General features: G+C 37.7%; 2 protein-coding genes and 1 pseudogene across 7 annotated transcripts; 2 read left to right on the top strand and 1 right to left on the bottom strand.

Annotated features, from left to right (window-relative positions):
• The first annotated feature begins 131,392 nt into the window (after nt 1-131,392).
• On the top strand, nt 131,393-514,873 carry SLIT2 (slit guidance ligand 2). Of its 2 annotated transcripts, XM_043438884.1 has the most exons (37): nt 131,393-131,571; nt 134,254-134,325; nt 135,473-135,544; nt 146,935-147,006; nt 363,783-363,854; nt 376,884-376,955; nt 383,159-383,230; nt 385,808-385,971; nt 388,485-388,623; nt 407,638-407,709; nt 408,206-408,277; nt 412,671-412,742; nt 416,798-416,941; nt 417,054-417,217; nt 418,185-418,208; nt 421,915-422,065; nt 425,747-425,821; nt 427,397-427,540; nt 432,049-432,192; nt 433,689-433,855; nt 434,777-434,909; nt 439,339-439,407; nt 442,520-442,591; nt 443,074-443,145; nt 445,397-445,468; nt 448,571-448,734; nt 457,896-458,020; nt 458,159-458,256; nt 463,012-463,151; nt 482,224-482,317; nt 487,785-487,922; nt 488,032-488,272; nt 491,858-491,988; nt 504,278-504,432; nt 510,855-511,146; nt 511,360-511,571; nt 513,093-514,873. In XM_043438884.1, exons 1-37 carry the CDS (start codon nt 131,393-131,395, stop codon nt 513,332-513,334), a joined length of 4,593 nt encoding a protein of 1,530 aa, XP_043294819.1. In that variant the 3' UTR covers nt 513,335-514,873. The 2 variants fall into 2 exon arrangements, with proteins under 2 accessions (XP_043294819.1, XP_043294820.1); XM_043438885.1 differs by lacking the exon at nt 418,185-418,208.
• Nucleotides 262,293-292,888, bottom strand: LOC122421997 (annotated as a pseudogene).
• A 40,648-nt stretch (nt 514,874-555,521) lies between the features above and the next one.
• On the top strand, nt 555,522-576,183 carry PACRGL (parkin coregulated like). 5 transcript variants are annotated; one of them, XM_043438736.1, is made up of 10 exons: nt 555,522-555,644; nt 560,208-560,275; nt 560,392-560,546; nt 561,836-561,903; nt 564,447-564,537; nt 567,525-567,659; nt 567,797-567,844; nt 568,129-568,236; nt 572,270-572,350; nt 575,416-576,183. In XM_043438736.1, exons 2-10 carry the CDS (start codon nt 560,224-560,226, stop codon nt 575,470-575,472), a joined length of 795 nt encoding a protein of 264 aa, XP_043294671.1. In that variant the 5' UTR covers nt 555,522-555,644; nt 560,208-560,223; the 3' UTR covers nt 575,473-576,183. The 5 variants fall into 5 exon arrangements, with proteins under 5 accessions (XP_043294671.1, XP_043294670.1, XP_043294674.1 ...); XM_043438735.1 differs by having other exon boundaries at nt 555,522-555,666; XM_043438738.1 differs by having other exon boundaries at nt 555,546-555,614.
• The last annotated feature ends 533 nt before the right edge of the window (nt 576,184-576,716 follow it).

The following is a 576,716-nucleotide window of genomic DNA, read 5'->3' as shown; positions in this document are numbered from 1 at the left end:
GTTCTCTAAACTTCTCCTTCACAGTACCTGTAATTGCATTACACAATTCCATGGGTGCTAAGCACCTTGCCCCACAGAGACAGAGACATCTTCTGGGAGCAGAGGCCATGTCTGTTTCATTAATTCTCGTATCCTTAGCACTTTGAAGCAGCAAGAGGGTTCTAGATTCTCAAGACAGAGATGGCTCTTTCCATCTTTACCTGGTAAAATTGACAAAAATTCTACTGTCTCTTGAGTTTTTGAAACAGTGACTAATACTAATAACAATGATAATAGTTAACTTAATGAGTAATATCTATTTTCCAGGAACTATTTTAAGAGCTTTGAAGTTTAGAGCTCAATTCACAATACTGTGAGATTGGTACTGACATTTATAGAATGTTCAATACATACGTGCTTTACTCCAGCCAGGAGCTCAAATTTGATGAAGGATTAGTTCTGCTCTCTTTGACCCAGGCTAAAACCTGAGGGCATCACTTACTTCAAAGAGATCTTTAAAAATATTTTGCTTGCAGAAAACCTGGCTTGGTAGTTAAATTTCTCCAAGATTTCAAACCAAATGAGAGTGGTCCTCAGGGTCTGAACAGTGATCACTGGAGTAAAAGGTTCTGGTATTAATTCCCAAATCAAACATATAAAAAACCCTAACAGGAGTCTCAATAAAAAGCACAAGACACAGAGAACTGTCACAGCTTTTTTCACATAGGAGTGCATATTGTCATGATTAGTAAACCTGAAATTCATTTGAATTTGTTCCTTTGTTAATCATGACCTTTGCTGTCTTCTCAACATTAAATGCAGGATGACTGTCATGGCCATTGAAAGAAGTTCTCATGGTCAAGTAGTCTGAGATCCATAGGACTTCCCAGGTGGCTCAGTGATAAATAGTCCACTTGCCAATGCAGGAAATGCAGGTTCGGTCCCTGGGTCGGGAAAATCCCCTGGAGTAGGAAATAGTAACCCATGCCAGTGTTCTTGCCTGGAAAATTCCATGAACGGAGGAGCCTGGTGGGCTATACAATCCATGGGTTCACAAACATTTGGACATGACTGAGCACACATGCAGGCATGCCACAGATCATCTGTGGAGGGTTATAGATGATCACATCAGTTTCACTTGAACACCTACAGATACAAAACATTCACAAAGCTTCAGTTCAGTTCAGTCACTCAATCGTGTCCTACTCTTTATGACCCCATGGACTGCAGCATGTCAGGCTTCCTGTCCATCACCAACTCTGGGAGCTTGCTCAAACTCAAATCCATTGAGTCAGTAATGCCATCCAACCATCTCATTCTCTGTCATTCCCTTCTCCACCTGCCTTCAGTCTTTCCCAGCATCAGGGTCTTTTCCAGTGAGTCAGTTCTTCACATCAGGTGGCCAAAGTATTGGAGCTTCAGCTTCAGCATCCATCCATCCAATGAACATTCAGGACTGATTTCTTTTCGGATGGACTGGTTTGATCTCCTTGCAGTCACAAAGCTTAGATGTGACAAATATAAGTCCACTTACATAACATGATTGGTCTATAGAAATTACATGAAGCACATAGCAATCTTCCAATATCCTTCCATAGGGTAGTTATCCTTCTGGGACCCTTTCACCCAGAAAAAGACATCTGGTTTCCTTAGATTAAAAAACCATAAATGAATTCTTATGGAATCCTCAAAATAACAATCACTTTCCCATGTCTCTCTGGCTCAGGATAGTGTCATCACCATTCCTATATGCTTAGAAATTAAAATTAGATGAATTGCTACAGAATGAGTTTCTTTTAAATTAAGAAAAGATGGGAGACAAATTCTAAATAATATTGTCATCTAAAAATCTTTTTGATAAGAATGTGACCATCACAACTTAAAGACAAATGCATGTTCCTCCAATGAGAACATGTGACAGAGTGCACTGCAATCCACTTGCTATTTCAGGCATATACAAATCGCTGTACGTTTTAACAAATCATGATTTATTTCCAGTAACAAATGATAGTTCCTTTGGGTTATACATAAAGAAAGAACTATGGCCTTCCAGCTTTGGCTCTGGAAAATTTAGAGAAAAGAGATTACAGAAGGGAAGGGGAGAAAGATTCTAAATAATAGGAAAATAAATATACTGAAGAAGAAAGGATTTACATTTCTAAAATAAAGAAGAAATTTTCAAAGTTTATCTGACTTAAATGATAAGAAACTTCTGGAATGTAATTCCTAATGTAAAGTTCCTAATTAATATCCAAATCAATGAATGATTACACTAATTATAGTTAACAGGGAGAAATAATAATAAACTAGTAAATTAGAAAATAAACAGCATAGATAGTGGAGAAAATTAATGGAGAAAAGAAAAAAAAAGAAATATTGGCAATCATGCCATGGGGTGCTGTGGGTACAGTTTTAAATAGCAGGATCCAGGAAGGTCTCCGGATAATGTGGCATTTGAGCAAAGATCTGAAAGTGGTAAAATGAAGTCAAGAGAATCTGACTTTTTTCCAAAAAGAACGAGTTTGCAAATTTATGAAATATAAGACAATTTGGAGAAAATATTGAATACCCATTTTTGTTCTCACTCCCATTAATGGATCTCAGTACATATGGGCTTTCTCTTTTGTACTAAGTTCTGATATAATACTGAAAATTGAGAATAGGAATATGGTGGGGAAAATTACACCTGTTTTCAACTAATTTGTTTTTCATGTTGTATTGCATATTTCATGTATTTAAATATTGGTTTTTCAGCTGTAGCCCAAAAAAGCCCCTCTGGAAATGACATAGTACCTCTCTGTGGGATATATTTCCTGCATTTAGAAAATACACATTAAAAAAGTAACTCCATAGTGTCTGTGTTCCATCAACCATAGCCTATTTTCTAATTACACTACATGCATGCTCTTTATAAAGTTGATTTTCTCTCTATATAAACATCTTAACATACTTATTTTTAGGTCTTTGTTTAGTTTGATTTTACTCCATTTAGAAGATGAGCATTTCAACTTTTCAGACAAGTGTGCATGCTTAAGGTTAACTATCAAATATGGGACTCTCTTTAAAATAAAATGATTTTAATGGCAAAAAAATCCTGTTTCCACAAACCCAGTTTGAAGAAGATAAACTTTTAATTCCAAGTTTTCAAGCATCTTCAATGTACTTGGTATTTTACAAAGAAACAAAACCCAAGACATTACATTGGTAATAATAAGTTAACTAAGCTAGCATGTTAAATTATTAAATTTGGAGAATACATTGTGCTTATTATGTTACTTACCCTTGCAGTGAACTAGAAAATGAATGTGGTCATTCCAGACTGGTTAAATTGGAAATATATTTTATACAGATGTGTCTAATGTAGTTTCCTGGCAGAGGAATAATGCACACAACTTATATTTATAAGTATACAAATCTGGTTTTATATTACTATGCAGTTCTGTAAAATCAGATTTTCCCCTCTGCATTTTAGTTTTCACTTTCAAGATATATTTACATCCTTTTATCATTTAAAGTATCTTTATTAAAACACTATTTTTTCCATATCCTTTGGAGTTGGTTTCATTTATGGTTAGGTTGGGGGTTGAGGTTTGAAATAGGAGAGAATTTAAGAATAAACAGTGAACAACCTATTTAAAACCAAGAGCTTCTCCCACTTTAATTAGTGTTAAATTGATTTTTATAAAATCCTATTTCTGCTATCAGCTTACTTGAGATCATGTTCCTTTTTATTTTGTTTTGGAACTTTTATTAATGCTAACTAATTACACTTCTATTTGTTTGGATGGCTAGACTATTTACAGCATCCATTTCAGTTCTTTTGACAATTTTCATTAGATCAACTCAACCCCGAAGACAATGGAAAATTTATCTAGACTAACTATCCATTAACATATCTGATATCTATGATTTTATGAGTGCGTGTATGTGTGTGCGTGCATGTGCGTGTGTGTGTGTGTGTGATAATTGCTTATTTAGTTTTCAGTGCCTGCATTTAAAGGGAGTTTTAGTGAACTGGATTTATTACAGAAATAAAATATATTTTGTTATACTTACTTTTCAGTTAGTGAATAATACTTATTACATACTGCTTCAGAGCCTCTAATAGAGTGGTTCTAAAATTATTCCATTCAAAAATTGGTGTTTAAAAAAAAAAAATTGGTGTTTTCATGGAATGGCAAAACAAAGGCATCACAGAAAGGCAGAACAAGTTAGAATGAAACTGTTGTATTCCATTATAAAAATGTGATCAGACTGTTATTCCAGTTCTAAAGGAAACTAACGTTTATGTTCCTCCTCTGGGTATCCTGTAAAAGGAAAGTTTATTAATTAGCCATTTTCTCCAATCAGGACTCGTAAAGTCTGGATGCCAGATCGCCCCTGGAGTATGTTTTTACCAGGGGTTGTTACACCATGGATAGGACAGCATACATTCTAAACGGGTCCTTTCATTTGCGCTCAATTGGTCCAACATTACATGCCGAGAGGGCTAAAAAAGCACAATGTGATTCCCTGGGATTCGCCAATGGCCATAACCAATGGAGCTCAAGATTGGTCCTTAGTAAAATTATGAATTAGCCAATGTTTGCGGTCAATATCACTGCATATTTCCTTTCCTGCCTGATAAATGGCCTCAGAACTAACTTGAATAAGAAATCATTCCCACGTGGTTGCTTATTTTGGAACTTTTCCAAAAGAAAGTCGCATAAAAGCAATACAGGGAAATTTATGCTATATGATATAGCAGAAGTTCTACAAATGTGCAGAGGAGGAATACACATGGTATCTTGGTTAGGGAAAAGTCTCCAGAAATAGCACAAATTGAGCTATTTATTGAGCATTTATTCTATGTGAAGCACTATGGTAAGCACTTTGTGCATATTTTGATAAAGTAATAAAGTAGGTTGTAATACTTCATGTATAAATAAATCTCAGGCTTTAAATTCAATTATGTGTCATGTTCAGAATCACATGTTCTTAGTCACATGAGCTGAAAATACAATCTTTATACATAGACATATATATCCAATGGTAAAGAATCTGCTTGCAATGCAGGGGACCCGGGGTTCAATCCCTGGGTTGGGAAGGTCCTCTGGAGAAGGAAATGGCGACCCACTCCAGTATTCTCGCCTGGAGAATTCTATGGACAGCGGAACCTGGCAGGCTACAGTCAATGGGGTCACAAAGAATCGGACACGACTGAGAAACAAATACATATATAACATGAACCTGGATAATTTCTTACAATACTTTCTTGAAAAGGTGAAAAGGGTGATGGTGATCGGAGATGTGGGATCCTTGCTTCTTCCTTAATGAGCAAGGCTCTTACAGATTTGAAATCAATCATCTGAGCTTTGCTGAAATACAAAATTTAAATCAAGCCGAGAACACAATACCAAGTTTAAGATGTTCGTTTAGATAATGTTCAAGCATGAATCATTAGACGGGCAATATTTTTAAATTATCAGTGGCATTGCTAGTTTCTCAGCTTTAAGCATTATATACGGATTTGTTATTCTTCCTCCTCTCATACTTATCATGAGAAATGTGTTGATATCAAATTTAGAGACTGAAAGGGATTATCTTGGCAGTACAAGAACATCTCTTTGAGAAATAACTTTTCAGGGACTTCCTTAACGGTCCAGTGGTTAAAGAGTCTGCCGTGCACTGCAGGGGGCGTGGGTTCAATCCCTGGTCAGGGAACTAAGATCCCCATGCCTCAGAGCAACTAAGCCTGTGCTGAGTAATCCCTGCGGAGTGCGCCACAACCAGGAAGTCCAAGTGCCACAATGGAAGGTCCTGCATGCGGCAACTAAGACCCATAGCAACTAAAGCCAGAGCGCAGTTTGAATGTAAAGTCTCCGTAGGCAGAATATTGATTTTTTTTCTTTTAACTGTTACATTACTAATTTTCACACTAAGACACTAAGTAATTACTGGTTGAATGAATAAAAGCAGACTAAATCTGTGTTCATGCATAGATTTGGTTTCCTCTGTATGTGTGTGGGGGGGTGGGGGGGCCGCTGGGGTGGAAGGGTAGGGGAGTCTGATAGGCAGCAACAAACAGATAAGTATACATTAGGTTACATCACACTGCATAAAATAGGGCAAGGTAATGCCTGTAATGATTATGAAAGAGGGTGCATTTTAAAACAAGGTAATCAGGAAAGTATTTCAAATGGGATTCTACTTGAGCAAAGATCTGAAAGATCTGAGAAAATATACATCCATGGAGAAAAGGGGGTACAAATAAATGTTCTGTATGTTTGGTATTTTCGTAGAATCGACTGATGAATAAGGTCAGAGCAGTGTGAGCACAGGAGTGGGGAACAGAAATGAGGTGAGTCAAGTGAGTGTCAAGTTAGAGGTCAGGACCAGTCATACACAGCTCTGTGGCCCCTGGTTCAGTTGAGTTCAGTCGCTCAGTCATTCAGGTCTGACTCTTTGTGACCCCATGGGCTGCAGCACACCAGCCTTCCCTGTCCATCACGAACTCCCGGAGTTTACTCAAATTCATGTCCATTGAGTTGGTGATGCCATCCAACCATCTCATCCTCTGTTGTCCCCTTCTCCTCCTGCCTTCAATCTTTCCCAGCATCAGGGTCTTTTCAAATGAGTCAGCTCTTCGCATCAGGTGGCCAAAGTATTAGAGTTTAAGCTTCAGCATCAGTCCTTCCAATGAATATTCAGGGTTGATCTCATTTAGGACAGACTGATTGGATCTCCTTGCAGTCTAAGGGACTCTCAAGAGTCTTCTCCAATACCACAGTTCAAAGGCATCAATTCTTCGGCGCTCAGCTTTCTTCACCGTCCAACTCTCACATCCATACATGACTACTGGATAAACCATAGCCTTGACAAGACAGACCTTTGTTGGGAAAGTAATGTCTCTGCTTTTAAATATGCTGTCTGGGTTGGTCATAACTTTCCTTCCAAGGAGTAAGTGTCTTTTAATTTCCTGGTTGCAATCACCATCTGCAGTGATTTTGGAACCCAAAAAAATAAAGTCAGCCACAGTTTCCACTGTTTCCCCATCTATTTCCCATGAAGTGACAGGACCAGATGCCATGATCTTAGTTTTCTGAATGTTGAGTTTCAAGCCAATTTTTTCACTCTCCTCTCTCACTTTCATCAAGAGGCTCTTTAGTTCTTCACTTTCTGCCATAAGGGTGGTGTCATCTGCATATATGAAGTTATTGATATTTCTCCTAGCAATCTTGATTCCAGCTTGTGCTTCTTCCAGCCCAGCGTTTCTCATGATGTGCTCTGCATACAAGTTAAATAAGCAGGGTGACAATATGTAGCCTTGGCTTTCCTTTCCCTATTTGGAACCAGTCTGTTGTTCCATGTCCAGTTCTAACTGTTGCTTCCTGACCTGCATACAGGTTTCTCAAGAGGTATGTGAGGTGGTCTGGTATTCCCATCTCTTTCAGAATTTTCCACAGTTTATTCTGATCCACACAGTCAAAGGCTTTGGCATAGTCAATAAAGAAGAAATAGATGTTTTTCTGGAACTCTCTTGCTTTCTCAATGATCCAACAGATGTTGGCAATTTGATCTCTGGTTCCTTTGCCTTTTCTAAAACCAGCTTGAACATCTGGAAGCTCATGGTTCACGTATTGCTGAAGCCTGGCTTGGAGAATTTTGAGCATTACTTTATTAGCGTTTGAGATGAGTGCAATTGTGCGGTAGTTTGAGCATTCTTTGGCATTGCCTTTCTTTGGGGTTCGAATGAAAACTGACCTTTTCCAGGCCTGTGGCCACTGCTGAATTTTCCAAATTTGCTGGCTTATTGAGTGCAGCACTTTCACAGCATCATCCTTTAGGATTTGAAATAGCTCAACTGGAAATCCATCACCTCCTCTAGCTTTGTTTGTAGTGATGCTTCGTAAGTCCCACTTGACTTTGCATTCCAAGATGCCTGGCTCCAGGTTGCTGATCACACCATCGTGATTATCTGGGCCATGGGCATCGAAATTTAATCTGAGTGATATGAGAATACACAAGCAATTTGAACAAACTCATGATCTGATCTTTTTTATTTCTTCCAGTTTTGTAAGAAATAATTAACTTACATCACTTTTGCTTATTTCATTGTTAAATGTTTCTCCCCCATCAATTCAATCAAGAGTAAGTATTTTGATGAGAAAAAGACCTTTGTCATCTTTCTCACCCTTATACCTCCAGGGTTTATGGTAGGTGTTCAATGAATATACTATTTGTCCAGTATGCATGGGTGTGTGCTAAGTCACAGTCATGTCTGACTCTTTGTGGCCCCATGGACTATAACCTACCAAGCTCCTCTGTCCATGGGATTCTCCAGGCAAGAATCCTGGAGTAGATTGTCATTTCTTTTTCTGAGAATCTTTCTGATCCAAGACTCAAACTTGGGTCTCGTGCATTGCAAGCAGATTCTTTATCATCTGTGCCACCAGGGAAGCCCTTAAGGTATACAAAATAATGATTTGATTAACATTATCATGAAATGATTATCACAGTAAGTTTAGTGAACAAACATTATCTCATCTAGATACAAAATATAAAAATAGGAAAATAGTTGTTTCTCCTTGTGGTGAGAAATCAGTATTTACTCTAACAAGTTTCATATATAGCATACAGTAATGCTCACTATACTTATCATATTGCATGTTATATCCCTCGTACTTATTTATCTTATAACTGGAAGTTGTTTTAACTGGGTTCCTCTGGAGAGCAAAGGAAAAAAGCTGGAATACCAGTGAGGAGGCGATTACAACGGTCCAGACAAAAGACTGAAAGAGAGTAAGTGTTTCTACCTCCTGTCGTATTAACACGCCTCCCACTCAACCCATCTGCCACTCCAGTACCAAATTGATCCTTTTCATATGTAAATAAAACTGTTCATTCACTGCTCAAAATTCTTCAAATCTTTCTCATTTGTCTAAATAATAAATTTGAATCTCCTGTGATATGTAAAGCAACTCTTTCTCTACCAAGAGTATCTATGCATTTTCTTTGTGGTTTTTTCTGCTTCTATTTCACTGCTCAGTCCCCATACATGGTATACTCCAGTATATAAAATTTATTTTCAGCCCTCCAACCTATCATTAATTCCAGGGCCTCTGCTCTTTTTATATACTTAGAGATTTTAAAAAGCTTTCAGATGATAGTGCTGTATCGTGCATTTGTGCATGCATATATGCTCAGTCATGTCTGACCTTTTGTGACCCCTTGGTCTGTAGCCTGCCAGGAGTTTTCCAGGCAAGAATATTGAAGTAGATTGCCACTTCCTTCTCCAGGCGATCTTCCCTACTCAGGATTCAAACCCGCATCTCCTGCATTGGCAGGAGAATTCTTTATCACTGAGCCATCTGGAGGATGGATATGGTTGGGATATTATAGAGCTTTGAGAAATATTCTGGAAGGCAAAGTCAACAGGTTATGCTGATGAATTTGATACATAATCATAAAAAGGGATGTAAGGTCAGTTGTGGTCAGACCACAGAAACTTGAATGCCAGCAAAAGAGTTTTCAACATTTACAGTTTAGGAGAGAAGTTTAGGGAAAGATTTTTGAGGGACTTCAGTAAAAAAAAAAAAAAAAAAAAAAAACCTTCAAGTTTAAAAAAGTTCTATGCAGCAGTTTTGGAACTTTGTGGTTACCTCTACAAACCTAAAAGAGCTAAAAAGGATCCTATGGTAAGAACGTCTCCCTGAGTTTTTGAAAAACCCTAAATAAGGCAATGTGGCATAGTTGTAAAATACTGAGAAATGTGGCTGCAGGCCAAGGTAGTGTATAGTAATCAGAGATGCAGTGACTTATTTTGAGTAAAGGTGTCATACAGACTGCGATATACCAAGCCATAAGTCACAGATGGCAGATGACACTTCGAAGAACATACAAACATTAATACACTCACAGCTCTGGAAGAAAACATCATAGCAGGAAAAGCTCTGGGTGAAGGATAGAAAGTTTCATTGTAGTCCTAATTCCACTGTGACCCACTATAATGTTTAGATAAGGCATATGGTCTTTCAAATATGTAAATGTTTTATCAGTAGAATGGAGAAAATATCTTGTTATTGAGTCCAAGCTCATACTGCTTGCCACAAGGCAGGCCAATAAATTGAGAAACAAGTTGTGGAGGCAAGGAATAACAACTTTATTTGGAATGTCAGCAGATGAAAAAGATGGAAGACTAGTGTCCCAAAGAACCAACTTTCTCAGTGAGAGTTAAGATTTCTTTTATACCAAAAGGTGGGGGAGGGGAGGGAAGTCAAACATTTTCTGATTCAGGTCACCCTCCATTAATTTCTTCCTTCCTGCAGTCATTCACAGGTAAGCCTGGTCAGGATGTTTTCCTAAGAGCTAAACAAAGGTATTTCAGCCCAGAGATGGGCTATTATGTATAATTTAAGTTTATAGGCAACATCCCTTTAGTAATGAACCTGTAGTAGAATACAAAGTTCATTTCTTATTGCAAATCTCTTCTACCACTCAGAATCATATGGATTTGATGAAATAGTAAACAAGTCTTCCTTCCTCTTTCCTCATGTGATGGTTAATTTCCCATGCTAATTTGAGTGAGTCAGGGGTGCCCAGATTAAGCCCTGTTGCTGGCTGTGTCTATGAGGGTATTTCTAGATGAGATTAGCATCTGAATTAGTAGACTCATTAAAGAAGACTGTCCTGTCCAATGTGGGTGGGCATCAGCCAATCCACTGACTGAACAGAACAGAAGAAGGAAGAAATTGGAACTTGTCCTTTTACTTTTTCTTTCTTTCTTTCTTTTTTGTTACTGCCTCACTGACACAAACTGGGGCATTTCATGTTTCTTGCCCATGAAAAGTGACTAATCATTGGTTTGCCTGGTTCTCAGGCCTTTGAACATGGACCAAATTATACCACCAATTATTCTAGAGCAGATCATGGGAGATAGGGATAGATATAGGTATAGCTATAGATAACTTCACTATCCAGTTACTTAGGACTTAGGCATACTAGCAGTACTGACTACTTGTATTCAGAAGAACATAAACACCTGAGCCTTAATTTAATTTATATTCTTGGGTCAAGAAATTAACTGGGCCATGCCCCTCTATAGCTTTCATGACTGTTCCTAGAGCACGGACTATATGGAGACAAACAGGATACGCTCTTAAAACAATGGTCTCAGAGGATGGAGATAATATTAGCACTATTGGCTGGAAGAATATGATGGTTACAGTCAGTGGAAACAAGATGTAAGTGTTTGAATCGCTTTTATAAGCTATTTAAATTAAAAGGGGGAATAAATTTTATTCATTAATTTACTCACCTATTCTAAACATTCCATGCCCTTCATTACGTCTGTGCATATTTTTACTATTCCCCATGCTCTATCATTCTCTGCACAGAAAACTCCCCATCTCTACCCAAACTCTTATAAAAAGCCATTTGCCAGGAAAATGTAGCTGTATTCTGCTTCATACTGCCTCATCACCAATAGATACATTTTGCTCAAGCCCTCTTCAGTAAAGGGTGGTTCTGTAGCAGTAGAAGGAACTAAGCCTCAGCTCTAGCACCAAATTGTAATTCTTATCTTAGACATCTCTTTCCTCATGAGTCATGTCCAACTCTTTGCAACCCTGTGGACTGTATGTAGCCCACCAGGCTCCTCTGTCCATGGAATTCTCCATGCAAGAATACTGGAGTGGGTTGCCATTTCCTATTCCAGGGGATCTTCCCAATCCAGGGATCAAACCCACATCTCTTGTGTCTCCTGCCTTAGCAGGCAGATTCTCTACCACTGTGCCACCTAGGAAGCCCCATCTCTTTCCTACTTGCTGATGATCTTTAGGGTTCCTATACTGAAGAACTTTATCTCATCAGTGTTTTTATCTTCCTGGATTCTCAAGAAGAGTACAGTGTTAACCAAGTGTATTCATATCCTGACGGAAATCACCTGAATATTCTTGCATATTTCATTTGTTTTCATCTAAAGCAAGGTTTCATAGAGTGTAGGTACTATGGAAACAGGTTTATATAAATCCTTCTATACGAAATGTGCTCTGCCAAAGCTCTCAATAGTTACAGAGTGAATTTCTTTAAACTGAAATCTCTTCAAATAATTGCACTGGAAACCTGTGAAGTCAAGCCATACTTTTTAAAAGTGCTTTTTCTGTATCACTCTAACCACCTACATACTGTGAGAAATGTTGCTTAAGAAGAGCTAGATTGGCACAATTTTCCTTGCTTCATCACACTTTATCTTAAATTATTAAGTTCACCACTGTTTGGGATATATGAGTCCAGGTAAGAATTTATATTTTTTAAAATGTTATGTTTTTATTTTGGTACAATCTAAAACATTAGGAAGCATTTTTGTCACCAGCACAAAGCAGGAGAAAACATTAGTGGTAAAGAATCTGCCTGCCAATGCAAGAGATGCAGGGGACTCAAATTCGATCCCTGGGTCAGGAAGATCCCCTGGAGAAGGCAATGGCAACCCACTCCAGTATTCTTGCCTAGAAAATCCCATGGATAGAGGAGCCTGGTGGGCTATAGCCCATGGGGTCACAAACAGTCAGATGTGACTGAGCACACACCCACCATATCTGGAATAAAGCATATCCATTTTTTTATTCAATAACAATTTTTACAAATATTTGATGGGCATGTTACCACATACCAGGCAAATTGTTAAGGAGTACAGTGGTGAACAAAAACTGTATGGCAACAACATATGTAATATATGTTAAAATAAGAATGCAATGAAATGCAAAAATCAGTATATTCTTTAAGAATTTAACCATTTGATTTCAGTTCATATTCTGTAAGTTTCTGCTGTAAGTAACATTCCTTGGTCTTAACGGCCTCCTCAAGAGTGACAATTAAATGAAATTAGCAAATAGCTTTTACTGATGGCAAAATATAACATGCTGAAATTTATTCCAGAATGAATCAAAATTATTAAATAATTAGAAAGATTTTGCTTTGCCAGGAGATTTTAAAAAAATGGAGGTAATTAAAGCTACCACCTGGGCTAGAATCCTGAGACAGTTGACACAGTAGGCAAAATGCCCAAGAATTATATATGATGACAATCTGATTGATTGTTCTCAGTGGGAGAAGTTATTTGATATTACTGTATTTTCATCATTCCCAAGCCCATAAGAATATCTTTATATGAGAAAAAGAAGTTGTTCCTAAACCACTGTTCTGTTTCCAGAAGACACATTCCAAAGAATCCCCACTATCTTAGATGGCCATTAGCCAAGACATGTCTATCTTGGCATGTCTTGGCATTTGTCTGTCTTGGCAAATGTCTGTCAACAGAAGAATGGATAAAGAAGTTATATATGTGTATATACATATACATACACAATAGAATACTACTTGGTCATAAATAATAACAAAATAACGCCATCTGAAGCAACATGGATACAACTAGAGATTATCATATTAAGTAAAATAAGTCAGAAAGGGAAAGACAAATATTGTATTATATTACTTATATGTGGAACCTAAAATATGGCACAAATGAACCTATCTATGAAACAGTGTGTGTGTGTGTGTGTGTGTGTGTGTGTGCTAAGTCACTTGAGTCATGTCCGACTCTGTGCGACCCTATGGACTGCAGCCTGCCAGGCTCCTCTGTCCATGGGATTCTCCAGGCAAAAATACTGGAGTGGGTTGCCATGCCCTCCTCCAGGGGATCTTCCCAACAACGGGATGGAACCCACATCTCTTACATCTACTTGCATTGGCAAGTGGGTTCTTTACCACTAATGGCACCTGGGAAGCCCGTGAAACAGAGACAGACCCACAAATATAGATAACAGGTTACCAAGGAGGGTGCTGGGGGTAGGAGTCTGGGGTTAGTAGATGCAAATTATTACCAATAGAATGGGTAAACAATAAGTTCCTACTGTATAACTCTGGCAACTACATCTGATATCTGGGATAAAGCCTAATGGAAAAGAATACAAGAAAGAAAATATATGTGTAAAACTGAGTCACTTTGCTGTACATCAGAAATTAACACAACTTTGTAAATCAACTATACTTCAATTTTAAAATAAATTTTTAAAAAATAAAACAAAAAGAAAAGGAAACATGTAAGCAGGAGAGGGAAAAAAAGAAATATTTCCTAAACCATTGTTCTGTTTCCAGGAGACAGCTTCCAGTGAATTCTCATGATCTCAGATGTAACTAATGATGAAATATAAATAAAACAAAATAATTAGAAAATAAAAAGTAGGAAATAGAACAACCTTTAGCCACCATATCCTAACTATGCTACCTGTTCATAGAGCAAAATCTCTCACCTGTAGAAGGACCATAGATTCTGCAGAGAGAGCTGCCTGATGGGGGAGGATCTGCTTGGATAATAGAGTTTTGTCAAAACAATCAAACCTTGAGTTCTTATACCAGAGCTTTCATGAGGATAGCAAATAGAAGCTGAACTTCAATTTCTGGGCAAGAAGAAAAGCAAGCATCTAATGTCTCTTTGGTGAAGCCATGAAAATACTCCACATGTAATCACATTAGGGGCAGTTGTCAAAAGAGTTAATAAATTGGTTAGCAAACATTCAAATATTTTGAGACTGAAAAGGTCAGCCAGTACTCTGTTTAATTTCTATGCAAGCATATTCAATAGAGTAACTGCCTGAGCTCTTTCTAGGATTCAAAACCACTCTTCAATGACCAATTCACATCTAGTTTTTCCTATTTCTATCCTACTAGTTTATCCTACTATTTCTATCCTACGAGTTTTTCAGGAGGAAAATAACATTTTCTGAAATGAAGACACTATCAACACTTACTTCTGTCAATGTTTGCTCTTAGTCCACAGGAAATTAAACTGCCTTTAAACTTTGGTTGTGTTTATTTCCCACTATTGACATAACTTCCTACTGAAGGCCTGCAATTGTTTTTCACCATTACAAAATTAAGTTTTAGGATGTTTGTATCTCTTTCACAAAGTAAAAAGGATGATTTGTAAACTTTTTGATGATGGCCATTCCAACCAGTCTGAGGCAATACTTCATTGTAATTTTTTTTCCTCATTGTAATTTTGATCTGAATTTCTCTAATAATTAGCAAGGTTGAGCATTTTTTCATGTGTCTGTTGCCCAACTGTATGTCTTCTTTGGAGAAATATCTATTAAGTAGGTCTTTTACCCATTTTTTTAATTAGGGTTTTTTTTTTTATATATTGAGCTATACAGGTTGTTTGTATATTTTGGAAATTAATCCCTTGTTGGTCACATCATTTGCAAATGTTTTATCCTATTCTGTAGGTTGTCTTTTCATTTTGTTTATGGTTTTCTTTGCTGTGCAAAAGCTTTAAAGTTTAATTAGGTCCCATTTGTTTAAATTCTGGAGAGTGTATGGAGAAAAGGGAACTCTTCTACAATGTTGGTGGGAATATATATTGGTACAGCCACTATGGAAAACTATGGAAGTTCCTTGATAAACTAAAAATAGAGCTACCATATGATCCAGCAATCCCACTTCTGGGCATATATCTGGAAAAGAAAAAACTATAACTCAAAAAAATATATGTACCCTGGTGTTCATAGCAGCACTATTTACAATAGACAAGACTTGAAAGCAACTTAAATGTTCATCAACAGTTGAATGAACAGATTCATCTGATATATATCATAACAAAGAAGCTATATATACAGATATGTGTGTGTGTGTGTGTATATATGTACACACACAATGGAATATTACTCAGTCATAAAAAAGATGAAACCGTGCCATTTCCAACTACATGGATGGATCTAGGAATTATCATACTAAATGAAGTAAGTCAGACAGAGAAAGACACATATGACATGATATCACTGACATGTGGAGTCTAAAAAAATGATACAAATGGAATTATTTACAAAACAGACTCACAGACAAAAAAACAAACTCATGGTCACCAAAAAGAGAAAGGAGGGGGATAGTATAAATTAGGAATTTAGGATTAACAGATACTCACTGCTATATGTAAAAGAAACTATACAGCACATGGAACTATATTCAATATCTTATAATAAACTATAACAGAAAAGAATCTGAAAATAATATACAGATGCATACATATACATATATACACATAAGAATGGGCTTCCCAGGTGACACTAGTGGTAAAAAAAAAAAAAAAAAAAACCACTTGCCAATACAGGAGACATAACATATGCTGGTTTGATCCCTGGGTCAGGAAGATCTGGAGGAGGACATGGCAACTCACTCCAGCATCCTTTCCTGGAGAATTTCACAGACAGAGGAGCCTGGCGGGCTACAGTACATGGGGTCGCAAAGAGTCGGACATGACTGAGTCGGACAAACTTTCACTCACTCACTCACTAACACTTCTGGTTGAATCAATACTCATATCAACATTATTGATTAAATAAGAATTGTTTATACTTGAGCCTAGTAATATACTGGAATTCCATTGCCTTTGTTTTTCATTCCTTTTTGTTTTGATTAGAGATAATGGCTATCTTTTCATTTCATTTAACATGTTTAATTCTTTCTAACACAGGAGTAAAATCCCTCTGAATACTATTCTTCACATCGGGTGGCCTAGCATTTTCATCACTTGTCTATGTATCTGTTTATTGTTTATTTATTTCTGCACCATTCCTCCTGGAACCCCATTCTGACTGCTCCTGTCTGGCCTGATTGCTCTACGACTGCTGCACACTTGTGATCCTGGAATTTCCCCCTCTGCCTCTTTTCTGGGTTTGTTGTTGTATGTGTGCGTACGTCTTTGTTTTAAAGATCCTATGACTTCCTTTGGTTTAATCCCTCATTTTGGCAATGCAAATACCAAAAATAAAAAATAAAAATTATTTCGCCCCAAAATAAAATTGTCCTGAGAATGAGTACCTGGGATGTTCATTTCTGGAAATACTATACACAATATATCCTAAAAATCTATCTAAAGACAACCTAGAAATATTGGACATATATCAAATAAATTTCATTTTAAATCCATAGCTGAGCTTACAATAAAATAAATTGAAATCAATCCCTAGAAACATTTTATTGAAACTGTAGAACAACAAGGAGAATGAGACCTTTAAAGCTGCCAGAAAGACAGACAGCAAATTACCACAAAAGAATACTGAAAATCGAACCAGAAGATCAGCAAGAAGCAATATTCATATACCTAATATTGTCAATATCTATAAAGACAAAATTGACTAGATTAATGTCCTAGTAGGAAATTAGAACATTACAATCTCATTATTTAATAGATAAATAAATCAATTAATAATTGTTCATTTGCATTACTATTTCTTGTTAGAACAGAATACATAATTAGGAATTGTAAAATAAAACATTTTTATAAGAAAAAACTATTATCAACAAGCATTACATGTAGAACCATTGTCTTCTTATAGGTGTTTATGCCTATATATCACATGAGTGTTTCAGAATAATTCACTGAGATATTATACTGTGTTTTGCTTTGCAGTTGTGGAATAATTAGGAATAATAAGAGTCACTCTTCCTTTCTTCCTCTTCACATACACACAAGGACTAATAAGGTGCATAAACCTTCCCCTTTAGGCCAAACTTAGATTTAATTTTACAAATGGAACCAGAGTGTATTAAGCTCTGAGATGGTAGAGAGGGCCTGGGGATTGGACAGTAGGAAGGCTAGGTTGTCAGGAGTTGGTAGCCAGCTCCCAAGGCTGACAGAGGTGGGGAAGAGATGGTACATGCTTGTTTGTGTTTTTATGGAGTAGTTGTTAGGTGGCGGGGATCTATACCACCACAAGCCTCTGATAGGTTGGCGTATTGATTAGATTCATGGTGCCCAAGGACCATGGCCCAGGAACTACAAGAATGAGTCTCCTTGCCCCATTTGGCAAAGGGGAGGATGGATCATGGAAACCCCAGTAGCAAGGACAATAAACTGAAGACTTAAGTTCCCTCTCTTATTTTCTAAACACCACAGCACCTCACCCCGAATGTGCCTTCAGGGAGGTAAAAAGAGAAGGTGAGAGGTCCCCCGAAGCACAAATTAGTGAGAATTCAGAGTAAGATTAATTTGATTTTTGAAAGTGTTACCACATTATTGTTCAGCAGAGAACTGAAGGGTACATGTCAGATTTAATACATACCATGAAAAGTTTTCCTGTAAAACATTTTACTTTCAATGTTCATATGTTTGACATTCTCCAGAGAACAACATTTGAGAACCCCTAGGTCTTATAAGAAGCCTTTGGAGTAACTGGGACTGATTCTATATTTTGCTGTCTACATTTTGCTGAATCTCTACTTTGTTATTTTATAAAATGATGGCAACAGTGTAGTCTTTTCATTAACAGAACATCAATAAACAACAACCATCATGATCCCCTCAGTATATGAGAAGGATTCCGAATTGGTAGAAGCTCAATAAATAATTAATGAGTGAGTCCTCTGCCACTGTCATTCCTATTCCTCCTGTGATGAAACCGGGCCAACACAGATTTTACAGACAATGCTGAAGTCAGAATTAAATTCCGGATCTAACTCAAATGTCTTTTTCTTGGCACTGCACCACCTTGCTTCAAACTTTGGGCCATGACCCACTCGTGGGTCTCAAAGTCAATAAAACCTGTCAGAATTGGCATTCCTAGAAGGAAAGAAAAGAGAGAAAAGTGACAGAATAGAAGGGATAACACTGCCAGGACAGCATAGAGTAACATAGACTGGGAAACAAAATGAAGCAAGATAAGACAAATCAAAGAAAATCTAGTGTGTCTAACATATAAGGGGCTAAGCAGTGTTTTGTAAAAATTTTGCATATATTGGGTCAATAGGTAAAATGACTTTTTTCTTTTTTTGTGATGAGTCATTTTAGGCCATGACTCACAGCAAAAATAATAATTTTAAAAAAGGTCAGAAAGTCAATAAATTAGATTGTTTGTCTTCTTTAATTACTCTTTTACATTTGCTAGAAGAAAAAAAAAAATACTTTTAACCGGGCTTTTCTAACTCTGTCCACTTTAATTTATCAAAAAAAATTTTTAACCATGCAATTTTCTACCTTTACAAAAAGTTAAGAAAATAATAGTAGAGATACCTATAGACTGTGTGCAAGCCAGCTAAGTCACTTCTGTCCTGTCCAACTCTTTTCCACCCCATGACTGCAGCTCACCAGGCTCCCATGTCCATGGGATATTTTAGGCAAGAATACTGGAATGGGTTGCCATTTTCTTCTCCAGGGGATCTTCTCAACCCAAGGATCGAACCCATGTCTCTTGCGGCTCCTGCATTGCAGGCCGATTCTTTACCTGCTGAGCCATCAGAGGAGCCCATTACCACATATTTATCCACACATACTTCATGTATGTATCATTTTATATATAGGAATCATGTGGTTACTTCTTTCCCAGACCAAGTTTTTTGAGAGGAATCCATTTACCCTATGAAAGACTGTTATGTTATTTTTTACAAGGAGTACTGAAATGAATATCTTTACACATACTCTACATGCACACATGCTGTGAGAATTCTTTACCTTAGATAAACAGAAACAAAATTGGTCTGCTTTACTTAGACTATGGGAACCTTCAGCTGGTTTGAAAAAGTTATTACTAATTTACCATCTCATAAGATATAATAGATTTTGTGTGTGTCCACATCTTTGACAGCTTTGAAGTTATCAGACTTACAAATTTTTACCATATACTGGATAGTAAATCTTTTAATTTGAAATTTTCTCATCAGCGATGGTGAGCATCTTTCTATGCTCAAAAATGGTTTATTGACTGTTTGTATTTCATTCTTTGTGTATTACTTGCTGCCCTTGAGTTTTGGTAGGGAGGGATATTCTTTTTGCTATTGATTGGTAGAAATATTTTTATATTGGATTACTAATTTTACCTATGGGGCTTCCCTGGTGGCTCAATGATAAAAGAATCTGCTTGCAAGGCAGAAGACCTGGGTTCGATTCCTGGGTTGGGAAGATTCCCTGGAGAAGGAAATGGCAACCCACTCCAGTATTCTTGCCTGGAGAATTCCATGGACGATGATGCTGGCAGGCTACAGCCCAAGGGTTTGCAAAGAATCGGACATAACTAAGCAGTTAACACACAATTTTACCCATTATCATTACATGCCTTTTCTTACATGTACATTACATGTACATTACATGCCTTTTCTTACATGTACATTACATGTACATTACACGCCTTTTCTTCACTCTGTGGCATTTCTTTAAACTTCATGATATGTTTCTTTTACCTAGCAGTTTATTATTGTTATTATTAGGTTAATATAATAAAAATTATAAATCTATCACTTATAGATTAAATTATCCTTTATCCTTTCTTGGAAGTCATTTCTCATTCTAATAAAATATATTATATTCCAAAGTTGCATCATTTTGATTTCCCACCTCATTTTTACTGTATTTGAAATATATTTGTGTGTCTGGTATAACATGAAATTTTGGTTTAATTGTCTATTTGGATGGTCAATTGTCTCAGCATCATTTATGAACTGTCAATCTCTTCTGATATGATTTATGACAGTAATTTTTAATTCAGGTACCAAATATTTATATAAATTTTGGGTCTTCAAAAGTCTTCTTTATTTGCTCTGTTTTTCTATGCTTGTGTTGATAACAACTTGCTTTAATTATTTAGTTTTAATAGTTTAGAATCTGATGAGCCATATTTTTCCTCTCACTTAAGGATTTCTCATTTATTTTTAGGCCCTTACTCTGATATTTGAATGTTCAGATTTTCAGGTTTCATGAGAAACTTCTGTGAAATCTGAATTGAAACTGAAATGGATGTATAGATTAATCAGTGGATAATTGCCATGTTTACAATATTGAGAGCATCTTTCCAACAAGAAGGCCTAACTCTTCACTTTAGATCTTTGTCTTCCAGTTTTCATATTTTATTCATTTTATTTCCCATAACTTTGCAGTTTTGTTGCTAATATAAATGTGTAGTTTATTATATAACATTTTATATACTTTGTAATTACAATTGCTTGTGCATAGAATTACAGGAGATTTTGTATATTGTTCTTACATTCTCTAAACTTACTGAATTATTTTATTAATTTGTCTACAAAATCTCACGAATTTCTGATGTTTATGGTTATATTGTTTGAAAATAATAACTTGTTTCTTATTTTAAATTTTACAACTCTGGTTTTCATATCTTTTGCTAATATGTTACCTAATTTGTCTACTACAGTTTGAATAGAGGCAATGATGGGGCATCTTCTCTTCTATTCCTGGTGTTAATAGTTTTTATCATGAATAAACACATTTTACAGTTTTTCCACACTTACAGAGATGATTCTATGATTTTTCTATTTTATTTAATGTGGTTAATTATATCAATGTATCCTCTAATATCACTTAATACCCTTATAACTAAAATATATCCTTTTGGATTTGGTTTGTTTTCTCTTACTGCATAACAAATTATCACAAACATATTGGCTTAAAACAATGCACATTTATTATCTCACAATTTCCATTTTCAAGAAACAGTTCAGATAAGGCTAACTGTACCCTCTTCTCAAGGTCTTCCCAGGTGGCTCAGTTGTAAAGAATCCACCTGCCAATGCCGTAGACACAGGGGATGTGGGTTGGGTCCCTGGGTTGGGACGATTCCCCTTAAGAAGGGAATGGCAACCCACTCCAGTATTCCTCCATGGAAAATCCCACTGACAGAGAAGCCTGGCAGTTACAGTCCATAGGGTTGCAAAGAGCCGTCATGAATGAGCACCTTGAACTCACACACACATATTTCTCAAGGTCTTACCTGGCAGAAATCAACATGTTATTTAGCATTACAGTCTCAGCCAAGGCTTGAGGTCCTCTGTCAAACTCACTGGTTGTTGGTAGAATTTATTTCCAGATGGTTATAGGATCAATGTTTCATTATTTTTTTTCTCTCTCTCTCTCTCTTAGCTGGGACCACTTTTAGCTCTTTGAGACTTACCCCAAGATAGTAGGAGACTCTCTCCTGTAAGGGCTCACCTGATTATATTAGGCCCACCTGGAATGATTTGCCTTCCAATTAACTAAAATAAATTGATTAGGGCTGGAGAAGGGCATGGCAACCCACTCCAGTTTCTTGCCTGGAGAATCCCATGGACAGAAGAGCCTGGCAGGCTGCAATCCATAGGGTCACACAGAGTCCGACACAACTGAAGTGAATTATCATGCACGCAAATTAATTTGGGACTTCAATTACATCTGCAAAGTTCTGTTATCATAGCCATATGTTGTTACATAAGCATGACAGTGATATTCCATCATATACACAGAATCTACTCACATTCAAGGGGAGAAGTTGAACCAAGGTGAGAATCACGGGCGCCATCTTGAAATTTTGCTTACCAGTTTCTTAATCTAATTTAGGAATTTTCTTACTACGCTGTGAGATTGGATATCATTTTTTATTTTATACTAAATTTATTTTTTGAATTATAAACTCAATCATGATGTTGGAGAGTATTGACTCGATTTTGTCTCTGGATATAGAGTTTAGTGAATGCATTAATGTTTAACATTTTCAAAATACTATTTGAGCTGCAATTAACCACTCTCTGTTCTTCCCTTCATTGTTTCATCTTCTAGCTCTCTGTTTACCAGCTCCAAACTGATAGAAGTTATAGATACATTATTCCAAATCTCTCCATTTCGTCAGTCACTGATTCTCTCTGTCTCCAATAAGAGCACACAATACATGTGTAATGTAGTGTCAAGATCATGGGATCAGAACTTGGGAGACCAGATTTTAGTTTCAAACCATTGGCCACCATGACATTGGTGTGTTAAGTCACTGTCTAATTCCAGTTGGAAGACAACAGCTAATGAACATTTTCATGTTTCTACCTGCTGCAGGCTTCCTGAGAAAAGCAGATTAGCAAACTTTGTTAAACAGTGATGGAATGACAAATATGCTTTAGAAGTTAGAAGGAGCATATTGCTCCAGAGAGAACTGGAGACTCATCATGCCCAGAGCCATTTGTTTACATGCCAAGATAGATGCCTTTCCCTCCCCCTCCTCAGAAATGATTTGTTTACATTCTCCAGTAAAGCCCTGTCTTTGCAGGGAAGGATTTACTAAAATGCCAGCCTTTGTGCATAAGTCCTGAGTCTTATAATTTTCAAGGTTCTTCTCACAGGATGCAATCCCAGTGTATGCAGAGATGAATGTTCAGTCCCTTCCCTGCGGAATATAGACATGAGGAACAGGGGTTGAGATATTCTGACTACTAAATGGATAAATGGTCTATTTTTTTATTCAGATACTGTATCTGCTGTCAGGATATGAATAAATATATAAAATTAAGAATTCTTAGACTCTTCTGAGAGTTATAGAGAAATTACAGTCCAGCTCTGCACACAGGGTTCTCCTGATGAAACAGATGAGATTATTGTTGCCAATATAAAAGGAGTTTCACAAAGCAAGACAAGATATACAACGCAAGGTGGAGAGGTACTGAATGTTTTTATGTGCCAAGAGGTTAGATGATATTTAAGATGGTCAATGTCAATTGCCTAAATATATTTATTTCCAACCTTTATTTGCTTCCAGAATAATGCTTATCCATTTAAATCATTGTATACCTGAAGGCATTATTTTTTGTAACAGAGTGAGATAGGAGTTTCCTCTGTTCAGCGTGTGTTCCTGTCATAAAGGATAAACCTAGACAGTAGGAGGGAAGAGGGGTAAGCCCCTGCAAACCTCAACCAAAAATACAAAACTAAAAAGAAGCTAAACTAAATGAAATTAAGGCCAAATTTGCCATTTACCCCAGAAGCCAAAGAAAGTGCTAGAAGAGAAGAGAGTGGGTAGAGAATGACTCATAGTTTGGATATTTCTTTCCAGGAACACTTCTCTACTTTCAACCCCTTACTCCCACAAAAACCCCTAGGATTTTGGTGCTATTTTATTTATCTCTTCAATTTCCTATGTTCACCAATAGACTATTAAATTCATGAGAGTATGGTCTGTCCCTCCTAATCACTCAATACCCATCCTCATGACTGGCCCTTTATCACTATCTGTCCAGAAGTAAGATATTGCAGCTCTATTCACAACACTCAATATATGGAAACAAAATATGAAACAAGTGCCCATCAGTGGATGAATGGATAAAGAATATCTGGTACATATATCCAATGGAATATTATTTAGTAGTGGAAAAAGAAGAAAATCTTACCATTTGTGCCAACATAGATGGAATCAGAGAGCATTATGCTAAGTGAGCTGTCAGACAAATATTGTATGATATCACTTATATGTGGAACCTAAGATACTGAACTCATAAAAATAGAGTAGAATGGTGGTTACCAGGGACTGAGAGGTGTGGGGAATTGGGGTAATATTGTGTGAGGATGCAAACTTGCAACTAGTAGATAAATGCATTCTGGAGGTCTAATGCACAACACAGTGATTAGAGTCAAAAACTGTAGTATACATTTCAAAGTTGCTAAGAGAATAGATCTTAGTTGTTCTTACACCAAAGATAAATGATAATTATGTGACCTGATATCAGTATGGCTTCTTAGGTGGCACTAGTGGTAAAGAACCCACCTGCCAATGCAGGAGACACAAGATTGACCCCAGGTTCAATCCCTGGGTGAGGAAGAAGGGAATGGCTACCCACTCAAGAATTCTTACCTGGAGAATCCCATGGACAGAAGAGCTTGGCAGACTACAGTCCATAGGACCACAAAGAGTTGGACACGACTGAAGTGACTTAGCATGCATGCACACAAGGTGGTAATATCACAATATATAAATGTATCAAATCAATATTTTGTAAACCTTAAGCTTACACAATGTTCATATCAATTATAGCTCAACAAACATTAATTCATTCAATTTCTTTAAAAAGAAGGAAGACAATACAGAAGGAAAAGAGGTGAGGTGTGGAGAGAGAAAAAGGTAGGACAAAAGCATGTCCACTTTCAGTCACCAAACCAAGATGCTAGGGGAAAGGACAACCTTAAATATAGATATTGAAGTCTCTCACACATAAGATTTCTTGATTCTTTGAAAGAGAGCCTTCAAACATGTTGCTCCTCTTTTTTCCACCACTTGTTTTGCCTATGCATCTCCCTCTCCTGAGATCACCAATTACCAAAGTTCTGCCTATGTAACCCACTTATTAAACTCTGTTAGGGGTACACAATGCTTTTCTTCTTTTTCTACCCTTCCAACCAAACTGTGTCATCTTATGATGAGTAGAAATTTATCACTGTATTTCCCATGTTATCTTCAAAATCTTATTTAACAATGAAAATATGAAAAAAAAAAAGATGACTCATTTGCAGGTTTGAAGACATAGAAGGAAAAGAACTGATGATAAGTGTTCTGAAGTTTGAGCAATGTGTGAAACATTTTGAGTATTTTGGATTTCATTCTCCCAATCCACCACTGCTTAACTCCTAGAACTAAGGCCACTTTTTTTCTAATATCCTCTCTAATAGTTTCAGCTGAGCCAAGTCAAAAGTATAATTATTAGAGAAATTAGTTTAAACTTATCTTTTTCTGGTCTTTTCCTCTTCTGAACATCTTAGCCTAAAACTATAGCTTTGGTCTGACATAAAGCTTATTCTGTTACTCAAGTTATTGCACGGGATTGAGTTTTGTGGTTTGGTTTGCTAAACCTATGGTTGAAAGCTAAACATTTCTGGAAAAATGGATAAGAATATCTTATATTTATTGAACATAGCCAAGAAATTTATTTTTAATAACTGAACCACAGATTGGGTGCCATCTGTCAGCATATGGCATTGGCTTTTAAAGCAATGTTTACATCTGGGGGATATGATGCTTTCTTTGAGAGAACAAGAGGTACTATAGGACTAAACATGAAGAGAAGTGGTTTTAGATTCATGAATATTGTAAGTTTGCTAAGGATAGAATCAGCATGTTTATGTGCATACAGTTTTCATACATTTGGGTAGATAAAAAGAAAGAAAATCTGTCCATTGAAATTGTTATGGTAATAGACAATAATTGTAATTTTAAAACCATAGGGACTTTTTTCTCTCATGACAGGCAAAACTATTAGTAGGAAGCTATCAGATCACCAAGTTTGAATTTTTCAATGTATCCAATTTGACTGATAAACTTTTGAATAATAATACTAATACAGTGTTTTAATTTATAGAAATTCCAACTGTCAGTTTTATTTTATTCAAAGCATCTACAAAAATATAATGATTTCTCCTTAAGTTTCATTAACTTCAAAAATTTATCTGATATAGTTTTTCTCTGCTTTGCTATGCACTTGTTGTTGTTCATTGTTATTTCGTCACTCAGTTGTGTCCAACTCTTTTGCAATCCCATGGACTGTAGCTCACTGGACTCCTCATCCATGGGATTTTCCAGGCAAGAATACTGGAGTGGGTTGCCATTTCTTTCTCCAGGGGATCTTCTCTACCCAGTGATCAAACCATTTCTCTTGAATTGGCAGGCAGATTCTTTACCACTGAAACACTAGGGAAGTCTTTTACTAAGCATAAATATTCTTATTTTTTTAATCAACTGCATTTTGAAACATAAAAAGTAAAGTAAAGTAAAGTTGCTCAGTCGTGTCCGACTCTTTGCGACCCCGTGGACTGTAGCCTACCAGGCTCCTCCCTCCATGGGATTCTCCAGGCAAGAGTGCTGGAGTGGGTTGCCATTTCCTTCTCCAGGGGATCTTCCCAACTCAGGGATCGAACCGGGGTCTCCCACATTCCAGGCAGATGCTTTAACCTCTGAGCCACCACATAACTGGACATATTTTATTACTATAAAAGCACAATTTGTAAAGAAATTGTATTTTGCTTTTTTATATTTAACTCTCTGTTCATTAAAAATTTTAATAAATTCTGATTAATATTAACCTTTTTCTGTTGTTAGTTCAAAACTAGTTCAAAACATACTTTACTTTTCTTCCACCTAATATAACAGACTTGACATCTGTGATACGTATAAAATTATATAAATTGCAAAATTCCAGTGAATAGAGTCTCAACAAATATTCAACAGTAAAGATAATGATAATAATAATAACAATGACAGCTACTATCTTGGAATATTGTTTCTGTAACAGATTAGAAGATTTGCAACCATTCTTTTGAATCTTGATAATAACCCTTCCAAATTATAATTTTCCTTTAGTTACAATTGACAGAATAGGTTTAATGACATTAAAAAATAGATCTGAGATCATAGAAGCTATAATCAGCAATACCTTCTTAAAGACCCATATTCTTTCTGCTAAACAATCCTGCTTCCCTGACTGAGAAAATACTACTGGTAAGTAAACATAAGATATTGATTGATTGAAAAGGGTAAAAAACCAACTGTGCTAGTAATTATAATGCAAATTGAAATTATAATGAAGTACTAATTTCTGCTGGTCTAACTGATATTTTTAAAGTTTGATTATTGGTCTTGTCAAAAATTAGAGAAACAGTTACAACTACTTCAGGTCTCTTTATGCATGTATAATACATTTGGAAATATCAATCAAGATCTCCAAAATATTCTTAATTTTTGATCCTACTCCATCTACTGAAGTTTTTATCTTAATAAGGTAATTTAAAATATCAAGAAGTTAAATTGACGGAAGCTCTCTCTACTGCAGAATGCATCTAGGAAGACAGAGATGATAAGCTAAATCATCTTCAGTATGAAGATGCCTGGATCTTATTATATAATGCATGCTTAACCACTTCCTTGATATAAGGCATATTAAAAGATGATTGTATAAATATCACAACAGGCATGAGACATGATATTAAAGTCTTCTGAATCTGCCTGTGTTCTTTCTTAGAAACCTTGCTTACCTTCTGAAACTCAGTTTCACCACTTCTAACATGGAGACAGTGAAAGAAGCATTCTCATAGTGTTGATATGCATAAAAATGATTCAATATATTTAAGATATTTAGATAATAAATGATCAGTAAATGAAAATTATGTAGAATTGATTATAGAAAAGAATATAAAATGCAATTTTGCTATGATAAAAGACATTATAAGAATATGTCATGAGCAAGGAGGCAAAAAGAAAAATTTTGATTTGTTCAGTAATGATTTTGTGATGAATATCTACATATTTTCCTTAGATTTCACACAACATCTAGAATTGTGATTAGTTAGATTTGTTTTAATTTTAAAAATTCAGTTCCTAAATGACCACTCTGAAAAGAAATCATTTGGGAAGAGGATTGTGATGGTCCAAGAGAGAAAAATTGAAAAAAATATTAATTTTTTCAATACCTCACTTTTTATAGGACAAAATTTTCTTAGTGGAAAAATAAAATGAAACAAAAATGATCCTTTTGATTAATTCAGCATAGAACACTAGGTACCATACACTCAACTGTTTCTTCAAAACAAAAGCCAAATATAAATACCAATTACATTATACCATGATTTAAATCAAGAAAACTAACTTTATCTCAGAAAATATATATTAAAAGTTGTGTGAGGTATGGATGTGGGTGTGTGAGGGCACAAGCACTTCTATTATCAATAATTTGAGAATTCACTACATGGATATTGCCAGAGATTTGCAAAACAGCAATTAATGATTCTTCTTTACCGACAAATTCACTTACCCCACACCACAGAAAAATGGCAGGCACTTTTTAAATATCAAATTTCATTAAAACCTTTGAATAGTCTATAAATTCAGGGACACTAAATGCTCACTGTTCTGGGAATTGGCTTCATCAAAGTCATGTAAGGGCATTAGATAAAAATAGAGACCCTCGGCTCCTTTTGCCTTAGTCAGAGAATGTGTCCCAGGAATGTTTATTTCTAGCATAGATTCAAGGTGATTGTGATGTGTGGGGCATTTTTTGGCTGGGTCAATTTTCTGACTTTATAAGGTTATTTCTCTGTTTCCATTGGGGTTCTGATGAAAAAAAAAAAAAAAACCCAGAATCTATACTAACTAGTTTGAACAGAGATTAATTATTAAGTGTGGAATGACTTCCTCAGTTCCTGGGAAACAGAATCAAAAGATAGGAAGAATACATTTCAAAGTGACAACAAAACTAGAATAACATATAGAGGCATTTCTGCTTCTCTTAACATCATGAAGGGAAAGCCTCTAAATCAGGATAGTCATGTGATGGCTTCTAGCTCTAGAATCAAACCGCCTCCACACTAAACCCACAAGCAAGATGGATGCCCAATGCCCACTTCTCTCTCCATTTCTCCTCAGTTCTGTATTTAAAACTTATGCCATTGTATTGGATGAGTGTATATAGAAAACTTGATGAAAGTGAATCTGAGGAAATTTTAGTTTTCTAGTCTCCTCAGTCCAAGAAGAAACACTAGCAGGAAGTTGGGAAAAAATAATGAAGTGGCCAAATTATTATAACTGCCAAAATCCCTAGATTCTCTGGTCAAATCCAAATTTAATTGGCTTTAAAAATATTCAAAAGATGATTAAATTTCATACCAGGAAGCTGTATCATTTTATCTCCCCCCCACCGATATCACTTTTCCCTTGAGAACTAATTTCTCTTCCCTCTAAGTCAGCTCATTTAATCTGAATCTTTCTATCAATATGTGTCACCTTCTACCGTGTTCCATGGATGTCAATTATTTTCCTTTCTGTTGCAGGAAAAAAAAATCAGTACATATTTACTGTATATTCCCTTAAATTTAGTGTAGTTCTTCACAAGAGAAGGTGCTTGCTGTCAAGAATTTCTTCAAAAATTCATGTAACTTTAGCACTCTCATTATTTATGGGGCTAAGATTTTGAATAAATAGATGAACAAATTTAAGTTTCATCCCTGTTTTCAATTGTTGTAAGGTATTACCATTATATTTTAATATATTTTTTGTTACACAGAATTCTATTTTAATATAATTTAGAAGTGTTCAGATTTGATATGACATTTATGTGTGTCAGTCCATTGTCAAACTTTACATAATGTTGTATGCAAAGCCCAGTAAGTCAATGTGTTGCTACTCTTCCCAAAATATGTGTTTCTTTGTTCCAAACCTAACCGGTCTTCACTTTCTTCACTTTCCCCTTGACTTATTCTGTGGACCACTATTATAACTATTGATTTGCAACCACCAGCTTTCTCCACTAATATCTACATTCTTAGTACTTGAAAAACACCTTCTGGATAAATCCAACTTTGTACCCATTCTGTGCCTGTGTTTTCCTAGCTGAAAGTGCCTGGAATAAAATACACAACCATGCTATTGGATTTATGTATGAACCAACAGGACTCTGACAGACACCTAACAATACTGCTATTAATTTCGGGGGCAAGTTACTCCCCCATTGTCTCAGTTACCAATTTCATACCTTTTTCTCTTTCCTACAACCTCTAGCCTTTATTGCCCCATCCTCATTATCACTTAAAGTTTATGTTTCCTACATCAGTACAAATAGTAAAGCTTCCAGACTCCCAAGTACACATCCACCCACTCCCATACATCTGTGCCCGTATTCCTGCTTTGTATTTTTTGCATATTATTACAGAGAAACTACCCATATTTTTATCTAATGCCAACTGCTTGGATCTATCCCATTGCCTGATTTCTTTTCAAGAGCAACATTCTATCAGTTATTCCCCTCTCTGTAATCACGAAACTTTCTTTTTTTACTGGATTACATCTATAAGCAGAAAGCACATTATTTTGACCATCTAATAAAAAGATTCTTCTCATGACACTTCTTTCTTCTCTAACTACCAAAAATATCTGCTCCTCTTTCCAAAAAACAAAACAAAATACTTGAAAATGTAGTCTATATACATTATCAGAATCCCTCTCACCCATTCCTCCCTTGCATGCATCTGTTCTCAGCCATGTCCAACTCTTTGCAACCCAATGGACTGGAGCCTGCCAAGCACTTCTGTCCATGGGATTCTCCAGGCAAGAATATTGGAGTATTAGAGCTAGCATTTCCTCCTCCAGGCCAATGGCTTCCTTAAATCCCTGCAAATGAGATTTTGTTTCCACAATTCTACGGAATCATTCATTTATTCATTGAGCATATCAATCTATTATTTCTTCTTCATTACCATCCAATCCTATAACTTCATGGCTAATAGATGGAGGAAAAGTGGAAGCAGTAACAGATTTTCTTTTCCTGGTCTCCAAAATCACCACAGACAGTGACTGCAGCCACTAAATTAAAAGACACTTGCTCCTTGGAAGAAAAGCTATGACAAAACTAGACAGCATATTAAAAAGCAGAAGACATCACTTTGCTGATAAAAGTCTGTATAGTCAAAGTTATGGTTTTTCCAGTAGTCATGTATGAATATGAGAGTTAGACCATAAAGAAGACTGAGCACTAAAGAATTGATGTTTTCAAATTGTGGTGCTGGAGAAGACTCTTGAGATCCCCTTGGACAGCAAGAAGATTAAACTGGTCAATCCTAAATGAAACCAACCCAGAATATTCATTGGAAGGACTGATGCTGAAGCTGTAGCTACAATATTTGGCCACCTGATGCAAAGAGCCAACTCATTGGAAAAGACCCTGATGCTGGGATAGATTGAGGGCAGGAGGAGAAGGGAGTGACAGAAGATGAGATAGTTGGATGGCATCACCAACTCAATAGACATGAGTTTGAGCAAACCCCAGGAGACCCAGGAAGCCTGGCATGCTATAGTCCATGGGATTGCAAAGAGGCAGACAAAACTTAGCAACTGAATAACAATATACATCACTAAATCCAATGGTCAGTTCTCCATCCTTATATTACTGGATCTATCAGAAATATTTGGCCCATCGAAATAACTCTCACCCTCTGAATGATTTTTCATTATTTAGAATTTTAGATACCACATTCTCTTATTTCTCCTCTTGCCCTGTAAGCTAATGCTTTGTGATATCCCCTGTCAATTCATCCTCATCAATTTGCCATCTGACAGAGTTTCCGGGTCTCAGTTCTCAATCCTCTTCTCTTTCCCATCTATATTCACCAACTAAGGAGCCTTATTCAGTTCCCTGGTTTAACTAACATCTATACGCAGATGACACATCAGCTTTTCAGCTTTTAACTCTACCCAGTACTCTGGCTTGGAGTCTGGACTAATATATCCAACAACCCACTTTAAACCTCCAGTCGAACTGCTAGTTTTGCTTTTCATTTATTGTTTAGTTGCTAAGTCATGTCCAACTCTTTGCAACCCCATGGACTGTAGACCACCAGGCTTCTCTGTTGAATGGATTTTCCAGGAAAGAATACTGGAGTGGATTGCTGTTTCCTTCTCCAGGGGATCTTTCCAAGCCAAAAATCCAACCCATATATCTTGCCTCTCCTTCATTGCAGGAGGATTCTTTACCATTGAGCCACCAGGGAAGCTTGTCAAAATCATCATTTCTAAAATGGGGTTCCTGATCTCCTCCCAAAAGACTTCCTTGCCTGCAATATTTATTGCTGATCTCAGTAAAAAGCAATCTCGTTTTTTTTCCAGTTGGTCAGGGAAAGAACGTTGGAGTCACCCATAACTCCTCTTTTTACTCACACAGCTCATATCTGTCAGCAAGTCCTTTTGAGCTCAGCTTTCAAAATATATCCCATATCAGGCCACTTCTCCACACCTCTACAGATAACACTCTAGACAAAGGTGTCATTTGTCAGGATGAGCTCTTGCCTGGATTATGTTAGTAGTCTCTAAATTGCTCTATCTACTCCTTTATCTATCCATAGTCTGTGATTTACAGAACTGCAAGAATTACTCTTTTTAATACCCAAATCAAAGCATTTCATTCCTTTCCCCCAAATCCTCCATTGGCTCCTACCTCACCAGGAGAAAAACCAACATCTTTATTTCAGCTTGTAAGACCCTACTTGTCTTCTTTTCCACCAAATCTATATCATCTCTTACCTCCTCTATTATTCTCTCTGCTCTAGGCTCGGAAGATTTCATTCTTTCTTCAAATCCAGCAAACGTGCTTCTAGGTCATGATCTTGATCTTTTTTTCGTGTCTGGACTGCTCCTCTTCACTTAAACAGCTGCGTAAATGGATCCTCACTTCAGATCTCTTAATGAGAGTATCCATTCCTGGCTACTCTAGTAAACAGTAAATCCTCTGCCCAAGAGCCTGTCCTCTACCTCTCATTCAGCCGTATTTTTCTCTATAATAGTTATATCTATCTGGTATAGTATACATCTGCCTGTTCACTTATCACTGTCTTCCCCCACTCAAATATAAGATTCAAATGATCAGAAATTCTGTTTGGTCTCTTCTATCTCCCTAGTACCTACAATGTTGTTGTTTAGTCACTTAATCATGTCTGACTCTCTGTGACCCCATGAACTGTAGCCCACCAGGCTTCTCTGTCTGTGGGATTTCCCAGGCAAGAGTATTGGAGTAGGTTGCCATTTCCTTTTCCAGGGGATCTTCCTGACAAAGGGACTGAAGCCATACCTCTTATGTCTTCTGCATTGGCAGGCTGATTCTTTACCACTGAGTTACAGTTTTCATTTGGAATCAGCACCTTCCATTTTCAGTCCTTGCAGGTTGAGTAAGCACCTGGGAAGTAAGTGGGTCAATTTATGATGCTGGCCATAGTGGTTCTGGAGAAGGAAATGGCAATCCACTCCAGTATTCTTGCCTGGAGAATCCCATGGACAGAGGAGCCTGGTGGGCTTCAGTTCATGGGATCGTAAGAGTCAGACAGGACTTAGCAACTAAACCACCAATCACAGTGGTTAACTTAGCTGCAGACATGTGACTGGAGATAATTCAATATGAATAGGAGGTTTGTGGTGGCTACTACAGAAGAGGGCCTTTCTCTTCCTCTGGACTTGGGAATGAGAGCAGGAAGACTTCAACTTCTGATGCCAGAGTCCACCTCCAGAAGCCTGAAAAAGAAGTTAGCATATGAACAAGAATGGAATAAAACCAAGGAATGGATATAAATTCATAGCTGATGACACTGTTTGAGCCTTGATTCCAACTGTGTTTTAAGACACCAAACTCTTCTTGGACTTTTAAGATATCAAACCACATAAATCCATTTTTAAACATAGCTCAGGGTTGTTTTTTTTAAATCACTTTCGATAAAAAACATTGCAGCAGATATATCCCAAATTAAATTAGGTAGTCTTTAAATGTGCTCCTGTGATAATGTGCAATTTCTGTTTTCACAGCATTTAAAAACTTAGATGTAGTTTCCTCTTTACTTGTCTTTTTTTCATGTAGAATATATAAATCTTAAAATAAAGCATTATACATCATTCATTAGTTATTTCCAGTGCCTGAACAAATATCTGGTTCACAGTAGTTTGTCAATAAAACCTTGATAATAAAATGTCAAAGCTATCTAGCTGCTCCTAGATGTACATATGAAAAAAATTTTAATTAGGTCCTTACAATGAATGTGTTTTTACAATAAATATTATGGGAAGTGGAAATGAATGTATTTGTATTCCTTTTCCCCTAGAGATAAGTGTCAGATATGAGTGCAGATGTACAGAGGAGAGGCATACCTAGATGAAAAGATTTTACAAGGAAAAATCAGATGAATTTTAAATAACAGTATGGGTAGCAATATACAATGTTATCTGGAAAAGCCCCAAATGCAAGAATAAATATTTTATCTTAACAATCCTCTTCTCTAGAAATGTTGATACGGGAAGGGCAGAGAAAGTGTCAAAACTAGCAATGGATGGAAAACTGTTTGTATAATACCACTACACTCAGATTCTAGGACTTGCTGAAGTATAACACAAAATTAAACCAAATTCAACTAACCCAAATCACTCCCAGCTCAAATCCTGGAAAGATCAAAGGATAGCCTTCTGTGGCTACTGCTCTAAAATTTGGGAGTTAGACTAAATGGCAAATTACAGTCTCCATAATCCCATTTGAAACCAGTGGTGAATACATTCTAATGAAAATGTTTTGGGTGGTGGGAGATTTGTAGGTCAGTGAAAATATTCTGTTTGATACTGTCATGATGGATTCAAGTCATTATATGCTTTGTCCAGCACCACAGACTGTACAACACCAAGAACCCTAAGGTAAACTATGGATGTTAGATATGTAAAGTATGGCTTTGGGTGGCTTGGATATGTCAGTGTCATTTTATCAGTTGTAAGAAATATACCACTCTGCTGGGAGCTGTTAATCACAAACGAGTTTATGCATTGTGTGGAGGTAAGGGATATATGGAAAATCTCTGTACCTTCCTCTCAATTTTGCTGCGAACCTAAAATTGCTGTTAGAAATTTCTTTTTTTTAAAAGTTCAGTTCAAGTTGTGTTGGAATCAGAGAGCAGCCCCTCAACTTAGGTGTGCAGTGAGAGAAAGGAATTGTACACTTTGAAAGTTGGAGATAAAGATATAAAAATTTTAAACCCATTTTTCTTTTGGACATTCCACATGTCATGTTGTCATGTGAAAGATACGAAGAAGTAGGAAAATGTGACCCATTATCAAGAAGAAAATTAATCAACAGAAACAAAATCACAAATAGTTCAAATGACATCATTAGTCATCAAGAACTTTAAGATAAATATTATAAAACTGTTAAAACATGCATAGTATAGATGGAACAAATGGCTGAAGATATGAATGCTTCTAGGAGAACAGCAGATAACAGAGAATCAAACTGATATTTTTGTACTGAAAAGTATAGTATAAGAAGGCTTCCCTGGTGGCTTAGCGGTCAGGATTCTGCCTGCAATGCAGGAGACCCGGGCTCGATCCCTGGATCTGGAAGATCTCCTAGAGAAGAAAATGGCAACCCACTCCAGAATTCTTGCCTAGAGAACCCCATGCTCAGAAGAACATGGAGGGCTACAGTCCATGGGATCACAAAAGAGTCGGATATGACCTAGTGACTAAACAACAACAAAACAGAGTAAGAAACGAAAATTTATTAGAGTATTTTAACATCAAAGAAGAAAAGCAGAAGAAACCATTCGTGAACATAAAGATATGCCAATAGTAATTATCCAAACAAAAGTACACAAAGAATATAAGATTGGGAAAAAGGTGATCAACGAATCAGCATCCTATATATGGTATTTGAATCCTATATGAGAAGATATAAAGAAAGGAAGAAAAAATATTTAAAGAAACAATAGCAAAACACTTTTAAAGTTCAATTAAAAATCTTATCTTCAAGCCCAGGAACTAAAGAAGTTAAGACTTGTAATTCATGGATGACATGAAAGGGGATATAGAAAATGCAAAGAATTTTTTAAAAGATATTAGAACTTACAAATGCATTTATCAAGTTTGCAGTATACAATATAAAAATCAGTTGTTTTACATACTATCAACAGACAAATGAAAACTGAAATATAAAATACCATTTATAATAGCATCAAACGTGTAATATGCTTTGCCAAAAAATTAATGAAAGGATACTAAAATCTCTACAATGGAAACTACAAAGCAGTGCTGAGATAAGCTTAAAGACACATAACTAAGTGAACAGATAACTGACTTCATAGTTTGGAAAACTTAATGTTGTTAACATGGAAATTTCCTGCAAATTGATCTATACATTTATGCACTTTCTATCAAGGTTTTTTGGTAGAAATTAATGAGACAATTTTAACAATTACATGGATGTGCAAAGAATTCAAAATAGCCAAAAACAACATGGAAAACAAAGAATATGGTCGAGAGACTTGTACTACTAGATTTCATGACTTAAAGTTGCATGAAATTTAGAAATGATGACATTGATGTAAAACTTAAAACTCATTAAAACAGTATGGTATTGGACTTTCATATTCTGTAAAGATGGAATAACAGAAACCAGATTTACTACTGTACTAAAAACAAGTTAAAAATTAAGAGCAAATTATATGTAACATCACTTTTGTTTTATTATTATTTGGCTGTGCCACCAGGGAACTCCTTACAACATCAGTTTTAAATGCATGGGACATTGCTTAGTGCCCATTGAGAGACAGTAAAAACTGAATTAAGCTTTACTAATGTCCCAGCTTACTACTCACCCAGGCTACAGCACGGTGAGGAGGAACCCAATGGAACCTGATATTCTCCCTGAGTTGAAGAAACAACTGGGAGACCAGGAAAGCCAACATAGCTAGTTTTCAGAACATTGTAAGGGGAAGAAAAATATTTGCACATGCAGAGAGTTCTATAAATCTGCAGCAAGTCATCCTTTAGTCCTTGGCTAATGATTACTAAATGCATATGAGGCCAGGAAAAGGAAAGCCCTAAGAATCAGAGGGAGTGATACCTGAAGTTCACCCAAGGCAGAGACTAGTTTCCTTCCCCACCAACCGTACTGGAAAACCTCGTAGCTCACAGCATGAAGCACAGAACACAGAGAATAGTAGTGTGACCTCAGTAATGGACACAATTAAACCTAGAATAAATGTTGCTCTGGTCCTGCAGAACAAAGCTTGAAAGCAAGACTGGACAGGGTTGGATGACTTCCATGCAATTTAAATGCACCCCAGAAAAAATACATCCCAAGAATATTACAGCAATGCAAAATATCCAGCACCCAAAAATGTAAGCATCACAATATCTACCACATAATAAGATATTAAATAGATATACCAAGAAGGAAGAAAATACAACCCATGGCAATGAGAAAAATTAGTCACTCCAAACTGACCACCAGATGATATAAATGCTTGAATTGGTAAACAAGGACATTAAAGCTGTTATTATAACTATATTCTGTATATTCAGGAAACCAGAAGAAATTTGAAAATGTTAAGTGGAAAACTGAATGATCTAGAAATTAAAAGCTATGATGTTTAAGATTTTTAAGAAATACACTGGATGGGATTAATAGCAGATCAGATATTATAGAAGAAATGATGAGTGAATTTAAGGCCAATGACACAGAAACTATCCAAAATAAACTGCAGAAAAAAATAATATTTAAAAAAAGGAATAAAGTGTTAGTAATCTGTAGGATGATTTTAAGCAGCCTAGTATATGTATAATTAAAGTCTCTGAAGTGGAATAAAGAAGGAAGAGGCAAAAAGAAGTTCAAATTTTCTAAATTTAATGAAAAATGTAACCTTTTAGATCTATGAAGCCCAATGGAATCTGTGCATAATAAACATAAATTAAACTTCATCAAGTTACATCATAATTAAGTAATTAAGGAGCTTAGCAGTAGTGATAAAAAAAAAGAGCTTTAAACTCAGCCTGTGAAAAATGACACATTATTTAGGGAAGAACAAAGAAAGACAAGGCTTCTCACTAGAAAAAAAAGTGCAAGCTGGATAATGAGAGAAACTTTTAAAATATTGAAAAAGAAATTCTTTAGCTTAACTATGCCTAGCAAAAATATCTCTCAGCAACAAAATAAATAAACAATTCCTCAGGCATACAAAAGTAGAAAGAATTCATATCCAGTAGACTTGCATGATATGAAATGTGAAAGAAAGTCCTTCAGGCAGAAACAATGTATCAGATTGATATATAGATTTATCCAAAGGACCAGAGAGACTGAGAAATGGTATCTATGTGGTGCTATGTAAAAGAGATATTTTTAAATATGATCTGAAGAATGACTAAAGATGTTGAGCTGTTTACAGCAAAATGAATATCAGTGCATTGTAGGGTTTCTGCCACATGCAGAAGTAAAAATGATAATAACACAAAAGCCAGGAGAAGATAAGTTGATGACACTGGTAAAATATTCTTATGCTTTCTGTGAACTAATAAAATATCAATTGGAGGCAAGCTATAAATTACAATGAACTTTATGAGCTAAAAATGCATATCAAAAACCCTAGTACAAACATTAATGACACAAAAATGTACATGTAATAAAGCCAAAAATAAGATCAAATTGAATCATGCAAAACATGTTATGAATTCAAAAGAGAGAAAAAAAGTAGCAGAAAAATCAACTATGACAAAAAGGGAAACAAATGGAAAGATGATAAAATTATACTCCAAAATACATTTAAGTGTAAATGGTTTGAACACTCAAATTGAAAGGCATAATATTTTAGAACAGGTGTAAGAGCAAGATCCAATTATATACTATATATTATCTATTAAAAAAACCTACATTGAATATAAATGCTAATAGGTTAAGAGTAAAAGGATAGGACACCAAATTAGATAATTTATACAAAATGTAAAATCCCTAGAAAGTGCAATAATAAAACTGACTCAAAAAGAAATCATCCTGAATAGGCCTTAGAGCAAGCATACAATTAGTAATTTCAAAGCCTTTAACAGAGTAAATCCCGACTCAGATAGCTTCACTGGTGAATTCTACAAAATATATAAAGAGTAACACTTATCCATCACAAACTCATACCAAGAAATAAAAGAAAAGGGAATACTTTCCAATTTATTATGTGCTGGCAGTATACTCTGATATCAAGACAATGACATCCTAAGAAAACTAGAAACAAATTCCCTTAAGAACACAGACACAAAATTCTCAAAAAATTCAAAAAATCAAATCTGGCAATACATAAAAAAAGAGTATTATAAAAGAGCAACTGGAATGGATCCCAGGAATGCGAAGTTGCAAAAACAAAAAAAAGTCAAATTAATACACCTCATTCATGAAATAAGGAATAAAACCCATATAATCATCTCAATTAATGCAGAAAAAAGCTACTTGATAAGACTTCTTATGATAAAAATAATCAACAAACTAGTAATAAAAGGAAACTCTCTGACCTAAGGAAAAGATGAGGTACAAAATCCCACAGCTAACTGCATAATTAATGTGAAAAAACTGAATGCATTTTCCTTAAGATTAGAAGCAAGATAAAAAAGACAACTATTGCCACTCGATTCAACGCTGTACTGGAAAGTCTAACCAAGGCAATTAAGCAAAATAAAAATTAAAGGCATCCATAATGGAAAGGAAGAGGTATAACTATCTCTACTTGCAGATGACAAGTACTTGTATATAAAAAACCTTAAGGTATCCACATGAAAGCTCTTTGAACTTATATATGAACGCAGTCAGATTGCCTGGGCTTCCTTGGTGGCTCAGTGGTAAAGAATCCACCTGCCAATGCAGGAGATATGAGTTCAATTCCTGGGGCATGAAGATCCTGTGGAAAAGGAAATGGCAACCCACTCCAGTATTCTTGCCTGGGAATGCCCATGGACAGAGGAGCCTGGCAGGCTATAGTCCATGGGGTAGCCAAAGAATCAGACACGACTTAGCAATTAAAACAACAACAAAAGGTCAGATTACAGAAAACAAGATCAATTTAAAGATTAATTGTTTCTACTCATTAGCAATGAATAATGCAAAAATGAAATTAGGAAAACAATTTCATTTGCCGTAGAATCAATAATAAAATAATAGATTAAACAAAAATGCAAGACCTATTCCTCGAGAATTATAAATATTAAGATAGCAATACTCCCAAAACTGATCTACAGATTCAAAGCAATTCTTGTCAAAATCCCATCTGACTATTTTGCAGAAAATGACAAGCTAATCCTGAAATGTACATGGAAATTCTAGGGGCCCAGAATAGCCAAAACAATCTTGGAACAAAGTTGGAGGACTTATACTTTCAGATTTCAAATATTACTACAAGGCTACAGTAATCAATATATTATAGTACTAGAATAAATGTAAACTTTAGTTTACTTAGTTTACTTTACTTAGTAAACTTTAGTTTACTTAGTTTACTTTACTTAGTAAACTTTAGTTTACTTTAGTACTAGAAATAAAGGTAAACATGTGCATGCCATGTCACTTCAGTTGTGTCCATCTCTTTGCGACCCTATGGACTGTAGCCCTCAGGCTTCTCTGTCCGTGGGATTCTCCAGGCAAGAATACTGGCGTGGGTTGTCATGACCTCCTCTAGGGGATCTTCCCGATCTAAGGATCAAACCCACATCTCTTAGGGTTGGGAAGATCCCCTAGAGGAGGACATGGCAACCCACTCCAGTAATCTTGCCTGGAGAATCCCATGGACAGAAGGGCCTGTCAGGCTATGGTCCATAAAAAACTGAACATCAAAGAGTAAATATTGAGAGATTAGATTGTACCCATCCCTGAAAATTCAGGATAATTCCCTCCACCTCAAAGTCTATAATTTTAGTCACAACTATAAAGTTATTTTTGCCACATAATGTATTCACATAGCATTCACAGATTCTGGGATTAAAGCATAGGTATCTTTGTAGAGTCATTATTTTTCCTTCCACTCTTGGTTAAATTATTCTTTTAATATGATCTAATTTAAAGAAAAATTGTGCAACAAAAACTTATACGCAAATGTTCAAAGAGACATTATTCATACTAGATAAAAAGTAGAAATAATCCAAATGTCCACCAACTGCTAAATGAATAAAATGTGGTAAATCCATACAATGCAATATTGTTAAGCAATAAGAAGGAGTGAAGTAGTGATGCATGCTAGGATGAATGCCGAAAACCTTATGCTATGTGAAAGAAGCTAGTCAGTCACAAAAGACCACGTGCAACATGATTCTATGCTATGAAATATTTAGCATAGGTAAATCTATAGAAAAAGAAAGTAAGATGTCCTGCCTAGTACTCTGGGATGGAGAACTGGGAAAAACCGGAGAGTGGCTATGGCTGGCTTTAGTTTCTTTCCAGGATAATGGAAATATTCTAAATTAAGTGAACTTCTATCTCAACAAAGCTGTTTTGTCTCCATGACGACACTAAATTATTACATAGTATTCATGGTCAAGATAACAGGTCTCCCATAGGAGGAAAAGAGGGAGTGGCTAGAAGCGACACAGGGGAGCTGGTGTATTAAAAATGTCCTAATTCTTGGCCAAGTGATGTTTACATGAGTGTTCACTTTGTTATCATTTATTGAGCTTCACATTTAGGGTTTATACATTTCCTGGGTCTATGTTACACTTCAAAATAAAAAGTCTAAATTTTTTAATAGTGACAAATTTGTCTCTATCCATGACATAAAGAAGTAATGTTAGCCTGGAAATGTTTATACTGTAAAACTGTTCTAACAATGATAAAAAGAAGTAAAGAGATAACATGAAATATTTGAAAAGTTAAAAATCCAACAAGAATTGGACATGGATTGAAAAGGAAAAGAAAGCATGGTATTAAGAATTACTTTTCACTTTCTTGCTGTTAGACAGCTTTTCTTTTTGACAGCAAGCAGACTGGATTTAAGTGGGTGACAGTACATATGTGTTTCAATAGACTAGGTCTGAGATGCGTTACCACCCAATTGAAATGTCAAATAAAAGCTTTACATACATGTTGGAGCTAGAGGAGATATCCAATTTAAACATTCTGCTGAATTTTCCCATTTATGTTTCTAGACCTACCTTACCATTTCCCCTGTCTCTCTATATGTGTTCTTTTTTGCTGTTGTTGTTTTTTGTTTTTGTTTTATGTGATGCATCAACTATTAATACATCCCTCACCAGTTGGGCAGCAAATTACCTTGGCTGAGTTTGTCCAGTGGAAGATAACAACAGAAGATGGAAGGAAAGTACAGTTCACACCTAGGGATAGTAAAAGCTCCCAACCTCTGCTAGTTCCAGGGTGCTTTACCAACTCTTTTTTATTTTGGTTTCTCTTATTCCTATTTTGTACTTCTGTAAATAGCTTTTTATTAAATTCTCCTTAATCAGACCATTTGAATGTACCATCTGTTTCCTGTCAGGATCTTCAGTAATTCAGCAATTGGCACAAGAAGTGGCCCCAGGAAACACCCTTAAAATAGGTTCCTGGAATGGGTAGGTAGAATATTTGAGAATCTCACAGATAACTTCTTTGCTTCAGGAAATGGAACACTGATAATCTCTGGCGTGCTGTGACATTGTGATTAGCCGAATAATCACTGGTGGTGGCATAAGATGAAGTACAGATGCAATGAAGGCGTTGGGAGATCAAGTGTCTGTGGCACTTAGTCACTATGGCAACAGTGGTTATTACAAAGATTGTAGCAAGAGAAAGGGACCAAAAATAATGACGGTCTGCTTCAGGACATGAATGAAAAATCAGAAAGCTTCTATGGAAACCTAAAAGAATCTGTTATGTCCAGTAGCCGAAGGGAAGGTATGAATGAGAATCAAGCCCAAGGACTGAATGTAATTGTACAGTGGTTAAAGCCCACTAAATGAAAAATCCAGCCATATCTTATGCTAAGATAAGAGTACTCATGGAAAAAGAGTAAGACCCAAGGACCTTTGGGCAAATATAGGCAAAGACAAGAATTTTGAATCTAGGTGTACTCAGCTGAGATTTGAAAGGTAATGACTTGGGGTTAAGTACCCACATCCAAAAGTCTTGCTACTTGAAGTTTGGGTTCAACATTGGCTTACAGTTAATGAGGAGGCAATAGTAGAAATTCTCTGACATAGGGCCTGATTTTAACATTCTGGGATATATCCTGGACATCAGGTTTTCTGAAACTCTCCAGGTAATTCTAATGTGCAACCTGAGTGGAAAATCACTGATGATGAAGAGAAAATCTGGGGTTTAGGGTTATGGGACTATTAGAGCAGATTTATTATGTGTAATCACCTCAACAACCCCCTGAAAGAGCCTGGAGGACACTCCACTTACCAAAGCAATTCTGAAACTCTCTGTGTTTGCATGTGTTCTATGGGCCAAAGATGACTGATGGTAGAAGATGCTGCAATAGAAATGGCTCGATGTTACAGTAGAAAAATGGCCTGCCAGTGTAGTAGACACCAGATCAAAGGGATTAACCATCAGAAACAAGGTGTTTAAAATCACATTAATAAGGCAAGTGTTGAGTTGATCATAGTGTTCTGACCTGCATTAATCTGTGTCAGTGGCTTTTTAACCACTGAGTCCCTCAGAATAAAATAAATGAGCAGACTAGTGAGGTATGGCTTAATATATAAAAACAGAAAATTTCTGGGTCTTGAAAATCTAATTTTCAAATCTTTCTAGGTGTTGGAAATCAAATTCATGTCATCATAATGGGAATTCATAGCCTCTTATCCAGTTCCAAGGTCTAAGTCAATACACATGCCTAAAGCACCTTTGTTGAAGTGAAAGTTGGTTCCCTTTGAGAAAGGATCAGCAACGTAGCCATTGAGGAATATCGTGTATTCCCCAAACCTTCTCTTCATGACTTCTAGCTGTTAACCAGGTTATGCAATGGTGAAAGGGAAACACTCAGAACTTCTGGGGGGAGGGATTATTAAGTAAAGGCTCTGAGTTGCTATTAATCACTAGAAACTCTAAATGCATCCTGGTACCCTGAAAGTGAAAGTGAAACTGAAGTCGCTCAGTCGTGTCCGACTCTTTGCGACCCCACGGACTATAGCCTACAATGCTCCTCCTTCCGTGGGGTTTTCCAGGCAAGGGTACTGGCGTGGGTTGCCATTTCCTGGTACCCTACTGGCAGGCATTTATTGAGGTCAGATTACAGATGTAATCCTGACTTGACTCATCTCAGAGTGAGTCTAAGCGGACCACTGACCTATCCTAAGGGTTATTTGTGAGTTATTTACATTAGGATGAAGCAAGTGAAAGCTTCTAATTATTCACCTATTGCCAAGACAGCAAATCAAAAACAATGCTTCATCACTAGGGGTAATGCAGAACAGTATCACCATCATATACTAGAAAGATGTGTGTAGTAAGGGGTACAGGAATTCTTAATACATGCACAGTTAAATCACATTTTTTGCTGATGGGAACCCAGTCTAGAAGATTGACTATGGATCATTACAATGAAAATCAGGCATTAATTCCTATAGCAGCTCTGTTTTCAGATATAACATCTTTACTGGAGAAAATCAAGGTGACCCCTGTCACTTGGATGGTTTAAAGTGTCAGTATCACCTACAAACTCATTAAATATGCACATTCTTGAATCCCATTCCCCATAGTCTAAGTCAGAAACTCTAGAAGTGGAGGCCCCAAATCTGTGTTTTATCAAGTCTTTAAGATGATTCTCTTGCATTTTCCTGTTAAAGAAACACTGACTTAGATAATTTTTCCCCAATTCCTATCATGAAAAACACTCATAAGCAATTTGCCTTCACAAAGCAAGGATAGAAACTGATAGGCACTGTCTAGTCAAGTTTCATACTGCCTTTCATAATATAAACTTGGGAGAATTTAATCATTTTCTGTCCCCTAAAACTGATGACCTTATGTTAATTGGGTCTATAAGTAGGAAGTGGCATATACTAGATGCCTTAATAAGACATATGTATACCAAGGGTTGAAAGATAAACCTTGTAAAATCTCAAGAGCCTAAGTCTGTCATACTGATAGATCTATAAAGTTTTAATGGTCTGACATAGGACAGGATATTTCTTCTAAAGTGAAATATAAACTACTGAAACATGTACCACCTACTTTTAATAGGCACAAAACTGGTTGAGCCTTTTAAAATTATGAAAGTAAAATATACTACATTTAGGTATGATCTGACTAATTCACTGGCTAATTCATGAGATGTCCTAAGACATTAGATTGGAGCCTGAATAAAATCAGTAGGTCTATGCTGCAGTGCAAACTGCCATGATTTGGGGTCCTATGCCGGCAAAGGACTGATGTTGAGGCTGAAGCTCCAATCCTTTGGCCACCTGATGCGAAGAACTGACTCATTGGAAAAGTCCCTGATGCTGGAAAAGATTGAAGGCTGGAGGAGAAAGGGACGACAGAGGATGAGATGTTTGGATGGCATCACCGACTCAATGGAGATGAGTTTGAGTAAACTCTGGGAGTTGGTGATGGACAGGGAGGCTGGCGTGCTGCAGTCCATGGGGTCACAAAGAATCAGGCACAACTGAGCGACTGAACTGAACTGAACTGACGCCAGCAAAAGCAGTTGTTTGATACAAAGAAGTTACACAGAACTTCTGGAAAATTTCAAAAAAGGAACATGACTGTGCCCAATTCTCTAATTTTGCTATACAACCATTTATACATTTCTGCCAAATATTCACATGTATTTGAACATCAATTTCACACTGGCAGTTGGGCTCTTTTTAATATTGAATATCCGATCACAGGTCTATGAGAACTAAACTTCTCATTATTAACTGATTGTTATCTCATTCAATTGAAATTAGATGTTAAAGATTAACAGGGACTAGATTTACCTTCACATCTAAAATCAGTGAAAAGCTAGCTGAAAACATACCATGCAACAGTTTTCAAAATATTGCCCATCAGCAATGAAAGGTGGTCCTCCTTGAAAGAGGAGAAACAAATGGCAACAGAATTTCCGAGCTGCCCAGAGGTCCCCTTGACTTGGACAAGATAATAAATTTAAAGCTAACATACAAGTAATCAAATCAAATGTAAATGGTCTAAATATTCCAAATAAAAGAGAGATTGTCAGATTGTTTTTTAAAAAATTAAACCGCATGTTGCCTACAAGAAACATACTTTAACTATAAAGCGATAATGAGAATAAAGAAAAAATACATTAATAGATATGCTACTTAACAACTTTTTAAAGGTGGTTTGGCTACATTTATATTAAATATAGTAAATTCAAAACAAAGAATATAGCCAAGGATAAAGGGAGCATTTCATCTAACAAAGAAGTTAATTCGTCCATAGAACATGTAATAGCTCCACTAATTATAACAGCTTTTTAGTACAACTTCCAGGGGAAACAGATAAATCCACACTAAGAGTTGGATTTTAGCTCTTGTTAAAATGAATACTTCTCCAATAACAGATAGAATGAATAGACAGGAAAACAGTAAAAATATAGAAGGCTGAATAACATTATAACCAATTTTATTTACCTGACATTTATAGCTCTCTCAATCTAATGATAATAGAATAAACATTGTATTAAAGTACACAGAAAAGATTTACCAAGAAAGTCCATAATTTAGACCACAAAATAAAAAGGATGCAAAATTGATAAAATTAAAATGTTTCTAAACAAATTATGGTTTCTGTCCACAGTGGAACTAGGTTTGTAATAAAAACACAAAGGTATCTGAAAACTAAATTTTGAAGCCAAAATATGCATTCCTAAATAACTCTGGGGTCAAGGACTTATTAAAAGGAAACACTGGAAGCTCAGCTCGGCACTCTGTCACAACCTAGAGGAGTGGGGCGGGAGGGAGTCTCAAGAGGTAGAGGATGTACATATGCTAGCTCAGCTGGTTAAGAACCCACCTGCAATGCAGGAGACCCCAGTTCGATTCCTGGGCTGGGAAGTTCCCCTGGAGAAGGAATAGGCTACCCACTCCAGTATTCTTGAGCTTTCCTGGTGACTGAGATGGTAAGGTACTCACCTGCCATGAGGGAGACATGGGGTTCAATCCTTGGCTTGGAAAGATCCCCTGGAGAAGGGCATGGCAACAGACTCCAGTATTCTTTTTTTTTTTTTTTTCAGACTCTAGTATTCTTGCCTGAAGAAACCCCACAGACAGAGCAGCCTGGGGAATGCAGTCCCTGGGGTCACAGAGAATCAGACACGACTGAGCGGCTAGGCACAGCACCGCACACACGGCTGATTTGTGTTGTTGTGTGGCAGAAACCAACAGAACACTGTGAAACAATTATTTTCCAATTTAAAATTTCAGTGTATATATTTATTGAAATAAGTAAAAATAAAAATCCAACGTATAAAAATTTGTGGGACATAACCAAAGTTGTGCTTATAAATTTACAGCACTAAAGTCCTGTATTCAAAAAGTAAAAAATATATAATCAATGAATCCATATTTTACTTGAATAAAAAAAGGAAGAGCAAATGAAACCCAAAGTAAATATAAAGAATTACTATCATAGTGAAAATCAATAAAAGAGAACATAATACAGAAAATCTGTAAAACCATCCAAAGATGCATCTTTGAAAAATTCAATAAAATTGATAAATCTCTAGCCAGACTGATCTGAAGCAAAAGGAAGTATTCACTGTGAGGTCAGAAATTAGATGTGAAGTCACATCTTCATTGTGAAGATGTCCTGTTCCATAGATATTTTTATTCACTCTTCAGTTATTACCACATTTTCCAAAGGCCAAGTACACTGGCTATGATAACAATACAATATAGGAGCATGTGTACAGGTCTATTTGCTCAGCCAAAAGATGAATCCAGTTCTGAATCCTTATATGACACCATCCTCAGGGGACCAGATAGCCATCTGGTAGGTAAAGCAGGGACTTTTCCCAATAGGACTTAATACATTCTCCAGATATGTGTTTACCATCCATATACACTTCTACCAGCACCAGAACTGTGGACTTAAATAATGCTGCATCAATTGTCAGGCATTTCACACATTTCTCTAACCAAGTAAGATGTTTAACAACAAAACTCATAGAATTCATTGATTTTGCAAAATCACCCACCTTTCAAAAGCAGTTGGCTTGAAAGAGCTACAAAAGTCTTGACCATGGGGACAGTCTAGAGGACAGAGGTCTAAACTCATGGTCCGAAAGGGCTACAAAATCAAGTAAGGCAGTCTATAGAAGTTATAATTCCAGGTCAAAGAGGAATGCAGAGACTAACAGAGAAGGGAGATCTGGTGAGTGCATGGTTGGAATTGGAGAATAGGGTGCGGAGAGCAAAAGCAAACATAAAAATCAGCACAATGAGAAATTATTTTCCACTGAGTTTTGTTAATGGGAAAAATTGAAAACAAAAGACTAATTGGAAGGACATTAAGAAAATTAACATTTTCCAAAAAGAGCTTCTAGTCAAAAATCATAGTAAAAACAAGAACATAAAAAGTGTTCTTAGATTCAACACATTTCTAACAGTTCCAAGAAGCTGGATTGAATAGTATATCTTTGATTCTTACTTCCTTTTGATCCTGTAGTACATGTTCTCTTCTAAGGTTCAGAATAACCAATACTACTACGGATTCCCTTGCATCTCTGCAATGATGTCTTTGAAAAAGGTAATTGCTATAAATAGTCTTATTGCTGCTAAAAATTATAATATGAATTTTTTATGTAAAAGCAATAAATCAACCCAAACAGCTGCCTCACTATTATTCATCATAACAAACTTATGATGTAGCCAGCTGGAAAAAAATGCAATTTTCCTAAAGTGCCTCTTTGAATTATTCAAAGTTTCTGTTGCAGCTAATTAATTTAATGCACATTACTATAATGAATAAATGAAAATAAACAACATTCTGAGCAAAAATAGAAATACAGATTCTAGTAGTGTTCTGTTTTCTTTGATATTATGCTTTATATATCTGCCCCCCAAAACTAGGAATTAATATAGTAAGTGATAGTCTTTTAAGGAGTTTTATATGTGCAGTCATATATATAATGATCTGATATGTACTCCATTTAATACTCTAGTTGAATAAATTTGTAGGTTGTTTAAGAATTGAGAGCTTGTCAATAACAAAAGTTGAAATAAGAAGTGGGTCTGCATTTAATACACCATCATTGCAAATGCTTCTTTATTTCACTCAGTTTTTGCTTGCAAGAGGGAGCTTACTTACTCTACTAGGCTATTTACATCTCCTCTATCTTACATAAGATCTCTTCCTGGTAAAATTGTTAACAACAGAAATTATGTAGCATGATAAAGAAAACCATGTCAGAATAAGAGACAAATGTATTCCTAAAATCACATCCACTAGATTGCTAAAGTGCTGTTCCTCAGGCTAGACCCACATGCCCCTTCCTTGAGACTTCTTTCTTCATTTAAGGCAACATTCAATTCAAATCCATCTGATTTTGTGAAAGCAGAGACACCGAAGACAGAATTCTAATTCCATATCTGTCATTAATATATTAAATGGCCTTGGGCAATCTCTCAATCAACTTCATCTCCTTCATCTAAAATATGATGCTCTCAATTCAGTGGTAACTTACTTCACAATCTTGTTCAAAGGAATAACCAGCAATATCTGAAAACATTAAGTGCTGGATACATATTTAATAATGAGATGGAACATCTATGACATTAAAGGATCTGATGCAAAAAAAAAAAAAAAAAGAAAGCAAAAGAAATCATGTACTAGGAAACCGAATCAAAAAAAGTATAATTTTTTTCCTTAAGCCAGTTAGAAATATTGCAGTAGGGTAAAAAACAATTTTTCCTGGTACTGTCTTTAGTGCATTCAGGCTACTATATCAACAATAAATAAACAAACCCACCAAAAACATAGACCAGGTTGTTTAAATAACAAATATTTATTTCTCATAGTTCTGGAGGCTATAAGTCCAAATACAGGACACCAGCAGATTTGATGTCCAGTGAGAGCCTACTTCCTAATTCATAGAAAACCATCTTCTCACTGGGTCTTCATATGCTCTAAGGGGAACAAGAGACCAGAGTCTCTCTTAGAATGGCAGTAATCCTAGTCATCTGATCTCCAGCTGCATGACCTAATCACCTTCCAGAGCCCCACATCAAATATTATCAAATAGGGGATTAGACTCTAAGGTTTGAATTTGGGGGAGAAATAAGCATTCTGTCCATAGCAAATATTTTGTATTTTGTATCTGTTGCAAAAACAAATCTACTAAGCCAGATTTACACTAGTATTTGTCGGGATGATGAACTCTATGCTCCAACAAGACTTATATTGAGGCAGAAATTTTACTAGTATTGTGAAAAATAGAATATTTGCTTGTTCTACTTCAAATTAACATGTTGTAGACCAACAAAACATTCTTTGTTGACCCAAGATAAAATCACATGAGGTGGGCAAGGCTATTTTACAGACCCTCTTGTTACCTCTTCTACATGGGGAGAGGAGAAGAGCAAATAAACTACAAATGAATTCTACTGTGCTAAGGGATGACAGTAACAGCATCCACTTTCTAAATTAAAAATACCCTGGAAAATCAATAATAAAAAAAATAGTTCTTTGTAAAGATCAATAAAATTGATAATCCTCTAGGCAAATTATATAAGAAAACAAAAAGAGGCTATCAATTTTTAATATCAGAAATGATGAGGACATCATTACATATCCTGTGGACATTACTAGGCTTCCCCGGCGGCTCAGCATAAAGAATCCACCTGCAGTCCAGGAGATGCAGGAGTCATGGGTTCAATCCCTGCGTCAAAAAGATCCCCTGGAGGAGGACATGGCAGGACATTTCCACTCCAGTATTCTTGCCTGGAAAATCCCATGGGTAGATGAGCTTTGTATACTACAGTCCATAGGATCACAAAGAGTTGGACATGACAAGCGACTGAACACAGCACAGCAGACAACATGTGAGTCTAATTAAGTACTTGAAAACAAGTTAATATGTAAACCATCACGTGCACAAGTGAAAAAAGAAAAATCACATGGAAATAATTAATAGATCAGAAAAAATGTTTGACAAAATCCAACACTGATTTACAATAAGAGTCTCTTAAGTTCAGCTCAGTTCAGTCGCTCAGTTGTGTCTGACTCTTTGTGACCCCGTGGACTGCAGCATGCCAGCCCTCCTTGTCCATGACAAACTCCCAGAGTTACTCAAACTCATATCCATTGAGTAGGTGATGCCATCCAAACATCTCATCCTCTGTCCTCCCCTTCTCCTCCTGCCTTCAATCTTTCCCAGCATCAGGGTCTTTCCAAATGAGTCAGCTCCTCACATCAGGTGGCCAAAGTATTGGAGTTTCAGCTTCGACATCAGTCCTTCCAATGAACACCCAGGACTGATTTCTTTTAATTGGACTGGTTGGATCTCCTTGGAGTCGAAGGGACTCTCAAGAGTCTTCTCCAACACCACAGTTCAAAAGCATCAACTCTTCAGTGCTCAGCTTTCTTTACAGTCCAACTCTCACATCCATACATGACTACTGGAAAAACCAAAGCCTTGAATAGACGGACTGTTGTTGGCAAAATAATGTCTCTGCTTTTTAACATGTGGTCTAGGTTGATGATAACTTTCCTTCCAAGGAGTAAGCGTCTTTTTATTTCATGGCTGCAATCACCATCTGCACTGATTTTGGAACCCAAAAAAATAAAGTCAGCCACTGTTTCCATTGTTTCCCCATCTATTTGCCATAAAGTGATGGGACCAGATGCCATGATCTTAGTTTTCTGAATGTTCAGCTTTAAGCCAACTTTTTCACTCTCCTCTTTCACTTTCATCAAGAGGCTTTTCAGTTCTTCTTCACTTTCTGCCATAAAGGTGGTGTCATCTGCATATCTGAGGTTATTGATATTTTTCCTGGCAAACTTGATTTCAGCTTGTGTTTCTTCCAGCCCAGCATTTCTAATGATGTACTCTGCACGTAAGTTAAATAAGTAGGGTGACAATATACAGCCTTGACGTACTCCTTTTCTTATTTGGAACCAGTCTGTTCCATGTCCAGTTCTAACTGTTGCTTTCTGACCTGCATACAGATTTCTCAAGAGGCAGGTCAGGTGGTCTGGTATTCCCATCTCTTTCAGAATTTTTCAGAGTTTCTTGTGATCCACACAGGCAAAGGCTTTGGCATAGTCAATAAAGCAGAAGTAGATGTTTTTCTGGAACTCTCTTGCTTTTTTGATGATCCAGTGGATGGTGGCAATTTGATCTCTGGTTCCTCTGTCTTTTCTAAAACCAGCTTGAACATCTGAAAGTTCATGGTTCACATATTTCTGAAGGCTGGCTTGGAGAATTTGGGGCATTACTTTGCTAGTGTGTGAGTGCAATTGTGGGGCAGTTTGAACATTCTTTGGCATTGTCTTTCTTTGGGATTGGAATGAAAACTGGCCTTTTCCAGTCCTGTGGCCACTGCTGAGTTTTCCTAATTTGCTGGTATGTTGAATGCAGCACTTTCATGGCATCATCCTTTAGGATTTGAAATAGTTCAACTGGAATTCCATCACCTCCACTAGCTTTGTTCTTAGTGATGCTTCCTAAGGCCCACTTGACTTCACTTTTCAGGATGTCTGGCTCTAGGTGAGTGATCACACCATCATGATTATCTGGGTTGTGAAGATCTTTTTTGAACAGTTCTTCTGTGTATTCTTGCCACCTCTTCTTAATATCTTCTGCTTCTGTTAGATCCCTGCAATTTCTGTCCTTTACTGAGCCTATCTTTGCATGAAATGTTCCCTTGGTATCTCTAATTTTCTTGAAGAAATCTGTAGTCTTTTCCATTCTATTGTTTTCCTCTATTTCTTTGCACTGATCACTGAGGAAGGCTTTATCTCTCCTTGCTATTCTTTTGAACTCTGCATTCAAATGGGTATATCTTTCCTTTTCTCCTTTGCTTTTGGCTTTTCTTCTATTCACCGCTATTTTTAAGGCCTCCTCAGACAACCATTTTGCTTTTTTGCATTTCTTTTTCTTGGGGATGCCAGGAAAGAGGATGCTCCCTGTCTCCTGTACAATGTTATGAACCTCCATCCATAGTTCTTCAGGAATTTTATCAGATCTAGTCCCTTAAATCTATTTCTCACTTCCACTGTATAATCATAAGGAATTTGATCTAGGTTGTACCTGAATGGTCTAGTGGTTTTCCCTACTTTTTTCAATTTAAGTCTGAATTTGGCAATAAGGAGTTCATGATCTGAGCCACAGTCAGCTCCCGCTCTCGTTTTTGCTGACTGTATAGAGCTTCTCCATTTTTGACTGCGAAGAATATAATCAATCTGATTTTGGTGTTGACCATCTGGTGATGTCCATGTGTAGAGTCTTCTCTTGTGTTGTTGGAAGAGGGTGTTTGCTATGACCAGTGCGTTCTCTTGGCAGAAGTCTATTAGCCTTTGCCCTGCTTCATTCTGTACTCCAAGGCCAAACCGCCTGCTACTCCAGGAGTTTCTTGACTTCCTACTTTTGCATTCTAGTCCCCTATAATGAAAAGTGCATCTTTTTTGGGTGTTAATTCTAGAAGGTCTTATAGGTCTTCACAGAACTATTCAACTTCAGCTTCTTCAGCATTACTGGTCAGGGCATAGACTTAGATTACTGTGATATTGAATGATTTGCCTTGGAAATGAACAGAGATCATTCTGTCGTTTTTGAGACTGCATCCAGGTACTTCATTTCGGACTCTTTTGTTGACTATAATGGCTACTCCACTTCTTCTAAGGGAGTCTTGCCCAAAGTAGTAGATATAATGGTCATCTGAGTAAATTCACCCATTCCAGTCCATTTTAGTTCGCTGATTCCTAGAATGTTGATGTTCACTCTTGCCATCCCTTGTTTGATCACTTCCAATTTGCCTTGATTCATGAACCTAACATTCCAGGTTCCTATGCAATATTACTCTTTACATCATCGGACCTTGCTTCTATCACCAGTCACATCCACAGCTGGGTGTTGTTTTTGCTTTGGCTCTGTCTCTTCATTCTTTTTGGAGTTACTTTTCCACTGATCTCCAGTAGCATATCGGGCACCTACCAACCTGTGGGGTTCATCTTTCAGTGTCCTGTCTTTTTGCCTTTTCATACTGTTCATGGGGGTCTGAAGTGGTTTTCTATTCCCTTCTCCAGTGGACCACATTGTGTCAGAACTCTCCACCATGACCCGTCTGTCTTGGGTGACCCTACAGGGCATGGTTTGTAGTTTCACTGAGTTAGACAAGGCTGTCGTCCATGTGATTAGATTGGTTAGTTTTCTGTGATTGTGGTTTTCAGTCTGTCTGCCCTCTGATGGAGAAGGATAAGAGGTTTATGAAAGCTTACTGATGGGAGAGACTAACTGAGGGGGATACTGGGTCTTGTTCTGATGGGCGGGGCCATGCTCAGTAAATCTTTAATCCCATTTTCCGTTGATGGGTGGAGCTGTGTCCCCTCCCTGCTGTTTACCTGGGGTCAAACTATGGTGGAGGGAATGAAGAGAATGGTGACCTCCCCTAGAAGATCCCAGGCATGTGCTGCTACAGTCTGTGCCCCCAGCCCTGCAGAGGCCACCACAGACCCACGCCTTCGCCGGAGACTCCTGACACCCGCAGGCAAGTCTCCTGTGGGCTCACTGTTCCTTTCTCCTGGATTCTGGTGCACAAGGTTCTGCTGTGCCCTCCAAGCGTCTATTTCCCAGTCCTGTGTACGTTCTGGCAGCTCCATGCTGGGGTGAATGGCGACCCCCTCCAGGAGGACTTATGCCACACCCACACCCAGAGCCCCTGTCCCTGCGGCAGACCGCTGCCGGCCCGGCCCTCCACAGGAGACGCTCAGACACAGTTCTGTCTCAGTCTCTGTGGGGTCCCTGGGCCCTGGTGCACATGAGGTTTGTTTGAGCCCTCTGAGCGTCTCTGATGGGAATGGGGTTTGATTCTAAACGCAAATTCGCCCCTCCTACCATCTTCCTGGGCTTCCTGGTGGCTCAGATGGTAAAGCATCTGTCTGCAATGCTTGAGGCCCGGGTTAGATCCCTGGGTCGGGAAGATCCCCTGGAGAAGGAATTGGCAACCCATTCCAATACTCTTGCCTGGAAAATCCCATGGACAGAGGAGCCTGGTAGGCTACAGTCCACAGGGTCACAAAGAGTCGGATACGACTGGGCAACTTTACTTACTTACCATCTTGCTGGGGCTTCTCCTTTGCCCTTGGACGTGGGCTATCTCCTCACAGCCGCTCCAGTGCCTACCATCTTACTGGGGTTTTTCTGACCTTGGACGTGGGGTATCCACATGGCCGGTCCACTGAAGCACAACCACCGCTCCTGACCTTGGACGTGGGGTTCAGGAAAATGCAAATTAGAAGTGCAATGGCCTGTCACTGCACACCTATTGTAGTAACCACAGTAGCAACAGGAGCACTCATACATTCCTGATGCGAATGCAAAATGGTTCAGCTCCTTTGGAGGACCATTTGGCAATTTCTTAGAAAACTTAACACACTTATGCTATTGTTATCATTACCACACTACAGCAAGAATTCTTAAATGTTATTATTTATTCATCTCTAAGACTATACTTTAGGGCAGTTTAAGATTAGTATAGCCTCCCCCATTATCAACATTCCCTACCAGAGTGCTCCATTTGTTACAATTTATGAACCTACATAAACACATCATAATTACCTAAAGTCCATACTTTCCGTTAGGGTGTATTCTCGATGATGTACAGTTTATGGATTTGGACAAATTAATTTTAACATATATCCATCACTATAGTTGCATACAGAGCATTTTGGTTATCTTAAAAATTCTTTGTGAATTATGTCCCTTTAAATATATTGTAACAAATAAAAAATTAAAACTGCTTCTCCTTTGACTGAATATTTTCCTGGCTGTTGACCTTTCTCTTTTTACAGGACATTGCCTACTAAATCTGCCCACCTAGTTATCATATCAGGATTAGAGCAATAATTTCCTTCCTCCAGCCTCAGTCAGCAACTATCTATGAGAATTAAGTAATAAAAACAAAATGTAAGCAAAAATAAGCTACTAATGATTATTTCAAAATCTGAATATTCTCTAATTGAAATCTTTGCTCCAAAAACATTTTTCTCTCTGGACCATCATGAAACAAGGCTAGCTGCCACTATCACTTCTATGTGATCCAGAGCTATAAAATATAAATGAGAAGAAAGGGATTTCCAAAGTAAAGGCAATGAAATGGGGCAGAAATTTTCTAGTTTGGACAGCTCAACTTGATTTAAGATTTAAGTGATAAATATAAAGTTGGGCATTTGGCAAGCAAGCAAAGGGGCACAGAGTAAAACAATGCTTTTAATAAGCAGATGTGCAATGTCAAAGTAGAGATTAGGTCACCATATCAGATTCCATTGTTGCAGTGGTCATATGTTTATTATAACAAGCTATCATCAAAGTTTTCACCAGAACCAACTGATTTTTTCTTTTTTTTTGGCAGCTTCTTCCAAGTTGTCAACTATTAAATGTGACTGTTAATTTATTTGGCCAGAAAGAGAAGTTCAGAAGGCAAACTGGAAGTTAAAAGTGATTTATTTTAAGAATAACTCATACTTATTCTATAAATAATCCATCAATTAACCATATCAACACAATTAATATAATCTGTTTTCTTATTAAAATATATATTTTGTTTTTATTCACATGAATAGAAAAATCCAAATTCAAAAAAACTTCAGGTTATACTGTTTTTTAAAGTAAATTCGAAAATATCTAAAAGACTTTAGGAACTACATAAAGGCCAGTGTAACTTACTAAAGAACACTTCTGTCTGACATAATTTCATCTAATTATGTTGAAGATTGATAAGCATGGAAGATTTAGAAAAAGAAAAAAATATTTGTTACTTATACTTTAATAAGATTTTGTCAGGCAACACTGTATGTCGTAAAATTCAAATTAATTAAAGAGAAATATCTTATTTGGGTATTACATACTCATTAGGCTGATATATAATTGGTTGACAAGTGATGTTAACAAAACTTTTCTCAACAGCTTGGAGATAAGAAATATAACTAAGTTTCACAGTGGCTAATGTTGAAATCTCGATTACATTTATGTATTTTATCCATAATCTAAGGCATATCTTCAAACAATTCTAGAATGCTCTATAACTGAACAAATTAGACTTAATGATGAAAATAATAAGATTTAATAGAAAGAAATTCAGAAAAAAAAGAAAGCTACCTAACATGAGAAAACCACAGAGACACGATATAGAAAATAAATGGTAATACATCTAAATTAATTCAAAGGTCATCTTTTCTTTGAATTTTTTTTATACTCACTGTGTGAAAGACATATTCCATTTCTTTATTATAGGTTATGTTGTATTAATCAAAAAATTTTTATACTTGTTGAAGTCTTCGAGAATATTTCAACTCTAGAAATTATGTGTTAGAAATTATTTTTTATTATTAGCTTATATTTGATATGTTATTAATTTCTTGGAAATGCACAATGTTCTAATGATTATGCTCAATAGGAGATTGTTAGAAAAAAGGTGGACTTAGGTGCTGATAAGAAAATGTAAAATAAATAGCTGACATTATAGAAATAAAAGAGCTTGGCCAACACAATGTGATTTGCAAAAAAAAAGAGAGAGAGGGTCAGAGACAGAATCAAAGATAAAAGTTCTAGTGAAAACTACAGTAAGGGGATACACAGAGAAACTGTAGCTAACGAAATGGCTGAAAACTAATAGTGAAGAAGGTAAAAAGAGAATAAAAGTCAAGTGTTTTATGAGTAAAATGTAAAGAAAGTTCCACAAAATGAGGCATCAACATTCCACCAGAGCATAAGTGAAAAATGGATAATCACTTATGAAGGTCCTGAAGCAAGATTGAACCGTGGATAGACCAAATTCAGGGCAAATCGCAGAAAAGTACCTGAAACTGGTTTTGAACTCAACCTCATATTCTTTAGGAAGGAGAAAGTAGGGATTAATTAAATGTCTTTAATATTTAAAATATAAGATACTTAATATAAACTCAAAACTAAAATTTCAAAGAATCTCTTTGTAGACCACAACTCAGTTAAACTAAGGGAAAATGTGCTTGTACATGTATATATAAAACAAAAACAGGAAATAATGGTGAGTTTTAAATACTCTATTTAAAAACATACAAAAAAATAAACCTTTTGGTCAATGAGAATGAAACAGCTATTATAAGATTACAAGATAATTAGAGTGATAACCAGCCACATTTCATCTCAGATATGACCATTCTTGCCATCTGAGGCCTACGCACAACACTGAGTGCATTTCTTATTAAACAAGGTTGCTGGGTATAAATAAACATTTGAAATAAGAAAAATTAAATTAGAGTGAATAAAAAAACCCAAGAGCTGAATCTTTGAAAAGCAATAGCAAAATACACAGTCCTGAGTAGTCTGATAAAGTAAATAGTCAAATAACATTATGCAGAAATAAGACAAAACTATGATCCCAGAAACAAGTAAGATTTTGAAAATTACAATACTATGCATAATTCTCTGATATATATGATAATCCCTAATGAAATAAATAATAATTCTAGAAAAACTGTGGTTACCAAAGTTATTTTAAGAAAATCTGAATACACCAATAACTGTGTAATAAACTGAAACACTTTAAAAGAAATGTTCTCTGAAAAGGCATGAAGCTCAGGTGCTTTTAGTAAGAAGTTCTTTCAAATTCTGAGAAGAAATGATATTTTTATCCTATTTAAATTGGTACAAAGCATGGAAGAAATGCAAAATGTCATTATTCATGTTATCAAATTATGTTGCTCTTCTCTGTAACTATTCTTGCCCCCACTCAGCCCCATGCTGTTATGATCTGTGATTTGCGGCCTCAAGGATTTTTAAACAATTTTCTCTCCTCTTCTGCAAAAACTCCACTGAAGAGACCAGTTTAAGTATTTTCATGGTGGAGATCAGTTTTTCTTTACAGGAAAGCAAAAAAGAAATCCTCTCAAACTGCTGAGAAAGAAAGATTTATAATTCCCTAAAAACGTCAGGGGCCTGAACTCTGCACTCTGGCATCTTCTAGAAGGCAGTAAAACCTCTGAGGAAAACGGCAGCATAGGGATCAAGGACTGAATAATAGATGGCTTGGGAGTAACTGAGGAGCAGAGAAGACTGAAGACGAAGGGGTACCTCCAATGCCTAGTACTTTGTAAGACCCCAGAAACTTTATACTACCTTCGTAATAGGACAAAGACTCGAGAATAACTGACATGGAATTCCCTGCCAACATTGGGGCATATGCACTTGTAGTTGGAATTAAATTGATTTAAAAGTAATAAAAACCGTGATATTTCTTTCACAATAGAGTTTATGCATTAAGATCATACCCACTACATACAGATTAAAATTTTTTATTTAATATATTGTTGGTTAATTAAATCTGGAAGAATAATAAAAAGTCAAGCTGGATTAATTCTGCAAATATAAGGATGGTAAAATATTGAACAATCCATTGCATAATTGATTGAATTAATGACCAAACTTAAAAATTATGATTATACATCTAGTTGCTGAAAAGAATTTGAAGACATTCAACATTCTTGATTTTTAAAAGTTCAATTAAATAAAAAATGAAAGGTCACTTGCTGCTGTTTTACTATGCTCTTTCACATATTTTTCTTTTTTTAATTCTTAAAATCTTATCTTTCTTTTTTAGACATAAATTTTTACCCTGAAAAGATTAAATAACAGGCCCAAGATCATTCAGATTATTAAGTGAGCAACTTAGAATGCAGATGTCTATTTCTGTACAAAGCTACTGTGCCATAAAGTTACCTGGTCTAAAACATAGCAAATTATTGGGCAAAGAATAAATAGAATATATTTGACTCTAAACCCAGTGCTTGCTATACTCCAAGTTGGAAGTGTTTGTCTCTCCTGACACTTCTTAGACCACAATCTTGACTCATTCATCTTTGTTTCCCCTCATATCAGTATTGTGCTAACAACCTATTATGAACTCTACAAATGTTTAACAAGAATGAACATTTTGAGCTAAATCGGTGGGCAGGGGTGATGTTGGAAATGTTTGACAACCTACATGGTAGAGACACCAGCTAATCAGAATTGGCACCAGCCAGAAACAACCGTCACAGCGATAATGAAATCAGTATGTCCCGATAGCTGTCAGGCCTATCCAAGAGTGCTCGGCTCAATCCCTAATTTCTCCTGTCTGCAGGAAAGTACCATTGAAGTCCCAGCAGTCATTCTGTTTAGCCTGCCCCTGCTGCATTTGACAAAGTTGTTTGAATGATGGAACAATGGTTGACACCAAACATACCCCATTTCCTTCCTTTTCAACCTAACTCCCTAGATACTACAGATCATTCCAAGCCAGACTATGTGATTCAAATGGGTTCAACAGAGTCTGTTTCCTGAGGTCTTAGAATTTGTCACATTGTAAGGCAGACACTCAATAAAAGAATTAGCATCTCATCAGGTGGCTGGACATTTGAAAGATTCTGCCTACTCTCAGGGAGATATTTTCCACCATAGATGCACAAGGATGCTATACAAAGAAAAGAAATGCTTGAAGTGAGGCTGAGGAAAGGCAGAAATGAGGGACATTCTTGATTTTTAATCTCAGTTCTTGATCCCTAGTTTTTTTTCCCTATCATGTAACAGACAAGGTCCAACCAAAGAAGAACAATTAGGATATAGAGATACATATTAAGAAATGTATTACAGGGAATTTGCTTGCCCAACTGTGGGTGTAGGCTAAGAAGTCTCCACAAGGCTGACTTCACATCTAATGTCAGAGCCCAAAGTTACTAAGGCAAACCATCTGGAAAAGAAGGTCATCAGTCCACTGCAACTCCATGAGAACCATCTGGAACTCCACAACAGTTGGCTGAAGTTTGCGTGCATTTTCATAGCCACTGACCTTCAAATAGGTATCTTGCAGAAGACACGGCCCTTGCCCAAGTTGCTGAACACACATACACAGACACATACCTGGCCAAGAACTAAGACAACTGGAAGAAGATCAAGGAGGAAGTAGGGCAGTTGCACGTCAATTTGCTGCTTCACACCAGGGAGGGAAGTCAGCTGATCAGCAACAATATATGTGTACTATAAGTTGGCTGCTGCTCACCTTCCTCTCTCCTGCTCTGGATAGAATCTTCTCTGTATCCCCTGCTTCCAGTGAAATATACCTAAAAAGGGCATTCTGGGAAAGGCAGTTCAGCCTAGACATATTGACTTTACAGAGCCGTTGAATTGTGACGCTAACTCAGGTACATCTTTGCTACTCCTAACACAAGCAATAAATAACTATTCCTAACTTACGCAAAAGAGGATGGAAGCTGTGGGAAATGATCGATAGAAGAGTAGACGATATATGGAGGCCCCAGAATCAGATTCCAAATGATAATGCAAAATAATAATAATAAAATGACATTCTCATGGTGTTTTATAATTGGAAACAAAAGATATTCAAATAACTTCACAATCATAAGAACTACTAGAAGGCAGAATTCCCCATATGGGCTTATATTGCATTTCCTAAATTGCTCTGAAACTAGTACAGATACCCTTGTGTGTGTGTGTGTGTGTGTGTGTGTGTGTGTATGTGTGTGTTGGAGGTGGAGGAGACTTGGTAGTATCCTCTAGCCTAAATAGAAGAGCTGAAGTAGACTTCTCAAAATTCTTTCCAACTACATGATTGTATTATAAACCAAAATTTCTTTAATTGCACTTATTCCCATGATTCAATTAGCTTACTCATTTTAAGAATCTTTTCTGTCTTAAGAAACATATCCATAACTTGTTGGCGGGAACAAATGTTTTCCATGAAATGCCACAGGAAAAAAAAAAAAATAACTTTCAAAAAGAATAAGTGCTTCCAAAATCTGACTTGGAACAGATATGCAGTACCTCTGCTGCTTATGAAAAGCATGCATGATCAGACCATAAAAATAGCTTCTTGATTTAGGTAAAATGAATCAGGGTTAAACTCTGAAAATGAATAAAAGCTGAGACTATCAAACTTCTCCCACTTGCCCTAGACAGTTCCTGTGCTGGGTCAGATTTGAATGAGGAAGGATGTCTTTATTTGATACATTGAAATACCTCCATTTTCTGAGATATCTTGCCACCAGCTCTAAGCTCATAATCAATGTCAGATCACATTAAGGGCCACTGATTATATTAAAAGAGATGCCATCTTGATAAACACATTCATACAACCTTGCTCTGGCCTTAATTTGGTCTTCTCAGGAGAATGAGTGTTAAAAAAAAAAAGCAAGAAAGCAAAAATAATACAAAGAAACTAATTTTATTTGTGGACTTATTGTCATCATTACAATTATATACATCCACTGGAAGAATATAGATGTTTGCACAAGGAAATGAAATAATTAAAAGCACCAAAAATTGAACAATCACATTTCTATATTTATCCATATATTTTCAATGTATATAGATATATACATACACAAGATATATATGCGTATATTTGCATTTACATATATATGTATATATGTGTGTTTTATGTTTAAAACATATACATATATGTATATACATACACACACATATACAATTTAATGAATCATATCAGTCAAGCCACTATTTGAAGTATGGAGCATACATGTTAACCTTTTTAGTGCCATTTTTTTGCTTTTGGAAAAGGAAATCAAAGACTTCTTCCTCCTTTCTGCCAACCCAGATTCAAGAAGACAGCATAGATTGGTTCAATTTCATAATCTCTCATGGGGCCTAAGTTCCAGAGGCTCAGGAATTTACTAGGCATGTTGTGAGGATCAGTAGGACCTACTAGTTTCTTAGAGCTAAAGAAAGAAAATCTTTCCCTGGCTCCCACTTTTCTATTCTAAGAATTCTCCGCTTTCCAAATATATTACACAGACTAGCATATGAGCTGCACTTGTGCCTGGCCGAAGATGACCTGAGATGGGTGGCTGGGACCATCTTTGCCTGTACGTTGGCACAAGCCTTGTGTTCTTTCTGAAAAAGAAGAGGCTATATCTGTAGTTGATGTAAAATCTGACACTCAGGCATATATCAGAGTAAATAGAAGGCAAATGGTGTATTTTGGTTCCAGACTGTTTGAGCCTGATAGTAGCAACTCTATGCAGTGCTCTTATTCCATGCCAGTAATTGTCCTGAGTGTTCACATGGATCTGGAGAAGGAAATGGCAGCCCACTCCAGTGTTCTTGCCTGGAGAATCCCAGGGACGGGGGAGCCTGGTGGGCTGCCGTCTATGGGGTCACACAGAGTCAGACACGACTGAAGCGACTTAGCAGCAGGTCACATGGATCACTTCGTTATCTGTCATATCAACCAGACAATGTTGCATCATAACTTGAATAAGACAATTTGGTTATTTGCTGCTACTTCTAAGTCACTAAGTCGGAGAAGGCAATGGCACCCCACTCCAGTACTCTTGCCTGGAAAATCCCATGGATGGAGGAGCCTGGTAGGCTGCAGTCCATGGGGTCGCTAAGAGTTGGACACGACTGAGTGACTTCACTTTCATTTTTCACTTTCATGCATTGGAGAAGAAAATGGCAACCCACTCCAGTATTCTTGCCTGGAGAATCCCAGGAACAGGGGAGCCTGGTGGGCTGCTGTCTGTGTGGTCGCACAGAGTTTGGTTATTTAGAGTTTGGTTATTTAGACAATTTGGTTATCAGAGTTAGCAAAGCTAACTCTCTTATTCTTGGTGGTAGATGTTGTCCACATTAGCAGTGTGAGATGTATGAGTTTGCAACTTGGTCAAAATCTCTCTACAAGGAGGTTGTAAAGAAAGTAAACCACAAATCAAAATCTGCCACATATTAAAATAATTAATTAAAGAATTATTTATTATTGAGCAGGAACAGAACAGTTTATGCAACTTGTTCTACAGGTTTAATCAATCTTGTTTGTCCTTTTATGTGCTCCAAACTCCAACATGAAGGAATAGATTATTTAAGACAGATGACCACATATTTAAAAGGCAGAGGTCCATTAACAACAAAGTCAGCATCAGTTAAAAAAAATCCCCAAACCAATGGACTATATGGACACTAGCCCCAAGGATAAAAGCTACTGGTCTCCCTAGATGTTTCTGCCTTGTTCTGAAAAGATGGAGCATGAATGGTAATATTTTTAAAATATTTAAGTCAATCCACACATCTTTAAAAACTTCAAGTTTACAGGGACATATGTATACCTATGTCTGAGTCATGTTGATGTATGGCAGAAACCAACACAATATTGTAAAGCAATTATCCTTCCATCTAAAATAAATAAATTTTTAAAAAGAACTTCAGTTAACTAAAGTCTATTTCTAACATTCATTACTCTAATTTTCAAATAACAACTTACTTCTGACATTCACCATTAACAAACTAAAATTACAAAATATATTATGTTGACTATGCTATCAGCAACAGAAGAATTTGCGTACATTTCAATATGTTTTTCAAGTGTTCATCTTTTTTAATATACTGCACCTATATTAGAATATTTGAAGATAGGGAATTCCCTGGTGGTCGAGTGGCTGTGCTGTGATTAGTCTTTCAGTAATGTCCAACTCTTTGCAACCCCATGGACTGTAGGCCTTCAGGCTCCCCTGTCCATGTGGATTCTCTAGGCAAGAATACCTGAGTGGGGTGCCATGCCCTCCTCCAGGGGTCCAGTGGCTAGGACTATGCCTTCCCAAGGCAGATGGCCCAGGGTTCAATCCCTGATCACCGCTACTAAAACCCAGTGCATCCAAATAAATAAATAACATTTGAAGATAAATTGTTGTTGTTGTTGTTCAGTCACTAAATATGTCACATCACTCTTTATGACCCTGTAAACTGAAGCACACCAGGCTTTCCTGAACTTTGTCATCTCCAAGAGTTTGCTCAAACTCATGTCCAATGAGTCAGTGATGCCATCCAACCATATCATCCTCTGTCGCCCCCTTCTTCTCTTGCCCTCAATCTTTCCCAGCACTTTTTCCAATAAGTCAAATCTTCGTATTAAGTGGCCAAAGTATTGCAACTTTAGCTTCAGCATCAGTCTTTCCAATGAATATACAGGGTTGATTTCCTGTAGGATTAACTGGTTTGATCTCCTTGTTGTCCAAGGGACTCTTGAGTCTTCCCCATCACCACAGTTCAAAAGAAGCACTTCTTTGGTGCTCAGCCTTCTTTATGGTCCAACTCTCACATCCATATATGACTACTGGAAAAACCATAACTTTGACTATATGGACCTTTGTAAGCAAAGTGATGTCTCTGCTTTTTCATATGCTGTCTACATTTGTCACAGTTTTTCTTTCAAGGAGCAAGAGTCTTTTAATTTCATGGCCATAGATATCATAACAAGCAAGAACTGTGATCACCTCTATGTTACAGCTTAAGAATTTGAGGTCATCAAGAGATCACATAAGTATAAGATCACATTTAGTCAAACTTCAAACCTAACAAGCTTGTCCCAGGACCCATGCATTATTTACAAGTTTCAACTTAGGTCATTGGGTTTTATGTTAGATTTGGGAACCAAAGTGTAACACTCAAACAGACTGCTGCTTTGCTAACTACAGTTCTCCTACGTATGTTTTCCCTAGCCACACTTCAGGAAGTAGTTATTGATTAAAGAAAAGATCAGATGATCTTGGATGCCAGAATAAATATGTTTACTTACCATATTCAGTTCATACCATGTAAGTTTCAATTTGGTGTTTGTTCAAATGGTTATTAATCCTAATTTCTGTTGCTTTCTCAAAAAGAAAAATACATTTAAAAAAAAAAGCAAAGTGATCTAAGATCGCTTTGGTATATTCACATTTTGACCATAGTAAAACTTCAAGTGTTAAATATACATTGATAACATTTATCAGTCTTTATATATTTTCAAAATAATTTAAGGCTTCTGAATTTTATTTCTGTTTGATCCTGATAAAATACTGCTTGTCTCTGAAAAAATAATCTTAAACATGCTTGAAACAAAGAGTCTCTAAGACCCTTTAGACATCAAATGGTTCTTGTGAAACACTTGGATGGGCCAAATACAGAAGACTCAGAAACATAAGGATTAAATTTCCCTTGACATCCACTTAAGTTATAAAATTAAGAAACTGTGATTGGTGAAACAGTTTTGGAAATTTTGTAACATTTGTAAAGGCATTCAAGATGTTTTTCAGAACTTAAAACAGGCTGGTTCTTTTATTCCCAATAAAAATAGATATAATAAATTTACACACATAGGGAATGAAAATGTATATGTATATATATGGGCATGTGTACCATTTGTGCCTAGTCACTCAGTCATATATGACTCTTTGATACCAGATGGACTATGCAGCATGTCAATCCCTCTGTCTTTGGGACTCTCCAGGCAAGAATACTGGAGTGGGTAGCCATTCCCTTCTCAGGGTATCCTCCTGACCCAGGGACCGAACCCACATCTCTTATGTCTCCTGGATTGTCAAGCACATTCTTTAACCTGAGACATCAGGGAAGCCCTGTTCATGTGCATACATATATAAAAAATCATTTATTTTTTTAATTTTACAATTTCAAGTGGAAAGTTTGCACCTCAATTTTGTAACCTCTGGTGAGACCTTATTATACATTACTGAATCCCATTACTTTAAACCCAGAGATCAATTTTTTGCTAGAATTTTTTAAATATGGAAAAAATTTTAATTATTCACCCAACTTCTACTCTATTCTAGCAGCTGGAGGCTCATCTTCAGTGACTTGCTACTTTAGGAAGTGAAGCTTTTGTGTCATAAATATTATCTGCATGGTGGAATTCCTCCAGGTTACTTTCCATGACCTAGGATACAGATTATGACCATGGCTTTTCAGATTCCCCTAATTTTATGGATAGTACTAATCTATCATTTTTTATTTTCCAACTTTACTGAAATATAATTGACGTATAACTTTGTGTAAGTTTAAGGTGTACAATGTGATGACTTGAAATATATATACATGTAGTGAAAAGTGAAAGTGAAATCGCTCAGTCGTGTCCGACTCTTTGTGACCCTATGGACTGTAGCCTACCAGGCTTCTCTTTCCATGGGATTTTCCAGGCAAGAGTACTGGAGTGGGTTGCCATTTCCTTTTCCAGGGGATCTTCCTGACCCAGGGATCAAATCCAGGTCTCCCACGTTGTGGGCAGACACTTTACCCTCTGAGCCACAAGGGAAGCCCTAAGTGAAAGTCACTCAGGTGTGTCCAAATTCTCTAAGCCAGAATACTGGAGTGGGTAGCCTTTCCCTCCTCCAGAGATATAGTGAAAAGTTCATCACAAAAAGATTATTTAATATGCAACTTGTTATTATTGATGATGAAAATGTTGAAACTCTATTCTCATAGCAACTTTCACATATATAATACAATATTGATGACTATAATCACCATACTGTACATTAGATTCCCAGAACTTATTCATCTTGTAACTGGAAGTTTGTACCCTTTAACTAAAATGTCCCCCTACAGCCCACCCTTAAATCCTGGCAGTTATCATTCTATTCTCTGTTTCCATGAATTTAGTGTTTTTGTTGTTCTTCATTTGCTCAGTCGTGTGTGTCTCTTTGCGACCCATGGACTGTGACACACCAGGCTTTCCTATCCTTCACCAACTCCTGGAGCTTGCTCATACTCATGTCCATTGAGTCAGTAATGCTATCCAACCATCTCATCCTCTGTTGTCCCCTTCTCCTCCCGCCCTCAATCTTTCCCAGCATCAGGGTCTTTTCTAATGATTCAGTTCTTTGCATCAGGTGGCCAAAGTATTGGAACTACAGTTTCAGCATCAGTTATTCCAATGAATATTCGGGATTGATTTCCTTTAAGATTACCTGGTTTGATCTCCTTGCAGTCCAAGGGACTCTCAAGAGTCTTCTCAAGCACTACAGTTCAAAAGCATCAATTCTTCAGAGTTCAGCTTTCTTTATGGTCCAACTCTCACCTCCATGCATGACTACTGGAAAAACCATAGCTTTGACTGTACAGATGTTTTTGTTTTTAGGTTCTACATATAAGTGAGTTCACACCGTCTCTTTTTGTCTGACTTATTCCACTTATCATAATGCCTTCAAGTTTTATCCACATTGTTGCAAATGGTTAGACTTCCTTCTTTTCTATAGCTAAATGATATTCTTACTTTACATATATATTCATATATAAATTTTCTTAATAAGGAAAAGTATTTCTTTGTGTTTTACACAATTTTCAAAAGCAATTATTACTATTCATTATTCCATTTCCCTGGTAGCTCAGCTGGTAAAGAATCCACTTGCAATACCAGAGACCTGGGTTTGATCCCTGGGTTGGGAATATCCCTGGAGAAGGGAAAGGCTACCCACTCCAGTATTCTGGCCTGGAGAATTTCATGGACTGTATAGTCCATGGGGTCACAAAGAGTCAGACACTACTGAGTGACTTTCATATTGCTATTCAATTTCAGTATTTACTACAGTGTTGGACTCAAAGTTAACAAAAGAAAAGCTTATTGAATAAATGAATTACAGGGTGATTGAAATGATATATACAGTAAGTTCTTGAGAACTCAAATTTTATTCTAGTGACCCTTCTAGATAGCCCCCATATGGGTTCAGGCTACAGAAGAGTTCAGCACATGCCGAAAGTGTGCTTGATCGGCACAGAAAAATGCACCCCACTCTAGTAATATTCAAATTGAATGTGGAGCCATAAGTTTTTTCCAGAAATTAAACCTGTATAATTGAACATTTGCTGAGCTATCCCCACTTCCTATCTCCAATTAAACATGTCCCAAAATGAACACATCATTTTCTTCTCTTGCTTTGTCTTAAATCTGTTAAAATCACTTCAGCATTGTCAGTATGATGTGCGTATGTTAGTTTCCAGTCACGTCCTAGGGACAGTCAATTGTCCTAATATAGAAAACATTTCGAGAGTGGGTCTTGGCATTTAATTTAGAGAAAGAGGTACTTGAAGTAATTTAGCTATCTTTTTTTTTTTAAACAAGATCACAGGTTTTGCAAATTAGCATAACGGACATTAAGGAGGAGGTTCTATTTATGAAATCAGTGGTATTCACAACCTGCAACTAGATGGCTAGCTAAATCCTGCTACTAAAATACTAACACATTTGCCTCCAGTGAATATTTGCCACTAGCACATCTGCCTGCAGCCGCTGTCTTTTTAGGAATCCCTAAACTAAAAGAACAAAGATCCTTTCCTTTCCATGTCTCCTATTTCTTGTTTGTACACAATAGGTTTCCTTCAGCCTCCGTGAACATCCCTGAGTCCCAAAGAACAGACTCAAAATGTAGGGAAGTGAGAAAATGCAGAAACAAAGGAAAAGCAGTCAAGAAATTATAGTACAGTGATGGAGCAATGTCCTGGTTCCTCAAGAAGGAAATACATTACAATATCTTTGAGTTCTTCAGGGGGAACTAAGGCCCCCATCCAGAGGAGGATGGTAACCTCAGACTGAGCACAAAATTCCTGGAGCACCGCCCTGTTACCTCACCAGCAACCAATCAGAACAAAGTCACTCACCCCAAATTTTGTCTATAAACACTTCTCCCCAATAACCACCTAGGAGCTCAGGGGTTTTGATCATGAGTCACCTCTTCTCCTTGCTTGGTCCTTCAGTAAACCTTTTTCTCCTCCAAAATGATGTTGCAGTTTGTTTGGCCTCTCTGGGGACACGAACTTCGGTTTGGTAACATTAATACCCTGATGGAGTAATGAAGTTCTCAAAACAGACACTTACAACTTGCCATTGTGTTCCCTTGAGCAAAGGCACAGAAGTACAGAATAGCAAAGCATTTCTGCAGAACTTCCAGCTCTTCTGTAGTGACTGAGGGTGAAGTGAGGATGGTAGGGTGATGCAAGATTAGGGGAGGCTGGTGGTGGCCACAACATGACAAGCCTTGTGTTCATCAGTGGATGCTTGGACTGTATTGCATTTAGGTTTTCTTTTTTCAATTGATTTTTTTAATTAAGAGTTTTCAACAACTAGCCCATGAAGACAGACAGTTATAAAATTAAACAAAAATGTTATAGGTTTCCAAAAAGCATTGCAATTTTCGTTAATCATTGCAATCCTTAATGTGAAGACAAACTGTTAATAATGAATTGGTAGTTAGTGTCAAATCAATGATTTCCGCTTATTAAATGATTTGCTTTTTACTATGAATTCTTTTGTTGCCCTCAAAACAATAGTCTGAATTGAAGAATGATCTTAAAACTTTTCTTAGGACCATAAATGAGAAGTTTTGTTTCTCATTTTTCATTAAGCTTGCTGTTAATAGTAACTTTAGCTGAAACCTGAGAGAAAATCCTGTGATTTTTTTTACCATATGATTTTCTCTGACATACCAAATCCAACAGAACCAAACTTTGAGAACAGTCCCCGGTTCATCATAAAAAAGGAAAAAGGAGGAAGAGCAGGTAGAAGAGGAGGAAGGGGAGTGAAGAGAAGAGGAAGCTGGGGAGGAAAATAGGTCCATTAGTATTTAAAATTGCTCCACTTACTTGGTTTTTAGGCTAATTTGTGATTTCCCTGTGAAATCTTCATTTAGCAATCCCAAGACCTATCCAGCATGGTCAGTGCACTCAAACAGAGAAATGCTTGGTGGTGTCAATTCTAATCCCCTGTGGGTGATGACATCCCTGAGTGCTGTTGAACTATACTTGCAAGTGAAAGTCTGTAGTTTGGGTCATGTGGAAGCAAATAAACAATACAGAACCAGGATGGACAATGCAGAATCATGGTGATGTCTCTTTATAAAACATATGTTACAGGTCCATAATGGAGAAGACAATGACACCCGACTCCAGTACTCTTGCCTGGAAAATCCCATGGATGGAGGAGCCTGGTAGGCTGCAGTCCATGGGGTCTCTAAATGTTGGACACGACTGAGCGACTCCACCTTTCACTTTTCACTTTCACACATTGGAGAAGGAAATGGCAACCCACTCCAGTGTTCTTGCCTGGAGAATCCCAGGGACGGGGGAGCCTGGTGGGCTGCCGTCTATGGGGTCGCTAAGACTGAAGTGACTTAGCAGCAGCAGCAGCACAGGTCAATAAGTGCAAAAGCAACTGCAAGACAATTGTAAACCTGATCTCTTGGAAATATACCAGAGCAAGTGCTTTTGCATTTAGGCAATTAGAGATAATGTCTTATGGTAAAAGAATATATAAGAGAATTTGGTCAAAGTGTGTGTTAGCCACTTGGTCATGTCCAACTCTTTGCAACCCCATGGACTGTAGCCTGCCAGGCTCGGCTCCTCTGTTCATGGAATTCTCCAGGCAAGAATACTGGAGTGGGTTGCTATTTCCTTCTCCAGGGGATCTTCCTGACCCAGGGATTGAACCTGGTTCTCCTGCATTGCAGGCAGATTCTTTTACCCCTGAGCCACCAGGGAAGCTCCTTGGTCAAAGCAAACATACAATAAAGTAGGGTTTCTCTTATGTAGTTTTTGAGAATGGGCAATCATCATGTAACAATCTCTGTCTTCATGGAACTTACATTATAATAGAAAGAGACAGTAAACAAAATATATATACATATACATATTACATTATGTTAGACAATACATATAGTATGTTATAAGTTGATTTTGCTATGAAGAAAAGTGAAATAGGAAATAGACAATTAGAAGCATGGTGATAGTGGTGGACCTTTTCCATTAAAAGATGGTATCCCATTCATATTGATGTATCCCAGAAACCAACACAATATTGTAAAGCAATTATACTTCAATTAAAAACAAATAAGTTAAAAATAAAAACTAAAAAATGGTATCTCACACATCTTTAGCTACGTTCCTTTCCTTGTTTCTTACATCCATGTTTATTGCACCTTTCTTCTTCTGTGAATTATCTTTTTACAGCCACACACCTCTTTTTTCTATTTGGATTTTTCTTTTACTGAGTTATAAGATGTCTTCACAAGTTAAATATAATATATATTATATTGATATGTTGCATATTAATTATATAATTAATCAATAGTTAACATGATACTGATAATATATTATACTAATAATATTAAATATTAGTATTATGATAATATTAGTATAATATACTGATTAATTATACTAATAATAATTATAATTAATTATACTAAGAATATATTACTTATATATACTACACATAAAGTACACACAGTATAACATATATTTCTCAGAAATATAGAATACCTAATTCATCATTGGTCCTTTAACTTTACAGTATAATCTGTGTACATGTATCATTGCTCTTTTGAAGGAGAATGTACATCATTAAAATATTGAGTTCATTACAGTGACAAATGTATTCATGCATCTATGTACACTTGTCTTTTCTCGCTTTATGTAGGATTCTAGGACTTTTTGTTTGTACTGAAACACATCCTGAAAACAAGCATTTTTAAATATCTGTTGTTACATTCCTCCCTATTTTTATCTCCTGCTGATTGATATTGTTGTGTCTTTAATTGTTGCAGTTTGTAGATTCCTTGAAGAACTGATGAAATCTCCGGAAATATGTCTGAATAAAATGCCCACAAATAATTTTGCACATAATTTCAGAGACTTAGAGATCTCCTGAGATCAGAGATAGACTTTTTAAAGCTAGTGGATGTGATGGAATTCCAGTTGAGCTATTTCAAATCCTAAAAGATGATGCTGTGAAAGTGCTGCACTCAGTATGCCAGCAAATTGGGAAAACTCAGCAGTGGCCACAGGACTGGAAAAGGTCAGTTTTCATTCCAATCCCTAAGAAAGGCAATGCCAAAGATGCTCAAACTACCGCACAATTGCACTCATTTCACATGCTAGTAAGGTAATGCTCAAAATTCTCCAAGCCAAGCTTCAGCAATATGTGAACCAAGAACTTCCAGATGTTCGAGCTGGTTTTAGAAAAGGCAGAGGAACCAGAGATCAAATTGCCAACATCTGCTGGATCATCAAAAAAGCAAGAGAGTCCCAGAAAAACATCTATTTCTGCTTTATTGACTATGCCGAAGACTTCGACTGTGTGGATCAGAATAAACTGTGGAAAATTCTGAAAGAGATGGGAATACCAGACCACCTGACCTGCCTCTTGAGAAACCTGTATGCAGGTCAGAAAGCAACAGTTAGAACTGGACATGGAACAACAGACTGGTTCCAAATAGGGTAAGGAGTACATCAAGGCTGTATATTGTCACCCTGCTTATTTAACTTATATGCAGAGTACATCATGAGAAACGCTGAGCTGGAAGAAGCACAAGCTGGAATCAAGATTGCCGGGAGAAATATCAATAACCTCAGATATACAGATGACACCACCCTTACAGCAGAAAGTGAAGATGAACTACAAAGCCTCTTGATGAAAGTGAAAGAGCAGAGTGAAAAAGTTGGCTTAAAGCTGAACATTCAGAAAACTAAGATCATGGCATCTGGTCCCATTACCTCATGGGAAATAGATTGGGAGACAGTGGAAACAGTGTCAGACTTTATTTTTTTGGGCTCCAAAATCACTGCAAATGGTGACTGCAGCCAAGAAATTAAAAGACGCTTACTCCTTGGAAGGAAAGTTATGGCCAACCTAGATAGCATATTAAAAAGCAGAGACATTACTTTGCCAACAAAGGTCCATCTGGTCAAGGCTATGGTTTTTCCAGTGGTCATGTATGAGTGTGAGAGCTGGACTGTGAAGAAAGCTGAGCGCCAAAAAATTGATGGTTTTGAACTGTGGTGTTGGAGAAGACTCTGGAGAGTCCCTTGGACTGCAAGGAGATCCAACCAGTCCATCCTAAAGGAGATAAGTCCTGGGTGTTCATTGGAAGGACTGATGCTGAAGCTGAAACTCCAATACTTTGGCCACCTCATGCGAAGAGTTAACTCGTTGGAAAAGACTCTGATGCTGGGAGGGATTGGGGGCAGGAGAAGAAGGAGACGACAGAGGATGAGATGGCTGGATGGCATCACCGACTCAATGGGCATGAGTTTGAGTAAACTCCGGGAGTTGGTGATGGACAGGGAGGCCTGGCATGCTGCGATTCATGGGGTTGCAAAGAGTCGGACATGACTGAGTGACTGAACTGAACTGAACCCTAAATTTAGATATTCTATAATATGCAAAACTATTAAAGTTTGCAGTTTTAAAAATCCAGTCATCGTCCTGAATTATCATATATGTACCCTTTTAAATGAATTTTCAAGTATTTTCAAAGTAGTCAATAGGTCACATATAAAAACAATATCTTCACTTTACAAATTACTTCTCATCTATTCTGACCACTCTAACAAGCACTTTACGAGAAATATGAAATATTATTGGAGAAAACCCTAGTTATCAAATATTTTACCTCGTGTGCTATTAGCTCTAGTGAGTTTCTTTATCATAATACAGAAGTATCCTTCTATTTATGTTTTACCGTAAGGTCTTATCAGGTATCGGTGTTGAATTTTTCTGATACTTTCATCAGTATTTTTTAAATTGTCATATAATTTTTATTTGTTCAGGCAAAATGTAAATAGTACAAGCCAGAGAAGTCTAGACTCTTATATTTTCAGTAAGAGACAATCCCAAATCCTATTAGATTAGAACAAGAAAACCTTTTTAGCTCATATGAGAGGCTTTGTTTGAGGTGCCAAGGGGACACCATGTAATAACTTAGGAATTCAGGTTGACAGAGACTTCCCCCTTAACGGCTGCCACAATTACAGAGCATCAGGAAGGGAACCTGGAAAATCATATTGGTTTTACAGTTTCTACCTCTAAATAACACGCCAAATTCCACTCACATTTCATTGGATCACTGGTTCACACTCAGGTTTAAGAGAAGCAGAGAAGGTCAATCATAAGTGTCAGAGGAGGGACTACAGAAGGAATTTATTGTCCCAACATTTTTGCAATCATGAAATAAACATTATTTTATGTTTTAGTCAGGATTTCTTTAGAGAAGCAGAACCTATGTGTATTATATTTGACTTCTGGAATGGAATAGGCTCTGATGATTATGGAGGCTGAGAAGTCTACATCCAGGAGAGTGATGGTAACACTTGTGTGCTCGCTCAGTCAAATCCAACTCTTTGTGACCCCATGGAGTGTAGCCCACCAGGCTCCCCTGTTCATGGAGTTCTCCAGGCAAGAATACTGGAGTGGGTTTCCATTTCCTACTCCAGGGATCTTCCTAACCCAGGGATCAAACCCATGTCTCCTGCAAAGGGAGACAGATTCTTTACCACTGCACCACCTGGGAAAACCTAGAAGGCCAATGAAGACCAGTGACTCAGCTCAAAAACCCTCAGGCAAAGAGAAAGAATTATTTCTTATTCAGCCTTTTATTCTATTCAGTGCTTCTTTGGCTGATTGGATGAGGTCCACCCACACTGGAGAGGGCAAATTTCTCTGCTTAACTTTCCAATTTAAATTTTAATCTCTTCCAGAAACATCCTCACAGGCACACCTAGAAATAATGCTGTTTAATCAAATATCTGGATACCCTATCCTCCATCAAGTTGTTGTTCAGTCACTAAGTTGTGTCTAACTTTGCAACACCATGGACTGCAGCACACCAGGCTTCCCCGTCCTTTACTCTCTACCAGAGTTTGCTCAGACTCATATCCACTGAGTCAGTGTTGCCATCCAACCATCTTATCCTCTGTCATCCCTTCTCCTCCTGCCTTCAGTCTTTACCAACATCAGGGTCCTTTCTAATGAGCTGGTTCTTCGTATCGGGTGGTCAAAGTATGGGAGCTTCAGCTTCAGCATCAGTCCTTCCAAAAATTATTCAGGGTTGATTTCCTTTATTATTATTAATAATAATATTTATTATTTCCTTTGTTGTTATTATCCAAAAATTATTCAGGATTGACTGATTTGATCTTACTCAAGTTAATATATAAAATTAACCACACTATATCCAGTGTATTATTATAGTAACATAGTTCTATCATTTTATCATTATTTATTTTTTACATATTATCTCTTTTTCTTTTTATCTTAATTTACCCAACATAGATTTGCCCAATCCTTTTAAAATATTGAGTTTTACTGTTTTAGTGCATTTGTTATATAGACAATAAAGATTTGAATGTTATTTTTTGACCTAGTCTATGTCTTTAGGATTTCTTAGGGAAGTTTATAAATTCCAGAGTGGACAGAAAGAATGAAGGATCAGAGATTCCTCCTTTGAAAATGAGCACCAGGGATTCTCTGAGTCCTGGGCTTTTCAGAAGAATGAAGCAACAGATTCTACACTTTTGCTCAAATAACTCGTAATGTGTTTCTGAACTTGAAGTCAAATTAGTCTTATTTGCATTTCAGATAATTCTAATTAATGAACTCTATCCTTATACTTCTATTTATACTGCTTGACTATTTTCTTTTCTTATCTTATCCTTTACTATACCTCCACTGTTATTATTGCTTTATCTTGTCTCCAAAGATACAAAACTGAGAGAGTCAGTTCCTAGGCAGGTCGATAGGAAGTCCAGGGTCCCCAAGGAGGAGAGGGGAGTCTGAGGCTCTCAAAGAAGAGATAGGGGTCTGAAATTCCCAAGGAGGAGGAAAGGACAAATGCCTTTTGTTTCTCTGTGTTCCTTAGTCACCTGAAACGTTTTTTTTTTTTCTTTAAGCCTGGAACTGATCATTACACAACAAACAACTCATTCCAAACTCTGTAGTAAGGATTACATAACAACGTGTCCTGCTGGAGGACAGTTTCTCCTTCCTGAAAACCTTATGGCTAATCCTGTTAAAATGCAAATTATGGGAGTGGGTCTAGTAAGATATTTAAAATTTTGAGGCTGTCTTTTGATTTATTGTAATAACTGATTAGAAAAGAATATAACTCCCTTGCTTAGACTAGAGAGGGGGGCACTCCCCATCCTCTTTCTGATGTCTATGTCAGGTTTCTCTGTCCCTTTTTCACTTTAATAAAACTCTACTACACAAAAGTTCTTGAGTGATCAAGGTTGGTCCCTGGTCCTGAAGCTAAATCTTCTACTTTGGAGATCATGAATCCAACATTGTTCACTGCAAGCTCTCAAAACTTTGCTTATTTTCATTCTAGTAGTGGATGCCTCTAGAATCACATTTTAAAATATGAACCTCTATTTTTCTTCCAATGCAATGATTCATTTTAGAATAAATCATTTACCCTTTTTCTTTGGATGAGGGGCTTGTGTTCTGTGTTTCCTCTCCTCCACAACTGACACTTTATGGAGAAAAATCTAGATTTTTACAACCAGATTATTAGTATTAACTTAATATGTTAATACATTTTAAACAGCTGTATTATATCCTTTTTAACAATTATTTGACAATCAGTAATAACAGTAATCAAGTTTCACTCTGCCTATGGTCACTTCTTTTACAACCAGTTTGCCCATATTCCAGATCATTAGTTTTATTCATTTATCAGATGAACAGGGTAATTTTATAAATATAGTTTTTTAGGACAGATATTTAGATTTTTTATTTATGAATATTTACAAGTGTATGATTTTTTTCTTTCTATATGTCATATTGTTTCGGATCAAGTTTAGCTACATCTAAGAGAAAATTCTAAATGAAAATTGCTTAAAATACATTAACACTTATTTCTCTCTAACTTAAAAGAAGCCTGGTTATAAGAAGTCCAGACCTGATCTGGTAACTCCATGAATTTTGTTGGTTATCCAGGCTGTATATTTTGCCATCCATGGAGTGCACAGCATTTTCATGATCCAAGATGGTTGCTCAAGTGCCAGTTATCACATGTACTTTCCAAACAGAAGAATGTAGGTAGAGAGAGTAGTGAAAATAAAGTTACTACTTCCTTTTAAGGAGAATTCTTGGAAGTTTAAACACTTCCAGTTATTTGAACTAATAGGAAGAAAATTGTCACATCAACACACATAATTGCAAGGAAAATTAAGAAATATGCCTGGCAAAAACTGAAGAACTGAATGGAAATTTGAAAATACATATAAGTTATGGCCACATAACTCAGCATTGCTATTTATGAATAAGTAAAATTTTGGGGTCACTGTCTTTCTTTCTAAAATCTCTATCAACATTGCTTAATTATAACTGTCTTAAAGAAAAGCAATTATCCAGATTTTTCTCTTTTGTAGGTAATATATTTTTTCTTGTCTCAACATGCATACTTTTTGAACTTGATATGCATCTCTGAAATTATGAAGAAAAACTCAAACATATGTGTACCTGTATACTTTTTCTTCATTACTTTATTTTAAATTCAATAATCCCTTTTAATCCTAAAATTATATAGTCTATCTTCTACTCAGAAAGTTTCTTTTTCTTACTTTGATTTTTGTTTCTCTTCCATTTATTTTACTTTTACTCCCTGGCATTTGTATTATAAATATATTGGTTTCTTAGAGCTCTATCCTCAGTAACTTATCTTTCTTACTTTATATTTTTATTTACTTCTGGAGAATTTCTTTACCTTATTTTCTAAGTCACTAATTGATTCATTAATCACATTATACTTCCTCATTTGAATGAGGCTTGCTTTTAAAAATTTAGTAGTAATAATTTTCCTTAGGAGCAGTTTCCTTGTTCCTTAACTTTGTTGTAATAAAAGATGGACAGACTTTGAGTTTCTCTTCCTTCTTTCATGAAGTAATTCCATTTCACAGGAACACATCTGGACTGATTGTTCAGTGCTATTTTCTTTTGGACTACTGAGTCTTTTCACATACCTGGTAATTTTTCTCTGTCTGCATATTCTTAAACAAGAGGTCTATGTTTGCCTAGTACTGTGATTTGTGGTTTATTTTTCAGAGATTGTGTTTAAGTTTTCATCCGCTATGAAAGAGGAAGAGAATGTTTATGTTTTCTGTGGTTTGATTCTGCTGGCCTGGGTATCCAGATGGCCACAAGGCACAGGGATGGATATGTTTCATCTTTTCTAGCAGGTCCTCTAAAGCAGGTGACTGATTTCTGACCCATTCTAGCCTGTAAGGTGGCCAAGAATTAATTCTGAATTACGTCTTCAAATGGAAAGGTAAAAATTATTATAAAGCTAAGCCTTAAGCAAAATCCCTTACTATGCCAACTGTTGTGTGTTGTTTCTCCATGTTTGTTGTGTATCAAGAAAGGTTTGAGGAAGTCTGCTGTAGCTGGTCACGAGTACAAAGAACTTTAATAAATAGAACTCACTCCAGATTATCTAGCTAGCTAATTCCCACCTCTAGTTCTTATTATTCCAAGCCTAGGTGTTTATTTTCCCAGGCTTCAGGGAGAGAAGCTCCCCACCTACCTAACAGGCAGGACAGCTCCTTTGCCTCCAGCTGCTTGACACTGTCCAAAAATTTATCAAAGATTCTCGGTCTTTGATGGAAATTCTGTTTCCAATGCCACATAGACATATTTTTATCTTTAGACTTCTTGTATAATTTCAATGATATTGGGGGAAGGAGAAGTTGAATTCATGAGCAAAGATATCTATTTTGAAACTGAAATCTGCAAATCTGTGTTTTGAGCCAAACCACTGTGTAAAGGCCAATTTTCCAAACTATAAATATGGTTTAAAATGTTTCCACTGCTTACAGTATGTGATGTGTGGTATAAAATATTTTAATTATTTTGAGAGCAATTGTTTCATTTTTTAATATTGGTAAACCTATACATACAGGAATATTATAAAGCTGAAAATATGCTAACTTTATCTAGAGGCCAGGCCTAGCACAACTCAAAAAAAACCAAATTGATAAACAGGGCACATGTATAATATGTCAGGTTTTACATAACAGAATTGTGTGGTTGATATTTTTCCCATGTGTATGTGAATAGTTAACTAAATTGGGCACTAAAAATATCAATGGTCTGCCAAATTTTAAGCCCTATGAGACAAATTTTTACCTTTAATTAAATGTTGGTGACACATGTACACCCATGGCTGATTCAGGTCAATGTATGGCAAAATTTTTTTTTAATGAAAAAAAAAATGGTGATACCTACTTGACAGATTGAAACTAATTTTTATCAATTTAACTTTATTAACTATATCATAATATGCCTTTTCCTTTTTTCAATAAAAAATGTATTAACCCCATGCTCCTATCGTCTATCAGTGCTCAGTCATTCAGTATGTCTGACTCTTTACAACCCCATGAACTGTAGTGCACCAGATTCCTCTCTTCAGGGAATTTTCCAAACAAGCATGCTGGAGCAGGTTGCCATTTCCTACTCTAGGGGATCCTCAAAACCCAGGAATCAAACCTGCATCTCTTGCGTCGCCTGCATTTTCAGATGCACTGCATCACCTGGGAATCACAGTCTACTTTATTAAGTTACCTGCACTTACAGAGGTAAGGTCAAGCTGGCTGTCCCTTCTGTAGTCAGTAAGAGCTGCTGAAATCTGCTAAATTTGCCCACCAGAATGCTATCTGTACCCATTGGGTGGATCCATCTGGTTCTAGTTAGCAATAAAGGACAGGATTCTTGAATTAGGAAGTTTAAAAAGATTAAAAATTATTTTTCTAAAAGAAGTCTGCCACACTGACAAACATAAGCTCATATTTTAAAAAGAAATACATAAAGTGTATTAAATTGATAAGCTGAAGTAAAAATAAACACAAAACGATGTGCTATACGATCTTAATCACAATGCCTTTCTCCCATTATTGATAATATTCATGAGGATGGTGACGATGATGATAGAAGTTATTATGGTTCCTCCTGTGTAGTAGATTTTTTTTTTTTTTTTTTTGCTGAGCCAATATTTGTTCACTTTATTTCATTAGCAGCTCTATATTTCTTTTTTCTTTCTCTTTTTTTTTCTTTCTTTCTTTCTTTTTTTTTTTTAGCATCATTGCCCTAATCTTCTTGAGCACTCCTGCCCTTTACTTAGTTCACTCTTTAGTCCCTGATGGAACAAGTTGCACGGCCAAAGTCCAGGTCCCAGAGCCAACTGCTGGTCCTGTGACTTCTGTAGGGATTACTGTGGCTATGTGTGATTACAGAAAATCTAAGGGTTTTTCAGGAGCTACCAGGAAGAGGGTGACTCTCCTTTTGGTGAATCCAGGATGCCTGGAGCTGTGGAAGTACCTAGACACCATGAAGAGGAAGCTTGTATGAGATCTGAACCAGAAAAGAGGAAATAGAGCCAAAAGATAGAGGAAGAGAAAACAAATTCAAACAACACCAAATTGAACTTAAACCCTGAACCAAGCCCTTCCTGAAGCTATCGCTATTCTTGGCCTCTCAGTTCTTTAACCCTTGCTAATGCCTTTTGCATCTCCTGATTTGCTTTAAAGAAGCCAAAAGAATTGTCATTCAGCCCATTTCATTTGCTTTTACTTCTACCTAGAATGACTCCCACCCTCACATCCCAGCTATTCTCATTACTCCTTCCTTTCCTTTTGTTAGGTCTCTTCTCAAATATCTCCTCAGGGAAACTCCATCTGACACTCTTCCAAAGAAGTGCTTTCTGCCACCTCCATACCCCCATCCCACTTTCATCTTCCTAACTTTTCTCATATCTGCTATTACCTTCTGCCTCTTCCACGGTGTTATGAATTGCCATTGGCCATAGGTGTGTCTGCTTTCTCCCTGCCACATCCAACACCAAGAACCATGCCTATCACACAGCAAAGCCAGCAGCTATTTGCTGAATAAAGGAATCAATCAATGAATCAAATAAATGAATCTCTAAACCCCTCTGCTCCTGGCTTAATCCAGGAATAGTCTATCACAACCCAAAGTTTGCAAATGTTAGAATATCATTGTGCTAATTTTCATGAGACAAATTAAGGCTTAGATGATTAAGGAAAAAGCTGGTCAGAGTGGCCATCATCAAAAAATCTACAAACAATCAATGCTGGAGTGGGTGTGGAAAAAAGGGAGCTCTCCTACACTGTTGGTGGGAATGTAAATGGGTGCAGCCACTATGGAGATGTAGTTTCCTTAAAAAACTAAAAGTAAAAATACCATATGAGCCAGCAATCACACTACTGGGTAATATCCTGAGAAAACAATGATTCAAAAGGACACATGTACCCCAATGTTCATTGTAGCACTATTTACAACAGCCAAGGCATGGGAACAACCGACATGGCCATCAACAGCTGAATGGATAAAGAAGTGATACATATATATACAATGTAATACCACTCAGCCATAAAAAGAAATGAAATTAAGTCATTTGTGTATATATACACACATATTTGTATGGTTTTCAAAATTTCTGGATTTGTCATTCTGCCAAATTCATACAACAGAAAGATACTACATTTTTTAAACAAGCTAACAATTCCTATAGACAGACCATTCACAGTTGAATAGGCAACTGTGTAAAGAAAGAAACAATAACAGTGCCCATGAGAAGGACTAGGAAGGAAGAGTAAGCTAGCTTTCAAACTTTTTCACCTATTTTCAGTTCCCCAGCTGTCATCCTTTCCCAAGTCACGGTCATCTTTCATTAAGACCACTGCCATAAATCCCTAAATACGTCCTCCTTCTTTTCTCCCTCTTCTATCTGTTAACACACTGCAGCCAAGATGAACATTTAAGACACAAACTGGTTCTTATCCTCCTACTGTGAGTATTAAAGGAAAGTTTAAGCCCAGGTGTTTCAGAAAGCAGAGCCTAAGGCAACAGATTATATGTCAAGACTACATGTACACACTGCTATATGTAAAATGGATAACCAACGAGGACCTACTATATAGCACATGGAACTCTGCTCAATGTTACGCGATAGCCAGGATGGGAGGGGAGTTAGAGGGAGAATGGTAGATGCATATGTATGGCTGCATGCCTTCATTGTTCACCTGAAACCATCACAATATCGCTTGTTAATCAGTTATACTCCAAAACAAAATCAAAAGTTTTTAAGATAAAGACAGTGTTGAGGAGTTCAACGCCACAAAAGCCAGAACGAGGGAAAAGGGGAGTGAAGCAGGAAAGGAGAAAGGGAAAATGGGACAGTATGCAACTGACCCTTGCCCAGTCCCAGGTGACATGTCAACTCAATACCACGTGACCATCCCCCAGTAGGCCTTGTGAGCTGTGATGTCTCAGGACAGTCTGTGAAAGGTAGGGGTGATTGGAGAAGTGAAGAGACTTTTTCTTCTGTCTCCCCTATCAGTCAAAGATTTGTTCCTCAGTGCTTTATCTCCCCTGTATTTCCAGTTTGGGCAAATATGGAACCCTGAAATGATTATATCTCAGCAGCCACAGAAAGAAAAACCCTGGTGTTGGAAAGGGAGATGTAACAGGGGTGCCTAAGATGCAGTGAACTCAGGGTGTTCCAGAAAACTTGATTTTGCAGTTACCAGGAATGGAGCAGAAGTTGTGGCCAAGAGCTTTGGACACAATGAGGCTGAAAGGATCTGAGATGGTACTAAAGAGCTGCCTGATAGAATGAGTTAATATAGAGTGCCTTCTTGTCTTATTGAAAGCATCCAGCAAATGTTATTGGTCTATTACTTATAATTAGTACAGATGAAACATTTGAAACAGGGGCATGATAGTTATAAATATGTTATAAATTGCACTCAGTAGACACATGGAGAGTTCATGTATTCATTAATTATGCTTTCTTTAATTCTAATTAAGAGTGTTCATTGATTCATTGGTTTTGATTGACCTTGTACAAGACAGTGCCTGGGACCAGTGATCACAGTAGTGAACGTTTAAATATGTCTTCTGTCCTCATGAGAAGAAACAGCCAAACACATGATTCTGAATTAAATCACAGCTTTGATGGAGAAATACAGGGCTCTCTGAGAGCATGTAAAGGAGGGATATGACCTAGTCTTGGAAGGAGATAATCCAAAAGAACCCACTTGCCAATGCAGGTAACACAAGAGATGCAGATTCAACCCTGGGTCGGGAAGATCCACTAAAGGAGGAAATGGCCACAAAGAATCAGACATGACTGAGCAAATGAACACACACAGAGAAGTGACACTTTAGTTGAGAGGAAGAGAGAGAAAGAGCTTGGTGGACAGAGGTGGCGGCGTAGGTATGGTGGTTAATTAAATGCATTAACTTGGCTAGGTCGTAATATCTGATTTGGGGGTCAAATATCAGCCTAGATGTTGCTATAAATATGTTTGTTAGAAGACACTAACATTTCAGCTAGTATACTTTGAGTAAAAAGGATTATCTTTCCTAACGTGACTAGACCTCATTTAATAATTTGAAGGCTTGAGAGAAAATTGTTGTTTAGTTGCTAAGTTGTGACTGACTCTTTTGCGACCCCACGGACTGTAGCCCACCAGGCTCCTCTGTCCATGGGATTTCCCAGGCAAGAACACTGGAGTGGGTTGCCTTTTCCTTCTCCAGAGGATCTTCCCAGCCCAGGGATCTAACCCAGGTCTCTTGTGTTGGCAGGCAGAATCTTTAGTACTGAGCCACCTGGGAAGCCCCTTGAGAAAAAATGTTTTTTTCATTTTTTTAAATGAAAATAAATAAACACTCCTAATTTATCCACCCCCTTTTCTCTTTGGGAAAAGAAATGGGAATACCAGACCACCTTACCTGTCTCCTGAGAAACCTGTATGCAGGTCAAGAAGCAACAGTTAGAACTGGACATGGAACAACAGATTGGTTCAAAATTGGAAAAGGAGTACATCAAGGCTGTATATTGTCACCCTGCTTATTTGACTTATATGCAGATACATCAAGTGAAACGCTGGGCTGGTTGAAGCACAAGCTGGAATCAAGACTTCCAGGAGAAATATCAATAACCTCAGATATGCAGATGACACCACCCTTATGGCAGAAAGTGAAGAAGAACTAAAGAGACTCTTGATGACAGTGAAAGAGGAAAGTTTAAAAAACTGGCTTAAAGCTCAACATTCAAAAAACTAAGATCATGGAATCTGCTCCCATCACTTCATGGTAAGTAGATGGGGGAAAAATGGGGGAAACAGTGACAGACCTTATTTTCTTGGGCTCCAAAATCACTGCAGATGATGACTAAAGCCATGAAATTAAAAGATGCTTGCTCCTTGGAAGAAAAGCTATGACAAATCTAGACAGCATACTAAAAAGCAGAGACATTACTTTGCCGACAAAGTTCTATATAGTCAAAGCTGTGATTTTTCCAGTAGTCATGTATGGATGTGAGAGTTGGACCATAAAGAAAGCTAAGTGACAAAAAATTAATGCTTTTGATCTGTGATGTTGGAGAAGACCCTGAAGAGTCCCTTGGACCACAAGGAGATCAAACCAGCCAATCATAACAGGAATCAAACCTGAATATTCATTGGAAGGACTGATACTGAAGCTCCCATACTTTGGCCACCTGATGTGAAGGGCTGACTCATTGGAAAAGACCCTGATGCTGGGAAAGATTGAAGGCACTAGGAGAAGGGGACGACAGAGGATGAGATGGTTGGATGGCATCACTGACTTGATGGACACGAGTTTGAGCAGTCTCCAGGGGGTTGGTGATGGACAGGGAAGCCTGGCGTGGTGCAGACCATGGGATCGCAGAGAGTTGGACACGACTGAGCAACTGAACTGAATGGCCCCTTTGGTAACCATAAATTTGTTTCTCTGTCAGTCTGTTTCTGCTTTGTATACAGACTCATTTGTATTCTTTTTTAAATTCCACATACAGTAACTAACACAGTATTACACTATTGTAAGCCATTATACTTCAGTATTTTAAAGTAATTATAATTTTTTTAAAGAGAAAGAGAGAACGGGCTGAATCTGGCAGTCAGATCCCTGAGCAAGTAGTGCCTTGAGGGGCTGGGGAAATGCTACAAACACAAGGGTTTACCTTCCCAGAACACACCCCAAGATGATGTGGCTTTGGAGGAGTCTGACAGCCAAGAAGGGCAGGCTTAGCCAGCATTCCTGATAACTATGGGATTAGGGTGCCTGCCAACTTTCCATCAGCTTCTGTCTCCAGATAAAGACCAAAGCTGTTTCACCATATATAAGAAAAAAGTCCACAAGAGGAACTCTTTTATAATTTTTTTGGTTTTCAACAAAATTTGCCCAAGTGATGTTTCTGCTGTTTTTCACGTTAAAATCCAATTCTCATAATTGAAACTTTTGCTTAGAGCTATAAAATACATTTGGAAAACAATGTTAACATAATATTAATATGGAGGAAAATTGCTATTTATAGGGTTAAAGAAACTTTGTGTGGATCATTTTATTGCCTTGTTAGGAAAAACCTTAAAACTTTGACAATATGTTTACTTCAACACATATATATTTTCATTGTTGATGATTCTATAAACTGAATATGAAAGTTTCTGATTTATAGATTGATTACTTTGGTATAGGTTGAAGAAACAGATTTTTAAAAATGAACATCACCCTGCATATTCACTGAATTCTTAAGTTCTTACTTAAAATGATTTAAGCAATTTATTTATTTATTTTTGCTTTTCAATGATAGTTTAATGCTAATTTTTGTGATCTTCTCAAATGCAGTTTGGAAATCCCCTTGATCACAGCTATGACTAATTTATTTTTAATTGCATACTGACATTGCTTAACTTCCTCTAAATTTTGGCAGTTTTATCCATTCAATGCAGCAATCTTTTCATGACAAAAAAAATATTTACTTCAAAGTGAAAACAGGTTTCTCCGTGGGTGTTTTAATATATTTGTCACTTTCCAGTTCTAGAATATTTTGGCCTTGAAAGTGTCTATTTGACCTTTATAGAAGTTTCTGAGAGCTATTGTGTTTTAATATTATTTCTAAGATCTTCAAGTTAAATTTATTTAAAATACTGATTCCTGCAAATACTAATATAAGGAGACAGCATCAAGTTTAACTGGAAATACATGTCAAGATTGAGAATGTATTTATGCAGGTTGGTGAAGCTAGGATGCAAAGGGACAAAGGAGACTGTGAATGAATATGTAGGTTAGATATTAAGATTTCCATTTTGAAAATGAGGAGATTCAGGCTCAGAGAGGTTAAGCGACATGTCCAAGGTGAGAGATCAATAAAACCTAATGTCTGTGTCCAACACTCATGCTTGTTCTACTCTTCCATATTGACTTGTTACTTTTTGCCATTTCTGAATGAATTCCATCCACTGAGATGGGTACAAAGGGAAAAAATTCAAAATGGAATAGTGATGAAAAAATTTCTGTGGCTTTGAGACAATGAACAAACCAGGATTAGTCAGTCATTTTTTCCTACCTCCTCCCACCCATCTTGGAAAATTTGGTCAGAGACCAAATTTATTTTTTGTTTGTTCCAGTAATCTTGCAGATTGTTCTAGGGGGAAAAAGGACAAGTGGAAAATAAATAGAACATTTGATTCCTGATCTGAGGCAATATACAGTATAGAGAAAGAGGAAAACTACACACATAAAATAAGGAAAATGATTTTTTAAAGCCATGTATTAGTAAGTGCAAATTAACATGCAAATAAGCACTATAGTGCTGGGCATACAGATGGAACTGGAAGCAGATTTTTATCATCATCAGATGGACTACTTATGAAAGTTTACTTGAAGGAGGTTTTTAAAAATTTCAAAAAGAAAAAAAATAAGAATATGTGGGGAGAAACAGAGAGGGAGTAGGTTAAATGTTCAAAGACAGTGATGCGCTTAGGTTGAACAGGACACCTTAGAGACGGGAAGAGTAGAAACACTTGGAATTGGTAAAAATCATTGAATGCTAGACTTCAAAGAGTACATTTGACTGTAAAGTTGTCAAAAATAGTTAATGATGAATGAAAAGAGTCCTTCAGATTTTGTCCTTTGGGGTGCCTAAAATGCAAAATGTCCCAAATCAAACATTTGACCTATCTTTTGAGTCACAAGTTTCACAATCCTGGGACTTGAATCATCCATAACACCCTCCTTTTCCTCATCCTCCCTCTCCCAGTACAATTCACTCCACATTCTGGCCATTTTACTTCCTAGACGTCTCTTAAATCCAACCATTTCTCTCCATCTCTTTTACCACCATCCTAATGCAGTCTCCCATCATCTTTCTCTTGAATTCTTTTCTTAAAATAGCCTAATGTGTCTATGGGTTTCCCTGGTGGCTCAGTCAAGTAAAGAATCCACCTGCAACGCAGGAGACACAGGTTCAATCCTGGGTCAGGAAGATCCCCTGAAGAAGAAAACGGAAACCCACTTCAGTATTTTCGTCTGGGAAATCCCATGGACAGAGGAGCCTGGTGGGCTACAAACCATGGGGTCTCAAGAGTTGGACACAACTTAGTGACTAGCCTTCCCTCCCTATTTGTACTCATCCTGATTCCTCTCAAACACATTACCTGTGTTTTTCACATTCTCGCCTTTTTGACCAAGTTCATGTGAACTCATTCTTTGGCTTTGTTCTTAAGCAGAACATCCCATGGTTTCTGCCTCTGACTTACCTGACTAGGTCAAATTCCTGTTTTAAGCTCTCGTGGCACCATTTACCTCTACTTTGAAGCACTTAACAACGTTGTTATCAATCAGCCCCTTTAATTATCGAAACAACTCCACAAAGGTGGTTTATTTATTTTATGCTCTATTGATAAGAGCACTGAAGAAAGAGGTTAAATAAATTCTTCAAGTTTATATGAATAAAAGGGCTTCCCAAGAGGTGCTAGTGGTAAAGAATCCATCTGCCAACACAGGAGACATAAGAGACGCAGGTTCGATTCTTGGATTGGAAAGATCCCCCGGAGAGGACACGGCAACCCGTTCCAGTGTTCTTGCCTGGAGAATCCCATGGACAGAGGAGCCTGGCAGGCTACAGCCCATAGGGTAGCAAAGAGTTGGATACAACTGAAGCAACTTAGCATGCCTAGGAAAAAAATTGATAGAACTAGGAGACAGACTTAAGCAATCTGACTTCCAAGTCTGTATTCCGGATGCTATAGCTGCCTCTATATACTTGTCAACCGGGTGGATGGAGAGATACCTGAATTAAGCAAATGAGTTAATGTCAGAAGTTATTTTTTTGGGTACTCAGAAGAAGAAAGAGGAGGAAAAATGGCTATCCATAGAATCACAATGGCAATCATGTGTTTTGATCACGGTGAGTTTGCTAATGAAAAAAGATCAGTAGAGTACATGTTCAAAGCAATGAGAAAGCGAGACAGGTAGTGACTGACGTGTCAAGGTCAAAACTGAAAGAGAAGTTGACAGCAATTCTAAGAGCATCACCTATGGAATTGGGAGAGTAATGCTGGAAGTGTTTTGTAAATGCTGTGGGATCGCCCTATATAAAAGATTTTGTCCATTATATTCTCCAGATGAGTTTTACAAAGTTTTCTCACATCGTCCTCTTCCCTGAATAGAAATACCTCTTCAAATTTGTAAATCCCTCTGAAATATACCATTTTTATACCTGATCATTGGGCTAATGCATAGTACAATATGACTCTCTGGAGTAGACCTCATTTGTGATATTATATGACAGCTAGGTTTTATTGATCATTGAAATTTCAGCAATTCCTTTTTACTACTAATTTCTATTTGAAACAAAACTTGGGACACCAATTATGCAGAATATGGGTTTAGAAGTCAATTGCTGTAAGATTAAACTTGCCCGCCCCCACTCCCCCCACCACCATTAGTAGCAGTTTTATGATGTTTTTGACAGTAACATTTTTTTTTCCTGGAAATTTCTTTTAGTCAACACATTTTCAAAGTATTATTTGTCTTTTGAGAGATTTCACTAAGACAAACTGTCAGCATGGTGAAGTAGTAATAATAATATAAAGTACACAGAATATTAAAAATAGAGCCTTTCTAAGAAACAGTCTTGCCAAAGCTAAGCTTTTCAGCACCACTTTAAAAGATTCTATGAAGTACATTCTTAGATTTTTATTTATAAATACACACTAATTTTCTAAGAAACAAGAATAACCACTTGGAGACACATGAAGTGATTTTACTTGAGCACTGGGTAGAGTTTCAGAAATCCCTATCTTTGCATCATGCATAATCAGAAAATAAAGTTTGGTTTTGTTTTTTTTGTTGGTTTTCCTTTAACCATAGCTATGACTTTGATGATTTCTCAAATGAACTTGGGCTCTAGTCTACGGAAATTCTTAGAGGGGAAAATTACCTTGAAAAAAAATCTTGGAAAAAATCTTCTTGTAGCAGATTTGTTTGTTTGATTTTTGTTGTTCTTGTTTGGTGTTGCTGGGGAGTGATGGAAAAGAAGGGGAAAGGTCTGTACCACTGCAGGTATAAATGAATGTGAACTCTGAAGCCATATTGCCATGTTTCATCTGTGCAACCTTGGAAAAGGTACTTGATCCCACTGTGTCACCATTTCGCTAGAGGTAGAGTTGGGTGAGAGTAATACCAAGTGCTTGGAGTTTCTCATGAATTATAAAGTAATTGGAAGAATTCCTAGCATATAACAATGACATAATCAGTGCTAGTTCTTCTTGTTATTAAATGTTAATTTCAACAAATCAGTCACTTGTTCAAAGTCTTTCACAATTTCCCATAATCTTCAAATCACACTAAACTTCCTTTCTTTCTGTCTTTCAAAGAAATCCATAATCAGTTCCTACCCCCTCCCCCAGTTTAATCCCTTATCCTCTAGGAACATAAGTTACCTGCCCAAATAACATTGTCTCTTTGCTGACTTATAAATACCTTATACTCATTACTTGTACTGAGACTCCTTTAAAAATTCCTTTATGAATTAATTGATATTCCCCTTTCAATCAATTAATTAGTTTCCTTATTAACGGACACAAGCATTGTGCCCATTCCTTTGTTATTTTATAAATGATATGGTGCACATTCTTATAGATATATTAGCATTTAAATCCCAAATTAGTTGTTTTATAATTTGAAAAAAAAAATAATAATGTGAAGCTTACCTCGAAGTTTAAACTGTGAAGAATTATTGTGAATAATTTGATGATGAAGATGAGTAGCAATTTATATCCTAGATATTAAAATGCCTCCTAAAGTTATAATGACCCAAAAAGTATAGTTGCTCACAAGAACTGAATCTGGATCAATGAAACAAAACAGATATAGAGATTCTAATCAGAATGCACAACAAAGGCAAATTGCATAACAGGAAAGACATTGGATACAAGAATGATATACAAAAGGTAAATATTCTTAATGTATAAAAAGCCCTAAAATGACAATAAGAAAAACTAACCACTGACTAGAAATTCTAACACATAACATTTGAATATATCAATTTGACATATTTTTCCTAGAAAAACTGTTTGTGTATATTAATAGTAGAAATAAATTTAAATTGACAAAAAGAGCAAACAAATCATGAAAAGAAATTTAGCACTATCAAGGAGGTCAAAGGATTTGTAACTTTTGATACAGTATCCTATTTCTAAGATCCTAACCTAATTAAAAATTAAGAAGATGCCAACTAAATATATCTAAGTATGTATGAGGTATCATTAGTAAAACAGTACAAAAAAAAAAAAGGTCACAGCCCTTGGTCCATCAATGTTGTTGTTTACTCACTAAGTGATATCTGACCTTTTGAGACCTCATGGACTGTAGCATGCCAGGTTCCTCTGTCTATGAGATTTTCCAGGTAAGAATACAGGAGTGGGTTGCCATTTCCTTCTCTAAGGGGTCATCCTGACCCAGGGATTGAACTCCCATCTCCTGTATCGGCAGGCTGATTCTTTACAACTGAGCCACCAGGGAAGCCCCTGGTCCATCAATAGAGGGAGATTAATTAGTTAGTACAGTGATTTGATTTTTAAATAGTAGCTATTAACAGGAAAAAAATGCTTGCAAAGTATCATTACACAACAAAACCCAGGTAACTTAATGAAAGCTCAAAAACCAGCTTCAAACCCTGTGTTGCTCTCTCAAGAAACCTAGCAAAAGGACCAAAGATTGTAAAGGTGTAGGACATTTTAATCAGCAGTGAAATGAAGGAACAGCATCAGATACAAATGTCAAGGAATTTTGACTAGTATATTACAGATAGAGACATTGAAAGACAGACTCATACTATTCTGTCCAAGAAAATGATGCAGAATGGCAGGAAGAGTTTAACAAATCTGGCATAACATCACAGCCATCCTTATTTCAGAGACAAGGTTACAGTCAAGAGTTTCCTGCATGAGTAATAAGGACCTCTATTTGGAGTTCTTTTATTTGACTGAAACATAATCAGATGCAGCATCTTCTGGCCTTTTTGAGATATTTGAGGAAAATGCCTCAGGGCTGTACTTCCTGTCTCTTAACTCATCTCTCAATAGAAGACTAGCCTGGATATGTAGTGTGTGGAAATAGACCTGCCATTCTATAAATCTCCCATTTACTCAGCTGTAAAATGGGAAGAATAATAGTGCCTACCACCAAACACATGAGTTGTGGAAAAAAATTAGGTAATGTAAAGTAAACTCAAATACAGGAATATCTTACTAGGTCTTTATTATTATACATTGTATACAATTGTACGATATATTATCATAATACAACCACAACTAAAAACCCGAAAGGGCGAATTTTGAAGGTGTGGTGGTCCAGTAGAGAGATGATGTCTTAGGGTACTCCAGGAAATAGATTCTGACATAGAAATTTGCCTGTATTAGAGAGTATCTTGCATAGAAATGACACCAGTAGGACTCAGTAGAAGAAGCAGAAGCACTTGGAACTCAACGCATCTGCAACAAAGATGCCTATATCATGAGAAGCTTGTATACCAGGATGAACCTTCAGAAATCACAGATAAGACGTTGGTTTGTGGCTGTCACTGGAGAGGAGCCTACCTATGGGAGAAATAGCTAGTTCGGGGCAGGGCAATTCCCAGGGAGGCCTCTGCAGTGAGCCAGCAACACACAACACGTTCACCAGCTGGGACCCGAGTACCTTCAGTCCTAACAGGATTCCTGGTGGGGCCCCAAAGCACCATTACAGAAGAAGCTTGCAATCTTTAGCCACTACAGACCAAGAGTCCCAAGAGAATCCTCATGACCATACCAAAAAGGAGATGTACAGACTGGAAAGATTCTTTTTTGAGCCTGATTTTTCATCACCAACACAAGATAGACTTTTTTTTTCCCACATGTGAGGCATGGAGACCCTAGTTCCCAGACCAGGGGTTGAACCCACGCCCCCTACAGTGGAAGCATGGAGGTTTAATCACTGGACCACCAGGGAATTTCCCACAAGATAGTTTTTCTTTTTTTGGTTGCCCTCCATGGCATGTGAGACCTTAGTTCCCCAACCAGGGAGCGAACTCCTACATTGGAAGGTGGAATCTTAACTTTTAGACTGCCAAGGAAGCCCCCTGATAGTCTTAAATATATTATAGACCGTTTCAAAGAGGCTTACTCAAATTTCAAAGGCAAAAACTACAGAAAGGAGTACAGACTTAATCGCATACTTTCCTCTAACAGAAACACAGAAAACTCAAAATCAGATGCCCAGAGTTAGATCCCAGTACAAAAATGATAACAACTTTATAGAAAGAACAGGAACATATCTACATGACCTACACACATACAAACACACCAGAGGCAAGTCCCCACTTTGAAACTGATTTCTGACCTCTGGACTCTGTACAGATGCATCGTGACAACAGCTGGGTAAAAAGAACAATGGCATGTAACAGGTTAAGATACAGAGAGAAGAGGGCTTTCTCTTTACTTGTTGTCCAAAACCTGACATCTTTAGGAAACCAGAGAGGACCCTCAGAAGAGCGATGTCTCCTTTTTCTTTAAAATAGGGAAGATTCCTTTGGGCTGGGCAGGGGAGAGGTAATGCAATGGCCACAGCGAGATGAGAATTCTGCCACTGGTGGGTTCTGAGAGGAGGAGGTCCCCCACCCTGCAGTCAGAGAATAACCACACATGGGGCTGTGAATTTAGAGAAAGGGAGACCTTGCTGGTCTCGCTGGCAAGAGCCTGGAGAGGCTAAAGGCCTCCAGAGCTGGGTTGATGTCCACACAGCTTGGTTATAAATCCTCTCACTAATGAGTCCCCTGGTACAAAGCAGTGAGAAAAAAAACAAGTAAATGAGTGAATGAGTGATAGTCGCTCAGTCGTGTCCAACTCTTTGCAATCCCATGGACTGTAGCCTGGCAGGCTTCTCTGTCCACAGGTTTCTCCAGACAAGAATGCTGGAGTGGGTTGCCATTTCCTTCTCCAACAATCCTACTTCCAAATATGACCAAAAGAAACTTGTAAATCATAAAGTCAACCACTCCAATAGGAAAACAAAGGCAAAAAGTATTTTTTAGTACTGCTTTATTTGCTCAAAATAATGTGAGTCATTCATATTGATGCTATAATTTATCCATTTCTTGCTGATGGACACCTGGGTTGTATCCAGCATTCTTGGTATTACAAACAACATAATTGAGGGTCTTCTTATGTGTGCCCTTGGTGAATATGTGCAAGAAATTCTGAAGGGTTTATATTTAGTTCAATCACAGGGTTGGAAAGTTTGCACATCCTCAATTTTATAATGCCAGTTTCTTTCCAAAGTACTTATTGTTATTGTTTAGTCATCAAGTCATGTTCAACTCTTTGCGACCCCATGGACTGTGGCCCACCAAGCTCTTCTATCCATGGTATTTCCCAGGCAAGATTACTGGAGTGGGTTTCCATTTCCTTTGCCAGGGAATCTTCCTGACCCACACCTCCTGCACTGGCAGGAGGATATTTTTTACCACTGAGACACCAGAGAAGCTTGTACCAAAGTATATTCCCACTTATATGATTTGTGGAAAGGTTTACTTCCCCCTGAACACTCAAGATTGTCAGGCTCTTTAAAATATGCCAATCTGTTGGGACTAAAAAGGCATCTCATTGGAGATTTCATTTGCATTTCATAATTTTAATGATGCTGAGTCTTTCCTGTTGCTAGGCTGTGCTCAGTGGTGTCCAACTCTTTGCTGTCCCATGAGCTGTAGCCGGCCAGGCTCCACTGTCCATGGGATTTTCTGGTTGAGAATACTGGAGTGAGTTGCCATTTCTTCCTCCAGGGGGTCTTCCCGACCCAGCGATCAAACCTCCGTCTCCTGTGTTGCACTGCATACCACTGACTCATGAGTCTTTTTTATGTTTATTGACAATTCTTTTCTGTGAAAAGTCTGTTTGCACCTTTGTTTCAGGAGTGAGTTTTTAACTTCCAAATGTATGGGAAATTTATGCTTCTTTTAGTTTGTATATATCTATGAAGTTTATATATATGTAAACTAAATATACAAACTAAAACAAATATATATATTTTATGAACAGAGTATGTGATCTAAATGAAACCAGTTCCCTGAAATTTGTTAAGACTTACTCTGTGGCCTATAGCTTTTTGACATTGATTAAATTTATAAATGTTCATGTGAGCTTGAAAAGAATAAATATTTTCCAGTTCTGTATTGGATCAAACTTATTTATATATCCCCTCTACATCTATGAGATCAAGCTTATCTATTGCTTGTTTTATCTACTTGATCTATCCAATGCTAACAAGAGTATATTAAAATAGCCAATTTTGTTGATACATCATTTGTTTCTTTTTGTAATTGTGGAAACTTTTGCTTTAATAAATTTTGAACCTATGTTGCTCAATGTATATAAGTTTAGAATTGTATTTTTCTGGTGAGGTCATCTGATCCTTTAGTCATTACTTAGTCACACAAGCTTTATCTGATTATTATTTGTCTATTATATTATTTTATACTCTTTCTCTTACATCTATTCTTATAGTTAAAGATCCACACATTGTAAACAACATTTTGCTGCATGAGAAATGTTGAAGAAGGTCAATAAAGCTAAATGGTAATTCTGTGGGATGTTGGAAAAAAATTTTCCACCTTTGGCAAGAGTGGTAACTGTCTGTTACGTTTTTTGTTTTTCCTGATAAAAATGGATTTACTTTTATCATCTTAGTTTCTGTTTTGTTCCTTCTTTGCTATGCTGCTTTTTGTCCTTCTCCTTCCTTTACTTCTCTGGCATTTATTAATTTTTTTCTTTCTTTGTCTTTTCTATGTTTCAAATGTTCTTTTTAATAGTTCTTCTTTTTGCCTTGCTGTTCTTCTCTGAGTAATTTTTAACATTTGTCTTAATTCCATCTCTGTCAGATTTTTTAACCCATTCAATGAATGTATTGTATAATAATTCTAACAGCGTGGGTTTTCCTGAATCTGACTGTGTCTTTTATTGTTTCTATTGACTCTCATTCATGGAGCCTCTTTCCTTATGCGTGTATGTGTTTTGTGTTTTTGTATGTATATGTATATGTAAACAATTAGAAATGCATTCCCCCATGGATTAAACTCAAAATTCTTTATATTCAGTTCTCATCTTGGGTAGTGAAGATATATGACTCTTAACTTAACTAGTAGCTCAGTTGGTAAAGAATCTGCCTGCAATGCAGGAGATCCCGGTTGGATTCCTGGTTCGGGAAGGTCCCCTGAAAAAGGGAAAGGCTGCCCACTTCTGTATTCTGGCCTGGAGAATTTCATGGACTGTATAGTCCATGGGGTTGTAAAGAGCCAGACACGACTGACCAACTTTCACTTTCACTTTCAACTTAACCAGAGAGCTGTCTTGAGTGAGAGTCTCAAGGGAAACTCTTACCACCTACGAAGCCATAGACACTTCAGCTGTCAATTTTTCATCTTGAAGAATGCCTTCCCACCAAATCTAGCCAAATAGCTTTTACTGTGGTTTTAGGATACTTGCCTGTTTGAACACTCAAATACTCACTGATCTGGAATAATGGACCAATTCTGGGGTTATTTATGTTTCTTATGTTATATTCTTCACTCCTTACTAGATTTTCCATTACTTTCTTAATAGATTATCCTTGCATCTTTAACTCTTTTTCCTTTGAATAATGTATTGTTAAGTGTTTTTTATTTTAAGGAGATTTTAAATATTTCATTTGTTATATTGTTAGGATGAGAATTTGATGCTTAATCTAAGAAATTAATTTAAATTCCAGGAGAATTTAACCCAATGAATATGTACAGTAGTGTGACAGTAGATTTTTAACTAGCCAGTTAATAAATAAAAATATTTAAAAGTAGATTGTTTCGTTCTCTATTTGATACTACTATTGCATACATCTGCAAAAAGGCTAGTTGAATTTTCTTCCAGTTTATTGAAATAGGTTGTGCAGATTAAAAGTAGGGCCAGGTAGATACAAAAAGCAGCGATTTCCAGGGAACTTTAAAAAGTAACAAGACCCCAGTTGAAAAGGTGATAGCAAATGAACTATGTCTCCTAACTGAATGGTCAGCAGTGACAGAGATTTATTTGTTTAATGATAGGTAGAATAGTTATTTGTTAAATTTTTTCATAATCAAGATAAGGAAATCTTAACAAAACAGCTAAATCTATTTCATGGATGTTATGTAAGTTTTCCCTAAGCTAAAATTAAGTATAATTTACCTAAGCCATTTTGGCTTAGTAAACATAATTTGAAGCAAGTATTATTTATATCTCACTTTATTTTATAATGTTATTTCCATAAAGAATCTGTGAAGAATAAAACTGTAGATTTTCCATGTTAGATCCTCAGAATATCTACCTTTAAATAGAGATGAGAACATACTTTGCAAGAGTAAATTTTCAGCAAGAAAACTTCTAGACATTATACAACAATGTTTTCAATGATTTTTTGGTACTGCAAAAAATCATTCCTCCTAATTTGTAACAGTGACTTGGTCCATAAATGGATTACTTCATCTGTCTGCACAGAATCTGAAATTCTGACCTTACACAAAAATTAGGAAATTCTGTTTCCTGAAAATGTTAATAAATAAATTTCTAGCTTTCATATTTATATAAAGTGAGCAAATGTGTTTTGAGGACCCATTGCATGCACTTTGATAATCAGTTTTAAGGAAGTGAATCTACTTATTCACCTTTGAGACAGGTAAGAGCATGAAGAATATGCTGCAGATTACCTGCATGGTTAACAGCCTGGAGCACTTCCAGAATTCAGATAGACAGTACCAGACGGCCTGGGGAAGGGGTGCCAATTTTATAGCAACTGGATATATACACAATAAAGCATGAGTGATTTTCTAGGAAAATCTTTGTAAGATTATGAAATCTTGCCCCACTAATGAGAGTGAGTCACCATTTACACATTGATTTTATGACTACATCCTGATGGGAGGAAAACTCAGCCTTTATTAAGTCCAAGCCCTGTAATGCACCACTGAAACTAGAAAAAAGAAGGTTGTCACAATGATCCAAACACACACAAAGAAAAATTCCAGTGCTTCAAATTCTGCACCAAGAAACTACACAAGGAGAAAAAAAAAAAAAAACCTGCTTGATTCCAAAATATACCAAGCTCTCTTAACTGATCAAATATTCAAATGCCAACTTAGTTGACATGAGGAATGAAACAAAAGTTTGCAATGCAATAAGGTAATTTCTCTGAAAGTTCTCATACTCTAAAAGTTCAGACAGTCTAATTTCCACTTTCAGAATAAATTTAGGATGCCAGTTCTGTTTCAAGTGGAAGGACTGATATTTCATCCCTGGTGCTCTGTTCTTTCCTAAAATGCTTTGCATTGTTAATCATATTCAGTAAACCAGAATTGATCATGAAATTTGAAAAAAAATGTAGAAAGTGACATTTATTTTTTTAACTTTGATACTAGTGAATGTTTTCTAATTTGATTGCTCAAATATGAGATGTTATTAAGAATAAAGAGAGTTTTAAAAATCAATGTTTAAGAAATTACACCTTTAGTGTGCTTACACTATCACTGTGGCTCCCTTGGAAGTAGTCAGCTATTCAAATCCTGCTGCCACAGTTCCATGAATATTTATATTTTCTCATTCAGTAGTGACTCAAATGGGTTTGATATCCAGTTCTTTGTATGTTGCTATAAATCAGCCTTTTTTTTTTTAACAGGTATTCTTGTAATATAAGTTCACTTTCTGTTTCACTACCTATATTCTTTTCATCATCATCATGCTTGACTTGACCTTCAAATCATCCCATAAGCTTGTTTCAGAGAGCTTGAGTAATTTTGTTGACTTCTACCCCATGACTGGGCTTTCCTGATGGTTCAGCAGGTAAAGAATCCCTGGAATGCAGGAGACACAGGAGATGCAGGTTCGATCCCTGGGTCGGGAAGATCCCCTGGAGAAGGGCATGGCAACCCACTCCTGCATTCTTGCCTGGAGAATCCCATGAACTGAGGACCCTGGTGGGCTCCAGTCCAAAGAGTTGTAAAGAGTTGGACATGACAGAGCAACTATGCCTGCACTCACCCCATGATTAATGCATTCATTCTTCAATTCAATAAATACTTATTGAGTGGCCACCATATCCAAGGCACTTCTACATGCTAGGAATGTCAAATAACATTTTAAAAGACACAGAAGTTTAGCATTCATGAAGCTTACAGTCTAGTGAGAAGAGATATATAACAAACAATTAAGTAAACTTTATGGGATGTCAGATGATAAGCACTCTAAAGAAAAATAAAGCCTAGAAAAAAGGGCTTTATCTTACCTCCTTTTCAGGAGGTAGTGAGAGGATACTTGCAGTATTTAAAATGATTAGAGAAAGCATCAAATATATTTGAGCAAATGTTGGAAAGAAGTGAAGAAACAGGGCACAAAGTTCTCTAGGGGAAGAAGGTTCTATACACATGAAGCAAATACAAAGAATCAGAATCAGGAATGTGCATGGTGTGTTCAAGGAGCAGCAAGAAATATTTAACCTCAGTAACTTGAATGATGAATTTTCTAATGTACTAAGAGAGGCAGGACTAAAGGATGATAAATAAGGTCTCAGGTGGGGAAGGGCCTCAGAATTTCATGTTTGCAAGTACCCTTTTGAGATGTGTACTAGACATCCAAATGGGGATATCAAATATCAAGTTGTTTATATCCTTGTGGAATTATGGAAGATATCTTGGCTCTAGATATAGGTTTGGGAGATGGTGTGTGTGTGTGTGTGTGTGTGTGTTTGTGTGTGTAATATTTAAAGTCATGCCATGAGATTGGATAAGTCAATATATAAGAAGGAAAAATGGTCCAAGGAAAAAATCCTGAAAATTCTAATGTGTAACCTGAGGATATCTAACTGGATTATGTGTATCCTGGGAATACACATAAGATTTTCAAAGGATGGAGAAGGAAATGGCAACCCACTCCAGTATTCTTGTCTGAGAAATCCCATTGAGAGAGTAGCCTGGCGGGCCTACAGTCCATGGGGTTGCAAGAGTCAGTCACCACTTGGCAACTAAACCACCAACCACCACTGCCCAGACTCTTTCTTTTTGCCCCTCTCTTCCTCTGAAGTGTCTTCTTACTGACTTCTCTGGGTTTTTATCTTCCCTTTTGCATTTTTCCATTCTTTTGTCTTTCTGGATTACATTTTTCTTTCTGAAAGAAGTTGTGGATAATTTTTCCTGATCTGACAAGTCACAGTTACTCTCTCTTGCCATCTGTAATTTGCTAATAAATCTTACCTATTTAGTTAAAAAAAAAAAAAGATTTTCAAAGGAATATTCAGACTGGGATACTTTTGAGGAAGTCACTTTCCTTGTCCTCAACATCGGTATAAGTAATCATGACTAGAATTAACTGACCTGATATTCTTCAGTTGAGCAACTTGGGTGTTTTTATTTCCAACTTCTCCTTTCAAAATATTTCACCTTAGGAGTTCCTTGGTGATCCAGTAGTAAGGACTCTTGGACTCAGCGTTTTCACTGCTTTGGCCCAGGTTCAATCCCTGGTTGGGGAACTAAGATCCCATAAGCCAGGCAACACAGCCAAAAAAATATGTACTTTACCTTTATGCACTTTGCATATGATATACTTTTCACACATTATGAATCTTCCTATGCTGCATTGCCTCAGGTGTTAACACCTTGGGATTCAAAACAAGGGAAAATTTGAAAGTATTAGTGTCTAATTAGACTTTAATGGCTGACAACAAATTGTTATACATGTCAGGTGGTTTCCGGTTTTTTTATTGCCATCAAATTAGAGGGGTTCAATACAGTTATTACCAAAAATATTAAAAGTAATTTGTGATGGTGGATCATTTAATTAGGGAGTGTAGAGTCTTGAAATGTAGTTGAAGAACTAAGTGACATTTTTATAAGGAAACTGCTCCTATCACCATCGCTGTGAATAGTGTTCCTTAGAGAGCGCACACAGAAACAATGAAAAAGAGAAAGAGATGTGGAGCGCAGTAATAATATGTAATATCCACTGACAGAAACATGAACTAGTGAGAAAAGAAAGATCCATACGAAGCATTAAGAAACATACGTGATTCTATAGGAAAGGGAAGAAAAGATCTTGATCGGGAAGGGTGGGGGAGCTTCTAGGCTGTGTAAATGCTCTACTTGGTCTCTGGAATGTTGGTTACATGAGTCTGCATTGTGACAAATTCTTGAGCTGTACATCTTTGTTGTGAATCTTTCTAAAGGTGTAATTCACAATAAATGGCTTAAAATTATACTAGGGCAAAATTCTGTGTTGGGACCGCAATGGAAATAATAGTCTGAAGGGAAAAGAGAAGGGTTTATCATTTCCTACTGCAAAGAAAGCCATGTTCATGTACTTTAAAACAGATAAATGTGTGTATCAAATAGCTATAATGTTATTATTTCCCTGGATATATTTGTCAGTGTGATGTCATGGTTCTATGCAAAATGGCCCTATTTAAAATATGTTAGCACATCACTTTTGCAACTATGTAAACTTAAGATGAAAATCTTTAGATGTCAACTAAAATTAGGAATGGGCAAGGAGAGGCACCAATGAAAGGCTTGCAGACCTCTGGTTTAGAGGCCAAGAGTATGAGGAAGTGTAGCGAAGCATTCTGAGGTTGAGCTGCCGAGAGAACAAAAGAAAAACTAGGAGACACTGTTCTCTGGGAGCAATGTTTCTACCAGGAAAGGTTGATCAGCTCCAACCAACACAGCACTGTTGAAAGTTTACTTAAAATGAGGACTGAGAATTCACCACTGGATTTAGTAATGAGTGGTCATAGGTGACCTTGATTGAGCTCTTTTGGGAGAGTTGTGGGCAAAAAGCCTAACTGAAGTGTGTTCACTTTCACTTTTCACTTTCACGAATTGGAGAAGGAAATGGCAACCCACTCCAGTGTTCTTGCCTGGAGAATCCCAGGGACGGGGGAGCCTGGTGGGCTGCCGTCTATGGGGTCACATGACTAAAATGACTTAGTAGTGGCAGCAGCAGCAAGAGAAAATAGGATGAGAGGAGTTTAGGACAGCAAGCATGGACTAACCTTTCAAGGATTTTTGGTTTAAAGGGGCATAGTTGGAAGGCAGTGTGAAGTCACATCGGTTTTTAAGTTCATTTTTGTTTGTTTAGATGAGAGACATGACCACATGTTTGTAAGCTAGTGGCAAAAATCCAGGTAAAAAAATTGACAATGCTAGGCCGAAAGAGGGGTTAGTGGAGCTTTATTCTTGAGCAGGTGAGAAGCGATGGTATCGGGAGTATAAGTGGAGGGCTCAGCCTTACCTGCAAGTAGTTTTTTGTAGTAAAAACAAGGAAGACACATATGGATAGAACTGGAAGTTGGGTGGATGTGTTTTAAGGGTTATGTGGCATTTCTCTTTGAGTGTTATCGTTTCATTGTGATTGGAATAAGATCGTCATCTTAGAGTGAGAAATTAGAGGAACTTTGGGGGATTGAAGAAAGAATAGAAACTGTGAAAGAGCCGTTTGGAAGGTGAGAGACTAAATAGGGGAAGGGCACGGTCACTGGAGGTTAGTGATAGTGAACCCAAAAGTGATGCCCCAGTAAGCATAGTTTTGGTTCTTTTGTTTTCTTCTTAGCCCTCTTTAGCCATGTTCACTTTTCCCCTCCAGCTACAGATACAGATGTGGAATAAGCAAACCACTGGATTTGATCAGTGTTGGACCTTGCTTAGTATTTAGTCTTAAGCCAGTTCTTTCACTCTCCTCCTTCACCCTCATCAAGAGGCTCCTTAGTTCCTCTTAGTTTTCTGCCCCAAGGCTGACATCATCTGCATATCTGAGGTTGTTGATGTTTCTCCCATCTATCTTGATTCCAGCTTGTAATTCATCGAGCCCTGCATTTCTCATGATGTGTTCAGTGTATAGATTAAACAAGCTGGTGACAGCAGACAAGCCTGTCATACTCTTTTTTTGCACTTGCTTAGCAAGTAGGACACAATCAGAAAATTGTGAGTGATGAAAATGATGGTCTTGAACTTAGCATAGGTAATGAGGAAGATGGTGGCATGAGGAAGGTGAAAAATAATGAAAAACAATGAAAAACAAGCTCATAGAACCAATGGATAATGCATCGCAGGTTCCAGTGGAATCAACACGTTGCTGAAATCTCCCTTTTCCTTCCTTTTTTCTCGCCTCCTATTTACTGATTTTCTTATATATTTTTTGCCTTCTTTTTTATTTCAATTCTAAATGACCTTAAACAAATTACTTAATTTCTCTATGCCTCGGTTTTCTCATCTTTTAAATAGAACCCACCTCATTATATTGTAAAGATAAACTTTTAATTTTTGATTTGTAAGATACATGTTAAGTATGCCTGAAAGAGTGCTTGGCATCCAGTATTAATACAAATTCTACAAACATTGGCTATTTATGCTATTATAATCATTTCTAAATATCTCTTTTTCTTTAAATGTTAATACACTTTGACAATGTTCCAGTGTATTATGAGAGATGCTGGGTTACAAAGATGGATAGCACAGGTTCCACACTTACAATGAACTCCCGATGTTACCAGTAATAAGAGAAGTAACTGAATAGGGTGCTCTGAGATCATGTGGAAATACACATCTAGGAACCTAACAATGGCTGAGGCTGATTTCTTATGGATGAGAAGGAATTAACCAAAAGGGAAATGTTTGATGGGAATAGGAAGGCAATTCCAGAGAGGAGGGAGAAATCTAAAGAAAGTATTTTTTAAAGCAATGACATTGGAAGGCACAAGAATCCTCACAATGGACAGAGCCTGATTCAAAAAAGTTAAAAAAAAAATCTGGAATTTCAGTGTTTGAATGAAATATATTTCAGAACTGTCTTGATTTACATACAACTAAGTGCTACTTACTAGTAACCTGCTGAGTGAGTTATTAAATATCAATGTATTTTGGAATTTTATATTAGAATTAGCTCTTTTCAAAAAGTTTTCTGAAATGCTCTATTTTAGTATTTTACTAAGAAATCTGAATTTCAGGAAATGCTTAGCAAACTACCTGAATTGCTATTGCATGTTCACAGAGATAGAATATTTCTAAAAAATTCAAAAAAGGTGATTTGCTATCAGTGCATCACAGTGTTACAGGATTTGGTGGTGGTTTTCCTCTGCTGTTCTTGCAAAAAATGTATGTTAATTTATTTTTATCAGTATCAGTTTTGTTGCAAATGTTCAACCAATTTGAAATGAAGCGACTTATATATTGCCACCCATATTTATGTTTGGGGATTATATTTTTCCAATAACTAAACCTTCAGAATTGTATGCACTGAAATTTAAATATAAATCATTCAATTTTTTTTAAACTAATATAGGTATACAGTTAACTTCCCACAAATTTCTTGTAACTGGCTTTTCCTTGGTGACATGCTACCTCACACTGAATACTACTCAAAAAATCTCGCAACATATTATCAAGATAAGTTGTAATTAAACCAGTGGGTAATTTTTAAATTTAGAGCATATTTTTAATAATGTAAGAATGATGTATACAATCTGAATTATTTTTTATAAAGTAAATAGCAAGCTGTTTACATGTGTTGTTAGCAGCAAGGTTTCTGCAAAGAATTATTTCCTCTCCAATTTTTTTTTCTCATAAAGTGGGGTTTTATGATCCTCAGAGTTTCTGTCATTATGGCAGAGAGAATAATGTTCTGCCTGAGGCTTCCCTGGTGGCTCAGATGGTAAAGAATCTGCTTGCAATGCAGGAGACCAGGGTTTGATCCCTGGGTTTGGTAAGATCGCCTGGAGAAGGAAATGGCAACTCACTCCAGTATTCTTGTCTGGAAAATTCTATGGACAGAGGAACCTGGTCGGCTACAGTCCACAGGGTCACAAATTGTTGAACACGACCGAGCAAGTATCACTTCACCTTTTTCAAAGATGTCCACTTCCTAACTGGGTCCATTCCTAATGTGTGACCATGTCATCTTACACATTAAAGAGGACTTTGCAAATGTGATTAAGTTAAGGGTCTTGCTATGGAGCTATTATCTTGGGTTATCTGGATGTTCTCAGTGTAGCCACAAAAGCCTTTTGGGTGGAGGGATGAAGGAGAATTAGAGTTACAGTAGGACATGTGACAATGGGAAAGGAAATCAGAGAGAGGGATTTGAAGTTGCTACACCCCTTGCTTGGAAGACAGGAGAAGAAATCACAAGCCAAGGAATGCAAGTGGCCTCAAGAAACCAGAAAAATCAAGGAAATATTCTTCCAGAGCCTCCAGAAAGGATGCAGCCCTAGGTACAGTTTGATTTTAGGGTTTCTGAACTTAAGAACTGTAAGATAATCAATTGTTGTTTTGGTGATTTATTACAGCAGCAACAGAAAAGTAATACAGTCCAACTGAATGTACTGCAACCATTTAAAAATTGAGAACAGTCATGACAAGCATATCTGAACATAGCCCAGACTTGAGCTTCCCAGGTGGCGATAGTGGTAAAGAACCTGTCTATCAAAGCAGGAGACATAAGAGACATGGTTTGATCCCTGGGTGGGGAAGATCCCCTGGAGGAGGAAATGGCAGCCCACTCCAGTATTCCTGCCTGGAGAATCCCATGGACAGAGGAGCCTGGTGGGCTACAGTCCATAGAGGTACAAAGAGTCAGACACAACTGAAGTGACTTATCACTGAGAATCTCTTTGGACCTACTAGACACAAAAAACCACTTTAGGGCTACTCTGAATCCACCTCTGAGTTCAGAAATGATCTGCTTTGCATGGGAAGCTCTGGGAGAGAATATCAGATCTAATTTTATGCTTTGACTCTTCAAAGCTTATAAACACATAAGTAGAGAAATTTGGCATTGTGTGTTAATCAACATTTATTGAATCATCCCTGTTTACTCAGAACCACATCCGCCCTCACTGAGCTGCCTTCGAGATCTACATGAACTGAAACAGCAGAGTTAGAGAGCCCATGTTCAAATCCATTCCCAAACATGTTTGTCTAACCACATGAACTCTAAAGCCAAACACAGAAAATTATTAATTGTACTATTCATCCCTTTTAGTCTCTCCTTAAATGGAATAATAGAGAGCTTTTACATTTCCCATAGAGTTAAAAAGCAAGAAGTACAAGTGCAAGTACAAGCAAAATATTCCAGTAGAAGTTCATACAATGCTATACTCTGTCTAAAGTTATACGACATACCCTTGGTAACAGTGATGGAGTAAATATCAGGTGTAGGAATGAATTTCCTTTAGAGCAGCCCTAGAAATGTGCTAATCTATGCAAATCTATAGATATCATTAACAAATTGCCAAACTTCATGCCTTAAATAAGGACTATTGCTTTGGTTTGAAATTTTAATAGTTAAGAGGTTGAGAAATATCTAAACATTGCAAATCGCTTAACCATCAGTCCACTAAGCAGGTAGTAATAAACACAATGTCTGATTACCTGATTCAAATGCTTCCATAAACAAGTTTTTAAAACATTTTTGAAGTTTTTTTCTAGTTGCTTTTCCTAAGTTGAATATTTTAAAGATAGACTAGACTAACATGTTCTACTTAAAGAGATGGGTCCAAATGTGCTTTTAGTGAAGAACTAAGAGTGGCATCACTCTAACATTCCTGTTACTTTTTTCATTTTATAGTAACACCACTTCTTGAGAGACAGCTATTGAATGAAGCTGTTGAATGATGTGCTATTGATGAAGCTATTGCTCAAAAAGAAGTACTGGATAACTGATTCACTGAGTTTTGGCTAGTGTCATGGTCACACAGAAAGTATGATTTGGATATAGGCCCGTCTCACAGCAGAGCTGGAGCTGAATCTGTCGGTGAGACTTCTAGCTTTATTCTTTCCTTCATCCGTCTGCAACGTTGGTTTTGCAGAGAACGTGATATCAGATATTTGCAAGTAATAACAGTCATATATTACTGCAGTAATAAATTTTATCAAATCATCCCCACACTGGCGGATCAGAACAATTATTCATCCATGCTCACACATCTATAGATCAACTGAGGATGGATTGACCTATACTGGCCTTGACTGGACTTAGTTTCATTGGCCAAAGCAAACCACACAACCAAGTTCAATATCAATGAAAGGAGGAAATGGCCAAATAGGAGGAAAAAGAAAGAGAATATTTGCTAAATAATAATCTAAATTGTTACAGACTCTAACTTAAGCCAAAAATCAATGTATTGCAAAGATACAGCATAGCTCAAAGGAGCAAAGGAAGAACTGAAGAATCAGGTTAGGCTTCTAAAGGAAAGAGAATGGATCCAGTCATCTATGTAGCAGGAACAAAAAGATATTCTCTGTAGGCACTGTTCCCTGATGAATGAGCACCACAATTTTTATCCCTTTGTGTTACTCCAATCAAGTTTGAAATTCCAAGGAGAGCACATCTGTTGGCCCTTGATTGGTTCATGTACCTGTTCCTTGGGTTGGCTATCAGGTAGTGGTGATACAAAAACCAACTCATTTTTATTTTCTTTCCCATCTGCCATCCAAGATGAAGTGTCAGCTTCATTTTAAGGAGGGTGCCCTTGCAGTTGGTAGGACTGACAGCCAACTTTGTTAGGAGTTACATAGATAATTAGATCTTGGCCGCTTTTACCTAGTAGGAGAGAGGAAACTTCTGTCCTACTGTTCTAAGCATGAGACTGGAATTAACTGTGAATGGTTATGAGACCATGGAATTAGAAGATGATGATTTGTATGACTGTGCTTATTGCTGGAGATAATGGTCATCTTCTCTCTACCTATACAATGCGTAGGGGAAGAAAATACCCAAATGATTATCTGAGTACCTTTAACAAGGGTACAAGGAAGAATAGATGCAAGGAGGCAATAAACTAATGTCACTATACATAGCAAACACCACCATAAATTTGAAATTTACTGAAATCTTCCCTGTCATTCAGAGATTTATGCAACACATACTGTGAAAAATATTACAAAAAATACAAGAACATATAATTCTAGATATTTACAGAGGGAATAAAGGGTAACACCAAATAAACCATGAATAAGTATACATGGGTGCTGAGTTCCTCATAGTGTAACAACATTTTCTGATATTAAAAAAAACTCTTATTAATTTAAAAATATAGATTGCGTATATATAGACAGAGATGTATTATGTGTGTAGATTTGGGTACCATATACACAAGCATACATACCTAACATGTAAAACATGATGTGGATATTTTTATTCTGGTCACTAGATGGGCACTGATACTAGAATTACATTTAATTTTGTTTTAAATTTTTATTTTAAAGTATATCATATTTGTAGCAAAATACCATATCTTTCTTTTTAATTTAACATATACTTTTGAATGTTTTAGAAAAGCAACTTCCTGAAAATACAATAGGAATTATCAATGTTTTTCATTTTCTTTTAGTTATACTTGTGGATGAACTGTAACATTTTGTGCATTTGAATAATAAATGATTTTTTTATTTGTCCTTTAAAATGTACAAATTGAGATTGTGATAGGAATAGATAACACAAAAGTGCAGATCAGGGAATAAAAGAAATGGAAAATCTTCAAAGGAACTGTCTGCTTAAAATTTTAAAAATCTAGAAGCAATGGAAGTGAGCAAAAGTGCATAAAATTTACAAATAAGGCCTTATATTTTCTTTCTTCAATGATGATTTACCAGTTGTAATAATAAAAATGAACAAGAGGTCAGACGAAATCCCAACAACCTCATTTTCTTAATAACTGAATATGTAAAAATCAGCTCAAAACAATAAGAATGAAAAGAGAATTATCCACAATGAATTCACAACTCAGAAAAAACAAATACACCCTTTAATGATCTCTGGATTAAAGGATGATGAAAAGCACATTTATAAAATAGGCAAGTTGAAAGAAAACCTCAAAAATTACTGTGTGGTTCAGATTATGATCTTGGAAAATGGCTGTCACTTCCTTCTGACAGCATGAGAGTGTTTCTGTAAAATACAATCTGACTCAAGTTAATGATTATAATGTTTTATTGGATATACATGACAGAAAGTTTAGTATTAAATTTTACATTGAAATTGTTTAAAAGGAGGAAAAATTGTGCACATTTGGTATTTTTATTCTAAGTTGATGGCAAAGAATTGCTACTACATTTATTTATATGTTTCCCGATTAATCTTGACTTGACTAATGAAGGTATCCATAACTGGATACACAAGTTTGTGATTGAAGAAACACTTTGCAACAGAAAAAAATTAAAATAATTCAAAAATGCAGTTACTAGTACTCTAAAGTCTGAGTAAATATCAATAAATAACATTCAACAAAGAAAAGTAAATGCCAACATATCACTGCCAAAATAGAAAATATCACACACTTAATGCTAACTGTGCTTAACAATGCTTTGTATGACACAACAAAATCAATATTTATAGAAAGGAAAGTAAAAAGTTCAGTTTACTAGACTTCATTTCCAAATTTGTTGGGAAAAAAACTGATCATGTAAAATAGAGTTAAAATAAAAAATAATGAGTTTTACTATTTGGGATGGAAAAATAATATTAGATTACTAGTCTGATGAGTAATAAAATAAGAAATTATAAATAAATAAAAAGTAAATACTATTCAATATGATTATGGCAAGGATAAAAGTTATGTTGAACAGCTAGTATTCACTATAATTATTGTTGAATTCCCAAAGGCAAATAATAGAACTGAATTCATTGGTTTTACACCTAATGGATCAAGTATACATTTTGACTTAAGTACTAAAAAACAGTTTTCAATCTTTGCTACTGCTACTGTTAAGTCACTTCAGTTGTATCCGACTCTGTGCAACCCCAAAGACCGCAGCCCACCAGGCTCCCCCGTCCCTGGGATTCTCCAGGCAAGAACACTGGAGTGGGTTGCCATTTCCTTCTCCAATGCATGAAAGTGAAAAGTGACAGTGAAGTCGCTCAGTCTGTCCGACTCTCAGCGACCCCATGGACCGCAGCCTACCAGGCTCCTCCGTCCATGGGATTTTCCAGGCAAGAGTACTGGAGTGGGGTGCCATTGCCTTCTTTGTTTTAATCTTTAGCAATGATAAAAGATTTTCTATTGCTATGATAATGATGTTAACATAATTGATAATTTGAAATGTATACAAAGTAGAATCTAGGCCTAAAACCTAGGAATGTGTACAGTATATAGCTAGATTTTGTTGCTAGAAGACATGACCATGACTTACTAACAGCAATGACATTCCTTAGAAAAATTTAGAGATTACCATACAGTTATTTCTTCTATCTGCCCAAACATGGAACAAATAACTTGATAAAATAAATTCAAAATATTGAGCATATAACCATACTTGGACACATAATAATGCCAACTAAATAATATTAAAGCAACTGGATTTAATTAGGCAAGATATGAGATATTTTAGAAGAATAGTCAGAGTAGGCAATGGCACCCCACTCCAGTACTCTTGCCTGGAGAATCCCATAGATGGAGGAGCCTAGTAGGCTACAGTCCATGGGGTGGCTAAGAGTCGGACGACTGAGCGACTTCACTGTCACTTTTCACTTTCATGCATTGGAGAAGGAAATGGCAACCCACTCCAGGATTCTTGCCTGGAGAATCCCAGGGACAGAGGAGCCTGTTGGGCTGCCGTCTATGGGGTCACACAGAGTTGGACACGTCTGACGTGACTTAGCAGCAGCAGCAGCAGAATAGTGGAATGGGTGAATTTAACTCAGATGACCATTATATCACTACTGTGGCCAGGAATCCCTTAGAAGAAATGGAGTAGTCATCATGGTCAAAAAGAGTCTGAAATGCAGTACTTGGATGCAATCTCAAAAATGACAGAATGATTTCTGTTTCTTTCCAAGGCAAACCATTCAATATCACCATAATCCAAGCCTATGCCCCAACCAGTAACGCTGAAGAAGCTGAAGTTGAACAGTTCTATGAAGACGCGCAAGACGTTTTTGAACTAACACCCAAAAAAAGATGTCCTTTTCATTATAGTGGACTGGAATGCCAAAGTAGGAAGTCAGGAAACACCTGGAGTAACAGGCAAATTTGGCCCTGGAGTACAGAATGAAGCAGGGCGAAGTCTAATAGAGTTTTGTGAAGAGAACGCAATGGTCATAGCAAACACCCTCTTCCAACAACACAAGAGAAGACTCTACACATGGACATCACCAGATGGTCAACACCAAAATCAGATTGATTATATTCTTTGCAGCCAAAGATGGAGAAGCTCTATACAGTCAGCAAAAACAAGACCAGGAGCTGACTGTGGCTCAGATCATGAACTCCTTATTGCCAAATTCAGACTTAAATTGAAGAAAGTGGGGAAAGCCACTAGACCATTCAGGTATGACCTAAATCAAATCCCTCATGATTATATAGTGGAAGTGAGAAATAGATTTAAGGGACTAGATCTGATAGACAGAGTGCCTGATGAACTATGGATGGAGGTTTGTGACATTGTACAGGAGACAGGGATTAAGACCATCCCCATGGAAAAGAAATGCAAAGAAGCAAAATGGCTGTCTGAGGAGGCCTTACTAATAGCTGTGAATAGAAGAGAAGCAAAAAGCAAAGGAGAAAAGGAAAGATATTCCCATCTGAATGCAGAGTTCCAAAGAATAGCAAGGAGAGATAAGAAAGCCTTCCTCAGTGATCAATGCAAAGAAATAGAGGAAAACAAGAGAATGGGAAAGACTAGAGGTCTCTTCAAGAAAATAAGAGATACCAAGGGAACATTTCATGCAAAGATGGGCTCAATAAAGGACAGAAATGGTAGGGACCTAACAGAAGCAGAAGATATTAAGAAGAGGTGGCAAGAATACACAGAAGAACTGTACAAAAAAGATCTTCACAACCCAGATAATCATGATGGTGTGATCACTCACGTAGAGCCAGACATCCTGAAAAGTGAAGTCAAGAGGGCCTTAGAAAGCATCACAACAAACAAAGCTAGTGGAGGTGATGAAATTCTAGTTGAGCTATTTCAAATCCTGAAAGATGATGCTGTGAAAGTGCTGCACTCAATGTGCCAGTAAATTAGGGAAACTCAGCAGTGGCCGCAGGACTGGAAAAGGTCAGTTTTCATTCCAATCCCAAAGGCAATGCCAAAGAATGCTCAAGTGAGTGAGTGAGTGAGTGAAGTCACTCAGTCATGTCCGACTCTTTGCGATCCCATGGACTATACCCTACCAGGCTCCTCGTCCATGGAATTTTCCAGGCAAGAGTACTGGAGTGGTTTGCCATTTCCTCCTCCAGGGGATCTTCCCGACCCAGAGATCCTACCGCACAATTGCACTCATCTCACACGCTTGTAAAGTAATGCTCAAAATTCTCCAAGCCAGGAATCAGCAATACATGAACTGTGTACTTCCAGATGTTTTCAAGCTGGTTTTAGAAAAGGCAGAGGAACCAGAGATCAAATTGCCAACATCTGCTAGATCATCGAAAAAGCAAGAGAGTTCCAGAAAAACATCTATTTCTGCTTTATTGACTACTCCAAAGTCTTTGACAGTGTGGATCACAATAAACTCTGGAGAATTCTTAGAATTCTTAGAGATGGGAATATGAGACCACCCAACCTGTCTCTTGAGAAAGCTGTATGCAGGTCAGGAAGCAACAATTAGAACTGGACAATGAACAACAGACTGGTTCCAAATAGGAAAAGGAGTACGTCAAGGCTGTATATTGTCACCCTGCTTATTTAACTTATATGCAGGGTACATCATGAGAAACCCTGGGCTGGAAGAAGCACAAGCTGGAATCAAGATTGCCAGGAGAAATATCAATAACCTCGGATATGCAGACGACACCACCCTTATGGAAGACGTGAAGAGGAACTAAAAACCCTCTTGATGAAAGTGAAAGAGGAGAGTGCAAAAGTTGGCTTGAAGCTCAACATTCAGAAAACTAAGATCATGGCATCTGGTCCCATCACTTCATGGGAAATAGATGGAGAAACAGTGGAAACAGTGTCAGACTTTATTTTTTGGGGCTCCAAAATCACTGCAGATGGTGATTGCAGCCATGAAATTAAAAGACGCTTACTCCTTGGAAGGAAAGTTATGACTAACCCAGACAGCATATTTAAAAGCAGAGACATTACTTTCCCAACAAAGGTTCGTCTAGTCAAGGCTATGGTTTATCTAGTAGTCATGTATGGATATGAGAGTTGTACGGTGAAGAAAGCTGAGTGCTGAAGAATTGATGCTTTTGAACTGTGGTGTCAAAGATACTTGAGAGTCCCTTGGACTGCAAGGAAATCCAACCAGTCCATCCTAAAGGAGATCAGTCCTGGGTGTTCATTGGAAGGACTGATGCTGAAGCTGAAACTCTAATACTTTGGCCACCTGATACGAAGAGCTGACTCATTGGAAAAGACCCTGATGCTGGGAGGGATTGGGGGCAGGAGGAGAAAGGGATGACAGAGGATGAGATGGCTGGATGGCATCACCGACTTGATGGATATGGGTTTGGGTAAACTCCAGGAGTTGGTGATGGACAGGGAGGCCTGGTGTGCTGCGGTTCATGAGGTTGCCAAGAGTCAGACACGACTGAGCGACTGAACTGAACAGAAGACCCACAAAGAGTGAAACTTGATCTTGGATGAAGATTTAAATTAATAATGAATCAGAACTATTACGTTATTTATCATGAGGGATTGCATGTTAGCAAAAAGGTTAACAGAAACTTAGCAAAAAAAAAAATCTAAATTTAGCTGTTACATTTTTTAAAATTCAAAAAATACAGATTAAAAGCTATCTATAAAGAAGAAACAAAACTATGTGTGTTTTTAAGTCAATAGAAACAATACATGAAATATGTAGCAAAAATTGCATTGCAAAAAAATATAGGACTTCAGAATAAAGAAACAAAAATGTTTTCAGGCCTATAAAGTAGAAAGAATAATACAAATAATCACCAATTTCTAAAGAAAGTGTTTCCTGGTCTTTTTTTTTTTCTTTCACACAGTTATTGAGATAATTTCACATGCCATAAAATCCACCCATTTAAAGTGGTCAGTTCAATGATTTTTAGTATGTTCACAGAGTTGTGCAAGCATCACCATAATCTAATTTTGTCATATTTTTAAATAATAGCTTTATTAAGATATAATTCACATATCATAAAATTCACCTTTTAAAGGCATGCAATTCAGTAGCTTTTTGTATATTCAGTGTTGTGCAACCATGACCACTATCTGAATCCAGAACATTTCCTCATTCTGAACAGTAGCCCCTTACCAATCCAATCACTAGTCTCCAGTCACTAGTCATTCCCATCTCCCCTGTCCAACAAAAACCTTTCTCCATACCTGAAAAGCACTAACATACTTTCTGCCTCTGTATTTATCTTTTCTGGACATCCATATACCTTTTACGGGCTTCCCAGGTGGCACTAATGGTAAAGAATCCGCCTCCCAATGCAGGAGATGTAAGAGACATGGGTTCGATCCCTGGGTCGGGAAAATCCCCTGGAAGAGGAAATGGCATCATCTTCCAGTATTCTTGTCTGGAAAATTCCACAGTCAGAGGAGCCTGCCAGGCTATAGTCCATGGGGGTCAAATAGAGTTGGACACTACTGAACACACACACATCGCCTTTTATGTCTGTCTTCTTTCACTAAACATAATGCTTTCAAGTTACATCCACATTGTAGCATATATCAGAACTTCACTCTTTTTACAATCCAATAATATTCACTTGTATGGATGTATCACACTGTATTTATCCATTGATCAGTTGATTGACATTTGGGTTGTTTCCACTTTTTGACTATTATAAATAATGCTATCATGAACATGTGTGTACACGCTTTTGTGTGGACATTTGTTTTCAGTTGCTTGTATATATACCTAGGAGCTGATCAGTGGATCACTGATCCATATGATAACTGCATTTTAACCTTCTGGGGAACTGCCAAACTAGTTTTTAAACCAGTGACACCATTTTACATCCCTACAAGCAATGTATGAGGATTCTAATTTCTCCATATCCTTGCTAACACTTGCTATTTTCTGCCTCTTTTATCATAGCCACCTTCCTGTGGGCCAGCAGTATGGCATTGTGGTTTGGATTTGCATTTCCCTAATGACTAGTAATGTTGAGTATCTTTTCATGTGCTTATTGGCAATGAGTAGAGCTTCTTAGTTTATTTATTCAAATCCCATGTCCCTTCATAATTAGACTTTTAAAAATCTTTGTATTGTTAACTTGTATTTCTTGTCATTTTAAGATTAAAATATAGTCATAGTTTTATTGAATAAATTTGAGATATAAGCTGTGTTAATTTAAGGTGTATAATGTGTTACCTTGAAATGTTTACATATTGTAATATGATTGCAGTTGTAGCCATACTTATCTCACTATATAATTACAGTATTATTATCTATATTCATTATACTGTGCATTAGATCTTTATGATGTATCTACTACTCACTGAAAGTTTGTATCTTTAAATAACCAATTAAATTATACTCCTGATAGAATAGAAATTTGACAAAATTGAAAAATTACTGCTCTTTTTGGTTTGCCTTATAACATGCAACTTTTAAAAATTTGAAAGGACAAAATACGTAACACAGATGGATCTAAATATCAATTTTAAAAGATGATGGAATGATAATAGATATGATAACAGTTCAATACATAAAATCCAATAAATATTTGATTTTATGTATTGAACTGTTAAGAAAAATATTTTTCTATGATTTGATACTTATACACCCCTGAATATTGTTTGAACATAATATGCTAAAAATTAATAGCTTGTTTCTGAATTTAAATATTTCTTGACAAAATTTGTTGGCAATTTCAGTTACTACTGCCTCAGCAGAGCAAAATTGTTTCAAAAAATTACCTCCAATCTAAAAAGTCTATTTGGAAAAGAAATGTGGGCGCCTATCACCATGTATTGCCAACTAAACCAAACAGATTAAAAATATAAACCCAAATTATAAATGCCTGAGACTGTAAGAAACTTAAAATGATCCTTGATTCCATTCCTTTGGTGGTTATGAGGCAGAGGGGGAAAGCCACTCAGCATATAAGGAAAACATACTCCTAACTAACGCCCACTGCAGATGGGGCAAACGGGATAGAGTCAAAGATCAGGGAGAGAAGGAGTGAACTTGAGTCTTCTCTGGCAGGAAGCAAAACCGGAGTCTAATCTGGGAACATTTCTATCCCATTCTCACTTTCTAAAGCAGAAGATCCTCACCACTTCTGCCCGGTAGGATTTCAGAATTGTTGTGCATCAGGTTACTCCCTGCCATGAAATCTTCTGTTCTTCCTCTTTCCAAATGGAAGTGATTAATGCAGTTACTCCATCCCTGTTCTACTATTGTATGTTTGGAGAGCATGGAAAATAAATTATGTTTTTATTCAAGAGCGTCCTGAGCAAGAGAAATCATACGCAGATTTGATATGGAGTCTACTGCATCATTCCCAAACAGCCTAAGCTTTGAACTTGGTATCATGGCAAAACGGAACTTTTGGGTTGACTTTTTGGGGGAATGTTCGAGCATATTTTGCATGTGAGAAGTTGACTGAGTTGAATACCTGGTGACCTGAAGGGCAGAAAGCGATGGTCTGTAATGCTCTTCACCAAATATGTCCAGCTTTCAGTCTCCTGAGCATGCAGAAGATCACACATTCTGTTCCATTTGTTGCTGAGTGGATCATGCCCTCAAATCAGGCCAGTGGGTTACCCTGTGAGAAGCAGAGTGAGTTGAATACCATACAGAGATGGGAGGTTTTATTACATTATAATGTGATTTCCCAATGGCTATAGTGACACTAACCACATGGGCTTCTAAATAAAAATAAGCATTCTCCAAATTAAATAAACATTTAATTGTAAAACTGGTGGGAAAACATGATGAATTGTGAATATTATCTCAGACCCAGAAAGGTATGCTACCTTTCCCTGTGAAAAGCAGGCAAAGTTCTGAACCTGTGGTCTTTCTTTCCACTTACAGGATTTATAGTTACCGCTGGTGACGCAATGACTTTAGAATAACAGAAGCTAATGTGGCTCTTCATTCCTAGTTTCTCTCCAGGATACTTGGCAGTTTCTCTCAATCTTCTGGTTGCTTTTTCAAAACAGCTGGAACTTAATTCTGAAAATGCAGAGAGACAACATTGTCCTACAGCTTTTAATTGCCAATTAAGCAGGTTTCAATTTATGAATCCATCTTGTATGTGATTAAAGTGGAGGGGTTCTTTTTTAAGGTTTTTAAATGCTGTGAGTATTTTTTTTCACATTCCTTACCTGAATAGGGAGGGTTAATAAGTTTTAACTAATAACCACAAATAAAAATATATGTCCTTTATATAAGAATTGAAGGAAAATAAAATATCTATACTGGCATATTATGTATCTGTGTAAAATTTAATATTAGATTATGATATGACAAATTATCATTGTAAATTAATAAAAAGATACGAGGTAAAATGCACAAATATAATAATATATGCATATATCAAAAATATGTCTATGTAAGAAGTATATATATGTTTATGTATCAGATAGATCTATCAAGTAGATCTCTGAAATCCTCAAGTGGAAATTTTCTTAAAGTAAAAGACACCATATATATGTTGGAAAACAAAATAATATTATAAGAATTTGTCTAAATAACCCTAGACTCCTATTATGATTTCGCTGCCAATCTTAAGTAAATTAAATTATTTCACTGTCTATTTTTCTATGATGTTTTCAAACTGTTGTGCTGAAAAAGTCTCTTGAGAGTTCCTTGGTCTGCAAGGAGACCCAACCACTCAATCCTAAAGGAAATCAACCCTGAATATTCACTAGAAAGACTGATGCTAAAGTTGAAGCCCCAGTAATTTGGCCACCTGATGCAAAGAGCTGACTCATTGGAAAAGCCCCTGATGCTGGGAAAGATTGAAGGCAAAAGGAGAAGAGAGTGGCAGAGGATGAGACGGTTGGAAAGCATCATCATCAGTGGACATGAACTTCAGCAAACTCCAGGACAGGGAAGGACTGGGAAGCCTCATGTGCTGCAGTCCTTGGTGCCACAAAGAGTTGGACATAACTGAGCAAGTGAACAACAACAAATTTTTCTGTAGAGGTTGGGGTTGGTAGTAGTGTTTACTCATTTAATTGGCTCTGGAATAAAGATTTCTCATTTGGTTCTTGCTGTACTTACAAAGTTAAATCATGTAGTATACTAAAAGAAGACAATGTCTGAGTACAATACTACTGAAGATGGCTCTCTTTGTCATTAAAGGCATGTCAGTTTGTAGGTTTCCCTCACCCCCACGACCAGTTTCTTTATCTCTCCATGAACTCAAAATTGGAGAAAGAAATATAACTTTTTCTCCCTATGTTTAATATTAAAACTAGCAAATACTCATAGTAAAATGGTCAGGAATTTGGGCAACGAAAATGATAGTTTACTTAAAGCAGAAAATCCTAGTATCAGTCCCACCCTCCCCCAGTCTCAGATAAGGGACATCACCCTCTTGTATAGTGGTTCTTAATCCTGGCTGGCTGCACATGAGACGATGTGGGAGCTTTAAAGAATTCTGATGCCCAAGTACAACCTGAGTTCATCAAGTGCAAGCACTTCGGAAACTGTGATAATTAATTTTATGTGTCAACTTAACTGGGAGAGGAGGTGCCCAGGTATCTGATCAAATATTATTCTGGGTATTTCTGTGAGGGTGTTTTTGAGTGAGTTTAGCACTTAAACTGATCCTCTGAGTAAAACAGACTGTCCTCCCAGGTGTGAACAGGCTTCATCCAATCAGCTGAATAGAATAAAAAAGACTTACCCTCCCCTGAACAAGTGGAATTCCTCCTGCCTGACTGCTTAGAGCTGGAACGTTGTTTGTTTGTTTTATCCTGCCTTCAGACTTGAACTGAAACATTTGCTCATCCTGGATCTTGAATCTTCTAGCCTTCAGATTGGAATTTATACCATCAGCTCTCCTGTGTATTCAGCCTGCTGACTGCAGATCTTGGGATGTGCCAGCTTCCATAACTGTATAAGCCAATTCCTTACAGTAAATTTTTAAAAGCCAATTTTACTTGTGTATATAAAAAGATTCTTCAAAATGTCTGTATTTTGGGTCAGCCAAAAAGTTCATTCAGACCTTTTTCATAAGCTGTTCCGAACAAACTTTTTGGCCAACCTAATATATACATATGTACATTATATGTACATTTATTATGTGGGTTTTATGTACATATACATATATAAAGATAGTTAAGTGACTACGTGGCTAACAAAATGTGAGAAGTCATGAGTATCACATGTAAGTCATATTCAAGAGTCAAAAGATGAATCTTCTCCTTCTCTTTCCTCCTTGAATGTTTTAAGAATAGTATTCTCAGTGAGTCTGGTTTTTGAAATGGAGATGATGTGGAAAAACAGTGAAGATGACATGAAGCACAACAGACCCAGGTATGGACATGAAGCATGAGTGAGGAATAAACACTATTATGATGGCTTTTCTATGAGTTTTTCAGGCTTGTGTTAACACACATACACTGCCTAATCTATCAACTCTGGGGCAATTCTGACTCTGGGTTTATTGTAGTGTAAGATAGTATATTTCCTTATGGACTAAAGCATTGGATCATGGCTTTATATTGTTCAGATCTCTAATCATTCAAATCGTGCACCAAGAAAACTCCTTTCAGTCTTTCAAACCCTAGATATTATTTTGTCTTCCTTGGGTCTTTCCCGGTATCACAGAACAGCATCAACCTTCTAGTTTTTGTCACACTACTATATACATATATATATATTTCTCATCATATGCATCAGAGCAGTTGCTAAGCCTATTTTTACATCGTCTACCCAGTAACCAAAAAGTTCTTCAACAGAAAGATTTATGTCTTTTCTATCTCTATTTCTCCGGCATCTCAAACAGTATCAAGCAGTTAATAGGGCCCAATATACATTTTTTTCTAAGCTAAATCAAATAATCCTTTGATGTGAAAATGATAATCAACTCATTTATTGATATAATTATCTTCAATGTTTACATGCCTTGAGAATCACATAACAGTGTTGTGCTTTTGGTTCTACTATCAAACAGGATTTAGAAAGCAGAAGAGAAGGAAATTGCATTGTCTTTACTCATATTTTTACTACCCCCTCCCCTTTTTTTCCCTTTCTGATGTCTCTAGTTCCCTTCCTCCGTCATTTCCTTTTGTCTTAGAGAACTTCCTTTAGCTATTCTGTTAGGGTAGACTGGCTGTCAAGACAAATTCTCTTAGTATTGTTTCATCTGAAATGTCTTGATGTCCCCCCCTCCCCCCACCATCTAATTGGTGTCAGTCGATTGCCTTTTCTCCTTCAAATTGTGGTTTTCTTGGGTTTGACTGTGATGGGTGATTTTCTTATTGTATTCTGGACATTATGTATGTTGTGTTAGGAAACTCTTGATGCTGTTTAAATCTCTTTTAGCGCGGTCAGCCTGTTTAGATTTAGCATATAGTTTCTGGCCTCCTTCTATGAGTTTTAGTTCTAATGGCACTTTACTTTTTCATAGGCTCTGCAATGTGGTTCTGGCCTGTTTTGCTATCCTGATGCTGCTGGGTCTCCTGTTCAATTCCTACTACTGAAGTAATATCTTGGATCATCTTCTGCCATGGTGTGGAGGAGAGGCAGAAAATGTCAGGCCTGAGTCTCCTACGCTGCAGAATGGAAGACAGGAATAGCTGGGCTCCAAGGATGCTGCCCCGACACTGGGTCAGCTTACCTGCTAGTGTGCCTTTGATAGTAGAGCAGGGGTAGGCTGGCCTTTGGGGTCTCTGAAGCTGCTGCTTCAAGTCGATTTCAGCCAGCTGGTGCCCTAGGTATGGAGCAGGGCTTCCCATTAAGTCTTTCTTGGATTTGTCCTTTCTTGGCACTATGTGAGATAAAAGGAAACAGGAACCTCACAGTGTTGTCATTCCTCAGGTCCTGACCCCCCTTGTCAGTCCACATTTGTTTTTTTCTAGTTCTCTAATCCTTTTATCATTGTCTGTTGAATCCTTTCCAAGGCATTAGTTGTACTTAGAGTAAAGATGGGGGATACATGAGCCTATAGCACCTTGTTCCAGAACAGGAAGTCTCCAAGTGCTTTTATGGATTAATTTATTTAATTCTCATAACTTCTTTGAAATAGGGTAATGTATAATCTCTTATTTTCCACATATGATAGGTTAAGGAAGAAAAATGAAATTGAATAAGATCCTGGCAAAGACACCAAAGAAGAATATATGCATGGAAAACATACACACACAGAGTGTTGACTGAGATCTCAAATAGATCCACAGCTATAGTGCCTACTTTAATCACAAAATAAAGCACTTTGGAATGCATGAACAAGCTTTTAGAAGTTACTTTATTTTTATATACTTTTTCAAACAGTGTTATAATAATTCACATTTTATTTTTCATAATATTTTCATTAAACTGCTTAGGAAACCGGATATGGTTATATTTTTCTGTTGTGTTATCTCATAATCACAATGAACAGTACGTAATTTTATGAATTGATATTTCTTACACAACAAGCAAAGACTAGTAAGAAAGATCGAAAGTAATATTTCTGGATTTTCAGATGTGACATTTTATTTATTGAACAGCTAAACTTCTTTGTTTATACTTAAGAGATTCTTCCTTATATAATGGTTTTTCCTAAGTTTACAGAGACTTGTTTATCATCCTTGCCTCATCTGTTGTAGAATTTCCATGTTGTTTCAGCGGGGAAAATGTTCCTTTTGTCTTATGCAATTAAGGGGAGTGTATCCCAAGGAAAGAAAGAGAAATGAAATAATTCTGTTAATACGAAACAGAGATAAAAAGAGAATTGGTTCATCAAATTATATTCACTCTACTGATTCTCTGCTAAATATTTGTATGTTGCTTTTGCATTCACCATCTTCAATTAAAAGTAATAATCATAATGTAAATAATAATACATTATTTTACAATGCATACAGTTCTTTCAGATACATAGTTTGCATTTCATTATCATGAATTTCCTATGATTCATAAATTAGTGAGATGCCTAATGCTTTGGACCCTGGCTGCTGAGGTTAAAATTCTAGCTCCACTCTTTTCTGGCTGAGTGACCTTGGGCAGGTTATTTAACCTTTCTTAGCTTCATTTTCCTCATCCTTAAAGTAATATGAGCAAGTTACTCAACCTTCTTTTCCCTTAACTATGTCTCTATAAGATTAAATATAGTTTTCCAGGAGGAGTAAATGAGGAAATAAAGTAAAACAGTTGGAATAATGCCTGCACACTGTAAATACTTAATAAATGTTACTTATTGTTATCTCCATTTTCTACATGAAGACCATCTGGTTCAACAGATAAGCACATGCAAGAAATGGATATGCAGCATATCTTGTACTAATTTATTTTATATTAAAATGAAATGAATTTAAATTTTCTTTAAATGCTTTTGCAGAATTGCATTTCAGAGTTCAAGAAATAGAGCAGTAGATAATACTGAAAAAGGCATTTATTGCTTGTCAAAACGCAGCCACTTTGGAGCTCAGAGCTCTTATCTTTACCACATCCCTTCAAATTCTAACATAACCCTTTAGGAAACTATGACCTCAACCACTGAACAGCCACCTCTTTGGACTAAGGTCAAAGTGTATTTGCCACCCCTTGTGATATCTGTGTGTGCTCAGTCACTCAGACACGTCTAACTCTCTGCGACCGCGTGGACTGCAGCCTGCCAGACTCTTCTACCCACGGGATTTTCCAGGCAAGAATTCTGGAATGGGGTGCTATTTCCTACTGCAGGGGATCTTTCTGACCCAAGGATTGAACCTGTGTCTCTTGTGTTTCCTGCACTGCCAGGTGGATTCTTTATCACTAGCACCACCTCTTTTGATATCACCAGTGAGCCAGAAATGATTTTTATCTATTAAATCTAGTAATTGATTTGATGATAGGAAACACCTACTTTGGACCCCAATTAAAACAATATCATCCCCTAGCAAAGAATTCTATAATTCTCATGAGTAGATCTATATTACAAAAAATTAGAATCAATAGCTCTATCTTTAATTACATCGGCAAAATCGTATAAATTTGTTTTCTTTATTATACTGTGTCTTCATAACATCCCTGATTTTGCCTTTTGGTCTACAAAGCCTAAAATACTATCGGATTCTTAACAGAAAAAACTTTGCTAACTCTTGCTCTAAGACATTATTGTGACTCTTTATTTTGTGCGAGAAAGTGGCTTTTTGACCATCAAGAAGGTATACACTTTGAACTATATTTTTTTAATAGTGGTTATGAATTGCTTCTGTTAATGAGATTTGATTTTTATCTAAAATATATACTATTTAGCCTTGGGAGTTTATGTTAAGCCAGTCACCCTGGTGGCTCAGATGGTAAAGAATCTGCCTGCAATGCAGAAGAACTGAGTTCGATCCCTGGGTCGGGAAGATCCCCTGGAGAAGGGTATGGCAACCCACTCTAGTATCCTTGCCTGGAGAATTCCACGGATAGAGGAACCTGGCAGGCTACAGTCCAAGGGATCACAAAGAGTCAGGCACAACTGAGCAACTATCACCACCACAGCAAATATCTTTGTAATATTAGCCTGATACGGTGACCTTGTCAACCTTTCTGAAATTAGTAGAAGGAGCCTGCAGAAGTTGTAAGGGGTTCCTGCCCCCTCTTTCCCAAATAACACAGAAATATGTTTTTCTTCTGTAAAAATCCAGGAGGCATTTTTAGATTTAGTAAGTCAAAAGATTAGGCAATTTAAAACTATTTTTGCAACTGAATTTCCTTTTTCTCAATGGTTAATTTCCTGTAAATTTATTTTAACCCTGTAAAACTATTAAAATTTTTGTTGTTTATTTTCCCTCCGGTTTTTAAATGTTAATGTGTTTTTTTAACCTGCCTCATTGAGTATTAACTATTTCTTTAACCTTGTATTTTGTGGTTGTTCTTGCCCAAATATCTTACACATTTAATGTTCAAATGTTTCCTTACTCCATCTTTGCATTCCCAAATACACTTTTGTCTTAATTGCATACAGAAAGAAACTTTGCACAAAGTATTCAAATCACAGAATTTGAGAAGCAGTTTATTTGATGTTTATAAAATGGAATTTGGTGTCAGACTGGAATACTGATTGCTACTTTGCCAGTTACCAGCTGTATGAACAAGACCAACTGAATGAATATCTGTGACCCCCAGTTTTTGTAATTATTGATGAGAGAGAAAAATAGCTTCTAACTCAGAAGACTGTCCTGAGAAGTAAAGGAACTGACACATACAAGGTGATAAGCCCAGTGTTTAGAACCAGATATTAGTTAATAATACTTTTCCCTGATAGCTCAGTCGGTAAAGAATCTGCCTGCAATGCAGGAGAACCAGATACGATTCCTGGGGTCATGAAGATCCCCTGGAGAAGGAAATGGCAACCCACTCCAGTATCCTTGCCTGCCATATCTCATGGACAGAGGAGCCTGGCAGGCTACAGTCCATGGGTCACAAGAGTCGGACATGACCTAGTGACTAAACCACCATTACTTAATGAATATAGCTACATTACTACTGAGAACTGGGAAGGATTTGTTGTTCAACCTGTCTAATCTCAACCTTTCATAATTGAGAAAAACTAAGGCCAGAAAATCTCAGTGACATATCCAAATTACAACATTATTTGTAACATAAATTATTATGGTGGAAAACCAGCTTCCCCTCTTCAAAAAAAGGATTATGGGACATAATTATCATGGAACTAACGGTACCATCTTCTCTCTTTTGTCCTCGATCTTTTCTCTACTCTTAAAATACACCTTTCCCAGGGTTTCCCAGGGCTCAGTACGAGGAGCTATTTGATAATTATAATAGTTAATAGAAATATCAAAGCTATTCTCAGAATACAAAATATTTTAGAAATGTTCACTGCTGAGCAGTGGTAGTAATGATGAAAATCATTATACTGCCCTTTATTTAATAAACACCTAGCTCAATGCTGGGTATTATGCTGTTAGTTTGACTGATACCATCTTATCTTCATGGTAATCATGAAAAGTAGGCATTCTTATTCCCATACATATATGCAATGTTAAACTGGAAAAAAAAAAAAACAAACTTATGTAATGAATTTTGTACCTGGCTGAGACATAACAGTTAGAGCAGCCTGCTGAGATGCAAGCTCTTTCAATTTCTCGAGGCCATTTCTTTGGAAAATGAGCCTAAATTCTTGTTACCTCTGTGGGGCTGTCCAAGAAAACATTTTGGTGCCCCCTAGAGGTGATCAGGAATGTACACTTGTCAAATGCCAGGGAATGAGACACTGAGGCCAATTCAGCAGGTGCTATCTATCATTCATTGCTGCCTGCTTTTCCAAACTTAGGTGGCTCAGATGCAACCATGGAGAAGCTCTGGAGACTGGTGATTCTCCAGCTTCAGTGAGTATCAAAACCACTTGAAGCCTTGTTAGAATTCAGGTTTGTGGTATCTACCCCCAGTTTCTGACTCTACCCTGAGGTGGGGCCTAAAACTGTGTATTTCTAACTGTTAGTGTAACCCTTGGTGTTACTGATGCTGTTGGTCCAGAGACCACACTCTGAAAACCACTGCCCTAGATAATCATCTCAGAGCTTAAACCAGCTCCAAAAACTGGTCCAGTTTTAGTAACTGGGCACTGGTAACTATGGATCCTAGTTCTCCCCTGCTCTAAACAGATGATGCAAACAGATTTAGCAGAGAGATGTGAACCTCTCCTGGATGAGGGTGATAGCTTCTGATGAACTACAGATTCCTTGATCCCTGGAAGTTCTAGAACTCTTTAGGTTGGGTATAGGAGAACCAGGTATGAGTTCAGGGAACTCAGTTCTTGTTTCATCTGAGCCAGGTAATCAGACCTGGCTGAAGACCAACGTCCTGAACACAAATAAAATAGCAACCATCTAGAATTATACTGTGGCTTTAACTCTATCAAATAGCTTGGAACATAGGAGGCATGAAAGAAATTTTAATTCTTAATTTCCATGCTATTAAATTTCAATATTTACATTTCTAATACAAAAATATTATCAAAAAATATGTAATTTACCTGAACACAATATGCAAAAATGGAAAATAGTACCATTAAAGTAGTTAAATCCACAGAATTATTTTGTGCCATGAATTCAATCAATGATATTGCTGTTATCTAACTCTGTTTTTACTCATATTTACCTATTTTGCATCACTTCTGCTTACTTATTCTTTTTCCCCATATATCCCAATTTCACAAAACTTTTCTCCATAGAAAATGTAAATTGAGAGAATGTTTTCTTATTTTTGTTTTTGTTTCTTTTTTGTCTTTTTTTTTTTTTTTACTGTATGAGTGTTTAAGTGTATAAATTGTTTTCTAAATCATGCTAGCAATTGGATTTTTTTCAAGGTAATAGGGGGCTTGAATGTTGACTTTAGTGGATTTTGTTGTAGTTCAGTCACTAAGCCACGTCTGACTCTTTGCGATCCCATTGACTGAAGCATGCCAGGTTTCTCTGTCCTTCACTATCTCCTGAAGTTTGCTTAAGCTCACGTCCACTGAGTCAGTAATGCTATCTAACCATCTCATCCTCTGCCACCCTGTCTCCTTTTGCCTTCAATCTTTCCAATGAGTAGTCTTGTGTCAGGTGGCCAAAGTATTGGAACTTCAGCTTCAGCATCAGTCCTTCCAATGAATATTCATGGTTGATTTCCTTTAGGATTGACTGATCTGATCTCCTTGCAGTCCAATGGACTCTCAAGAGTCTTCTCCAGCACCACAATTTGAAAGCATCAGTTCTTCAGCACTCAGCCTTCTTTATGGTCCAACTCTCATATCTGTACATGACTACTGGAAAAACCACAGCTTTGACTATATGCACTTTTGTTGGCAAAATGGTCTTTGCTTTTTAATATGCTGCCTAAGTTTGTCATAACTTTCCTTCCAAGGAGCCAGTGTCTTTTAATTTCATGGCTGCAGTCACTAACTTCAGTGATTTCGGAGCCCAAGAAAAGAAAATCTGCCACTGCTTCTGTTTAAACAACGTCAGGCTTTATGGCGACCTCATATGATAGCAAGAGGCAACACAGAAGGCTTTCTTCAGGATAGGTGTAACAGAGTCAAAGAGAAGTTCAAAATTCAGTTGGAAGCAATGTAGTCTAGAAAGAATGAAGACCTAGAGTTAATGATACTAAAGCAAATGAGGCCTCCAAAAATGTCCTGCAATAATACTAATATTTTTTGAATGATAAATCTGATATAAATCATGTATAAATTGCCATTTTTCCCTGAAAAAGTTGATGACACAAAGAAATTAATGTGCCATGTCTCTCAGGAATTCATTGTAGTCTTCCTTTCTTTCCTTGATGAAATCCACTGTATGTATCTTTTTATTCAAATTTGCATCAAATTAAAACATATATTTCTGTAGGCATGTTGCTGTAAGTGGTATTTTTGGCTCTTTTCTTGGTTTTACACAGAACGGAAAGTGAGCCAGGGAAAGAATCAAACTTGAACTCATATCTATGACTTGCATTGTTCAATGATATAAATAACATTACTTGTGAATATTTGGAATGCAAGATACATTTTTGCAATTAAAATATAGAGCCATGATTCTGTGTGGTGGATGAAAGTGAACATAAATACTCATATCTTGTTGCTGACAGGGTATCAAAGTTGTGGAATTAAGTTAACTAGTGTGGGAGTAAACATACTTCAACCATATAATTTACTAGTACAGACTAAAAAAAATTCCCTGGGGGTCAGGTGGGGGGAGGGACAGAAGAGTCCTTCATCAATGATACACACTTATTCTTTATCTCATTTTCCTTGCAGAAAAAATGTGACTATGGTGTCTACTTTTTCCTTCTTAAGGAAGTTACAGTAACAGACCTTTATGCTAAAATCTAGAAGGACAAATGAGTTAATGAATGTTAAATGCTTTCAAAGTATTTAAATGAACAGATGAATATAAAATTGTGGCATTAAAATGAGCAATCCAGGGTTACAATTCAGTTATCTAATGGGGACCCTGTCTTTGGACATGCCCTCAAAATGGCTTTAAGTTTTTCAGGGCAGGCAAAATGACATAAGTAGGGGTAGCTATTTTGCAAAGATATTTTGGAAAACCTAAGTAGGAGAAAAGCTACTGGGTATACTGGAGAAATTTCAAGTTGAGGATATTCTTGTGTTAAAGAAATTGATGAATTTTCAGGGGACCTCCTGTGTGTCGGGTATACTGTTAGATGAACGAAATAGAAAAATGAATTGGATGGGTCCTCTCACATTCAAAGGGGTGACGGCTAACCACACAAATAATTATCACGCTGTGAGATTGGCATTAGGCTGGGGGCTTGCACAAATTCCTGTGTAAGCGGTGTAAGGTGGACTGGGACCAGGAAGAAGGAGGTGAGGTGTTTTAAATTCAAGCGAAATTGTAGACTCATTTAGATGTCATTTCAAACCAATGGTGACAGTTTTTGCTTAGGGCGGCGGAGGGGCGGAGTGGGAAGCGGGAGAGTGCTAGCTGTTGCCAGACACACATCACACTAAAAAGACAAGACGAAACAAGGAAATTCTCTTCCAAAACAGTCGGGAAAAAATATCCAGAACTCCCTGAAATAAAGGAAACCTTCTGGTTACAACGTGCGTTGCTAGGGATTTATTTTTTCCCCTTCTTTTCTAAGAGAGTAAAATCGCACAGATATATTGAAGCCCTTGGAGTTTTGTGAACAAAGTGTGTACTCAAGACGTCAACTGAGCACGGTGTTAAGTGCCCGACTACAAAGGGTTAAACGGAAGGGGGTGGATCGGAGATGGGGAAGGCTGGCGAAAAGGTTCACAAGCACCATTTTCCAACTTGCAAAAACTCTGAACTTTTAAGCACCCAAAAATACACATGTGTGTGTCTGTGAGCTCAGGCAGATTTATCTCGGTAATTTTTTTTTTTTTTTTATCATAATATCTCTGTTTCTCTCCCAGTGCTTTAAACACTTAGCAGTCCCCCTTAGGATCGCGTGGCAAAAGCTGCAGCAAGGCATCGGCTGCGCTATTTACGAGCAGCGTTCAAAGCAGCCCTCTTGTCCTCCACCCACTGCAAACGACCATCTTCAGCCTGGGTTACCTCTGGGGCCCTAGAGCTCGCAGCTGGGGAAACCTCCTTCCACCGCCAAACTTTGCCGCGGCGTGAGAGCGAGGGCGCGAGCCGGAGTGCGCGGGAACGCGCCGCCCGCCGCCGCCTCCGCCCGGCGCTGGCAGCCCTGGCCTCACCTCCGCCGGGCGAGGTGCAGGCTCCCCGCGCTCAGCCAGTGGGCGGCGCCGGACCGCGCGGGGCGGGGCCGGGGGGGGGGTGGGGGCTCCGCCGGGTATATAAAGCCGGCGCCGGCTTAACTTCTGACTTGGGGTTATTTATTTGGGGAGTACGCGGACGGCGGAGGCTGGTGGTGGTGGCGGCGGCGGCTGCTGCCGCAGACGGTGGTTAAAAAAAGGCGGCAGGGAGCGGCGGCGAGTGATGGGAGCTCCGTGGCTCCCGGGCGCTGGCGGGATCTGCCGAGCTTTCCGGACAAGGCGGGAGCGCTGAGGAGAAAGGGAAGCGTCCGGGGGCCCGCGGCCAGCTCCAGAAGCGCGGGCCGGGTTTTTGTTCGGCTGCGCTGAGCGCCAGGCAGCCCGAGCCAACTCCAGTTACAACAACAACCCACCTTCCCGCAGCCGAGCTAGACTAGGGCTGCTGCGTCCGTCCTATTGTTTAGACACTTGCCAGGAGCTCGGGAGTCAACAGAGCCACCGAGTCCCCGCTCCCTACCGCCGCCTTCCCTCTTCCCCACTTCCCTCCCCCCAGAAAGAGGCGCGGAAAGCCACCTGGAGTGGGGAAGGTGCTGGAAGGAGACGGGCTGCTCCGGACTGCGGCCGCCGAGTCAGGTGCAGCGCCCGGATTCGAGCGGCGTCGCGACGTCGGCGGGAGGACTCCCACCGTAGCTGTGGGGACTGGATTCAAAGCCTGGGAAAAGTTCCTGCACTTTGAGAAGAAGGGCCCGCTTGTGGGCGGCTGTCGGGGGGAGACCGAGGGGCTGCGCCCCGCCCCCCCTCCAGGAGGCTGCTCTTGTTTCTTCCACCTCTGCCATCAGGTGTCTGCTGCGGAGCCGCGGCGTATCCGGGAGACGCGAGGGGCTGACACACGCACGCACACAGGACTGCAGTTAGCTGCCTCCTGGGGTCTCCTTGGATTAGCAGATCCCACCGACCCAACTGCCATCTCTCCGCCCTCTGGAACACCCCGGGAGGACCTGGGAGGCGGACACCTCCAGCTTGGCCTTTCCACACTCTTTCTGGCCGGCCTGCCAGCCATTCCCTACTCAGTCTTAGCAGGAGCTCTCATCCTCAACTTGGCCTCTTGGATTTCCTCTGCCGTGGTCGTGACTAGTGGATGTTCCTGCCTGCTGTGGCGGCGGTTCGATTGCCCTTTTGTCTTTTCTGCTTGACCTCGGGGAAGGCCCTCGTGCGGAGCGTCTCCAAGGACGCCGGGCGGGAGGCGGAATTGCCCATACATCCTTTAGCGAAGCGCATGTGACGGGGACCGGCTGGGGCTGCGGAGGAGCTGCAGGCCAGGGGGGAGGCCGCGTGAGTGAGTCACGCCAGGAGCCCCGCAGCGCAGTTCCGCGCCCCTCAGGCTGCGCGCCAGCCCCGTGCGCCCCCGCGCGCCATGTCCACTCGTCCAGTGTGCTTCGCTCCCGGCCCGCGGGGCTCCTGCGCCTTTTAGTTTCGGAGAGCCCACTTTGATCGAGGCCACCATTCCTACTGAGCCTCCTCCTTCTGTCTTCTACAGTCTTCACTGGAATTGGATTTGCAGAGGGGGTCGGTGGAATCGGATCACCTCAGTTCCACGCACAACTGGCCCCTGCATCTTCACGATCTTCATCAGCCGTTGCAAGCTTCAGGTCTCTTACCGCCAAGTTGATATTTGCCAGACAGACGACGCGCGATCCGCTCCCCGCTGCTCTGGGGTCTCCCTGTAGCCTTGGCCAGGCCAATTGATCTTCTGGACCTAAAGTTGCCCAAGGAGCGCCTGCCCTGCAGGAGGAGAAGGGCGAGGGGAGCTGAGAGGCGTGTACCTGTGTCAGCCCTACTGCCTTGAATATTACTGTTACTTCTGTATCATTTCGTGCACGTTATCTGGACACTGGTGGCTGGGCTCGAGGCACTGGGCCTCAGGCACCGCGCGGTTGGAGCAGAGGAACGAGCTAAAGAGAAACCCCCGGGGCCGGCGAGCTAGGAGGCGGCGGGGAAAGATGCACGGCGTCGGCTGGCAGACGCTGTCCCTGTCTCTGGGGTTAGTGCTGGCGATCCTGAACGAGGTGGCGCCGCAAGCGTGTCCGGCGCAGTGCTCCTGCTCCGGGAGCACAGTGGACTGTCACGGGCTGGCGTTGCGCAGTGTGCCCAGGAATATCCCCCGCAACACCGAGAGACTGTGAGTATGGGCGCGTTCTCCACCTTGGCCCTCCCTCCCATCGGGGTCGCGCAGCCCCTGTATCTAGACTGGAGGGACCCCGAGTCACAGGGACTTGTGCCCGGGGCAGCCCCCGCTAGCTTTCCTCAACGCGCATCCTAGGCTTGAACTCTCTGGGAGGGCGCTGCCCAAGGAGGGGCCACTGCCCGAGGAGGGGCGGGCCCGCTGACTACTGCGCTAGGTCCCTTCCTCCGGCTCTCGTCCCGCCACTCGCAGCCCTTTGCGGGCTGGTTCTCTGAGGCTGGGGAGGCGGGGAGATGAGGAAAGAGGAGTCGAGTATGCCCGGGGCAAGGGAGACGCGACTTTGTTCCTTGGACTCCGTAAACTGAGTCACCTTGCGGTTGGAAACTCTCGCGGGTCGGTTCAGGGCTCCGTTCCGGCTCTTGTCACCGCGGGGTGGCGCGAGGAGGGGGGTGGAGGGGAAGGGGTACTCAAACGAGAGAAACCTCTGCTCCCGGGCTTTATGTCGCCCTCCTGGGGACGGAGGGAGAGGAGATGGGGTGTGGGGAGGCTGACCCCGCCCGGGGGCGCTTCCACAGGCCCACGGAAGGAAGGATGCCCCAGGATAGCGGCCGCGCGCAGCCTCCAGCTACTCTTCCCCCGCCTGCCACTTCCCGGGGGAGGAGGCGGCGGCGGAGAGCCCCCCGGGTCGTGTCGGAGCCGGGGGACTCCAGAGGCAGACCGCGCGTCCCATCGACTAAGCGAAGTTAGGGCTGGCTGTCCAAACCAGGACCGGTGAAGGCGGGTCTGACCGCTTTGGTAACCCCGCGGCCCTCGGCTGCCCCCTCCGGCCCTTCCTGCTGAGCCCCAGTGCCCCCTTTCCACCTTTCTGGCAGTTTCTGCGTCTCTGCGCGTGTCAGCAGCTCCCTTTCCTTCCTCTCCTTTCTTCGCGCTCTGCTGCCCGCAGACATCCCCGCCTCCCTGTCTCTGCGAGTCCCTAATGAAGAAGTAATAGCCGAGCGGGTGATGACGGCCCACGCGCTGCTTGTGGGGCGCTTTCCGAGTTCAGGGAAGTGAAGCGTGGAGGCCGTTCTCTTTGTGAACGTCGAGGCCGCTGCCCCGGCGTCCGGGGCGCGCTTCCCTCACTGTTGCGCGTGGGCCGGGCGGGGCAGGGAGGACCTGGGAGGCGCTCCCGGGCTGCGCTCCCCGGGCCTCTGCGCCCGGGGCTGTGAGGGTGGAGGGCCGCGGAGGGGACTGGCTTGGCCTCGCACGCCTCCACCCGCGCGGCTCTCAGCGCTGCGAGTCGATCGTATCCAACCCATTTCCCTCTCTCTCAGTTTAAAGTCGAGCCACTTCTTTCCCTTGCAAATGGCTCCCCCATCCCGAGCCTCACTGAGCTGACCCCTACTCGGTTTCTGCCTTCCTTCCCAGGCCCGCAGCGCTGGGCACGTTGCGGCCCTACCGAAGGGGTCTTGTCAAAAATGTGGTCTACCAAGTTTGTGTGAGATAGGGGCTTGAGGACTCACGTCAGGTCAGCTAGTTCGAAAAGGGAACAAACAATTCGATGGTGCTTTGCTCAGCAAGGAAAATGGTTTGGGAAGGCAATGCAAAACTCAGCCTTAGCGCTTGTCATTTCATGCTATTCAGAATGGTTTAAAGTTTAAGCACTAACACGTCTTATTCAACAAAAGGGGAATGCATTTGGGGAAAAAAATAAATATAGCAACTGAGTTTTAGGTACTTGAAAAAAATGTACCCCTAAGAGGGATTTATAAAGAATTTTCCGAAAATAGTTTACTCAGTGGCGGCTTATAAAATTATATTATTGACAACATAAGCACATTAAATATAGACCCCAAACATGCCGTCTTAAAGTCAAGGTAAGGTTTACTTCCCTGAAGGGGAGAACATTCAAACCGCAGCAAAGCCTGGTTTTACTTGAAATGATTGAAACCAGGGCAAGTTTAGATCATGACCTAAGATGCCAGAAAAGGGGGTTGTGACTCAAGGAAACTGTGGTACTGAAATCTGGACCAAAATGTCAGGGTCTGAATACTATTTCCATTATTGCCCTTGCTGGTAGTTTTCACTTTACAGTTCGCAGCGGGGGTTCCTGAGCTGCAAATAAAGAGTTTAGTTTTCATACAAACATAGAATTGTTGGAAGGTAAATGCCTATAAATGCCAGTCTTTGAAGTGCAGTTCTTTTGATGACATTTCAACTTTATTCTTTGCCTTAGGAAGTTTAGCCACGGTGCCACCTAAGGATAGGGGTCTGAATTTTTAAAATTTCTCCCTGAATAATATTAGAAAATTGTTCGTTTAACTTCCTGAAGGAAACTTTTTGGGAGTGTTCATAACAATTATAGTAAACAGCAGAGTATCTGTGAAATTAATATACACCTTCTTATAAAAACAAAAATGAAAAGCACTCCCATACACACACAAAAGAGAACTCTAGATAACAGAATCCCTTCATTTTCTTGTCATATGCTGGTAAGCATAGACTGTAAACTTGCTAAGAATCATTTTAAAAATTTTCTTTCACAGATGACTTCCTTCTCTTTTCCTCTCTTTTACTTTGCAAACTAATAATTGAAACTGATCTTTTATCTCCCAGTTCTTATTTAGTGTATATTTTTCTTTAACTAGATAATGATAGAAATTAAATGGAAGTTTCATTTTCTTACTTGTTTTCTCTTAGGGATTTGAATGGAAATAACATCACAAGGATTACCAAGACAGATTTTGCTGGTCTTCGACACCTAAGAGTTCTGTAAGTATGTTCTTCTGTGTTTTGGAGAATTACCATGTTTTTTAAGGTTGTGGATTTTGAATCATTACCGATCTCAGGTTTAAAAACTGTCTCAATGACAGAAACATAAAATTTTACCAGGCCTTGGTTTCCTTTCTGTTTATCAGTGTACTACAATTTTTAATAAAAATGTAGGCTTTTAAGTTTAGGTGCAGGCCATAAAATAGTGTTATGGAAATGACCTCAAATATTTGCTGTAACAACCCTAAGTGCTTATGCATATAAAAATGTAACATAATTGCTTTCACAATATGCGTAATGTGAGACATTTGATATACTTTTAGGATTTGAGATTAACTAGAAAGAATTTAAGTGGGTCTGCATTTTATTATTGCTAATATAAAAATGTTCAGACTTTTCTAGCAATCAACACATACAAATATTTTCTAACATTAAAATAAAACAATCCAGGTTTTTGCCAAGTTTTTAGCGGGAAATGTTTCCCACTAAAATATTTTGAATTGGTAATATTTTGAATTATCGCTTGTATCTATTAACTTTGCAGCTTTTATAAAATTGTTGCAATGTGATTACTTCTTTGGGTGTTAAGTTGTGAGTGAACCATCATTTGAGATTCAGTGTAATGTAAAACTTTTTTCTTACAAATTTTTAATTAAGTTTAAATTTAATATTTATATTGCGGTGAACATATACTTTTGATCATTGTGTGTTCACCGTTTATTTTTAAAAAACACATTTTGCCCTTGATGAATTCTTCCCATTGCTGACATTTATCTATCAGTGAATTGAAGTCTATATGTGATGAATTATTGTATGTTGATTCTTTCGGTTAAGAACTCACTTGAAAACCAGCCATCAAAATTGTAGTATCATGGGTTACACCTCAAGATATACTATAGTTTAAGGTTCAGGATTCTGACTAAATTTTGTGAGAAACTGAATTAGTATTTTTTATGAAAGTTTTGTGATGAGGATACTATTTTCCCTCCCTGACATTTTTCATATAAATCATTGTTAGATTTTGTATTGAATCTGAAACCAGAGCAGTATTTAACTTTGTAAATGGACAAGTTTTAAGTTGCTGAATTGAAACTTTTTCAGATAATGAGTGCTAACATTAAGACCCCTGTTATACTTTGCATTTCAGTCAGCTTATGGAGAATAAGATTACCACCATTGAAAGAGGAGCATTCCAGGATCTTAAAGAACTGGAGAGACTGTGAGTATTTTCAATTCCAAACTTATGACGACATAACTATATTTTTAATAATACTTGCATTTTGAGGACCATGTCTTTAATTTCATGTCTTAGTCTTTGTAAATTTACAAAAACAAGAGGTTGAATTAGTGATTTTTAGACTAATTTACAATTAGAAATTATAGAAGTTTTGCCTAAATAGTACTAATTTGTGATAAAGTTCAAAAACATACTTACTTTCCTGACACTTTTACTTCCTTGATAACCATTGCTTTGGTACTTAAGAGATGCACGTTTTTTCTTATTGTTCATATAGTTTGTTTTATTTGCTTATGGGAGGAAAGGTGGTATTTTTATTTGTATTTATGGGGCATTATAAAACAAAATTTTGCTGATAATTATTTTAGTTCCCATGATGTTACTATGTGTGTCATTAATGGCATTGGAAGAAATATTTAAAGTTCTTAATGTTATAAAGATTTGCCTTCTGATATTTAACACTTATGGTGAATATTTATTTCATTATTTTACAGTAGCTTTCTAAATATTCTTTTTGCTGGGAAAAGCATTTAAGGATAAATGGAAGTAAGAATTACTTTATCAAAGCATGTCATTTAACATTAATTGTTTTTTTCCCAAGAAGATCAAATGTGGACTTCAGAATTCAAAATGCATTTTTTAAATTTCAGACACAAAATCTTATGGATTGATATATATTACTTGAGAACCATTATTATTTTAGGCCTACGTGTATATGTACAAAAGACAGAAGCCTCTGTCTGAATTAAGATAAATACACAATTTGTAACTTGAAATATGAATTATATATCTCCATATGTCTTGATAATTCAAGTTTAGTAGCTTTGCATTTCTAAGGCCAAATAGTGGCTCTATTGAAAGTAGCGACAATTATTTTAATAAGTTTCCTTGTCTGTTTTAAGAGGCACTTTAGGTAAAAGTAAAAATTTTACTTAAAATAGTGAGATATGAAGTTCATTTTGGGTATAGCACATACTCAGATTCATTGGGCCCTATTACAAAAGTTAATTCAGTATAATTGTAAATAAAAAAATGACTTGTCAACTTCTAAGTTATTTGTAAATAGAAGCTACACTTATAACTTAAAGTTAAATACAGATATACCTAATTTATTTATAAAAAATTTTTCCATGAACAGTATTACAATAAAGGGATATATTTGTGGGATTCAAAATAAATGTAAAGCCACTACTTCAAGCTAGTTTTGGGAAGGAAATAAAGATAAGGAAAACATTTGGTTACGTTTATAACAAAGTTCATAAGTTCATAATCTATCTCAATATATAAAAATATTCTGAAACTATTTATTCTTTGATCTCTTTTGTGACTAGCTAGTGAGTACTTGACAAATTTATTTTTAATTCATCCATTGAAACTAAGCATTAATATAATTTAAATGATAAGATGAAGAGATAATTTAAAATGATCATTTAAATGTTAATAGTTTTTTATCAATAACCTATATTTAGTCATGTATGTGTGTGTGTGTTTAGGATTTATATATACATGTGAGATATATATGTATGTATATTTATATTTTTTTTCCTTGAACAACTTTGACCTTGAAAGATTCTCAGTGGCTTTTCATGAAGTCTCTATTTGGTTTCTTTTGTAGTTTTAAGTATTTTCAGACACTGAAACAAAACAAACCTTTTCATTATTTTTCAAGCCACTTTGGAGTATCGTTTGAACTTTCATTTTGAATAAATTAACTTTTCCTAAAATTTATTAACCAGATACACTATGATCTGAAATTCGGTTAAAGTTGTAAGTAGGTGCTATTTTTTGACTTTAACTTCCCCTGGGAGTGTCACTTCATCTCAGAACAATTTTCTGTTCCATGAAGATGCAGTAAGATGTTTCAGAGTGGGAGGAGGTTTGTAATTTTGAATGAAAACTAATATATATGCAGGACTTCTTTAAATCACCCCAGCTGTTGGCAGAGAGCAAATATTTCATATTTGTGAGGAAAAGCTGAGAAAATTCCTTTTGTTTACAACTGCCAAGTCCATCTGATGGAAACACATTGTTATCTGACAGCCAATTCATCTCCTTGGGACTCTGGAATTCAAAACCATTTCTTAGGAACACTTTTCAAATATTTAGTTTTTTTTTAAATACATTAAATGGCAAACAGTTTTGCTAAAGAATGCATTCAGGTTATTGTGAAATAAACTGTTTTATATTTTGTTCAGTATATTAATTAAAAAATAGAAATTTAAAAAGCTACCCAGAGAGTTCTATAATCAAATTACTATGGCATTATAATGATATAATTATGGCATACATTCTTATTGTAGTAGGTGATGTCATTAACATCGCATAGATTGCTTCCCCTCCCAATAGTTGCAAGAGACAACGTAATAAATTGGAAGTAACCAGTGAATTAACTTTTAAATAATATATCTCATGTGAACTTATGTTTTTGGCACCTTGAATCTGAAGTTTAAATTCAAACTCCAAATTATGAAAAGGTCTACAAATGCAGATTTATGTTGTAAATGCCATTTATACTACATATATATATATATATAGGGCAACTTAACTTTCATTCTTTGTGTAAAGAACAAAAATAAAAATATTAACTTTATTTGTGTGCAATACATGGTTTTAAATTTGTTTTTCCATTTTAAAATGATAAAATCAAAACAATTCCAAATGATATCTTGTGAATATTTCAAAATTATAAGTTTTTTCTTTTTATTTTTTGTTGATAGAGTTTTAACTTGATCTAGAGAAAGAAGACTCTGAGAACAGAAGATAAGAGCTGTTCCTTTTAGAAATCCGACTTTTAATCTCTAAGAAACAGGATCATTTTATCAGATTGAGTTTAATTTTAGTATAGGATAAAAAAATCTTTATTGTTAAAACAATATAGGTACAAAAGAAGCACATTTTTTTTTTCCACTTCAAAGAATTGATGGAACTCAAGGTTATCAGTCAAAACACCAAGAACTAGATTGGGAATTAAAATCGTCTCTCTCCCTCTTTCCTTTCCTTCTTTCCTTTCCTCTCTCACTGCCTCACTGCCTCTCACTTCTTTGTATTGTATAGAAAACATCAGATGATATGATCAGACTGTGGTTATGAGTCATCATAAAAGGAATAAGTTTTAATCACACCTACACACTCTGAGCACACAGCACATCCACTTTTGACAGTTTCCCACTGTGCACCTTGACCTAACATGTGCCCTGGCAGATTCCCGTGGGTGTTCTGCGTTGCCAGTTGTACTTGTTTATCTGGGATGAGAATGAAGCCTTGAGAATGTGCCTGATGTAGATTGCATTAATAGGTCTTATACTGCATTACAGGTCTCATATTGTTTGATCAAACGTTCAAATGAAAGCTGATACAGTTAAGTGACTAGATATTCAATGGAAGCTAAGTAAGGGAAAACAAATAAGCTATAGTGAAGAACTGGAGCATTTAAGAATTATACTTCATTATACTTCATAGACGATACCTGTGTATATCTGCAATAAAGTCTCCATACAAAATTATTAATTCAAAGTATTTCTTGACTAGTGGGTAATGTGTTAGAAGGCTGAAAAAAAATCACACTGGGACCCATGACTTTTCTCTGCAGGTGTAAAGTTCCATTATTCACTTATGTCTTACGGGATTATGCTGAAGTAATTAAAGTTCTATTTTATGGCATTTTAGAGAGACCCAGGCCACTTCGGGGCTTCCCAAGTGGCACTAGTGGTAAAGAATCCATCTGTCAGTGCAGGAGACATGAGAGATTCAGTTTTGATCCCTAAGTCAGAAAGATACCTGAAGGAGGACGTGGGCAAACCATTCCAATATTCTTGCCTGGAGAAGCCTATGGACGGAGGAGCTTGGCAGACTGTAGTCCATAGTGTTGCAAAGAGCCGGACATGACTGAAACGACTTAGCAGGTGTGCATGCAGGCCATTTCAGTATTGCACTACTGTAAAACATCTGCTTTTATACATTCCTTGACAACACAAGTACAAGAGTATGAGAAAGTTTTTGAAATTTTTTAAGTTTGTTCAAAAAAATGGTAGGGCATTTTGTACTAAATGCAATGAAACACTCATAATGCAAAATAAAATTCATATATGCCTACATTACATTAATGAAAACCAGTAGCATACCATTGAAAACCTTGGATATTAGGTATTTCATTAACTTCATAGTATCTTACACGCTTACAATAATGAAATTGCACAAGTGATAAAGCCAAAGGCTTGGGTTGTACTTTTGTTCCTATCAGTAAAGTGTAATGGCGCTCTTAAGACAATATTTCTTTAAACATTCCAAGTTTTTGTATCTTTGGATTTCAGATTACTTTTTTTTTAACTATGTCATTTGATACTCATTTTTGCTGGAATAAAAGAGTCCTAAAAGTATTATTATAATGAAGCCATTGCAAAACATGTTCACTTGTCTATTTTAGTTTCTACCAAGTAGATATAAAGAAAATAACTCAGTTTAGAAATGTCTTTACAATAGAGCCTAAGTTTGACTACACACTTTACTCTCCCTAAAGGATATCTCAATGGCACATGTATTTTTTGAAGGTGGTACTAAGTTATTTCTCCCTGGGTGTGCACACCATTTATAGGCATGTGACAGCTAGTGTGAAACTAAGGAACTCCAACACTCTAGAATTTTGGTTGTAGGTCGCTACACATTAGTTCAAGCAGAGAATGTGTTGTGGAACAGATCTGAGGGAAGTCTTCCCCAATCCCTTGCTCATTAGGGATGTGGAGAATCCCTCTTCTGACTCATCCTGCAAGTTTATAAGCAACACATAACACATTCTTTTTCTTGAAGTAATGACATACTAACAGTGCTAATCTACTTGGAAAAGAATGCAAGCTCATCATACTTTCTGGCACCTTCATACTCAAGTTTAAAGTCACTGCAGTTGTTCTTGGGAAAGTCTCTATAAAGAACATCTCAAACTCGGTAAAGAAGCTCGATATGTACATTGTAAGAGATAAATCATGCACCTCGATGCTCAAGTGTGAATCGCTTTATCTGTGATAACCATTAAATGTCCAATTATTCTTGCCTGTTTATAAGTGATAGTGAACTATTTTAAATTGCATTTACTGACTGTAATCTTAGAAGGCTTTAATGCAAGTGCACTGTTGAAGTTTAGCAGAACACTGAATCTATCTGAGAGGGTTTCTCATACAACGTTTTTTAATGGGCCTTGAAGTTGAACGGTGGTGAGAAGTTCTGTTTGCTCTTTGTGGAACGTTTTATAAATTCTGCAGCGGCAATGCTGTTTATTTTTCCCACATCTGTTTTGGGCTCATCCTTTGTAACAGTGTTTGCTGGATGCTGTGGCCTTTATGTCTCCCCTGAAATGAGTAGTTTAGTTTGCACTGTTCCAATGTATTTGTGGAAGCAACCAATGTCAAATATTTTACATTGAACTCCTGTCTTTCATTCCTATTGGATACCCTTCTGCTTGAATTATGCCTTCTAAACTGAATTTTACAACTTAACATGGGATGAGAGACTTTTCTGCGTGAACTTTACATATACTGCTCTTACCTGTTTCAGAGCAATTTATATCTGCTGGACTGGAAGGAGTGTTGGTGAAAACATTTTCAGAATTAGATTTTGGATTTGGATTTGGTTTTAATGCAGTTGGAATTTTTGCTTTAAGATAACATCGATGGAAAATTACTTGTTCTCTTGGCAGTGTCCATCCGCCCTGAATGCAGGTGGGCCTCCTATCTCTCAGCTGCCATTCTCCTCACTGTAGATAACCTAGCCTCCCCTCGGTTGAAAATACCTTGTAATTTTATATGCTATTGCCTGGTATCCTGTAGAACGTTGGCAAATATTCACTGGTTTTACTGTTGATTGTGCTTTTTAAACAGATACAATCTCTCTTCCTTACCTTTAAAACATTACATGAGAGTAAATACTTGATTTCAGTTCCATTGTGAGATCTTGATCAAATTGTCTTATCTTTGAAAACTGTGTGTTTGGTCATCATTAAAGGAGACAGTTATTATATCTCGTAGTAATGGTATGTGGTTTCAGTAAGATAATGCACGTATTTTTCGCAAAATGCTTGATGCAGAGTTGGAACTTTTTATTATTACAAATTTCAACATCTCCTTTCCTGTTTTTCAGAAGCTGAGTTTTGGAAATACTTTATCTTTTTGAGCTAATAAAATGTGTCTATAATAAATCTGACTTTTAAATATCCATATTTACTATCATTTTCCTTCTGATTTTCTTCTTATAGCATATAGTCAATAGAAGAGATGTGAAGAAAGTGCAAAGCCTTCTCCAAATTTTTTTCAGAGTATTTATCATAATCGCTCTGAACGTTATAGAGACTATCAAGAAGTAAGGGGAGTGAAGAGGAAGCAACTTTTTATTAATAAATTTTGATCTCTTACCATGGAGCATAAAGGGTGAAAATACTGATACTGCCGAAAATATAAAATTTATCTAATACTAGCTAAATGTTAAAAATCTTTGCTTAAAAAATGTTAGCATAAAAGACAAATGGAAATTTACCTGAGAAGAAGACATTTATGTATGAGAAACAGGAGATTGTAAACGATAGACTTTAAAAGGCAGTGTTCATCAAATACTTGTTTCGAATCAGGTGCGTTGTAAATATATTACATTTACAGTGATAGGTAAATATGAGACTTTCTTACTAGCTTTGGTAAAATCATTTTCATTTTACATTTTGGATTGGGATGAAGGTCGCAAATGTTAACTGGATTGAGGAGGAAATTGAAAGGAGACCTCCAACGTTTAACAATGGATAAGTAACAGGAGTGGGTGGCAGATAATAATTAGAAACAAAGCTTGTCAATAATGCCCTTCAAGTTGAGTTTTAAGAGTCTGCATTTTAGAGGCCTGTGGTTTTTAGTGTGGTACAGAAAGATCATCTCACTGAAGGCCACCCAGAGGAAATAGTTACTGGGATCTCTCTCATCTTTTCTCTAAAAGAATGTGTCTCAGAGACTCATTACACACCTTTCTGAAACCATGACTTTCCATCCAGAGAATTTTTAGTCCTGAGATCCTGTGGGCAGATTCCATCTAGTTAGTGATGACCTAGGAGCTGAATATCACTGAATCTGTTATGTGTCCTTGGACACAATTGAGTATCCTTGCTGGAACAGTTAGTAATTGACCCACCTGATCTGCTTAATACTGCTAATTTTTGTTGGTTCCATAAATCCTCCTCTGAGATTACTTTGATTCACTACATGCTGTTTATCTGTTCTTGGACCATCAGATTTTAACTTCTTTAACACATATGCATTAGAGTTATTATGATGCTCTTCAAGCTACTAAGAAGTATTTTGTAGTATTGGAAGAAGCCAGGCAACTTTTTCTCCAGCTCTGTTTAGAAATTATTATGCACCTTAATAGTGTTTAACATAATTTTGGATTTTAAAAAATACTCTTTAGTTTAAAGATCTAATTCCTGGTCATTGTACAGAGGAACTCTGCCTTAATTTTTTTTCCTTTATTGAGTATTTTGGAAGAGTTTCACTTTTTATTGTAATGTTTGTGTTTCCATTTATTCTTGGTACTGATGGAAGAGGAACTAGAAGAATAAGAACCAAAAATGTATTGGTATTCTTTTTAAAAAAGTGCAGTCATACTGTTTTTCTATGCATGTTATCACTTCATCTGTTATCTGCCCTTTTTTATATGACATTACTTTGCTTGATACACATGGTTGGTTTAGACACATTAAGATCATTTATAATAATTTTCATAATATAGTGATAAATTACTTGAATTTTAAGAAAAATATTTTATACATATTTTCATTTTTATTTCAACTTTAGGTATTTTAAATAGATCTTTAAAATAGTGCACTGACTAGAAAGCTAGTTTCTTTTTAAATAAAGCTTGATGTTTTATTTCCAGGTGACTCATTCATAGATTTTTAAGAAGTGGGCTATGTAAAACTACGTTTTGCCCCAACCTCCCCTCCCTACTCCCCCCAAAAAAGAAAGATTGCTGAAAGAGAAAGTTGAGGATTACATTATTTTGAATTATTGTTTAGGAATGTTTAGACTGTGTCTCTTTGAAAGGAGTGATTCAGGGGGTGTGTTCTGGAGTCAGGCCACCTGAATTTAGGTTCTAGCTCTACTTTCTATGAGCTCTGTGTCTCCCTCCAAAATACCAGGGACAATGGCACCTACTTATGGGGTAGAATGAATGTGATAGTTCATGTGAACTTCTCAGAACACTGACTGTCACCTGGTAAGTTAACTGTTATTTGGAGAATGAATTAAGAATCTCTTAAGAATAAGAAAAAAAGTGAGAAAAGACACTGCTTGCACTCTCTCTGAATTGCCTTCTTTCTTACAATATCTGAAATTGTGTGGACCCATTAACACATAATCTAGTGGCAGCTCTCAGTCACTTGGATATCTGAATTTGTTTCAACATATTGAATTCCTTCCAGTTTCTGATTATGTTGAGAAAGGCATGACAGGGGGAAGTTAAAGGAAAGGAGGCAGTTGCTCTATGGGGCTCATGAAAGCAGGTTTGGTGGTGGGACTTTGAGTATCTGGAGAGGGGCATAAAACCTAAGGCAGGTAGAAATGCCTGTTAGAAATGCCATGTTAGAAAACATGTCTGGAGAAAGCTGGCTGAACATAAAATGCACATGCTGGGGTTTTGCCAAACTATATCAAAATGCAAAGTGCAGTTTGTTTTTATTCAGCATTTCCTAAGAACCTAGTAAGTGCCAAGGAAGAGGGAAGGAAATATGAATACATAGATATGGTCTTTCCAGGGTTTCCCCATTGGGTGGCTCAGTGGTAAAGAACCACCTGCAATGCAGGGGCTGCAGGTTTGATCCCTGGGTCCAGTGTTCTTGCCTGGAGAATCCCATGGACAGAGGAGCCTGGCAGGCTACAGTCCATGGGGTCACCAAGAGACAGACGCGGCTGAAGCGACTCAGCACCCAGCACGTAGTCTTTACGCTTGAAGAGCTTACAGTGTAGTGGGACTCAGACATTTATGTGAGTAAATGTTTTGAGTAACACAGTGTGAGGCACTTTTGCTTATCAAATACTAGAGGCATATGCAGACACAGACAAGGGAGGAACCGCCTTTATGCAGGAGAACCAGGGGAATTACACAGAGGATGTTAGAAAGGACCCTTTGGAGAAAAGGGAAAACTCCATACAGAGAGTTCCCTCTGTGAGGACTGGGGACCTGAAGAAACGTCCTTCTTTTGGTTGGAGAATCACGGACGATGTTTGTTCTCCAGTGGTTTGGATCAGATTATGAAAGCACATCTCTGTCATTTTAAAAATTGGGATTGCCTCTCTGGAAAATGGGGAGTCTTTCCTAGAAGAATTCTCATTACCACTGTTGTGAATATTTGTAATTATTTTTTCAGACATAAATATAACAAGATCATGATTAAATTATAGTTTATTGAAAGTGTATGATAGTAGACTCTGGCAGTACTCGTACCTTAGAATTATGCCTGGCAAAGAAAAAAATAAAAGCTTTTGATTTCACTTTACATTAATCTTGTTGTGTGCTTTATTCATCAAAAAACAAAACAAAACAAAATTAGTTTAAGTGAAAAGTCTACACTTTCACTACTAGTTTTATGATTTTACCTCTGATTGTCTCAACATACATTTTTGTGAGCTATATACGTTTTATTAAGTTCTGAGCATCTATCTATAGATGACTAACCTCTTAATAATATGAGTTATATAACAAAAGATGGTAAGCATAATCATCATTGCCTCATGGCATTTTAGACTTGGAAGAAGTTCTGAGGTTCACTTGGTCCAACTTTTAACCTAATGCAGAATTTTTATTACATTGTTGCAGGGAGAAAATACATAGCCTCTGCTTGAATAATGTGGATAATAATAATAAAATGAGTTGAAAGCTTCCTAAGGCTATTCATTTCTTAACATCTTTTATACTTACAATGATCTTCGTTATAATCATCTATCAATACTTTCTTAAAAGTTAAAATTACTAGCACCATTTCTACTCTCTGGAGGCTAAATGAGTGTAATTCCACTCCCATCTGATGACCGTTTAAATACATTATCATTTAAAAGGGGGTAAGATTAATATGCCCTCTTTTCCTGTCCCCTTAACATAAATTTCTTTAAGACAAGAAACACCTCAAGTATCTTCAGTGTGACATTACTCTCTGGACGTCTTTACTCTCCTCTAGAGGTATTGTGTTGGTCACTCAGTTTTGTCCGACTCTTTGAGACTCCGTTGACTGTAGCCTGTCGGCTCCTCTGTCCAAGGGATTCTCCAGGTGAGAATACAGAGTGGGTTGCCATTCCCTTCTCCAGGGAATCTTCCAGACCCAGGAATTGAACCTGGGTCTTCTTCATTGCAGTCAGATTCTTTACTGGCGGAATCACCAGGGAAGTCCAACAACTTATAAGTCACTTAAGGGTGCATTTTACATCATCTTGTCATCATTTTATTTGAATTTGGAAAAAGAAAGGCTAGACATTTATTTTTACTGAAATGTTAAGTTGTACACTTAAAATGAATGGGATTGGGAAATTCGTACATTGGGGCTAGAATTTGCCACTCTTTTTAAGTGTTCATAGTCCGAAAGAACTTGGTTATATAGTGCGTGTATGCCGAGTTGCTTCAGTCATGTTTGACTCTGTGCAACCCCATGGACTATAGCTCGCCAGGCTCCTGGGCTTAAATTGATTTAGGGTTGCAATCAAATTCTCTTCTAAAATATTTAAAATATCCCAATATCAGTTAAACATTTTTAGGAAAAACATTACTTCAACATTTTTGCCCTCACTGTTAATTATAACTCAGCCATATTCAGTTGAGAGTAAAGAACTGTGGATTGAAGTTTTCTTCTGATTTTGCCTAGAGGGACAAATCATGCTGACACTTTCTCATACATTTTTGTGAATCTAAATGGAAAGGTTAAAAAAAAATTGAAATTTCTGTCTCCCTTCAGTGACTTGGCTGAAGATTTAGGTCATTTAGGACAGAATATGAATTATTTTAGGGCACCATTTAATACGGTATTTCTGCTGTATGTTGAACTCGCTAAACATACATACTCGCTAAACAAGTCCAGAAAGCCTTTTTCATTGCGTCTGTGCTGGTTGACTGATGTTGCAAGGGTTGTGGATATAGAGTTTAGGCCCCAGTAACCATCATCTGAGTAAGCACAATGGAAAATTTGCTTTAAAGAATCTTGTAACAAAAGGTGTAACCAACTTTTGATTTGTAATGCTTGAATTCTCTTGAATGTTATTTCATTCTTTCTGAAATACAGGATGAGGCATGACACTACTCAGTCACAGTCTCATTGTTGGGTACTTTCTATGTAACATATGCTTTGTTTTTGTTTTTCTCAAAAGGCGTTTAAACAGAAATCACCTTCAGCTGTTTCCTGAGTTGCTGTTTCTTGGGACTTCGAAGCTATACAGGCTGTAAGTAGACAGAAATAGTTATTGTTGCTCTGTGTAGTACCTTGCGTTTTATTAAATGTATTTTGGATCTGTTTCCTTGTGCTTTCCTGGAATCTATTCACCAGTAGATTAATGGATTAAAAGTTTGCCTTTCTTTTCTTCTTTTTTTGAAACTTATGATTGGTTTTCCAGTGGTTCCAGTTCTTGTAGTTGGTTAGCATTTATTGGTTCATGTATGTGTTATTGCAGTTGTATTATTCTTTTTTGGTCTTGAGGAGGAGATTTACGTAACTTCTTTATGGAAACTTTTGATTAAGTTCTGAAGGGAAAGATTGCCACTGTGCTTCCTTTCCAGAGGAAGTTGGCAGTGTATTCTTGTAAAGTTGGGATTCTTAATGTCTGCCTTTTTTATATCATTTCTATACTCAAGTAGTCTTTATTAGTCTGGAAATACTATTATAAGGTATTTATAGAGGACTGTAAATTTCCTCTTAAATATTCCTTTTAAAGCCAGAATTCCAAACTCCATGATATGAATGACTGTAGAGGGTTTCATATCAAATACGTCATCGACTGTTAATGGAAGTATTTCTTTGAAAGGAGTGTAATGTGGGTTTTAGGCAGAATCAGTTTTTTCCTCCCTGGAATGCTTGTTCAGTGACCGAATGTGCAATGGTGAAAACACACTTTTGACAGCTCTTACAAGTAGGTTTTTAGCCATATGAATGATTTTGTGCGGATGGGAGATAAACTGCAAAGTGTTGGGGAAATTAATACAATGGTTATCAATGTTTGTGGATGTTGTGAAAAATCACTGGGATATACAGAATAAATTGCTCAGCTTGACTTCCACCTGTATGGTTGCAAAGTCCCACGTGTGGAGCTTGTGGGGAAAGTGAGGACCTTGACTTTGTAGCCAAGGCTTCATAACCTACTCGACCAGTATTGTTGTTATCAATTCCAGAAGTAGGAAGGATCTCTTCCCACAGCCCTCCCCCACATTGTATCTCTGTTAGGATCTCTGTTAGGGCCTCCTGACACCTTGGCTCACTGTGGAGAGAATTTTCCCAGCAGGCCAAGGTAGAGCCAGTTACACACCAGGTCTTGTCTCTAGAGTCTGACTTTCCGATTCTATTCCTCTAAGGATAGCCAAAGTCGCCTAGCAGTATTTCTCTTCTGCTTTGTGTTCCCTGCTGATTAATTGGCTCAATTTAGGTAAATTTAAAAGAATCAAATAAAGAAACCTTGAGACTGCCTTTTTAACAAGAATTCTCTAAAGACTATTTTTACCAAAGACACTGGATGTAGGCTGTTATGAAGATTATGTGGATGAATATAAATTAATATTTAAGTATTTGTGCTTCGTTTCCAAGAATGGATACAGAAGTGGTTTTAATAGTATTCTACTTTCTTCCTTAACTTTTTTTTTTGATTGTGGGGATGTTGAAGAATTGATTTCAAAGCTAGTATACAATGAGTGTTATTTAATTAATTTGCTACTTTGCTAACAATGTGCATCTAAAACAATCCACATTGTCTAGAAAATTGTCTGTTTTCTATGTGGCTGTGAAGATACAATTTAAATGGAATGATTGGTACAGCTAGAATTAAAATTGTTAAGCTGAAGAGGGGAAAATGTAGGAAATAACTTTAACACTGTCCCTGAGAAACTAGAATGTTTGATTTTTAGTTGGAAAGTATTTGGATTAATTTTCTTTGGGTGGTATAATCTAGTGCAGAATCCCCTATCAGCAGATCATGTTCTGTTTAGCATTTGCCTCCTTTGACAATACCATGTAGTGGGCCAAAGGTTTTTCACTTATGTTATATTATGATTTTATAACCTTATGAAGTTACTTTTTGGAAGAGACAACTTTATATCCTTAAGTGAATGAAAGAAACAGAACCCATGAAACTCTAAGGCAACATCTTCTAGTGAGTTAAAAGCATGTTAAAAAATGGGGAAAACGGGCAGCTAGAAAATGAGTTATAATGTGCCTGTTTGGCTCAAAGGATTTCCCCTGGGAAGTAATGGAAGATAAAATTTTGTTTCTGATGTGGGTCTATAAGGACTCAAATGCTTTGATTTTCCTTAAGTTAGAGCTTGATGGCTTTGTGTTCAATATTGACTGGGATTTGACAACTGACATAGACACTGGATACCCATGAAAACTTAAGAGGTGTACATTTTTTCTGCCTCAGAAAACAGGAATCTATCTTCTTTTGAGTTGAGGCACTGTTGTCTCACCCGAATTAGATGTAGTGGATGGTTAACAATGATCTTTTTCTTGAGAGGAAAGTTATCAGCTACATGTGACCAATTTTTTATGATGATGATCACTAAATGAATTAAACCACCACCAGTAAGAGTATGTAATAAATAAAGGAACAAAAGCTTGTGAAGTTAACTCCCTGGCTAGTGTAATTTCCAAGAAGATGGGTTCAAGTTCAAGTATTCTTCATATGATACAGGTGCCTAGTAGCTAACCCGAAACAAATGTTCTAACAGATGGAAAAATCTGCACAGATCTACATGCAAAAATTGTCCTTTAAAATCTTCTTTTAAAAATGAACTTTTATTTCACAAGAAGGATAAGTGACAGGACAAAGGATACAGGATTTTGGACAAGCAATATGTTGGGAGAGGGAAAATTTGACTGGTGGCTAATTTGCATATTAAGTGAGCTACTGTTGCCCACCATATAATGGCAACCCACTCCAGTATTCTTGCCTGGAAAATTCTGTGAACAGAGGAGCCTGGTGGGTTACAGTCTATGGCATCACAAAGAGGCAGACACGACTGAGTGACTGAGTACACACACACACACAATTGCCCTACTCTATAATTTAGTAGAGCCATATTCATCTAGAATTCCTGAAAGAAACAAATTTAGAATTTATTATCTCTAGTTCTTTTCCTAACTTATTTTATATTTTACCGTTACTTAATACTGTTGTTTCTGGATACGTAATCGATGAAAAACTTACTTATTTTCATAGTTCACACAATGGTTTTTATCATTGTTTGCTTAGATTAAATCTAGTCTGTTCCACTGGACATTATACAGATTTTCTTTGTGCTTCTGTAAGGAATAATCACCATTTGACTCTTGGCTGAAAATGAGATGCCAGGTGAAGAAGCACACATGTGTTTTTTTAAAACTCTAAATGCAATATAAAAGAAAAGGAGGGTACACTGTATATGAATTATGATTCGACACGGTTAGTTGCTGCTAGCGGCCAAATATGCTTTTCCTTTGCTGTCTGCTCCAGTTTCTCTTTGGACGGGTTGAGAGAGCACTCCGTGTTCAGGTCAAGATGTTTGCTCAGAAATAGTAGTACAGTTGCAGCTGTGTGTGCTGGAGCAGGAGACTAGTTTAAATAGCATTACCATTTATCCAGTCCATTAACAGAACTCTGTAAAATAATACCAACTCTGCATAAACTACAGGACAGTGTAATAAAATTACAAGCACTTGTTGACAGATGGGAAGTGTAAGTAAAGAAGAAAGAAAAGTGAAGGGCCATAGGTTGGAGGTTAAAAGAGACAGTACAGAGTTTTCTTACTTATGGCGATTCTCCATCCTCTCACTTGGCTCCTCCTCGAAAACCAGGATTGCTTTTTGTTATCAGTTTATTAAGAGTGGAGAACATGATTTTCAGAGCAATTCAGAGTGGGTTAACTGACAGAAGTACAGTGACGTTTGAAATGGTTGCTTATGATGGAAATTTATGAGTAGCATATACAAATCTTCCTGAAAAGTATAACCTTTATGGTGACTTGCCAGTGAGTGATTCACACTTTTCGGCCTGAGTTTGCAGCTCCTCATCTGGGCTCATTAGAGAGGCATTTCATTGGTAGTTCTGTGGTTAAGCATTTGGTTATAAATATTTGTTTTGTGGTTTTCAGTTTATTTCTTTGAGTATTATTATATTTACCCAGACTTCTAACATAAGCTTAAGTAGCCAAACCACGTTGCAGAAACTCATTTTTCACTTGTATCTCTTGAGACAAAACAAAGCTAACAAATGAAAATAAATACATAGGTTCCAGTGATTCATTTTTTCTGCTCCTTTAAATGAAAACTCTTTATTTCTAGTTAACAAGTGGTGTTTCCCTTGTGAGCTTTGGAGCCACTAAATTATCTAGCATTATAAGTAGTAGTATTAAAGCCAAGGACTCTTTTTATGGCCTAGTGACTCCTTACCTGAGATAAACAGATTTTGAGCAATAAATTCAATTGGTCAGGTCACAATTCATTTGCTGTCAGATAGGATCTCAGATTCTCCAAATTGTTTTTCTGATGATAATTATTACAATTCTTTAAGAGAAAAAATTTCTATTAAATTAAAAATTAATTTGGGAAAGATAACGAATATATGATGAAGCTGCCCTTCCTTTCCTTTCCTTTCTTATAGAAGGAGCCTTGGCTTTTGATTTTGGTTTTGAGGAGTTACAAGAGTAAGTATGCTTAATGTTATAAAGATCTAGATAATTCAGAAAACTAGAAAAGTGGGAGTATAAATTATTCATGATCTCCCCGCTCAGATATAACCACTAGTATACTTGTCTATTGTTAGTAGATTAGTTTTCTTTTTCTGTAATTATGCATATAAATACTGCTGTACATGCAGTACAAATATATTTTTTTAAATATCCTCAGGGTTTAGTATAAAGCTTGACCTTTAGAAAGCTCTCAGTAAGTGTTTGATGTATTAAATTAAATCTCCGTTGGGTTCAGGGTTTGTAACTTGAATGAGCAAACAGTAGCACTGGGAAGGCATTATGAATAATGGGGAACCAAATTAAATTTAAAGGATACCTTGGTTCATTAATGTTTGTCCCCTTAGGTTTTCTAAACATTGAAGTGTCTATTGGTATGCACTGACAAATCAAAATGATGTTTTCCACCTAAGCAAAAATATCTTAATTTACTATAATACTATACTTGTATAGAACTACCACTGCACCCCTCCCCCCCGCCCCTGTTCTCTGATGCCAATTAAGTCTCAGGATTCTTGGATTCCAAGATAAAAGCAGAAGACAGCCCTGCTGCCTGTGTCAGAATTCCTCCTGAGTTAATTTCTGCCAGCTCTGATTAAAGTGCGGGTTCCTGGAGGTGTCAGGTGTGTAGTTTCTTGCTTCATTTTACTCTTGGCCTGTTTGGCCCCTGCCGCAGTAAATCCAGCGGTGGTAATGCAGGAATTGCAGGTTACAGTTGCCACGGTTACCGCTGTCCCGCCAGATCTACATCATTACTCATCTAGGGAGCTGTCATCATAGCTGCCTCCCATCTCTGGTGCCGAGACTGCCAGAAAGCTTAAGATGCAGAGAATGAAACTTCTTCAAGATGGTGTGTCTGTGTCATCATTTGATGCAAGGATACACTGTTTGTATCGTTAACACTGACACCTATCTAAGGGGAACAGATTGATTCTTTATCTTTGAAAACAAAGAACCTGTATGAGAGATAACATTTAGGAAAGTGTTAACTGTCAGTGATTAAAAACCCCAAGTCCCTTATTATTTATTAAGTAGTGTATTAATTATTATTGGGCCCAAGGGACTCTCTTCTTGCTACTTAAAAAGCAGAGATATATAAGTAGTATTTAAAAATATTACTGTTATATGACAAAAGGTTTGTTTTTAAGAGGTAGACCAAACTCTTCATAGGCTGTTACCTGGACACACTTCAGAGTAGCCCCTCTCTCTTGCCATGAAAAAAAAAGCAAGCCATTGAACAGGGCTTACTTGTGTTTTTGCTTTTAAGTCAACGTGCCATAGTATGATTTAGAAGTTATAAAAACAATGAAGATTAAGATTTTTTGGATATTTTTGCCAGGCCTCCCATGGGAAGTTTTTACTTTAAAGGGATCTAATAGAAGACTTTTGCTGGAGAACGTCAGAAATTGGCAGGCTTCTGCTGTTGCCAGAGTAGATTTTTTGGGTGTGAAATCCGCAGCATAGTTCCTGGCGTAGGAAAGTCAAGTGCAGGAAGGTCTTTCCCACTCAAGTGCACTTGTTTAAATAGTTGCTTCCCCAAATGTAAATGTTTCTGTTTCCACCAGCAAATACTCATGGTTTGCCAGTGAGTGTAAATACTGTGAATACTGTGATCCATGCCGAGGAGAAAACTGCCATGGTGTGTGGCCCACATAATATGTGGCATTTGTGGACCTCAGCCATTACTAACTTCTGACCTGTAATATGTAGATTAAAGCCTTCCGAGTTCATGGAGACTGAGTGTGTTTTTCTGAAAGATGAATTTAAGTATATGGTTTTCATGTCAAAAAGATTTTGAACACATATCAGGAGGGAATATTTTAAAATTTGATTGTAAATCATAAAATTGCCGCTGCAATCTCAAGATTATAATTTAGTGACTGAAGTTTATATAAGTATTAATTCTCGAGTAAGTGACCATAAGGTATTCGTTCTGTTGAGCTAATTTTATTGTATGTACATTACATTTTGAGATACTGAAATCTATTTTGCGAGAAATATATTTTACTAATATTGTAAAATACTAGTGTTTAAATGCCTACTCAGATGTTAGTGCTTTGCTATCTTTGTAAATCAATGGACACTTCTGGAGCAAAGGTTTCTTTTCTATAAAATAGGGATGACATTTATCTCCTGGGAATATATCAAGTCACAATATAGATTCTATATTCAAAAGAACATTGTCAACTTTCTGGTCTGATAGAATTGCTTGTGGAGTTCTCGTCCTCTCAGTGTAAAATGGGACGAAGTAATAGTCACACAGATGTCCTTGCAAGTTGCCCACAGTCAGAACTTTCATGTTTCTTCTTGCATTTATTCTTAGTGTAATAACACAGGCATAAGCATAACCACGTTAACTTTTTAAGCAGATTAGCATAAAATGTGCATTTGCACCATTCCATTTCTCCTTACTTGGCAACACAAGGTATATTAAGGCCAGAATGTTCTTAATGAGATCTCTTACCTGCTTCCAGTTGATGATTCATATAACTTAAAAATTCTTATATAAAATGAATCAAGGATAGAAAAAGAGGCTGTGACTCAGGAACTATTTATGTTAGTTCACATAGTAAATTGTTATTTTGATGATGTGTTGTCCTGAATAACAAAATGAAGGAAAAATACAATCCAGTTGGAAAATGCTGAGTAAACTCCTTAAGGCATAGATAAACTCTTTCGGAAGTTATTCAGAAGATTTATTGCATTGCTAAAGTACATTTTTATCACTAACTAAAATTTCAGTTTAAAAACAATATAAGAGAAGCGTTCCATTGAGCTTATTCAAAGTATGATTTGACCTGTGAAACATCCTGCCACCTTTACATAAGCTGCATTGTGATATTCAATGGATTTTTAGACTAAGCATTTTGTCAAAATACAGTTCAAATTGCAAGCTGTTTAGCACTTTGCATTTAAACGATGATTGATAGTGAAATAGGTTTGAGCCAGAAGTTATGTTTGTTTTGTTTTTATTGTAACTCCAATTCTTTTTATATGTACATAAGCTTTGCCCTCAGATGAAAGTGGTATATGTCCTCTTCATTACCCACAACCAAGTTAATTGCTATCAAGAAGTTGTTTAAAGAGAATTATCCTTAAAACACTTGATAAATTGTGATATGAGAAACTTGGGGCAACAGTTTAAGCTTAAACTCTAGAGAGGGAAGAAATGAAGAGTAAAAAGTCCAGTCTTTGGTGGGACCTGTGGTCTAGGGAATAGCATAGTGGAGTGAAATGTTATTAAGAGAACATCTGTGCCTCTTGAAATGTCCCCAAATGAATGTGAACAGCTAAGTATGGCAACTTGATTTAAGTGTTAAAAAAAAAAAACAACTTAAAGAAAAGAGAAATAAATAAGTCTGGAAACAGAATGGGAAGATAGCTTTGCCCCGTCATGATAGGTTTCTTCTACTAGTGAAAGATTAAAGCTTGAAGTATGTGAATAGCTGAGAACAGCACAGAGGAAGGTTGATTGCTTCCCCTCCAACAGTTCCAATTGATTGAAAAAAGCCTAATTTAAAGTTCTGTTTGTTCTATGTCTTAAACCATCAGAATTCTCTTTTAGGACCAGAGGAATGCTCTGGAGGAAAAGAATCCAAGGATAAAAAGTCATTGCAAGCCAACAATTGTTCCTAATCCTCACAAAATGCTGGAGAAATTAAATTTATTCTTTATTGCTCCAAGTGTTACCTAGGTCACTGGGCGATGGGAAAATTGCGCTGCAAGTGGAGTAGGAGCAAGCTTTGTTTTGTGTCGAGATGCTTAACCTTAGACACGACAAGGCATCTTAGAATGTGGTGGGAACTTGGTTCAGAGCATTAACACCGAGACTTTTATTACCCCGGATTTATAATAGGCTGTGCTGTCAGGAGATGAAAATGTTGTGTTTACACTGCAGTGTTAAATGATCATTTAATTAACACCTAAGGAAAAAAAGTTGTGAAATTCTTAGCAGCTTTTATTGTTGGTTTCCTGGGAGGTTTTAATATCCGAGTTTCATTGAGATTTCTTTTTTGTTAGTAGAGACACAAAAGACATTATACACTTTTTAAGGAAGACAAACAGTTTAACCTTGACCCTTTCTCCCCTAAAATATTAATTTAAATTACATTTTAAATCTGGTGTGCTTATTTAAAAAGTTTCTAGATTCAGATCTTAAAAATATGTCTTAAACACTTTATTTCTGCGTAAACATCTGTCGTTTAAATATTAGTTAATTTACATTCTAAACTTTCTGCTGTAGAACATTGGAAACTGCCAATTAGTTTATGTGAAGTGTAATACATTTATAATACTAACTATATATGCATTATACATCTTTCAAGCTACACTGTAGTTACATTGTTTTTTTTTAAGAATCAGTGTCAAAATAGGTAATCATTTTCAAGCAAATTTTATGACAAAAAAGGTACACTGTTATTATATTAGCATCGTTATTTAGTTAGAGATCATTACTATCATATGATGCAAAAGGTTTATATATAAACAGTAGAAAGCATGAGAGTGTTAGTATGAAAATTCAAATTAACTTCATTAATTGCTAAAAGATTGATATTATCAAATGCCTTCATTTATCCTTGATCTTTTATAAATACAATTACCTAAAAAAGAGTGGTCTTCAGACAAATTTATAACACTTGGAAAATATAGGGCAGTTGTCAAGGGCAGCTGAATACTCAGTAACACTTTTTTTCTAAAACTATTATTAAAATTTATATCTGTTACTCCTCTCATTTTATCTAGATATGCAACTTCGTATTCGGACTTGTGAAGTACTTTAAAATATTTACTAAGTTACTTGCTATTAAAGTGAAATCTTTCTTAACTTTTCCATAAATGATTATACCATAATAGTGTAGTTTTTTTAAGTACACTGCTTTTATTCATACTGAAACTAATAATGTTTATTCCCATTTTTTAAAGTTTAAATTCAAGTGCCTCAGGATAAAACCTGCTTTCTGTATTATTCATGGTAAAAGAGTGCAAGGAGTATTGAATGTTATTGAAATCTCTTAATAGAAAGCCCTGCTTTGAACTGAGAATTATATTCTCATTCACAAAATACTACCGAGCATTACGTAGGCACTTTGTACAGTGTTATGTTCTTTCTCTACTTCTATCAAGTTTCAGCATTTCTCTAAAACTTTTTTTTTTAACTCACACTGAGTTGTTTTTTTTTTTTCCTTCCCAAAGCTGTTTCTCCATCCAGAGTCTAGTAACAAAACCCCTTAAGTAGGAATACTACTTTAAATGTTATCTCCTTTATATATACCCACCTTTTGACTTGAGGTAGTTAAAAACACAAAGTGCTCAGAAGTTAAAAAGTATGAAAGAGAAAGAGAAGAGTGACAGTATCTGGTTACTTAACATACTAGATGATTATTATATTCTGTATGATATAGTTCATTCTACCAGTTGAAATTCCAAGCCAGATAGGTGTTGTGTGCAGATGTGTGTGTGTGTGTGTGTGCATGTGGTTGGAAATGGGGATACTGAGAACTAGGGAAACAGCTATTTTGTGAATGCTCAAAAATGTTTGAAGAGTAAATATGTAGAGAAATCATGGGAAATTTCATTTAACAGATAAATATGTTGTTTTTACATTAAAAAAGCAATGATATGCTCTTATATTGAAAACAAGTCAGTGTTAAAATTTTATGCGTTAGTTATTTAGAATCTCTAACTTGAAACCAATAAAAAAGATTTCAGGATTTATTTTAGATAAAGTTTCAAAGTTTGCTTCTTAAAAAACAGGAGTAACTTATCTAAATGCAAACAATTAACTGTATGTAACAAATATGTTTTGTAGTCATTCCATTGAAACCATTGCATGCAAGAGATTGGAAGATATAATATCTAGAAGTACTCTAGTCCACTCTGTGGGGATTAGGGAGTTAAAATTTTAACTTCCCTTTTGCATGAAACTCTCTTGCCGGACTTTCAGTACCCAGGACAATCCAGTTCTGCATTATCACTTTAGCTTTCCCATGCCTGTCACAACGTATATGCTGTGTCCCAGGCAAGCAGATTTTCCTGTTAATGATTGGACATTCCCAGCACATTTTTGGATTCCTTCCTTGCTTCCAGTTTAGAGTAGCAAGATTGCCATCCTCATGTAAGCCTCACCTCCTCTATCAAACCTTTCTCAACTGCTTTAGTTACCTCTATGATCATTAATTATATTGTAGTGGTTCTGAGTACAGACTGTTGACTCAGACTGCCAGAGTTTGAATCATTTAATGGGTAAACTTGGGAATGTCACTCAATTTCCTGCCCTGTGCCCTGGTTCTCCTTGTAAAATGAGGATGATGGTTAGAACTTACTACATGGGAATGTTGTATAGAATAAGTTACTCACTACATGAACAAAGCTTAATATGATGTATGACAATAGTTAAGTGCTCAGTATTGTTTTTATTTTTTGATGTTTATTATTTAAGTCGCCATGTTTATTACCCGCCTCACATAATGTGGTCTTGGGCATTATATTCTATTAATAATGTGTGTGAGCTTTGCCAAGACTCCTGCCTTATATTTGTCCTTGTTTTATATATAGCATTTAGCCTAGTGCAGTTTGACTAAGAAACACTTTCCAAGTGAATCCTTGATGGAACTTAGCCTGAAAAAGACACTAACAGTAGTTTGAATTTGGAATGAAATATAAAATATGTGAATCATAAGTCCAAAAACATACTAGTTATATTCCTGAATCTGCTATTCACTAGCTGCAGATGCTAAGCAAAGGTACTTGATTTGAGGACCAGTTTTTTGGGATTCCCCGGTGGCCCAGATGGTAGAGTCCTCCTGCCATGCAGAGCACCTGGGTTTGACCCCTGGATGGGCAGATCCCCTGGAAAGGGGAATGGCTACCCACTCCAGTATTCGTGCCTGGAAAATTCCATGGACAGAGGAGCCTGGTGGGCTACAAATCCATGGGCACACAAAGAGTTGGACACGACTCAGTGACTAACACTTTTTTCCTTGGCTTGTAAAAGTATTTGGTAGTTCAGGTAAAAGAGGGACAAGAATTTAGCATAAGGCCTCCTGGTGGCTAAGCTGGTAACGGATCCACCTACAGTGCTGGAGACCTGGGTTCTGTCCTTGGGTTGGGAAGATCCCCTGGAGAAGGAAACGGCTACCTGCTTCAGTATTCTGGCCTGGAGAATTCCATGGACTATACAGTCCATGGGGTTGCAAAGAGTTGGACACGACTGAGCGAGTTTCACATTCACATTCTCCTGGTCTCTAGGAAATGCACAGACATAATTGAAGGAAGAAGAGGAAATAAAAATATATAAAAACTTTGCTCTAGCTCTGTTTTCAAAAATGTGTGGAGAACTCTTTAGACTACTTGAAAGAATTGTAATGGTAGAATTATTCATGTAATAAACCAGGAATTAGGTGAGGAAATTGTGGATGAATGATTTTGAGATTGTTCTCTTTCCTATTAGCAATTAAAAAAAAATAAAAGCAGTTTCTGTGTTAAACAAATATAACCTGCTTACATTTTGCATGACTTTGCTATTAAATGTAAATTGTTTGAAGACTTAGGTTAAAAAAAACAGAAAACAATTGGAGGAAATTTGATGGTTATGCAGTATTAAGTGACTATCCTGATACATGCTGCTGCTGCTGCTAAGTCGCTTCAGTCGTGTCCAACTCTGTGTGACCCCATAGGCGGCAGCCCACCAGGCTCCCCCGTCCCTGGGATTCTCCAGGCAAGAACACTGGAGTGGGTTGCCATTTCCTTCTCCAATCCTGATACATGATAATCCCTCAATAGGAGGTAAGTGGTATATAACTGAAGTAATTTCAATATTCTCCTGTCCCTCAAACATCACAACTGACGGCATGAGGAAATGAATTAAAAATAAACAAGGCAAATCAAGGAAGAATAATGGTGGACATAGGTTTTTATGTTCATATTTGTGTTATAATCTTTTAATTTTAGCAGGTTTGTGAGCTGGTACCTTCATTTTCTGTAATTCGCCCTACTAAATGCATTGTGCACCCTGGACAATTAATTTTCCTTATATTTTGAGAAGATTAGAATGTATAGCGCCTGAATATCCTGAAGGCGACTGAAATCTGGAGTCTGTTTCTGAAAGACAGATTCCCTCTCAGGGTTGGTGTGGTTTTTCTTTCCTTCTCTTTAAAGGAGAATGAATTCCGCACCTAATGAATAGTTTCAAGAAAAGTTGTTAATCAGGTACTCCAAGTGACCACCCTGGATTCTTCTTTTATTACAGAGAGGAACGTGATGGAATGAGAAAGCAACATAGTTATATTTGATAAAAGGAAATACCTTTTTTCCTTTCCCCACCCACCATGTAATCCTCTGGAATTTAGTTGACACTGGAAGTTACTGCAGCAAATAGTGTGTTTGAAAAAAACCAAGTTGGAGGAACAAGACTAATACTTGTAACTACAATAATTACATTAAAAATCACAAAGTGTATCACTCAGCTTATTTCAGGGCAAGGTTTTCACATGAAAGGGTCTTGGAAGAATTTTTCTTTTATTCCGGTCAATTTAACAATGAAGTATTGCACAATGGGCAGTGCCATTGTTATCAACATTATTTTTTGTTCTTTTCTGGGTTGTTGGATATCACTCTGTTGCCTGAGATGGGATACTAGATCAAAATCAGATGAAGGACTTAAGTTAAATATGACAGAGGGGCAAAAGAGGAACTATACATATAATGGAATGTTATTAAAATGGACAGATGTTATTTTTCAACTCTTTCCCGTTCAAAAACCATAAAGAGAGAATAATGATATAAATCAATAATAATACAGTCCAGATATTGCTTTATTTTCTAAATTAAATGATCAAGTTGAATAACTGTAAGTAAACATGTTTTGCTAGAGGTTTAGTTATTTCTAAATAAATGCTATATCCCTATCATCAGTGTGATATCTGTTGCAAGGTACTTGCTGTCATTGTATTTTTATAAGATAATTCAGATTTAGATCTTTTCTAACTAGAGCTCTTCTCCCCGGTTCTCAAGCGTATATTATGTTAGTGCCTTGTATTTATGGCTCTGCTGATTATTTTGTACGTATTGTATTTCAAAGCAGTGATTCATAAAGTGTGCTCTGCAGTGATGGGAGAGCAAAGTTTTGTAATCAAATGTGTCAGGAAATAATGAAAGACATCCCCTGCAGTGACTGCAGTGGACGTTTGTGTGTTAATCTCCAAGGCGTCTTGTGATGAAGAAATTCACTTAACTTAAAAAATTTGTTTCGCAGTGTTATGTGGTTATACGATCCTCCTTTTTCTCAGCTTCCAAAAGATAGCTGCTTTTTGTTAATTCTGTTTGAGATTTCTTTAAAAAAATAAAAACTATTTTAGTTATGGGTGGCTGAAATTTAATATTATTTTTCTGGTGCCAACACAGTGATCTAAACAACTTTTTTTTTTTTTTTAATGCATTGGCCTGACAAATCTGTTCTTTTCAGTTCACCTTTGAAAGTAAACATGACATTCTTTTCTTAACTCTAGGGATAGAGAAACTTAGATCTTTTGCATAAGAATTTTGATATCTTAAGGCTGATATTTGCTTACATGTATGTGTGTTGTATATAAAATCATTTGCTATATGTGCACATACATACACACACAGACAGATACCAGTGCTAAGGTATCAAAATCCTTACAAAGGGATCTGACTTTCTCTGTTCCACACGTGCTGTGCTGTGCTGAGTCTCAGTCGTGTCTGACTCTTTGTGACCCCATGGACTGTAGACCTCCAGGCTCCTCTGTCTGTGTGATTTCCCAGGCAAGAATACTGGAGTTGTCTGCCATTTCCTTCTCCAGGGGGGATCTTTGCAACCCAGGAATCAAACCTGGGTCTCCTGCATTGCAGGCAGATTCTTTGCCAACTGAGCTACAAGGGAATCCCATCACACAGAGTGTGACTCAACTCTATTTTAATGACTGAAAACATTTTCATCACCTGACTCTTTCTCCCTTCCCTGATTCTGTCAGTGTAACATCTGAAGCCTGCTGTGCATAGCATTCTTCAGCAACACAGGGAAGTTTGCATCCTCTCAGCTGGGCGTGAACTTGCAGGAGTCTTTCTCACTCCACAGAGATTGTTGAAGCTGAAAGTGTTTTATATACGGTTTGTATTTGGTTAACGGACTTTGAAATCAACGTAGAGTTTCATATGTTCAGTATTTTTGACCAAAACCCATGTCTCTAAGGACTAAAGGACAAAACAGATTAGGTTTGAAAAAAATTTAATAGTATTGGAAGCTTCAGTTTTTACATATACCACATTGGTGCTTCTCAACAGGATACTTATACTGATCATTACTGAAATTGTGGTGCTTTCCCTTTCTGTTAGTTCCCCTGGCATGTTGCTTTGACTGCCAATCCTTGTTTATATTAAATATCGAGGGAAAAGATATCAAAGAAAACACCACGTTATAGCTAAAACAAACCTACTTCAAAGCTTGATGAAATGGGCTTAATAGAAATAATCACTGCAAATTATCCAATATTTACAAACACATTCTCAATGTTATGTGGCTTTAGATTTAATAAAAGCATAAAAAGAATCCATTGTGTTGTAGTTGGGTTTCCCTTTGTGTAAAGAAACTGAGTATCCCAGTCCTCTCTCCCCATGTCCCTGTTTTTCTCCATCACCATCTTTCGTACTGTGTATTTTAATTATTTGGTTGTCTTTCCCTATCAATTAAAATGCAAGTTTCATGAAGGCAGAGCATAGTGGTAGGTGTGCAAGAAATATTGGTTGAATGAATGAATATAAGTTTTGCAACAGATTATCAGGGTTTGAAACCTGGCTTCCACTTGAAACACTTCTTAACTGTGTGACTTGGAGCACATTACTTAACCTCTCCACCTCAATATCTTTTTCCTTAAGGTGGAGATAATTAGAGCATCAGTGTCACTGAGAGGATTAAATGAGGATGTAACGCATCTGCCACAGAGTTCAATTGATGGTAAATATTTTTCATAACAACAGCTCCTGAATAGGTTGAGGAAAAATAAACAGACATTAACCATCATCTATTAAAATGATTTGTTATTGCTTTTTGGCTGAGTCTGCGTTCCCCCGCCCCCTACCGGGAAACCTAACTGTTCAGTGACGCATCACATGCTGCTTGTTCTTTGCTTCTCTTTTCCTACTTATTTCATGAGTTCTCCATTTGCATGGCAGTCTCTGTCTTCACATGCCTGCTTCTGGAATGTTGAAATCCCACCAGGCTTTGCTACTAACCAGGCAGTGCTTTCCTTCCTGTCTACGGAGATCGCTGCCATTCAGGGGGTGCCACCACCCAAGGGGGTAGAGGGGTCCCTCCTCTGGCTGTGCGATACCAGACGGTGAGACCTGCCAACACGCAGGTGTTTTCACTTAACTTTTTAACGTGATTAATCCATGTGCCTGTAGCCAAGGGAGTTCAAGAAATTGGACTGTCTAGTATACTGTAGAAATATCAATAGTTTATATATTATGTTTATTAGTTTTTTTTTTAACAAAATCCACTCCCTGGGTTGTATCCCCCTCTAGAGCTTAGGCACTTTCATCTCTATTCACCATAGAGCAGTTTTCACATATAGTGGGCATGCAAATATTTGTAAGCTGAAATAAAAGTGCAGACAGTACAAAGGATGATCCATAGTCATCTTTCATACCACATGAGCTACAGAAAGCATTTGAAGCTTTAACTTCTTATTATTTTTGCATTTGTTCTCCCTTGATAGTGTTTAAGTTTAAAGAGAAGAGCAATTAGTAAACTTGTTCAATCAGCATGTCATATGTCAATGTAAGACACACACTTACACCTAGTTGGCTTTTTGTACCAGTTTCCTCACTGTGAATATTGAGAATCTAGAAAAGTCTATTCTACAATATCTTTGATAGTATTTATAAATTCTTTATGAATATTTTACACATTTGTGTGTGTGCTTTTATTTAATTTGCAAATAAGGCAATAGTGCTACAGAATTACTACAAAATTGAAATTGCTAAAATAATAGGAAGCATTTGAGGCAGCAAATTTCATCTCATCATTTTGTATCCTTATTTGGGTTGCCAAGGCACAGCTTACACACTTAGTATGCTTCTACAATTCTTTGCCATTCTAGAGCATGTACTTCTGACATTTTTATTAGGCTTTTGTGTTTGGTCACTGTATTAAATCCAGCAATTTATTCCTTTCCACTTAAATTGTCTTCCCTGTTCAAGGGGTGGAGAGGAATTCACAGCGCCTGCACATAAAAGGCCATTATCTTATCTTAGCAAATCCGGCTCTACAGAGACAGTGAATCACGACAGCTCAGCTGGGAATCTGGGGAGGGAAGTGTATCAAGGAGGGAGAGCTAGTGAGTTGAGTCAGTGATGCAGCCTGTGCCTGGGCTGGTACTGAGTCCATCAACAGCAGCAAAGGTTAACATTCCTCTGCAGATCCTGGCCTGATAGACCATTTAGCAGACAGACTGAAGTTTGCACCCAGGGAGTGTCTTCTGCCTCTAAACTTGATTTAGTTGTAGCTTGTACAAACAACTCAGGAGACCCTATTACCCTGTTATTTTCTTGATCCAAATTAAAGCACCTTTTTTTCCTTTTTTTTTTTTTTTCATGGGATAAACATGCTGACATTTTGTGTGTATAGCTGGACATAGGCTGAACAACTCTGTAGAAGCTTTGGAGCTTTACTTTAACATAGCCTTCATTCCACAAAGAGAAATATTTCCTGATTGGAGGAAGTGGTGGTGATGAGGGTGGAAAGGTTGAGGTCAGCCCTGTCACACTCATGAATTCAGTGCCTGATCCAGGAGCTCTTCTAAGCGGTTCATTTGTATCAGTAGTTATTTATTGGATCCTCAGCAATATGTTGTTGTTGTTCAGTTGCTCATTTGTGTCTGACTCCTTACAACCCCATGGACTGCAGCACGCCAGGCTTCCCTGTCCTTCACTATCTCCTGGAGTTTGCTCAAACTCATGTCCATTGAGTCGATGATGCCATCCAACCATCTCATCCTCTGTTGCCCACTTCTCCTCTTATCCTCAATCTTTCCCAGCATCAGGGCCTTTTCCAATGGTGGTCAGAGTATTGGAACTTCAGCTTCACCATCAGTCCATCCAATGAATATTCAGGGTTGATTTTCATTAATATAAAAGGGAACCAAATTACAGATGGGAAAACTGAGACCCAAAGAGATGAAGTAATTTGCCCCAGTGGCAGGCTGGCATTTGACTACAGTGTAAAGCTTATTACCATGTGTTTTAACTGGACTAAAGTTAAGAGTTTCTTTTCGGTAAAAATGTCATAGAAGGCATGATCCATATAATCTATTTAAATCCTTACCATGTTTGATGCATTGTTGACAGTGCACAGGTGCTTAGAGCGCTTGTCCCCCTCTGTCTTCCATTTGTCCATCACTTCTTAAGACCTGGAGCTTAGCGTCATCTTGACTCATTTCCTCATCCTTTATCCCCACTCTCAAGTTCTGTTGATTCTACCTTCTGATAGCTGCACCCATCAATCCTCTCCTTTTCCCTGTCTTTAGTTTAATTTGTAGCTAGGGTCCTCTGCTCCAAAATTTCTTCATCCAGAGTTGTCTTCTTAAAGCACAGCTTGGATTAGGTTCTTCCCCCAGTCAATACTCATTTGGTCTATGAGCATGGCAGTTTAGATTTAGCAAAACCTTTCCCTATTACTCTCAAAGGAACTCTTATAAATACATATCACTGCCTCAATTGGATAAATGAAATAACTAGCCTACAGTGGTTAGCTGAATTACTAGACCAATGTAGTTAGACTGATAAATAGTAAAACTATTACTTTTCTCTAAACTTTTACAGTCACCAGGGTCTGTAGTCTAAACTCCAACTTGGCCTTTAAGTTTCCTCAGTGGTCCCAATTTATCATTCTTATTCCCTGATCTTATACTTGAAGAGTTACACACCTGAAGTCAGCTACTCTTGAGCCTGTGGAGTTCTGCTTCTGCTATTTCTCCTGTCCTTTTCATTAGGCAGACTTCTCTTCACTCTTCACAAGCCCGATCATGCCGCCTCCACCTTGAAACCCTCCTCGATTTCACCTAGGAAAAATGTGACCTCATTAATTCAGTGCCTCAGGCAAACAGTGCTCTCCATTTAAAGGTCACAGAAGCCTCACACAGATTATCCCTCTTCCTTCTCCTTTACTGCCTTACAGAATATTTCTCATCCCCCTTTTTGGTGATAGTATGCCTTATGTCTCAAGAGGTTGTCATAGCAGAGGTCATATTTTATTTATCTTACTATCACCTTAGGTCCTGGCCCAAAGTTGGGACTGCTTTGTTGACTAAATGAGCTTACATGAAGATTTTATAATGAATTCAAATGAATTCTTCTCTGAGGCTTTTTTGGGAGAATTTAATCTGAGCCTGCTCCCTTTTTGCAGCCCTACCACATAGTTTTTCTTAGGCCTCTGTTAGTTTTATGTAACAGTTGCCTTTTAGCATAGTGATTTTGTTCTCTCTCTCCTAAAATCCAAGCTTCTGGTGGCAGGTTCTAAGTCTTTTTCATTTATATGCCTCCCAAGGTACATGCTGTATTACTGAGCATGTAATAGGAGCTTGATAAATGTTTATTAGATACATTTAATAAGGATTTTACATTCTTTTCCTCCAAGTCACATTTCTATCATCACAACAGAAAACTTGTGTCTTAAAAAATATTTAAAAAAAATCAGTAATAGTGTCTCCAATTTTTAAACAGTTAATATTTGACAGAACTAGAGCATGTTTATACAGATTGTTAAACCAGTGTCCAGACAAACAGCCTAGCAGTTGTTTTCTATCATATTTATTATGGGAATGTTATTATGTTAATTTATTTTAGAATTTAAATAAATGGCACGTGAATCAGCATGCTGTGGTGGAGAGAGCCAGGATTTTGTGGGATAGGATTCAAACTCTAGTTTCAGCAATGTGCTGGGTGGGAAACACTCTCCTCTAACCTGGTTTCCTTGCCTGTTAGGGGAAGATAATACACTACGTATGTTACTGGGTTGCTGTGAAGATTGAGTTTGTGGTATCAGCAAAGTCCTTACACTTAGTAAATTCTCAATAAATATTGCTGGTTATTAGAAACACTGACACTTCCCTGAATTCATGTGCTGTACACATGTGCTTGGGAATTAGAATATTTCACTTTATTTCTGAAATGCTCTGTATCCAGGATAACATTTCATGTCAGCCAGCTTATTGTGGATGCTTTTGGAAGAACTCTTCAATGTTAAATACATTCAATGTTGGATGTCTCAAGATGAGGTAAACTGTTTAAATACAGAAAATAAGTGCTTGTGGTTTGTGGATTAGTTATATGGTTTCGGTTGCAAGTAACTGACACCTGTCTGAATCTGGTTTTAATAATAAGCAAAATTATGAACTCACAGAGCAAGTTCAGAGATAGCTTTTCATTTTTTTCTCTCCACTTTTCCATCCTCAAGGGCAGGTTATATTAAGGTTTTGCTCCTATTCTCAAAATGGCCGTCATTTAGGGCTTCATGTTGAAATTCTTCTGGTTCATACGCAGTAGAAACAAGAGGAAAAAAGAAAGGAGAGAGAAAAAGAAGAAAATAAAGAACAGAGAGAAGGGAGGCGATATTTCCCCCCTGCCCAGTAGATTCTGTATCCCTTATCTCAGTTCATTGACGCAACTTAGGTAAAGTTAGGTCTAAAGTCTACAACTATAGACCAAGAGTTGCCAAAGAAATGGCATATGGTGATTGATTTAAACTACTTAAAATACTGCTCTGGTCTTTCAGATGGATAGGTAAGTGAATCAGATTAGGATTCTATCAGGATTGAGGAAGAGGCACCGACTGATGTGAGGAAATAACCAACAGTGTCTGGTACAGTTAGGAACTTAAATTTTAATTGTTCATTTGATTTTCCTATAGAAATTTAGAAAAATTGCTGATATAGCAACTTATAGTTTAGGTCCATAAAACTGGAACATCTTAGGTTTGCTGATTACTTTGTGCTCCATCTTCACATGTAGGGATAATAAAACCTACCTTTCAGGTTTTTGAGGTAATTAAAAATAAAATCTATGTAAGGCTTGCTTTGAGTAGTTATATTTTCTTGGTCAGAATTTCTGTATTTCATCTTTGACTCTTTTATATTACTGTTTTCCACTTATAAATACTTAACATTATGAATCTGCTTAGGTGCCTGATTTTCACATTTAAGTTTGTACACCCAAGAAAAGATTCAAAAGTCTTTTTATAAACAAGAGTCTACATTTTATAAACTCTATGTTCATGCAATTTTCTCTGTTCCTCACAGGAGTCCTGTGAGGTAGATATCATTTATGACATTTTACAGATCTCATTACCTGCCTCCTCCTTGAAAATGTGACTTTCATGAGGACAGAGAGTCAGTCTGTTTTCTTCACTGTTGTACCTTCAGCATCCAAAATAGTACATCATGGAGGCAGACTGGTGAATGCTCAGTCAGTGTTTGTTGAAGGAAAGGAGAAGGGGAGGGAGGAGTTTGCCTACAGAGGGGAAAGGGCTCTTTTAGTTCATGACTTAACAGTGAAGATATGAAGCCTCTTTTTTCATGGGCCTGAGACCCGTTTACCCACCTCAGACTCTTTAGCTGTGTTAGGTCAGTTTTCTCTCCCCGGGTCCTTAGATAGCTGCAGCAGAGAGTTGAAGCAATAGGCCAGGACAGCTCAAGCAGGCAGGGTTTATTGAGCAAGCAGCACGTAGTGCAGTCTTGAGACATGACAGTGGACCAACCTCTGCAGGGGTCTTCCTAGCCGGTTTTCATTTCCTTTTTTACATCCCTTGTTTCCTCTGCTGGGCAGTCCCTGAGGCCTGATTGGTTACACCTATGCAAATGAGGCGTAAGCTCGAAACCAATCAGGAAACGGGGTGTGTTGGGCACGTTCTCCCTCCGGAAGTCTTCAGTCAGGTCTGTGGTTCTCCTTTCCCGCCATCCTGTGGCCTCCTAACTGCCACTTCCATCGGACCACCATTTTGGACTCCGTTCTCCTGACTCTTAACAGCCTAATGGCTTCATTCCACTTTCTTCACCCTCGTTTTCTCTGTCTGCGCTCAGCTGCATGAGCACACGCAGTTCCCAAGATAATCCTTGCTTTTCACGTCCGCAGGGCCTTTATATATACACATGCCCAAGCCAGTGGTTCCACCTGCTCAGCCCTCTCTGCCTTCCCATACCCTATGGTTGTCTCACAGCATCCCTGCTTTACTCCGTCGTTGTGGTTCAGTCGCTAAGTCATGTCCGACTCTGCGACCCCGTGGACTGCAGCACGTGTTCTCTGCCCTCCACTATCCCTCAAAATTTGCTCAGATTCATGTCTGTTGAATTGATGAGGCTATCTAACCACCTCTGTATATAGAGCCTTTATATTCCAGTTCAAAGATGACTTCCTCTGGTAAACCTTTCATGATCCTCCAGGTTAAATCACCTTCTCTTTACACATCCACCTACTACAAGGATATAGTTTTTAAATGCATGTGTGTTTGTATGATTATTTTATGGCTGCTCTTTCTTCACAATAGATCTTAAAAACAGAATATGGGTCTTGACTTATTATTGGTTCCCTAAAACCTGAGCAGTATCTGGCATATTCTAGGTGCTCAATGAATATAATATGTTGACTGAATGTCACCATTGTCTTGTCAGTCTATTTTCATGTGTTTTTCATCAGTTATACTTACAGTTTGCAGAAGTTTAGTGTTTTGTATAAGTCCCTCACTTTCCCCCATATATCTTTTCTCACAATAACTTATGTGCTGGAAAACTGTAAGGTCTTCAGGACCAGCCACTGCTTACCTGCTTCAAGTCTGTATCCTCATTTCCTTCTCTTATTTTAGTCTCCGCTTTAAATTTACCTTCACTGCACTTCACTCCATTCAAGGATAGATGATGGTTCCCTTATCTGAGTGACCTCCACACTGCTCGCCCACCATTAATGTCGTTATCATATCTGTTCTTCTCATTTGTCTGTCTGTTAAGCTGAGAAGTAGACTGAATCTAGTCTAAGATATTTGCCCCGAGCTTAGCGTGGTGCCTGACATGGTACACACCAAAGACATTTCCCAGAAATGCACGTCTTGTGTGACATTCCCCAGATACTGAAATCATTCTTGGAAAATGCGTTCAGTAAGCAGTTGTCATTTAATTCAGTTTCTTCGCTGCAGCATATGCATCCTTCAAGGATTGCTTAACATAATCTACTTTTTAGTGATCTTAAAAACTGAAGAGCCTGTTGGATGCTGCATACAAGTACCCGGCTGGGGAGGAGAATGGGAGATGAAATCCAGCATGTCTTTTGCTCATTAGGCTGTTTCTACCCCTGAGGGGCTATCTTTAAAAATGTTTCACAGAGATGCTGTGTGTGATCATATGACCCTACATAGAGGAAGAAAATGTTAGAAATTTCTATTTAAATTTTTCTCTCAACTTTGTTTCTCTGAATTTTAAAATACTCATAGTATAGTATAGTAAAATACTCATAGTATACTGGTACTATAATGGTAAATTTATATAAATGCATGAATAAATTATAAATGGTGGGGATGCTTGCTAACTGTACTGATAATGATACGTGATGAAAGCAGTTATGGAGAACTGTGATTGAACTTACGAGTCCAATGTCAGTGTAGTTTCCACGTTGACTTATGGCTTCTTCTTGACGCAATTTTCAGCTGCCTTAAGAAACGCATGCTCAGGGTAATGACATCTTGGACATCCTATGCACTGTGGCACTTGTGCATGTGTGAATTGTGTGTCTGTCCCTTGTTCCTGTGCTTGTGATGAAGAAGAGAATGGTTGGACTGTGCCTATTGTCTGCAGGCTTTGTTCAGATTCATCCAAATGCCTCCCTTTTTGGCAAAGCGTCTACCTTAATTTCCAAAATTCTCAAGTCAGTTCTCCTTGCAAATGAGTTTATGAGGAGTCTTCTTTTGCCCATTATTGGCATACTCTCAGTCTTTAGATAAAAAAGTAAGTGTTTCATTTCTCCACTGCCTTTGGGATATGATACTAATGAATGAATAGTTGGTTTCTGATCACGAAATAGACAAACATGCTTGGAGCTGGAATCATGGCTCAGCCACTTTGCAAATGTGTGATTTGAACAAAATAATTAACCACTCTGAGCTTGTTTCTTTTTCTATAAGATGAAAATAATAATTAATTCACAGAATTGTTAAAAGAAATAAGCCTATGTGAAGTGGTTGGCATAGTATGAAGTAGACATTTTATAGAATTTTGACTTTTGAGCATGCTAACTGCAGAATACTTTTTCATATTTATTAGGAATACTAAAATCACAGCTGCTTGTTTGTGAGGTCTGATGTGATGGTTGCTTTAACATAAAAGTTTGTTCCTTTCCTGTATTAAACTAGTTAAAATGTAACTGCATGCATGCTAAGTCACTTGAGGCGTGTCCAGCTGAGTGACTCAATGGACTGCCAGACTCTTCCGTCCATAGGATTCTTCAGGCAAGAATGCTGGAGCAGTTTCCAGGCCCTCTTTCAGAGGATCTTCCAGACCCAGGGATTGAACCTGTGTTTCTTAAATCTACCTGCATTGGCAGGTGGGTTCTTTACCACTAGCGCCACCTGGGAAGCTCACATTTATTTGGTTAGATGATTAGCTAATGGATTAGTCATTTTCTGAGGAAATGACAACCTCCAAACCTTTTTTATTTTTCATCTTAAGCCGTCATACAAGAGTTGAGTAATGATACAGTGATGCAGTGTCCATCAGTGTCCTGAATATTGTTGAGTCATGTGGTGCTACAGGGCTTTGGAGGAGTAAAACCACTTCTGACTGCAGTATCTAGGAGGGCAACACAGAGATTCTATTTTAAGTGGCTTTCTGTAGTTTCCAAAAGCATAAGATGAAAAAAAAAATACATACAGAGAGAATAACATTATTTAAAATTGTTAAAAGGTATGTTTTTTGACTAGGAAAAATTTCATATGCTTGTGGTATTGGATTAAGGAGAAAAATAGTCAAGAAATGTAAATTGAGACCATTTTTAAAGGCTCTGAAATGCTTGGCTAGGGACTTTAGATTTTATTTGGAAGGCAAGGGTCATCTGATCAAGATAATTCTCTGGAAAGATTTTGACTGTACATTGAAGTACAGAAAGACTTAAAGCCTAGAGATAGTCATAGAAATAATACTGCAGTCCAGAGTTCTAAATTCAGGGTGATACTATTAGGAGAAGAGTAGGATATATAAAGAGATATTTGCAATTAAATTGCAATGAGTATGGTGTATCATGATGGTTTTATGCAGAGAACAGGATTTTAAAATTTTAAGCAAAGCCTATGTAAACAACAAAGCTGATTTCCAGGGCACTTTGATTAATTATGGTACTGCTAATAACAAATGAAGTTCTAAAAGTATACTAGTGTGACATAGAGTCTTTCATGGAAGAGCACTACTTTTGTTTCAGGGTTTGGAGTCACTTCTTACCTTTTTCCCTGACATATATGCTCTGGTTCCTTTATTCTGTTGCTTGGAGTAGTAGAGGCATAGATCTATTAATGTAACCTTCAGTTTTTGTATTAGAATAAAAGAATGTGTAGTCTCATGCTAGAAAGGACCTTAGAAACTTAGGTGAAGAAACAAGTGCCAGAGATGTTATGTAGCCTGCCCAAGGTTGCCCAGCCTGCGGAGGAGCCTTCACTATGGCTCATAGGTCCAGGCTCCCGTGTACAGGTCCTCCTAAGACTCTTTGCTGCCTGGTCTACACCTGCCCCAGGAACCCAGATCCTTTTTCCTTCTTTTTCTTACCATTTCACACTGTTTGCATTTGTTGTTATATTTTGGGGATTCCCTGGTGGCTCAGACAGTAAAGTGTCTGCCCGTAATGTGGGAGACCTGGGTTCGATACCCGGGTCGGGAAGATCCCCTGGAGAAGGAAATGGCAATCCACTCCAGTACTCTTGCCTAGAAAATTCCATGGATGGAGGAACCTCGTAGGCTACAGTCCATGGGGTCACAAAGAGTCGGACACGACTGAGTGACTTCACTTTCACTTTCACCCTTAAATTCACAGAATGTACGTGATGCTCATTATTATTATTACTGTCTTTAGAAAGTAAACATGTATTAAGGGTGCTGCGCCAGCCTCTGCATAAAGCCAGATAAATATCCAAAGGCCTTAGCCCCCATTGTGTCTCATATTTCATAAACTGGGGTTTATATCCTCAGGCCACTGGATTAAACATTTATATATTAGTTTTCTCCCTCATTCTACATTCTTGCTTAGATGGTTTTTTTGCCTTATTTTTTCTTTAATTCTGGCTAATACTTTTGGTTCTAAGGAAGAGGAAAAGGAAATTCACATGTTGTTTTTCTTTTCCAAGAAGCTATAGGTGTATTTTTAATATATTCTTTCTAGAAGGGCTATTAGTTTTTATACCTTACCTTAGTTTACAGATGAAAAAGCTGAAAATTGACTAGCCTCGCTGATGAAAGGTAAAGGCATGAATGAAACTCAAATTTTCTTGGATCCATGAAATAGAACATGTATTGAGAAGTGACATCCTAATATTGACATTGGCAAACAGAGAAACACTCAGAGAAAAACACTGAGGATGTAAAAAGTCCTGAATGGAATATCATATGAGAATCAGTTGAAAAAACTTGAAAGGTCTAGAAGAGTTTATCTAGGAGCTACTTAATCAGACTTTCTAAAACATCTGAGGTATTATCCTCGCAATGAAGTTTTTAAATGCTAGCTAACTCAGAAGGTCCAGGTAATTTGGTGATGGAACTGTTTGCCTCAAAGTCTTTGCAGAATGCTTGGTGCCAGGTACCCAGTACTAGGCCACTGTTGAAAGATTGCACAGGAATGTGTCTGAAGTGTTTCTAATTTTTATGCCATTGAATTGCATTTAAAAGTGAATCTGATACTAAATGACATTATATAACAGAGATTAACCATAATTTCTCTGAATCAAGGATGATAAGGCGTTCCCTACTCTGGTAGGCTCCCTGAGGGCACTCTCTGAAACACTTTGTATGCAAAAATCTTAATTTGAAAATCCCTGGGGTAAATAATTTCCAATTTTCATTTCAATGGAAAGATATTAATTTAACTTCAATTTAGAGCAAGATCCATTTGTGTGCCTGGTTCCTGATGTGTTCATGAGTTTTGAGGGAAATTCTCACACTGGTTTGTACTGGAGCAGAAGACATACCATTATCTTATTAGCCAGTTAATGCAACTCTTTATTTATTTCCAATTAAATCCAGTCCTCACCACACTCCTCTTGAAAGGTATTTGAGCTGCCTGATAAGCTATTTAACCCAATATAATGAAATAGAACAAAACAAAATCTTATATTATTTTCAGGACTCTAAGGAGGTACCTTCAAACTTTTTTTTCCTGCACAGTGATCTTTTTTCTTCTAAAAGTCTTAGATCTATGCTCAGTTTAGAAAACATAATTGTAAGTAAATCTACTTGAATTTATAGGCTTGATTTTTCTTAACACCACTTTTGAAAAGAAAGGGTGGAGAATAAAGGACAGATATTATTAAATAAAATATTAGCAGAGTTACATACTCAAATTATCAGGTTCTTTGATACAGAATGCTGTAGCATAAACTACATTTTCACTTTATTTATATGAGGGTCTTTGTCATACTTGAAGTCTCTTCCACCCAAGAAAATGTCTAGGAAATAGTAGCATGTTCAAACAAGTTTTCTACTGATTGTTGTCCACTGACTTTTAACATACTGTAGACATTCTAGAAATACTAGCAAACCAAACGACTGTCCATTAATTACCTCTTATTATGGGGCTTCCCTGGTAGCTCAGACGGTAAAGCGTCTGCCTACAATGTGGGAGACCCGAGTTCGATCCCTGGGTCGGAAAGATCCCCTGGAGAAGGAAATGGCAACCTACTCCAGTATTCTTGCCTGGAAAATCCCATGGATGAGGATCCTGGTAGGCTATAGTCCATGGGGTCGCAAAGAGTCGGACGCCACTGAGCGACTTCACTCACTCACTCATGCTTATGAGAGCAGGGTGGTGAAATAGTTCATATTCTCTCACTTTGAACACAGAGATATTAGTTAACTTTTTGCCTATTTTATTACTCCCCTTACTCATATTAATGTCAAATGTTAAAAAAAGATATGGAGAGTGGAATTTTGCATTAAATCAAGAGAATAAAACGAAAAGTGAAAAAGTGACCCGAGCTAGAAACAAGTTAAAAATGCAATTTTTCAGCTTCACAAAAGTTACCATGGCATTACCTTTCCTTTTGTGCTGGTGATTTAATTTAGTAGTTTAAGAAAAAAAAGTGTCTATTGCTGTGTTTAAAAATTCTAATTACAGGGATTGATAAAGAAATTTCCAAGTACAAGGGGTATTTGTAGAGAACTGGTGAAACTGACAAGTGATTGACATGTAAACAACCCCACTGTGCCCTTATATTCCATTCTGTGATGCTGGACCACAGATGCTAAGTAAGCCTCAGGAAGTTACCCCCATCTAGTTTGTATTAAATGCTTGGCTTCCTTGATGTAAACAATATTGTGTATTAGCTGCCTAAATAAACTGCTTTCTTTGGTGCCGCTCTGCTCTCCTTCCTCGGTGTGGTGGGATAGCTGTGAAATGAATGAATGGGAACTTTCCTTTAGTATGTTTAACTGAATTTAAACTCTGAAAAGGAAAGCGAAGTGCAGATTTCATCAAATAGATTGAAGCTGTCTAAACGTGAATGAAAGGAGTAGCATTTCCAACTTGCAATTTTCTGTTTATGACTTACCGGAGTCTGAGTGAAATTGCCCTCTCTTCTCTGCTAATGTTAAGGTGACAGCTCAGCGTGTACCCGCAGTGTTATGTTATGTGCAGTCAGAAGCTCTTGTAATTGTCCTTGAAAGCAGTTTACTGTTAATATATCTTGATTTTCAGAGTGTCATTGTTTTTCTCTCTTGGATCAAATTTTGGTTTTCCTGCTTCTTTACAAGTAGTTTTCTTAATTTATATGCATTTTTTACTGTACTTTTTGGTTCTCATTTCATTCTAAAACATCTTTACTACAGCGTGCCTTGATAAACTATTTTGAAACAGGAGAAATAGATGCATGCTATTTTAAGTTAAGATTCTTTTAAGATGGTTTCCATTTTTTTGTAATGCATTCAAAAGCAGAGGATTGATCTGAAGTAAGACTTTATGTTTTCCTGATTTTTAAAGTTTGAAAGAAGTTCTTCTGTTTCTTACCACTTTATATTTCTAAAATGTTCAAATGATTGCCTCAGAGTTTGGAGAAAAAATATTCTTAATTTTTCTCCTTTTAAACTTGAATGCTAAGAACTTGGATGTTTTAAATGAGCTATTTGCCAGCAGATGACAATTCATTCCAGATTAAAGAGTAACCAAGTACAGTAAGATCTGTGTTTGCTAACCAGCAAAATCTGGAAAATTGCATTTTTGACATTCCCTAGGCAAAATTGTCAATCTAATAAATGTCAACAAGACTAACTGAAATAGGGTAGAGTGAAATATGTTGGAATTAGATTAAGGTTGCTAGAGATTTAATGTGTATTCTTGTTGTTAATTTTAAAAATCTCATAGGATTTTCACAAACGAAAATTATATACCTGTGTAAATCGTGACATTTCATTCCTTTGCCAGCCTATGAAGGAAAAGTGGGAGGTTAAAAAAAAGGGAGGTCAATATGAATTGACTCCAAGTCAACTGTAATCTATATCCTGTCTTCCTAATAGATCTCATAACTAAAGCTTGTTGTATCAGTATATTCCAAACGTTTGTAAGTTATTTAGAACTTGGAACATGTTTTCCCATAGAAACAACGTTGTAAATATTGGTTCCGTTCCCAGGCCAGTGCATACAGCCTATTTAATCCATATGTATCTAAGATACAGTACCAATGTTTGCTTGAGTCCTGGGTCCTGAAGGCATATGTGTAGCAAAGTGTGCAGTGATGGGTATTTTCTCTCAATTTTCTGAAAAGAAAATAGTCCCTTAGGAATTTTCCGAAGAAACTATTTTTGATATTTGTCCCTTTCTCTCTGCATTTTCAGTGTCCCAGAGCCCTCCTGTGAACTTACAGTCAAGGCAGGGACAACAAGTTATCTCATCTGACCTTGGAAAGGAGAGCAGTGCACTTTATTTAACAGATTCACTGTGGGGAATGGCATTTTGACTCTTTTATTATTATCGACTTTTTGATAAGGTTCGTTAACCTCAACTTTCTAAATGACTAAGTTTTAAGAAAGATAAGACATAAAGTTAAACTATGAATATGATAAGAGACAATTAGGGTTTGACAGAAGCATCTTGATATGTTGCGGATATGTAAGGTCTTAGAGCTTAGAGGTGATTTTTAATAGATTTCCATTTTGTCACCCTTCAAATGCTTCATTTCTATTAAAACTTGGGTTTTTTTACAGTAACTATCAGAGCCTTTGTTGAGGTGAGGCAGTGTCATGGGGAAGTTGATAATAAATTCTTAGTGTGCAAATAGAGGACTACAGTTTACTGCATTGTTTTGCAATTATGTAAAATTGCTCTTATTCATAGTTGTAATTTTACACTTATTTTAGTGGCTGTCTAGACTGTATTTTCCCCCACTATCCTAATTTCATAAGTGAGTAGGAATTTTATTATTTTTTTGTTTTCTTTGCTCTGTACTCAGACCAGCTGGGAAGCAGGTTAAAGACAACCCACCCAACATCTGAATCATAACAGCCATTTTCAAAAGATGTAGGTTTCTTAAGAGATGTAAAACCTCTGTTTTGCCCTGAGAAATAAGAACATGCACACTTTTTTAAAATGTCCTTGCTAATGTATATATATCAAGAAGGGTAAAAACAAATTTTATTATCAGAATGTTATTTCAAATAATATTTTTAGTGAGAAGTAACTTTTATTTTCTAGATTTTATTTCAAAGGGTGACATGTTTTTTAGTTGATGAAAGAAGACAATAGCACTTATGAAATTATATACTTCATTTGGACATTTTATGTATTTCACTAAATTGAGAAGTAATTCCAATTTTCCTCAGTAACTATATGCTGATTTTCAGGACTTTAATCCAGAAAAAAATTAAAATATGAAAATAAAATAGTATTATAAAAAATCAGATTTCCAGTGTAATTTTGTAGGTCTTATTTTGTTTATGTTGTTTATTTTTCTTAAGGTCTGTTATATGATTCTTAAAAATGTGAACTTTCCAGGTCCAACAGGGGGAGCCAATTCCATATTCTGCTGAGGTTGCTTGGCATTTTGCTGTTACCCATTTATCAAAGCCAAAAAATACTTTCTTTGCCTCTCTTGGCCATTTACAGGGTCCCATAACAGATAATCATTAAAATGGTGCAGTGTTTTATACTAATTATCTCTTAGTCTATAATACTAAATGTATTAATCTGTTATGGTTATGCCTAGAAAAGTCTGAAATAAAGGTCATTATTTTCGAGTGTATGATGTTTTTATTCAAGGTAATGTTAATCACATAATCTTTTCACAATAAAAATCAATATGGAAAATAGATCATTTTAATGCCCACAAAGATCATTTAGATATAGTAAGTTCTGATTAGGTTAATAAAAATGGTAAATATATTTTCTGCTTTTTAAACTCATCAAATGTATAAAATATTAATAATTAAAGTCATATGACTGTTATATGAATTTTTAAAAAACCACATACCTTGTTTTCTTTAAAATAAAGATTTTTGACTAAGTTCAAGGTCTACCACAATGAATCATTTAGGGTGGTATTGAATTTCCATAATTGTTCTGTATTCTGTTCTCAAGGAAGAAAGTGGAATGGTTTTACTTATTTATATTGCTATAGGCTATATTTTGATTTTGTCATAAGACATTCTCAGAGATTAGGAAACTTTTCTGTCTGATATTTACATTTACCTTGACAAAAGACAGAATTATTTTGTGCAAGGACATTGTTTTTACAGTTTAGAATACATATTATTTCATAATTTTTGGTGCAGTAATTTTATTTTGAAATCTTTCATTAGCTAGCTACAAGTATATATATATATATGTATATGTCCTCGGTTTTAATAATTGATAAATTTATTTGGGTTGTCTCACGTTTAGGCACCTGCAGTATACACACACACAAATACACATCCCTTGTGTTCTCAATTGTAGCAGAACTTTGGTCTTTATTTTTCTGTGTCTTCAGACTAACAGTGATGGATGTACTAAATACCTATTTAAGCATTAATTGCTTATTTTAAATTTCAAGAGAGGTAACTCTACAACTTATTGATTGATTTTAGCAAGAGAGAACATTTACATGCATTTTTTTCTCTATGAAGCTCTTTTTATTTTTTCTTTGAACTTATCTTCTGTGATGCCCAGAGCTGTATTGGAATATCAGTATGCTCCTAGGAGCCCAAATACAATAACACTTAGTGAATTTTCAGTTTAACAAGAATTTGATCTGCTATATGATTTTCTAATTAAAAGATTAATCTCATTAATCTTTGTATTCCCTCAACATATAGTAGTACAGTGTTTGCCACACAGTAGATACTTTGCAAAAATGGGGGTAAATGAATAAATGAATGAAGGGTGAATTCTTACTGGCTGTATGACCTTGAAGAGTGTATACATCTGCTTTTCTCATTTATAAAATTACATGATCACTGCCCCGTTTGTTCACCAGGTTGTTGAGAGAGTCAGCTGAGGTATGGAAGAACTTCAAAAATTATAAATATTTTATAAAGAACTTATGAATAATGATTAACAGTATATGTGTATAATTTAGAATGTTGACTGTTTGCATATATCTTTGTTATAATCTGAAGAAAGTTTCAATATTAGAATGTCTTATTTTGCAGTGTTGCACTGAATCATGCTCATAGGAATGGCCACGTAGATTCATGTTTGTTAAAATGGGATCCCTTTATATCCAATTACCCTTTTGTTCTTCATGCCTCAGAATGTCATTTTGCCCCAATAGCCAGACATTAATTGGACAGGCTAACTCTAGTGTGCCTGCTACTTATGTAACATTAGTTCCAGACTCCCTGCTTTTAATTGAAGTGCTACATTGTTAAATTCTCATGTCATGAATTGTAATTCCCTGGCCCAGCTAAGGAAGAGGACTCTATTGAAATATTTCCCAAATAACATTTCTTTTAAATAGATGAGTGTATTTTGATTAATGAGATATTAGTAGGGGTGATGTATTTTCAATTGTAAATAAGTGCTGAGATTTAAAAAATTGTCAAAGAAGGCTATTTTAGAATAATCCTATCCCTCATGAGAAAAGTTGTCTTGACAACAGTACCATTTATAATTAGAAGCGATGAATATTTTATTTCTCAAAGGAAAATTCTCCCTCAGTATGCATGACAGTGATTGGGCTAAATGTTCATCAGTCTCAATGATTTCTAATGCAAAAAAATACACTGGATATCAAGTTTTGGGCTCGATAATACTAAGGCTTTATAGTTTAGCTTTAGGAGAGGTTTTTCATATGGATATTTATATTAGTGAGGTAAGAAAAGGAGATATTACTGACCTTTATTTACAGAAACACTTCATGTCTAATAAGTGGCACATTTGAACTAGAGAAACGTGGAATAGGTTTTTTTGTCTTCATCGTTTTGCCAAAGGGTGCAGAAGCATGTGATACATTTCAGAATTGTGCTTTTACTCATGTTATAATCTATTTTTTATATCCTAGAATGCATATCTTTTCAATTTGTAATATTTTATCCTGAAGTAAATGAATAAAGACTTAGCTCAGATTAAAATATTCAATATAAATGTCAATCTTTTTATTGAGTGTTCACAATTTAAGTAAATGACTATTTGCATTAAAAGACACAATTCAGGTTTCATTTTGTGCAGTCATTTGTTGTTTCAGTCATTTGACATTTATCCAGTGCCTACTACACGCCAGACAGTGTGGAATGTTCAAGTTAAATAGAACACGGTCCCTCTTGGAGGGATGAAACGACACACCTATACAGTTGCTACTGTTGTTCAGTTGCCACGTCGTGTCCAACGCTTTGCTACCCCATGAACTGCAGCACTCCCAGGCTTCCCTGTCCTTCACTATCTCCTGGAGTTTATTCAAACTTGTGTCCACTGAGTTGGTGATGCCATCCAACCATCTCATCCTCTGTCTCCCCCTTCTCCTCCTGCCCTCAATCTTTCCCAGCATCAGGGTCTTTTCACATGAGTCAGCTCTTTGCATCAGGTGGTCAAAATATTGGAGCTCCAGCATCAGTCCTTCCAGTGAATATTCAAGGTTGATTTCCTTTAAGAATCACTGGTTTGATTTTCTTACTGTTCAAGGAACTCTTGAGAGTCTTTCTAATACCCCTGTTTGAAAGCATCAGTTCTTTGGTGCTCAGCCTTTTTTATGGTCCAACTCTCACATCTGTGGACCAAACTTCAGATTATTGAAATTGCTGCATGGTGTCAGGGATATTCTGTTCATTTCCAGAAGGGTCCCATTTTATGTTGGGAGTGTAACAACCACTAGAGAAAATGTCATATATAATCCAGCGGGGTGAGAGAGCAAGGGAGAAGAGTAAGTGATGGAGGTATAGGTAGGATGTTAAATGGGGCCTGACTCTAGAAGGGCTTGTGATTTAAAGCAAACATTTCTCGTCCAATAAAGTCCTTTACTGTGAATTCAGTGGCTTATTGTATCACACTGTTGTTTGCATCTGATTAGGTATGATTTGGATTTTGTATGATACAAATTTATGTTCTGTCATCATTTATGCTGCATGCTAAGTTGCTTCCGCTGTGTCCAACTCTTTGCGACCCAGTGAACTGTAGTCCACCAGACTCCTCTGTCCATGGGATTCTCCAGGCAAGAATACTGGAATAGGTTGCCATACCCTCCTCCACGGGATCTTCCTGACCCAGGGATCAAACCTGGATCTCTCATGTCTCCTGCATTGGCAGGCAAGGTTTTTAACTATTAGCGCCACCTGGGAAACCATCTTCATCTGTATGACCATGTTAAAAATTCATTCACTTATTGAAATCTTATAACTACATTACAATTAAAATTTAACATGAGGCTTTTTTAAATCGTTAATTCAAATATTGTACTTTCAAAAGATTCAGTGGGTATAGCCTCATGATGAATTTTAATTGGAAGTAGTGTTATATGTAATACTTTAATTTTATGTTTTGTGAGTGTTAGCTTTACTTTTACTAGAGTTTCACTCTTTGGGTTGCATTTATAAGAATGCAACATTTCATTCAAACACGTCCAGTGGCCTGAGTTAGAGAATATAACGTTATCTTAGAAGCAGCCTTGGAAGGCAGACATTTTGCTTATTCCAAGGCACTGCAAAAAGGATTGAACCAAAGTGTCCTGGCTCTTTAGATTTATATTTCATTCATCTATTTTTTTTTTTTTACATAGGAGAAATTCCTTTATTAACCCTAATTTCTCATTAGAGCAGTTCTGACATCTTAAATTCAATATATAATTACAACTGTGATGATATTTTTATTTCAAAGATAGTGCACATTTCATAGAAAGGAAAGAACTTATGTGAGATGCCTTCTTCTCTGTTTCCTCCTGTGTACCAAGCTGTATTTGATGCAGAAAATGTCAAGTTGCATGACCATGAACATGGTGCCCAAAGAGATCCTATGGTCCATTGAAAGGACAAACAACATGAACAGCAGTGGAACATCGATACTGAGTTAGAAGGATGAGTGCCGGCTCTGGTGGGGCATATGTGTGTTATTTGTTCTTTCTGGGTTTGTGGAGGTCTTGTAGAAGAGTAGTTGAGTGTGTCTTTCAAAAGAAAATTGCATGTTCCTAGAGCTGAGGACTGAGAAAGAGCATTCCACCTGGATGGAGTGGCAGGAATAAAGACATAGATCTGTGAAAGAGAGTAAGAGGTAAGCTGAAGCGAAGTAGTAGGAGATGAATCTGGAAAGGCTGGTTTGAGTTATCTTAAATAAGGTGCTACAGAGTTTGGATCTCATATGGTTATCAAGGACAGACATTGGAAATGTCTAAGCAGAGTTGTGATATATTGAAATCTGTGCGTTAGAATAATAATTACAATTAAGAGGGTGGACTGGGAGCATAATTTTATTTTCTCCTGCAGAGTTTTATCTATGAGGGTAGAGGGCATATCTTGTTCACACACACTTCTAACTGCAGTGTATTCCTCAGTACTACTTAGTACGTGTTTATTCATTGAATGAATGTTACTCTTCTTCCCCCTACCCTTAGTTAAAAAGCCCAGCTAGATACTTACCCCCCAAAAAGAAAGTGAAAGAGAACTAAAGATTGATAAGGCAATGAAAATGGATAATATAAATGTATTTGGGAAACATTTGAAAGGAGAATGCAAAGGTGTTTGTGAAGGAAGGAGAGAGATGGTGGCAGGCTGTTACACTGGCCCCACTGAAACTCACCTCCTAGTACTCATGGCCTTTTATAGTCCCTTTGGTTGAACCTGGGTTTGGCCCCGTGACTGGCATTGGTAAATGAGAAATTAGTAAGTGAGATGGAAGCAGAAGTTTGATAAATGTCGGCATAATGGGGATTGTCCTCTTGGCATGCTTGCAGTTAGAATGCATCTTCTTGGAACAACTACCGTGTGGAACCTCAAGAAGTGACATAGAGGGGTCCACGTGGAGTGAAATGGAAACGCCAGCCAACAGTCCCATCTTTGCCCTCAGCCAGTCCCAACTGTGGGGCCATTTGCAACTTCTAGCCCTCTGAGCACCCCAGCTTTTATTTACCATATAAAGGAAAATTTGCCTGCTCAAACCACAGAATTCTGAGATAATGATTGCCATCTTAAGTCACTGAGTTTGAGGATGCTTTGTTACATAGCAGTGTATAGTCTTTGTAAGAATGAAAAGTAGCTTTCATGTATCTAGGTTGAATTAATTGGTGGATTGTGATACTTTCATTTAGCAAAGATTAGAAATGCAACGGGAATAGCCCTTTGTTAGCACACTAGACTGAACTTCTGAAAAGAGGAATAAATGTTCTTTACTGCATTTTAGCTTATAAAAGGTGCTCAAAACTGTTTCTGAATGCAGTATTGAGAGAAAATCATATTTATGATAATGATGTGACATTTAATTACTGTTAGATGGAGAACTTTCCAAACAGCTTTCTTTTTATTTTAGTTTTTGGTTATCATGGAACTCTGTGACCTAACATGCTGAATAGTAATTTGGAGGTGTAAACACAAGTGCACACACGTAAGCTCACACACACATATATCAAAAAAAGGGGGCAGTATTTGTTCAACTGGAACTGCTTAGGTTAAAACACATAGAAAAAAAATTAGTCTATGCCACATGCTAAACAAACTGAAGTTAATGAACAAATTTCAGTAACACAGGCTAAGCCAGGCTTATCCATTGTATTACATTTAATCTAACAAATACAGAATACCATGCATGGGAAGCCTCTAATTATACACACAGCTTGCATACTTGAGTTAGAAAGTTTGGGGTTCCATCTGAATGAGAGGCAAATTATGTCTTTAGGGAGTAATTACTACTTTCTGATGAAAATGCACAGTCTAGGAGTCCTAAATAAGGTGTGGTGTCCAATAGGATTTCTCAAGTGTGTAGATTTTCAAAGCTGTGACTTCTACTACAGAATTTTGCATAATTATTATACCTTCATTGCTATCAAAATTTCACTTGGCCAAGAAATAAGCCCTCAAACCTTGGAACCTTGGTCATCCAGGAAGAAAAGAAAAATGGTGGAATCAGTGAAATTAGCGAAAGACTATGACAGGACTTATTTTTTTTTAACTTAGGACTTATTATTATTATTTTTTTCCCTCTTCTGAAACCTAAAGCAGCAGGGGGCAGTAGAACATTTGAATATGGAACGGAGAAAGGAGGGCTGGTCAGTGGAGAGGGACATTGGCATCGCTCAGGAAGTGTTGCTTTTTATTTTTTTTTAATTTTATACACAAGACTTTTTGCTTAATCATTACTCATATTTCCTATTCTCACCATCCTGCAAGCTGGGGATGAATAGTCAGACATAGGCCAACATTAATTGTAAATGAAATCACTCCTTAATAAAAATAACTTTTGCTCTTTCTCAACTAAATCAGTCACTATAATTTGCTTCTGTGCGAAATATGTTAGCATATTGTGGTAAAACAAATGCCAACATATGTTTTAATTCCCTTTTCCTCTTGTGTGTAACTTTGAAAGTCTTAATAAATAGAATAATGGGTTTTAAATTAGGATGCAGGAGAATTACACACTAGATGATAAATAGTGCTTTTAAATAGATATGTGGGGTTCTTCTCCCTGGGGTTTATGGTCTTTATCCCACTATACTTTCTGGTGCTTCTTGTACTCTAGCAAGTCAGATCATCCCACCATTATTCCTAGAGAAATCCTTGGCTCTGCCTATGTGCCTTTGCTCATACTGAAGTTTTTACCTAGGTTTCTGTATATTCATGACTCCACCTTATATTCAATCTTCAAAACTTGATTTAAATTCCAGATTATTGGTGAGCACTTCTGATATTTCTCCAACCAAAACAGCTGTACTCTCCATTGCATTCTCCCTAGTGGTATCCATGCACTTAGTTGAGAGTATGCAGTTTCTACGTTGATTTAAAAAATAATTATTTGCATAAAATTTGTACTTTTCTCATAAGAATCTCAACTCTTTGAGTGCAGAAATTCATTACTTTTTCCATGGGATTTCCCAGGCAAGAATACTAGAGTGGGTTGCTGTTTCCTTGGGGCTCTTTCCCAGGGATCAAACCTGTGTCTCCTGCATTAGCAGGTGGATTCTTTACCATGGAGCCATCAAGGAAGCCCAGCAAATACATAGAACCTGCAATTGTTTCTTATTCTTGTTACACATTTGAGAAATATTTGTTCAATCAAAAAATGCACTTATACTTACTTCTTCATCTTACCTCTACTATATTCAGGCATTCAAAAAGGTAGGGGTGAAAAGACAAGAAACTAACATTTATCAAATATTTAAATGTGTGTGGGACTTCCCTGGTGGCTTAGATGGTTAAGAATCTGCCTGCAATGCAGGAGATGTGAGTTTGATCCCTGGGTCGGGAAGATCCCCTGGAGAAGGAAATGGCTACCCACTGCAGTATTCTTGCCTGGGAAATCCCATGGACAGAGGAGCCTGGCGGGCTACAGTGCCTGGGGTCTCAAAGAGCTGGACACGACTGAGGGACTAACAAACTAAATGTGTGTCAGGGACTCACAAAAAATTGTGTCCGTTTTCTTGAAATCTTTATAGAATCTTTATAGCAACTCTTTAAGATGGGAAGTAAGTCCCTGCAAGTGAAAACACAGAGCTCATAGGCTGTGACTTGCCCAAGCTCACACAGATGGTGTGAGACAGAGCTGGGGTTTGAGAGCTCCCCCTACAACCTTCAAAGCCCAATGTGTTTTTACTACACAGCAAATAGTTACTTGTTATGTACTATCTGCCACATACTGCTTTATGGACTATTGATTCTGCATTGAATAAAATAGTGTCCTTGCCTTTGAAAAGCTCACATTCCAGCAGGAGAGAGATTAAAGTAATTAATGTGATTCTGAGTGATAAGTGCTTGAAATGTGCCCTATGGGCTATGCAGAGGGAATGTTGGCTGCATGCAACTCGTGGAAAGCTGTAGATCAGATTTGCGAGGTGATGGATCCTTGGGGGATTAGTGGAGAAGGTAGGCTCCTTGGGCAGAGGAAGGAGCGTGAAGTCAACAAACAGAAAGGCAGAGTCCAGAAAGGCAGACTGTATTCATTGTGCGGGAGTGGAATTTGAAGTTTGTGTAAGTGGCCAGAAGAGAGTGAAGAATGCTGTTGCATTGTAGGGTCTCTGGAGCCCTTCATGGTCTCAAGAGGTAACCTGATGCATTAAGTCACAGGAATGCAGAGGTCTGTAGACGAGCTATGAGTGGATAAAAGCTTATGGATTAGATATGAAAGCAGTACTTCATACTGAATCTCTAAGGACAGAAGGAAATGTATGAGAAGCAGCAGCATGGTGAAGGAAGCATGGACTTTGAAGTCAACTAGAAGAAGCTTGGAATACCAGCTCTGACAGTTTTTAGCTACGTGTTATTGACCTGACTTTTTTGAGCTGTAGTAACTGCCTCTGTAAACTGTGAATATTAACTTCCTCAAAGACTAGAGGTGGGGATTAGAGAACAGATACAGCTCCTAATAGATGGTGGTATGATTTAGTAAACACACGTTTGTCAATAGGCTTCACTTCTCTGCATGTGAGTATACTTGTAAACATGTTGGGAAGGCACTGTTTCTCAGATTGTGTATTTTTATATATTATAATGGAGTAGATTTAAGATTCTGATTATATACATAAAGTTGTGCATTTATAAGTATGCAAATACAAACATGTATATTTATCTTTATGAAATTTTGATGCTGTGAGTGCATGCTTTCCATTTTCTTGCATTTACTAACATTGAAGTAAAAATGATTTTGTCATTCCTCATTGAGTCCTATTATGGGGACTTCTGAGTGAAAAGTGAAAGTGAAAGTCTCTCAGTCGTGTCCAACTCTTTGTGACCCCATGGACTGTCCATGGAATTCTCCAGGCCAGAATACTGGAGTGGGTAGCCTTTCCCTTCTTCAGGGAATCTTCCCAACCCAGGGATTGAACCCAGGTCTCCCACACTGCAGGCCAATTCTTTACCAGCTGAGCCACAAGGGAAGCCCAAGAATACTGGAGTGGGTAGCCTATCCCTTCTCCAGTGGATCTTCCTGACCCAGGAATCGATCTGGGGTCTTCTGCATTGCAGGTGGATTCTTTACCAACTGAGCCATGAGGGAAGCCCAAAAAGTCTAATTTTGCGCCATTCCTATGATATTTTAGGCCCTAACATCATTATTAATTCAGAATTAAAAATGATATGTTCCTTCTGGTTTATACCAGTTCCCTTGGTTTTCAGGTATGGACAATTAACAATAGTGCGATACCTGTTAACTAAAATAATATTTGCCAGAAGTCCTATTCGAGGTGTTTTTTAGTTAAAACAGTAAATATTCTGTTTGTAATCATTACTCTCAAGAATTTCAGAAACAACAATGACAAAAGTGTTCAGTAAGAACACCAATGTATGAAGGATCTAAAATTAGAATGCCCTGAGTTAGAAACTTCCTGATAGACTCATATCCTTACTTTCAACCTTTAAATAAGGCAGTGAGCCCTCTTCTAGTTTATAACTAATGTTTTAATTTTTTCTTGATTCCCTCTGGTTTACTTTTCACCAGTTATTTCCATTTCTTCTATATTTTTAGCTTGTTGCTTTTTTGTTGTCTCTTTGCCTTTAAGTATGGTCAAGATACCACTGTCAAAAAAAAAAAAAAAGAATGAACAAATGAATTCTCCTCTTGTTCAGTGTTTCTCTGTTTATTAAAATCCTATAAGCATCTTATAGGTATAATTATCTATTTGCTGCCTAATCTGTCATTAATTCCTCAATTCACTGTGATAACCTCTACCCTCTGCCACCCCTAAATAGCTCATTTTAACTAAAATTATTGGTAATCCTCTGAATCTCCTCTTACCAAATCCAGTTATCCGGTCTTAGTCTTCATCTGCTACATTGGACAGAAGAATTTAGCATCATCACACAAATCTCTCCTCAGATTTCTTTCTCATTCCTTTTTGTTTTTATTCTACACATGTTTTCTTGGCAAGCTCACTAATTTCCAGTTTTAAACTGCACCACCAACTAACACCCCTAAAATCTAGATCTTCATCCCAGACATTCAGATTCATACAGGCGAATATTTGCTGCCCGTATAAACTGGGATGAAAAGCTAGCAATTCAAACTTGCACTGAGCACAAAAATGTTCTCTCTCACTCTATGCTGATCTCCTCGTCCTTCACCCTGGACAAGAAGGTGTTCCATCCCCTCTTTTCTTTCACAGCCCCCGCACCGTCATACCCTGGGTACCTAGGACACAAACCCTGTGTCAGACTCAAATGTTCCTCTCATCCTCACATACAGTCATCCTTAATCACTGACAATTTTGACTCCTAAGCATTTCTTGAATCTTTCCCTTCCTTTCCTATCCTGTTTACCATTGCCCTAGATTATTACATTAGTCTAAAATGGTCTTGCTGGCTAAAGAACTGCTTCCTTCCCATCAGTGAATTTGCCCCAATTACTGCAGAGTACTCTGTCCCAAACCTAAGTCTCCCCATGTAATTATACTGAAAGCTCTTTAATGCTACTTGGACCCATTCTCTAACTTAATTTCATGTTAGCTTTCATTTATAAGTCCTCAAAAAAAGGGAATGTGTTTATTATTATCTGTATTCTCAAGAACCTATCACAAGAGAGGTAGTCCATAAATGCCTGTGCACTGAACTCAATATTTTATGCTAAAATAATTTTAATTAAAAATAAACATATAGGAAATTTGGGAAATTAGAAAATGGTTTTGAAGTTTAAACTCTACATCCTGATTTAACACTGTGTTGTTATGACAAGATTATCCCTCAGATATTTATTTTCAGATAAATATACCATTTAACTTTTAAAAAATGTGATGAAATGTGAGTATCTTTATATTACGATGGCAGTGTTATAAAATAGAAATGAAATAGGACTTGGTGCATTGTAGATGGTTATTCTGATTGTATTTTAAGTACAAGTTAATGTGAATACCAATTGGTAAAATTAAAAGCATTTTTACTAAATTTTTTTCAAACATATTACACACTGCTACTGGCAGTAAATAGTACTAGTTTAATTGGAAGGTTTTCTTTGTTGTGTTTTACCATTGTAATTGGAATGGACTATTCTTTGTGGAATGTTTAGTAAATTACACAGAATATTGAGGCTTGATTGCTTGCAAAATTAATGTAATTTTGTTTGAAATATACTTTATTAAGCCACTATAAATGTGTATCCAATAAGTTATTTGATAAATTAGTATTCAGATGAAAACATATTGAGTTTCTCAAGGCTTTTAATATAGTTCTATTTCTGTGAGCATTTTAGCTTTCCAATACAAGGAATACAATTTGAATTGTTTACTGCTGTAAGCCACTGGTTATTTTCCAGCATAATGGAATAATGGTGTTTAGCTGCAATGTGGTATTTTCTAAAAGCACATGAAATATTTCACGAATAAGATTAGCTAAAGAATTTTAGTCTCATTTTATGACCATGACAGTTTAGGTGTGCAACTTGAGAAGTTTGTATTTTCAGAACAGTTTCTCAGAGTGTTATTTTTAAGAAAATGAAACTCTTTCTTATAGGATCAGATATTGGGTTTCCACTAACTGTGTTAAATAACTGGTTTTAAGTTACGGTATGGAAAATTTAGGTTATTCACTTATTGAGGCATTTTAATGTAAACCAAGAAGAGTTTAATAATTATAATTGAAAACTGTCACACATATAGGATGGTGTGAGGGTAAATTTATTCTTTAGCAAAATACTATGAACTTTATTATTTCATCTTCATTGGAATGTCCTGGAGGCTTTTGTTGCTCGCCATCCTCATCCTTGTCCCGTTTGGCCCCAGCACACAGTTAGCTGTGTGGGGAGCGGTGTCAGAAGTTTGGGAGAGGGATGGCAGAGCAGGGGGCCGTTCTAGGGCGGCTGGACCAGAGGCCAGACTGGAAATTCTCTTCTCCTCTGAAGCAACAGGATTTCAGCAGCAAAAAGAAAACAGGCCCAGAGGAGCAAAGTTTGATGTTTCCTATCGTGATTGGATTTTAGAAATGGCATCTTAGGCGCCATTTAAATTCTTGAGGTCTGTAAAATAAAAGTATTTGTTGTTGTGAAGATTTTTTAAGAATACAAAGAAAGAAACAAAGAACCTGTATACAAAAAGTTAAAAAAATTCTTAAACTCCTAGAAACATCTCTTGGGAAAGAATGTTTAAGTTCTAAGTCATTTCAGTGGTTTGTTGAATTGATACTATTTCATAAAAATTAAATGAATGTCATTGTGGTGAAAGATTAGAATGAATTTATAAGGGTTTCTTTATTTTATAATACCAGCTAAGCATTTCTTTTCATGACTAAATCATATTATGAGTTCCTCATCCAACAAAAGGGCAATTGCCTTTTCCTTGTCTCATATAGACTTCGTAACTTTATATTGAAAAGTTATAAAAATTTTGGGGCTATGTGTTATATTTCTGAAAATAGAAATATGTCTATCTCAGAGAAGTACAAATTGTTTTATGTAATCAGTTCTAATTGACATTCTCCAAACATTTTTATGAGTGATTACTACTTATGGAAAGTTAAAGAAAGTATGTGCTATAGTTTTAGATAAAATTAAAATACATATTAAAGGGAAAAAATTCCAAAATTTTATTTAGAGTAGAACTTATAATTAATATTTTATCACTCTTCAGTGACAAATTTACCACAGATTTTCTTTTTAAAAAAATCTTTATTGGAGTATAACTGATTTGCAAGATTTTCTTTGTTTTAATAATTAATTATTCTGATAATTTTCATGGGGCTCTGTAAGAAATTGATTATAATTTTTGATATTTAATTTTCAATAGAAAGATTGTTATCATTTAGCTATTTAAAATGTATTGGGTAAACATTAACCTTTAAGCTTTCTTGTCATCTAAGAATATTCTCTCACATATAAGATTGGCAGAAAAGAAGAGAACTCTAACCCTAATCAAAGAATAATAACAAAAGTTTTGGATTGCCACAACAAACTATGTGGCTTTTGGGTAGAAGGGTTTTCATTCAATACTCTTAGCCATGTTATTCCACAGCAGTATTGCCTTGTAGCACTAATTATGTACCTATCGGCCCCCAGACGTGATAATCATTGGTATTTTAGCTAATAGTTCACTGTTTGTTTGCTTGTGCTATGCTGTGCTTAGTCACTCAGTCGTGTCCAACTCTTTGCAACCCCCGGACCCCACCAGGGTCCTCTGTCCATGGAGATTCTCTAGACAAGAATACTGGAGTGGATTGCCATGCCCTTCTCCAGGGGATCTTCCCAGCCCAGGAATCAAACCCAGGTCTTCCACATTGCAGGCTGATTCTTTACTATCTGAGCCAACAGGGAAGCCCATTTTTGTCTTTACTCACCTTTATCAAATTCTTAGCTGAGAGATTTCTGTTTTGATCTAATATATAGTGAAAATAGACTGTGCTGAGTCTGAATGTAAAATAATAAAATCCGGCATTTTTGACTGAGGGAATTTTTTTCATCATATCTACTAACTACAAACACCTAAGTGAACTTTTGATGACCAATCACGAGTAATCCCTGGCGGTTGTTAAAAGAAATAGCATTTAAAAAATGAAAGAAGAAAAACGTGTAATAATTCCACTACATGACTAAGAACATTCTGGAGTTACAGAAAATTGTTCAATCAGTGATACAGTAGAAGTTACTAAATTATGTTATTTAGTAGTATATACACACACATACCTATTCATATTTATTTTTTACAATTGTTTCTTGAAAGAGCTGAGATTTAACTTACATATTCATGCTGTGTGTGAGCACAAGCATGCAAAATTGGTTAAAAAAGTTCACATCTTTCTTACTTCAGGTTACTATTAAATTTATTTTGTAGCCTGAAATGCTTTTATGCTTTTATTGGTAAACATATGTTTTTGGCAATCTCTTTGTGATTTATGTTAGAATTTGACATGATTAAGAGAGTCTCCAATTTTGTGATTGGACCCTGATGCTGAGAGGCAAAGGGGATAAGAGAGGATGAGATGGTTGGATGGCATCATCTACTCAATGGACATGAGTTTGATCAAATCCCGGGAGATAGTGAAGGACAGGGAAGCCTGGTGTGCTGCCGTTCATGGGGTTGCAAAGTTAGACATGACTTTGCTACTGAACAACATTAGGTACTTCTAGACCTAGTTGTAAGATATTCATAGACTGCGTTGTTTCAGTTAATGACATTCTCTTGTAGCTTCTTGGCACAGTATTTGGCTTTCTGTAGGAAGTAGCCTTCTTGTTGCTTTCTGTTTCCTGTTGTTGTTTTTTTATTTTTTTTCCTTTTTAAAATTTATCCACATTACTGCTTAAGAGTCTTAGAGCCCATGCTTTTACAGCTAATTTTGGGGTCACAAAAATTAAATGTTTTATGTATTATGACTGCAAGTAGAATGTTGTTCTTGGTTTGTAGATCTTAATTAGATTGTTTCTCAGTCCTGGGGCAGTTAAAGTTGAAAATTAGATGAAAAGCATATTTCTGCCAACCGCAAGTTATGTATACATTTTGATGGACAGGATGACATAGTTGAGAGTATCCTCTTCTGGTGTCAGAAAAACATGGATTTATATTCCAGCTCTCTATTTATTGGCCTGGTTATCTTGGACAGCTTTCTCAGTATTTCATCATTAATGGAGAAATAACACTAACTGCTTCTAAGGATTAAATTAATGTTAAGATATGATAAGGATTAGAAAACCACATAATGACAACGTGCAAACAGTCTTGGGGCTTCCTAGGTGACTCAGTGGTATCCCCTGCCAGTATCGGAGCCACAGATTTCATCCCGTGGTTGGGGAGATCCCCTGGAGAAGCAAATGGCAACCTAACTCCAGTGTTCTTGCCTGGGAAATCCCATGACAGGGGAGCCTGGTGAGCTACAGTCCATGGGGTCGCAAAGAGTTGGACACGACAGAGGGGCTGATAATGCAGGCACAAGCAACCTTCTTTCCCACTTGGAAAACAAGTATTTTGCAATTTTATTTTATTTTTTTTTTTGTATTTTGCAATTTTAGAGGTTAATATATATACATGCACGTTGATTTTAAAATACATGTACATGTAGATATTTACTTCTTTTACTTTTTTCCAGGCTCTGTTCTAGATTCTTAAGATACATGATTTAACAAAGACACCAGTCCTTGTGCTGCTTAATAATTTAGAAAATGACTATTGCAGACTTTTTGTCAATGTCACTAATGTTCATTTTAAACCAACCCAGCAATCTGGGCTGTTTTCTTGGCTCACATTATATTCATATTCCCATGAAGTAATGGAGAGAAGAAAAATGTAGAACACGTTATTTTTCATGTAAAAAGAGGTCTTTTTAATTGATTCAAAAAGACAAAGGATATAAAGGAAAGTGAGTAAGTGATATTAAGAGGTAATTCACAAAAGAAGAACTGCAGATGGCTAATAAATTCATGGAAAGCTACTAAAACTCCCCAGTAGCACAGGAAATGCAAAAGAAGGGTATCTGGTATCCTGTTCATAAGACTGGCAAAATGGAGAAGTATTGATATCCAGTGTTGGTGAAGGTATGGGGAAAACAGGCAAATTTCTACATAGGGATATTAATTGTAATTTTTTTAGAAAGTGGTCTGTGTTACCTAATAAAATAAAAATATAAATGTGGACATACCCCTGATTCAGCTTAACTTTTGTAATCTGTCTTAGAGAAGCAAATGTACAAATATGTAAAACTTTGTTTTCCACACTTTATTACATTATGATATGTAATAACAAAAGCTAAGATAAAAATCAAGTTTTCTCAATAAAGGCGCATTTCAACACAAATGCACTGATTTTGGAAATATGTTTTCAAAGTTATTTTTCAGCAGTGTTTGTGAAAACAAAAATCTGAGAAAATCATAGATTTTCATTAATAATGGAATAGTTCAGTGAAGTATGGTGAACCCAAAGTATGTAGGATTATGAATTAGACCTATCCCCATTGACCGGTGCATGTCTGTGATATAAGACTAAGTGAGAAAAGCAACAGGCTTGTGATAAACATGATCATATCTTTGTCGTAATACTTCTCTATACATGGTTATTTCAAATTTGGAGTTTTTAACAAACAGAAAGGGAGAAAGGGAAGAAATGTATATGAAACTGTTACCTCAGTGTAGAGGAAGTCATAGCACTTGACTTCTCTGATGTTTGAGTTGTCACGATGGTCATATATAATGCTGCGATGAGGAAACACAAAATAGAGACAAAAGAAAATTTCAAGCTATTAAAAATGGTCTATTTCAGGTTTAATTAATCCTTCATCAGTGGAGTCAGTCATAGAATCTACTGTAATGATTTGCACTTAGTTTTAGTAGATATTACAATCATTAAATAATTGAAATGTACTGAGGACTCTATATTCAAGAGCTTTAAACACCTATTTATATTAGTTGAGTTCAGTTCAGTCGCTCAGTCGTGTCCGACTCTTTGCAACCCCATAAACCGCAGCACACCAGGCCTCCCTGTCCATCACCAACTCCTGGAGTTCACCCAGACTCACGTCCATTGAGTCAGTGATACCATCCAACCATCTCATCCTCTGTCGTCCCCTTCTCCTCCTGCCCTCAATCTTTCCCAGCATCAGGGTCTTTTCAAATGAGTCAGCTCTTCCCATCAGGTGGCCAAAGTATTTAAGTTTCAACTTCAATATCAGTCCTTCCAATGAACACCCAGGACTGATCTCCTTTAGGACAGACTGCTTGGATCTCCTTGCAGTCCAAGGGACTTTCAAGAGTCTTCTCCAACACCACAGTTTAAAAGCATCAATTCTTTGGCACTCAGCTTTCTTTACAGTCCAACTCTCACATCCATACATGCCCACTGGAAAAACCATAGCCTTGACTAGAGGGACCTTTGTTGACAAAGTCATGTCTCTGCTTTTTAATATGCTGTCTAGGTTGGTCATAACTTTCCTTCCAAGGAGTAAGCGTCTTTTAATTTTATGGCTACAGTCACCATCTGCAGTGATTTTGGAGCCCCCCAAAATAAAATCTCTCAATCTTTCCATTATCTCCCCATCTATTTGCCATGAAGTGATGGGACCAGATGCCATGATATTAGTTTTCTGCATGTTGAGTTTTAAGTCAGCCTTTTCACTCTCTTTCACTTTCAAAAAGAGGCTCTTTAGTTCTTTGCTTTCTGCCACAAGGGTATTGTCATCTGCATATCTGAGGTTATTGATACTTCTCCCAGCAATCTGGATTCTACCTTGTGCTTCATCCAGTCTGGCATTTCACATGATGTACTCTGCATATAAGTTAAATAAGCAAGGCTACAATATACAACCTTGATGTACTCCTTTCCCAATTTGGAACCAGTCTGTTGTTCCATGTCCAGTTCTAAATGTTGCTTCTTGACCTGTATACAGATTTCTCAGGAACAGGTCAGGTGGTCTGTATTCCTATCTCTTTCAGAATTTTCCAGTTTGTTGTGATCCACACAGTCAAAGGCTTTGGCATAGTCAATAAAGCAGAAGTAGATGTTTTTCTGGAACTCTATGGCTTTTTCAATGATCCAACAGATGTTGGCAGTTTGATCTCTTGTTCCTCTGCCTTTTCTAAATCCATCTTGAACATCTGGGAGTTCACGGTTCACATAGTGGTGAAGCCTGGCTTGAAGAATTTTGAGCATTACTTTGCTAGTGTGTGAGATGAGTGCAGTTGTGCAGTAGTTTGAGCATTCTTTGGCATTGCCTTTCTTTGGGATTGGAATGAAAACTGACCTTTTCCAGTCCTGTGGCCGCTGCTGAGTTTTCCAGATTTCCTAATTTGCTTTCTCTACATATATGTATATATATATTTAATTATTTATGGTACAGTTATATATATGAATATTTGAGAGCTATTGCATGCATGATATTTTTTTGTCTAGAAATGTCTTTCCTGCTTAGCATGAACTTCTTTTTTCTTTTTTCCCCCCCTTTGGAGTTGTAGTGAGCCAAGCATGGATAGTAACAGAGCCCAAAATAAAGTCATCTTCCTCCAGCTTCCGCCCAGTCTCCGAAAATGTGATCTGGGCAAGGCATAATGACTTTACGCCTTCTTTCACTCAGTTATTCCAAGATTTTTTGCTTGCTAAGCCTTATGGGGAAACAAAGATATATTCATGGGTCTTTTGCCTACAAGGAGTTTACAGTTCTGCAGGTTGTAAACATGTCATCAATTCCATGTCACTTTATTCTTTTTTTTTCAGCATGGATTATGGTTTTATTGCATATCTTATTATCAACTTTTACCCCCAAATAAAAACCCCTTCATTCCTAACACTTAAATATATACTTAGTATAAGGAGGTAAAGCAGAGGTGTGATTTTACTGAGGGCCAGTGAAGATGTTTTTTATATATTTATTCATGATATTTCTTATACATAAAAAATAGTAAGATAGAGAGGACAGTTTCCTGCTGGGCTGTGCATCTGTGTCCAGCTCTTTATGACCCCATGGACTGTGGCAGACCAAGCTCTTCTGTGCCTGGCATTCTCCAGGTGCAATACTAGAGCAAGCTGCCATTCCCTTCTCCAAGAGGATAGTTTAGACATATTAAAGAAACATGAATACCACAGGCATTATACTTGTTGGACTAAAGATTCTAGTTTATCAGGCATCAGTTATACTTACCCACTTAAAAAAAAACAACTTCCATTTGATAAAACTTCAATCTTTAAGCCCAGATTTCTAAGCAGAAGAAAATATTTTAGCAGGTATTTATTCCTGGTATTCTAGTTGTAAAATTGTTGGTTTTTATTCTACTCATGTTTTTATATTCTTATCTTTAGTATAGGATCATGGTATTATTTAATACATAATATATCTTTAATAACCAAAAAATAAACGTATATATTTTATGTAGCATATTTATTTACTATAACAGTAAATGCATTATTTTTACATGTTTGTATGTGTATCTTATTATATATTCTATTGTAAATCTGCTAGAACTACTGTTATGCATATATTTTACCTATTGGTAATCCATTAGTATACTATGCATTTTTTATTCTTGTGAATATTTTGGGTAGCATTATTCCCATAATTGAGGGAATCCCAAATTGAGGCTCCCATATTGGAGCCTCAGTTTATACATCTGTAAGATGGGATATCAGTAATGTACTTCCAAATTTATTGTGCAAAATAATACTTACCAAGTATATGTAGCCTCCGGCCAAGCTCTGTTCCTATTAATAACTGGTGTTTTAGCATTCACTTACCACATTCCAGTATTGTTTATAATGAATTACTACTGCAAAGAGTAAACTATGACACTGGCTATGGGAATGTATTTTTCAGAATCATTCTTTTTCTTCTCATTAGAAGATAAAAGAACAAATGGTGAAACAGTCCTAAAAAAATGTACTTCTCCATGTTGTGACTGATTCTCAACAAAAAGAAAAAGACATTTACATAAAGGATTTCTGTTGGATTTCTAACTATAGAGAAGAAGCATTTTCCAAACTGCTGATATGTTATATTTAATGATTCGTTCTTTGGGGAGATGGTCCATTTTTGCACATTCATCATGACTCTAAAACTGAGTAAGGATGAAAAGCATGTAGTTCCTGCCTTGTTCTTACATCAGAAGAATTTTTTCTTTTGTCCATTTTATGCTTGTTTCCAAAGGCTTAAAATGAAAGCTTTGTTTCTGCAATAATGGCTTAGTGTAGGCTTACATTGTTGATCCCCTCAGTAGATGCAATGTAATCCACTTTGGTAATGTGAATTTTTAAACAATCATCGGCCTTTGCCATTAACCCTTCTCTACTAATGATAATACTCTACAAAAACTACAAAGGAACCGGGGCCCAGCTTAACATTAGACTTGGAGCGCACTTAGCTGAATTTGCATTTCTTATTTTAGTAGCAGTGAATTGCTGAGCATATGTTGAACTTCATCAATACCAAATGTAGAATAGGTGATTGTGAAACTAATGTTCAAGTGCAAGCATTCAAATACAAACACGGGAACCTAGAAGAAAATAATGATGAAATGAAGCAAAAGGGCTTTCCAGTCCAAAATTCCCCTTGAAGGGGCTTCGGCCTCAGTTGCTTTTTGCAATATTTTTTAACTTGACCTGTTGCTTTGCTTAGTTCATTGTAGTGCAAATGTCTCAAATAAAGCTGTACATGAGTCACTTTTTTTTTTTTCCTCCTCAGTTCAGACCACTTGGATAATAGCGCATTTTGAACACAAGCATGGGAACCTATTGAATGTTTCCTGCATAAAGCCTTAGAGCTTGGCTCAGCAGCTTGACATGTTTCTTTAGGAGAGAGAAATGGTAAATTAGCTAAGAGTAATTTTATTCCATGACATATTTCCAAACTAACTTTGAGAAAACATTTCCACTTAGTGTTTGGATTCCACTTTGGGGACTTTGAAAAGGTTTCCTGCATTTGGTTAAGTAATATAGTTGGTGGACGGTTAAATTAAGATATTCTTCAGGGATTTATTTACTTAGTTTTACCTAAAGGAGAGAGGACTTTAGTGCAGTTCGTATTGAAGCTGCAGTACTGTATGCCTTCAGGGCCATGGATTTAATAAACAAAAGATCTGTCACTGAGCTTGGTGCACGGTAGGGGGTAGATGTAATTATATACTCTAAAGGGGAAAAGACTGTTGTTATTATTTTACGTTTATTGAGTGCCAACATTTTGCAATGTGCTGTACCTAATATAGAATTAGACACAGTCCTTGCCCAATGGACTATCTATTTAAATTAGACACAATCTAAATATTTCTCTTAAGTAGTTCCTGTGTTTTCAAATTTGTTACACAGTCCATTGTACCGGTACAGAAATATTATTGTACTCGCAAAGACAGGTGGTAGAATGAGATGTGATTCTTAGACTATAAAATTGCTCATGTTTTTCAGATTTAGGGAAGCAGGAGAGGTATTACACTTAGAAAAGGATGGATGTATCCTTTTGATTTTTACTTTGGAAAAACAAATTGCTTTTTAACAGTAATAATGCCACCGATCTACTCAAGTAGATTTGAAGTTGTATTTTTGTGTGTGTTCTTAAATTCTATTTATTTATTTTTGCATGTGATTTTTAGCTAATGGCAGTCAGAAATTCCATGAGGGCCGCATCGCATTGTCTAGCCCAGGGCTTTGTATTAGTCACTCACTAAAAGTTGTTGAAGGGATAAATAAAATGGACTTGCAAGTGGATTTGCATGTAAGCCATAATTTTCTCATAGCTCTCTTTTCTGATTTTAGAGATGGAGGAATCCGTGCTGTCCTGGCTTTGGGCCAGGCAATAAAACAAAAGCAAACAAACAGCAGCAACAGCAAAAATCTGAAAAATCTTCCTGAGAATACCTTCCTGGTTTGGAATGTCTTCCTCTGATAAAGATGTTCCTCATCTCTCAGCAGGGCTCAGGCATGACGGTCCAGCAGATAGTCCAGGGCTCTGAGAGTCCCCAGGGCTGTTGTGATCTCCACCAGTGATCAAAGGGACTTTTCACATCGAATGTCTGGTTTCTAGGGAGGTAGTCACCATATACAGCCGTCAACTTATTGATCTGGTGTGTGGACACACTGTTCCTCTTAACTCTATTATTAGTCAGGCTGGTATTAAGGAGAATGTGCAGATAAACATAGAGAAGAATATATAAGTTGGCCTGTTTATCTGTTTGTTCCGTATCCTGTGACAGTTTCACACCAGCTGCTGCATCCTCAGCTCAGTACCGTCATTCCCCTCCCTCCTGAGTTCACACAGTGCACATCAATTCTCAGTTGAGAGATGTAGCTGTTCTCTCTGTGAGCAGAAATGAGAGTCCTTGATATCACAGCGGGATCATCCAGCCCTGAGTTTGCATCTCTGGCCTGCCATTTATTATCTGTATAATCTAAATCAAGTTAACTTTTCTAAGCTCTGGGCTCTTTAGATGTAAAAAGAGGATACTAATGGTACTTAGCTCTCAGAATTTGTGTGAAAATTAGTCTATGTACTCTGAGCATGCTACTCTGTCTTATTATTACTACCATTACCATTATTATAGATAATAATATATTTACCATATAGTATCTTTGTCAAACACACATATCAAAAAGTCAGTTGTATGTATACTTACTATTTTAATTTAAAATATTGATACTGCAAAGCAGTTTTATAAACTGTTACATTCTGATCTGCTAGTAGTGCAAATGCAAAGCTTAAGAAATAGGGAAATGGGCCTGTTGTGATCACCACATCCCCCCTGTCTGCTTCCTCACACCCACTCACCTGTTCCTACACACATTATGACCCTGTCTCTTTTACCTGTTCTTCGTGTTCCAGTTCCTTCCTGCCTTAAGTTGCCTTCTGACTCAGCTGAACTCTAATTCTTTTCCACAGAAGCCTCTACTTCTTATTCTCAGCAATGGTCTCACTTTCTACTCTGATAAGCCTATGACCTGGGACTTCCGCAGTGGCTCAGTGGTTAAGAATTCACCTGCAGTGCAAGAGCTTCAGGAGACGCAGGTTTTGATCCCTGGGTCAGGAAGACCCCCTGGAGAAGGGAATGGCAACCCACTCCAGTGTTCCTGCCTGGAGAATCCCATGGACAGAGGAGCCTGGCAGGCTACAGTCCATGGAGTCACAAAGAGTTGGACACGACTGCAGTGACTTATCACAAGCGTCAGAGCTAATTTCCTGAAATGTTTTTTATTTTCCTCAGAATTTCTTCTGTTTTCCTCTCCACCTTTCTCTCCCCCTTCTGTTTCAGAACACAAAAGCTTTCTATAACATTTCAGATCAGTGATTGTACCATATCATCCATATTCTGTTAGTTGATCCTCCAACCTTTGCAGAATCTCCCTCTCTTCCCCCCTTTTCACTTGTTTTCTCCCTTTTGCCCTCTAGATTTCCTTGATCTATTTGTCTTCCATCCGCTCCACACATACTCACTTTTCTCCCTACCTCATGGCTAAAACTGTGTTCTGAAAATTCATGTCATGTGTTCTTATCACCAACTCTGATGGTCTCTGTAATCACTTACTTTTCTTCCCCTTCCCTGCAGCCTTTTCCTCATCCCTGTTTTTGAAAGCTAATGAAAGCATCTTCTTCTGTTGTAGCTTACTATCAGCTCCCCACTCTCCTTCACTAACACGTAAGCCTTAGGTCAGGTGTTATATTCTGTATATGATGTATAGATCTGTATATCCCACTTCAGCCTGAATCTCACATTCCAGGCTTTTTATCTCTGATCGCTTCCTAGACATGTCCATCTGTCTGTTTTCAAGGCAACTACAGTCAACCAACTAAAAGCCCAATTTATCACCTTTCCTCTAAACTAGCTTTTCCTCGTGTTTTTCCTCATTCTATAATGATCTACCAATTCTCCTTAGTTACTCAAGCTACAAATCACTGAGACATTTGACAACCAATCAGTTGCCAAAATTCTACTGATTTTCTTCCATCTCAGTCCTTTGTGTCTGCCACTTCGCTTGCTTTCTCTGTTCCTGAGGCTTTCACTACCTCTTGCTCTTCTAGTAGGGGAAATTCCTCCCTGGCCACACCATTTCTAGTCTTTGCAGAAAATGAGAAGTCACAAATGCCTTCCCCAGCCATTCAAGCTGTTGGCTCACAATGACTAGCTTTTGATCCAGTGACCAAGATATCATAGCTTGTAGAGATTTCCCCCTGACTCTAGCCCATTGAGGCTGCAGAGATGGTATACTTTGCTGAGAGAATCCATGAGAAATACTGTGTAACACTTGTCCATTCGCTGGGATGGAATCATGAGGGAAGAATCACAAAGCATGTACCAGGAGAATCCTCCTCTGTACAGGTCAATCAGATTCCAGTTGTACATTTCCTGCTTTCCTCTCTCCCCAGACCTCTCCTTCACAGCTTCGCCTTTTAGGATTGCAGGGTCCTCTGTGCCTCTCATATTATTCATCATTTTTTTTCTGTTTGTTTAATCCAACCATTTCCTCCCAGTCTATGTTTATATTTCACTTCTATGAAACTCCTCTGAAATGAAATCTTCAAGTGTTTATTTCAGTAGCAGTGTTTTTTTTTTTTTCCAGTGATCATGCATTATTCTCTTTAATCATTATATTCCATGCCTTATGCCCCAAAATAAGCACTAGGAAAAGAAAGTCAATGTCCAAGACCCATTTTAATTCCCCATAGTGTCTGGCACAGGGCTTCTTTGTAGTCTTTGATGATGAATTTTCAGGACTACACACACTAATGGTATTGAACACTCTGAGCCCTTTATTACCCCTTGTCAATATGACGTCACCTTCTAACCCCTGCTCTTAGGGATACTATGTTTATTACAGGCATCTTCTGCATCAGTGGATTAGGTAAAGAAGTACCATTTTAAAGATGCTTCAGAGTTTGCAGAGTACTTTCATAGAAACATGTCAGTATATCCTCATAAAAATTCTGTGATGTAAGTACTTTTTAATCTCCATTTTGCAGATAAAAGGACTAAATATTATTGTGTTTGAGAGTAGTACTCTCCATGTGAAAGACTATGGAGATTAGAGCAAGAATCTCCCACATACACAGTGATACTAATAATTTTTCTCTGTAGAAGATTTCAGTTGAAAATACATCATGACCTTGGATTTTCCAGAGCATTTACCCATGTCAGGATTCTGATACCGTGCTTTCCAGGAAAGAGTAACCTCACCTTTTCAGTCATGTGTAGTTTAAGAGGGTAACATAGATGGAGAAGAGAATGGATTCTGTCTTTGAATGAAGACATTAACATTTAGAGGATTGGAAACAATGAAAAAAATAAATGCTTATATGTACACTCATTCATATATGATATGAAGAGCTTTAGCTGTATAAATTGAATAAATAAGATTAAAATTTTTTTATACATTATGGCAAATTCACAATAGATATAAATTTAAGTCTTAGTTTTTATCCTGAGTTTTTCTGCAGCATAAGCAAAAGAGGGAAATAATCCAGTGTATGTAGATACCAGAGTTCAGCCAAAATGGAACTTGCCCTTAATATTCTATGGAAAAGGAATACTCCATATATGGAAAAGAAATATTACAATTTAGTTAGCCATAGAACCCTACTGGTTATAGAAAAATTGTCTCTGGGCAGAGAGAAGATTATCATGGGAAAAATAGGTAGACATAAACAGTTATAAGTTAAATTCAGTTACTGTATCACTTCAAGAGTTGCCGCAGTCAACAAGTTGTTGATGTTTCCTCTTGAATTCTTCCCACGTTTCTTGCACAGTATATATGTGTGTTCAATTTGTATTTACTCAATCATTTACTTTAAACCTAAAACACTTCGTAGAATGTATGGTTAATGTTTGGTTAATAATAACTAAATTTTTTAAGAGGGGGAAGAAATAATAAGATGTGAGAGGTCATAAGAAAAAAAAATGTGAAGCAAGTCAGAAGCACAAGGGTAGTGAAATAGTGCTTGCTCAAAATACATAAGGCTGGCCAGTCATCACGGCACAAGCAAACCAGTCTGAGGCCTAATCATGTGGCATTTGAGGCCCCTGGAGTAGAAGACTGGGTCACTATCTAGGCATAACACCACTGCTTTTGCTATTTCCGTGTTCCTAGTACATTACAGCAATTTGGATGAACTAAAATGTTGTATCGGTGAAACGCTGCTCACCCCTACCACACATTCCTTGCTCTTCTTCCACTGGCATTAAAGCAGAAGTAGTGATTACAGGGGTATTTGTTGTTGTTGTTGGGATTTTCCTTTTTTGAGTCTAGTAAGAACTTTTATTTAGAACTAGCCAGGTGAACTCAGTTGCCAATTTTGTTGGCAACATTCCAAAGCATCATAGTTGAATATATGCCTCCTCTCCATTAGGCCTGATCAGGGTGATGACCTTAGCCATGTCAGTGTCACAGAGCTTCTTCATCGCATGTTTAAGTTGGTGCTTGCTGGCCTGGACATCCACAGTGAACAGCAGTGTGGTGTGGTCTTCTGTTTTCTACATGGTTGACTCAGTGATGAGGGGGAACTTGATGATGGCAGAGTGGTCAAGCTTGTTTCTCCTAGGTGTGCTCTTCCGAGGATATTTGGGCTGCCTCCTGAGCCACAGTATTTTGGGCTGTCTGAAAGTGAGTGAAGTCCAGGTCTCTGTGTGTGTCCATGGGTGCTTTTCAAAACTGCTTTCTTGGCCTTCAAAGCCATTGCTTTGGTCTTGGCTTTGAAAGGGGCAGGGGCTTCCTTCTGTTTGGTTTTTTTTTTACTTTTATTGGAGTATAGTTGATTTACAGTCTTTCTACTGTACAGCAGAGTGACTCAATTATACATATACATATGTCCACTCTCTTTTAGATTCTTTTCCCCTTTGATCATTACAGAGTATTGAGTACAGTTTGCTGTGCTGTCCAGCAGGTCCTTATTAGTTTTCAGTGTTATCTTCATGAAGAGCTGGGGATATTCCTTTTAAAAAGAGAGAGATGTACAGAGAGTAGAAAACACCCCTGCAAGTCCTCAGTAAACCCTGAAGATAGAATCAAGCATTGAAAACTCATTGAAGGAAAACTGAAGGAATTGACAGCCCATCTCGCTCTCTTTCTCCATTTCCTCTTCCTTCTCTCTCTCCTCTTTTTCTTCTCTTCCCTCTCTCCTCTCCTCTTCCTAAGTTAATTTCTGTCAGGCGAGTGTATGCACCTTGGTTCCTTGTCTCATCACAACAAAGATTTGGAGTGACAGACTTTAAAGCTCCCTTGGCAGGTCACAGCTCTCGGGTTATAGCTCTCAGGTCTCAAACGGACCGTGTTATAGCTCTTAGAGAAATCGGTGTTACAGCTCTATTTTATTTAGAAGATAGCAGGAAAATCCATCTTCGAGGCGTGAGGGCACATTGATCCAAAGACGTGAAGAGAAGAGCACCCCGTTGCGCGGGAGGGAGAGAGAGAGCCCTTTGGCTCTTTCTGTGTGTTTTTTTTCTTTCGCCTGGGCCTGTCCTGTGCAAATTGGGCTTAGGCAGGAGCACTGTTCTGCCTGAAGTCCTCACTCCGGTCCTCGGACCTTCCTCTGTTCTATTTTCGCGGGTTTTTCCCTTCCTTATCTTTTAGCCACCGCCATTTTGGACTCCTTTTCCCTATTCTACTACCTAACATTTCCCCTCCTACTTCCCTCACTTCTGTGCCCCTTTCTTTCCTTTCTTCCCTTCTTCCTCTATCTAATCTTCCACTAAATACAAAGAGAAGCAGTGGTAGAAGATGGCTTTTAACTGGTTTCTGGTTTATCTCCCTTCCAATAGAGGAATAGCCTAAACTCAGGGAGAGTACCTCCGAACAATGTTGTGGTAAAAAAGCATCTTACAGGACCCCTTTAGTCTGCTGTCCAACTCTGATCCAGTTAACTGTGGTCAGTGACCCAGGGTCATGAAATACCCACCCCTATGTATTGGAGATCGCAAAGAGTCAGACACGACTGAGCGACTGGACTGAACTGAACTGAACTGAACTGATGTATTGGAGAAGGTAGGGTAAAGTGAGACAGATTTTTTTAAAAAAGAAGAAGGGGAATAAGAAGATGGAGAAAAAGAAGAAGAGAAAAAGAAAATGTCAATTTCAACTCAGCAAATATCCTGAAAAATATTTGCTACACCAGTCATTCTTCCAAATTAGTGTATCAGATTGCCGAGATGGGCTTCCCTCGTGGCTCAGATGGTAAAGAATCCACCTGTAATGCGGGAGACCTGAGTTTGATCCCTGGGTTTGGAAGATCCCCTGGAGGAGGGCATGGCAACCCACTCTAGTATTCTTGCCTGGAGAATCCCCTTGGACAGAGGAGCCTGGCAGGCTACAGTCCATGGGGTCGCAAAGAGTCGGACATGACTGAGCAACTAAGTATAGCACTGCATTGCCAAAATGGAGCTTACTTACATTATTTACCTTTATATGTGTATAACCAAGTATTTTGTCCTTAGTTTGACTGGGGTTGTTATTACCCTTAAGTAGAACATTTACCTTTGTAATTTTGCTGGAAAGGATACCAATGACTCTTCCTAATTCCTGTATCAAACTATTGAACAATGCAGATATAGCCCATTTTATAAGCATTGCCTTTGTATAATATTTATAACTATTTTGCCCTAAGTTTCATCAGCCTTTGTTTTAAGGAATAACCCTACCTAGAACATTTGCAGTTTTTGTAATTTTGACGAAAGGGACACATTCCTTCCTTATGCTAATTGGCATCTCTCATTTAAATAGCTAAACAATAAATTCCTTTCAGAACTCAAAACTAGGAAAAAATTAACTCCTAGTTGAATGAACTAGTATTTTTTATATTTGACCACAATTTTTTACATGATGTATTATCATATTTGCATCATGATAAAATAAAGGAATGAGAGAATTCATCTTACTTCGCATGTGCTTTGGCTACCAGAAATTCAGGGCCCAGTTTTGTGTTTAATGGTGGTAACTTTTCTTAGTTAACTGTTCCTGCTATATGCTTGCTCACCCTCATTTACTATTTTAATGTTCTTTTATGATTTTACTCTATCTGTGCCCTTCAGAAATCTGTTTTGGAAGTAGCTAGCGTATAAATAGCATAAAAAATAAACTAGCATAAAAAAAAGCATATCCTGACATTTACGGTTGTAGGATAATTCCATGTTAAGGATGATTCAGTCTGCAAGTAAAGTCATTGGATATATGTCTAAATATATTTTAGAATCATTTTGATCATCACATAGCTTTTCTAAGATGCTAGTGTTTCTGGGTTTGTTGCTTTCTTCCCATCTAAACATCCTTCTCTACCCAAAAATGCATGATGACTCAGTTTGGCTAATTTTATCAAATTGATGCTTTTGAAGGGCATTTGACTCTCTTGAATCCTCTCACACGCTCTACATTTTCTTAAACATACTAATCCCAGTGTGGATTTCTCTACCCCCAGAAAGCATGAGTACCCATCTTGCTCATTTACATTTGTAAGGTTTTGTTCTTTGTGGATATCTTTGCATTTGCATGCTTTTTCTTTCTCTTTCTCTCTTTTCAACCGTTCCACTTGTCTTTAGAAACTGGTTTAGTTATAACCTCTTTCTGGTATGACTTAGTGAACTCCAGGTGACTCTGATCCATGTCTTTCTGGTGTTACCTACTCAGTTTTTATTTTACCTATTTGCTCTTACATGTGTGACATTTTGAAAGCATTCTGAAGCCTTTTTTAAAGTGCAAGAATAAGTTCCGGCTCTCCACTTAGAAAATTTGCTAATTGTTTATCAGACTGCGTCTTCTTTCCCTTTTTACATTATCCCTGAAGCACATAATTCAATGTTCCATGAATGAGGAAATGTTTGTTAAATGATGTTTGTTCTAAGCTGCTCAGGTTAAAAGATAGAATATTGATGATGTTTTTCTTAGCAAACATTTTATCAGGAGTTAAGATGAAAATTTTTTTCCAGGAAATCTAAAATTAAACTTAGAGAAATGCGGCACAGTTTTTGCCATAGTTATATATTCAGCCATTTCAAACAGGTTTCTAAGTTAGTTTCTTTGTTTCTCCTCCTATTATTCATATTCTTTCCAGATTGATGAAGGCATATGGCTTTAATTATCAAGTATATGCTGAGGACATGCAGAGCTACAGCTTTTTCCTGACTTTTCTAATGAAGCTAGTTCCTAACAGCAACATTTGCCAGATTATTTTATTGTATTATGACATTAAACATGGACCAGCAGAAATCTAGCTAATTTGGAATGATACCTTTTCCCCTAATTGCTTATTTATTTTCCAGGAAACTAATTTAGTTTGGTTATAAAATGAAACCTCAGAACTCAGTATAAATAAGTATGGTCATATATCAATAGTTAGACTGAGTGAAATCCTGTAAATAAATAAACAAAACTACTGACAAAGTTTATTTAAAAATGAATAAATGCAGCTTTATTGCTATTATTTACAACCTTTAAGATTGGAAGGAACATTGAACACTTGTTTTTCTTCTGTCTTTTAATAAATTAGCCAGCATTATTTGTAATTAGTGAGTTAATTGTTTATAGTCAAAGACTTGTGAAAGTGCTTTAAAATTAAAAGCAGTTTATTTCATTTCACTGGAAAATAGGCAAAACTCATTCCTTATGCTTAAGTGATATAATTTAAAAAGTATTTTGTAACTCAAATTTAAATAATACATGTTCTAAATATAATTTAGCTATTATATATATATCAAAACTTTAAAATTATATGAAATAGTACAGCACTTGTCACCAACAGCTAACCCCCCTAATACACATCATTTATCTTATTTGAATTGTGGCAGTCTTATTTCTGTCAAAGAAGAATCTATATCACTTGTTTCATATACGTTGAAATTTTTAAATGAGTGATACTAGCCTGAGAGACATTTACAAATTCGGAACTTCAGTTTTGATCTTGTTCTTGTTTAGTCACTAAGTCGTGTCCAGCTTTTTTGTGACCCCTTGTACTACAACACACCAGGCTTCACTATCCTTCACTACCTCCCTGAGTTTGCTCAAATCCATGTCTGTTGAGTCAGTAGTGTCATGCAACCATCTCATCCTCTGTTGCTCCCTTCTCCTTCTGCCCTCAATCTTTTCCATCATCGTGGACTTTTCCAATGAGTTGGCTCTTCATATAAGGTGGCCAGAGTGGTGGAGCTTCAGCTTTAGCATCAGTCCTTCCATGATTATTCAGGTTTGATTTACTTTAGAATTGACTGGTTTGATCTCCTTGAAGTCCAAGGACTTTCAAAAGCCTTCTCCATCACCACAATTTGAAAGCATCAATTCTTCAGTGCTCAACCTTCTTTGTGGTTATATGTTAATTTTAAAAACAGTCTCAACGATGGTATGGAACACGATGCATTTGGATTTTAGAGCATATTCCACACTAGAGTTGTAGAATGGGAGTCACCAAGATTCTGTTGAGTGCAGTAGTTATCAAAGTGTGTTCCAGGGATCTTAAAAGCTTCCTTGAAAGTACCTGAGGAATTTCCAGGGAGAGAAGAAAGGGGCTCACGGCCAAGTGGAATGTATACATCAGTTCTTTGAATGGTCTTAATAAAGATATAGAATTCAACTTGTAAATTTTGAAAACCTGTGAGACCAATAACTCCTTCTATAGCTCAGAAACTGTCCAGACAAATGAAGTAATTTGATAAATGGCAAATACAATATATATGCTAACGCTTGAATTTGAACTCAGTACTATGAACCCTTAGCACTTCCCTGGTGGATCAGATGGTAAAGAGTCTGCCTGTAGTATGGAAGACCTGGGTTTGATCCCTGGGTTAGGAAGATCCCCTGGAGGAGGGCATGGCAACCCCCTCCAGGATTCTTGCCTGGAGAATTCCCATGGACAAAGGATCCTGGTGGGCTACAGTCCATGGCGTCACAAAGAGCTGGCCACCACTGAGCGACTAAGCGCATGAACTCTTAATGGTTTTTCTTTCACTGCAAGTCGGATAGCTGTTGTTGTTCAGTCACTCAGTTGTGCCCGACTCTTTGAGGCGCTATGGACTACAGCACTCCAGGTTTCCCTGTCCTTCGTTATTTCCCCGAGTTTGTTCAGACTCAGGTCCGTTGAGTTGATGATGCCATCCAGCCATCTCAAACTCTCACCCTCTTCTCCTGCCTTCTTCAATCTTTCCCAGCATCATGGCCTTTTCCAGTGAGTTCACATCAGGTGACCAAAATATTGGAGCTTCAGCTTTAGCATCAGCCCTTCCAATGAATGTTCAGGGTTGATTTTCCTTAGGATTGACTAGTTTGATCTCCTCTCTGTTCAAGGGACTTTCAAGAGTCTTCTCCAGCACCACAGTTCCAAAGTATCAATTCTTCAGCGCTCAGCCTTCTTTATAGTCCAGTCTCACATCTGTACGTGACTATTGGAAAAACCATAGCTTTGACTACATGGGCCTTTGTCAGCAAAGCGATGTCTCTGATTTTTAATACTCTGTCTAGGTTTGTCATAGCTTTCCTTCCAAGAAACAAGTGTCTTTTAATTTCATGGCTGTAGTCACAGTCCACAGTGATTTTGGAGCTCAAGAAAATAAAATATGTCAGTCTTCCCATTGTTTCCCCATCTATTTGCATGAAGTGATGTAACGAGATGCCATGATCTTAGTTTTTTGAATGTTGAATTTGAAGTGAGCTTTTTCAATGTCCCTTTTTTCACCTACTTTAAGAGGCTCTTTAGTTCCTCTCCACTTTCTGACATTAGGGTAGTGTCATCTGCATATATGAGGTTATTGTTGTTTCTCCCAGCACTCTTTAATCCAGTGTGAGCTTCATCCATCCTGGCATTTCATATGATGTGCTCTGCATATAAGTTAAATAAGCAAGGTGACAATGTACTTCCTTGATGTATTCCTTTCCCAATTTTAAATCAGGCCATTGTTCCATGTCCTGTTCTAACTATTGCTTCTTAACCTGCATACAAGTTTATCAGGAGGCAGGTAAGGTGGTCTGGTATTCCCACCTCTTTAAGAATTTTCCACAGTTTGTTTTGGTCTACCCAGTCAAAGGCTCTGTCATGGTCAGTGAAGCAGAAGTAGATGTTTTTCTGGAATTTCCTTGCTTTTTCTGTGATCCAAGGGATATTGGCAATTTGATCTCTGGCTCCTCTGCCTTTTCTAAATCCAGCCTGAACATCTGGAAGTCCTCAGTTCAAGTACTGTAGAAGCCTAGCTTAAAGGATTTTGAGTTTTACCTTGCTAACATGTGAAAAGAGTGCAGTTGTGCAGTAGTTTGAACAGTCTTTGGAATGGCCCTTCTTTGTGTTTGTAATGAAAAGTGACCTTTTCCAGTCCTGTGGCCACTGCTGAATTTTCCAAATTTGTTGGCATATTGAGTGCAGCACTTTTACAGCATCATCTTTTAGGATTTGAAGTAGCTCAGCTGGAATTCTATCACCTCCACAAACTTTGTTCATACTAATGCTTTCTAAGGCCACTTAACTTATCTGGGTCATTAAGACCTTTTTTTGTACAGTTCTTTGGTGTATTCTTGCCACCTCTTCTTAATATCTTCTTCTACTGTTAGGGCCATACTGTTTCTGTCCTTTATTGTGCCCATTTTTGCATGAAATGTTCCCTTGGTATCTTTAATTTTCTTTTAAAGATCTCTAGTCTTTCCCATTAAACTCTTTAAGTAATAGAGGAGGAATCTATTTTTAATGTTAAGCAAATAATATTTGAAATTAAAACATGAAAAAATATCAAACTTCTAAAATCTGCTGTAAGATTTAAAAACATTAATTATAAAATTGCATTTTATATTTGCAGCTTTATCTACTTTTTTTTCTTCATCTAGTTCTAATTGATGGTTTTGCCATAATATAAATAGGATGGACTGAAAGGTTTACAGGTGACATTTGAAAAGTTGAGTTTGGATATGTAGAATTTTAAGGAAAAGAATGCTGAAAAATGGTTATTAGGTTTCAGTCATCTTCTTAGCACTGCACTAGAAAGTATGAATTCAAAGACAAAAGGAAAAAAATGCAGTCTAGAATGAAGAGATTCACAACAGAAAAGATAAACTAAAAGTGGACTGTGTTAGACTGATGGTGATATTTTAGTAAATAAATGACTTTGAGCTAGGCCTTGAACTGAAAATAAGAGTGTTCCTGGGAGAAGAGTATACCTGGGCAGGGAGGAGGGGAGAGGAGAAAGACAGACAGACAGACGGTAGAGAGCTAGAGACACAGAGAGACACCTCCTGGTTGATTCATGATGGTATTGCTAAGCCAAGCTGTGGAAGCTGGAGAACAGGGTAGGATATGCAGAAGAGATACACTCAATCCCGGATATCTCGTATACCTGGACATCTCTAGTGGAGAGATGATAGCTCAACATTCAGACAGGAGATTAAGGCTGGAGACTTCACTCACCCATTCATTCAGTAATTATCATTGGCTGTTTACTGTGCCTCAGGCATCATATTGATATAAGCACTGTGTTAGAGAAGGAGATGTAAAAATGAAAAAACATGGACTATTTTATTCAAAAAATATCCAGTCTAAAAAAAAAAAAAATCCAGTCTGTCATGGGGACTGACATTAAATAAGCATTATAATGTAATTATTAAGAGAATTTTAATAAACTATTTTATGAAGTTGATATAATTAAAATCTGTAGTGTCAAATCATAAAATAATTATTATGCATAATGACATTAATTGCATGTAACAAACTTATATTGCATTATAATTTAAGAAGTGTGTCTATTGCATAGGAGAATGAGCAGCTTATACCGTCTGTAAGCTTTACAGTAAAGGTAGCACTTGTTAAAAGGATTGATGGATGATATCAGAAGTCACTTCTAGTATAAAAGTAAAATAGTAAGAGAAGATTCAATCTAAATATACCAAGTAAGCTTATATTAGGACTGAAAAATGGATTTTGCTTATACCTCTCAAAGTTGAATTTTAAATCCTTCAGAGGAAATGTCTCTATGGTTCCAGTAATATCCTGAGCTGACTTAGTAGTATGTGGACAGAACAATGCTTCTTGTTTTCATTTGTGATGAAGATAATCAGACAGGCACTAATTATTTGCCTGTGAATAATGTGCTTTGGGTCACAACTAATTCCACTAGTTGACATTTTACATTGCTTCCCATCCGTCCTGAGAAATGACATGGGCTGCCTTTCAGATGAACAGACTTTTCTTGGCTTATTCAACCTTTAAAGTTGTATTCAAGTTCTGTGGCTACTCTAATTTTGTCACTTTTAATTTTTTCCTTTGCATCTTTCTTTCCCTTTTTCCCACTTTGTTTTTTTTTTTTTTTTCATTTAAATCTTATACCATTAGCATTGCTTCGTAAACTTTCTTATTTTACACCTCTGTGACCACAACTTCAGCAATATTGGCTCTGCAAATCTCGCTGAATGATCAGTTTACTTTTGTGGGTTTTTTTCACCTCACCAACTGTTTGGCATATAGATTTTTCTTTTCAACTAGTTTAGAATAAATCAATATTCCAGGAAACAGCACAGCTCAATTCACATGGGTCTATCATACTCTGCTTGTAGAACATCATGATGTTTCGAGGTCTCCAAATCCTACTGAAATCTTAAATGCAATTGTGCAAAGCATGAATAAAAATAAGCTGCTTGGTGATAACGATGTGCCTGGTGTTAGGTTAGCACTATTGTGAATTATTACTCATTTATAACACTGCATCAGTTTGGTTTTTGAGAAATAGCTTATTTTTATTTGTGTTTTTGTCTGAGGAGGTAGAATAACAACTTGCTGATTTCATGTTTGAAAGGAAACAATAACTTCAAAGCACTTAGAAGGCATGAATTATTATTCACATAATAATTATATAATCCCCCAAGACCCTTACTAATGTTTGTTAGTGTATACTCCCTGTCTTTTCTCACACTCAATTTTGGAACTTTTTTGAGTTGAGAAGGGTATTTTCTCTCTTTCTCTAAAAATAATGATGTGGGAGAAATATATATAGTATTGAGGATTAATTTGTTCTGAATGATAATCATTCAGAAGTGAAAATGTCAAATCATGAGCTTATGGAGTTAAAAGACTCTTTCAGATTATATAGTCCAATTTTTGATTGGAAACAGAAGTTGTAAATTACAGGTAAATTTATAAGGTAGCAGAACCAAGACTGGGTCCCATGCTTACATGAAAATTTGGTCTCCAGTTGCAGCTGTCGTTGAAGTTAACCTATGAGAAAATAAACAAACAAACAAAAAAAAAATAGCAAACTTGATGTAGACAAACTTCTCTATATAAGAAAATGGGTTTCCCAGGTGGCACTAATGGTAAAGAACCTGCCTGCAGGAGACACAAGAGACATGGGTTTGGGAAGACCCCCTGGAGGAGGGCATGGCAACCCACTCCGGGATTCTTGCCGGGAGAATCCCATGGACAGAGAAGCCTGGTGGGCCACGGTCCATAAGGTCCCAAAGAGTTAGACGCGACTGAAGCTACTTAGCTTCATACATGTAAGAAAATCCAGCTTTTTACTGAGGGATAAACATATGACACAGTGTTGTAAATTGGCTCTGCATTTTTGCAGACAGCACTATTAGAGTTCATGGTTGTTTACTTGTTACTCAGTGTCTTTTTGACACCAGACATGTTTTTTAATATATAATTTCAGCAAAATTCAGTATGGGTTCTTGTACATTCACATAAGAAACAACATTATAGAGAAAGGAAATTATGATGACACAGGAAAAATTCTACTTGAAGACAAAGAATTGTATCAGAAGAAAGCACTCTCTAGATAATGAAATACATTTTACAGCTTTTGCTATCAAATGATATTTATTTATGAAAGCAATATTATGAATTTGCAAGAGTAAATTAGTCAAGCATTGGGTAAGAACATTGCATTCATCTTGAAAAATTAAAAGTTCTATATTAAGTTATTCTAATTTAAAAATCAATCTTGATAAATATTTTTGTTTTCAAACAGTAATTACAGTTAATTATAGCTAACATGGTATTCCTTGAATACCATGACGCTTGTCTCTCTACTAAGAACTTTTTTCTGTTTGCTCATTCATTTTTTTCTTATAATAATCTTTAGTGCTAGATTTTTAAATAAGAGTTTGGTTGAGGTATAATTCACATGGGCTTTCCTGGTGGCTCAGATGGTAAAGAATCTGCCTATAATGTCGGAGACCAGGGTTCAATCCCAGGAAGATAATTCACATAATATGCAATTTAATTTTTAAAGTGTGTAATTCAGTTGTTTTGATATATTTGTAGAATTGTTCAGTCGTCACCACTAATTTTAGAACATTATCATCATCCCTTCAAAATAAATCCAATATCCATTAGCAGTCTCCGCCCCTGGTCCCTGTCTCCATGCTCCTGGCAGTCACTCTCTGTCTCCATGTATTTGTTGATTCTGGACATTTCATATTACATGGAATCATGTAACTTGTAACCTTTTGTGACTGCCTTCTTTCACTTAGTTTTTCAAAGCTCTTCCATAATATAGCAAGTATATATAAGTTATTACATTTTACTTCAAAATAATATTCCATTGTATGGCTGCGCGACATTTTGTTTATCCATTCATCAATTAATGGGCTTTTGGTTTTTGTCCACTTTTTGGTTTACATGAATAATGCTGCAGGGCACATTCATTTACCAGTTTTGTGTGGATCGTTGCTTTCATTTCTCTTATGTGTATACTTAGGAGTACAATTGCTGACTCATAGGCTAACTCCATGTTTAACATTTTGAGGAACTGTCAAGCTATTTTCCAAAGTGATTGCATCATTTTACCATCCAGCCAACAATGTATGAGGCTTCCAATTTATCCATATTCATGCCAACATTTATTATCTCTTTTTGATTTCAGCCATGTTACCCAGTGTGAAGTGGTATGGCTCTGTGGGTTTTGATTTGCATTTTCCTAATGACTAGTGATACTGAGCATCTTCCATGTAATTATTGGTTATTTGCATATCTAAACTTTAGAGAAATGTCTGTGCTATTAGGTTTTTCCATTTCCAGTTGGGTTATTTGCCTTTTTATTATTGAGTTATAAGAATTTTTCATGTTATCCCTTATCAGATAAATAATTTACAGAAAGTTTCTCCTATTTTGTGTGTTGTCCCTTCATTTTAAGGGATAATATATTTTGTAGAAAAAAATGTTATCAATTTAGATAAAGTCCAATTTATAAGTTCTTTTGGTGTTGCTTATATTTATATTGTTATGTCTAAGAAACCATTACCTAGTCCAAGGTCAAAAGAATTACTTCCATCTGCTAAAATTTATTTCTCTGCTTGTGGATAGCAAGTTATCCTAATACCGTTTATTGAAGAAGTTATATTTCACAAGTTAATTGTCTGGTACCCTTGTTGAAATCAATTGCTGACAAGCATGAGGGATTATTTCTGGACTTTCAGTTCTGTGCAGTTGATATATATGTCTATCCTTATGCCAGTATCACATTTATCTTGATTCTATAGCTGTATAGTCAACATAAAATCAGGAAGTGTAAGTCCTCCAACTTTGTTCTTCCTTTTCAGTATTATTTTGAATATTCTTGGGCTCTTGTATATCCACATGAATTTTAGGATGACTTTGTCACTTTCTCTGAAAAAGGAAGCTGAAATTTTATCAGGATTTTATGTAATCTATAGATCATTTGGGGGAATGTTTTTGTCTTAATAATAAATCTTCTGATCCCCATATGTGGGGTATCTCTCCCTTTATGCAGGTTTATTTAGTTTTCTGCAATGGATGTTTTTGTTATTTTCAGTGCACAAACTTTTCTACTTCCCTTGTTAAGTTTATTCCTAAGCATTTTATTTTTGTAGTGCTACTGCAGATTGTTTTCTTAATTTAACTTCGGATTTTTTATTGCTAGTGTGTAGGAATATAATTGATTTTCATATTTTGATTTATATCCTTCAACCTTGCTGAATTAATTTATTAGTTCTAATTGTATGTATGTGGATTCTGTAGGGTTTTCTATATTCAAGGTAATTCCATCTGTTAATAGAAGTAGCTTTAATTCTTTCCTTTTAACCTAGATTTCTTTTATCTTTTTTCTTGCCTAATTGCCCTGGCAAACACTTCCAGTACAGTGTTCAAGAGAAGTGGTGAGAACAAATATCTTTGTCTTGTTCCTGGTCACTGAGGGCTGCTGTTTTTCTCAACTACCATGAATGTGAGGCTGCTAGGTTTCAGGCTTATTACTAAGGAGCTGGGGAGGGGGGATAATAATTGGTTGTCTGAAAGACTACAAATCTTATTGCTTGTATTAAAGTTTAGAGTATTTTTTTTTAATACGCCATCTTATTTCAAGATTGTTTCAAGTCTTTGGTTAATTTTTAGAATTTTAAAAAAGTTGATCTTTTTGCCTTTACTTTTCTTGCTTTTTTGAGTAGTGGATTTCTTAGGGTTTCTGACTCTGCTATTTTAGAAGTGGCACTAGGTTTTAATGGGGCATATTTAAGGGTAATAAAGGGGAAATTTGATATAAAATAAGATCTAACATAAGTATTTTTTCCTATTTTTAAAAATAGGAAAGGAAATAGTATTTTTGCCCAGAAATATTTCTTAAGATGTTCAGTTCAGTTCAGTCGCTCAGTCGTGTCCGACTCTTTGCGACCCCATGAATCACAGCACGCCAGGCCTCCTTGTCCGTCACCAACTCCCGGAGTTTACTCAAACCCATGTCCATCGAGTCGGTAGTAGGCACTAAATTTTGAAAATATCAATTTATTTGAATATCAGTTTCCAGTTACGAAATGGTTTAATAACTTTTTACAAATTATCATTTTATTTGAAACAAAAAAATATTTAGTGGAGAATGTGCTTACTCATATTAATTTACAGTAAAAGCCATTAAACTTTATAGTGTGCTCTTAAATTCTGGGAAAAATGAGACTTTCGATGTATTGATAATTGACTGAGATATCTTTTATGTTTTATTTTGTAAGCTGAGAACTTGGATGTGTGCTAACTTTCTGGTTGTTAGCACACTGTATTTTTAAGCAGTTGATTTTCTTTGGGTGGCGTGTATGTGAAGACAAAATGCATTTCCTAATTGTTAACATAGAATATGCTCCCAAATCATTTCTTAAGCAATTGTTCTTAAGTCATTTATGATTACATGCTTTTCACCTTCCTTTCCTTTCTCCTCTCTCCACTGAGAACAGATTAACTTTGGAACACTCTGCAGTTTGCTTTGCCAGTTACATTCTAGCAACTGAGAAACTTTGTTCTGAGTGTATCTGAACTAAGAGTGTAGCCTATTCTCAAAATGTGTTCACTGACAGATGTTTCCTTTAGTCCTCTGTTACTGCATAGGACAGAGAAAAAAGATGCTTTGGCCAATTGAAGCTGCCAAGAAATTGGTTTTCTAATATTTGTGTCAAGCTTTGAGCTACAGAGGGTCTGTTTTGTAATTTGTTTTGAAAAATAACATTTGTCCATTAAATAGTGATGGGTAGTGAGCATGTAGAAGAAAACATTATGAAGAATGAATTCAGAAAAGAACTTGATGATGAACAAGTCAAAACATTTTGTCTGTTGCATTTACTTTGGAATGTTGCTTAAAAGATAATAGAAACTGGGCACCTGGTTCACAAATTGGTGCCAACTGACCTGATTAATTATACTTTTTGAAATATTATTGTTAGTTTTCTAAGTTCATTATGATTGGCTTGATAAAAGAGAGAACTCAGAAATTTTTATATTGTATGCATGTTTTCCATACATCTGTATTTTCAACCATTTTCAACCATTTTTTCATTATCATCTCTGCCCAGGGAGAAGAATTATATTAAACATAATTCTATTTTACTAGAGAAATTACGTACTAATGTAAGATATTTTGTTGCATTCCACTGAACTTTGGAGAGGCACAAACCTTTGTAATATCCAAGACTTGTGCAGCCCCCTAAGCCCAGTTATTGCCCCTTTGTGGGTGACATACCCCCATAGACTGTGCATACCCTTTTATTATCTTTATATAACACCATCTATAGGAAGGTTTTTTTTTTTTATTTAACGTAATCTAGACTTAACCTGAATACTGAAGTTTGTTTATAAGATGTCACGTCTGCTAGCAATTTTTTAAAATTCACAAATATTCCAGAATTATAATAGAGCTAATATCATTTGTGTGTGTGTACATTCAAATATATAGGGAAGCTCTCCTGTACCCAGAGTTGTGAATTTGATTAAAGATATATTTTTTGCATAATTTTATAATGGTTATTGAAAATTAATCTGAAGAAACTACTAATTCTGTTTCTGATTTTATCTCTCCTCAGTTATATTCATTTATTTTATTTTATAATGCTGTCAAAATATTGGTACCTTAAAAATATTGTTTGAAAAATTTGTTAGGTTTTTAATTTTTTTCAATTATTTTTTGACAATGGTGGTGGTTTAGTTGCTAAGTCGTGTCCATCTCTTGCGACACTATGAGCTGTAGCCTGCCAAGCTCCTCTATACATGGGATTCTCCAGGCAAGAATACTATAGTGGGTTGCCATTTCCTTCTCCAGGGGATCTTCCCAACTCAGGAATCGAACCCAGGTCTCCTGCACTGCAGAAAGATTCTTTACCGACTGAGCTATCAAGGAAGCCCTAAGCAAAGAATGACTACTTAGCTTTTATATAAAATACAGTAGGATTGGAAATGATTAGGAAATTTTATACAAAAGATAGACATTATATGCTTTCTCAACTCAGAGTTTGTAGCAGATAGAACAGGGACAGCTAAGTTAAGGTCAGAAATCTCTCCTAAACAATTTTAATTTAGTTTTATTTTATACTTCATTATCATCCTTCCAAATTATCTTTGCAATAGAAAGGTGAGAAGAAAGAATTAAGATGTGAAATATCAAAAATGGTTTATGTTCTCTTTTCTTGCAATATCCAGACAATACAGCCTCTCTTCTCCTAAGATTAATCACTGTGGCAAATGGAAGAAAAAAAAAGAGCCAATATGGAAGAGTCTGGGAGACTGCTCTCTGCCTGATCCTAGAGGGATTAATACGACCAGTTAGAATGAGCACACTAATTTCACAGGATCCTGGGATTCCTTTCTCTCCAGGTGTTGTTAAAAATTAGAAAGTTTGAATTGGTAGTTTTACCTTCATCAAAAAGAGCTGCAAAATATATAGGTGTTGTAAAACAGCTCATACATGGGGGAAAAAAGTACAATTGACTTTTGAACAACAAAGTTTGACTTTTAAGTGCATTTTTCAATAGCAGATACTACAGTACTATAAGATCACAGTTAGTTGGTTGAATCTGCTTATATGGAAGAGCTGTGAATTCAGTGGGCCAACTGTAAGTTATACTTGGATTTTCAACTGTGCAAAAGATCAGGGCCCCTAACTCTTCTGTTGTTCAGGGGTCAACTATATATGGAAGGTAGGGAATTTAACCATTATGGTAGATGATTAGAAAATGTAATTTTGATTTTATTTCCTATATGTTTTGAAAGATGCAAATGAAATCTATTAAAATAATATCCACTCTTTGGAAAATATAATCTAGGAGTTTTGTGTATTGCTATGTAGATAGCTAGGAGTTTATCCAGAGAGGTTTAAATAAAGAACATAGAACTTGAGAAGGATTGTGGGTGAAGGGAAGAATTTATAAAGAAGGTGGCTTTTGAGATGACTCTTTAAGGTGGGTAGAATTTAGATATGTGGAGATGCACGACTGGGTGTGTATGGTAGGGCTTCAAGCAGAAGTTAAAGATGAAACAAAGGCATAGAGTTAGAAGAATAATGAATATGTATGAAGTACTGGTTCATGTTGACTTGACTAGTTCATGTTGACCTAGAATCATATATAAATCACAGGCATTAAGAATGAGCCATCTCCTTGAGATAAGTTAATTAAATTCCTTGAATATCAGATCAAAGGGTTTATACATTATTATATGGTGAATTGGAACCACTGAAAGCTTTGACTGAGAAAGTAATATGTTTAGCTAGTTATTCAGGAAGGTATACTTGGTAGTAATGTGTGAAATGGATTGAAGAGGTAAAATCTGGGAAAACAATTTTAGGTTATTATAATAATTCAGGTGAGAGTCCTAGTTTAGGCCAATGGCAGTGAAAACAGAGGACAGGAAATAGAATCAGAAAGTGAAATGGAAAAAGGCCCATGGAGTTGGCTGCTAATTGTGTCTGGGGAAAGGGAGAGAGAGTTTAGTCACCGGTGATGACCATGAGGTTTTTGACTCCTAGTATCCTGGAAGATCCAGGTTCCATTAATGGAAATAAAAAAGTCATATTTGAGATGGGAAATGTTCAGTTTTAAATCTGAAACCATTAAAAAGTGCTTAGGCATTCATTTCTAGATATCTAAGAGTTGATTTGAAATGAAAAAAGAGAAAAAGTTGTGCTGAAAATGCAGAGAGGGCAAGGCTTAAGATACACACACAGAGGATGTTATTCATATAGAGGATATTACTATCAAGCTGTTAATTTGCATGAAAGTTACAGTTGAATGATTAATGAGAACAAGCTTAAGGCTCTTTTTCAGGGACTACCTACTTTTGAAGGAAAAAAAAAAAAAAAGGCAGGGAAATCCATAGAATGAAGAAAAAAAGAGAGGATCCAGGGACAGCATGTTCCAGAAAACAGAGTTAGGGAGGGTAAACACTGGAAAAATAATGTTGGATTTGGTGACAACACTCATATCTAATCAAATTACACACACACTGTGTTCTATTTTTAGCAATTAGAGATGATAAGATGCCTCTAAAAGCATTTTTAGGACTTTGAGAGTCAAACAAATAAAAATCAGGGACTATGGAATAATCAAAGTATTTCTTGAATATCTATTTGTGCCAGTTTGGACATGAGAATAGGTGATTGAACCTTAAGTATCTGTGAAATACATGTTCTTTATAACATATAGAATGACATTGTATTAATCAAGGTCCCAGCAATCACTAGATGGAAGCTTTGAACATTTGGTTGGGCAGGGATGAGAAATAACAAGGAACGGTGACACATTTAGGGACTTTAGCAAGAGCCAAAAGCCAGAGGACTAGAGGACTAGGTCCCAAGGACTGAGAGAGAACAGTGTAAGCAAAACCTGGGGAGAACGGGTGCTGTAGGGAAGGGGACACTGCTGTCAGAGCGGAACCAAGGCAAAGGTGTGGCCGAGACCTAGCAGTGCCTCCTGGTGGAGGGAGCAGGCTGGGAAAAAATCGTCTGGGAGCCTGAGTGATTCTTCTCAAGAGTCCGACGCAGGCTGCATGAATCACGACAGTGTATCTGAGGGAAGAAGGCAGAAAGCATCACCAGTGTGCATCATGCCAAGACTGTACTTTTAGTAATAGAAGTTGAATCAATATAAAGTAGCAATGAAATGGCAGGGTTTATTATTTAATAAATGTATGAAATGTGACAATGCTGTATAATGGATACCTTTTTGATGCCATGTGTAAAGGGTAATGGGGCTTTCCTGATAGCTCAGTTGGTAAAGAATCTACCTGCAATGCAGGAGACCCTGGTTTGATTCCTGGATCGGGAAGATCCTCTGGAGAAGGGATAGGCTACCCACTTCAGTATTCTTGGGCTTCCCTTGTGGCTTAGCTGGTAAAGAATCCGCCTGCATTGCAGGAGACCCTGGTTTGATTCCTGGGTCAGGAAGATCCGCTGTAGAAAGGACAGGCTACCCACTTCAGTATGCTTGGGCTTCCCTTCTGGCTCAGCTGGTAAAGAATCCGCCTACAGTGCGGGAGACCTGGGTTCAATCCCTGGGTTGGGAAGATCCCCTGGAGAAGGGAAAGGCTACCCACTCCACTGTTCTGGCTTAGATAATTCCTTGGGATCACAAAGAATTGGACACTTTCACTCACATAAAGGGTAATATAGTGGTTATTCCAGTAGTCATGTATGGATGTGAGAGTTGGACCGTAAAGAAAGCTGAGCACTAAGGAATTGATGCTTTTGAACTGTGGCGTTGAAGACTCTTGAGAATCCCTTGGACTGTGAGGAGATAAAACCAGTCTATCCTAAAGGAAGCCAATCCTGAATATTCATTGGAAGAACTGATGATGAAGCTGAAGCTCCAATACTTTGGCCACCTGATGTGAAGAGCTGACTCATTGGAAAAGACCCTGATGCTGGGAAAGACTGAACATAGGAGGAGAAGGAGACGACAGAGGATGAAATGGTTGGATGGCATCACTGACTCAATGGACATGAATTTGAGCAAGCTCTGGGAGATGGTGAAGGACAGGGAAGCCTGGTGTGCTGCAGTACATGGGGTCACAAAAAGTTGGACACAACTGAGCAACTGAACCATAACAGCAATATCAATAGTGATTATTGAGCTTTTCTTATGAAACAGAGTGAAGAAAGAATTAAATATGAGTTGAAATATTAGTGAATTTGCTATTCCCCACCCCGCCAAAATATTCTTAAATTGGAACACAGGGAAGAAGGACTGCTAGTCAAAACAAAAATCAAGAGTCCAAGAATCAGCATCAGCTCACCAAATTTTAGACGAGAAAAATAGTACTGATTATTTGTGGTAATATAACAGAGAGGGACATCAAAACTGCTTAAATATTTCTAGCCTCGGGGCAAACTGATCGGGACATGTAGACTGAGATGAATCTGCAGATGGGAAAATAAAAAACATATTATTACCTCATGACTAATACTCTGTAGCAGTAGTATTAGTAGTATGAAGTGAAAGTCGCTCAGTCGTGTCCGACTCTTTGCAACCCCATGGACTATACTGGCCATGGAATTCTCCAGGCCACAATACTAGAGTGAGTAGCCTTTCCCTTCTCCAGGGGATCTTTCCAACCCGGGGATCAAACTCAGGTATCGCACATTGCAGGCAGATTCATTACCATCTGACCACAAGGAAAGCCCAAGAACACTGAAGTGGGTAGCCTATCCCTTCTCCAGCAGATCTTCCTGACTGGGAATTGAACCGGGGTCTCCTGCATTGCAGGCGGATTCTTTAGTCAACCGAGCTACCAGGGGAACCCGGTAATAGTATAGTAATAAAGTTAATAATAACTACTGTTTATGGATGGCCCACTACCTGCCAGGCATGATTCTAGTTACCATATAATTTAAGTTTGTAATTTTCTATCCAGTTGCCCATCCAGTCTGGAAAAGAAATTATATTATTTCCTCCATTTCATAGATTAGGAATCTGAAACTCTGAATAGTTAAGTAACTTCTCCACGACCGTACAGTGGTTAATAAATGGATAAGTCTGTCATATATCATCTTTGGATACTGGGTTCTCCTGATGTGCTGTATGTCCTTCCACGTCTTGCAGTCCAGTGAGCTATTAGCTTCCTCTTCTCCTAGTTGGCTTGTTTCACTTTTAGTGTCAAATCCGATGTGTCCACTTAACACCTCTGCAGTCGCTGACCCATTGTAGATGGTCATGCCATAACTGATATGGTAGATGTGCATAGGGCCTTGAGAAACTCTGTTGCCTGTGATTAAAATGTAGGCATTCATTTGTTAATCCCAATATTGATTCATTCCCTATTAAGTATTGATGACTGAAGTACTGGGCACATTAGATAGTGAATGTACCAAGCAGAAAATTTCTTGATGTTATGTAGAGGGGTCAGACAGTAATAAGTAAACAAATACAAAACAATGTCAGGGGGTGGTATGTGCTATTAAGAAAAAGAAAACAGGGAAGAAGACAAAGACTCATTGCAGATGTTTGAGATAGATGGATGCTATTCTAGGCAGGCAATCTCCTTTTCAAGAAGTAATATTTGAGAAGAGAAAGTGAATATCAGGGGAAAGACCATTTGAGTGATGGCGAATGAAAAATGCAAAGACATTACTTAATGTAGAATTTGCTTACTTTCTCTGCTCATCCTTCAAGGTAGGTCCAGCACTGTTCTGCTACATGGACACTGTGCCCCTCATAACTGACAGGTGGAGAAAGAGATAGAAGACTGAGGTTAGCTAACCACAGGTCCTTTGTGATATATCTAGAATGGAGATTATCATGTCAAAAGTCCATCCAGTTATATTCCAGATGCATAGATTGATAATGTATAACTTCTCATTCCATAGTGACGTTTAGACACATCAAAGTCTGCATGTATAGCTCAAGCACATTCACTGGCATAATGCAGTTTTTTTTTTTATCTCTTTAGCCTCCACTTCCAGTGCCACTAAGCTGAGATTTGTTTCTCCTTTAAAATGTGAAGATGTGGACTTATCTAGAGCAATTATTAGCACAGTTGCGAAACCGTTTTCACGGAGTTGGTAAAGGGCTGCCTGCCCTCTTTAACCTTTCAACTACTTACTGCCCCTCCCCACTCATTACTGCATTTATTTAATTAACATCCCACACGCCTGCATGCTCAGTCACTTCAGCCTTGTCCGACTCTTTGCAACCCCATGGACTGTAGTCTGACAGGCTCCTCTGTCCGTGGAATACTCCAAGCAAGAATACTGGAGTGCGTTGCTATGCCCTCTTCTGGGGATCTTCTTGACCCAGCAATCAAACCTGAGTCTCCTGCATCTCCTGCATTGCAGGCAGTTTCTTTGCCATTGAGCCAGCCACCTGGGAAACCACCCACATCTTTATTTCAGGAGTTTTGCTACCATATAGGACTTCCACACTGTTTCTTCTGTAAAATTTTAGTGCTTTATAAATACTTGTTTGTGATTGGCTACTAAAGCAGTTAAGAGTTGTGTGCAATTTATTTCCAGGGGTCTAATTGCTTCCTTATTTCTCACTTAAGAATTTTCAAGGTGTTTATTAGAATTCTTTCAATAAGCTGCTACAATAGGATGTATAGGTATTATTATTGTTTTTAAACAAAGGGCAGGTTAACTAACAAACTTTTAAGTGGCAGCCAGTAGATCAACTGATTAGTTAGTTATAGAGTCATGCCTGAAACTTAGCTTGAATTTATTTCAGTTGTTTCTTTAGAGCTCGATGTTAAAAGTCAATAATGATACCTTCACTCAAACAAGCCAGAATTGGATTGCTACAGGGAAGAACTGACTCCATGCTGGATCTCTTTCTTTTACTTTAACCTTGCTTCTCGTTGTTATTGTTCCCTAAAAAGGTGCTGTTTATACATAACTGCCAGCCTCAGGGAACCCTACTCCTCTAAGTTAATATTAAACCAAAGTGCTTTTGTTCGGGACCCTGTCCACCTGTGGGTGGCTACAGGGGGGAAGAAATTAACACATCTCCCTGAGGCTTGCCATTCTAGGAGATACTTACAAGGTTGATGACCATTTTACTTTATTTCTTCACTTGCCCCTATCTCTGTTCTATAAAACAACCAGACCCTGATAAGACGATTATTTGAAGACATTAGTCTGCAATCTTCTAGGTCAGACGACTTTCGGAATTAAGTTGTATTCCTTGCCTCAACACCTTGTCTCTTGGGTTTATTGTTATCTGTTGACCTGTGGTGCTGTGAGCACAGCGAGCTTGGACTAGGTACCAGGACTCGCGGTACAAGCATTTCTAGGCTAGTCTGTGCCTGAGTGCAAGCTCTGGGGGAAGGTGGCGGACAGGGAGGCCTGGCGTGCTGCAGCCCACGCGGTTGCAAAGACACGACTGCGTGGCCGAACAACAACAGTACCCGCGTGGGCAAGAAGCAAAGAGGCTGATCTCGGGCAGCAAATAGCCTCCGTGTTCTTTTCTCAACTGATTGAATGTTGATCTTTTCCTCTTTGCTTCTCCTGGGTTAAAAAGAACTAAAAACTCCAAAGGTACCAGTCAGTTCTATTTCAAAAGAAAACAAAATGGTGCCAGTACCTATGCCCCCTTTCTCAGTGGACCAAAACAATCTGAGTTCAGGGTAATTGCTTGAAAGCTGCTTAATAAATGAGTTGTTAATCCAAGGGAAATGCCAGAAACCCTTCCAAATGCCACTCATTTGAAAAAGGATGCTCACTTTGGATGAATTCTTCGGTAATTTTTCCAGGATATCACTCACAGAAAAGGACTTTTTTGTATTTAAATGATTCATTTTTTTGTCTTTTATACATTTAAAATTTTCTCTCATTCACATTGCCGCAGCTTGACAGAGTTGCTCATAAGGATTTTTATTCCTTTGTGTTAAAATTACAGAAAATGAAAGTATTTTTAAATATCTGTTGTTCAAGAGGGGCACGTGCTATCCAGCCTACAATGGTCCATTTTACTTCATCAATACACTGTTGGTCGCGGTGACTTCCTTTCTGACGGCAAAAATTACTTCCATGTTATCAGAGTGAATTAAGCTGGTGCTACAGTCTGTCCTAAAAGATTCAGAACATGATCCTTTGGCGTCAGCTTTGAGGCAGGATATTCCCAGCATCACATTTAGTCAGAAATATGGAGGGTAATATGTTAACGTGAGTTACATACCTCACTCCTGTGAAGTCTTGTGGTAAATAATAGAAATGAGCCAGGAGCCCTGCTTTAAGGCAAATTCACATTATTTCCTGACACACACAGTGAAGCTTATTTTGGGATAATGGCTACATATGTTCAGGAAAATTGGACTCATGAGCCTACTGTCTGAACATTTTCCAGAAAAAAAGAAAAAAAAAGAATATTATTAGAAGAAGTCAGGGAGGGGGTCCCTCTGTTATTTTCATAATCCTTTTCTGTGAAAAGAAAGACCAACAATCTTTGGTTTCCTTGTTCAATAAATGCACTATTGTGGTTAATTGAATAATTTGACAAAATGGCATATATTAAATATTTCATATAGATTGCAAATGTTTATAATATTGAAAAAATAATAACCAACCCCTTCACATGGTAATGCAACTGAACCTGATTTACTTTTTTATTTGGTGGTTTCTGAAAAGGCAGTTTAGGATTTTACAGTTTCTCAGAAGTCTACTTGCTTACTTATTCAAGAAATATTTGCTTAAAACCATTGTATGCTAGAAAGAATCTTAGTACCAGGTTTGTAGACAATAATTGAACACACACTCTGCTTTTTAATGGCTCAGAATTTAATATTAAAACAGGCACATAAACAAGGATTTCCGGAGGAAAAGAGAGATGTTCTTAGTTGTTCAGTCACTGAGTCACGTCTGACTCTTTGTGACCCCATGAACTGCAGCATGCCAGGCTTCCCTGTCTACTGTCTGGAGTTTGCTCTAACTCATGTCCATTGAGTCACTGATGTCATCCAACCATCTCATCCTCAGTTGCCCCCTTCTCCTCTTGCCCTCAATCTTTCCCAGCATCAGGGTCTTTTCCAGTGAGTCCACTCTTTGCACCAGAGCTCTTCCTAGTAATCTTTGGGCTACTTGAAAAATTCTTCAGAGAAAATGTTGTTTAAAAGGAGTCTTACCAAATGAATTCATATGTAGTTTTTGTGTGGACTCTGGGGTAAAGGGCATTTTAAGAAGGAGCCACCAAAGTACGTAATTAAAGAGGCATGAAATGTCATTATCCTTTTTAGGTACCATAAGGGATTGGGTGTGGCTGGAGCATAGATTGTTTTGAAGGCAGTGAGTCACCTGAAACTCTAATGACAGCCCAGGACACTATCCTAAAATGGCTTGTATGCTGTGCCAGGGTCCTGGGTTTTTAGTCCTGAAGGGTCCTAAGTCATTGGAAAACTTAGCGGTCAGTGTAAAAAATGCATAATTGAGGTATAGAAATATCATTCTTGTTCTTACCACAATCTATATCATTATTGTATGTTTTTCTAAGGTCCCAATATATTTCTAGGATCCAATTATATATCTTTCTAGGGCCTATGTGGTTGCTAACACATTGTCAAATGAATCTAAGATTATTATAATTATACCTGTTTTCTGAATAACTTGCCCACCAATCTTTCCTTCTCTGAAAACTTTTCTCCATTATCCTCTCTCTTTCTTAATGTTTGTCCCTTTCTTGCTAATTTCTCTCTTTCATATTCCTCCAATCCTGAGAGAATGGGAAGAAAGAACAACCACAAAACCCCAAATCCCTTGACACATTCAGTTATGTGTTATACTTATTTATTTATCTATTATCATCTCTCTTAAGCCAAGGAGAATCTGTATTTTGTTCATTAAATATATTGTTCATTAAATATTATTGAAAATTTTCCAGTGCTGCTTCTCTTCTGGGTGCTGAGGGTATAATAATGACCAGAATAACCAAAAAAGAAAAAAAGCCCAGACTCATAAAACTTAACTTATAGCAAGACAAGATAGAAAATAAGAAATATATAATTAATAAGTAAGTTGTATAATGTATTAGAACATAAGTTTTATGGGAAAAAGGAAAGAATAAGAAGGATTGAGATGATTTGTTTGAATTTCAAATTGAGTGGCTGGTTGGCCCCACTTAGGTGAGATAAGGACTGACACTTCAAAGTGGAGGGGAAGGTTACTATATAGATAAGTGAGGTGCACAAAGAAGAAAGCCCTTGCCGAGGCCTTAAAGAGGGGTCAATCCATAGGACCCCAAGTGGTGAAAGTCTTGCACCCTGAAGATGTGTTCACAAAGTCCTTTGTGATAAAGAGCCAGGATGGTATTGTCCTTCTTCCCAAAAGCATAGAGTTTAGCAAAGGGAAAGTAATGGAATTGCTTTCCCCTTGGGATGCCCACAGAGAATGTCCTCTATGGGCACACATGAACTGGATAAGATATTATATTAAGTCCGTGTTTGAATCGCAGCCGATTCCTTTCCCTCAAGCTGACAGTCAGCTAGCTGCTAGAGCTGTTGCAGTCTACTTCTTGTTTTGTTTACTGGCATGTTTGGTGTTTCTTAAGTGTATTTTCGTGTGCATTTTAATTGACTTGGTTTTCAAATAGAGGGAAAGAAAATTTCCTTGAGGCATTTGTCATTCCTTATTCAACAGGAACCTGGAGCAGCCTGGCACAGGAGTGAGTGGATAAATCCATCTGCAAGTTAATCTAGTGGAACACCACTGAACATGCTCATTTGAAGGAAGTAATTAGAACAAGGGGACATATTCAGGCCTTTGCTTTACTGTAAACTCCCTGCCCTTTTAAAATAGTGTGATTTGGAAAAACAACAACATCAACAAAAAATCCACTCCAATCAGTAATTAACTCTTTATTGACAGACATTTTTTAGAGATTAATTACTATTCAGTAATTACAGTGCCTGCCCACACTAAGGATTTGAGAGTTGTAGCTTCTTTTGATGTAAGGTAGATTCTCTAATGTGTGCTTTTACTCCAGATTTTAAAATTATTTTGGAATGCACTGATTTTTAGATTCTGTTGAGTTAATACTTGTGAGATAGGCTGTTTTACTTTTTTTTAAAATAAAATTCCATTTTTGTCCAGATGGTTTACTTTATGGAACTTGTTTCTGGGAGTCATCATCAAAGACAAATTTATTAATAATATTAGGTAATAATATTAGAAAGGCCATAGAACATAGGCAGTAAGTGGAATAAAGTTGCTAGATTTCTTTGTACAAATGGACAGATTGGATCATGATTTTTAGAAATATGTACAATTTGTGACTACTAATGATTAATCACATTTCTAGGAAATTAGTGTTTTCCCTTAAGTGTTCATCCTACTATGCTTTTAAATTATATGAACATCTGCTTAACACTGTGTGCCAAAATCTATGGTTAATAATGTAGATTGCATAAGCACCTTTTTCTGATTAGTAGAAGGGTATTAAAGATAATGGAAAGTGAGGTAAATTTTACAGTATTTCATAATCAACTCGTGGTAACACAATAGAATGAAGAATTACAATGCTGTCGATTTTAGTATTGATATCAATAATAATAAAGACCCATCACACACATTAACAGGGTTGTTCCATGTCATTTTCCATTCAGAGATTTTTCTGTATATCTTTAGCATTAGGGAGAGTTGGGTATGGAGTTTGACCTATGCTCTATTCAAATCTGAGCCATATCTCATAACGAAGTTTTACCAAGGCTAGAACACTTAGCAGAAACTTAGCAATCTTAGACCAAAATCTAAGTTTAAATATGCTACTTTAAAATGAAGCAGTTGATTTCTATTTATCTGTTTGTTCACTTTTGAACTATTATTGAGTACTAGTCACTGTTCCAGGTGCTAAATATATAGGCCCCTTCAAAGACATGGCTGTCTCATGGTGGAAAGACTGATTAATGACTAGAAGCCTAAATGTTTATGTTAGGAGACCAATCGATTCTCTGTTTCTGATAGTGTTTTTTACCTTCAGAACCATAAAGCTTTTTCTACAATTTTCCATGGTCTTTCATTCTGTAATCTTTCATTTGTTTAGAACCTAGTCTATGCAAAGGATCTTTTTAAATATAGTCAAAACCACACCGATAGAAACATAAGGTCTTTTTGCCATTATAGCTTACAGTCTAGCAGGCAGAGTTGATAGACATTTGGGTACACCCCTCTGATCAAGGTGGCAGTGGTGGAAGAGAAAGTAAACAACCTGGAATTGAAAAAACAGAGAATTCCTTCTCATTGGGGTGATCTGGGAAGAATTCTTAGAGAAATGTTCTTAAATATTATCTTCTTTTTCATTGTCTTCAGTATTTTGATAATATTCTTTCCACACTCCTACATTGCAGTATTACTAGCAAAAATTTTTTACTGTATCTTGGTGTATGAGGGTTTAGATGAAAAGAATAACCATCTGTTTCAGGGAGAATGGATCTATAGTTAACATTTCCTCTTTCTTTCCCTTTCCTACCAAACTCCCCACACACAGTTTGTATCCTTCCCTTGTCTCCCTCCTTGGCATCCTGGGAATTTTAATTCCAGTCACCCTGAAAGTGAAAGTCACTCACTGGTGTCCGACTCTTTGTGAGCCCATGGACTGTATAGTCCATGGAATTCTCCAGGCCAGAATACTGGAGTAGGTAGCCTTTCCCTTCTCTAGGAGATCTTCCCAACCTGGGATTCTAACCCAGGTCTCCTGCATTGCAGGCAGATTCTTTACCGGCCTAGCCACAAGGGAAGCCCATTCACCCTAGTGAGCTATTTTCTGAATGGTCATCCTTGGTCACCATCTAACCAAACAGAACCTTTAATCTTACTAGTCCTGCTTAACCTGTGGTTAGGAAGCATTGCTGATAACCCCTAGCTTTCTAAAATCCTGTTCTCTCTTAGGACAGTATCTTTCATATATTTTTTTCTTTTCTTTTGTTTAAACAAGAGAGCTATTTTTCTTCTCTGATATAGTGAGTTTGGGGAAGACAAAGGAACCATAGTTAATTTTATTTTCTGTAATGCCTACCTTGCCAAGAACATAATAGATGCTTTATAAATACATGCAGATTCCTTTTGAGAGGATTTATATCAGTGACACCCACTAGTAGTTACTGAGTGTGGAATGCATAAGGGATGTGGCTAGTGTTTCACTAATTTTTGTAAGAAATAATACTTTCTATATTTTAAATCAAATTAAATTTGATTTTAAATTCACATTTCACCAATCAGGTGGGAACTTAAATCTCAGTCATGATAGCATCCTCCAAGATCCTGTAAGAACTGAGGGTTTTAGGTACTATCCAGAAAATAGTGGCGGGACCTCTCTCTTTAGTTCATCTTTGCCAGCGCTGATGTATTTTCTTCCAAAATCGCCATGGGTCTTTGAAAACCTGTGGCTCTTTGGCTCTTTGCCTTAATTGGGTTGGGTACAGGAATTTTTGCCAACGCTGAGGTCTTGAGTGTCCTGGACCAGCATCCTTCTGCACACTTGGATCTTATCACTGCAGAGGTCCCGCTGCTCCCTATGGATGCTTTGAGGACCTTTGGCCCTTTCCTCATCTGAAATAAATTCTTCTTCCTGTGTGGCTGCTCTGATCCTGTTTCTCCTAGCTTGGTGGAGCCAGCTTCCTAGACAGAGACAAACCTAGTAGCACGAAGTCTGCACATTCTGCATTTGTTCCTGTAACTGAAGGTTTCTCTATCTCAGCACTATTGGTATTTTTGGACTATATAGTTCTTTGCTGTGACTGACTGTCCTATTTATTGTAGGAAGTTTAGCAATGTTGCTGACCCCCACCAAATAGATGCCAGAGCATCCCCCACTTGTGACAATCAAAAATGTCTCCAGACACTGCCAAATATCCCCTCAGGAGATAAAATCACCTTAGACTATGAGTCATTGTTTTAATTCAAATATACTGAGATATGAAAAGCTCTATATAAGCTATACTGTAACGAATATATAGGCAAGAGATATTAATTCTTTTTTAGAAAAAGAATGAGAAAAATTAATTGGATTAGTAGCCAAGTGGGGGATGGTGGTAATGAAAAGGAAAGGAGCTGAGAAAAAATTAGTTGGATTAGTAGCCAAGTGAGGGATGGTGGTGATGAAAAGAAAAGGAGCTGGCACTTATGTGTCAGCAAGATCTTGCTCATGTTTTACTGCACATTGAGGAACTGTATATTGGGACTTCCCTGGTGGTCCAGTGGTTAAGTCCAGTTGCTCATGCTGGGTACATGGCTTCAATCCCTGGCCCGCATGCCGGGGGCGACTAAGCCCATGTGCCACTGCTGAGCCCGCTTACTACAACTACTGAAGTCCTTACGCCCTAGAGCCTGTGCTCCTCAAGAAAAGCTGCCCCAGTGAGACTCCTCACACCGCAATAAAGGGTAGCCCCTGCTCACCACAGCTACAGAAAGTCCGTGGACAGCAACGAAGACTCAGCACAGACAAAGATAAACAGATAAATAAAAAGAAACTCTGTCTCAAGACTGCTTATTTATTAGACCAAAGATTCGAGTTTTAAGCCTACCATCCAACTTCAGATTTCAAGTACTTTTCATGATACCATATACTATTCTAGGTATGCAGTTAACTTTGTCAGATATTTTAGTGCATATTTATGAAGAGTGAATTCTTTGCCTTATTTTGTAATGTGGTGTTTTGTTTTGGACACTAGGTTATAGGTATGAACATTTCACCAAAAATCAGTCAAAATGTGAAATGCCCGTCAGTTCATTCAAATTTGAGTAGCAGATGTATCTAGAGCCCTTAAAGGTTATGACTTTTATGGACTGTCTGCATAAAAAGCATCAGGTTAACTCAAAGCACATGCTGTTTACTATTTTGCTAAACTGTTTTGTTTTTTTTTTTTTTAAGGACTTCTCAAGAGACAGAGATGGCAGAGTATGTCACTGCAAGTTTGTTTAAGGCAGATGCCACAAACGCAGAGGATGAATGAAGAGAAATGAATCTGTAGATAGTTGGATATTTGTAGTGGGGTGTTCTTATACTGTTTTACTTGATTCTCTAAGCCATTGGAGAGCCATTGACGGATTTCAGGCAGTAGCATTTCATGAACAGATTTGTGTTTTAGGGGAAAAAATATTGCTGTTTTAATATGTACAGTGGATTTGAGTGAGCATAGGTCTCTGAAGGAAAAGAGTCAAGATGTTGTTGGTGTAATCCAATCAGGAAAATTGAGGTCTTGCAGTAAAGTCATGACAGTGTTGGCTTTTATTTACTCATTTACACTTTTAATTTTTTTTTCCCTAATTCACAAGGTCTTAAACTTAAATGTGCATCAAATCACCTGTTAAGATGCAGGTTTTCATACACTAAGTTTAGATGAGACCCAAGGTTCTGCATTTCTTAGAAGCTTCCAGATGGTGTCAGTGCTTCTAGTTCATAGTATTGTGGGTAGCAAGGTTCTAAATGGCATCTGCTGTGCTGGATACTGGAAGGATAAGGTAACGGCACATAGTGCTCAACATGTGGTCCCAGGCGATTGCAATATAGATGTTCCAGTTCTGTCAGTACGAGATGGTTTGCCTGCCTCTCCGTCTTCAACTCTCTCGATGTTGGTTTTACTTTCTGGCCTCACAGAGCTTCCTCCTGCAGCTCTGGGAGCTCATCCTCCTTGGTTCATGTTTGGTAGAAATGAATTACTTGCCTGTTTTCCAGCAGTCTCAGTGGGAAGTCCCATGGTGTTGCCCTGGCTCCACTTAAGCCATACATCTGCTTCTGAACTCATCAGTGAGGCAGGAGGATTCTGATGTTCCAATTAGCATGGCTGGAGTTTGTCCATTCCTGAAATCAATAGTAGAGTCAATTCCATGTGAAGTGCTTGGACTGATAATGGGAAAAGTGTGTCATTCCCAAGGAAAGATCAGGATATGTAAGTGAAGTGAAAGTCGCTCAGTTGTGTCCCCATGGACTGTACCTGCCAGGCTCCTCTCTCCGTGGAATTCTCCAGGCCAGAATACTGGGGTGGATAGCCGTTCCCTTCTCCAGGGGATCTTCCCAATCCAGAAATCGAACAGTGTCTCCTACATTGCAGGCAGATTCCTTACCAGCTGAGCAACCAGGGAAACTGAAAAGGTAGTTAGATTTCTCCTGTATTTGGTGAGTGAATGTCTATCAGAGGTTTCCAAATGTTCTTAATTTCTTAGGAATTTATTCCTGGAGCTCGAGTTCAAAAGAAATACCTAACAGTTCATTTATTTGGTAGTTAGATCCTAATAACTTAACAAAGATTTATGTTCTAACAACTTACTAGAGTTTTGTTAATTAAGTAGTTAAGTCTAAACAACTTAATAAGATTTGTGTCCTAACCATTAAGTAGCTGTTTGATAAAATAGTATATATGTGTATATATATATATATATATATATTTTCTTTTTTTTTTTTCAAATGACAGTTTGTTCCATTCTTAACTAACCACAGTACCTTTCTAAGGGGACATGTGTACCTGTTGGGTTCCATACAGTTTCTTGACCTCAGATTCAGATTGGCTACTGCCACCCTCACTTTCTATTCTACATTGATTTTTGTGCAATAATTGCTTTTTTTCTAAAAAAAAAAGTGAAAGTGTTAGTTGCTCAATCATGTCGGTCTTTTTGCGACCCCATGGACTGTAGCCCGCTAGGCTCCTCTGTACATGGAATTCTCCAGGCAGCGGGTGGAGTGGGTTGCCATCTCATTCCCCAGGGGATCTTCCTGACCCAAGGATTGAACCCTGGTCTTCTGCACTGCAGGCAGATTCTTTACCAAAATAGCAACTTCTAAATCCCAGCTTTATAAAAATATGATGTCATCAAAAGGAATGTATCAAGAGTATGAACACATACTTCTTGAACTGTGAACTACTATAAGCTAATTCTTGATGTAATCTCCAGATAAGTATCACAGTGTTGCTCTAGAAATAAAATATGACAGGGGCCACAAATTCTCTTAGTTGCTTTGGTGCACAGTTTGGGAACCATGACCTTAGAAATTTCACCTTTGAAAGGAAATTAGACATCTTTGAAAGGAGATTAGACATCTGTGTAGAAATGTTGACGGTTTGGACTGAGTTTAGATAAAAGTTCTGGACTGGTGGACAGTCTCAGCATAGAGATCCAGTTCCTTCTGCATTTTCAACTGAGTAGCTCCAAAACGGTGGGACACACCTCTCCCGTCTCTTTAAGAGTAAAATAACATATGCCTCCTCAGCTACCACACAGCTTCACCCTAAACTGTATTATTTTTGATCTTATGAGAGTCCTGAATCTAACTGATGTCCTCCACAGAGTAGATCATCGCAGTATTTGCATTTTATCTTGCACTCGTATTTAAACTGCGCCAATAGTGATGCTTTTGTTTTCTAAGTTTGGAATTATTTAGATATGGCTTAAATGACTGGGAGGTGTGCATCATGTATTTTTCATTCAGATTGCAAACCTTCTGAAGTTTTAGACTTTATTCCTTTCAGCTTAACCATGTCTGTAACATGGCTTAATTAATAAGGAATGAGTAGGACTGCTTCTGATCTTGATTATTTTTCTTAGAGTAGTTGATAGAGTATTTTCTCATTGATTATGCTTTTCTCCTAGATTGTTGTTCTCCTAGATTGTTTGTTGTTTTAACAGGGTAGGTCAGTATCTTCTAAACCGATTTTTTAAATAAAATATAATCTGGAATCAGTAGATTTCACAAAGCATGTGCAAGTTTCATTTTGCTGGAATTGGTAACCTTTATTTATTTTTTTAATTTTGTGTTTTATATTGGAGTATAACTGGTTAACAGTGTTGTAATAGTTTCAAGTGGACAGCAAAGGGCTAGAGTCAGTAATCTTTATATGTCCCTAGTTTGTGTATGAGATACAATGGTTCATCCTTCTATCATCATTACATCACTGGAGCTCATCTTATAATGTTGCTCCTCATCTCATGAAACTGTCACTTCTACTGATTGTGCAGAATACTGTTTCAATTTCTCCCCATAGTCCAGAAAGTAAAATATATGGAAAACATTAGATACATCACTGTTATGTGAATATTTGATTTTTTAATTAAAAAGCAAATGCTACTAATAGATATTGTTTCTACGGAAACACTGCATTTTCTCTTTGAATATGCAAATAACTTCAGCTTTTATTTGTAAAAACAGCATAATGTTAAACTGCTTATTTTTTCTTTCCTTTTACATTTTGAAGTATAGTTTAGTATTTTGTATAGGTTCTACTTTTAATATATTTTAATAATGCAAATGAAATATTTGAATAGTAGCCCAACATTGTTACTGTTTATAGCAATAGACTTTGAAACTCAACATTCTTGTACATGTTTATGTTTTGAGGTTTGAGGTTTGTTGTAGTTTGTTTCTCAAATGGCATAAACGTGGCTTTGCTATGATTCCCCAATGGCTCAGCCAGGTAAAGAACCCACCTGCAGTGCAGGAGACATGGGAGACTCAGGTTTGATCCCTGGGCTGGGAAGATCCCTTGGAGGAGGACATGGCAACCCATTCCAGTATTCTTGCTTGGGAAATCCCATGGAAGGAGGATCCTGGTGGGCTACAGTCCAAAGAACTACAGAGTCGGACACGACTAAGTGACTAAGCAGACACACATGACATGATTTTTTTTACTCTACGATATTTTAGAAAATATGTTAGTAATGAGCGTCTGCGTGTCCTTATCACATCATATAAACAGTCATGCTTGAATGAGGTGTTGAACAATACTTTTTCCCAGGCAGTGGAGTTTGTTTGTGAGCCCAAGTATCAACAGAGTTCCCTAAATTATAATACAGTTTTGTGCTGTGATGATTTCTTCCCAATAGGGACCTTTAATAGCTCCTCTTAGCTCTTGTCTCAGCATTTATTTATTCATGATTGGCATGTGACAGTTACATTCTTGGGTTTCATTTGTGTTTTTTTATCATGCAGATATTCGAATGTCTTTTATAGATCAAGAATGACAGTGCATCTGTTGCTTGTTGAATAGACTCTTGCTCTAGCCTGGCAAAATGTCATTGCTGTATGCCTCTGTGTATGTGATTTTTCTTTTGTACAGTCATTTTTCTCTTAGCATTCCAATGATTGAGTGAACGACTGTGTGATAGCAATACTTAACATGTCACTTACTGAACTTCAAATCATCACCATAGCTCAGTGCAAACTCTACTCATGGTTGGCTGATCCCGTCAGTCTTGCTGCTTGTGTGGAATAGAAGCTATTTCTCACCTCTTATTCCTTCTTATATTTTATGCCCATGTTTTAACTGACATTTTGTATATGTCTGGTGTTTATTATTAGGAGTTAAAGGTTTTTTTTCATCCAGATTAATACAAGCTAAAAAATAGAACACTTTGTTAGTGCATAGTAAATATTAATCACCAAGGCTAGAGATTTTGGACTTATAAGTATATCAGATTGTGTAAACACTACTCTCTTGACTGCTGGAAAGGAAAAGTTAATTTGGATCTTCAAATTTACTAATTCTCAAAGCATATTAATTTCATAGTAGACTGTCAGCCTTTCAAGAAATATTTGATTCCATAGATAAATTTACAGTAATATAAAAAAGTATGTTGTAAATACTTTTGTGAAAACTGATGTTGTATAATTAGGAGATATCTTTTGAATGTAGAAGTGGACCAGGGAGACGCATCAGATAAGTTCTCAGAGTATATCTCATCTTGCCTTTGTTCTAAATTAGAGCCTATTTTTAACTAGAGGTGTTGTAGTAGGAAAAATAGACTTCTCTTGGCACAGATTTGAGGTGCGTTTGTAGCAGGTGTAAAATTATATGCCTTCTGACAGAGAATTAACACCTGGCAAAGGTAAAACTTTAGGCTTTTGTGAAAATTAAAGTTTTAACTTTATAGGAAAAAAACAAACCTTTATTTTAAAGCATTATGAAATTGTAGAATTAATGTGTAACTTGAGTATTTTATTTTGAACTTAAGGATGATACTTTCAATAGACATTAAAAAAATAAAAACAAGTATAATGATGATAAAATTAAGCATGTGATAATTGTTAGTCGCTCAGTCATGTCAGACTCTTTGGGACCATATGGAATATAGCCCACCAGGGTCCTCTATCCAAGGAATTCTCCAGGCAAAAATACTGGAGTGTGTTGCTGTTGCCTTTTCCAGGGGATCTTCCCAACCCAGGGATTGAACCTGTGTCTCCCGCATTGCAGGCAGATTCTTTACCGGCTGAGCCACCAAATGAGGGTTCTCTAAGCTTAATAAGACTTTCAACTCTATCCAGGTATACTGTAATTTTTTTTTTTTTTTTACAGATTGCATAACTACAAAGGCAAGACCCCATGCAAATAATGCACAACATTTAATAATAACAAAAAGCATTTTACTGAGAGTAGGCACTTGGATCATTTACTACATTGTATACAAAGTATCTCACAAATCTTTATTATTGACTTTTTTCCCTTGCATTGGGAGAGCAGCTCAGGTAAGCCCATCAGAACCTTATGGCCTGAATGCAGCTGCAAATAGTGTCCCTTACAAGAAAGTGCAGCTGGTTTCCCAGTCATTCTTGTGCCAGACAAGGAAGTAACTTTCCTTAGAGAAGAGGATTACAGTCATATCCTCCAATGAGGAAACTAAAACCAGATTTCTTTTTAGAGTTTGCAGTGGGGATTCTGAAGGAACACTGCACTGAACTTTAGTTTATTCTAAACTCAAGTTACTAAAATTTTGGTAACTCTACACATTCAACTTCGGAAGTGGATGGGACCACAGAATAATGTGTACTTTGGGTAACTTAACAGTGATCCTGTTCCTTGCATGGGATAAAATGGTTAGTTCTTCTAAAACTAGCAGAAACTGCAAAGAAAAGTGAGCACTACATTAGCAGCTACTCAAATATCCTCTCAAATGTTTCTTTAATTTTGTAATGAACTTTTGCATTTGTCTTCAAATGAAATACCAGGCAAGCATTGTTTTCTCATTTTTGTATATTGTGTAAAAGCATTTAATGCTAAATTAAGATGAAAAGGTAGTGTTTTACCTTCCCTTTCTGGAAAAAAAAATCAAATATTTATTAACTGCTTTCTATTGTTGTCTTTCTCTTTAGAAAGTAATTTGTGGTCAGTGGAGCCCAGTGGGGAAGCTCCTTTTCCTCCAGATGGCTGTGACATTTGAGAAAACCTTGGAGGATTAAAGGCACTCCAGTGAGTGCTCAAAGTCCTGACACAACTTGACAATCCTAATGTGGGTCCTGAACTGATTGGATGACCAAGGGCACCAAATTCTCATCCAACTATGCAATCACCATGCACACATTTAAGGGCGTGAAACTTATCCCGAAGTTTTGGTATGGTGGCTGTTTTAAACAAAAGCACATAAACCTTTTCTTTCTGGCATGTACTTGGAAGGGCTCATGGAGGTACCTTGAATGGCTTTAAAAAAAATGGGGATACTTTTGCATGAATGAGCACAGCATGCTATAAATGTCTTTACTCTTTATTAAGTAGGGTTTGCAAACAATCTAAATGGTTAAATGGTAGAGGAAACTATAGAAATTGATCTTGGTGAGCAAAGCCTACCAAATCTAATTATATATTGTCACCATCTGCTGAAATATGATAATAGACTTAAGACAATTGCTGTCAGGACTTCAAAAGAAAAAACTTTGAAAAAAATTGCACGTGTAGTGTGTTTGTGTGTGTGTGTGTGTGTGAAAGCGGAGAGAATCACAAGAGCAAGAAAGAATAGCATCTTATGTGTCCTTTCTTTTCTCATTTGTCAGTTATTGTTTAAAATGATAGGAAGGACATTTTCCTAATTTTTGAGTTGATTAAAGTTATCAAATTTTGGTAAGGTGATTTTATTGGTTTGGAATTTTAATTATATCCACGGCAGCTTCCAAAATTGCCATGGCAACAGGTGTGTAATTATCAGCATTGCACATAGCTTCAATGTGTAACGCATTCTTCCGTCTGAATGAATATTAAATCATACTGGCTAACACCTCTGCTAGTAAACAGATAAAGCTTTGGCCATGGCCTGTAAATTGATCCTGCTTCCATAGATTTCTTTTACTATGAAGCTATTGAATGGGGTAATTTGTGCCTTTGAGGGTTTTCTGAATTTGTTAGATCTTGACAGAAGGCTAGTTTTATTTCATTTAAGTGACGTGTTTAATTACTACTCACATTTCCTTTTGTAGAAATCTCTCCAAAAATTGCTGCTGTTGTTTTTGGCTGCATGATGTGTGTTCATGACAGATGACATTTTTTTAAAAGGCATTTTCTTAAGATACCGTGTGTTCTAATTGCTGCTGTGTCTAACAAATTCAGGTGGTCTTTGTATGAAGCACATTTGGAGTGAAATCTTTGAATTAAAACATAAATACAGTCTTCTAATACACATCAGCTCTAAGAAGATAGTATGTTCCATGATACTTAGTGAAGCCTAAACTTCAGATTGTTTCTATTATCCCAGGTGATCCTTTCAGACTCACTGCCACCTGTAAATATGCAAAGAAGTGAATGATCTGATGTTATCTTTTATATATCTCTGATTGTTTTAAAACTCAGAATCTCCCTTAAATATCTACTGAAAGAGGTAACAGTTTACTTTTATTAGGACAATTATTGTGACTTTCCATTATTAATTAAGATATAAATGCAGTGTACATATTTGACTGATAGGAGTGAGGCTTTTTAGGAACTAGCATTATGAGAAGGCTACGTATGTTTAAAATACACAGATTAGGTCATGCTGTAAATGATACTGTTAAATAGGAATCCAGCTAAATGATTACAAAATTTTATGAATCTTCACTGTTCATTCTTTGTGTTAATGGACACTTTATTCTGGAATGGCATTCAGCAACTTGAGATCATTGAATGAAATAGACATGAGTTAATCTGTGTTAAAACAGAAGCTAGCATAAGAAGATATATTCAAAACTTCTAGACGGTTGGATTTCTGAGATAGGTGATTCTCCTAAAGATTAGAGAAAGGCTCTATATGTCTCCTCTACCACGCCCTCTCCATCCCAGCCAAATATCCTATGATATGATAACCTTTAAGCATCATCAACTTTAATTTGTGTGTTTCCATTTCACGCTAAAGTTGGTACCACTGGTACCAGATTGGATCGCCTACTTAGATATTGGTCCATCATAAAACATAGTATAACAGGTTGTATTCACAGTATGAATGGACAGCTAAGAAAGAGGTGAATCCTTCACGCATGCAGATAGGTCAACATTCCTGAAGTAGTGTCCAAGGCACTGAAAACCAAAGAACATGGAGCGTATACTGGTTTTTCCTAGATTGGTTTCTCCAATATTTCTGTCTTTATTATTTACTCTAGCTCATATTTAAGCTGTATGATTTCTTTAAAGAAAGGGTAACCCCCCCACACACACACTCAGTGTGTTTCTGTGGACTCCCCTTTAATGGAGCCCTGCCAGCGTTCGCCATTGTTTCAGGTGTCGGCTGTTCAGCTGTGCAGGGTTGCCTGGAAACGCTCCTTCTTCAGTGCAGAGCTCTCCAGCCACTTTCCATACCTCCCAGTCCAGGGCTTAAAGACTCAGGAAATGCAGCCACTAGTGTTTCTCTTTGAAATCTCCTTAGTAAAATAATCATCTCATAAATGTAGAAAATAGGAAAACAGCTTCACAGTCTATGGGGCATGCATGTTTAAAACAAAGCAAAAAACTTTCAGAAAATTTTAAAAGTGTTACAAGTTAAACTGAAAATTTTATTCTAAGTGAACTTGATATAGAATTTTATTAAACCAGTATTTTGCAATGCGTAATGTTATTTGGAAATATTTAAAATTAGCATCTACCTCAGTCTCTCAGTCTGGAAATTTGGTTCTTCTTCCATCATGGTTACATTGTTTTCCCATGGCCCCTTTAAAATGGAAAAGTTTGAAAGTCAGATACCTTGATTTTGAACTTTATGCTCTTATTGCATTTTATTTTTTTCTTATTGCATTTTAAAATAAGTAACATTATTAGATAATAAGTTGTGATCATTATTTGCTTTCTTCCTTGATTTGAGTTAACTTTGACTTAGAAATCTGCAATGACTTAGAAATCTGGTATTCTCGTTGTCATCAGGGTGGGAGTCTGATTTTCATGTGAATTTGAATTGGTAAGGCAAGTGGAATATCAAAATAAGCTTATCATGGTGATTTTGAAATAATTATCAAGGCAAAGATGAGAGAAAGAATTCAAGTATTTGCTCTGAATGAGACAATCTGTCTCCAAAGTGCTTTACATATTTTACCTCCCCCTAGTCCTAGGAAAGGCCCTGTGATGTGGGTGGGTAGTTTTGTCCCTGTTTTACAAATTGAGAAACTCAAGCTTTTGGAGGTTAATTAAAATCAGATTTCTCCCAGTCATTTTTAATTCCAGAGGATATACTTTCCTACTACACCTCTAACTTCCTCACTAATATGGCAAGAGATGATATCTCTGATGGCATATAAAGTAATCACCTTGAGGGTCAGTCAGTTCAGTTCAGTCACTCAGTCATGTCTGACTCTTTGTAACCCCATGGACTGAAGCATGCCAGGCTTCCCTATCCATCATGAACTCCCAGAATTTACTCAAACTCATGTCCATCGAGTCAGTGATGCCATCCATCCAACCATCTCATCTTCTGTCGTCCCCTTCTCCTCCCACCCTGTCTTTACCAGCATTTTCCAGTGAGTCAGTTCTTCACATCAGGTGGCCAAAGTACTGGAGCTTCAACTTCAGCTTCAGTCCCTCCAATGAATATTCAGGACTGATTTCCTTTAGGATGGGCTGGTTGGAGCTCCATAAGCATAACTGCCAGGGATTTGGGTTGTTCACATCAATAATGTACCACAAAGAATAATATATTCACAATGTGATAAGCCACCACCAACATAATTAGAGTACCGTTAAAGTTTCTGCAAAATTGGGTCCTGCCTTTTGAGCTCTTAACAGAAATAGATAAGGATTAATAGGTATTCTGATATTTCCGTAGAAACCAGGAAAAGTACTCTGGACCTTTGAGGACCATTATGTGCCAAGGCCCTAGTAAGAGATGTGAAAATAAGTTAAAATGTTGACTCTGCCCCCATGGAACTCCTACTTGTGAAAATCACAACCATACAAAGTCATTATAGTCACTGTGGTGATTGTGAAGCAGAGTGGAAGGTGCTATGGGTGCATGGCATTACTGAGGAGTACTTTTAGGGTCTGGAAGGATGTGTTCACCCAGGAGGGAAGAAGGAAGGGAGTTCCAGGCTGGTGCAGGAGGTGAAGGTGGGTTGGTGAGCAGCTCCATGTGGCCCACAAAGAATGTGTTTTGGTGAGTCAGGAGAGGGTTCTAGTTAAGTCCATGGAGTCAATATCACAAAGTCCCTTACATGACATCCTTAGAAATTCATATGCCACCTTACTGGGTAAAGAGGGTATCTATAGATTATTTATCAATTATTGGCAAAACATGCAGATTCACACTTTGGGAGGATTGTTATTTGTGACGATAACATTGGTAAGGATATTGCTTTCATCTAAAGACCGTAAGCTCTAGGCAACCAGTGCTCAGGGCTTGAACCAAGCATGTGAATAAGACTGAAGAAGAGACTCAGAAACCTTGAATCAGCGTCATTCGTGTATTTTTTTTTTTCTTTTTTTTAAATCTTCACATCTTACTTTTAACTCTTTTGGATATATACTCAGGAATGGAATTTCTGGGTCATACTGGCGTTTCTATGTTTAACATTTTGACAAAATTCCAAACTCATTGGCTTTTGTAATAAGGAAATGAGAGAGGACTTTCTAGCGCTAATAAAATATACAGATTTTTCTCATGCATCCAACCTGGGCTGATGATCTGTTTCACCCTAGATAATATACATGTTTCAATGCTGTTCTCTCGAAACATCCTATCCTCGCCTTTCCCCACATAGTCCAAAAGTCTGTATGACAAAAACCACTACAGTATTGTAAAGTAATTAGCCTCCAACTAATAAAAATAAATGGAAAAAAAAATAAAAAAAATAAAATATACACATTTTTCTCTAAAACAAACAAAAAAATCTTCAGAACCCAGTGTTTACTACAGAAAGCATTCAGCTTTTATTTTGTCTTTTTAATGAATGTGAGTGCACCAGTGGAAGCAGTAAGGAGAAATCATGTAACATGCCTGGCAGTTGGCTATCCTCATGTGTACCAGAGCTACAAAGACTTCAAGCAGGAAGTAGATTGGACGTGGTAGGATGGAAATGGCTTGATGGACGGGTTAGTGAAATAGGGTGGCTCTTCCTAAGAGTGGGGCTGCACGTCAGAGAGGCTGTGAAGACGAGGTAAGCCCTGAGAGAAAAGAGTATTCCATGAGCAGCACAGTGAAGGAAAATTGTAATACTTGGGTGTGAAAAGGAATGAAAGATTCTTCATTTTCTCCTCTAGGTCTGGTCCTCTGACAGTGTTCTGCTCATCCCCTGTCTTCACTTAAGTCAAACTCCACTGAAAGGAAAATTGCATTAACACTTTGCTTTCCCTCTGCATTAAGTACTTCTACTAAAAAAACAGCAACTATGAGTTGAATACCTATGAGTTTTATTCCTCCTCCGTTGAGATGAATAGCTCATATATTAGTGAGAGTATCAGATGTGTCTGAAAGTGGGAGGAAAAGTCTCACCTTTGGGCTCTGTCTTCCTCCTTAGAACTTCTAATGGTTTCATCGTTTCATTTCATCCCAGACAAACCAGGAGGGCTTTAATATTAGGAGAGACTCAGGATGCCAAATTATGATTATAACCCTATCTTTTGGCAAGTTATATTTTTTAAAAGGAAAGAGAGAGGAAAGAAGGGAGAGAAAGAAAGAATGAAGGGAACAAAAAAGTAATATTTGAATGGCATAACATTTTTTTTTAAATTAATGTACCATCAATGAAAGTAAATCCTCAAATTTTGAATGTTCTGTGATCTTCGGTAGCTTGTCTAAACTCTCGGTACCTCAGGACTCTGTTTTATAACATAGGGATACTGCTTTTGTTCCTATTTTGTGAAATAGACTTTTTCTACTCAGTTTGAAGCTCTCAGTGTGAAAATACTTAATGTTCTTAGCAAATAGGTTTTCTTTATACTGTGAATCCTTAAGGATAATAACTTATACTTTGTCATCTACTTTACAAGAAACATAGTGTCTCCAAGTACTAGGAGAAGTCAACAAAATTGTTGTAAAAATTGTGTAAATTGTGATAAGTTAAAACCAAGATATATAGAATAGGTAAGTTAAATTTGTTGATACGGTTTATTAAGAACTGTGCGTGGTACATACTATGCCCTTAGAAGCATTCAAAGTTGTAAGGGTTGATTTTTTTTTTTTAATAGATACTATTTACTGCGTGCTTAATAGGAGCTAGTCACTGTTGAAAACACATTGCATGTATGAACTCTAATTTTTGCAGTCACCCTGTGGGCTATTATTCCCATTTTATAAACAAAATATTGAGAGGTAGTGTAAGAAACTTGTCAAACATTCAACAGCTATTACTTATTATGTAAAAATGAATCTATATTCTCATTTTGTATCAACTAAAGATCTCAATAATTACTAACCAGAGTTGATTAACAAATGATAATCATCTGTTTAATATTTGACTTTTTATTTACTTTAGGAGGCTATTCTTATTTTTTACAGATTATTATTTAACCTACAGTATTCATTACTTTAAAGGCTTCCTAGGTGAGTAGTTTTCAAACTGTGCTTCAAAGATTTCCAAGAATTTCATGAAGAATATCACATCCTTTTAATTCATATTTGCTCTAGGTGGATCTATTTTATATATTAATATTACGTTCATTATTAGAGTCTCCCTTCCTTCCGTCTTCTTTCCTTCCTTTCTGTCTCCCTCCATTTTTCCTTCCCACCCTCCTTCTTTCCATCCATCCATCCATTCATGCATCCCTATTTATCTATCTATATAAATATTCAGTCAACCAACCAGCCAACTAACTAGCCAATCAACTAGCAAATATGTATTGGACTCTCAATATATATAAAGCACTGTGTTACTAACAGTTACATTCTTAAAAAACGAAGATCTTGAAAGTTTTTTTCTAATTTCCAGAAACCACAGACAGTGAATTTAAAACATAATTTTGTTTAATTTCACATAAGAAGTATTTTGAAAAATATTATTTATATATTACATGCTATCCTTTTTATCAAAGATGTTCTCTTAAGAGGGAGGCATGTAAGTTGTGTCCAGCTTTGAGGAGTTACATAGACCTTGGCTGTGGGAATGCAGATGTACTTTCCTGTATATAAAATGTTTACTTTTCCTTTTTAATTTTTTATGAACTTCAAGCTGAAAGGGGTGAAGTTTTTACAAACATGAGGCCTTGATGGTTTGATCGACATGATCTTGGCTCACAACTAATCAATCTGAATTGACATGTGGTAGTAAGGTCATTGTTCAGAATGGAAAACAGAGATTGTTTCTGAAAAGGGAAAAAAAAATCAATGAACTTTATTTTTACCCTTAAATATCCAAAGTACTTAGTATTAGAAACAATAAAACTCCAACTGGAGAATAAGACATTTAAAATTTTAGATTACAGAATCTTTCTAGAGCTCGTGCAAATAACATTAGTGTCAACAGTATTATTAAATCCAAATTTATAAAGCAAACATGTTAGCTACAAAGTACCAGTGGATTAAAAACTTTGGTCTTTCCTGATTGAATGTATAGCACATTAAAATGCAGGACTTAATTTTAATAGCTCTTATGTACCTTTAAAGATTTTACAATAGAAAAACATTTTTTGAGTATGAAAGTTAGGTATCTCTAAATCTGTTTTCCTTAATGTGTATTCAGAAACCTTAAAGTGACTTTCAGTCTTGACTCAAAATACAGCATTCATGATATTTTTTGTTTTCTTCTTGTCTCTTTTCCCTTTCCATTGCTGCTGCACTGCGTTAAGAAAGAAATATTGAGTGAGACTGGTTTTTCCTGATTAAAAATGCTTTCCAAGGGGAAACCTAATTAGAGTATGCGTCCCCCCTCACTGCAGACTCCTCTCCACTGTAGAAGACAACTTCCCTGAGGGAGGGAGAGGGCCTGAAAGTATACTCAGTGAGATTGTAAAGCAAGATAGAAGAATATACTGATTTCTTCAAGATTTAAGGGCATGTGTGCTCCGTCATGTCCAACTCTGTGACCTCAAGGACTGTAGCTGGCCAGGCTTCTCTGTCCATGGAATTTTCTAGGAAAGAGCAGTAGAGTGGGTTGCCATTTCCTACTCCAGAATATCTTCCCTAAACTGTCTTGTTAAAGGTGGTTCTATTCACCTGACTTAAAACTTGCAGTGGGGCCTGGAGTCCAGGATTTGCGGGTGGTTGAAGGCAGAGAGGAGAGGAACAAGATTACAAAATCTCAAGGGAATGAAATAAGGGTATTGGATGCTTGAACAGTGCTGGGCTGTGATAGAAAACCTTTCCTGGATCCTGAGGATTTGAGGGTAAAAAGAGGAATAGCTTGTTTTGCACAGTTTAATACTCTCATCAGATTTACAGATTACCCTAATTTTGATGTGAGTTATATGCATTTCAGTTAATTTTTATATTCTGAGAATGTTATGGTTTATTTCTTAGTATTTTGTTTTTGTAAAATTTTGTGTATTTTTAAGTCCCCATCAATGCATACATTCTCTTAAAAACAGATACTTTTATATCTAAAGCTATATGTAGAATATATATGCACAAATATATTTTTCCTGTAACATAATCCTGAAGATTTGGTTTATCTGTTTAATTTTTATAAATTTATTTATATTAACCACACACTTCTGTTACGGAACTTAAATATTGACAGTGTTCTTTCTTAATATTAAAATGTTTCCTCTAAGAATTTATTTTCTAAGAGGAATATTTTATTTAAAAGGGAAGTTTAATGTTTAGAAATTGCCTTGGGACTTGGTCTTAGGTTAAGTACACCTTCAAATACTGAAAAAAATAACAGCATTTATGGTAGATCAAACCTTGATAAAAAAATCAATAAAATAAAAATAAACCCTAGAACTAGGTTCAGCTTCAGATGTCTAAATAAAAATATGTTATTAAGTGGGTAACTTACAGTGAATCTCAAAAAAATATAGAGTGGATAATCATGACATTAAAATAAGAGAATATAGATATTTGGGATTTATGTCATTTTCTTAATTTGAAACATGTGTATAATCTTTCACATATGCAGTAAAAAAATAAAAAATTACGATTAAGTCATTTTGAATGCCATTTTGAAAACAGAAGAAAACAAAGATATATCACTGATAACTTATTAATAAATGATAGTATTGTGTCTCCCTTACCATAATTATTTCTGCAGAAGAATAACTAGAGAGAATTTTTGTGTTTACTTTTGCTTGTTTCTGTCCTTGGGTTTCCTTTCTGTCCCATGGTGATATGTAAAAGTAGGACACCTGTTTTCCACTGGGTTTTCAGTTTGGGTAGATTCTTACAGCACAGCAATATATTCTTAATCAGAGTTCTTTTGGAAATCTGTAGTAAGTTAATGATAGCAATAATAATATTATAAAGCTGCAGTCAATAAAATGAAACGTCTTCCACAAAGACTGTGTCCCTCAGTCTTTGTGAAAAAAAAAGAAAGAAATCTATGAAGAGATACACAGACTTCCTGTGCTGTCTTAAAGCTTTATGAATAAGAAAATCACTCACTTCCATAAGGATCCAGAAAGGGAATATTTAAACATAAATCCTGATCAATAAAATCTAGGTAGCATGTATTTTCCAACAACAAATTATAAGAGAACAGATCATTATAGAGTAATGTTTTTAATGAGCCAAAATATTTCTGTCTTTGAAAAGATTGCTGATTGAATTGGAGAAGGCAGAGGAAAAACTGTTTTTGCTTGAAAATTTGCACAAGTATTTTGAATTAGTGTTTCCCTCTTTCTATTTTAAGTTAGCAATGAGGAAAGTTATTGTATATATGTCAGAAAAATCAGATCAGAAAGGCCATCTTCCATTGATTTTTCAACTTGAAAGGAATGAGGAAGGGAAAGCTGATCTTTGCTCTCATTCATCAGGGTGTTATGGTGGTCAGCTTGTACACAAATGATTTATTCTGAAAGCAGACTTTACACTTAGAGAAATTCCAGGATGGAGCATTAGTGCCCCATGGAGTGTTTGCAAATTCAATAATGCATCAGGGAAGCCAGCTTCATGGATCCTGCCCACCTGCACTTAGGCTTGTTAGCAGTGTTCATTTTCAATAATGATTCAAATCATTGAAACAAAAAGGATCTGCATTTCAGGATAGCTGGAATATTCATTCAACTAACTATTCGCTGCAAAGAGGAAGAGAAAGCTTAAGTGTCCAGTTTATGATGTTAGCAGATAATTAGGAATAAGAAAATCTAAAAATTCTTAAATCAAACCAAGTTGTATAGTCTAAAATTCAGACAGTATCCATCTTATTAAAATTTGCCTTCTAGTTTCCAGTTTTCTTTAATTTTATGCTTAATATCATAACTGCCATTTTGTGTAATTACATTTAAAATTGTTTCATGTAAGGCATTTTTCTATTCTGAAGGTTATTTTGAGAAAAACTTGAGCTTCATTTTATCTCACTCACATATGTAAATTAGCCAATGCAAGCAAATAACTTTTGTGAGGAGCCAGGTGTTTTCAATGATTTAATAACTGATTCCAGACTATGACTTTTATAGCCCAAATACTCTAAAGTTTTAAAATAAACTTTCAGGCAGTGAATTGAGGTACTGGGAGGTCACAAAATCAAACTGTTAGTTGTGATGTTCCTTCTGGTTTACATCCTAACTACAGAGAATTTCTAAGAATTGTTCTCAATATTGCACTTAATTTACTCTTTATATAGCATGTTTCACTTACATATGTATGTAATTGTATATTTTCTTTACTAAATAAAATTGTCCTCCTTAGAATTATAGTTCACATTCTCCACAATCTATTCCAGGTGAAGTTTCCAAATTGAATTCTCACTGCTTCATACCCCCCAGTTAACTAAATTTTGTTCTTCTGAGTGGTGATTCTCAAAATTATTTAACAACAGGTTCATCATGGTATATCATCTATTCAGAACATACATTTGTACCTCCTATAAGTGTTTTGTTTAGCTGCTGGATACCAGTTCTGATTTTTTCTCATGTATGTTCTGTTATTTCTAACATCCCTATATTAGTTAAGAATGATTCATGTAACACAGCATGTAATTTGCCGAGTCTTAAACTGTTGGTATTTGTATAAGAAAAGTCAAGAGGCAGATAGGCAGTTAAGGGCTATTGTAACTCCTCAGCACTGAGTCAAGAGACCCAGGCCCTTTCTGCCTCTCTGCCACACCAACTTTAGTATGCTGACTTTGCACCTTATATTCACAATGTGGCTGCCGGATCTCCAACTTTTCTTCCATATTCCAAGCAATGAATATTGTTAAGTGGAAAGGAGCAATATTAAAGAACTGTGTCAGCTTCTGTTTTTCTGTTTGGTTTGGTTTCAATAAAATAGAAACCCAGCCCAGCAATCTTTGGCTCACATTTCATCTTCCAGAGCTGTGTCAAGGGTGCCCTTACCTGGAAAACAGCTAAGGAGGAGAAGATGCAAGTGAGCACTGGGTCACTGAATGAACACTCTGCCCCATGCCTTTCGCTCACGTTTATCCCTCCACTTGGAATGCTCTTTCTGTCCTCTCTCCTGTGCCTTTCTTCCACATCTTTTGTCCCATTTCTGGCGGAGGTTCTTTATATTTTCCTATGGAATATCGCATTTTAATCTTCATAATACAAGGCAGAATACCTGTAACTAGCTATGTGCAGCTGTGTCTTAATCTTCAAGTTGAAGACTATATGACTCAGTTGCAAGTTTCAAAAATTTTTTTCAGCTAACTTGTTCCATAATTCACTGATTCATTTAACATGCAAGTCCAGGATTTGCTGGTTTATCTGGATCCAAAGGCTGAAATGATGTGCATTTTATTATCATCTGTGTCTATTCTTGTTCTCAAACTTATCCATCCACCTTCCCACCCTTCTTTGCTTCCCTATTCTCCTTTTCTCTCCTCCTCTCTCTCTCATTCTTTATTCTACTTTCCTCTGTTTTCCTTCATTTATAAATAAGTTCTCAACACATTGTGTAAAAGATAGCTGTCTGTGGCTCTTAATGTACCTGGTTTTTAATCAGTCCTGAATATTCATTGGAAGGACTGATGCTGAAGCTGAAGCTCCCATACTTTGACCACCTGATGTGAAGAACTGACTCATTGGAAAAGACCCTGATGCTGGGAGGGATTGAAGGCAGGAGGAGAAGGGGACAACAGAGGATGAGATGGTTGGATGGCATCACTGACTTGATGGACATGAATTTGAGCAAGCTCTGTGAGTTGGTGATGGATAGGAAAGCCTGGCATGCTTCAGTCCATGGGGTCGCAAAGAGTTGGACACAAGTTGAGTGACTGAACTGAACTGTTTTCATTGTAACAGAGTCAGGGAGCCCCTCTCGCTCACAAATACATTTATCAAATGTTTTTGGAAGACATATGACTGGCCTTGATTTACCCCATTTCTACCCTTTAACTAAACCCAGCAGAGGAGAATCGAGTGTTACTATAGGCTAAGCCTAGGTCATGTGACCATTCTGGTGACCCATGGGTAGAGAGGACTGTAATTGGTAGTCCCACCACAATCTTAGGTGATGTTGGGGAGAAATCTTGTGCAGGCAAAATAATAGCTGCTATTTTTCCTTTTTTTTTTTTTTTTTTCCAAGTGTACGCCTCTGACAAAGTAAGTAGGCGCTCAGTAAGTATTTGAAGAAATGAAAGGAAAATTAGGATAAGAACTGAGCTGATCTATAGGAAGAGAGGAGAAAGCCAGGTAGCGTTTCAGTGTCTCAAAAGCTGTATTTAGATCCTACAATGCCGTTCTATATTTTGAAACCATTTGAATTCCCAGTAGATAAGTCGTTCAATTTTTTAAAAAACAAGAAATTTCAACCCAGAATCACATCCAAAAAATATGCTATCTCACCAGTTGCCCTTTCAGCAAATATATATTGAGTACCTCCTCAAGGCTAAGGCACCAAGTGGAAGGTAAATACACTTTTAGTGAAGGTAATTGAGATGTTTTTCCTCTATAATTAAAGAAAATGTTAATCTTATAGAGAAAATTACAGGTGATGACATACCAAGTAGAATATATTCAGGGAACCATTTGCTTCCTTACAGCTTCTTAGAAAACTGCATAGTGGTGTATTCCACTCTATGGAAATAAGAAATTTAAGGAAATGAATTCATATGTTTAGCCCTATTTATTTTAAACCAAATAAAGAGGCATTTGAAACATCTTTAGGCCTCTCAGAAAACATCCTAAACAAAAGCATGTAATTCCAAATAAAACAAGTTTATATTTACACATTTTATTTCTGTTACCCTGTTGATTGATTCAGAAGAGTTGTGGGGTGAAAGATTGTACCATTTATTTCTCCTGATTTTTTTCCATTTGCCTGGAATAACTCAGTTTATTAAAGATTTCTGAGACGTTCACTGTCATTGCCCTCCTGGCTTTGCTCTCAGTGTTGGGGGTAAGGAAAGGATGAACTTGAAGCGGGGTTGCCTCTTTGTCACTGCGGCACCGAGTCATTGTGTCTCCAGAAAGCATGCTGAGCCTGTCAGCAAAGCTTCCTAAAGCTGGGTTCTTTCAGTCCGTTCTTACAGGGGTGATAAGCCTTGGAACTTATTTCAGTGGGTCTGCCTGTAGAAGCATGCCTCTTGGTTTTCTTTTGAAGATTGATGGGTTTGCAAAGGAAGGCCAACAGTGCTACTCCTTTTTTCTCACTTTCTCTCTTCTTTCCATTCTTGAAAACTTGATAGTTGTATTCAATAAGAAGTCTTACTTGACAGATTCTGTGTCCATACTTTATGTAGTTCTTTAAACCTGATTCTTGAAGCTGAGCAACTTTTAATGGGACTCTTTAGTGAAGCCAAAACCACTTATATAATCCAGCTCTGTAGTGTAGTGTTTTTCTGATTTTTTTTTAAATGGTGCGATGAGATAGAAAAAGATAGAGTAGGCAAGGGGTGGGATGGAAGGAGAGATGCAAGAGAATTTCTAAAACTAGAAATTTAACAGACTGACTCAGATTAAGGTTCACAGTAGCCTGCTAGAAAGAGAAATGTCTGAACACAATTTCTGACTTTTTTAAGGTAATCGACAATAATTATAAGTATTTGTGGTAAACCACAACAATCTCTCTATAATGTTGTGCTCAAAATATGCCACTAGACCAAGTTAATAAGGATGTTTCACAGCAATACATTTAATTCTAGTCAAGTAAAATAAATTTAAATAAATGCAACATAAAATTCAAACACCTACTCTGTGCCCTGAGTCTTTTGGGGGGATCTGGAAAACTCCTTTTAAGTAGTTCTTACAATTGAGGCATTTGATCCAGTGGCAGGAATATAAACAAGTAAAAACAATGCTCATGAAAAAATTTGATAGGTGCTCTGAGAGTAGTAAATATGAGGAATTAAGGGAAACTTTACATTTGACATCGTTTGTTCAGAGGAAGTGTTTTATATCTTGACTCCCAATTTTAGGAGGTCCCCTGTGAATCTATAGGATACCAAAAGTGAATTTTTTTCTTCTATAATGTGATGGGGATTTACACATGACACTCAGATATACAAAAACAGTATTCTGTTTTATTTGTCAGTAACTACATTCTGTCTGCACTGATGGAGAAAGTAACTTTGCTAAACAAATTTATTTCAGCCACCTTTGGTTTATATTGGTCTCTTTCAGATGAATTCAATTGCAGTTGGCTAAGTCCTTAGTCAATTTGAAGTTCCCATTCCATATCAAGAAGGTGTCTTCTCTCAACGAATCTGCACTCCTGTTTTCTTCCCAAATTGGCCCTGAGTGAAGTGAAAGTTAATCGGTCGTGTCCAATTCTGAACGATCCCATGGACTGTAGCCCACCAGGCTCTTCTGTCCATGGAATTCTCCAGGCAAGAATACTGGAGTGGGTTGCCGTTCCCTTCTCCAGGGGTTCTTCCCAACACAGGGATTGAACCCAGGTTTTTACCTTCTGATTCTTTACCTTCTGAGCTGAGAGAAGGGCTAAATTCCCAGGTCCTATAACAAGAGCAAGGTGCTTCTATTTTCTGTGTTGTGTTTGTCCTCTTGGATTTCTCTGGGGTCAGAGGTATTGTCTAATATTGTCTTGAGAGGACGCCTTGTATTGTCCCCAAATATCTTATGTTCTTTTCCACCAAGGTCTGGCCATTTGAGGATGGTAAAGCTGATATAGGCTTGAAAGTAGGTTCCTTTGCTACTGAATTTTGAGATCCCCATAGTGTATAGCAGGGGTTGGCAAACTACAGCATGCAAACAAAATCCAGCTGCTGTGGGGCAAACTCCAGCCACACCAATCCACGTATGCATTATCTATGTCTGTTTTTGTTCTACAGCAACATAGGGTAGGCTTTTCTACAAAGATTGCACAGCACCTCAAACATTTACCATCTGGCCCTTTTCAGAAAACGTTTGCCTAGAGGAAGGTCAGCATCGTGGCAGTAGGAGAGGCTGTGCTCTCTGTATCTCTTCCTCTCAGTCTACACCTAGTAAAACATACACATCTCAGCAAAGGCTTCTCTATTCCTCACACCAGGATGCTGGGGCGATCTGCATGTTTGTGTATCTGAAGATGGTGGACCGAACACCAGGAGGAGGCAGAGCCGAGAACAGCTAAAGTGGTGCCTGCAGTTTTGGCCCCCCAGCTCTCGCTGTGCCTGCAGCCCCAGAGAAGCCAGAAGCAGCAGAGGCAGCAGGGCCCATGATTCCAGCTTCCCAGCCTCAGCAGCCTCAGGGATCTCAAGGAACCAGGCATCAGTGATGGCAGGACCTGTGACCCCTCCCGCCCCGCCCCCTGCCCCCCGTTCCTCCAGTTGCAGCAACACACGTAACTCTGGGCCCCCTGCTTGAGGCAGTGGTACCCAGAAACCCAGCAACCCTGAAAGAAGAAGAAAGTGAAGGTGTTCATCCCTTATCCCTCAGTCCTGTCTGACTCTGCGACCCCAGGTACTGCAGCCCACCAGGCTCCTCTGTCCGTGGGATTCTCTCAGCCAGGATACTGGAGCGGGTTGCCATGCCCTCTTCCAGGGTATCTTCCCAACCCAGGAATGGAACCTGGGTCTCCTATACTGCGGGCAGACTATTTATTGTCTGAGCCAGCACCTGCAATTCTGGCTCTTCCCATCCTCCCCTCCCCCTGTTGTGGTGCAAGCACAATAAGCCCAGCGGCAATGCCAGAGGCAACGACACTGGCAGTAGGCAACAGCAAGGCATCAGTGACCCTAAAGGCAGGAGCAGCAGCGCGGAGGGCACTGGCAACATGTCTGGAGGAGGCGTTAGAGATGTAAAGTGCTGGTTCTCAAATCTATGAGACTGCTCAGAGAGGAGAAATCAAAATCTTGTGCTATAGCGCCACCTACTGAAAAATAAAAGAAAAACTTATAATAACCAACCTATGGGATTGTTAGAATCAAACTAAAAAATGGGAAGGAAATCCAAAAAAGAAGAGATATATGTATACCTATGGGCTTGCAGGTAGCTCACTGGTAAGGAATCCGCCTGCCAATGCAGGAGATGCAGGTTCAGTGTTTCAGTAGGGAAGACCCCTTGGAGGAGGAAATGGCAACCCACCCCAGTATTCTTGTCTGGGAAATTCCATGGACAAGTGGGCCTGGTGGGCTACAGTCCATAGGGTCCTAAGAGTCAGACATGATTTAGCGACTGAGCAGGATCACGATATGTAAGTATAGCTGATTCACTTTGCTGTACTGTAGAAATTAACAAAACATTGTAAAGCAACTGTACTCCAGTAAAACTTTTTTTAAAAAAGCTTTGCCTGAATAAGAAAGATGTTTGCTACTTCAAGTATGCTGGCAGAGGAACAACTCATCAAGCATCATGAAAAACGACAGTAACACAGTATTACAAAGTGATAATCAAAGTTCTCCAACAACCAAACTTAAAAGTCATGTTATGTTGCAGTCTAACTGATAGAGAATTCAAAATAGTTGTTTCGAAGAAACTTAACAAGCTACAAGAAAACTCAAAAAGGAAGTTCAATGAGTGCAAACATAAAATCGGTGAGCAGAAGGGATATTCTGCCAAGAAGACTGAAAATCTAAAAAAGAACAAAACAGAAATTTGGAGCTAAAGAATTCAATAAGTGAGATGAAGAATGCCCTAGAAAACACTGTAAATAGAGAAGATCATATGGAAGAGAGAATTAGTGAGCTTGAAGATACAAATATGAAAATGATATAGGTGGAAGAGGAGAGCTGACTGAGCTCTTTTTTTAAATGAGGAAATTTTATGAGAACTATTTGACTCCATTAGGAAAGGCAGCATAAAGATAATGGAGAGGGAGAAGGGTGCAGAGAGTTTATTTAAAGAAATGATAGCTGAGAACTTCTCAGACCTTGGGTAGGAACTGCATTATACAAGTTCATGAAGCCAAGAGGACCCTTAATTATCTCAATGCAAAAAAAAAAAAAAAAAAACCTCTAAGACGTATTAAAATTGTCACAAGTCAGTGACAAAGAAAGAATATTAAAGGCCAACAGGAAAGAAAGACAGTAACCTACAAAGGAGCCCCCATTAAGCTATCAGCATATTTTTCAGCAGAAACTCAGCATGCCAACAGCGAATGGAATGACATAATCAAAATATTGAATGATAAAAAATATCAGCCAAGAAAGTACTATGCAGTAAAGTTATCTTTTAGATATTAAGAAAAAAATAAAGCCTTTCCAGGGAAAGCAAGATGAAAAAGATAATCTACCAAATGGGAGAAGATATTTGCAACTCATATCCAATAAGGGGTTAATATCTAAAAAATATAAAGAACTTACACAACTCAACTACGACAAAACAAACAACTTATTTGAAAAATTGGCTTGAGACCTAAATAGGCGTTTTTCCAAAAAGGATATACAGATGGCCAGTGTAGCACGTGGGAAGATGTTCAGTACCACAAATTATTAGGGAAGTGAAAATCAAAACCACAATGAGGTATCACTTCATGAACTTTATAATGATTGTTGTCCAAAAGACAAGAACAAATGTTAGAGATGTGGAGAAAAGAGAATTCTTATATACTGCTGTTGGTTATGTTCTTTGGTGCAGCCATTATGGACAATAGTGTGGCAGTTCTTAAAAAAAAAATTAAAAGTAGAACTACCATATGATCCAGATATTCCACTTCTAGGCATTTCTTTGAAAAATACAAAAACATTAATTCAAAGAAATGTAGGCACCTGTGCATCTGTGTTCATTCCATCATTATTTACGATAGCCAAGATACGGAAACAGCCTAAATGTCCATCTACATATGAATAGATGAAGAAGCTGTGTTATATGTATAGATACATGCACACACAAGGGCATTCTACTGAGCCATAAAAAAGATGAAATTCTGCAATTTGTGACAATGTGGATGGAGCTAGTGGATGCTGTTTTTTAAGTGAAATGACTCAGATGAGAAAGACAAATGCTGAGTGATTTTACTCATGTGTGAAATACAACAAAAAACAGAAAGCAAAAACAAACACCTAGATACAGAGAACAAATTTTTGGTTACTAAAGGGGAAGGGGGGTGATTAGTGGTTACCAAAGTGGAAGAGGATTGGGGGAAGGTGATATGGGTAAAGCAGGTCATCTATATGATGACTGATGGAAACTAAACCTTTGGTGGTGAACACACAATAAGGGAATTTTTGCTGTTGTTCAGCCATGAAGTTGTGTCTGGCTCTTTGCAACCCCATGAACTGGAGCACGCTAGGCTTCTGTGTCCTTGGTGGTGAGCGCACTATGAATACAGAAGTTGAAATATAATGTACACCTGAAATATTTAATGTTATAAACCAGTGTTAACTCAATTTTATTTTATCATTTATTTGTTTGTTTTGGGGGGATGGAATCCATACCCCTTGCATGGGCAGCATAGAGTCTTAACCACTGGACTGCCAGGGAAGTCTCCCTGTTCAATCAGTTTTAAGAAAGTGTTTGCTAACCCCCAATCTCTAGAATCTTTGGATTGACCACTCTTTGCCTGCCCTTCTTCTTGACGTGTTTCGTCTTTTCCAGGCACACAGGATGGACTGGGTTTCGTGCACAGCGATCCCAGACCAGAAAGCTGTAATGCTATCTCAGATGCATCTGCGCACAGTCCTCCCTGTCCCTCTCCCTCTCCTGCTTCACTGCTTTTGCATCGCGCTGGATATAAAAAGAAGTAAAGCACCAGTCCGTTCTCAGCCTGCCCCTGTCACTATACCTGGGACAGTGCAGGTGACTGTATGTTGAGGTTCTGCTTTCTTGGCTGAAGAACTTTGGTATCTTCTTTTATGGTACTTGTGTATCATTTTCAGCCTAGTTTTGTCCCTTCTGGTAAAGAATCTGCCTGCAGCTCAGGAGACTCAGGTTCCATCCCTGAATCAGGAAGATCTCCGGGAGAAGGGAATAGCTACCCACCCCAGTATTCTTGCCTGGAGAACCCCATGGACAGAGGAGCCTGGCAGGCTGTAGTCCATGGGGTCACAAAGAGTTGGACATGACTGAGTAACACTTTCACTTTTATGTCCCTTCCAGATCTCTGTTCTTCTTTCCTTGAAAGGTTTTCTATTTTGTATAGGCAGGTGCCAGGAACAAGAAGACTTTTCTTAAGTGAATGATTCTGAGTACTCTGTACTAGCAATACCACATCATAGGAGAAATTGCTAGGAATGAAAATTCTCCAGCCCTAACCCCAGTCGCTGAATCAGAACATCTAGGGAAGGGACCTGGAAGCTGGGTTTCAGCGTGCCCTCCCGGTGATTGTGATGTCTGTCAAAGTTTGAGAGCCACTGCCTAACATCATATCTGCAACTAAAACTAGATGATCTCTGTTGACCAGGTTTCATTCTTCATCTGTGACAGAGAGCTTTCAAAATGTAGAAAACTCCTTTCTCTTTCCACAAACATTGGCTGGAGTAAACTCAAAAATTCTGTTTTGAAAATTAAAACATTCTTTTTTGTCCTTGCATTTCTAGCCTAATAATTCTTATCCTTTCTGAGTCATTCAGTGCGTCTAATGAAATAAGCTAACATACACAGGAAGAATAAGCATTTTATGAAGGTACAGCTTTCCTAAATAACACTCCTCTGTGCATTCATGATACACGTTTTTTAGATGAGTATGTGCCTGGGACCAGCAATACGATTTGCTGAGTCAGGAGTTTTAATTCTAGACTTTAAGTGGTTCCAAGATTGAAATCCTCAGCTTTCTTGGACAGTTTCATTTAGACCTGCACAGGCATCCCAAAGTTAGCAGGAGTGAAAGATATTTCTTTTTCTTTCCCCTCGAACTACTATATATTTCCTGAATTCACAACCTTGATGAATAGCTCTGACAGTGACTACAAGCATCTGTTTTGAAATTGGACTGATCTAGATTCAAATACCAGTGTCAACATTTATTAGTGTTGTAATCTTGAGCAAGTGAACTTTCTACATTTCCTGTAACATGGAGGCAGTTCCAACTCCCATGGGTAAATTTTGGAGATTTGGAGAAAACACATGCATGATAAATGATATTTATTTATTTACTATCCTAAACTCGATGCCACCTCAGCATCCTCTTAATGATCAAGTCACTAGGCATCACTTTCATAAATACCTTTCAAATAGTATTACTTTTCTATCAACAAATCTGCACCTCTAGCAAAGACCGTCTTCAGTTATTTTGGGATGACATAGTTTCTTGTTTGTTCTTCCTAACCTTTTGTTGGCTCACCTCTTGGAGCTGCCACTTACAGTTTTGCAGGCTCTGGAATGCACAAGGCACACATCTAAGGGGCGCCATTCAGAGGTCAGTGAAACCTCCCATTCAGGCACACTCAAACACGTACCCATTCTCACGCAGCCATGCACACACCACACACAGTGGCATAAACATTCAAATGCACACACATACAAATTTCCACAGACTCAGAGATCACCTGCCACACACACCCACTCACATCCATTAACATTCACACACACATTTGTATATTTATTATGAAAAAAGAGCAAAGCATGTTTTTCAACAGAATATACGTTTATGTGACTGTATTGAGAAAGGAACACTTTTTTTTCATCCACATGGGGGTGTCATAAGGGTTGCTCTGCTGTCCTCCCTCATCTTTTCTTCAAGAGCTGCCAGAATGATTCTGTAAGATGCCCCCACCCCTTCCCTGGACCATCTCCCATGGCACTTTATGCCCGTTCAGATGCACATCATTGTTTGTTGCCCTAATGCTTACCTGAGGTTCAAAAACCCCATGAGATTTTCATTGGTACCCAGCCTTGTACCTTACCAAAAGGAGATGGGTGACAAATTATTTTTCATTCACTGAATAGGCAATGAGTGTTGTTTGGGGGCCACTTTCCATATATATGGATTCACAAAAATACTGTGTCTTAACTTGCCTGGTGATGGCATATTTACTTATTTAAATTATGAGGAAGAACTCAGAAAAACATACCTAGCCACTTAGGTTTCATTAATAACTATTCTGTGTCATAAATTTTTAGCAAAAAGAGAAATTCCAGTTCTCCATCACTGTTATCATCACTCTGTTCCTTTGAGTGGGCTAAAAGGGTTCCAGCTATCTTACTCTTAAGCCACTTTTACAGTCTTTTAATGTCTAATACTTAAGGGGAATTCTTTATTTGTACCACCACTATGCCAGATACTTGGAAGCCTAATTTCATTTAGTCTTCAAACCAGTTCTGGGGATGGGTTGATTTTTATTCCCATTCTACACATGGGAGAATATATGTTGAGAGGAATTTGCTTGATGTCAAATGGTGCATAAAGGGCAGAAGTTGGCCTCAGACCTGGGTTTATCTGCTTTCAGAGTTTGTGGTTTTAGAATGATTACTGGACATTCTTTTAGGCCTCATTAAATTCATAAAAATTAGAGTGGAAAAGAAACCCAAAGAGTAAAGGATGAAATACAGTTTAATACAGTCATTCTTTAGATTCTCTAACTTCCCAAGTCAACATTGTTCTATTTGTAAGTGTGAATGATCTTAGCTAATTTTTTAATACATAACTGAGTTTACTTCACATATATATTTTTGTCTCTCCTTCATTTCCATTTGTCTGACCACCACTACTACTATGTCTTATCATAACATTTCCATACATACTTAGAAAACCAAGCAAAGGGTAGAGTTCCATTTTCAAAAACTAAAAAAAAAAACAAAACAACAAAACACATTTTGGACAACACATTCTTAGCAATGGAACCTGAACATCATTATCAGACATGGTAGGGAAAGTTCTCACTCTGCATTGTGACAAGGGCAGCCAGATAGCAACTGTTACAGGGATGAAATAAGATGGAAGATTTTAACAAAGAGTTTAAACTATTTTCTTAAATAGACTTCCTCCACTGCCATAGATCTAAATAGCCTCTTGATAAGTCATCTGGATACAATTGTTCACATAACTGATGAACTTGGCCTCCACTTTGAGAAGGATACCCTCTTTTTCTACACTTGCTTGCATTTTTGCCTTAATGTGTTCTACAAAGCTAGGTCCTCCCATGTTTTAGGAGTCTTTTCCTGTTTTTTTGAAAGAGTCTTGACCTTTTGATCTTGGCATTGATGCTTTTGAGTCTTTTCCATTCTGGTTTGATTTCTGTGCACTTTTGGCCAGAGTATCTCAAATAGATTTCTGTACTGGAACTTTCCCTTCAGCTTACTCATCATCAGGGCCATCATCACCTTCATCATCACCACCATCTTTGTCTTCAGCAGCAAGTTTTACTTACTTTGTGACATGATTTCCAGATTCACATCCTCCTCCCCTTCGCCTTCTGACTCTGCATCTTCCTTCACAGCTACTAAGTGCTCTCCCCTGATACACCGAGGCCCTGGCCTGTGCTTCAACCACAGGACCACAGGTGGTGGTACTTCAGAGACCCTCAGGGAAACTGTTGGCTATGTAGACGTTTTCAAAGTTGCCTGTGTTGCTTTAATTGGACTGCCTCCGTGATTCATTGCCCTTGCTTCAACAGCGTGCACTTGGTCTGTTGAACCAGCCCCAAACTGATCATTCTTAAAGAGGACCTATGCTCATTTTCACCATTATCCACCTTAAAGGGATAATCTTTGTCAGCCTTTGGTTCACAACCAAAGATGATAGTTGTGGGGCCTTGGGGGCTCATGTCCACGTCTATCCAATCTTCCACGGGCAGGTGGTGTGCAATTATGTGGAAGAGAAAGCGGGCAGAGATAAACAACTACTGTTCAGAGAACAGCTGTGTAGAATGGAGTCATACCAGGGTAGTCTTTGCTAATTTTTATATTTTTCTCTGTACTATAGCATGGGGTTGTTCAGTTGCTGAGTCATGTCTGACTCTTTGCGACTGCATGGACTGTGGTACACCAGGCTCCTCTGTCCTCCCCTGTCTCCCTGAGTTTGCTCAGATTCATATCCATCTGAATCACTGATGCTATCTAAACCATCTCATCATCTGTCGTCCCCGTCTCCCTTTGCCTTCAGTCTTTCCCAGCATCAGGGTCTTTTCCAATGACTTGACTCTTCACATCAGGTAGACAGAGTATTGGAATTTCAGCATTAGTCCTTCCAGTGAGTATTCAGAACTGATTTCTTTTAGGATTGACTGATTTGGTCTCTTTGAAGTCCAGCGGACTCTCAAAAGTCTTCTCCAGCACCACAGTTTGAAAGTGTCAATTGTTTGTTGCTCTGCCTTCTTTATGATCCAACTCTCACATCCGTACATGACTGCTGGATGGATCTTGCTAAATTTTGACTTTTAAACTAGAGAAAAATCTTTATTTTCCATTTTTATGATCCTTGTCAGTATGTCTACTCTCCCAGTTTTACACATCTACAAATACTGGGTAAGATTAAACAAAGCATTGAAAAGGAGATGCTTAAGGCCATTCACAACGTCAAGCATCTTAATACCAAACTTGGAAGCAAGCGTATTGATGTTGAGTAGTATTTCTCTATATAAAGTTTGAAACGATCTCTTAACTTATATATCTTTTATTCTGAAATGCCATTTTTCAAAATGTGTCTACAATGAGATAAGCATATTATTTTATAAACCTTACAAGTTGCCTTTAAAGAAACCACTAGGTACGGATATACTGTGGGAGCGTGTCTACATATACAAATATTATTTTCCCATTCTCAGTTTCTTGTAAATAATAGGTGCAGGATGCTAAATGTCATTATATTTATATGCAAAGCAGCATTTCTAATCCTGAGTCACTTCTTTCAACTAACACATCTGTCTTTGACCTCTCTTCCCATGGCATTTTAGAATTGCTAGGGAATTTATAATCAAAATTAGTTTGGCAGCTTTCTGAAAGATAGAACCAAATGTTCATTGCTGGAAGAAAAACATCAACTAATCCTGCTTTTATTATCACACTCGAGAAAACCATTTTTTGCCACTGATTTTAATTCTGTTGTTGATTTCGATCGGATCAGCTCTCCTGGATTTCAGTTTACAATTATATGTAACATGAACCCCAATTTTGCCTAACTTTCTAGTGTATGCAGTGTTTTACAAATAGTCTATTCCATTTCTCTGAAGGAAAGTTTTCAAGGAAGTCAAGTGTTTAATGTTTCAAATGTAAGTTTAATGATAACCAGTATTAATACCTTGGTGTCATTCATTCTAAAATCTTGTCTCTCTTTTCATATAGCTAATATGTGTTAGTCACTTGGTTGTATCTGTCTCTTTTGCAACCCCATGGACTGTAACCCACCAGGCTCCCCCGTCCATGGGATTTTCCAGGCAGGAATACTGGACTGTCATTTCCTTCTTGTCATTTACTTCTCCAGGGGATCTTCCCAACTCAGGGATTGAACCCGAGTCTCCCTCATTGCAGGCAGACTCTTTACTATCTGAGCCACTGGGGAAGGCCCATTGCTTTTATGTGTGTATGTAATAGACATGGGTATATGTATGTGTGTATAACTCCTCAAGTTAACTCCAACAGAATTCCTTAGGACTGCCTTTAGCAGTAATTTACTCATTTGACAAATATGTATTGAATTCTTTCAATGTGCTAGGTTTACTCCTAAGATTTAAAAGTAAACCAATATATAAAATGACATTTTTTATACAGATATAAAAAATGACCATGAATGACCCTATTCAGTTGCTCCAAGGACTGCAAATCTACTGGGAGGAACAAGCAACTGAATAGCAGTTATAATACCATATAGTAAGTGCTTCTCTGGAGTATGCATAGGAGATGCACAGCCCATTCCAGGAAGGGTAATAAGATATGGAGTGGTTGGCTGGAGCCATCTGAGGCAGGAAGGTTTTTGGCAGGATAAACAATGAGCAGCATCTAGAACAAAGAAGTATTAGCAAAACCTGGCCGAGTTTGTCTCTTAGGAGTTGTTCTCTATGAGAGGCGGTAGGTATGGTGACTAAACTCATGGGCTCTGAGGTAAACTGACTGTGTTTGGATCCTGGCTCTGACACTTATGGAATAGGAAATTTAGCATCACTTTTGTGTGTCTCAGCTTCCCCATTTGTGTAAAAGTGGGCTTTAGACTAATACCTACCTTGTGAAGATACAGTGAGATTATATGTATTGATATAGGCAGGATGCTTAGAGGAAAGTACTTTGAGAGTACTTCTGTTGGTTTGCTAGGGGTGAGTGTCAGAGTACCACAAACTGGGTGGATTAAACAACGGAAGTTTATTACATCACAGTTCTGGAGAACAGAAGTCCAAAAGAAATGTGCCTACAAGGTTGGTTCTTTCTGGGGACTGTGAGAGAAGGATCTGTTCCTGGCCTCTCTCCTTGCCTTATAGATGGTCAGTCTTCTCCCTGAATCTCTTGGTGTATTATCTTCCCTAGATGCATGTCTCTTGTGTCTAAATTTCCCCATTTTACAAGGACGCTAATCATATTGGATTAGTGAAGTAAAAATCTCTCAGTCATGTCCGACTCTTTGCAACCCTGTGGACTATACAGTCCATGGGATTCTCCAGGTCAGAATACAGGAGTGGGTAGCCATTCCCTTCTCCAGGGGATCTTCCCAACCCAGGAATCGAATCCAGGTCTCCCGCCTTGCAGATGGATTCTTTACCGTCTGACCCACCAGGGAAGCCCAAGAATACTGGAGTGGGTTCTCCAGCGGATCTTCCTGACCTAAGGCTCCTACTGGGCCTGCTGCATTACAGGTGGATTCTTTACCAGCTGAGCTACCAGGGAAGCTGGATTAGGGCCCAACCTAATGACCTCATCTTAACTAGTTACATCTGTGGCGATGTTATTTCCCAATAAGGTCATACTCTGAAGTACCTAGAATAAGACTTCAACAAATGAATTGGAGTGGGGCATAAATGAATGCATGCGTGTGCATGCTCAGTCACGTCCGACTCTTTGCAACCCCATGGACTGTAACCCACCAGGCTCCTCTGTCCATGGATTTTCCAGGCAAGAATTCCTTCTCCAAATGAATATATAACAGTGCTCATTTTTTGAAGAAGATGCTCATTTTCTGTTGCATAAAAGTTAAATGTTTAGACAAGATAGGCGAGAATAAGGAAGAAATTTGAATGGAAGTAGCTCCCCCTTTGGCAGGTAACAATCATTGCCCAGATGCAAAGGTCTGTTTTGGTATATTTTTGATACTTAGGAGAAAAATGTCAAAGCCCATTTTTTTTCATCATGTGCTAATCTTTTCACTTCTTAAATTGAAGATACATTTCTACTTTTAGTTGCCTCTTACTAAAAATCATAGTTATATTTTTCTGAGCTATGATGGAACTTAGAGATCAACAGTTCCAACCATCTCACTTTGAGAGGAGGAGAGGCGAGGGACAGGAAAGTTGGCTAAGGAGGCCTTTGTTACCACCTTTGTAACCTCAGCGGTACCCTTCTGGCCCCTAAGCCCCTTGGGGGTAAGAGGATGTCAGGGCACATACTTCACTTACATCTCACAGGGACTCAGTTGCCTTCAGCAACATTTACTTTCCCAACTCGCTTATTATTTGTGGGAAGAGAAGGATTGCTCACAGAAGAAATGGATAAAATGATGCTTTAATCTATTGCTTTCATTTTCACCCCAACTACTTTTTGTATTTGGACTTTTGATTTAGGCTGCCATTTCTCTGTTCTTTAGCACTGAAATAGCCTCTTCCTAAGCATGTCAGTCCTTTTTATTACCGAAGAGTCAGTCATTTCCTGCTGCCCCTCCCGGTGGTAAATGGCGTCTTTTGCTAACTGAGGTCTCCTTTCCCATTCCCGTGGTTCCTTTCCTGTCCTCCCTTTCACTGTTTCATTCTTCGCATTCCTTCCTCCTGTCTCCTCTCTCCCCTTTCTTTCCCTTTCTCCCCCTTAACCTGTCCTTTGCAGCTTCATTCCTTATTTTCCTGTTTCTTCTAGAGACAGTAAACAGGAGACATAGCTTCAATTGTTACTCAATTTTCGTGCATTAATACCTTGGAAAGATTTATGGTTTCTTAGCTGTGACAGTATAAACTCGGGGTTTATGTTCACTCAATACATCAATCACTTTTCTGCCCAAATCTAAAAATTCTGTGTCAATAAGCCGCAGAGTTGAAATCTGTTAACATTTCAGACATCAATATGGTGTTGTCAAATTTGAGATTTAGCCTTTTTTTCTATTGCTTTTTTCCCTGCTTGCATCATCATTGATGTTCCAATTAGAAAAAATGGAGTGATAAAACATGGCGAAACAGTTGTTACAGGGCTAAATGTGTATGTATATAAGTGGTATTAAACAATTAGTTGTAATTTCTAAGAATTTTAGCTTGAGGAGCTAGCATTTTTTTGTTGCTCATCATGTTTTTCCCATTCAAATTTTAGGTAGATTAATAGTAGAACACACATGCATTGTATAATTCTTAGAGCAGAAGTGGCATCAGAGCTCTGTTCTTCAAGTTCTGCAGTCTGTCATTGCATGTGAGAGACTGTCCAAAAGACTAGTGAACAACTAAAACATGCAGATTCTGTGACAGTGAACACGTATGGCTTTGTTGATTTCCTTTTTCCTGGCATATAAAGAGAGGCCTGAAAAATATTTATATTTTAAGAATATTTTGCTACGATTATTCAGTTTATTTTTCATCTTTTTAATGACCTGGTCATTACAGTTACATCTGCAAATTAACCCTGAAAAGGGTCTAATTTTAGAGTTTTATTTTATACTTTGTACATTTCTGAGGAAGAAATAGGACAGTGGCAAGGATTAAAAGGTCAGCTGTGTTTCATTTTTCATATTCTATCTCAAACTGTTTCCAACTTTAAGATCTCAGGATCCCTATAGACTCTCAGAGCTAAGTGCGTGTGTGTTAGTCGCTCAGGTGTGTCCGACTCTTTGTGATCCCATGGACTGTAGCCTGCCAGGTTCCTCTGTCCATGGGATTCTCCAGGCAAGAATACTGGAATGGGTTGCCATTTCTTTCTCCAGGGCATCTTCCCAACCCAGGGACTGAACTCTGGTATCCTGCATTGCAGGCAAATTCTTTACATCGGAGCCACCAGTGACACCCAGAGCTTATTGAGGACCACAAATAAAGAACTCTGACGCTATTTGAAATCAGATTACCTGGGTTTTGGTGTTGATTGCACATAACTGTCTAATCAACTCCTTCTTCAGCCTCTGGGAACTTATATATCCTCCCATAAATGAATGGTTTAAGAGTGGGAATGCTTTAAATGTAATTACTTGTGAGGTGGTGAGTCCCTCACTCCTGAGGGTTTGACGTCCAAGAACGCACCAAATTTCCAGCACGTTGTTGACAGCATGTAGGGGTGCATGTAAGCTTGATTGCTCCAACGTCCATAGATACCATTTCTCCCCTTTGAGGACAATAGCCATATATCCACATTCTACATCAGGGAATAAATGCATTGGGAGCAGAAACCAATCCATGGCTGCTAAGGCCCTTGAGGTGAACCTTAGATTGAGAGCAAAGGGAAACAGTGTGTCAGACCAAATGAAATCAGTATGTGATTTTCAATGTTTTTTTTAACTTTAATAGAATGAGGTAACACTGAAGCCTGTGCTTGTATGTGTGAGGCAAGGAGGATGTGGGAAATCTCTGTATTTTTCTGTCCAGTTTTGCTGTGTACTGAGACCTGTCGTAAAAATTAACATCTATTTAAAAAAGAAATTCTCTCCACCAGACAAAACACAAACAAAAAACTCCAAAGCCAGATGTCTTCACTGGCAGATTCTACCAGCCTTTATTGAAGAAATAATGTCAAGTCTACAAAGACCTTTTCAGAAAATGGGGAAAGACAGACTACTTCCCAAAACATGTGATAATAAAATCAGACAGTTCTACTAAAAAAAAAAAAACGTAATCCAGTATCCCTCATGAACATATATGCAATATCCCTTTTCAAAAATTGTAATCACTGTAGCAATAAGTAAAAAATGTAATACATCATGAACAACTCAGTTTTATCCCAGGAATGCAGGTTTGCTTTAAATTTTGAAAAATCAATCATTGCAGTTTGACATATTAGCAGATTTTTTAAAAAGGGAAAATATTTAACATTTAGAACTCACCCATGGTAGAAACTCTTGGCAAGCTAGAAATAGAGGGGAATTTCTGCAAACTTATAAAAGGCATCATTGAAAAACCTTACAGTTATCATTCTCCAATATGGTAAAATGCTTTTCCTCTTGAGTTCAAGAGCAAATCAAGTATGTCCACTCCGACCACTCCTATTTGATGTTGTATAGACTATCCTAGCCAAACCAGTAAGTCTAAGGAAAAATTCTATGTCTTTGTAAGGAAGAAGCGAACTCTCTAACGTTATTGTTTTTCTCATTTTGGTAGAAAATCTTGAGGAATCATCAAAAAATGCATTCAAACTAATAATTGGGTTTGTCACGGTTGCAATATGCAAACTGCTTACTACTCTCATGTTTTTTCCAAGAGAAATGGAATTTTTGTCCACACACAAATTTATATGCAAATATTCAGTGTAGCTGTTTAATTAATAGTCAAACAGTAGGAAAGAACTTATTGTTTATCAGCTGTTACTGTGATTTAACAAATGTAGTGGTATCTATAGACAATGGAATTCTTCTCAGCAATAAAAAGTACTGAGCTATTAGTACCTATAACAACTCTCAGAAACCTCATGCCAAGTGAGAGCAGTGAGACATAAAGGACTCCACGCTGCAATATTCTTTATATGGTATTCTAGGAGAAGCAAAAGTACAGTAAATAGATCAGTAGTTGCCAGCAGTCAAGACCCAGGGAGAAATTGACAGCCAGGGTTATGAGGGAACTTTGGGGGACAATGGAATAATTCTGCATTATGATAGGTATATTGGCAACAGGACTACAAACTTTTGTTAAAACTCTTTAATTGTATACTTAAAATAAAATTTATTTCTCATAAATTATACAAAACTGACTAAAAGTAAGATATAAGACTCTATATCTTCAGATAACTCAGCAATTATATTGACAAAGAGTGTCACCAAGGATTTCAGTAATTGATTCCGAGTTGTGGTCTGATAAATGGAGGAAAACAACACCCCCCAAAAAAGCTTAATATTATTAATAGAAAGCAACCATTGAAAGATAATGTTGCAACATAGCCACATAAGGAGATCAGTAAATCCTAGCCAAAAGTTTAAATCATCCATTATTTAATGAACTTGAGCCAAACTGTTGCACTTGTTAGTAATTTTAATGGTGGTAACAAATTTTATATGTATATGCTTTACAGTTTTAAAACAAGTTAGAATCTTGTACTATGTTTCCTGAAAGATCTTAAGGTCTGAGATATACTCTGACCATGAAAGCAAGAAAAGTCATGGGTATAAATAGACATCATCAAAAGTTGGAATGCTCTCTATAATGCAGTATAATTTCCCAAGTCTTTACACACATTCTGCTAGCCAGTCTGCTTCTGCTGCTTCTCCTTTCTGAGAATCTCATTTTGGGCATCCCACATTCCAACTTGCTGAGATGGGAATGACTCACTCACTTGATCTGACTAATGAGTCATTCTCCAAGATGATGGGTACCCACTGAGAAGATCTGTTGTATCAGATCAGTTCACTGCCCAGGATAAGGAGCTGTTTTGAGGACAACAGTAGGCTCTGGTTTGGATGGATGTGATGAAATCACATGGTATGAGCACAATGAGGGCAATATATCCATGGCAGTTTTTATCAGAAGTAGCTGTGGCCTGATTGGCATTTTAGACTATAAAACCTCTTTAGTATGTAATTTCATCTGACCCCTATGACATTTTTAACTTTTCTTTTTATAAATGAGTCTTTGTAGTTCTTTGTCCAGTGAGTGACTCTCAGTAGGTGCTCAGTAAGTATTTGTTGAAAGAATTTGTGAAGAAATTAATAAATGGATTAATGGAGAGATGAATAAATCAGTGAGGTTTGCAGAAGTTATGTAACTTGGCCAAGGTCATAGGACGTGGCAACATTAAAGGAAACCAGTGGAGTAAAATGAGCAATTAGTCATGCAGGCTTTGCACTCAGATCTGGACCTTAACTTGCTTAGCCTCAAGTTGTTCATATGTGAAATCAAGTTAATGGCTGCACTTACCTATCAGGATCTTAAGAAGCATTAAATGGAAAAATGTTTGCAGACCCCTCAGCACACGCCAGGCAATTGCTATTGTTGTTTCGTTGCTAAGTCGTGTCTGACTCTTTGCGACCCCATGGACTGCAGCACGCCAGTGCTTTCCAGTCCTTCACTGTCTCCCAGAGTTTGCTCAAACTCATGTCCATTGAGTCGGTGATGCTAGCTAACTATCTCGTCATTTGTCGCTTCCTTCCCTTTTTGCCTTCAATCTTTCCAGCATCAGGATCTTTTGCAATGGGTTAGCTCTTTGCATCAGGTGGCCCAAGCTTGGAGCTTCAGCATCAAGCCTTCCAGTGAATATTCAGGATTGATTTCCTTTAGGATTGAATAGTTTGGTCTCCTTGCAGTACAGGGGACTCTCAGGAGTCTTCCCCAGCACCATGTTTGTTGGCAAAGTGATTCTCTGCTTTTTAATATGCAGTCTAGGTTTGTCATAGCTTTTCTTCCAAGGAGTAAAGTGTCTTTTAATTTCATGGCTGCAGTCACCATCTGCAGTGAATTTTGGAGCCCAAGAAAAGAAAATCTGACACTGCTTCAACTTTTCCCCTTCTATTACTATTTTCTATGAAGTGATGGGACCCATGCCATGATCTTAGTCTTTTTAATGTTGAGTTTTAATCCAGGCTCTTAGGAACTACCAATTAAAATTTAGGCTCTCTGATTTTCATTTCTGTAACTCATGTCATTCCATCATGCTTGTGAAATAATTGTTCTTTTTGTAGAATAAAAGAGCAAAATGAAGACAGTTTTCATTTTAGCAGAGATAAAACCATATAGTTTCTTTGTCTTCCTTATGAGAGTTCTACTTACACTATGTATCTATTTGTGTGTCCTTTTTTGGTTTCTTTGATCACAATTGGATAATATATCTTCTCAAATTTAGTAAAAATCTAATTTTTCTAGAAACTACACTTCATTTAATTTCACTTCTGGCCAAACCCCAGGAAAGAGAAAAAAAGAATTAATCAAAGAGTCCTTTGACCTCCCTCCAAATAAATACCATAATGTGTATGATGCATGTGTAAATGTATAAAAACTCAAACAGTTGATTCACAGGAGAATAATTTGGCAATAACTTACTGAAAGCTTATTGACTCTTTTTTAATATAATTCTGGTAAGCTGAATTTTCTGGTTTTTCCATACAGAGTCAACTGAAATTAGCCAATTAAAAGAAGGCAAGCAAACTGACAACTGTTCGAATTAGTTTTTCACAGGCTTCACTCTTTACTAACCTCAGTAATATAAGGTCTATGGCTTCATCTGACATGTAAATATAATTTATACTAAGCCTGTTTCTTTGATAAAAGTTTGTGTTGGTGTTAAAAAATGTGTATCTTTACAAAAGATCCCAAACAAAAATTACTCAGAAAGTATTTCTTCACTAAGCAAAGTTTTAAGTTTTACAAACTGAATTAAACTTACTGAAATGGGATAATAAATGAGCCTGCAATAGAAAAAACTAAAGATACGATATGTGAACCTCATTTTCCCATTTTTAAACAAAATAAAAAATCTGCTCTTGAGTTCTCAGACACGAATTTATTGAGAACTGTTTCTATGTATCATACAGTCATATCTCTCCTTAACAAATATTGGGATAGAATGACACTAGACCATCAAGTGTGACCTAAATCAAATCCCTTATGATTATACAGTGGAAGTGACAAATAGATTCAAGAGTTTAGATCTAATAGAGTGCCTGAAGAACTGTGGATGGAGGTTCGTGATACTGTACAGGAGGCAGTGATCAAGACCATCCCCAAGAAAAAGAAATGCAAAAAGCAAAATGACTGTCTGAGGAGATGCCTTAGACAAAAGGCACTAGCAAAATAATGCTCAAAATTCTCCAAGCCAGGCTTCAGCAATACGTGAACCGTGAACTTCCAGATGTTCAAGCTGGTTTTAGAAAAGGCAGAGGAACCAGGGATCAAATGGCCAACATCTGCTGGATCATCAAAAAAGCAAGAGAGTTCCAGACAAACATCTATTTCTGCTTTATTGACTATGCCAAAGCCTTTGACTGTGTGGATCAGAATAAACTGTGGAAAACTCTGAAAGAGATGGGAATACCAGACCACCTGACCTGCCTTTTGAGAAATCTGTATGCAGGTCAGGAAGCAACACTTAGAACTGGACATGGAACAACAGACTGGTTCCAAATAGGAAAAGGAGTACATCAAGGCTGTATATTGTCATTCTGCTTATTTAACTTACATGCAGAGTACATCATGAGAAACGCTGGGCTGGAGGAAGCACAAGCTGGAATCAAGATTGCTGGGAGAAATATCAATAACCTCAGATATGCAGATGACACCACCCTTATGGCAGAGAGTGAAGAAGAACTAAAGAGCCTGTTGATGAAAGTGAAAGAGGAGAGTGAAAAAGTTGGCTTAAAGCTCAACATTCAGAAAACTAAGATCATGGCATCTGGCCCCATCACTTCATGGAAAATAGATGGGGAAACAGGGGCTGACTCTTTTGGGGGCTCCAAAATCACTACAGATGGTGATTGCAGCCATGAAATTAAAAGATGCTTACTCCTTGGAAAAAAATTTATGACCAACCTAGACAGCATATTAAAAAGCAGAGACATGACTTTGCCAACAAAGGTCCATCTAGTCAAGGCTATGGTATTTCCAGTGGTCATGCATGGATGTGAGTGTTGGACTATAAAGAAAGCTGAGCACACAGAATTGATGCTTTTGAACTGTGGTGTTGGAGAAGACTCTTGAGAGTCCCTTGGACTGCAAGGAGATCCAAGCAGTCCATCCTAAAGGAGATCAGTCCTGGGTGTTCATTGGAAAGAATGATGTTGAAATGAAACTCAAATACTTTGGCCACCTGATACGAAGAGCTGACTCATTTGAAAAGACCCTGATGCTGGGAAAGATTTAAGGCAGGAGGAGAGGAGACAACAGAGGATGAGTTGGTTGGATGGCATCACTGACTCGATGGACATGAGTTTGAGTGAACTCTGGGAGTTGGTGATGGACAGGGAGGCCTGGCGTGCTGCAGTCCATGGGTTCGCAAAGAGTTGGACACGACTGAGGACTGAACTGAACTGCTGTGCTAGTTTCTGCTGTATTGCAAAGTGAATCATTTCTGCATGTACATATATCCACTCTTTTTTAGATTCTGTTCTCAGATAGGTCATTAGAGAGTATTGAGTAGAGCTCTGTACAGTAGGTTTCTGTTAGTTATCTATTTTATATATAGTAATACATAATATATATAAATGTCAATCCCAGTTTCCCAATTTATCCCTTCCCCCTTTCTTTCTTTGTAACCATAATTTTGTTTTCTGCATCTGTGACTCCATTTCTGTTTTGTAAATAGGTTCATCCCAGCCTCTTGTATACTTTTCTTTTGGGGGACACAAGTGAGTCTTGGTGGAGGCAGGGTTTGCCTTTTGTGGCAGAGTCATTAATGTTTTCTTATTATTTCCAGCACTCTGCCCTACAAGATAGAATTTTTTGACTGCCTTCCAGTAGGATGGGTCCATTACTATTTCTGGCCAGTCAGGTGTGAGCAGTGATGAGGGCATTTTCTGAGTCAGATCATCTTATTGCTGTTGTGAGACTCACTAGAGTTGTTCTTAAACTTAAATTTTTGTCACAAGACCCCTTTACAGTCTTTTACATTTTTGAAGTTTGTAAAAAGATTTGGTTTATGTTGATCAGCTATAGCTGTACATTGTCTCTATATTTATATCTATATTTACTGCATTAAAACTTGAAACAGAAAATTTTAAAATGTGTAAAAATCATTTAAAATAGCAAAACAAACCCATTACATATTTTCACAGTAGTATATATTATGTGTATAGGTGGTATGGGCTTCCCTGGTGGCTCAGATAGTAAAAAATCCGCATGCAGTACTGGAGACCCAGTTCCATCCCTAGGTCAGGAGGATCCCCTGGAGGAGGGAATGGCAACTCCCTCCAGTATTGTTGCCTGGAGAATTTCATGGACAGGAGGAGCCTGTTGGGCTACAGTCCATGGGGTTGCAAAAAGTTGGACATGACTGACTTTCACACACCAGATATATATATACACACACACACACACACACACACACACATGTTTACATATATAGAAATATGGTATATATAAATATACACACATACCCTAAAAAAGTGAAAAGAGTACCATTATTTTACATTTTTTCAAACTTAGTTTTTGTTTTAAAAGAGGTAGGTTAGAGGCTCATATCAGCTTCTGTATTCAGTCTGTTGAAATTTTGCAGTGATATGTGGCCTCTGGAAAATTCCACTGTGTATTAATTAGGAAGAAAATAAAAATGCAAAAGGAAAACACTAGGCACAGCAGATGAAGAGGAGGCAGAGGAAATATGGCAGCTTCAGTAGGAATCCATGTGCCCTTGCTGGTTCTAAGATGTGGAGCCCCATCTGCAAGGTCCAGAGAGAGGCCTCCAGAAGCCGCAGGAGGTCCCAGGTGAAACAACAAGGAAAAACTCCAGTCCTAGAACCACACATTTAAGTGAATTCTGCCAGAAACCTGAATAAGCCTGGAAGTTCATTCTCCCTTAGTGCCAGAATGGAATTCAGCTCTGCTGACACCATGATTTTGACCCTGAGAGCCGTCACTGAACTTTAAAGTTTGTGTTATTTTAAGTTACCACCCTCTCAATCAATGACTGTACTTCATCATCAGTTCAGTTCAGTCATTCAGTCAAGTCCGACTCTTTGCAACCCCGTGAACCGCAGCATGCCAGGCCTTCCTGTCTAACACCAACTCCCAGAGTCCACCCAAACCCATGTCCATCGAGTCAGTGATGCCATCCAACCAACTCATCCTCTGTCGTCCCCTTCTCCTCCTGCCCTCAATCTTTCCCAGCATCAGGGTCTTTTCAAATGAGTCAGCTCTTCACATCAGGTGGACAAAGTATTTGAGTTTCATTTCAACATCATTCTTTCCAATGAACACCCAGGACTGATCTCCTTTAGGATGGACTGCTTGGATCTCCTTGCAGTCCAAGGGACTCTCAAGAGTCTTCTCCAACACCACAGTTCAAAAGCATCAATTCTGTGTGCTCAGCTTTCTTTATAGTCCAACACTCACATCCATGCATGACCACTGGAAAAACCATAGCCTTGACTAGACAGACCATTGTTGGCAAAGTCATGTCTCTGCTTTTTAATATGCTGTCTAGGTTGGTCATAACTTTTTTTCCAAGGAGTAAGTGTCTTAATTTCATGGCTGCAATCACCATCTGCAGTGATTTTGGAGCCCCAAAAATAAAGTCAGCCCCTGTTTCCCCATCTATTTTCCGTGAAGTGATGGGGCCAGATGCCATGATCTTAGTTTTCTGAATGTTGAGCTTTAAGCCAACTTTTTCACTCTCCTCTTTCACTTTCATCAACAGGCTCTTTAGTTCTTCTTCACTTTCTGCCATAAGGGTGGTGTCATCTGCATATCTGAGGTTATTGATATTTCTCCCAGCAATCTTGATTCCAGCTTGTGCTTCCTCCAGCCCAGCGTTTCTCATGATGTACTCTGCATATAAGTTAAATAAGCAGAATGACAATATACAGCCTTGATGTACTCCTTTTCCTATTTGGAACCAGTCTGTTGTTCCATGTCCAGTTCTAAGTGTTGCTTCCTGACCTGCATACAGATTTCTCAAAAGGCAGGTCAGGTGGTCTGGTATTCCCATCTCTTTCAGAGTTTTCCACAGTTTATTCTGATCCACACAGTCAAAGGCTTTGGCATAGTCAATAAAGCAGAAATAGATGTTTTTCTGGAACTCTCTTGCTTTTTTGATGATCCAGCAGATGTTGGCCATTTGATCTCTGGTTCCTCTGCCTTTTCTAAAACCAGCTTGAACATCTGGAAGTTCACGGTTCACGTATTGCTGAAGCCTGGCTTGAAGAATTTTGAGCATTACTTTACTAGCGTTTGAGATGAGTGCAATTGTGTGGTAGTTTGAGCATTCTTTGGCATTGCCTTTCTTTGGGATTGGGATGAAAACTGACCTTTTCCAGCCCTGTGGCCACTGCTGAATTTTTCAAATTTGCTGGCATATTGAGTGCAGCACTTTCACAGCATCATCTTTCAGGATTTGAAATAGCTCAACTGGAATTCCGTCACCTCCACTAGCTTTGTTCGTAGTGATGCTTCCTAAGGCCCACTTGACTTCACTTTCCTATATGTCTGGCTCTAGGTGAGTGATCACACCATCGTGATTATCTGGGTTGTGAAGATCTTTTTTGTGTTGTTCTTCTGTGTATTCTTGCCACCTCTTCTTAGAAAAAGCACTTGACAAAATCTAACATCCTTTCCTGATAAAAATCTTCATGAAACTAAAAAGGAAAGGACATTTCTCAAGATGGTAGATAGAACCTATAAAAAAATCCACATAGAACATCATGCATTCTGCCCAAAGACTTAATCCAAAGATTTCTTAGGTGTGATACCAAAAGCACAGTTTCAAAAGACCAATCGAAACCCTTGACTTTATTAAAATTTAAAACTTCTAGTCTTTCAATGGCACTATTAAAGAATGAAAAGAGAAGCCACAAACTAGGAGAACATATTTGCAAATCTTATATTTAATAGTGAACTTGTATCTAGAATGAAGAATTCACCAAACTCAAAAATAAGAAAAATAATTACCCAATGAAAGATAATTAAAAATACATTAAGGTCATTAACAGAAAAATCAGATTGAAAAAAGAGAAGTGAAATCCCAGTCAGTGTGTGGGTGCCTGCTCAGTTGTGTCTGACTCTTTGTGACCCCATGGACTGTGTTCTGCCAGGAGCAGGATTAAAAATATTTTGGAGATATGAACAAAATGGATGTTTTTTAAAATGTAGTTAGTTCATTATTATCATTAGTAGTTAATTCATTAATGTAAGGCTTCCCTGTTGGTTCAAGACAGTAAGGAATCTGCCTGCAATGCAGGATACCTGGGTTAGGTCCCTGGGTCAGGAACATCCCCTGGAGCAGGGAATGGCGACCCACTCCAGTAATTCTTGCCTGGAGAATCCCATGGACCGGGGAGCCTGATGGGCTTCAGTCTATGGGGTTGCAAAGAGTCGGACATGACTGAGCAACTAATACTTTAGTTCATTATAGCTTGAACTTTAAAATACCTATTTTCAGTCTCCTTATCTTTTTAAAAATTTATTTTTTATTGGTCTCCTTATCATTAAAGTTTATGTGTACGTATGTTTGTGTGTGTGTGGTGGGTAACTGTTAATACTTACCTTTCAAGAATAAGATAATCAAATGAGATCATTTCTGTGCCTATAATTTATAACTGTAAATTGATGTAAGAGGTGTTATTACCATCATTAATATATTTTAATTATTATTATGAGGATACCATCAATATATTATTGTGATAATTATTATTAAAGATGAGTTGCTATATCATCAAATAGAAACAAAAAATAGCCAAATAGCACTTTAGTATTTTACAAAAATAGTTTTGAACTTGCAGAACCCTGGGATTCCTTGGACTCCACTTCATAAGCATCATTCTATGGCTGCTTTTCTCTGAAATGGCAACTAGATCACGTGGCCATCTTCATTTGGATGAATACAACATGTAGCAGTGTCCTCAGCTGATGAACAATAGGGATTTACAGAGAATGAGAAATAAAGTTTTTTTCTTTTTTAGTCACTGAGATTTTGTGAACATTTTGTTCTTATAGCATGATCTAACTCATCCTAATTACTATACTTTCCCAAACAAAAGTGGAATGGTCCAGACACTCACTTTGTTGAAGTTTTAACAACCAGAGGGATGAGCACAGGTCTTATTTGCAGCCTTTAATATTCCTGTCTGGTACTTGGAATCTATTAATAAATGAGATGTTAAGGAGGAGGTACAGATGAGAGAGTTTATGCCAGTGAGAAGCTGGCAGAAACCCTTGGCAGCAAAGCCGCTGGTGCCTGCAGCCTTGTTCACTCCTCTTTGTTCCCCAGTGGACAGATACTTATGGATGTCTGACTTCTTCGGACAAAACTGAGTATCCTCTTCCCTGCTTTGGAGCCTGATTCTTCAGTCTTCTTGTACATTTCCTCCCTGCTTAAATTACCTAGAATTCTACTCTTTCCATATAAGAACACCAGCGAGCTTTGCACAGTCAAATAAATGAGATTTTGCTCTGTCAGAAGTTAGAATTCAAAACTCTCCAGGGGTTTCCAGACTTCTTTGATCATATTCCACTTCAGGAAAAAAAAAAAGGTTAGCATATAACCCCGATATATCTCTCCCTGCCAGAAACTTAGATCACTTTTATAGACTAGACAATTTTGCTTGATCAGAATTCATTATTCCAAAATTTAACCTCACGATTCTAATTAAATACAAAGTCAGCTGTCTTATTGAAATGCAGAATTTCAATTTTCTAGGTAAGTAATATTCGAGGAGGAAAGCTGCGATGCATTGAATGATTGGTCCTATTGATCTTATCTTCACCAATAAGCATCTTTAAGCATAAAATAATAACATGGTTGTGGTGAATACTATCACATTATTTTCCAGGCTAATACTTTGCTGTGGATTATAGGAAAAATGATACAGCGATAGTACTAGGGTGCAAGTTATATAGGCTTTGATATCTTCTGACAGAGGGGTTCCAGGACCTGAATTGAGTTTCTAAAATCACCCAGCAGGTTGACTTGAAAAGCCTTTTGAAAAATACATCACAAAGTTACTATGGCACTGTAGGCTTACTTCTGCATTGAGGAATGAACTAGTTTAAGGTTTTGTCCTAGTCTCCATCTAAATGTTAGGTCTCTTTAATTGACATTTTAAAATTAAAATGTATTAAAATGAAATATAATTAAAACAACTTTGAAAATATCAGCTCAATTTTTTCAGACTCATAATTGCTGAACATTTTGAAAAAGATCTTTTATATTTTTAGAATATACTAAGTTAATTACACCAATCCTAAAATTTAAAAAACTGCTTTTGTTTTCGTTATTTTGTTGAAAATTACTGAAACTCATCACTTAAATATAATGCTAAGAAATTCTTCGAAGAGTACCTAATTGCTTTCAAGCTAATTTTCAAGTGAATTGAAACAAAAACCCCACATTCCCAGAATACATAATCTTCCATAATTTTGTTTCCAGGATTGTAATTTTATAGTACTCATAAATAATCCATTTAAGGATGGAAAATACACTGTGTCTCAGGGAGTATCCAGACAAGTTGCTTTTATCACAGATATCTGTTTGTTTCTAGAGGCCAAAAAGCCTTTTTGTAAAAACTATTAGTTTGAGTTGTTGGTACAGTTTTTTTTCTATATAGATTAAACCACAGAGCTCGTTATAAAAGCATGCGTGTGATACTCTAGGCTTCTCTTGTTGGTGATAATCTGGTAGTTTTCTAAAGTGCATCAACCAGAATGCACATAACCCATTTCAGAAACATCATAGTATTCCTGATGCGTGAAATGACTCTTTTGAACAATAGGCAAAGTGTGTCAGATGGAGATCTAACAGGCAGGGAAATACACATGATCAGAGACCACCAAGAGAACTGCTAGTAATTTCATTGCACCAAGTGTTTATTTAACTGTGGAAAAAATCTTATTTGGCATAGAAAGTACATTCTTTGGAGAAGCTGACTGCATTGTTCAGCAGATAAATTGCTTTCATGGCTGATGTATTAGACTGAAGGTGGAATTTTTATGAAACGATTCATTTGTTGAAACTATATTGTTGAAAAATCTCAATACTTTATGTGGTTAATAGTATGTTTCGATGTGGTATCTGATTTATTAACTGTATCCTACTGATGATCGAATATTTGAATCAATGATGGGTGACTTGGTTATCTTTCTGAATTGTAGGTGCTGGTAATTCCTAAACTGACTCATGTTGGAGAGGTTTCTGGATGTGCCTCTTTTACGGGGTAGACTCAGTAAAGATTTCTTGGCATCTTTGTACATGTTTTATTTCCATTATTTGCTTTGAAGACAACTTAATTCTTATAAAAATATGTTCTAAAAAGTATCATTGATGTTAGTGTGCTGACCCTGTTATAGGAAGAGATAGGATACTGAAATCAGAGATAGGAAGGCAATATTATAATGGATATCAGCTATCACCCATTAGTCCACTGGAGATTATAAACCTGTGTTCTTTGGTGAAATTGACAGTATGACAGTTGTCAGCAAAAGAGATGTTTATAGCTAATAATTAAGAAACACATATAAGTGTTTCCTTGCTCATACTATTTGAATTTCTTCAGGTCTCTTCCATTTTGAGAGTCTGCTGAGGAAATCGAAGCCTGATTAGATTTCTTGCCTTTTGATTCCTTCAGTATCCTGACCCTTGGGGGTGAGTTCTTGGGCCAATGGGAAGCATTAACCAGATGTAAGGATACAGTTATCTCCTGGAAAGCAAAGTATTGACATTATTACCTGCAGTTAGTGTTTTCCCATAGGTGCTTTTTGCTCTTGAATCTTGAAAACCTTTAAAACCTTGACCACTTGATTTTCTTTATTACATCTGTACCTTCTTGGTTGATTGAGAGTAGCCACCCTGGCTTATTTGGGGGCCCCCTGACTCTATTTCAGGTAACTGGCCCGTGTGCAAGTGTCCCCAGGAAGCTAATATAAACGACCGAGCCATTTGAGTTACGTGGTTTTCAGACACTACATTTTAGGCTTGCATGCTTTAGTCATGCTGCACCTCCTTCATACTTTTCTTTCTGCAAGAGCTTTCTGTGCAAGAGGATGAAGCCATCATCATTTTTTATACTTTGAAAGTTTTGCTCGTTACAGACGGTTCGTGACTTGTCAGGCTGAACCAGTATTAGTGGTTTTGCCTTGCAAGCTCCAGGCATTAGCGTTGGCTATATTGCTGATCTCAGGGTCTGAGGGCAGCACTCTTTCTTGGGACAGCCAACAGGCCGAATCAATCACATCCCGTTGTGCTTGTATCTGTATGCAGGTTGCCTTTGTATAACGTGACTTAATGAAAGATAGTTGGTTATGGTGGTATTATTTTATTATAATTATGATGACTTTTTCTTGGTTGCATTAGCAACAGCCTCAAAAACACAATAAAATGATTCTTTGCAACTCATGGAAAGTGTGAGGCCTTCTTTCATTTGACTACTTCTGATGGTGTATTAACAACCCTTCGTTTAAAGTCAGGCAGGTATAAAGAGTTTTCAATGAGAAAAGCCATGAAAATAAATTTGAATATACATAACTACTGAGAAAAAGAAAACTTTGACTATTTTTACAGGATACACCCTATTTTAAGAAAGTGTCTTATTTTTTTTAAATGTTTCAGTCTTCCCTTAAAAATAACACAACTTTACTTAGAAATTTCTCTGAAAAAAAATTGAAATTCTATCAATTCCCTGTTTAGAGTCCATTGGGTTACTATTTCAAAATAGCAAGGTTTTTACCCCCATGGGTATGTCTGTAGTGTTACACCTCTCCAAGCAACCTACTAATCTTGTCTATTAAATGGGAATTTTTAAAAGAACTCTGTTCCCTTATAAACAGAAAACTACTGTCCACATATCCTGCTATTCTTCAAATTGTAGGACCACATGGAGCGAGAGATCCAAATCCTACTAAAGTACTTTAGTTTCCATCTTTTTCATGCTTCTAGAAATGGAATCCATTATAAGCCAACAAAGCCCATGTGCTTTCTTGTCCCTCCTGTCAGAACACTGCATTTTGATAATTCAGCCAGAAGGCTTTATTATAGAAACAGCCTTCAAGATCTGTTCTTGAAAAGACATTTGTATACTCATTATGCAATTCTATCATTTGTCAATAGGGAGTTCTGTAAATAAAGCACTGAGGTCTAGACTGTAGTAGCTGATGGCAGTAATCTTGGATAGAGCAATTTCTTTTTCTTTATATATCTTAATAGTTCACAGCCGGTCTTGAAATAATGATCTTAAGGTTTTGTTACTGTTGGTAGTGGCTGGATATTTGAACAATAAAACCATAATGGCTCAGAGACTCTCTGGTAAAAATTTTGTTTTTTTGTTTTTTTTTGCACAACCACTTGTCCAACTGTCCTGAATATTTTTTACTCTATGATAAACAATATGGGAATCTTTTTACCTTAAATTTGTAACCGTGCTGTCATTTACATTACATGATTACAATTTCTCTATATCCTGTAAGCATGAAACATCTTTGCTTGGTAACATAATTAGAATATAATTCCTGAGTTGAGAGGGATACGAATAGAAATTTGTTGGCCCATCCCCACATAAGGAGACACACACAGACAAGCATGCATGCACACACACCTACAGATTTGGAGGATGAGCAGAACATGGGGAAATGCAATATGTTTCAGATGGCTATTTTGGCTGGTGCCTGTAATGGGCACCGTTTCCGAAGCAAAAATGTATTAATAGGAACCTCACAAAGCGCTTGGACCAAAAATTTTATTTTGCAGGGATTAGGGGCCTTTGAGGAATTTTTTTTCAGGAGATAAGTGGTGTGATCCAAATTTGCCTGTTAGAGCATTACAGCAACAGTATGGGGGTAAGCCGTTATTTTATTCTCTTGCTTGGCTGGTTTAAATAATCATAGCCTCATTGGTCAGGTTGCAAGTGAAAGTGCATATGCTCCCTTTGTAAATAGCTTCATGCTAGCTCTTGGCATAGAGTATTACATTTTAAAAGTTATAACCAGTTAGCTGCTCTCATACAGACCAAACTTTAGCTGTTGAAAATATGTTAAACTCTGATCTTACACCTTCACTAAAACCCAGTTATAAAAACTTTTTAAAAGAAAGCTGATTTGCATATTGGGTTATCGTTACCATCTTTTTAGCATTGAAACAAGTATACTATCAAGGGTGAAACAGACCACCAGCCCAGGTTGGATGCATGAGACAAGTGCTCAGGGCTGGTGCACTGGGAAGACCCAGAGGGATGGGATGCGGAGGGAGGCGGGAGGGGGGATCGGGATGGGGGAACACATGTAAATCCATGGCTGATTCATGTCAATGTATGGCAAAAACCACTGCAATATTGTAAAGTAATTAGCCTCCAACTAATAAAAATAAATGAAAAAAAAATTTAAAAATAAAAAAAATAAATGAAAAAAAAGTTAATTATACAATAAAAATAAAATAAAATAAAAAATAAAAGAAAGCTGACCACAACAAAACTCCATACTTTATCTGTTAGAATAACTTTATTATTATTATTTTTAATTGGTGGATAGTTGCTTTTCAATGCTGTGTTGGTTTCTCTTGTAGACCAACATGAATCAGCTCTAGGTAGACATATGTTCCCTCCGTTTTGAACCCCCCAGCTCTCCCCCATCCCAGCCCTCTAGGGTCACGGAGCACCAGGGCACTGAGTGACGCAGACCCCCGGCTCCCTTTTTATGTGTGGCGCTGAGTGTGCGTCAGTGCTGGCCTCTCAGTTAGCCCCCTCCTCCTTGACCTGCCGGGTCACAGGCCTCTCCCCTACGTCTGTGTCTCTGTTACTGCCCTACAAATAGGCTCATCAGTACAGAGTGAAAGTGAAAATTCTTCCCTGGTGGTTCAGATGGTAAAGAATCTGCCTGCCATGCAGGAGACTCAGATTTGATCCCTTGGGTTGGGACGATCCCCTGGAGAAGGGACTTTTTCTTCTGAATCCTCGTTGTTTTGTCTTTCGTGATATAAAATTTTACTGTGGTAAAAACACAGACTGAAGTCTACTCTCTTCATAAATTTTTAATTGAAAGTGAAAGTTGCTCAGTCGTCTCTGACTCTCTGCGACTCCAAGGAATTGTCCAGGCCAGAATACTGGAGTGGGTAGCCTTTCCCTTCTCCAGGGGCTCTTCCTAACCAGAGATCGAACCCAGGTCTCCCACATTGCAGGCAGATTCTTTACCAGCTGAGTTACAAGGGAAGCCCATAAATCTCTTCATAAATTTTAATTATCCAGTACTATATTGTTAATAATAGGTACAGGGTTGTATAGCAGATCTCTAGAACTTACTCATCTTGCTGAACTGAAACTATATGCTTGATTAATAACTCCACATGTCTTCCTCCTCCTAGCCCCTTTCAAACACCATTCCATTCTTTGATTCCATGAATCTATTTTAGATATGTCATAGAAGTGGAATCATGTAGTATTTGTCTTTATGTGACTTGACTTATTTCACTTAGTAAAATGTCTTTAAGGTTCATCTGTGTGGCTACAAATGTCAGGGTTTCCTTCCTTTATGAGGCTAAATAATATTCTGGTATATATATGTATATATGTATTTTTGTTGCTGTTGTTTACTCACTAAGTTATATCTGATTCTTCTGCAACCCCTTGGACTGTAGCCTGCCGGACTTCTCTGTCCATGGGATTTCCCAGGCAAGAATACAGGAGTGGGTTGCCATTTCCTTCTCCAGGGGATCTTTCTGACTCCAGTGGATCGTCTCCTGCATTGCAGGCAGGTTCTTTACTGCTGAGCCACCAGGGAACCAATATATACACATACATATGTATATATATATTGTTGATATATACTCTCTATATACACACTGTCCTTATCCATTCATCTGTCAATTGACATTCAGTTTGCTTCTATATCTTGGCTATTGTGAATAATACTGAAGTGAATTTGGGTTTGCTAATACCCCTTTAAGTTCCTGATTCAGTTCTTTTGAATTAACCCCAGAGCTACATTGTTGGATCATAAGATAGTTCTATTTTTTAAATTTTTTGAGGAACATCCCTACTGTTTCCCATAGCAACTGTACCACTTTGCACTGTCAGCAACAATGTACAAGGTTTCCGGTTTCTCCACATCCTCCCCAAAACTAGCTTTGTTGGTAATAACTATCCTGACAAGTATAAGATGATATGTCATCGTGATTTTAATTTGCATTTACCTGCTGATTAGTGATGATGATCACTTTTTCATATACTTGTTGGCCATTTGTGTTTCTTTTTTTGAGAAATACCTGTTCAGTTCCTTAGCCCATTGGGTATTAGTTATTTTAATCAGGTTTTTAGTGTTTTTGCTATTGATTTGTAGGAGTTCCTTATATATTTTGGAAATTAACCTTTCATCAAACGTATAGTTTTCAAATGTTTTCTCCCATTCCATATGTTTTCTTTTCATTCTATTGATTGTTTCTTTTACTGAGTAGAAGCATTTTAGTTTGATGTGGTCCTATAGTTATTGTTGTTCTTGTCTGCGTTTTTGGAGTTGCATTCATGAAATTATTACCAAGACGAACATCATGAAGCCTTTTTCCTGTTTTTGCTTCTGGGAGATTCATGGTTTCAGGTCTTAATGTTCAAAAATCCATCTTGAATTAATTATATATGTGGTGTAAGGTAGAAGTTCAATTTTATTCTTTGTTCTTTCTCAAGATTATTTGGCTATTTATGATCTTTTGTGGTTCCAAATGAATTGTTGAATTATTTGTTTTATTTCTATAAAAAGTGCTATTAAGACTTTGGTAAGGATTGAATTGAACTTATAGATTTCTTTGGGTATGAACATTTCAACAATATTAAAGCTGCTTATACACAAACATGAATTATCATCTCATTTGTTTGTGTCTTCTTTATTCTTTTTACATTTCTTATATCCAGAAGAAAGTTCCAGAAAAAGACTAGTTTAGGCTTCTCTAAAAGTGCTCCTTATCAGACTACTTCCAAAATAGATTTCCCCTTTTCTCCTTTCTGGATTCTATACATCCTAAAAGGCAGGTTTTAATATCATATATCTGGCCGTGTTACCTTGTAACAAACCATCCCTTGTTATCTCTTTCTTCTAAACCCTTTATATTTATTTATGTTGTTTGTTTTCCCTATTATTAGTTACTTAACCATACCTTACCCTTTCTTAAGACTTAAGGGGCCTAGAGTTAAACTTTGGGTTGATTTATTCATTAAGTGATCAGTTCATTTCTCTTTTCAAATCATATTTTCTGAAATATATTTTATATGCTGGTGAGTGACCCCAAGAATAGAGAATCTATTAGGTAAAATCCCACTGTGTAGCAGCAATTATTTAAGTGCTGTATGCAAGGACCTACTTGACTAACTTTGGTCAAATCACACCAATAATCTGAAGCTCTTTGTCTTCATTTTCTGTTGATAAAATGAGGATGATATCTGTTCTCCTACCTAGAAACAGAGGTAGGATGGTAATTAGAGTAAGAGATAATAGAAAGCACTTCCTAAACCCAAAAGCACTGTGTTGAACAAATGATTTAGTAGTTCACTACTCCTCAAAGTTTTGTGTTTAGTAAATAATTTGTTCTTTTATAAGAGTTTGAAAGCTGCTTCTGTATAGTTTCTCCTAGCCAATGCTGCTTTGTTTTCATGGAGACACTGAACACATCTTCCTTTTTCCTCTAAAATTTTGTAAGATAGCTATAATGGGTTCTTCTTAATTTTCTTTGTGAAGATGAATATTTCAAGTGTGCTTATCTTTTTAAAATTTTTACGTAGAATAGTTTTAAATCTCTTGTTATTGACACTCTCCTCTGTATACCTCTAAGTGTTTTAATTAATATATTTTAACTTTCTCAGAGTAATTTTAGATGCTTAAGACATTGAGCAGAAAATCCAGAGAGTTCCTGTATATCCACTCTCCTTCTGCACACAGTTTCAAGTTTAATTTTTCTATCAGATTTGGTTGTTAAAGTTGGACACATTATCCCCAGATGTGATCAAGAACTTCAGTTTCAGTGGAGACTGAGAAGGGAAGGACTCAAGTCTGACACCCAATTTCTGACTTGTATAACTGAATGGATGGTGTAGTCGTTTATTCATGTAGATCTCTGGTTTAAAAAAGAGCAGAGTTGACATAGTAGAGGATGATTTCCATTTTTGATGTATTATGTTTGAGACACCTTTGAAACACCCATGGAGACATGTCCATGAGATCCTTGGGTTGCAGTGATGGAGCTCTGGGGATAAGCTCTTGTGAAAAGAGGTAGCGTGAAGGTAGACCCCTGGAAGAATGTGGCAACGGGGGAGAACAAAGAAGAACTAATAGAGCCCCTGCAGAAGGCTGAAAGAACAACCGAGGAGGTGAATGTTTCAGAAAAGGTAGATTTCTATTGTGTTTGTTATGTTTTCTTGCAGAAAGGTCAGAGGAGTTAAAGGTTCTTTATGTCTGGTTTGGCTGTGTTGGCTTCAGCAGACTCAGCTGAGCTTTGGAGCTCAGTCTGAAGTGGATTCAAGAGTTATGGAATGTAAAAACGTAGAGGCAGATGGTACAAACGGTTTCAGAATTTGGAGTTTGAAAAGGAGAACAGAGAATTCAACATTTGAAAATATCTTGGAAAATCAAGAAGGTAGAAGTAATATTATGGCCAGAATTTTGGGAGATGCTTTGTGTACTTTTATCATTGATCTTTTATCATGTAGACTTCTGCAGAAGACGTTATCTAGCTGCCATACAGTATTCTCTGAATTTTTTCCCAAATGTGTATTGTTTCTTTGTTTCCCAGTTCCTAATATAAATAACATGCTATTCATTTAGTAATATATTGATTATAGGTTTCAGTTTTGCTGTTTATAACGTATATTCCATTCTGCTAGTCTGTGGATTCTTGTGTTAATTATCAACTATAATTTCCAAGAATCTTAAAACCAAGTATATTTCATTATATTATGTGTAACATCTGGGATGTATTTCAGTTCTATTTATGTTTAGCTCAATCAGTAATATCCATTTCTTGGCTAATGCAAAATTCTAATGTTATTATAAATTCAGTTATATTTTAAATTAATTGAAAATTTTATCCATGGTAAACATAATATTATCATTGGATCAGAATATGTAATATTAAATGAAAGATTAATTTTTGGATAATATTTACAAATCTTCTTTGTGGCATATGTACAACCTTGTAAAAAATGATAAGCAGCTTAATGTTAAGCTGACTAGTATGAAAAATATTCAACATGGTAAAAATTTAAAAGACATGTGTTCTCTATATCCAGTGTTTTATTAATGGGCAGGTTAAACTTTATTCCTTTCATACTTAGCTGAATTATAAAAATGTAGAAGTCAGTATTAGAATATAAGTTTTTCAATACTATGCTATTTGGTTTAAGAAAAATATTCTCTTCAAATACTAAGATAATATTAATTGTGACAATATTATAATGAGGGTACCCATAGCATAGTCTTCAGATTATGTTCTGAAGCCACATAGGACAGTCTGGGTTTAAATCCTGGCTTTGTCATTTATGAGCTGAGTAACCTTAGGCAAATTATTCAGCTGTCTGAGCCTTGATTTTTGTGTCAATGAAAGGGGTTAATCATGGCATGTCATATCATGGGTAGTTGTGAGTTTTGATTAGATTAATACATGTAAGATGATCGTAACAGTAATTGAACATATTAAGTGTCCTGTGATTGTTTACTAGCATAATAATTCATTTGCATCTATACTCAGCTCTTTTCAGTGACATCAGATGAATATCATGACATCAGGTGAATATCAGTGGGGATTGCATTTTATCCTTACGTAGTGTTATTCTCATGATAAGTAGCTCAAACTTAGGTTTAGATGATAGAACTGTTCTACCAACTAATATAGTTAAATTGATGATAGAGTTAGGAGTAAATTAGATCCTATTTAAAACCTATGGGTCTCACATAGTATGTTGACAATTACCATTACTTTAATCTTTTCCCTACTCTTCTTTCTAGGGACCCAGTCAATCAACATTCCTTGAGTATTTAGTATGTATCAAATGTTATACTATGATTTTAATGCTTAAGACAGGTACAGTTATTGCCTTGAGGCAGCTTATACACTGGAGGGCAAGAGTTATATTAAACCAATAAGTACTGCAAAGAAAAAGTTACAGTAATATCAGACTATAAAATAGAATATCTTTCCTGGTACTGAATGGCAAAAACCACCCTAACTGAAGGGCTATAATAATCTGAGATCAAAGAATGAAATCTTTACCTACCTGAGGAGGGAAAGTACCTGGTAAAAAGCTGATGTTTGGGACTTTACATGACACGTGTACTGACTGTCGAGAAATACAGGTGTGACGTGAGGCCAGGCACTGCAAGCCAAGCCCAAGAACTCCGAGTTCCCGTTAAGGATCTTGACTTCATGCACCCTAAATCTTTTCATTTGTGTTTTTGTACCCTTGCTAGCGTGGAAGTGACATTACTAGGGCTGTATTTTTAATGAAGGGGTTCAGTTTAACATTCTAAACCTCTATACCTTTGAACTTTATGAATTCAATGTAATCAGCATACTTATAAGTCCTATAAATTTTATTTTGATGATTACTCTGGCTACTTGGGGAAGATTAATTGAATGGGAAATGTGGATGTGGAGAAAGCAGATAGGAGGTAATTTAGTGATGTGGGAGAGAGATTATTTAATCTTGGCCTAGAAGGATGACTCTCAGAATGAAGAAAAGTAGATAATTCTAGAATTTTTAGAAGAGATCACTTGTAAAACTTGGCAATTGATTGATAGAAAAAGAATGAGTATACTATGGTTCTTGTATATGGTTTGAGCATATGAAGTATGAAATATAGGAAGAGGTACAGGTTTAGATATGGGGAAGGTTATAAGTCTAGCATTAAAGTTGTGTTATTTTTTTCTTCGAATTAGGTCTGGACTACTGTGGAACAAGTGAAATACTGAGATGAGTATATGGTTCCGGAGTGCAGAAGAAAACTCTCAATTGCATTATAAGTCTACAAGTCGTAGACATTAAGCCGGGAGTTGAAGCTGTAGAAGTAGGTCGGGGTACTTCCCTGGAGGTCCAGTGGTTAAGACTCTGCCTCTCAATGCAGGGGACGCAGGTTTGATCCTTGGTTGGAGAACTAAGACCCCACACGTCACAGGACAACTCAGCCCACCCACCACAACTAGAGGGGCCCACACACAGCAACCAAGACCCAGCATACACACACACACACACACACACACACACACACACACACACAGTTTAAAAAAATAGAAGGAGTAGGTTTGCTTATGATGGAGGAAAGAATATGGAATAACAATGAAGAGTATGTGGGAGCACCTGGTGCTTAAAAATGGAAAAAAAAAAAAAGAAGCCAGCATTTAACAGTCAGGTAAAGGAGAAGGATCTAGTAAAAAGCTAAGCATGTTTCTTTGATTTAGTAAAATGGATATCAAGGCCAAACTAACCTTAGTTAGTTAACCTAATGTGTTAGGTTCAGTGGTCAGAGTAGAAGAAATGTTAGGATAAACAGGAAGTGAGCAAATAAAAAGTAAACAACTCTTGTTGGATATTTGACTTTGGAAGAAATGAGCAAATGTCCAGAATTCCGAGAGCAATTATTTGTTTTTGTTGTAAGATGGGAGGCATGATTTGCCCACTTATGGAAGGAGTCAGTATGCAGAGAGTGACTAACGGCTGGGGAGAAAGTTTGTAATAGAGATCTCCAGGGTCCTGTGAAGGTAAGAGAGATACAGAACACAGAAGGAAAGGTAAAGGTGCTATACGGAAGCAGGTTGGTTCATAGATATGGATGTTGGACAGTAAGGGAGTTTCTGTTTAACGCCTCTTCATTTCATTGGTGAGTAGAAGGCAGTTACTTCTCTAGGGTATGAGAAAGGCCAGTGGAAATGGGGACCAGGAGTTGGAAAATAGTTGAAATTTTCAGAGCAGGAGAACCAGAGAATGAGAACTTACCAGACAAACACATGGATTGCCACACACTGATAAATCCTGCTCAGAGGTGGTGACCATACATTTTATATGCATGCTAGCTGGCTCTGAAATCGTTCCATGAGCACTCAGCAACTAAGATGCTTGTATAGAGAAGATGGGCACTTGAATTCAGTCAGGGCTGGGGATTTTAGGATATTGTGCAATAAAAGCCCCAAAGTGTGAGTGAGTTTGGGTTGTTGATGAGGGAGGATGTGGTTGCAAGGATGAACCACTGAATCCAAACTGGATGGACTTTGTCATCATTTTCTTTCTCCGTTATCATCTTCTGAATAAGTATGAAATTGAAGTCAGAAGTGCTTGGGGAAAAGGAATAAAGTAGACAAAGTGACTGATAAAGGGAGAAGGCTTCTCTCATCTCATCATCTGTCTGTCACCACAAAGATACTGTGTTGAAAGAACAGTGTCCCTCCACCCAGTTCGTGGGAAGAACTCTAGTTAATCATGTTGGTCAGAGCTAGACATTTACTGAAATAAGTTTTGCTAGCAAGTCGAATTTTGTACCTCAAAATCCAGAGCCAGTCTGGCTGATTCCTTTGTGACTGCCTGCCTTCTGGCTTTCTCCTCCATTGGCTTGACTTCCTGTTTGGTGAATGCTGTCACGCAGCCTGTTTCTGGGTGAGCGGCAGGGCTGGAAGGGAATGCTCTTGAGCTGAGAAGGTCTTCTCTCTGCATGCTGGCTCCAACCAGCTCCATCCAGCAGGCCTGCGCCCTTATCTGCAGCTGGGGTGTGGGTTCCCTTCACAGACCGACTCTGTGATGTCTCTGCAGACATATACCTGTGGGAGCAGTTCCAAGATCTAGATTGAGAGTGGAAGGTAAAAGAGTCCTTTTAGCCACAAGACTAAACTGTGCGCTCTCACCTGATACAATGTGGAGGTTTTGAAGGGATTTGTTGTCTGCACTTGACCTCTCACTGTGGATCTTTGGCCAGGTTACTTAAGCTCTGGATTTTTCATCTAAAAGTGGAACACTAATAACACGCATCTCACAGGTTGATAGTGAAGACTGAACGAGTTAAAAGCATGTAAAACATTTATCTGGAGCCTAAAACACCATATTTAATAAATAATTAGTTGTAAAAATGAATTATTATTTTATCAGTGGGTCTTAATGTTTTTCTAGAAGATGCTTAGGTTTATTTTGAATTTAAACATTTAAAAAAATTTTTTAAATGCTTGTTTTACTCTTTTCTCATTTGATTGGTGATCTTAGAATGTGCAGTTGCTTCGGGCATAACTGACTCTTTGCGACCCTATGGGCCGTAGTGGGCTCCTCTGTCTATGGGATTCTCCAGGCAAGAATACTCAAGTGGCTTGCCATGACCTTCTCCAGATCTTAGAATGTGTACCTCTTTTTTTACCTTGTAAGGAAAGAGGGAGAAGTGGGAAGCTGGGGACAATCAGTCTTGAAGAACAAAAAAACTCCTGGAGGTAACCTAGAGGATAGAAGAGAGAAATAGGAAGGTGGGCCTTGAAGGATGGAACTGTAAATAAATATAATGCTTAGACTCACATGACTAGGAGGATGTGGAATCTAAAATTTGAGTCAGAGACTCATAAGCCTCTGAAGGCTTAAGTCTGCCCCCAACACTATTATCACTGCACCTGAGAAAACTGAGTAACAATTATTGTTTGTCAGAAGTACAAAACTGGAGTTATCTGTGTAAAACTTGAGATTATTTGTTGTATATGTAATACATCTGTGCGTGCTAAGTCGCTTCAGTTGTTTCCAGCTCTTTGTGACCCTATGGGCTACAGCCCACCAGGCTCCTCTGGCCATGGGATTCTCTAGGCAAGAATACTGGAGTGGGTTGTCATGCCCTCCTCCAGGGGATCTTCCCGACCAAGGGACCCAACTGACATCTCTAACGTCTCCTGCATAGACAGGCAGATTCTTTACCATGAGCGCCACCTGGGAAGCTCTGTATATCACAGTATAACTAGCTGTATTTGTTAGTCGGAATAAGAGAAGATATATGAAAGCAATACTAATTCTGTTTCTCATTTAAAAACTAGTATTGAAATTTTTCATATTTATTAATTGGTTGTAAAGAGCAAACTCAAGTAAAATCCACCTTATGACCCAATGTTAAAAAACATAAATTTTCCATGGAGAAAAATCACACCCCAGGCTGAGGAGGATAGGCCGGTTTATCCTGAGTCCTTGCTTGTCTGTGTCTATTTTCCAGCCCCAGGCCCCACATGCCAGCAAAAGAAGCTGTCTCGTGGACTGCACATCCCATTGCTCTGTATCTGCCCAGTTATGAATGACTTTAATTCAAACTTATTAAAATATGTGGTGGTGATTGGAGAAGGATGAGGATGAGAGCTTGACCATGGCGTTATCTTATGAAAGCTCTTCTCCCTGCCTCCCTCCTCTCTCTCCATTGCTGTTCCTGTGGTGACCCTCGTTTCCCAGGTGTGAGCTTGCAGAAGGCCACCCCTAGCAGGGATTGTTACCCACCAGGCAGTCTCCTTCAGGAGAGTTCACCCTCCTCTAGGAACTTTACAGAAAATGCTTTTTTATTGTTGCTATGTAATACGTTTTTAGTTAGCTGTATTCGTTTTCTACACTGAGTGTGTACTACCCATCTAATTAAAGAAAAAAAGTAATTTAACATTATTATTATACTGAGGAAAAGAATACCTGTATACAGTGAATAATGTGGGATCTTAGTTTTAGCATTCATTGCCCGCTTGGTTACCTTCACCCCATACTTCCATACTTTCTACCTTACACTTTTCTTCTTGAGCATTCATGCAGCACATACTGCTTATCCATTGCTGGGTTAATATTCCTCAAAAATGCAAGTAGGATTCTGGAACTGAGAGGCTGAAGGTTTAGTCAGTCTCTGCCAATCATTGGGAAATACCATTTTTCATCATAGTTCCTCAGTTCTTTTAGGTAAAATGAGGATAATAGCACTGATCTGTTTTCACAGTCTTGATTAAAAAAAAAAGTTAAACACCTACATGAAAAGATGTTAGTTTGGTTTTTTTTTTTTTTGAACTTTTAAATAAAGATTTAAATGTGGAAAAGTTATAAGAGAACATACTATTGAAGTTAAAACCTGGTGAAGGATTTGACTTAGAAATACTTTCCAGCTGTAAGACAACAAAATATTGAGACTGAAAAAGGTAATACAAGTAGAACGACTTTGTAAGATCTAAATAAATGTCAGATGATATTGATCTTACAAAATATTCATTCATATAGAATTCTCAGATTTCTTAGATATAGCTACATTATTTTAATTATAATAATGTATTTTGTAACTTCGCACTAAATTCCATTTAAATCTAGAACATGTTGTATTGTACACATATAGATTTTTTAAATGGTTGAACTTATTAAATTGAAGGCTAGCTATGTTTTATCTTTGAGAGTTAAACAATAGATAACTGGAAAACTGGAGAAACCATAGTAACTTAAAATAGTGCTACTCTGTACCATTTTTGCTATAGTGGACTCAGGAAATGCAAAGAAGTGCCACTTAATGAAAAATATGTATAAATAGTTAAGTATGTTAATGTAGATATGTAATCATGCAATATTTTGACTTAGTATATAGATCTTTGCTTTGTATCGTTTATTAGGATACCATTAGCAAACCACTCAGCAGTTTCCAGGAGTTTCCACTGGAGACAGTGTTCCAAGAGGCATTGAGCTTAACTTTTTTGAACCTTTGTTGTTGGGGCACTGGTTTCTGGATTGCTATTCTGTTAACATGATGAGCTAATTGACTAGCAGGACTCCCTACAGAATAGCTGCTTCTGCTTAGCTCATCAGGAGTACAATTTGTTGTTTCATTTCCTCTTCTAGTCCCCATTGGGGAAATTGAATTGTGAAAAGACCACCTACTGGGAACATTCAGTGTTCATGACTGAATAAGGAACTTTATTTATCTATTTATTCTTTGGTACTATCTTAATTAGCAATGAAAGAAGGGCTTTATTAGGTGCACAAGTGCTGTGGTTTTGTTACAGATAGGTGCTGTTAGCAAACTATTTGATTCACAGAACCTTCTCAAAGTCAGAGCCTTTTGCAGGTACAAAGCTTATTTGAAATTTTAATTTGCAATGTTAGAGCTGTTTGCCATTTTAGTGATTGTTAGTCATCTGATGCAGAAGTTGAAGACAAGTCAATGGTGGTGTTAAAAAAAAAAAAAAAAGCACAGTTGTGAAGTTTAGAAGATTTATTCTTTGGACCACATGAACTTTTATGTTTTAATTTTTCTCCAACGAAGATTGTTGCTCTATAACAGTGTGGACTTGAACAATGTATCCTTAAATTTTAAAATCTTCACAGTTTCACCATTTTTTATTACTATATACACTCTTAGGCAAAAACAGAGTTTATGAGACCTAATTATTGTGATAAACAAAGTTAGATAATATATTTTACATCCTTTTCTTTTAGAATTTAGTGCTAGTTTTTACTTTCTGTTATCAAACTCTTAAGTGTAATAAGGAAATTTTCCAAGATTTGCTGTGCTTTGTCACTCAGTCATGTCTAACTCTATGCCACCTCATGGACAGGCTCCTCTATCCATGGGGTTTCTTCAGGCAAGAATACTGGAGTGGGTTGCCATGCCCTCCTCCAGGGGATCTTCTCAACCCAGGGATCAAACCCAGGTCTCCCGCATTGCAGGTGAATTCTTTACCTACTTTATCTTATCAAACTCTTAAGTGTAATAAGGAAATCTTCTAAGATTTAAATAGCCTCTAAATTAAAACTTCAGTTGTTTTCCATATGGATGGATACCAAGGAGGGAAAGACAGGGCACATGAATTGTGATTGCAGTTGACATCGTTGTTGTTCAGTTGCAAAGTTGTGTCTGACTCTTTGCATCCTGGTGGACTGCAGCATGATAGGCTCCCCTGTCTTTCACTATCTCCTGGAGTTTGCTCACATTCATGTCGATTGAGTCGGTGATGCCATCCAACCATCATCCTCTGTCGCCCCCTTCTCCGCCTGCCGTCAGTCTTTTCCAGCATCAAGGTCTTTTGCAATGAGTCAGCCAAAATATTGGAGCTTCAGCTTCAGCATCAGTCTTTCCAGTGAATATTCAGGGTTGATTTATTTTAAGATTGACTGGTTTGATCTCCTTGCTGTCCAAGGAACTCTCAAGAGTCTTCTCTAGCACCACAGTTCAAAAGCATCAATTCTTCAGCACTCAGCCTTCTTTAAGGTCCAACTCTTACATCCATACATAACGTGTAAACACCATGGCTTTGACTAGATGGACTTTTGTCAGCAAAGTGATATCTCTGCTTTTTTAATACACTATCTAGGTTTGTCACAGCTTTTCTTCCAAGGAGCAAGCAGCTTTTAATTTCGTGGCTGCAGTCACTGTCTGTGGTGATTTTGCAGCCCTAGAAAATAAAATCTGTCACTGTTTCCACTTTTCCTCATCTATTTGCCATAAAGTGGTGGGACCTGATGCCATTATGTTAGTTTTTTGAATGTTGAATTTTCAGTCAGCTTTTTCACTCTCCTCTTTCACTTTCATCAAGAGGCTCTTTAGTTCCTCTTTGCTTTCTGCCATTAGAGTGCTATCATCTGCATATGTGAAGTTGTTGGTATTTCTCCTGGCAATCTAGATTCCAGCTTGTGATTCATCCAGCCTGGCATTTTGCATGATGTACTCCACATATGATTCAAATAAGCAAGGTGGCAGTATACAGCCTTGACATGCTCCTTTCCCGATTTTATATGCTATCGATACTGTGTATAAAACAGATTACTGATGAGAACCTGCTGTATAGCACAGGGAAGGCTACTCCGTTCTCTGTGGTGACTTAAATGGAAATCCAAAAAAGAGGATATATGTGTATGTGTGATTGATTCACTTTTCTGTACAGCAGAAACTAACGTCATTGTAAAGCAAATATACTCCAATAAAAGTTAACTAAGAAAAAACTCAGATATTTTCTTGCACACCAGTTTAACAAGCTGCTTATCCTTAGAGCAGAGGCAGAATCGTGTAGTGATTAGAGACTGCGGCTGTGGAACAAGACAACTTTGGTTCCAGCCTGTTGCTCTGTCCCTCACTAGCTTTGTGACCCTGGGCAAACATAATTCTCTGAATCATATAAGGTTAACTTAATAGGGCTAATGAGAGTTAATACAAGAGAAACTCTTGGAAGGGGGTTTGGCAGAGTGCCTAGCACATAAGAATTGCTCAGTGGGTATTAGCAGTTGTTATATATATTTCTTGATAATCTAGCACAAAACCTGAGGTAGATCATGTGCTCAATAAGGAATTCACAAATGCATTCTTTAATGAGTGAATGAACATGATGAAATGTCCATAAAACTTAGAATCACTATAAATCTATCTCTGCCCTGTACTTTTAGATAAAACAACACATGTCTCTATAGTTATAAACTTATAGCCAAATATGGGAATGGTTTTGAAGAACTTAAAATCTGTATTTCAATAATAGATCCTTAATATCCCCAAATTATTATTATAGTCTCTAAAAAAATCAAACACTTGCAACATTCTGTGAGTCTGGGTGATTAGAAACAGAATATAAAGAATTCATCTTAATAAAATGCTGTGAAAATCTTGCAAAGATTTTTCACAAATATTCACCCTTTAACCCTTATAAAGAAGAACTTGTTTGTATACAGTTCTCTGATGTCTGAATTGAATGAATAAGGGGAGGGGACTCAGGGGGACACTTCATGGACTAACTTCCTTATGTTCTTCAGCAGATACAGTGAGTATTCAAAAGCAAAATAAAACCTAATGCATGGTCCCTGCTCCCAGGGAAGATGTAATCAATCGACTTGTGTGGATAGTTGTAACACATGATAAATCCAATTATACATGTTTATGTATACTGTTATTTTATGTACACATGATCAATGTAATAGGTAGTGCTATTCAAAGCCTATGTCCTAGGAGTTTAAGAAAATTAAGAAATTTCCTTTCACTACTAAGAATGTTCTGCTTCCCTTTGAAATAGATTTATGTGGAACTGCTGAAGTAAGGGAATTGTCTTAATCCATTTTTTGAGAACTCTCAGAAAGTTCTGAAGTCTAGGAAACCTAAAGGTGAAAATATAAAATTTCCATGAAGGGAGTTGCTTATTTTGTATTATACTAAGAAATATGAATAAGATAGAGACATCACTGCTAAAGATACATGTACTTTTCCTTTGCAATCACAATAATTTATGGTAGTGTTGGAGGTTTGTTTTTTTTTTTTTCCTAGTGATTATTCCCACATGTGGGAATACAAAGCAGTGAGCCTGGCATACTATTTTCTTCATAATTGTTTATCTGTCTGTTGGTCTTTATTCACTCTTTTTTTTTTAATTAATATGTGATTATCAACAGGAAACCCCTGAGACCACTGTTATTAACTCGAACACAAATGGAAGATGGTATTGATGTACTAAGTAGTACGTGGTGGGCGTAATCAAATTTTCCATGTGATTTCTACTTGGAAAGCAACTATTTAGCAAGTTATTCCTGCTTTTAGCTAATTCTTAAATATCAGTCTCCAATTAGGTCCTTTCTTATCCAGGAATATGTTATTGTTTACTCCCTCCAATGTATGAATAGTAAAATAATTCAGAAAGTATATTTTCATATGATATAAGCTTGATACTTATCTTGGTCATTTTATAGCAGTAGTAATATTCACACATATGTCATTTGCTGTTCTTTGGGCCATGTGACTTGATCTGGAAAATAGCATGTGATGTGTATCACTTCTGGGTTGACTCAGCCCTTGTTTGATAGTGTAGTCTTTCTTCACTTGCCCTAAAGAAATTATAGTCTTTTCAATAAGTAGTCCTAGGTTTACTGGATTTACAAAGGAAATCAACTGTATTTTACTCCTTATCTCAGATAGACCCAAAATAATTTCAAGTAGATGGAAGATTGAAATATGAAATGCCTAGCAATAAAATATCTTGGAAATGTCATCTTTTCCGAATCATTGATTAGGCACATTTTTCACAAAGTGAGACATGTAAAATCACAAACCTTAAAGGAAAAGAATGAGAATTTGAACTCTATTAAAATTTTTAAAATTTATCCTTATCAGAGACCCATTTCATAAATAAGAATGAGAGAAATATTTGTCATACATATGACCACTGAAGGATTTTTTTTATAAATTACATAGTTTTTTAAAAACTTCTCTAAATTAGTAAGAAAGAACAGATAACCCAATAAAACAACAGAGAGGAAGGACAAAGGTCTTAACAGGCACTTCAAAGTGAGAATATACAAATGGCCAATAAACACATTAAAAAAATGTTCAACATCACTATTTATCAGGAAAATAATAATTAAAGCCACAGTAGGATGCCAATGCTAACCCTTAATATGACCATTGAAAACAAAAAACAAAAACCTAAACAAAAAACAAAAACCAAGTGCTAACAAAGACTATAGACCTAAATCTATTGAAACTCTAAAAAAATTGCCATTTGGGACATACACTGGCACAGTCAGTTTAGAAAACTGTTTTGTAATATACACTAAAACTAAACTTATTCCTTATGGTCCAACAATTTCACTTCTAGGTAGATGCTCAACAGAAATATGTAGGTTCGTATTTTAAAGATGTATTCCAGGGGGCTTCCTTGGTGGCTCAGTGGTAAAGAGTCTGCCTGCCAATGCAGGAGACACAGGTTCTCTCCCTGGTCCTGGAAGATCCCACATGCTGTGGGGCAACTAAGCTCTTGAGCCACAACTATTGAGCCTGTGCTCTGGAGGCCAGGAGCTGCAGCTACTGAAACGCGTGACACTGGAATCCCTGCTCAGCAACAAGAGAAGCAATTAGAAGCCCAGGCCCTGCAACTAGAGAGTAGCCCCTGTTCACCACAACTAGAGAAAAGCCCATAGAGCAATGAAGACCCAGGACTGCCAATAAATAAATAAAATTATTTTAAAAAGACGTGTTCCAAACAGACGTTTCTCCAGAGAAGACATACAGATGGCTAACAAACACGTGAAAAAATGCTCAGCATCACTCATTATTAGAGAAATTCAAATCAAAACTACTATGAGATGCCACCTCACACCCATCAGAATGGCCGTCATCAAAAAGTCTACAAACAATAAATGCTGCAGAGGGTGTGGAGAAAAGGGAACCCTCTTGCACTGTTGGTGGGAATGTAAATTGATACAGCCACTATGGAAGACAGTATGGAGATTCTTTAAAAAACTAGGAATAAAACCACCATATGACCCAGCAATCCCAGTCCTAGGCATATACCCTGAGGAAACCAAAACTGGAAAAACAAGAAAAGAAAAACACATGTATCCCATTGTTCATTGCAGCACTGTTTACAGTAGCTAGAACATCGAAACAACCTAGATGTGCATCAACAGAAGAATGGATAAAGAAACTGTGGTACATATACACCATGGAATATTACTCAGCCATAAAAAAGAACATGTTTGAGTGAGTTCAGATGAGGTGGATGAACCTAGAGCCTATTATACAGACTGAAGTAAGTCAGAAAGAGAAAGATCAATATTGCATACTAATAGCATATGTCTGGAATCTAGAAAAATGGTACTGAAGAATTTATTTGCAGGGCAGCAGCGGAAAAACAGACATAGAGAACAGACTTATGGACATGGGGAGAGGGGAGGAGAGGGTGAGATGTATGAAGAGAGTAGCCTGGAAACTTACATTACCATATGTAAAATAGATGGCCAAGGGGAATTTGCTGTCTGGCTCAGGAAACTCAAACAGGGGCTCTGTGTCAACCTGGAGGGGTGGGATGCGGAGGGAAATGGGAGCAAGGTTCAAGAGGGAGGGGATATATGTATACCTATGGCTGATTCATGGAGAGGTTTGACAGACAACAACAAAATTCTGTAAAGCAATTATCCTTCAATTAAAAAAATAAATAAATAATTTTAAAAGATGTGTTCCAGAATATTCCTAACAGCAGTGTTTTTAAACCCTCCAGTGAAACAACCTAAATTTTTATCAACAATGGGACACAAAAATAAATTGGAGAATATTCAATCCATAGATATGAATGCAGCATGTGATGAAAATAAACAAACCATGGCTACATACAACATAGATTCTTACAAACATAAGGTTGAGCAAAATATGTCAGGCATATAAGGGACAAACTGCATGGTTTATTTTCTATAAAGCCTAAAAATGGACAAAACTAATCTGCTATAGCAAGGATTAAAATTGTGTGTTCCTTTGGAGAAATAAATGACTGAGAGGAGTCATGAGGAAGGGAGCTCCTGGGAGTGATTTGTTTTGTTTATACTGGTGTGTTTATTTTGTCAAATGACTTGTGCACTTTTAGTTAAATATGTTATATTGCTAAAAAATTCAACACAATCTGTAAACAACTTATTTTTAAAACATCTACTTTGATAATTACCCAGGAAACATTCTTCATCTTTCAAAACAGCCAAATCTTATTACTTTTAAAGTTAGATTTGGTGTGGTCTAACTTTGTTCGTTTTGTTCTCTGCACATTAGCATCACCTGAGGTGTTTTTATTTTTTATTAGTGTTTATTGGTGTATAGTTGCTTTACAATATTGTACTCGTTGCCGCTATATACAGTTGAGCTCTACAGTCAGTCAGCTATATGTGTACATAGATCCCTGTTTTTAGATTTCCTTTCATTTGGGTAACCACAGAGCATTGAGTAGAGTTCCCTGTTCTATACGGTAGGCTCTATTAGTTTTCTGTTTTATGCATAGTAGTGTATACATGTCTGTTCAATCTGCCAGTTCATCCCACCCCTCCCCTTCCCAGCCTCCTTCCCCTGGTATCCATACATCCTTTTTCTATGTTTGCATCTCTGTTTCTGCTGTTTGGCTAACTTTGGCTTACATGCACACTGCTCATATTCCCAGGATGCCACTATGTCTAAACATACAGGATTGCTTCCCGAGAGTTCCAAAGGGATGCAGTGTGTTACATGAATGCTAGTAGCTTGTTTTGTGATGAGGAAGGTTTTTTAATACACAGACTGTTAGACGGTCTCTAGATATTGGAATTTAATTCCCCAGTGCCTGCTCCTCCCTTTTAATAGTTATTTTAGGTTAGAGTTTTGTCTTTAGAAAAAACAAATGAAGGGACCAGTATGGAAGAAAATCAATGGACATACAAACTTATATATATATGGCAATAGAATCATCAGTAGTGTAATCTGGGTCAAAATATGTTTTTCAGGTTGTGAAGAACAAAACTGGACCAAAAGCATTCTATAAATGTCTGCCTCTTGTTATTTCTTTTTGGTTTTAACCAAATAATGTCTACCATTTCACTGATCCTGCCATCTCCTCAGCTATTCTAATTCAGCTTTCCTAGTTGGCAGGCAGTAATGGAGAACTTGACTTCAGAATCTCAACAACCTAGTCCCAAACAACCCAGGGAAACATCAAGACCCTCAGTTGGCAGGGGCATGAAAGTATTTTCAGAAGGCCAAGTGATGTCATGTGAAATCTCTATTTGTCCACCTTATTTGAATAAAGCTCAATGGGCATGATTTCAGCAGAATATGAGGTGCCCCTTATTTTCAAGCTTTTGACTGAGTTTCATAAGTGGATGTAGCTGGGGAAAGCTAAAAATTTCTTTGCAGAGTTCAAGTTCCTACATATCCAATTAAAAATTAGCATAGTGGAGAAGAGCCAAACACCAAAGATTGTATCTGCTGCACTGTAAAAGGCCTGTTCTCTGATCAAAAGTGAAAGCAAAACAAAGCACTTTGATTGGCAGTGCTTATTATGGACAAGTCTTTTCAGGCTGATGCTGAGATGGGGCTCCAGATAAAGAAAAGCAGAGGAAATGTGAGAACAGTGGTGATCAGCAATTGTTCCTTATCATCACCTGCATCAAAATAGTCTGTGATGTTCGTACTTTTTTTTTTTTTTTTAAACTCATTTGTTCAACAGAGGCTTGTTAAACAGCTTTTCAGCCTCAGTGATTAGCTTGGGATATGGTATCCATATGCCATGACACCTAACTCAAAGTGCTCAAAGCGAAATTATAGGAGAAATAAGTTGGATAGAAAGAAGTTATTACACTATAATGTAATAAAAAGAAATATACAAAAATGGAGTAAATCTTCCAGGAAAATGTAATCCCTAATTCCAAACTCATGCCAAAAACCCCTTTCAGGCCTCACTTTTTGTATTACTTCTGTTTGAACTTCAGCACTTTTGTACATCCAGTTTTTTATTCAAGGGGGAAATGTGTGAGACCTTAGCTTCCTTCTCTACTAATTGTGATCAGGTCATAGCCTAAACATCGCTTTGCCCCAAAGCTGACTAATTTCCCTTTCTCCTTGGGGATAAAATTTCAGTTTACTGACCTTCCTCTGTGCTCAGCCAACCTCCCTTTTGTTCATGATATTGCACTTGACTTTTACTGTCTTTTTAGCCCTGTGAGATTATAAATTCCTTTAGGGGCAAGACCGTTCCTATTTCATTCAGCATGGAAACCCATCTTCTGACTCTGGAACTTAATTTATACTCATTGAGTCAATAGTGAGTGAAGCTCTCTAAGATGCCTCAGGGACATGATGACTCAGTCTGCTTGGTAGAACCATGAAAAAATTGGGAGTAAACAAAGTTTGTATCACTGCAGCTTATGGCATTGCTCTAAATGACAATTTTCTTATACAGGCTTTTTGTCCTGTATTCATAATGGAGAAAGAAAAAATATTATCCATTATTAAACTATGAGCTCCTGGGGCTTTTTAAATTTGGTCTATGTCCCATTGGAAAAATCATATAAAATCCACTGACCCTCTTCCATTCCCGCCTTTCAAATATACTTGTGCTCATGCGTGTTTGTATATAATTTATAGGATTCCATAGACCTTTGGAAGCCTATTGAGACTTCAGCTCAAAACCTGATATTTTGGAGTATCATCTTTTTCATATCTGTGTGGCTGAACACAGCTTGTGGAGTCAGTGGACTCAGCTTTCCTATGTGCACGGGTATAAGCTAAGTCACTTTAGTTGTGTCCAATTCTTTGCAAACTTGTGGACCATAGCGATCAGGCTGTTCTGTCCATGGGATTATCTAGGCAAGAACATAGAGTGGGTTGCCATGCCTTCCTCCAGGGGATCTTCCCGACCCAAGGACTGAATCCACATCTCTTACGTTTCCTGCACTGGCAGGCGGGTTCTTTACCACTAGTGCCACCTGGGAAAGCCTCAGCTTCCCTACACCCATTATAAATTAGCAGTATTAGAAGGCAACACTTATTATGCCCCCAGCATATTGTTTCATTTAATCATAATAACCCACTTGTAAGATAGGCCAGCTTACCTTCCTCAGTTTGCAGACTGGGACAGTGCATTGGAGAGGTTCCATAACTTGGTAGAAGTGTCACAATTTTTAAGGGGTAGAGCTGAAATTCCAGGTCAGGCAGTCTGGCTCCTGGGTCTGCTCACATCCAACATTCCATACTGGTTCTCTGGCATCTTGGTTCATTACATCTTCTCAGTGTCTAACCAGCAATTAAGAATGCCTGTACCACTTTATGGTCCAAGAAACCTAAGGGCAGCAGGATAAACAGTTGACCAAAAAGTTCATTTAGGTTTTTCCATTAAGATCTTATAGGAAAACGCGAATGAACTTTTTGGGCCACCTAACAGAATGAATTATTTTAAGTCATTTACAGTACTTGTTTGTGGTAGAACTTGAATATGAACCCAGATGGATCTTACTCCAAAACCCATGGCATTTATACTGTATCCAACTTCTAAGCATCTGGCACATGGTAGGCGTCCCCTCTGAAAAGACAAAGATGGGAAAATGTCAATGTAGGGTTGTTTGTGGAACAGGGAAGGGTAACCCACTCCATGTTCTTGCTTGGAGAATTCCATGGGCGGAGGAGCCTGGCAAACTGTAGTCCATCATCTCACAAAGAATCGGATACGACTGAGCAACTAACACACAGGCATTGTTTGAGCCATTGTGTTTTAAGCTGTTTGTTTTTTGTATATCATATTGAGACAGAGAACTAGAAAATTCTTTAATATGTAGGCTTGTAAATCTGTGCAGGAAAGTAGGGAGGGGAGAGAAGAGCCAAAGGGGAGAGCATCAAAGTGCAGCGTTCCCCTACTTCAAAGTGAGAGTTGTGAAAAGCCATCATTAATGATCTGTCATTTTATAGTATTTTGGCTGTGAGCTGGGGAAGATAAGATTTTCAGTTATGTTGTCTCATATTCAGTTAGTTTTCTCATGGAATATATGTATACACACATGTATATATTTTTATATATATATATACAGTTATATTTAGTTCTTCAAAGGTGGTGGTTTTTCAAGTGAGAGTCCTTGGTTAATAAAACTTAGATGCATATTTTATGTTTTTAAAAAATTTATGCATAGCAAATTTACTCACTTTGAGTCTTCCATTATATATTAGATTTTCCTGTGGCTGAATAAAGCACAATAAATACGTGATTAATTTATGCTATTATTTTTAGATATAATTTAATATAAATTAATCATTTTATAGAGAGAAAAAAATTTAACAGTATTTCCCTGCATAATATTGTTATTATTAGCCTCAACTTGTAATCAGAACTATTGATCTCATATGGAAGAAAATCCAGATTAATTTTTTCCTATGCTGTGGTCATATCTTTTACATTTATGATGTAACTTAACAGAGTAAATAAATACTTTTTTGGCTTGCGAACATTTTTTTATTTCAGAGACTTGGAATAAGTTGATTTATTACCAATGGTGTTTTTAAAAGAAAGCTTTTTTGAAGGAGAGTTTACATAACATAAAATTCATGCTTTTAACTCATACAATTCAGTATTTTTTTTTAAAGAGCTGTGCAGTCATCATCACTGTCTAATTTTAGAGCGATTTTATCACCCCAAAAGAAATCTGGAGCCCATCAGCCCTCATTCCCCGTTCTTGCTTCCCTCCCGTTAGCTGTATTTGCCCCTACCAACTGCTAATCTGCTTTCTGCATATGCGTCTGCCTGTTCTGTACATTTCCTATAAATGGAATCATACAAAGTCTGGCCTTTTGTGTCTGGCTTCTTTCACCAAGAATAATGTTTTCAGTGTTTAGACATATTCTAGCATGTATCAGTACTTATTCCTTTTTGTGTCCAAATAATATTCCATTATGTGGATTTACCACATTTTATTTATTCATTCTTTAGTTAATGGACATTTGAATTATTTCCAGTTTTTACCTATTTTTAATAACCTTGCTTTGAAGATTTATGAACAGGTTTTGTGTGGAGACATGTTTTCCATTCTCTTGGATATAAACTTAGCGGTGGAATTGTTGGGTCATGTGGTCACTCTGTGTTTAACAGTTAAATTGGGTTATTTTTTAATTGTTGAGCCATAAAAGTCCTCTATATATTCCTGTTACAAGCTCCTTATTAGATATTTGATTAACAAATGTGTCCCCCCATTCTGTAAGTTTCTTGGCACTTTTTTTTAAGGTACCCTATGAAGCATGACACTTTTTAAATTTAATACTTAAGATAATCCAGTTTGCTTAGCTCTCATCAGCTGTGTTTTTGGTATCATATCTAAAACACTACTGCCTAGTTCAAGGTCACAATGATTTACTCCTATAGGATTAAGACCCCACCCTTATGACTTCATTTAACTTTAATTACCTCCTTAAAGACCTTCTCACTAGTCACATTTTGAGTTAGAGCTTCAATGTGTGAACTGGGGAGGAGCACAGATCAGTGTATAATGCTTTCTCTTATGTAATGATTCTGAGATACTGAGCAAAAATGTTTAAATATCCATGAATGAAGGAAAAAATCATACCACCTCCCCCAATTTAACTTTTAAATTTAAAATTGACATTAAAGTATAATTTGTTTTAATAATACTTACCCTGGCTTGTGTTTTAGAAGACTATAAATCCCATTGGTCAAGTTGAACACAAGCTTTAAAACAAGAAATTTCAGAATGAGCAAAATTTATCTGGTAGCAATTAGAAAAATATGACTTCTATTTAGTACATCTTCTATTCAGTTCTTCATTCAATTTACATAAGGCTTGTGTGGAAAAGTTTGCTTGTTCAGTTAAACCAGTTTAGTCTGATCTTAAATGTTTCTGACTTGTCTTCCATGTTCTTGCAGCCACAGGAAATTTCTCCTGCCAGTCATTAAACTTTTGTAGAACCTTTTCTTAACTCAAGTGTGACAAATTTGAATATGACTACATGAGCAAGCACAAGCAGAATGGAGCCTTGGGTGTCATATCCGGGCTTTCCTTTTTACTAATCAGTGAGACATCGAGCCAGTTAGTTCATCTTGTCCTTTATTTACCTTGTCTTTGGAATCAGAATAGTGATACCCACCACATATGGTGAACGTGGAGAGTAAAAGAAAGATGACCAATCTGAGAGCCTACCACACTGCTGGACTTACCGTATGTCGTGTTTACTGTGTTCTTGTTTGCTGATCTATTTTTATCTTCATCCTCATGCTCTGGAGATAGGGCTCCCCCTTCCTCTTCTAATTTATTTCCCACCAGTCTCATTCTCTGTTAATAACACGAGAGGTATCTTCTTTCCTGCCCAACTAACTCCCACTTCAAGAGTTTTTACGTGCTTTGCCTTCTATCTTGACTTTTTTGGCTCCAGACTTGCAGAGCCTTCTTATCCCTTTGGCCTGCACAAAAATTACCTCTTCTAGTGACCTCAAATCCACTTGTTCCAAGAAGACATGCCTTTCATTCACCCTCAACCCTAGACACAGTACCTCTTTATCCTTCACCTTATTAAATTTATAGCACTTTTCACTATATGTGTTTGTTGGGTCTCTTGTACACTAGAATGTATTACTGGAACAGAGGCATTGTCTTAATTCAAAATTCTGAATGTATGAGGGTTTGACAATAAATATCTATTGAATTGTATATGAATGGAAGAATCTACATATGTAAAACCAAGTAAATAGCAATTTAAATGTCTTCTTTTTGACTTTGTGTGTTTTATCCCTTGGGCTGTTATTAGATGTTAATTCTCTAAAGTCACACGTGGTAGATGAAGTGGTCCAGAAAAGTTCCATGTGATGATGGAAACTGAGACAAAGAATCAAAATGTACTGCAGTAAATTTATAATGTAAGTAAAACACACATGATTAATTAAGACTTGTTATCTGATACTTTATGGTTATATCCATGCAACAACATATAATTACCTGTTATGAAAGAAAAGTGCAAATGTTTGTAGCTCAGTCCTGTTTGACTCTGCAACCCCATGGACTTTGGCCCACCCGGCTCCTCTCTCCATGGAATTCTTCTGGCAAGAATACTGGAGTGGATTGCCTTTCCCTTTTCTAAGGGAATCTTACCGACCTAGGGCTCACCCGGTCTCCCACATTGCAGGCATATTCTTTACCAGGGAGGACGCATATATGTAAATATCTGTTTATATATCAGGGAAGCCCCAGATATATAAATACCTGTTATATTTTCCGAAAAATCTGACAATGCAGCATATTGCTCTCATTCTCATTCCAAAAGTCTTGTTATAGGTTGAGGGTAACAATTAAGTCTACCATGGGATATATTGAATAGTTTCCTTTTGATATAAAATGTCAGATAATCCTTTGACAAACAGTAGTGAAAGCTTGAGGGTGATTTCACTGACTCAAACCTGATATTATGTATTGCACAAACTAAAACATCAAGGGCTTTTTAAATGCCAGTGAAATTCCTAGGAGAAGTAACTGCATATTAGCCTTACAAACAGTTCCTCTAACTTGTCACATACTGAAATTTGTGTTTAATTACTAATTTCAATGAATAATTATTAATTTTAAAAAATTGCTTTTTTTTAAAAAGTAATTTAAGAAATACTTTCTCTTATTTCTGACTCAAGTAAAAAGGAAAATAACACACACACACAGAATAACATCAAATTAAAAGAGAGAAAAGTATGAGAAAACTGTGGTGGGAACTTGGCTTCTCAAGACACTATACTTATTAACTCCCCACTCAATAAGAAAAATCACTAATGAATGGCATTTCTTCAAGTAAAGAGTATCAGAGTGTGTTACTTTCTGTTCTCACTAAATGCCTATGATGGTACTATGTCTTAGTTCAGTAGTTTCCCAGTAGATGGCACCATGTGACTCAACATGCTCTATCTTGATAAGGAAATGTCAAGAAACACTTAATTTCAAAGCATCTGTAAATAATGAGATATAGTAACACTTGCTGTGTTGCCTTAGAAAGTCTACAATATCTAGAAAATAAGTCAACTGCTGAAAACTAATAAAAATCACAGGAACTTCCACTGCGTGCATGTAACTTTTCATATCTAATGATTTTTATAATTTTAAATTATTGCCATTATTTTTATAAAGAATGTGAGCACAAACACAGACACATGTGCATATTTAATCTCCTTTCTTATCAATTCTGAAACCTTTCACAGGGTTTTCTGTTAACTCCTTATATTTGTGCCCACATTCCATATGCATGATAGCCATGGGCAGGGCAAGAGTAAAAGAAACACTAAAGGTAACACTTTATATCTAGACAGCTGAACTTCTGCCTTTGTGCATTACCTAGACTCATGGAGGCTTCTAGACTTACAAATCTGAGTCTCTGACAGTTATAAGACGTGATATTTGATTTTCTATGCTCTCAATTCCCACAGTAATATCCTGTCGAACGTTGCTAGTAACTAAAAAGCAGTTCCCATGTTTTGTGTCTTAAAGATTTATGTACAAGTTTTCTGTGTCAAATTGGGAACCCAATTTTCTCTGAGAACAGTATCTTAATGTTGGTTAGCTTGCCTGGGTAATCCATAATGACATTTTAAGTTGTGATTTGGTAACTCCTCTGTGACTTTGAGATAATAAGGTATAGTGGTTAAAGAAGAAGGACTAGGGTAGAATAAACATCAGTGGATTTCAGTACCTGACCAGTTAATTAGTAGTTCACTATACTGTTTACGTACTAGTACTGATAATTACTACTGTCTCAATGAATTTTGGCAAATCACTCAGAGAAACTGAAAATTCCCGTTGGCTTCAGAGAGTATGTGGCCCCAGTTGTTTCTATGAGAAAAGGTTGTGGGATAGTGAACCCAGGTCCAGACATCACTGTCACCAACCCTAGCTCTTCTCCTTGTTCCCTGCCTAACCTAAAGCAGTTGATAGAACCTCTCAGAGACTCAGGTTTCCCATCTTCAAAATGGGAAAGATGGCCCTACCTGACAGTATTACTGTTAGGATAAGGATTAAACAACATTGGTTTGTGTGTGTTTATGTAAGCGTGTATAAATATAAGTATACACACACATATATGAATATATAGCACCAATGTATACACACAGCTACATTACTGTACTACTTATATTGAAGTTAGGTGTTAAAACAAGAGGTTGACTGTGTTTTATGACTTCACATAGTTTTCTCCATCTTAAAATAAGTGCAAGCTTTCAGGGAGTTCCTCTGGGCTGTGCCTCTGCTTTTTAAAAAAATTTAATTCTGGGAAGCTCCACAGCTTTAAAGTAACTCAATACAACACATAAACATGGCTCATTGGGGGTTCTGCTAAGGGTCTGTATGGATTCCTTGAATAAAATAGAGCCAGCCCCAGCACTTTGAGCAAATAATTCCAACAGTAAGCAATAATCACTACCTCTAATATCCAAGCCATTCCTGCTCATCATTTTCCACCAAGGACATGATTCATCACACCATCTTCCTAAATAATTACCCAAGACAAAACCCCATTCCTCCCACTCCTTTTCTTGCATGTTTAGCTTTGGTGTGAGGCTCTCTGGCTATGTGCTGCAACAACCATGAGCAGATGACTGGCCCCAATTCTGACTTGACCCTGTGGTATTAAGGCAGATCTGTCATTCTAAGGGGCCTTTGGAAACCACACTACGATAGTCTTTCATTAATAAATTCATTCATTCAACAAATATTGAGGGAGGACTTCGTATGCCAGTTCATGCATCAGACACTATGTTTGCCCTTGTGGTCCTTCGGTTTGTCTAAAAATATCGTCCATCAATTATTGAACACATACGGGGTGTCAGGTTTTGCAAACATCGCCTAATTTCATCCTGGTAGAACTCTATATGAACTAAGAGTTATAAATTACAGAAGTGGAAGCTAAGGTGCAGAGGATAAGAAAGTTACCCCTCAAAAAATGAAGGAAGGAAGGAGAAAGGAAAAAAGGGGAAAGAGAGAGGGAAGGGGAAAAACGGAAGTAAATACGAGAGTGATACAACGGAAGCAGAGCTACCATTTCAGTGGCTACCTCTGAAAGCTACCTCTGACTTGAAAACAGCCTGCCCTGCATGCTTGGGTGTGCCACCAGATGCTGGCAAGAGAGGGCTTCTAATGCTGGATAGAAAGGATAAACCCATATTAATGATTCAGTGTGGTACACTGTGTGATACACTGTGTACATATATACACATTGTGTGTATGATATGTATATATGTACATAGAAAGTCACAAAGACCTAATTGAGTCAAATTCATTAAACATATAGGTTTGCATATGGTGGGGATAGTTATAAGAGCTTCTGAAAATCATTTTTTCTCCCCTTGTCCTTAGGATGAAATAGTAAATAGGGACCAATGAGCAAATATATAAGTGCAGAAAAACAGGAAGCAAAGAAGAAAAAAGAGAAAGCCAAATTATTTTATTTGGCCCCAGGGGTTTATTGTCTTTTTTATTTATTTTCCAAATTATTTTAAGTTTACATTTGTAAACTGCTATTGAAAGTTGTAACCAAATGACAATGTCTCATTTTTTATCAGCCAAAATAATTCCCAAAATTTCAAGTTAAGTTGTTTTTTGGCTTGAACATGAAACAGCATTAAATAAGATTTGGAAAAATCACCAAATTGCTCGTTAAGTATATGAATTTTCAGCATTTTTTTTGTTTTTTTGGTCTTTTTGCATAGCTGAAGTCCTTGTATTAGATAACTACTCTCATAAAAATGTTGACTCTTCTCGCTGTTCTGATGAATCTGAATTTCGTGAAGAAAGAAATTTTTGAGTACCTTTTTAGGAAAGAAACAAAAACTTTGTAACTGGAAATAGTTGCCATTTTTAACATGTTTATTCATGAGTTTCAGTAGAGTGTTTTTGGAAAGTTATGAAATGATGGTCAAGAAAACTGTTGTGAAAGACAATTATTGCAAAACTTCTTGACTTAGGGTCCTCCTTTGGCACTTAGCCGATCTCACCAGTACATTCTAAACCTGAACTCTGGCTCGGTCCTCTAACCTCACTGCATGGCTTCCATCTGAGACTTACCAGGCAATCCTAAATCATAGAATGAGTAGATATTTAGCATTGACAAAATATAACCCTATAAAGATATGAAGGCCATTTACTGCCCAGTTCCTTACTAGATGATATGTCAGATTGCATATTGAACTTTATTTGTTTGACTTCAAACGAATGTTAAACTCCCAGGGCCTCAGTGTTCTCATCTATAGATTGGGGTAAATAAACACTTCACCTGACGGGATGTGTTTGAAGTTTACACAGAATAATCTAGGTACTGCTGTAACATATGCCTGGATCATGGTAATTACCCCATAAATAGCTTCATTCTTGTTCTTGGTGCTTTTGCTGGTGTTAGTTATAAAGTGAATGCCTTGGTCATGTTATTTCTATGCTCTGGACTACTTGCAAATCTGAGTTCTTAGAGCCTAATCATATGAACAGGTCTATTTGAATTAACACTTAAGTAAAATTTTAAGAGCAGTGAAAATAGTTATTATATCTTGAACAGGCATTAAAAATCATAAATCTAAAAAAGATCCTTTTCCCTCTTCATCTTGACTTGAAGTTTTTGTGTGAGTTGTTTTTTGCTTTGCTTCTTGGCAGAGAGAGAGTCTCTTTAGCAGAGTGGTTTACAGAATAGATTCTACATGCCAGACTCCCTGTGTGTGGAACCCAGCTATGCATTTGCTGGCCATGTGACCCTGGGCAAGTTACTGAAAGGAGCTGAAAGAAGTTCCTCAGTTTCTTAGTCTGAAAAATAAGCAGTTTAATAGGACAAACCTTGAGGGTTGTGATGAGCAAAAAGTAATGTAACACATGGTTAATATTATAAGCAGGTTAACCATTATTATTTTTTGTCTTCTAACAGTGGTTTATTTTATTGCTTCTTTAAAAAAAATCTTTCTGGAACACAGTAAAAATCTTTGTTATTCATAAATGTATTCAGATATTTCAAAAGTATTATTTATCGTACATTATTACTATTAGGTAATACTATTATAAAATTCCCTGTAAGTCTGTACAAGCCAGATTTAAAAAAAAATACTTGACCAATCGGCACCAAGGTGAATGAGATTCCAGGCTAGAATAGCATTAGATAGAATAAAGATACTATTTAGCCCTAGAGAGGAGAAAGATGGCTACTCTCTGAACAGAGACAAAAGGAAGTAACACTGCATTGTTTGAGGATAAAGTCAATCAAAACAGAGAGCTGCTGAACAAGTGGCCATTTGTTGCTGAGTCACTGTTTCACAGCATCACCATTTGCTGTTAGGAAGAATGGAAAGATGCCAGGACCAGCTTAGAGGTTGTGTGTTGAGATATGGTCGAGGCAATGTTTTAGATGGGGTTCATCAGAGGCAACTTCTGACATAAAGATTTATACGAAATAATTTGTAGGAAGTGTTTCTAAGAAGAGAGGAGGAACTGGGAACAGAAAGGATGAGATGTCAAGCAAAGTTTAACTGAGGATCACGTTAGTTCAATCCCAAATATGAGCAAATGCTGGGGATGTCATACGTCGAACCAAGACATGTTCTGATCAGGAACTAGGGAGCTGCAGCTCTGAATCAGTTGCTGACTAAAGACCAGCTCTTAGATACTTTCTTTTCACTGTATGCACAGGGAAAACACATTCTAGCATTCTTGAGAGCAAGATGATGCAACCAGTCCATCCTGGAGGAAATCAGTCCTGAATATTCATTGGAAGGACTGATGGTGAAGCTGAAACTCCAATATTTTGGCTACCTGATGGGAAGAACTGACTCATTTGAAAAGACCCTGATGCTGGGTAAGACTGAAGGCAGGAGGAGAAGGGGACAACAGAGGATGAGATGGCATCACCAACATGATGGACAAGAGTTTGAGCAAACTCTGAGAGATAATGAAGGACAGGGAAGCCTGGCATGCTTCAGTCCATGGGGTCACAAAGACTTGGACATGACTAAGCAACTGAACTGAACTGACTGATGTAACTCTTTAGGTACCAGACAAATTTTGTTTTCCCTGTAGGTTCAAACCTGCTAGATAAATCTATGTATTTTGATTGTTGGTGGAAAATGAGAATGTTAAACTAAGAGTTTTTAGCTTCAACTCAGTGGTCCACCCCCATTAGGCAATTCACAAAAGACATGATTCAACTAGAAACCAATCATCCAATAGCAATGTCAACACTTAGATTTAGTAGTAACTTCTCTCATGTAACCAAAAGCAAACTTAAGGTGTGTTTTCACAAATTTTGCCATATCTTTGTTTTGTACTGTCCTTTTCTCGCCTTTATGTTTCCTAAAGTTCGTGAGTTTGGTAATTTCATTCAGTCTCTCTATTTGCTAATGAACTGAATTGTTCTCCCTCCCAGATGTGTGTATTGAAGCCCCTTTCAGAGATGGGGCCTCCAGTGATTAAGTTTAGTAGAGATCTTAAGGATGGGACTCTTATGATGAAATTAGAAGGCATGCCAGAAAGTTAGCTTTCCCTGTATCTGGCATACGAAGCTGCAGTGAGAAGGGGATCTCTGCAAGTCAGAAATAGAGGTCTCACCCAAAAACAACCGTGCTGACACCTTAATCATGGACTTCTCAGCTTTAGAAGTAAAAGAGGAAATTTTCCTGTTCTTTAAGCCACCTGTTCTATGGTATTTGATTATGGCAGTCCAAGTAGATGAGGACACTATTTTTTGCTCTTCTGGAACTAGTTCCTAGAACTAGAAGAGAGCAAATTCAAAGAAAAGTTAAGCAACATTGCCAGTGTTTAGCTTAGATATTAAAATGGAGATAGCTTTAAGTTCCCTAAGTTTGATAAAGAATCTGATGAATGCCATTTTATAGAAATATTTGCCTTTTACAGGAAGTCAGGCACAACTTTTAAATCCAGAGTATGTTTTGAAATTGGCTGAACTCTGATCATTACATGCCACTTAGAATTCTCAGTCTTGCTGGTGGAACATTTTGTAGTAACATTTAAAAACATAAACATTTTATTTTTCTCCTTCAGTGAAGGAAAGTGATTCATGATGAGTTCCTCTGTCCCTCTCTTCACCATATGTCTCCTGCTTAGTGTTGATTTCCTGCTGACATTAAAAGGAGCAACATGTAATGGAGTTAGAATGAAAGCTTAAAATTTAATGGTGAACTTTTTGAAAAGCATAGGTCACATTTTCTTATAAATCCACTTAAAATACATTGTGAACCATTTCGCTATTTTGCAGATTATTGTATTGGAAGCATCAATATTGCCTTTTTCCCAAAAGGCTAAGAAAAATATTGTAAATAGATTATTTCTACAATGTAATGAGAGGAGGAGCTTCCTGTGAGAAGCTGATAAGAGTCTTAGGATTCAATCATACACAGCCTATGAAATCCAGCTCGATGTTGAGAGACTCAAAGCATTTTATAATTCCTGATGGAAGGTTTCCTCTGCTTTCCTCTTTCCATGTTCTCCATTTGACAGCACTTATGCATGCCCATGCAAGATTATTATTTATGCTTCGGTTTCATGTTCATTTTTGTTAGATTGCTCAGCCTACATTTATCAGAGATCTACAGAAATTGTTTCAGAGTGGTACTAATGAATGCATGGATGGAATAACATTGCAGTATGTTTCTGCTGTCCCTATGCTTCGTCACGAGGAAATAATCATATTTCAAAGGTCATTTCTTGGCTTATTTTTTTATCTTCCTTATCCTACTTCATATCCTCTAGTACATTTTGAACTGTCATTTTAGTGTGATGGCTGTATTTATGTATCCACTTATCTGTATCACACAAAGATCTCACATATTGGATGCTTTTTTTTTTTTTTCCTATTGTGGGTTACAGATAATCAGCTGTAAAAAACTTAAGAATATTTTCCAGTTTCTCTGAATTTTAGTCAGGACATCAGTATGAGACCAGAAATTAATCCAGGAGTGAATTAACATGGCTTGAGAACTTAACAGGAGGGTAGCATCTCATTTGTCTTTGCCTATTTTGGGAAAAGGAATACAGGTTAAAGTGAAAATTAGTGGAGGCACGTCTTACCAGTGATACAGTTTTACTGTGCTGTATATCTGAGAATACCAGTTTTGACTATAGGGAATTGCATTTGATCATTTTGACCTAACAAAAAAACCTGTCAGTTTCATATAGTTTGATCTAAAAATATGATACCATTTTAAATATAATTGTTGTGTACACTTCATCAGGCTAATTTAATTTTGATATACAACACTTTTTCATACATGACCCTCATATTCAAGGTTTTGGTGTCTAAAAAGTCTCCAGTCATAGGAGAAGGGATAATTAACGGTCCCTGAGACTGTATGGAAGAAATCTGGGAAGGAAGATTGCTGTTAACAGAGAGCCAATGAAATATCTATTTAACAAAAAACACAAAGGATAAAGTAAATATGGATAAGATTTTTGCATCTTAAAATAGAAATATTGAGTTTGAGTCCCAACCATCAGTTTTTATGTATTGTTCTTGTGGCTGAGGGAATTTTGGAAATTCTTCCATTTTATTTAATTCCCTATCCATACAGATAAAAAGCATTTTTTTCGTCTTCCAGCAGATAATAAGCATAACATCAGTATTTTTCTGTGTTTAGTTTTTCACTCCTTCATTATTATTGTGTGCTAGGCACTGTTCTATCTAAGCACTAGGATTACTGGTGTGGATAGATCAGGCAGTGTCTCTACTCCCAGGAAGCTCACATTCTCATAGAAACATCACATACAGGTATGGTGGCTTCAGTATAATGAAAGATGCTGACTAGAACTGGCATTCTTTCAGATGGTCTGGTCAAGACAGACCTCTCCGAGGAGGATTCAGTGGCCTGAATGAGACAGAGTTAGACTGCCACAGAGGCTATTTCATGCCTAAGGGATCTGAGACAGCAACAAGACAGAATTTGGGGAAAACAGAAAAAGTCAGTGTCCGTGAAGCAAAAGAGAAGCTGAGAAATGAGGATTAGGAGGTTGGAGTGAAGTGGGTGTCTATATATTCAACGTCTTTCTATTTTTATCATTTGAAACTATTAACCCCAGAGATTCCATTTAGGATTATTTGGAGGGCTTTAGGTAACACGTATATAACCTGCTCACCTTGCTTTTGTTTTTTTTCCCATAAGTTTTTCTATAGTTTCTAAGATATTATTAGCCATCCTCTATTACTGCTCAGCCAGTTAGCTTATCCTGTGTTCCTTTGGTGTCTCCCCTGCCCCCAGCATAGGAGTGACTCACAATTTGCATATAATACAACTAATTTTTTATTTTTTAAACCTTTAAAAAATATTTTTTTCTTGGAGTTGATTTACAGCGTTGTTTTACTTTCCGCCATGCAGCAAAGGGAATAGGTTGTAGATGTACATGTATCCACTCTGTTTTAGAGTCTTTCCCCATATAGGTACAACCAAGTTATACCCAAAGTGCAGTCACATGTACACACAGTAGAGATTGTACCCAGCAGCGATAGACATGTACACAACACGGAGACTGGTGGGGTCTTTATTTTGTTAACTTTCACCCAAAACCAACTTAATTGGGATGGAGAGGGGAATATTTAAAAACCAAGAAAAAAGACTTGAGGTAACGGAAAGACTGTAAATCAGTCCCTTTTGTGAACATATCACAAGTGCTCATTCTTTGCATTTTTTGCGATATTCTTAACTATTTGCCAACATGAAAAATCTATAAGTAGTGAATTTCTACAGTTATTTTAATGTGGCTAAATCATAATTTGCTATATACAATGTTAAACATGTTTATATAGATTTAGAATTTAAATTGTATTTCAAGGTAAAAAGAGAGAGCATTTTTCTGATTATAAATGGTTAATGGTGGAAATCTCACTTACTCAGGAGTCTGTATTTCATTCCCACTGCTTACAATTTCAGAGAGGACCTCTATTTTAAGCCTTTCGTACTGTTGTTGCCTTTTAACATACATACAGTAAACATGTGTTTGCTAAATAAATGAATGAAATAGGGAAGATGTATAAACATAATGCAAAATAAATATTTACTCATCATAATATGTGTTAAAATTGTTTCGTAAGTAAGGAAAGTTGTAAGCCTGATATGTATTTATTTTGATGTTGTTGTTTAGTTGCCAAGTTCTATCCCACTCTTTTACTGTAGTAAATCTGTCCCTGGGATTTCCCAGGCAGGAATATTGGAGTGGGTTGCCATTTCCTTCTCCAGGGGGTCTTTCTGACCCAGGGATCGAACGTGTGTCTCCGGCATTTCCTGCATTGGCAGGTGGATTCTTGACCACTGAGCCACCAGGAAAGCCCTATGTATTTATTTATACCACTATAAATAATGATTATGAATTCATTTAAATATTTGAGCTTTAAGTATATTTCCATTAAATATCTTTTCTTAAAGGAATTTAATCTTGGCTCATGTGATCATTTTATTATACTTCTCATATGGTTAAAGTATCTCTCTTTTTATTACCTTTTTAGATTGCTTTATCAGGCAAAGGTAATATTTTGCATTACTTCATAGAATTTGTAAATTAAATGTACAAATGAAACAGTTTGCTAATTGCCAACTTATCCATAGTTCACATAGAAGTTAAGATGCATGGGACTAATATTTTTATTGGCACTTTTTCCATTGACTACTGACACTTTCCAGGAATGTCAAATTGAATCAAGAAAGTACAAACTAGCCATAAAACATTTTTATCTGCTTATTAATTTCAGAGCACCTTAACTTCATATAAATGACAGTGTTTATTTTTCTCTGACAGTTCTTGCCTTTGAATTAGATCACTTACCCATCATAATATTTATGGAATTCCAGAATAAAATTCTAGTAGAGAAAAAAAATGTCAAAAAATAATTTGAGAAAGTCATGAAGTCAAAAACATTCAGAAGACCCATGAAATTTATCATAGCTTTAAAAATACCAACCGCATTATAGCATCTTATATAACAAAATTTCATATATATGGGTTTTTTCAAATACTGCAGTGACCATTTATTCACAAATAAAACTTAAAAAGTTAGCTACTATCCACATGTATATTATGGTATTTTAAAATTATCAATAGTATGCTTTGTTCTATTTGAACATTTTTACAGTTTCAGACAGAGGATTTCAATACTTAAAATATTCAAATAATTGAATTAACAATGTTTGATATTTTATAATAGTTTCCTATTTCAAATTTCATTTCACATTATTGGTTAAATTTATTAAAATATTTAGGATTAACAACAAAAGTCCAGTACTTCAGCATGTTTCTGTAGAATTCACATTCCACGTTGACCTGATCTTAGTGCAGTATTTGTCACTAAGAAACATTTAAAGTTGGTATACACATCCCCTTTCTGAGCATTCTTTATATTTGTAGATAATCATAGATACATTGACTAGTATGCTCTGGGGTGCTCTCCTGCTTTCAGAGATTTATCAAATGGGCATTACCCTTTCTTTCCCATCTCCAGATATCCCTTAGTTATTAGTTTCAGATCCATCACTCATTTGCCTCAGTTCCACAGTAACTCTGATTTTAAACTAACAGTGAGTGAGACTTCACTAACCTCAGATTTGTAAATCCAAATAAATTAGGTCTGTGTATTTCCTTTGCATACTTCTTTGTTCTTGCTGAATACTTTAGTTGATCAATAATGAGTGATTTGACTTAGGAAATCCTTTGTCCATTTCCCAAGAAAATGTGTTTGCTTATTTTCCCTAAATTTTCCTTTCATTTTAAAATACTGTTTGAAGTTCATTGTAAATGTTCCATGAAGTTTTGTTTTAGCTCTTGTTATTTCTAGATTGTTTTGACCTTCAGACTTTATGGCTTGGGAAAACTCTGTTCTTTTAATAGATGGCTTTTCTTTTTATAGAAAAGAACTTTTTATTTTGTCACAAAGTTTTATGCTGTGTTCAGTTTATTGTATTTTTGAAGGTTTTTTGTTATTACTTTGAGGTTTCTTTAATGTCATTTTTAAAAATCTCATGGCTCATTTTTTCCCTGAACTTTTAACAAGTTTTTTGTTTTCGTTTTTTTTTTTAAAGCAAATATTGCCAAAGATTCTGATGGCTTTTATTTGTATAAATGAAATAGTCTCAGGGGGAAAAAGGTCCATAAATATGTCTGTGTGTGTGTGTGTGTGTGTGTGTGTGTGTGTGTGTGTGGTGTGTATCTATTGTAGAGAGCAAGTGTGTGTGTGTGTGGTGTGGTGTGTATCTATTGTAGAGAGCAAGTTTCCACTTAAAAATCTAGCATATTGATTGGCTACAATCAAAACTTATCAAAAGTTGTTTTATTTTCTAAAGGCAAGTTTCCTCCGTCTTCCTGTACATAAATTAGTTTGATAGAAAAAAAGCTACTTTCAACCAATGGAAATTTTTTAGTAAGTTCAATTTTATTTATTTATTCAATTTTAGTAAGTTTTTAGGAAATGCTTAAAGCCTTTTAAAAAATCAGAAAAGAAAGTATATTTTATATGGATACTTCATGTTGGAAAGTAGCTTTTTAGCTAAAAGCTTGAAGTTGTATATGGAGAAAACTCAAATTGGGGTTGATTTCAGCTGCTTTAAGTTACTGCATTCCCAAGCCGGCTTCCGTACTTTTTAATCCATAGCTTCCTTTGCCTGCTGCTCCCCCACATCCCAATCTTTTTCATGACCATGAGTTTTTCAGAACTCTTCTGTAGTATTGTTGATTTCTCAGTTGGGTTTTGATGTCACCTTTGTTGCTTCTCTAGAAACCTGTGATTTTTCCCTGTCACACTAGTGTGTGAATGATTGTTCTTGGTCAGTGTTCCTTGGTTAAGCTCAGACTGTGAGCTTCCTGAGATCAGGAACACTTAGAAGCTGCCTGCTTCGTCATTGCATTCTCAGTGCTTAGTGGGGTACCTAACTCGTGCCAGATGACTGTTGATCACCCAGCATCTTCATTCTCTGAGCCTGGCATGCAGAGGTGGTAGGGAAGAGAGGGTATCACCAGGACTGTAGACTAACAAACACAGCAACAGCTAAACGTTCTATGTGTTGGAAGCTGAATAGAAGGGGCAGATTTGTAGAATGCTGTGTAGGAACACAAGGCTAAAGCTAGGAGAAGAATGAACACGGAGTCTGGGAATCACATTCTTAAGAAAATGAGGAGTTTAGCAGAAGGATATGTGACAGCAGAAAAATATTTTTCTATAATAATCATATTTCACTTGACTTGGTAGTGGATTATCTGATCAGAGATGACCTGGAGAAAATTCACGGGGTAATATTATATTAATGGGAAAGTCTCCAAAGTTTGACAGGTAGGGTTATTTGTATGTTGGTGATAACTAAAATTGTAAGGAACAGGTAAAATTGTAGCTTTAGTTTCTGTAAATTTATTGAAGGAGGAAAAGAAAAAGAGGGAGAGGCTTAAATGATAAGAAAGGAGACCTGAGCTTAGAAAGCAGGACATGAGATTTGGCTGAAAAGCCACTGATAACAGGATAAAAAGATTATCTGGTGTGTATATGTATCATATATAAAAGATGATAAATAGTATAGAGCTGGTATCAGGGATCAGACATATTATTTCATCTAATCCTCAAAACAACTGTCTGAGGAAGATTTCAGTGTTACTCCCAAAGAAGTCAGTAGTGAGTGAGAGGCAGCTAACTTGCTCAGGGTCCCCAAACTAAGACATTTTAGAGTTGGAGAAGGAACTCATTTAGAGGGTTTTACTTTATACCCTCTAGTCTAGGTTTTAACCAAACTCTATGCAATAGTTGTGATATAGCTGCCCAAGGCTTAGTAATTATGTTTATTTTATCTCATTTGATCCTTGGAAAATCTCCAAGATAAGCAGGAAAGGTGCCAGTGTCCTCAACTGAAAGGCAAAGAAACAGACTTCAAGGGAGAGAGATGCCCAGGTATGTACAGCCTGTGAATAGTAGTGGTCCAGCTGGAACCAATAGCTCTTAGTTCTAACAACAACACCATTTCCACTAAACTAGGTGGACTTCCCTGGTGGCTCAGTAGGTAAAGAACCTCTGCAATGCAGGAGATCCGAGTTTGATCCCTGGGTCGGGAAGATCCCCTGGAGGAGGGCATGGCAACCCACTCTAGTATTCTTGCCTGGAGAATCCCATGGGCAGAGGAGTGTGGTGGGCTACAGTCCACAAGGTCACAGAGCTTCGGACACGACTGAGCGACAGTTCACTTTCACATGACTTCTTCCACTAAATTATGCTTCCTTCACAGAGGGTGCTTCATTAGAAAACCAGTCTTCAAGTTCATATTTTTGATAATAATGCAGTCAGTAAGTGTCTTTTTTCTGTACATGCACAGGTACTTATGCTGGAACCTGTTGGATACCATTTTGCTAAAGCCAGAGCTCATAGGAAAGTTGTATTCTTATAGAATGGGTCTGTACCTCTAGAGAAGCAAGAGGTATTTTGTGAACATTGAACCATTGTGGGTTCTAAATGTTGAATGTATATGACTACATTTTTAAAACTTGTCTACTTTAGGTATTTGTGAGTATGGTGTTTGTTTCCTGAGTTAGTTAATAACAGCTTCATGCCAGAGTTCTTGTAGGAACTATTCCTGTGTTTCAAAACCACCAGTGTCTTTGAATAAGTGAAGCAAAGCTATGCAGGGAAAGCTGTGGGTTTGCATTCTTGTTTTACAATGTCAGATAGTAACAACAGTCTCTCAAAATTTATCAATAATGATTAGATAGGATCAGCAGATTATTATTGCTTCTTCTCTCCCCCTCTTCCTCACCTGGCAACCACATGTAGAATGTTATCTAAAATCAATTCCCTTAAGCATGTGTTCTTTACCATTTTTAACCATGTTTCCATTTATTTCTAACTTCTGACTCCAATAACTAACTTGACGGAGTTAAAGAAGGCAATGGAGGAGGGAGGGAGAATGGAAGAAAACTCATTTCAAGGCCATTCTGTGCTGCCATGATCCATTCTGTGCTGTTTGCCTTCATGCACATCTAATCCACACCATGGCCCAGAAAACTCAGTACTTTCGTATACACTTTACCGAAAAGAAAAACAAAGCTAGAAAAATGAACTCACTTGTGCAGAGTCTCCTAGGGAGTAAGGGAGGGAGATTGAAACCCATGTTTAACTCCTAAGGCCATGCTTCCTTGTGTTTAAAGACTCTTGCATTCAAATTCACTTTTAGTATGTATGTGTGAAGTTATAAGTGACTATGATAAAAAGTAGTGTCTTGTGACAGAGAATCATACAAAAATTGTACAGAAAATTTTAGAGCAAGTGCCTGAACACCTGCTGAGCTCCCCAGCTGGCTCTGGGGGTGAAGAATCTGCCTGCAGGGCAGAAGCTGAGGGAGACGTGAGTTCGATCCCCGGGTTGGGAAGATCCCCTGGAGAAGGGAATGACAACCCTCTCCAGTATTCTTGCCTCGAAAATTCCATGAACAGAGGAGTCTGGTGGGCTACAGTCCGCAGGGTCACAACTGAAACGAGTGAGCATAGCATTCACACTTGCCACTCAGAGCGATGGGACCTTGCCATCACACCACATGCCTTCCCTTCTTTTCCTCTCATGTGATCCTGCCTCCTGCCCACCTAGAGAAAATACTGTCCTAACTCATGGTAATCACTTCCTTGCCTTGCCTTTCTTTACCTTGTAACCTGTCCTGAAAGTTGTTGTTGGTTTTTTTTTTAGTTGTTGTTATCATTGCCTAAGAAAGCACAGCTGTATCCAGATGAGGAGCATGGCTATTCAGTAGGAAGCTATGCAGAACATGCCTCTGTTACATTCTTTGCTGTTCTCACATTGAAGATCAGGAGTCTTGAAATCTGGGTTCTGGTGGCCATTTCTCAGGCTTCGAGTGCCCCTAAGTGGCCAGAATAGAAAATACAGCATTTGGCAACTCGGGGCCTATCCTTCCGGTTAACAGCTAGACTTTCCTTTGAGTTCCTGGCCTCACTTCTGTGTTCTTCATCGTTGTTGTTAAACAAGGGCTCCAAGTACTTTAATATGTTATGGCTTACAGAAGGGCATTTGTGCAGCATTAATATTACGTGGGAAATTGCTGACAGCTGAAGTGGCTGGCTGGCCTGTTCCCCTTTTAGGACACTCCTCATGAGCCCGCATCACTGCAGTTCTGTCAAGTTGGGACTAGGTGGGGGCGGCGGCCCCAGACATGCTGAGCCTCGGATATGCCTTGATTTTCCTTCCTGTTCAGAGTTTGTGCCTTAGAAACAAGTACATTTTCTGTGGTTTTATTCGGAGCTGTCAGGTCGTTTAATAGAATGATGAACTTTTGATTTTTACTCTCTTTGAAGTACCTTCAAGAGAGTAGACATTTCCAGTAGTCATGTATGGGTGTGAGAATTGGACTATAAAGAAAGCTGAGTGCCGAAGAATTGGTGATTTTGAACTGTGGTATTGGAGAAGACTCTTGAGATTCCCTTGAACTGCAGGGAGATCAAACCAGTCAATCCTGAAGGAAATCAACCTTGAATATTCATTGCAAGGACTGATGTTGAAGCTGAAACTCCAATACTTTGGCCACCTAATGGGAAAAGACCCTGATGCTGGGAAAGATTGAAGGCAGGAGGAGAAGGGGATGACAGAGGACGAGATGGTTGGATGGCATCACAGACTTGATGGACATGAGTTTGAGTAAGCTCCAGGAGTTGGCGATAGACAGGGAAGCCTAATGTGCTGCGGTCCATGGGGTCACAAAGAGTTGGATACAACTGCTCAGTCGTGAACAGAGACTGAACTGAACTGAACTGAGCTGAAGGTACTTCATGGGGAACAGGCTGCCTCTGAACACATAAGTCTGTGGGCATTTACTGGGCATGGGATGATACTTTTAATAAAGGAAAGACAGCAACCTAAGAATACTTTTAAGACTTATCCTTAGTGGGAGTTTATTGGTTCCTCTGTTTTCATTATCAAGGCAAAAATTCTTTTTCCATGCTTCTTCATGAAGTCCTATCTACAACCCTACTTTCTTTAAAGGTTGAAAAAATGGAATCGAATTTAAATTACTACCCTGTATTTTGAAAGACACAGTATTTCCTGGTGTAAGATTTGGTTTTCTCACCTACTCAGCCAATATTTATGGAGGAACCAAAATTCTTGCTTTAAATAAGGTGAAAAGATTCCTATTTTTATGACCGATAGTCTATGGCAGAGAACTAGAAGTAATGATTAAATAAGTGAATACATTTAAAAAATAAATGAGATAATTTCAGGTGACAGTCTAAGAAACATGAAGAAAAGAGGATCTTTGGTTACAGAATGCTTGGTAGAGAGATGAGCTGTTTTAGATGAAAGAGTCAGGGAAAGCTTCTCCGAGACCAGGACCTTTGAGCTTAGTTGTCAGTACAGAGAATAAATCAAGAACTGGAGAGCATTTGAGACAGACCAGAAAATGCAGAATCCCAGTGGCATAAATGTATTTTGATGTATCTGTGAAACAGAAAGGTGATTAGTGAGAGAAGAAGAGAGTAGTAGGAATGAAGTAGGACAAGGAAGAGTGGCTGGGTTCGGTCCTTTTGATCATGTGTGAATTTTATTCTGTAGGTAGTGGCCATCACTAGAAATGGTGATAACACTTGCGTGTTATCTGAGGATTACATTTGCATGTAGGTGTTTTTAAGAAAAACTGAAATTAATGGGATGTTTATGAGTTTTTTTTTTTTTTAATTTATCAGACATGGGATGTTGGTTATATCATAATGAAGCAGGCACAAACGAAGCAATTAAGGAAGTACAATATAAGAATTATTGTTTTCAGATTCATTTGCCGTTTTTCAAAGTTCGTTTTTTTTTTCTTTCATGTTTCTTGCACATTTTCCTAACCAACACACACTCAGTTTTTCTGAGATATAGACAGTATCTCACAAGCTAAGCTGCTGCAGTCATATGCTTATGCTCAGCTGTATTTGGTCCCAGCAGAAGTACTTGCTAGTATGCCCTTGACATGCCCTTGACTTTCTGGAGGGATATTTTGAGAATCGGCTGCTACACTTATTCTTGTATTTGTGTAGAGATGTTTTTAAGGATATTGTGTGCCATCTCATCATATGACCTCTCAGGTAAATGTGTTCCTGGCTTCAGCACCAGGTAAAATAAGTATTTTTCCTGGATAGGTGGAATGCTTTTGATCTCCAAGACAGTGTGTCTTTCAGCACAGAAAGAAGTCTGCTTCTTACTCTGGACAAGGGTTTCCATGAATGAACATCTCTGAACTTACCCTTCATCACAAGTTACTTATCTATTTCTGCATCCTCTTGTATCAAACATAATCCTGTTAACTGCCTAGAATCCTTTCTGCACCAGGTAAATAAAATTGCTCATCACCCCCCAGCACCCCCAAGCCTGTATTCTCATTGTTTTCAAACTGCTGCTAACCAATACTTAGCACTTTCATTAGGCCTTGAATTTCCCTAGAGCAGCAGGCCATGGCTCGAAGTGTGTACACCCTCCCCTTTCCTCACAGCCTTCACCTTTTTCTCTGCATACTGACATCCACATGCACCTTACCATGGACACACACACCAGAACAGCCTAACTCTTTCTCATATGCCAGGAGAGTGTCCAGTAGAAACTCAACCTTCTGTGTCTTAAAAGACTCTGCTGGCTGCTAAAGAATATGATAAGTACAAGTGCTTAGTCCTTGAAATTTTTTAGGTTGGCAGTTTTGTATCCTTTCCTGAGGAATCTGAACTTTTCTCTTATCTGTTATAATTTTTCTCAGACTCCAGAAAGATGTTAAAGAGGAGACTCTCCTCTAACACATATCATAATGTCTTCAAGATCATTTCTTAAACCTTGCCTGCGGTACCAAGAAACAATAATGCAAGGGGAAAGACACTATTTTACTAATATAAAGAGTTGACTTTCTATGCTAAGGATATGGATTTCTATGTAGGTAAGAGATGGCATGGGAAGACGGGATCCTCATCGTGTGTCTATGTTTAAAACAAATATTTGTTTTTTCTAAGACAGAGCAGCCAACCCAAAGCAGCCTGCCTGGCAAAAGCAGAATGGGAAGGGTAGAATTCATCTTTTGTGGAAGTCAGATAAATTTCATGCTCCTTAACATTGCCTCTGACCGCAGGCTTTTCACCACAGTCTGGCTCCTTCCCCAGTGGGAACAAAAAAGGAAAGTGATTAAAGTTCCCTCAGTAATAGACAGCAGGGGGCAATGGTCTTGGCGTCTTCTACAGAGGCAGAGAGAGTCCTTTAACAAGACTTGTGAGAGCGCTTTGAAGAAAAGAAGTTAAGACTCACAGGGCTGGTAGAGGTCTGTTGTAACAGTTGTTCATTTCCTCTGCTTCGTAAGGCTTTGACTTCCTGTAACAGTGTCACCCTCTTCATTAAAACGTTCCAGATAAAAGAAGGAAAGAGAAGTTGAGCTCCTAGATGGGGCCAGGGTTCACTGTGCTCCGCTGGGTGAGTAAGAGTGTTCAGAACTTGACTTTTATAAGGCAATCAAAGAGACATGGATGATTACTAAATCCAGTGTGTGTGGTGTGTGCGTGCGTGTGCGTGTGTGTGTGTGTGTGAAAGACAGAGAGAGAGAATAGGAATGAATGAATAATAGGAATGAATGAATAATAGAGTATTTTTTCTGTATGTATAGGCAGCCTGGGAGTTTGGATGGCCAGAATTGTCTTTGCCTTGGTCCAGTGAACTGGCTAGACTACCCCTCTCGAGGACCAAACCTCTGGACCTTTCTCTCTAAAAAAGAAAAGGGGGAGAAAAGGTTTGCAGTCAGTATTCAGACATTCTTATAACTAATAGGATTAGGGGCGTTACAAAGGGATTTGAACAAGATAATTAGTTTACTGCTTAGTCAACAGTGGAGGAAGCAAAATCCTTCTGAGAAAAGGCAGACAAAATAGGTCAGAAAATGTGTGGGAAATGAAGTAAGACCTCTCCACGAGGACCCTGAGCAACTTGAATATTATGAAAGGATTCCAGAGCCTTCATTCACTGCTACGGACTGTTTGTCTTTTCTTTTTTATTTCCCTCAACTTGGGCCACCAGAGGTGTGAAGAAAAGTGACTTACTCAATGTTAGAGTGAATGGCTGTTGTTCCTGGACCCAGAGTATTCTGTTCTAAGTCCATAAATGCTGCCTTCAGAAGATTTCTCACAATCTTATATAAAGGGAATGTTTTAGAAAATCTGAAGAGTACTTACCAGGCATTTTACAAGCTGGAAAAATATTATACAATTAGAACTTTAAAAAAATCTCTGATGTTCTTGAATAGATTATTTAGTTGCAAAAAAAATTGCAAACAGAAATGTGAGGCCCGTGTTCTAGACTTAATTGAATTACTTACTTAAGTATTTGTGTTTTAATATGGACGGTATTCACTGTGGTAACATATACCTAACAAGAGAACCGTTTGAACTTTTTAAAAAATTACAAAAAGTAAATTTTTATCTTTTTAAACCACATTGTATTCTCTCATCTCCTCCCCATCATCTTAAAAATCTGTGTATCAATTGTCCTATTACTGTCTATAAATTAAAGAATCTTTCCAAAATCATAGTCGGGAAAAACTCTTCAGAGTGTCTATGTATGTGGACGCCATATACTTTATTAAGTTAACTTCTGAATCTTATAGCAACAACCAGTCAGATCAGAATTATCACTAGTTGTTAGAAAGCCTTTTGGCCTGGCTTTGGCAGAGCCTTGCCCTAAGACCAGAAGAGGAAGCAACAGGCATTCCTGTTTAATGAACTGTCCAGTGGATCCACAGAAGTGGAACTTTCATTATTTATTAAGAGGCGACAGAAGACTAATTGACAAAGGAGCTCATTGGACAAGGAAAGCAATTAACCGCCCCCCAATGTCACCTTGTTAAAATATGACACAATAATTAATTTAAATAAAGAAGCTCAAATGTGTGTTTTTATATAACCAGCGATTGCTTATATTCCTTTCTCCTGTTTAGATAAAGTACACTCTATTCCTTCCATGTCACAGTAAAGGGCATGATTTCCCACTCCTCTGTACATGAAGCTGTTTTTTGCCATTGTATCCTTAGTACTTGGTTTAGTTTTAGAATGCAACATGAAATTAATCTCCTCAAAAAAGAGAGGAGCAAGGGCAGGCCCATTTTGTGTGGTTGGGCAAGTTTCTCTCTGAACAAGGATATCTATCTGGCTGATGTGTCTTCAACCCCAGCTCTCCTGGCAGAAGGCATGCCTTCACTGTAATTTATCTATAGTTTATTTGTGTCTTTCTAATTTATTCAAAGATTCTTTGTATACTGTGATGGATTTTAAATGATTGGTACTCATCTTTAATTACTGTGAGTGATACATATGTCCGGAGGGTAAAGTTCCTTGAATAACGAACTAATTCTGACCAAAAATCATTTTATTAACCGTTTCAGACAAAAGGTCTCTCTCTTTTTTTTCTTTTTGATGTCTTAGATTTTTAATTGAAGTTGGATTGACTTACAGTTATTCAAGTGTACAGCAGAGTGATCCAGTTATACACATCTCTATATACTTTTTCAGATTCTTTTAATTATTGCTGCAAGATATTATTGGGCTTCCCTGGTGGTTCACTTGGTGAAGAATCTGCCTGCAATGCAGGAGATCCAGGTTCAATCCCTGGGTCGGGAAAATCCCCCTGGAGAAGGGAAAGGCAACCCACTCCAGCATTCTTGCCTGGTGAATCCCATGGTCAGAGGAGCTGGGTGGGCTACAGTCTGTGGGGTTGCAAAGGGTCAGACATGACTGAGCAACTTTCAAGTAAGCCAAACAGAGAAAGAGAGATCAAATGTCATATGATATCACTTATATGTGGAATATAAAAAAATGATACAAATGAACTTATTTATAAGACAGAAACAGACTCACAGATGGCTACCGAAGGGAAAGGGGTGGTGGGATAAATTGGGAATTTGGGATTAACAGATACACATTACTACATATAAAATAGGTAAACAACAAGAATTAACTGTATAGCACAGGGACCTATTTCAGACAAAAGTTCTCTTAAACTTCACTTAGTAAGGATATAAAATACCCATCTAAAATTTAAATTGAATTAAAAGAGTTATAGACTCTCTTGTCTATACTACTTTGTGATTTGGACTTGGAGAAATACCAGTATGAAAAATAACAGTGTTCCTGAACTCCAGACGATGGCCATCTGGAAAAGGCAGATTGCTGTTGTTTCCTCACAAAGTCGTGTCTGACTCTTTGTGACCCCATGGACTGCAGCACGCCAGGCTCCCCTGTCCTCCACTATCCTGGAGTTTGCTCAGACTCATGTCCACTGAGTTGGTGATGCCAGCCAACCATCTCATTCTCTGCTGCCCCCTTCTCCTCCTGCCTTCACTCTTTCCCAGCATCAGGGTCTTTTCCAGTGAGTCGACTCTTCACATTAGGTAGCACAAGTATTGTAGCTTCAACTTCAGCATCAGTCCTTCCAAAGAACATTCAGAATTGATTTCCTTTAGGACTGACTGGTTTGATTTTACTGTTCAAAGGACACTCAAAAGTCCTCTCCAACACCGCAATTCAAAAACATCAACTCTTCAGCGCTCAGTTTTCTTTATGGTCCAGCTCTCACATCCATACATGACTACTAGGAAAAGCATAGCTTTGAGTGTAACAACCTTTAATACTGACTCTGAAAAGAATGGCACATAGGAGACTGAGATGCAGGCAGAGACATGGAAGGAAGTGGAGTGGGGAAATGGGGGAAGGGATGGTTCTTGTAGGTGGTGGGATTTCAGGTCAGGAAACTTCACCACCAAAATAACAGAAGAGACTTGAGGGGTAGGGAGGGGCAAAGCATGCTCAGTAAATGGTTGGAATTGATCATGGATGTATGGAATTTGTGGGGGAGACATAAGTGAAAAGGTAGTATGAGATAATTAAAGTAGGAACTTTATCATCAGGGTGTTACTCTATTTGTATTAGAAAACCACTTAACAGATTAGGAGAAAGAAATGGTTATATGAGGTCCACATTAAAAAAAAACGATGGCACATCTATTCAATGGTTTGATTGGGGGTCTGAGGAGTAGAGATTTAAAGGAATAAATTGGTGCTTGAAAACTTGTTTAGGAGGCTAATATTCTAGGTTAGGTGAAAAGTGATAAGGCCAGATCAAGAGTAGTGATGGTAGAAATGGGAAGAAGATTACAGATGCAAGGGACATTTTGAAGTTACCTGAATTATAAAAATTAATAACTTAGCACATACAGAATTTTGTCTCCCACCTCTTCACTTAACATGGCAAAATGAACATATCCTCATGTTATTAATTATTCTTAGAATTGTTAACTTCAATTATTGTCTGATAGTATGAAGTATAATTTATATATCCTGCCATATATTTCATTTCATATTAAGCATTTAAATCATAAAAGCCCTTTTGAAGTTGTAAGACTTCAGAACAATCATATTGCAGAGTAAAGAATTAAGAACTAAAATAAACAAAATTATCTCCTCTCATGAAATGTTCAGTAGTTCTCCAAGGTCATGCCACCTCTTCAACAATCTAAGTAACAACTGTGTGATTGCTAAGGCAATCAATACTTCAGTACATATACCTGTCCTTCTTCCTGCCATCATATTTCCATCCCTAGAACCCTTCTTAAGAAAGACCTGGAGTCCTCTCAGGTGAAGTTCACCAAGTCACATTTTTAAGGAAATTTTCTAGATTCTGGGATACTCTGAATCTCAAGAGCACTATATATGGAATTTGAAAGCCTCTAATTCAATATTGAGGGTACCTTGTCACTGAGAAATTTTTTACTCCTTTTCTGATTATTTGTTTTCTCATGTTATCAACCTGAAATGTCAAATTAATTCAAATCATTTGTTTAGATGAGGGATCCGCAAACTGCTGCCTACAAGACAAATCTTGCCCTTTGCCAGGTTTTATAAATAAAGTGTCATTGGCCCTCAGCCACGCCCACTGTGTTATGTGTAGTCTGTGGCTGCTTTCTCACTGTAACCATAGAATTATAACGGCGACCATGTGGCTTGCAGAGCCTAAAATATTTACTATCTGGCCCTTTACTGAAGAGGTTTGTTGACCCTTGGTTTAGATGCAAAATGATTGTGTTGCACTCTGTTGCTATGATCAGCAAGACTTAAAATGATGAAAAACAGCTTCCTTGTAAAAGTGGGCAAAGTCAAAAAATTAGAATGCAAAATGAAAGTTATTGAATCACCTTAGGATTACCTGCAAGAATTAATGAGATAACTTATGTAAAACATACAGAAAATTGTCTGGAATGCAATAAGCATTTAATAAATTCAGCATTTTTTGGGTCAAATTCATTTAGTGATCTCATGCAGTTTCTTAAATTGAAATCCTGTAAGGACTCTCAGATTTATATCTCTAGCCAGTCTCTAATCAAAATTCAGACCTGTGTCCCACTGCCTATCCTCCACCTCCATTTGGATGTCTGATGGGAAGAATCTACATCTTCTCATTTTCTAAATGGAGTTCCTGGTCCTGCTTCCCAAACCAGCCTCTCCTGCTTACTTTGTCTCCTCATTAATGGTATCTTCTCCTTGCCCAAATCAAACTACCAAGATCATCCTAAACTTCCTCTTGAGCACATCTTCCATATTCAGTCCTGTAGCGAATCCTGTTAGCTCTACATTCAAAATATATCCACCATCTTATTGCTGCCCATCAACTCTGCTACTTAGTCCAGGCTGCCTACAATACCCTCTCAGTTATCAGAGTAACCTCTTAACTGGTTTTACAGTTTCCACTTTAACACCTTTCCTGTGATTCTCCAAATAGCAGCCCGAGGGATCCTGTTAAAACAGAAGTGAGACCATGTCATCTCCCCTGCAATGGCCAGTGCTAAAGTGGCTTCCAGAAAGCCTAGTGGCTTCATCCTAGGTCTACTCATCCCAACATTATTTTGACTCACATACTCTCCCCAAGGCATCACCTCCTACACCTCTAACCCTGCTGGCTCTGCTCTGCTCAGCCACACTTGCCACCTTGCTGTTAACACATTATGTCAAGAATATTTCCATCTCAGGGCCTTTGCACTTGCTGTTTTCTCTGCCTGGCGTGTTCTTCCCCAGTTAGCCACATAGCATATTACCTCATTCATATCCTTTATAAATCTTTTTTTTTCATATTTTATCAATGCAGGCAAGACTATATAAATTTTTTTCCTTCAATATTTGCTTCTTATTCTCCTTCCTTGCTCTATTTTTCTCTAGAAGTTTTCTCATCTCACATACTGTATTGTTTGGTGGTTTAGTTGCTAAGTCATGTCCGACTTTTATGACCCTATGGACTGTAGCCTGCCAGGCTCTCCTCTCCATGGGATTCTCCAGGCAAGAATACTGGAGTGGGTTGCTATTTCCTTCTCCAGGGGATCTTCCTGATCCAGAAATCGAACCCAGGTCTCCGGCATTGCAGGCAGATTCTTTACCAACTGAGCTACAAGGGAAGCCCACTCTATTGTTCACTTACCTGCTGTTTGTCTTCTTTCCCGTGTGTGTTGGCTCTTTGAATGTTGTCATAGTAACAGCTGTCGCGCTGTGACGTGCTCAGTTGCTTCAGCCGTGTTCAGTTCTTTGTGACCCCGTGGACCATAGCCCATCAGGCTCCTCTGTCCATGGGGCTCTCCAGGCAAGAATACCTGAGTGGCTTGCCATGCCCTCTCCAGGGGATCTTCCCAGCCCTGGGATTGTACCCACATCTCCTGCATCTCCTAGGTTGCAGGCAGATTCTTTACCTGCTAAGCCGCCTGGGAAGCCCATTAACAGCTATTACCCAGAAGGTAAATCAGGGCTCTGCACATAAAACGTGTTTCCCATGTGTTGGATGGATTATTATTTTCCTCATCATTTTCAAGGCTAACATTTACTATGTACTCATCATGTGTTAGGTGCTGAGATATTATTTCTGTCTTATGGATATGCTCACAGAGGCTAAAATGACTTGTTTGAGGCCAGTGTATTATTTGCTAGAACTGCTATAACAGAGGATGACAAACTAGATGACTTAAGCTCAGAAACGTGCTGTCTCCCAACTCTGGAGACCTAAAGTCAAGGCTTCAGCAGGGCTGGTTCCTTCTGAGAGCACAGAGGGGAATCAGTTCTGGGCCTCTCACCCTAGTTTCTGGTGCTCGCAATCCCTAATGTTCCCTGGCTTCTGGAAGAATCATCCCATTTCTGCCCTGTCTATGTGACATTCTCTCTTCGTTTGCATTTGTCTTGATACCCAAATTTACCATTTTTATAAAGACTTCAGCCATATTGGATTAAGGCCCATTGTAATGACCTCATTTTATGTTAATCACCTCTACCAAAAAAAAAAACAAAAAACAAACCCTGTCTCCAAATAAGGTTACATTCTTAGGTCCTGGGGGTTAGAATTTGAATAAGAATTTGAGGGGAACACAGTTCAACCCACAGCAGACATTAATTTCATTAGTAGAGGGGCTTTGATTCAAACCTGTATTACAGAACTCACTGTGTACTAATATCTGCCCCCATTTATGTGAATTTAGTAATATTCAATAATGCATTGTACTGTGGACTCTGGTAGGAAACTATAAGTAATGAGTTCAGCCCCTGCCCATGAAGAACTAACTACAAAACAGGAAAGAGAGACATACAGTTAAGACCTATGACTTAAAAGCACCCAGAAAGTAACTCACCTCCCATTTTTAATTATATAGAGCTTTCCATCTATGAGGTTTATTTTGCCAAAGCCTTCTAATGAAATAGTTCCACTATTTAATTTAATTTTCAGAGGGGTTGCCAGAAGTGCAATTAACTGATAAAAGTTCCAACTATGAAATTTCGTTTTGGAAAGCCGTCCGCCATATCTTTATATACCATTAAATTCAATCATATGCTTGTCATCCTGGCAGAACATCTTGATATACTTGAAGAAACATGGTAGGGGAAATAAAAAAAAAATATTGTCAGTTCTACACTGTAGGGGTTCCAAGTACAAATGTTAGCATGATTGGGTTATACTGATCCATCATTAGGTTACATCTCCCTGGAGTTGAAACTACATCTGAGCTTGGCAAGTATGCGTTGTTACCAGTCAGAGTGTGAACCGTGGGTCCGTTTTCCAAAGAAGATATACATTCTTGTGTACTATTAGGACTGGATATGCTTATGTTGCAGACTCTAAATCAATTTCTGAGACCTGTCTACATTTGTTGACTGCTGCAGGTTTGTATATAGCATAGTATATTGTGAACTTTAGTTAATGTGTATAGCTTAAGAAAACATTGAAATACGGGGCAGTAGAAAAGAGCACAAAGAATAAAACAGGAACTGCACAGAATTCACTGAAATGCTCGCTCTCATCTGTTTAATGACACCCTTTAAATAATATTAGCACGGAAAGTGAAGTTATAATTTGCTCAGACTGATGCAAAATATTTGTGACTTTTAAATTCTAGAAGGTTTTGTGGCCCTTATGATTTGAAATGGATTGAATTTATTTGTAAAATAATGTATTTTATTTAGATATTTAGATATCTTTTCTTTCTTCCAAGTCCAACTAAAATGCATTTAGTTATACTGTAATGTTTGGGAAGGTGGGTAGGCATAATTTTTAGCAAATTCACCAGTGAAGGAGCTAGACTGACCAGACAAAGCTAGTCCCTTACAAAGCATTTTAGCCTCTCTGCACTTCTGAGTGCCAATTTTTTCCCCTATAATTAAAATCATACTCCACCGTTGACTAGAATATCTCACTTTGGGTTAACAAGACTTTTTTATCCAGGCCACAAGAGGATTAACTGGAAATAGTAAAGCTTCCATATGAAGGAAAAAAAAAAAAGTCCCTTCCTAAACAGCGCATGTTTAGTCAAGGTAGTTTTACACTTGATCTTAGCCAAAAGGCTGAGAAGCAATAGTCAAGGTGATTTTAACATGGACTTTAAATCCTCTCTCCAGGAGGATCTGGTGAAAACTTGTGGTGGTCAGCGTAGCAGAGGAGGGCATCTGTATCCTGTTCCAGTTTAGACCCTCTTCTTTCACAACCTGGAGGTCACATCATTCCCTGATGCCCTTTTCACCGATATGTTGTGTATCCCATGCATAGCTGATCATCTCTTTACATCAGGTCTTTATACCTCTCGCAAGAATTTTTCAATTTTTCATTTAAATTTTTTTAAATGCAGCTTTAATACAGTCAACCGCATGTCTAGGTTGGTTTTCTTGCTTCCTACATGCATCTTCTACAAAATAATAATGGTACTGGTAACGTATTCATTCATTCATGCATTCATTCTGTCTCTCTTCCACTTTATCTCTCTCCCTCTCAATACACAAAATGGGCAGTCACACAAACATACAGTATGTACACAAATACCCATAATCGGTGTCCTTTGTGTCTGTCTGAGTTAGAGATGTTACAGCCCTTGAGCGTTGTTTAGAAGTAAGTATCTTCCACGGTACAACAAAAGCTTCTTAAAAGTATGCCCTCCCTCTCCATGAGTCAGTGTATAATTCCTTTGTAGATTAGCAAACATCCCCACCTAAAAATATTCCACCTACTGTACCTCAGCCCAGAGCCCTGAACTCTACTTGTTAACCAAAGTTTGTTTCCTCTCTATAAGGACCTTAAATTACTTTATTGGGAAAAACATTTTCTATGTAATTATGATGTCTTAGTCATAATTTAGCCTAGTCAGAGAACCCAATTTATTATTTTAAGATGATTTTAATAAACCAAGAATATATTAATAACACTATTACAACCAAGCAAATGATTCCATCGAGGTGTGCATAAATCCCTATGTGAAACCATAGGAAAATACTAAGGTGATAGTTGTGAGTGGGGAGGAGAATGGTTGGGGAAAGGCAAACTGGATTAAATGGGTGTCATAGTGAGCTCATGGTTCCTCCTGAGTGGAGAAAGGAGGTGTACGCAGGGTGAGGAGTGGGTAGACAGGATGGTCAGTACAAAGCACCCAGCCAAGAAGGGGAGGCGATGTGTGTTAGGAAAGGGAACCAGTTTCATGAAGGGTGCAGAACATGGATGAGGCTGAGAGGTCAAACTGGAGAAGTAGAAAGTCACACCTTGCAAACTTCGAAGGCTTGGCAGGGTAGGAAGAGGTGACTGTGTTTGTATTTTTCCTCAATTAGAGCTCTGGAGGATAAATTGGAGAGGCCATAGGCTGGAAGCAGGGTCTTCACATTCGCTGTGAGATTTATCTTGAGGGTGCAGAAGGAATATTAGGAGGCATTGCTATTTTGCCAGAAAACTCCATGGAATTTTCCCTACAATTGAAATGATGGCTAGAGTTTCTTGTCTGTTTAATATTTTTCTAGGGAATGCTTAGACAGGTTATAGATGGAGACTTTTTCAGATGCGAGACAAAGCTGAGGAAAACAAATAAAAATGAAAATTTGGCTAATAATGCATTGAAATAGAAAAAGGCTACTTTTCCTTGCTCCAGTAGTTTAGAAGTGACTAGAATAAGTCACATGAATAGGAGTCTTGAATTGAATAGGATTCTGTTTCTCATAGGTCAAATCATGCCTGGGAGATCTCCAGGTTTTTTATAGCAATATATCAGGAAATGCACTGACATTTTCCCTGTATGCTGTTCACATTATTTGTACATGCACACACAGCTTTGGTGATTAGAAAGTCTTTTATTAAAAGATGAAGAATCGAGGAGGGCACAGAGGATTCACTTTGGTCTTTTTAGAAGAGCTACTAAAATTTTGACTTACATTTTACTGTGTGCAGACACAAACAGGATTTAATTTCTTCCACCTGAGTCATAGCTGCCTTCCCAGAAAAGGACTAAAATATTTCTCAAGGACAGAACCCAGAAAACTAAAAGTTCCAGAGATCAGTGCTTTAGGGGACAAGGCATGGAAATGATACATCTTCTCATAAAGTTTAAATGCATTTTGGTTCAAGTAGATAACTTTTAGCTCAAGGCGCTTGCAAGAATCACTCATTCATTCCTCACAAGTTGATTGAACCATAGCTAAAATATCAGCTATTGAAGTAGAATAGGAAAAAACCTTGAAAAGAAGCTAAAAATGTATTTTGGAACTAGACTATGAATGGCTTTATAACCATGATGATCAAGTATCTGTTGAACACTTGCTACCTACTAGGCAGACCTGGTGGTGGAAGTATTGTATTCTAGAAGGCATCCTGGAATATTTAAGGATAACTGATAACCTGCCTTTTGAAGGCAGATGATTAATAACCTGTACAGAGCATCATTATAAAATGGTTTTCCGGAGAAAAGGAATAACACGTGAGATTGGGATAGGGCCTCAGTGTGGCAAGAAGAGAGTGAGAAGACCAAGAAAGCCTCAGAATTCAAAAGTGGCAGATGGTGGGCAGAAGCCTCTATTGGATTGACAGTGACAACATGATTTGACTCTCAAGGATAAAAGGAATACTAATTTAACACGTGCTGGAAGAGGTCTGTGTGGTTGAGACATAGTACCTTGGCCTCAGAGATGAGGAGAAACTGGCCGAGGGTCACTGTGGGTATAGGTACCTGGATCAGTGTAGGAGGGGAAGGAAAGGAACATTCCCCATTTTCTTGGTGAGTTCGAAGACAGACTTGCCTTCCTAGATTTAGGAGGTTAAGCCCAGGATGGGAAACTTGAAGAGAGGGATCAAGTGACCCACTCCCACCAACTGTCCTTGTGGCAAATGACAAAGGATGAACTGGGCTCAAGTCAGGAGGGGGCCCAAGGAAAGCGACAACCGTAAATGTGCAATAATGTTATTATCTTGTTTTTATTTGTATTTTCCCATTTTCCCTAAAAGTTGCCTCCAGAAAAAAAAAAAATCAACTCAGTTGATACTTAAATGTAACTGTCATGTTGGTTTGACTGAAGTTGAGATAGCTTTTCTTGTGGGGGCATTTCTTATCTCTCGGCGCTGGATCGGACACAGCTATGTTAGAATCCTGGCGTAGCTCGGAAGCCTCTATCAGCTATAAATGGAGAGCACTTTTACCATATCACTTTTTTTTTTAATGTATATCACAATCTTTTGATAACATGGAACTTGCTTTTAAATTTCATTTTTAAGAAAAAACTTCTTTAAAGTCTCTTAGCCTGACAAGTCCTCAGTTCTATGTCTCTGCCTTCTATTGCATTCAACACTTTTATTTTTCAGTGTATTTTTTTAATTGCAAGATAATCGCTTTATGTTGCTGTTAGTTTCTGCTTTACAACAACAAAAATCAGCTTTCTGTATACATATATCAGAGAAGGCAATGGCAACCCACTCCAGTACTCTTGCCTGGAAAATCCCATGGATAGAGGAGCCTGGTAGGCTGCAGTTCTTGGAGTCGCTACGAGTCGGACACGACTGAGTGACTTCACTTTCCCTTTTCACTTTCACACACTGGAGAAGGAAATGGCAACCCACTCCAGTGTTCTTGCCTGGAGCATCCCAGGGATGGGGGAGCCTGGTGGGCTGCCGTCTATGGGGTCACAAAGAGTTGGACATGACTGAAGCGACTTAGCAGCAGCAGCAGCAGCAGACATATATCCCCTCCCCCTGAGCCTTCCACACACCAACACCTTTTTCATTGTCAAGTCCACCTGGGCCATGAAGCTTCACTCTCATACTGTGGGGCCACACATCTCTACACTTGTTTCCCAGCGCCTATGTCTCTATGCCTGTGTTAGTCACTCAGTCGTATCTGACTGTTTGGGACACCATGGACTGTAGCTCACCAGGCTCCGTCCACAGAATTCTCCAGGCAAGAATATTGGAGTGGGTTGCCATTCTCTTCTCCAGGGGATCGTCCTCATCCAGGGAGAGAACCTGGGTCTCCTGCATTGCCAGTGGACTCTTTACCATCTGAGCCTCCATAACAGATTTTGTTGCATTCTGTCCAGATATCCTACCCATGTCCTATCCTAACCCATACTTTCTTTGCTTTTGTAGTAGTGCCAGCCCTGTTACTTGGGCACCAAATAAGTACCCTGTCTGCACCCAGGGCATGGAAGGGAGCTGCAGAGGGTGATTCAGTGGTGCGCTGGCAGCCCTGATGAGCCCCAGCCCGCTAAGAGCCATGTCAGTTTCCTCCATCCTCTTTGCTCCTCTCCTAGCCATTAATGCAGAGAGCTCTGTGCCCAACCCTGTTATTAAATTATCTGCTATTAAAATGATAAATTGGTTTCTGCTTCAGTAATTCAATGTGCTTGAAGACTACTCTTTACGGAATCTTGCTTTTATATTAATGTGTTACTTTAAAAGGCGATATTTCTTACCTGAACATCATATTTTCCAGAATTTACTGTTTATTTCTGTTATTAATTTGGATCCTTAAAAAATATCTTAGAGAGTGTTTTTAAGTTAAGTGTATTTTCCATAAGTAAGAGTTGTAGGAATTTTTATTGATTGTCGTTGAAAATGTTAAAAAGGATTTACATAGAATCGGAAGACTGAAAGAGGCTTATGCCATCACCTCTGTCTTTCATATTACCATTTCTTCTCCAGGTTACCATTTGCATTCTGTAACCAGGTCCAGTTTTTGCTGTTTTTCTGTTAGCACACTTTACCAGAAAGCACTTATTAGATCTGTACCTCATGCACCAGCAGCAAACACGTATGACCTTGTGCATGTGGCCATGTGTAGTTTTCCAGGGTCGGATCCACCAATTTAGTGAGAATTTCCAAGGTTTCTAAGTTCCCTTTTCCCTTGTAAAATGTAAGAATCACTGCTACAGTGGAAAGGACTCCTCACTTCTATAAAATTAGCTTCAAACGCAAATTCTACCACTTATTTTGCCACCTTGAAGGAGAAAAGCTACTCTCTAACCTTGGTTTCCTTTAAGAGTTCCGTGAAACTGTCGCGTGGACTAAATGAAATAAAATATACAAAGCCCCGGCCCATAATGGTTGCTTCCTAAATGTGAGGGAGACTTTGTCCTTGTCTAAAAGCCATCATTCCCACTGTGGCATTGTTCTGATTCATTTATCATCAGAGATAGAAACCAGCTGCTCCAGTCTCTGTGCATGACAACTGTCTGTGTGCTTAAAGTACTTAAGCAAACCCTTGCCTCCTTAACCACAGGTTAATTCCTTTGACCCTTCATAGCCAGTTGTCAGATGGGAATTTTCTCAGTGGTTTGCCCACTTAAGGCAGCATGTCTCTAGAGGCCAGTGGTTGAAGGGGGAAGCTGGTGTTATTAACAGCAGAGCTGAGTACCAGCTCGGATTCTTGTTTTTCTGCCCCGATTGTCTCTGCTTTGCCATAAAGGAAGGATCAACCCAATAGGATGATTCCCAGCAGCCCCAGACACCACTTCTGCCTACAAACGGGGAGTGAGTGTGAGGAAGTGCTTCTTTTTAAAGAATGAATAATGAAGAAGAAAGATTGAAGCAGCAATAATGGGAGAAGTCTGAGGAGAAGTCTGGGAAAAGTGTTTGAAATTGTATACAGGATTTCCAGCCAGTCTGGAGCCAAGAAAAGCCAAAAGTCAGTATGCAAAGCAAACCGTTCAAATATCTCTTTTCTTATGGTCGGAAATGAATCAGGCAGCTTTTAAAAGCAAGGACTTAACAATTTCAAATTGCAAATTAAGAACAGATAAAAGAAAAATATGCATTATTTAAATGAATTGCTGCCTCTAAAAGGCCCCTTGGCATGTTTATCTGTTTCAATAGCTAACTAAATTCTAGATGCATAATATTACAATCCTGAATTTAAGACTGGCTATTCATTTTATTAAAACTATATGTACAGAGAGTGAATGGGTAACTCCATCAAATAAATGATCTTCAGAAAATCCACTATACACCCAGCTCCTCTTTGTTGTGTCAAATGAGAAAGACGACAATACCTTATACACTTTTAGTTTTTGGTCTGGTGCATTGTTAATATTTTTCCCAGAACAAAAGCAGGAGAAAAGTTAGATGTGGAATTCAGGACCCCAAGATATATGGGGATTGTAAGCAGGACAGAAACAGAGGTGGCCCTGATGAATGCTTGCTCGAAGGAGGTGGCTTTGCAGAAAGAAATGGTATTCTTTGGAAAGCCATTCTTTGGACACATAATATCAATCCTCTTTCCCTGTTAGTCACTCATTAGCCACAAGATTCTGACTTCTTACCACTATTAATAAAAACCTCTAAGTTTCTTGGCAACAACTTTTAAACCCAGCAGTTTGCCTTGTCATTTGGGAAGGCAACACATTCTCTGAGGAGCCAGAGGCTACAGTGAGAGATCTGTGCACCTCGTGAGCAACGGAGAAGGGGCCAGGCAGATGCAACTGTCCAAGAAGGAACCAGAGGTGCTCGCTGCGTGCTGTGGTGACTGGTTCTCAGGTGCACCGTGCATAACATGAGTTAGAGCAGCTGAAGTGAATTCAATTCAAAAGCTCCCATTTTTGAAGTCTGTTCAAGGTTATCCATATTATAGCTTGGCTTTCATTTGAATCCCAACATCCTTTCTTGATTTAAGGAGAAAAGATGGAGCTAATCGGTAAGACATTCATGTGGGAGGGTGCCATATCCTGCGTTTCATGGAAAGAAGTGAGGTGTAAACTGCTGACGAAAGCCAGCAGGTATGTGCCCGGGGGGATGCAGAAGAAGGATGAGCATCTTTGTTTGCCAAGGCATGGCTAGTTGGAAAGAAACAGTTCTTCAGAAAAAAAAAGAAAACACACACACACACTCTAAAAAATACCTCTCTCTCTCTCTCTCTCTGACACACACACTCTCACACTCATGGTAAATACAGCAGAAAATGAATTCAGAAGCAGTTGTTTCACAATAGCAGTGAAGTGAAAATCATTGCATCTTCGGCCACTTGACTCACTAAATAAAAGAAGGGAATAGAAAACAGTATTAGAGGAATCTACAGAAATTTCTCAGTGAAAAGATGTTCAGGATTATTCTGAAGAAAGAGAAACAACTGGTCAAAAGGAAATGGATATTTTATAGACTTGGATTTTACCAAGCCTATAAACCCTTCTCATCACCCTGAGTGGCTGTCTGCATCTGGACTCCCTGGAGAGCTGATTCCCGTATCTACTGAGAGAGAAGGCTGGTGGATGTGCCAGGTGGCACTCGGAGGGACCCCTGGCTCTTGGAAAGGCGGCTCTGGGAGCCCAGGTCTGTGGCTCAAGGCCAGGAAGCCTTGAACATGGGCCTGCTGGGTCAGGATGCATGTCCTCTCCCCAGAAGAACCCCTCCTGCAATGTTCTTCAGGTCTGCCCACGAGACCTGGTCCCCCACAGAGCAGGGATCAAGCACCCACACACGTGTGGTCTTGCAGCCATGTGCAGAGTTGGCATGCCTGGGTCTGTGTCTACTTCTGCAGCCAAGAATGTCCTGAGCAGGAGCCTGCTTTAGTAGACAGTTCTGTGGTTTCAAAGGGCTTCCCAGGTGGCGCTAGTGGCAAAGAGCCTGCCTGCCAGTGCAGGAGACATAAGAGATGCAGGTTTGATCCCTGGGTCGGGAAGATCCCCTGGAGGAGAGCATGACACCCCATTCCAGTATTCTTGCCTGGAAAATCCCATGGACAGAGGAGCCTGGCAGGCTACAGTCCATGGAGTCACACAGAGTCGGACACGACTGAGCGACTTAACAGTAACACACACATACTCCAGTCAGTCACGTTTGGAGCCTAGAGAATAACATGAATAAATCTGTCTATCAACCTAACTTGCTATCTATTATCTTTCTGGGAGACTTAAGAAATCTATGTATTTCCTAAACTTTAAAAAATATGCACTATTATTATTGTGCTAATAATGTACTAGTTGAATGGTGCTAAATATCCTGATTATGTATTTAATAGTCTGCATTATTATATGATCCAGTGGCTGTAGTTATTTAAGCAACCCGGAGTACGATATTTAAGAATTACTTTTGCTTTGAGAGGAACGGGAAAAGAATATTCCTGTCATCCCTAAAAGGACTTTCAGTTTATGTTTGAATTGTGAAGATTCATCACTTTTTTGAAGATTACTTCAGTTGCATTTAATTGTTATCATTAGTCACTATGAAAATAGTGATAGTCTATATGTTCAGGGACTGAAAAAAGTCTAGGTAGGAGCCTCTGGAAATGCAGTTTAATTCAATTTAATTTTTTGCTTATTCGTATGATTTTTTATTTATTGAGGAACTTTGTCCATGAGGAATTGTTAAATATTTTCATTCAGATTACTTGAAAAGTAGAGACAATGTACAAGTTTCACTTTATTGCACTGTTTTCTAATTTACAGAGAGAAAACCTATTTTTTTATTTGATTTGCTTAAGAAGAAGAAAATAGAACATTAGTATTACAAGTGTTAGTGAGACTACTAAGGAGTTCAAAAGAACTGATAATTAAAAGCTAGAAATACTATAAGGAAAAACAGAAGAGATATAACAGCATATTTAAATTTTAAAATAAAATTATTGAAGGTATTTAATTTATAATTAAAGCTAAAAATTAATATACAGTCAGAAACCCACTGCTGTGATTTATTTCTGTATCTACAGCTGAGTGTTTTTGTCTAACGTCCTAAAAATATAATTTGAAATAGCTAACCTGTCAAGAGTATAGTCAGTAGCTGAGAACCTGTTTAATTTTTTTTCAGCATCATCAACTTTAGTTTCTTTGTTTGAGGAAAAGTACCTTTGATAAATTCTGAACTTGATCAACTGAGTTGGGCAACTGAATCTCCGTCGTATATTGATGGTACTTCTTTCCCCTCTAGCGACCATTAGAGACCCAGTGCTACTTCGTTCTCTCCATACATAAAATGAAAGCAGAATTACTTTCCTTCTCTAAATGATGCTACAAGGATGAATATGAAATCTTGTTAAACTGACTAAGCCATGTGGGTACACTATAGAGTTGGGCTACATCTCATTCAATGAGATATTGAAAACAGAACATCACAAATTAATTTTATATTGGAATTTTGTATTTTAAGCCACATTTTAGATATTTACAGTTCTATTCCATTTTTTCCAATGTGAATTTCTTTTGGCACATCACTATAATTAACAAATGATAAAACAAATGACAACTGTTATAATAGAAGGAATCTGGAAGTGTCACTTCATCCCATCCCCTCAGCTACTGTCAGAGAACATGTAAATCACAGGATATAGGGAGAGACTATATCCTGTTTTCAAAGATCTGCTCTACAGAAAAACAAACACCTATATTATTGATGAGAGAAAACTTTGATCCAGCTAAGTTTGATGATTTTATTAATTTTTCAAATAATAAACATCAATTTGTTTTTACTCTCCTGATTTTAGCAAACTTCTCTGCTGAGTTAAAATGTTATGAAGAATTACACTTAGATATTTGCTTATTAAAATTATTCAGATAAGTCATATTCTAAATCTAATATGTGATTTGAAATTATACACGTTCCTATAATACAGTGAAAGTTATGCTGTGCATTTCACAGTTGATAACCTTAGGCAATTACAGCACCTGCATCCATACTTGGGATAAAGTAACTTGATGAACCAAAGATAAAGAGAGACCCCATTATGTTTCTCAGAATAATCTATTCTTAGAACAAAGTAAAATATTCATCTCAGCCATAACCGAAGAGTAAGAATGTTAGGATGTTACCCAACCATAAAAAGTGAAATTCTGCCATTCACAGCAACATGGATGGACTTAGAAATTATTATTCTTAGTGAGGTAAGTCAGACAGGCAGAGAAAAAAAAATACAGTATGTATGATATCATTTATATGTGGAATCTAAAAATAATATAAATGAATGTATATGCAAAACAGAAACAGATGCACAGATAGAGAAAACAAACTAATGGTTACCAAAGGGGAGAGGAAAAAATTAAGGCTGTGAGATTAGGAGATATAAACTACTGTGTATAAAATAGGTTAGCAGCAAGGATATGCTGAGCAACACAGGGAATTGTAGCCGTTCTCTCGGAAAAACTTTTAATGCAGTATAATCTGAAATGGGCTTCCCTGGTGGCTCAGATGGTAAAGAATCTGCCTATACTTTGGGAGACCTGGGTTTGATCCCTGGGCTGGGAGAATCCACTGGAGGAGGGCATAGCAATCCGCTCCAGTATTCTTGCCTGGAGAATCGCCATGGACAGAGGAGCCTGGCAGGCTACAGTCCAAGGGGTCACGTAGAGTCGGACACAACTGAACAATAGGCACCCACAATCTGTAATAATATTGAATAGTTATGCTATACACCTGAAACTAATACAGTGTAAATAAAGTATATTTCAAAAAAAGAATGTTAAAATAATACATTTGTGGTGTGTTTATAAATACACATATTTTTTAAACCTCCACAAAGCTTTTTTCTTCAGTATGAAGTCACCTAGCAGCCTTACCCTGGACATAGGTCACTATGTCCCAGCTCTGCGGGACTGTCCTGGAGGTACTGAGTCTCCATTCAGTCCTGGAGTTCAGTCCACGGTAGGGAGCAGTCACTCAGTCCCACTTTCACATGACTTTCTCTGTGGGGATTCAAACAAAACCACACATTCCCCCTCAATGTTAAGGTTATCATTTCTTTGAAATTAATCCATCTTTTAAAGAAGTAATCCCATGTAGTGCAGACAATGCTTCTTTTGCAAATGGTCCATTTGTTCCCTAAACAGCTAAAAGAAATATTGCCATTAGCTTAGAATATATTGAATTTTGTTGAGATGTATACAGTTTCCAAGATCTTGTAAATAGAAAGCTGTCCATACTTGGTAGGTTAATTTCCTACTGACACACACACACACACACACACACATAAAAGGCGTGTGTGTGTTGGAATTATTTTATTGTGAATATGCCTCACAAAGATACACTGAGACTGAGAACTGCACTCAGATTGAGCCCTGAATCTCCTGCAGCTAATTTTCTATGTATAATAACCAAGTCAAGTTCGCCCATATATCATTTTATGCAGTACTTTTGTAGCAAATTGATTTAAGTGGCTTTTTGGAACAGTTGTTGGGCAGAATTGATTCTGTGGCCAATAGATTAACTTACACAGCACAATTGTGTCTGGGTTGATTTTGGCGTCTAAATAGAGTTTTAAGCAAATGGAACGGTTGGTGGTGGCTGGAGTGAGTTCTCCATCAACTCAGTGAAATGTTGTGATGTATATTATTAAAAGAGATTCAGTAAAGTATGGTGGATTACAGTACCCATTGACAGCTGGCAAAGACAAAACAAAATATTTGAGTTGCATTAGAAATTTTAAAGTGTATTTTGTCTCCTTGAAAACGTATAATCTGACCTGGTCGAAGTTCAGTAGATGAGATGTTCTAATTAGCAAAACCCTGGCATCACCAGATAAAGAAACAAGTGAAAAGATGTGAGTGGATGCCTTTGTGTTCTCCACTCACCTCTTTCCAAGCCCAGAGCAAATTCAGCCTGGATCATTTTAGGTTTAGCTTCCTGAGGGCAGGAACTTTCTGTTCACTTCTGAATCCCCAGTACTCGTTAAATGCTGACGGTAATAAGTTCCTTTCACTTCTAAGGCTCCATGTCCTCGTCTGCATATGAGTGATAACAATACCGGTCTCTTAGGTTTATGAATATTAAATTTGAAAACAATACCTGTCTCTTATGTTTATGATTATTAAATATGATATCTGTTTAAAACTGGCTTCCCTGGTGCCTCAGATGGTAAAGAAGCCGCCTGCAATGCGAGAGACCTGGGTTCGATCCTAGGTTTGGGAAGACCCCCTGGAGGAGGGCATGGCAACCCACTCCAGTATTCTTGCCTGGAGAGTTCCCATGGACAGAGGAGCGTGGTGGGCTACAGTCCATGGGGCCGCACAGAGTCAGACATGACTGAGCGACTTAGCACACACAGCGTGTTTAAAACAATGGAATGATGGCTGAGTAAAAATGCATTCCTCCAAAGTATATAAAAGAAATAAACTGTGCAGTTTAAAAACTGTTTAGCCCTGATTCTTCTTTTGCACAAGTTGCTGTTGTTGTCTTTTTGTTTTGTCTTAAACCATTTATCATTTTTCCCTCTTAATTTCATCCTCTCTTTTGCCTGCCTCTGTCACCCCTTGTCTCTCTTTGCCCTGTTCTTTTCTCTCCCTTTTATTTTTTTTCTTTTTAATTTTTTTTTATTGAAGGATAATTGCCTTACAGGATTTTGTTACTTTCTGTCAAACCTCAGCATGAATCAGCCATAGGTATACATTTCTCTCCCTGTCTTGCTTCAGCACAGCTCTGAGTTGTGTCTCTGAGTCTTCTTTGTCTTGTTTGGTCCTGTCTGCAGCATGGCAGTTTCCTCTCCATCAGCCCTGAAAGCTTGGGAGAGTAGGCAACCGGCAGTGAGAAGCTCCTGACTTGAGGCTTGTGTCCTGGCAGAGGGGGTGACCAGGGGTGATGGAAACACTCACCCCCATTTCCTCCATCCGTGAGGCCCCACCCTGGGTAGCTCACTGAATTCAGAACCTTCTTTTTTAGATATAGTTCAGAAATCATGCTATCATGAAGATGTGGTTTTGGATCACCTGAAAATGTGTCCTAGCTGCATAATCAAGGGTGGACTGTGCATTAAACGGTAACATTAGTTTAAGATTGCCTTTCAGAAATTATACAATGGCTTTTTTACATTCAAAACATTGTGGCATACCCGGATATGGGTTATGAACCTCTTATCCTTCTTTGTAATTCAGAAACTGTATATGATGAATTTAAATTCCCTGAATTTAAAATGTATCTTAAAATAGCTCAGAGCTTACTGGGATTGTTTTAAGTAGTTATTGATAATGACAGCAACATAATTCACAGATACTGTGTTTAACTGTGCAAAAAGGCTTTTCTGTTTTCTGGTAAATTGTACTTTTGTAGATAGGATTAGTATACTAAAATTTTACCTAGATTATAGGGCATCTTCCAAAATCCTGTTTGTTGGTGTATATTTCCACATAATGATAATATGTAGCATTTACTATCATTAATACTTGTGAGGTCCTTTGTTAAATATTTCATATAATATTCCCAACAACACTATGAAATGGGTTCTAAATATTAGTCTTTATATAAAAACTAGGAAATGAAAGCTTCAGTTCAGTTCAGTTGCTCAGTCGTGTCCGACTCTTTGAGACCCCATGAACCGCAGCACGCCCTGTCCATTACCATCTAAAGCTTAGAGAAGTTAAGAAAAAGAAAAAAAAAACCTAGTCCATGGTCATAGAGCTAATGAAGGCACATCCAGGATAAAACTCTTAGATGGTTAAGGCAGAGACCAAGCCCTCAAGTTCACCGTGAAGTGGAGGGAATAGAGAGAAACAGGTATCTGGCTGTGACACCCCACCAAGCGTTGCACAGGCTTTAATTTATTCCAGCTCTTCCAAGTGATACCTTTATGAAGTGGGTGGTATTATTGTCCCCACTTTGCAGATGAAGGAGTGAGGAAGTAGAGAGGCGGAGTGGCTTGCCCACGTAACAAAGCCAGTAAGTGGCAGAGCCGTGTGAGTCTAAACCCTCTAGCTTGAGTGACCTGGCTGTATTCCTCGCTCTGTTCACAGGAAGACAGGATGAGTCTCACCTGGTGTGTGTCACATTTAATTAAGATTGAAATGCTCTAACTTTCACCCATCACAACCATGTTTCCTTTCTGTTCCCTTTAGAATAGCTACCCTGTGGGGAATTATGAAGAAGGAGAGCATCCTTGATGGGGAACACTTCTCCTGTACCCCTCAACCTCTCCCCAAATTACATGAGTTCCCTGGAATGTGACCCCTGAAATATTCTAACGATACCAGATAATTCTGTGAATATGTAGTATGAGACTTTACTACCTATAAACTAGTCTTTCTCTTGGACTAATGCAAACATCTACTTGAAACATTTTTTTTTCTTATCCACCCACAGCTATTTGAATCTTTAAGGGCTTACCTTGTAGCTCAGTGGGTAAAGAATCTGCCTGCGATGCAGGAGACCCGGATTCAATTCCTGGGTCGGGAAGGTCCCCTGGAGAAGGCAATGGCAACCCACTCCAGTATTCTTGCCTGGAGAATCCCATGGACAGAGAAGCCTGGTAGGTTCCCAGTCCATGGGGTCGCAAAAGTCGGACACAACTTAGCGACTAAACCACCACCACCAGATGCTTAAAAATAGTTATCTTCCATGAAATGTATTGTTTGGTTATGTAAGTAAAAAGCTTCACTAAAAAATATATACTTTTTAACAAATTTCGGCTATGATGATTTTTACAGGTTGACATACTTATTTCTGGCAACTTATATTTATCTGCTTTTCTAAGTTAAAATCTGAGCAAATACTAATTTATCATTACTCAGTAGTTTTCAAAGTAATCCATGGAAGTACAGATTTATGATATTCCTGGTCAGACTCTAAGAGAGGTTAAACTGTGGAGGAAAATAAAATTACCAGTAATTAAATTTACAGGCAGGTTTGCCATCTAAAGCAAATTTATGGCTTCATAGTGAAAGATAGTTTAGACACTTTCACGTAGAGCGAATCCATTTTTACGTGATATAAGTATTATACATCGCTGTTTCAATTTATATAATTAAAATGATATCATTGCACTCTGAGGTTAATGGGATACTCAACTAGAAACCATACGTCGTGAGCAGTAAAATAGCAGCATTGCAGTATTAGCTCTTTTGTTAAAAGCTGATGCAGTATTTCAGTGCCATTAGATTACATTCTACCTTTTAAAAATCTTTTAAAACAAGTAAGAGGGATGTGCTGATTAAAAAGAACATATTCTTGAAAGTTGCCTTGATTTTTTAGAAATGGAAGGATTAAGTGAGGATCTGTAAAGAGAGCTTAGATGAATGTATTTACCAATTATTTTCATTGTACCTCCTATTTAAAATAAATTTTCTAGAGACTATTCTAGACTTCACGTGAGGTTTCTAAAATTATCATCAGGAGTTACAGTAATATAGGATTGTTTTAAGTTGAAAATCATTGAGATCTGTTTAAATCTGAGAAGAAAAACTTTCTTATATCATAATATTTTATATTTTTCTACCTAAATTACAAGTAATGATCTGCAATTAAGATATCTACACACCAAATGTGTACATATACATATACATATATATATATATATATATATATATATATACGCACACATACCCATGCTTTCAGACAGTGAGTTTTTAATCTCTATATCTTTCTCTCTTTTTTCTCTATTTCTTCTCTCTCTTTGTCTGTCCCAATGTACATACATTTAGAAAAAAATAACTTAATGCTTTTTCAAGTCACCATCAGTATGGCTATGCATATGTGGATAAAAACAGTGATAAGAAAATAATATGTCTATTCCCATTATTTTTTTGCATCGTAACATTTACAGATTATTATTTTTTATTTTTTAATAAGAACATTTAACATGAGATCAACCCTGTTAACAAAATTTTAAGTGTACAATACAGTATATTAACTGTAGGTACAACATTGTACAGCATATCTCTTAGAACTCATCTTGCATAACTGAGAGTTCATGCTCATTAATTAGTAACTCCCCATTTCCCCTCCCCACAGCCTCTAGCAACCACCATTCTATTCTCTGCTTCTTTAAGTTTTTTTAGTAATTAATTAATTTATTTTAATTAAGAGAATAATTGCTTTACAATATTGTGATGATTTTTGCCATACATCAACATGAATCAGCCACAGGTATACATGTGTCTCCCCCATCCTGAACACCTTCGCAACTCATTTCCCACAAAGTTTTATCCCAAGTTCAAAGCAGAAAAAGTCGAGATGTTTTTATAGCCTATACCAATTCTATGAGCATGATCAAAAAAATATGTCTCATATTGTAGAGCTGTTGTGGGTTTATGGAGGTAAAATTAGGGGAAGAACACTCTAACTCAATGTAAACAGTTGAACCAAAGCCAGCAAGTCTTCTAAGAGAGGATGGTATCTGAAAGGGTTCAAGATGATTTAAAGTAGTAACCACTCCTTGATGGCCATGGACCGATTATTGGGATTCTGTTATAGTAAACAAATGATATATTAAATCAAAAACAAAACTACCACAAAGAAATCAAAGAGCATATTAAATATACTTTTCCCCAGCACAAGTAGTTGTTAATTTTTAAATTGCCCTGCAAAGCCTGTTGAGTGCATCAACTGAAGAGTAAACAAGGGTTCTATATCCATACAGTGGAATGTTTGACAATAGAAATGAACTGGGGATACATGCTACACGATGGGAGAGGAAGAGGGGAGTGAATGCTTATGAGTCTAAAGTGTCTTTTAGGGGTAATGAAAATGTTCTAAATTTAAATTATGATGGTTGCTAAACAACTCTAAATGATTTAAAACCATTGAATGGTATAGTCTAAACTGATAGACTTTTATGTACCTAAATTTTATTTCAGTAAAACTCTTAAAGTCTATTTGTAAAAGTTTCCTGTTGGTGGGGGTCATAATTTGTTGAGATTTGAGTTTGCCAATTTTATTTATTAATCACTGATTTGTAGCTTTCCAGCTGAAGTTTGCCTTCAACTGAAAATATTTTCATAGCCATTAAGAATCACTTTTTAATTGGAATATGTAAATTTTGGAAGGCAAGGCTGATGGTTGGCTATCTTTATAGAGCAGTTTTTATAAAGTCAGAATTGAGTGTATATATTGGCAAAGACCCTTCATTGTAAGTATATCTTTAAGAACAGTTGGGGCGGAAAAACAATAAAACTTTATGTTCTGCAGTAGGTATTGTTAGATATTATTTTCTAGTCATTCTTGCACAAAGATTTCTGAAGCTTTATTTTGTTTTGTTTTATTACTCGCTCACCTTGTTCTGAAGCAACTTAGCAGCAGCAGCATCACCTTGCTTCCTGCTGCTAATAAGATTAACTGAAAATCCATAGTCATCTTATCTGAATGGTCTGGGATCCCAACACAAACTCTCTTTACTTGTAGTTAATAGCTAAATGCAGCAAAATTTTGTTTTCTTTCCATTCAGTGCCAAAAATGTCACCCTTAATATATCTGTATGTCTCTGGTCTTCTTATGCTGGTCTCTTTTGAAACAGCTTCCCATTTCTTCTTAACAATTTATCCCCACTGCTTTTCCTAAGACCCAGGTGCTTTCTCCTTGCTAAAGCACTTCGTGATTTATATGTCATATCATTCTTATTATTACTCATTATTTAATTTCCTCATGCATGTTACCATGAATATGTGTTTGCTCTTTATTCATATATATATGTATGCTGGTCTTAATGACTATATTGAGATTTTTTAATGAAAGAATAGTATCACGTCTTTGATATGCCTCAGTACATGAATAGTGCAATTCCAGACACAAATGGAATTGTATTCAGGAAACTGCTATTTCTTTATTTGCATCCATGTTTTATGGACTAAATTGTGAGAATCACACACATCCTCGGGCCTAATATTGAGAAAATTAGAGAGATTTTATGTCCATCAGCTGAAACTGAGACTATTGTGTAGGCTTAATAAAGATTTTCAGTGACTGTGTTCCACTTGAAATAGGTAATATTTATACTAACACCATGATTCTAACTTTGCTGTTACGTTTATCTTACTGATCTCAGTCAAGATATTTGGATATTTTAAAATAATATTTTTAAAATATTATTTTAATAATAATATTTTTAACCATGTCTTTGGGAAGAAAATAATATAGTGGTCTTAATTTACCAGAGTAAACCATGACATTTTCATGTAATACATCCTAAAGGAGACACCGAGTACCTATTAATAAATAATCTGTTTGGAAATCTAAATGTCAATAAGTATAATCCTAATTCCCTAATCAGTTGTGCACATTTTTATTTATGCTTTATAGAGTCTCAAAGAGTCAGACACGACTGAAACGAATTAGCATGGCCACAGCCAGAACACTGTATTAGGCCTTGGCAATGCAATGGTGAATTATTCAGTATCTGTTCTCAGGAAATTTTGGCTCTTGTGGGACATGTCAGCAAGTAGACTAGCTATATGACCACAGCTAAATTGCATAACCTCTGCAAACTTCAGTTCATTGCCTCCAAATGGTAATAAAAAAGTATTTCTGATATGATTATAGAAACAAATCAAAGCATATCGCCTGGCAGTTAATACTTTCCCAATGCAAGTTATCTTTGAGTATTATCTTATCCATCAATTCTAAATTGAACACATTTAGGTGTCGATGGAGTCTTGCAACTGTCATCTGTAAGTTATATAAAAACCTGTTGACACTTTTTCTTATGTGGAAGAAAGCACTATTATCAAAGCATATTAGAAATTAGAAGAAAATTGTTTTTTAGTTGCCAGCTTATGTCCAACTCTTTTGCAGCTCCATGGACTTTAACCCACTGGGCTCCTGTGTCCATGGGATTTCCTAGGCAAAAGTACTGGAGTATGTTGCCATTTTCGTCTCCAGGGGATTTTCCCAACCTAGGGATTGAACCTGTGTCTCCTGCATTGGCAGGCCGATTCTTTACCACTGAGCCACCAGGGAAGCCCAGAAGAAAACTGGATGTGTATTATTACTACTATGTTTGATAAAGCTTTGGTTGCTGAGTACCTCAAGTTGCTGTAAGTCCACACTTACAAAACAATTTTTAGTAGAGAAACAGCCAATAATCTCTGAAAAGAGACCATTCGTATATTGGACAAAAATGATTCCTTTTAAAGATATGCTACATTGGATTATGTTAAGACCAGGAAGAGACAGGATATGTGTAGAAGAAACAGCCCTGTTTATCAAGACACAGTGGTCAAGTTGTTGGTTAAAAACACACCATAAAAGAAACAGAATTATCACAAAGCAATGCTTGTATCATATTTTATGCTGTGAGTAAATACTTTTGGATGCATGAGTGAGAGAATAAAAGTGAGAGAGAGAAATAGAACACAGCAGACTTTACCACCTTCAGATATTGAAGTCTCCAGTACACTAAGTTTTGGTTCCTAGGAACAGTAACCTGCATGAAATTTGTCAATGCATATCATCTGAAAGAAGATTTATGTGTGCCATGTTCAATTCTCACAGTGGTACAAAGACTCATTAATCTGTCTTTCTCCTTCTGATCTCTTCACTGAACTCTAGTTTAATATCTCAAGGTTTTGTAAAACAGTGACATTTACCTCTCCTGTGTTGCCTTGATACCAATATATTTAAAAGTACTTTCAGCAGTCCAGTTTTCTTTCCTTATTTCCCCTTGCTGTGAATATAATACCAGATTTTGCTACTTAGCAGTGCTCCAACTTCAGGCTTATAACTTACCACCTTTTTTCCTTACTCACACATATCCATTGCCATGTAAGATTTTTCTTCAGAATTTAGTTTTCTTTCCATAAACCTTTGCTTATTAAAAGCCTGTTATATGCCAGGAATTCTATATAAATAAGATGAACTAAAATCTCTGCCTTTATTCATCATATTCTCTCAAAAGAAAGAGAGTTATCAAGAAAACAACTAAAAATTTTTGAGTGTTACAGTAATATGTGTTCATGCCAGCTTAAGAGCTCAGAAAATGAGAATAACTGACTCCTCAATGATATATAGTAATGTTTAATGATTAACTTGTAATTATGCAACAACCTTCTTGATATTTAGTTATTTGAATATTAATTTTCATTAATAATAATAATGTTGTTTGGACCAGGCAAAATGGCCCTATGAGTGATTTATCCTAGCTCATTCTACAGGTGCACAAATGGAGAGAGGGGCAAGTGACCTGCCCAGCATCACATAGCAAATACATTACAGAGATCTTAGCACATGGCTCCACTCCAGTATTCTTGCCTGGAGAATCCCAGGGACGGGAGCCTGGTGGGCTGCCGTCTATGGGGTCACAGAGTTGGACACGACTGACGTGACTTAGCAGCAGCAGCAGCATATGGCTCAGCTGGGGGATTGGAAAAGAGCTATGTACCATTTGCTCTGTGTTTTGAACAGTGTTTAACCCTGCATTTCATGGTGATAGGAACTAGGTGCTTAAGAAAACAAAATGTGGATAAGCTGAAAGAGTTGGAAAGATGATTTTATAACAGGTGAGTTAAGAGAATGGAATCAATGAATGAAGGTCTGAAGTGAAAATAGAAGTGTAGAAACTATCAAGGAAGGCCCACCAAATGAGACACAGTGTGAAGGCTTCAGGAAATTCCAAGAAAGCCAGTGTAACTGGAGAAGAGTAGGCAAGGTGGCGGTAACAAAGAGAAGAGGTCAAAAAGGACAAAGTGATGAGGTGTGCATCAATTATTTGGGAGTCTTGTAGACCTTGTAATCCTTTGAGCTTTCCCCTCCTTTTAAGATGGGACATCAATGAAGAATTTTGATTGGAGACATGGCAAACTATGATTATAAGAAGGCAAAGGAAACACAGAGAGACAGGAAGTTATGAGGATAATCCAGAGGACGGGGGAGCGGTAGCTTTGTCAGGGAGCAGAGGTGTAGGTAGACCAGATTCTGAAGATACTTTGAACAGTTCAGGGAGTTTGCTGGTAAATTGCATGTTGGGTGTAGAAGAATGTTAGATGTTGATGAGGACTCCCAGGTTTTTGGTCTGAACTACTGTAAGGATGATATCCTCTTAACTGAACTGTGTAAGAATTCAGGAGATGGTTATTTCAGTTGGACTTGATTTCAATTTTGGAAATGTAACAGTGGTGCCAGTGTGGAGGATATATTGTTAAGGAGTGTAAATTAAGACAAAGGTATGAGTTTGGAATCTCAGTCATGTATGGAATGGTGATGACTATTGTTATCCAACAGGAACTATGACAATAGAAACGGGGAGAGAGGAGCTTGATTAAAGATGCTGCTGAAGTAGTTTTGTGAATGAGTTGGATGGAGTAGAAGGGGGAGGATCTAAAATGGGAAACTCCAGGGTGATTACTACTAGTGTCACTTGCCAGGGATCCCCTGATAGCACAGTTGGTAAAGAATCTGCCTGCGGTACAGGAGACCCCAGTTCGATTCCTGGGTTGGGGAGATCCCCTGGAGAAGGGGAAGGCTACCCATTCCAGTATTCTGGCCTGGAGAATTCCATGGACTGTATAGTCCAAGGGGTCGCAAGGAGTTGGACACAACTGAGCAACTTTCACTTTCTCAGGCCTGGCTCTGGGAGGCCTATATCTTTCAAATTGTGCAAATACCAAGTAGCCTTTTCTGTTTGAAACTACTTATGTTCATCTGTATTCATATCCTCCCTACCAAGATTAGCTTCAGAACGGGACAGTCTTTTCCAGCTCTTCTCACTTTCTTATCATGTTCAGAAAATGAATAAACCAGACTTTCAGATTTAATGTATTCAGTCATTTTAATTCACATGGAAAATTCCAAATCATGCCTGATAATTTGCAGTAAATTTTTTGTATTTTCCCAAGTTTATTGACGTATATAATATTCATTTAGTGTGTAGAAGAAAATGATTGGATATATTACTAAATGATCACTACAGTGTGTTTTATTAATATCCACTGAAAGTGAAAGTAAAAAGTGTTAGTCTCTCTGTTGAGTCTGACTCTTTCACAACCCCATGAACTATAGCCCACCAGGCTCTTGTGTCCATGGCATTTCCCAGGCAAGAATCCTGGCGTGAGTTCCCAAGTCCTTCTCCGGGGTTATCTTCTCGACTGAGGGATCGAACCCATGTCTCCTGCATATCCTGCAATGGCGGGCAGATTCTTTAGTTAGAAGCCTTAAAACAGAAGTATCTTTGGTATTCTCTAAAATCTCATCCCACCATATTACCTCACATAATTCTGTTCCATTGATCTGTCTATTTTTCTGCTAATATCTTTCTATTTTTATTACTATAGCTTTGTAATATAGATTGAAGTCAGGAAGTATGATGCCTCTGGCTTTGTTCTTCTTTCTCAAGATTGCTTTGGCCATTCCGGTTCTTTTGTGGGACCAAATAAATTTTAGGGTTGGCTGTTTGTTCTTTTTCTGTGGAAAATAGAACATTGGAGTTTTGATAAGGATTGCATTGAATCTGTAGATCATTTTGGACATTTTAGCAACATTAGTTCTTCCAGTCCCTGAGCATGTGGTATCTTTCCATTTGTTTGTGTCCAAAAATTTACAAAGCAAATTTTAGCCCCTTTGTCTTCCATCCCAGCCCCTCAATGACCACACTTGTTTTCCCTAAATACTTTTCACATTTTTGCATTTTGCTGTTGCCTTCCTCAGTAAAGCTGAGTAGTTCTAAACTCTCCCCATGATGTCAAGCCCCTTAACGTGCATCAAAGACCTTATGTTTGGACCTAACCCCAACTCTCCACTATATTGTTTAATGCTCTCCAAAAAGAATTGCCTAGTTCACTGGATACCCACCCTTTCTCCATAATACTTCCCAATGCGCCTCTTTGCCAATTGTCCCTGCCTGCTCCAAAATTCAATTTCCAGATTAATCTTCCTAAAAATCAACTCCAATCAAGCCATTTCCTTTTCTGAAGCACATTTTTACACTCTATTGCCCAGTGATGTAATTACAGACTCTTCCATTGGCAGTTCTATCCTGCTAACTCAGTAGTTCTGGCTCATTTTTCTCATATCACATAGTTCACAAAACAATGCGCTCTCATCAGTAATATCTCACATTGCCTACAATGGTCTTTCAAGGAACAGAGCAGATATACTTAGTCTCCTAGCAGAATAACTGTAACGTGTATGTAACCAATACCTCTATAGTAGTTACTGTATGTCAGGCACTTTTTTGACCTCTTTAAGAATATGATTTCATTGAATCCCTCTAACAGTCCTATAATATAGACACTATTATTGTTCCATTTTACTGATGAAGAAACTGAGGTACAGAAAACATAAGCAATTACCCCAAGGTCACGTGGTTAACAAATGGAAGAGCTAAAGAATTCAGCCTCAGTCAGTCTCAGCCTGTAGTCTATGCTGTTAATTCCTCTGGCGTGTTCACCCTCTCCTTAAATTTCTGTCAACCACCCACACCAACACTGGAGGATGAGAAATATTGAGCTCAATTGGTTTCATCAAATTTCCAAAAATTCCTTTTTTATTTTGAAAGTGGCTGGAGTCAGCTAAGTCTCCAATAAATGTTACTTCTCTGATCTTTTAAATCACCCTTCTCAGATGGTACCACTCAGGCTTTACTTATCCTATACTCTCTTTGTTGTCATCAAACTGTGAGATTAAAAAAATCACATCTCTATAGTGAGATTGGAAAAAAAAAATTCACAACCAAGCTCACAATAGACACTGTAAATTCTGATTTCCCAATTTTGTTAATGGTTCCTCTAATCTAAATTAAAAGTGACTCGTATCTCCTCTCTCTCTTTTGCCTAATCCACATCCACATACAGTTCACTTCTAAGTTTGGTTCTTCATGCGTCCCTGGTACCTCTCAATCTTTTGCACCTTTTCTGTCTAAAGGGTGGGAGATGCCTCATCCATTAACTAGGTCAGAGTAAATAAGCAATGTTTTTATTAACAGTTATTGTATTGTTTGACATTCTCGTTACTTTTCCCCCAACTATCATAAAAATCTTGTATCTGGTTATTTAGATTTGAGTCTTTGACCCCTGATATTCTGCTAAATTCTGCTGACAGTTTAATCTAAGGAAGAACATCTGCTCAGCTCGCATCCACCACTCTCCCCTTCCTACCACTGTCGGCTGAAAGAACTCACTCTTCAGTGGGTACGAAAATCTAATCGCACCACTGATTGCTCCTTCCAACCTCGTCTCTTATTACTCCACTGCGTGTTACACCTTCTAAGAAAACCAGACCGAAAGTTCTGCTTTGCACCTCCATACTCCTTGCTTGTGCCATTTATTTCACACAAAAATGCCAGTGACATAAGTCAGAAGCTAGGATGAGTTAAGAAAAAAATCTCTGAAGTTTTAGTTCACAGAAAGGATATATTGAGATGGATTTAATAGCCCCCAGTGTCATCCTTAGAAATCCCCTCATCTTGACTCAATAGTTATCTGGATTTCCTCTATATTTAATTTAACAGTCTATGTCATTGTTTAGCATTAATACTTGACATCTCTGAAGCTTGGTTTCTTTACAATAATAAATAATAATAACAATGATAATAATAATACCTACTTCACAAGATGGCTACATGGTTCAAAATATAAATTTTGATATTGTATTATTTCTAAAATTTAAATATTGCATTCAGAAGTTACTAAAAACTTGTTTAGGTTCTTCTTCCTATCATGGGTGAACATTGCCCACTTAACTTAAGGGAACTGAGATCCATAACTGAAGTTGGCTGCCAGAGTGAGGTGGGCACAAGCACAGACACCCCACAGAATAGTCTGTTCCTGGGGCAGTGACACATAAAACATTGATCTCAAGGTTCCGAGCCTAACTGTTACTCACTCTCATATAAAAGATAAGATGGTAAGTGTTAGCAAAATAAAACCTTTCTATGTTCTAGAATTCTGCCTGAGGCAATCAAAAAGGCTAAAATCTGAAGCCAGCATTTCTGCCATTTTTATTCACCTTGGGCTTTCCCAGTGGCATCCATCTGCCTGCACTGCAGGAGACGTGGCTCCATCCCTGGGCTGGGAAGATGCCCTGGAGGAGGAGATGGCAACCTGCTCCAGTATGCTTGCCTGGGAAATCCCGCGGACAGAGGAGCCTGGCAGGCTACAGTCTATGGGGTCACAAACAGTAGGGCTCGAGTGAACACACACACACATACACACACTCACTCACACCGTCTCTAAAGCAGTCTTTGTTTTGTTCTAGGAGAAGTGGAAAAAGAAAACAAATGATGGGAGAAAACATTGAATTGACAGAGGCACAACGATAAAATCACTGTTGGTTTTCAAGGAGTGCTCTAGATTTAAATTTGCTTGAACTCAGTTTTTCCCCTTCTCACTTCTTATTACTTTCTGAAATGTCTTTCTCTAGCATCTCTCTTACCTTCTCTTAGCTTAGTAGCCTCCTTTGAGCACTGTTTCTGGCATTAAGGCTTTTAAATATGTATTCTTAATTGGATGTAATTAAACAAAGGAAGGAAGTCAGTCTGAATCAATGACAAGCTGGAGAAACAAGCAATTTTTAAGGAAATGAAGTTTTATTACTCTTAGGGATATACTGAAGCTATTGAAAACAGTTCACTTAGGACATTAATGGCTACATTAACACCTACATAAGCGTGTCTTACAAATTCACTGTTTGGAATAAAACATGTATGTACGTTTCTTTTTTCTAAGGACTTTTACGCTTTAAACAGACTAACGTTTGTTTCTACAGATTGCTTAGTGAACCTTTTTTATTTTTTAATTTGAACATTGAAGATATTGAGATATAAATGCAAATCTCAGTTGTTTAAAACTTGGTGCTCATGAGGTCAAAACCGCACACTAAATCTCTGTATCAGCCAGTTCTCTCTATTGTGTGGTCACAACTGTCTGAGCAACCAGCTCTGGTCATAAGAAGCTCTGGGGGAGAGGCTGTCGATGAATTTGTCCAGTATGTCTCTGCATAATTGGAAAATGGCTCTGTTTCATCAGCCACACACCCGTGGTCAGTAGCTTCGCCTTTCTTCATGAGCGTCGGTTATTTTGAATTTTAAAGATAATTTTAGTACCTTCATTGTTACTTTAATACTTTATTTGCTGTTTCAGCTTTCTGCTATGTGATAACGTTATTTAAAATTTCCTCTTTTCGATGACATTTCTTGCATTGTGTATTTATATCCTACTTGTTAAGGCTAATAATACTATATGAGCTTATAGAATTGCGTCTGAACTCTGAAGGAAAAATAATGATCCATTTCATGAGATGAGTAATTTTTACAAACTCTCCTTTCAGCTCAAAGAGTGCTTTTTGTTCCCTTGATTAAAATGTATTTCTAGATTAAATTAAAATGCAAATATAGATGGTCTGTGTTTATGGTTATAATAGAATTATTTAAAGAAGGTTTTAAATCAATGTGCTGTTAATATTTCATGCAAGAACTGTGGGTTTTATTGTTGGGCCAGTACTGCCATGTTCCATTTTCAAGATTACTTAAAGTGCTATGAAAACTTAATCATACTGCCCTGGTTTTATCAGTTTTGCCCAGTCTTCTCTAGGATGTTAAATGGAACTGTTTTCCTATATACTTCTTAAGTTATATCAGTGGTGTTGGAGAAATAACAAGTACTATTTCTTTAGAATCCCTTGAAATTGAGTTATGAACAATTTACTGTTTGTTTTAAAGAAATAGTTTTTTACACAGAAGTGAATCAACTCTTAAATTTAAGAGAACCATATTTAATAATTTATTAGGAATTAAAGATCTGAAAAGTTACTTCAAGAGACCATTTTGTCCAAATTTTTAATTTCTATTAGAAATATAAAATATTTGCATTAGAAATTGCATCTAATGTTATTAATTTAATTACAATGATTAAGTGTTTCTTTAGCTTTCTTTTTTTGAAAGTGACTTATCACTTCTCAATAATTATTAAGATAACTCTTAAATCATATTTATAACTTAATCTTTTATCCCTTTTTTTATTTTTAGCGACCTCAGTGAAAACCAGATTCAGGCAATTCCAAGGAAAGCTTTTCGTGGGGCAGTTGATATTAAAAATCTGTAAGTATTTTTTCTAATTATACTGTTTTTTTTTTTAATCCATTTTCCAGGTTTAATTCGTATTAAATAAAGTGTCAGGAAAGAAATGGTGAAAGCTTATGCATTTTATGCTTCCTTAGCAGAACTTGTAACAATAAGTTTTAAATCATTGTTACATGTTATCTGAAGGAAGTCTCCTTTAGAAGATGTCTTGAAACTGAAGTTATCAAATAACAACTGAAGTTATCACAAGGTTCCTCATACCTTGTGGTTGGTTAATCTTGTGAAGTCTAAAGAAATGATTTGATTAAAAGGCATTTACAATGTATTCTTCCCTCTTACTATGAGCTTATTTCAATAGTACCTTTTTCACTTGTTATTGGTGTTTATTGGAAATGCAGACTATTTTTTTTCTGGAAAGTGTAGATAATATTTTCTTGTTAGAGACACCTGTGGCCTAGAGCTACAGCTTTTTAAAATAGCTTTTAGATCACCATTTTTATTAAATTCCGAAGTGTGAGAATGAGAAAAGTGTCTTTCAATTTGTGTGAATACTTTTCTTAGATTTTTCCTTCTTTTATCTTTATGAAAGAAGATATGTATAGCCTTCTTTATAAAGCAAAGTAAAAGAAACCTATGTATTTGTCCTTGGTAAATCTTTAATCTAGTGTCTTGTGTATATGTGTTGTTTTGTAAGTGCACATAGCTCTTTGCATATCAGATTTAAGATTACAGCGGCAATCCTAACATTATCGATATGTATCTTAATAAATTTTAAAGTATCATATTAACCTTTTAAAATGACGGATTTTGACAGACTGTGAAACTAGGTCATAAAGTGTTTTCTTTAGCTTCTACATTAGTTTGAAATGTAAAGGGAAAAGCCCCTGTGTGCTGACATTAACTATCAGGAATTCAGTATTTCTTACCTTTGTAATAAATGGGGCAGAAACTCTTTCAAGAATTAACTTACTTTCAGAATTCTCCATGGTGGAATCCAACATTTCTCAAGTAGTGAATGTGAGACAGATGTTTTCCTTCGTCAAAGAAGACGACTGTTTATAAAGCTATAAGCTATGGCCTCTACATCTTCTCTTCAATGTAAATGTTTTTTGTTTTAAATTTGTACTTTCTAAGTGTACAGGTAGAGATAGAAAAATATAGACTTCTAAGTATAAATATATAGTGCCATCAAAATCCTGGCCTTAGACTTTTATTAGCATTTACATGTTAAAGATTTTATTTGCTTAGATTTAATCTCTAATGAATACTGAGGAAAATCTTCAAATAGATTCAGAGATATGGGGTGTTCAAAACTGCCTCTATGTATTATCTCTTGTCAGAACAACACAGATTCCTATGTAGCACCTACTCAAGTTGTCTATATGTCTCTGTGAAAGAACAGTAATGGCCAAAGTTGACCACCCTTTGGGACTGCCTCTTGCAGTCTTTTAGCAGTATTCTCTCTAAAGCCTGAAAACAGGTGGCTTTTAATCTTAGTAACAATATTTAGGGAATCCAAGTCTGCAAGTGATCCTTCTCCCAGGTTTAAGGATGCATTTGGGAGTGAGATACCAGTCATGGTGGGATTCTTCCTTAATTCCTCTTTGTTTCTTCTTTAAAAGTGCAATTCTAAAAGTTTAGAGATAAAAAGAAAAGTGAGATACTGACCAATGTACTTCGAGGAATGCATCATTGATTTGGTGGAATTTGGGAAATATCCCCCCCCCCCATATCATTTCCCTTTTTTCAGTTTAAACGCAATTATTATAAATACCATGAGATGAGCCTAGGACTGGAGTCTCAGAATATTTTGCTGTTTTGTTTTTGTTTTTTTAAACATGACAATTCATTAAACTTCACTGAGCTTTAATTTTTACTTTTATGAAATCAATATAATAATTGCTTGCACTTGTGATTATTAGAGAAAAAAGGTACTAAGGAGAGAGAAGATTAGAGTATGGACTAATCTGCAATATTAGTGAGGGATCAGACAGACCATGGACCAATTAGACATTGAGCTGCAAAGTAGAAAAAAAATACATAGATATATAAATATCTCAGAGGGTACTAAATATGTGCCAGACCCTGATTTATAAACAAATTATGAAGTGCCACAGGCACTGAGGAAAGAAAGAGATAAAGGTGTTGCTTGAGGTTATCAGGGAATACTTTAGAAAAGAATTACTGAAAAGAAAATATACAGAAATCTTCAAGGAGGTTGGTTCATACTGTATGTTGGTCAGTAAAAGCAGATTGAGAAAGTAAGAATTTATTAAGACCTATTCAAGGCCTGATTTCTGGGTTTTGAAGGGATTGGAGGATAAAATTAAAGTGCAGTGAAATGTGTGTGTGTGTGTGATATAAGGAATATGTCTGTATCTTTAAGGTGAACCAGTACTGATTCGGAATAGCAGCAGTAGCAGAAAGCATAGCAGTCCGAACATGGAGAAAGCTGAGTAGAATAGCATCCAAATGACTTTATTTTTGAAGGTTTCTTTTCTTATGGAGGAAAGGAGGCTTAAGAAACTATGTGGATGCTGAATGATGATGGTCAAAAGAACAATTTATTCCTGCTACTCTCACTGGCATCCACGTAACCATGTGAAAGACCATGGAAATAACCTTGAAACACCTTAATGCATTTATAGGTTTATTTAAGTAAAAAGGCTCATGCTTACAATTTTCTAAAATTTTATAGTTAATTAAACAATAGATCAAACTACACTATTCAAAGAAATCCAGTTTCATGGGACTCTGAAGTTTAGTTTTATCATTAAAAGTTAAGAAAGGTATTTGGTAAAATATATTAGCACTGAGAGTAAATTTTAATTCATATTGTTATTAAAATGGTAAACGTAGGTCATCAAGTAATGACTCAGTAAAAGTCCATAAGTATTGACATTATTATTATTATGAATGTTCAATGTGGGAAGTGAAAGTTGCTCAGTCGTGTCCAACTCTTTATGACCCCATGGACTATACAGTCCATGGAATTCTCCAGTCCAGAATTCTGGAGTGGGTAGCCTTTGAACTTCTCCAGGGGATCTCCCAACCCAGGGATCTAACCCAGGTCTCCAGCATTGCAGGCAGATTCTTTATCAGCTGAGCCACCAGAGAAGCCCAAGAATACTGGAATGGGAAGCCTATCGCTTCTCCAGCAGATCTTCCTGACCCAGGAAACAAAATGCAGTCTCCCACATTGCAGGCAGATTCTTTACCAGCTGAGCCACAAGGGAAGCCCATCCAGCGTGGGAAGGAGAAGCATAATGCTCTGTCCTGTGTATCATGCCAGTGTGTTCATTTACAGTTTGGACAAGGCTTCATGGTCCCATGATGGCTAGTATTTCAAGTCTTCCAGAGATATAAGAGAAAAAAGAAGGCTTTACAGAAGAAATATGTGCTTCAGTTGCATCAGGATAAATATTTTGAGTAGTGTTAGTTGCTCAATCATGTCCGACTCTTTGCGACCCCACAGACTGTAGCCCACCAGTCTCCTGTGTCCATGGGGTTCTCCAGGCAAGAATAGTGGAGTGGATTGCCATTCCCTTCTCCAGAGGATCTTCCCAGCCCAGGGATCGAACCCTGGTCTCCTGCATGGCAGGCAAACTCTTTACCATTTGAGCTACAGAGAAGACCTTGATATTTTGTATAGCACTGTCTAAAATACTGGTCTAATGCACTGTACTGGGTTTATTGGATTTACCACATATTCAGGCTTTATTCTGAGTAAATTCCAGGTATCAGAGAAGATTTGCACTGGAAGTACTTGCTTTAAGCTTGTGGATTGGCTAAATAGGCTCAAGGCAACATCCTGACAATATGAAATTGATGCTGTAGAAATTTTGCAAATTAACAGATCTTATTCCTTTTCCTTCAGGCAAGCCACAGTAAAACTATTCTAGACAGATGGACATTTATCTTGCTGTTAAATATCTCCAGGGAGGACATCCCATAACTTTTTTGCTTACCTCTATTAATTTCCAAACTGGATTAAAACCCTTTATATTTTATGTTGTTATACAGTTTTCTCCAGCTGCTACTTAAACCAGTTTCTTTTTCCTGGCATTTGAGACAGTGAGATCTGAGAATAACAAGATCATATCAAAATATCAACTATCTAATAGTGTTTATAGTAGTCACTGGAAGCCATTTTATATAGGATTTACATCTGTGTTTTTGAACTCTCCAATCAAGTGTGAATGCAAGTACTGATACTGTATCATTACCAAATGATGCCTTACCAAAGTGATAATCACTGTTTATATTATTTTTCTTGATAAATTTGTATATATATTTAATATATGTAACACTGACTAAAAAGGCTTGGCTATCTCCTGATCAGTTTCTGAATGAAGACATGTTACATTGTGGCACTGTTTTGTTTACAAGTATGTATGAGGCTTTTCCATTCAATTGAATGATTTAGGAGAATATTCAAATTAAATTTTGCTTTATTGCTAAGACTTGCAAGCTTATTCTCTAAGTATGCATTTTATGAGTTCAAAAATTTTCCAAGAGTCTCTTGTTTTTATGTGAAATAATTCCTACTCATGTTATCCCAGGATTTAAACAAAAAATACCAATTTATGAACTTAAAATTCAAATTGTTGACAATAGTTATTGAGATTGCAAAAGTGAAAGTGTTAGCCACTCAGTCGTGTCTGACTCTTTGTGACCCGATGGACTGTAGCCCACGAGGCTCCTCTGTCCTTGGAATTCTCTAGGCAAGAATACTGGAATGGGTAGTCATTCCCTTCTCCAGGGGATGTTCCCAACCCAGGGATCAAACCTGGGTCTCTTGCGTTGCAGGACCTGAATACTTAAAATAATTAAATTCCAACAAGCATTATTTTAGATACACTCTTTAAAGTACATCATATCTATTTTTTATTCTTCTTTCATGTTGCAGTATATCTTCAAAATATACTCAGTATTCCAAACTTTGCTATTTGTAAATGAATACATTCATTTTCTATCTGCTTGCATGATACAAATTCTAGTAAAGTTTCATCTGTTATCAACTGTACTCCCTTTTTCTAATAAAACTACCCAAAGGTTAAAATAGGTGAGGGGAAAATATTTATATTTTTTACTATATATTAATTTAAAGACAAGCATTTAAGTTAAAAGATGATTTAACTTGGTTCTCTTTGAGTAAGTCATGGTGTCATTTGGGAAACAAGAATGCATGACTATGGCTTTTTAAGAAACAAAACTATTTAGGATGCACTGATTATTAGTGATAAGATCTGGCAAATAGGAAAAAGAAGGTTAATCTATATGTTGTTATTATTTAGGAATTTTTTTCTGAAACTCTATTGTCTTCCATTTATTTTATTGATGGATGATCATTTAAAACCCATAGGAGGAAAATTCACAGTTGTACAGTACAATCACAGGAAGACATATATTTTGGTTTTTTTTCCACACTTCCCAATTTTTAAATATCAATCTACTCTTCTTTCCTCTATCATCTTCATTTTGTTGTTGTTGTTTAGTCAGTAAGTCATGTCAGACTCTTTTGCAACTCCATGGACAGTAGCCTTCCAGGCTCCACTATCCTTGGGATTTCCTAGGCAAGAATACTGGCGTGGGTTGCCATTTCCTTCTCCAAGGGATCGTCCCCATCCAGGGATCTAGCTTGCATCTCCTCCATTGGCAGGCTGATTCTTTAACACTAGCCACCAGGGGAGCCTCAGACTTCATGATAATAAAGGAACGAGGGTTGTCCACGTCACAGAGAATCAATATGTAACAATCAGAAAGTGAAAGTGTTAGTCGCTTAGTTGTGCCCAACTCTTTGTGGCCCCCATTGACTGGAGCCCACCAGGCTCCTCTGTCCATGGGATTTCCCAGGCAAAAATACTGGAGTGGGTTGCCATTCCCTTCTATTCCTTCCTGACCCAGGAATAGAACCTAGGTCTCCTGCACTGCAGGTGTTTACTGTCTGAGCCACAGGGAAGCCCTAACAATCAAAGAGTGTGTTATATATTTTACCATTCAAATACAAGACTTACCTTATCTTTGACCTGTAAGTTAAATCATATTTACAGAATGTTGACCATAATCAGCTACTTTTCATGTTTAGTTCACTATGTTTCTCGTCATACTTAATTACAGATTTATTACATAATTATTATAAAAAGAAGATCCATTTGTATAAAATTAAAATGGTGATTTTTGTTGCTCTCTGCTCCTTCCTAGAGTGTTTTCAGTGAGCCTGAGGCTGGAGAGACTTTGAAGGGGAGATTGGTTTCTCACTCAAGGGGCCTGCTATCCTTACTGTTAGAATAAACATCACACGTGGTTCTTAGTGGGGCATAGAACCTTCCAAATACATCTGTGGAGATGATTCTTCTTTTATATAGATAGCAAATGAAGTTGATTTTTATGATATGAGGACTAGAGCCTCTCTTAACATCGAGAAGTCTTCCCTTTGTAGCTCAGCTGGTAAAGAATTCTCCTGCACTATGGGAGACCTGGGTTGCATCCCTGGGTTGGGAAGATCCTCTGGAGAAGAAAAGGCTACCCACTCCAGTATTCTGGCCTGGAGAATTCCATGGACTGTGTAGTCCATGAGATTGAAAAGAACTGGACACAGCTGAGTGACTTTCACTAACATCTAGATTGTTTCTTATGGTCACAAGGAGTAACCCGTAACTCGAAATTAGTGAGTGAAGTCACTCAGTCGTGTCTGACTCTTTGTGACCCCATGGACTGTAGCCTACCAGGCTTCTCCGTCCATGGCGTTTTCCAGGCAAGAATACTGGAGTGGGTTGCTATTTCCTTTTCCAGGGGATCTTCCCCACCCAGGGATCAAACCCAGGTCTCCTGCATTGAAGGCAGACGCTTTACCCTCTGAGCCACCGGGTTCTAAAAGGTAGTGTATCAGGCACTCAGCAGACGCCATAGTCAGTACCATGGGAACTGTCCGTGGTCCTGTAAATCGCCTGCTTTGTACTCACTCTAAAAAAGTACACTGAAGTGTGATAATCCCCAGTAACTATGGGCAAGTTTGTAACCAGTAACCTCTCCAATTTCACATTGTGCTCAGTCTCCAGGGGCCTTAGCACTCTTTTTATTGATAACATTTCCTCATGTAAAGATGAATCTATATAGCATAACTTCATAATCATTTTCCAAAGCAAAACAAAAAAACACAAGAAATTTTGACTGAAGAGTCGGGAATCTGATTCACATATGTATAAAATAGTCATTGTCATGACCTTTCAGTGGTTGCATGTTGTTCTTGAGATGGAACAGATCTTTATGTTTTTTGTTTCCCCAACCCTGGACAGCCAGCCATCCTTTTCTCCCTCTGAACAATTACAATAACCTGCTAATTGAGTTTTGACTCCAGTTTATATTCTCATTAGGGAATTTCAATGTTCTAGCCAAATTTTGTTTACATAAAGCATTGTTTTTCATCCCATCACTTCCTGGTTGAAAGTCATTCCACTTATTAAAACAAAAACAAAACGCTTTGCTATAGGCATCATAGTAAAGCCTTGGGAATTTAGTGGAGTATTGTTTACAATAGTTCTACAAGGTCAATAGGAATATAGGTTACTCTCTGAGAGATCAGTGAGTTTTACCCGATGGCGTTGCATCTAGTCTCTTTAGATATTCCTACTGGTCCCAAAATTCGGAAACCTGTGCAGGCTCACAGCACCCTCTCCCACTGAATCTGTGCACAAGTTCTTTGCTCAAATCAGAACGATCTCTGTCTTGCAGACATTACTCTGAACATTATAGAGCCTCAGCTCACAACTGTTCTTTGAACCACTCTCCTCCATAGGGAATACCCACTTTTATTTCTGTCTTACTGGATTCTACCCATTTTTTAGAGATTAAGGGATTTTTTTCTTCTCCCTCACACTATTATTTTCGCCTAAGGCAATCAATTCCTTCTCTGAAATTCTGTAATATTCTTCTACTGCGGACTTTTTCCTTGAAAATTTGCCTTTAGAAATTCAGCCTAAACCTCTATTTGCAGAATGAATAGCTCCTGAATCTCTCTTCCTAGCCACCTGTGTCTAATGAGGGCTTCAACAATACATAGATTTAAAGTTGAATCAAGGTTTCACTAAATATTTACTACTTGTTTTACATAACTTATTTAACTTCTGTGGGCCTTCTTTTCTTATCTGTAAAATCAAAATAATGATAATACCTACCTTTTCAAGTAATTGTGAGGAATAATACGATGGGTGTGTTTAAAGACCCTGCTATTTACTGTGCATTCAATAAATGCAAGCAATTATTATTGTCAGTTTCAATTTCTACCTCCCTGATTAGTTTGTTTAGACTTACCAAAACTGGAAGGTCAGTTTAGTTGTCTTTCCTCCAGTGTCTATTATCATCTCTCTTAGAGCTACCTTGAACTTCCTCCTAATAAATTAACAAATGGATATAACTTTATCCTATGGCTTATTCCAATAAAAGCTGAGCTTCTTTCTACCTGTGAGAAAAACAAAGTGTTACTTGAAACATTGCAAAAGGGTTAAATTCTCAAATAATGTAAGTAATTTAAGATTTTTCAGAAAGTCCTTTCCTTGATTATTTTCTTCACTAATGCCCAGGCTAACACAGTTGTGCTTTCATGCCGAGGTAAATGATATACTTGCAGAAACTTCTCTCTAGGATGGATTAATTTAAGTTTTTCTCATGCCCTTTGTATATTATGACTTAAATCTTGGACTACTTGTTGGACAATCATTATTGGCATAGGATTTGTGTATTTAGACACTCATATTTACCTCAACTTTAAACACACAAGGGAAGAAATAGAACAGATTCTGCCCATATCCTTACCAGCATTTTTTCTTTTTCTCCATTTATGTTTTATCAGGTTAGTGAAATGTTGTTATTCTCTCATACTGATTCTAATCACTTTGATGTGTTTTAAGTCAACTAAATTCTTGGAGTTTGTCATCTTGCAGTAGTGAGTTGAATATGAATGAAACTTTCTCATGCCTGAAAAACCCTGGCAAAATTGTAACCTAGTCATAACAATTTTGTTGACACTCTGTACAGACTCTGCCTGGCTTAGAAATTATTAAAGATTTTTTATGTTCACTATTGTTTCAGTGGTAAGTATATTTTATGGTGTTCTAATTCTTACAAAAAGAAAATCAATTTGTGATAAGATCTTATTACTTGGACACTGCACTGAAATATGAATTTTCTATGGATAAGGACAAAACCAACTAAAGTTAATGCAGGAAGATGTGTTTTGTATATGTAATTCAAACAGTATGGTATATAGTTTATTAACAATGGAAACAGAAAATTGTGGAGGAAAAAATAACAATGGACTGTCTCCAGTTATGTTTTAAAATGCCAAGTAAGCAAATGTTCAAACTTTTTGTCATTTAATATACCTCTTTGTTAAAATTTATATCTAGCAACATTATATATTATCTTTCATACCAAAAATTAATCCAAATCTGAAACTAGGCTAAATTATTTTTAGTCTTAAAGAAAAGCAGATCAACTTTAGAAATTTTATGTGAGAGAAGCACAGAGTGATCACTCTCGATAAATGTGTGCTGCGTTGTCGAAGGCAGTGCTAGAAAAAATTAAATAAGCAGTCTAGAGTTATTCTAGAGCATCAGAAGACAAATAGTTACCATTAAAAATAAAATCATAGAGTGTTAATGCTGAGAGAAATCTGAAAACTCCAGGAGATGGTGAGGGACAAGGAAGAGTGGCATGCTGCAGTCCACGAGGTTGCAAAGAGTCGGACCTGACTTTGTGATGGAAAAGCAGTGTGTTTTTAACAACATCATTTTCATGAAGTTAAAGATAAAGCCTCTGCTTCAAACCACACACGTACAAACGAGGACAGTGGTGGATCAGAGGGAGAGGGGATTTGGAATTTGAACAGAGAGAGGAGGGTTGGAGGAAGAAAATAAGGAGAAGACTCAGCAGCCTGGATGAGAATGTGCAGGTTAGAAGTCTATAGGAAACCACCAGTGGTCCTATCCATACCATTCTTTCTCCCAGGAAAATGAGAAAAGTGCTAGTTCGCTTTTCCCTGGAAAGTAGCCCATGTTCGAAAAGGACCCTCGAGCTGTTAGAGACACCCAGTACTCTTATCATCCATAGATCAACAAATTTACTGTATGTCTGGATAAATAGCTGTAACATTACTTCTTGGAAAAGTGAAAAAGTTTTCCTCTTACTAATTACTTAATTCTGAACAATTCCATGGCACAGTGTGTAATCACATCTAAACGTGTCACTAAACTCGTGGCTGACCACGTCCTTTCCTGTTTATAGAAAGCAGAAGTGCCCAGGGTTTAAAGGTGGTGAAGGAAGTGAGCAGCGTGAGAAAAACAAGGTGCAGAAAAATAGTCCAGAAACTCTGAAATAAATTACACTTTTGTGCAGCTTTGACACTGTTTATCTTGAACCATATGCAGATAAACAGAGGTTTGTGCAGAGAGATTTTCTCATGAGCAGTCATGTGGGTACAGCACTTTCCATAAATGTAACTTTGAATATTAAAAAATCTATCCATTGATGAAAAAATTGTCTGCTTTGATTTTCATTATCCTTCCAAATGAGTAACGTTTTCATAAAATACTTTCCTTCCCAGAAGATATTTGACCTGAGACATGACAGCATTCAGGAAACTTTTCGGGAAGAATTTGGTCCTATGAGAACCGAATATCCTTAATGTTTTAGTGTCAATAAGGGCTTAGACTTCTGTTAAGAATCAGAAGCGGCATATAATCATGAGCAATGTTAAAGAGGGATGAAATTAGCAAAGTTTCCACCAGCGTCTCAACTTCTGCTGGTATATAGAAAGTAATCTGCCTTTCAGTATGTGTAGAACAAGATTTGCTTGAGTGCTTTCTGGCAAGCTAGGGCTTCCCCTTTGTGTATAGTATGCATGATTTAAAAGAAGCTGTGTCAGCACTGATTTATACATTGACAGCTAAGGATAATAAGGTATGGGCAAACATACAGCTCACCCTTTTACAGATTAACCTGGAGACTGCATTAGGCAAATTTGATAGCATTAAAAGATTTTGCCAATTTGTCTGGAAACAATTTCTCTTTTGTAGTGTGTCAAGGGTAACACTTCATGCCATTGTGCTAATTTAAATGGCTTTGATAAATTGTTCAGGAGGTTAGAGAATAGTAGTGTAGATATATATTTAGCACTTTAAAATAAAAAAAAAAAGGCTATTAACTTAATTGTTAAATGAATTTAATCTGTAAAACTCAAAAGTGCTCCAGAATGTAAGTGTTTTCTTGGAAGCGCAGCAACCATATTACATCATGAGTCTTTAAAAGTCTTCTTAGAAAATAAAATTATACGTCTGCATACTTCCTAATAAGCAGAGATGCCTTCGGCTGTTACAGTTCCGTGAGTGGTAGCTGTTATTTGGGGAAAGCCTTAGTTTATACAGGCAATAAAATTGTATCTTCTCCGGGGCTCACCTGTTTTATATTGCACGTCTTAGATCGCACAATTTGCATGGCATCAAGGTGGCCTCCTGTATGCTTATGTCCCCCAGAGACCTTCTTAAAAATGAGATGTATATTTCATGAGACATTCTCTATGTACATAATTTCTAAAGTAGGGAATTTGAAGAGGCCCCTCTGAAAGTCACTGAATTAAATCATTGCACCTTTATTCAATTGCCTTGTGAGAAAAACAGCTATTTCAAACAGTTCCCTTAAGAACATACCTCAAATGTGAATTAGGCCTTTTTGGTGAATCTTGCACTTGAAATAATACAAAGATCCTAATCTTTGTATTAGGGTCATAGGCTTACCCTATTTAAGTACCTCCCTTCCCAATGCATGCAAGGCTGACAACTCACCTATATCATCAACCATTTGGTTTCTATCTCAAGTGAAGCATTAAAATACTTTCTCTGTAAGAACAATAATATCACTAAGCATCAGGCTACTAGATTTTAGATAAAAGCTGGTTATTTGTTTAAGAAAAAAGGAGAAGGCAGTGGGATTTAGTACTTAGTTGTCTGTTTCAACCAAGTAGATTCCTTAGTATGAACAAGGAAATTTTAATTCCCCAAACAAGCGGTAGGAAAAAGCAAACTTAAGTTTGAAACAGGCTTTATTTTCAATCTTTAAACATTAATAAGTGAGTAATAACTGCTGGAGAAGATTTACTTATTTGAGTTTTGTGTTATTTAGAATGAATTAATGCAGCTTTAAATGTTTGACTGTAGATATATGTAGAATTTTAACAATCTTGCTGCAGTATGTGTTTCTTCGTGTTTGGGGCTAAAATCAGCATCTTTGAGAAAATAAATTTTGTTCTTTTTTTTAGTTTTCTTAATACTTTAAAAAGTTAGTTTCTGGAGAGTGGTATAATTTGAGAATCTCTTTAACTGAAAAGTCTGTAATATTTACAGTGCCGCAGATTCACCATTAATGATAGTGCAAATTATGGAAACAGTGAAGGTTAATATGAAACAACTGGTCGCTTTGTAAAGTATATGCCTAGTTGGAAATAGCAAGGAGATAGATGGGGTGTCGTTTCTCTTTCTTGATTTGAAGTTCTTGAAGGAAAGCTGCTTTTAAAAGAAGAAAACCTAAAAGTAGTCTTGCTCTTTCTTGCCAAGGATAGTGAAATTAACATGCAGCTGGGCTTCTCTGATAAATGGATTCTGTTAGGTCACTGAGGGGTGCATGTGACATTAAGTGATTTACAGTCCTTTACCTTAATGAAATTGTTTCAGCAAGATGACGCTGAAAGCTCTTAATGGATAGCTTTTCTTGATGTAATGAAATTGCATTCCTATGGCATTTAATATAAGGTGCAGTTATTATTTACTGGCGCTTTCCGAGGGCTGCTATTTGCACAGACAGTTCAGAACAAAAAGAGATTTCAGTGGCTGCACCGAGGCCAGAATGGCTTGTGACATTCTTCTGCAGACGAGTGGATTTGTGAGAGCATTTTGGTTGTTGCGGCTAGGGCTTGAGAGACCCTTCAGGAGACTTCCTTTCACCTAACCCTGCTAGTGTCCAGTTTTTTACATATTCTTCTAATCTGTTTAACAGGCAACTGGATTACAACCAGATCAGCTGTATTGAAGATGGGGCATTCAGGGCTCTCCGGGACCTGGAAGTGCTGTAAGTACTGCTTATTTCTCCCACTCTTTTAACCAGAGCTTTGTGTTTAGGGAGTGCTAACGTGGATGCTTATCTGTTAGCTTGAAATCTTGTGTCAGAATGGTTTCTGAAAGAGAAAGAGAGCCCTTAAATAACTCAGAGCAAATGCAGAGAAGAGTGGAAATGCATGGATGCAAAACCCTGTATATCATATCTGTATGCTTAGGTAGAATTGTCTAATTTTGGAAAGACACTCAAATGTTCACACCTATTATCTTTTAAGTATTTTTCCTTGTGGTAAAACAGTATCATACACGGGATTTGTAAGAATTCCCAGAATTGCTATATATATAGATAGCATCGGTTGTACAGGAAAAATTACAAAAAAAAAAAAAAACCTTAAGAGCTGATATGTTGGTATATTTTAGTTGCTGTGCGATGGAAAGACATTTCTCATTTTAAAATATCATATTAACTAGATAGCTTACCATCTTTGTAAGGTTATTTTAAAATGTACTTTCTAAATTTAATAAGCCGCCTATTAGGTCCATTTTAAAGTCTACTGACTTCATAAAGTACCACACACAGATTTGGATTATAATTGGCATTTTCTGTCCTTTCTTGCTGGATAGACTTTGCTGGATTGACTAGAGGCAACTGAGTAATCTCTACAGATATTTGACACTGTAAAAATAATTTTAATGACATTGTTAATTATAATGAAAAATAATTTTAACGAAAACTAGATCCTAAAGCTGCTTAAGCCGCCTATACACTTCTGAAAAATTTCCCCCAAGATTCACCTTTCTAACTTTTTAAGTATACTTACTAGTTTCTCCCTCCAATAAAATATAGTTCTAAGATATAATTCTCCCCGACTCAATTTATCCAGCAATCTGAATCTAAATTAAATGTGAAGAGGTTTTGAATTTTTAGTTCCTGTGTTAAAAGTTATCAGAAATTATGAAATTCTTCCAAAAAAAAGATCCCATTGCTTTATAAATTGAGTTTGAAGAACGGAGTGTAATTCTGAATAAAGTTGATTGTTTCAACTAGGATGGCTTATTTTAGCAATTTTTCTATATGGTTTTGGTGTTAATTGTGAATAAATGAAACTAATTTCTAGCTGCGTCACATACAGTTATTGTTTTTAAAGAATTATGTAAGAATGAGTTGATTGAAATAAAATGTTCTGAGGATATATACTATTCTCTAACCACATGAGAGATCACCTTTGTTGATAGGAATCTATCTTATTCTAAAGGAAAAATAAATGTAAAGTGCTTATTATACAAACTGTAGTTATAAGTTCACTTTTAAAATTGTATTTCCAAAAAAATTAAAAAAATAAAAATAAAATTGTGTTCCAGAGCCTTTTTTAATATAGGAAGTTCACTAATGCTATTTCAAAGTCAAAATAACTGGGGTACAGCCAATATTTCTTGATAGTGCTCTGACATCAGAACTATAGTCAATGTCACTAAACTCACATGTGAAGAGACTGCCACATGTACTATTTAGTTGAATAGCACAGATCAAATCAAAGAATTTGTTACTAATGGTACCAAACATTTTATGAAAAATCTACTGAATGTTTTGAATGAATTGAATACCATAAAATATTTCATTATTAAGCAAAAGAACTTAAATACTTATTAGATATAGAATAACTAATATATATGTAATATATTGAGGGTATGTTGAGTGCTCTACATATATTTGAGAGAGAGAGGGAGAGGAAGTAGCTGCTATGTGCCAAATACTGTGCTCAGCACTGGAAATACTTTACCCACAAATACAGTAACTCTTCATTTACTTTTTTGGTTCTAAACTAATATCACTGTTTTTAGGAGCAGTACATTCAAGAAAACACAGTCACCTCATATATTTTGTTGGATTTACACAATATCTAAAAGATGACTTTTGTAAGACACACTATCATGAAGCATACCAAAGAATGATAAATATCTCATGGTTCATGGAGTCAAAATAAAAATTCAAAATGTTGGCAACTCTTTTGAGTACTTTAATATGTAGATCTCAAAAAGCTAGCTAATGGTCAGAGTTTGTTTGCTAAAGAAAATAATTAAAATCAGCACGAAACAAGGAAATATGTATTTTTATCAAAAAATTTTAGTGTTTTGTGTTAAAATACTATAAAGTCAAGCAGACATTTTTTTAACATATATTAATTTTTTAAATGCTTGTGATTGACCCAACCTTTAAAGAAATAAATTAATGAAGAATTAAGGCTAAATTGGATAGAGCACTGGAAAGACTAAATATGTTAAACTCTAATCTCCTAATCTCTTGACATGTAAATCAAAAGTTCACCCATTATAAACAGTTGGTCTGGCGCTTTTTAAATGTAGAGTTACTGTTTTAAATACAGAGTTCAGAAAGTAGATTACCCATTTTGATTGATTCTATCATCCATGACTCTTTGGGAGATATTTTTTTATCATGTGGAAATAATGAAAGAGCATTAATTTGCACATCACCTTAAATTTCAGATTTCTAATGTTTTAGATCTTTAAAAATGTTAATTTTGTGATTCATTTGTGAATGTATGAATATACTAAGGCCAAACAGGAGAAGATGGGTGTAAACATACTGGGCCACTGATGAAAATTTATTTCATTAAAATATATATTAAGGGAGAGAGTAAATAAAGTTCAAGAAGGAAAAACCAAGGTAGATGAAAGCAGGGAGATAGTTTATCACTTGTATGTTTTTAATGAACTGACTTTTTATGGAAATTCTCATTGATAGGATTTAGAGTTTATTTTCCTAATAAGATACTGTCTCAAAAGTAACACTGGAAACTAATTGTAGATCAGTATTTTCTTTTCCTTGGACACTAGATTCAGAAATGACATATATCCCTTGACTTGCCAGTTTTGTATGCTTTATTTATTTTTCTTTTCTATAGAATAGACGTAATTTAATTGAAACATAGTGGTTCATATCCATCCAATATCAGACTCTGCCCAATCCTATGCTTAGCACTTGGGAATAAGAAGGAATAAATCAAGATCGACGTCTGAGAGGGCCTAAATGATTACCAAGACTAACATTTCTTATTTATCCACCAGGATATCCTTTGTACACGGATATATTCTCATTACAAAGACAAAATCTTGAGGTTGAACATAGAAATAGACTTTCATACAGGAAAACGTGTTCACAAGTAAAGCAGTGTATAAATTTGCATTATTTCATAATAAGAATTTATATAACACCTGCCTGTTACTATACCTAATCAACACTTATTATTAATTTCAAAATAATTTCATTGGTTCCACATATTGTTCAGTTACCAGATATTAGCATCAATATTGCTTTGCCAGCATCATGCGTGCTTCATGCTAAGTTGCTTCAGTTGTGTCCGACTCTGTGCAACCCTTATAGACTGTAGCCCACCGGACGCCTCTGACCATGGGATTCCCCAGGCAAGAATACTGGAGTGGTCGCCATGCCCTCCTCCAGGGATCTCCTAACCCAGGGATCAAACCCTTCCCTCTATGTCTTCTGCATTGGCAGGCGGGTTCTTTACCACCTGTGCCACCTGGGAGCCCTTGCCAGAATCAACACTAAATAAAAATACTAAGATAATTTCTTTAGTTGAATTAAATGAATTGACATTTTGAGAAGTCTTCAAATGGTTAGCCACTGGCTTCAGCATGCAATGTACACTTTTGTGTGGAATTGTAAGAAACCAATGGCTTCTCTTCTTTACCGACTTCCCTGGTGACTCAGACGGTAAAGAATCCGCCTGCAATGCAGGAGACCTGGGTTTGATCCCTGAGTTTGGAAGTTTCCCTGAAGGAGGGCATGGCAACCCACTCGAGTTCTTGGCCTAGAGAATCACCACGGACGTAGGAGCCTGGTGCGCTACAGTCCAGAGGGCTGCAAACGGTTGGATGCGACTGAATGACTAAGCATAAGAAACTATAGTTCAAAATTAATGCATATCTGCTAAGTGTGAATTATTTTTTGAAAAGTTATCCCCAAAGTCGCATTATCCAACAGTCAGTATGCTGTGTACTCTGAAGATTTAAACCATATAAAGTCAGCATAAATTTTGAGGATAGGAAAAGGGGTCATTTAAAGCAAATCCCTTTGAGAAGTGAAACCTTTTATTTCAGACATCGGGATATGTTTTAATGGTGTTTGAGAAAAATCTCATTTCACTTGAGTACCGGGAAATACTAGAAGCTTTTAGATAACCTAAGTCAACCAATTCAGTGCTTTATAGGTCCTACATTCAGCGGTTTTTTTTTTTTCTATGTGACTTAATTCAGATCAGTCAGATTAGTTCTTAAATTATTCAATACATTCCAAAACTGGATAGTAAAAAGAGTCCGTGCATGTTCTAGATCTGTAGCTATTGCATCCTGCCTGCTTTACAGAGAAATTGAAGTTAATTCCTTGACTCCTGAATATCCCGTATCCCACCATTGATAACCATAGCCACCAGCTAGTCTAAAGTGACCTCAGTGTATCTTGCTTAGCCCAAGCAGAACTGGCCCCATAGCCCATGGAGTCTTTGAAACATTTAAGTTGCCAGTATTTAAAAATTAGGAAGCTTGGTCTAAGAGCTTCCATTTCTAGCTTCTTTTGAGCAATTCAGATTGTTTGACAGCTTTCCATCACAGCAGAGCAATAGTTCATCAGAGCTGAACATCAGCTGCTACAACAAAGAATATCACCATCCTCAAGCTCCTTGTCATCCCCAGCTGTCTGTCTGCTTTTCTCCATCTCTCTTCCCCATTTGATTTCTTTACAAGCAGCCTACTTCTCTCATGTATATTTCCTGTCTGGCCTCTGTAGACCAGTGAATGTTCAATGTCTAATTCAAACACTTCTCAAGTATCACACAGCATCCGACTGTACCAAAGAACCATCTTTCCTGCCTCCTTCAGCAACTTGTCCTATGTAATCATCACCCTACTGTATCTTCTTTGTACTGGAATCACTTGCCATCTCCACATTTTTCACCCATTGCTGGGATAACTATCTTTCTCACTGTCTTGTCATAGTAAGACTGAGAAAAAAAAAAAACTCTCTCTTCTAAATCTTATTAACTATAAGTTTTTGTAATTTGGTAATTTGTCTCCACAGTTAATTGTATGCTATTTTGAGACAGGATTTTATGCCTGATTTAGTTTCAGAAATTTCATATTGCCATAAAAATAAGAGCTGTTCAGGAAATGTTTGATGAATGAATGAGTAATAGTTGTAGTAGAGACAGTAGTAGTAATATAACACAACTGACAATGCTTGTGTTAGAGGGAAAGTAGGACAATTTAGAACCAAGCAAGGACTGTATTTATTTTCACTGTATCTCCCTTGACCATCCCTGTTCAAGACTCCAGCTTCAAGAAACCATGATCACTACCACACAGCACTAAACAAAGAATAGGATGTGTGACTACAACTAAAAACTGCTAAGGGGCTTCCCTGAGGTCCAGTGGCTAAGACTCCATGCTCCCAGTGCAAGGGTCCTAGATTCCATCCCTAGTGGGGGAGCTAGATGGCACATAAGCAAGTAAGAATTTGCATGCCACAACTAAAGATCCTGCATCCCTCATCCCAGAGCAGCCATATAAATAAATAAATTAAAACTGCTAGACTATTAAATTTTTACTATATTGCTACAGCATGTCTCGTCTTTTCTACTCAATGCAAATACCACATATAGATATCATTCTTCCGACTCAAATTTCCACCGTGGCTGATGTCCACAGTAAAGAACCATTAGCAGGACCCTGTTCCAGGACCTGACAGAACTGATTCTGTGCTATTGTTGTGAGACTTCAGCTGGAGACTTCAAATGGGTTCGTTTACTCATGGACACTAATACCCTTCAAGGAACTCTAACTATTCAATTTTTTTTATTGTCTGATAGTCTAATGGCTAATGTTCATTCCTTAACCAATGTCAGAAGGAGACATGTAGACACAAAGTGCATAAAGCTACACGATCAAAATACTGTGGCTAAAGTCATACATTTGCAATAAGTACTTGGTGAATGCATAGCAGTATGTTAAAGTATGAAATTTATTTGTCGTCTTGTGTATAATATAGTGCCTTCTTGATGCCATCTTTACCAGATACAGATACTTGTTCTGCATAATCACAAGAAGTTTTTTCTGTGTTAACATATGGAATGATCAGTAAATTTTCATATCTAAAATTTCTGACTTTTTTTTATTCTACAGCACTCTCAACAATAACAACATTACTAGACTTTCTGTGGCAAGTTTCAACCATATGCCTAAACTTAGGACTTTGTAAGTAGCTTCAATATATATAAAATCAATTTAATCAATTGATTCCCCTTAAGTACTATTTTTAGTAAGTAAAGAATATGACCACTAGTTCATCATGGGCTAGACAAGGGAAACACCACTTTTTAAAAAGTTCTTGATATAATGTTGAAATAAATGAACTATTATTCTGAAAACTTGAAATCTTCCTTTTAAATAATATATGTTATGGGAAGTTTGGGAGGGGAGAAAAACATTTACTTTGAGCTATTGTGGAGGTCACATTTCATTAAGAAATGGAAGACTCCTTGATTGGCTGTCAGAAATGATAAATGGTAAATCTTTATGATTTTATTACTGTACAGCAAGCAATCCTAATAAAGCTAAACTGGCTTTCCAACAGTCTTTGTAATGTAAAATTACAGCATCACCCTTTAGTGCTTCTATAATTAAGGTTGTGTCAGCATTTATATTTTAAAATATCTTTTCAGGAGTTACAGATGGACATTAAAATATTTTAGACGGATAAAAATTATTCTCTAATAAAAATGTTTGCTACCGCTATTTTTTTTTTTTTTCTTTAAGAGCAGAATTAATCCTCAAAACCCAGGGTGGGGTATTTAGTTAAAGCATTTTCAGAGATAAATCTCATTTGAATTGGGTTTCAGAATCACGAATCACCTTGACATAAAAAGTATATCATATACAATATGTGAGAAATTGTGGGAAACATAACCAAAGCATTGGACTTCTTTTAAAAAAATGTGTGTTTAAGTAGGGTAAATATATTTTGATAAGTTTTTGAAAATATCTTTCATTTTTACAGTAGCTTATAACTCAAAACATTACATTTATTTTCCCTCTTTAATCAAAAATTAGTTGAATTGCCACTTTTTAATGAATTAGATGTCAGTACTAATTCATGTTTTCTCATTAAAATCGAGTCTTCATGGGATGGCATTATAATTTCCTTGGAAAAACATTCAGCAAAATAAAATCATTCCAAAAGTAAGCAGACATAACTAAATTTTGTTTTCCTGGGGCTATCAGATTGAGGCTAATCTGGCCCAATGAAGGGGGCCGGTTTACTCAGACTGTTTGATGAAATTGGTTTCTCATTAACCTTAGCTAATTTTTAAAAAAACAAATTGATCAAGCTTTCAATCTGTGAAAAACTAAAGCCACTAAGATCGCAGAAACATCTGTCATCTGCGTTTTTGATGGTGAGTCTTATTTTCATGTAAAAAAATCCACTACAGTTTGCCATACTATTCAGCTTTTTAAAATTTTATATTGTTTTCTCATTTCAAATGTATATGTATCTAGTCGAATCACTATAATGTGCTTGGTTTAGATGGAAATATTTACAGAGCAAAGATGTGGAATGTGCTTTGTAGCTTCCAAAAGATGCCACTGACCTCCTAGCAAACTTCACCGGAGGTCACCCAGCCGTCCCCAAATGTACCTTCCTGTCCTGTGGCATGCCATCTAGTTTCAATGGAAGACAGTCTGTTCTGTATCCTCAGCTTCAAGGAGAATGTAAAACAGTCATCTAATTTTAAATTCCCTTGCTTTGGTTGTTTCATTATTCTATATTATCATTGCTACTTAAAAATTCCATTTTTATGGTCCAATTATCTTTCTGGACTGAGTTCCATGTTTTAATATCCATTACTGTTATTGGGTTAGAATCGAGCACATCAGCTAAAAAGGGCTAAAATGGTATTACTGTGTCATAGATGATTCTGGGAATGATGCTTTGATTTATAGTTTTGGGTGTCCTTTTCTTTAGTTTGAGAAAACATAAAAGCCAGTTTGAAGTCATTTACCTAATTTAGTGGATATATTTGTCTGATATTTTATTAATGGAGAAGTGCTATTTGCCACTTGAAAGGGATCCATGATCTGGTATGGATCTGTGCCAGCGTAGAGGGGACTGGCTTAATTCCTTCACTCCCAGCCATCTATGTTTTTTAATTTCAATTCCTGCTCTTTGAGGCTGTGTCCCCAAGAGCCAAAAGCAGCTAATCCCTTTTACTGTGATTAAACAAAAAGAAGGAAATCAGAAGCAGGATGTGAAAAGAAGCGGTTTATATTGAATTATTATTCTGTCTGGTTCAGCAAAAAATGAAAGTGACCTGCTAAAAAGGTTTTGCCAGCAGTTTCTACAGAGACTAATAATGACAAGACTAACTGGGAACCAGATTGGGAACCACAACTTTTATTAACATGCCTCCTACCCCTACCTGGCCTCTGATATTCCCATTTCTCTGCCCCACCCCCATTGACTGCCGGTATGTTGAGACTGCAGAGCAATTTGCCTCGGACTTCTGTGTGTCTCTGTTTCTTTGAATAGACAGCGGCAAAAGATTTTCATGGCCATGTTCAAGCCTCTGTGTATTTGCTTAGCTCAGTAGATGAAGAGGGACTTGAGTTTGTGGTTATCAGTTTAATTTTTAGGAAAATAATTAAGTTGGCACATATTAAGCTTTAACTTATTTTATGTTGAGATATAGACATATATTATTATGAATGAACTTTCCAAATTTTGAAATAACTCCATTCTGTTTTCTTGCTTTAAACTGCTTGGCTCTCATTTAGTCGACTCCATTCGAACAACCTATATTGTGACTGCCACCTGGCCTGGCTCTCCGACTGGCTGCGCCAACGGCCTCGCGTGGGCCTCTACACTCAGTGTATGGGGCCGTCTCACCTGAGGGGCCACAATGTAGCTGAGGTTCAAAAACGAGAATTTGTCTGCAGCGGTAAGGGAGAAAGAACCTTTCTGTTTTCATATTCCCATATGCCATGATGTAAGGAACTGTGCAGGGTGCATGCTTGAAAGGTTTCGCTGTTCCTCATTAACCTTTGCAGTTGTACCCGAATCACTCCATGGAAATCCTCTGTGTTCGCCATGATGGTCATAGGCTGTAAGACAATCCTGCATGGTTGGCAATTACTGATGACTTGTATCTAAGTTGTGGTGAAGGATTTTTAAGTTTACACTCCAAAAGAAATATAAGAACTTTTGAGATCATAGTTCTGCTTGCTACGCATGATTTTCCCTTTAAGTAGGATCATTCTTACTTTGATATTAACCATTGGAAAAATGGTAAACAAGAATTGGATTCCCTGGCTGGGAAATTGAAAAAGTAATAGAACTATAGTTGAAAAGTGATAAAAGACTTTTCATGTATACATATGTACTAGTCGTTCAGTTCTACCTAAAAGAGATCAATGACTGGCTTCAGTAACAAAAATCTAAAAACAAAAATAAGACATAGGTTATGTAAAGTATCAATAGGTGGCTTTCATGTCTTTCTGTGTGTTTAAGTATTTCATGTATATTTACCTCCCTGATAACATCTGTAGAGAAATGTAATATTATCTTTATATTAGAGATTTAAATGCTAAGAAAAAGAGATGGTAAGTAACCTTGTGCAGGGTGATAGAGTTGAGCTCAGGGATCTCAACCTGCACAGTCTGATTCCCAGTTCATATAAATTACATGTTAATATGTTGCATAAGGGCCTTCCCAGGTGGCACTAGTGCTAAAGAACCCGCCTGCCATTGCAAGAGATGTAAGAGATGAGGGTTCAGTCCCTGGGTCGAGAAGATTCCCTGGACGAGGGCATGGCAACCCTCTCCAGTGTTCTTGCCTGGAGAATCCCATGGACAGAGGAGCCTGACAGGCTACTGTCCATAGGTCACAAAGAGCCAGACACAACTGAAGTGACTTACCACACATGCATACACATGTTGCATAAATATTAACATATAATTCATAAATATAGGACTGTTTCTGCTTTAGAAATGTTTGTTCAAAATAACAATAAAGCAAAATTTTAAAATATTTATGTTTATAATGCATCATAAGAGGCTTCTCTGGTGGTTCAGATGGTAAAGAATTTGCCTGTAATACAGGAAACCTGGGTTGGATCCCTGGGTCAGGAAGATCCCCTGGAGGAAGGCATGACAACCCACTGCAGTGTTCTTGCCAGGAGAATCCCATGGACAGAGGAATCTGGTGGGCTATACAGTGCAGGGGGTCGCAAAGAGTGGGACACAACTAAGCAGTTATCTCTTTCACTTTCAAAGCATCATAAATAGCAGTTTCCTAAAGGCAGAGTGAGAAGACATGCTAGTTCAGGATTCTATTTTATTGCTCCCTTTTCAACCTTTTTATGTGTTTTCTCATCTTGTAACTCAAACAAATTTTCATGTAATGTTATGGAACGTTGTCAATAGGTCTGATTGCTTTATAAAAAATTCAATAAGGAAATGACTAACAATTCGTTACTAACCACTTTTTTCTCTCTTCACTTTTTCCTTCCTGTTTTCTAGATGAGGAAGAAGGCAAGTTGACGTTTCTTATTTAGACTGAGGCTATTTTTGTAAAGTATGAGAACTTGTTGAGAGGGATCGGGTTAGTAGTTAGCCAGCAGCTTCTTCCCTGTGAATCCCTCTGCTAGGGCCCTTTCTCTGCAGAGCAGAGAGGGCTGGCCCTGCTGCAGGGACAAACCCGGCGTTTACAGACGCCCATTTGCTACAACATGCCTGATGGTCTGTTGTTTACTGTTTGAACAGAAAAATTTTGGTATTGAATAGTAAAAACATATACCTGTGTGTAACTACTTAGGCTAACATTTTAAGCTATACAAAGTCAAAAAGTCATCTAGATTACAACTAACAGAATGACATGATACAACTATCATGACTTCAAAAAAAGCAGTAATTTTGAACCTACTTAGAACTCAAACTTAGCATCATTTATTTTCCCCATACTTATCTGCACAAGATTACTTATTTAGTATCAACAGTTATGTTCCCCAAGAGGGAAGTTTTGTTATTTTCCTTTCCTTCTTTAAGTTAAAGTAAGTTAAGCTACTTAAATTTAGTCAAGACCAAGCTTTACCTAAGCTTATTAGAAATGAAATACAGATATTAATCTGAAATTGCTGCTTTTTTGAAATTCATAATAGTTTTGTATAGAATTCTAGTTTCAAATCAGAATTTAACCTTTCTCTTAAATCTTTCAAATTTTAAAAATTATCGTTTTTGTAGTTTTAAAGATTTCATTTGTTTTACCTATGTTGATCCCAAGACATAAATGCATGCTTCCTAAAACTTATTTTAGAAACATAGTGTCATCATAAGATCTGATATTTAAATACATGCATTTCTGTTCAGTAACATGCTTGTGATTTGAACCAACTGTACATGTTTCACACTTAAGAAATTCAGGAAAAAATACAACTTCTGCTTGTTTCTTTTTCAGGTCACCAGTCATTTATGGCTCCTTCTTGCAGTGTTTTGCACTGCCCAGCTGCTTGTACCTGTAGCAACAACATCGTAGACTGCCGTGGGAAAGGTCTCACTGAGATCCCCACAAATCTGCCAGAGACCATCACAGAAATGTATGTGCCCCAAATTCCCTCTTATCCCCTCCTCCCCAGTGACCCAAGCCTTGATTTTCTTTAGGAGAATCTGGGTATTTCAAAGGCCAATTTGATCGATCAGCTTAGACAAATGTTCCTTTCAAAATTGTGTTGACCCTTACTCTGTTTAATTAAATGTATTGTTGAAGTGGCTAGGATTTCTTTCTTTCTTTCTTTTTTTTTTGTATTTGTTTTTTTAGCTCAGGTAGAATTAAAAGGAATGCATTTTAAGGAAAAATAGTACTTTGCCTTTTCTTCAGAAAGTGTTACTAGGCTCTTTAGGAAAAATAAGAATGTGAGTACGTTGTCTCTCCAGGTGAATCCGGAGATCTGCCCTTGTCCATTTCTACTTGGAGTGGGTATGGTGGGGGGACGGTAAAAGAAAATGTGGGGTACTAGATTATAGAAACAAGATAACTAGATGGTGTCTCCCTCCTCATGACATCACATTTTAAAATGCTGTTTCACTGTTTTACTTGAATTGTTGTATGAATCTGCTACATAGTATAAAAAAGATCAAATCAAAATATGTAATATTTTTAAATTAGTGAGCGTTTAATTTATTTGACCCAATGGCTGCCTCCATTAAAAGTTAAGTTCTTTTGACAAAATATTTCATACCTGTTTTGTATGCATCTGCTGGGTTCATTTCTGTGTCCTTGCCAAATGTAAGTCATGTGGATAAAAACAAGGTCACATAAAATATAAAGTGGGCTGCTTTTATCATCTTGGGATGTGAGCATTAGGGAAAATGTTTACCTTAGTATCTACTAAATAAGAAATCACTTCTTAACCATCTAGTCTATGATGTGTGTGTGTATATATATATATATACATATATATATAATTAACTCTAAATTTGAATTTAATATTTTTGACGTGTTTGGTTGAAATAATAAAATATGAACAACTTCTTGTGATAGGCCTACATGCGGCTGCTGCTGCTCAGTAACTCAGTTGTATCTGACTCGCTGTGACCCCATGGACTGTAGCCCACCAGGCTTCTCTGTCCATGGGATTTTCCAGGCAAGAATACTGGAGTGGGGTGCCATGGCCTCCCCGACTTATATTGCATGCATGCTAAGTTGTTTCAGTTATGCCTGACTCTGTGCGTCCCTATGGACTGTAGCCTGCCAGGCTCCTCTGTCCATTGGATTCTCTAGCAAAAGCACTAGGCTGGGTTGCCATGCACTCCTCCAGGGGTTCTTCCCGACCCAGGGATCGAGCCAGGGCTCCTGCATTGCAGGCAGATTCTTTACCACTGAGCCACTAGGGAAGCCGATAGGCCTCCAGAGCAAGCACCGAAAAAATCAAGTCATTTTCAAGAACTATTCATTATTTTTTCACCTATTAACTGCCCTATTTTATCAGAGGATAATCTTAATTCAGAAGACCCACTAATATTAATTTAAAGTATTTAATATGTGCTTAAAAGTGTACTTATAGCTTTGCAGTGCTTGACACAGAAATAGAATAAACATTTGCACATCATAATATTATTTTCATCAAATTTTTAATTGAGGGAACACTACCTTGGCCACAAAGAACATTTGCATATTTTAACTAACATTAAAAGAAGAGTACTATGTGCCTTGGAAAGTGCAAGTGACATTCTGCAAAGGAGGAACACTGGGGACAAAGGGCAGAGGTGGCGGTGAGCATTTCGCTTTAGGAATTGCGCAGTTGAGCTTAATTAGAGTAAGAAGTACATGTTGAAGCATCATGGAAAATAATGCCTCAAAACAGACGTCTCCATCGAATTTTACAGCCATAGATTACCAAAAGCCTCCCATCTTAGAAGATGTAATATATGACAGAGTAAATATTAGAAAGACATAGTAAGTGTTCACATAACAGAATTGTGTGTCCATCTATTCAGGCCAAACATTAATTAAGTAAGCACTTACTATGGAAGAGCAGCATGCATTCTCCAGAGATCTCTATCAAGTGGCATGCAAATTAAAAGCTGTGAAATGAGGTACAAAGTAACAGACATTGTAAAAGAGGGAAAATTAAAGTTCATGGTGTTTATTACAGAGGGCCTAAAGTGGAAAGCAGGTTATAGTAGTTAACTAGAGTCTGAAAACTTTAGTTGGAACCTGAAGTCTGCCTATCCCTTACTAACTATGAAGCTATAGGCAAGCTACTTATCCTTCATAGGATTGTCTCCACCTCTGAACTAACCATTGTTGTTAGTTTGTAATGAAAGAATTAACATATGTAGGGCTTCATATGCTTGTGCGTGCGTGCTCGAGCCGTGTCCGACTCTGTGACACCATGGACTGTAGCCCACCAGGCTCTGTCCGTGGGATTCTCCAGGCAAGAATACTGGAGTGGATTTTGCCATGCACTCCTCCAGGGGATCATCCCAACCCAGGGATCAAACCCACGTCTCTTATGTCTATTGCCTTGTCAGATGGTTCTCTGCCTTTAGCGCCACCTGGGAAGCCCCCTCATGTGCTTAGAAGATAGCAATCATTCAATGAATGATACCTCGATTGTTGAAGCCTTCATGTAGGAGGTAATGTGTGAGACAGGCCTTGAAGGATAATTAGTGAATGTAATTGCAAAGATGAGAAAGAGTTTTCAGAAGTAATTAACATTATGAGCACAGGCAATAGGAATGGAAATCTAAAATACTGCCAAACAGGAACTCAGTTTGATGGGTATTTGGTATCTGGGAGAGTTCAGGAAAAAAGATAAATTTGAAAAGGTAGGTTGAAACTAATTCATGGAGGCGCTTGATAGTATGAGGATCTAAATCTTTCTTTGAAATGTGTTCAAACACAGGAGTTTGAATCTCCAAGGAGATTAATCTGACATCTATGTACCACCAGTTTGGCAGAAGAGAAAACCAGGCTTGAGGCTTCTGTTGTGTTGGTCAAGGGGAGAGGTCATGAGATCAGGAGCTAGGAGGTAATAGCTGGAATGATGATGTGTAAGCACATGTGATAGCCAATACAGAGGCAGAATTAATAGGATTTGGCATTTGATGAGATGAGAGAATAACGGAGAAAAATGAACCAGAGATGATGCCAAAATTTTTAAGTATGAGGGATATGGATATGGTGGTTATAACATCGTATATAAAAAAAACTGAGGAGCAGTACCAAAACTGGGGGGGAAGATGATGGTAAGCAAAATTTGTGCAATACTGAATGTCCAATAAGGTGTTTAGAGATACTATAATAATAAAGACTGTCATAATTTGGAGCAAGACATGATTTTAGACAAAGACTTTGGAGTAACTGATATTGCAAAAAACAAAGTAGATAGTTGAAGGCATCAAATGGCCAATGGAAAGGAGAAAAAGAAGAGAAACCTGAGAGAACTTAATTAAAAGAGAAGATGGCCACAATAGATAAAGGAGGAAGGGGCTTCTAGGAAAAATGATCTACGGAGTCAGATACTCCAGCTGATGAACCAAGAAGAGGTCTGAGAATAAGTCTCAGAACTTGACCATATTACTCTTGAAGGGTTCCAGATAGAATGATAGGCAAATGAGTCACTTTTCAGAGTGTTAAGAAAGATTAGAGGTGATGAATGTTGAAGAGAACAGATATGGAGTAGTTTGAAGAGTTTGACTGAGAAGGGATTTTTTAAGAAGACAATTGCCACTGTAAAGGGCAGACTTGAATTTATTTTGAGGTACAGAATTATGCAGTCCTTATATAATCAGAGAGTAAGAATAAGTTTAGAGAGTCATGAGGGGCTTCCCCGGTGGCTCAAATGGTAAAAAAATCTGCCTGCAATGCAGTAGACCAGGTTTGATCCCTGTGGTTGGGAAGATCCCCTGGACAAGAAAATAGGTACTCATTCCAGTATTCTTGCCTGGAGAATTCCATGGACAGTGCCTGTGGTCTACAGTCCATGGGGCCACAAAGAGTCAGACATGACTGAGTGACTAACACAGGCATGAGAGTGTGAGTTAAGATGTATGTGGGAGCAAGAGTGTTCTGGACCTGGAAGGAAACTGCTCAAATCTTGATCATAGGAAAGGAGATGAAAATACTGTTGCCGACAGAAAAGAGGAGTGAGTTGTGACGTAACAGACTGAAAGGAACAGGGAACATTTCAAATAGTTTATCTCATGTAGTCTGCTTTTTGTCATAGAGCTTTTCTTACAGTTGCATGCTCTATGGATTTTTGTATGATGATGGAAATTAGCAGCTGGAAGTTACACTAAATATATGTCCCATTGAGTTTGTCTGTGTTGAGATGGTGTATCAGGTAAAGCTATAATAAAGGAGAGATGGAAACATGCAAAGCTCTAGGTGAATTTTACTTCTCTGACTATTACATTATCAGCTCTATCAGTAGAGCATCTGGTAATAAATCCTATTGATCTTCAACTCCAACAAAATACCCCATTACCATTCTTTATAGTGGCACAGGTTAGTAGCTTAGTGACTCATTTATTTTATTACTCTTTTATTTTTTATTAAAGAATCAGTAAGATTCATAAATGTAGAAATAAAGCTGGGCAACATCTTCTTTAAAATTTGTTATGGGTTCCATATTTTTAATACATAATGAACTGAACATTATAAGCTCCTTTCATAGTTTTCATATAGTTTTCAATCTGGATTTTTACCATATATTATCAGTAGAATTTCTTTTTTTTTTTTTGCAAGTTATCAGACATTTCTAATCCCTTGAAAGCTGACAACTTCATCTTGCTATTTTAAAAAGACCAGCTCTGGACTTCCCTAGTGGTCCAGTGGTTAAGAATCTGTGCTTCCACTGCAGGGATTTGTGAGTAAGATCCTGCATGCTGTGTGGTGAGACCAAACAAAAAGGAAAGAAAATAGACCAGGCTCAAAACAATTAAGAAATCTTGTTTAAAAAAAAAAAAAAAAAGTCATTTAATTGTGAAGTGACTAAACTGCCTCAGCCTTAGATTTATTTGGCTCCAAAACCCATGTTCCATCTTCTATCCAGCTGCCAAAAAAAGGTAGATGTGGCTTAGCTTGTTGGAATATCATAAAAGGGATGAATGAAAAAAATCAGAAGAGGCAAATATCAGAAAACAGGACACTTTAAGAAACTTACATATGAAGGGAAGAAACAGAGAGAAAGACAAGGCGTGAAGGTATAGGAATTGTATTTGTATTGCTTTATGTCTAGAACTGTTGTCTTCTTTCCTAGCCTCTATTAAATAATCTCATATCTCCCTAGATTTTGTCTGTATAGAAGTTATCACAACTTAATTTGATATTCTGGTTAATGTCAAACTACATTATTAGACTGCAAGCTTAACGAGGGCAGGACCATATCTTTTTCCTTCACGACTTTTGTCCTCAAACTTAACACAGTGTGGGTGGGAAGAAGAACAGTATTGGGGATGAGTGGGTGATCTAAGACACGAGCTCAGGAGATCCTCCAAGCCTCTATTCTTCATAATAAAAGAAAATGTGATGAAGGAGAATCAACTAGTGAAGATAGATGAGGGAAAATAGGATGTGTAATATCAGGTAGAATTAGATTTAGAAGAAAGTTGTTGCTGCCCCAGAAGCTGTCCAGCACTTTGCTGCTTTGAACTCTGCTGGTTGAGCACCTTGTTTTCATACAGATGGAAAACCTCAGGCAAGTCTATACATGGTCTGACCCATGGCATCAAAATCATTAATAGCAAATTGATTCTCTGTATATCAAATCCTCTGAATTAATTTCTTAAATCTTGGGGTATAATATTTTGAATGCCATGTGATAGATTGCTATAAAGTAGACATTTAGTTCTCTTCAATCCAGTTATAGATTTTCTGTGGCATATCACCTATCCAAACCATTGTACAGAAATTCCATAAATCACAGAGGACATTTAGACCTCGGTTGTGACAATTTAGTATGTCTTGTTCACTCTTAGTTCTTACTGTTTTTAATCTTGGTTGCATTTTCCAGGCCTCCAAAGCCTGGAGCCATACAATTTGTCTTTTAATTTGTCTGAAGTCCCTGATCAGGGATCTTCTCTGATCTTCAGATTTTGTTCAAATTTGTGTTCAAATTTTGGGAAGGGAAATTCTGGTAGTAAAGTTCTCAGGTCAGGTCTTATGAGGGTTGTCTAGTGGTTTCTAAGATGTGTTGCAAATTCTCAAGTTATAGTGCTTGTTTGGGATGTGGGAAATGGCAACCCACTCCAGTATTCGTGCCTGAAAAATCTCACGGACAGAGGAACCTGGAGGGCTACAGTCCAAATGGTTGTAAAGAGTAGGACATAACTGAGCAGTTAAGCACACATTGAGTAAAATGGAAAGGGAACTCACTCTGTGATACAAGCTCACTGCACTGCTTGTACTCAGCTAGTCGTAAAGAAGACTCTTTCAAAGAGATTCACAATGTTGGAGGTTGGATATGAAGTTTAGGAGTACATTTTTTTCCTTTTGTTTCCTCTGGATCACTTGCATGCATATTTATAAAGAAATGAAAGTGAGAATGATTCTTGAATGCTGTATCTGATTATAAACTGCATGTTTGGCATTGACTATCTGATTTTAAAAATGTATCTTTGTCCTCCATTTCTGTTTAGGCACTCTTCTTGTGTTTAACCCTACTACATGCTATTTTTGTATTTGCCCCTTCCAAAACTTTGAATCCTTATTTCAATTAAATTGTACTTGTCAACTTTTGAATCTACATATTTCAAAGTTATTTGAGTTTCTCTTGGTGATAAAGTGAATGCTTTAGTCGCTCAGTCGAGTCTGACTCTTTACAACCCCATGAACTGTAGTCCACCAGGCTCCTTTGTCCATAGAATTCTCCAGGCAGTAATACTAGAGTGGGTAGCCATTCCCTTCTCCATAGGATCTTCCCAACCTAGGGATCAAACCCAAGTCTCCTTCATTGCAGGTGGATTCTACACGGTCTAAGCCACCGTGGTAGGGATATATAAATTAGATTTGATCAGTATGTTTTTAAATAGTCTATTGAATATTAGCTTATTAGGAAAGATACAAGTACCCATGAAATCAAGCATGACTTTTTTACTTTAACATGTACTCAGGAATGTCTTAGCTCACAGGATAGCTGTCATGCTGTGTAATTGTTTCATTTTCTTTTAATTATGCAGATTTTGAACATAAATTTTAAAAATAAATATAAAATGTAGTTCGACTAATTTTTATAGCACATGTAAATTAAATTACCTTGACTTTCGAGGTTTCCTTGGTGGCTCAGCTGGTGAAGAATCCAGCTGCAGTGCAGGATCTTTGGGTTGGGAAGATCCCCTGGAGAAAGAACAGCTACCCACTCTAGTATTCTGGTCTGGAGAATACCATGGTCTATTCCACGGGGTCGCAAAGAGTCGGACATGACTGAGCAACTTTCACTTTCACTTTTTCCTTTTATTATTTAGACAATATTGAATAAATCTCTGTCTGAAGTTTTCATATCATGATTCCATTATAAATTAGGAGCTTAGAGAAATACATAGTAATTTCACTTCCTACAAAATGCAGAGAGCATTTTGTTCAATATACAAAATAAAGATCACCATTGTGTTTCCTCAGAACAAACATCTTACTTAATTCTTAGTTATCAGTAGCCATGCTTAGTGTAATCCCTACAGCAATTTTGATAGTTCCACAGCAAAAGAGTATAAGATAAATTTGGTAAAATACATTTATAGATTAAACTGTATCTGTAGTTCCAGAGACCATTGAGTTCACTAATAATCATTGGAGTGTTTTCATCTTTATCATGGCAAAATTCTCAATTTTATATGCATATCTTCATTATCTTGATATCATTAATTGCTATTGAATTAAATAGAAGAGTAATCATCTTTGTAAAGAAAATTCATTTTTATTAAGAGCATCAGTTCAGTTCAGTCACTCAGTCGTGTCCGACTCTTTGCGACCCCGTGAATCGCAGCACCCGGGCCTCCCTATCCATCATCAACTCCCGGAGTTTACCCAAACTCATGTCCATCCAGTCGGTGATGCCATCCAGCCATCTCATCCTCTGTCGTCCCCTTCTCCTGCCCCCAATCCCTCCCAGCATCAGGGTCTTTTCCAATGAGTCAGTTCTTTGTATCAGGTGGCCAAAGTATTGGAGTTTCAGCTTCGGCATCAGTCCTTCCAATGAACACCCAGGACTAATCTCCTTTAGGATGGACTGGTTGGATCTCCTTGCAGTCCAAGGGACTCTCAAGAGTCTTCTCCAACACCACAGTTCAAAAGCATCAATTCTTCAGCACTCAGCTTTCTTCACAGTCCAACTCTCACATCCATACATGACCACTAGAAAAACCATAGCCTTGACTAGATGGACATTTTTGGCAAAGTAACGTCTCTGCTTTTTAATATGCTGTCTAGGTTGGTCATAACTTTCCTTCCAAGGAGTAAGCGTCTTTTAATTTCATGGCTGCAATCACCATCTGCGGTGATTTTGGAGCCCAAAAAAATAAAGTCTGACACTGTTTCCACTGTTTCCCCATCTATTTCCCATGAGGTAATGGGACCAGATGCCATGATCTTAGTTTTCTGAATGTTCAGCTTTAAGCCAACTTTTTCACTCTCCTCTTTCACTTTCATCAAGAGGCTTTTTAGTTCATCTTCACTTTCTACCATAAGGGTGGTGTCATCTGCATATCTGAGATTATTGATATTTCTCCTACCAGTCTTGATTCCAGCTTGTGCTTCTTCCAGCCCAGCTTTTCTCATGATGTACTCTGCATATAAGTTAAATAGGATGACAATATACAGCCTTGATGTACTCCTTTTCCTATTTGGAACCAGTCTGTTGTTCCATGTCCAGTTCTAAGTGTTTCTTCCTGACCAGCATATAGGTTTCTCAAGAGGCAGGTCAGGTGGTCTGGTATTCCCATCTCTTTCAGAATTTTTCACAGTTTATTGTGAGCCACACAGTCAAAGGCTTTGGCATAGTCAATAAAGCAGAAATAGATGTTTTTCTGGAACTCTCTTGCTTTTTCAAAGATCCAGCGGATGTTGGCAATTTGATCTCTGGTTCCTCTGCCTTTTCTAAAACCAGCTTGAACATCTGGAAGTTCACGGTTCACATATTGCTGAAGCCTGGCTTGGAGAATTTTGAGCATTACTTTACTAGTGTGTGAGATGAATGCAATTGTGCAGTAGTTTGAGTATTCCTTGGCACTGCCTTTCTTTGGGATTGGAATGAAAACTGACCTTTTCCAGTCCTGTGGCCACTGCTGAATTTTCCAAATTTGCTGGCATATTGAGTGCAGCACTTTCACAGCATCATCTTTCAGGATTTGAAATAGCCCAACTGGAATTCCATCACCTCCATTAGCTTTTTTCGTAGTGATGCTTCCTAAGGCCCGCTTGACTTCACATTCCAGGATGTCTGGCTGTAGGTGAGTGATCACACCATCGTGCTTATCTGGGTCATGAAGATCTTTTTTGTACAGTTCTTCTATGTATTCTTGCCACCTCTTCTTAATATCTTCTGCTTCTGTGAGGTCCATACCATTTCTGTCCTTTATTGAGCCCATCTTTGCTTGAAATGTTCCATTGGCATCTCTAATTAAGAGCATAGGTTCATGATAAGAAAATTATTTGCATCGATTTCCCTCAATTTACTTCCTTTTTAACAATTTTTCTAAGGAATAATTGACAAACACAATTGTATATATTCAAAGGGTACATCATGATGATTTGATATACTTATTCATTGTGTGGTGATTACAAAGATCAAGATAATTAACACATTCATCACCTCAAATAGTTAACTCTTTTTGTGTCTGGTGAGAATGCTTAAGTTCTACTGTGAGCAGTTTTTAAGTATACAGTATTTGAAATATATTAACTGTAGTTACCATGCTGTATATTAGACTCTCAGAATTTATTCTTCTTATAACTGAAAATTTGTACCTGTTGACATACACCTCCCCAACCACCAGCCTCTGCCAATCACTATTCTATTTTGTGAAATCATCTTTCTTTTTTTTTTTTTTTGGTTCCACATATAAGTGAAAACATACAGTATTTGTACTTATCTGTTTGCCTTACTTCACTAAGATTATGCCCTCCTGGTTTATCTGTGTTGTCTCAAATGACAGTATTCTCTTTCTTTTATTGGCTATGTAATATTCCATAGTGTACATACCACAGTTCCTTTATCCATTTATCTGTCATAGTACATTTCAGTTGTTTCCATAATTTGCCATTAGTGAATAAAGCTGCAAAAACATGGAGATGCAAATACTGCTTAGAGATAATGATTTCGGTTCCTTCAGGTATATGCCTAAGAGTGGGATTGCTGGAGCATATTGTAGTTGTTTTGGGGGCTTCCCTGGTAGCTCAGCTGGTAAAGTATCTGCCTGCAATGCAGGAGACCTCAGTTCAATTTCTGGGTCGGGAAGATCCCCTGGAGGAGGACATGGCAACCCACTCCAGTATTCTTGGGCTTCCTTGGTGGCTCAGGAGAACCTCCATGGACAGAGGAGCCTGGCGGGCTGCAGTCCATGGGGTCGCAGGCATCGGACACAACTGAGCGACTAAGCACAGCACAGAGTACTGTTTGCCATCATGGTTTCATTCTCACCGATGGTGCATAGAGTTTCCCTTTTTCCACATAATTTGCCAACAATTTTTTTCTCTTATCTTTTTGATAATAGCCATCCTAACTGGTGTGAGGTGATACCTCACTGGTCTTCATTTGCATTTCTCTAATGATAAGTGATGTCGAGCACGTCTTCATATAGCTACTCACCACATTTGTATGTTACCTTTGGAACAATGTCTGTTCAGTTTGTTTGGTCATTCATTATTTTGGTTACTTGCTTTTTTTCGACTGAGTTGTGTGAATTCTTTATATATTTAGGATATTAATCCCTATTATATATGATTTGCAAATATTTCTCCCATTCTGTGTGTTGCCTTTTCAATATATTGATTTGTTTCTTATTTGTACCTAATTTCACAAAAATTTATATCTATAAAGTATATGTTACATGCATGTATACACATACTTTTTATGTTCTTCTATTGTTGTTGAGTTGTTTGATCATTCAAGCAGAAAGCCACAATGGCTTTCATAAGAGAAAAGTGTAGAAGAATGAATTAAACATTTTTAATGTTAGACAAGATATGAAAATGAGTATGATAAAATTATAAATGAATTAGTGAAAAAGAAGTATTCAAATGGCTAGAAGGGTAAAAGCAGATGCTCCAGCTGGTTTCCCTTAAAAATTCCAAGGTGTCTGATGAATATTATTGCAACAGAGAATGACATGTGGAAATGTAAGCTTTTTTTTCATGTACTGCATAATCAACACTATTTATGAGTGCCTACTTTGCATCAGGCATTACAGATGAGAGGTCACAGTTTCAGCTTTCAAAATGTTTAAAACATAGAGAACTTAAGTTTTATACAACAGAAATTTTAAAAGCTACATGATAAGTAATAAAATACATATGCATGGGAAGACAGAGAAAGGAATATCTTGATTTTCCTGGGAGAAAGAGTCTTCATGTATGAGGATGTGTTTTGCAAGCAGAGAGATCAGGGGTTTTCTAGAGAGTGGAAAGAGTATATGCAAAGACCCAGAAAAGTGAAAGAGTTGTATGTTTTCGGGAAATTAAAACAGTTTTAGTGGTTAGAACATACAGTGAAAGCCTAATCTTGAAAAATCACTGTCCTGATGACAATAGAATAGAAGGGGAAAATTTGAGCATTGTAGTATGATTTGCTTTGTTAGTTAGAAAAATCACTCTGACATGGAGTAGAGAACCACTTTTGATACAAAGAGTCTATAGAAGGTATAATAAAGACAGGCTTAGCAGCAGATAGTAGTGAGAAGTTATTCCAAGAAGTGACTCAAGTGCTATTGTGGTTGAGTCACTAGAACTTCTACAGGAAAGCAATGAAGACCCATCAGATATGAATAAGACCTGTGTAGACTTTAACATAAAAATGAAGACAGCCGGGGCACAAAGTATTATTCATTTTCAGGTGAATAAAATTGTCATTCCTTTAAAGAATTAAGTTATTGATTGATGGTCATATAATCAGCCTGAAAAAGTAAGCTGAATCTTTTATAGTTCAAATTCTACTAGCAATTATAGTGTTATCTGAACTTTAAGGGAAAGATAACAGATGACTTGGGCAATAATTCTGTGCAGGCGTCGGGGAGAAGGCTAGTTGCTATCTATTCATTGAATTATGCCATTAAAGGTAATTTGTGTAATGTTTATAAAATTAAAATTATTACCAAATAGGAGACTTAGTCAATGCCTAACTTACATTAAGCATCCAAAAGCTTTTAGTTATTAATGAAAAACAAAGCAGCAAAACTTCTGTTTGTCTTTCTTGGATTGTGAGGGAAAATTTATATATGAAAACTGATTGCTACTGACATTATGAATCTGTACTCTGTCACCCTGAAATTGGTGAGTCACGTGTCTTAGCCCATTTTTCTCTCTAAATCTAAATTACGTGGTTCTGTGTATTGAGTGCACTTTTGTTTGCATTTGAGTATGTGTCCATATAAATACATAAAAATTTTAACACTCATTCAGAATGTCATTGCCTGAAATACGAGGTCAATAGGAACTCAAACACACATTTTTGTTTTACTTTAGATGCTTAAAGACCAAATGGAAAAGAGTTATTTTTACTATGAAAACATCAATTTTTTGTATACCCAGAATGACATTACAGGAAATAAAATAAGATTAAGGAAATGGACAGTTTTCAGGAACAAGTCATCCCAAAATAGGAATTGTTGATAATCAATTAGGATGGACATAGTCTTAAGGCAAAAATGCCAGCTGTAGGTGAAGTATGTCCCTCTAGAGGCCAATATTCACTCAGCTGTTAAAGATATTTATTAAACGTAAAAAGTTCTGGTAACCACAATTACATAACAGTAATAATATTCTAGTCTAAAATAATCTTGGGTCATTTTATGTAGAGACATATAAAAGATTTCAGTGGCGTGCATTTACTGCTAAAGTTAGAAGTAATATCCCCAAAATATAAAGTACTTATTTAGAATTATTGTGTAACAGGCAAGAGGATCTCTGATGGCAAAATAATATTACTGCTTCCTCTTTTACAAATGCAGGGCTGACATTACCTATGATGAGAATGTTTGTCTACTCTGAGTAGCCCATGACTCAGAAGCTAAAGTCATTCTGCAACCCCAGCCTTCACCCCATTAAATCTGTTCTATTCTTTGGCAGCTGTTTTTGCCATTTACGTTGAAAGCAGATGGGGAAAATGCAAAGAACTGTCAGTTTTATTGCCATGTATAATCAGCATCTGGGCTGTATGTTACAGAAACAATCAGTCCAAACTCATACTTTACTGGTGGTGTAAAAACCTTTTTTGAGTTTCTCAGTTTTCAAATTAGAGTAAGTGCTCTTTTTTAATCATGTTGATCATGGAAACAGCAACCATTTGTATTGCTTGTTCAGCCTCCGTAAGAATGATGCATGAGTGTAGGTCTTTAATATACAGTTATGAGTTATCTGCAAAAAAAAACCTGTCTTGCTAATTTGTTTAAAAATGTGTTTTGAACCATAAATATTTATTTCACATTAGACATCAAGTCATGTATCAGATTTATTCCTTTATATAATCTGTGTTTATGTGTAACTAATATTTGCTATAGATATTATATAATGCCATTTGTTATATGTTACATATATACACATATATATCCTCATTTTTACTTTTCCCACTATTTTTGGAACTGGAAAAATACACCATATATGTTTTCTACATCTCATAATTTATACCAAAACATTTATAGCAGGGTTTATTTTCTTATTTTTCAGAAAGAGAAACTGAGACACAGAGCAACCAACAGTAACTTTTGCAAGGTCCACAGAGCTAATCAGTGGCAGGTTCTAAATTTAACCCAAGCCTATATAAAGTTCACACTTTTACTCACTGAGCTACCTGTTTTTAATCTTTATGTCTATACATACACAAAACATAAATGCCTGTTGGGGAGAGCCATTTCAGCTTTGGCATGTGGATGTTATTTTTTATAGTTTGTCAAAATAATTTATTGAAACTAATGCTTGGATATTGAAAGCTAGTGAGCTGAAAGTGTCATTTAAAATAAACTAATGTTGTTTAATTCAGTGTAAATGTCTTTGGAACTAGTTGGAATTTTTAATCACCCAATTACAGTTTTGTTTTACACTTTCCTGATATAAGATCTGTTCGTTAGTAACTGTAGTAGAGTATTTATGTGTCATAGAGCCCAGCTATACCTGCATATGATTTCCATGTTCTAAGTGTCCATAATGGTACAGCAGAGAGATTTACTAATAATTTCCTATTTTCTACCATCTTTGAAATAGACACCAGAATGTGATGTATTTTGGTAGCTGTTTATTCTTTAGGAACTCTAAATGTGTGAAAACATATTTTTTAAAAAAGCAATAGAGAGCAAGGGAAAAAGATATATAGGAATAGGGAGGAAAGGTCTTCACTGGTTAAGCATACTTGTGAATATTTTGATTAGAGCAGTTAGAAAATTGTCTTCTAACTAAAATTGAACTTCTTACTAAAACTCCCTTCTGGTTTTGATGAAGTGTAACAGCAAATTGCTTTCAGATATACTTATACCCAGGGATGAAATGTTTTGGAATTATTCACATACATTCTGTGGAATAAAAGGTTCTGACGTTTTTTATATGAAAAAAGCTTCTTTTATCAAATAGGGTTTATAAAACTTTCTCCCTCTCTTTTTCAGTTTTCTAAATCTATTTTTACTTTGAAATTCAAAATATTGAGTTTTCTTTTTATGAAGGGCTAACATTTGCAAGGCTGTTAATTATGGTGGATTTTATCTTTAGCATGCAAATATACCTCAGCCCTTACACTATCTGTTTTTGTAACACTGGAATGTTTTTAATCAGATTCTTCATGGAACAATGGATTTAAATTTGTGCTGTATAAAATTCAACAGATTCTCTGCTATTAAAGTAGAAGATTAGAGAATAGCAAAGTAAATTTCATTTACTTTTTTTTTAACCTTCACCTGAAAACTCTAATTTTTTCTTCCTTATTTTTTATAATCTGGTTTTAATCCTTACCTCTTATTTGAAGAAAAAGGGCAGTTTTTGAGATGTGTGTTGTCATTTGTCAAATATATTATGAAGTCCTTATAATAAAACACAAAACTTATTTATCCTAGAGACCTAAAAGTTTATAGGAAGTACATATTATTTTGTCTACTGAAGACAAAAAATAGACATTTTTAAGTATTTTAAAATTTACTTGTTGACATCTATCAGTGGTAGAATATTTCCCTGCATGAGAATCTGTCTCTTTGAATGAAGAAGGCAATTACGTTGTGCCTTAGTGGATTGCTAGACAATGCCACAAAAACCAATTAGCTGCTGAGTCAATGTAAATGACCATATAAGTTTTGTTTCAAATACTTTTTTTTTGGAACAAGTTAGAAATAAATAGATAAATACAGAAGAGCATAGTTCAGCTTTCTGTTGCTTATGTTATAAATGAAATGGATTGCCATGTGAAAGTAAGTCACGGCACATTGCAATATGGAATAATATATGCAGCATTGCTACATTATATTTAAGTTACTATTTTGCATATAAAGTTAAATATTATTTCATCTTGAATTCTTTTCATTTTATAAATTTTTGAGCATATATTTTCTAAAAAATAAATAGCCTCACTCATTATGTCTTATTGTATTTTATTTTAGCAGGAATAATTATCAATGAAATTAATTGCAGATTCAACACAAACCAAGTTACAATAAAATATATTTGAATACCATTAGAACAATTAGGGATCATTATAAGTATTCTAGGTTCTGAGACTTTAAAATAAGAAATGAATTTTTGAATTCATTATTTAATTTTAAAAATTCTAAATATGTGAAGAAGCTTTTTAGTTATGATAAGTGATAGAATTTGTTTGGCCATATTTGTGGTTAATATTGACATTTCAGAAATCTTAGTACTGAATAGCACAGTTTTAAAAAAGCTTTCATTGAACAAATAGTTGGAAATGTAACTGTAAAATTGGACATTTTGTTAATAAAATGTCCACGAGGAGGGTATAAACATATCTATAATTTCAATCACTAATGAACTCCAATTATGTAATGTTGCCCTGAGTAGTCATTAAATATTTGCAGATTGAATGAATGAATAATTGCTGATTCCTTATTTTTAAGAAGCTGAAATTGTATTTACAAAAAGTAATTGCATGATCTGGTTTTGCATGACTGTTAAAAGAAAAATACTATACTAGACACTAAGAATTTTTATTTTTTCTCATCATCACATTATGTTGAGAAATCTTTTACAAACTGAAATGATGTTTCATTGACCTAGATTTAAAGAAAGTCCTTTAATCAATAGTATTCCGTCTATAGCTTGTTTTTATTATATTTCATTTATGACATTTTAAACTACTCAAATCCAACTACAAGAATGGATCACAAAAAAATATGTCACTAAGCCATCAATTCATAAAGTTGTAATCAATAAATGTAACAGTGAAATTGTTAAAGTAGCCTTTGCTATGCTTAGGACTTTTGAAGACAGTAACCCTTTCTTAAGACCTAGATAAATAATCCAGGTGCCAAATCCTTATTTTATTCATAGGATTTATTTGTTTTCTTCTAGGGTAAATCAGCCCCTTAGGAGCTAACAGCCTGGTAGAAAAGGGATATGTGAAAAATTAATACAGTCAGAGAAGAGCAGAGGAGTTTAGAAGAAAAGACTCTTGAGTAGAGAGAAAGATACAATTAACCATACCAAAGAAAGTAAAGGAAGGCTTCAAAAAAAGGCCGCACACTAGTCATCTTAAAATAACTGAATATTATTAATAATAATGTAAAATTATTATTAATTTCAATGGCTAACAATAAAAAATGATTAAGACTATGGACCATTTTGACAGTCATCAAGAAAGCCTAAAAAATAAGGTCTTCCAAAACTTTTGATGATTAGGAAAACATAGATGATATTATATTTAGTGTAAAGGATTCAACTCACAATTCTCTATACAGTAAAATTTCAATTATATAAAATAAATATATATGCAGAAAAACAAAATTCACTGATCTGATGTATTATGAGTGATTTTAATTTTCTTATTTATGTATTCCATAAATAGTTTAAGCTTAAGTTTGTCTTTAATATGAACAAAATGACTTCTGCTTTTTGGAGGGGGAGACTCATGGTTAACATTGCACGTCAGAGACGAGATTTTTCCTTTTGTGTGAGAGAGGAAAAGGACAGAAACTTGGGGAATAATTCACTTTAGAGGACTAGAAAGTGAAGCCATAAATTAAAAAGAGAAAAGCAGACCAAGAATAAGCAACATACAGTGTCACATCCCAGGGAAAGGATTGGTCACAATATCAAATGCTACAGTGAGTTCAAGAGCAAGACTGAGAAAGCCCATTGCACGTAGGGACGAAGAGGTCAGAGGGTGAACCCTGAGACTGTCGAAGAAAATGTGGTATTGTAATAACGGATTTGGAATCAGGAAAGAACAAAATTTAAGAAATTTGACTTAACCTCCTAGAAATATTTTGTTTTGATCTGATGTTCATTAAAAAAAATGTTTGTAATACATATAAATGCCGAAGTATTACCAACATTCAGTAAAAATGAATTGCTGTATATGATACATATATAGCCTATAAATTGTCTATATATGTATATTCTATTTATATGTAAATATACTAACGGGCTTCCTAGGTGTCACTAATGGTAAAGCATCTACCTGCCAATATAAATGTATATGCGTATGTATATGTGTACATATTTTTTAATTCAGATGAAAGAATGGAACTCATGCCAGGTATTTCAGCAGATGGGATTAGTATGATGAATGAGTCAAACAGCTGTGGACAGTGACACAGAGGTTAGAAAGCTGCTTCCACCCCCAGGACTGTACAGAACTAAGGAGAAGCTAGTATTATACAAAGTCAGGAGTGAAGTCAGGAACTCCTTAGCAGGAGCGAAAATAAAGGAAATGAGACCTCTGCTGAGGACACCCCGTGAGGCAGAAAAGGGGAGACTCCTTTGACTTCTCCCTTCCTCCCTCCTTCAGCGTCCCACCCTGACCAAGTCTCACAAAAGCCAGGCTTGAGCCTGGACTGTGTGGTTCTCAGGAATCAGCTCTCTGGGGTGCAGAGCAGAAGAGAGAGAAGGGGCTGGGAAGTGCACTTGAGGATATTTGTACAGGTAGAGAGGAGGCTGAGAAACAGCATTCTTAATGGACTAAAATGTTTACCAAAACACCCTATGGAATATACTATTTTGCGTCTTTCATAACTAGATTGGTAAAATCTTGTCTTACTTTGATCGCAGAAGTATGGAGTAAAGTTAGAGGGTTATTTTCAACTTGCAGATTTTAGTGTATCATAAAAATACTTCAGTTGTGTTTAAATGCACTTTCCTGCAGTGGTTTTCACATGAAATATCCACATAATGGATTGACAGAGTCCAGAGAGTATTACCAAAAATATCTGTAGTACTTACAGATTTAAAATTCAAGATTTTGCCTCAGAAGCAGCTTGAAACTTAATTTTATGCATATAACAGTTTTTTCAACCTATAACATGCTTTCTGTAGAGGAAATGGCTTATAAAATTTAATATTCAACAATAATGTCTTTTGTGGAAGAGTTACAGTTATCTCTAAAACATGTTCTACATCTCTTCAGTGTTAAAACATATTTCTCTTACTGATATTGAACTTGGTAAAATGTATTCCCAACATAGGTGTTCTCTCTTTTATACAAAGTCCAGGCTTAAATATTAATGAACCCACAATGCTTAAAAACCAGAATCTTCTTATTGTTTTCACAGTTACTTTGTTTTTACTCCCAATCTTGCACCATGTTTAGGGAGGAGCACAATTAATTTTAATAGTCTTTTTGGAGAAAAAAGCAAGAAAATATCACTCAGGAAGCGTATCACCTTTGCTTCTTGTCATGACTTGAATTAAACATATCTGAGAGCTCACATTTCTATTTAAAAATTGAATATATTTTTCATTGCAGACGTTTAGAACAGAACTCAATCAAGGTCATCCCTCCTGGAGCTTTCTCACCATATAAAAAGCTTAGAAGAATGTGAGTGAATAATATTCTGAAATCAATGAAATTTTAAAAAATTATACAGGTCATGAACATGCAAAGACATCCATTTAAGTATGAATATTTAAGTGTTTGACAGCTTAAATATTAAGCGATGTGACTATCTGGTTGCTAGTTCTATAATAGTATAACGTTAAAAGCTAAAATATTAATTTATTAAGTTCTCTGTAATTTAGCACACTAATTCACACTAGTGTGAACATATGTGGTCAATATATTATGCAGTCAAATTCTTAACTGTTCTGTTTTCTAAAATAAGACATGCCGTCTTTAATAATAATTTAGAAAAATAGCCAATAATTGATTTACAAGTGTGATTTTTTAAAAAGTTTAGGATGCTTCAGATGTTGCAAATATTATACACATACTGATAGGTGCAAAACTGACATGGAAAGGCAATAAATAGCTTTCTCCTGCAGTAAATCTCACTGACATTATATTTAATTTAACCTAACCCTATTTTTAATCTTAGCGACCTGAGCAATAATCAGATCTCTGAGCTAGCACCAGATGCTTTCCAAGGACTACGCTCTCTGAATTCACTGTAAGTATTGACCACATAACTGGAGGAAAGTAGAATGCATAAGGAATAATGGCTCTGTGTTTTAATTTGGATTTAGGGGATATGTTCCTTTATGTGTTTTACTATACGTTATTAACAGTATTAATTATTATAAGTCATTAGTGAATTTTATCATTTTTATGGAGAACTGCTACCTGTCACTAAAATCAGCCAATTTTTAGGGGTTTATATTTTAGAATTCGATAGTTTTACTGTTTAGAGATCGAGTATGAGCCCCTTTTTTGACAGTGTTTTCTTACAGAAGTAAAGGGAAAATGTTTACTTTGGAGGCTCCAATCAGCACTGCATTTATAATCCCATACCTAAACCCATAGTCACTGTCACTGGGGACAATTACAGTCCCATTTAGAAATGATACTAGGTAAAGTCGTGCAGAGAACAGTGAAAGATAACCGGTGAAAGGACCTCCCTCCAACCCTCTACTTCATCACCTTAAAGACTTCCCTGAAAGAACCAGCTTTAATCTCTCAAAGAACAAATATAAGAAAAGTATGACAGCTTTTTAAAGTCAAAAGGACTTCCAGGGAGATTGCTGTATTAATTAGAGTGACTCTAAAGTGAATTTACAGAGACTGTTATTCCTTCAAATTTGTATAAAATCTTCAGAAGTCCACTAAGTAGAGTATATATTATTTCAAATTTTAATTTTAAAGTTTAAAAATGAAATCTGGTTTCTTTGTTTGAGGAGATGCTTACAGAAGAGTTCTTATTGATGTAAATTACTGCAGTGATCTTAGGAACTTCCGAAGTCAATAGTAGCCAGTGAGAATTTCAGGATACACATGTGTGATACTTAGATAAACACCTGGGGTCTGTAGAATACTTTACACTCATACTAAGGGGAGGAGATGTACCAGCTTATCTGGATTGTAAAGAGCCTCTTGATGAAAGTGAAAGAGGAGAGTGAAAAAGTTGGCTTAAAGCTCAACATCCAGAAAACTAAGATCATGACATCCAGTCCCATCACTTCATGCCAAATAGATGGGGAAACAATGGAAACAGTGAGAGACTATTTTGGGGGGCTCCAAAATCACTGCAGATGGTGACTGCAGCCATGAAATTAAAAGATGCTTACTCCTTGAAAGGAAAGTTATAACCAACCTAGATAGCATATTAAAAAGCAGAGACATTACTTTGCCAACAAAGGTCCGTCTAGTCAAGGCTATGGTTTTTCCAGTGGTCATGTATGGATGTGAGAGTTGGACTGTGAAGAAAACTGAGCGCTGAAGAATTGTTTCTTTTGAACTGTGGTGTTGGAGAAGACTCTCGAGAGTCCCTTGGACTGCAAGGAGATCCAACCAGTCTATCCTAAAGGAGATCCATTCTGAGTGTTCATTGGAAGGACTGATGTTGAAGCTGAAACTCCAATACTTTGGCCACCTGATGCAAAGAACTGACTCATTTGAAAAGACCCTGATGCTGGGAAAGATTGAGGGCAGGAGGAGAAGGGGACGACAGAGGATGAGATGGTTAGATGGCATCACTGACTCAATGAACATGAATTTGAATAAACTCTGGGAGTTGGTGATGGACAGGGAGGCCTGGAGTGCTGCAGTCCATGGGGTCGCAAAGAGTCGGACACGACTGAGCGACTGAACTGAACTGAACTGATGCTGGTCTGCTCAGAAAACTGCAGTTTTCTTTGGACCAGAAAAAAAAAAAGGAAAACTATCACTTCACCTGCAGTGTCTGCCTAGGTTCATTTTTGTTTGTTTGTTTGTTTTAGTATATGAAGTCCAAAACCAGGGAAACAACTGCTGGCAGAAAATGTAAAGTGCAATCATGCACCCTTTTGGTTGACTCTTTGAAACCATACCTTTTATTTATCTTGGTTATATCGTGACTGGCACATGGGCAAATGGTGAACATTGAACAAGTTATCCACTCCTGTATTCTTGCCTGGAGAATCCCATGGACAGAGGAGCCTGGCAAGCTACAGTCCATAGGGTCCCACAGAGTCAGACACAGCTGAAGCAACTTAGCATGCACACACACATGAACAAGTAACAGGTGGATTCAGTTTAATTGGGCACCAAGCTTAGAACCTGCAAAATTCCTGGCAGATGGTAAATGTATAATATCTATTGCTGAATGCATTACTTGAATGATATTCTATTGAATACCCAAATTGGTGCCAACTTGATCTGATCATTTGTTCCCTAAAGCCCTCTTTCTCTTACTCTTGACCTAAAGACATATCTTAGTATTGCTTTACCTTTTCTTAATCCCTTTACTCCTTGAGTCTGACAATATAGAATTCTCTTTTGTTTTTGTGTTTTTAAAATTGTTTCTTCTCTGACTTACATTTTTAAAAAAATCTATATTCTACATAAATGACTTTTTATGTCAAACCGTATAACTATACCACTAGAATCTATACAAATGGTATGTCTACTTGTACAATATAGTACCCAGACTTATTTCCTTAAGAATTTTCTTCATATTTTATAATTTATCCCACCTCTCACTCACATCTTAAAAGGGAACAGCTTTTTCCTCACTCTGATTCATCTCTCTTGCATTGTCATTTCCCTTCCTTTCTGAACAGAAGTCAGGTACAGCTGCCAAACGTATTTTGATTCTCATTTCAGCTTTTTATTTTACATTTTATAATATCCATTTATTTCTTTTCCAGACGAATGTTTCTGACTCTTAACGTATATATGCCCATTGTAGAGAAAATTTTTTTAAATATATAGATAGATAGATGCAAATTCAAATGACCTCTGAATGGCAAATCACCTACAATCTAGAGATCGTCCACTTTTTTCTAAGTATATATGAGTATATTTTTCTAAATGAAATTATACTGTAATATATTCTTCAGTATTTTGCTGTTTTAAACTTAATATCATAAGGGTTTCCCAGGTGATACTAGTGGTAAAGAACCTGCCTGCCAATGCAGGGGATGCAAGAGATGCGGCTTCAATCCCTGGGTCGGGAAGATCCCCTGAAGTAGGAAATGGCAACCCACTCCAGTATTCTTGCCTGGAAAATTCCATGGAAGAGGAACCTGATGGGCCACAGTCCATGGGGCCACAAGGAGCTGGGTGTGACCGGCACAGATCATACATAAATACTTTCATGTCCCCAAATATTTCTTCAAACATGATTTTTATCAATGTGAAATATATATTTAGCCAATCCTCTTCTTTACAATCTGGGAACATTTTATTTGTATTTCATTTTTCACCATTATAAATTAGGCCACAATTAATATTTAGCACATAAAATATTGTATTTGTCTCTGATTTTTTTCCTTAAACTCCTGAGAGAAACTACTTACTAAAAATTTATATACACATTTTTATAACTCTTGATTGTTGTTATTATTCAGTTGCCAAGTTATGTCCCACTCTTCGCGACACCATGGACTGCTTAGAGAATAGCTACAACTCATTTGTCCCCTTAAAAATACAATTTCTGTCTTTTCCTTCACATTATTATGGTCCTTCCCCTCCTTTATGAGGCTGAGAAGAGAAGGGCGTCATTGCAGACCTGTTGTCAGTAGCCAGCATGATGAGTCGATCGTTTTCATTTCCTTGCTGTTGAAATTCTCTCATTTCACCATTTCTGTGAATAAGATAATCCCCTTGATTTATTCCTGTGCTAGTTTTTACTTCATTTTCCTCTTCAAACAATATTTATTCATCAATCCCATGTTAGAACATCACTGTGTGCCAAAGCCTAGGCATTAGATATTCTAAAGTGATTGTTGAGGTCCCTGCACTTTATAGTTACACTTAGTGGCTAATGTGGTGGGGGGCGGGGTGAGGACACAAGGATGCATTCCTACTCATATTTCTTTGGGGAACAAACATTTTAAAAAGTCTGTATAAATACTAATGATCACTGTCTTTGCAAATTTTACATTTCTGATGTATATACATTATATATTTAAAACAAATATTTTACACTTATATGGATTCCTTTCACTCTTAACCATTATGATTATTCTAAATGTTACCCCTTTGAAGAACAATGGATTCCAGGTTAGCGTTCTGCTTTGTTATATCCCATGTGCTTTCATAAAAAGAGCTGTGTGTATTTGTGTATAAAAACATGACACATTAACAGTGGACATTTCTGTGAAAGGACAGTAAAATTATAAATCATGTTAATTTTCCTTAATTTTTTGTTTTTCTCTGGTTTCCAAACTTTCTACCATAAACACACACCATAATCAGGGGAGAAACATTTCCAAATTAAAGTTTGTTTACTCTGCTGTGGCTTTATGATATATGGAGCTTACTAACCTCCTTTATACCTGAACATGTTTGTTTGGATAAATTTGTTTTGCTGGCTGGTCTCTAAGTTTATTTCTTTTTGTTTGTTTAAATCATGTGTTTTCCAGTGTCCTCTATGGAAATAAAATCACAGAACTCCCAAAAAGTTTATTTGAAGGACTATTTTCCTTACAGCTACTGTAAGTATTTGATTGTTTTTCATCTGTTGAACCTAAATATTATATTTTACTCAGTGTACCGTCTTATATTTTCATGGAGGCTTCAGAAAAATTTGATCCAAAATGACACAGTTTAATGAAATGGAAAAGATTAGTGAAGCTAACATTGATGATGGTTATTTATTTGAAGACACAATACTTTGAAATTGTCCCCAAACCTTTCTTTCCACAGTGTCATAAATGTGAGTGTCCCAGCTGTTCTATCATTTCAAGTTTCTGCAGTCTTTGCCCTTTATGAAATTTATCTGTTTTGATTTAATAGTACTTGGGAAGGAGAAAGACATGGTGATATGTTTATTCATGTTTGTCCAAAAAAATCTCTAACAGTGACAATGCTAGAATAAAATCCCCCAACACAAAAAAGGTCTCTTGTAGTCTAGGACAGAGTGTTAACAAACTAATCTTTAGTGAGAGAATCATCTGTAAATTTCCTGGATTTTAATATTTAAAGACCACTCTGCTTAGAGAACAGCTACAACTCATTTGTCTCAAAAGAAGTATTTATGATACAAATTCATAAGAATAAGAATTGACTCCAGATGTCATAATGAATGCTCATATGAAAATGAGATTGAAAAAAACATATGTTAATACTAAGATTGTTAGTGTTGGATCATCAAAATCTATTCATATCCCCAAACATTTATAGGATATCTCTTTTGGGGCACACACTGACCTAGCTGCTATGGAGGAAAAGATGAGTATGCTACAATTTCTGCTCTCAACTAGCTCACAGCCAGTTTACTTTAAAATTCTTAAGTTTAGAATGCTGTTTTCTCTTTTGAGTGTATGCATTTGTTGGTGTTAGGTTTGTACCATTTACTTGGTAAAAATGTGTTCCTAATCCCACAAACTTCCAAAATGTGGATCTTTTTCTTTACTTGATAAATGTATGGTTATCATTATATCCTATTATTCATATTTTTAACTGTTTATTATTATGCAGAAGCATATTATATATCACAGCCCTATTCATACTCACACACACACATGAAACAAATTGTTAACAAAGCAATATTTAACCTTATTATATATCGTACTGTCAATTCTGTTCCATTCTCTCTCTTCTTAATGCTATATAACCCAATAAATTCATTTTACAACAAACCAATCAGCCATGCTAAATACTGACTTTTGTAACCTAGTGATTTTATTTGGGCATCAAATTATTTTATAACCCTTGCAAGGAAGTTAGGTATAGCTGTGTGCTACAGCCAAATGTTGTCTATTTTTTATGTGCTTTTCTGTCAGTTCTTCCACAATTTCCTAGCACTGTTCTCTTTCCCATTTACTTCTAATTTCTTCTGCTACCACTGCCCCGTGTGGTATCGACACTTAAAGTTGCACCTTTTTTCCTTTCCTCCCATACTTATTGGTAGTTGATGTAGTAAATGGGTTAATAAACCCTTGGAATCTCTATGTAGATAAATCTTACTCAAAACACCAGCTTTCTCACTGTGCCTTAAATTCTGTCCCTAGACTAAGCCTGCCGGGACTAATAAGGCACAATTGACTCTCTAAGGTTAGCTGAGAATTTGATTCAGTTAAGCTTCTTAGATCCATTTGAACAGATGAGATATTTGGGAGAAGTAGGTAAATGGAAGGAACGAAAGAAAGTAGTGTTCAATATTTTTCCCCCGATTTCTGGACCACCTGAAAGGAAAGTAAGTACAAAATTCTCAGAGAAGCACTTTCTTTCATTGTCTCCCAGACTCCCTGCTTTCTCCCTGTATTAGCATTCTGCTGCCTGCCTCCTCTTTCAGTTAGCTCCATGCCGCCTGTCATGGCCCTGAGTGAGGAGGTATGGGATTAATCAGTCCGTACCTCAAATCAGGCCTATAAGCTCTTAGGAAAGGATTCTATAGACCACAGAGAAGGCCAAAACTGCAGTTCCTAAAAGAAGATTAAAAAAAAAAAAAAAAAAACCTCTGATCCCTGGTTCAGGAACTAAGATACTACATGTCTCATGGTGTGGACAAAAAAATAAAGAAAGAAAACACACCTAAATAGTATGTCCATAAAAAAATAAAAAGAAGCAAAGTGAAAGTGTTAATCACTCAGTCGTGTCTGATTCTTTGTGACTCCATGGACTGTAGCCCGCCAGGCTCCTCTGTCCATGGAATTTTCCAGGCAAAAATACTAGAGTGGGTTGCCATCCCCTTCTCTAGAGGATCTTCCCAACCCAGGGATCAAACCCAAGTCTCCTGCATTGCAGGCAGATTCTTAACCATTTGAGCTACCAGGGAAAATGCAAAGGTGAGTTTAAAAAAAAAAAAAAAGACAAGTACAGCAAAGAGAACTACCACGAGGAAGTCCTGACTTTGCACAGGCAGAGAGTTGAGATATTTAAAAAGCAAGTAAAACTGAAATACCCTTTGTTAATCACAGAGGGTCTGTTGGGCAAATTGCGAAACAGTATTCAGTGTGTTAGAAAGACATCACACCCAAACCATATAGCACATTTTTGAGCTGCCAAGTATTTGTTAAAATCCTAAGCATCAAAGCTCTAAACAAAATGGTGAGAGAGAATAACTATCAAAAACTTTTCTGCCCCCAGAAGGCTAAACTCTCTGCAGGCAAACATGTGGGCCTGTATAAAATAGTTGATGAAACTAGGTAACACTGACTAACTTGCTCTGGAAAGTAGAGGAAGGAGCTTGTTAGTTGGGTGGAAGTTGTATTCTGAAAAAGTCTTGCTCTGAAGAAAGTGAGCCTCCTCTGAGGTCTTGATAGGCCAGATGGTTGAGGCAGATGGAGAGCAGGACCCGTGTATTCCCATAGTTGAAGCAAGCATGAATAAAAGCACAGACAAGGTGACATGTAACCTGTAAGGATGACGTTTGCGCCAGATCTGTAAGCCATGGCTCCACATAATCCTAATATTGAATATTGGTAAAATATATGAGAAAATGGAGAAGGAAATGGCAACCCACTCCAGTATTCTTGCCTAGAGAATCCTGTGGACAGAGGAGCCTTGTGGGCTGCTGTCCATAGGGTCACGCAGAGTCAGACATGACTGAAGCGACTTAGCATGCATGCATGCACTGGAGAAGGAGATGGCCACCCACTCCAGTGTTCTTGCCTGGAGAATCCTGGGGATGGGAGAGCCTGGTGGGCTGCCGTCTATGGGGTCGCACAGAGTCAGACACGACTGAAGTGACTTAGCAGCAGCATATGAGAAAAAAAAGTTTGTGAGATACGGTGCCAAACAAAGTGAATTGGATATCTATACTGCAGAATAGAGCTTCCCTGATGGCTCAGTGGATAAAGAATTCGTCTGCAATGCAGGAGACATAGGAGATGTGAGTTTGATCCCTGGGTTGGGAAGATCCCCTGGAAGAGGAAATGGCAACTCACTCCAGTATTCTTGCCTAGAGAATCCCATGGAGAGAGGAGCCTGGCAAGCTACAGTCCATGGGATCGCAAAGGGTTGGACATGACTTAGTGACTAAAGAACAGCAAGAGTTTGGAAAAGGGAATCAAAGATCCCATTGGGAATTTTGGGCTATTGTCAGGTCTTGGGTTATTCAGAGCAAATTGGGAGTTACTTCATGGTTTGGGAGAGGAGTGACGTGATCTGATTATGTTTAGAAGTCTCACTCCAGCTACTGTTCTGAGAATGGATTGGACTTCTTTTTCATAGAGCAGCTCCATGTTTATGAAGACTAATGTTTATGAGGACTTTATGGAGCCTTTGACAGCAAAGGCTTGTCTCACCCATCTTTGTCTATTGCTGTATTTCTGCACCTTCCAGAGAATATCTTTAATAATTTTTGTTGGATAAATGTGTAAGGACCACTAGATTTAGGCAATCCAATCATTAGATATGACCCTTGCTTTATCTGCCATGACCCCAAATCTTCAACCTGTGATACCTCAATAATGACATTTAAATCTTAGTGTCAAGGTTAAAAGAAATGAATTTCTTGATTGTATTTTCTCAAGAACAAGAGTCTTGAAGGTGGGTTAATGAGATACTACACTGTAATTAATTCTATGACTGTTTGATCAAACAGATTACTGAATGCCAACAAGATAAACTGCCTTCGGGTAGATGCTTTTCAGGATCTGCACAACCTGAACCTTCTCTCCTTATACGACAACAAGCTTCAGACCATCGCCAAGGGGACCTTTTCACCTCTCCGGGCCATTCAAACCATGTATGTATATAGAATCAGGATCAGATTTGATGACCGTTGTTTTCATTCTGGATTTGAGAGTTGAGTTCATTGCAAGTCGTGTGTAAAAGTGTTCTGTATGTGTTTCTGAAAGGCATTTGGCCCAGAACCCCTTTATTTGTGACTGCCATCTCAAGTGGCTGGCGGATTATCTCCATACCAACCCAATTGAGACCAGTGGCGCCCGCTGCACCAGTCCCCGGCGACTGGCAAACAAAAGAATTGGACAGATCAAAAGCAAGAAATTCCGTTGTTCAGGTAATTTCTTACTTTGTGTCACATTTCCCCTGTGTTGCTGAAAACAGTAGTTAATGAGATGTAGAGACAGCTGACCTTCGACTAAATTGCCAAACATTACAGAATTGCATTTCTTTTTCTTCTGCCCATGAAGAAAAATATAAAGAGAACTGTAGACACCATTCACATAGAATCCCTACATGTAACCTTTTTAACACACTATCCAGCAGAAGAAATAAAGGAAGAAAGATGCCTGGGTACTTCAGGCTGTAATCCCAGGGTTTGAATTTAACAGTGGCCTTCTAACTCAGTGCCTGTTAAGTCTCGTGTTTGTTGTATTGTTTTCCATTGAGCAATGGTGAAGTAGTTAATTGTCTATTTCTCTGAGAAAGTGAACTGAGACTTAGTTACTTGATTTGCTCAGGTTCAGAAGTAGGGGAAAAACAGAATACTCTGAATTCCTTGCTTCTCACAGGAAAGCAATGTTTTGTTCCTAGCTTTACATTCTCACATTTTGACCAGGACTGTGAGGATATATATTTTTTTTTCTAAAAGGCCATCTTTTAACACTTTGGGAATATTACCTTTACTTATAAAAAGTGAAATATAGGTGCATTGTATTAATATTAAAGAGAAAACTTAGTTCATTGAAATTTACTATTTGCTTTGGTATAATCCTTTCTATTTTCTCAAAATAAAATGCATTGTTTATGTTTTGGGTAGTACACTACCTAACTATTCCAGGCGTTATTTCACATTCGGCAGTTAATTCATACTAAAAAGCTAATATCAAAAAAAGCCGTTTATTGTCCATGATTCTAGATGCATTTCTACTCATGGTTATACTTCAGCCACTGCTGTGAATATACATTTTTTTCACTTAATTATCTATAGTAACTTTAGTCCATTCTTAATCTAATATAACTCATATCTCTGCTTGCTGACATTCAGGTGCATCTTCTATTTTTTTTCTCTTTTTTTTATTTAGCTAAAGAACAGTATTTCATTCCAGGTAGGTTTTGCTCGGTAGTAGGACTAACTGCAGACACCTTTTCCTCACTTATAAAACCTAGCTTCTAAAACTTTGATATGCATGCTTTCAAAAGTCCAGTGGATACTGTGTAGCTAGATCCTGCATAGATCACTAGTAACTTTTTCCTGAAAACCTGACCTTTGCATGCAGCTTCTGATGTTAAACATATATATTATTAAACTCCCACTTTTTTTCTCTCTCTCTCACTCTGGCACATTATCTAAAATTTCTCACAGTAGCTAAAATGTTTGAACCTATGGCTTTCTACTTAAATCATTTTCTCTCCTTATGTTGTATATCTGACCTTTCAACCTGTTTTTAAAATATAGCTTCTTGAGCTGGTTTTAAAGACAGACCTTTCTGTTGTCAAAGAACTAGTTCTACATGCAATCAGTCACAAACACACAAAACTGTGTTTTCAATTATGAGATTTACTATTTTATAGAGATTTTTCTATACTAAAAAAGTATCCCTTACTTTTTGCTTTACTTGGTTTGCTGTGCTTCACTTTTTAGACCAAAGCATCAGCTTCCTACTGGTTTATGTGCAGCTGTACTTCGTTTGTGATCTGAAATTCTTGCATCTTTGGACTTGTAGTATAACAACTCCATGAAAGCAGGATTGACATCCATCCTGAAAGTATCATGAGCACCCAGTGCCTTGAATAACTTAGTTGAATGGAGTGTTTCTTAGAAAAATAATTGAAATATTTTACCACTGCAGTCTTAACAGTGTCAAAGCTGATGATTCTAGAACTAGTTCTTTGAAGTATGTTTCTTTACTTATTTCTTCCTTGCCTGCCAATTGTGTAAAATGCCTCTTGACTTGTTTGTTTTAAACTATTATTTAAAAATACATGTTAGTAACTCATTGGCTACATTTGTAATCTCCTGGGTATATTCTAGACTATAGAATATTTTAATAGTTATAAATAAAGATATTTCTAAACTGTTAGTGTAAAAAAGAACACATTTTCTCTTAAGAATTCTAGGTTTGGTCTCTATTTTAAGGAACTATACCTTGCTTGCCATTGTTGAATTATAATATGAATAATTTTATGCATTTAACTGATTTTGTTTTATTACATATTTTGACTTGAATGATCAGTAATATTTTGTATATTACACTGGCTCCAGAAGTAACATGTTGAAAAGAAAAATTGACCTTCACTGGCAATCTTCAAAATTTATTATTTTTACCCAATTATTAAATAGAAAGTCATCTGATAACTATTACCCAGAAAAAGTTATATTGAAAAACAGAACCCCCCATAGGATAAAACACTGATATTACTTAAGTGTCCAAATTAGAGAAGTTAATATAATTATTATCAAAATATTCAATCTATTACATTTAAATATGCTTTTTCAATAATTAGAAATTAGTATTTCAAATTCACCAAGTAAAGAACAAAATCAGGTTGTTTTCAAAATTTTGTTAATAAGATTCAGTTCAGTTCAGTTGCTCAGTCGTGTCCAACTCTTTGTGACCCCATGGACTGCAGCACACCAGGCTTCCCTGTCCATCACCACCTCCCAGAGCTTACTCAGACTCATGCCCATCTAGTCAGTGATGCCATCCATCGAGTCAGATATGCATTGAGTTGGTGACGCTGTTAATAAGATTAACAGCAGCCAAAATAGGTTTTGCGAGGAAAAAAAAAAAAAAAAACCCTCTATATCAGATATCACGGCTTAATTGTCAATTTCTGATTATTCAGTTTACATGATTTAAAAGCGTAATTCTAGAAGTCAGGACTCAGAAAAATTATTTGAGCCTCTGCTCCCTCTCCCCCACCCCCAGATATTAATTAAAATCTAAGCTTACTGAGAGAGTAGTCATAAAATAAGTATTATTGTCATTGCATTGAATGTAGATTATTTTCAATGTAAAATACCTCGTGTATCTGTCATTTTACACTTTATTCCCTGCATTTTCTTTATTTCACTTTTAAAATGAAAACTTAAATCACAATACGACAGATCCTCACGTCATGTCGTAAATGTCATGACATTAATTGCCAAATGTAATGAAACTATTATATTCAACTTTGCGAACTTCTTCCAAGATCCTGATTCCTTTTAATTCAGTAACATTATTTATGAGTTGGAAACGTCATTAAAATCATGTAAGCCACAAGACCTAAGGTTTCGTCCAAATTTTCCAGCGGGAGTCCTTGATGATCAATCTCATAATCTTCATTCTATTTCATTTTACGTGTCTGTTTGCCTACCACCATTCTGGATGGCATCTAGATAGTACAGTGATCACTCAGAACAAAATTTATCTTGTAAAGAGAGTTCATCTTTTAAAGGACTTGACAAGAACTTAATTTGTGCTATGCATCTTGTATGTCATTGCTTTTCCTGTAAGACCACTGTGCTTCACAAAATGATTATGAAAGTTTACAAAGCATGACGGTTCCTGTCACACCAGGCCATTCCCCAATAATTGCCACAGTCAGGGAGGAAGGACTAAACCTTAGTGAGTTTTATATATACTATGTGAATCTTACTTGGGTCTGCTCTGTCTTTCTTTCCTTCTGGGTGATCTTTACTTTTTCAGGAATTCACCATTTGGGCTGTAAGTAAAAGTGTCTGATCTGAAACATAATATCCTCCCTTTTCAATCCTGATGTATCTTCTTTTAGTCTCACTCTTTTGCGCCTTCTTATTTGTTTTTATTTTTTTCAAGAAGACACCACAGATCTGTTGAGCCTCTCTGTTGTCCTTGTAGCGCACCTTCAACTTCTCCCTGGATGTTGTTCCCGAAAAAGCTGTTGTTTCCATTCTGCAGTTCTGAGGAACGCGGGAGGCACCTTTCAGTATAGCCCCTTCTTTGTGTTTCCAGGAACTCTTCGGTAGTAATACTCTTACTATGGTCATAAACATTCTTGCGGGAAGAATGCATGTCATGTAAACAGTATTACGTTTCCAGAGCGTCTGTAGCTTCTCTCCTGCTTCCCTCCATCTCTCCTCTTGGTCTTACCCTTGGCCTAGTGGATGGTGTAGTGGTTATGTAGCGAGATTTTCTGTTGTGCTTGATCTAACCATGTGGTTGCCAGGTATGAGTAAAACATGGTTCCGTCAAGCACCATGGAACGTCACGCAGCTTTCTACAGCATGACAAGCTGCTGAGGCTTAAATCAGGATTTACTTGTCTCTTTTTATAAAATCCAAATGAACAAAAGAGGGCTTTTTAAGCATTTCTGAAGATTATGTGAGAGGGAGAGAATAATAAAAGACCATAGAAAATTAAAAAACCTGAGTCCATCTATTTGCCTTGAAAGCCCTGATTGAAAATGATATATAGGCATATGTTTATTACTGGATACATTTTCAATTCTTGACTCAGAGAAAAAAAATAAACGTTTTCACGATTAGTAGCCATTGTGTGATTAGCTGTCAAATAGGCTAGAATGGCTCACAACTGGATCAGCAGAAAGTACAGCTGTGAAAAGCTCAACTCTGTTAATGTTTTCCTGTCCTGTGAATCCGGTTACTCTTTTTTCCAGCAAATTCCAAGCCCTTGTTTTAACCCTTTCCTGACATCCATTGACCAAAATTCCCCAAGTTGTCTCCCTGCTGCATAATCTATAGTTACCTTACTTTTTTCTTCCTACAAATTAACAAATATTCTAACTTTCAGACTCAGTATCTTCTTTTTTGGCTTGACTCCTCAATAGGTACAGAAGATTATCGATCAAAATTAAGTGGGGACTGCTTTGCCGATTTGGCTTGTCCTGAAAAGTGCCGCTGCGAAGGGACCACAGTGGACTGCTCCAATCAAAAACTCACCAAGATCCCAGACCACATTCCCCAGTACACTGCAGAGCTGTAAGTTCATCTCCCAGCAAAATCCAGTTTCAGAAGGAGGGAACGAGAGCATCAAAACGTTGGGATTCTTTTCTTGCCCTTTCATCCTCAATAATTATGTTAATTTTAATTGACACACATTGGCATAACTCTTTTTTGTACAAGTGTAAGTATTAGAGGCTCTCTTCCTTCTTCTTTCTGGTCCAAGGTACATCTACAGAAAATAACTCTCAAAAATTCAGTTATCACTTGATAATGCTAATAACAATACATCCATTTGATACTTATTACTTGGGGGCTTCCCTGATAGAGCAGTTGGTAAAGAATCCACCTGTAATGCTGGAGACACTGGTTCGATTCCTGGGTCGGGAAGATCTGCTGGAGAGGAGTAGGCTACCCACTCCAGTATTCTTGGGCTTCTCTTATAGCTCAGTTGGTAAAGAATCTGCCTGCAGGGTGGGAGATCTGGGTTTGATCCCTGGGTTGGGAAGATCCCCTGGAGAAGGGAAAGGCTACCCATTCCAGTATTCTGGCCTAGAGAATTCCATGGACTGTATAGTCCAAAGGGTGGCAAAGAGTCAAGACACAACTGAGCGACTTTCACTTTCACTTTCCCTGATAAAGAATTATGCCTGCAATGCAGGAGACCCTGGTTCAATTCCTGGATGGGAATGATCCCCTAGAGAAGGGTTAGGCTAGGCTGCCCACTCCAGTATTCTTGGGCTTCCCTTGTGGATCAGATGGTAAATAATCCTCCTGCAATGCGGGAGACTTGGGTTCGATCCCTGGGTTGGGAAGATCCCCTGGAGAAGGGAAAGATTACCCATCCCAGTAGTCTGGCCTGGAGAATTCCATGGACTGTATAGTCCGTGGGGTGGCAAAGAGTCAGACAGAACTTAGCGACTTTCACTTTCTTGGGTATGAATTATGTCCAAGGGCTTCACTGGTGGCTCAGGTGGTAAAGAATCTGTCTGCAATGCAGGAGACCCAGGTTTGATCCCTGGGTCGGGAAGATCCCCTGGAGAAGACAATCCTAGAGAAAGAAGACTCTCTCCAGTATTCTTGTCTGGAAAATCCCAGGGACAGAGAAGCCTGGCGGGCTACAGTCCAAGGGGTCGCAAAGAGTCAGACACAGCTGAGTAACACTTTCACTGTGTCCAAACCCATTTCTAAGCACTTAATCATTTTTTAATGTATTTAGTCTTTTTAGCGACCAAATAAAATAGTTTGGAGTCAACATTTTGAACCTCTGTTCATTGTGAATTCAATCAGAGTCCTTTTTTATCAGCTATACTGTTATAATTCACTGACTCATAAGTGGAAGGATTCAGTGATTATCAAGTATAAAACAAAAGATAGTTTTCTTTTTCTGAACAGTGGATAACATAGCAGGAAAAACTGAAAATGATAAAGTGTGAGCAGATCTGTATTTATAATACTAACATAGGGCTTAGCACATACAAGTTACTAAAATATATTTGTTGAATTATGTATAGATTCTGTGTCCATCTGTGTTGGCCTTTACTGACTTATTTATAAAAGTACAACGTTTAATGTTAGGGTTTCTAAAAAAATCCAAAAAAAAAGGAAAAAACCTAATGAAACCTCATCACTTTTAGAACATCTTAGTAATGTTTATGTCTAGCACCATCTGGTATTTGTCATTAACTGCTTTGCAAAGTTGGTTGTCTTTTTGTGCCTGTATAATTCTTTCATGTACAGCTAGATTATAACCCCTTGATGATGACAGGGATTGTTTTATAGTTTATCTCCCACAGTACCTATGCTGATGCCTGTTACTTAATGAATTTTAATCAATTTACATATTTAAAAATTATACATTGCTTTCAAAAAGATGACAGAAGCTAATTACCTAGTGGCTATAAGGATGTTTTTTTAAAATTTCTGTTAGTACATGAAGCTATTTCATAGGTCTAGAACTTTAGAAATGTGTGGCGACCATGCAATAAAATCTCCAAACTCTGTGTTTACTGTCATATACGGAGTTATATTTATGTTCAATAACTCTGCAAACAATTCAAATTGTATCTTTCAGCATAATAATACTTAAGATAAGTTTATCTGTCACTCATGAATTTAGAAACTAGTACCTAGTTTATCTTTCAGGAAAGATTGTGTGTGTTTTAAGAAATTACGATTTTTAAAAATTATTCCTGGGAAGAAAATATTTGCAAAACATTTATCTGTAAGGAACTCATATCCAGAATACATAAAGAGCTCTTGAAACCCAGCGATTAGAATCTACCTTACCTGAGACTGCCCTGTCAGTCCATTGGTTAAGACATAGAGCTTCCACTGCAGAGGGCATGGGTGCAATCCCCCAGCCGAGGAATTAAGATCCTGCAAGACACGTGTGTGGCTGTTCTTCCCTCCCCCAACCCCGCTCAAAAAAGTACCTTACCAGATTAAAGAGTGATCAAATTATGTGTATGGATATTTCTCCAAAGAAGATATCTAAAAAAAAAAAAAAAAAAAAGAAGATATCTAAATGACCAATAAGCACATGATAAGGCACTCAGGATCACTAGGCATGTGGAAAATACAAATGAAAACCACAATGAGGTAGCACTTCACATCCACTGGAATGGCTTTTAAAAAAGACAGTAACAGGTGAGAGAAATTGGGGTCCTCATACATTGCCGGTGGAAATGTAAAATGGTCCAGCCCTTTTGAAAAGCAGTTTGGCTTTTCCTGAGGTAGCTAGCATGGTTAAATAGCTTTACCACACGACACAGTGATTTCACACCTATGTATATAGCTAAGAGAATTGAAATCATGCATTTACACAAAATCTTGTACACCAGTGTGTTCCTAGCAGGATTACTTGTAACCATCAAGAAGTGGATGCAACTCAGATATCCATCAGCTGATGAATGGATAAACACATGTGGTATATCCACACAACGGAATATAATTTGGCCATAAAGTGGAATGAAGTACCGATCTATGCTAAACATGGAAAGACCTTATAAAAATTAAGCAAAGTGAAAAAAGCCAGGGCAAAAATCCACATTTTGTATGATTCTATTAATAAGAGATATTCAGAATAGGAAAATCTATAGAGACAGAAGATCAATTACTGGTTGCTAAGGATTGAGACAGCAGAGGGCAGGAAATTGAGAGTGACTGCTGACAGGTAGGGGGTTTCTTTTTTGGATGATGAATATGTTCTGGAATTAGAAAGCAAGGATGGTTGCACAAGTTTGTGAATATTTTTAAAGCCACTGAATTGGACACTTTAAAAGGGTACCCTGTATGGTCTGGAAATTGTATATCAGTAAAGTAGTTGATAAAAACATTTCTGGAGCAAGTGACTAGGAAAAAAATGGTCTAAAATGCCTTTGGGAAGCAGCGGTAAGAGTGGAAAAAAAGAGCAAAAAACAGGGAGGGTGGGGGAAAAAAAAAAGAGCAAAAAACATTCTACAGATTACTGAATGAAGAGTTGGCTTTGAATCTTGATTTTGGTTTTATCTACTATATGCTTCTTAATATGTTTTATTTTGATCCTTACAATATGGGATAAATTGAAAAATATCCATCCTTCCCACAAATTTTCTGATACATGTCTGGTATTTTTCTTTTGGATAGTCATTAAATAATGTTCTAATTCTGTACGAGAAATAAAATTTAATCTCTTCCTGACTTTTGGGAATGAAACTCCTCCGTTTCTGTTTTCCCTAGGCGCCTCAACAATAATGAATTTACAGTTTTGGAAGCTACAGGGATCTTCAAGAAACTTCCTCAGTTACGTAAAATGTAAGCCAAATATTAGCCATCTTTAAAAATTTCTATAGTGTTGTGTTCTCTTATACCTTTGCAGTTTTATTTCAATTTCTTAGGAAATCGGGAAAATTAAAGATTCAAAGAAATGTCCATATGGTGACCACTTGTGATATGAATAGAGGGTAAACTCCGAGAGAGACCTAAGTAATTTGCTCTTTTCTGTGCATGTCAGTGATGGCGACCAGGTTTTCCGTAGCAGAACCCTAGTGTCTTTAACTCTGACGGCTGGTTTGTTACGTGGTCACAGCAGGAGCCCCCCAGTCTAAGTGCATTAGAGATGAGTTCAGTAATGTGTTGTAACTTCCTTCACCAGTCACCAAACCATGCTGTTATTTCTCCTTCAGCACATTCATGTTGACTGTTTGAGTTTTTGCTTCATTAAACTTTCATTAGAAGATAGTCAAAATTAATGATTGGTAATCTGGCTTGATAGCTCATGTGCGTTACTACATGTCTTCAAGTCATATTTTAATAGTAAGTTTCTAAGCTCAGCAGTTTCAGCCAACACTCAGACAGTAATCCAGCCCCCTTGGGGATGGTGGAAGGAGGGATAGGACAGAGGCCAAGAGTGTAGGGCCATTGGAGCACTGTCAACATAACAGGAAACACCAGGAGGAGCAGAGAAGCATACTTTCATGATATCTGTGCTGTCATGCTGTGACTGAGCCACAGGCAGACAGAGTGGAAATGGCAGAGAGGACTGAATGTACTTCCTGTGCACTTGGCCTGCACGTTACACTGCCTCCCAAAGAGTTTTTAAATTCTGAAACGGCCTCCTTTCTCACTGACGCTGACTGCTTTTTCTTTTTAGCTGTAAAGTGCTTTTCAATTCAATACATATTTATTCAGAGGCTGCTATGTGCAGTGCTCTGAAAGGAATAAAATGGTACCTAAAAATGATCCTTATTTTGTGGGCATCACTGGTCTTGGAGCGGGCCTTGAGAAAGAAAAAATCTCTAGGAAGATGTTACCTACCTCAACTGGATGTTCTTGCCCTCTGGGCAAGCATTAATGTTTTGTATCATACAGAATGTGGGCAGTTAATTTGGTTGTTCTGACACATTATTACATGAGAGGTTATGGGCAAAATCGCATATTCAGATACATTTCTGATGTTGTCTAAGCCCATTCTAGTTTTTCCTTCTTTTCTCTACTCAGTTGCCTTCTTTGAGTAATGAATTCATTAAACTGTTTAAATCAGGGGCATTTCTTTGAAAAAAAGTTGCTTATTAAGTGTGGCGGCAGACATGAAAGTTTACACAATGCAGTGCCTTACATCAAGGTTTTTATATTTCTGGGGGCCCTGATGGATCCCTGATTGGGCTGGCACCTTTCAGCATAGATGTTTCCTGCTTGTATTATTATCACTTTGGCTTGGTGGAATCAAAAAGTGGTGATTTTTCAGAACCTTGGGAATGCCAGGCCGTGAAGAGCTTAGAGGTTTTGTGGAAGATGGTTGTTCAGTAAAAGAAAATGATCAGACGCATTGCTTAGTGCCCTTGCTGTTAGAAATTGTTTCAAATATTTGTTTCAATCATTTTTACTTAGAAACTTTAGCAACAATAAGATCACAGACATTGAAGAGGGAGCGTTTGAAGGCGCATCTGGCGTGAATGAAATACTTCTCACGAGTAATCGTTTGGAAAATGTTCAGCATAAGATGTTCAAGGGCTTGGAAAGCCTCAAGACGTTGTAAGTATTCTCATTTGCATTGTGATTTTTCTAGCACAGAGTTGTCATTCCCAGTTCTTTATATTCCTGGGAGGGGGAGTAGCTCCTGCTCTTCCTCATCTCCCCATCTCTCTGTCTCTCCATTCCTCTCAATCTCTCTCTCACACACACACACAAATACATATTTTAGAGGCAAACAGTTCCTGACTCCAGTATCTCTGGCTTCAATATGTTGCTTACAAATGATCGATAGAGTCTCTCCTGGCTATTGAATCCTCAGCAAAAAAGATCATCTTGGTTCCAGTGCTTGTACAGATCTGGCTCCCTGTTCTTCCTCAAACTGATCATTCTCTTTCCTTTTATTCAAATTCCTCTGTCTAATACTATGTCTTGGCCGAAGGTCACCAGCTTCAGAGCCCATTCCAAATCTGCAGAATAAGCCTAGCTCGAGACTTCATCTTCCCTTTTAAGGTCTTAGTGAAAAAAAGAGAAACTGGCTGCTGGTGTCTCTTTACTATCTAATTCAAAGAAAACATGTTAAGAGTATGTCTACTTACTCAGGGATAGGGAAGCTGGGAAAAGAAATCTTATATGTTTCTGAAGGTTTTTGGCCCAGGAAAATGTGGCTTGAATTGAAGAGTAAGGACAACACCTTGAGTTACTTGAATTTTCATTCAGTGTGTTTATGTAGTTTTTATAACCTTTAAAGCATATAAATATGTTTGATGTAAGTGGTGGCCTACGCATTGGAAGAAACACCAACAAATCTGAAACCTTCGGAAGATACGAAGGAAGTTGTAAGCAAGAAGCAGCCCTTGGGAATTGCAGTGAAGAGAGGCTAAACTCCATGTCTCCCCTAAATGCCTACCCTAGCCCATGGAGGCACCAAGAGCCACGCCCAGGGGAACTGAGACCCAAGGGAGTTCATGCCTGTCCTTTATCAGATGTGAAGGAGAGGACATTTCCCCAGCATTCAATAGCATCCCAATTAACATCCCACTCAAAAAAGCACCTGTCCATGAAAGGCACACACGCTAGCCTGGAGACAAACCACCCAGCACAACCAGCCTGCAACCTGCCGGCCCCTCTCACGGGCTAACTCAGAGTCCCGGCAAAGTGAAAAATGTCATGCAAATATCCCTTTGGTCTTTTTATGGAGGAGATACTGGGAGTGTGTAGAAGGAGGGCAGAGAAGTTATACTACAGGTGACTACATCTACTCCTGCCCCCATCCCCCTCCCGCAAGCTATCTCAGTAAGTTGGCAAAACTAAGTCCTGCAACAGGCAGAAGCCTGCCTCCTTAGACAGTGGCTGAGTCACTGATGTTACTAGAGCCTTCTCCTTAAAGGGGCAGTGTGTGTCAGGGTGGGCAATGGGGGGTGTTTGCCAAAACTCAGTCTCTGTTCACCAGTGCCGAATAGAAAGGTGGCGAAGGATATTGGTGAAGTAGAAAAGAGTAGCTTTTATTGCTTTGCCAGGCTAAGGAGGCCACAGAGGGCTAATGCCATCAAGACCATGGGACCCACCTTGGAGGGGGTAATGAGGAGTTTTATAGTGTTCAAGGAGGTAGGGCGTGATCAGCTCGTGGACAGTTCTTGGACTGATTGGCATCAAGGTTAAGTTTCAAGCATCATCGATTTTCTGGTTTCAACCAGTTCTAGGGTCAGCAGTTTTTACCTGAAGGGAGTTTATCTCCTGTTAAAAAACAGCTTAAGAATGTGTATCAGGCCTGTATCTGTATCTTTCAAGAAACTGGGAGTTCGGTGAAACTGCCATGGGGCAGAATTATGGTCTAAATTGTTACCAGTTCCCTAGCCTAACAATTCTTTAGGCTATTTGTTTCTATATCTTCATATTTCACAATCATCAACTCTTGAGTTAGCCTTTTACTTCAAAAGACAAAGACACAGGGCTTGTACAAGGGGCTTCAAGGGGAGGCGAGGTCTGTCTGTAACTCTGCTTGCTTTAGTCAGCCTTGGGCTGCCATAACAAGATACCACAGACTGAATGACTTAAAGAGCAGAAATGTGTTTTCCTATTGTTCTGGAGGCTAGAATTCCAAAATCAAGGTGCTGAGATGATTGGTTTCTGGAGAGAACTCCTTCCTTGGCTTGTAGATGGCCACATTCTGTCTGTGTCCTTATATGGCTTTTCCTCTGTGTGTGGGACAAGAGAACTCTGGTGTCCTTTCCTCTAGGGACACCAGTCCAATCAGGTGAGGGCTCCCCCTTAGGATCTCATTTCATCTTAGTGAGGTCACTCAGTCGTGTCCAACTCTTTGTGACCCCATGGACTGTAGCCTACCAAGCTCCTTAGTCCATGGGATTTTCCAGGTAAGAGTACTGGAGTGGGTTGCCATTTCCTTTTCCAGGAGATCTTCCTGACCCAGGGATCGAACCTGGGTCTCCCACAATGCAGGCAGCTGCCTTACCATCTGAGCAACCAGGGAAGCCACTTTACCATCTGAACCACTATTTTACCTTAACGAGCTCCCTAAAGCCCCTATCTCCAAGTGCAGTCCCATCAGGGGTTGGAGCTTCCCAGGTGGCTCAGTGATAAAGAATCTGCCTGCCAATTCAGGAGAAGTGGGTTTTATCTCTGGATGGGGAAGATCCCCTGGAAGAGCAAATATCAACCCTCTCCAGTATTCCTGCCTGGAAAATCCCATGGACAGAGGAGTCTGGCAAACTATAGTCCTTGGGGTCACAAAGAGTCAGACACAGCTGAGTGAGCATGCATGCAAGGCTTCAGCATATGAGTTTTAGAGGAATACAATTCAGCCGATAAGAGCACTCTAAGGAGTTTATCAAAGTCTTTCTTTCTGACTAGCTCCAGTCACAGGACTCTCTATGAGACAAGTTCTCTAAATTCAGTTTTCACCTTCGTTATATATCTAGAAATGCTTTATGCCTCCTGTGTTTAGGCATCTGAGGTAGACACCCACTAACTCTCTACTTAATCCCACTGTGCCTCAAGCTGCAAAACAAATCCTTCAGAGACAAGCTAAAGGTATTGAAAGGCCTTCAGTGGGTTTACTGGGACACAGCTATTGCTTTAAGTGGTATCTTTCAGCTTAGAGCTATGAAGATTTCGACAAGACCCCTCCCCCTTCACTGCCTGTCGACTTCTCAACCCTTTAGGACTAGTAAACCTCTTCATCGTACATGCACATATTTCAGTGGGTCTTTGAAGCCCCAGCATTGCAGGCAAAATGTAGTACATATGTGTGCTTACAGATTTTTCCAGCAACAGAAAGCAAAGCTTTTTTCAACTTTTCCCAGAAGTCTGTGACTCCAATAAGATTAAGACCAAATGTTCTTATTTATTTATGACAAAGGATGGCGCTGATAGTCATACTTTTCTGTTGTGCATTTGTTTCCAAATGCAAAGCAATGCCTTGATAAGGAGGGCATTATCCTTTCTTGTTATCTGTAACTTAGCAGAATGCGAAAGCCGGTACTTTTAATTTATTAGAGGACAGTGTAGAATTTTAAAGGAAAGTTTTGTTGCTATTTTTGCAGTCTTCTAACAGGGTGGTCAACCACATCTAGAAAAATTAAGGAAAATATTAACTTTTTAGCAATTCTGAATGAAGTTTATGGCAACTATTTATTTTTACAATGGATTTTTAAAGAAGCTTTTCATTCCCTTCTAAGCCCTGCAAAGAAACAGTTTGCGAACAGAATTGAGAACCACCAGAACTTTAGCAGTGATGAGGAAATGATAAAAGTTTTAATCCTACTAATGTCAGTGACTAAAGAAAAAATGGTCAGAATTTCTTTCAAAAGAAACCGGTTTAAGCTTCATTGTGAACAACTGGGATCTCTTAACTGTTGTCTTCTTTTAAATTCTAAAACTCAAAACAAATAAAATAGTTTGTACAGGCTTTGTGGAAGCTCAGTCAAATTTGGCTCCCCCAGCCACTGTTGACATTGACTTGGCTGTAAGTCCCTGAGATGCCCTTAGTCCTGTATCCGCTCTGGCTATTGATTCTTTTCTGCCTCCTTTCTGTTCAGCAGCAAATGTAATGTTTCAGAGAATACACAAATCACAGGGCTTCCAGGGCTTAGAGAGGTGTGGGTGAATCAGGATATTATGTAATGATGCTACCATAATTGTACCATCAAAGGGAAACATTCTGCCTTCGTTAGATGGGGTTGTAAGCCCATATTGAGACTCTTGAGTTTTTGTAACCGAGTGTTATCACTGCATTTTGTTCTTGCACAGGTTTCTTAGTGTGACTGGCTCTCCACATCCGTGGATTCTGCATCCACAGATTCAAGCATCCGCAGTGAATGCAGAATCCGCAGATATGGAGGGCCACGAGTTTGGTATATGCAGGGGGTCCTGGAATCAATCCATCAGGGATACAGGGAAATGACTGTACATATCAGCAGTTCCTTGTGATAGGAGAACATTCAGAAAGCAGGAGTGAATGCTATGCATTTGCAAAGAGGGGTTATTGTGGTCTTCAGATAGGCAAAATTGATATTTTATCTTCTTAACGATGTTGTATTTTTCCCCCTCAGGATGTTGAGAAGTAATCGCATAAGCTGTGTAGGGAATGACAGTTTCATAGGACTCAGCTCTGTGCGTTTGCTTTCTTTATATGATAATCAGATTACTACCATTGCACCAGGAGCTTTTGATACTCTCCATTCTTTATCTACTCTGTAAGTATGAAATATAGTCTTCATTGATGTATTAATTAAGCCAGTGTTTGATATTTATTACTTTTATTGATACCATTTTAATGCATTACTAAGAGTTTCATAAACATAGGATTAAAGACAGGTATTTTTAAGGACAAATTTATCATGTTAAACTTATTTTATTATTTCTTAACAATATTGCCTGCTATCTTATGTTAAAATTTAACAAAAATTATAGTATTTTTCAGTGAATTATTTATAACAGTGTGATGTGGCTTAATTTGTAAATGGTAATCTTATAATTTGATTGAGTTGCAAATGAGAGAAACGTATTTTTTCCCCAGTGTTCTCACATTGGTGTCTTTGCCATACAAGTATCATAAAACAGAGTTGATAGGGTTATTGCCAACAAACTGTACTCAAAGGATCATTCACAATGACAGGAGATATATTATGATGACCAGACCGACAATAAAAACTCACCATAGGGCATTTACTATGATATTAAGAAGATATTAAAGAAATAGGGTGAGCCTATCCAAGAGCACATTTTATGTAGACAGTCAAAGAATAAAGAATATTTGTAGGTCTACAGGCAGAACTCAGAAAGTGTCAGAAAACAAACTCTCCAAAACAAACAAGGGTATTTTAAGCCCCTTGTATGTAAGTATCTAAAAAAAGCAGTATCTGAAATGATAAATCTTACAGCTGATATGGCTTTCTGGTAAGAGTGGCATCTAAATATACTAATTTAACTGAAAAGGTAGTTAGAAGGAAAAAAATCATGTTTAACATAGCTGAAATCCCAGAAGAAATAATTTGAAGGAAACATCCATCCATCAGTAACGTATTTAATCCTCTTTCCACATAAAATGTGACATTTTCCATCGAGTGACTAATTTGTGCATGTTAAAGATGCCGTGTTTATAAATAATGGGATTGTCAATAGGTTAGTGCTGAAGTGGTGCAATGCCAAAAGTATTGAGATTTGTAGAAATAAATTCATTTTTATAACTGGCATTTAATCAACTCAGCTGTCAGTTTAGATCGGAAACCTATTCCCTAGAGCAAATAAGAGATGGAAATCTTGAAATGACAAATTAATGAAATAGCTGTTGTCAGGTTAAACTCAATAATATAAGGTAATCAGCCTTCATCTTTATATTAAATTACTGCATTATCAGTGTAGAGAAGTTTGACAGCAAGTCAGATCTCTGACAAGTTTAAATTATCTCTAAATGAGATATCCATCAGGATACCCTGCATAAACTCTGAATTGCCACCTTCACTTTATTTTTCATATGTAATTATTTGAAGAATTCTCATATGAAAATATTGTTTTTATTGTTTAAGTTCCAGACATAAATCTGTTAGCCAGTGAATGCATCCTGTATGTTGTATGTGACTGAGCATGAATTGGGGGTGGTATGTTGTGGGAAAATGGTAGCATGGAATTTTGAGAAGTACAAAAGCAGACCCCTAAATTTAACTCTGCATTGTTTGCATGTGGTGCTTAGAAACCTCTTGGCCAATCCTTTCAACTGTAACTGCTACCTGGCTTGGTTGGGAGAATGGCTCAGAAAGAAAAGAATTGTAACAGGAAATCCTCGCTGTCAGAAGCCCTATTTCCTCAAAGAAATCCCCATCCAGGATGTGGCCATTCAGGACTTCACTTGTGACGACGGTAAGAAGGCCTAGCCGGGGCTTTGATCACCAGACACTCTCTGGTGACTGTTCCGATGCTGTAGGGCATATGCAGCATTTCATAGTTCAGGTAATGGATAGCTGTAGTTATTATGCATTTTTTTTGCTTTGTTTTGTGGTTTTATTTTGTTTTAAGCAACAAGCACTTACTTGCCCCAACTGTACATTCACATCTAACTCTACTTGATATGTGTTTCTGAACATTTTTAAAGATTTTCCAATTTTCAACCTGTGGTTGATACTATTTATATAGCTTCATTTTTGCTTTTCTTTATTATTCCAAGCATCTGTTTTAGTAATTACCATTTTTAAGTGATAAAGGCATTTGACTCATAAAATAGAAATTCTAGTAAACATAACAAAAATAATAGTTTTCATTTTTAGTACTCTCTATATATCATTGCATTTGATTCTCATAACAGGTCTGTAATGTAGGTAGAATGTAGGTGCTATTATTTTGCCAAAAAGTGAAGTTCATTTGAGCTCTATATTTTCAAATGAGGGACCCATACATTTTTTGCTAAGCTTTTTAAAGAAAATAATCTGTCCCTTTTTGTCTCTTCATGTCTGCTTACAATTTTTACATAATTCAGTTTACATTTATATATTCTAATTAAAATTATAATTCTAATAAAAAGTATAAACAACTGAACAAAGAACGTAACATTGTAATCGTATTGATAATACTAACTGTGAATTGTTTTCTGGAACTCTGCCCTAGGCGGTCTGAAAAGAGCCCTACACAGAACATACAGTGTCGATTTGTAAATCCTTAATGCCCTAAGCATAAATCGTTATATGGCTGAAGTCTCTTGTGTTTGTTAAACTGAAGGCATAAAATCCCTTCTGGCATCTTCAGAGCCACAAATCCGGTTTTCCTATGTATCTTTTGGCAATTTAGGAAATGATGACAACAGCTGTTCCCCACTCTCTCGCTGTCCTGCGGAGTGTACCTGCTTGGACACAGTGGTTCGATGTAGCAACAAAGCCTTGAAGATCTTGCCCAAAGGAATTCCAAGAGACGTCACTGAACTGTAAGTAGAGCTCATCTCTCCCTTTCCTGAATGAGTACTGTTTCACACACCAAGGGAAATGGAGACCAAACAAAAATCTTTTGAGTCTTATTTGCAAAGTACATTCATTCCATGGGCCATTCATTAGTATCATATAAAACCCTAAGCAAAGAGCTAGTTCAGGTCCCCTTGGGAAAGGCTGGTTGTGTGTTTCTCTTTGTTTTGTACTGTAGGATTACCCAGTGCCTCTATTATGCAAAGGTGCTCTGTGAGCTCCCAGGGGGGAGGTGAGCCATAGTGTGCCTCCCACAATTGGTTGTCTCCACAGCCCTTTTCTCATGGACTATCTTGGAAGGCCAACGTTCTATCAAATGCACCTTGAGAAATTCTACATCTTTAGTTTATCTACAGTGACTGGAATATTTCATATGGTTAATTATTCTTTACCCCGTGTCCCCTTAGAGAATATCTCACCACAGGAGATACATAAATATGTAGGGTGTAGAAGAAGCTGACATAATCTTCAGCCTTAAAAAGAGGTAGTGCCCTTTGGACTTGAATCAGAGTCCTTTAGGAAGGATGTGGGGCCAGTGATCCCTAACACTTGCAAAACTGATATATAACCACACATTACATGGCCACTATACATATACAGGATACTAAGCACCACGCACACTTCCTTAGCTGCCTCCTGCTTTATATGTGGAATGGAATAAATCAAAGCATCAGCTGCTTGAACAATGCTGCACGCAGGCTCTGCCCGATTCCAGTATCTCTATACCAAAGATCTGGGGCAGATGCTTGATATGTGATTGAGTCTTTTGCCTCTGTTTATTTTTCAACTGTGTTAAACTGTATATCAAAAATGGAATTCATGCAGATGTGTACCTGTAATTCATACACAACAAACCATTAATTTTGATAAACTTTTGGCAACCTGGAATATAAGTAATGAGGTTCAAGAAGATGTCACTTCAGTTATCAAAGAACTTGTTTTCAAATCATGTGCAGTTTTACGAATTGTAATTTGGTCTTTAATTGACACAGAAAAAGTGTGTGATCATGCCTCTAAGAGTGAGCTGTTGTTAAGTGTTCAGTTTCTCTCTCTTGGTACCAATCACAGTTGTTAGTTAACTATGAGCCCTGCTTTATATGTGTGTGTAATTAAAATGTTAATTGTTATTTTGATATGTATCTATTTCAAAAGATTACTAGCCATCCAGTGTTGAGAAGCTAGATGCTTGTAGAGTATTCTATAGGCAAATTGATTCTAAGAATAACCCAACCAAGACCGTAATGCTCAGCATAGCATTTAGATCATCTTTGATGCTGAATCCCTTTTCTACCATTTTAACTGACCCATGCCTTTGTCCTTTTACCAGATTCCCATCAAATAATTTTCAGTTCAGTCCGGTCACTCAGTCATGTCTGACTTTTTGCAACTGCATGGATTGCAGCACACCAGGCCTCCCTGTCCATATCCAACTCCTGGAGTTTACTCAAACTCATGTCCATTGAGTTGGTGATGCCATCCAATTATCTCATCCTCTGTCATCCCCTTCTCCTCCTGCCTTCAATCTTTCTCAGCATCGGGGTCTTTTCAAATGAATCAGTTCTTTGCATCAGGTGGCCAAAGTATTGGAGTTTCAGCTTCAGCATCAGTCCTTCCAATGACCAGTCAGGACTGATTTCCTTTAGGATGGATTGGTTGGATCTCCTGTCAGTCCAAGGGCCTCTCAAGAGTCTTCTCCAACACCACTGTTCAAAATCACCAATTCTTCTGCACTCAGCTTTCTTTATAGTCCAATTCTCACATCCATACATGACTACTAGAAAAACCATAACTTTGACTAGACGGACCTTTGTTGGCAAAGTAATGTCTCTGCTTTTTAATATGCTGTCTAGTTTGCTCATAGCTTTTCTTCCAAGGAGCAAGCATCTTTTAATTTCATGGCTGCAATCACCATCTGCAGTAATTTTGGAGTCTAAAAAAATAAAGTCTCTCACTGTTTCCATTGTTTCCCCATCTATTTGCCATGAAGTGATGGGACCAGATGCCATGATCTTAGTTTTCTGAATGTTGAACTTTAAGTCAACTTTTTCACTCTCCTCTTTCACTTTCACCAACAGGCTCTTTAGTTCTTCTTCACTTTCTGCCATAAGGGTGGTGTCATGTGCATATCTGAGGTTATTGATATTTCTCCAGGCAATCTTGGTTCCAGCTTGTGCTTCATCCAGCCCAGCATTTCTCATGATGTACTCTGCATATAAGTTAAATAAGCAGGGTGACAATATACAGCCTTGATGTACTCCTTTCCCGATTTGGAACCAGTCTGTTGTTCCATGTCCAGTTCTAACTGTTGCTTCTTGACCTGCATAAAGATTTCTCAAGAGGCACATCAGGTGGTCTGGTATTCCCATATCTTTAAGAATTTTCCAGTTTGTTGTGATCCACACAGTCAAAGGCTTTGGCATAGTCCATAAAGCAGAAGTAGATGTTTTTCTGGAACTCTCTTGCTTTTTCGATGATCCAGTGGATGTTGGCAATTTGATATCTGGTTCCTCTGCCTTTTCTACCTCCAGGTTGAATATCTGGAAGTTCATAGTTCATGTAGTTTTGAAGCCTGGCTTGGAGAATTTTGAGCATTACTTCACTAGAGTGTGAGATGAGTGCAATTGTGCAGTAGTTTGCCTTTTAACTTCCTTATTAAACTATATCTGAGAACCTGCTAGATTGGTCTATGCCATCTATGTGTTTCTTCTGTCAGATAGTTGAATCTTCAATCTATTCCTCTATAAATTATTAAAAAGTTATTTTTTAAAAGAAAATATGTTCTAGAAGTGAGGATGATATTAACTCACCTCTGTGCATTCTTGCTTTACTGCCCCAAGAGTTTTTCTTAGAACCATACCACCTCAACAGGATCCCTCTTTCCAGTAACATATATGCATGTATGAGAAAATTTCCATGTGCATATTATATTAAATTATTAAAGAATTTGGAAAAAATAACTATGTAGCAGTGAAAAATTCTGAACAAATTATTATTTGTTCCATTTTTGTTCCATATTATTTGTTCCATTGTTCCAAAAAAAATTATCCATTATTTTTAATCATTTCCATATACTTTCCCTCTTAGATTGTTTTACATGTAAGCAACCATAGTGCACTTTCTGAAAATTTTTAGCTTTGTGTTAGGATGCTTTCTGGAATAAAGGGAAAGTCCTGAAGTATATGGGATTATGCTTCCCTCTAGTGGTACCAATATTCTTAGCTAGAGAAAAGAAAGGGGAGAGGAGTTGAAATAAGACAAAGTCAGAAAATTTGAATAGGCATAAGAAGTCCTAACAACAGTCTGACTCTTTGTCACACATTTATTACATATTTTGATAACTTCTGCCTTTTATATAACTTTTATCATTTTTGAAATATTTGAAATAGCTTGTCATCTTAGAAAATTTCTCAGCTACTTGTGTATCCAGCAAAAATATGAATGTCAATCTCAGATCTGGAGATAGGCAACAGCCCTGGAGCAGTAGGGCTACATACCTGCTGTGGCAGAATTGTTTGTGGACACATCTGTAACCAGATGGCCAAGTTGCTGAAAGACTTGTTACTCATCACCATCTACATTCTGGGAAAGAACAGCCTTGGGAGGAGATGGAATTATTTTTGTGTGTGTGATATCATGGATATACCTTTAAGGATTTATTTCTGTGTTTTGTCTATTAGCCCTTATTTTCTCATCATTCTGTTCACTCTAGTCGGAAAGGGAAATTTTACTAGCATGTTTATTTGATTATTAATTACTTTTACATAAATGTACTGTTTTTGTGCATTAGATGTCATAATTTTCTATGAAACCTCCTAAAATTAATATCACCAAGCAAATATACAAGGGTAAAAACTATTTTTCAGATCTTTTTAAACTGAAATCTAATTACATTAAAATTCCTAAATATATCCATTCAATCACCCATTGTTGTTTACTAAGCATATTGATACAATAAGGCAGTGAAGATTGGTCTTGTCAGTAGTAACAAGTTTCTGCCAGTAGTGAATGCATTTGATGGTATTGGTCCCACATAGACACAAGTACACTGAAGCCTGATTAAAAATACGGTTGACTGATTGGCGCTTCTTGCTGACACACAAATGGTTGGATCCCTGCCTTGCCTTTTTAGATAAAGCACAAAGGACTGGACTCACCAGTCTCCTTGGTTTTATAATTTAGCGTAAGTAATCCACAGAAGAATTCTACTGGATTTGACAACTGTGTGTATGTGTTTTCTCTACTTCTGTTAAATCGCAATCCTATCTGGGAACATGACCTCCTAAAGCTAAAATTGTCAAGTGTCTCCTTGCTTCAATTAAGAGTGAAATATTGCTCAACTATTTTCTGATTCACTACTGTTACTTTTTAAAAAAATAATATTTTCTTTGTTTTTAGGTATCTGGATGGGAACCAGTTTACCCTGGTTCCTAAGGAACTCTCTAACTACAAACATTTAACACTTATGTGAGTATTGTATGGTATTTTTCTGTTTTCGACATCTTATTTGCTTTCGTGTAAATGTGGATAGTAGGGGCAGAAGATTTAGTGAAGCTTTCAGATTCTATAAATTATTTTCAGTTAGATGCTTCTTGTCTTGCTCATTGTGGTTCTGGATCACTAGCTACATCTTCATTGATTATCAGTCAGGCAGTGGTGCATCTTAGAAGAAGGTCCTGTCTGTGTAAAGTGCAAATACAATTAAATCTAAGTATCAGAGAATTATAGACCTGGAGTAAGTTGAATACTTCTATTGAAGATGAATGTGAGCTATTTTATGACAATCCAAGGAAAGAAAAATGGAAAACAATGTTTATACTCTCAACTTTAAACAAAACAGAGCAGATGGTAAGAGCGTTACTAATACTATATTATAAATCTAGTTTTTAGGCTTGATTCTCATATAATACATTATGAATTAAGGTATGGGTTTCCAGTATTTAAATTTATTTTCTAAAATCCATGTTTACTTACATAGTACTGAAGTATAGTTGACAAAGATGCTGACATTCTGAGTATAAACATCAAGCATTAAATTGTTTTTCATTTGGTTTGATGTCATCCTAAAGTAGCATCTCTCTTTCATTAATGTATGTTAACAATTTCTTAAAGTCTTTAATTGTAAATGCAAGAGTATATTTAAACATACAAACATTTCCTTTCAATCTAGTTATGTGCACAATATTTCTTAAAAGATATAATCTTCTATATATAATGTCACACTTAGAGTAGCCTTGTTGGTAACTGGTAAAACTTGTCACAAGACAAAAATCAGCAACAATATTGGATATAAAGGGAAATACTTTATTTTTAAGTCTGTTTGATTTTAGAATAATTATAACTGTCTTAGATTTCTAGTATTCCTAGAAGAGGGATTTAATCCTAATTAGTGAATTCTACCTAGTTAACCTAGGTAACTACCTACTAACCTAGGTAACTACCTACTAACCTAGGTAACTACCTAGAGAGTTATGTTTCTCACTGTAAACTTTACCCTGAGCACGTGGAAGCTAGTTAAAATGTTGTTGATCCTTTTCAGTTTTCCTTAAAAGTATGTGAAAATCAAACACTTTGTGAGAAGTATATAGGACTATTAACTGACAAATGGTTAAATTAAGAAAAAAAGAATACCCTCCAAGATGACTTGTTCTCCCTCTAGTTATTTATTTAATAGCAGCAAGAACTGATTACATACATTTGTTCTGTTAAATAAGCCATTAAATATCTGCAATTTCCAAAGGGTCAGTTCAGCAGAATTGGTTCATTTGTGAGACAGTGTGTGATTATTTAAAACCAGTTTGGAAATAAAAAATGAGAATTTATAGATCCAGAAATGGTTTTACCAATGACTCATTATACAACTCTAGGCAGGTAACTGGGCTTCCCTGATAGCTCAGTTGGTAAAGAATCCGCCCACAATTCAGGAGACCTGAATTCGATCCCTGGGTTGGGAAGTTCTCCTGGAGAAGGGAAAGGCTACCCACTCCAGAATTCTGACCTGGAGAATTCCATGGATTACAGTCCATGGGGTCGTAAAGAGTCGGACATGACTGAGCGACTTTCGCTTTCACATTCAGGCCGGTAACTACTGCTAGTATAAGTGTATTTATTTTTTAAATTTAGCCATAGTACTTCAGCAACTAAGATGGATTATAAAGCTTCTGTAACATTCCCACCATTTCACAGTTTCATTGGTCCATTTTACTGATACTTTGACCTTTTAATGTGGATAATCTGAAGCATCTTTTCTAAATCTTGTACTTATTCATAAATTTTCCTCAGAAAAATATACTAAACATAAATACACACACATACATAAATGAACATAAATTACAATCCAAATCTTCCATTTATTCATCAATCTTCCTTTAGTCTTATATTTGGCATTTTGTTTTAGATAAAAATCAGTGAATATTCCCTAACGTGTATCACACTGTTTTATGTATGTGAGTGTATGTATGTATATATTCACCTATTTTTCCTAAAGCAGAATGGAAAACATCATTATATATGTTATATATTATGCTGCATTATATATTATTATGCTTACAAGATATCATTATTATATGTCATTATATTATGTATATCATGTATACATTATATGGGCTTCTCAGATGGCGCTAGTGATAAAGAACCCATCTGCCAATGCAGGAGACATAAATGATGCAATTCAATCCCTGGGTCAGGAAGATCCCCTGGAGGAGGGCATGGCAACCCACTCCAGTATTCTTGCCTGGAGAATTCCATGGACAGAGGAGCCTGGTGGGCTGCGGTCCATGGGGTCACAAAGAGTCAGACACGACTGAGGCAACTTAGCACAAGGAGTATACATTATGTAAAATAAAAATAAGATCAAGTTCACTGCATATCATTTACAACCTGTGATACAAATGATGCTTGTAAATACCCATTTGGCATGGGTAGAAAATTCACATCTCTCTCATTTACTCATCATTTATTAAACAGACATTTACTAAGAAACAACTGTATGCCAGTGACTTTGCCAAAGGCAGTTTTTAATTATGGTGTTGTTTTTAATGATGGCTTTGTCAATGTAATTAGATGAGGGATTCTTTCAGTTATCCTATTTGACTATTTGTATGTGACAGTGAAGATAAAGTATAACCGATGGAACTTTCGAGAACAAAGGTTTGTTTCTCGCCTGTCAAATATGTCTGTTGTGAATGGCCTCCACGTGATTGCCCTGGGACCCAGCAATGGGCAGGGCCTCTCTGTGGAACGTCAGGAGCCTTGCAGAGGAAGGAGCAGAGGGTTAAGGGAAAAGTGAGCTTACTCTGAAGCTTTTGTTCTGAAGTTCAACCAGCTCTGGTGGCGGCCACACTTCACTGGCCGGAGCAAGGCATGTGGTCGTTTCTAATTTCAGCAGGCTTGGGCATGAATAATGATGAATAATTATCTACCTCAGAGGATTACCCAATGTTTTGTTATTTCCAGACAAAAGCTAAGTCCTAACCAACGCTGCTACAACTGTGAACAGGAAGAACCTCTCTTTCTAAGAATCACTAATATGTCAATGTCTATGGTAACAGTAGACCTGTTTTTTCTTTGTCTTTTTTAGAGACTTAAGTAACAACAGAATAAGCACTCTCTCTAATCAGAGCTTCAGCAACATGACCCAGCTCCTCACCTTGTGAGTATGAAAGTGTGGTACTAAGTTAATTCCTTAATTCACTGGACATTCCTGGTGTACAAAACAGTCTCTGCCCTCAAGGAATGTTAATACTGTTGGGAGAAACAGACAAGTAAAGCCTCAGTAAACAAATATAGATCCTATAAAAAGTGTTGGGTTCTATGGGAGAAAACAAAGAATAACTTACATTTGTGGCAGGGTTGGGAGAAATCCTTAAGATAGACTTCCAGAGGAAGTCACCTTTTGGAGGGCATAGTTGAGACAACCACCAATGACAGCCGTAGGAAGCACTCTAGACTGTATTTTAGAATTGACTATGTTGTAGTATGAAACAGCACAAAGATTAACAAAATATTATGCGTCTGTGCCTTCAATTTTTTTAAGATGCTCAAGTAACCCTTTTCAGTTGCTTTATTTTTAAAACGCTATTTGGCCATTTGGGGATATCTGAGTAAAACAAATCGGCCTGTGTGTACTTTCAGAATTCTTAGTTACAACCGTTTGAGATGTATTCCTCCTCGAACCTTTGATGGACTGAAGTCTCTTCGATTACTGTAAGCATCTTAAGTTTAAAAAAAACCTTTATTTCTTGAGGATCTGGGTCTTATGTTGCTTTTTAGTAATTTAATTGCTTTATTTTGGGGATTTTTTGACTATATGCATTAGAATTTACTACAAATTTGGAAATGGAAAATTATATCTTACTGTATCATTTCTCAATAGCTTTTACTTGGGCAACATAATTTTTTCTTTTGTAATATGTTGTTGCTTTGGTCATTTATTTGATAATATATGAGTTTAAGATATAATATAAAGTTCAGTTCAGTTCAGTCGCTCAGTCGTGTCCGACTCTTTGCGACCCCATGAATTGCAGCACGCCAGGCCTCCCTGTTCATCACCAACTCCCGGAGTTTACTCAAACTCATGTCCATCAGGTCGGTGATGCCATCCAGCCATCTCATCCTCTGTCGTCCCCTTCTCCTCCTGCCCCCAATCTCTCCCAGCATCAGGGTCTTTTCCAATGAGTCAACTCTTCACATGAGGTGGCCAAAGTATTGGAGTTTCAGCTTCAGCATCAGTCCTTCCAATGAACACCCAGGACTCATCTCCATTAGGATGGACTGGTTGAATCTCCTTGCAGTCCAAGGGACTCTCAAGAGTCTTCTCCAACACCACAGTTCAAAAGCATCACTTCTTCGGCGCTCAGCTTTCTTCACAGTCCAACTCTCACATCCATACATGACCACTGGAAAAACCATAGCCTTGACTAGACGGACCTTTCAGAAATAATTTTATATAGATCTAACGAATTTTGAAAAAAATAGGAAATTTTAATTTCTTTAAAAGTTACATAATACAGCACAAAATATTTTTATTATACAAAATGTATCTTACAGTACATGAAATAAAACAGGGTCTTCTATCCCAATTCTCTCCCCAGAATTGACAGTTAAACAGTTTAATGTTATCTTCTGGTTATTTTATATGTTTGTTTTTATATGTTGATATATTTATGCCCACAGCAATATAACTTAAAAACCATAAACAGGTTTTTTTAAGTCTGTCATTGACTTTATTTAGCAATATGCTTTAGATTTTAGATTTGCCATTCCATCACATATAATATTCCTCAACTCTTTACCTGCTACAGACTGTTTGATAGAATGAAGGAACCATAGCTTATTTAAGTATCCTCATCTTTACTGTCATTGGGTTGATTCCAAATTTTCATTACTTTATACAGTGCTGGAATGAATATCCTTTCTTACACATCCATCTTACTGTCAAGCATATTAGAAGAATAGCGAGAGCAGTCATCTTATTGTCCACCAAACAATTTAAAAATTTATTATTTTAATAGACTACCTATTTCAAAACACTCTTGCAAATATTAAATATTCTAAATCCTTTCATTTTTGTCATATGACAGATGGAACATTACTTTCCACTCCTCTTTTAATTTGCAATTCCAATTACTAGAGCATTTGAGTATATTGTGTTTATTGAGTGTGTGCGTTTCTTATTCTATTAGCTTGATGATATTAATTCTCATTTCCTATGGTTACTTTGTCTTCTCCTTATTAACATGCCTGTCTTTATGCACTTGACTCTAAGTTTACAGGTCTTTTTTACAAAGGAATTAATATATTTATAGCTGATGTATGTGGCAGATACTTCCCATTCTGTTTTCCATATGTAATCTTTTTTTAATTGAAATATAGTTGATGTGTTGTATTGGTTTTTATTGCTGCAAAGTGATTCAGTTGTGTGGGTGTGTGTGTGTGCGTGTGTGTATACTCAAACACACATACATATATATATGTATATGTATATGTATATATTATTTGTCAGATTCTTTTCCATTATAGTTTATTACGAGATTGAAAATAGTTCCCTGTGCTAAGCAATGGGGCTTGTTGTTTTATATTATGGATATATTTTACATTGTTAAAAATATATCACTCTTCTTCATTATGATTTCTGAGTTTTATAACATAGAACTTTAAAAAACCTTCCATATCCCATGTTTATAAAAAGGAATTCATCTATATTTTACTTTAGTACATTTTCAGTTTTATTTTTGCATTTAACTCTTCCATCTAAAATTTATTATGCATATGATATGAAGTAGGAGCTAACTTTTTGCTTCCCCAAATAGATACCCAGTTGTGTGAAGACTATTTAATATACCATCTTTTCTACACTGATTTTAAATAACTGTTACTGAAAACTCATATATTGGGGATTTTTCTGAACTCCCTGGAAATAATAGGAAATTTAACTTTTCTTTTCTTTTGTTTTTAGTTCTTTACATGGAAATGACATTTCTGTTGTGCCTGAAGGTGCTTTCAATGATCTTGCTGCATTATCACACCTGTGAGTATCTATTTCATAAATATGAGTTTAAGGTCAAACACTCCCTGGCAAGTGAGTTTGGAACAAGTGGTCCCCTGCCATTTTTTTATTGTCACATCATAAAATGTGATTGATTCCATCTTTAAAGATCTAAATATTTTAAATCTAAATACAGTGCTCTTTATAAGGTAGACTTAATTTATCCTTCTGCTCCTAACTCCTTGTTAGTTGAGTTCTCTTTGCTTATAAAAATATCTCCTCTTACAAACGTGACTCCCCAGCTTCCTGAATGAGTAAATGAATGAATGAAAGTCTCTCAGTTGTGTCTGACTCTGCGACCCCATGGCAGGGACCTGCCAGGCTCCTCTGTCCATGGAATTCTCCAGGCAATATTGGAGTGGGTAGCCGTTCCCTTCTCCAGGGCATCTTCCCAGCACTGGGATCCAACCCAGGCCTCCCATATTGCAGGCAGATTCTTTACCGTCTGAGCCACCAGGGAATTCCCCCAGTTTCCTAGTGTATTCCTTTTCTCTTAATACTCTCTGATTCTAAATATTAGATCACCTTCAATTCAGTCTGCCCAAACCTTGTTTATCCAAGTTACATCCCAATGGTCACCTTTTCCAAGAAACCCTGATTTGCTCTAACTAGATTCATTTATTGAGCAAATGTTACTCAGCATTAACTATCATTGTTGTTTAAATGCCCAGTCGTGTCTGACTCTTTTGCAACCCCTTGGATTGAGATTTCCCAGGCAAGACTACTGAAATGGGTTGCCATTTCAGTTCTCCAGGGGGTCCTCTGTACCCAGGGAATGAACCTCACCTCTCCTACCTGCGACTCCTGCACCGCAGGTGGATTCTTTACCACCGAGCCACTGGGGAAGCCTAGCGTTGACTATGGTACCATGTAAATTAGAAAATGTTTAGACATTACTGTGTGATAAGGGGAAACGGCAAATCCTCACATTGGGTGAAATGTTTTTCCTTTGCATTCTTTCTTATAACAGGTTGTTTATACCTCTGTATTTTTGGGGAGTACAATAAAACAGTTTATTAATGAGGTCCAAAAAAATCTCACTTGGATCAAATTCCTCTGTTTCATTACTGTTAGTTGTACTGTTAAGACTGTAGCAAACCTGTGAGGAAGTTCAGAGACCAGCCCTGGAATCCAGAGCTTTGCCAGGCTCAATTTGGTGACTCCTGGTGACAGTTTAAACATCATTGTCAGTTGACTCCCAGTTCTCCAGAAGTTGCTATATTTTTTCTTCGGTTTGTCCTCCTCTCCAAAACCTACCAAACTCCAAGAAGATAAGAAGTTCAGATAATTGAGAGAAGGGAATGGGCAGAGAATAGGAGCCAGTAGTCAACAGTGCTACATCTGCATTTCCCTTAGAGAGGCTGTGTTATCAGTGTAGGTTTTTGTCCATCTGACTGGTGCTTACTTTCAATACCCCTTACATTAAACTACTAGGCTCCTGGAGGCAAGACCTCCATTTTCTTCACGTGTCAGCCCTAGCACCTACCTCAAAGTGGACGTCAGGGCCGCTCCTCTACAAATTCCACTTGCCGCTTGCCCGGGCGTCCCTGGGAATGAGACCCCTGGCTCCGGGGTGCAGGGCCGTGCGCTGCGGCAGAGAGCGCTGACTAAAGGAACGGCCACTCTGCTGGCATTAGACGGCTGAACTGGAAGAGTCTGCCTAGGACGGTGCTGCTTGCACCATGTGACGTTTCTCCCCAACAGTGAGAGCGATTTGTCAGGAGTCTTATTTTGTCATATATTTCATTTTATACAATTGTCTTTTACCCCCTGGGTCATAGAGAGCTCTGCCCCATTCACTTTTCTTACTGTGTCTCTTGGCACCGTGAGGCCTTAGGAAATGTCAGTACAGATGAGATCCAATGGCTCAAAAACATCATTTTTCTCATTTTTAATTTAGAAGAAAGGTTTGAATCTGAAATACATGTAAGCATAACATTTACTTCACTCCAATTCTTGGCCAGAGTTGGGCATTAAAACAGCTACAATATAAAGTATTGTGGTTTTGTAAGGATATTTTGAAAGTCTTTTCATATAAGAATAATTTTGCATAAACCATATACCTAGAAATATTACTAATTTGAAGTTAATTATAAATCAGAATCAATCAGTTTTTAAATGCTTCTTCGTGTGTATACTGTTTGTGTCCAGGCATGGCAAGCTTGTAAACCCATTGCTTAATGTCTCTGGCCTCAGTTTTTCAATCTGTAAAACCGGTTATTAGCAGTATTGATCTCATACCTCTTCTATTTAGAATAAAATGAGATAAATAATAGAAATGGCTTAGCACAGTTCTTGTATATCACAACGAAGCAATAAATGCTAGCTATTATCGTGATTATTTTTCCTGTCGCTATAGCTGCTTATATGAATAGGCACCAGTTTTTCATTTCCTATTATGAGAAACTTTAAAGGGACAGAGGGAGTTTGAAATCCCTGGGGAGCTTGCTTTGTGCACTTTTATTATTTCACATTCATCCTTATTTTCTTGTCTCATGCTGATCGTTTACTCTGAACCATCCTTTCCAACCTTCTCCACCTACTTGAATCCAAATATCTAAAAGTTCAGACTTAAACCACCAGGCTCCCAGAGAAGTTACCCTCTGTTCAGTTATAAATTCTTCTACTATACCACGTCTAGTGAAAATTATTTGTAGGTATGAGTTTATGTTACTCTCCTTTGCAGAAGGAGTTTTGGAGGTTAAAAACGATGTGACATAGCGGAGTCCTCAGAACCTGGCATAATGCTTGGATTCTAAGTAAATCATTGGTGAATGAAGGAAGTGTTCATCTACACTTGGGGCCTGCTTGCACCTAGTATAAAGCTGTCTGCAAATACAAGGAGACCTTATAGAGCCCGCTAGGTGTTAACAGAGGGGACAACTCACTAAGTCACAGCAGCACATAAGTGAGAAAAATGGGGAATCCCTAATCCCTGATGCTGCCATTTTCATTTTCATCAGCAAATCTATAGGGACTTTTAGTAAGCATCACTGAGTTACGTTCCCTTAGGAAATAACAATACTTCCATATCTGTGTGTGTGTGCGTGTACCTGTGTGTGCTTTTGTGGTGGTGTTTTCCAGAGCAATTGGAGCCAACCCTCTTTACTGTGATTGTAACATGCAGTGGTTATCCGACTGGGTAAAGTCGGAATACAAAGAGCCGGGAATTGCGCGCTGTGCTGGTCCTGGAGAAATGGCAGATAAACTACTTCTCACAACTCCCTCCAAAAAATTTACATGTCAAGGTATGGTTTTTAACCACTTGTCCTTCTGTAAATAAAACTTGATCGTATTAATTTAAAAAAAGAAACAGAATACCATGGGCCGCTAGGTTGCAGAGGGATAGCTGAAAAACTCCAATAAATAGTTAGTTTTCTCCTGTACTTGGAGAAGACAGAGCAGTTACATGCGGAGACCTAGTAAAGAACTAGGCTTTTCAAATAAATTGCGGAAACAATCCATTGGAAACGACAAAATTTTCTTTAAAAGATAAGGAGAACCGAAGAGTACAAAATTTCTGGAAATTCCTCTCATGGCCTCTAACAAGTGAAATATTTTGCTTTTGCTTTGTCTAACATGTGCCCTGCTCCTAGGGCTTCCAGGGCCCTGTGGCTTCCTGATGCCAGGTAAGGAGGCATGAGCCCTTCCCCACGTTCAGGCCAGACCTTCCACCTCACCTTTTGTACCGCACTCTTCCTATGTTGATGGTGCTGTTTCTTGCTTGTTTGAATCCTTTTATTTTCCCTTTGTTTTATGTACTTGTGAATTCTATAAGTGTCTTAGTAACAAATATTTTCTTCTCTTATTACAAAACTAATCTATGCCCAACATAGAAAATCTAAAGAAAAGGAAAATGGAACAATAAGAGACTAAAAAACTAAGTGTAACAATTAAGGACGATGCCAAAAGATAACCAATGTTAAAGTTGTTTTGTGTATCTTTCCACTTTTTCTAATCAAATAAATCTAAATATCACAGCTAATGTTGAAAGAAATAAAAAGAAGATCCTCAGTATTTTGCATTGTTCTTTTTTCTCGAACTTTATTTTTCTCCTTGAATTTATATTTCCAATACCTCGGAGAATTGTATCATTTTTTGCTACAAAAAATATGTATATAATTTGCATTTTTAAAATTTGCTACCAGTAGATCTGTGAGTTTCTGTTTTCTTAGAAGTAATTGTTGCTAGTAATACTTATTGAGATTGGTTGGGCAGCATAGTTATTTATCAATATGTTAACATTTATATTCAAAATGTAAATTTTATTGGAAATGCCTCTCTGGGATTATGTGCATTGACTGCAAGAGCCTTTGCAAATAACCAGTGTTTTAAATTATTATTGGTAATCTCTGACATTCCCTTGGGGCAGTGTGCCACATGGTAAATTTCTGGTGGACTGAGAGTATACCATTTTTTTTAAGGTCAGAGTGGAGATAGGGAATGAGAAGCTGGCATAAAGCTTGCTTGTAGGCATATTATTGGGCAGAGTAATTCTAGAAGGGCTATATGGGCAAGTTGAGCAACTGTAGACTATTTTTACACTTCTCTGTACCCAGGGATGCTCATACTCCACTCTGAAAACTACTGGTGTTTATCTATAATTCTAAGCTTAGGATTCCATAGAGATATTTCTTGAAAAAATAATTTCATGATAATGTCAATTTGAGAAAAGCTACATACTTACATTCATTCTTAGAGCATCATAGTTCACATTAATCTATTAAATGTTCTCAGAAATCTGATGAATACAAATGAACATACATGCATAAAATAAATATCTGTTGTAACTAACTGATTTGACTCTTTTTCCGTTAATAGTGTTGTTTGTTCTTAGTATAGCATGAATGGAAATAAGCTATACTAAGGGAACATTGGTCTGGATCAGTAGAGCCTGATAGAACTTTCTTCAGTGATATAAATTTTCTATACCTGTGCTATCCAAATATGGTAGACGCTAGCCACATGTGGTTGTTGAAATGTAGCTAAGGCAAGTGAGGAAGTGACTTTTTAATTGTATTTCAATTTAAATGTAGTTGTATGTAGCTAATGGCTACCATATTTGGTAGTGCTGTTGCTACAGGGCTCAGAGGAAGACGTCCTTTCAGAGTGGCTATGAAAGGTTTCTTGCAGGAATGTGTAGGCCAGTTGTTTGAACAAGCAGGCAAGTGTAAGGACAGGTCGGAGGAACTGCAGGAGCCCAGCTGTGATACAAGAAAATGCTGGAACTGTGGCAGTTTAGTTTACTCTTCACTGTTACCAAAGTAACACATCACACACACTTCAGGGTGTACCTTAAACTGCATAGCCGGACAGCATGGGTATAAAGTCTATGCAAGAAGCATAAACATTCAAAACTCAATAAATATAGTGTAACTGCATTTAACAAGCTTGTAGATTTACTCGGTTCTTCTATAACATAATTTTAGAAAGATAGCAAACATTGAAACTCACAATGTTCTTTCCCGACATTGCCCAGTATTTGTCAAAATATTGTGAACCAGTCTCACGTGCTTTGCTAGAAATATTTACTTTACTAATTGGATTGGTAAGGGGCAAAGTATTCTAGTCCATTCATTAAAATAATTAACTCTGGGAAATCTGCCGAGTACTATGTTTTTGAGCTTACATGCTTTATGAGCTTGAAAGTAATAAAATAATGCTGCTTTAAATATTTTATATTTTGTTTTTTTATATTTTAATTTAACTTTTGCCATAGTTATGCCAGTTTTATTTATTCATGAAAGTCATGTAAGTACATATTCCTAATATTAAAGTTTGTAAATATGTAATTTCAACAGGAAGATGAATATTCTTTATTTGCAAACATGTTTACATATCTATATTTAAATAGAATTTAAATATTTTCTCTGCTAGCAAACACTGTATTATTATTTTGAGAAATCAATTCTCTCAACACCATTTTTATCTTACATTTGCAGAGTATTTTCTTTGTGGTATATCATAGTTTTAGTGCACAACAGAAATAAATGAGTTGCTTGAAATACAGAGTATATTTAATTAAATACCCAGATTAGGACGTTCTTGAATGGGAAGCAGATGATCATGACTTGTTGTTATAACCTAGGTGTCCTGTTTTCATCTTTTAAATATCAGATGAAATTAGAGTGCTCAAGCAGAAAATGGAGATTTTGTCCTTTCCAGGTTTTCACTGAAAACACCAGCATGGAATGTAGAATACTGTTAATTTCTAATAGTCCCTTTATTGTTCTTGGTTCAGGAGGCTTCAGCTATACAGGCAACTAAATTGTTCATTTTTAATTTGACATTTATTAAACACTTAAATGTGCTAAAGAGTGAACCATGTGATGAAAAATCAGTTCAGTCGTGTCCAACTCTTTGCAACTCCCTGGACTGTAGCCCACCAGGCTGCTCTGTCCATGGAATTCTCCAGGCAAGAATATTGGAGTGGGTTGCCATTTCCCCCTCCAGGGGATGTTCCCAACCCAGGGATCAAACCCGCTTCTCTCATGTCTCCTGCAATGGCAGGTGGATTCTTTACCACTAGCGCCACCTGGGAAGCCACCAAAAAGAATGAACAGTCTAACGTAAACAAGTGGTATATTGCTTCTTTCATTCAACAAATACTGCATGAGTTCCTATTATACAACAGGAATGGTTCCAAGATATTAAGAGTACAATAATAAATAGGACAGAAAAACTCTAGCCTTCATGGAGCTTATATTCTACCGATAGATACATTTTAAGGGATAATTACAAAATAATATGGAAGTTTGGTGGTAGAAACATATATACAATGTTAATAATGTATATCCAAACCAAACAGTTGTGGAAATGTAACCAATACCACAGATTTCCTCTTTGTGGGCTCCATAATCACTGTGGACGATGACTGCAGCTGTGAAATCAGAAGACAAATGCTTCTTCAGATGGCAGGAAAGCTATGACAAACCTGCATAGTGTGTTGAAAAGCAGAGACATTACTCTGCCGACAAAGGTCCATATAGTCAAGGCTATGGTCTTCCCAGTGGTCATGTAGGTTGTGAGAGCTGAACCATAAAGAAGGCAGAACACCAAGGAATTGATGCCTTTGAACTGTGGTGCTGGAGAAGACTCCTGAAAGGCCCTTGGACAGCAAGGAGATCAAACCAGTTAATCTTAAGAGAAATCAACCCTGAATATTCACTGGAAGGACTGATGCTGAAGCTGAAGCTCCAGCATTTTGGTCATCTGATGAGCACAAACTCACTGGAAAAGTCCCTGATGCTGGGAAAGCTTGAGGGTAGAAGGAGAAGAGAACGTCAGAGGATGAGATGGCTGGACGGCATCATGGATGCAATGAACACGAACTTGGACAAACTTTGGGACATGGTGAGGGACCGGGAAGCCTGGTGTGCTACAGTCCATGGGGTCACAAAGAGTCAGACACAACCGGGCAACTGAACAACAACAAGCAGTACCACTCGGTCCATTGGGAAACAGGAGACTGGTGTAGTGTGTCAAGTAGAACAAGAATGGAACACAAATTAGGGGAAGCAGCTCCTATGGCCAGGTGTCTGGTGGCCAGGAACCCAGATCGAGGCGAGGATCTGATGCTCAACATACCTCATTACTTATCTGTGAAGATCAGCCAAGGGTCAGGAAGCCTGGGACCGTTTCATATCCCAGAATGACCAATATTCCACCACCACATGGTTGCTCTCTTCTGCTAATTTTGCAAGTTAAGAATGTTCTAGGTTCTGGAATTTCTAGGAAAAACTTCCACATCTCTCACTAATAATATTGTAATGTTATCAGTTTTATTTCCCGCCCCCCCAGTGAATCAGTATCCTTTGTTGGAGGGTGTGTGGGAGGGGGTATTCTTAACAAGCTCAAAGTCTTTTATTTTCTGTCTCAAAACTGTTAATTAATATTGACCTTAGTTATTTAAAGTATGAAGGGGATTAAATAATTTAACCCAAACTAGAAGTAATGAAAATTTTAATAGGTCAGTTTTGAAGTAGAATTTAAAACTTTATCAAATTCTTTTTACATTTTCAAATTTAGTATCACTACCACATAGTTATAAATTTGAAATAGCCATAGCTGTAGAGGGTTATGATTTTCTTACTGGCTAAAAAAAAATTCAGGTTTGTACATAGTTATTTGCCAAAAGCACTGTCTTTAAAAAGCAAAGGCTATTTTTTTATTATACTTTTTTAAAAAACTTCAAACACTGGGGAAAATTTAACAGACATTTATTTTAATAGGAGATGAAACCAATGATTTGTATTCCGTTCTTAAATAGTGTACTTCCATATTATCTCTGATACAGTAACTCCATAAAATAATTATTGCTCTTTTTTCACTTGAGTGTGATTTAAGAAGTTAATTTTCTGGCCTAAGTTCACATGTGATTGTAGCAAAGGGCCAAGCCCAGGGATCCCAGAGGCGTAATACCCATCTTTGTGTTTTTATTTAACCATTTATATAATGCACGTTTGTAGGATTTTAGCCCCCTGTCACTTAGGGACCATCTCTACCCCTTCCTTGAAACTGTAGGGATTCCAGTGGGCTCTCTCTTGCCCATTTTAGTAGCTTCTTTTTAGCTTGTTTATTTGCCCCCTTTTCATCGTACACAGTGGTGGCCTCCGCTGCTGCTTGTACATTCCCGGTGTCTCTTCATTCTTTTGCTGACTTGTTTTTCTTACCCACCCTTTAATATTGACACAGTGGAGTTCTCTCCTTAGCCCTGATGACTAATTTCAGTCCCATGGCTTCAAGTGTCTAGCCATGACTTTTCTTATGAACTTCAGATTCATATTTCCATTTACCTAGTGAAGTCCTGCCTTGCAGAAACTTAAAACACATATTCCAAAATATGCCTTCCCAATTTCCACATTCTCTTACAGCTGCATTCAGTAGTTGATCCATAGATGTCTCTATTACTGAACTGCTTGTTAGTTATTCCCAGTGTTAAGTAACCTCTACTTTTTTCCTGAGTTGTCTTTGAAACACACCTGATTTTACACACAGAGCAATACTTCCACTGTTTGACTTGTGTATCCAAGGGATATAGTTCCAAGAGGTTAGAATACAAAAATAAGTGGATTTAGATAAACTAGGTGGATGTAAAAATCACGTTATAAGAAGAACATTTAGTTAGGAGGAATTATAATCTAAATAAAATAGGAAGAGAAATCATATCATTTTAAGATATTTGGACATACCAGAGGATGCTGCTATTTGGAAATTCTATAATTCACAAACATCTTTTTAACTACCTTTCTCTCCAGCTCAAGAGCTGTAAATAAGAAATTATCTTTGAAGAGTTGATTTTAAAAGAGAGATTTGAAAAAAGGAGAAGCAAATAGGATGGTTGCCATAGTAATGAACTTTACCAAGCTGAAGAATATGTTCCTAATTCTGATGCCACCAAAACCAAAACAGTTTGTGGTTAAGGAAATCATCAAGAGAAGCCTGTGCATGTGGGAAAGCTCGCTTTGCTGATTCTTGTAGCTAGGCCGAATATGTCAGGAGAGCAACAAATCTCCTTTCCCATACCCACAAGAAATTGCAGATACTGAAAATAGTTGAGCAGATTTGCTGTATAAAAAGCCAAACTTGGTCTTGGAAAAAAGTGGAGAAATTAGATAGTGCTTATTAATCAGATATGGCTCTGTGGATATTTATTAAATAAATCTTGACTGTGCTAAAATCAGAGCAGAGACTACTTCAGCCTGGATTTGTTTTTTGTTGTTGTTGTTGTTCTTTTATTTTTTAAATGTTTGACCATACTGGATCTTAGTTGCAACATGCAGGATCTTCTTTTTTTTTTTTATTTTTCAGCCTGGCAGTTTTATCATCTGCACACTCTACTAAAATAATTCTTCAAAACTTACCCAGTTTTTTTTTCCTAAAACAGTCTCTAGCTTCTCATCTAAATAATCAAACATAATTTTTGAAAAATGTCACATTCCACAGAGTAAACTTAGAAGCTGCCAATCCTGAATCCCTCCATTCAGATCACAGCCTTTCAAGGTTGCAAGCACATAAATAGACTAAAGACAATTTTCCTTAAGGTCTTGGGAAGTGGCCAGATGAATGTTTACAGTCCTTGCATTTGCTGACTTGAGGTTTTGCTGATGTACATTCTTAGCTGCTTCATGCTATGCCTTTGTTCCAAGATTCTTCTTTCTTCTAGCGTAGCTCAGGGATCCATTACCATTTATATATTTCCTTTCCTAGTGATGATTCTTAGTGTGATCATTTTAGCAAACACAAAGTCATTTACTGTGGTGTGTGACATTAATTTAACTTACTGCTGTAACTTCCACCATTCACTTCTCCAATGTGCTGAATAGCTAAATTCATTTGATAAATACATTTGGAGTGTGAGAAATTAAGTTTCTGTGATGCTCAGTTTGCTATTAATTGAGGAATTTCTCAACTGTAATTTTAAAATAATTTTTATTGGAATATAGTTGATTTACAGTTTCAGGTGTACAACAAAGTGAATCAGTTATACATATACATATATACATTCTTTTTTATATTCTTTCCACATATAGATCATGACAGAGTATTGAGTATAGTTCTCTACGCTATACACTAATCCTTAATAGTTACCTATTTTACATATAGAACTGTGTCTGTCGATCTCAATCTCCCAATTTATCCCTCTCCCTCCATTCCCCTCTGGTAACCGTAGGATTGTTTAACACATCTGTGACTATTTCTGTTTTGTGAATAAGTTCATTTGTACCATTTTTTTAGATCCCACATATAAGTGATAGCATATATTTGTCTTTATCTGACTTAACTTCACTCAGTATGACTTTAATTTTGATACAGCAACTACGTTAGTTATTCTGGTATCAAGAAAAAGCAGAGGGGACACTGGCAAGGCCTCCCCTAATGACTGAAGTATTGCCCAGCACAATCACCACCCCGTTCCATTAACACAGTCCTCCCCAGGACTCATTTATCCCCAAACAGGGGAACAAAAAGCAAAACAGGAAACTGTCTGAGTAAATTTCAGCTGTTTGTTAATAGAAAAACTGAAGAATATAGAACACTACCTTTTGGGGTTGTATTCCAAAACCACAATATGAATATGTATTTCTTAGGTTAAGGTTTAGATATGAATAGTTTTAATGGCCGTGATGTTAATTCACATTTTCTTTCATATGAGTTTCTGTAAGTAGACCAACAGCTCACCAGTGTAAAAACTGTAGAAAAATGTGACTAAAGAAAGTTTATACCAGCAGAAGTCATACAGCTTTTTGGGTGGAGGTACCTTGGAAGGTTACAGCAGTGATAGGAAGGGAGTAGAGAGGGCTCGGAAAACTTTGCTAGAAATTCTGTATGCTGAAACATGCACTTAGAATTATGACTGTTCCAATGAGGATAAAGAACTACAGAGATTGATGGTGAAAGCAAAAGTATAGTTTGTTATACAATATTTGTATTTTAAATATGAAAATGGCATTCCACCAGAGTGTCCTCACAGACAGTTTCCAAAAGGCAGTCTAGTGAGCTTTCACAAATGGTGTGAAAATTATTGTCAACTTTATACAATTTTATTGAGGACAGTACACTATCTACATTGTTAGCCACTTACAGAACAAATAGGTGCAACCAAAGGAAAGTAACTTCAATTTAACCTCCGTTTAATCTAGAACTTTCATGGATTATGAGAGTTTTTTAATTTGTACCCCAAGAGGTGAGATTGCAAGTAGTGACCTCTTCAGTGAGAAAGATACAGAAATCTTTCCCATCCCGTGCCAATATGCTAACAAAACCAGAAGGCCATGAGTAAGGATATACTGGAGGTTTCATTTTGGTTTATTTTAAAAGTGACACTGTTTGTATCTCCTGCAGGAAGATAACATATCCTGAACTAATCATAGCAGGACAGGCACATACTGTTGCATTTGTAGTTATACTAATGAATTTCTGCATCTTCATTAAACTTGCCCTCCCAATCCCCCAGCACACACATGGGCACACACGCATGCTTCTTTGGGATCCATGGTGTACCTTTCCATGCAGCTAACAAACAGCTAAGTTGCAAGCACTGGCCATGAAAGCATCCACATAAGTTGTTCAGCTAATGAGGGGACTGACCCTTTGACACGGGTATCGCCAATGTCAGATCCTAACCACCTAAGTGCACAACCTAGAGTCCCCCTTGACATCTGAGATTCTCACCATTGTCTCCCAATGAGGCGGCCTCCTGTTTTGTTCTTAAAGATGATATGATGCTGCTGACTTCCATAACTTGTGTCATGGAAGATAAATTATTACTTTATAATAATTTTATACAAAATTGTTACTGTATAATAGTCTTATACAAAATTTACTGGTACATTAAGACACTGAAATAGTGTTAAGTGAACTGGAAACAAAAATCATCCTCTTCTCATATTTTTCAATCACTTTTTAGGTCCTGTGGATGTCAATATTCTAGCTAAATGTAATCCCTGCTTATCAAATCCATGTAAAAATGATGGCACCTGTAACAACGATCCAGTTGACTTTTATCGCTGCACCTGTCCATATGGTTTCAAGGTGAGTAGAAGCTGTCGTGGGAACCAAGATCTGAAACGTAGTTCTCCCTGATGGGTATTTATTATTCGGTTGTGCTTTCTTTATGTGCTGAGAACTATTTTCTTTGCACGCAACTTAACTTGACCATTTCTTCTCCAGGGGCAGGACTGTGATGTTCCAATTCATGCATGCATCAGCAACCCATGTAAACATGGAGGAACTTGCCACTTAAAAGAAGGAGAAAAGGATGGATTCTGGTAGGCCATTACTCTGTGATCTTCTGTGTCCTAAGGATCAAAACAAGAATAAGAAAACATGATTTTTTTATTTTTAAATCCAAGGGCTTTATTTTAAAAAGAATAACAGAAATTCAATTCAAAAGGAAGATATGTGTTAGTCCCTCTCATAGATGTTAGAGATATTTCAGTATTAAAAACAAGGTCATGATGGAGACGTCTGACAAAACGTGGTCCACTGGAGAAGGGAATGGCAAACCACTTAAGCATTCTTGCCTTGAGAAACCTATGAACAGTGTGAAAAGGCAAAAAGATAGGACTCTGAAAGATGAACTCCCCAGGTCGGTAGGTGCCGAATATGCTGTTGGACAAAAGTGGAGAAATAACTCCAGAAAGAATGAACAGACGGAGCCAAAGCAAAAACAATGCCCAGTGGTGGATGTGACTGGTAATGGAAGTAAAGTCTGATGCTAGGAACCTGGAAGGTTAGGTCCATGAATCAAGGTAAATTGGAAGGGGTCAAAGAGGAGATGGCAAGAGTGAACATTGACATTTTAGGAATCAGTGAACTCAAATGGAGTGGAATGGGTGAATTTAACTCTACTTTATACTTAACTCTACCTTATATCTACTACTGTGGGCAGGAATCCCTTAGAAGAAATGGAGTAGCCCTTATAGTCAGCAAAAGAGCCCAAAATGAAGTACCTGAATGCAATCTGAAAAATGACGGAATGATCTCTGTTCGTTTCCAAGGCAAACCATTCAACATCACAGTAATCCAAGTCTATGCCCCAACCAGTATTGCTGAAGAAGCTGAAGTTGAATGGTTGTATGAAGACCTACAAGACCTTCTTGAACAAACACCAAAAAAAAAGATGTTCTTTTCATTATAGGGGACTGGAATGCAAAAGTAGGAAGTCAAGAGATACCTGGAGTAACAGGCAAATTTGGCCTTGGAGTACAACATGAAGCAGGGCAACGGCTAACAGATTTTGCCAAGAGAATGCACTGGTCATAGCAAACACCCTCTTCCAACAACACAAGAGAAGACTCGACACATGGACATCACCAGATGGTCAACACTGAAATCAGATTGATTAAATTCTTGGCAGCCAACAATGGAGAAGCTCTATACAGTCAGCAAAAACAAGACCGGGAGCTGGCCGTGGCTCAGATCATGAACTCCTTATTGCCAAATTCAGACTTAAATTGAAGAAAGTAGGGAAAACCACTAGACCATTCAGGTATGACTTAAATCAAATCCCTTATGACTGTACAGTGGACGTGACAAATAGATTCAAGGGATTAGAACTGATAGAGTGCCTGAAGAACTATGGGTGGAGGTTTGTGGCATTGTATAGGAGGCAGTGATCAAGATCATCCCCAAGAAAAAGAAAGGCAAAATGGTTGTCTGAGGAGGTCTTAAAAATAGCTGAGAAAAGAAAAGTGAAAGACAAAGGAGAAAAGGAAAGATAGAGCATTTGAATGCAGAGTTCCAAAGAATAGCAAGGAGAGATAAGAAAGCCTTCTTCGGTGATGAATGCAAAGAAATAGAGGAAAACAATAGAATAAGAAAGACTAGAGATCTCTTCAAGAAGATTAGAGATACCAAGGGAACATTCCGTGCAAAGATGGGCACAAAAAAGGACAGAAATGGTATGGATCTGACAGAAGCAGAAGATATTAAGAAGAGGTGGCAAGAATACACAGAAGAACTATACAAAAAAGATCTTCACGACCCAGATAACCATGGTGGTGTGATCATATACCTAGAGCCAAACATCCTGGAATGTGAAGTCAAGTGGGCCCTAGGAAGCATCATTATGAACAAAGCTACTGGAGATGATGGAATGCCAGTTGAGCTATTTCAAATCCTCAAAGGTTATGCTGTGAAAGTGCTGCACTCAATATGCCAGCAAATTTGGAAAACTCAACAGTGGCCACAGGTCTGGGAAAGGCCAGTTTTCATTCCAATCCTAAAGAAGCAGTGTCGAAGAAGGTTCAAACTACTGCACAATTGCACTCATCTCACATGCTAGCAAAATAATGTTCAAAATTCTCCAAGCCAGTCTTCAACAGTACGTGAACCATGAATTTCCAGATGTTCAAGCTGGATTTAGAAAAGGCAGAGGAACCAGAGATCAAATTGCCAACATCCATTGGATCATTGAAAAAACAAGAGAGTTCCAGAAAAACATCTATTTATTCTTTATTGACTATGCCAAAGCCAATGACTGTGTGGATCACAACAAATTGGAAAATTCTTCAAGAGACGGGAATACCAGACCTCGCTACCTGCCTCCTGAGAAATCTGTATGCAGGTCAAGAAGCAACAGTTAGAACCGAACATGGAACAACAAACTGGTTCCAAATCAGGAAAGGACTACATCAAGGCTGTATATTGTCATCCTGCTAATTTAGTTTATATGCAGAGTACATCATGCAAAGTGTCGGGCTGGATGCAGCACAAGCTGGAGTCAAGATTGCCAGTAGAAATATCAATAACCTTTGTGCAAAGATACACAAATGACAGAAAGTGAAGAAGAATTAAAGAGCCTCTTGATGAAAGTGAAAGAGGTAAGTGAAAAAGTTAGCTTAAAACTCAACATTCAGAAAACTAAGATCATGGCATCCAGTCCCATCACTGCATGGCAAATAGATGGGGAAACAATGGAAACAGAGAGAGACTTTATTTTTTGGAGCTCCAGAATCACTGCAGATGGTGACTGCAGCCATGAAATTAAAAGACACTTGCTCCTTGGAAGAAAAGTTATGAGCAACCTAGACAGCGTATTAAAAAGCAGAGACATTACTTTGCCAACAAAGGTCCATCTAGTCAAGGCTATGGTTTTTCCAGTGGTCATGTATGGATGTGAGAGTTGGACTATAAAGAAAGCTGAGTGCCAAGTAATTGTTTCTTTTGAACTGTGGTGTTGGAGAAGACTCTTGAGAGTCCCCTGGACTGCAAGGAGATCCAACCAGTCCATCCTAAAGGAAATCAGCCCTGAATATTCATTGGAAGAACTAATGCTGAAGCTGAAACTCCAGCACTTTGATCACCTGGTGCAAAGAACGAACTCATTGGAAAAGACCCTGATGCTGGGCAAGATTGAAGGGAGGAGGAAAAGGGGACAACCGAGGATGAGATGGTTGGATGGTATCATGAGTTTGAGAAAGCTCCGGAAGTTGGTGATGGACAGGGAAGCCTGGCGTGCTGCAGTCCATGGGGTTGCCAAGAGTCGGACACGACTGAGCGACTGAACTGAACTGAAAAACAGAGACGTTGCGGTATTCTCAGATCGTGCGTGCTACGTCACTTCAGTCATGTACGACTCTGTCTGACCCTATGGATAGTAGCCTGACAGGCTTCTCTCGATGGAATTCTCCAGGGCAGAATGCGAGAGTGTGTAGTCATTCCCTTCTCCAGAGGATCTTCCCTACATAGGGATCAAAGCCGCATCTCTTGCATTAACATGTGGGTTCTTCACCCACATGGGAAGTCCCATTCTCAGATTAGGATGCTACAAAACCAAGCAATTTGAAAACACATGTGTACATTATATTAATCAAGTCAAATTAGGTCAAGACAAAGTAGTAGCTCTGTTGTACTAATTTTTAGCCATGCAGTCCCCTACTGCAAAGCATATATTCATCTGTTGTATATTGTGTGTTCCTTTAAAACAGACAGTGTGTAATGATAAGATGTAGATCCCACTGAAACAGAAAATTAATGATTCATTTCCAAGCCACAATATGAGTAGACAGACATGCTGTGAACATTTTTAATCTGGAGTTGTTTAATCTTACAGTACAATTACTTCAGATCTACTTCATGAATCATGAAACAGAGTTCTTAAAATGACAATAATGATTTCACATAAGAATGCTGCTAATCTAGTACTAAAGCTTGTTAGAAATGTCACTTTTTATAATACATATGTTGGCTTCCCTAGCTCAGCTGGTAGAGAATCTGCCTGCAATACAGGAGACTTGGGTTCGATCCCTGGTTTGGGAAGATCCCCTGGAGAAGGGAATGACTACCCACTCCAGTATTCTGGCTTGGAGAATTCCATGGACTGTATAGTCCATGGGGTTGCAAAGAGTCATATAGGACTGAGAAACTTTCACTTAATGATACATATGCTCCATTTCTACATTCTGTTATGAAGTCTCTTTTTCATCAAAACTTTACCCATAGATTATTCTGATACCTAGCAAGATTAAAGGTACAGTGTTTTATGCCAGTGGGGGGAAAATTGTATTTGTCAAGGTTTAAAGAGAATATTCACATTTTATAATAACAAAGAAGACAAAGTTTTATTTTCAGGTTTCTTTTTTGCTTTGAGACATAAAGAACATTACAGGTAGGGTAGAAAGTTGTAATTTTTTAAAAGTCAGAATCATTCCTCCTTATTTATGAGCAAAGAAGCATGAGTTATTTTATTAGAGTACAACTCAAGATTAAGTTATCTAAGGCTGTAAACTTTGCTCATGTTTTAGACCTGCAAATGTATTGGATTTATTGACTTATAGGACAAGGGGACCATTTGCCATCTTGCAGCCAGCATAAATTTTCTTTCTAAAATTGTTTCTGATTTGGGGGATAGTCCCTTAAATTGATGCTTTTACCATGTCATTTAAAAGCATTTTAAAAATCAATTTCCTGTCGTTAAAAGCTCTGTAACTGATGAGTATATTTAGTTTTTTCAATATTTAGACCATATGGTTTGAAAATGCAGGAAGATTTCTTTTATGTTTTCTTCCCCTGGTGTTCAGGTGTATTTGCGCTGATGGATTTGAAGGAGAAAATTGTGAAATCAATGTTGATGACTGTGAAGATAATGACTGTGAAAATAACTCTACATGTGTCGATGGAATTAATAACTACACATGTCTTTGCCCGCCTGAGTACACAGGTAGGAAAAGGGAGATTGCTATGCCATCAGTCTGCGTTTGAAAGCACCACCAGAGCTATGCTGCATGTGTGTAGTAAACCATTGTATTATTCAATAACTGATTCGTGTTTTGGAAATTAGGTATAATGTAATAACAGAGTTAAAGATGGTTTCAGCCAACCAAATAAAAGTCCTGGCGAGCTCAGTTGTAACACAGGCATCTTCATAAAGTAATGCTTTCCAGCACAAAGAAAATTATCATACTGAAACTTTCAGTCCCACAACTGAGTGACATTTTCATGCAAAGCACTTTTCCTGTGCAGGCCAACCCACCAATATGTATTTGAAAAGGGAGCCTTTCTTTACATGGACAAAACAGAATTAAGCATTTGAAAGTCTTCATGTCCATATTTGTTTCTTCATTTGAGAGTGTTTGCCTTTAGAACTCTCATCCTTCAAACTAAGTCACAGTCAAGAATATATACATTGATCACTTTGGATAGTCTTACCAGACCGTTATCTCCCCTTCCCCCTTTTTTCCTATCTTGATACAAAATGTCAGGAATAAGGGTGATAAATCTCATAAGACTATCGAAACTGATAAACTTCTGCCCTGGATAAACCAATTTGCTGTAAAGCCAACATCAAGTTTATGACTTACTTATTCTGTCAGAATGTCTGTTTTGATTGATTTTTGTGGCTCTGAGTAAGAAACTTCATAGGTTCAATCTTGTTTCATTTAAAGTTGATAGAGAAAAGGAAAATGTTTCATGTTTTATTTGTAAGAAATAAATGGAGTAGTAGATTCTGTCACTCTATTCAGAGTTACCATTTTCATTTGGCTGGGTATTTTTTATTAATTGTATTTATTTCCATATATACAGTTAAGAATATCAGAGGGTAAAATAGTTCCTTGAATGACTGAGGTTAACATCTCTAAACATGAAAAATGGAAGCACAGCTGTATGATTAATTTTCCCAGGGATTCGTTAGAAAAGCATTGAAATTTAAGCTTTTATGGCATACTCAAGCTTTGCAATTTAAGAGGTACTTTTCTTGATGGGAAAAAATGCTAAATAGAATAATGAGTTTTTGTTTTGACATCCTGGGTCTGTCTGAGAAATTCTGCAGCTGCCTTTTCCATGGTATGATTTATTTTTCACAACAGTGAAGTACCTGATGCCATAATGACATAATAATACTGCTTCCAGTAGAAATTTGAATGTGTTGTATCACCAATTGCTCTATTACATATAAGCAGCCCATGAACTCCTTAGTGGCCAGAATTTGAATTCTTTGTTATGTTACATTAATTAAAGATACTGAGTCGGTCTAACATACTAACGTTCTAACGTGGCTAGGAAGAGTTTAGGTGTTACAAAGCTTTGACATTCATATCAGTATTACTTGTGTCACACCTCAGGTACTTGCCATTCATATGAGTGCACAAATTCTGAAGCCCTCGGAGTTATTCTGAGATTGTGAGTTTTATTGAATTGGGGAATCCAACCTCGTACAGGCAGCCCAGTGCTTGCACTAAAATCTGGAGCTAGTACCTTCTTAGAATACTTATTTTATCCCATCATTGTTCTGATCATTACAGAAAAAGCTTAATTCCCTTAATGTCAGAGGCCTCCTTAAACTATCCTACTCTGATGAGGACAAATTGGACCTGAGAATTTCAAGAACGGTTTGGTTAGCCAATGTGTTCCTGAGCACAGACGCCAGGAATTTTTCTATGTTCCCTTACCAATGAAAACCTAGGCCTGACAACACTACTGCATTCAGGTTCCCACATGCCTTTTTCATGGTGATTTACATAAAGTAGCAGTTTCTTCTGAATTGGTTCCCATGGGTCCATCTTTGGCTTTAGATTTGCTATGTTATTCTGTATCCATTTCTTTGAGTCTTTGTTTTTACCTTCTCTTCCTTCCTTTTCCCAGGCTCCCTTCCTACACCTGATCTTCTTGAATGTTTTCTCCACCTTAAAGTGATTCAGTTCAGTGCAACTTCCTCTGAGAACTTATTACAAAGCTTCATTTCCCTGCTGTCAGATCTCTTTCTTTGAAACATATGCAAAAAAAAACTCCAAAGCTTAGCACAAACACTTTTGAACCAAAATGTGACATCTCAAAAAGCTATGATGTGGGAACCTGCCAAATAGTCAAGAGCTATTTGGTGCTTAATAAGAATTGAGACTCTTCTGTTTTTTTGTTTCTTTTCTTGTTCTGGTCTTATCTATTGCTAATATCAGTTTGCCTTAATACAGGCTAAGAATAAATAAAAATATTGCATTCAATAGAAAGTTCATAGCATACAAAACATGAATCTATGATCACTGTAACTGTGGGTTGGATTTTGTGGGAAGTGAAGAGTTTTGCGAATTGGCATTGGAGCAGATACCTAAACCAGGCAATGTTTGTATCTCATCTACTAGCTGTAGCATTTTTGTCTGTATGTGAAATGAGCTCATTTACAAAATATCAAGCAACCATCTGCAGATTTTGAAATCAGTGGCACATAAGTGGCCTTTAATTATAGGAAGGTATAAATTGGACTCCAGAGCTTTATCCAAGACTGCTTCATCCAAGTCTGCAGTTAAGGAGGCATTTCCTTATATTGTGACTGCACTGTTTGAGATTTAAGTTTGGAATCTGATTAATGAGCCTGAGATCTTGGAACAGAAACCCTACTGTGCTCAGGGAATATAATAATGTTGTCATTGTTTAAAAATCATTCAAGTTGCAAGTTGCTTTTCTGCTTGGAGACTTTTTTACTCTATCTCTCTGAGGCATTCAATGAGAAAATGAACTCTTTACTAGGAGCAAATAAGACTTCATAGGGAAAGCTCGTAAATTACTATGGTGAAAATATTTACATTTAGCACACACGTCAAGAATCAAAATGGATATGATTTGTTAACAGAGAAAATTCAGAGATCTGAAAGCAGTCTTAGAACGAGGTCATGATGTGATGAGCAGGCTGTAAAACACGGCTACCCATTTTCAAATTAAATGAACCACTATTGTGAAATTTATTAAATATATCTAAACCCATGTAACCAAAATACCACAGTACATAGTTATTGATTTATTAGAGGACAAAACTATGTCCTTTCCTACTTCAGAGATTGATAACATAAATTTTAAGAGTCAACATTGTCTGTCTGTTATGTAACCCTTACTCTCCCTTCCCCACCCAAGTCCTCCAAACCATTCTTTTCTACTTAATTCGATCCATCATCTGTCTTATGTATAGCATATGACTGTTGATGGCTAGGATTCTTTAGACAAGATTAATCTTTGAAAAGTTTTAATTCACTGTGACTCTAAATTAAAATGACTGTGTTAAGGATTAAGTAAGACTCTGAAATGGCTAAACAAGTAATTTAAAAATCCACTCCAGGATTTCAATATTAGCTTGAGAGTTGTGTTTTTTCTTCTGGTTTATCATTTTTTAAAAGCTCTTATTATATCCTTTCTAAAAACAAGGCATTCCTTGAAAGTGAATCGTCAAAGAATTCCTCAAATTACACTAGCTCAAAAGTTATAAAAATGAACATTGTAAACACGGCACCCTTGAGATGCTGGAAAACTTGACACCTTTTCTTAAATAAGCTCTCGTATGAATTCAGGTGTTGCATTGAAAAATGTGGTTTTGCACCTTTCCTAAGAGGCAGAACCCTGTATCTGCTCTGAGACTGTTTCTTAATTAACCCTCTTCTCATAGGACCATAATACAAAGTTGAAACAAAATTGATCACTCTTTAACCATGGATATTACTTGATGGGGATGGCATACGTTCAGTGAATGAAAGTTTCCATACAAGTTGGGCATGTAAAGACTTAAAATGCGTTTTGCAGAAAAAATTCAGGGCATTTTAATTTTTCCATTATCTCTTTGTTTTCCAAATCTCCAATGCCCACACACAAACCATTATGTGCACATCTTACAAATAAAGCTGCCTGTTGTTAAGTCGCCTGGTTTAGCTGAGATCTCTCGCTCCCTGTGATGGCGTCTGCCTTTTGCCTCATTTTCTCCTTGTTTGTGCGTTTGGCCCGGCTCTAGGTAAGAAATGTAAGCCTTGCTTCCGTTTGCTGTCTCACCCTGGGCTTCTCTGTTGTTAATGCTGTGCCTTGGCTTCCTGTGCCCTGCTGTGTACCGCAATGTAAAACGTCTTTTGTCTCTTCTGTCTTTGTTGCTGCCAGCTGCTAATCTGAATGAGGTGGAAAAAGGTTAGTTGCCTTTTAAGTCTATTTTGATTTTATTTTCGTTTCCCTCTTTCTTTTAAAGCTACATAGATTTCATGGTGTGTACATGGTAAAAGGAATGTTGACTAAAATGAAATCTGATATGAATATGTCAAATTCAATATATCAAATTCTTTGATATGTGGATAGCTATACCAAACACTTACAAAAGGGTGTCTGAAATGCACTTTACCAATTTCTGGAAGGCTGCAAAAGAAACTCTCTGAGTGGGCAGAAGTGGCAAAAAAGAAAGACTAATGCTTTTTAGTTTCTTCTTGTCTGTATGCTTTTCCTTTTTTAAAGACATTCCAAATATATTATTTTTATCATGAAAAATGTAAGTCAATTAGTGCAGTAGGTAGACTGTAGGTAGAAAAAATGTTAAATAGTGAGAATTTCCCCATAATTTTAAATTAATATCTTCAGTATTTTGAAACATGAAAAATATTAAAAGGTGTATACATTTATTAAAACATTTTATAAGATAAAAATTACAAAGCCCAAGAAGTTGGTTTTTTTTTTAAATGATGTCAAACTCATAGAAAGTCACGTGTACTAGGCAGTATTTTTAAAGCATAAAAAGATCATATTAAATCCTTGGCACTTATAGTCTGTATGATTTTCCAAATATATCAGGGTCTGGGAAGGGAAGTCCTATAGTGACAAGGTTGGTCAGCATGTCCTGGGAGTCATCATGTAATCTTTGTTGAATTTTTAATCTTAGAAATTCAGAATTATACCTAATATTATTGTATTTTTACTCATTCAGCTTACAAAAGTTTCAAGTGCCAAGTTCAGGCACATTATCCTAAAAGGGTGTGCTTGTCTTGACAGCTCCAGTTGTTTATATGGCATTAGCAGTATGATTCAAAGGCTAACATGGACTATATTTTACAGCAGATCTGTCTCCTCTTCACTTTTTTTCTGCTACATAGTTCAGATGATTAATCAGTTGTTCACTTATTCTTACTATGTGCAGAGTTAAGTTAAAAAGCATGAAAAAAAAAAGTTATGTCTTATTTGAGAATGTAAAAAATATAGTCTATACATTCTCTGTGGATTAATGCATCCAATACCATCCTTGGTCAAATGTTGTTTTTTTTACAAGTACTAAAGCAATTGGTGGTTTGGGACAGAGACTTCTAAGGCCTGATTCTATCTCAGGAAACACAGTGGCCATTATTCTGTCACAAGTGTATGGACATATTCTTGTCCATATATATGTCCATATATATATATATATTCTTGTCCAAATATATAAATATTTATATTTATATATATGTGTGTGTGTGTGTGTATATATATATATATATACACGCACACACACACACACACACTCTCTCAGGAGCGAGCTTGGCAGTATGATAGTGCTTTAAATCACCACGTGGTTTCATGTACTGCCTAAATTTCATGCTTATGTTTATAAAAGATGTCTCCTATTTCCAAGAACCTGCTGCTGACTAAATTGCTTTTAAAAGCAGTCAAATCATTTTCTATTATTTGAATCCCAAACATAACTAGGAATGAAGTTTCAACTTCTTTATAGCACTCAGAGTGACTTTTGTAAGTAAAAAGAAACTCTGTAATTAGCTGACAGATAGTTAAGTTGAACTCTGTTGTTATTGTTATTCAGTTGCTAAGTCGTGTCCAATTCTTTGTGACCTCATCAACTGCAGGCCACCAGGCTCCTCTGTCCATGAGATTGTCCAGGCAAGAATACTGGAGTGGGTTGCCATTTCCTTCTCCAGGGCATCTTCCCAACCCAGAGACCAAACCCATGTATCCTGCTTGGCAGGGGGATTCTTCACCACTGAGCTACCTGGGAAGCCCCAAAGAACTCTATAAATATGAGCAATAAAGATTTGAGCAATAAGTTCTATAAAATAGGACTTCCCTGGTGGTTCAGACGGTAAAGACTCCGCCTGCCAGAGCAGGATACCTGGGTTCAGTCCCTGGGTTGGGAAGACCTGTAGAGCAGGAAGTGGAAACCCACTCTGGTATTCTTGCCTGGAGAGTCCCATGGACAGAGAAGCCTGGCAGACTACAGTCTGTGGGTCACAAACAGTCAGACTTGACTGACTGACTTTCACTTGTTCACTTGCTTTGTATAAAACAGCAACAAAGCACTTACCCGAAGATGTGTGTGTGCTCAGTCACTTCAGTTGTGTCTGACTCTTGGCGATCCCATGGACTGTAGCTAACCAGGCTCCTCTGTCCATGGGGATTCTCCAGGCAAGAATGCTGGAGTAGGTCGTTATGCCCTCCTCCAGGGGATCTTCCTGACCCAGGGATTGGACCCGCGTCTCTTATGTCTCCTGCATTGGCAGGCAGGTTCTTTACCACTAGCGTCACCTGGGAATAGGGGTCCAGATGCAAACAAGTGTCTAACTGAACCCATGGCCTGCATTCTAACTTCGGGACCTTCCCCTGGAATTAGTCCCTTCTTATTTGCTGCCATCTTCCAGATTTGGCATTTTTCACATGCCATAGTGGTTCTGACTCATCCTCAGTGCCAAACAAGCTTTCCTTCTGCTGCCTCCTCAGCGTGCTATAAATAATTGACCCTCATGCGCTTTTGAAAAGGGTAAATCCATAGTCACAAAATTCAGATGCAGACAAGCAATCTACATAATCTAGACATGAAAACAAGAAAGTGTCTAATTGGTGCCTGTATAGTTAATATCCTGATGACCAGGCTACCTTCCATTACATAGGGCAGGTGGGATACTGATGAATTTATGAAGCTAATGGGAAAGGCTCAAATTTCTCATCCAGGCACTAAAATGTATCAACTCTGGGGCCTCTCACAATCTTTAATGACATCTGTCCCACTTCATTTTGATGTTTGAGAATAATGTGGAAGAATGGAAGAATGTATAAGAAAACACTTGAAAATGTTAGATGTCTATACTCCAGAAATATCATGGGCTGTCATAGAGGACAAGTTCAAGTTTTCCATCATTTAATTTCAATTGTCATTGCTACAGTGACATAGTTTAGATGATTGATGTCATTCTCAATGATGGAGGAATTCTAACAAACTTTTGATAGAGAAAATTCTACCTAAAATAAGTTATATTCATGAAGGAAGTTTCTCCCCCAGTGGTTTTCAGTATTGTCTTTTTAAAAAATTATTATTATTCATTTTATTTACCATACTCACATCCAAAGGAAAAGATTTATTTACCAATAAGCCTTTGGTTTTCTTTGCCCTCTTATTATACTTTGAAGTATAAGGAAATATTGAATACTGAAGAACTCTTCAATTTGGCTGCCTTTTTTTAGGGTTTTTTGTATATTTTTGGATTTTTGTGATCTGTTATTAACAATGGCTCCTTCTCTCATTAATTATGCCTCAAGATGTGTAAAGGCTGTTTATCAGTGTCAATATAGTTGCAGTTGTACTTGCAGTCTGTTTTAACTAGAGAGAGTACTTTGGCAGCCTAATTATACTGTGTGGTTTGCATTCATCTTCCAACCTTTCAAACCTTCTTAAATGTATTTGAATCTTAGAAAAGATTTTAAGGATCCTATTTGCTGTGTAGTTAATAGACAAGGCCCATTGAGCCCAGAACAACAGTTTAGCTTAACCAAGCCTTAGTCAATATAATTTGGACTGATTTATTCTGAAAACAAAATTAAATATTTCTGCAGCTTTTGTGGTTGTTGGAATTGGCTGCATTATTTAGACATAATGTTCCAGCGAGGAAGTACTGAAAAACACCTCCTTTTTTGTTTATTTATTTGAAGAGGTAAATTTTTCCACTTAAAAAAATTCAAAAGATATTTATTGAGAAAATACATCATTCAGGATACTGTGCTCAGAATTGAAAGTGATATGAGAATACATAAAACATTAGCCCTTGTCAAGCTGTTTGGCTTTGATTCTTCATTGGAAGTTCAGATTAGGTCAGTTATTTCACCAGTACGAAGCAGTCATTTCTCATTCCAAGAAAGTGAATGGCAAAATATAGCTACTTGACTAGTTTTTAAATAAAGACAGTAGTTTCTGAATACAAAGTGTAATCAAACTTTCTGGCCAATGAGCATTATAGAGCCACACATTTCATATCATATAGAACAAAAGTGAGAATATAAAATGGTTTTCTTTTTTGAAACATATTAATTCCCACACTTATAATATATTTCCTTGAGCCTTCCTGTTTAGAATTATGATAAACTTTATCTCATGAGAGATTGCACTCTGGCAGTGTTCGTTATGTGGGTGTCCCATTTTGCACACCCTTTGAACCAAGAGGACATTTGTCAGTGGCTAATATATCTTCAAAAATTCACAGCCCCTCAAGATCAGTTCTCTATATTTCTATACTAACAGTTAGATTTGATTAAGTTTAGAGATGTGGGTATGCTCTGGATAGTTTACTGATCATATTATGAATGTCAGTTAACTATTGCTAATTGATAGAACAAATTTCAGGGTAGTAAACACAAGTAAGAAAGCATCAGATTATTGTTAAAAGGAACCTTTAAGAAGAATTAACTCTTTTATGAAAATAAGAAGCAGAAACTCTCTGCTCATAAGTAATTCTTTACTTACTGATGGAAATAAATTCATTTATTATTATCACTACTGATAGCGATACTGACTATTCGGATTGGCGACTGGGCATCTGCTCATGTTAATGTGCTCTGGTGCCTGGGATTATAACAATGAGCAAACCATGGAACAAATAGGACTGGCCTGGTTCAGTGAAAGAAGAGGAAACAAATACTTTTCTTTCAGGTCTGATTCAATTAACCTGTTCTGGAATGACTCCCATAATCCCATCAGCTGTGTCCACCATTTAATACAGTCCATCCGTCTCCCTGCAAGGTCTGTGAGAGGAGAGAGGATTGTATTCTTTATATGAATAAGAACAAATGAGAAATGTACAATTTTTAAGGAATTGCATGGAATTTTTTAAATTGGATAATGAAAAACAGGATAATGAAAATTCAGGTCTGTTTATCTTAATCTTTCTCAAACATGCCATTTACACTCATACTTCCTATTGATTCCAGAGTTCGTCCTCTCTGTTTCCCATTGGGAGAGTCATCATTTGGCAGACAAGATTATCAGGATACCTGAGTTAACAGGGTAGTCTCTCAAGTCCAGCCTGCAAGGGCATACTTGAGGCTGGGATCTCAGAACACAAATCTGCTACCAGTGTTCCTTACTCTCTCTTCTTTCTTATATTATCCCTTATGCCATCCAGGCCTCCTTCTCCTTAACATTTATAAAGTATTTTCCTCTGAAAAGCAATCAAATAAGTGCTGTCTTTCACATTTTTCAACAGCCATTGAGTATCTAATTTGTGGCAGATAACTTGCTGGCAAATATAATGACAATGAAGGGATACAAAACTATAAATAAAGCTATCCATCCCTTACCCTCAAGTAGTGTAACTTTAGGAAGTGAAATATCGATTTATTTACAGTAGGTTGCCTATTTTTGATAGCTTTCCTTTCTGTGCCAATTCATGCAGAGTAGAATTAGTAGCATTTTTCCAGGTTTTTCTTGACTGAAGGAAGCGCTCACAATGCAGATATTTGAAGAATGATGTGTTTGACCCTCCAGAACTCTGTGGCTGGGGAATGCCATCAGGAATTCAACCAGACTTCCTCCTTTGTTATAAGTGTATTTGAAAATGTCATAACAGATTAAATTTAACACTAGAATTCTGGTTCAGTTATCCAGATTGTGGTCATACGTTACCTTTCCATTTTTATTAATATCAATGATCCTTTCATATTAAAAAAGAAACTAGCTTGGTAAAGTTTATCAATAGGAATAAGAACAGGCTGCTGCGGAATCCTTCCCACCCCCTTCATACATCCATGGTCCCCTGAATGGACCCTGAGATTATTTCTGTTTCAGAGAAGAGAGAAACTAATCTGCTTATATTAGCAAAAACTAGTGAGAGTTAAGCATTCCAACGGTGTCATATGCCTATATCTAAAATCATTTGTTATGTTTGTAAATATGGCCAATTTGGACATACAGTGCTAATTTTTGGAAAAATATACATGAGATACTTACTAATTAAAACCCACACTTTCTTATTGCTCAGTTAGTGAAAAAAATGAATAATCAACAGAGTTGAGCTGGAAAATTCCTGGAACCCTGATCTAGGGACAACCTCTTCTCTGTTAAGCAGGTTTGAGAACTGAGTAAGCTTCTGCAAGTTACGCTGTTGCCTAAATTTCTTGGTAGATGGAAAGCAACTAATTGTCAATCCAACAGCTCTTCAAAAATGTCTTCTTTTCTAAATGGCACAGTTTACCTTGCCAAGAGAAGTCTCTTTAAGGGTAATAGTGAATTTTGCATCTGTGTGTATATTTTTCATTAATAAATAAAATAATAAATTATTCAGCCAGTTTGTAGGGCATGATGCTGTCCATATACCAGTCACTAAATGAAACTTAAGGGAAACTTAAGCATCTATCTTTGTCTCTAATTTTTCCAGATTTTAACTCCTCCAGAGTAAGGACTTTGTCATGTACATCCTTTTATTTGCTAATTCTAGTTCAAAATAGTTTCTCCCTAATATATTATTATGAAAATTGTTAAACTGAAGTTAAGTTTGAATTTTAGTCAAGTTAAACAGCCACTCCAGAATACATATAAAATAATTCTACTATATGTTGTTAATTTCCTCTTATACTATTCTTACTAGTTTCAGGAAAAATTTAATATTATCTCTCATGGATTATATGATCATTATTCGTTGATTTGACGAAGAATCACCACAGTTAAGAATTTTCAACAGTGCCATAAGTTAAACCAGTATATTTTAAGAAAAAGCATGTTTAAGAAATATGTCTTTATAGAAAATGTAAGTCGTTTTTAGTGACAAGGCTCAACTCAGGTGTCATCTACCTACCACAAGCTTTGATGACTTTGATGTAATATAATAAAACACTTTCAAGATTATTATTTTGTAATTAATGATAATAGAGATGTTGGTAGTTGTTTTTCATTGCAACTGTCATTCAAAGTTCAAACCAGTCTCCAGATTTATTGTCAAGTAGATGAAACAGAAATTAGACTCACTTTTCTACCCCCCCTCCACCACATAAGACAGTAGTTTATGAGTCTCTTGCCATTATCACCTTTTAACCCTAAAAGGAGGAGAATCTTCATTACTATTTGGGTGGCCTGTCCTGCAATCCTCACCATTTAATGCCAATGCCTCTTGGAGAGAGGGCCAAGGACTGACTGGTCCAAGTCAACCAAGACTCAGAGTGCTTCATGGAGAGGCATCCAACTCTGGCAGCGAATGGAGGGCTAAACCATGCTGATACGCTCTTTTCAAACCTTGACTCTTGAAGTGTAAAGGTCATGGTGTAAAGATCATGGCCACTTCCTCTCCTTGTTCATTGCTTATTACAGACACTGTTGGAGAAGCTTTAAAGAGTATTTCAGACATGGGAGAGAACAGTCACATGGAATGAAATAAAAAAGGAAAGAGGCGGAAAGAAGGGAGGGAAGGAAAGATGTAAGGAGAAAAAGAGAATGAGGGAAGAAAAGAAATAGTTGCATAAGTTGAAAGTTTTATTCCCCACTATAAACCCCCAGTAATTTAGAATTTACCAGCTATTTTGGTTTACTAGTGCTACTATAACAAACTATCACAAACTGGGTGATTTAAATTATAAGAATTTAATGTCTCACAGTTCTGGAGGTTAGAAGTCCAAACGCAAGGTATCGGTGGCATTAGATCCTTTTGAGAGAAGGATCTGTTGCAGACATCTCTGCTTGGCCTGTCGAAGGCCGTCTTCATTCTCTGTCCATTGTATGGGCTGCCCTCTGTGCCGGGTTTCCTTGTTCTATAGGAGCATCGTGGGCTTCCCCAGTGGCTCAGGGGTAATGAGTTCACCTGCGGTGCAGGAGCTGCAGGAGGCACAGGGTCAATCCTGGGTTGGGAAGATCCCCTGGAAGAGGCATGGCAACCCACTGCAGTGTTCTTGCCTGGAGAATCCCATGCAGAGAGTAGCCTGGCGGGCTACAGTCCCAAGGATTGCAAAGAGTTGGACACGACTGAGCACATTCACCTGTAGGGACATCAGCCATACCGGATTAGGGCCCACCTACAGACCTCATGTTAACCTGATTACTTCTGTAAAAGCCCTATCTCCAAATAAGATCCCATTCTGAGGTACTGAGGGACTGCACCATATTTTTGAGGGGGAACTAGGGGGAAACACAATTCAACCCATGACACTACATCACTATATTTCAAACTCTTGATTTTTGCCCCAGAAAACCTGATCTTTTCAGTGTTCTCCATGTCTCTGAAAGGTAGTTCCAGTCTTCATACCAGAAATCTAGAAGTTCCAGACAGTTTCCTCTCTCCCCTATGCCCACCCAATCCAACACCAGTTCCCATCTATTTTGTTTCCGAAATGTCTCTCCCGACTATCTACATCTCCTCTACGATCACCTGAGTACCGAGTCATCTCTCACCCATTTGTATTTGTCTCTGTTCAGTCCATCCTCCACTAGAGCCAGAATGTTCTTTCCAAGATACCGATGCCATCTGGCCATCCTCCATCATAAAACCCTTCAGTGGCACCCACTGCTCATTAAGTAAAGACATTCTACCTTGTGGCCCCTGGTACCCGCTGTGACCTTCTCTGCCACCATGCTCTCCCAGCTCACTCCCAGTGTCTCCGAGCTCATGTTTTCCATGTCACCTCCTGCATAGAACCTCTGCAAGTGCTCTTTATCCCCTCTTCACCTACAATCCAAGCCCTACTTCTTCAGAAAAGAAAAACACCTCCCTTAGTTGCCCTTCTAGAGCAAACCAGAGCACTTATTAGCCTTCATCACTCAGGCTATTTTATAGTTACTTGTGAAATTATTGGATCAATATCTTTCTCCTCCTCCTCTCATGTATGAGCTCCATGAGAACAAGGATATCATTTTTTTTATTCACCATCATACTCCTAGCATTAACACAAGTCTTCTTATATAGTATGTACTCAAAATATATGGTGATGTTAAAAATCTGGTAGTCGGCTACCAGAATCATTTGTTAAAAAAAATGCAAAGGCAGATCTCACCATAGATATCAGGCAAGAAGTTTGTGAAAGAGTTCTAAAACTATTTCAGTGAGTGTGGTAATAAGGAATGCAAATAAAAAGATGACTTAAGACACCAGAAGTACAAATGAAGATGAAGGAAGGGCTGCACGTGTTTAAGAAGTAGGGAACTTTAAAATTAGGTCCACGGATCTAAACTGAAGCAGGACACAGGGCCAGCTCCAGGCACTGTTTCCCGTAGGAATTATCAATTACACTGAGATTTCTGCCTCGTTGCAGTAATACGCACAGTATTGGTACCTCAGTGGAATTAAGGTACATGCCGACACTGTTCTTTCTCAGCACTGATGCAGTAATGTTGTTTGGTTCAGCTAAGGCATGATACTTCCTTTGCTGACTTGCTATCTGCCATCTCTTTAGAAGCACTTTGCCTTTAAAAAAAATTTTTTTATATAGCCACAGTTGACCTTGCACAACTTCAATTCCAGAACTTCATTTTACTCGTAAAGAACTGGGGCCCAGAACAATAAAATAGTTCACTTCTCTGCAACCAGTCCATTGTTTTATATCAAATAAGTCGCAGAAGATTATTCCAAGCAGGAACCCACATGTCATTTCACCCAAGTGATAATCGTTTCTCCCCAGGATCTCTTTATGCTGGTTCACTCTTCACTCCAAACAGAGCATTAACTCTGATGATCCAGCTTTTACTGCTCCACCCACAAGGTGACCGTAGCATTTGTCACCCAAAGCAGGGCATGTGTATGTGAGTGCATGGGGACACTATTGAAAATCACCTTGGGACAGCAGGTATAACGCAGGACTGTCCGGAGCAAGCCAGGGTGTACAGTCATATTACTGCTACATCGGGTCCTTCAGAAAGACCACATATACAGATGCTCAGTAAGCAGTGGGTTACATCTTCTTCTGGACTCTGAGGATAACTTGTGAGAGTGGGCATCTCTCCTGCCTTACTGCGTCAACAGCAATCATTAGCATAACTGTAGAACGTAATCATTTCAAACCTCACTGTCTGCCGTACTTAACTGACAGACACAATCAGGAAGAGGTGATCTAAAACCTAGATGTCACTTTCTTACCAAAAAAAAAAAAAAACTTCTGTTTAGGACACGTGCTGTTCTTTCTTCACAATTTTCAGTTGATCATTCACTAACTTCTGTAATCTTGAGAAAGTAACAGTACATTCCCTGGCTGACTCCTCTATTTCTTCTCTAAACAGAGGCAACCAGCCAACACACACACACAGAGCTTTGCCTTCTCATCAACAAAAATCACTGGAAGCTGGAAGCACAAAGAAGATTAATTTGCTCGTCTGATCAAAAGTGAAATCACAAATGTCAGGCAACGATTGGGTTCTATGCTATTGTTTTGTCATTGGGGACTTTTAAGGGCTCAGGATGAAGTCAAATAAATAGGATTTCCTGGGATTTTGTGGAGTTGATTGGAGCCAAATTATGAATCCAATGTTTGCCTAGACTCTGTCTCTTGAGGGATTCATGAGCACCGAAATTTAACCTGTATCTAAACACATTGCCCTTAACCATTCCAATGGCCTGACATACCTTCCCCTCAATGCCATGTTAGAAATGTAAAGACCTGCTTATAAGTTAATAGATCATAGTTCACCTTTCCATCCATTCTGTCATTTCACACACTCCATCATTTCAGGAGAGGAGGGAGCCCTTAATGATATGATATCAAGAAGGCCTTGGATCATCAAAAAAAGAAAAGAAACAGATTCAGTTACTTTCCTTTCCTTTATTTTCCCCCTAATTTTTCCACTAACACAGCACTAGCTCTGACTATACATATGCCAAAAAGAAGAAGTGCATAATGTCCTCTCAATACTGTGAAGTTTGGGAGAAATAGTTCAGTAGTATTAATAATTAAAGCATATGAGTGCATTACTATTAGAGCCTTTTGTTTCCATTCTTCTCAGAAATCTAACACAGTGTTCAAATGTCCAGTTTTCCTTTTACTGGTTTAGGACTAGATAAACCTTCCTGCATTTGTCTATGGAGCTTGCTTCATTTCCCATTTTATATTAAACTTCTATATCTTACCACTGTGAGATGTTATGTGAAAGCTGACTTCCCCCAAATACAGCAGAACACAATATAATTAGAAGAAATTCAAGGAACAGTTCAATGAAAACACTTACTTTTAATATTTAAAAAGTGTTTAAGTGATGTTTAAAGGAAAGAACATAAGCTAGTTATTGTTAATGATGAGTGGCTAATCATTAAGTAGAAATTAAAGAGAAAAAATATCTAAAGGTGGAAGTGAAAGAAGTTGGATATAGGTCAACAAGATAGAGTTCTTTCCTTAAAAGGCATGAATGTTTCTTTCAATAAATATTATTTTATTATGTCATTATCCCAAACCCTAGAGAGATATAAAGACAAATATTCAAAACACGTTGCTCTCAATGATCTTCCAATCAAAGAAAAGAAATGAGATAAACACTAATGAATACCCAGTGCACCCAAAGCAGTAGAACCCTACAAGCTTACCTTATATGGTTGTCATGAACATTAAGCAACTACATATTTATGCAATGTTTAATTAAAGCAGTCTGATACACAGTGTGCATGCATGCTCAGTCATGTCCAACTCTTTTTGACCCCGTGGACTGTAGCCCACCATGCTTCTCTGTCCATGGAATTTTCCAGGCAAGAATACTGGAGTGGATTGCCATTTTCCTTCTCCAGGTAGTCTTCCCAGTCCAGGAATTGAACTCACGTCTCTTGCATCTCCTGCACTGGGAAGATCTTTACCACTCTTTACCACTGAGCCACCTGGGAAGCTCGTCCCTGATACACAGCAGTAAGCACTGTTATACATGTTTATTAAGTCAATAAATAAATACATAAAATACATGTGCCTTAAGAGAATCACAAGCAAACATGATATATAGAAATTATTGAAACAAATTGATGTATAATGCCACCCTTAATGACATGTAACAGATGGTTGAAAAGATCCAGGAAGATTTCATAAAGAATAGGTTATATAATGGATGAGAAAATTGATAGCAGAACTTACTAAAGCTACTAAGGCAAAAGGAAGCACCATTAACCCAGGCATAGAGTTGAGATAAATTCATAACATAGTGAATAGACACAGGTGACAAGAATATAGGGTGGAAGATTGGGCTTTAAAAGTAAGTCAGGCAGTAATGGGAAACAGATAATGCTTTGTATTATTTGTTAGTATTATCATATTTGGTGATACTTAAATGAAGATAAATCCTTTGGAAGTAACCAGCCAGTTTTACCAGAGTCAAATGTGCAGCTATGTGATGGTCACAATGATCTATCATACACAACTTTAGCAATTAGCATTGCTGTTCTGATGGCTAAAGTAATTAGTATAGTTGTTAGTCTTGATCAATGTGTTGCTATGGATTCTTATGGGCTTCCCAGGTGGCTCATTTGTTAGAATCCACCTGCCAATACAAGAGACCTGGGTTCAGTCCCTAGGTCAGGAAGATCCCCAGGAGAAGGGAATGGATACCCACTCCAGTAATCTTGCCTGGAGAATCCCACGGACAGAGGAGACTGGCAGGCTACAGTCCATGAGGTCACAAAAGAGTCAGACATGGTTGAGTGACTAAACAACAACAACATGCTATTCTTTTAAGATAGATCCCTTATAAAATAATGAAATCTTGATATTGAGGTAGCTTTCACATGTAAGCTGGCATGCTCAGTCTTAAAGCTGTTGTTTAGTCAACAGTTTCTTAGACTGATCTCCTTTCTCACTCCTTTCCACCTTAAGTTTATGGAGAAATACTTAACAGAGAATAAAGGGTTGACTCCTGTTTTCTTCTCTTAGAAATGAAGTTCTTACTCTATGTTCTGTCTCCAGCTCAGACTTTCTCTGCTGGTAGACTGGGAGCTGACTAAGAACAGAGTCCATTACATCCATCCTTGTAAGCCCCCGCATCCAGTCCAATATCATCTAGTACATCCTTGTGAACTGTGGTTTAGAATGTCTTAATTGGATTGGATTGGATTGGATTGGATTGGATTGGATCACAATGAATAAGAAGTAAAGCATTTCCTCTTATCATTTTTCAAATAACTTTTTATTTGGGTATAAAGTGAAGCATACATAGAATAATATTTAAACTGCCTTAGATATAGACTACTGTAAAGAGTCTGTATCCAACTGGATAGATTTAATTTGAAAACTGACAGCAGTTTCATCACAGTAGCTTGATAGATTATAATGAATACATTCCATCAAGCTGTATCATTTAAAGTAATACTAGTTGAAAGTAAAAAGCTTTAAATAAACCCTATTTAAAAATAGCTCATCATGTATATGTTGATAAAAACTCTTTGTATCACAGATTTAAAGACACAGAAAGTCTCCTTATGAAAGAAATATATGAGACTTTTAGTGCAATTAGTTCTCTTTAAGAGACAGGAAAAAACCTAATTATCATACACCGCATTGATGTAATTCCAAGCTTAGTACATGTATGCATTTAAATCATGGGAAAAGATCCTTGAAGTGTAAATGATATACCAAATTTAGCTGTTAGGCAACTATTTCTACCATTTGGCAAAGTATACCTTAGAAGAACAGTCTGTAACAAAGAGATTTGCTTCAAAATCCTGATTTTTTAACCAATGCTGCTTTAAATCTACACACTTTGAACACATAAAAGTTCTAATTGTTTCTTGGAAATGAACAGCAGCTGCCTATAGATGTATCGCTTTATTCATTTATTTACTGCATATAAAATCATTTAAAGGTAAGGTAGAAAAGGAAAAAACTTTTAAATCTTACATCTTTCCCGCCATCTTAAAAATCTCACACAATGATCAGGAAAGTGTTCTCACTGAAAATCGTATTTGGTCCAATGTGTCTGAAAATAATATATGATTGTGTTATTTGTATATGAAGAAATCTCCTTAGAGATAATCAGACATGCAATTCAGCACAGAGAGTCTAGAATTGACATGGTTATGCTTGTAGTTCTTATTTATGGATGACAATTATTCTTTATAAACTAGTTGATGGAAAGAATCGTACGTTCTCTATCTTGATTGATTCTCCTTTTGCTGTTTTCTTTCTGTTGTGATGGATGTAGCTGAGGCGTATTCTGTTGAGCCGTTCCAATAAGTCATAAAAGGGAAACAGCCTTTTTTTCTGGGCTTATAAGACCTTGGAGACCCTGAAGATTTGAGAGTTATTTTTTTTTTTTCAAACATAAAACAACAGAATGAGCCAAATATAAAAGGATACCTACCAAATGATTCTATTTACATCAAGCTCAAAAACAGGCACAAATAATCTTTGCTCAGGGTAGTGGTTACTTATCCTTGGAGTCAAGCCTCTGGTAAATGATGATGGTAAATGGTGTGTTTTCAGATATGGATGCTGGTTATATGAATGGGTTCAGTCTGTGACCATTTGTTAGCTATTCGTTTATCTTTTGAATATATGTTATACCTCAATAAAAAGTCCAAATAAAAAAGGATAAAAGAATAAAAATTTAAAAGCATACATATTTCCTTTTCCTCCAGTATACTACATTGTAAAGGGGCTCCTACTAGTCACAGTTTACAATAGTTGTGTTGTCCCAAGTCATAGAAGTGTTTAGCAGCAGAGCCAGCATTTTGGATCTTTTGCTTCCATGTCTTGTGATTTTTTATTTTTGCCAATCACAAGTTATGCTTACCTCTCAGACCCATGACACGGCCTACTGGCAGGAAAGCTTTTAATCTTTCTCTATGACCTAATGCCATTTGCCCTGTTAACAGGAGAGTTGTGTGAGGAGAAACTGGACTTCTGCGCCCAGGACTTGAACCCCTGCCAGCATGACTCCAAGTGCATCCTGACGCCAAAGGGATACAAGTAAGTCTGAGGCTGCCTTGAGGCTCATGACTGGGGGAGTAGGGCCTTTCTTTTTTCATTATTTAGGTATTTATTATTTATTTGGCTACACCAGGTCTTAGTTGTGGCATGCATGATCTTTGATCTTTGTTGCAGCGTGTGGGATCTAGGTCCCTGACCAGGGATTGAACTTGGGCTCCCTGCATTGAGAACTCAGAGTCTTAGCCACTGGACCACCAGGGAAGTCCCAAGGAGGGCGTTAGGTTAAGGAACCCTCTTCTTTCAGAATCTAGCTTCACACCTTTGCTCAGGATTTACAGGGCATTTTCTCCAGGGTTATTGGCATTTTTATAAATGTTTATTTACAGTATGAGCTTTTTTTTAGTACAACAGAGTTTCCTTTTGTTCTGTGATTTTTCAAGGGAAGTTTTGTATGAAATGAAATGGCCTGTGAATGTGTGTGTGTGTGTGTGTGTGTGTGTGTGTAATCACTCAATCATGTCCGACTCTTTCCAACCCCATGGACTATACAGTCCCTGGAATTCTCCAGACCAGAATACTGGAGTAGGTAGCTATTCCCTTCTCCAGGGAATATTCCCAACCCAGGGATCAAACCCAGGTCTCCCACATTGCAGGTAGATTCTTTACTAGCTGAGCCACCAGGGAAACCCAAATAAATTCATAATATCTACTAGATGCTTTGTTACCCGAATGGAAGTCATCTTTGGTCAAATAAGAAGTTTAAATTAATGTAACTGAAAATGTTTTGGTCTGCAATAATACTTTAGCTACCCAAAGGGAGGACGCAGAGTGACCACGTGTCCCAGGTTGCCTTGGTACAATCCGCTTACGTCTGTTGTCTCAGTGTACTTAATATTTAGTGTCTCCTTCACTCATGTGCATGTTGGGTGGGGTGATAAGGCATCCAGTCATGCCAGCTAGCAGTCTTCCCAAAATATGTTTCGTATCAAATGAAATTATTCCTTTGCCACAATTCTGTAATATTTTTGTTTGTTTTTTGGGTGTTTGTTTTGTTTTGTTTTTTCATTTTTCCCCAAACTTATTTATTTTTAATTGAAGGAAAATTGCTTCACTGTATTGTGTTGGTCTCTGCCAGGCATGACCACGAGTCAGCCATAGGTGTACATGTGTCCCCCCCCTGTTTGACCTCCCTCCCACCGCCTACCCCTTTGCAGCCTTCTAGGATGTTACAGAGCCCTGGTCTGAGTTCCCTGAACCATACACCAAATTCCCATTGGTTATCTGTTTTACGCATGGAAGCATATACACTGTCATGTGTAGAATTCTGTGATATTTTAAGGATCTATCAACAGCAACTTCTTTTCTTAGCCAGGCAGTAGTTTGGAAATCATCCCGTAGGAACCCTTTATCTTACACACGAGGAAACCATGACCCAGAGAGCTCCGTGGCTGTCCAGAGGCCTCAGTGTTACTCAGGGGTACAGCTGGAGCTGGATTTTATACTCCCCAGCTGGGTGGTTTTTCTACTACAGGCTACCTCTGAGAAGGTTTACACTTTATCACCGTGGCAGGTTGTTTGTTACAGAAGATAAGCTGGATTCTCAGAAATGATACTGTAAGGCTCAGGTTGAGCTGTGCCTACAGGAGACAACTAGCAAAGAGCAATACTTGTTTCTTTTTTGTTCTTTTAATTTTTTTTATTTTTTCATTTTAATTGGAGGCTAGTTGCTTTATAATATTGTAGTGGTTTTGCCGTACATTGACATGAATCCGCCATGGGTGCACATGTGTTCCCCATCCTGAACCCCCCTCCCACCCCACTGCCCCTCCCATCCCTCTGGGTTGTCCCAGTGCACTGGTTTCTTTACCCAGTATTTACTGAGCCTCTGCCATGCGTCAGGGCGTGTGCTAATATTGCCATCGTTTGTTTTTATGGAGCTTTATGGCTATTCACCCTCTCATACTCAGGCTTAGTTGCCATAGGATTCAGAGAATTAAAAATTACTCAGGTCAGTTTTATAAGAATAGGTGGATTAGAGCTGGGACAACATATTAATACTTGTCAACAGATTATTGAATATTCCAAGTTGAGTGGGAGATGGGGTCACATCACCTGACCCCTACTGCCTTTCGAAGATCAGTCTGAGTAAAATACTTACTCTCAAGTTTCATTTAGAGAATATTTTAATTCAATTTGATTTAAAATTCATTATTTTAGAATATACAGTTGCAGCACCTGCTGATTTTATTTGATGCTTTTTTAAAAGAAAATATATTTGATTCTACTTTTCATATTTTAGTTTCCAACAGTATGTGGGAAAAACAAAAGTCTTATTGAAATCTTTATTTTATACAAAATTCTGCGTTGCATTTTGTTCTTCCAAATACATAGGTATATTATTTTAAGTCTTAATGTCTTTGATCTCCCCTTAATGAATTTGGCAAATTGAACTTCCATCATTTACATAACAAATATTGTCATTTCTTAGAGAAATTAATCAGTAGAGCAGATGGTTTTACAGAAGGACTTATCTGCTGGACAGGTTTCACAAAGCTTTGTGAATTGTAATTACAAGATAGACTGTTAGTCAAACTTAAAGGAAACCATTCAAAAATAAGTTCATCTTCAAAAAGCCTACCCTTAATTCAGTGTCTTTAATTACTATCAATTAGATTGCATGCTCCTTATAGTGCATTTTACTGGATTAAACATTAACTGATTTGGGAACCCATGGTTTTCAGCAGTGATTTGTGAGTTTGTATGTCGTTTAGCAGGAAACAGGATAAATCATAGTGTTTGCTATTAATCCCATATTATGAATAACTGCACCTTGTGGGAAAGGAAGTTGCAAAAAAGTAAGTGGACTCAGAGACCAAAATTATGTGAGGCTGCTGAAGGAAATTTCTACCAACAAATATTGTTGGGACAAGTTGTACTGTTTCTTCAACTACATTTTCTTATTACTAAGCTAATAGAGCTGGTTTTAGTTCTCTTGCTTTATTCTATACCTCATAAATCTCCTAAATTGCTTTGAGATATTCTTAGACTATGATATGCCGTAAGTAGAATTTTCAAGCATACATCTTACTTAGTCAGCTTTGGGGCTTCTAAACGATATATTTTATAGTCTTTGCTTTCTTCCTTGTTCCTTGTCAGATAATAGAGTTCAGGGAATGTGACACATTTTATTGATAATGTAAACTTTAAGGAATTCATAATTAAATATTTTCTTCCTGTTTTGAAACTCTGCCTGAGGAGTCAAAGAAAGGCCAAAATGTTGGTCATGATGTGACTCCGAGTTCTAATGGGCTTGAAAAATAGTATCTGTCGAGAAAAGAATATAAAATAGCTCTTAGACAGCCTCTTTGGTGAATACGTGGTTCTCTTATCTTTTACTTTGATTTCTCTTCTCAGATAAATAATTCAGAGTGTTTCAAAGCATTTCTTCTTTCTTTTAATGCTCTGTACTTGAGCAGCTCTGCTCACATTAACATTGATGGAAGCCCTTTTCTCAGGCCTTGTCCATCTAGTTGAGAATGTCTATGGCCATTTAGAATCCATTTAACTTCAGGCTTGTTTACTTTGCTTTGTTATGATTTAGCACTAAAACCACTGGCTCTAGAGCAAGCATGCTTATGCAGTGAGCTCATTTCATTTCTTAATTCATACATGCAAGGCTAAGTCTGTGGTGCCCTTAGATGGTATATACTCCCATTTATTTTAATTCATCAGTTCTCCAGTAACTCCTAAATACTGATTTTGCATTTTCAGGCAAAACCTTTGGCATTCAATAATATCCACGTTCACTAGAGTGTTTTTAATTATTCTCATTCACTTACATCTTAATGGCTTTGAAATAGAAAAGTAAATAATTAGTACAGTCTAAACCATGAAAAGATTTTTTTTTAGAATTATAAAGAATTACATAGAATTATTTTTTAAAATTTACTTATTGATCATGTATTATATATAAAATGCTATGCAAATTATTTTGTAGATAATATTTTTATTTAAACTTTTAACAAACACCTGTGGGGTGGAAATTACTATATATGTGTTATAGATGGGAGTAGCACATAGATTAAGCAATGTAGTCAAGATTACATACACTTCATAATGAAACCAAAATATGAACACAGCTCTGCCTAATTGCAAAGTCTAAATACTATTAGGCTAAAATAATTTCCTGGTTTTTTTGGTTTTTTTTTGTCAGTAAACCCTTTCTTAAACTCCAAACAGAAATACTCATGGAAGCCAGTGTGTAAAACTAATGAATCACAGCAGTAACGTGTTGTTGGGTGGTGGGATACAGAGGGAAGCTGCCAGAAGCCCCCTCCCTATTTATGGCCATATCTGTAGGAGTGCCAATAGCTTCACAAAGCATAGTTTTATAATCACTGCACATGCCATATTGCTTTTCTCTGAGCACCTTTAAAGTACTGTGTAAAATAAATCTTAAAAAAAAAAAAATAAAGTACTGTGTCTTGGTGTCATAGATAGAATTCCAGTGGTCGGCACTGATGAAAAAGTTTTTAAAGGGAATGCCAAGTAACTAATTTAACAGCATAGAACTATGGTTAGAAATTCAGGCTTCTTACCAGATTGCTTGGGTTCAGTTCCTGACTATGGCACACCAGTTGGATGTCCTTGGGCAAGGCAGTTTGTGGCTTGTTTCCTCACTTGTAGCAAGGAGGCATGATGTCACCAATGTCACATGGCTGTGGAGAGAATTCAGTGAATCCATGTATGAAAAAGTGACTAGAACAGGCCCTGAAGCAACATGCTCAGAGAACATCAGCTGTATTATCATCCCTGGTTCTTCAGCAGCTGTGCAGCCAGACCATCCCTTCTGCCCCACACCACCAGAGTGAACAGTCTGAAAAGCTGTCCAGGATTGGGTCCCAGGAATTCAGTACCACCTTCCCTGCTCCACCCAGTTAGGTCAGCCCCCATTCTGCCCTAACAGTAGTCTGGATTCATGATGAATTAGAGAGTATTTAATGCTAATATGTTTGCTTTTCATAATATTATATTTTACTCTAATGTATCCAGTCTCTATTGGAAAATTAAAAATGTTAATTGTTCTTAAAAATTTGCTTAAGGTTCTTAATACGTTTTACAACACAACACTTTTATCATGTCAGTACTCAGATGAATTAGCTGGAAATAGAGGACACCATAGTCAAATAGAGTGAGGGAAGAAGAGAGGGAGGAAGGGAAAGAGGAAAGAGTGAACCCCAGTGCGATTAGTCTAATCTTATTTGGATTGTGGAGGCATGCTGTCATCTGAGAGGGGAAATTGCTGTTCCTCTGAGAGATCACAGTGAGAAACGTGGAAGGCTTCGCAGATCAGTACTGTTTTCTAGGCATCTGCTAATGTTTAGGCTTTATGAGCCTGTTCTAAATGTTTTTTCGAAGACAGTACCAGTTTCCTAGAGGAAACACAACTGTTGTGCTCATTTTGGCTCAGTGAGGTTTGAAACTATTTACCTGCTTGTTCAAACAGATGTGACTGCACCCCAGGATATGTAGGAGAACACTGTGACATCGACTTCGATGACTGCCAAGATCACAAGTGTAAGAACGGAGCCCACTGCACCGATGCGGTGAACGGTTATACCTGCACCTGTCCTGAAGGCTACAGGTAACAGTGCAAGTGAATATTTGTATTTTGAGTATTATAGGACTCAGTTCATATTGGCAATTAAGTAACATCTAGTCAATGTATTTTTTTTTTCCTATTCATTCTTCAGTGGCTTGTTTTGTGAGTTTTCTCCACCCATGGTTCTCCCTCGTACCAGCCCCTGTGATAATTTTGACTGTCAGAATGGAGCTCAATGCATCATCAGGATCAATGAGCCAATATGCCAGTGTTTGCCTGGCTACCAGGGAGAAAAGTGTGAAAAACTGGTCAGTGTGAATTTTGTAAACAAAGAGTCTTATCTTCAGATCCCTTCCGCCAAGGTCCGGCCTCAAACAAACATCACTCTTCAGGTAAGGTTCCCCCACTACCAAGAGCTGATCTCATCTGAAATCAGGTCAGCTTCCTAGCATAAATGTGCCTGGCGGTTTGTGAGTGATGTTATTTCTTAAACGGACAGTTACATATGGCATAGCACAATGATAGATAATGCTGCTTGTGTGAAAAGTTCCTGTTAGTCTCTCTAACATTTCTGCCTGTCAAACCTAAATGGACACCAGGTATTTTTATTCACTACTTGATCACATAAAATACACACACACACACACACACACACACACACACACACTCACACTGAGAAAGAGAGCAGCAAAATATCTTTATTTTGTGCTTAGGTAATGGCTTACCATGTGGCATAGTGTGAAAGAACCCTCCTGCCAATGCTGGGTATGTGAGAGACGCGGGTTCGATCTCTGGGTGGGGAAGATCCCCTGGAGGAGGGAATGACGACCCCTACGGTATTCTTGCCTGGACAATCCCATGGACAGAGGAATCTGGCAGGGTCGCGAAGAGTCAGACACAACTGAAGTGACTTAGCATGCACAGTGCCATTTGATTCATTTATTTCTGTGGCTCTGCGGTTCAAGTTTTTTTACAGTGGGAAGCTGGGCGGAGTGGGGAGCTTTCCTTAGGAAATCTGTAGCTGACAAGAGCGCAAATGAGACAGAAAACACCTTGACAGAATATTCAGCCAAGTGTCATTTAACTTCCAATTGAATTTACAAACTCAAATTTTAAGTCTTTCTACCAAGTCACCATTTACCTTTGAGCAAGTCATTCAGACCCCTATAGACAAGGTTAGGCTAGATTCAGTTCAGTTCAGTACAGTCACTCAGTAATGTCTGACTCTTTATGACCCCATGAATCACAGCATGCCAGGCCTCCCTGTCCATCACCAACTCCCGGAGTTTACGCAAACTCATGTCCATCGAGTCAGTGATGCCATCCAGCCATCTCATCTTCTGTCGTCCCCTTCTCCTCCTGCCCCCAATCCCTCCCAGCATCAGGGTCTTTGCCAATGAGTCAACTCTTCGCATGAGGTGGCCAAAGTATTGGAGTTTCAGCTTCAACATCAGTCCTTCCGATGAACACCCAGGATTGATCTCCTTTAGGATGGACTGGTTGGATCTCCTTGCAGTCCAAGGGACTCTCAAGAGTCTTCTCCAACACCACAGTTCAAAAGCATCACTTCTTCGGTGCTCAGCTTTCTTCACAGTCCAACTCTCACATCCATACATGACCACTGGAAAAACCACAGCCTTGACTAGACAGACCTTTGTTGGCAAAGTAATGTCTCTGCTTTTTAACATGCTATCTAGGTTGGTCATAACTTTCCTTCCAAGGAGCAAGCGTCTTTTAATTTCATGGCTGCAATCACCATCTGCTGTGATTTTGGAGCCCCAAAACATAAAATCTGACACAGTTTCCACTGTTTCCCCATCTATTTCCCATGAAGTGATGGGACCAGATGCCATGATCTTAGTTTTGTGAATGTTGAGCTTTAAAGCCAACTTTTTCACTCTCCTCTTTCACTTTCATCAAGAGGCTATTTAGTTCCTCTTCACTTTCTGCCATAAGGGTGGTGTCATCTGCATATTTCTCCTGGCAATCTTGATTCCAGCTTATGCTTCTTCCAGCCCAGTGTTTCTCATGATGTACTCTGCATATAAGTTAAAGAAGCAGGGTGACAATATACAACTTTGACGTACTCCTTTTCCTATTTGGAACCAGTCTGTTGTTCCATGTCCAGTTCTAACTGTTGCTTCCTGGCCTGCATATAGGTTTCTCAAGAGGCAGGTGAGGTGGTCTGGTATTCCCATCTCTTTCAGAATTTTGTACAGTTTATTGTGATTCACACAGTCAAAGGCTTTAGCATAGTCAATAAAGCAGAAATAGATGTTTTTCTGGAACTCTCTTGCTTTTTCGATGATCCAGCAGATGTTGGCAATTTGGTTCCTCTGCCTTTTCTAAAACCAGCTTGAACATTTGGAAGTTCACGGTTCACGTATTGCTGAAGCCTGGCTTGGAGAATTTTGAGCATTACTTTACTAGCGTGTGAGATGAGTGCAATTGTTTGGTAGTTTGAGCATTCTTTGGCCTTGCCTTTCTTTGGGATTGGAATGAAAACTGACCTTTTCCAGTCCTGTGGCCACTGCTGAGTTTTCCAAATTTGCTGGCATATTGAGTGCAGCACTTTCATAGCATAATCTTTTAGGATTTGAAATAGCTCAACTGGAATTCCATCACCTCCACTAGCTTTGTTCGTAGTGATGCTTTCTAAGGCCCACTTGACATCACATTCCAGGATGTCTGGCTCTAGGTGAGTGATCACACCATCATGATTATCTGGGTCGTGAAGATCTTTTTATACAGTTCCATGTATTCTTGCCACCTCTTCTTAATATCTTCTGCTTCTGTTAGGTCCATACCATTTCTGTCCTTTATCGAGCCCATCTTTGCATGGAATGTTCACTTGGTAGCTCTAATTTTCTTGAAGAGATCTCTAGTCTAGGCTAGCTTAGGGATCATAAATTTACATGAGGCAGATTGGGGCTGCATGTTTGTTTTATCTGTTCAGCAAGATATTTCAATATGTTTTTCATTCAAATGTGTGTAGCCAAGTTCCTGTGACCCTCTTCCTTATTCGTTTTACCCTGGCACTCCAGCAAGGGGCCAAGGCTTCTTGAGAAGTCACGAGGAATGGGACCCCGGAAGGCAGGCTGACGTTTTTTAAAAAGCCTGCCTCCCTAACTTCCAGCATTTGCCACCCAGATTGTTATGAGAAGTACTCAGTGGTGTTTGGGCTTAAGTCTTAAAATCCTGAAAAAGTCAGAAAGCAGAATAAAAACAGATTTCCCCCAATCATGGCATAATTTAACATGCAACATGAAACTCCATTGTGCTCAATACAATCGCATTTCACATATACCTTAAAAAGAAAAATCCATAACAGGAGCAAAACGAACAGGTAAGTGAAAATCTCCCACAAAGGAAGTTCTAAGCACATTCAGTAATGTTAAGAGCTTCTTTATTTTTTTTCTTTGGGGACTGGCTTCCTTTTTAAAATTTATTTATTTTTTACTTGAAGCATATTGTGTTTCTTATTATTCTTTTTAATGGAAAGGAAATGTAGTGATTTTATTCCTGATTAGATTTTATCATTGTTGACTGAGACAATATAGCTTAATATATAAGAGGGGAAACTTGATTCACATTAGGCACTGTGAACTTGATATGGAAAATATTTTTCAATTTTAATTTTCTGAAGTATAAATTGTGTAATGTCCTTATTTTTGCATATTTCATAGGACATGAATCATTAAGCTTTAACATTGCTAATATGCGTGGAAAGAGAATAAATATGTGTTTATGAATTTGAAAAACATTTTGAAGTTCTTTATGAATTTATTTATAACAAAGTAATCCAGGAAGGGGTCATCTTTCAAGTAATCATTTCAGTGTGTATTAGTATTTTCTCAGACCCGTAAAGAAGAAATAAACTAGACTAAAACCTCTTCACTAGGAAGTCTTGTTTCTTCTTAATGAAGTATGTATGAACAACTATTCACCCTACTAATGTCAAGGTTACTTCCCACCAGATTGCCACAGATGAAGACAGTGGAATCCTCCTGTATAAGGGTGATAAAGACCATATCGCTGTAGAACTCTACCGAGGACGAGTTCGTGCCAGCTATGACACCGGCTCCCACCCAGCTTCTGCCATTTACAGGTGAGGACTTCTCAGTTACTGATAAAGGTGAAAACAGTTGCTTAATGCAGAACTGCTTTCCTTCTATTATTGTGTTATGCGGTGGGGGGGAGGAATAATTTGACTACAGCAGACTTTGTAAGTATGTTAGAGGCCTGGCAGTAACAGCATACTCAAGTTGGATAATTGAGGAAAGATTTATTAGATGACTATTTACAAAGATTGGTTGGGACAGTGGAGTGATCTGAAGTTAGTAACTCAGGATATTGCTCCTGCCCAGGGGCTTGAAGGAAAGAGGGGAGACAGCAGTTATGGAAATCAGTGCTCAGAAAAGGAATTGCAGAGAGGACTGCCTGACAGAAAGAAGCACCTCCACCTTCAATGGAGGAATGCTGTCAAGCCTCAGGGAAGGAATCAGGGTTTTAAATACTTGATTTCCCAACAACCTCCTGCCCATACTTCTCTCCGGCCAATCAGATGCCAGAAAACATCAGACACCCACTGATCTCGGTGATGCAGCTCACACATGAGCCTCTCAGGGCTCAGCTCAGGGAGAAGATGGATGGAGAGTAACTCTAGAGAAAGAGATGCAGGATACCCAGTATAGGGAAAAATTTAAGGTTACTATTCATGCAATGTGTATTTATTGAGCATTTGATGTGTGCGAGGCACAGTTCTAAGCTTTCAGCAACAAAGTTCCTGCCCTTAAGAAGCTTACACATAAGAAGCCAGTGGACACCTCCAAGATGTGTATAATCGTATCATTCATTTTGGAAGTTTCTAATAATATAATGAATTGATGATATACTGAATGGGTAATGATGTACTGATATGTGAATGGGGGAGGATACACTACTCAAAGTATGCTTTTTGCATAACCTTCAGAGCCCCTCCTTTGGGTCTCAACACCAATCATTTGGCAGACAAGCTACCTAGTTATCGAGTTTATTTCTTCACATGTATAAATAAGTGCCACCATTTAGAGCAGGGTCACAAATTCATAGGCAGTCAGTTTTTCCAGGTGGATAACTTAAATGAACTGAGTGGGCTAATTGCAAGCAAATGATATGTGCTCTCATTCTTTTATTCTTAAAAATATTCTAACCTTTTAGAGAAGGTTTTCTGTGTTACAAACAGCCTTGGTGTTGGCACCATAATAGGCATGGTTGTAAGCAGAGTGAACTAAAAGCAAATGTTTGTCAAAACGGGACTAGACCTTGTCTACTCAGGTCTCCCTGAATGCTGCCATGTGAAAATGTGGACCCAAGTTTTGCCAGAGCTCCTGATTTTTCAAGAAAAAAATTAACACTTTAAATATAAAGTTTTCCTTCCTTAAATATGATTCACATTTTTAAAATGCCATTTCTGGCAAACAAAACACATTTGTAGACCAAACGCACTGGGCACCAAGTTTGTGGGCATTAACTGAGACATAAATGGAGATACTGGCCTCTGTGTTACTGACATCATACTTATATATTTTCCATGTGCGTCACATGTTATTTAATCTTTCACAATGGTTCTGGGAAATTAGATGCCAATTGTAGCCATGAATGGAATTCAATAAGTCTTTTTGGTGGTAAGCTAAGCCACTTGGGAATATTTAGAGCCTGGAAACAAACACATAATTATGGGTTTCCAAGTAAATTACAATAGTTATTTCATTTCTAAATGGTGATGAATTAGTGCCAATATTTTAAATGTTTGCTAGGTCTTAAACTTTATAGCCTCAATTTGTTTCAGCTCCTAAAAAGATTTCATAATATTGATTTTATGGTTCATTTTTGGTGTTTTGTTTGTTTGTCTTGTTTTATGCAATGAAACAGCATAGAACTCTCAGAAACTATAGTAAAAGTTCCCGGAGTTGGCTTATTAAAGTTAGTGTTCACATAAAATACACTTAAAATGCTTCTAGATGAGTTATAAAAACCCAAGTGATTATATCCAAATGAGGACTTACTCTAAAGAGCTTATTACAAGTTTATGTTCATTACGATTTTTGTCTAACAATAGAGTATACCTTGTAACATCTATAAAAAAAGAATAGTATCATATCACACACTTTTTGTTATGAACCAGAAGTAGAGGTTTCCGCTTGAAGATCATCTAATGGAGACATCTGTTATGAGGGCCAGGGAAAACATAACATTTGTTTATTTCTTGCTCTTAAGTTTATGTCAAAACAATCAACAAACATAGCATTATTTTTAAGTAAAAGAAACGAAGCAACAGTCACCAAGAATTTGAATAGAGAGATCATACATAGATTAATTTATTGATCTATTGATATAGATAATATACACACACATATATATGAATATAGTAGTATTCCAAATAAGTAGGAGAAAAGTTCCTGTGACATAGACACTATTAAGAACATTAAATTATTTCAACAGTTTAGGAGAATCTAGTTTTTGACAAATAATAATCATAGTGTGAGAGAGGGACTATAAAGAAAGCTGAGCACTGAAGAAATGATGCTTTTGAACTGTGGTGTTGGAGGACTCTTGAGAGTCCCTTGGACTGCAAGGAGATCCAACCAGTCCATCCTAAAGGAAATCAGTCTTGAATATTCATTGGAAGGACTGATGCTGAAGCTGAAACTCAGTACTTTGGCCACCTGAGGCGAAGAACTGGCTCATTTGAAAAGACCCTGATGGCTGGGAAAGATTGAAGGCGGGAAGAGAAGGGGACAACAGAGGATGAGATGGTTGGATGGTTGGATCACCGACTCAATGGACATGATTTTGAGTAAGCTCTGGGAGCTGGTGATGGGCATGGAAGCCTGGCATGCTGCAGTCCATGGAGTCACAAAGAGTCGGACGCGACTGAGCGACTGAACTGAACCGAACTGAATCATAGTGGCTAAGACATGTGTTCAGATCTAGGCTTGCTCAATTACTATATATAAACTTTAGCAAGGTATTTAATTTGTCTGTGCTTCAGAATTCATAATACTAATTTTTCTGTGCTTTAAAATTCATATCTGTAAGTAATAATATAGTGAAGTGAAGTGAAGTCGCTCAGTCGTGTTCGACTCTTTGCGACCCCATGGGCTGTAGCCTAGCAGACTCCTCTGTCCATGGGCCTCTCCAGGCAATAGTACTGGAGTGGGTTGCCATTTCCTTCTCCAATAATATAGTACCTACCCCATAAAATCTCTTTGAGCATTTGATTCTACACTTAGCTCTGTCCTCACTCTTCCCTCACTTTGTCTTCATTATCATCTCTCTTCTAACAATAGAGGAAAATCTTTCTGTGTCTATTCCTGGAGTGCAGCAAGAGTTAAAAGTGCATCTTCTATCCTCAGAAATTAACACTAGAAGTATATCATGTTTTTAATTTCTATGAAGGGCAATTTGGAAATAGCTTTCCCACTTCTGGGAATTTATTCAAAAGATATACCTGGAGACATAGAAATGATATATGCACAAGGTAATTCACTGTGGTGTTGGTTCTAAAAACAAAAGTTAGGAAACAACCCAAGTTTCTAACTAAATAAACTATGGGCAGCCACACAATGGAATATACTGTAAAAGGAAAAAGGAGTAAGGGAGGGGAAGAGAGGATGCAAATGGTCTCTATGTAGGATACTGAAAGATTTCCAAGGTCTGTTGCTCAGTTCAAAAGAAAAAAAGGTAGAGAGCAGTGTCAAAGCAAAGTAAGGTAGAGAACAGTGTCCTTGTATTTTTATTTCCATGTACTTTCATAAAGAAGAAACTAGGGATAGAGAGGAAAGAATGTGGTTGAGCCACAACTGGTGTATAAGTACAGTTTTATATCATTCTGATTTTTGAACCATTTGAACATCATTACAACTCAAAACCAAAATTGGAATAATGGAAAAGAACAGGCACTCTAAAGACAATCTGCCTTGATTCAAGTCCCAGATTTGCTGTCTATTAACTGTGTGTCTTAGTCAAATTCTGGTTCTACCTGATAAACGGAGATAATAAATCATAGTTTCATCTTTGTAGGACTGTAGTAAAAATTTTATGATTTGATACATGTGGAGTGTTTATAATGCATACCAAATAATAAGTGATGGTAGCTGTTGGGATCATAAATTCAGAATGTCCAGAACTAACTTCATTTCCTTTGCTTCACCCTGATACATTCCTAATTTCATTGAGAGGCATCACCATCTTCTTGGTCATCGTAGGTATAATGAATTATTCTTAATCTTTTCTTTCTTTCGCCTTCAACTTGAAATTTGTCCAAAGTCCTATTTCTGCTCTTACTAATATTCTAGCATTTATTTAAATGCCTCTGTCCTTGCTCAGGCCTTATAAGAATATGCACTCTGATAAAAAGTACCACATCTCCATCATTACAGCAAAGCCCGTCAATAATACTGTTGCCATCAGCTTTCACCTAAGTGGCTTAATAAATATTTTCTTTGGTTGAATTAACTTTTCAAATCTTGATGTGTTTCCACTTTATATAACTTTATTAAATATACGTTATACTAATGTTTTAAAAGGGAATATTTTTACCTATTCTTACCTTGGAGAATTTGAGTTCAGTTAATTGCATGATTTTATGTTATATAAAATATACCTCGGTAAGACTTTGTTTCCCAAATTATGCATTATTTAATGTGCTATGGGAGCATCACATATGGGAATAATTTTGTACACCAGGTGCATCATTTCAATTACCTAGTTAATTTTCTACATTAATGGAAATGGATTTTGTTTATTTTAGTAAAATGAAATCTGTTGAATTAGGGGAAATTGGCATCCATTAATATTATTTTATTGTAGTGTATTTTGGATTTAAAATTTTTGATCTTAGATGTCAATTATTGTCCCAAAGGAATCAACATGAGAACCATTATTTCATAGAAATAGGTTTAGAGGTAGTAATTAACAACTTGTAAGTGTGTTTAAGAAAACCAAGATGTAGTACTGGTTTCTTTTCCAGTAGAACTAAAGTGGTGTTCACATTTCCTCATTATATTTCTTACATGATTTCCTGTAGACATGTATACTGCTGACAGGACCTGCATACAGGTACTGGTGTAGAGCAATTGATTTCACATAACCTGCACCACGGTCACCTGAAAAGTATGTTAAAATACAGAGTATTGGGCTCCACCTCTAGTTTGTGATTCAGATCCCAGATGAGTCCCAGTTTTCACTTCGTTTCCATCTGATCTTCCGGGCCAGGGACCACAATGTGAAAACCATTTGTGTGAAAATAATGTAGCTGAGCTGTGTCCTGAGAGCTAACGGTGTGCGTTGCTTCTCTTATCCAAGTTTCAAGGCTTCATATTTGATGTCACCCTGTTGGGAATATTTTCCACCACAGTAATCAGCAGATGCTACAAATCCAGACTCATTCTGTTTTTCAGAGAGCCAGTTATTAAATATTAGCCTGCACCCTGCTAAGAGAGCTAATCAGCAGCAACAAAGATGCCATAAGCAGCCCAACAAGTGGATGGATGTAGAATATGGAACACATGCCTAATTGTTAGAATACTTAGAGAATAGCATAAAGAGGGACTTATTAATAGTGCTATGAATGAATGAATGACAGCCCAAACTTGAAGCCAGCATCAGCAGTACCCTCAGACAGGGATGGAGTAACACTATTTTCTCAAGTAGCCTGATAATCACTTGCCCTTCAAAAGACCTTCTTTTCATCTAGATAGGCAGAAACTTTAAAAAAAAAAAAATGTTAATCACAGTTGTTTGCTTCTTTCTTTAGATTCAAATTAATGTCATTTTCCTAACCAAACAGCTTCTTTGAAAACATAGTCATTACTATTTAAAAATTAGGAAATCAGATGTACGCGTTACAAAAGCGCAGGATCAGACCATGCCTTCATTGGTTTCAGTGTTCAGGGAACCTGCACAACTTCAGAGAACTTGCCTCTGCAGACTGGTAGGCTTGCTTAGCTACACAGCCTCTGGGTTATGCAACATACAGGCTTACATTAAGAAAAAAAGAATTAATATCGTTGGAAAGACATACAGTAGATAGATTTTATATAGTCTTCTTTCCAAGGTAAATAACTCAGCAGTTCTTGACATGCTATATGGGAAGGCACCACTTTTTACCAGCTTTGTAACTTTGAACAATTTGTGCTTCCATTTCATGGGGAGACTTGGAAGTAACTAATGGAAAGTGCCTAGTCTAGGCAGAGTAGGATAATTGGTAATGCTGAGGTTTATGGATACTCTTCATGCTCGGATACTCCGATACTGAAGAATAAGGACTCAGGTGCAGATACTATTGTTTTACATGTGACTCCTATCTTATGTTCAAATGTAGAAGTCTCTCTCTATTTTAGAGCATTTTCATTTAAATTACATACATACAGTCCCCAACTTATGGTTCCACTTAGTGATTTTTCAGCTTTATGATGGTGGAAAAGCAATATGCGTTCAGTAAAAACCATACTTAGAGGTTTGAATTTTGATCTTTTCCCAGGCTAGCTATATGTGGTATGATACTCTCTTGTGATGCTGGGCAGTGGCAGCAAGCCAGCCATGGGCTCCCAGGCAACCACCAGTGTAAACAACCAACATACTTAAAACTATCCTATTCTGCTTTTCTACTTTCAATCCGATATTCAATAAGTTATATGAGATAGTCAATACTTTATTATAAAATAGATTTTGTGTTAGATGATTTTGGCCAACTGTAAGCTAGTATAAGTGTTCTGAGCATGCTTAAGGCAGGCTAGGTTTATGATGTTCAGTAGATTCAGTGTATTAAGTATATTTTCAACTTAACCATATTTTCAATTTACAGTGAGTATATTCCTCATTTGTAAGTTGAGGAAGATCTGGAATTTGCTCCAAAATACATTTACATGATAAATTATTTTGTAAAAACTTCTTCTGAAAGATCTTATGCAAGTACATAAATACATTTAATCCCATCTGGCTTCCCATTTCTTTTCACTTAAACAGTTGGGCAGGGAAATTTTTTTATTAGCATTCCTACTTCACAGATGAAGCATCTTTAGCCCAGAGATACCAAAATGAGATGGCCAGTTGAATTTGTCTGGTTCCTGATTCCTATTCCACTGCACAGAGTATGCCAACAAATACTCTAAGTGTTTAAGGCAAAAAGCAGGAGTTCACATAAGTGAAGAAAGTGAAATATTTATCTTCACTACTGAAATACCTTAAAATTTATCATGGAGAAAGGAATATTGTCATTGCTAATGTGTCCTGCAGATATAAAGGCAATCAAAGACAATTTAAGGCCCCTCTTCTTTTAAGCCCCAAGTTTTTAAACTCTGTAGCAAAGCGTGAGACAATTGAGTAACAGCTTTCACACATCCATTTACAAACACAAGAAAACAAATCTCAGGTAATAGATGAGTATAGTAAAACTGAATTACATAATAATGGTAGTAAATGCAATTTATGTTCCCAGTGGAAAGGTTTACTGTTAAGTGGTTCACTTGCAACTTTTGTGAGACCTGGAATGTATAGTTCCCTAGGGAGAAGTGAGAGTGTTTGTCAATACTTATCAGGACCCAGAAGGATGTTACACATTGCAAGTGGATAGGTATGAGATGACCATGATAGACTGTAAAATCAATGATGGCTCAGTTTTATTCTGCAACAACTGGTGTGTCAATAACTCCTTTTATTTTAAAAGGGTATATAGATAATAAAGAACTCCTGGACAAACCCCAGATCTCTGGCTTAAGGAGACAGCTTGAAACACTAATTTTGAATACTCTTAGCTTGGCCATATTCTCATCAGGCTCCATCCACACAATATCATCGTAAAACTAAAGAATCTAAAAATATTAATTTCACAGTACTTATCTGTTTGAAAGCTTGGCAAAACCTCACTTAATTCCTGGGAAATACAGACAGGATTAAGTTCAGTGGTAACTCTTACAAGTTCTGGAATCATCAGATTAGACGTTGAAAGTTTTGGGGAAGAGAAAAATGTAGTCATTCTGAATTTCACTTATAAATGGGAAAATAAGATCAAAAAACAAGTTTCACATCTATATACCTCATAAGCATTTTCATAATCTTCAGCTATCGTTATAAGTTTATTATGTATTTTTTTCCAGTTCAGTGATTTTTACTAAGCACAAATTGTGGAATCATCATAGAAGATTATTTTCTGTAGGATTTTATTCCTGGGCTAGTTGGGAGAGAAATCATCTATTAAAGCCTTGTTACTAACACAACATTGTAAATCAGCTATACTCCAACAAAAATTTTTCTTAAAAAGCTTATTACTGAGAACACGTGCCATTTGTATGGTACTAGTGCTTGGATCATAGAAAAAGCAAGAGAATTCCAGAAAAACTTCTGCTTCATTGACTATGCTAAATACTTTGACCATGTGGATCACAACAAACTGGAAAATTCTTAGAGATGGGAATACCAGACCACCTTATCTGCCTCCTGCAAAACCTGTATGCAGGTTAAGAAGCAACAGAACCAGACATGGAACAAAGAACTAGTTCAAAATTAGGAAAGGAGTACATCAAGGCTGCATATTGTCATCCTGCTTATTTGACTTATATGCAGAGTACATCATGAGAAATGCTGGGCTGGATAAAGCACAAGCTGGAATCAAGATTGCCGGGAGAAATATCAATAATCTCAGATATGCAGATAATACCACCCTTATGGCAGAAAGTTAAGAGGAACTAAAGAGCCCCTTGATGAAGGTGAAAGAGGAGAGTGAAAAAGCTGGCTTAAAACTCAGTATTCAAAAAACGAAGACATTGGCATCTGGTCCCATCCCTTCATGGAAAGTAGAAGGGGGAAACAATGGAAACAGTGACAGACTTTATTTTCTTGGGCTCCAAAATCACTGCAGATGGTGACTGCAGCCATGAAATTAAAAGACACTTGCTCCTTGGAAGAATAGCTATGACCAACCTAGACAGTGTATTAAAAAGCAGAGACATTACTTTGCCAACAAAGATCCGTATACTTTGCTGACAAAGGTCCATATAGTCAAAGCTATGATTTTTCCAGTAGTCATGTATGGATGTGAGAGTTGGACGATAAAGAATGCTGACGGTCAAAGAATTGATGCTTTTGAACTGTGGTGTTGGAGAAGACTCTTGAGAGTCCCTTAGACTGCAAGGAGATCCAGCCAGTCAATTCTAAAGGAAATCAATCCTGAATATTTGCTGGAAGGACTGATGCTGAAACTGAAGCTCCAGTACTTTGGCCATCTGATGCAAAGAACTGACTCCTTTGAAAAGACCCTGATGCTGGGAAAGATTGAAGGCAGGAGAAGGGGATGACAGAGGATGAGATGGTTGGATGGCATCACCGACTCAATAGACACGAGTTTGAGCAAGCTCCAGGAGATGGTGAAGGACAGGGAAGCCTGACGTGCTGCAGTCCATGAGGTCTCAAAGAGATGGACACAAATGAGCAACTGAACAACAATAGTGCTTCTTGCATTGTACGCTTGCGTTATTATATTTCTACCAATCTTTAGTGTCATCTTACAGTTAATGTTAAAAATAAAGCTGAACTAATTGAATTTCTTCTTGAAGAAGATCCTGAAATAGTATCCAATTATTTATATAATGATGGTGATGATGGTGATGCAGATGGTGATACCAATGCATACCATTTAACTTTGCACTTTCTATAGGCTAGATGTTTTGCTCTGCATTAAAACAAAAAATCATTTCACAGGGATAGACCTCAGTTTAACCATAGGAAAGGGAAATATTTATTAGCATTTACTGAAGAGACGACTGAAGTTTATTAGCAATTAAGTAACTTATCTAAAGTTAAACATTTAATAAATGCAAGACCAGAATTCAAATCCAGGTTTATCTGCCTGCAAAATCTGTATGTCTAACTAGTAGTTGCTATTACTATTCAGCATATGACTTTTGAGGAATCATATTTAAGACCACTAACAGTTGGGATGTAACTTTATTAAGAAAGTATTTTCTTTGTGTATGGGGCTTCCTAGATGGCTCAGTGGTAAAGAATCTGCCTACTTATCACTAGTAGAGATGAAGGAGACATGAGGTCGATCCCTGGGCCAGGAATATCCCCTGGAAGAGCAAATGGGAGCCCACTCCAGTAGTGCTGACTGGAGAATCCCATGGACAGAGAAGCCTGGCAGGCTACAGTCCATGGGGATGCAATGAGTCAGATGCGACTGAGCACACCTGTAGTTGGACATGTAGTGAAATTTGCTCAGTCGTGTCCCACTGTTTGTGACCCTGTGAACTATACAGTCTGTGGAATTCTCTAGGCCAGAATACTGGACTGAGTAGCCTTTCCCTTCTCCAGGAAATCTCCAGGGGATCTTCCCAAGCCAGGGATCGAACCCCAGTCTCCCGCATTGCAGGTGGATTCTTTACCAGCTGAGCCACAAGGGGAAGCGAGCCCACCAGTATTCCCTGTATATTATTTCCTCTGTTGATTTTAGTCGTGTCATTTGTTGGGGTAATTAAATGTGTAAGTGGCAAAAAAATTGATTGGCATATCTAACATTTATTTTTTTAAAGATGATATCTGAAACAGCATATCAAAATCCCCACACATGTAGACTCTTTTAACTACTTAAGACCAGAGAACATCAAGGGTTTTCACAGCTGTGCATTATGGTTTATATTGTCAAATCACAAAAATCATTTTGGTCTATGCTGGCAAACAATGGAATTTGATTAGACTCATGTGATATTAACAATACAGAAATGTCAATACATTTTTTTCATTATTTTCCAGGCTTGACTTATTTGCAAATTTAAGTTTCAGTGCCTGGAAATTTAAGCAATCATTTTGCTTAGGGAGGGCTTCCTGGGTGTTTCAGATGGTAAAGAATCCACCTGCCAATGCAGAAGCCACGGGAGATACAGGTTCAATCTCTGGGTCGGGAAGATCCCCTAGAAGAGGAAATGGCAACCCACTCCAGTATTCTTGCCTGGGGAATCCCATGGACAGAGGAGCCTGGTGGGCTACAGTCTGGGGTCACAAAGAGTCAGACACGACTGAGTGACTGAGCACGCATGCATCCTTGCTTGGGGAGTATTAGGTATTCTCAGTCTTCCTATTATATGTTCCCATAGTTCCCTTTTTGAGCCATTTTTCCAGTCTTTCCAATCAATATCTCAAATATTTGTTCTTTAATTTTCACTATCAATCCTACTTTTTCTTTGTTTGTCCTGTTTCATTGGCCTGATATAACACTTGTCCTAGATTAACAGTCACCTTTAAACCTTATAGCACCTACTTACTAATTGCACCCAACTTCATTTTTCAGTTGTCATGTTCTGTTTACCTAAAATTCTTAATCTCTTTGTTTTTGTCCATTTTATGTATTTCCATAAGCTCTCTCAAAGTTTTTAGAAGGTGGCATTGTAGGTGGTCTAATGATTGTTGGACCCGGCCCTTTAAAGTTATAGAAGAGAAACTGAAGAACCATTATCATCACGAGATTCTCCAGATATGACTATGTCAAGCATTCCAGTTAATCTGATATTCCGACCTCTCCACTGAGCATAATCATTTTCATAGTAATATCCTTTGATGGAAAATCTTCTGAAACTTGCAAATAAAATGAGGGTATATTTTCAATTAACAAATTTCAAAAAATACAGTGATCTTACCAAGTTGGTTCTTCCTGTATTTATGTGTATGTCTGATTCTGGTAAGTGTTACTGTGTAGTGCTTAAGAGTGCAGAGACCAGTGATCCCCTAACATCAATGCCTAAAGAGTATATTTGGCACAGCTGTAGGCTCCTTGTGTTTTGAACACAATTTGGAATGACAGCAGCTGAAGAAATGAAACTCTGATATTAAAATGCATAAATTATATAATTTCTGAAAACCAGAAGATTGTGACTAGATAGTAACAAAATGTACTCATTTCCACTTATCCCAATGGGAGGGCTTTCTTGGTGGCTCAGATGGTAAAGAATCCACCTGCATTGCAGGTGACCTGAGTCCAATCCCTGGGTTGGGAAGATCCCATGGAGAAGGAAATGGCAACCTACTCTAGTACTCTTGCCTGGAGAATCCCATGGACAGAGGAACCTGGTGGGCTGCAGTCCGTGGGGTCACAAAGTGTTCGACACAGCTGGGCAACCAACGCTATCTCAATGGGAGAACTTTTGTAATACCTAGGAAAACTTTTATATTATGTAAGAAATAAAAAAAGATTGTATCTCCCTGAAAATATTCATTTTAAAATCAACCACTTATCTTTATTAATGTTAGATAGGAGTATATTTCCCCCAAAAGAACTTAGTCCAGTTTGTATTGTAGCTCTTTTTATTTAATAAATATATAACTGGAGAATCAGCTAATTTATTGTGTTTTGTTTTTTGTTTTAGTGTGGAGACAATCAATGACGGAAATTTTCACATTGTGGAACTACTCGCCCTGGATCAAAGTCTCTCCCTCTCAGTGGACGGAGGGAGCCCCAAAATCATTACCAACTTGTCAAAGCAGTCCACTCTGAATTTTGACTCCCCTCTCTATGTTGGAGGTAAGCCCTTTCCCAAATTTTGTGGATTCCAAAACCCCATGATTCTCATCACAGACTAATCCTGAAGTTGTTGATGCCTGGTGTCATGGTCATTGATCAGTCATTGATGGACAGCAAGGATAGAAAAGAAAGAGTCCTAGATGGGTGTAAGAGTCTATTTTGTAATGCTGGCCCTGGGTCTAACTAAATATGTAGTCGGGTGGAGAAGGGCATTAATGTTTCTTTGTGTCTATCACTTGCTAGCTGATTTACACATCAGATAATTATTTGATCTGGTGTATGGAAAAAGAAAGCTGGTTAGAAGTCAAATCAGATAATGAAAAAGATGAGAAAGCAAGTTCGATGCAAACTAAGGAGTACATGACTCGCCCCAGCTCCCTTAAGGAGGGTAACACTCCCAGTCAGATGTCGCTATGCTGGAGTGTCTTTACCACTAGCTGCAAACTCATCTACAGGATAGGATAGTTACTAATGAAATCAAATGAATGAATGAACAAATTAAGTTCACAAATTGTATTGGGGCAATGAGAAGTACTTTTGTTGAGCTCAGACTTTAAGGGGAATGATAAAGAGAGAAGGTTGAAAAGGTGGTTTAGGGCTTGAAAAGACAGAGTGAAGATTATTTTTAAGCAACAAGAAGGCAGATGAGCAAATAGGTGAGGGATGGACAGAGATCTGAAGGAGCGCAGAGAAAAAGAACCGCAGTAGAGAAACCTTGAACTCTTGCATAAATCTGGAGGAGTAGATATAACCTGGAGATAGAATTTCAAATTTCAAGCAAATGAGCAAGAAAGCATATAATGGTGAATTGAGTTTCACCAAATTAAATTACACTGAACTGAGATAAACTGACTGATAAAATCAACTCATTTTACAGATAAATAAGCCAAAGTTCCTGAATGGGTCATTGTAACCAATTTCTTCACCATGACAGGTACTTTCACCTTTACATCAATTATTTTCACAAGAACAACCTTGGGATGCTACGTAATTTTACCAATCCCTCAAAGCCTTCCCTAAAAGCAGGTTTGAAAAATTTTTGTAATTCCAGAGCACTTCTGATTTTAGTAATTTTAGCAGTAGACAATCTGAACACTCCTATAGAATTTCAATTTTTTTTAAAGCAGTTAAAAGTCTTTGGTACAATGCTGTAAAGATTTATTGAGCACCTGCCGTAAGCTGATAACTAAGTTAATAGATGCATAAATAATAAAAAACTGAAAAGGAACATCCCTTCTGTACCCAGGGGAGTGGAGAAGACAGGCACATCCTCATGAAACCACAATGCATTGTAATAAAAGTATCTTATAGAAAGTCTGGGCAGCAAGATGACTGATCTGTTTGCTTCATGGAAATCACACTATGGGATTCATTAACAGGCAAGAGCCTCCATTGTTGCTACAATGAATAGCATTTGAAAGTCACTGATGTTACCTGTGGTTGGAGAGGAAAGAAATTATATTTGCTGAGCAACTGCTGTGTTCTCAGCACAATGCTTCTTTTACAGTCTTACCCCCAGAGACTGTAGGAAGTAGGTATGATTTTTTGTTTTATAATCCCTAAGGGATTATCTCAGGGATTCCTTAGAACGTGTCCAAGTTCACAAAGCTATGAAGCTATGATAGAGACCTCGTTTGAGTTCAGGTCTGTCTGCACCCAAAGCCGCCTGCATTGACATTCACTTCTTAACTTCTTAGCAGAAAAGTAAACAGTCTAACTTCTGCGGCTTTTTGTTTGTTTCTGAACTTGTCCTTCACCTGATTTTTTTTTACACTTTCAATAGCAATCATTTCACTGAATTTTCTAAGACCCCTTTAGAATGTGGTTAAAAAAATAAATAAGTGTGGAATGAGAGTGCTTGGGCCAGAAGCCTGGTGGTGCAGTGGTTAGGATTGTGCTTCCAATGCAGAGGGTATGGATTCGACCCCTGGTTGAGAACTAAGATCCCACATGCCACATGGCATGGCCAATAAGTAAGTAAGTAATGAAGGCAGAGCACCAAAGAATTGATGCTTTCAAACTGTGGTGCTGGAGAAGACTCTTGAGAGTCCTTTGGACAGCAGGGAGATCAAATTAGTCAATCCTAAAGAAAATAAACACTGAATATTCATTGGTAGGACTGATGCTGAAGCTGAAGCTTCAATACTCTGTCCACCTGATGTGAAGAGCTGACACACTGCAAAAAGACCCTGATGCTGAGAAAGACTGAGGGCAGGAGGAGAAGGAGGAGGCAGAGGAGATGGTCGGATGGCATCACCGACTCAATGGACATGAGTTTGAGCAAACTCCAGGAGATAGTGAAGGACAGGGAAGCCTGGCGTGCTGCCGTTCATGGGGTCACAAAGAGTCGGACATTACTTAGTGACTAAACAACAAAGAAAGTAAATAAATAGAATTCCATGTTTTTAAAAAAGAACATTTTTCAAAAAGGGGGAAAGAAGAGTTTTAAGTCAGCACTACCAGTCCTTCTAAGGATAGAGGGCTTGGAAGAATGCAGACAGTGCCCCTGTCCTCTCAAGCCTGAAGAAAACCACTTTCCACCAGCCTCATTGCCAGACAGAGCACTGGGCTCTTTTCCTTTCCTCTCAGAGGCGAGTCTCAGGGTAATTCACATTTAAAAAATATAATACAGTCCTAAGACCACAGTCCTGAATTCTTTATGATGAAGGCAGGAGAAGCTGAATTAGCAAAGGAGAGAAAGGTAGACAACCTCTGCAAAGAGGAACACTCCCCAGAGAGGCTAGCCTGAAGGTGATACATTCTAGGCTATAAACCTCTCCAAGAGTATTTTCTAGCAAAACAGGGAGGCAGCTTTCCCCACCCTTGGGTTTTCAGCTACCCAGTGATATAAGCTTTCTGTAAAACAAAACAATGTAATCCTCATGTTTTTGTGTATCAAAGTCCAGCCAGAACACATATTAGTGTAGCGTTAGTTGCCCTGTTGTGTCCGACTCTTTGCGACCTCACAGACTGTAGCCCGCCAGTCTCCTCTGTCCATGGGATTCTCCAGGCAAGAATACTGGAGTGGATTGCCATTCCCTTCTCCAGAGGATCTTCCTGACCCAGGGATCAAATCCTGGTGTCCTGCATTGCAAGCAAGCTCTTTACTGTTTGAACTACAGGAAAGACCTGTATTAACGGGATTTTTTTTTTAAAGACCCACACATAGAGGAACCCTCTGCACATCACAAGTCCTCTCCTAATGTCCCCATTGGACAGTGTTGACAAAATCTCAGTGTTGACCCTCGGTCCCTTTATTGTCACTCTGAAACATGTAGGGTTTGTTAAGGCTAAAAGGTATCTACTAAAGTAACTGTTGTTTATCAACAGTAAATCCCAGCTATGGTCCATGGCATAGAGAAAAGGCTGAAGGAAAAAATCCCTAGACCTTACTTTTGTTTTTATCAATTAAAACTTAGTTCTTTGGTCAGAAGTCTACCAAGCACCTGAAAACGTTGAGTTATGATAGTTCTTTACTTTATGATATCCTACCGAAAGTAACTATATGTGTGATGTATCAACATTTTCGTTTACAAATTACTACAATCAAAACTAGACCTGTATCATTGTTAACTTTGGGAATAGAAGGAACACATTTACTAATTGCTTCTCCCTGCCGTGGAACTTTACGGGTCTGTATTTTAGTCTTTACACACGCATATATGCATGTTGTGTGAGCTCTTGAAATAGTTTTGGGAGAAGTTCTTTTTTAACTTCTGAAGAAAGGATCATAAATGTACAGATATTAGAGTCCACATGTTTTCGCAGAATGAGTATGATTCCATTAGAAGAACTTACCCCCTTGGGCTTCCCTGGAGGCTCAGTGGAATTCACCTGCCAGTGTAGGAAACACAGATTCAATCCTTGGTTGGGAAAGATCCCACATTCCACGGAACAACTAAGCCCAAGCACCACAACTATTGAGCCTGTGCTCTAGAGCCTGGAAGATGCTACCCCTGAGCCCATGTGCCACAACTGCCGAGGCCTGCGTGCCCCAGAGCCCGTGTGCCGCAGCAAGAGAAGCCACGGCAGTGAGAAGTCCACACGCTGCAGCTAGAGTAGTCCCAGCTCACCATCACCAGAGAAAAGCCCACACAGCAAAGAAGACTCCGCATACGGAAAAATAAATAAATAAATAATGTTTGAGAGCTTCTTCAAAAAGAAGAAGAGGAAGAACTTACCCCCAAACAAGAAATTTACAGTTACTCGTCCTCTCCTGGAAATGGAACATTATGTCCTTTTGACCCCATTCTAGGAAGCAATCCAGTTACCGGGGCCAGACAGGCAGACTAAAAACCTAAACTCACGACTTTCAATCCACGACACCTAATTCAGTACCTGGTGAAGTGTGACCAGGCCCATTTGCATCAGATTCACCTGAGCTATATGTTTACGTTTCTGTGCCCACCCCTTCCTTCTGGGTCAGAATCTCAGGTGGGGAAAGAAGGGGGCCAGGGAAGCCTCCTTCTGAACAGCGCCCCCTCTGGTGGGTCGTAGATATTTCTGCATCCGTGGGCATTACAGATGAGAAAGCTGAGCCCCAGAGGAGAGGAAATGACTGGCCCGAATGCACACAGTCCAAAAATACAGACTTTGATCTCTAGCCTAGTGGTTTTGTATAAGCCACTGTCTGACTTTGGTGCCTGCTAGACCTTGAATGGGTCTTCTTTGAATGGGAGAGAAAATGCTACCACAAGGCAGGGCCCAGAGAGTACTGTGGTTCTTGGGCTTTAGAACCAACAGACCTTCTAGAGAGTGAGAGCCATGGTCTTTCCCAGCTTCAGCCCCCCAGCCAGTAGCTCAGAGTCGAGTGCAGGGGAGAATGTCAGCTGCTCTGAAGACCTTGGCTCCATCCCCTCCCCCACTGCTTCACGTGGGATCCCATCCAGGAACTATTTCAGGGTCTGGAAAGATTCCTCAGCTTTACCAAATGAGGGTTACCAGATGACTGTCACTAGTGGAATATACATGTGTGTATATATGTGTGTATGTATATATTTATGTGGGTATATATATTTGTATATGTGTGTGTGTATATATATACACACACACACATATGCATATATATCCTCTGGAGAGGGGCATGGCAACCCACTCCAGCATTCTTGCCTGGGGAAATCCCATGCACAGAGAAGACTGGCAGGCTACAGTCCATGGGGTCGCAAAGAGTCAGACACGACTGAAGCAAGTTAGCACACTACGCATATATATGTGTGTGTGTGTGGTGTGTGTATAGATATAGATGGGGCTTCCCTGGTAAAGAATCCGCCTGCATTGCAGGAGACCCCAGTTCAATTCCTGGGTTGGGGAGATCCCCTGGAGAAAGGCTAGGCTACTCACTTCAATATTCTTGCCTGGAGAATCCCATGGACAGAGGAGCCTGATGGACTGCAGTCCATGGGGTCACAAAGAGTCAGACACAACTCGACTAAGCACATACACACACACACACACATACACACACACACATGATTGCAAATTCTGGTTTTGGAAGAATTTCTTTTATAGCCCCAATTTCTTGGAATATGAATGTTTCACCCAATTAGCAAGGGAAAAATAAGATGTTAATGAGGTGCTATCCTGATAGGAAGCAGGGTGAGTTCTTCCGGCGATGACATCCGTGGCTGAGCTTGGGACGTTGCCGAGCTTGGGACGTTGCCAGTGTTGTGCTGGACTAGTTGCCAGCTTGAAGTTTGTCAGGACTGGGGCAAATGGTCCTTGTGAACCTCAGCTCTCATCCTCTGAAAATCAACAGACTGAACTATGGCCTGAGGTTAGGGAAGTTGGTCTTATCAGCCTAATTCTAGCCTAGTCTTACTAGTGACATTGAGCATGTCCTCTGAGCTCTCTGGGCCCTGGGGTTGGTCAGGGAATAAACTGCTTTGTGAAACCCTAGGCTTCAGGGGTGTGTGTCCAAGTTGGGAGTTGGGTGTGGAGGTAAAGGAGCAGTAATCCCTCTCCCATTCTCAAAATTACTTTTAAGTACAGTGACCCGAATTTAGATTTTATAGATATTTGCCTCTATATAAGGTTTTTAAAAACCAAATGTTAAAAATTATAAATGGACTACCAGTGAACCTAGGGTCTTTATTCTAGTTGTGCACTAGAATTGCCTGGAGCAGCTTCCAAAAAATAAAAACAAAGAAACATACATCCCTTCTCCCTCCCCCACTCCACCCAGGTAATCTGATCAAATCAGTCTGGGTTGAGGTCCCAGCATCAGTATTTCTTCAAAGATCCAGTGTGATTCTGATGTGCAGCCTGGTTGAGAACCACAGGACAGGATGCTTGTTCTGTCTGGTTCTCCGAAAGAAGAGTCGCACAGACTGCTCCTATCCCACTGGAAGAGCTAAGAGGGTCCGGATGGCCCCTGGCTGAGGAACCCCAGGGAACCTGACTTCTGACTCGGTGTCCCTCCCCAGGCATGCCCGGGAAGAACAACGTGGCCGCAGCTCTGCGCCAGGCCCCTGGGCAGAATGGCACCAGCTTCCACGGTTGCATCCGGAACCTTTACATCAACAGCGAACTTCAGGACTTCCGGAAGGTGCCCATGCAGACTGGCATCCTGCCCGGCTGTGAACCATGCCACAAGAAGGTGTGTGCCCACGGCACATGCCAGCCCAGCAGCCAAGCCGGCTTCACCTGTGAGTGCGAGGAAGGATGGACAGGGCCACTCTGCGATCAGAGGACCAATGACCCCTGTCTCGGAAATAAGTGAGTTTGGGCTGCTTGGGAGTTAAACCCACACTCTCCACCCCTGAAACCCACACCCTAGAAAGGAAAGAAGGAAAGGGGTAAGGGATAGAGGGGAGAGAAAGAAGTCGGTCCGTTAGCACTGTCTCCCTTACATTCCCTCCATCACCCTCCCTCCGTCCCTGTCCTCTCTGCCTAACGCATTTCCGTCCCTGCATTGCTCCTCCTCTGCAGATGCGTCCATGGCACCTGCCTGCCCATCAATGCGTTCTCCTACAGCTGCAAGTGCCTAGAGGGCCATGGGGGCGTCCTCTGTGATGAAGAGGAGGATCTGTTTAACCCATGCCAGGCGATCAAGTGCAAGCATGGGAAATGCAGGCTTTCAGGACTGGGGCAGCCCTACTGTGAATGCAGCAGCGGATACACCGGGGACAGCTGTGATCGAGGTAAGTTGAGCCAGCTGGGCCCCTCGGTCTCTCTTGGCAGAGCAAGAGGGGCCGTCATCTTTGAAAATAGAGAAAGGGAGACACACAGAGAGGAGAGTGACTTGAGAAATGCCAGCTCTTTGCACTATTTGTAGTTGCTGTTGTTGATTTACTTTCTAGTGTAAGGCAGGCACAGATATGGAAGGTACTAAACCTTCATGGTGAGCTCCCCTGTGGCTCAGCTGGTAAAGAATCTGCCTGCAATGAGGGAGACCTGGGTTTGATCCCTGGGTTGGGAAGACCCCCTGGAGAAGGGAAAGGCTACCTACTCCAGTATTCTGGCCTGAAGAATTCCATGGACTGTATAGCCCATGGGGTCGCAAAGAGTCGGACACGACTGAGTGACTTTCACTTTCACTGTCAGAATTTTACACGGCCTTCACATGTCTTCCCACGTCATGATTTGCTATGAAAATGCTCCTTTTTCTGTTATGCAGAAGCTCATTCCCTTCATTCCTTCTTACCTTTGGGCTTCCCAGTGGCTCAGATGGTAAAAAATCTGCCTGCAATGCTGGAGATCCAGGTTCGATCCCTGGGCCAGGAAGACCATCTGGAGAAGGGAATGGCAACCCACTCCAATATTCTTGCCTGGGGAATCCCATGAACAGAGAAGCCTGGCGGGCTATAGTCCACGGGGTCGCAAAGAGTTGGGACATGACTGAGCAACTAACACTTTTCACTTTTCTTACCTTCATCTGCTGTTCTCATCTGTATAGATCACTCATTCATCTTCTGGCACAGAAAAGAAGATGCTAATAATTTTGCTCTAGCTTTAGGACAAAATCACCTTTGACCTTAGAATCAACTGATTTAAGATAGCAAATTATGCAGGAGAGAGGAATGGAAATGGGCTGACATTTCAACCCACGTACTTCTTTCTCCTGTGTCTGCGTGATCAGGATGTGCTTCACCTCCACCTGGCAGAGATTTTGTTGTGTGGATATGGGGGATGAGATGAAAGGAACGTGCCCGTGGAGGCTTCTAGCAGATGGCTCTTTTTGAACTAGTTTGTATTCGGGTGATTTATGAAGTTAGTGGAATGTTACTTGTATTAAGTAACAGATTGAATGGTATTAAACTCTAGGTCTAATAAATTAAATTGCACACTCTCTGAAACGGTGCCCTGTGGTAAACAAAACCAGCTGTTAGTAGTATAAAAACAGAAGATGTATATTTTTGCTATATAAAAGAGAAGATTTAGGAATCCAATTTTCTTGTCGGTCCAAAAGCGTAGTATTTTTATAGTCCATGTATAGAGTATTCACTTGCTCAAAATAAACGCCAAGAAGAAGTCTTCTGCAAAGAACAGAGCAGACTGTGCCACCAGCCTATAATACCAAATTTGAGCAAAACGCTGAAAATAGCCCTTACAAACCGGAAGCCAAAGCAGCATCTCCCTAATTGAGCAGTAGATTCATAGCCACTTCGCACAACTTAACAGCAACTGCCCTTACACTGCCTGTGCTTTTTGTTCTTTTCTAGAAATCTCTTGTCGAGGGGAACGGATAAGAGATTATTACCAAAAGCAGCAGGGCTACGCTGCTTGCCAGACGACCAAGAAGGTGTCTCGGTTGGAATGCAGAGGGGGCTGTGCAGGTGGGCAGTGCTGCGGACCTCTGAGGAGCAAGCGAAGGAAATACTCTTTCGAATGCACTGATGGGTCCTCGTTTGTGGACGAGGTGGAGAAGGTGGTAAAGTGTGGCTGTACCCGCTGCGCCTCCTAAACGCATCCCTGGCAGCTTTGGTCTTTGGAAAATGTTGTCTACTTCTTGACCGTGTTGGACTCATGAATGCTTCATAGTGGAAATATTTGAAATATATTGTAAAATACAGAACAGACTTATTTTTATTATGAGAATGAAGACTTTTTTTCCGCATTTAGAAAAAAAAAGAAGAAATGCTTGAACTAAAGCTTCCCCGATGCGGAGAAGTATAAAGAATGATACACCTGAAGGCATTAGAACGACAATGCGAACTGTGATAACTTGGATTCAGCTTTTAATTTGCTGGAGATCAGCAGAAGCACATACCCAAGAGAGAGACAGGGTTCTCTCTGCTGATGAGAAGTTGCCCAGAGCATAATTCTCTGCGCCCTGGTTCTCATCTACATGGTTCACAAGGAAGGACTGACCAAGCACATGTGTGTGAGTGAGGGTGCAAGGCAGATGGATGGAATTCCAGAATTCACAGCCGGAATGAATGGATGAGAAATATTTTATGCAAAACATAAGGCATCCTGAAGACCAGGGTTCCATTCATGAGAGGAGATGAGAGTGCTAAAATAAATTTTATCTTCTTTTTAAACGTCAGCATGTTAGCAGGAGAAGCACACAAAAGTGTTTATCTACCGATTTCCAGTATTAATTTTTTGTAATATAAATGACAAAGGAGATGATAAAGAACCAATAGATTATTGATAAATAAATTAGTAATAATATGAATTTTTGTTTCTATGAGTTCTAAACAGCCCTATACAGTATTCGGTTTCAATGAGAAATATTTATTGTATCAAAGTACATTGTACTTAACATTTTAGGCCATCCTTTTGCTGTTTCTCGATGCTTTAATATATATTAATTTATAATTGCCCTGATATTTTTGTACATTTTTCAAACTTAAAAATCAGGATTCTTTTGTGGGTTTTTTTTTTTTTTTTGGCAATAGTACTAACATAGGGTGTTATCTTGGGATAAATGTGTGTTGATCTGTTTGTTTACCTTGACATCTGACCACTGATGTCACTGACCTACTGGCCTCATTCAGGACACCTGCAGAGGGCATGTAAAGTCTATGCGTGAGACGGTCACTGTACAGAAAGAAGCACCCTTCTGCAGCATGTCCTCCCAGAACAGAAATGGTGTGTAGCAATCGACACTAGAAAAGTAGATCTTTTACAAATTAATATTTCCTTGACCTTTTTTTGCCCTTTTACCGGGGTTGGGGAGGGGAGAGAAAAGGCTGTAATGTCAAGAACTGTGATTTTTTTTTTCACAAACAATAAAGCTCCTTTATGACTTTAATGTTCCCATGTTAACATGTTTGCTGCTAAATTACAATGTAGAATTAATAGAATTTATAGTGGACTGTGCTCTTCCTTCATTAAAATCCCAGGGTACCCTGTAAAGTTGCAGATGTTTCTTTCCAAAAACTTTTTTTTACAAAGAAAACTAGACGTACATGTATAATTCAGTGTGCTTTGTCTTTCTCCAGACTAATATCAGTTACACTACTGATGTATGTAAATTAAACAGATATTTACTTCATCTTCAGTTTGTTGGTTTTCTTAGAAACTGCATGCTATTTAGAGCTCCCTCCTTAGGAATGTCTTGATCAAGGTGATAACAAGAGAACAGGGAAGGAAACTAGTACATCTTTGTTGCCAGAAATTGGTTTGAGATTGGTATACTGTCACATCTCGGGGTTTGGTGTGGCCACATGAAAGAGATGGCGGGCAGAACACATTCTTGGCTAATAAAAAAAATGTGCATATTCAATTCATTTCTTCCCCCCAGATATTACAAAATGAAATCTAACTAAACCAAAATGGGACTTTGTTTCTGTTGTTCTTTTCCCCTCAGTTAGAACCAAAATGGAAAACTTTTGAAAAGACAAAGAGAACCTTTCTCCACAGGTGCTTTCAGGCAAGGGTTGGTAATAGCAATATATACCATCCAGAACAGGGAAATAACACTGACTGAGTGGAATGTTAATCCTCACCCATCAAGAGTTCTTTGGTTCCCTGCAAGAAAACCTAGTCGTTTTATTTCTTTGGTCGAGCCATGCCACACACGGGATCTTCTTTGCCTCATCAGGGATTGAACCTGCGCCCCTTGCGCTGGAAGCATGGAGTCTTAACCCCTGGACCACCAGGGAAGTCCCCTGTAGGAAAATCATGTGTATGTGAGCTTGCATTGATGAGCGCACGCACACAGACACACACACACACACACATACTCTGCCTCTTTCACAGACACAAATGTCTAATTATTCACTATTCTTTAAAATGCATTTTAATTATATAAATATTATATAGTCCTTGTAAAACTTTTATAGTATTTATTCTCGCTGGTTGCTTGGTTGCTTCTTTTTGCAAAGATTTGTGTTATCTTAATAGTCATTGTATTTTAAGGGCTTATTATATGGCAGGTGCTATACATAGGACTTTATGTGAATATCTCATTCATGTCCCACGACAAACCTGTGAGTTTTTATGCTCCTTGTGTCCACAGGCATAAACAGCTCAAAAATGGGGGAACTGAATTTCAGCCCATCAGCTCTCTCAGACCACACATGCTTTGTGTTCAAGAGATAGAGGCAGGAGCTCAGTAATTGCTACCCTTTCTACTAAGGGACTTTGAAGCCGTGGTGCCTTCTTTCCACAGCCCAATTATTCTCTGTACTAATTACATCCATTTAAGTAATCTACATTATACACTTCTTTTTGTTGTTTTTTTTTAAGCAAAAAAGTTGACATATGAGTTGTTTCCAGAATGTTATCCTTTCTCCTTCTTGCTTATAAAGACACAAAATAGAATTATGTTTGTTGGAAATTGGATTGATTCAGCAAGTTTCTTAAGGGATTATTTGCCTCATGATGCAACTGCTTTCTACAAGAGCTCTTCTTTGAGGAAATTTAGTAGTCAAATAATTACTAGTAAATGAAACAAATTAAGGGCAGTTATTCATGTTATGAAAGTCTGCTTACTTCTAAGGCCTTGACCATAGGATTTCTTCAATAGGAAACTACATTGGAGCATTTCCGACAGAATTCAATATGTTAAAACCCATTTTGCCTATTTCAGAATCAAGGCCACTACACAGAATAATGTACATTTGTAATCTGAAAAGATAAAGTAATTAAACATCCCTAATGTGTTTACTTAAGTCTCACACGAGTGAGGAGGTCCCTTCAGATAATATGCCATGGAGATTTGACATACGTTCCGTTTAAGATGTGTTTGCTGAATAATAACTATCTCAATCTTCAGAATGTTTTCACCACAGATTTCCTGAGATTATTTCTAAGCAATAATAGACTAACCCCAGCTTTAAATTGCTCTCAGCATTTTCTTTTTGGATGGCTTTCTTTGTCAGCAACAATTCTTTCTGGGGAAATGATTGAAAGACTTGTGGAAATCGATCCAGGACTTAAAGATCCTGACTGTTGTGATGTCATCTGCCTCATACAGTGACCATTATTTCAAAAGTTATGCTTTTAAAAGTCTTCATAAAAGTATATTAAGCTTTATATAAAGCATATAAAGCTTTATAAAATACATAAGCTATTTTCATTCTTAATCTTCTCTTGTGTACTCAAAAATAACTTTATTTCCTATCTTCTATTAAGTGCAATAAGCTATGCTAAAGTTTTGATACATAGTCTAAAGTGAAATAGACCTTGTTTTTGCCATTTTGAGCTTCCCAGGTGGCGCAGTGGTAAAGAATCCGCTGGCCAGTGCAGGGGATGCAGGAGACGTGGGTTCAATCCCTGGGTCAGGAAGATCCCCTGGAGGAGGAAATGGCAACACACTCCAGTATTATTGCCTGGAAAATTCGATGGACAGAGGAGTGTGGCAAGCTATACAGGCCATGGGGTCACAAACAATTGGACATGACTGAGCACTATTCATATTCTGCCATTTTAGGACATACGCTCTATGCAGGTGTAATTGGGGTTAAAATGGGTAATGGGTATTATCCAAATGAGTAAAATAATGTGTAATCTCCAATTGTGATAAGCATCCTAAAGGAAAGTATAAGGTACTAGATAAACCTAGAACAGAGGGATCCAATCAAATACATGTTGGGAGGTTAGGGAATGCCTGTGATGAAGTGACATTGAAGCCAAGTTATGAGAATAAAGTCAGATCTAGGATGGAGACAAATGGAAAAATATGAGGGTCAAGTGTGTGGGGGTCCATGCAAAGAGAGCAGTCTGTTTATATGCCTGAGGAGAGGAAAAACATATGTAGTCAAGGAAACAAAAGAAGTTAATGTGATCAGAGTGAGGCATGTATTTATTTCATATGTGCAATAGAACAGTGACCATTTTCTGACTTTATTAACTCACTTCATCTAGTCCATTTTTTTTGAGCATCTGTTTATAGTAAGCTTTTAAAGTGCCAACAGAAGTAGATTTCCATTTTAAAATAGCAACTAGTTAGTTATGTTTCATGTAGTTCCAAATGAAATACCTCTGGAGACACAGAAAATATGAACACTTACAATAACACTGAAAAGCAATATTTCTGGAATCTCAAAGGAATTTCCATGACCTCAAAAGCTGATGAGGTTGGAGTAAATGAAACAACTGCTGGCCAATCCATGCTTTGAAACTCATGCACATTCTTTGCTCTGGACATCAAAGCCAGAGATTCAGGAAAGAGGTCAACTGGAAAACCAGCAAAAATACCCTTGAGGGTGCCACTTTGTCAGGATGCCAGAGGACTATTCCTCCAATCTGTGAGGTAAAATTATTCTTCCTCTATTAAGATGTTCCAGTTCTCATTAAAGAAACCAAAGCAGTCCAAGAAATACTAGGGAAGACCAGTAGTGTTAAGCTGAATCTTGAGAGACATAGTCTCTATAAATAAGCTGTTGCATATATGGATTGAGCCAGGAAGAGTCATAGTAATATTGCATACTTAAAATGATGGAGAAGGAAGTATTTTATCAATCCAGAAAATCAGAGAACAATTTCAATATATGAATTCACTATTAAGCAAACAAAATGGTTTGAGCAAAAGCATGGTTGTGGAAATATACAGGCTATATTTGGGGATGAGTGCTAAGAAGTTCAGAATTGTTGTGGCAAGAATAGTGTTAATAAGACCGAGTAAAAGAATGATTTGTCAAGACCTGAATTATGGGAACTTTAGATAAGTAGCAGAATTTAAAATCAATTGATCAGGAGGCTATTTCTTAACTGTAAAAACATGTAAGGGCCAGGAGTTTAAAAAAAGGGTGGGGATGGTAAATGAAATAGAAGAGACTGTGTATAGTGTATTGCTACAGTAGGAGAATTAATCATGCATGATGAATTGTGTATGTTTGCAAGGAAGAACGGGAAGTCAAGCATAACGTCTTGCGAACATGTTTCACAGGGACTGGAATCTGGGTTTAGCAGAAGCATGATGACTACACAGAGCCGGAAACAGCTTGCCAATAGGAGTTGCTGACCTGGGAAGCCCCAGCCTTTTGATCTCAACCCATCTTCCACTCCACTGAATGGAAACAATACATTCCTCTAAATCATGTCCTTAATATGTTCACATATCTTTAATTAAATGTCTTTAATCAACCCCTTCGTTAGGATAAAATCCAAACTCTTTAGTGTGGTATTCCAGATTTCTCAGAAAATGACCCCCCCGCCCCCACCCACCGGCCACATAAAGCCTTTAATAAGGCTTCTCTGGTGGTTCAGATGGTTAAGAATCTGCCTGCAATGCAGGAGACCTGGGTTCAATTCCTAGGTAGGGAAGATCCCCTGGAGAAGGGAATGGCACCCTATGCCAGTATTCTTGCCTGGAGAATTCCACGGACCAAGGAGCCTGACAGACCACAGTTCATGATATCAATGAGAGTCGGACACAACTGAGCAACTAACACTTTCACTTTCAAACAGTTTTTAATATATGCTCTTAGAGTGACAAATTGTAGGAAAAGATATTTTAAAACAAATTATGGCCTGGGACGTCTAAAAGCATGGGTATAAGAGTTTTACATAGAATTGGTCATTGAAGCCAAGAAAATGGATAAGCTAATTTAGATACACAAAAGAATGGGCTTAATCTGAAGAACAAGACCCAACTTTAAGTAAATGTTCATGTTTCTAGAATGACATGGTCCCAGAATGGAGATGAAGAAAGAGCAGTTTTAACAGAGTGATGGGATAATAGATGGATAGCTATGGAAAGGAATGGAAATTATGAGTACTAGACTTCCCTCTCAATAAGTCTGATAGCAAAAGAAGAGCTGAGTCAGGATGGCAATTGGAAGAACTGGTGAGATTCCAGGGTACTCATTAAATGTGTCGGTAAGTATTGGTTTATCCCCTGAGGTCACAGCTTGTGAAGGTGTGGGTCAGCCCTGGAGAGAGCCCTGGAGAGAGAATACTGAGATCCAAGCTAGAGGAGTGAGACCACACCACGTCATCACCTACATGAGCAAGTTGAACGTGGGGAGGTTTCAGTGGAGTTGAAGAAACAGGATTCCTGAAAGCAAGAAGCCAAAAAATTAGTGAAACAGAGTGAAGACAGTGATATTTACGCAACAGTGCTTTTCCGAATGGACTTCTCCATTGCTTTCCTCGTCCTCCCACAAGGGGAAATAGAGGACACGGCAAGTGCTGACTGCATCCAGAGATACAAAATCCAGTCCAGTGGGAACACTGCCATCTTGCATTTGAAAGTACCTTTGTCTTTGTATCAATATGTGGGTGGCTGAATTTGGATTCTAAAGAAAATCAAACATAAAAACAAAAGCACACACAAAATGAGGGCGTGGGAGAAAGAGCCACAGAGACAATCTTCCAAGATCCTTGCTGTCATTAATCTTACTCTCCGTTCCCGAAATGGCTAGAATTATTTTCGTTCGTTCATATAGATTGTGGCAGAGAGATTAAGTGACTTGCCCAAGGTCACCCGGCCCAGATCTCCTGACTCTGACCGTAATGCGATATTGATTTTACTGGAATTGATGGGCAAAGTCTGTGAATGCCCTCATGAGACAACACCAGAGGAATGAGTATTTCTCAAAGGGAGTTATTTTGCTTTTTGAAAAAATGTCCATGAATAACAATTCCCCAATAAACACACTGAAATCTTCTTTATATCTGTCATTTGGTAAAGATAAATAAATAGTACTTTTTTACAGGACTCTTCTTTCAGAAACTGAGCCCAGAGAGGGAATGAGTTTTATGGGGCTGCTGAAGGATTTCGGGTCATCCTTCTGGTCAGGTGAGCCTTGATGAAGGGGGTCAACCTGGACCAATTGAATTTGGTGGCTAAGGTAGTCACAAAAGACAGGATGGAACACGCCCTGGTCCAGTTACATCAGCTGCAAAGTCACAGCCCTGGATTCATTCCGGGTCTCAACACATTCTCCGTAAAGGGAAAAAAAAAAAGACATGGAAAAGAAGTAGAGAGAAACTTCTCTTTGAATAAGCATCTCTGATAAAGTCCCTGTCCACAATTTCAAAGGCCCCCATTGTCCCAGAAAGGAGAAAGATGCGCATCTGTGAGTGGCCTGATCTTGCAGTGACTTGATCCTGCTTCGTTTCTGCTCACAATATGGGCAGAATCAATTGCCTCGACCACCAGTTCTTACTTTCAATTACATCTCCACATTGATTTTTTTCATTCCTATTATTCGTACGTTAGCTACAATTCTTCCCTTTTGATGCCTGTCAACTCCTTTTCCGAGCTGTGAAATGAGCAGGAACACATTTCTGAATGACGTGCACAATACTCCATTTGATTAGGAAGTAAATCTCTTATTATTTGGCACAAAAAAAGCATGGTGGTCTCACAGTTGAGAGCATGAAGTGCAAATTCCTGTCCCTGTCTTTTCATTTAACCTCATTTTCCTTTTTTTCTCCTTTCTTCTAAATGCTTCCTTATTTTAGAACATTAACATGGGACTTTACCAGCAGGAAGGAGAGTCTGAGATTGAACAGTGGGGGTGTGGTCAGCTGTTAGCACAGCCCTGCGCGCTCAAAGGCCAAGCGGACAAAGAAGGAAGAGGCCCTGGCAGTTCAGCTGACTCAGACCTAGAGGTGCTCCTCTCAGCCCCGAGTGTGCAGGTACAGGCCTGCACACACACACGCACACACACACACACACACACACACACACATCTTGTGGTTTCCTAGAACAAAATTTCTCCTATAAACTTACTAATTCCCAAGTCAGAAGAAATTAAGGAAAATCCCATGATATCTAGTCACCTGAGCTTTTTGCTCCAACTAAAGAACCTACATTTGAGGAACTTTGGGAGCCTGCAGTTTGGAGACCAGACAACACATGAGCTCATCAGCTGAGGGAGACTGACAGGATTCCAGAAATCTAATCTTCCCTCTCATGGGAAGAAAGGTAAAAGTTACGTTACTTAAGGAACCGCTTGGGATCAAATCAAAGAGAATAATAGTTGCAGCTTTGTGTGCCCTTATTTTCCTATTCTTTTTACAACAGTCTCCATGTACAAGGAAGCAATTTCCGTTGTGATGGTCAGGGTAAGACATGGAACTGATCAGTGAGCTCATAGGAAGGAAAGCATCACGTCTGGAAAGACATCCTTGGCCTAAGAAGAGGTTACTTTTTCAAGTTCCTTTTCCTCATCTCGGCTTGGGTCGTCCTTGTTTCACATTCCAGCTTAATGGAAGTGTGTATCCAACCCTTGTCATCAGGATATACCAATATGCCCTCGTCCATCTTATGTAAACACCATGACAGAGCTGCCAGAAACACTTCAGGACCAAAGGACTCACCCTGCCCTCTGTCATTGGACAGCCCTTAACTATCATACCACTGCCCTCTTACCTAAGAGAAGGCTGTTTTCCTTTACATTCTTTACAGAGTGCATGCATTTCTACATGCAGTGGCTAGAGGGTGAGGGCATATGCATGCTTCGTCCCCCCTCTTCAATGTAGGACTTGGGGGAAGGACCAGCCCAACCTCAGAGCTCCCCATGGGATTAGCCAAATCATGCCTTAAGGCTCCATCACAATGGCGCTTCTCACGTCTGCCCAAACCTGCTTCCTTCCCCTCCTTTCCATGGGTGGTGATCCTAAGAGCTCTCTTTCATAAGCCTTATGCATACACTGTCAGCTTCCTGGGAATGCAATCAGGAGTACACACGTCTCCAGGTCACGTAGTGAACAGGAAGATGAGCAGCAATGAGATGAACCCCCACATGTTTAGTGCCCCAGACTCAAGTAGTGTAAGTGAAGGTCGCAGCACTGAGTCAAGGTTACAACAGATACTCAAAGAGCATCACAATTCCCTCCTCCACTTGCCCCTCTATAGTTTTTATCTTAAAGTACTATTCATTTCTTGAAACGTCAGTTTCTATATCTGAAATATTGCAGTGATAATAGCATCTACTTCATAGAAATAATTAATAAATCCATTCACTGTGATCATTCAGTATTCATTTGCTAAGTATGTACTTGTGCCAAATACTACACTGATTTCTGGAGATCCAAAGATAATTAGATGAGTTGACAGCCTGTGGGGACAGGGTAAGAATAAATGGAGTATGGCAAATAAATAAAGTGACCAGCACCATGCCCGTCACACGGAACGCTTACGTTCCAGGCTGAAACATCTGTCTTCCTTTCCCTGCCCCTGTGGATCAGGCATTGTATCCATCAGTAGATGGATGAATGTATTGTATCCATTTCATCAGTAGATGAAACAAGGAGGGAGACACAGGTCTCCAGCTCAGGACTTGGTTTTGAGATGTGGTTAAGAGGACAGGTCTGGACAGAGCAAGCTAGGTTCAAATTCTTGTTCTCCCACTTACTAACTATGTAAATTGCTTACTTGCAGTGCCCAAACACAGAAGTTGAGACAAGATTTCGATGCAAGCAGTTTATTTTGGAGGTATTCTCATGAAGCATACGAGGAAAGAGGGGAATGAGAGGAAGAATGACAGGAAGATAGTAAAGGATGTGTTCATCACAGGTGACTGCTGTGGACAATTGACAGTCACATGGGGGGTCTGCTGACTGTAGACTGCATCTTAGAAGGGTGCTGTGGATGGATAGAAAGTACTGGGGAACCACTAACCCTTGCACCGCACATTGATCGGTCTCACTCTGAGACTTTAACTCTACCAGCTATCCAGGTCTATCCGTCGCTGACAATCTTTCCCAAAGATTCCAGGAAAGTGCTACAGGAGCAGTCAATAGAGTTTTGTCTGTGGATGGACACACAGGATGCCCTGTGGTGATTTAATCTCTCTAAGCCTGTCTCACCCCATAAAATTGAGTGAATAACTGTTTACCTGTATTACCTATATTTCCTCTGATGCTTATAATTCCTAGTGCCTGTTGAAGTCGACTCTTTTCTTGACCAATAGAAGAGAATTGTGCCCAGTGAGACTGTACTTCCCAGCTTCCTTTGGTTTTAACTCTGTCCATATGACTAAGTTCTGACTAATGGAACATAGTGGCAGGATATGAGCCTCCTTCAGACCCGGGAATTAAGGTATTGGGCATATCCTTTCCACGCTCTTCATTCCTATGTAGACCGCTGAAATGCAAATATGGCAGAGATCCAGCTTTGACCATGCAGATGAGAACAGTGCCCTGAAAATGACAGAGAAACCCAGATGCAAGGAACTGAGTCTCTGAATGGTCCACAGGCCAGAGCTGACCCAACCAGTGTGGACCCATTGATCAGGACTATCACAGAAGATGGAAATAAGCTTCTGTGTTGCTTAAGCCACAATAGTCTGGGGTCCTAGGTAACTGCAGCTTTCCTTGTCTTCCTCATGCATTTCTTCATGGTGTGGTTGTTGATTGCAAATGAGACCACCCACAGAAAGTGCTTAGAACAATGCCTGGCACCTGGTAAAATTCTCGTGAATAATTAGTTCCTATTACTATTACTCTTTGCTGAGGCATGATCTTCTCGGCAAGATCTGAACCACGTAAACTCAGAGTGAGAAGGAAGAAAATTAGAAGTGTTATAAGAACTACCGGAACTGAATTCAATTATAGGAACTGGATTCTGGATAAACCAAAGTGAATGTTCCTCCTCTCACATAATAATGATGGCAGTGTCTACATTATGGAGGGTTTATTCTATGCTTGGCCCTTCACTAGGAAGTTCACATAATTTTATTGATTCTTATAGCATTCTAATGGTATGTTTATCCATATTTTCCTGTTGAGAAACAAAGACCCAAAGAGTATCATCCAAAAGGCAATCATCATTTGCGAAAAAGAAATAAAAGAACACCTTCTTCCATAGAGATACTCACTAAACTTTCAGATATTTGAAAATGCAACTGACTTTTAAGAGGACACAACAAATGACAAGCATGCAGGGAGTTTCAGAGCCACCTGAGGGAAGGTTAGGGAAGATGCAACATTTTAATTCTATTTTGTCTGGCTCCTCCACAGCTCACTCTTAAGGGATCCTAATCATTAATCACCCAAAGACCTTGTGTCTACACTCAGGCTGCTGGGAAGTGATATATCTTGAATTTTAAAGTCACAGTAATGGTCCCCAAATGAGACCAGAGTACTGATTTTTACCATTACCCACACTAAGTGTCTAGACCTATAAGACATTAGCAGTTTTCTCTCCTGGGCTATGACTTTGTATAAGGATGCATGCAAACACAATAGGACTTTGCATGGGAAAAGGTCACAGAATCACTGTACAGAATCTGCATTTTCACTAAGGAGATATCCTGGGAGCAGTAAGGCAGCTTTCAACTCTAGAGAGAAAATTCCCTGGTATTTAGAACTTAAGAAGTGTTTTCTCAGAAAATAAATTATACCACAAGAGCAAATTTCTAGTTAACCTTCCCCTTTCCCTGACCACCATCAACCATCACTTTCCTTCCACTCAACCTTTTTTCTCTGGCCTTCAACCAGCCAGTCCAGGACAAACGGAACAGATAGCAAGGAAGTGATCACTCCAGATTGCAGACTTAGTTTCTAAGAGAAGGGAGAAGGAAAATGAAGAGAAGTCTCAGGTGGGGAAAAGCAAGGAGAGTTAAGGAGCTGATTCATGGTAGTAGCCATGACAAAGACTCCTTTTACCAAACTTCAGTCAAGCTCTTCTGAGTGTTCTTCTTAGCTAAGCCTTGTCTTTTCCAGCTGATCTCAGGTTTAACAAAGAATCCTGCTATGCCAGTTTATCAAGACTCCCTGCCCCCTTAGTCAGGATAGCCATCATCAAAAAATCTACAAACAGTAAGTGCTGGAGGGGGTGTGGAGAGAAGAAAATCTTCCTGCACTGTTGGTGAGAATGTAAACTGGTACAGCCACTATGGAGAACAGTGCTGAAGTTCCTTAAAAGAAACGAAAAATAGTACCTCTATATGACCTAGCAATCCCACTCCTAGGCTTATACCCAGTTGTTACTGTTCAGTCACTAAGTCACATCTGATTCTTTGCGATTCCATGAATTGCAGCACGCTGGGCTTCCCTGTCCTTCACTATCTCCCTGAGTTTGCTCAAACTCATGTCCATTGAGTCGGTGATGCCATCCAACCATCTCATCCTCAGTCACCCCCTTCTCCTCTTGCCCTCAATCTTTCCCAGCATCAGGTCTTTTCCAGTGAGTCAGCTCTTTGCATCAGGTGGGCAAAGTATTGGAGCTTCAGCGTCAGTCCTTCCAATGAATATTCAAGGTCAATTTCCTTTAGAGTTGATTGGTTTGATCTCCTTGCTGTCTAAGGGGCTCTCAAGTCTTCTCCAGCACCACAATTTGAAAGCATCAATTCTTTGGCACTCAGCCTTCTTTATGGCTTAAGTCTCATACCCATACAAGACTACTGGAAAAACCAGAGCTTTGACTATATGGACTTGCATCAGCAAAGTGATATCTATGCTTTTTAATATGCCATCTAGGTTTGTCATAGAAATAAAAATTACTTATTTCTCATAATTCTCAGCTATTCTTATTGCAGTGCCTGTTGTACTATATTAGTTAATTAAAGGTGAAAGTTTGTCCTTTCCTGTTCAGAGCAGTTCTATGAGAGCAGAGGGTATTTTCTTCTCTGTGATATGTTCAATTCAAAAAGAGAGTATAAGAAATAATACTTACCACACTGGGATAAGTGTTCAAAATATTTGTCAATTGTAAGATCAACATATTTGATAAAATGGAAATTTAAACAAAGGATCATTTCCTTAGTGGGATTGTGAAGCAGGTCAAAAGCTACCCAGCCAGGGTTCAAATCCCAGGCCTCTTCTTGCTGAAATTGTGGTCTTGGGCACTTATCAAGCTCTCTGCACTTCAGTTTCCTCATTTGTAAACTGAAGAAAAGGTTATCAGCTGCCATCAGGGTCATTGTGGGATTATTGATTGAAACACCTAAAGTGCTTAGAACAGTTCCTGGCACCCAAGTAAGTTTTCTTTAAGTGGTGGCTTTAATTTTGTGATATATTTAAGATGCTTGTACTTTCCCAAATCAGAGACACAGAACCTCAAACACACCCTTGCCAGCCCTCTTCCATTCCTAGCCTAGAAGTCTCCCACAGAAACCAAAAGCATAGATGGGAATACAAGGATCCTATGTAATTTCCCAACAGCTTCAATCATTTTCATCTTTCCAGTGCTCTTCCTAATGTAAGAAAAAAAAAATAAAGAAAATGCTGCCTCTATTTGGAGAGATTCTGGATTAGTGAACATGGGAGACGGGAGAGTGACAAGCTAGGAGAAGCCACATGCCCTTTCCCCATACCTTCCCTTTGTTTCTCTTCATCTGACTGTTGATTGCATTCTTTTTTTTTTTTTTTTCCTTTGTTGTAAGCCAGTAATCTGGTGAACTAACGGTTTTTCCTGAGTTCTGTGAGCCATTCTAGCAAATTAATCAAACCCAAGGTGGGGGTCATGGGAACCTTTGATTCACAGCCATGTAATCAATGACACAGGTGACAAACTGGACCTGCAATGCCATCTGAAGCAGGCTGGTTTGGGGGCAGCCCAGGGGGTTTGAGGCCCCCCCGGTGGCTCAGTGGTAAAGAATCTGCCTGCAATGCAGGAGATGCAGGAGACCTGGGTTCAATCCCTGGGTTGGGAAGAGCCCCTGGAGAAGGAAATGGCAGCTCACTCCACTATTCTTGCTGGAGAGTCCCATGGACAGAGGAGTCTGGTGGGTTACAGCCCACAGAGTCGCAAAGAATTGGACATGACTGAAGCCATTGAACACACACGCACACGTGGGGTCTTATGCTGTCTCTAGGCAGTGTCAGAATTGAGTAGAATTGTAGGACACCCAGCTGGGGTTGCAGAATTGCTTGGTGGTGGGGAATACTCTCCCCTCTGGTCCCCCTACCCAACCCCTTTCTTCTTTCCCACCCCTGTCCACACTCACATATTGGAACTGGGTGTTAGAATCTTTAAGGTGGCAAAGTGGATGAAGGTGGAATGAGAAACAGTCTGAAGAAGCAGGCCTCCAGCACACTGCCCCACTCACCAAACTTTAGTAAAGGAAATTTCACTTTTATTTCCTTCTATATCCCTTTATTGATGCTGCATATGTGTGTAGAAGTCTTTTCCTTAAAAAGAAAAAAAGAATGATAATTATCACTCCACTCCTATTCAAGTACCAGTTCAATTAGATAATGTGGTACTTGGGATTCACTTCAAGTCTCCATTGCTGACTGTGTTGACTTTAGGATGTTGTAAGCATTTATTACAGTGGTCCAGATTTAAGGGTGACATGTGTTTCCAAAGAGGAACATTTTTAATGAATTCATCATAGACTGTGCATTATAGTTACAGTATAATTTTCAAAAAGGTAAATGCAAAGCTTTCATATAAATATAAAATGAATGCATGACAAAGATTTTATTTATCATAGTAGTTAATGAGGGAATCTATAAGATATTTTAAGTTTTCAGAAGCACATTTCAAGTGCTCCACAACCACATGTGACTTATGGCTACCATATTGGACAGTGAAGATAAAGAACATTCCTGTCATCATAGAAAATTTTGTTGGAGAGCCCTGCCCTAGGTAATGGAAAGTTCTGTGCATAACAGGCTGGTAACTATGGAGGCTGCTCAGAATCTGGACAGACTGAAGGAACTCTCTGTGGTTTTGAGTGGGAGGAAGGAGCCTTTGGGTTGAATGACAAAGAGTTCTGTTACCCCAATTTATAGAAAAGGAAGTTGACCACTATAACAACTCCAAATCTCAGAAGCTTTCCAAAAAGAATTTCTCATTCAAGTAAAATGAAAAAGAATGTTTTTCCTGGGCAAGGAGTTCTCCTCCACGGGGAAGTCAGGGACCCAGACCCCTTTCCCCTTGTGGCTCTGTCATAGTTAATGGCAATAATCTGCATCTTTCTGGAAGGAGGCAAGTGATCACTGCCAGGGAGTTTGATGTGCTTACTCCTGAAAGCACTGACGGTCACTTCTGATGACATCCCATGGGCTAGATCGCAGATTGTGGCCACACCTAACTTCAGTGGGGCTGGGGAAGGAAGACTCATGGTTTCTTCCAAAAGAAGAAATGAGTTTGGGCAACCAACAGCCAGTTTCCCCAGCATCAGGCAACTGTCCTTGCAGCTGATCTAGGAATGTCAGAGGAGAGATTTGAAATGAGATTTTTTGGTTCATCTGGATTCCAGGATACTGCTTGAACACATATGTTTAACATTTGGGAGTTATTCAGTTTATAGATTTGTTGGTTTGTAAGCCTCAGTTTCTAAAATGAACTTGAGGTAGGTTTCCTCACCTGCAACAAAAGTGTGGAGAGAACAGTAGATTTGGAGCAAATAAATCTGGCTTACCTCTTCTATAAACTAAGGAGAATAGTATTTTTCACTCTGTAGTAGTTACAAATACAAAATGCACATAAAGCAATCCCCAAATATGCCTGGTATGTAATACAAGTTCAATGAATAGTGGCTCTTCTCATGTGATTTTCCTAATAAAATAAATACAGTAAGGTGAAATGACATTTGGCTAACAAAAGAGAGTCAAGATATTTAGTACATGAGTGTCTTAAAGCTTTGAATAAAATGGTAATTAGAAGCTGGCACATTAAATTCTGAGGAAACTAGTGACCAAAACAGTGAGAAACATGATCACATGTGCAGAACATGAATCAGTTGTCTGGAGAAACCCAGAATTTCCTGACACTGAAGCTTGAGAGAAATTTTAGGAAAGGGGCAATGGTTTAGGAAGTGGGTCATATTCTCAACCAAAGACCTCAAATGAGTAACAAATGTTCTAAACTATCTCTTATTGTCATAACTTCCTTCAGGGACATACTTCCAAAACCAAATTTGGGGGGAAAAAACCCCAAACAGTAAATTTTATCAGAATCAATGAAATAAAATCCAAATAAGCAGTATTCTAATGATTTAACTCAGAGAAGGCAATGGCACCCCACTCCAGTACTCTTTGCCTGGAAAATCCCATGGACGGAGGAGCCTGGTAGGCTGCAGTCCATGGGTTCACTAAGAGTCGGACACGACTGAGTGACTTCACTTTCACTTTTCACTTTTCACTTTCATGCATTGGAGAAGGAAATGGCAACCCACTCCAGTGTTCTTGCCTGGAGAATCCCAGGGACGGGGGAGCCTGGTGGGCTGCCGTCTATGGGGTCACACAGAGTCGGACATGATTGAAGCAACTTAGCAGCAGAAGCTTCAGCAGCAGTAGCAATGATTTAACTCGACCCAGTAACAACTTTAAAGATCCACAGGGATGAATGAACATATCCTTTATGTGTTCCTCTACCCTTTGCTCACCCAAGGGTCTACTAACACACAGGATGTGTGCAAAAACCATCCAAGAGGTAAGGGAAGAAAATATGGCAAATTTCAGCTACATTTATTTTTACCCATCCTATGAAGGGGACGACAGAGGACGAGATGGTTGGATGGCATCACCAACTCAATGGACATGAGTTTGAGCAAGTTTCAGGAGATGGTGAAGGACAGGAAAGCCTGGTGTGCTGCAGACCATGGGGTCACAAAGACTTGGATATGACTGAGTGACTTAGCAACAACAATTCTGCTTTTGTTTCACAAAGTATGTATTTTATTAGTACCATATGTATATAATCAATTAATAAATGAATATACCTGTATTTACCAAATATGCTCAAAATGTTTTTTAACTAAAATGATTTTTAAAAAAAGCCCTCTGTTTTAGTTGATCATCCATGAGTTTTGAATTTATTTTTTTTGTCACAGTTCATCTTTTGATGAGAGTTGCCAGGCAGACTGCTAAGGTTATGAACTCTAACTGACTGAGTCTGTAAAGTTTTAATGTTCAGTTTCACTTGAATTTGGGAGGCACTATGATAAGTGGAAAGGATGCCAATAATTGAGTAATTTACAGTGTTCATGTTCAAATGCCACCAAAGTCAAACAAATACAGCTGAGCTATAGCTGTTAGAAGATGCCATCCCAGTTCTGCTTTTCTTACGGAGTACATGGCATCTCTACTAATATCGGTTGTGGCCACTGCCTTAACCTGGCTGTTTGATGCACAGTCTATGTGTGTGCTAAGTTGCTCAGTTGATCTGACTCTTTGCAACCCCACGGACTGTAGATCACCAGACTCCTCTGTCCATGGGATTATCCAGGCAAGAACTGGAGTGGGATGCCATTTCCTATGCCAGGAGATCTTCCCAACCCAGGGACCCAACGCATATCTCCTGCGCCTCCTGCATTGGCAGGTGAATTCTTTACCACTGTGCCACCTGGGAGACGCCCTTGATGCCCAGCAGGATTCTCAGTCGGTTACTTGACTCTTCTCGAGGGTTCTCCTTAAGGGCTCAACTGTTTTGTCCCAGGTGCTGGACCTCCAGCTTAATCATCCTTGGGGTTGATTGGATCTCCTTGCAGTCCAAGGGAATCTCAAGAGCTCTGCCACAAGGGAAGCCCAAGAGAGAGCAAATGCTTAGTCAAATTTAGCTAACACAATTCCCTTAAAGCAATCACAAAATCGTGATATCATATCAGGACTATGCTAAGATCTCTAAGATCTTATCAGTCAGTCCTAAAGGAAATCAATTCTGAATATTCATTGGAAGGACTGATGCTAAAGCTGAAGCTCCAATACTTTGGCCACCTGATGTGTAGAGCTGACTTTTGGGAAAAGATCCTGATGCTAAAAAAGATTGAGGGCAGGAGGAGAACAGGGTGACAGAGGATGGATGGTTTGATGGCATCATTGACTCAGTGGACACGAGTTTGCACAAACTCAGGGAGATAGGGAAGGACAGGGAAGCTTGACGTCCATGGGGTGGCAAAGATTTGGACATGACTGAGCAACTGAATAAAGGATCTCTAAAACAAGATAAACAGCAAGGTCTCTAAAATTTATGTTTTAGGAAAGAGAGGTGACACCAAGGAAAAATTAAACATAATGACAAAGGATATTCAATTCCCTTTCTCACCCTGGAGTGAAATTCCCCAATCTATTGGAGAGAATGTGATTGAACAGAAACAGTCTGCATATACCACTCATCTACCATGCAGTGCCAGGCCCTGCAATATGGTGGCTGGTGGGTGACCTCTGATGTCCGGTGTCTAGTTTTCAAACCCAACATCTGCCATACATCCACTGTGTGACCTTGGGGGCAGCTCAAGTTGACCCCTAGCACCTGAGAATAGCACCTACCTTAAAGATTTGTTGTAAGAGTAAAATGACTTGCACTAAATGGAGTACTTAAAATAAGCACTTATTAAACTTTCAGTAAATATTAGCTATTATTATCGGTGATTCTCTCTCATTCCCTTCGTACAGTGTTTCTGCTAAAAGTGGATTTTTTTATTTTGGAGAGAGCTACTCATAGGGAGTTTCCATACCCAAGAGAACATGTGAGAGCATCCTTATCCAGCGCTTTGGTTACTACATTGGAATCACTTCTGCTCACTGGGTTCTTGTAGAATCATGACCCTAAACCACCCTCCTGTTTTTCAGAGTTCACGGTCAACTGAGCTCTCCCTTTGACCACACAGATGTCTTCTTCCAGTCCATTCAGTCCTTCCAATCCTGTTCCCGACCACATGTGCTGTCAATGATGATGTGGTGCGGAGGGTACTCTTCCTCCCCCCAGCTCTCTGGACCATGGTTCCCAAGCCACACAGACATGCTCTTTTCCTTTCTAAACCTCATCCCAAACTTTCCACTCTGTTCACAAGATTCTGGTGGCTCAACTCTGCCCACTTGGACTCTGTGTGTGTGTTCAGCTTCTTGCCTCTTCTCAGAATTGGACTGAAAGCCTGTTTTACTTTGCTCTTTTATAATTTTTCTTTTTGCCTAGTTTGACAGTATTTACAGCTGATTATTCTTAAAACCTAAGTAGCCCATTGTCTTTTTCTCTGGGGGCCAGCATTAGGAAATACTTTCAATATGAAATAAGGAACTTAACAGTCTATTAAGTGTGTTGCTGCTGGCTTCACTGGAGACACCCAAGTTGGAAATCCACTGGGCATTCACATCCAGGTCAAGACCACAGTATTCAGTGAAGTCTCTTTATCTGACAAATTTTGGAAGCCCCTTTTTAAAATATGGCTTTTTACTTAATGCTCAAATAGTATTTCCTACATCAAAGTCTTCCCAGTCTGGATTCTCAAGCACCAACATTCTAGCAATGTAATTAATAAAGATCCAGAACTTGTGCAGAAGGGACTTGAGATTCAAATCTACGTTACTAGCTGAGGAAGACAGACGATGAGTCTTTTGTTTTGAATCTGCAGAATGGGGATAAAAATGTCTTTATCACAAAACTTGGGAAAGATTAATGATAAGATAAATAAGATGCCCAGTACCATGACTGGCATATAAAAGGTGCTTAATAAAGAGTTATGATTATTCTCAGTCCTTCAGGACAGTATAATTTATTTCCCAGCAATGAGTCTGCACTTTATTCCCTTTTGATTGGGAATTTATGAGCTCAGTGCCCTGACACCAGTTATCTCATGCTGACCAAGAGCTATGATCAGCAGTTACATAGATGTCTGTATTTGAAATCGGGAAAATAAATAATTTGGGAGTGGAGAGTGGAGCAAATCTTTTACACAATGAAGTCCATGGGTGAAAAATTACACAAGTGAGCGATGACAAGTAGGTACTATTAAAGAACTTGGGTTTTGGAGTCAGCTGACCACAAGCAAGCTTTTGAACCACTATGAGGTTTGGGCTCATCCTCTGAGAATGTTGATAATATAGTGTGCCTTCCTGGGGTTATTGTGATGATGAAAATGGAGATAAAATGTAAACTTCCTAGCACTGGCCCAGGACACAGTAGGTTCCCCACAAATGATCATTTTCAGCTCTTCCTTCATGGCCAAGTGGTGGGAACCACTGTTTATCCCCCCATACACTCACCAACACACACATGCCTGGGAAGAAGTTTTATTCCTAGAATGACAGCCTCGTATATCATTACTAGCAGGTGATTAGGTTAGACTGCAAGCCTGAGCCTGGGAGATTCAGTGCTGGCTCCCATAGATCTAATTAATCTCACAGCTCTGTCCTGATTTCCTAAACAGGAGGCCACTCTCAAAATTCCTTCAGAAAACATATTTCTTTTGTTTTCTCTCACCCACGTTTTAACTTCTAAAATGGACTCTGCTGTATCCTGGCATCCTTCTGGCATCCTTCAGTGGCCACCCCCTCACCTTTCATCCTGATGGGCTCCTTAAAGCCTCGTGCAACTTTTTTTGTGTCCATCAGCATCTCAAATCTCCCCTTTCTGTCCTTGAGAGAAAAGTGCTTCTAAGGGCTGGGGGAGGAGCATGCTGGGGAAAAGCCTCAGAATCATCCTGGCTGAATCTGGTATTTGCTTCAATCTTTGATCTCAGATGCAGTGAAGTGTCAGCCAGACCAAAGTCATTTTATACATAGGCCTGCATAAGTGAAGTGGAGGGACTTCATGGTTAATTGATTAAAACGTTCCATAGAAGGTGTGAGATCAAAGGGCTGCTGGCTGGTTTTATGTTTCTCTGGGGTCCTGCAGGCCATGTGGGTGACAGAAATGACCTTGGGCGTGAAAGCATTCAAAGGCTGATGTTTGTTTGTTTTCTTCCAAAATGCGATTTGTGTTTCCCAGGGCTGCCTGCTGACAGGTCGTATTGTGGGCTCCCTTCAGCTCCAGTCTGTGTTTAAGTGGGGGGGCTCCATCGGAACAGCCACCGTAGGCACGAGGGCATGACCCTGTCATGTCGCCACCAGCACCTCTTTCTGCCAAACCCCAAGGAAACAGACTCCATTATGTTACTGGAAGGCAAAGACCACAGTCTCCTCTCTTTCTTATTTCCAGTAAGAGTCAATGAGAGGTTCACAAAGTCCAGAGTCGGTCCATAGACATGAGACAAAAAAGAAACCAGAAAATTTCCCATTGTCCCAGCTGTCCTGGTAAGAGGGGCAGTATCTGCTGGGCAGATGTTTTTATCAAAGTCCTCTAGTGACAGGGAACTTAGCAGAGGAAGAAGTCAAGGGAGAGGGTCTGCTGTCCAGAGAACCATCATCAACTCTCTTTGGTGACATGGAGCCTTAACAATGGAATAGCCATCATTTATCAAGGAGCTGCCCTTTGCCAGACACCAGCTCCAGGGCACCCTATGACTTGCAAAGTCTCATTCATCCTCCTTCTTAATGGACACAGTGGAGATCAAAGTGTGGAGGTGACTCCCTGGGAGCACACAGTTTGGGCTGAGATTTGAATTCATGTTGTTCTGTCTCTACTGTGCCCAACTTCTCAGTCACCTGGTGATGGGGTGAATAGTGTCCATCACACAAGATTGACATGGGGAAATTCTGGCCTCAGAGTGTGACTGTACTCCTGGATGGGGCCTTTAAAGGGGTCATTAAGTTAACATGAATTTATTTGTTGTTGTGGTTCAGTTTCTCAGTCATGTTGGACTCTTTGCCACCCCATGACTGCAACATGCCAGGCTTCCCTGTCCTTCACCGTCTCCTGGAGTTTGCTCAAACTGATGTCCATTGAGTCAATGATGACATCTGACCATCTCATCCTATGTTGCCCCCTTCTCCTCTTGCCCTCAATCTTTCCCAGCATCAGGGTCTTTTGGTGTCCTTATACAAAGGAGAGATTTGGACACAGACTGTTAAGAGGGAAGACCGTGTGAAAACATCAGGAGAAGAAGGATGTCTCGAGGCCTCAGAAGAAACCAATCCTGTTGACATCTTGATCTTGGACTTTCAGCCTTCTATAGAACTGTGAAAAAAAATACATTGCTGTTGTTTAAGCCACCCACTCTATGACACTTTGTTATGGCAGTCCTGACAAATTAATACATAGTCCTAGAGTTTGTCTGTTTCCCAAAGGAACAATCCAGGCAGGCAGATGCTAAACACATATCCCTCCAACATGCTTTGTGTAAGATTTCCGCAGTGAACTTATTAGAGTTGCTTTTTAAGGTACTTGAGTATAAGTCCTGTTGAAAGAATATTGGTTCTTGTATAGGGAAGATCTGATCATGGTACAGAAGGTTCTGGATAAAGATTTTACATCCTTTGAGAAGCCTTCCCTAACCCCACACCTCCAGATCAATCCCTTTATTGTACCTGAAGAACTGATGCCTACCTCCTTCTCAGCACTTAACATCCTTCCCTATAATTACTAATTTAACTCTGCATCCTACACCAAAAATACCTTCAAATTCTGAACTTGTCTTATTTGGCTTTGTGTTGTCAAGACAAAAGAAAAAAAAGAAAGACTTAGTTCAGAATAGCTGAAGGAATCAGTGAAGACAGATAGACACATCGGAAGGAGGCTCCCCTCCACCACGATTACCTTGGCTGGTACACAGTGATGTCAATGGACTCAGGTGAAACTTCTGACTTAGGAACAGAAACAGAAAGGAAGGATGCTCTTTCAAAAATGGAAGAGCCGGTGGCCTTTTGAGCTTGTCGGAAGGAATGCTGATGCAGGTACTTGACTCCCAGAGAATAGGAAAGCTGAGGACATGCACAGGATGTGGGCAGAAAGGGAGCTACGGGGGAGAAATCAGGCAAGGTGGGTGCCAAGGGCCCTAGTCCAGTGGACAGGGCCTGGGTGGGGTGGACGGACTGGCAGAGCCCAGTAGTCTGGCAGGCCAGACCCAAAAGCCTACGGGCACCCAGCATGTGGTTCTGCCTCCAGTGCCCTGTGGCTATCGGCACTTTTAAGCAGTTCCCTGCTTCTTTTTCCTTTTCCTTTCCTTTACCTCTTAGTCCTGCCCTCTTTCTCACTTTGCTCACCCCTCTCTTTTTCCCTTAAATTTCTGTCCTGCTCGTATCCTTTAAAACTTAGTTGAAATCTCTAGCCTCTTTCACTTATGCAAAGATAATGGTGGGAAGGAGCTGTGTTGACAGCTTATCCTGAGTTCTGTCCAAGGGCCTCCCCTTGTGGAGGGTGACTATGAGGAGTCCCTCTAAAAAGCAAACATCTTGGGCTTGCTTTTTCAACGATAGCCTAACTTGTACCATTCTTATCAAAACTATAGAGTCTTGTGTTTTGTCTTAAGAAAGGTGACTCTGTTCTTTTGTGTGACTCTTAGAGATCAGAGTTACCAGCTCTGAAGAATATTATGTTGTGCTTAGTCACACAGTCATGTCCAGCTCTTTGCAATCCCATGCACTGTAGCCCTCCAGGCTCCTCTGTTCATGGGGGTTCTCTAGGTAAGAAGATTGGAGTGGGTTGCCATGCCCTCCTCCATGGGATCTTCCCAACCCAGAGATTGAACCCAGGTCTCCCGCATTGCAGGTGGATTCTTTACCTTCTGAGCCACCAGGCATACTTAGAAAGGAGCAGAACTGTCAGCTAAGGGCTGTTGGTAGATGTATAGTCAATAGGTACTTGAGTGAGATCTCAGCATGGCTCCTCAGACGCTGTTCTTTCTCATTCAACTCTCTTTCCCTGGTCACCCAAACTATAACATTTGAACTGTGCACTCCACCCTGACAGGCTGTTTTCTTCTTTATAGTCCAAGAATCTACCAGGGAAGGGTGGCTTAAACAACAGACATTTATTTCTCACTGTTCTGGAGTCTAGAAAGTACAAGATCAAGGTGTTAGAAGATCTGGCTCCTGGTGAGGGCTCATTTTCTCGCTTATAGATAGTCACCTTCCCACTGTGTGTTCACATGACCATTCCTCTTTGCATTTATATTAATAGAAAGAGGTAGATATTTCTGTTTCCGTCTATTTTTATAGGGACACTAATCACTTCATGAAGTCTCCATCATCATGACCTCATCTAATCCTAATTATCGTCCAAGGGCTCTGCTGCAAATATCACATTAGGAGTTAGAGTTTCAACATAGGATTTGGAGATACAAACACTCAGCCCGGAAGAGGTGGCAAAACTAAAATGGATTATATCATCTACATCCATACAGAGTAACACAGTGAAAACCTCAATATACTATTATCTATTGATGTTTTACTATAAACGTTAGATTTTCTAAAATAGAACACACAAAATGATATTTTCCTTTTCCCAACATTTTCACTTCTACTTTGTGTCAGAGGCAGCAACAGCAGTAGAAGCCACCTTAGGGACCTTCTGTCTTGGAAAATGCAGGCTCTTTTGGCTCTAAGACAAGTTATACTAGCAAAGAGAGAGTCAGTTGAGACATAGTAGAATAATATGAGTTGAAAAAAGAAGTTTGGCAGGCCAGAAGTACATACCCATACCAGATTAAATTTCGACTGGTGTCCTGGGATAATTGTTCAATCCTTCCCAGACTGTGCCTTTGTGGGTAAAAACTTAAACTGAACATTTTAACAAGTGGTTAAAAAATTGGATTTTCAAATCTGTGAAGTCATTGCCTCTTCCCAACAGGAAGAGGCTGGGAGGCAGCCCTCCTGTCACAGGCGGGCTGGTGAATTCCTCCGGGTTGATCTTACAGCTCACAGAGCTATTCATCATTTTAGTGAGCATCCTCAGAGGGGGCCCCTGGTGATTTACATGCTCCAGATAAATTATGATGCCTCTCATGATGTTATCATCATTTCGGCTCACGGATTTGAACACTTTCTGGGAGAGGACTTTTTTTCACCCTTTCTTAAATGATGAACAACCCCCAGACAGATTATATTGTAGTTGTCAAGAAAAAAGATATAGGTATGTTTTCTTAAAGATAAACAACTTGGCCACCACAGCTAGTTGGCCCAGCAACAGGAAAACGTTGTCCACTGAGAGTTCACTGTTTATCCCACCTGGAAAAGATCATCAAACTTGCTTGGTCTTTTATTCCTATTCTATTTAATGATGAATTCTCTCCTGTAGTTTTACCAGGCTATTCCATCTCTAACAGAGGCTACCCTAAATAAAGCAAAATGGAATATGCGTCTCAATTCCAATAAATTTACAAGGTGTCAATGTTTAGCTTTGACTTCATTTGACCTTGAGTAGACAGGGCTTTGCATTCTGCTCTGGTCACAGACCAGGTGATGGAAAAGGTATTTTCCTTTTCCTAAGCCTGTCTTGGGGCTTCTATTGTTGGTATATCTCACCAAAATCTCTTCGTGCTAGACAATAAACTTCCAAGATGAGTGTGGTGGGCAGAATAATACCCCCCTCAAAGATGTTTATGTCCTAATCCTGGGACCTATGATTATGCTGAAACTTCCCTGGTGACACAGATGGTGAAAAATATGCCTACAGTACAGGAGACCCAGGTTTGATCCCTGGGTTGGGAAGATTCCCCTGGGGAAGGGAATGGCTACCCACTCCAGTATTCTTGGCTGGAGAATTCCGTGGACATAGGAGCCTCGCTGGCTACAGCCCATGGGGTCACAAAGAGTCGGACACGACTGAGTGGCTGACACTTATGAATGTGTTCTGCTATGTGTTTTTATATATTTTGCATATAAAAATATGCTATGTTTTATTGCTTTGGGAATTAAGGTTGCAGATAAAATTAAGTTTGCTAATTAGCTGATATTGAAATGGAAAAGGGGTCCTGGATTATCCAGATGGGTTCAATAGCATTATGGTGGTCCTTAAAAATGGAAAAAGAAGGCAGCATTCTGTTTAGAGAGATGCAACCTGAGAGAAGGGGCTTCCCAGGTGGCACTAGTGGTAAAGAACCCACCTGCCAATGCAGGAGATAAAAGACAATGGTTTGATCCCCAGGTCAGGAAGAAACCCCTGGAGGAGGGCATGGCAACCCACTCCAGTATTCTTGCCTGGAGAATCCCACGGACAGAGGAGCCGGGTGGGCTACAGAGCATAGGGTAGCACAGAGTCAGACACAATTGAAGTGACTTAGCACGCACAAACGTACAACTTGAGGGAAAATCTGACTGGCCATTGCTGGCTTTGAAGATAAGGATGGCAACCACGAGCCAAGAAAAGAAGGTGGCCTCTAGAAACTGAAAAAGCAAGAAAATGTATTTTTGCCTCAAGCCTTCAGAGAGAAATGCAGCCTTCCAACACCTTGATCATAGTCCAGTGGGACACACATGGGCTTCCAACCTCCAGAACTGTGAGTTAATAACTTTGCATTGTCAACATTCATGGTATTTGTTAAAGCATCAATAGGAAACTAATCAAAGGAGACGCATTTTAATTGTCTTTTACTTTGAACACCTAGCCCAATGCTGGCACATAGCAGCTACTTAATAAATGTTGGGTGAATGAATGAATGATGTCCACATGTTACAGAGCAAACATCCTATCTTTCAAAGTCTCTGATCCCACTGAAACGCTCTTGAATTCCTTTCTGTAGATGCTTTGAGTTCTCCTTTCACCCGCACAAGAGTTGCAAACCGTTCCTTGGGCTCCAGTGAGCCAATCTGCTCCCTTTGACAGCTCAGTCACAGCCCCTGGATACTCTTAGATGATCCCTCATTACTTCAAAGGGAAGTGTTGCCGTGTTTCTCATCTCTGTAGCCTCATTCCTGTCCTTTTGTTCACCTTGGTGTTCAAACCCCAACATACCTGTAGTTTCCCAATGCACCACTGCACTGATGTGATATGACCATATCCATGATATGCAGATGCTGTTTTATATTTTGTCATGTTTCCTGTTTTTTGCTTGTTTTATCATGGGTATATCCCTATGGTCTTGGTTCAGGTGACAAGCTCATGTCTGTTGTTCAAAAACCACATCATACAGTATTTCCAGGAGACTTCTTTGACCCCTTGGATATAACTATTTAAATCCTCCCACTGGCTTTCCTTTTAAACTTCCTTACTATGGTTATTGAATCATTTAGTTTTTACTGTAAAACTTGGCTTCCTCCTTGTCTTTCTTGTCATTTTAGTGTCAACAACCTATGCATAGTAACAGTATCTTTTACACAGAAGGCTTTCAATCATTATGTAATAATTAATGAATATGTGGTAGTTAGGGATTTGACCTTTGAAATTTTAAGTAAAAGGATATTTGCATCTAAATTAGGAAAAGCAGACAGAATTTTCACCTAAGAGAAAAGAAGCTTCTATTGTATTATCACTGTGCCTTGAGATATAGGAAGGCAAACCATTTAACTTTATTTTTTAATAGTATGTTTTTTAACCATACAAATCACCAGTATATTGTCAGAAGGATTCTGTTTATTTTGGGTTGTGAAGTTGGGGCTGAATTACATAGTGTGTGGTAGTCAATTCAGAGCAGATGTTTTGTATGACTAAAATTTTATAGTGAGTGTTCTCGCTTAAGGTGAAGAAAAGGAAAAGGAAAAAAACAAAAGGAATCCTAAAGCTGGTAAATTGTGTTTAATGGGATCAGCTAAAATTATTGGTTTGTCAGATGGCAAATTTTGAGAAAAACATTACCTCCAAAACTTTTATTTTTTCTCATGTCTGTTGAAATCTCTTTGAAATGAGCATAGATTGAGAGGAGGTTAAGGTCAAGTTTATATAACTGAATCAACTGACGATGATTATTTTGGCTGTCCTCATGATTGATTTCTCTGTGTCATTCAGAATTAATCCAGAGAAAACTCAGGTAATCAGATCAGCTGAGCCTGAGTCTCGTTTGATGACCATATGTGACACGGCTAAGGAGTTATTTTCTTCTCATGCCATGACCACTGATCATCAACCAAAAGGGGAATCATTGGATTTTCCCCATGGAATTGTGATTACGGAAGGAGAGGGGACTGAGTTTGAGTTGAATCGGAGCATAAAGAAAACAGTAACCATGTTCTTTTCAAATGATCGGTACCATAGAGCCTGTTTTCAGGATATCGTGGGTCCATAATTTGAAACTAGAATTCATCACTGCATTATTTTCTGTGATGTAAGCATTCCTACTGACTTTTGAATATTCTTTCATTAGAAGAAGAGTCCATGAATCCCATAAAAAGGATATAGTCTCACTAACATCACTTAGAATGAATTCTGTATTACAGCAGTTTACAGAGATGTAAGCCCTTGGCAGAGAAGCACCAAGACTGTCAGATAACAAAGTAAAATACAGGATACCCACTTAAACTTGTATTCCATATAAACCACAAAACTTTTAGTTCAGGTGTGTCTCACATATTGCAAGAGACATACTTACTTTGAAAAAAAAAATAGTTGTTTATCTGATATTTAACCGGACAGTTCTATTTTATCTGGCAGGCTTCACAGGTATGCTCTGGTATATGCTATCTTTAATGGCTTTAAACAACTGCAACTGTAGCAGCATGTGTGTGAGCCCAGCTAAATGTCGTTTTAATGACCATATTTAATTATCTGATTAGTGAAGTTGAAATTTAAAGGATGATAAATAAGGACGAAGACTCAAATGTGTTTACTAAAAGTTAGTAAGTCTAGTTTGGAAAGAGGATGACACTAAGTAATGACTCTGGGAATTGTGCTGGAAAAATTTATGATAGTCACATAGTACTTTGTATTCCATTTGATATATTAGATGGGATTACTGCCATACATGGAGAAGAAAAATATACCTCTTGGATATTTTGGTAGCTAAGATGATAGAGTGAACTTGTTCAGCGAAGTGTGGGCGTAGAGGAAGAAGCTTAGGGTTGGAGTTCATCTGAATAACAATTACCCAAATGGGTCAGTATTTTTAAGAAAATAGATTTTGATAATTGAAGTCCAGGAGGAAACCTTTTCCAAAATGACCTTCAAAATGCAAATGCCCAAGTGATTTGTGTCACTTTTATACTCTTTTATCTCCAGTTAATTGCTACTCACTGGATTATTTGGGGGAAAACAGCTGGCTCTTGTACTTATTATTATGGGATTTGAATCGATATAAAGAAGACACTCTGCTCTCTCAAACATGTCTTATGTACCTTCATAAACAACCTGCTGCACCCTCCCACCAGCTATCACCTCACTACCCCCTTTTAATCACAGGCTCTATCTCTAGTAACTCTAAAAATACTCCAGCCAAAGAGATAGTCGTCTGGATATTTGAAAAACAAACAAACAAATATTTGGGTCTTTGGCCATGATCAAGCCAGTTATATCTTTTTTGAAAACACTTGGCTTTGCACAGATAAATTCACAATACCAAAACGTGCCTGAAAAGATTATCTGAAGAATCTCTTGCTTCTAAATAAGCTAATGCCTAAACCAGAGTTGCTAGATAGCAGCATTCATGACAGTTGGGACAGATAATTCGTTGTTTTTGGAGAACCGTCTTTCACTTTGTTTCATGTGCAGCAGCATCCTTGGCCCCTACTCACAGGATGCAATAAGGCCCTTCACCTCCAGTCCTGACAGCCTAGAAAGTCTCCAGACATTGCCAAATGTCCCTCAGGGAGGTCAGTTAAGAAACACGGACCTAAACTACCCAGTATTAATGGTTTCATTGTGTACCAACTAGCCGGGGGGTGGGGTGGCGTGGGTGGCAGCAGAGCTGAATTTAGACAAGGAAGAGTAACAGAGAGACACAGATGGGAACAGGCGGGGATAGCAGACAGGAGGAGGATAAGGGCAGTAGACCGGTAATAGCCATCACCGTTTTGTTCACTCCTGCATGTATGCACGCGTTCGGCATTCTTCATTCATTTATTTGTTGATTCAACAAATGTGTAAGGTGAAGGAACTGTTCCAAGGACTGGGGATTCAGTAGGGAAGCGAATACAAATTCTCTGCTCTAAAGGAGCTTGTATTCAAGTGGAATGTAGCAGAGAATGAGTAAGATCACTAATGTATTAGGTGTTAAATCACCAGGGGAGGATGTTAGTCTGTGTCTGGTTAGGAAAACAGAAAACACACCGGCAATTCTGACAGCAGAAATGTCATATAGAGAATGGGTTGCCAGGTGTCGTGGTGGTGGTGGGTTAGCTGCTAAGCCGTGTCTGAGTCTTGCAACCCCATGAATCCTCCAGGTAAAGGAGGACAGCAAAGGCTATAAAATGAAGAGAGGACACTAAGGTCACATAGAGAGAGAACTTTAGGAAGCTGCTGCTGCCCCCGGGGCTGGGGGAGAAGAGGGAACAGAATGGTGGGACTAGAACCTGGAACCTATGCAAAGATGGTGGTGGTGGGATCCAGGTCACTGAATAGGTGGCCCCGCCGGCTGCTGTTGATGTCTGTGGGGCTGGGATTCAGTTTAGAGGGAGCTAGGGGTGACGGGCTCACTGAGGATGGTATCTCTGAGGGATGTGGTAAGGCTGCTTCTGAAAATATGGAACCGATCTGTTCACTGAAACCGGCAGCTGAGCTGGCCTGACCCCGACAAGAAGGGCAAACCAACCAAACGGGGCGAGTCACTGCCTTACCTCAGCTGCTCTCTGGCGCCCCCTATTGGCAGCGTTTAACAGGGCGTCAACTGTGGCAGCGAAAATGTAGTCTGCAAAGACCCATCTCCAGCGTCACACCGCACGGTGTGGAACAGAAGGTTGAAGCTGAGTCAGAGCCACAGAACCCACGTAGGAAGGCTAGTGCTTTACACAGGAGTAGCTTGGAGCCTACTCCACCCTGACTCAGAGACTGCCTCATGCATGGATGTGCTTCAGAAGAATCATACACTCTATTATGTAAATATCTCCAATACAGGGGCAGCCTAATTCCCTTTCTCATCACAAAATGTTTCTTAGGTGAGTAATGAATTCAGTGATGCCTCTATCATAATGCTGTTGTTATTTTTCTGAATTACTTCATTTAATCTCAAACTCGAATTTTAAGTTGTTGAAAATTGAACACAAATGCCCTGAAAATTAAGCAGCTATAAGCTGAAATATTACTTGTCCACACCAGAGAAGACTGTAGCATTAGCAACTTTCTCAGCTTATGTTCTTATTACCAGTTGTGTGTGTGTGTGTGTGTGTGTGTGTGTGTATTTGTGCCTATTTCAATCTGATTAAAAAAATATTAACTAGGCACCCAGTAAGTGCAAATCTGTGTGTCAGATGCTACATGGAAACTGAAAGAATTAAACCAGTCCCTAAAGTGCTCAGAGTATTGATTTCTATGAGTGCCGTCTGGCACTTATCACTATTTTTAAAAGGTCTTCTCTTTGATTTATTGAGGTACCTTGAATCCTATTCTTTTCTGTTTTTAAAGATATTAACAATGCATGTCCGCCCCCACCTCACTTCAGACTGCAGCTTCATCTCTTTTATGAGTAGAATAAAGTAGATTTCCTCCCAGAAGTAACCCTTTGGTAGTAATTCTCTAAAGAGAGAAATGAACTCTTTCAGACTCCCAGGGCACCATTGCTAAATGTTCTGTAAAACTCCTTCCTAATTACTACCTGGAGAGAGACTTGGCATCTGGAGAAAAGCACTCAAGGTGTATACACTTATTTCCTTTATTGTGATCTCAAAAAGGGGCATGAGTTCATCACTCTAAAGAGAAGGAAGCCTCAGAAATGCTTATTCAAAAATAAGAAGATGATGGGTCTGTGCACCGGGGGTTAATAATCCCCCAACTTATTTTGGAAATTTGACTCCTCAGATAACCTGAGTATTTGTTATGGAATTGATCGACAGGACCTGCACCAAGGTTTTAGCCTGTCTTGGACAGGAAGGTTCTTCTCCCAATTCACATAACCAATAAAGAAACTGATGCTAGGCTTCCCTGGTGGTCCATTGTTTAAGAATCTGTCTTACAATACAAGAGACATCGGTTTGATCCCTGGTCCCGGAAGATCCCACATGCTGCAGAGCAACTAAGCCTGTGCCCCTCAACTGCTGTGCCAACACAATGGCCAAAGAATGGAGAAGGGGAGCCTAGTTCACAAGTCAATTTCTCAACCCAATATGGCTGGAGAAAGCAAATACACAGGAGGGTGGAAGTAAAAGGGAAGGATTTGGAAAGAATGGGAGGAATATTCATGACTTATCTGAGAACAGGGTGCAGTTTGGACTTGGAACAGACGCAGCTCTCCTTTCCAGTCCTCCTATGGGCTTTTCCAGTTATTGTCATAGCAATCGTCACAGCCCTGGCACTGGTGGGCGTATCATTTAGCATATGCTAATGTATTACAATGAGTGTATAATGAGGCTCAAGGTCCGCTGAAAGTTAAATCTCCTACCATCAAACTGATTCTTGTTTTTTTCTCTCTGCAGTTTTCCCCTGAAACTTAGATAGGAGTAGTTGGTTTTTATTTGAGGGAGGGGCGCAGAATTGATTCTAGGGCAATAGCCTTGGTAATAAATTGACTCCAGCACTGAAAGGATGCAGGGAGAAGGCTGACGGGTTGGGGGCTGTCCTGACTAGGGCTATTAGACTAACTTTGGTTGTTAAAGGTGCCCTTCCTTAGCCTGCTCCAAGAAATACTGATACATACTTCAGATGCTGTTAAATCTCCTATCTTGCCGTTTTGGAGAAGCATTCTGGGGTTTCCCAGATGGTTGTGTGGTAAAGAATTGGCCCGCCCATGCAGGAGACCCACGTTTAATCCCTGGTTGGGGAGAAGCCCCTGGAGGAGGAAATGGCAACCCATTCCAGTATTCTTGCCTGGAGAACCCCCATGGACAGAGGAGCCTGAGGGACTACAGTCCATGCGGCCTCAAAGAGTCTGACACGACTGAGCACACAGCACCCAGGGGCACTTGCTATCTGCTTCTACAAGGATTCAGTTCTGTGCTGCGACTGTTGCCAACCTTCAGTAATCCCCGATAGAGTTCAGGGTGGAGAGTAGAAATGAGGCACTCTGTTCTGGGAAAAACTCCCAGCTGGCGAGTTTTTGGTTTTATTATCCTTCTTTTGAAGTTTAACACTTTCTTCCCCTGTTACTTCAACATATTTTGTAGGCCCAATAATATCTTGCTCAACATGTGTGATTTTTTAATATTCTCTGGTTTAGGCTTTCAGAGAGGAAGGCCTACAGTGTTCTTTGGGTTGCTTCTTTATTGATATTATCCAAATCCTCATCACTTATTTTACCAAAGATCTTTGCATTTTAAATTCAGAATTTTGCTTCTGAAAAGGTTTGAAAAACTAGTAGGTAGTATTATTCATGTCTCATGTGATTCCTCTACTTTGTAATCAGACCGTCACTGAAAGACCATTATAGACCACACTGAATGATTTATTCAGGCTAGACAAGTCTAGGGGTAAATGTAATCCAAAGGGACAAGCAGAAATACAATTTAAATACTGGGCCCCAAAGAAAATTTTTTACAGAGATGCTTTTTCTTTACTTTGAGGTAAAATTCTCCAGCAGAGAGAATTTCTCTTGACGTTTGCAAGTCCTACTCATGTTCTTGGGTGAAGGAATGATGAAAATGCAAATGGTCTATTATGTCTGGTCAAAACCAATTTTTCAAAGCAGCTCAGCAGATGTATTATGTTATAGTCATTTCCCTCCACTTATTATTTGGTCAAGATAAGCACTCCCATCAATGCTGATTGCATTTAGCCTGACCATATTTTTTGTCCATGTTTCAATGCTGATCCTATTTCCTGCTTTTAACTGTACAGATATATGATAATAAAGAAAATAATTTTGCTAGCAATTGAATTACAAAATGTGTTCAGTTCTCCATTAATAAAACTTCTATCTTGTTAAACATCATCAGTAAATAGCCTTTATATTTTTCCTCTCTTCAATTTACCAACTGACAATAGAAAACATTAACTGAGGTTGAAGCCTTCGAAGCCAAAAATAATAGAGACAGCGAGAGAGAGACAGAGACAGAGACAGAGAAAGACAGAGATGGTTAGTCAGCGCCATCTAGTGTCTAAAACTCAAAATTTAATCAGAATTCTTGAATTTTCATCTCCCTTCCCCATATTAGAGAAATAAATGCTGGTGGTATTTTTATCTAACATTTTAAATTATTTTAATTCTTTGAAAATGCAAGTAAACATTCTAATTTCTAATAAATACATTAAATTTAAGTTTATTTTAACTCCAGTATTCATAACTCAACCATAGTAAGCCAGATAAAATTATCTATGTGGAGCAAACAGTAAAAGCAAGAATTGGCAACTACCTGGTAATTTTCTCAAGAAAATTAAGAAAGTAAATTTTTAAAACTTAAGCTAATCAAGGAAGTTCCATCCTAACTGTATTCGATGTTTGTTATAAACTACGTAGACATCACTAATGAAGCTAACTTGGCCATTTGCCTTTACTCTGTTCTTTAAATTGATTCCAGCAACTGATATTTCTTTAAACTAACGTGGGGACTAGAGAACATGCACACATATTTTAGAGACTGTGCAGTTGAGAGCTAGAGATTCAGATTGTCTGCTCAGTCCCTCAGTCATGTCCCATCTTTGCGACCCCATGGACTGCAGCCGGCCAGGCTCCTCTGTCCACGGGGTTTTCCCAGCAAGAATACTAGAGTAGGTTACCACTTTCTCCTCCAGGGGATCTTCCTGACCCAGGGATCGAACCTATGTCTCCTGTGTCTCCTGCATTGACAGGCGGGTTCTCTATGACTGAGTCACCAGGGAAACCCAGAGATTCAGATTGTACTTATTTTTATAGATTCTGATACTGCTTTTCAAAGCTGCTCTATTGAACAATTAGGAATTACCCCATAGCTTGGAGAAATCTGGTGTATTATTTTACAAAAAAAAAAAAAATAACCTATAGGATATATATTTAATTTAAGGGACTGGCTGATGCAATTTTGAAAATTAGCATGATTCACATCTTCAGGGTGGACCAGCAGGCTGAAAACCAGGAGAGAGCCATGTTTCAGTTCGAGTCCAAAGACTGTCTGCACAGAATTTCCTTTTGCCCAGGGGAGGGCATTCCTCTATTCTACTAGGGCATTCAACTGATGGGATGAGGCCCACCCATATTATGGGGAGCCATCTGCTTTACTCAAATTCCACTAATAAAAATATAATCTAAATCACCCTTACAGAAGCATCCAGAATACTGCTTGACCACATACATAGGTCCTATGGCCCAGCCAAGTTGACAGGTAAAATGAACCATCTTATCAGGTGAAGTGTGCAGAGGAAAAATAAAGAATGAAGGAGAACTTGGGAAAAATTTAAAACCGGTTTTACCTCAATGAAAGGACTGCTTTAGGTCAGAGGTTTTAAACACCATCTTTACTTGGCACTGACATCTCAAGTACATTGGATCTTCTGGGCCAAGTGACAGAATGGCCTGCAAAGCAGTCTGGACCCATTGCAGAGCCTTCTCTTGTTCTGGGCCCTACTCAAAACTAGCAGCTTTTCAGTTCACCCAGTAAATGGCTTATAGTAACACACCTGAATGACAAATATGTTGCCTCCACATTACAAAGAGGCTCAGGAGGCATGGTATATATTTTTTGGCTGTAGGAGAAGTCAGATAGCATTTATTCCACCTTAGAAGGAATATCTTGACATGACCACGCTACTGAACTCCTAGATATTCCACTGAGGTGGTGGCCTCTGAATTTTATTTAGGTTAATTTTCCACACTCTGGCAAGCAAATGCCTTACCCATAAGTCTAAAGTAGTTGGTACATTTTGTTCATTAGATCCTATCAGCATGATAATATCAAGGTAATAGACCAGTGCTATATCTTGTGAAAAGGAAAGGTGATCAAGGTCCTTGTAACTAAATTATGATGGAGGGCTAGAAAACTGATATATCCCTGACGTTTGATAATAAAGGTGTGTTGCTGGCCTGGCCAGATGAAAGCAAACTGCTTCTGGTGGGCATTATGGACAGGTACAGAGAAAAGAGCTTTTGCCAGATAAATAGCTACAAACCCAGGTATATGTTCATTTCCCCCAGCAATGAAACCATTTCTTGTCCTGCAGATGCAATAGGAATCACCACCTGGTTGAGTATATGATAATCTACTTTCTCCAAGATACATATGTTTTCCACATAGGGAAGCCCCATAGGCCACTTGGGTGAATTAAATGAGGATGTGGTGAGACCCATCACTACTACATTTAAGTTCTCGATGGTGTTATTAACCTCTACTATTCTACTAGGAACATGGTACTGATTGTGCTTAACTATTTTCTTAGGTAGGGCTTTCCTGGTGGCTAAAGAATCTGCCTGCCAATGTGGGAGATACAGGTTCAATCCCTAGGTTGGAAAGATCCCCTGGAGAAGGAAATGGCAACCCATTTCAGTATGCTTGCCAGGGAAATCCCATGGACAGAGGAAATTGGTGGGCCACAGTCCATGGAGTCACAAAGGAGTCAGACACAATTTAGTGACTAGACAACAGTTTTCCTAGGTAGAGTCTGTTCTAGTGGCTTCCAATTCTACCTATGGCTTCTTCCCAAAGGTTGGATAGTGAGTGTGGAAATTCTGCCATTGTCTGTCTATCCTACCTACGCATTCTGGAATTGGAGAAATAACCAGTAATGGTTTGGGAGATTCACTGAGGCCGTGACGGGCAGATGTGAAAGCTCCATCAATCACCTGACTTTGGTAAGCCTCTGTTCTGACTTGGTGGGTCATAGTGATGTCTGTGTCTCCTCGAATTCAGTTCAGAGCTAGTGTCCACTCATCTTTGAGAAGTATACTGATTTCTTTTTTTCCCAATACACAGTCAGCCTGGAAAAAGATCAGACTTCCCTTTGGGAAAAGATTTGGAGAAAGACTAACAGTTTAGATTTTTGCAAGTGTGGCAGGGTCTTCAAGATCCATGGATTCTGGGTTTGTAAATGTCCTCAAGTTTGGGGATTCACTGAAGGGCTGTCACTCTCTTGGTATTGATGATTTAAGTTAAGCTTCTGTTCACATGACCTTTAGACACTTCCGCTTATACAGAGCTGGTAAGAATTGAACTGCTCATCTATATTCTGCCAGGGAGACCATCATTAATAGCTAACGCCATAGGTCTCTATGAGACAGACTATTCTCATTGCTGCTTTGATTCCAATGTCAGCACGGCAACCATACCTACCTTACCTTTGGCGGTTAAGTGTGGCCTCATAGCCTCTGGCACCCTGGGATCAGTTTGTCCCCAGTGCATTCAGGGGCCCAGCTTCAGTGGCAGCAATTTCCATGTAATTTCTGACCAACAAGGAGTGACCACAGAGCTCTTCAAGGATTCTGAGACTCCCCTCACACCTTTATTTTTGAACTGTGGTGTTGGAGAACAGTCTTGGGTCCCTTAGACTGCCAGGTGATCAAACCAGTCCATCCTAAAGGAAATCAATCCTGAATATTCATTGGAAGGACTGATGCTGAAGCTGAAGCTCCAATACTTTGGCCACCTGATGTGAAGAGCTGACTCATTGGAAAAGACCCTGATGCTGGGAAAGATTGAAGGCAGGAGGAGAAGGGGATGATGGCAGAGGTCAAGATGGTTGGATGGCATCACTGACTCAATGGACATAAGTTTGAGCAAGCTCTGGGAGATGGTTAAGGCTAGGGAAGTCTGGCACACTGCAGTCCAAGAGGCTGCAAAGAGTTGGACATGACCGAGTGACTGAATAACAAAAGGTGAAAACTACCTTCCACTTGCCCCAGTGGCTTCCACCGCCCTCCCAGGCTGGGTGAGCAGATCTCACATGGTAAATTCACTTTAATGTTCCAATATACCCCAGGCTGTGGATGCCTTCCTCTACAATATAGCCAGGCAGTTCTGACATTTTTTTTTTTTTTTTAATGTAATCCCATGGACTTCAGCCCGCCAGACTCCTTTGTCCATGGATTTTTCCAGGCAAGAATACTGGAGTGGGTTGCCATTTCCTTCTCCAAGTTCTGACATTTCAACTATATCTCCTGTAGGCCACTTTTTTGGTCCATGTTTCAGCCAACCAAACAGTTAGAGCCCTTTCTGGCCCCTCAGACTACAACTAGATTCAACAAATAACCCTGCAGTTAAGTGAGCAATGTTTTTTTATTTTCTTTCCCAATGAAACTATTATTTAGCTTATCCAACAATTATTGATTGGGTAGTTAAATGTGCACTTTGAACATACAGCGTGCTTTTGGGAAGAAAGAGCAAAATTTATTCTGTGCCTTCTGTTTTGTCTGGATAATGAGATTTTTCTATCACATAATATTTTCACCCAAAAGCCTGTTGTTTTTTGTGCTTTTTCCCCATAATCTGAAATCTATTTCAAAAAAGGCTTACTTTTGAAAAATGCAAAGTTCTTAATTATTATATGCTGCTATCATAATTATATATGATTTTAAATCATAATGATCTAAGCCTCCAATCATATTTTATGTTTACATTCTTAAAGTTTATTTGCACCTTTCCTCTTTTGATAATTCTTTTAAAAATTTCCTTTGCCGAATTCAGATCCCATAACCAGAATATAACTATTAGTATGTCTTTTATACCTAACCCAAACTATTTGGGGGGCATCTATTTACAGCTCTGGGCAACACCAAGTATTTCCTTTCCCATGTTAGTAAGGAAGATACTAGAAAAAAGTTAGCATCTTCAGATTTTTAATTAGGTTAATACAAGAGAATAGAAAATTAACAAAAGGAGAGCCTCAGTTCCTTCTGGATTAATTATTATATACACATGTAATTCTAAAATGTATAAATATATAAAAATATATAAAAAATATATAAAATGTATAAATATATTTCAGCAATTGTGTCACGCTCAGTCTTCATAAAAGCCAATTTAAAGTCACATGTTCAAAGACTGGCATACACACGTCAACATTTGTTTTATACATGTCATCAAGTTGATCTGTTTTGTCCAAAAGAAGTATTTTGTTTCTAGATTTGTCACATCTCTTCAACAGAAGACAATCATAATACACATTATAGGATGAATTAGAGGGCTCTGAAGGTTTTTCTGTGCTCTTGTATTAATTTGGCAGGACTGCCATAACAAACATGGTGGCTCAAAGCAATGGAAATGTACTGTCTCATGGCTCTGGAGGCTAGAAGTCTGGAATTGAGGTGTCAGCAACATTGGTTCTTTCTGAGACTTCAGAAGGAGAATCTGTTCCCAAGCCTCTCTCCAAGCTTGTAGCAGTAAATCAAATGTCAAAAACAATTTCCTCAGCAACAGACTGTACCAGGAGTCTCAACCATTGATATTTGATGGAATAAAGTCATTTGGACTGGTTTCCATTATAACCTGACATCATCATCATGGACACCTGTCGGAGCCAAAGTCAAGGCATTCCATTTCTTTTAGGCTTGTTGCAAATGATTGTAAAAGACTCATTAACTCAAGGTCAGAAAAACAAGAATTAATTACCTAGGATTTAATCAACTGATTTAATTGTGGTTGATTTTCTATTTTCTAATACTATATCTAATAGATATAAGAAACCCATTCATTTCCTGTCTATTTCTAGCCTTCAATTTAATAGTCTATATTTGAACTAAGTGGAATGAAAAACTCTATAACTGGTATATCATTCTGACTGGCATCTCAAAACAGAAAAAATCCTATAGAAGATCACCAAATAGATTATCAACTAATATAATAAAAATGTTTCTGCAAAAATAATATTTTCTGCTACCCCATGCCACTTCATCCCAACTGCAGCTGCAGTATTTTATGCTAATTCCCTCAGGAAGGGGCATGTCATGATAAAAAGAAACTGATGAGAGTCAAATTTTTTGCTTTGAAATTTCAAAAATCAAGTTCAATGGATCAGTCATTATTTGGAAGATTTGGAAGAATAAACCATAACTCAAAGTCAAGGTCCAGATCTGAGTGCAAAGAGACAGTGTCTTTTGATTCGTATTTCGCTTGTGACTGTTTCTTAATTACATGTTTTTGGTCACCAACATTTTAAAGAAAATATCAAAAGTATCATTGGCTTGATGTAATTACTTTAAAGAAACTCTGTTCCTTTTTGTACAAATTACAGACCATCTGATCATCTCCAATCATACTTGCCCAGGGCAATGTCACAGAACTAATAACAATCTGGCTATCTCTGATCCCAGCAGGGTGCAAAATCAGAAAAAATGGACACATGGTGTGTCTAGGCAAAACTCAAAGGCAGTTTCACTAGATTTCCATGACCTCCACAGCGTGGAACCCAACAGGTGGATTCCTCTCACTTCAGTTGGAAAGAATAGAGTATCTCCTGGGTTCTCAGGAGAAGAGAAGAATTAGCTGTAAATGAGAACCCCGAAGGAGAGATATGCACATGCCATCCACAAGGATGGCGACTGGACTGAGGACCAGAAAGGTGAAAGTGCATCTCAGCAGAAGGCAGCACCGGCAGATGACAATGGAGGGCTAGTTGCCCCACCCCTCCTAGCATCACTGCCTTTCCACAGTGATGGAATAAGTTCCTCCTTTAATCCAAGAAGATTAACTTTCTTCTACTGACAGAAAGAAAACCTGCAAAAGAAATTAAATTCAACTTTGAATTGAAAAGGGAGTAACATGAACTTATTCTAAAATCAGAAATTCAAAAAAAAATAAAATCAGAAATTCATAATTAATTAACTTTCCCTTTATATTTTGCATTGATTTTCCAACATCTAATGGTATGTTCTACATACAGTGTGTACTTGGTAGGTATCCATTTACTTTTGTACTATATTTGTATAACTTTCTTACACTCCAGGCAAAGAGGCTAAAATATCATGAGCTAGGTGCTGCCAAGGCTGCCACTGAAGATGCTAGGAGTGAAGAAAGGGGAAGGTGATACAGTAAATCTTCAAGAAGTTAGAGAAGAGAGATGATAAGGTGAAAATAGCTAAGGAATAGGATTTTCTTTTCTTTTTTTCTTAAAAAATTACTTAAATATGCATTGGGCTAGATATTGTGGATAGGAAAGTGGTGGAAATAATTTCAGGCTGGTGGAGACCATAGGAAAATACAATATAATGAATTTTAAAAGTTAAGATAGACTTGTATGCAAGTTTTGCAGAACATTAGAGAAATTAGATATGCATAGAATTCATTCGTTCAGTGCATTTAAAGAGTATTTCCTGAGGCACCATTGTAATGCCCTAGAAATGGAGAAACAATGAAAAAAGGCACATGCTTGTCCTGAAGAAGTCTAGTGAAAATGCTTCTGGGGCAGCAATTAAGCTAGCATGGCATATCAAGGGTCGGGAAAGATTACACTTCCTGCAGTGTTCAAACAATGTCAACTGTATAGTCAGATATTACCTGAGCAAAAAGTTAAGGCCATGGGTTGACAAAAAAAAAGAGGACGCTAGAAAGGTACACAACAGACAGGGCTGAAAGGGTTTGAGTTTTTTACTATGACACCAAATGCTTTTGTTGCAGTTGCCAGGGGACACGCATTTTCCTACAGTATTCATTTTTTGTAAATAATCTGGGGGTACACAAACACATTTATTTTAAAATTAAAGTATGTATCATGTGCTAAGTCGCTTCAGTCGCGTCCAACTCTTTGCGACCCTATGGAGGCCACCAGGCTCCTCTATCCCTGAGATTCTTCAGGCAAGAATACTGGAGTGGGTTGCCATTTCCCACTCCAGGGGATCTTCGGGACGCAGGGATTGAACCCGCATCTCCTACGACCCCTGCACTACAGTTGACTGCAACAGCATATGAATTAGTAAAATATGACAGGAAAGGAAATTTCACAGCTGGACTGGCAGATGGCTCTGGCCTTAGCCGTGCAACACCCTGGGGCGAGAGTTCAAGGTCCTCGGCTATTAGAGGATTTAGGGCAATAATACACGGAGGCCGTCGAGCTAAGTGCGCAGGAGAAACGTAGGAGTTAAATACACAGACTAGCGTAAGGCTGCGGCGCAGGAAGTACAAGGAACCTGGATTCTGCTTTGCTCCTTGACTCTATCATTCCGGAAATACTCTGCTCCTGGTACCCCTTTGTCACCGGAGACTGAGCGCCAAGTTCGCGAGCTGCCCTTTCAATACTGTGCGCCTCGTTGCCAGGGCAACCATTTCTGCCCGGCACAACTCTGCGACCTCCACGCTATTGGCTTGAGGACGCAGGGTGCGTCCGACGTCACTGCGCGGCGCCGCAAGATCCGGGAACCCTGCGAAACCTGATTTTTCCTGGTCCCCGGCGACCGGCGACGGGACCGGCGGCTGGTGGCCCAGCGGGTGCTGGTTGGCTGGTGTGCAGATCGCGGTGGGAGAGAGGAGTGGTAGGAACAGGTCCCTAGAGCGGTGAGCGGGATCCGCTGTGCCGTCCTCCTTCTCTCGGCGGAGGCGGCTTCCTGTCTGATCAGTTGCTATGGCCACGGGACCACGTTGCTAAGGAGCCTGGAGATGCTAAGCGCCATGAGCGCGCCCTTCCTGGTCTGGCTTTGGTTGAGAGTTTCCTTATTTGAAACTGACACCTTTACCCACTTTTATCTGACCTTCTTTTAAAAAAAAACAAAAACAAAGCAAAACACAACTCTTGTTTTTCTCCATTTTTTCCTCTCCATGTCCTCATTTTCTAACTTTGACAGCATCCTGGCCCTGGACTGGTCTTAGGTATTGGGAAATGTGTGGTGTTGGAGGCGAAGAGGCTAGGGAAATGGAAAGCAAATATGAAGACCCTTAATACTGGCTCTTTGGATTTTCTTTACGCTGAAAAGGATTGGGATAGGTGAATACTGTGGCTGTTCTTTGAAATTTGAAGGAGCTTTAGAGATGGAGCTCACCTTCTTTTGTGGGGCTCCTGTTACACTTTTGGAACCTTCCAAACACCAGATTAGAGAGTAGGGGAAAAAAGTGACCTCTGTCTCTGAGAATTTAGCAGGTAGTTTAGTGCAGTGGTCTCAGAGGCAAGTGTGGGAAGAATAGGTATGTGGAAAAAGAAATAAGATATATGAGCTGTCCAAAACAGTGAAAGAAAAGTATTCTTTCCTAGCACAGACCCGGATGCCTGTAACCCCTTGTAGATGACCCGCAGCATCTAACGAAACCTAAGGTGAAAAATGAGGAGTCCACAGTAGGGCTTGCTTAGTTTGTTTGCTCTCTTAATATTGTGACATAGTTTAGGTGCTGGGGTTAAGTGGATTAATAGATTCTAGTGTATATTTAGAATCTTTATATTGTTTTGTAAAAGATTGAAGGGTATCCTTTGTAATATTTATAACACAAAAAAGTTACTTTTTCACTTCTTCCGACCATTAACCCTTTACACTACCCTCACCTGTTATTTAATGAAAAAGCTATTGTAAGATGAATTAAGCTTTTTTTTCCTTTTACAAACAACTCATGCTCTGGGTTTGTTGTCGGTGGTATGCTCTCAGATGGATATTATTTTTAAAAATTGAGTACACTTCATTTGTCTGTAAGGTAAAGGGTGATATTTTAACAGTAACTGAAAATCTGTTTTGGAAAGAAGCTCTAACATAGGTGTTTTGGAAGTGGACAGGGTAATGTTTGCATCATTGTGTGTGTGTGTGTTTTGGTATTGTTGCTGAAAACTGCATAATTGTATCACACATAAAAACTGTCCTGTATACTTAAAACCTTTGGAAGCTCAATATTCTAACATGTTTTTCAAATGAAGAGTTTCAATAGCCTTTTGAACTTATTCAAAATCTAATGTAGCATTTTCCAGTTAGTACCTTATAGAAACAGCTGTTTGACATAAAAGAACATAGAAATTGTGTCAGTCCAACTTGTTGAATAATCACTGAAGGGCAATATTAGGTTGTACTTTAAATAGGTCATAATTAAAGTCTGTGTTAGCTTAGGACAGCTGTTTCATATATTTTCATATTCTTCATATTTTTCATATTCTTCATATTTTCATATATTTTCATATTTTCATATTTTTCATATATTTTCATATATTTCATACTCTTCATATAGTTCATATATTTTCATATATTTCATATTTTCCATATATTTTCACATTCTTCATATATTTCATGTATTTTCATATATTTCATATATTTTCATTTTTTCATATATTTCATATATTTTCATATATTTCATATTATTCATATATTTCATAGTTTTCATATATTTCATATATTTTCATATTTTTCACATTATTAATATAGTTCATATTCTTCATATATTTTCATATATTTCATATTGTTCATATATATTTTTTGTATATTTCATATATGTTCATATATTTCATATATGTTCATATTTTTCATATATTTTCATATATTTCATATATTTTCATATTTTTCACATATTTCATATATTTTCCATATATTTCATGTTTTCATATTATTCATATATTTCATATTTTTCATATATTTTCATATATTTCATATTCATATATTTCATAGTTTTCATATATTTCATATTATTCATATATTTCATATTCTTCATATATTTCATATATTTTCATACATTTCTTACATTTCATATATTTCATATTTTTCATATACTTCATATTTTTCATATATTTTCATATTTTTCATATATTTTCATATTCTTCATATATTTCATATATTTTTATATTTTCATATATTTCATATATTTTCATATATTTCATATTTTTTCATATTTTCCATATATTTCATATTCTTCATATTTTTCATATATTTTCATATATTTCATATATTTTCATACATTTCATATATTTCATATTTTTCATATATTTCATATATTTTTATATTTTTAATATATTTCATATTTTCATATTTTCCATATATTTCATATTTTTCATATATTTTCATATTCTTCATATATTTCATATACATATATTTCATATATTTTCATACATTTCATACATTTCATATTTTTCATATACTTCATATATTTTCATATATTTCATATTTTCATATATTTTCATATTCTTCATATATTTCATATATTTTCATATATTTCATATATTTTCATACATTTCATATTTTTCATATATTTCATATATTTTCATATATTTCATATTTTTAATATATTTCATATTTTTCATATATTTCATACATTTCATATATTTTTCATATATTTCATATATTTCATATATTTTCATATTTTTCATATGAAAGAACATAGAAATTGTGTCAGTCCAACTTGTTGAATAATCACTGAAGGGCAGTATTAGGTTGCACTTTAAATAGGTCATAATTAAAGTCTGTGTTAGCTTAGGATAGGATCTAACAAGTTTAATGAGCTAATAATTACTGTATTTTTAGAAAATGCCTTGGGGATGAATGTGAAGTGTGATATTGGGAAGTAACTCATCTGCTGGTAGTAGGCTGAGAAAATTAGGTCAGCATATCAAATTAAGAAAATCAAAATTTAAAATTACTCTGTTACAGAAATGATCTTACATTTAGTTTATCTTTGCAGGGTAGTTTGATCTGGTCACATTGTATTTAAAATATTTGGAGGCTGAATGTTATTACATGGAAATTTGCCCTCCTTGTGAAGATTTCTAATTTGTCAAGTAAATTAAAATAATCTCATGTTATTACTCATTTAAGAAGGCATCAATGTTTTAAGTTGAAGAAGAGAGAACTAAAGAGTTCTGATTTGTGTCCCCAAATATTTGAAAAGCTGTCATTTACAAGTAGAAGACTACATCTACGTGGCCTTAAGAGAAGATCTTATAGATGTTATAGAAAAATGACTATATTAAAGACTTAAAGTGGGAAGTACTCTAATGAAAGAATATTTGGAGTGTCATGTAAATGGGGGAATGGAGTAATCAAGGAGAAATAAGGGAGCAAGGCAGAAATCCAAGTGCTGTGGAATCGTGCATTTGAGAAAGTGATGGTCAGCAAAGCCTGCTTGGAACTTGGGATTGGAGCTAGACCTAGAAATATCAGCGGGCAGTTGAGTGTATAAGTCTGGGTGTGTGGTGGCAGATTCTTTGAAATAATTTGATTCGGCAGGAAAACAAGGGCTATGAATTAGAGACCTCCTGTTAGCAAAGAGGGAATTATGGGAGAGGGAGAAGTGAACTATCATTCACTGGATAAGCTTGACATATTATCTTCTTTAACCTTCAGTAATAGCTTTGATAGGATTAGTATCTCCCCCATGTTCAGAGCCCAAGAAATCAAGGCTTAGGAAGATTAAACAATCTGCTTAAGTTCATAAACCTGTAATTAGTAAAGAGGAGAGGCAGTCCCAAATCTGAGCCCAGAGCTCCTTCTACTTCATCATGTCACATTGATCTTATCTGTAGGGTTGAGTGTAGGAAATGGAAGAAAAGGAGACAATAGATATCCTGAATTTTTCAGCCTGAGAGATCAGAAAACTGGTGGTACTTTGAACTGACAGGCGGTTCATAACTTCAGTGTGAAAACCGCAGTTTGGGTGATGTTAGTAGGAGAGCTCCTTACGTCACTGGAAATGCAGGACTTGATATGCAGATGTGAACACTGGGAACTCTGGAAATACAGAAGCCGGAGAAAGTGCAGACAGTAGGGGACGTGCCAACCACTTTCCCCAAAAATCTAGTCTGTATTTTCTGTATATGGCCAGAGGATTACATTTGAGTTTCTAAAAGTGTATTTGGACTATTTGAATGGAAAAATGCATATTTTTATACATTTTGCTTACAGATATTTAAAAAAAAAATTCATCGGAGTGACAGATGGTTTTTAATTTGCTGTTATTGGTATTATTAAAGTTGATTATTTTCATATTTTCTTACTGGCTTTTTAGGCATTTTGCTCTATATCATACCTTTTCTGTGGGACTTTTACTGTATTTCCTACTCTGTTCAGTTTGGTCTTTACATTGTTAATGAATCCTCCTCCCCAGAAACAGTGTTGAAATCAAGTTTCATGTAACTGCAGGAATAAAGGAGAAGCAATGCAGAAATCAGAGTGCCATAGGGGTGTCCAGATGAGAAACAGACTGACAGGTACAGAGTGTTGCTTTTTAAATGCAGAGGTAGATTTCGTTAATGACACATGCTTTGTACAGGTGAAGGCAGGCTGAGCTTTCACTTCTTTTTTGTTGATGTTTTGTTTTTTTCAGATAACTGTGATCAAAGGACATCATCAAGTGCACAAGTAAAACATGGGACTCCAGTTCAACAAAGCAAATCTTCATCATCAACCAGCTCTCCAGAATCTGCAAGAAAACTTCATCCTCGACCAAGCGATAAACTTAACCCTAAAACAATTAACCCGGTAGGTACAAAAGAGATTCCTGACCTAGCAGGTTTTCCAAAGTATTAGACTTTTATATACTATTGAGCCATTCAACAGGTATCCTGTTTCTTTTGTTTTAAGCTAGTTGTGAAGGAAGGCATATGGTAATCATGATGAAGAATGGAGGTAATGATATGAGTGTGGGAATGAGAAGGTATAAGCTAGAAATCAGTCAGCTTCGGTATGTCATATCACATTCATGGATGAGTACTGTAGAGTATAAAATAAATTGCATATCAACTTTCTTTTTTTTTTTAAATTTACTGTGATTACTATACTTCCCAATATCAATGAATAACCTTGTAAAATGTAACCTTGTAAGGATGAATTACAAGCTTTCATAGTTGCATAAAGATCTCTGACCATTTCTTTATGACCTGAAAATTAGCTCCACCAGAATTCCTAACTACAGCACTAGCTTTCTTTTGCTTTCTCAAAGCAGATTAATCACATTTAACAAACATAAGGTTTATATACATAAAAGTACGTAATTGTAAGTTTCTAGGTCAGTTTATCCACGAAGTGAACACACTTGTGCTCCAACACCAGACGGTGTCTGGTCCAGCCTTACATAGATGATGATGGTTTCAACCTTTAAAGGGGACTATGAGAGTGGCTGAGACACAGACTTGGATGGCAGGTAGAATACAGCAGATACTTAAGCAAGGATACAATGAACTATCCAAAGGCAAGAGGAGATTGTCTGACTTTATAAAAGAAAAATGGAAAATAGTTTAAGCTTCTGTGTTCCTTTGCTTCTTTCTGTCATTTGCAGCGTCAAGAAATTTTAGGTTCTTTGACCTTCCAGACTGTACATATTTGAATGGAGGACAAGTAGGACATATGTGATATGCAGGAGGTTAAAAATGCATCTACTTTCCCCGTACACCTTTTCTCCATTTAGCCTTCACTTTGAAAGGTCACAGTGGAGGAGGGGCGGAAAGATAAATTATCTTGATTGTATTTATAATATTTAGGTTTAAAAATATTTATCTATAGTATGTTTATTTTATATGTGGTTTCAGCTACCTCCAAGCCTTTGAAACAAGGGTTAAAGGAAATATACAAATTGTGGAGAGGATTTATCATTTTTCTCAGCCATTTTTCTGAGTAGAATGATGCACTTGATACAAGCTTGGTGGGCTTCAAAGTCAGGGTGTCTCTTTGCCTCTGACCTCAGCAGGATTGAAATTGATTAGGTATCACTAAGTGGAGATGATAGTAATAATTATTGTATTCTTGTCATTTTTTTTTTTTTTTAATTTTAGTTTGGTGAACAGCCACGAGCCCCTTCTGCCTTTGCAGCTATTTACTCTAAGGGAGGTATTCCTTGCAGGTAAGATCAATACAAGTTATAACTGACCATATTATTCAAAATAATTGAGTAAAATCAATACAGTTTCCAATTTAAATGTATTGAAAGTTTTATTTACTAGGGAGGTTGAAATACAGGTGAATTACTTATGCATACTTTGTCTTTTGGATTGATATAGATCCTAGGACACTGTTGAAAAAAATAATTTTAATTCCAAAAGAGAATTACTGATAAATCTATAGTAAACCACCAGATAATTGAAGAAATTGACTGAAACAGTTTCTAAAACAGTTTAAGCATTCATAGGCTTGGGAAAATTTCAGATAAATAATCCTCTTTTGTCTGAACTGGAAGTTGACAATTAAATGAAATTGTTTTGTTATTTTTTAACTATATTTCAGAAATCAGATATTTCAAATTTTATTTGAACTTATATTTCTTAATGAGTAGTACAGCTGTTTTTGTTTTCTTTTTATGTAATTTTTGTAGCCTTTCTGGGTGGACATCAAGCTATTTTAAAAAAAGCAATGCAGGTTACTAATAGAGGGATATCCTTTTAAGAGTTCACTACTGAGAAACATTAATTTCTTCTAAGTATATCCAGTTTTAACCTGTTGTAGATGATAGGTCATTTTATTTTCATTGTGGAAAGAATAATCATAGCATTCTTTTTGGTATTTGAAATTTAAAGAAATGTAGTTTTTAATGATATTTTCAGATTTGGAAGGCCAGGAATGAAAAGTCAGCTCAGGAGGCATTTTTAAATTTATTATTGTACTATTTTGTATTTACATTCTGAACTGAAACTATTTTAAAGGTCTTATACCTTCTTCCCACCCTCAGAATTTGTTGTTGCTAAAAATGTAAAAACAGTGCTGCCAAGGCTTCTTGGGATTATGAAAATAACACTTTAGTATTCTTTAGAAGATGCCAAGTTGAGAACATTACAAAAGGAGTGTGAAATAACAGTTGAGTGTAATGAATAAATTCTGTGTCACGAGTGTGGTGATGTTTCCATGGATGTATTCATACATCAAAACTTACCAAATTTTACACTGTATGAACAGTGTCCATTTTTATATCAAGTTCTGCCTCAATAAAGGCTGTTAGAATATTAAAAAAAAAAAAAAAGCAGCAACAGCAGAGACTTTAATTCAAGGGGCTACCACTTTTTCACCCTGCATGGGCCATTGCATATTCCTGGCCTCAGTTTTCCTCTCTTTAACAGGGATAAAACCTGGCTTTCCTTTAGATTATTTCTGTTTAGGTTAAATGATATATGGGCTTCCCACATGTTGTTAGTTGTAAAGAACTCACTTGCTAGTACAGGTGTAAGAGACGCCAGTTCAATCTCTGGGCCGGGCCCCTGGAGGTGGGCATGGCAACCTACTCCAGTATTCTTTTTTTTTTTTAATTAATTATTTTAATTGGAGGCTAATTACTTTACAGTACTGTGGTAGTTTTTGCCATACACTGACATGAATCAGCCACGGGTGCGCATGTGTCCCCCCGTCCTGAAGCCCCCTCCCCCCTCCCTCCCCACCCCATCCCTCTGGGTCGTCCCAGTGCACCGGCTTTGAGTGCCCTGTTTCATGCTTTGAACTTGGACTGGTCATCTATTTCACATATGGTAATATACATATTTCAATGCTGTTCTCTCAAATCATCCCACCCTCGCCTTCTCCCACAGAGTCCAAAAGTCTGTTCTTTACATCTGTGTCTCTTTTGCTGTCTTGTATATAGTGTCATCATTATCATCTTTCTAAATTCCATGTATATATGTGTTAATATACTGTATTGCTGTTTTTCTTTCTGATTTACTTCACTTTGTATAATAGGCTCCAGTTTCATCCACCTCATTAGAACCGACTCAAATGCATTCTTTTTTAATAGCTGAGTAATACTCCATTGTGTATATGTACCGCAACTTTCTTATCCATTCGTCTGCCAATGGGCATCTAGGTTGCTTCTGTGTCCTAGCTGTTGTAAACAGTGCTGCAGTGAGCATTGCAGCCCAGTATTTTTGCCTGGAGGATCCTGTGGATGGAGGAACCTGGCGGGCTACAGCTCCTAGGGTCACAGAGTTGGAAACAACTGAATCAACTTAGCATGCACAAATGATACACGCCTGAAAATTAATATTGCTTATGAAAAAAATATTATTTCTAATTATCACAGTTGTTTGCTTATTTTGTGATAGGTTTGCTATTGGTTTGTCTATGGGTTACCTATTTTGTTATGGTTATGACTGAACCATATGAAGTGTAACATTTGCATTAAGATGCAAATAGCACTCCAAAACTGTAGGCTTAACAAATGTGGAGATGTGTAGTTTTGTCATCAAACAATTTTGTTAAAAGGGTAGGAATTCGTAGGATTGTAAATATGCAATTATTGTTCTATAAGGTGCCTTTGTAATATCTTTTAAAGTCATGAAGTTCCTACGTGTTATAAAATAATTCTGATATGGTTATGTTGAAGAAAGAATGTGTATATTGTGATTAATCACTGTTTAGTATATAAGTCTCTTGTTCTTGTCACATTCACTGACTTTTATATTTTAGGTTGGTCCATGGTTCAGTAAAACACAGGCTACAGTGGGAATGTCCTCCTGAAAAGCTTCCATTCGATCCTCTTCTTATTACTTTAGCTGAGGTAAATACTCTGTCTTTCCTGAGTGTTTATTTTTTCTAATTGCATTAAATGTTATTTTGTAACTCATCAGTAAATCTCATTCTTTACTTTTGAAATAAAAGAACAGGTATTAAAACCCCACACTTCCTTAGGAACTAATTATGAATGGTTTTCTTAGAAACTGATGAATCAGCTTTATAAACATGAGATTAATCTGCACAGGGATTTGTAGATAAGTGGATAAAATATTCGTACTTAATTTAAACTGCTTGGAATTACATTGAACTAGTCCAATCAGGAGGGTATCATCATTTAAATTCATACTAGAATCAGTTAACAGTGACTGTTTGGTCTTTCCTTATGGAACCTTTATTAAGTCACCTATATTAAGTCACCTTTAATATGATATGTTTCTTAGGGAACTGATATCAACTACCTAAATGTTCTTTTGGGTAATTTTCAGGGCTTTTGCCTTCTTGTACATTTTAAGTAAAATATCAGAGATGGGTTTTGTAGAGGATTTCAGAAAAACTTCTCACATATTCCTTTATATTAACATTTGTGTCAGGAACAAAGTTGGCAGAGTGTTAGCCTGAAGTGAGTAAGAGATATCTTTTGTGAATGTTATTATTTATAAATGTATAGAGTTGGAGACAGAAGTTGAGAAATGAATTAACCAGTTGTACAGTTGTACTTAACCTTAACTCGTCTTCTTTAAGACTTCAGGATCGTTTTGTTCTTGTCTCCTTACATTAGAGCCTTGATGGTATTAATCTGAATTGGCAGTGCCTCTGGGATAAGTCATACAGTAGTCAGGAATCCAAAAGATATGACACTGAAAAAATTCAGATTATTTTTTTCTTCACTCAAAGAAACATTTGCTTTTCCTGTAAAACTTGTGGGATGGGCCAGATGTCAGCAGATCTGAAAAAGTAGACAGTTGTGCTGATTGAGATATCTTAATTGTAGTGAATGCTTAGAATGTCTAATTCCTCCTTTAGTTTTTCTAGTTTATTTACTCTTTGAAATGGACATATCTGTTACTATTGGGGCTTCCCAGGTGGTGCTAGTGGTAAAGAACCCGACTGCAAATGCTAGAGATGTAAGAGATGCGGGTTCAATCCCTGGGTTGGGAAGATCCCTTGGAGAAGGAAATGGCATCCCACTCCAGTATTCTTGCCTGGGAAATCCCGTGGACAGAGGAGCCTGCAGTCCACAGTCCATGGTGTCACAGAGAGTCAGACATGACTGAAGTGGCTTAGCACACAGACATCAATTACTTCTGAAGACTACCAAGTTAATCTTAGGTCTTAGCTTTTCTTAATTTGTACCTCAGCCTGCAGAAGATATTTTCGTGTAAGAAGTAGTGTATCTTTATGGATAGCCTATTTTGAAATTAAATTTTAATCAGTCTCTTTTAAACTTTGTGTTACAAACTAAAGATGCTCGCATTTCATTAGTTCTTTTTTGAGCTTTAAACTTTTTACATATGGTAAAACACAATTTTTTAGATGAATCAAAACTATAGTGATACCTTTGAAAACATACTCTAGCTAGTGGTAAGACAGGGGCAGTGCTTTGACTTGAGGAATCCTTAAAGGAACTCTGAGTTTAGTTTAGATCTCATAGAGTCAATCTTTTAAATATCTGTTTTTGCAAACACCACTGCTTTTATTTCTGTCCTGTGTAAACTTTTCTCTTTCCCCTCTCCTCATTTACTAATGGGAAAGCAGTGACAGAACCACTACTATTGAATCCATTTCACCTTGACCTAAGGATCCTCATCTCTAAAACGAACAGGATAGGGGTGCTCCTAAGACCATAGAACCTGTGTTCTGTGATGCCAGTGTGCTTGGCAGCATAGTTTTCAAAAGCATGACGGCATGTGGGAAAAGAAGTGTTTCATCACCATTTAGAAGCAGATAGTTTTGTTTTGGGGATTTTTTTTTTTTCTTGGCTACACCTCATGCAGGCATGCAGGATTAATTTCCTAATCAGGGATCAAACATTTGTCCCTTACAGTGGAAGCATGGAGTCCTAACCACTGGACTGCCAGGGAATTCCCCTGGAAGCAGATGGTTTGCCCACAAGGACAAATTGGTTGAAAATTAGTATTTTTAGGCATGACCCTGCAGCTGGTTATACTTAATTCCAGATAATAATTAGTCAAACTGAGGGAGTATTGCTATTACTTTCTTTGTTTTATCTTTTCAAAAAAGGTGCCTATTTTATCCTGACTCAAAATAATAACTAAAAAGAGTACTGTCTAATTGTTCCTAATGCATTTAGGGTGAAAGGCTTTGGTGAGAAATGATTTACACAGGTTTTTTTTTTCCCCCATATTTTTGTTTGATTTTCTTATGTTAAAAATGGCATTTGAAATCTTACAATGCATTTTAAGCATAGTATAAGATTTGTCTTCTAAGTATCTTAGTATTTAAATGTGAAGGAGATATAATATTTTAGAGACTCATTAAACAAGTTGCAAAGTCATCTTTAAAGTAGGGGGTCCAACAATTTTGCATTTATCAAGTGGGATTTAGTAACATAGATTTTAGACTAATTTGTTGTGATTTCTGGCAGTGTTTGGGAGTATAAGCAACATGTTTTTAGTATCATAGTGAGTTTTTTCCTTCTCTTTCTTTTTATTTACCTTTCCTCTCTTTCATCCTCCTTCCTCTTGTTTTTCTCTCTTTTCTTTTTCATGTATTTTTCCTTGCTTCTCCTTTGCTTTTCCCTGTTTCTTTTATTTTTTCTTATTCTTACTCTTTTTCCTTTCCTTCTTGGTTAGAGATCCTTTTTGTCTCATGCATATCCCATGTTCCACAATTTCTTAGTTTAACTGACATTGTAATTATTGAAATTATATTTCACAAATAGGAAAATAATACTAAAACGTGATTTTCACTTACATGAGTAAGGATTACATTTTTTTCTATTATCATCACTAAAATGGGTAGTAAATCTGTTTTTTTTTTGTTTGTTTGTTTGTATGTTTGTTTTGGCAGGGTTTGAGAGAGACTAAACATCCATACACCTTTGTGTCAAAGGAGGGTTTTAGAGAATTACTTTTGGTCACAGGCGCTCCTGAGAAAGCTATGCCTTTGCTTCCTAGACTGATTCCTGTGCTGAAGGCAGCTCTGGTATGTCCTTTATTCCTTTAGACTTTCTGCAATACATTTAGAATATTTTACATCTTTTTTTTCTTTCAAATATTATGCAAATTTTTTCTTTACCTGTGATTTCGATGTGTGTGCAGAATTCGGCCACTGTTTTTCAGGGCCAGATGATTCTTTACTGGAAGATACCTTTAGAAGATGTACTAAAGGTAAAGAGGGACATCTTGAGTAGTTAGAGAAAATAATGAACCTGCAGTCCGTCTTTCTGTAGGCTACAATGTATTTTATTTAATGTTTCAGTCAACCCAAATTTAGTTTTGGCTTCTAGATGTCCTGTACTAAAGATTATTTTTTAAATCCTGGACTTGACTGGTCATTTTCTAATATTGAATGTTCACTTTTTCTCCACCTGCATTCCCTTTCTCCTTCTCCATCCTTCCTTTTCCCTTTTCCCTCCCTGCCTGTGCACCATGAACCACCCAACCCTCCCCAGGTCCATGTGGATGATGAAGTGTTTGAAAGAGGATTGAATGCTCTGGTACAGTTAAGTGTCGTCGTTGGTCCTTCTCTAAATGACCATCTGAAACATCTGCTTACCAGTGTAAGTGCTGGAAAGATTGGAGAGGGCTTGTGTATACGTATTGCTTTCTGATGTAATGGCTTCAAACTAGTGAATGATTCAAAACCTTGAAAAAAAAACCTCATCATTGTAACCAAAAAGTATAGACATCAGACCTAGTTGTTCTTAAACATTTTTACTAATGGGCAATATAGTCTCTTTAGTTTTTTTTTTTTTTAATGGAAAGCATCTGCATGAGCAAATTTAGAGTTGTGATAAAAATATACAGAATTGAATGGACAAAAATCAATGAACAGTGTGTGAGGTCTTCGTGCCCATGTGGATTATCTATGAATTCTAAGCAGAGTTTATAAGTATTCTTGTGGAATTGGATGTTGCTAGAGCTATGCGGAGAAGGCAATGGCAACCCACTCCAGTACTCTTGCCTGGGAAATCCCATGGACGGAGGAGCCTGGTAGGCTGCAGTCCATGGGGTCGCTAAGGTTCGGACATGACTGAGCGACTTCGCTTTCTTTTCACTTTCATGCACTGGAGAAGGAAATGGCTACCTACTCCAGTGTTCTTGCCTGGAGAATCCCAGGGACAGGAGCCTGATGGGCTGCTGTCTGTGGGGTCGCACAGAGTCGGACACGACTGACATGACTTAGCAGCAGCAGCAGCAGAGCTATGTTATTCATCTTTTTTCTTTGTTTTACATTGTAATTTTTTTAGTGAGTCTCTAGGATTCAGGTTGAGACATTTTCCTGTTATGAGTAGTGTAACCCTGTCACAACCTAAATCGGGGCACTGCAGTTGAGGAGGTCCCCAGGACCACCCTTAGGTTTGCTGAAATGACTCATGGAACTTAGAGAGGCTGGTACTCGGTGTTGCAGTTTATCCCAGTGAAAGGGTACAGACTGAATCGTCCAGGGGAGGAGCTGCAGAGGGCAGGGCCAGGAGAGACTCGGTGTGGAGCTTCTGGCGGTCTCCCAGTGGAGCGGCGTGCCCGCGCTTGTGGTTTGCAGCGGTGGTGGGTGCCAGCATGCACGGAGCATTGAAGGGTGGGAGGCTCATTTGAGCCTGGGCGTCCAGGGTTCTCCTTAGACGCCTGTCACTCGACATCACTGTTTCCTGCCTGGTTGACCTTGGTCTCCAGCCTCTAGAAGGTGAGCTGGTACCTGGTGGCTGGGGGCCCTGACTGTAAATCACATTGTCAGCACTGACCATCTGGTGTGGCCCAAGGCCCCAGGTAAACAGTCACTCTTAGCTGGCAGGACCTTCCAAGAGTGTAGAGGTTTCCATCCAGGAGGGCAAGGACCGAACCGGTATATATATGCATCTCCCCTCTTTCTTGAGCCTCCCTCCTCTCCTCCCCTCCCACTGCTCCCGGTCATCACAGGGCTCCGGGCTGGGCTCCCTGGGTAATACAGCAGCTTCCCACTGTCTGTTTTACACATGACAGTGTATATGTGTCAGTGCTCCTTTCTCAGTTTTCCCCATCCTCACTTCCCCTGCTTGTCCACACGTCCGTTCTCTACTAGGTTCATCAGTGCCATTTTTCTCGATTCCATATATATGCATTAATATACAATATTTGTTTTTCTCTTCCTGACTTATTTGACAATGTATGGGAGGCTCATCCACCTCACTACTGCTGACTCAAGTTCATCCCTTCTGTGGCTGAGTAGTATTCCATTTATATATGTACCACACCTTCTTTGTCCATTCACCTGTTGATTGACATCTAGGTTGCTTCCTTGTCCTGGCTGTTGTAAATAGTGCAACTGTGAACGTTGGGGTACAGGTGTTTTTTAGAATTGTGGTTTTCTCAGGGTATGTGCCCAGTAGTGGGAATGCTGGGTCATATGGTAGATTTATTCCTGTTTTTTAAGGAATCTCTGTACTGTTCTCCATAATGACTGAATCAGTTTACATTCCCACCAACAGTGCAGGAGAGTTCCCTTTTCTCTACATCCCCTCTAGCATTTATTGTTTGTAACTTTTTTTGATGATGGCCACAAAATCAGTCAATTTTTGATTGCTTGGTTCAGACAATCAGCAGTTTAACATAAATCTGCTGCTCTCTGCCCTCCCATTTTGTGTCAGGTATTATTTGAGGCACAGGGAATATAATACTGAACAAATCCACGCATGCCCCCTGCCCTCGTGGAGGCTGGTTTGGTTTTGGGGGAGAAATACGTAGCAAGGACATCTGCTGAGAGAACTGGCATGAGGTAAAGAGGAAGTGAAGTGTAAAGAAAAGGTCCCTTCCCCTAACTGGGAGTGGAGCTTCCTCACAGCCTCCCAGGCCTGCCCACCGTGGTGGAGGGAGGGGACCAGGTCAGTGGTTAAACTCTCTTCACTGTTTTTAAAGGTACAGTAGCGTTTACCTCAGCCACTCACATACCTCCTCAGAGCTCTGCGTTTCCTAAGACAAGGACTGACTGAAAGGGCCTCTTCCCTTCCTGGGGTGGCAACACTTTGGGGAGACCTAACTACCACACTATTCACGCCCTCGCGGGATTCTGTAGAGTAGAAGGCCCTGGAAACAGGATATGTGGGGCCTCATCCCTGGTCTGTAAACTACACACGGTGAAGCCCACTGAGTTGCTAGATGCTCCTCCTCTCTCCTCTCCCCACCCACCCATTCAGCCGGAAAGGCTGCACTTTCACGTCTCATAGACTTCTACATTAGACATTTATTTGAAGAAAGGGCTCTTCTAGGGAAAAAATTTCAAAACCAGTTACTGAATATACATACAACTGATTTTCTTCATATGCGAAATAAGTCGTATCCTTTGTGAGCTTCAACTCTGAGAGACTGTTCACTGACCCTAGGACAGTGATCCTCAAACTTGAAGGAAGAAATAAATACATCACCTGGGAATCTTGCTAGAAATGCAGAACCTGGACCTTTGTCCTGAGAGTCTGACAATGTAATTTGTGGGGCTGAGAATCTGTACTTCGGTGGGTATATGCGATGAGATGGTGGTGGTTTGTGGATCTGCCTGTGGTCATCTGCCCAAGGGTAACATGGTCTGAAGAAAACAAACCTAAGATCTGTAAGGGGCACTTTTCCTTGTTCATCTCCAGGACATTGATAAGCCCTTCCTGTCCCCCTTTTATAATTGCTTTTGTCGCATTTTTTATCTTTCTGGGAGTCTCTTCTGACCCTCCGTAACCTTCGATGACCTGGCTGAAAGAACCCGTCACTCAGGGCTCAGTGGTGGGAATTGTGCTGGTCACTTCCAGACCTGAGAAGACGAAGAACCAGAAACCAGCTCTAGGACAGGGGCTTGCTAAGTGTTTGGTGATGAGGAGTTCTTGCCTGGGCTCCATTTTTATCCCCAGAAAGTGGAGCCGTGAGCAAGTCCTGCTCTAGCTGGGAGTTCAGGTTTTGGGTGAGTGGTGCGGACGTCTGGTGGGAGAACACAGCGAGGCGTTGTGTTGAGGGCCTGAACTGCACTGTTTCTCTCTTTGCTCCTGTTATTCTGACTCCTGTTCTCTCTCTCATCTCAGTCAGAGCTCCCCGCCTGTCCAAGCAGGCACCTTCAGGACGTAGCTGGGGGCTTTAGGTGATCTTGTGGGTTTTAGGTGGATTCTTCTGCCTGTCACTGTTACTGAATTATTCATGCAAATGCTCTGTTTTTTGTTGTCTCTTCCATTTTTGACTGTAGGAAACACATGTGCTTTAGAGGCTTAGCTTTCCATCACAGTCCTCCAGATGGTCTTAACAAATGACAGAATGGGAAAGAGTTTAATTTCTTAGAAATCTTACTCTGAAAAACTTACAATATGGTAATACTGGGCAGATTCTGTAAGTTTGGTATTATATCAAATAATATAAATCCATCTTTGTAAACAAATACAGTGACATCTATTCTATGTAAGTTTTTGTGAGATATTTCCTAAAAGAAGCCTTGCAATCTAAAACAAAATCAGTGGTGTTTATATACTTACTATATAGTAAAGACTCAATGGTATTATTTCTAGTTAGCCTATTAGTGAATTTTTACTAATGTTTATGGTGAACAGTGTTACTTTTTCAAGTCATTTCATTCTCTTATTTTCAAAGCTTTCTAAGAGATTAAGGGACAAGAAATTCAAAGAACCAATCACCACTGCGTTACAGAAGCTGGAGCAGCATGGCGGAAGTGTAAGTGAGCATTATTCCCTATAAACTGTAGTTTCTAAAGATTTTAGTCATATTATAAAATTGATCAGATAACATGTTATCTCACTTCAGGCTCAAGTAACCATGTGGAGTTAATATTATTATTCTCTTTTTAGAGCTCAGAGTTTCTTTCTTGCCTAGGTCACACAGGTTTTTGTGTTTTTTTTAATTGAAGTGTAGTTGATTTACGATGTCATGTTTCCGCTGTACAGAGAAGTGATGCAGCTCTATATCCGTACACATATATATATATAAACTTTTTCAGGTGCTCTTCCCTTACAGCTTACTATGACCTGAGGTTCCCTATGCTATGTATTAACAGTAGGTCACACAGCTTTAAGCGCGGGGATTCAGACCCAGGTTGTATCACTGTAGGGCCTGTGCACTTTGACTGTGTTTGCCGTGTGGCCCTCCTTTGTAGAACAGCTCTCCAGGTTTTTTTTTATTTAAACTGTTTTGGATGTTTTTGCTTTTACCATTGGGAAGTTAAAAAAAAAAAAAGGACCAAGAGAAAGAAAGAGTAGGTTTTTTTTCCCTTTTGTTATCTTTTCTGTCTGAACAGTTTGAAGTCTGTCCATAATCAAAGATTGAGATGAGGTTCCCAGATGGCTGGGTTGTTCTGTCTGGAAGGTACGTGTGCTCGCTTGAACCTGTGTGCATGCACACAGAGGGGTGATTTAGCTGACTAGTCTGCTTGCAGGAAGGTACCGGGATGTGGGGGATTTCATTGCTGTCCATGTGCTGTCAAATAACTGGGTTGATTGAATTTTCATCACGTGAAAGCTGTATTCAAATATTCTAGTCTTGGAAATATTGCCATAATGCAGTGATTCAGCCATGTTTTGGATGTTACATTTTATCAGAGTTGCATGGGATTAACATTGCAGAACTCAATTTCGCTCTAGGTACTTAATTATAAAGAAAATTTACATGATCGATAGAATTTTAATATGGCAGATATTTTAGTTTAAGCATTGCCTAAATTACTTAATTTGACCAATTTCAGTGACTTTTTAAATTGATTGTATTTTTTTTCATGATGAAGTTCTAGGGTAAAGTTTACAATGTGAAAGTCAGTCCCCGGACTACTAGATAACGGGTTTCTTTGTTGTCTGAGGCAGAGGGTTAGCCTTCAGACACCTTGTTAACATGCACAGAATCGTACCCTAGTCAGTCCAGTATCCCTTCCCAGCACAGAAAGGAATTCTTCTTGCTTATAAATGTGCTTGCTGTTCTGAGAATTAGAATGAGAAATAACTTGCCGCTTCCTCTCTGAAGTGCAAATAAACAGATGCTGAATAATGATGGCAAGACTTTTCAATCTGAAACTCTGCAGATGGCTTTCACACATCCTGTGGCCTGGTGTGGGGCCTGGGCAACTAGAAAAGGGCAGCTCAGCGCCTTAGATCTCATGGGGGTGTGTGTGGAAGAGGGGACAGTTTGTGAGTAAACAGAGGTTAGAAATGGGCTTCCCAGATGGCTCAGTGGTAAAGAATCCACCTGCCAATGCAGGAGACATAGGAGATGCAGGTTTGATCCCTGGGTCAGAAAGATCCCCTGGAAGAGGAAATGGCAACCCACTTCAGTATTCTTGCCTGGAAAATTCGATGGACAGAGGAGCCTGGTAGGCTACAGTCCATGGGGTCAAAAAGAGTCAGACATGATTGAGCACACACACAGCCACAGGTTAGAAATAGCTCACTAGGATTTGGAGGGGGAATGCAGAGAATGTAGGTGACCAATTCAAGGATCCCGGTGACAGCTAGCCGAGATGTTCTCTTATTGACACTGAATCTTATTAGTTTTTAGTCATGCTAATACAGAATAAAAAGTTTTGAAGTTATAAAAACTATTAAGTGTTGGGTATTTCCTCAGACTTTTTTTGTTCTTTTTCTCTCCTTCTGTCTTACATAATATTTTAGTAATAATTAATGTAATTGTAATAGAAAGTTTTGATCACATATCAAAGACTTTCCCATGACAATTATTATTGTACTTGCCTTCAGTTCAGTTCAGTCGCTAAGTCGTGTCCGACTCTTTGCGACCCCGTGAACCGCAGCATGCCAGGCCTCCCTGTCCATCACCGACTCCCGGAGTCCACCCAAACCCATGTCCATTGAGTCGGTGATGCCATCCAACCATCTCATCCTCTGTCGTCCCCTTCTCCTCCTGCCATCAGTCTTTCCCAGCATCAGGGTCTTTTCAAATGAGTCAGCTCTTCGCATCAGGTGGCCAAAGTATTGGAGTTAGGTACTTTATAATCCATCATGACATTAATGATGTTCTTCCTTTTCTAAAAACTTCAATGTTTATATTTTTTCTTTTAATATTGGAGATGGGTCTTTATGAGACAATCTTCTCAGTAAATAGTTTTTTATTTCTTAGGGCTTGTGTGTATTACCGTGATCAGAGGACTCAACTTCTGGGGAAATAGAAATATTTCTTAGAACTAATTGGTTAAAAAAAAAAAAAGAACTAATCGGTTTACTGTCTGCCTTAAAGTGAAACTGGTTCATTCTTAGCCTGATTCAGTTTTTTTTTTAAATGATATACATGTATGTCTTGGGAAAGTACATACAAATACATATCCTGATCTTTATCAAGCAAGTAAGAACTTACTGCATGATAGGTATTCTGTTGAGTACATTTTAGACATTAAATTCATTTAATCTTTGCTACAGCCGTCAGAGGTGGATTTTGTTGTTATCCCCCTTTAAAGAGCTAGAAACTGAGGTGTAGAAAAGTAATGAGCCCCAGATTTGATAGGGAAGTGATTGGCAGGAGATGGATTAAAAAACTGGTAGTCTGGTTTCTAACTACTTTTCTAGTTAAATATTTTTAAACCACAGAAAGAGACAACCTATATTTTATTTAACTCAGGAAAAAGGTTCTATTTCTCTTTCCATCATTCTTCTCCCATCCTTATTTGGTTTGTTTGTTTGGAACTTTGAACACTATTTTAGGCATGCTCCTATAAACACAGTACCTATTAGGGGAACCCTGCATGATAACAAATGAGGCTAAAAAATTTTTTTTTCTGTTGACAGGGAAGCCTTATCATCATCAAATCTAAAATTCCCACATATTGCTCCATATGCTGTTGAAGAAAGGAGCCTGAATGACAGGTGTTAAATGCTGACTATGGGTATCTGCAAAACCTGTTCAGTCACTTCAGTTTATTTTTTTGTAAATCACAGCCATCCTTCATTATTACTGGCCTTGGATGAGTATATACACAAGTCCACCGAATCATAGTACAAGTTATTCATCAAAAAGAAAGAATGGTTAATAATGGAAAACTATTAAAAATGTTCCATAATAGTACAATCTTGTGGGGTTAATTTTTTTCATATTTTTTTTGTGTGTGTGATTTGTGTGAACAGCAGTTACTGGTTTACAGTGGACAGGTTTGTATGTATTCTGGTGCCTTTTGTATATAACATTTATACAGTCAGTTTGTACCTGTGTACTTACTTTTAGACATTCTGCCATTTCCTGGGTTTTATATTTATCAAGTCTATGGGAGTTTAAAATAGTGGACAAACATTTGTGAATTCACTGTTAATTATATTGTTTGTAAGTATGTATTTTATCATGTAGAATGTTTGGAAAAAATTTCTTTCCAGAGTATTCTACTTTAAGAAAAAGATTATTAATGTGTAAATTCTCTTTTAAGTATGGTTGTTTATTACAACTCATTAAAACTACCTAAATTTAGGTGTTAATTGTATTTAAGTAAATATATGTTTATTTCATAGTTTGAAAATACTGGTATTCAGTACATGAAGATATTCAGAAATTAAAATCTTAAAACTCTTACGTGTATTCAGTTATTTTGTTGTGCTTGCTTATGTCTAACAATTAGCTTAGTTGAAAAAGCTATTAAAGAATTACTTATAAGTGTAGTTCTGAGTGTTGATGTGATAGCATCTGATTCTAGATCTTTCTACAGAGAAAGGAATAGAGGGAGAGAAACAGGAAACAAGGAGACCCTCCATCTTCTGGGCAGGAGGAGAGCCTTAGGACCCTGAGTCCAAGGGTGTCCAAGGACACCAAGTCCAAGGCTGACTGAGCCTTCTGAAGAGATGGAGATTAGAGCAGCAGTTCCATCCCAGAAGGAGCTTCTCTGGAGGCTCAGACAGTAAAGAATCTGCCTGCAATGCAGGAGACCCAGATTCGATCCCTGGGTCGGGAAGATCCCCTGGAGAAGGGAATGACTACTCACTCCAGTATTCTTGCCTGGAGAGTCCCATGGACAGAGGAGCCTGGCAGGCAACAGTCTTGGGATCACAGAGTTGGACACGATTGAGCATGTTCACAGTTTCACATTCTATCCCAGAAGGATGTT

This window comes from Cervus canadensis, chromosome 19 (genome assembly GCF_019320065.1).
Source record: "Cervus canadensis isolate Bull #8, Minnesota chromosome 19, ASM1932006v1, whole genome shotgun sequence".
NCBI classification, from domain to species: domain Eukaryota; kingdom Metazoa; phylum Chordata; class Mammalia; order Artiodactyla; family Cervidae; genus Cervus; species Cervus canadensis.
Note: the sequence above shows the minus strand (reverse complement) of the source record. Positions and strands in the feature narration are given on the sequence as shown.

Coding starts and splice junctions, on each gene's coding strand:
- PACRGL (XM_043438736.1), top strand. CDS start 560,224: ATGCAGAAATCAGAGTGCCATAGGGGTGTCCAGATGAGAAACAGACTG. Junction 561,904..564,446: donor AAGGGAGGTATTCCTTGCAG/GTAAGATCAATA, acceptor TTTATATTTTAG/GTTGGTCCATGGTTCAGTAA. Junction 567,845..568,128: donor CTTTAGAAGATGTACTAAAG/GTAAAGAGGGAC, acceptor AACCCTCCCCAG/GTCCATGTGGATGATGAAGT.
- SLIT2 (XM_043438884.1), top strand. CDS start 131,393: ATGCACGGCGTCGGCTGGCAGACGCTGTCCCTGTCTCTGGGGTTAGTG. Junction 458,257..463,011: donor GGAGAAAAGGATGGATTCTG/GTAGGCCATTAC, acceptor CCTGGTGTTCAG/GTGTATTTGCGCTGATGGAT. Junction 488,273..491,857: donor AAACAAACATCACTCTTCAG/GTAAGGTTCCCC, acceptor ACTTCCCACCAG/ATTGCCACAGATGAAGACAG.